Here is a 491,995-nt window from a genome sequence, read left to right on the forward strand (position 1 = left end):
GGGCTTCTCAAACTTTAAGGTGTATCTTTTTCTTCCCCAGTCCTGTGATCCTTCCTCACTTCTCTCCCTCTCTTCCTGGCAGCTCCAGAAGGTGTTGCTAGAGGCCCAGATGCTCTGACACTTCTTGAATACCCTGAGACCCGGAATCAGTTCATTGATGAGCTCATGGAGGTACTGTCACCTGGGGGATGTGGGGAGGCCTTGCTTCAGCACAGGTGGCATCATTCCTGACCCCTGGCCTGACCTGACCCTATTCACGTGAGGGATGCTGAGTGCCTTCCATGTCCTGGAATAGGAGCCTAATGTATTAGGATGCCCCCATTCATTTCAGCTCCATGTTTCTCATACACCTCCAGAGTGTCTGGCACTGTCTTAAACATCCAGAGCTTGAGCAATGAACAAGACAAAGTCCTTGTTCTCATGGAACTTATGTTCTAGCAGGAAAGCAGATAAGAAACAGATAAGTATGCAGTTTATGTTAGATACTACTAAGTAACACAAAGAAAGCAGGGGAGGGAGACAAACGTATTGTTGGGCAGGACTGTGGTTTATATCTGGGGATCAAGGAAGTGTCATTGAGAAGGTGACTACAAGTCATGACTGTAGGCAATTTTGACATGCAGGTATCTGACAGAAGGGCTTTCTAGGCAGAGAGAACCACTATAAAGGCCCAGAAGTGGAAGCGTGCTTTGTACATTTGAGCAGCAACAGGGAGGCCATGTGGCTGAGCAGAGGGCCCTGGGTTTGGGGAATGAAAGAACAGCTCAGAGATGTAGAGTCAGAACTGTGGTTTGACTTCATGAGCTGGGAAGCTGTCGGAGGTTTTGAGCAGGTTGGGAACCACATAATATCTTGTGCTGGGTGGTGGCTCACAACCATAATCCCAATAGCTTGGGAGACTGAGACAGGAGGATCTCAAATTCAAGGCCAGCCTGGGCAACTTAGCAAGATCCTGTCTCAAAATAAAAGAAAATAAGAAAGGACTGGGGATGTAGAGCTCAGTGGCAGAGTGCTCCTGGGTGCAATCCTTAGTACCACAAAAACAACTCCATCTCATTTAAGTTGAAATACAGGGCTGGGGATGTGGCTCAAGTGGTAGCGCGCTCGTCTGGCATGCGTGCGGCCCGGGTTCAATCCTCAGCACCACATACCAACAAAGATGTTGTGTCCACCGAGAACTAAAAAATAAATATTAAAAAAAAATTAAAAAAAAAAAAGTTGAAATACAATTCCTGTGGCTGAGGTTTTGGCAGCCCCAATAAGAAGCTGGTGTTCTCGGCTGCCCTTTTGTTATAGGATTGGAAAGATGGGGTCTATCCTTCTGAGTGGACTGCAGGTTGGGGGAGACCCTCCTGAAAGATCTCAACCCTCACTGGGTTCTGTCTTTCTCCCCAGAGAGGCTTTTCTTAGCCTCAAGGGATAAGCAGGACAAACGGTATTGAGATTTTATAGCAGAATAAGACTGAATAGATATGGCCCTCATATTCTTTCTGGCCTTGTGTTAATCCAGGGTTTCTCAAACATGGATTCCTATTCCCTGAATCTCATTCCCCTCATGAAGAGAAAATAAATACCTTCACTAGGATGGAGAAAACCTTTGAATCTCTTCATTCTCATTATCTGAGCCACAGGCTAGGGAGAAAAGATGGAAGTCTAGAGCTGGACTGGCCTGAGGTCAGAATGGGGGACCGCAGAATGATGGTGGAGGTTGCTGCACACTCTTACATTGCAGTTGTTGAGTTTCTAGCCATGAACATGTTCAGTGATAACTGCCTCACCCAAAGTCCAGCCCTCACTGCTCCTTCTCCCAGGATGAGCAGCCTGAGGACTTAGCTTCTGAGTTCTTTTCTTAGTTTGAATCAACTCTTCTGTCCTCAGCTCGAGATCTTCTTGTCCCAGAGAGCAGTGGAGATGAGTGAGGAGGCTGACATCCTGTCTGTGAGCCAGTTTCAGTTGGCTCCCGCCATTCTACAGGGCCAGACCAAAGAAAAGATGGTCACCATGGTGTCCACACTGCAGGATCTGATTGGTCGGCTCACCAGTCTTCAAATGCAACATCTGTTTATGATTCTGGCCTCACCAAGGTCTGGCTAACCTGATGCTAGGCTCCATTATCTTGAGCTCTTCCCCTTATATTCCTCCTCTTCTTCCATGACCCCTTAAATCTAATCCCTGCATCCCATGACATCACCTCCTGAGGATAGAGGGGTTTGCGGGGGGGCAAGATAGGAGTGGTTTGTGTATACAGGCAGGAAGGATCTACTTCCCAAGTAGGAAGGGGGACCTAGAATGGGTATTCCTTACAAAACAAGGACTTAAGTATATGAGGGTGAGAGGCAATTAGGGAATTGGTTTGTGAGCCTCACCTGTCCAGCAGTTGGATGGAGATGCTCAAGGTGCACAGCTCTACCAATCCTTACTGAGTGCTCTGCACAGGTATGTGGACCGAGTAACAGAATTCCTCCAGCAAAAACTAAAACAGTCTCAGCTGCTGGCTTTGAAGAAAGAGCTGATGGTGCAGAAGCAGCAGGAGGCACTTCAGGAGCAGGCAGCGCTGGAGCCCAAGCTGGACCTGCTGTTGGAAAAGACCAAGGAGCTGCAGAAGCTGGTAAGATAGGACAGGCAGACCCCTCACATGGGAACCCCCCACCCTGTTTCTACAGAAGGAGGCATTGCACCTGCCTCTGCTTCCTGCCCACTTGGTACTGCTATCTTTTAGATTGAAGCTGACATCTCCAAGAGGTACAGCGGGCGCCCTGTGAACCTGATGGGAACCTCTGTCTGACGTTCTCCCTCTGTGTTCCTCCTGTCCATCTCCCCAGCCTCAGATGGAGGTGGGACTGCCAGGGCTGATGTTGTGAAGCCCTTCCCCTCAAGAAGCCAGGCAGGCTGGAGGACAGAGAGCCAGAGGAAGGAACCATCCCCTGGATGGGGACCTGGCACTCTGCAAGAAACTGTTTGGCTTGGCCCTGTGGCCTATCAGCCTGAACCACAGCTGCTGATTGTAGTTAGTTGAATTGGACTTAATAAAAGAGCAAAAGACTCTTGGTTTACTGCTGACGGTTACTTATATCACTTCATGTGTTCGTGATCCAGGTGGCCTCCCTGGGCCATCAGCTATCATATCGAGCCCCAGGCTAAGGGTTTTTCTCTTTTGCTTCTGGTAATAAAGGGGACCCCATTAATACTACAGATGGTTCAGCAAGGGGTTCTGAGAAGGCTTGGGCAGCTGGATTTCTGTCTCCATAACAGTGGGCCTGGGCTGTCCCACTCCGGCCAGCAGCCCGAAGGGAGCACTCAAGTGGCAGCCCTGTTGGAGCCAGAAAAGCTGTATTTTCCTCTTAATCACAGCTTACCTCCAGGCAGAGGGGAAATGTGGTTGGGGAGGAAGGTTCTGGTAAACAAGGTGGAGACAGGAGTTGTCACCTTCACTAGCTGCCTGTTCACTTCCTGCCCATAACTGCCAGCTCTGGGATTGGATAGAGCCCACCCCAGGATAGCACCCTTCTCCCAAGCCACCTACCCATCCCCATTTCCCAGGAAGGGTAGGGGCTGGGGGTGGCCAGCAATTCGATTTTAATTTCATAGCAGAGCAGTTGATTCATGACTCTTTGTCGCTGGCGTTGACTCCCGTAATGACTTTCCATCAAAATGAAAAGTGGAGTGACACCACTCATTATTCCTGCTGCTTGTTATCTCAGTTCTGGGGAGGGCCGCCCCCTCCCTGCTGCCTTTCAGCCGTCCGGGACAGTGAGTGATGGCCCCTATTAATCACCGACCCCGCGGACTCTGGCGGACACACGCTATCCAAAGGAGAGAGAGATAAGGCCGCATGAACTGCTCGAAGCCGCTCCTATCGATTAATGTCAGCCCACTGCTTTCCCCCAATCTTTGCCTGGTCACCTCCTTTTGGGGGAATTGGGGGTTGAAATAAGAAATCAGGAATTGAGAAAGGGAAGATACTAGTGTTGGAAAACTGTCCAGAATAGAAGGACATAAAGGAGCATGAGTGGTCTGTGTTTTGCTTGTGGCCATTCTGGAGACTCAGCCTGGGGCACAGTCTGCTGCCCATGATGGTCCCTTTCCCTCTGAGAGCATGCCTGCCACCTCCAGGCCTACCTGGTCAGCTGCCCACTCTCAGCCTCTCACAGCCATCAGCTCACTGAGGCATGCTACCCTTGCCAGCTCTAATGTCCCTGCCCAGTCACCAACTGTCACACAAACTCCGTTGCTTACAGGGCCAGCCGGAGCTGTAGGGAGAAACCCTAAGGATCATGTGACCCTGGAAGGCCAGGTTCAGACCTCAAAGCTCTTGCTTCTTCCCCACAGATGAGCACAGGGCCTGCCTTCCCTGCCCCACATCCGGCTAGCAGGGAATTGTACTGAGGTTCGGCCACATCTGCAGGAGGGGAAATGGGATTAGACAGAAGGGTTTCTCAGATTTTGGGCACTTTGGTAAGCAGTGTAGTTAGTGGACTGTTTTCAGAAGGGTTAGGCCCATTTTTTTTTTTTTTTTTTTTTTTTATCTATTGAAATGAAGCCTCCCCCACTCCTAGGCTGAGGTAAGTTGTTTCCTTAAATCCTTTAACCTGATAATGCTGGGTTTATTCTCCAGAACCTTTAGTCCTCTTTGCCTTCTAGATCCCCACAACCCCCTGGCCAGGCCAAAAACACAGAAGTGGCCCACCTGGCTGGCTCACCCCATGTAAAGGCAGTTAACATGACTTTGGGAATAAATCCAAATCCCCTCAGCTTTACTCTGGTGCATTTAGGTTCCTACTCATTTTTTTCTCAGAATTGCCACAGGATCACCATAAGGGTTAATAAGCTGAGCTTTGACAGTTCTTGGAAGAGTGCCTGCTCGGGGGTACCCTCACAACGTGAACACTTTGTTTTGGATGATGGGACAAGCTGAGCATGGTAGCATACACCTGTAATCCCAGTGGCTTGGGAGGCTGAGGCAGGAGGATTGCAAGTTCAAAGCCAGCTTCAGCAACTGAAACTTGGCTGGTGGGACAGTGACAAGGCCTATCCTTCCTGGCATGATTTGCCCCCTTAGAAGGAAGAAGAGAAGCACTCTTGGATGAGCTTGAAGACCAGCTTCCTGGCAGTCAAGTTTCCAGTTGTAAGAAGAAGTTTGGAGAAAGAGGTAGTTCACAAGCTAAGATTATACCTTCCAGATTCTTAGTTTGAGGTGAATTCATTGCCAAGAGAACCCTATAGTTTCATGTTGACTCTTTCCCTACCTCTTTTTAGGGAGGATTTAGGGCAACGCCTCTCATGGCTTAGCTAGGATTCATCTCCCTACTCAGGCAAGAAGCAGAGCCAGCTTTTCCAAAATCCTCTCACCCTGCTAAATCCAGCCCACTAACTGCCTCTGCCCAAAGGAAATCTTTCTTCCTATATAGTGTACCCTGTCCTCTCAGAGTGTGGTTCTCTGTACAGACAACGAAAAGGATCTCTTTGCACTGCACCCTGCAGTGGATGACCATGAAAATGGATTGGTGTAGTGCTAAAGATTGTGCTGGGTTCTGGCCCGCTGAAGACTTGCCGAGAACACACAGACCCTGACACATCTAGAACTTGCGGCTGTGGCCAGTGCAGGGCCAGGGAATGATCTGCTCATTCAGACCAAACATCACCCATCCAAAGAATCCCCTGCTGACCTGGAACCAAGGACAAAAGAAAAGCACGCCCAGGCCTTCAGGAGCAGGAACTAGCCGCCTGGGCTGTGGTCCTGCTCCCTCATGTGCATCCCCCATTGCAGCGACTCCCCCCATGTTGCTTATGTTTCTCCCCTAGAAACTCAGATCCTACGGCTCTTCTCTGCCATTTTCTACACTCCTATCTGTTCTTCTACTAATGTGTATTTCATCTTTTAATTGCCACTTGCATATTCTTCTCCTCTCTCCTCTGCCTTACTTGCATGTACAAAAGCTAATAAAATAGGGAGCTGGGTTGTAGCTCAGTGGCAGAGCACTTGCCAAGTACCTGTGAGGTACTGGGTTCAATCCTCAGCACTGCATGAAAATAAATAAAGTGAAGGTATTGTGTCCATCTACAACTAACAAAACATTTTTTTAAGTAATAGGAAGACAGGCAGTGCAAAATAGTGATTATTAGCATATTCTAAGATCTGAGCTGCCTGGGTCAAATTCTGGCTCTTCTTTCTCCCTATGTGATCTGGCATTAGTCACTGGACCTCTCTGTGCCTCATTTCCTTCACCTATAAAGTAAGGACAAAGATACTACAGACTTCAGAGTGGGCAGCTATGGCGAGTGTGTGCAGGGGCTTCCTGGAAGGGCTGGGGTATGGTTTAGTGGTAGAGCGCTTGGCTGGCAATTGTGAGGCCCTGGGTTCCATCCCCAATACTGAAGGGGTGGGGGACACAGGGGTAGTGCTGGCATAGTAAGACACAAATAGTTATTGTGAGAGGGTGGCAGGTTGGAAAGATCCTGGACTTAGGCTGTCCCCCTTATCCCAACATCTCCCAAATAAAGCCATTATGATCCCCATGTACACTGTAGTTCTGGCATTTCCTATCTCCACCGGTTCCGTTAATAGCTTTCCGGTTTCTTTTGGCTCCCCTCCAACCTACCCTTCCCATTTGCTATAGGCCCTTTTGCCCTACTCATTTCCCTGCTTAGAAACTAATGCCCTCTTTGCTCCCCTAATTCCTTGTGTAGCAGGTCAACACTTGATAGCTGGATTTCTCTCTCTTCTCTATAGCCTCCTTCCCACCTAAGAGACCAGTCGCTCATGTAGCCCAAGGCCCCAACCCTTTTCCTGGCTCCCTGCAAGCCTTTCCCACTCAGCTCAGATGAGACCCAAATAGTTAGTGGACATTTCCAGAATTAATCCCTCTATCGTCATCAGCATTCCCAGACCCCCCAAGGGTGGGATACATGTCCTTAGGAGAGCTTTGTTGGTTGCATGATAAGAGCTATTGTATCCCCTTTGCAATCTCAAAGTTGACTTCTCTGAATTTCAGTTGTCTTAATGATCTCTCTTCAAGTGACTGTGACCTCTGAAATATTATATCAGGTGATTCACAGATTAGCAAAAAGGAAGAGTCCCACAAAGTGCTAGAAGTTTGGGGAGAACATTGGGGTTAAGTAGGCTTTTAAAATGGACTGATGGACTAAAATCCCTCCACCCTTCACCGACATCCAGGGAGAGCACCTTGCCTGAGGATCTTCTGGGCCCATCTCTCCTCTTTCCCTGTTTGTGGAGAACATTTCTAGGAAGGAAGGCAGAGGCCTAGGGTCACATCCTCTTGGCAAAGCAATGACGACGTCATTGCCTCACAGACACAGGGTTGCTACCAAAGCACTGGTGTACCAAAAGCTGCTCACGCTCACCTGCTGGGCTTTGAACAAGTTGCTGTGGCCCAGAAGTCTGGCCTGAGAGCTGCCTCCAGGCTGCCATCCTGCACGGCCCAGCAGGAGGTGTCAAGGCTGCAGGGCTGTGGCACCCCGGGGCACCAGCTGACCTGGATCCCCCTGTGTCCTCCAGATGCCCTTCCTCTCCAATGACTGGGACAATCGGGGCCTCTGAGTAAATTGGCCCTGAGTAAACTCTCCTTAGCCAGCCTGCTACCCTCTCTCATTCCCCAGGCTTCAAAGAAAACCAGTTTGAATATTTAAACTTCTCCTGTGTGTCTAATAAAAAGTTCTGCACTATTTAACGCCCCAGCTATCCATTACTGTCGGGAGCTGCCCTCTCCCTCCCAGTGTCCCCCTCCCTCCCTGTCGCCCAAACCGTGGCGCAAGGCAAAGCCATTTGTCAAACCGCTCCTGCCGCCGGCTGCGCTTGGCTGTGTCTGAAAGGACAAGCCGCCCCACAGGGGAAGGTGGGAATGAATAAAGGGGCTATGCAAATTGCTGCTTAATCTGCAGAGAAACACCCACGCTTTGGGGAGACGCTCATTACTTCTTTTAACTGTGATTAACGGGCAAATTAAACCCAAGCCCTTAACTCTCTCCTGGCATAGGACTTGAACGCAGAGCCCTGGGCTGGGGGGAGATGGAGGGGCGCCTCATCTGTAGTGGAATCTAAGCCCCTGGGACCATGGCCCTGGAAGCATCAGGGCTGTCTTGTCGGCAAGGTAGGGCAGGAGGAATAGGAGCCACAGGAGGGAGAGCTGACCCATCACAACCCACCTTAATCCACAGGGAGGAGGAACTTAACTAGTTCTTTCTCTGGGGTTTCTTTCAGCCACTCAAGAATCAAGGTGGGTAGTCCTCCCTCCCTGGGTTTATTGCTCTCCTTCCTCCTCCAAAAAAAGAAAAAGAAAGAAAGAAAAGCCAGGAACATGCCTGTAATCCCAGCTGTTCAGGAGGCTGAGGCAGGAAGATGGCAAATTCCATCCAGCCTGGGTAACTAAGCAAGACCTCTCTCAAAATGCAAAATAAAAAATGTTGGGGATGTAACTCAGTGGTAGAGCACGTACCTAGCACATATGAGATCCTGGGTTCAATCTCTAGTACCATAAAAGAAAAAAAAAGAGAGAGAGAGAGAAACAGAGAGACACAGAGAGAGAATCCTTTATACCTCACCTTCCTGAACATTCCCTACATGGGGCCAAAGTGGCTTTAGCCACACAGAATTGATGGTCAGACCAGCCCTAAACTTGTGACTGGAAAAGTGTGTAGAAGGTGCCTCCAGATGTTGACTCCAATAGTGACCATAAGGCCTACCAACTAGGGTGGTGAGGAAGAGGACAATAAGCAGGAGGGGACGAGCTGGCTATTTTTATGGAAGCAGAGGCAGGGGGTACATAGGCTGTGGACACACGTGGCCGAACTGAGAAGATGAAAAGGGATCAAAAGCCCAAAGTACCTCTCTTTGCTTACTCCATTGGTGGGGTTTGGGTTTGGTGATAAGTTATAGATAACATAAAATTTATCCCTTTAACCCTTTGGGACTTACAGTTAGTTCAGTGGCATTCACAGGCTTGTGCAACTGAACACCAAGTTTTCCTGTGTGACCTATAACCACCCTCCCACAAACAGCGGCAACTGAGGCAGTCCTCTGCAGATAGACGTGTCCTGTTTGAAATGGAGGAAATCAGAGCCTGTCGACTGGAGCCCAGGAGGTTGACAGGGAGGCTTGATGCTCAGAAGGCAGGTTTGGGTGGAAATCCTGTAGGGACTCCCTGTTAAACACAGGTTTCCCCTAAGCCTGAGTGATTAGGAGGTGAAACATGACATGCAATGGTGACAGACTGTCTGTCAACCTGATGGGGCCGAGGAGAGACACAGGCCCGTATTTTATTTTGTCGTGGAGTCGATCAGTAGGTCTGTCATAGAAACCAGGCCTGACAGCTCCCTCAGCCACTCTGCTCTCTTTTCTTAACTCCCGAAGCCCAGCTCCACCATCTATTAAAACATCCTGGGCTGTCAGGGATATTAAAAGGCTCTGTCACTCCTTCTTAAAACAGTCATAAATACAATCTGGACGCTAGCATTTGGGCAGGAGCCCCGGTGTTGAATGGGAAGAGGCAATAGCAGATCTGCCTGCCTCTCTTGACAGCTCGGGCTTTGGCACTGTTCAAATAGGGAGCCCTGGTCTTGCCTCCTTTTCTTCTCCAGCTTCAAGAAGCAGGGCCCTCTCCGACATCTGCTCATGCCTGTGTTTTTAAGCAACTGTCCTGAGCATACTGAGTAGCCTTTGTTAGTGCAGCCACAACAAGAAGCTCATCTTGGTGCCTCTATCACCTATACCATATCTACCCTGAATGTCTGCACAAGGAATCTGCTTCCCAGGCCTCTCCAGGTGGTAAGAGTTGGGGAGATGGTGATGAGGGCCCAAATTTTTTTCCTCCACAATGGAATTTGCCTCTTTTCTCTTTTCTACACTCCCTGCTTCATGTGGCCTCACCCATCTTGCTACAAAGAGTCTTATAGGGGGGCCAGAGACTGACCTGAGGCTGCTCAGGTGGGCTCCCAAGAGTGAAGGTTGGACTCATAAATCTTACCAGTGGGAGACCCCAATCAACCCAAATCTTTATATGCCTTCAGGCTACAGCATCACAAATCTGTCAGTGGGACCCTGGTAGCTCCCAGGAAGAGGTTTCTTCCTTGTAAAACCTCTGGTAAGAAAGGCCCCCGGTTTCTTGCCAGGGTCTGGCTCCGCTTCCCAAAAGCATCCTAGTTAGGATGGAGGGTGCTTCTCCAGCTTGCAGCAGGGACAGTGAGACATGAAACGACAGATCAGCCACAATTCCCTGGCAAATTCTAATTCTGGGTTCCCTCGCTGTTCCTTAGGCAGGGTGCTTACCTAATATCTAGTTTGCTGAAACAAACACCAAATGCCCTGCCCATGACCTTCTGAGCTGACATCAGGGTAGCACTCAGGATCCTGGCATCATGAGATATCCTATCCAGCGTTTGTGCCCAGAATCACTTCCCATTTGAGAACTTTCACTTTACCTTTGACTCTATTTGAACTATGGACTATATTTGTTTTCCAACAAACTTATCTTTTCAGTTGGTTTTTCAAATTTTTCACGTCAAGAAGTGTCAGACTGGGGCTGGGGTTTTAGCTCAGGGGGTAGAGCACTTGCCTAGTCTGTGTGAGGCACTGGGTTCCATCCTCAGCACCACATAAAAATAAATAAATAAAATAAAGATATTGTGTACATCTACAACTAAAAAAAATGAAGTGTCAGACTTTTATCTTTCTATCTATAATATTAAATGAATAACTTATTCCCCTGTGTGCAATCCCAGTGGGTAGGACGAGGGCCTATGTGTGGATGTACAGAGGAAATCTGTCAGAGGGAAGCAGATTTCCACCTAACTTAGGATGCCCTTTCTGACAACCAAAGGGACCCCCACAAGGGCACAGGTAAGAAGTCACATCACTGAAGATGTGTTAGGCTGACGCTGTATCAATATGTGATGGGGACACAGAAGAGGATGGAGGGCTGGGTCAGATAGATGTCTCTGAGAGTCAATGATTTGGTACGTTCAGAAGCGGGACAAGGCCTAGCAGCTGTTCACCAGCTGCCTTCCATGTGGCCATCTTGCAATTTAATCCCAGATGGTGGGACCCCTCACCCTCAAAGGTCACCGGGCCAGCTGCAGGGTAGTGGGCAAACCCTTCTTCCCGCCAGTAGCCCCTAGGCAGTGTCTGACCTGGCAGGCAGGATGTGGAGGGGAAATGAGAGGAGAAACAGCTGGGAAATCCCACCCGTCACCGGGTGGAGAAAGGCAGGCCTGTCTCCCTCTTCCTCTCTCCCCTCTTCTCTCTCCCTTCCTCTTTCCTCCTCTTGGCTTGTGCTGCCCCCTCCCCTGCTTCACCTGCCTTTCCTTCTCCCCCTTCTGCTCTCTGCAGCCCGCCCAGAGCCCTCTCCTCATCTCCATGGCAATAAAAGGGGGAGTGGGGGTGGGCTGTGCCCTGTATTTTTAGCTGCTCCATAATAGCCCCTTTCTCTGGGGATACAGGGGCTGCTGTGGAACTAATCTTTCCCTGCCCATCAGCTCACAAAGGGCCAAGGAAGCCCCTCCCTCCGCCTGGGCCGCCCTCTGTGACCCCGGCCCTGCTTCCGGGTGTGCTTCCAGCCCTCCAGGGCCTGCAGCTGGGCCTCTCTCACGGGATCCTGAACACAGGCAGGGTCACCCCGGCTGACCTCCCCCGAGGACAGAGGTCAAGCCCCCTCTGGGGTCTCTGATGTGATTGGAAGGGAGCTGGGGTGGGAGGGCTGTGGGGGAGGGGTCCTTCTCTTTTAATGTACAATTAAATGACTCCCTGTGTGTCCCTGTCTCTGCCTCTCTCAAGCTGGGTCACCTGGCCTAGGAACCCGCCCCATGGCATCCCAGCTCAATTCTGGTACTTTGGGGCTTGGTCAAGCCTGAGTCTGAAGTATCAGAATCATAAAATCCTGGCAGGACAAGTGGGGGACATGGTAGAGGGGCAGCGGGGCCTGCAGAGTGGAGTCCCTCTGCCTTTAAAGTTGGGACTTGCTTGCTCCAACCTGGCAGCCATGGAGCAGGAAGGAATCTCTGGCTCCAGGTATCATCACTCAGCTCAAGCCAGGGCACCCTCTTGTCAGTCAGTTAAAGAGAGAGACGGGCCCATCCCCAGAGAAGTATCTTGCAGGCCATGGGAGAGTGGCACCTCTGGCTGGGAAGCCAGACAGCTGAGCCCAGAACCAGCTACACCACCTCTAGTCACAGTGCTGCTCTCCTCAGGTGTAGACCAGGAGTAGCAAAAACAGTACCGACCCCCCTATGGTTACTGTGAGAAAGAATCTGTGCGTTAGCCCAGGAAGAGTGCTCACAGGAGAACTGGCCACTGTCCATGCCACGTAAGTGTTAGCTATTATTAATATTGATTTGTTATCATTGGGTCTCAGCGGACCTGATTTTCCAGAATAGCACTCATTTCAAATATTCATAGCTATTGTCCCTAAACGTTCCCTCTCTATTCCATGTCACATGTGTGTTCTGATTTCTGATGAGAAATAATTTATGATCATTCTTACTTACTTGGCTGATGAAAAAATGCACATTTTGTCCCATGTAAACAGAGGTTTCAAAAAAGGAACACAGCCAAACCAAAAGGGAGCCATCGGCCCTTATAAAATAAAGCCAAGCTGAAGACAGGAGTTGAGAAAGGTGGAAGGAGGTTTAGTGGGAGCTGCTGACAGTTAACCTGCCCAACTTATCACCATCATCATTTCAAGAGAGAATTTAATGTTCTCCCTCTGTGGCCCCATTTGCTCCTGAAGAGAAAAAAAGCTATCTCAACCCATACATGCTTTATGAGAACATCACTTGCTTATTTTTAATATGACTGTCCTGGCACCTCCACTACAGCTGACCACCAGTGAATTGTGGGCCTTGAATTCTGATCACTGTCCCCATTTCTGCAAATGTTTCCACACCATCCTACAGGAGGTAAGAATCAGCCTTTGGCCTACAGTGAAGAGACACGGGCTGCAGCAGGAACCTGCTTCCCCATCTGGGCATGCAGAATTTGCGGGGCAAGGCTGAGGCAGAGAGCAGCAGAGGAAAAAGGGATCCATGTGGTGTGGCCACAGGAAGCACCTTGGACTGTGCATCTAGAAACTTCCCTTGGGCAGTCTCCAGCTCCAGGATCTAGCCTGGACTTTTGTCTTCACCTATAGAATAGGAAAAAGGCATTTATGTATGTATGTATGTATGTATGCATGTATGTACCGGGGATTGAATCCAGGGATGCTTTACCACTGAGCCACATCCCTCGTCCATTTTGTTTTTTATTTTAAGACAGGGTCTCACTAAATTGCTTTGGTCCTTGCTAATTTCTGAGGCTAACCTCGAACTTGCGCTCGCCTCCCAAGTAACTAGAATTACAGGTATGTGCCATCATGCCTGGCTAATATAAGATTTTTTAAAACTTCTTTTTCTCTTGACTATTTTTAATCACTTATTATGTGTCAGGCTCTGCATTACCCCTAAGCTACATCCCCAGCAGTTTTTTGTTTTTTATTTTGAGATGATGTTGATAAGTGGCCAAGGCTGGCCTGCAACTTGTGATCCTCTTGCCTCAGCCTTCCAAGTAGCTAGGATTACAGGGTGTACCACCAACCCTAACCTCATTTAACAAATTCTTGTGCTATTGTATATGATGCTAATTTAATCCCTTTTTTAGGAAATTTAGGCCCCAAGAAATTAAGAAACTTGCCCAAGATCACACAGCTGATAAGAAGGGAAACTGGTTTACAACATGGAACTGGTTTACAACATGGATGTGACTGACTCTGGGGTCCAGTTCCCTAACTATTAGGCTACACTGCCTTCCAGGGAAATAACCACTGTCCTACTACCTGGCAGGATGGAGTTGGATGAGCCTGCAGGAGTGAGAGGGCTCTGTCAGCTGTATAGCAGCATAACATCAGGTGGTGTAAAAAGCTCTCCCAAGAGGTGAGATGGCACAGGCACCTGGGGTCTGATGTCTGCCATCAGTCAACACCACTGATCTGAGTAAGCTAGCAAAGGACAGCAATGCCCAGAAAAGGACTGAATTTGAATTTAGCAATGAATAGACCATACCATTGCAATACTCACTAAATTGAAGACTTAGTGAGTATTTAGCTCTACTGGGGATTGAATTCAGAGCTTTGTTCTAAATACCAGGTAGGTGCTCTACCACTGAGCTACGTCCCCAGCCCTCTTTATTTTATTTTGCTGAAGGGTCTCACTAAGTTGCCCAGGATGACCATGGATTTATGATTCTCCTGCCTCAGCTTCCCAAGCCACTGGGATTACAGGTGTGTCCCACCATGCCCAGCTGGCAACACTCACTTTGTTTGGAAGGATGTTTTATTTATTTGGCAACTGGGACTAGACGATCCTGGGTTAGCTGTGTCTCATGTTCGGTGTCTTCGCACCGCCAATAAGGGTGTTGTGCTTTCTGATCTCCCTGGATCACCCTCCAAGGCTCTAAGACAAATGGGGTTATGGTACAGTTGAGGGGGGCCGCTGCTTCTCAAGCTCCCCAGATCCCTGGCACCACACAGAGCTGATGGCATTGGGAAGGTGAGACCAGAGAGAAGCCCCCTGAGGCTCTGAAGGTCAGGAATTGGAGGGGCTGACATGAGGGCACAGAGGTGGCCGGGGATGGTTGCGTGGAAGGCAGGAACAGATGCCCCTGCATGTGTCTCCCAGCCCAGTCCAGGCTGAGGGTGACCAGCAGGCTGCTTGGTATTCTGCTCAGGAGCTGCTGCCTGTCCTGCCTCCTGGCTTCTCTGCCAGCAGGGCCTCCTCCCCCAGCCCAGCCTGGGCCATGCATTATCCTCGCAAGATTGAGGACCTAATGGAGGTGATCAGCACCCTGGGGGGGAGCTACTCCACCCAAGCTCAAGAAGGAGGGCAGAGTCGTGCTAGTTGGTTCCTCTGCCCACCCTGAAATCAGGATGTGCTTGAGGGGGTCTCTGGAACTAAGGAGGGGCTCCTGGCACCCCCTCTGGGAGGACTCTATACAACTTCAGTTCAGGAGGCCTCATTGCAACCTTCTTTCTCCTCCTCTCCACGGGATACCCCCGACGTTCAGGGTCCTTCTAGGGAGACCCCAGCCATGGCCGGTTCCCTTGGAGGAGCTTTCTGCTTGCTTGGGAAGGGGTGTTCCTGCCCCTCCCCGCCCCCTCGCCTGCCTGCCAGCTGGCCAGCACTGGAGCCGGCCCTCTGCTGCCCATTGTTCCTGAGCCCTCCTCCCATGGCTGGTGGGGGAGTCTCACCCCCCCAGGTCAGGAGCACAGGGCAGCCCCTCCCCTCCCCTCCCTGGGCTTCAAAGGCCCAGAGGGAATAACCCTTGCCATGGTGGGCCTCCCCTCTGAGAACTGTGAGGGGGCAGCCACCCCCAAAGCAGCATTCAGTGGCTCCCTGGGAGTGAGTGGAGCAGGCCAGGAGGTGATCCTGGGAATGCAGGAGGTCAAAGAAGGGGAGCCCCGAAGCAGAAAGCCTGGGAAAGACTTGGAGCCAGGAGAGAGGCAGTAAAGGTGATAGTGACAATGGAAAAATAATATTGCAACTCCCAACAGCAGCTCCGACTTAATACAGCACTCACTGCATCCCATCCCACCCAGTGAGCCATATCATTTCGTTTGCCCTGGAACTGGGAACTACCAGATCAACATTGCACAGATGGAGAAAATCTGGCTCAGAGGGATTAAATAACTTACCTGGTGTCACACAGGATCTAAACTAGATTTGGACCCACACTGTTGGCTCTGGAAACTTTTCCTGACCACAGTATGGGGCAGTAGGCACCTGGGAGGGAAAACAGAGGGGGTCAAGAGCACCCAGCTCCAAAACACTCAGCTGACTTCATCGGTATCTTCAAAATGTCTCCTGCCAAAGAACATTCAGGGGTTCAAGAGGCAGTTTTCTAACTGAGCCCACAAATCTAGGAATTCTCCTCTTCTTTTTAGCCCCTCTTCTTTTCTAAGCTCCTTCACACCTCTTCTTCTCAGGCTAACACACTCCCCTCCCACCATCTGTTGCCAAGATGGCTGACACTGCCCACCTTGCTTCCCTGGGGATGGAGGGTCCAGGACTCAGCCCTCCCCCAGGTGCTGTAATTTGAGGGGCTGCCCAACTGGAATGGTCCCAGGCCCTCCCCAGATTGCCCTCCCACCACTGTGAGTTGGCTGGCCTCTGGCCTCTGGCCTCTTCTGCCATTAACCCTGTCACCTGCCGGACATCAGCCCCCGGGTCCAGGCTGTCATCCGTGGCCAAAGATGGATGGGGGGCGACTGGGAGGCATAAGCAGCGACCCTTTAATGAGATCTGGCGGGGGAGGGCTGGGCTCTATCAGGCTGTGGCAGGGCCAGGTTGGTGATAACAGGCCCTTGTTGAGCGTGACCCCGTTTCCTTGGGTGGAGGGGAAGACGGTGGAGTGAGACGCTAGAGAACAGGCTTGAGAGGCACGGGATTCTTTTGCCACCCACCCCCACCCTCCCTTCCCTCTATCAGCAAACCAAACTCCAGGGGAGATGGGCAGAGGCTGGGGAAGAAAGATGATCCCTCCCCACCTCTCATTCCTTCTCCTTGGCACTGTGACCCCAGCTGCTAGGGAAGAATTGCAGGCACAAAGAATCACTAGGAAACAGAGACCAGCTGCCTGGCTGGGGCAGCCACAAGTCAGTCCTATGAGATGTCCTGTCTCCTGACCACACAGAGAGACATTGGTGGGAGGGAGCCCCTGTGGGGTACTGTCTGTAGAGAGGGGGGGTGGAAGGTTGGGGGCTGTCTTTAGAGGTACAAGGAAGAGGTCCTTGTTGAAGCAGATGAAAGAATGGGAGAAAGGGGGAGAAAAGTTATTGGATGTCTCCCCACCCTTTTTTCCAAGACGATTCCTGAATTTTATTTATTTATTCATTCATTCATTCATGCATTCATTTATATTTTTGGCACTGGGGGTTGAACCCATGGTTTGCTCTACCACTGAGCTTCCTCTCCAGCCCCTTTTGTTTGATTTTAAGACAGGGTCTTGTTAAGTTGCCCAGGCTGGCCTTGAGCTTGTGATGCCCCTTCCTCAGCCTCCCCAGTAGCTGGGAATACAGGCACAAGCCATTGCGCCCAACTTGGGCAATTTTAAAATAAGGAGATGTCAGAAAGCATGGGTTTTAGACTTTCTTTGTGCAGATGAGGAAACAGATGCCCAGGAGAGGGAAAGAGACCCACCCAGGTAAGTAGCAGGACCAGCACCAGAATCCAAGGCTCTAGAAGACCCAGGCCTGCCCTTTATTGCTATGCTGCCATCTTTCCTTACCCAGGAAGAAAACGTTATCAGGAAGAAAACGTTTATAGCTGCTAGGATAACCACTCACGAATTGTCTAAAAGGGTTTGCTGTTTCCCGACCTCTCCCTTCCCCACCTCAACACACATAGTGCGTTACACAAGGACCTCAGTCAGTGTGAGAGACACACTTGGGGGGAGAGAGGTGAGGCTGCTTGTTTCAGCCCAGCTTGGAATGGGGAATAATTCATTCCCTGAGTACATGAATGAGGCTGTTTGAAAATAGGGCTTTTTAAGTATATATTTTAGTTGTGGATGAACCTTTACTTTTATTTAATTTTTTTTTATGGAGTGCTGAGAATCAAATGCAGGGCCTCACATAAGCTAGGCAAGCGCTCTACCCACTGAGCCACAACCCCAGCCCAGGCTTTTTAAGTTTGAGGAGCTTCCCTCACCCCCTATGAAGAGTAAGAAAACACATCCACTGGGTATCCAGCAGAGATTGGCTAGGATAGGAGACCCTTAAGCCACTTTCTTCATTTTTTTTTTTTTTTTGTGTGTGTGTGTGCGTGGTTTTTTGGTACTGGGGATTGAGCCCAGGGGCACTTTACCTTTGAACCACATCCCCAGCACTTTTTATTTTCATACAGGGCCTTACCAAGTTGCTAAGGCTGGCTTTGAACTCGCAATCCTCCTGCCTCAGCCTCCAGAGCCACTGCGATTACAGGTGTGCACCAGCATACCTGATTAGCCTGCTTACTTTGGCATTAATCACTGCCTGGCCATTCCTAGAGCTTTGCTTTGGTGTCACCTGCAATGATGTCTCTCTTCCCTCCATATGACAGTGGAGTATGTGTGGCATTGGGAAATTGGGGAGTCAGGAGCCTTGGGATTTGGTCCGACTGATTTATTATCATTATTTAAAAAAAAAATATTTAGAGGCAGGGTCTTGCTAAGTTGCCTAACAGTTCACCAAGTTACTGAGGCTGGTTTTGAACTTTTGATCCTCCTGTCTCAACCTCCTGCTGGGATTAGAGGTGTGCACCACCACACCAGGTTTGAACTGAGTTTTTTGTTTTGTTTTGTTTTGTGGTGCTAGTCAAACCCAGAGCCTCGCACATGCTAGGCAAGCATTCTACCACTTAGCTATATCCTCAGCCCTGGTCCTGGTGAGATACACAGTCCTTGATAACCTTTCCCATCTTCCTGGACCTCAGCTGCTTCTCCTTTAAAAGGTAGTTTTAGGCCATAGTCTTCTCTTAAAAGGACCAGAACCAAGCTGGACACGATGGTGCATGCCTTTAATCCCAGAGACTTGGGAGGCGAGGCAGGAGGTTTACAAGTTCAAAGGCAGCCTCAGCAACTTAGCAAGGCCCTAAGCAACTCAGTGAGACCCTGTCTCTAAATAAAATATAAAAAAGGCTTGGGGCACTGGGGTTGTGGCTCAGTGGTAGAGCACTTGCCTAGCATGAGTGAAGCCCTGGGTTTGACCCTCAGCACCACATAAAGATAAATGAAGATATTGTGTCCATCTACAAATTTTTTAAAAATTAAGAAAAAGAAAGAAGAAAAAAAAAAAAAAGGACTGGGGATGGCCCAGTGGTTAAGAACCCCTGAGTTCAATCCTTGGTACCAAAAAAAAAAAAAAAGATCAGAAGTAGTGCTGCACTATGACTGATTTATATGGGCTCCCAGAGAGCTTCAAAGATTAATTATGTGAACTTTCCAATTAAAAAAATTTTTTTGTAGTTGTAGATGGACACCATGCCTTATTATTTTTATTTATTTATTTATTTTGTTTATTTTTATGTGGTGCTAAGGATCAAACCCAGTGCTTCACATGTGCTGGGCAAGCGCTTTGCCACTGAGCCACAACCCCAGCCCCTGAATTTTCCAATTTTGCATTGGCACTTCTGGCTGAAATGGGCCAATGCTACAAACTGAGTCTTCTCACTGTTTGACTTTTGTCAGCACACCACGACCAGAAATCTTAATATGTAAAAACAGAGAGAGGCAGGACTGCTTGGGCTGAAGTCAGGGTGACCTTGCTTCTACACCAAGCTTTGCCCAAATCCAGGACTTGAAAACAGTTAATAGCTGAAGCTTCAAATCCATTCTAGCTCTGAATTCTGTGTGTCTAAGTAACAGGCCACAGAGACAGTGCAGGAGGGTGAAGGAAGAACAACAAAGAGGCTTAGTTTCCACAACTGTATTTGGCTAACCAAGGCCTGGCCTTGCAGGCAAGTTGGCAATGAGCCCGGAAGCAGTTCAGGCAGAGGGGCCACAGGGGCTGTCCTGCCCCAGATCTCTCAGTGGGAGACAGAAGGATGGTTTCAGGGGAGGGAATGTCACCCATCTACTCTTCCCAGCCTCACTTCCCCAGCAACTGTTTCCTTGCCTCCTTGGTGATGGGACACTTCAGGTACAGGGAGAGCCAGAGCCATAGAGGACACCCTGAATGGGCTTCATCGGTGTTATGTGACAGGGACAAGGCTAACCACAAGTGGAGGCTGAGATCCCAATGCAGGGCTCAACCTGCAGCTCCCATAATTCCCGACCTTGACAACTTTTGTTTTCCCATACCAGTTTGTGGGATGGGGCTGCTAAACCAAGGTTAAAATCTATTTTAAATTTATTCTCTTTGATGAGGAAGGAAGAGACTACAACCTCATTCATCATGTAAAGGGGCCCACCCAACAAGCATGTTTCGCCCCTACATTTTGCCAAGGTTCTGTGAAGAATTCCGTATTTCCAAGCTTGCCTGCTTTCCGGCCTATTAGAATTAGCCTGGCTGATTTTTTTTAGCTGGGGGTAAATACCAGCAAATAAAACTAGCAGTCTTCATTCTGCCTTAGCAAATACAGAAAAATTAAATAAGTTCTTCCCTACGGCTAACCTCAATCTCTGCGGCATACAGTCCTCCCTATGTATGATAACTGCTGATGACTACAAAATTTACTTTTACTTTCTTTCTTTAAATGCTGGGTATCAAACCCAGGGCCACATGGTACATGCTAGGCAAGCGCTCTACCAGTGAGCTACCATCCCAGCCCCTAGAATTTATCTTCTCTACTCTGAATGTTCTGGGTTTTATTTCTTCATTCAACAAAAATTGATGCAGCATCTATTACTAATTGCGGAATCCTTTTCTAGGCTTGGAGAGACAGCAGTATGCAAATGGACATGAGCCTTGGCCTTTTGAGCTTAGAGAACTGTCGGGAAATCAGACAGTTCAACTAGCCACAGGGAGATGGGGGATCTGGGGTGAGGGTAGCATCCTGAAGAAGTGGAGCCTTGACCATGGCCTTGGGATAAGTAGCAGGGAGTCCAGGATAGGACCTGAAGGGTGGGAAACATAGCTGCTGGCAAAGATACCAGCCTGCGTGGGGGCTAAAGGTGAAGGAGCCTGGCAAGTTCAACAAACCCAGTGAAACTCCCCATAGCTGGGCACTGTGCCCCAGGAACCTTTCTGGCATTTTTAGTGTCTTTTCCAGAAACCCTTAAAACTCCCCTCCTGGCTCCACAGAGCCCAGAGCAAGACAAAGAACTTCTGTCTGATCAGCTGAGCTGGCGTGAGAACGGCCTTATTTATGCATCTAACACGGAGCTAGGTTGTGCGGGACCAGCTCCGCCGCTGACTCACAGTCGGCTGTGTACTTTCCACTGATGCCACAATGTCTATCCGGGATTTTATTTCTGTCTAATTTCCCTTTCGGCTTCTTCTTAAAAGCCTTGTCTCTCTGCTCTCTTTTTCTTATCTCTTTCTTTGAAGGGGAATATGTCGAGAATATGTGGGTTTCAGGGAAACCTGCACCCCAAGGGTGATTCTCCAGCAAAAGGCAGGTCCAGCTGAGATTTGCAGGAGAAAGCTAATTAGTTGAGGCGAGTGATCTATCTGCCCATCAAGGAAACCGGCCCCATCCCTGTCTTATTTGTGCTATGGAGGGGTGGGGGCGGGGGGAAGGGTGGAAGCAGAGTCAGCCCCACAGTGACAGGGCCAGGCACAATGGAATCTCTGCGCAGAGTCTCCTGGAGGGGAGGGCGAGGGAGGGGGTGGATGCCGGGTGGCTTGGGAGCCATGCCAACAGATGAGTCTGCCTGGGTCCCTGACTAAACCAACCAACCCTTCGCAAGCCCAGCAGCCAGTGCCCCAATATTTCCCCCTGGGATCCCAGTGAAACAATAGGGGCCCTGTAGGAATTCACTGGTCAGTGATAGTTGGGTGGGTGGGATTGGGGAGGCTGGGCAGGGCAGGCATGTGGCGGGTGTGCCTGGGGTACCCCATGGGAGCTGAGCCAGCCCCGGCAAGGAAGATGGGTTGTTTTGGCATTCATCCTCCTGCAGTTACCAGGCCTCCACGCCTGCCAGGCTGCTGGTGCGGGAGCCCAGCCCCCCTCCCCAAAGGGCCCCTGAGAGGGGCTGGGAGTGGGGGAAGGCCACCCGTGGCCTTGTGAGGCTGAAGCACAAGCTCCTTCCTCAGCTGCCAGGGAAGAATTTAATTACCAATTAAAGCCCCCTCCATCTGTTTCGGGCCTGCCAGAGAGCTCTCTCTACCCTTTAATTACATCTCTGACAACAATTTAACTCAATTAGCTGGTAAACACAGCAGAATGCAGGCAACCCAGGGCACCCTCTTGTCCCTGCCATCTGTCTGTCCGTCTTTTGCCTTCCCGCTGCCTCTCAGTCTGTCTGTCCTGCCCCTGCCTCCCCATCTTGACGGCTCCCCCCAAGACCAAGTTTTCTCTTCTCCTCCAGCACCTCTTGTCTGCCCCGCACCAGCTGGACTTTCCCCCTGGCCTTTGTCGCTCTGTCTTCCTCTCCCATCTGCTGCCTGTCCATCCCTTTGCCGGGCTGTCTTGGTTTGTTCATACCAACTTCTCTTTCCCCGGCCAGGCCAGGACTGTCTCCAGGTATCCCTTCTTTCCTTTTCTCTTTTCCTCTCCTTTACCAGTCTTCTTTCTTCCTCTCTGCCTCCCATCCTGCATTTAACCAAACCACCCCCTTTTGATGGTTTTCCCAAGTCTCTTTCTGGGTTCTCTCCCTACCCCTTGATGGCTCCCTTCACTTTTCCACTCCACACAGACAAACGTGAGTCCTACCTTCTGAGCTCTCTTTGTCAATCACTGGCTAATAGCTTTGTGTATACTGCTGCCTTGAATTTTTACAGAAATACCTTGACAGAGGCGTCATGATTCCCATTTTACAAGTGTAATAACTGATGCTCAAGATATTTTGCAATGCCCCAAGGTCCCGGAGTTTGCATCTGATGGAAGTATGATTCCCACCTAGTTCTGTTGACTCCAGTACTGAACAGAGATGTCATACTTGTGAAGGGGAGCAACTCTGTAGTTGCAGGAAGGCCCCAACATTTGAGGGGAAGGTTCTGTCCTGCTAAATGGAAGGCGAAACGACAGGTCCTATGAACTGCGGAGGGAGGTGGGTAGAGAGGGGCATAAAGGAGGGATGATTTCTGAGAATTTAACCCTACTATTTCTCCTGGAGGGAACCTTCCAGATTCTAGTTCCCTACCGGTTGATGAAGTTTCTCACTCCCTTGAGAAAGGAAAAAAATTCTAGAACTCAAAGGAGTAGGAGAGAGAGAGAGAGAAAGAGAGAGAGAGAGAGGAACAAGTAGGCTATAATTATCCTAGCAACCCTCCCTGGAATGAAGAGGGGGAGGGCTGGAGAGAAGGGCAGCCTGATCTGTCTTGTGGACAGGCAGGGACATGATGGAGACCCCAGGTCAGCCAGGTAGTCACATGGCTGCAGCTCAGGCAGACCCCAGTCAGATAAAAACTCATCTGCTTTCTCCAATGTCCTTCCTCTGCTCTCTAATCATTCTTCCTGTGGTTAAAACAGGAAAGAATTGGGGGAAGACTGCAGGAGAGAAGGGAGCCTGTTTCTTTTGTTTCCTACTTTCCTTGGCTTTGGAAATTGGTAGTTCATCAGTAGGTGCCGGCTTCACTTGGGATTTGTCTTCACTATCCTGCTAACCCACATCACTCTCTTTCTGCCATCCTAAGTGTCCTGGGACCCCTGCTAAACTCCACAAAGGCAGGAATTGTGCTCTGCAAGCAAATGCCAAATGTGGTTACAGTCAGCCTTGAGAGGGAGACTGGTGGGTTGCCTAGAATTTTCCACATTACAAATGTCCAGGAAAGTCACATCCTGCAATCAGAGCTTGAAAGTTTGGGGAAGAGGCAACCAAAGGGCAGATGAGAGTCTGAAAAAGAAACTGGGCAGGACAGGAGGAACTCCAAAATGAGGAGGCTCCCTGATCGGCTTCCCCAGCTCCATACAATCAGTGGGTTTGTGGGCAGTTTTTATAAACCTTACATAATATAGCCTCAGGATAACGAGGCTGGTGGGTGTTTTTTGTTTTTTCTAAACAGACACATGATTACCTAGAATTTCAGAGTTCAAAAGATCAGAGGTCTATCTAACCTAGGATCTTTCTTGCTGTAAGAATTCTTATTATAGTAGCCCTGATAATATCCTTTGAATACTTTGATTGACATGGTACTTACTACCTGAATAGAGAATCCCTTTCCATCTTCAGACTGATTTAATGTTTAGAAATTCATTCTTATATTGAACCAGAGATTATCTCCCTGCAATTCTTATTTTTTCCTATTTTCACCTTGTGAATTGATGGAAAATATATAAACCTCCCGCCCCAGCTCAGACAGACACCAATCAAATGTCTAGAAGATAGCCAGCAGGAACCCCTGCAAGTTTAAACATCTCTAATTTTCCTCAGCTATTCAAACCCTTCCTATTCTCTTCCTCCATACCTTTTTATCAGTAGCAATGCCTTTCTTTGTAAGTACTGTCCCAGGCCTAAACTGCATGCTCTATATTCAGTCCACAGGGCACAAGATAAACACTATCACTTTCTTTGTTCTGGAGGCTGTATTTTTATTAATGCTGCTCAGTATTTGCAATTGTGTATGGCAGCCACAGAGCATAGCAGCTTCTGCATCATATTGGCATATGGAGGTAGAAGTCAAACAACTAAACTTAGTATTTTGGTAGAAGTCAGCCATGAGTTGTGTCTTCCTTATCTATATTAATTCTTGTGCTTAAAAGTGTATATCTTAACCTTTTTGTTTTGGGTGCTGGGGATTGAATCCAGGGGTACTTTATGACTTAGCTACATTCCCCGTCCTTTTTATTTTGAGACAAGATCTTACTTGGTTGCTCAGGCTGGCCTTGAAATGAAATTCTCCTGCTTCAGCATATGCCACCAGGTCCAGCTACGTCTTAACATTTAGTTCGTTTAAGTTTCATATCATTCAATTAAATTTAACTAATGCTGATGGAGCAGCAACCTGTTCCACTGTGTTTGATTTGGGCCAGTGTTCCCATCCTGCTGAGATCTTCCTGAAACTGTCGCCCAAAATGTTAACTCTCTCTTCCAGCTCTTTGTCATCCACAGGTGGGATGAGCTTCTTCTCTTCCATGTCTTCAATCCTGATGAATGTTGAAGAGAATAGATGCTCCGAAGAACTTTGTTTAGAAGAATCAACATCTAAATGTCTCTCTTTCAAATGGAAGTTATATTTGTTTTTTTAGTTGTGGCTAAAAAGTTTGTTAGCTTGGTAATAACTTTTTATTTTGATATTTTCAGACTTATACAAAAAAACAAAAAACTTATACAATAACCAGCCAGAATCTACTTTTAAAGATTGTACTAAGTCAGGCCCAGTGGCACATGCCTATAATCCTAGTGACTCCAGAGGCTGAGGCAAAAGCATCACAAGTTTAAGGCCAGTTTCAGCAATTTAGCAAGACCCTGCCTCAAAGTAAAAAAAATAAAAATGGGTTGGGATGTAACTCAATGATAGAGGACCCCTGGGTTTAATCCCCAGAGACTGTGTGTGTGTGTGTGTGTGTGTGTGTGTGTGTGTGTGTGTGTGTGAGAGAGAGAGAGAGAGAGAGAGAGAGAGAGAGAGAGAGAGAGAGAGAGACTAAGAACTCCCATATACTGCCCATATACTGTTTATCCAAGTTCATCTATCTTCAGTTCCATTTACTTTTTCCCCTCTCTGTCTACATTTCATATCACTCACTTTTTTTTTAGTTGTAGGCAAACACAATATCTTTATTTCATTTTTATGCTGAGGTTCGAACCCAGTGCCTCATATGTGCTAGGCGAGCACTCTACCACTGAGCCCCAGCCCCAGCCCCTTTCCTGAACTTTTTGAGAGTAAGTTGGAGACATCCTGTCCCCCTAAATACTTTAGTACACATTTTTTTCCAAAAAAGGCATCTCTTACATAATAACTAAAAATCAAGAAATTTGACATTGCTACAAAACTGTTACCTAATATCCAGTCCATGTTCAAATTCCATCCATTTTCCAAGTAGTGCCTTTTATGGCTATTCCCACCCTTGGACTCCCTCTGTCTTACCCAGCCAGAATCCATACTAGGATCATGGAATTCAATCAGCATGGCTCTTTAGAGAAGACTACGATATATATATATATATATATATTTTTTCAATACTGAGCCACATCTCCAGTCCTTTTTATTTTCATTTTGAGACAGGGTCTTGCTAGGTTCATGAGGCTGGCCTCAAACTTTCAATTTTCCTGCCTCAGCCTCCTCAGTTGCTGGGATTTCAGGTGTGAGCCATCATGCCTGATTCTTTTTTCTTTCTCTCTCTGTTAGCAAGGTCTTGCCACATTGCCCCAGCTCTAACTCCTGGGCTCAAACGGTCCTCCTGCCTCGGCCTCCTGAGAAGCTGAGATTATGATTACACAGCCCTGCACTGCACTCAGCTGAAGGCTATCATTCTATTTCAACACTAATTGCTAAAAGCAGTTTAAAAACTTTTTTGAAAAATGTCAATAGTTAAATCATCCCACCTTCCTAAGGATAAAGTTCTGGGACCTCTGAAGAATGCAGACTTCAGTGCATTCCCATAGAATCTTCCCAAATGTTTTAAGCAATGAAACCATTTGGAACAAATGCAGCCTCCTGGTGAGATGCTTTGAAGGGAATATCCTCAAAGAGAAGAATGACTCCTGGGGCATTTGCCTATAAATTTGCCTCATTACTTGATAGTTGAACTGCACATCATCTTAGAGTTTCAGGTCCCAAAGGATGGGGCCTAAGTGATGGGCACATTCTTTTTGGCTCATTTATTAAAGTGTTGGATGAGTGAAGCTGAGCCCCAAGTCCCCCAAAAGGGCTATTTATACTCACCATGTGATGAACCCTTAACCTCTAAGATCAGTTATGGAGGAGGTAGGAGGACAAACGAAGATGTACAGGGTTCTCAATTCCCAACAACTCTAAATACAGACGGGCTGATAGAGAATGAATACCATTGACTTTCTACTACACCCACTCCATAACGGACTTCCAGAAATATGAAACCACAACAAACTGTTGGCATAGGTTTTATCATGATCCACTAAACTAAGGCAACTTGGGCTCCAACCACAGCTCAGAGTCATGTTGGCCAAACAATGTTGCCATGTGTTTCCTCTCCAACATCCAGGTTCAAGTCTTAGAGCTTAGTGCTTCTCCTCCTACCATCCATTCTGTCACCAAACTTTTGTGTGTTTCTCACATTATCCTTTGAGGAATATCCTCTCCATTCTGGTCTAGTTCTTTGCTGATTCCCTCAGTAGATCAACCTTCTTTAAAAAAAAAAAAAAAAAGACATGACAGTATATACCACAGTTCCATCCAATCCCAGCTTTTTGGGAGGTTTAAGGTAGGAGAATTGCAAGTTCAAGATCAGCCTCTGTAATTTAATGAGATGCTGTCTCAAGATAAATAATAAAATCGGTCTGGGGATATAGCTCAGCATCCCTGGGTCAATTACTAATACTGAAAACAAAACAAAACAAAAAAACACAAGAGTTCAAGCCAGGTGTGGTGGACACACACTTGTAATCCCAGTGGCTTGGGGAACTGAGGCAGGAGGATCATAAGTTCAAAGCCAGCCTCAGTCATTTAGTGAAGCCCTAAGCAACTTAACAAGAACCTGTCACAAAATAAAAAACAGGGCTGGATTGTGGCTCAGTGGTAGAATACTTGCCTGATGCATGTGAGGCACTGGATTTGAACCTTAGCACCACATAAAAATAAATAAATAAAATAAAGGTATTGTGTCCATCTACAACTAAAATTTTTTTAAAAAAATAAAAACTGGCTGGAGATGTGACTTAGTGGTTCAGCACTCCTGGGAACAGTCCCCAGTAACCTCCAAAAAAGAGCCCAGTATGGTAGCCTGGACAACAAAGTAGAAAAAAATATATATACATGCATACATATATGTATATACATAAAATTACCTTAAATATAAGTATATATATTTATATATGCTTATTTATATATACACATATATAAACACATAAGTGTATATACTTTCTTTAAGTATGGTTTTATATATATATACTTATATGTAATATAAAAGTATCTATCTATATTATTTATATAATGTACTCTTCTATGAGGAGCCATTGTCTTGGTCATCCACTCATGTCACAGGATGCCCTTCTTCACCCTGTTCCATCTCTCACTTTCTTAAAGACCTGGCTCTGTGGCTCCTTTTAGAGGGGGTCCCAACTCCAAGTCCTGTAATCCTTCCCTTGAGCTGAGTATTGAGCAAGTGGCATCTATACCACCTAATTGGCACTTGGCACATGACTCCTTAGACACTTTGTAATTCTTAGTGTATCTCCTTTTTCTCATCAGACACAGTATAAACCCTTCAAGAGCAGAGGTTATGTTTATGTCTTTTTCCATCTTATATTTAAGGTAATGCCATGTATATAGTTGGAGCACGATTCATGTTCAGTGTGTTGATCATAGAACTTGTTCAAAAACAGTCTACAACTAAATATTAATAATAACAGCCAGCCAACATGTATTGAGCTGATAATAACCATTGAACACACTGCAATATACTTAATCTAGACTATTTCATTTATCACTTCCACTGTCCAGTGATCTAGTGGTAATTTTAGTCTCCATTTTACTGGTGAGGAAACAGAGCTTAGAGAGGCTAAATAATTTACCTATGATCATCCAGCCAAGTGAGAGGAGAGGCCAGGGTTCAACACAGATGATCTGACTGCAAAGTCACTGCTCTTATACACACTGATTTGGCCACATTTGGGCCAGGGTAATCCCTTCACCCCAAGACTTTAAATAATAATAATAATAATGTGGGGCTGGGGATGTGGCTCAAGCGGTAGCGCTTGCCTGGCATGCGTGCGGCCCGGGTTCGATCCTCAGCACCACATACCAACAAAGATGTTGTGTCCGCCGAGAACTAAAAAATAAATATTAAAAAATTCTCTCTCTCTCTCCCCTCTCTCACTCTCTCTTTAAAAAAAATAATAATAATGTGATGCTGATGATAATAAATTAACATCTTCCACAGGTGTGGGCCAATGATCTCCTTACACTGGTTTTTTAGTGTTTAATAACTCTTGCAAAACTCTTCTTATATATGAGTTCAATCTTTTCGAGAACAAGCAGATAAAATGAACTGCAGAGTCACGTTAGCATTCTACTTGAGCTTTAAAGGCTAATTCCTTCTTTTTATTTATTTTTTTTGGACAAAGGATAGCAAAGCAGAAGACTCTAACCTCAGAGCAGCCAGACCCAGACAGAAATCTGTAATTTTCAGCTTCATCCCATATGCCTCGTGGGGCTGGGGCTGAGAAGAATTTGGTGGGGACAGCTGAAAAGAGCAGGGTTGTGTTTTCTCACAACCTGGGTCAAGTTGAGTGGCCAGTGGAGAACCTCAGTCTCCCCATGACTCCAGAAAGGTGGCAGAAAATGGGAATCATTGTATGTGTTCAGACTGTTCATAGAGGGACAACTCAGCAAGGCAGTTCCTATCGCAGCCAGCTGATGTCACCAAGGTGGGGGAGGAGGGGAGATGAAGGAAAGAAACAATAGAAGAAGAGACAAAGAAAAAGGAGGAAAGGTGGAGCAAAAAGTGAAGATGGGAAATGTGGCGGAGGAGCTAAGTGGGGGAGAAAACAGAAAGAAGGTAGAGGAAAGAGAGAGGAAGGGAGGTGGTCTTTTGGTCTCCTCCCTTCTTCCATTCCTAACCCAAGGTGAAAGGTTCTCGCCCCTGCCTGTAATCCAAAGGTACATACATGTACCCACACCCTCGACCTCCGGCGCAACTGGGGAGGGGAGCAAACGGAGGTGAGGGGAGAGCTGGAAACAGTGCCGTTTTCCTCTGGTTTCCCCAGGATTTGCCCATTTCCTGGGGGCCATTCCTCCCCTCGAAGCCCTCCGGGAGTTCCCTCCCCACAGACCCCAGCCGGGCCCTGGCAGCCCCCTCTCCTCTATTCCCGCATCGCTCCGAAGGGGCTCGCGTCTCCCTGATGCGCTCCGGTGTCTGTCTGAGCCATCCATCAAGGGTGGCAGGCTGAGGGAAACATGAAAAAGAGCCTATTTGGCTATTAACATCCCCTCCCGCTTTGTTGTCTCTCTCCTCCCCACTCCCCTACCAGCCCCCCACCCGGCCCCTCCCTTCCCCCCTTTTGCAGGAGACAAAACCAGACTGACAAGCTGAAGACTCAAACATTAATCAAACTGCGCTCCGGAACAACCTTTCCCTCGCATTAATAAATACATTTGCGGCCCCTCATTGGACAGTTGGCCTAATTTGTTTCTTTTTCGCGAGGTGGGGGGAGCCACCGCGCCCGCGCCCCCCAGCTCCCAGCAGCCCCGCGCAAAGCAGATGTTCCGCCGCGGACGCGGAGCTGTGCCGAGACGCGCGCCCCGGAGGCCGCGGTTGCCATGGCGACGGCCGGGCCGCCTGCTGTCGCCGAGCACGCTGTCTCGCCCGCTCAGTGATTACCTCCATCTCCGCAGCATTCGCCATACGGCCAGGATTCTAATCAGATCCCCTCCCCCTCCGCCCAGCCTGCGCTACCCCTTCAGCCCCCACATCCTTGGGACTCATTAAGAATTGCCCATGCATCCTTGGAGGTGCCAAGGCGAGCAGAGTGCGAGAGATGCCCTGCACTCACTCCCCTGTTTAGGAATGATGGGTCCCGGTGTGGAAGAGGTTCCGTGCCCCCACAGTCTGTCTTTAGTGGCACTGGATCCTTAGGGCCCAGTTTCCAGCATTGTTCCTTGAGGACTCCTCCTCCTCCCCCTTTTCTTGTTTACATTGAGGCAGGTCACCTGAGCCCCTGAGAGCTGGGAGCTGTAAGGCAGGCAACCAGAGTTCCCCTTCCCTTGGAGCAGGACTTTGCCATTTCTTATTCTGAAAGTGCTGGGAACGAGGTGGGCAGGGTTTCTGGAGCCATCAGAACATCAGCCCCAACTCTGCCCTGTGGTTTCTCAGACTAAGGGAAAGAATGGAGAAGGAAGCACAATTTGGGCACTTAACACATTCAGGCCTGGCCTGAGTCATGCCAGTGGTTACTGGGATCTCCTTCCAGGGGCTCCACACACACACTATGTCCATGCTTCCAGGCTGAGCATAGTTTGTTTCTAGGTGGCCCCAGACGCACCCCGTTGCAGCCATGCAACTGATGCCCTGCTAACCCACTCTGGCTTGATAGTGGGCAGGGAGTAGTGATAACTCCAGGACTTGGGGTGCAAGTCCCAGAAGCATCACAGGGGAGGACAGTATTTTCCCTGAGACTCTGAGGCTTCCTTACAACATTCCAAGCATAAGCCCCATTTCCAGACATCCCTGGGCTCCAGAAGAAACAGTAATAATAAAGGTTGCAAGCAAGACAGCAAAGAGAGGGTTGGGGGGTGAGGCCAGCCTGGGAGCAATGCAGAACACGCAGGGAGATGAGATTCTGGGTGCAGATTCCACATCCCAGCCTAACTCATAAACCAGGAAGCCCAAGGTGATTGAAGTAAAAATAATTTTGCTTAGAGGGAGGTACTCCTTGAAGTGATGAAAAGTAGAAGCACATATGTTCCAGAAGAGTTATTGATGCAGGGAAATCTTGCTTAACTACTCCCACAATATCCCAAATGCCTCCCGACTGTTTGCCTTCAGTTCTGAGGAGCATCAGCGAATGAGAAGAAATACTGCCCTGAGTTCTCTCTCCCAAGTCTATGAGGAATCCTCATGTCAGAGTTACAAGGGCTGCCAGGAATGGTGGCGCATGCCTGTAATCTCAGCGGCTCCAGAGGCTGAGGCAGGAGGATTGTGAGTTCAAAGCCAGTTTCAGCAATTTAGTAAGGCCCTAAGCAACTCAGCTTCTAAATAAAATTTAAAAGGGGTGGGGGGGGCTGGGGATGCCGCTCAGTGGTTAAGCACCCCTGGATTCAATCCCCAGTACCAAAAAAAAAAGTTACAAGGGCCTTTTGAGACCTAGACCATTCCTTCATTTTATGGATAAAAAAAAAAAAAAAAAATGCCACCCAGTGAGGGATCTTAGCTGGCCCCAAACCACATGGTTAGCAAACAAGTAGGACTCCTCTGGCTTTCTGCAGTACTGGGCCCTGGGGCTGCTCCCTTTCCTCTCTTAGAGGCAACCAGCTGGGAAACTCTGGTTTCCAAGAGGCACAAACAGAATTCCAAAAATCTCAGGCCTTTCCAAGCCCCTAGTCACTCTGTCCCCTGAAGGCCTGTCACCTGAAGGCAGTGCCACTGGAGTGACAGCTCCCTTTGGCCCCCGGCTGGCCCAGGGCCTCTCCCAGGGGTGGTGGGTGGGGAGGGAGCTTTTGTGGGGCTTCCTTCAGTCGATTGTCTGCAGCTCTGTCTTTGTCTGTTTGTCACTCAGAAGGGAACCGCTGGGGGGGAGAGGTCAGGCTGGTCAGTGGAAAGGGAGAAAGAAGCTGTCCCTGTTGAGAAGGGACTGGGAAGAAGACTCCTTCCAACTCCTCATCCCTGCCGCCCCCCCCCCAGCTCCTCAGCTGGTTCCCCTAAGGGAATTCCAGGCTCTGCTCATTTCAGAATCAAAGTGGCAACTGCCCACAAAGGCTCCTGGCTTCTTGCCAGGCAAAATGTTGGGTCTTCATTGGAGAGCTATTCCCTTCCCCTGCCTTATCTGCAAGAAGAGGCTGGGAAACCTGCTGGGGTTCGAGTGTGGATTGTGCTCCCCACTTCCTGACTCTTCTCCTGCACCTTCCTGTCTCCCCAGCCCCGCCTGCGTCATCAGATTCCCCAGGCTCCCCAGCTGCTCCCCACTGTGATTCTACCCAGTACCATCCCTGGAGAGCCGCCCGTTTCCAGGTGTCCCCAGCTTCTGCTGTACACTGATGTATCTCCCCAGATCATGCTGTTTCCAGTCTCCCCTTGTTCTCCCTGCACACGAATCTACCTCCCCAGATTCAACTGTTTTCAGGCTTCTCACTCTCTCTGCCCCCCTGTACACGAACTGTCTCCCCAGATCCTGCTGTTTCCAGGTTCCCCCATATTTCCCCAGTACACAAATTGGCCTCCCTGGGTTCGGCAGTTTCCAGACCCCCCCCCTTGCTCTCTCACTAGGCAGTTCCATCTCCCCAGATTCAGCTGTTTTCAGGCTCCCCTCATTTGCCCTGTACACGGGTACCTCTCCCAGGTTCTGCTGTTTCCAGGCTCCCCTATTTCCCTTGTACACGCATCAGTCTCCAGCTTATGTTGATCCCAGCTGCCTGAGGGATTCAATAGGTTTATGGAGAGTGGAAGAAAGAAGAGAGTCAGAAAGAGAAGGAGGAGAAAGATCCTCATTTAGAGACTTCTTGTTTCTCGTGGGACCCCGAGTACTAAGCAGTTTGTACAAGGGCAGCCTCTGGGCCTCTGCTTCTACAAATAGGTCCCTTAAGTCTCTGCCCTGGGACATCCCAATTCCCTCTACCCTGCTGCTGCCTGAGATCTGAGCTTCCAGAAGAGCAACCTCTGGAGGCCTTGTCCTGGGGCTGGTGCTTATATCTTGCGGGTGTAGCCTGCAAGAGCTGAGCTGCAGGCTCCCTGTCTCTGCTCTCACTAATCCCTCCTCACCTTCTCAGCTCCTCTTTCTCTTTCCCACCTGCTGCACCTGAGCTTCCCTCCATTCATTTACATAAAAGGAAGACCCCAAATGCACCCCCAGAAAAATGGGGAGCAGAGTCAGAGATTTGTATTTTTTGCTGTTGTTTTGTTTTTGCTTTCAGGATAGTGCAGCATCATTCTCAGGCCCTGAAACTGTCATCCTGGACTGTGGCCCTGGCAGGCTCTCCAGCCCGTGTTAACAGTTGTTCCATTTTTGCTGCATCAAAGCAGATGCCCTGCATACTGATCCTTCTAGAGGTGAGATGGGATGTTTTGCGAGGCTTTCTAAGATTTCTACTTTCTCTGATTCACTTTAGCACATGCCCCAAAGTTTCTGCTGGAATCTGGGAAAGTTGCATCTGATCCCCGGACTCCTCTCCACTCACCCACCCATTCATCTGCCTAATTCCCGCCGTTTTGGTAGTCTAATGCTCCATCTGTCTGGCACTAGCAAACATTCTGGGTTCACCAGGAAACAAATAGGAAAACCACTGAGACCAGACAGTGTCCCAACAGAAGACAGAGCAGCCTCAGTTTCCCCATCAGTCAAGCAGGGATGACAACATCCCCCTACCTCACTGAGGTAGAACATGCAAATAAAATTACATATGTGGAGGAAACAGAATACTTTTACAGACTTTGACAAGTGTGAGTTGACATAAATCCTGTTAAAAGAAACTTGTGTGAGAATCTGTTTGTTTTTTGTTTTTTATTATTTTGTATACAAATTCTCCTTCCATTGTTTGAAAAGAAAGGCAGATTAGGCTTGGTGGCACACACCTATAATCCCAGGGATTCAGGAGGCTGAGGCAGGAGGATCACAAGTTCAAGACCAGTCTCAGTAACTTGGAAGCCCTGCTCAAAATTAAAAAAAAAAAAAAAAGAAAGAAAGAAAAGGCTGGAGACCTGGCTCAGTGGTTAAGCACCCCTGTGTTCAAACCCTGGTACAAAAGAGAGAGAGAGAGAGAGAGAGAGAAAGAAAGAAAGAAATTTTTAAAAGGCAGCTGAAGGCATTTGTTTATTAATTTCATAATTAAAAAATTCTATTAAGGGTTAAGGTATAGCTCAGTGGTAGAGCACTTGCCTAGCATGTCAGAAGCCCTGAGTCCAATCCCCAGCACTGCAAATAAAATTAAATAAAATACTATCGAAATTGATGTGCCTAGAAACTGTACAAAATATCAATACAGAATAGCCAATAGCCATTGAGGTATAGATGTGAGAAATTTAATGTATGTAAATTACCTCAATAAAGCTGAAGGTATGCAAAGAAAAATGTGATTTTTTTTTTTTTGGTGTGTGTGTGTGGTATTAGGTATTAGGTATTGAAACCAGTGCCCTCATACATGTTAGGCAAATGCTCTGCCACTGACCTACATCCCCAAACCTTTTTTTTTTTTTTTTAATGTATATGGCCACAATACCTTTATTTTTATTTAGTTTCTTTTTCTTTTCTTTTTTTTTTTTTAATGTGGTTCTGGGGATCGAACCCAGTGCCTTATGCACACCAGGCAAGCACTCTACCACTGAGCCACAACCCCAGCTCCTACTTTTTGAGACAGGGTCTTAGTAAATTGCCTAGGCTGGCCTGGAACCTTCCATCCTCTTGCCTTAGCTTCCCGAGGAGCTGGGATTACAGGCAAGTGCCACCACATCCAGCTGAATTGGGGTTTTGAGTTGAGTCACACTATTTTTTTTTTTTTGATTGCCCAGGAAATCACTCCTTGTCAAGGGAATTCCATTTATAAATGTTAGATTCTGATGCTCTGCAGAAAACCTGAGAGAGGTGAGAAGGGTACCAATTCTCCCATTGCTGTCCCAGTTCTGTCACTGGTTAGCTGTGTGACATGGGGTGACTCACCCCTTGAGCTTCACTGGTCTCATCTAAGGGTCTCTTGCTTGCTCTCCTAGAACCACCCAGCTTCTACCCCCCACCCACCCCCCTGCCCAGAATATAAGCTTCATTCAGTGCCTTCCCCAACCTCCCACTGCGGTGGGGAATGGGCTCAAGCCTCCAGAGCTGAAGGGAAAGTCTGGTTTTCTTAATAGACTTTCTTCATCCTGGACCACATTTTCTCTGGACAATTGCTGTCCCAGATTCCTGGTTTATTGCCTTCTCCTCCTGGCCAGGGTGGTCATATCTATGATGTGGGACACCCCCAAAACTCTTCCCTGTTGTCTAGGGGGCCTCTAAGAATGGGTTCCAGTGCTTGGCACTATGGGATACTCCTGCCCTATAGGTAGTAGAGGTGCCCTTTAGATCTGGTTAGGCCTTTCTCCAACTCCAATTTGATCCTGGCCGAAAAGGATACAAGCGGCGCTTGTCTTACAGCGCCATCTTCTGGACAAACCTGTGAGGGCACATTCTTCTTGCGGCCAGCCCAAGAAAATTAGATTTCTTTCTTAGAAGTTTTTTTGTTTGTTTTTGTTTTTTGTTTGTTTTGGTTCCAGGGATTGAACTCATGGGCACTCAACCACTGAGCCACATCCCCAGCCCCCTGTTTTGTATTTTATTTAGAGACAGGGTCTCACTGAGTTGCTTAGTGCCATGTTGTTACTGAGTCTGACTCTGACCTTGCCATCCTCCTGCCTCAGCCTCCTGAGGTGCTGGGATTACAGGAGTGTGCACACGCACAGCAGAAGTTTTGATCTAATCTGCTTCCTCATAATAAAGTTCTGAATTCTGAACTTCCCCAGCCATCTCTCAGGAGGGGATGTTCCAGGAACGTTCCAATCTGAATATGGGGCTGATCCCCTGGACTGGTGGGGATGGGTGGTCCTTAACTCTCTGAGTCACAAAAGCAACTAAGAAGAATCTTACTCCTTCCATCTAGAAACCTGAGTCTTCACATGTTTACTGCATGTGACCCCCACATACCCACCTCAGGTATCACTCACTAAGAAGACTTTTGTCTGGAAGCTGGGACATAGCCTTTGTGACTTTCAAATTTTTCTGCTATCTTCAAAAGTGTTTTGTTTTTTAACCTGAGGGCTCATTTGCAGCCATGAGAAGAAGATACACATTATCAACGTCTTCACAATCAGGTGTTGCTCAGTGACAGAATGCTTGCCTAGCATGCACCAGGCTGTGGGTTCAATCCCCAGCACCAAAGCCAAAATAAAACCCAGATGTTGCTGGGTGTATTGGTGCACACCTGTAATCCCAGCAATTCAGCCGAGGCAGGAGGATTGCAAATTCAAGGTCAGCCTCAACAACTTGGTGAGGCATTCAGCAAGTTAGCAAGACCCTATCTCAAAATAAAAACTAAAAAGGCTGGGGATGTGGCTCAGTGTTTAAGCAACCCTGGGTTAAATATAAGTTGTTTTTTTTTTCTTAAAGACCAAGGGTGTAGCTCAGAGATAGAGGTTTGTCTAGCATGTTTTAGGTCTTGGGTTCAATCCTTAGCACTGGAAAAAAATCAGGGGAAATCTTGGGGAGCTGAGAGAGTAGCTCAGTGGTAGAGCATTTGTCCAGCAAGCTTAAAAGCCTGAGTTTGATCCTAGGCATAGGAAAAGAAAGAGAGTCAGGGGAGAAATAATGGGTCTGGTCAAACAGAATAAGATCTCTCTTCCTATTTCTTTCATTTAGTGTGTGTGTGTGTGTGTGTGTGTGTGTGTGTGTGTGTGTGTGTGTGTGTGTTCAGAGAGGGGGGTATTTGAGAATAAGAGGATACCCAATATACAAGATATGAGGTATATTCTTTTTTTATATTTTTTGCTGTGGTGGGGGTCAAATCCAAGACCTTGAGATGCCAGGCAAGTGCTCTACTGGTAAACTACATCCTGAGCCCCCAAAGTGGATTTATTATTATTATTTTCAGTACTAAACCCAGAGGTCCTCTACCACTGAGCTACATCCCTGCATCCCCAATCCTTTTCACCTTTTATTTTAAAACAGGGTCTTGCTAAATTGCTGAGGCTGACCTCCAACCTGTGAACCTCCTGCTATGGCCTCCTGAGTCACTGGGATTACAGGTGTGCACAACTATGCCTGGCTGGATGATGATGATGATGATGATTTTGGTGTTTGGGACTAAACCCAGGGATGCCTTAACATTGAACTATATTCTCAGCCACTTTTATTTTTTATTTTGACAAGGTAATCTCTAAATTGCTGAGGCTAACCTTGATTTGTGATCCTCCTGCCTTAGCCTTCACAATAGCTGATATTACAAGGGTGTACCACCATGCCTGGTGTCTGATTGTTCTTTTTTTGAAGGGTGGGGTGGGGATGGTGTACTGGGATTGAACCCAGAGGTGCTTTAAAACTGAGCTATATCACCAATCCTTTTTATTTTTAATTTTGAGACAGGGTCTCACTAAGTTGCTCAGGCCCTCACTAAGGTACTGAGGCTAGTCTCAAACTTGCAATCCTTCTGCCTCTGCCTGCCTCCTGAGCATGTGCCCAACTTGGCTATTCTTTTTAAATATGCTTTCCAGAACCTAAAATGTCCAAATCATTGACCCTGACAAAGTGATCCCTTTGGAAGTTCTTTTATAGTGATTACCTATAATTATCTGAATTAATTCAATGACACCAACTCTTCAAACTCTGAGAGTAGACTTGAGTTTCCCAAGTTGCTTGGTGGCAAAAGTCATCAATCAGGCTGGAGGATGTTGTTTTTGATAAAAAATGAGAAGTAGGCTGGGCACAGTGGCGCACGCCTATAACCCCAGTGACTCAGGAGGCTGATACAGGAGGATCTCGAGTTCAAAGCCAGCCTCAGCAATGGAGAGGAGCTAAGCAACTCAGTGAGACCCTGTCTCTAAATAAAATACAAAATAGGGCTGGGGTGTGGCTCAGTGGTCTAGTGCCCCTAAATTTAATCCACAGTACCCCCCCAAAAAAAGAATGAGAAATAGCAATAAAAAGATTTTCTTCTGTGGGTCATAAACTGACCCCAAATTCCTGTTCAATCCATGTTCCATTTCGCTAGCAGAGTTCCTTCTTCAAAACAGATTTTATATTACTTAACAGTTTGAAAATATTTGGTGGCTTCCTATTACCTTCAGAATACAAGCCAAGATCCTTAATCTGGGATTGGAGCGAAGAGCTATGGGCAACATGGTAGGACCCACGTAGGTTTCAATCTCACCTTTGTGCTCCGAGACAGATTATCCAAACTCAGACCTATGTTCCTTCATTGGTAAAAAGAAGACTAACAATGTCTACTTAATTTGGTTGTTTTGAGGACAGTAGCATTGTTAGGCTGTGAACAGTAGTCAACTCAGTAAGTAGCATTGTTCTGTGTTCATTGCCCACTGTGATCCATTTATAGCCTGTCTAGGGAGAATCCTCTTATTAAGTCCGACCTGGTGGACACACATTCTCCAAACAGACATACATCATTGAAGTACATTCTCCAACCTGCAATGCCCTAAACAAAATTGGGATCTCACACTTCTTTGTTTTGCATATGCTGTGCTCCTTTTCTAGTGGCTCCATCGCTTTCTGTCAGTACTCTGTAATACTCCATCTCCTCTGTGAATGTTTATATTTTTCCTTATATACATACACAACTCTTTTTCCAGAATTTGCACTCTCTTTGGGCTGGGGATGTGGCTCAAGCGGTAGCGCGCTGGCCTGGCATGCATGCGGCCCAGGGTTCATCCTCAGCACCACATACAAACAAAGATGTTGTGTCTGCCGAAAACTAATAAATAAATAAATAAATAAATAAATAAATAAATAATAAAAATTCTCTCTTAAAAAAAAAAAGAAAAAAGAAATTGTACTCCCAATTAATCTCAGAAGCTCCCAACAACCCTCAGTAAGGTTCCTGGCTCAGATCAGCCAGTTAGTGAATGTCTGTTAAAAGGTTTCATTCCAAGAGAGAAGTTGATTTTATTATTATCATCAATATTGCTTTTCTTACCAAAGAGTCCCTTCAGAGGGATGGCATTTCTCCATGTGTACAGACACATTCTACATGTGTTTCATAATGACTCTCATTTCTTTGGATCCTCACATTAGTTGAGGAAGAGATTCAGAAACAGACTCAGCAGGGTGGTGCACACCTGTAATCCCAAAAGGAGGAATCCAGGTCCTTGGGGACCTTATAGTGGCACACACTCTGTCATTTTTTATTAAAAAGAAAAATATTTTCCTACAGGAAACAGCACACATCCTGCATAAGCATTAAAGATATAGAACGCTTTTTTTTTTTTTTAAGCAGGAATTGAATCCAGGGGCACTTAACCACCAAAGCACATTCACAGTCCCCTTTTATATTTTATTAGAGACAGGGTCTTCGCTGAGTTGCTTAGGGCCTAGCTAAATTGCTGAGACTGGGTTTGAACTCTCCATCCTTCTGCCTCAGCCTCCTGAGCCGCTGGGATTACAGGCATGTGCCACTGAGCCTGGCAGAACACTTTTATTTTTAAAGATTTCTACATTGAGGGACTGGAAGTGTAGGTCTGTGGTACAGCACCTGCCCAGCATGTGTGAGGCCCTAGATTTGATCCCTAGCACTGTGAGTGGGGGACACATCTGTCTTGAAACCTCTCTCAAATGCCATCCCTCCTTTCAATTTCCCAACCCCATCCCACTGTGATACCTAATCAGTCTCTCACTTTCCCCCCCAGTACCTGCAACAATATTTGTTGTTGATTCGTGAGACCCAGATTGGAAGGAAAAGGAAGAGTTGTGCCCAATCTGCTTTGGGTAAACTATCCCCCCCCCCATTGTCTACATCAGGTTCCAGAGTTAAAGGGTATCTACTAGGAATTTAGAGATGAGTACTTTTGTTTTTCGTTCTTCTTTTCCCATACATAGTAGTATTTCAAAGAGGGTTCCAGACTTTAAGAAAGTCGGAGCCTCAGGTGTGCTCCTCTGAACCTCCACGCTACAGGCCTCACCTCCACCAATCCCAGCTGCGCTTTCCTGCAAAGACCCCATCACACCCTTGGTCCAGTAGTCAGGGAGCCATCCATCAAAGTCTGGACGCGAGCCAATCAGACAAGCCCTGCCTTCCTGCCAGCCAATTGGCGGAAGGCAGTGGGCCCCACAAATCGCTTTGGAGTGTGTGTGTGTGTGTGTGTGTGTGTGTGTGTGTGTGTGTGTGTGTGTGTGTGTTGGCAGGCGGTCAGCCGTCTCCGGGTAGTATAAAAAGAGTTCGAGGGGCAGGCTGCCTCTGGTGTGTCCACAGCTGGGTCTGAGTGTGGCTAGCAACACGTCCAGCGCCAGATCTCTGGGCCAGTGTTTCTGGGAGCCTAACCCCCTGGGGTCTCAGTTCCTACTGTGACCAGATGCCAGTTCAGCTGGAGAAAGGGGAGGCTCCCATCCCCGCAAACACTCGGGACCCATTGGGAGTCCACGAGGGCACAGAGGGAAAAAAAGAATGGGGCCAGGGGAAGGGGTGGAGACGGTAAGGCGGGCCCGGGAGGCTGCCCCCGCCCGGAACCGCCGACCGCCCTTTCCGAAACCGGGTCTGCGGCGCTCGCCTCCGCGCCCGCCGGCTCCGGCCTGTAGCAGCACTAATGAGGCTTTCTGTGGGAAGCTGGTGCCAGCGGGCAGAGCTCTGGGCGACTGGCCAGGCGCGCCGTCCTGGCGGCTCCGCCCGGTTGCGGGAGCTAAGAAGGGGCCAGGGACGCAACCGCCCACGACCCCCACCAGCCCCAACTGGGTCTCGGTCTCCGCCCTCAGAAGGCCAGGACTGCAAACTTGGGATCCTCCCACCCTCCTGTTCTTCCAGTTCCTCCGACCGATCTATGCAATCCTCTCTGCGCTGACCCCTCCCCTCTATCGCCTTGCACCACCACGCCCTTTAGCCTAGCAAGCGAGGCCAACTTTTTGTTCGCCTTTCCAACCTACCATGCCCCCTCGGCCCCCGCCTCTTAACCCAGAGCAGTCCCTGGATGGGCGAGGGGTTCCGACAGCCCGAAGGCAAGGCGCGCGGGAAAACCACCTGTCCCTAACAGTGCCCCACCGGCCTGGTTCTGCAGAATCTGCCACAAACCCTTGAGCTTTTCAGAACCTCAATGGCCCCCTGAGTAAAACGGTGAAGACACTGTGTTGTTCACAGGATTCGGCTAGACAGTTTGCGTGAAGTGCCAGTCTTTTGACTGTCCTTTTCCATTCCCGTTTCTGTACAATTGAAATTGCAGGGCCCGGGACGGGTTGCCAGGAAGCGACTTGCCCTTCCCGTCCTTGTGGTCGCTTAGGGGCGGTGGATGGAGCCAAACACTGGGTGTGGCCTCATATTTGCCAAAGTATTTCTGGAGAATTTCTTCTTTCCTGTCGCCGCTCTGGTCCCTGAGCTCCAGTTTAATTGCATACTCCTCCAGTCCCCGCCTTTAGAGTTGACTTTTTACATTATTTACTGGAAAGGGTTGTGTGCACAGAGTTTTACAATGCATATGTTTGCACTGCTGTATCTTTGCCATTTTACTCAAATTACAGAAATCGTCGAATTCAATATAAATAGTGTAGGACGTGACAACCACAGGGACCGCTTCTATCCACACCCGAGTCTAGTCTCTTTCTTTAGCAGCTGGCGGAAATTCTTGTACCCACGCTGGTGCAGAACTCAGAGGGTGGGTCACGCGTGCTGGTTGCTAGGGCAACGCCCTGTTGCTTGTGTTTGAGACCAACCCAGAGCAAGGGTCTGTCAAGACCTAGGGGAGGAGTTAGGGCAAAAGACCAGCAGGAGCAGGTTTCGCGTTTTTCCCTCTAGGTGCCGCTGTAGGATTGCGGATGCTGTCCTGGGGCGGGGCTTCCCACCAAACCAGGCTCCTCCAAGGGCGGGGCGTGGGACGAAACCGCTGCAGCCTGCAAGGGCTGGAGGGGAAACTAGCTGCCTTGGGATACAGCCGGAGGCGGCCTCGGTATGACAATACAGGAACGCAGGAAGTGCACGCATCGGAGAAAAACCAGGAGAAACCACAGGTTCTGGGACCAGGACAGAGAAGGAAAGTTGCCCAGAAAGGTTGTCCATCACCATCCTTCCAGTTTGGCCCTGGAAGTCCCTTTTCGTCCTCTCCCCTCTGGATCCCCAATTCTTCACAGGCTTAGAGAGCACCAGGTGCTCTGGACACGGAAAACACACACACACACACACACACACACACACACCGGGTTCTTGCCGATGCGTCCTCGCCCCCGGCATTCGGTCGGAGCCAGCAAGCTTGCCGGGCTCTAGTGCCCAGGCTGTTTGCCACAGTAGGAATTCCGCGGTCCCCGGCATGCCAAGAAAAACAGCCATGCTGTTTCTCAGTTTGTCAGAGGAAGCCCTATTCCCTTTTTGGAAGCCAGGAATGGAAAAAAATGACTTGGAATCTCCAGCGGAGCTGCGCGGTGTGTACCGCACACAAAAAGCGGGGGGACCATCTTTTGCTCTTTCTCAGAGTATGCGTCATTCCTGCCGCTGTCACTCTCACCGTGTTACACAGTCAGACCCAGCCCCGCCCGCTGCGTATGATACCCCGGGGTGTCAGTGATGCATCCCCTTACTATACTAAATAGTCCCTTTCCCGTGACCCGTTCTCTTCCCAAACAGGCAAGTACAGGGATACATCCGCCCCGGGTCTGGATATCTTGAAGATGTGCCTCATGTACCTAAGAGGAGCCGCAGAAAGCCCAGAAGCCCTTGTCTGAACACACACACCCCTCCCAGGCCAAGAAAGGAGGAGACCCTTGGCAGGGGACAAAGCAGATTTATTAGGGCCCTGACTCCAAAAGTCTAGGAGAAGTTCTGAGCAAAGCAGCTCAGCTGGTTCCCATGGCCCAGGGCAGGCCAGGGCGCTGAGAAGGGGTAACCGAGCAGGGGCCAACCCTTTGCTTCTCAGAATCCCTCGCCCAATTCCTCAAGGGTCAGTTCTGAGGGAGGCCTGGGAAAGCAGAAGGGTTTCCTCTGCCCCTTGGGCTTTTGCTAGGAATGGGGAAATAGTTCTCTTGGGGAAGGAAGCCTTGAATCCAGAGCCTTCATTTCAGTAACGACCATTTAATTTGTTCCTTGGCAGACTGCAGAACCTGGGATGGGGTGTAGGAGGTTGAGAGAAAGAAGTGGGGAGAATGTCAAATACCTTTAAACTGGCAGTGAAAAGTTCTACAGGGTCCCCAGCAGCCCCTGCAACCTTGGTCACTGGATGGCAGCAGCTCTTCTCTGTCTGGGGCCAGACATCAAGGCCGAAAGGATAGGGCAGGTCCAACTGGCAGCAGCCAGCTCCCACCTCAGGCCCAACCCTGCCCAGCTCTCTGGTTCCTGCATCTGTAACCCTGGATGTGGCAGTGGCCCCTACCTCCCCCATGCCATGCCATGCGAATTCCTGTCCCCAGATACTGGGCTTAGTCACCTGACACCTCAGCAACCCACTAGCTCTGGTCTCCACTAGCAGTGTGTTCTCAACTCCACCCAGTCCACGGCTGATGTGGCACAGCTGGAGAAGGGTGGGCCAGACCCTGCCTTGGCCACCTTCTGAGGAAGCAGTCTGGGTCCAGTATGTACACAAATCTGTAGCACCGTGAATACCCAATGCCAATACAGCAGGGTCCCCAGGTGTCCTTCAGATTGTCTCTCCAGCCATTAAGCCTCTTTTCCTTAAAAGAAGGTAGATTCTATTCTGTGTATCTCTCTTCCTCCTACAACTCTCTGGGGCATGTTGGGGTTCCTCTTATTCTCCTAGGGGAATCTAAATTTCTCTTCATTTGTATTCCCTATTTCACTACCTGCACTTTCCTTTTCACTCAAGAATTTCATTAAAAGTGCTTTGTCTTTGGGCTGGGGTTGTGGCTCAATGATAGAGCACTTGCCTAGCATGTGTGAGGCACTGGGTTTGATTCTTTTTTTAAAAAATATTTTTATTTTTTAGTTATCGGCAGACTCAACATCTTTGTTTGTATGTGATGCTGAGGATCGAACCCGGGCCGCGTGCATGCCAGGCGAGCGCGCTACCACTTGAGCTACATCCCCAGCCCCTGGGTTTGATTCTTAGCACCACATATAAATAAAGGAATAAAATAAAGGCCCATCAACATCTAAAAAAAGTGCTTTGTCTTCATTCTTTGGCCCTCTGGAAAAGTGGTAATGGTTATTTGCTGAGCATGTATGGCTCACTAGAAGCTATGGGAGCTTTCCTTGTAGTAGCCTGTTTGATTAACTCTCTGAATAACTCTCTGAAGAGGTCCTTTTATTATGTGTTATCCAGAGAGGTTGAGTAACTTGCCCTAGGTCACCCAACATTAGGTGTTAAGGTAGGACAACCTGAGATGCCTCATAGGAGTGCTTATTTTCTCATCTGCTCTGCTTATTGCCTCCAACCTCTTCTGCCCAGAAAATTGCCATGCAACTGCATTAATTCCAGCAGGCCATGAGGATACATGGGGAACCAGAGGGCAGAGGAAGTGCTGAGAATAGTGCAGAAAAATGGGCACCACACCTGGGGCTCCCCATTGGTGGGCACAGGCCTTTCTCAGTAGGGCCACCAGAGTAGGAGTGGTTAGTGCCAGGGCATGAAGCTCCACAGAAGCAGGATTAGTCTGAGCAGAGGGACCTGTGAGCAGACAGAACAGAGGTCAAGGAAGTCAGCCGATAGGATCATGTAGGTGTATGGTGGGAGTGGGCTTTTCCCTAGCCAGGTCCTTCAGAGGCAAGGTGACAAGTGATGAGCAGGGAGAGTTAGATCTTATGAGTTTAAGAGTCCTTTAACAGCTAGGTATGGTGGTGCATGCCTATAATCCCAGCAATTTGGGAAGCCAAGACAAGAGGATCATAGGTTCGAGGCCAGCCTCAGCCACTTAGCGAGGCCCTAGGCAGCTTAGCACTTATTCTCAAAATAAAAAAAAAGCTGGGGATTTGACTCAGTGATTAAGCATCCTTGGGTTTAATCCCTGCTACCAAAAAAAAAAAAAAAAAGAGTCCTTCAACAAAGCTGGGTGCAGTAGCACATGACTATAGCCCATGTGCTCCAGGAGACTGAGGAAGAAGAATTGCTTGAACCCAAGAGTTTAACACCAGCCTGTGACAACATAGGGAGAGCCCATCTCAAAAAAAAAAAAAAAAAAAAAAGGAACTGGACAGATATAGTGGTCCACTCCTGTAATCCCAGCTACTCAGAAGGCTGAAGCAAGAGGAGCCTTAATAATATAGCAAAATCCTGTCCAAAAAATAAAAATAAAATTTTAAAAAGAACTGGGAGGGGTGGGAAGGGTGGCGATGTAACTGAGTGTTAGAGCACTTACCTAGCATGTGCAAGACCCTGGGTTCAGTTCTCAACATGACAAATAAAAAACAAAACCCAAACAAATAAATGGCCCTTAACAATCCCAGTGAAGAGCCTAAATGGTGAGGGTGGGGTTTGGAGGCAAACTCCTAGTTGGTATCTTTCCAAGTTGGGGGAGCACTGGGGTTTGAGCTCGCACATTGCTTTGAGGGACAAGTGACCCAGCCATCACCAAGGCAGGCAGTTCATTTCAAGTTTGATCCAATTGAACCAGGCCAGCAGACAAGTGAGCAGATGACAAAGTGTCCCTTCATCCCTTATATGCAACTCTCCTATCCCAGAGACCTGGCAGCCTCTACTGACTCTAAGAGATGGCCCATCATGGCTTAATCCCTTCCTTTCTGAACTCCTGGTCTCTTGGCCTTGATAGCATCCCCTGGGTTCCTCAGTTCTCCTTCTCTCTTTTATTTTTTATTTTTTTTGTTTTGTTTTTTTTTGTTTTTGTTTTTTAATATTTATTTTCTTTTTTTTTTGTTCTCGGCGGACACAACATCTTTGTTGGTATGTGGTGCTGAGGATCGAACCCGGGCCGCACGCATGCCAGGCGAGTGTGCTACCGCTTGAGCCACATCCCCAGCCCCTCTCCTTCTCTCTTTTAGCACATTTCTATTAAAGGCAGATGCAGGGGCCTACCTGGGTCACACTCTGTTCAGTTAGGCTGCTGTCATCTGCCTGCAGGGAAGCAGAATCAAAGGGAGGGGTTAGGCCATGGTGAGGTTGTTGGGACAGAGAGGTGAAGGAGAGGGACTTGGGGGTTGAGAGAGCAGTGGTGAGTGTGGTCCAGAACTGCACCAGTATCTCTAGTTAGCAGAAGTCCTGCAGCCTGTCATTTGGAAGTCAAGACCCCTGGGATCTTTCTATGGTACATGGAGGGTGAGGGAGTGAAAGGAAATGAAGATGGAAGGCAAGGTTTCTTCAAGATACAAAAAAGTCAGAATAGGCAAGGAGATTCTGTCCACTTCCCCAAGTCAATCTCAAGGCCAAGGTAGCCACCAGGTATCCTTTTGAGGATTCACATATTTCCCTGCCTATACTTCCCAGGAGAGAGGGTGGGGAGGTGATTGTGATCCTGTTTAGGAGAGGACAAGAAGATCTGAATTAGCAACAAGCTGCCACCCACCCACCCTGACCCTAGCAAATGCAATGGCTCAGGGGATGGCCTCTGCCAGAGGAACTCTGGCTTCCACTACCTGGGGCCTGGCAGACCCATGCCCAGGGAAGATGGGAAGTGGGCGGACAGGAAGGGCGACCTGGAAGAGATGGTAGTGAGGAGGGGTGAGGGAAGACTTACCCTAAAATTCACTTTCTGGATCACTTGCTGAGGGTCACTTTCCAGAATCACACTGCAAGATGAGAGAAAAACCGGGGGTGCGGGGGATTAGAGATGTGATTCTTTCCTCTGCCTCCTCACAAGCAGCTTCCCTCTCTTCCACCTGTAGAATCTCCCCTCCAGGGCTCCTTCCCATGGATGACCCTCAAGTCACACCTCTCCCTCGACACAGAAGACCCTCAGCTCTGCCTCCTCTACTGTGGTTCATACCCTTGGTCATCACTGGGCAATAACTGCGAAGTGGGACATACCAATTTAGAATGATCAGGTGTTATCAGGCATGGTGGCGCACACTTGTCATCCCAGCTGCTTGGGAGGATGAGGCAGGAGGAAATTGCAAGTTCTAAGCCAGTCTCAGCAACTTAGCCAGGCCCTAAGCAACTTAGCAATACTTTGTCTCTAAATAAAAAACAAAAAGGGCTGGAGATGTGGTGGCTCATTGGTAAAGTGCTCCTGGGTTCAATCCCCAGTACAAAAAAAAAAAAAAAAAAAAGGCAAGGACTCACAAACTCAGAGCTCTTCAAAGTTTACTTCACTCCCTGGGTCTAGGGATGAATTCCCTGTAGAAAGACTGAGCTACAGTGAAAAAAAAGGGAGGCCCTTGGGGGAGATTCCTCTCTTATCTCACTATCATTTCATGCCATGGGTCATGCTGGACAAGAGAGAAATGGAATCTAAAAATCAGAATCTACCCTTTCTTCTGATAGACCTAAATATTAAGGCTTTTCTCAGCCAAGGGACGGACACTCATGAGGCACTGGAGGTGCTAAGGAACTGTTTGTGGTAGTGTGCAGGGTGCATGGGGTAGGAGGGCTCGCCACTGAGGTGGTACAGAGATGCAGCCACTGAGTGTTCCTTCTTACCTGGTAAAGCTCCTCCAGGGCAGAAGTTTGGTTTTCTTTTTTACCAAACTAATGGAAATAAACATTTCCCAGAAGCTTCTTCCCAGGATCTCTAGCCAGAGGTGTTGGAATCCATAAAGGCAGAGCATTCGCTCAGGGGCCACCTCCCTGGTAGGTGCTTCCTGGTTTTCCCTGACAGGAAGGTGAGCTCGGCAGTGGCAGATCCTGGGGAACTTAAGGAGCTTATACTCAGGCCACAATCTATACACTTTCAGCTCCACAAAACCTAGTCTACCTCCAGTCACATTTAGGTCCCAGCAATCAGCACAAGGTGGAGGGTATAGCAGGCAGGCAATAGTCACCGGGGAGGGAGGCATTTCCAGGAACTATAGCCCCGACCCCCAGGAAGGGTGGGACTGTGCCTTGGGAAGAGCATAATCTCTGGGACTGTTTATTTTAAGAATTTTCTGTTATCCTTTGCCCTAGAGTCGGAACTTTTTTTTCTCCCTGATTATGGTCCCCTCTTCCCATTAGGGGAAAGCCACTAACTAACTTTTCTCATAAGGGTTCCTGGGCTCATTGGCACAGCAACAGGAGACAGCACTCACCAAATGAGCTCCATGTGCATCATCTTCTTTGGTCCCTATAAACCTATGACCTTAGTTTCCTCACCATCCCATTTTAAAGAGAGAGAAAGTAAGGCTCAGTAAGAATGAGTAACTGGCCCAGGTCATGCATCTAGCTGTGTTGGAATGGAGTTCTGAAAGGGGAATGGATGGGGTCTAGTAGACCATCTGAAATCCTTCCAGAGAAACAAATGTCTATGCTTCTTCTGGACCCTGGAGATCAAAATGGATTTCCCTAAACCCTGCCTATTAACCATCTGCCATAGGTTGATATCAGGATACTCTCTCTCTCTCTTTTTTTTTTTTTTAGTTACACCCCCAGCCCTTTTTATTTATTTTGAGATAGGGCCTTCCTAAGTTGCCTAGGACCTCACTAATTTGCTGAGGCTGGTCTTGAACCTGTGACCCTCCTGCCTCAGCCTCCCAAATTCCTGGGATTTCTGGCAAGCATCACCTTCTTTTTTTTTTTTTTTTTTTTTGTGTGTGTGTGTGTATGTGTGTTCAGTGCTGGGGATGGAATCCAGAGCCATGCACATGCTAGGCGGCAAGTACTCTACCATTGAGCTACAGCCTCAGCTAGGTAACTTTCTTATTTGGCTTGACTTTGGCTAACACTGACATCAACCTCCATCCTTAGGAGTGAGGTGGGATTAAGGGGAAAGGTTGGGTGCGTGGGATCACTGGGCATATGTTGGGGGAAGCGAGTGAGAGTTGGCCAGAGAGCCTGACAATGTACTGGGAGCAATCTTGACTGATGGCCCACAAAGACCCTCTTGCTGTGAGTATCCCCAGCCCTTCCCTCTTTTCTCCAGCCCTTCCTCACCCGCCATCCACAATCTCATCCAGCACCAAGAAGGCTCCATCCATGTTCTCCAGCAACCAGCGCTTCTCCACATTCTTCCTGAGGGTAGACACAAGCTCCTGAGCTTCCCCAAGGCCAGCAGGAACCAGGAACTGAGTCTCTATCTAGGCGAGGCAGATCCTCTCTCTCTAAAGACTGCCTCGATGACCACCCCTCTCCCCAATAAGGACAAGAAGGAGAATGTTAAGGGCTCTGAGGGCAGAGCCTGTGCAAAAGATTCTTTTTTTAAAAAAATATACTTTTTAGTTGTAGATGGACACAATACCTTTATTTATTTAATTTATGTGGTGCTGAGGATTGAACCTAGGGCCTCACACATGCCAGTCAAGTGCTCTCTCTATTACTTGGCCACAACCCCAGCCCCTGTGTGAAGGACTCTTGAGCACAGGGTAGGTCTGCTTCCCGAAGCCCCACCTTGCCCAGCCTCCCTCGCTTTGGGCACTGAAATCCACATGCCCACCATGGGAGCCCCAGTGCACTTCATAGCTAGTTTAGGTGCTCCCACACTGCTGTGGTTAATTTGTGTCACCTGTGCATGTTTATTTTTCAATTATCTAGTTTGGTTTACCCAGGTCACAGAGATCAGATAACAGAATAGAGGTGCTGGGAAAACCACCTGGAGCTTCAAGACCCTGAGTTTGGATCTCTGTTATGATATTATCACTCATGACCTCAGGCACTCACTTAGCATGTGGAGACTCAATTGTGGACTATACCCTGCATGTGGCTCTGCTCTGGGTGGCACCACAGTGGTCAGGTAAAAGTCAGGGGCCTTGGTGAAAGATGCCCTGGTTCTAGTCCTGGGCTTGCAGGGATTTCAGGAGGAAAGCAGAGAGGAAGGACCCTGCCTCTGGGACAACCAAGGCCTAGGGGCTGGGGTCCTGGAGGGCAGAGAATTTCACTCACCTTAATATGTGGCTCAGAGACTCAAACAGGCAGGTGAGAACAGACATGAGCATCAGCTGAGGGAAGGCAGATGTGGGAGGAGGGAAAGAAGACAGCTGAGCCCAGAGTCTCAAAGGAGACCTCCGAGCCCACCAGTGGGCAGCCCTCCCTTGTCTGCCAGGACTCGGCTAGAGGCTGACTGTAGTTTGACCTAACAGGCAACTTCCCTGGGTCTGAACTGGAGTAAACTGAATGTCTGCTTCTCTAGTTAAGAAAGAATCAATGGCTCCCTGCAGAGGGTTTGATGACTTCATTTCTGGTTCCAAAGGAACTCAAGGGGCATTATAGATACATATCATCTCAGAAAGAACCAATTTGGCTGCACCTCCCTACCTCAAGACCTAGAGGAGGGATACCAAGGGTGAGCCTCCAGAACCCACCTCCACCCAAGACTCCAAGCCAGACCTTGTCACCCCAACTTCCTGAACTCACCTCGTTCTCATGGGATGAGCCCACCACATACAGGAAGAGGTCAATGCTGCTCTTGTAGACGATGGTCATGCCCCCGAAAAATGCGATCTCACCTAGAGGTGGAAGGGCTTTTAGCTCTGGTCACCTTGGCCTGGTAACAACGTGGCCCCTCCTCCCAGTTCCTACTCTGAGTCTCTTCCTCTATTTTCCTCTTCCCCTCCCAAAGAGCCCATGAAAGACCAGAATCAGTGACACTACCCTTAGGCTGCTCTGTGTCCTTGGTCCCACCAATGCTATATTTCTAGGGACAGCCTCATGCTAAGGAGTCAGCAAACTCTGTTCAAGGTTGACTTCCCATCCACCCTCTACCATGTGCCATTCCCTGAGAACAGGTCCATGTTCAGGGTGCCACAACACAGTTGGCCTCCTCAGTGGAGAGATCTGGCTGTGCTGGGAGGTGGGTGTGGAGAGTGAGGGTTCCTGGATGAAGGGAGTGAAGAACAGCGGACAAGGGGACGATGGACAGCTTTAGGAGAGAAGGTAATGGCCTGTGAGTACGGAAGGCTGGGACAGGGACAGATGTGTGTGGAGACGCAGAAGGCGATGAACAGCAGTGTTCTTGAGTTCTGGAGAAGGAAGAGGTGGACACTTACTCTCAGTCCTACTGGTCTTGTTGAAGACATTTTTCTCAAAAACCATCTGCTCCTTCATGGATGGGAATGTGTCATCATAATACTGTGAGAACGAGAATAAGGGGCAAAAAAGCATTCCACAAAGCCTCGTTCCTTCCTGGGTGGGGAGCAGGAGATGTGGACAGACCCTGTGGGACCCTGCTGCCATGCCATGTTTCCCTTTCATGATCCTCCATGCCTGAATGCACCCTAGTTCCCATAAGCAAATTCTAAATAAAGAAAGATAAAATAGCAGGGCACAGTGGTGCACACCTGTCATCCCAGCAGCTTGGGAGGCTGAGGCAGGAGGATCATGAGTTCAAAGCCAGCTTCAGAAACAGCAAGGCACTAAGCAACTCAGTGAGACCCTGTCTCTAAATAAAATACAAAATAGGGCTGGGGATGCAGCTCAGTGGTCGAGTGCCCCTGAGTTCAATTCCTGGTAACCCCTCCCTCCTCCAAAAAAAAAAAAGAAAAAATAGAGACTATTGAGGGTTTTTTTGGACTCCCCTTCCTGGTTTCTTTCTTTCTTTGCTGTGCTGGGGATTAAAGCCAGGGCTTTATACATGCTAGGCAAGTGCTTTACCTACTACATCCCCAGCCTAAATATTGTCACTAAAGTCACACTGTTTTGACACTAACCTGAGCCTACAGAAGTAGGCAAAGTCTGGAATCTTCCCTAAACAATAACCAGCATAGATACAGCTAAGTTATAGATAAGGAAACTGGGGCATGAGAAAGTCAGAAACCAGGCGCAGTGGTGCAAGCCCGTCATCTCAGCTACTGGGGAGGCTGAGGCAGGAGAATTGCAAGTTTGAGGTCAGCCTGGGCAACTTAGGGAGATCCTGTCTCAAAATAAAAAAGTACTGGAGGGCTGTGGTTGTAGCTCAGTGGTAGAGCACTTGCCTGGCATAGGTAAGGCACTGGGTTCTATTCTCAGTTCCATATATAAATATAATATATATAAATAAATCATAAGGCCCATCAACAACTAAAAAATATATTTTAAAAATGTACTAAAATGTAGTTCAGTGGTAAAATCACCCTGGGTTCAATTCCCAATACCACCATAAAAAGGGGGGGAGCTTTCCAATATCTCAAAGTGGTAAGGGTTATAGCTGATATTCAATACCAATGATCATCTGGCTTCAGACAAGGTTGTGTCAAAGATTCAATACCTAGTGAGAAGTTCCTAGCACATATTCCATAACTAAATCAATGTGTTTTTTTTATTTTGTATTGTTTAAGTTTGGTAAGCCTCTCCCCCTGACTCAATTTCTTAGTCTGTAACATGGATGGGTCTACTGGGCAGGCAGCCCTGGAGGCTTTAGCATTTCTGATCCACTTTGGCCATCTGCCAGGGCAAGGTGTGGTTAGCTCAGCTTTCAATTTTCTGGATGTAAATTTTGCCACTTTGTACTCTGCAGGCAAGTTAGCAGTCTCCCTGCTGGCTCCTGCTGTCATGAACAAATTCATTTGAATGCTATGAAAACAAAAAAAAATTCAGCCTCAAACAAATGAAAAATTTGTAATGCATTTCATAGCTAATTTAGATGCTATAGTTCTATTCCAGCTAATTGTGTCAATGGTAGAAATTTCTTTTTGGATTATCCTAGTTTGGTTTACCCAGGCCATGTTCATAGGATGAATACCAAATAACTGAATAGGTGTCCAGAGAAAAGCCACCCTGAGCTTTAAATCAACATTGAGTCTGAGGTGGGCACAGTGGTGAATGTCTGTAATCCCAGTGTCTCAGGAGGCTAAGGCAGGAAGATCAAGAGTTCAAAGCCAGCCTCAGCAATGGCAAGGTGCTAAGCAACTCAGTGAGACCCTGTCTCTAAATAAAATACAGAATAAGGCTAGGGATGAGGCTCAGTGGTCGAGTGCCCCTGAGTTCAATCCCTAGTATAAATAAATAAATAAATAAAATAAAAATCAAGTTTGAACTTGGGAGGATGAGGAAGGAGGATCATAAGTTCAAAGCCTCCCTCAACTCAGCAACTTGGCTAGGCTAGGCCTAGGCAACTTAGTGAGATCCTGTCTCAAAATAAAAAATAAAAAAGACTGGGGAAAAATAAAAACTCAATGATAAAGTGCTCTTAGGTAGGTTCAATTCCCAATACTGGAAAAAAAAAAAAACAACAACAACCCTGAGTTTGGATCTCTGTTACAATATTAATAATAAGACCTCAGGCAACTCATTTAGCATCTGTACATCTCATTTTCCGCATCTGTGAAATTAAAAGAGTTGGATTATATGATTTCTAAAATCCCACCTGGTTCTAAATCCTTATACTAATTCCTTCATACTTGCAGAACAAAAGTGGAAGTCCCTTATTTAGGGACCAGGACTCCTTGGCCCCAGGCTGAATACTCCACTGACCTCTTGGGAGGAAACTTCCCATGCCCAGGGTCCAGCTGGTCAGTGGAAGGATGATAAGACAAGGCAGGCAGCATAAGTAGAAACAGAGATGCCCCCTATAGTCAAGGCCAGCAGCTTGACAAGGCAGGAGGGTGGACAGAATGACTTCTGGAAGGGTCTAAACGGAGCTGCTGTGCACCACAGGGACCACAGTAGAGTCTCTCCAGATATAGGGAGTCAGCTGGGTGTTGGGTGGAGACCTCTGTTCTTGGGGCTGTATTACTGTGTGTTCAGAGTCCCAAAGGGTGAGGGTTACCTTGGCCAGCAGCCGTCGCCCATCATTATCTAGGATGAAAACAGCCTTGATGGTGTAGAGGGAAGGTTCCTGTAACTGACACCAGGGAGGAAAGCTCCATTTGTCCCCTGTCTCAAGGTGGACACCCGGGTATGGGCTATAGGATTTGCGGGCCCTAGGAATACATCCTCAGGCTCCAGCGACCCCAGCCTCCAGTCCATAGCTGGTTCCAGCCCAACCCTGTGCCACATGGGCCCACTCCACTCCCAGACAGATGGGCCCACTCCACTCCCAGACAGATGTTCCACTGCAGGCCCTGGGTGGGCGCTGTGCCTGCTGGGTGCAGAAAGTCCTACCTGGCCCAAGTTCTGTCATGCACTGACTGCTCCAGAGCCCGAGTCGGAGTGTATCACAGAACCTAGGCCAGGGGGACAGCGGCGCCGAGCCTCCTCCGTCCAGCTGGCCCCAAGCTCCAGAAGCACAGCCATCACCCACGGGCGACGGAAACTCAGTCCCGGCCCACTCGTCCCCCACTCCTCACCCCTCCCAGCGGAATCCCTACACCGTCCCCGGCCCCAGTCAATCCCCATCACTGCTCCGAGTTCCCCTACAACTTCCACTCCGCGCCGGCCGACTCGGGACAGGCCTCCGGGCCAGAACGAAAATTTCCTCCCCTCCCTGGGCCCGGGTCCCTTCCCCAGGGCTGGTCATTGGTGGCACAAAGTTCCCGCCGCCAGTCGTGAGTTGGCAGTCTCCCTCCTCGCTCCCCCGCCGCCCGCGCCCCGCGCCCGCCTGCTCCGTACCCGCAGCCCCGAGGGCTCCCCGGCTCCGGCGGGCGACGTCGGGCCCCCGGCCTGGGCAGCCGCGGCCCCCTCCCCCGGGTGCGGACGTGGCCAGGCCTCGGGCCGCTGCATTCCTCTCGCCGCCTCGCACTGACAGCGCCGCCCGCCGCCCCGCCCCGCGCCCGCCCGCGGGCCGCCCCCCGGGGCGCCGCCGGCGCCTCCCCTCCGCCAGCTCGGGTGCGTGGCGCTGCCTTCCTCGCTGCCCCTTCCTCCTCTTGCCCTCCCTGCCCTCCCTCGAGCCCTCGCAGCCTTGCGCCCACAACCCAGTCTCTACTGAGCTGCGGTCCACCAACTTTTCTCTCTCCCGCTCTCCTGTTTTCTGCTCCTTGAAGCCCCCAGACAGAGCTCGGCGCCCTCAGGTGGGCCCGGGACCGGTCTCTCTTCCTGCTTCCTGCCTCCTGCACGGGTACCGCAGGCTGTCCTGGGGCCAGCAGTAAGCAGGTGGATCCCACTTTGGTCTCTAGACCCCTGGTTGGTATCATCGGGACAACGATGCAGGTCTCCCTTTGGATCTCAGGACAGGTTCTAGCAGTGAGAGCTGATGGCAACAGCTCAGTAGAGACTCATCTACTGAAAAGAGGCTTTCCCTTTCTCCTCACACTATCTGGGGAGCCATGGTCCCAGGCACCTTCCCAGAAATCTCTCAAGACACAAATGTAGCACAGATGAGACCCTAGCAGGACAGATGCAGAAATGCTCCTTCTGCTGTGGCACCAGGCTTTGCAATATGTTTGGTTTTCTGGGGTCTAAGTCTACCAGAGGACAAATGCTTATTTCATGATACTCTGGCCAGTGGGCGGTTCACACCCAGTGAAGCAAAATGAATTGTACTTAGGCACTCAACTGGAGCAACACCAGGAGTGCCTTTTACACCAAACGCTTTCAAAACTTATCTAACACAAGCAATGTTGAGGAAAGAGGGACCCAGGCTGTGTGACTTTTTCAAGACCAATAAGTAGTTGAGTGGGGAGGGAACCCACATTTAGACTAAAAGTTTCTTCCTGTTCTTTCCTTCAAGGACTCTTATATTAGGTATCACATTCACTCATCCCAAAGAGCTGCTCAATCGGGTTTTCCCTCCCCTAAATGCATGGAGCCTTCTCTTCTTTAAATTTGGGCTTAAGGGCTGGGATGTGGCTCAAGCGGTAGTGCGCTCGCCTGGCATGCGTGCGGCCCGGGTTCGATCCTCAGCACCGCATACAAAGATGTTATGTCCCCCAATAACCAATAACTAAAAAATAAATATTAAAATTTCTCTCTCTCTCTCTCTCCCCCACCCTCTTTAAAAATAAAATAAATAAATAATAAATAAATTTGGGCTTAAATATCATGGAGCAGGATGAGGTGGCATATGCTCCCAGCTACTGGGGTGGGGGGCTCTGAGGTAGGAGGATGACAAGATCCTGCCTTGAGACCCTGTCTCAAAATAAAAATAAATGAGGGCTGAGGATATAGATAAGTGGTAGAGTATCTGCCTAGCATGAGTGAGGCCCTGGGTTTAATTTCCAGTGTCACCAAAAAAAAAAAAGAGACACAAAAAAGGACCCCTTTGACAGTGACTGTATCTAACTTGATAGTCCATCCAGTCTCGTTCTCTCAGTACCCTACATTTTTCTTTCATGTACTTCTCTCAATCTCAATATAATCTTTTTCTTTTTTTGGTACCAAGAATTAAATTCAGAGGCATTCAACCACCGAGTCACATCCCCAGCCCTATTTTGTATTCTATATTTAGAGACAGTTCTCACTGAGTTGCTTAGTACCTCACTAAATTGCTGAGGCTGGCTTTGAACTCGTGATCCTCCTGCCTCGGCCTCCCAATCCACTGAGATTACAGGTGTGTGCCACTGTGCATGGTTCCATATAAGTTTTACTAATTTCTTTATAAGTACATACGTCCTTCTCCCCTCCAGACTTTGAGGCCTGGGAGCACAAAGATAATGTGCCTGTCTTTTTCTCTACGGAATCCCTGGTGCCTCTCACAGGCTTGGCATTAACAGGTCCTTTTTTTTTTTTTTTTTTTTTGTACTGGGGATTGAAGTTAGGATGTTCTACTACTGAGTTACATTCCCAACCCTTTTTATTTTTTTTTATTTTTTATTTATTTTTTTTTAAAGAGAGTGAGGGGAGAGAGAGAGAGAGAGAGAGAGAGAGAGAGAGAGAGAGAGAGAGAGAATTTTTAATATTTATTTTTTAGTTCTCGGTGGACACAACATCTTTGTTGGTATGTGGTGCTGAGGATCGAACCCGGGCCGCACGCATGCCAGGCGAGCGCGCTACCGCTTGAGCCACATCCCCAGCCCAACCCTTTTTATTTTTAAATTTAGAGACAGAGTCTTGCTAAGTTACCAAGGCTGACCTTGAACTTATGATCCTCCTGACTCAGCTTCCAGAGTTTCTGGGATTACCAGTGTGCAAGAACTGTGGATGTAGCTCAGTGGTACAATGCTTGTAGACTTAGACCCCAGAAAATCAAGGTTGTATAAGGCTGTAGGTTTGATTCCCCAGAACTGCAATCAATCAATAGATATTTTTCAAAGGAAAATAGAGCAAGAATGGGAATCAGGAACGTGAGTGGATGAGAAGAGAGGCAGAATGCCATTTTTATTATGCATCTGAGAGAGCCTTCAAGAAAGATACTTGATACCACCAGGCATGGTGGCACACACCTGTATTCCTGGGGACTTGGGAGGCTGAGGCAGAAGGATTGTAAGTTTGAGGCCAGCCTCAGCAACTGTGATACCCTAAGCAACTTAGTGAGACCCTGATCCCTCACCCCTGCAAAAGAAAGAAAGATACTTGAATAAAAGATGGAAGCAGGCAAGGGAGTGAGCCATGCTGACATCTGAGGAGACAGCTACTGAACCTCTTTCTATGAGGATATAGAAGTTGCATCTGAACCTTTCTTGCAGGCTATCAGAGTTGAGTTGTAATAGTGAAGACAGTGGGTGGGGGCAGTATCTTTCTTTCCTTTCTCTCTCTCTCTCTTTCTCTGTCTCTCTTTCTTGGTTTTTTTTTTTTGGGGGGGGGCAGTACTGGAGATTGAACCCAGTGGCTCACACATGTTAGGCAAACACTCTACTAATCTATGTCCCCAGCATATCTGGGCATTTTGTTTGGCCTCTAGATCATCGGAAGTATGTCAGTGGTCAAGCTGGCTGGGTATGTTATAGAAAATATTGATTTGATTATTTGGATGCTTTAATACCTCTGTGAGCTAGTCCTTATTTAGCTCATATACAAAGACAGCACCAAAAAGCCCCCTGGGGCATTTATCAGCCTCTGTTGGGCTCATGGTGCCCACCAGGGGAAAACGTCAGCCTCTGGAAGAAGGGAGAGAGGAAGACATGGAAAGATAGGGGCCTGAGGAGGTGGGGGTAGAACCATGGGGATGGCAAGGGAGAAATTAATTGCAGGGATAGATGAAAAGGCACTGGAGGGGGCCTATGGCTTGGGCTAAGAGAAGGAAGCTTAGGAACCGTGAAACCCTCATCACCTCGACCTGTTCCACCACTGTTGTTGCTATTCTTATAATCACCAAGATCTCTTTACATCTTAAGTACAGAGATCAATAAATAAATTCAGAGTCTTCACATTGAACCTTTCAAGGAGATGTTTCCCAATGATGGCCCTTCCCAGACTCCCTCAGTGGAGTCCTAGGGAACTCCCCTGTTACTTCCCCAGCCTAAGCTACACCTCCGATGGGGTTCTATGTACAGAGGCAGACAAAGAGTGTACTTGAGACAGTGTCACCCTCAGTGTTGCCCCGCGAGGACTCCAGTTCATGGCCTGCAGCACTGAAAAGGTGTGCAGATTCAACAAGAGAGAGTCAACTCAACAGTCTGTCTGGGGCAGGGAAGCCATGGCTGTGGAAGCATGCAGCCTTCATGTTTCCTTGCTTTCTACTCCCAGGTAGTGTGGTTGCCTGGGAATGAGGGCAGGGGCAGTGCATATTTCTAACTGCTAGAGATTCTACAGTCACTGCACTCAGGATTGGTCCCTGTCCTTTGGAGCCCTAGAAAACAGGTGATTCAAATGGGGTTCTCCTGTGGATCATGGTATATTTTGGAGGGGAGACCATTCCATTTCCTTTGATTCATTCTTCTAGTGCTGCATGTCTGTGCTGTATGACCTGGGATTTTTAGCATCTATTCCTGTGTGACAAGAAGAAACAGCTCCCTTGGGTACCAGCCCCTAGATCCTTCCTGCTATAATGTCAAGTTGGGGAGGTATGGGAATAAGAGGTGTGGATGTATGTTGTGCTTGAAAGAAAACTAAAGCTTCAATGCTCCATCTGCAGAATGGACTTTCAGTAGACCATTCTAAAGTCAGCTCTCATTTCTTCAACATCTTTGGCTTTCTCTGGCACAAAGTTTCAGGGTGGATAGAGAGACAATTGACCAACAAAGGGCCTCACACTCAACTCTACCCCCATGTGCAAGTGTCTTTACACACATGATCTGATTTTTCTTTTTCTTTCTTTCTTTTCTTTTCCTTCCTTCCTTCCTTCCTTCCTTCCTTCCCCCCCCCCTCTCTCTCTCTCTCTTTCTTGGGATTGAACCCAAGGGTGCTTAACTACTGAGCCATATCGCCAAGTCTTTTTTTTTTAATATTTTTTATATTGTTGATGGACTTTCATTTTCACTTATTTGTATGTGGTGCTGAGAATTGAACCCAGTGCCTCAGGCATGCTAGGCAAGCACGCTACCACTGAGCCACAACCCCAGCCCCCCCAAATCTTTTTATTTTTTATTTTGAGACAAGATCTCACTAAGTTGCTTAGGGCCTGGCTAAGTTGCTGAGGCTGGCCTTGAACTTGTGATCCTCCTGCCTTAGCCTCCCAAGCTGCTGGGATAACAGGTGTTTGCTACCGAGCCTGGCACATGATCTGTTTTTTAAGACTTGTGAATATCTATATTGTCTTCATTTAGCTTAGGCTAGTCTAGCTAGTAACAGCCAGATATGTGAAGCCATCTATGAGTACAATCACCCACCTTCCCACTTCACAAGGGCACCTGCCTAATCATAACATATTGCACTGAGAGCTATGCAAAGAAAATTTGTTTGGGGCAACTCAGACATATTAGGAGAGTTGAACTAAGTTTCAAAAATTTACACCAAGATATGAATGAACAATAAGGCATTTTCATTGTATTGGTCAAGGAAGAGAATGTTTTAGGACTAAGAAAGAGAACATCCTAAAACCAGATGATGATTCTAGTCTGCTTTAGCACTGCAATTCTTTTTTTTTTTTTTAAAGAAAGAAGAGAGGGAGAGAGAGAGAATTTTTTTTTAATATTTATTTTTCAGTTCTCAGCAGACACAACATCTTTGTTTGTATGTGGTGCTGAGGATCGAACCTGGGCTGCACGCATGCCAGGCGAGTGCGCTACCGCTTGAGCCACATCCCCAGCCCCACTGCAATTCTTTTTTCACCCAATTTGGATTTTTGCTCCAAGCTAGTGATTCTCTGCTCCAACTGCACATAAGAATCACCTAAGGAACTTCTGCAAAATATTGATGCCCAATTCTGCTCTGAGAGGCTCTGATTTAATTAGTTTAGGATGGGACCTAAGCGTTGATATTTTTTGCAATTTCCCCAGGTTATTCTCACGTGCAGCCAGGGTTGAGAAGCAGAACTTCTAAGATAGTGTGGTGGTGTGTATAGGTAAGAGGTGGGCTGGCAAAAGAGCTTTACCTCTGTTGATAGTTTAATGGTAACAAATTTGCTAATAATGTTTACCATGTAAGAAAGGGAGCCAGATGTCTTGGATTAGCCGAGAAACATTCTTGATTTCATTGCAAGACACTCTAATAGTATTGACAGGATGTAATCCTAGAATCTCTCAGAAGGGATGTAAGAAGTAACCCTCAGACAGCCAGCTAATTCATTCTCCTGGATTAGATGGGGTTGGAAAATGAGAAATGCTTATATAGATTAGCAACATTTAATTATTTATTTATTTATTTTGTACCAGGGATTGAACTCAGGGGTCCTCAACCACTGAGCCACACTCCCAGCCCTGTTTTATATTTTATTTAGAGACAAGGTCTCACTGAGTTGCTTGGCACCTTGCCGTTGCTGGGACTGGCTTTGAACTCTCGATTCTCCTGTCTCAGCCTCACAAGTCTCTGGGGTTACAGGCATGTGTCACCACGCCCAGTCTAAAAACATTTTTAAAGAAGGAAAAATAATGGGCAATCAGAATGGCTGAGAGACTGGGTTTCCCTTAGAGGAAAACGCAATTCCCACTGTTCCTGGAGAAATTCACGCTCCAGCCAGTCTACTCTCCCACAGAGCCTTTTTTTTTTTTCCCCCCTTAGGGTTTCCTGGCAGGGGTCACCCTCCAGGGATGACTGGAGGATGGATGTGCCTGCTGGTAGCAGTAGTAGCAGCAGCAGCAGCAGTGGCAGCTTTTCCTACAGAAAAGCCTGGATCAATACATACTCTCTGGAGGAGAAGTGGGAATTTCATTGTATGCTTTATAGTTCGCTGGCTCTTTTATTACCCTAAATCCCTGTGCATTAAAGCCAACCCCCCTTCCTGGCTTCCCACTGCCTTTTCCTGTTCTGTGCAGCCTGGATTCGCAAGGGCAAGTCTGGTTTTACTGATGGCTGTCAACCTCTCCCTTAGGGAGCAAGCGCATGCGCTCCCTTTTTCCAGCGGTCTTCTCAGTCTGATTTAATGGATATACTGGGACTGATGACACATCAGCATGGGATCTTTCTTTTGCTTCTTGGGTAATTGTCCTATTAACAGTTGTCCCAGGCAAAGGGAAGGGGGGAGGGTGGTTTGCTGGGTAAAAAAGGACACACCCTGGATTTTACAAGGTTAATCAGCAGGTTCTGGGAAGGAGGTTTGCACCTGCTCAGACTTGATCTGGAACTCTAGACAAAGTGCAAGGCAGTCTTTCTGTCTGTACTCCCTACCATGGAGTATCAAATATCCCTGGCGCACATCTCGCACCAGGCTTAACAGACTGCTGTTACAACTGAGATTTTCTATACCTACAGTCTCCTCAGCCCTTGGATTCTTGGCAGTTTCCCTTTACTTTCCATCTTTCTGAAACTGCTGAGCAGGAAACTTTCTCTTATTACTCCCCATTCTTCATCTTCCTGTTCCTCCTCCTCTTCCTTCTCTCTCTCTTCCTCCTTCTTCTTCATTATTTTTATGTCTTTATTTACTTATTGTGGTGCTGGGAATTGAATCCAGAGAATACACTCTACCACTAAATTCTGCATTCCCAGCCTGCCCCCCCCCAATTCTTTAACCCAATAATACTGTTCCTGATCCATCTCTTTGTAAATTACTTTACACTCAAATAATTATTATGCACATTTATATAGGGTACTTTAAGTTAGGAAGCAAAAAAATGAACCACATAATGTGGGCAAAAACAAAATGTCTCTCCATTGCTCTCTTAGCCCTTTTCTAACATGGGCTTCTCTTCTCAGTGCCTGCCATCCCTTCCACACCCAAGACCCAGAGGGGTCTTGTAACTGCTATTGAAATATACATACGAGGGACTGGAGCGGTGGCTCAGTGGCAGAGTGCCTGCCTATCATGTGCCAGGCACTTGGTTCGATTCTCAGCCCCATATATAAATAAATAAAATAAAAGTCCATTGACAACTAAAAATTACTTTAAAAAAAGATACATATGAGTTATTAAAAAGAGACCATATAGAACCAAGTGTGATGGCCCACTTCTGTAATCCCAGCTACTTAAGTAGCTGAGGCAGGAGGATTCCCTGAGCCCAAGAGCTCCATCCTGGTAACACAGTAAAACCAGTGTCTTTTTTGTGTGTATGGTACTGGGGATAGAACTCAGGGGTGCTCTAATACTTGGCTACTCCCCCAGTCCTATTATTATTATTATTATTATATTTTATTATTTTGAGACAGGAACTTGCTATGCTGCCCAGGCTGGTCTCTAACTTGCATTAAAGCCAACCTCCTTCCTGGCTTCCCACTGCCTTTTCCTGCCTCAACCTCTTGCATCTGTTTTGTTTATAATAATAAAATAGGCCTTTTAATTCAGTACTCAGAGACTGAATCCAGGGCCTCACATGTTAGTACTCTACTACTGAGCTACATCCCCAGTCTATTTTCATTTTGTGACAGGGCCTCACTAAATTGCCTAGGCTGGTCTCGAACTTGTGGTCCTCAGCTTCCCTACTAGCTGGGATTACAGGGTACCCTGATTTAGATAGCCTTTCTTTCTTTTTTTCATTTTTTTTAAGTTGTCGATAGATCCTTATTTATTTATACGCGGTGGTGAGAATTGAACCCAGTGCCTCACATATGCCAGGCAAGTGCATTACCGCTGAGCCCCAGCCCCAGCCCCAGCCCCTAGATAGACTTTCTTAAAAAAAAAAAAAAAAATTATCCCATTATCTCTCCAGTGTGGCTTCCCTTCACTATTTTGTCTTGGTGAATACTTATCTTACCAAATTTCATGTTATTTTTTTTTTAATGTGTGTGATTTTATTTATTTTCTTAGGCACCTGATATCCAGTTAGGCAGCTCAAAAGACATTTGGAGGCTTTGGGTTCTGTCCCTAGTACTTGGAAAACACAAATGGAGGGCTAGGATTGTAGCTCAGTGGTAGAGCTCTTGCCTAGCACATGTGAGTTTGACCCTCAGCACCACATAAAAATCAATCAATCAAATAAAGGTATCCATCTACAACTTAAAAATTTTTTAAATACACAAATGGATTTGTCTAAAATAGTTTTGCTGGCATTAAGATTTCCTTACTTGCTAGGTGTGGTGGCGCACACCTGTAATCCCAGCAGCTTGGGAGGCTGAGACAGGAGGATCATGGGTTCAAAGCCAGCCTCAGCAATGGTGAGGCTCTAAGCAACTCAGTGAGACCTGTCTCTAAATAAAATACAAAATAGGGCTGGGGATGTGGCTCAGTGGTTAAGTGCCCCTGAATTCAATACCTAGTACCCAAAATAAATAAATAAATAAAAAATTCCTTACTCCCCAAATTGTCCATTTTTTGTTTAACTGTGTCAAGATTTTAAATTGTCTTATATTGTTTGTGTCAAAAACAATCACTTGGGCTGGGGTTGTGGCTCAGTGGCAGAGTGCTTGCCTCGCACATGTGAGACACTGGGTTCAATCCTCAGCACCACATTAAATAAAATAAAGGTATTGTGTCCATCTACAACTAAAAAAATTTTTTTTAAAAAATCAATCACTTGGGGCTGGGGCTACAGCTCAGCGGTAGAGCACTTGCCTCACACAAGAGAGGCACCAGGTACCACATAAAAATAAATAAAAATATATGGGGCTGGGGATGTGGCTCAAGCGGTAGCTCGCTCGTCTGGCATGCGTGCAGCCCGGGTTCGATCCTCAGCACCACATACAAACAAAGATGTTGTGTCTGCCAAAAACTAAAAAAATAAATAAATATTTAAAAAAAACTATATATATATATGTCCATCTACAACTAAAAAATAAATTAAAAAAAAATCATTTGCTGGCACATGCCTGTAATCCTAGCAACTGAGGAGGCTGAGGAAGAATTGCAAGTTTGAGGTTAGCCTGTCTCAAAATTTAAAAATAAAAGAAAGAAAGAAAGAAAGAAAAGTTGGGCACCATGGTGCATGTTCATGATCCTAGTGACGCCAGAGGCTGAAGGAAGAGGATCAGAAGTTTGAGGCTAGTCTCAGAAACTTAATGAGACCTGTCTCAAAAAAAAAGAAAAGGACTGGGGGGTTGGGGATGTGGCTCAAGTGGTAGAGCGTTCTCCTGGCATGCGTGCGGCACAGGTTCGATCCTCAGCACCACATACAAACAAAGATGTTGTATCCGCAGCAAATTAAAAATAAAATATTTTCTCTCCTCTCTCTCTCTCTCTCTCTCTCTCTCTCTCTCTCTTTAAAAAAAAAAAAAGAAAAGAAAAGGACTGGGGATGTACCTCCATGATACAGTGCCCCAGGTTTCAATCCCCAGTACCAAAAAATAAAAATATATATGCATGCATGTATATATCTATATCTATTTATATACCTATATATAGATAGATAGATATAGATATGTAAAATAAAAAATAAATAAAAAGGGCTGGAGATGAATGTAGCTCAGTGGTAGACCATCCAGGTTTCTAGTACCACACACACACAAAAAAAAAAAAAAAGAAAAAAAAAGAAAAGAAAACTACTAGTCAATATACTCTCCTTTAAAACTATTGCTTTTGTTCCTTCTTTATTAAACCAAAACTCTTAAGACCAATGGATCTCTGAAATAAAAGTGTTTATTAAGCTGTTACAAATGGTGGTCAGATAAAGGACCATCCTAAGACAAGTTTTTGAAAACTACCTGTAGCAAGGCTAAGTAGCAGTTGGAAAAATGTGTGCCCAAGCAGAGCTATGAGATGATGATGATGATGATTAGTGCTGGGGATTTAATCTAAGGGTTCAGTAGAGCTAGATTCCCCAGCCTTATTTGTTTATTTAGAGACAAGATCTTGCTAAATTGCTCAGGTTGGCCTGGAACTAGTGATCCTCCTGCCTCAGCCTCCCAGGTAACTAGGGTTACAGAAGTGATTTGCCACTGCTCAGCTTAAAAACACTTTTAAATTTTAAAGAAGGTAAGCGTTTGTAACCTGTACACTGGCTATAGATAAGAGGGTAGGATAAGGAGAAGCAGGGAAAATTTTAGGGTAGGAGGGCAGTCCATAAGGAGAAGTAATTGTTGCTTCTGAATTCAGTGGGGTTAACAGTCCTGAACATTTTATAAATAAGCAAGGAGTGAGAGGAGGGAAATGGTCCTAGTGATTGTCTCAGATGGGATTCAAGTCAAGGTTTCTACATAAATAACATTTTTGGTTGTTTCACCAGCACCTGTTAATTTATTAACCTTCCTTATCTCTTTCTTCATTCACCTTTCAGCCTTTATAATTAAATTTAGAACATACCAGAATTTTTATGATTTCTTTTCATCTTCTCAAAATAGTCTTATTTAATCCTGTAACTTTAGTTGGGTCTTGATATCTTCTAGTTCTATGGTTTTAAACATTTCTTTCCCAACAGTCTTGACTATTATTATTATATTTTTGGTACTGGGGATTGAACACGGGGGAGCTTAACGAGTAAGCCACATCCTAGCCCTTTATTATTATTGCTCCTCATTTTGAGACAGGGTCTCATCAAGTTGCTGAGGCTCTCCTTGAACTTGAGATCATCTTGCCTCAGCTTCCTGAGCTGGGATTACAGGCATATGCCACTACCTGGCTTGATTATATTTTGTAGTTAATGATCACACTTAAATTTCTCCTCCTTTTCTTCCTTCAGTATTGGGGATGGATCCCAGGGCCTCACATCTGCTAGCCAAACACTCTATGTTTCTAGCCCCCAACCTTTTTATTTATTAATTTATTTTTTTTAATTTTTATTTGGGCTGGTCTTCAATTCCTGAGCTCAAGCAAACCTCATCCTTTGGTCAGTCTCCTGCTGGCTTCTCTTCCTTTCTTAACTAGTAGCAGTGTTTAACTTCATGGTCTCACTAATTTAGCTGACAGCCATTTATTTTCTTGGTGACATGCCATGATGTGGTTCATTTCTGCTTGGAACTTTTCCTTTTTGTGTGTGTGCACTGATTGGGGTTTTGCTGGGGATTGACTTTAGAGCCTTGAGTGAGGAGTTCTTCTGTTGTGCTGCATTCCCAGCTTTTGTTTTTATTTTTAGCAGGAACTTCTAATCACAAGTCTGCTTGCTTGACTCCCCCTTCAATTATTATTATTTTGTTTACAAAGTAGTGGGGATCAAAAGCCCCTCTGGGACTGGGGCTGGGGCTGGGGCTGAGCCCTAGCGCACTTGCCTGGCATATGTGAGGCACTGGGTTCCATTCTCAGCACTGCATATAAATAAACAAAATAAAGGTCTATCAACAATGAAAAAAAAAAAAAAAGATACAGGGCCTCATGCATACTAGTCAAGCACACCACCACTGAGTTACACCCTCAGCCCCACCTTCAATTATTTAGTATTTAGGGTCTACTAAGTTCCATGCACTGTTCTGCTTTGTATTACTGGGGACTGAGCCCATGGAAGCTCTACCACTAAGCTACATCCCAGCCCTATTTATTTTGAGACAGGGTCTCTGTAAGTTGCCTAGGAATGTCTTGATTTTGTGATCCTCCTGCATCAGCCTCTAGAGCCTTATAGGCATGTGACAACATGTCATGCACAATTTTTTGTGTGTGTTGTGTTAGGGGTAGAAACCAGGGCCTTGCATCTGCTAGGCAAGTACACTACCACTGAGTTACACTCCAACCCCAATACTGTTTTGAAGACACAATAATTAATACACAAAATTCTAATCCTCATGGAGCTTATATCTACTATTTGTTAACGTTACCGCGGTTGACTGGTCCTTGCTTCCCCAATGTTGAAGAATAACACCAGAGAAGCACGCCGAGGCAAGGTCAGAGTGGAAAATTAGAAATTTATTAAAGGACAGCAGAAAAGACTTCTCCCGGAGGAAGAAGGGGACCCAATCAGTTGAAGGGCGAATGTGTTCCCCTTTTTATAGTTTTTGGTGATGGAATGTAGGTGGTAAGGGTCAGGACACAGGTGGGCCAAAGAAGTAATCTGGGCATTTCCCAGTCAAGTTTGCTGTTCATTAACATTTCTTTGGGATGGGCTATCTCCAAATCTGTTGGGGGCTGTTTCCTGGGCTTCATTAACATTCCAAGAGTTGCTCAGCTTTTCCGGAAATTCATTCTCAACATGGCCTCCATTTTACATTTCACCCGATATTAGACCCGATTTACCTAACTACACTGACTACCTAATTTTAAATCTGGCTTCATTAAGACACTAAAATCAGTACTGTTTCAGTTCCTAAAATACATAAAATTAGCTTAGTAGTTTTATTAAGGATTCAATGAATGCATGTTGAATATTTATATATGGTGAAAGTTCTTTGTAATCTGTGAATCACCCCAAATTAAGTCTCCTCTCTAAGCACTATGGATTTGATTACCTGAGTTATCAGTTGGCCTTGTTCGTAATGTATAAGGAAAATAAAGTCACGTACTAGCTTGATTATGGATACTCCCAAGGAGACAAGAACTTGAATTGACACCTCTTTGTCCCACAGTTGGTAGGAATACAGCATATATTCCAGCTCAGTGATTTCCTAAATGTGGTCTGTGGACAGCTGCATTAGGATTATTCAAAATGGAAGGTTACCAGGCCTCCATCCTAAGATTGGGGGGTTACAAATGGGAATCTCAGGAGGACTCAGAATTTGCATGTCTAACAAGCTCCTGAAGTAATGCTGGGGGTACTCAGCATTACTTAAATCACCAACAAATGGAGTAACAGGGCTAGATGGGAATAACTCTGGAAGATAAGCCTCTTCTTTAAGAGGCAAGTCTGGCCAGGCGTGGTGGCGCATGCCTGAAATTGGAGAGGTTGTGGTGAGGTAGGAGGTTCAGAAGTTCGTGGCCAGCCTCAGCAATTTAGCGAGTCCAAAAGAAACTTAGTGAGAACCTGTCGAGAGAGAGAGAGAGAGAGAGAGAGAGAGAGAGAGAGAGAGAGAGAGAGAGAGAGATAGGTCGGGATATGGTTCAGCGGTTACACGCTCTGGGTTCAAACCCTGGTTCCCCCCCCCCAAAAAAAAAAAGCCAAGTCTAAGTTCTGTGGGGGGAAGTTAGGGCTCTTTGTGTGTTCCATTGATGGCAAAATAATTGCTATTAGTCCTAATCTCTCACATCGCTAACATTCAGATTGTTGTGACAAACTGCCTGCAGGACTGTTCCCATGAACTGACCCTTGCCTGGGCCACGAGGCCCTACCGTCCTTGCCTTCAAGTGCAGCGCGGGGCGGGGGGAAGGAAGCCAGGACAAGAGTTTCCGTTGCCAGCAACCAAGATGGCGGCAAGAGCGTCGCCACCACAAAAACCACATGCCCTGAGCCCCGCCTCAATTCCCCCACCCCGTTCTCAACCGACTTTTGCAAGTCATTATGGGAACCATCAGAGGTGCAATTCCGCGCTCCTGGGCGATACCCCTCCTATCCTCTGTCCTGAGCCCTTTTCCCTAGCTACAAAATGTGCTAAAAAGCATCAACCTGTAATACACCCCCCCTCAAACGCACGATGCCAGACCCTGGGGCCTTCTCCCCACTCATTGGTGGGCTCACGCCATGGGGCGGGCATGGACACCCATTGGACTGTGGGTCATGTCAGTTTTGGGGATTCGGGCCAGGGGAGACGGAGGTATGTTCAACTATTGGGCTTTCTTTGCTGTCAATCAGAGCAACATCCGGCAAAGGCCGTAGTTTCGGCTCACTGATTGGAGGAAGAGTTTTGGTGCCGCGACGGGCGGGTTTCCGAGTGCAGTGGAAGGAGGGGGCGGGGAGGGAAGCGGAGGCAGGGAGCGCTAGGCCGGCCGGCGGTGGCGGCGGCGGCGACGGCGGCGACGGCGGCGACGAGGCCGGGACTTGGGCTGAAAGCCTGCTGTGGCAGTAGCGGTGGACGCCAAGCTCAGCAGCGGGTACCGGCACTTTTCTTTTCCTGAGGGGCGGGGCGCGCGCTGCGGGGTTGTGAGGCTTATAGGGTGAGGGGCGGCGGGATGTGGTTGAGGGGCTGGAGACCGGAGCCCGGCGACCCAGCGGGTTTCAATCGGGGTCGGACCCTGGGCCTGGTAGGGAAGAGCCGCGGGGCCGAGGAGAAAGCTAGCTCCTGGGTGGGATGGACTGGGGAGGGCTGAGGGCAAGAGAAGGCGTGGTGTGAGGCCGGCTTGCGAGTGGGGTGGGGCCACGGGACCGGAGGGCGGGGTGAGGTTTGCCTTTAAGGGTGAGTCAAGGCCAGAAAGGTAGCACTTGTTCGCTTGCTGCCCCAGAAGGCTAGAAGCCGCGGCGCCGAGAGTAGGCATGGCGACTTGGTCCCAGCCGGACTCGGGTATTCGGGGCAGGGTGGGATCGGACTCAAGCCACGGCCTTTTGGCCTTAACTTGGTCTTTAAGGAGAGAACTTTGTCTGGTTTCTCGAACTTAATTAGTTCTTTAGGTTTTGTAACAAGTTGCATGGGAACGGGAGGGGAGCGTAAGCAGGAATTCAGGGTTGCATTTGTGTTTACTCGGACCAAATGAGGGTGTGCGATTGCGTGGGCGTATGTGTATGTGTAGATCTTGTTTCCAGTTTAGAATGAGGTTGGTGGAGGAGAGGAGAGGGATATGTCTTGGTTTATGTGATTAATGGAAGCTCAAAAGTAGAAGCCAGAAACTGAAAGGCACATTTGCCCTCTCACAGTTGGCAGTGTGGGTTGAGAACTTGGCCTTATCCTTCTGCTTTGGCTCAGAAGGTCATATGAATGAAGATAAGACCTGCCTTTTCAAATTGTAGATGGAACAATCCTATGAATGCCCCCATCGTCCCCCTCCCCACACACACATTTTGTCTCTCTCTCTCTCTCTTTTATTTTATTTTTATTATTTATTTTTAGTTGTATTTGGACACAATGCTTTGTTTATTCAGTTTTATGTGGTGCTGGGAACCCAGGGCCTCACACATTGTAGGCAAGTGCTCTACCACTGAGCTACAACTCCAGCCCTCACCCTCTCCTCCCTCTCTCCTTCTCTTTTTCTTCTCTTTCTCTCTCTCAATGTGAAGATGCTAGGAAATAGAAATCATATTTCAAAGTTGGGAAAACAAAAGGCATTACTCTATTGTGTGGAATGGTGAACTGAACATTGTCCTCGTGTTTTTACACACTCTCACCCATTAATAATCTCTCCCTCCCCTTCAGAACTGGAAGGGAGGATCCTAAGCAGTTTTCTCCTGAGAAATGGGAAACCAACTTTCCTTTAAGATAGGAAATGGTCTTCTCATGCTAAAAATAGAAGCAGGGTAATGTTGTGCCTGTATGAGGGGGGGAAGGGTTGGTAAATCAGACAAAGTTTAAGGTAGTTTGGATGCTCTGGGCATTGTCTGCTTATCCAAAGCAAGCTACTTTTAAATTACAGATTTAATGTGCAGTAAGAGATCTTTTCTCATCAGGACTTTCCTCTTAAAATTATTCTGTCTATAACAGGTTGCTTTGTTTTTTTTCCTGAGAGTTTAAGTGGTTGGGTGTTTTGTGTTTTTTGTTTAACCCTGTAAAATTGGCCTTTTAATGTTTCCTGTCTTCTGTCATGAACATCATGTGAGAAGTATGGAATCTTATCTTGTTGCTCTTGTGATTCCTATTTCAGGTTTCTCTGGAAACCCCCCTGGTAAGTGTGGAGGAGGCGGGACACTCTGACCCAAGACAAAAGGCCTCTAGCTCCAGCCAAAGAAAATAAACCTTAGGAGGGAGAAGGAAAAAAAAAAAAAATCCATCAGCTGTTCCTGAGAACAGCCTGCAGTGGAATCTACAGAGAGGACAACTAATGTGAGTGAGGAAGTGACTGTATGTGGACTGTGGAGACAGTAAGTCACGTGGGCCCTCAGGGCCTGGACTGGGTTAGGAACAGTTGTACTTTCAGAGGTGAGGTGTCAAGAAGGGAAAAGTGAATGTGGTCTGGAGTGTGGCCTTGGCTCCACAGGGTGTGCTTTCCTCTGGGGCCATCAGGGAGCTCAACCCCTGTGTTCTGCCAGGGTGGGGTACAGGGTTTTGCACTGAGGAGGGTAACCTGCTGGCTGGAGCGGCAGAGCAGTGGCCTTGATTTGTCTTTTGGAAGATTTAAAAACCAAAAAGCATAAACATTCTGGTCCTTCAGCAATGCTTTCTCTGAAGAAATACTTAACGGAAGGACTTCTCCAGTTCACCATTCTTCTGAGTCTGATTGGGGTGCGGGTGGACGTGGATACTTACCTGACCTCACAGCTCCCCCCGCTCCGGGAGATCATCCTGGGGCCCAGTTCTGCCTATACTCAGACCCAGTTCCACAACCTGAGGAATACCTTGGATGGCTATGGTATCCACCCCAAGAGCATAGACCTGGACAATTACTTCACTGCCCGGCGGCTCCTCAGTCAGGTGAGGGCCCTGGACAGGTTCCAGGTGCCAACCACTGAGGTAAATGCCTGGCTGGTTCACCGGGACCCGGAGGGGTCTGTCTCTGGCACCCAGCCCAGCTCAGGCCTCGCCCTCGAGAGTTCCAGTGGCCTCCAAGATGTGACAGGCCCAGACAACGGGGTGCGAGAAAGCGAAACGGAGCAGGGATTCAGTGAAGATTTGGAGGATTTGGGGGCTGTAGCCCCTCCAGTCAGTGGAGACTTAACCAAAGAGGTTAGTGGCCCTGTGGTGGGTGGGTGGGACCTGGGGGTTTGGGAGGAGTGGGTTGGTCCTGAAGGACTGTGGTCACAGCATTAAGACCTATAAAGAACCAGACAGGTTCTAGGGGGTCTCAGGCACTGTACTTGGCTAGAAATGGGATGAATTGTCTGACTTTAGGATTAGGGGCTGGGAGCATTTCCCTGTGTGGAACCATTGACCCACCTCTAAATGTACTGTCAGGTCAGTGGGAGGTTCCTAGAACATGCCAGTGTGTTTACTGCTTGGATTTCAACATGACTACTGAAAGTATGAGGTGGGGGAGGGTCATGTTGTGATGGGCTGTGATGAAGTGTGTATCTGTTGCTAAGACACATATTGTGGCCTCTTGCCTTGTACCTCCCCCAACATCAAAATACATGTACCCTAAAGTTTTCCTTTGTGGTCAGGCCTCTTGTTGTACAGTCCTGATAACTCAGCTCTCCTGGGCCTGAGCCAAAGGGTAGACTTAGTAGTTATTCTTGGCCAGGAAAGGCCAAGGCTCCAATTCTTTGCTAAAAACCCATTGCAGGGAGTAGAGCAGAAAAGGCTGGAACCTAGAAGAGAAACTGTTCTGCCCAAGTCAACTGTCTCCAGCTGTTAGAGGCAATCCTCAGCTCCTGTCACATGTCTAACACACTGTTCTGAACAGAAAGGGATGCATTTCTGGGCCTTTAATGATGCAGGTGGCTACTGTTGCCACTGCCTCACCTAAATGATAAAAATGAATTGACTTGCCCCTCGACCTTAAGGAGCTTGAGAAAAGGCCCACTGCATTTTCCATTAGGCTCTTTTTTTTTTTTTTTTTCTGGGGTGGGACATGGAAGGATGTGAAAAGGTGTACAGGTGCTGCAGAGCTGGACTCCCTCTGTTTACCAGGTCAGGCCATGTTTTGCCTCCCTCGCGTTGGAGCCTGTTCCTGACCTCAGTTCTCTGTTAGTGACTGGCAAAAAATGTGACTTGTTTTAGGCCTATGATCTTCATCTGGGGGTGATTTTTGCCTCTCTTCCTGCCCTTAGGGGACAGGTGACAATATCTGGAGACAGTTTCAGTCCTTACAGCTTGGGATGGGTGCTACTGGCCTCTAGTGGGTAGAGGTCAAGGATGTTGCCGAACATCCTGAACAGTACAGACCAGCCCCTAAACCACAGTTTTATCTACCTCCCAACTATTATTGGTGCTGACTGGGAAGCTTTGCCTTCTGCTCATCTGGCATCTGTTGGATCTGCTGTGAGACAGGCAAGGATTATCCATCTGATCATAGGAGCTAGGAGCATTTCTTGTCTTTCTGGACCTCTTGATTTTAGATCCTTGCAGTGACGGTTGGAACCTTACCTCTTTTCTGCTTCCCCTTTCACTGTCCTTCAAGTGGACTCTGGTCTTGGCCCAGTGTTCTGAGGAAGCATATTCCCAGCTTCTGATCTGTGGAATGGGCTGTTTTTGGGAATCATACAGAAGTAGTTCCATTCTGGTTGTGGGGAGCTCTTCTGGAATGAGATGTGGGATATCTGGGATGTCATTGGGCTGTTCAGTACTAGAGGGAATGGGATGGAACTTTGATTCCCCCCTTTCTTGTTTTCTTGGCCCTCAGTAAAGGTCATACTTTCCCTGACCCTAGGCCTTCACCCTTCCCTTCGAGAGGAGGAGTGGGTCAGCCTTAGGAGCCCAATCTGGGAGGGGGGGGAGGGAGGATTATGATGTGTCTAGAACAATATTTCCTCAGCAACTCAGGGATAAAAATACCCAGGTCCTGAGCATGTGACAGGCACTGCTGGAGCCGGTATTATCCCTGGGGTGGTAGTGCTCCCCTGCTGCCAGGCCTATTCGATGGACAGCTATAGCCTAGGCCCTTGTCAGGGATAGGATTCCCCTTAAGGTTGGCACTCTGCCCAGAGCAGGGGGTGGCCTGTTTACCGCTCTTTCCAGGCTAGGAGCAGGCTGTGACCAGGGAGAACACAGTGTCTCTCTGATATGACCTTAGCCTCCAGGGGAGCAGCAGCAGTGAGGAGGAAGCTAAATTTCTCCCTTAGAAACCAATCCATGGAGTCTAAAGTGTGATCCTGATTTAGCCAGGGGCCTTTCCCCCTCCTTGTTTGGAGAAACAAGGTCAGGGTACAGGCAGAAAATGCAGTTTTAAAAAGTTAGGATGAAAGGGGGGGTGGGAGGCATATTTGTGACTGGGGCATTGCCCAGCACCTGTCTCCCTAAGTGATGTGTTTTCAGGATTGTGTCTCCCCTCCTCCTGCTTAGGGCTAGGCCCATCCAGCACTGTGACATCGATGCACGTGTGTGAAAATGGCTTTCCTTTTCCTCCATTCTGGCCTGTTTTAGGGTGACAAAGCTGCTGGCCTTTTTTTTTTTTTTTTTTTAATTGGCTTGGGTGCCCTGGGTTCCTGCCCAGCTTAGTTTATGATCCCTGGCCTTAAGGGCCGGCCCCAGCCTTCCTAAGAAAGGGAAAAACTCTTGACTTCTCAGCAAAGAATTTAGATTCCCCAGCGAAGCTGCAAGGAGGAGTGTCTGCCCAGTCCACAGTGGGCTGGAGGAGCAAAATGCGACAGGAGGGAGGAGAGTGGCACCCCTTCCCTCAGGGCGCTCCCACTGCGCCACCCCAGCTGACTGACTGGGTTGGGTGGGGCTGCCCGCCCCTGGGTGCATCTCCTCAAGGAGACGGAGGCGGCCCAGGGATGGGCTGGTTCCTTGCGGCAGCTTCTCCAGCTGCCCTGGTGCAGAGATTGGCTCCCGTCTGCAGCTAGGTAACAGGCGGTGGGAGGGGATTGGCTCCTTCTGCATCTCCAGCGGAGACTTGGGGGAGGAGATTGGCTCCTGGCGCAGCCTAGGTAACGACAGTGGGAGGGGATTGGCTCTTTCCGCAGCCCAGCTGCTGACCTGGGGGAGGGGATTGGTTCTCTGCAGCCTCAGCAGTGACCTGCGGGGTGGGAGGGGGAGGGGATTGGTTCCTTGCTGCAGCCTAGGTAACAAGTTTGGGGGGCGTGGGAGGGGGAGAGAGGGAGGAGCGGGAGGTTAGGCCCAGGAGGGAGCTCGCTTTCCTCTGCAGCGTGAGCACGGAGCATGGGGTGGGAGTCCCGACTCACTGCAGCCTCTGCGGTGAGCTCAGGGTGGGGGCTGCCGGGCGCCTGAGTGGAACTGGGGTTGTGAGGTGGGAGGGGGCTGCTCCAGGATGGAGGAAGGGGGCTGGGCTGGGCCGCCCAGGCAGCAGCACGGGCGGGGCACCCTCCTCAGGCCCCTCGGAGCTAGCAAGGGGCCACCCTTCCAGCCTGGTGTGCTCCCTGCAAGCCAAGAGCTCCTTGCAGCCCCCTGTCCGGCTTCCCGGCACCGGCTGCCCTGGGGCTCCTCTCGCAGACCATGACCCGCCTGGACCGCAGCTCTCACGGTGGTGGGGGCCATGCCAAAGGCAGCCAGCCCCTTAACTCTTTGCTGGCTGGTCACCGGGTGGCCCAGCCCCCCTCTGCTCCTGGGTCCAGGGCTTCTGTTCAGGTTGGTGTATGGTGGGAGACTGAAGGGGAGAGGTCCACGTGGGAGGTCTTAGGATCGGGAGGATTGTGGTGGGAAAGGGTACTGTGCCCTGCTTAGGGCTAGGGAGGTGTCTAAGGATATTGTTCTCTGGAAAGTGTGCTTTTTAATCCTGAATGGAAGGCAGCACTTGAGGGTTTCTTCCCTTGTGAGGAAGACTTTTGCCAGAGGGAGCAGCATGTATAGGAAGTGCAAATAGCTCTACTTATCAGGGTTCTGTGTTGGTAGCAGTGCGGGTGGCAGTTGATGCAGGAACTCTTCAGGAGCCACAGGACAGAGGGGAAGGGAGGCATTTTGATGCCCAAGGTGGTGATGGGAACTGAGCAGTGATGGGAATTATGTCCTTGAATGGGTTGACTGATGGGGAGCCAGTGAGACCTAGGGTGTGGTATGAAAGGGAATCAGTGAGAGCACTGGTGTGAGGGGACACCGCGCTGGCCTAGGCCGGGGTGGAGTGCCCAATAGGAATCATCTGACTGCTTGGGGCTCCCCTGGGATGGAGGCAGCTTGCTTGGATCAGCTGAGATGGGGATTCTGGCAGGGATGGATCCTGAGGTGAGCCTGGGCTTTTAAGAGTTGTGGGTGTTCAAGCTTTACTCCTGCTGTCAGCCAGGGAAGGGGGAAAGACTGGAGGAAGGGCTGGAGACAGCTTGTCGTTGTCATTGGTTGCATCAGGTGGTTGGAAATGCAGGGATTTTCCTCTCTAAGCCACCCCACCCCTTTATGCAAATGCAGTGGCACCACAGGCTGATGCAAGCCTGGCCCCTGCTAAGCAATTCTGCACAAGTATGCCCTTGCTTGCCATGGCCAGCCTTCTACAAGCCATGTTTTCAGGGTTCCCATTCTCAAAAGGAGAGGTGTTTCCTGATTCCTCCTCCTTTTTAAAGTAGGGGTGAGGTAGCCTTGCCCTTCAGCCTGGGTGTGTCTCTGATTCATATCTTTAAGCCTGCAGACCTGTGCGGTGATGGTCATACTAGCACTAGCGGCTTTTGCTTTGACTCTCTTTTGGGGTGGGTGCCCTAGTGCCTGGAGTAGATGAATGAAGTCTTGTTGATGCAGAGGAACCAGGGGGTAAAAACAGGCATAGGGCTAGGAGGGCCCTCACCCAGGACTAACTAGAGTGATGCTAGGAGGGACCTCTGAGGGACAGGACAGGGAGGGGCCCCTGGAATGTGAGAGCTAAAGTCATGGTGGTCTGTCTTTCAGGACATAGATCTGATTGACATCCTTTGGCGGCAGGATATTGATCTGGGGGCTGGGCGTGAGGTTTTTGACTACAGTCATCGCCAGAAGGAGCAGGATGTGGATAAGGAGCTGCGAGATGGAGGCGAGCAGGCGGACACCTGGGCAGGCGAGGGTGCGGAAGCTCTGGCCCGAGACCTGCTAGTGGACGGAGAGACGGGGGAGAGCTTCCCTGCACAGGTACCACTGCCTCGGCTCACTGGCCTCACTTCTCCCTACATCCCCAAGATTCACCAGGCTGAAGTTCTTCCAGAAACTTCCCCTTAAAGAAGGCAGGTTGTGCCTTGGGGTGGACATGAATGTCTATTTTGGGTTGTGGTCTATAAGTCACAGTGGCTGGGCTGCAGAAGGGGGCGGGGATGGCAGCAGAGCCAGAGTACCAGGCTGTGGCAGCAGTGCAAAGGAGCCAGAGCATCATGAACCTTTCTACTTATACCAGGACTTTTCCACCCTACTGTTGTCCCTAGGAGTTTGGGACTTGGGGCGTTCCATTAACTGGAAATAGGAAGGAGACTACAGGCCTGCAGCTGTGCTGGGGAAGAGTGTCAGGCCCAGGCAGCCAGGGCCCATGTCAGCCAGACTTACAGTTGCTGTTGCCACAGGTGCCTGGTGGGGAGGACCAGACGGCCCTGTCCCTGGAAGAGTGCCTTAGGCTGCTGGAGGCCACCTGCCCCTTTGGGGAGAATGCTGAGGTGAGCAGGACCAGGGAAAGCCCACCGAGTAAGCAGGGCAGGCTGCATATGGCATGTTGCTCCATGGCTGGCTGCAGTGCCAGCTCTCGGTTCTAGCCTTGTCCTGGCTGCTGTGGGTGAATTCAAAGGAAGGAAGAAAACAGGAAGCCAGGTTGTAGTGGCTGGGAAGAAAGCAGAAGGTGGTCTTTCCTTCTCCAGTTGAAGCCTCTGTGTTCTGCCCTAGTTCCCAGCAAACGTCGCCAGCATAACAGAAGCAGTGCCTAGTGAGAGCGAGCCCCCCGCTCTTCAAAACAGCCTCTTGTCTCCTCTCCTGACGGGGACAGAGTCACCATTTGATTTGGAACAGCAGTGGCAAGATCTCATGTCCATCATGGAAATGCAGGTAGGGCTGTCCGAACAGCACAGACCTACAGGGTTTTGTGTAGGGTGTCCTAGTACGCAGTCACCTGCATCTCTCGGGAGAGAGGAACAATTTTTCTGGCTGATACTTAAGAGAGTGGGGACACTGAGGGGAAACCTGTCTAGGTGTGTCCTTGGGACTGTGAGGGATAAAGTCAAGGTGGGTTTTAGGTTAAAACCCAGGACTGGGCCTTCCAAAGCAGATCCTGCCTCCTAGGTGTACCTTCTTTCTTTTTCTTCAGGCAGATAGTCCCTCGACTCTGTGCTTCTGTTCAGCATTAAGGATGACTGATGTTTGAAATGGAGCCTATTATAAGCATTTATGAATATGTCAAAATTAGCCCCAACTATCACATATAACAATAATGCATTGATAAGAAAAATTTTAAAAAATAGCTGACATTCACATAGTGCTTTACATCCATCATCATCTCACTTGCTCTTAAAATCATCCAGTCAGCCTTTTTTTATTTTAAATGTGAGGAAATTAAAGCTCAGAGAGGTTAGGTAATAAGCCCGTGGTCATACAGCACCATGGTGCGGCTAGGCTTTCTGATTCCTGTCTGGGTGTTCTTTTCAATGTGCTAGTGTTATTCTTTGTCTCCAAGGTGGGGGGGGGGGTCTGGTTACACATGACCAGGAACAGGTCAGTCCTGCACTGGGGTGGAGTCCACACAGAGGAACCCACTCCTGCCACGCCTGGTGGTCCAAGTATGACCAGGAGCATCACTGGACTTTGCTTTCCAGCCTCTTGTCCTTGCGCCTAGGTAGCTCTGCTTTTGGTGGGTCCTGCAGGGTGTGGACCTCAGGGAGGAGTCTGCTCCTAGTGAACAGTATGTTCTTCTCCTTCCCAGGCCATGGAAGTGAACACATCAGCAAGTGAAATCCTGTACAATGCCCCTCCTGGGGACCCACTGAGCACCAACTACAGCCTTGCCCCCAACACTCCCATCAATCAGAATGTCAGCCTGCATCAGGCGTCCCTGGGGGGCTGCAGCCAGGACTTCTCCCTCTTCAGCCCTGAGGTGGAGAACCTGCCTGTAGCCAACAGCTCCACACTGCTCCCGCTGGTCCCCAGCAACTCCACCAGCCTCAACTCCACTTTCAGCTCCACCAACCTGGCAGGGCTCTTCTTTCCACCCCAGCTCAATGGCACAGCCAATGATACAGCCGGCCCAGAACTGCCTGACCCACTGGGGGGTCTGTTAGACGAAGCCATGCTGGATGAGATCAGCCTGATGGACTTAGCCATTGAGGAGGGCTTCAATCCTGTGCAGGCCTCCCAGCTCGAAGAGGAGTTTGATTCTGACTCAGGCCTTTCCTTGGATTCCAGCCACAGCCCTTCCTCCCTGAGCAGCTCTGAAGGCAGCTCTTCCTCCTCCTCCTCCTCTTCCTCTTCTTCTGCCTCTTCCTCTGCCTCTTCCTCCTTTTCTGAGGAAGGTGCTGTTGGCTACAGCTCTGACTCTGAGACCTTGGATCTGGAAGAGGCTGAGGGCGCAGTGGGCTACCAGCCTGAGTATTCCAAGTTCTGCCGCATGAGCTACCAGGATCCGTCCCAGCTCTCCTGCCTGCCCTACTTGGAGCATGTGGGCCATAACCACACTTACAACATGGCTCCCAGTGCCCTTGACTCTGCTGACCTGCCACCACCCAGCACCCTAAAGAAAGGCAGCAAGGAGAAGCAGGCCGATTTCCTGGACAAACAGATGAGCCGGGACGAGCACAGAGCCCGTGCCATGAAGATTCCTTTTACCAACGACAAGATCATCAACCTTCCTGTGGAGGAGTTCAATGAGCTACTGTCCAAGTACCAGCTGAGTGAGGCCCAGCTGAGCCTCATCCGGGACATCCGTCGTCGGGGCAAGAACAAGATGGCAGCGCAGAACTGCCGCAAGCGCAAACTGGATACCATCCTGAACCTGGAACGGGACGTGGAGGACCTGCAGCGTGATAAGGCCCGACTGCTGCGGGAGAAGGTGGAGTTCCTCCGGTCGCTGCGGCAGATGAAGCAGAAGGTTCAGAGCTTATACCAGGAAGTGTTTGGGCGGCTGCGGGATGAGAACGGGCGGCCCTACTCGCCCAGTCAGTATGCGCTGCAGTATGCCGGGGATGGCAGTGTTCTCCTCATTCCCCGCACAATGGCTGACCAGCAGGCCCGGCGGCAGGAGAGGAAGCCAAAGGACCGGAGAAAGTGAGCCTGGGGAGGCAGGGGGTGATGCTCACCAAGACTGAAATTTGAGAAGGGCTGGGCCTGGACCTGGACCTAGACCTACTGCGGGACTTCAATGCCTTCTTATCCAATATATCTTCTCAGATGGGATGACTGCGGGTCAGTGTACAGGAAGAGGCGGGCGCAGGCGCTGTCTGGCTCTGCTTCCCCTCAGTGGGGTGGGTGGAAGTGGCCAAACCACCTGGGTGGTCGAGGTCCACCCTTACCCCTTTGTGGTGAGGAATGTGTGGTGCCAGCATTGCTGGAGGTAGAGAAGCAGCTAGTGTGAAGGCTAACAAAGGGAAGGGACTAGTGACAGGAGAGTAAAGGAGTAGAAAGTTTTATTCCTAGAATGGAAGGAAGGAAACCCAAAAAAATCAAAGCGGTCAGAAAAATCACAGGGAAAGTTAAGGTGGGCTTTGGCCAGGATTCCAGGCAACAGGTTTGAGCAACTCTGGTGGGCCTAGGTTACTGGTGTGATAAACCCTATTTCACCCCAGAGGGGTACACAGACACAGGGTGGGATCGGGGAGGGGCTCTGTTAAACTCTTTCTGTTCCTTGCTCTTTGGTATCCCTGAAGGGGGTTCTTGGATTTCATCTGTAATGTTTTGGTCAAATGGGAGCCTTGGGGAACCAACACTGGCTTGTTGGTTTAGGGCCAGAGGGCAGAGGGAACAGAAGAGGGTCATGTGTTGCAGTAGCCCCAACACCAAGCATGTCACTCACTGCCCTGCCACTGCCATCTCCCTCTGTGCTCCAGTTGCCCTGAGCTGAGGCTCCTAGTGTCTCCATCAGAGCCTGCATGGAAACGCTGTACTCTACCCACTGCTGCCCTGCTGCCGCCTTTGTGTTCCTGCCCCTCACTGGCTCCCTGCAGCTCTTTGAGAGTGGGGCACTGTGCTGGCTGGCAGTGCTTGGGACTGGGCCTACAGCTTCCTCTCTTGGGAGCTGCTCTGGAGGCAGGGGGATGATGTGGAGGGAGAAGCCAGCACTTCAGGCAGTGTTCAGCACAACTGGGGAGTGATTCTTCCCTCAGGCCTTGGCCTATCAACAACTGGTCTTGTTACTGGGGAAAAATAAAACCCCTACAAAACCCAGCAACAAGAAACTAGTCCTCTTAGAATTTCTTGCGCTTTGTTTTTTAGGGCTTGTGCCCTGTTCCACTTATAGGGTCTAGGATGCTTGTGTTGAGTAAGGAGATGACCCACTATTCAAAGCTGCTAAATGTTCTCTTTGCCATAAAAACTCCGTGTAACTGTGTGAACACTTGGGATTTTTTTTCTCCTCTGTCCCGAGGTCTTGTCTGCTTTCTTTTTTGGGTTTCTTTCTAGGAGAATGAGAAGTGCATGTAATGGGGGGCTGAGAGCACCTTCCCCCAGGCTCTCGGCCACAGGCAGCTTCTCCATAGCTCCAGCTTAGCCTGGGCTCCTGGAACACTGCCTGGGGGAGGCAGCAAGGGAAGCACCAAGTGGCCAGATGGTTCCAGGACCACAATGTCTATTTGTAACTGTTTGCCACTGCTGCCCCCACCCCTGCTTGGCTCTGGAGTTCTGTCTGCCCCAGATTAGCAGGAGTGAGTTCTGGGGGAAAGCACTGATTCCTCTCCCTGTGGGGAGGGGGGGAGTTTCTAACTGAGCAGTAGGGATAGAAGGCGAGAGCCTGGGAGTGCTTTTTATAAATTATTTTCCTTGTAGATTTTATTTTTAATTTATCTCTGTGACCTGCCAGGGAGAGGAGAGAAAAAGAGATGCTGTGAGCACATGACAAAATAAAATAAAATAAAATGGATGATTCATTCTCAAGTGCAGTTTCTCCCCACTTGGAATTCAAACAGAGTAAAGGAAATGGGCCTCATGGGGGGAGGATTGGTCATTATGTGGCTAAGGCAGAACTCCAGTGGGAAGTGGGTGGAGAGCTGTGGAGGCTTGACAATCAGATATTTTAAAAGGAAAAAAGGAAGTGTCACCTGGCCTAGTTCCTTACCTGTCCACAAGTTAGTGACTGCTCTCCCTACCCACCCCCCTGTACTGGGGATTGAACCCAGGAGTGCTTTACCACTGAATTACATCACAAGCCCATCTTTTGAGACATGGTCTTGCTAAGTTGCACAGGCTGATCTTGAACTTCTGATCCTCTTCCCTCAAGTCTATATAGTTGCTGGGATTATAGGCATGTGTCAGGCTATAATAAGGTGACTAGAATCTGTTATCCCTCCAAACACCTACTCTAGTCAGGCATGGTGGCACACACCTATAATGCAGCAATTCAGGCTGAGGCAGGAGGATCTCAGGTGTGAGGACAGCCTGAACAACTTTGTAAGACCCTATCTCAGGGAAAAAAAAAAAAAAGGTAAAGCCTATGATCTTGAACTCCCTTGTATGATGTATAACCTGGCTCAGATCACTCCTTTAATAATGTACTAGAACAGAATTCTAAAACTTAAAAGGGGCAAGGGAACTAAAAATATTTGAAATAAAACCTCAATTCATGGTGATAGTTCAAAAAAATACAAATCATAACCTAGAAGGGTAAACAGAATGCAGTTGTTGCGAGGCAGGGAGATAAGCTGTTCTTGTGCTGACTTCAGTCAGCAAAATGATTTTTCCATGTCTTACTCTACAAGAAATGGATGTGGACCCACTGTTTCAAACTACTCCTTCCTAGATCTCACCATTGAAGCTGGGGCAACTTAGTATCTATGAAAACAATTACAGAACTGAGGGGCAAAGTAGTGACTTAGAGTTATGCCTCCATGGCAGACTCACCCATTCTTCCTGGGAAAAACTGAACAGTAATAGTCAGACACCTTGGTTACATTGAAGCCCTGCTTTCCTCAGGCTGATCTTGTCCATGATTTTATTACCCTCAGCTAAACCAGACCTTGCTTGCTGTGTTCAGGCTTGTGGTAAACTGCTGAAATAAGTGCTGTACCCCCCCAAAAAAAAAAAAAAAAAAAGTACCTACCACCTTCAAGACTCCTATCTTATCCTATGGGCTTTGACCAAGGACAACCTTAGACTGAATAAGAATGTAGGCACTACCTAGTGAACAGATGAAGAGCAAGAATAGAATTCTTGCTACCTATACACAAATACAAGTACTGTCTGCCTTTCCAGAACCCATTTTCCCAGTCAGGTAGAAACAATGTGGCAGAACCAATGTACATGATTAAATCATCAGGAGTGGCTGAGCCTTGTTTTCCTATCACTAATCCATCTGGTAATGAATTGAAAACTATGACTTGTCATTTGCCAGTGTACCAAAAATCACTACCTTTTCTTATTCAGAAGTCAGTCATCCTTGTCGCTGATTCCAACTTTGTAGTGGAGGACGAACATTGTAAAGAGGATTATTTTTAAAGTCAGCTAGATAGAAGCCCTCGTTTTCCTTGCTGAGTACACAAAAATACCAACACAGGTCTTAAAGCTGCTTCTTTTTCAACCTAACTTAAATTGCAAAATTGAGACAGGCTGCACATCACTCTTTACTCAATCCCTCTTTATTATTTCAACTAAGAAAGGAGTTAAACATTCTGACTTTTGTTTTAAACACAAGTTTGAACAGTTGATTAAATCTCCCAATCCTCCTTAGGGGCTGAAGCAGTAACTGAAAAAAAAAAAGGGGGGCTAATGTCCCAGAGCCAGGCCTCCTGAGTTGCTCAGCTTGACCTTAGGCTATGTAAACAGCAAACAGGGCAGGTTTGGTCAAAGTCAACTAAGATTTTAAAATGTATCTGGGGGCGGAGCATGGTGGTACACACCTGTAATCCCAGAGATTTAGGAGGCTGAGGCTGCAGGATTGTACGTTTGAGGCCAGCCTCAGCAACTTGGACCTTGTCTCAAAAATTAAGGAGGACTGGGAATGCAGCTCAATGGTCAAGTGCCTCTAGGATCAATCTCCAGGGCAAAAAAAGAAAAAAAAAAATACTGCCTTAATTACCACTCTGCTTGCCCCCACAGTGTAGAGCCTATAGTGCTTTTCATCCCAGCAAGATAGTTATCAGATTTTACTTGCTTTTAACAGTTACCAGTTTATTCAGTGGGAAGCTTACAAGACCAAGACCAATTAAGTTATCCATGAAAGAGATGATAAGTAAACAGGAACTTTTGGAGAAAACTTCCATGTTGCACAGAGCCAATTCAAGGTAATCCAGAGAGACTGGTAGCTGTCAATCTTGACATAATTGCCAAATCTCTTTAATCCCACACCAAAACACTAGAATGCCTCTGTTTGATTATTGCTTCCTATGCCAAAAGCCAAGACTCTTGTACCAGATTGAATACTGGCTCAATAGTGATACTTGTACAGCCATGCATCACATAGATGACAGCCTGCATATCTAACAGTCTATACCACATAGACTACATCTAGGTGGGGTAAGTATGCTCTATGATGTCCACACAACTATGAAATCACCTAATGATATATTTTTCAGCACACAGCCCATTATTAAGTGAGGAAAACCCTGAGCCTACCCTTTGTTTAGTCCCATCAGTTTAAGTTTCAAGTGTGAGTATCCTCATGAGAAGATCCTATTTGCATATCAGATTAATCCTACTCCCTAGTTCAGGATCTGGAACTACCACAGAAAGAGCGATGTGGGGGCTGGGGATGTGGCTCAAACGGTAGCGCGCTCGCCTGGCATGCGTGCGGCCCGGGTTCGATCCTCAGCACCACATACCAACAAAGATGTTGTGTCCGCCGAGAACTAAAAAATAAATATTAAAAATTCTCTCTCTCTCTCTCTCCTCTCTCACTCACTCTTTAAAAAAAAAAAAAAAAAGCGATGTGGATTTCAGAGTTCCAGTTTTGAAATATTATGGAGTAGCAAATTCATCTTATTTCCCATTTTACTATAAGAGAAATAACTGCTTTATAATACAGATTCCCAATGCCATAGACCATAAAGACGTACAGAGCACAAAATTAAGAATCAAAGGAAGCTGAATATGGCCACTACAAAATTAAGTTCTGGAATATAAGATATTTTCTAAAAATAAAAATTCAGCTACTTCTAAAATTGGTGATCAAAACTTTCAAACTGGGTGTGGTAATGCATGCCTGTAACTCCAGCAATTTGAGAGGCTGAGGTAAGTTCAAGACCTGTCTGGGTTAGTTAGACCCTGCCTCAAAGGGTTAGGGATGTGGGTCAATGGTAGTACACCTGAGTTCAGGCCCCTATGTCACAAAAGCAAACAAACAAAACCTTTCAATTAATTAAAATGAAGAAACTAAAACCATCATTTCTCAGTCCTGTCAGTTTTAAAAGGGTGTTTCTGTGGTTGTATTGTCCACTTAAAATACTGGGCTGGGGATGTGGCTCAAGTGGTAGCGCGCTCGCCTGGCATGCTTGCGGCCCGGGTTCGATCCTCAGCACCACATACAAACAAAGATGTTGTGTGCGCCGAGAACTAAAAAAATATTAAAATTCTCTCTCTCTCTCCCTCTCTCTTTCAAAAAATAAAAAATAAAATACTAAATAGAAGCTCAATTGAAGATACTACAGGAGCAAGATTTTTACTAGTAAGCTTTTCTAGTAGCAACTAAGGTAATAATATACCTCCTCAACTCCTGGACAAGAGTGGTCTATGATGGTGCAATATCGTGAAAGCCAGCCAATGCACATTTCTACACTGCCCCAAGAAATGTTTTCTGGAGAACATTTTCTAGAGCAGACAAGATCTCTTGTAGCTGAGCAAGGTGATGCACCACCTGTGATCCCAGCTACTCAGTAGGCTGAGGCAGGAGTATTGTAAATTCAAGCCCAGCCTTAGCAATTTATAAAGACCCTGTTTCAAAATAAAATTCTTTTAAATTGTCTTTTTATATTTATTTCTAACGTTTCTGCATTTTGGCCACAACTATCACTTAATAAGAATTATTCATCTTTACCTCAGCATTCCCTGCATGCACATCAATTTTAATGTTTTTCCTGAAGAATGATATGGTTTTAAAAACAGGTCAGAAATGCCAGAAATGATGGTAAAGTTGAGTCCAAATGGCTAAAATTGAATAGCAATCCATTGGATATGTATCAAGGCTGCAGTCTCTCTTCAGTACATCTGATGGTACAGTACAGATCCAGAGGCTGGAGGATCATAAGTTTGAAGGACAACTCAGTGCAACCTTGTCTCAAAAAAGTGATGGGATATAGCTCGGTGGCAGAATACCCCTGGGTTCAGTTGCCTAGCCCAGCAAAACACACTCGTACATCCATACCCAGAATGCCTCTACCCATCTTACCAAAACTCTCAGCAGCCACTGATTGCTGTGCTGTCACCTACAAGGACACACTCGGGCATCTGAACAGAAAGGCTCTCCAGTTTCAAAAACTTAACTTACATCTCCCCCAAAACTTCCCTTAGGAGGCCGTTTGAAAAAAAAAAGTACCTACACATCAGTTTATTTGAAACCAATGCTTAGTACCCGTGAGCAAAGCTCAACTGTTACATTGATCTGATCTCAATGAAAACCCTACTCTACCCAACCCAGTGCTGGGGATCCAACCCAGGACCTCACACATGCTAGGTATGGTATTCTACCACTGAGAAATTTCCTTTTTTAAAAATGACAAGAGTCCAGTCCCTTTTTGGCTGTAAAATTATAGGCAGAAAATGACAGTAAGAAACAAATGATAATTCAATTCAATGCTCAAACACAGTGCTGCTTCCTGAAAATTTTGGAGGTGATTTTTAGAAAACGTCACATAATCTATTACATACCAGAGCCAGACCTAAACCTACCTCATAAAATCCATGTTTCCAAATATATCATAGTTTTTAAATGTTATCTGGTCAGAATGCTTAATAAATAAACTTTCAATAATGATAAAAAATGACAATTTTTACAATCTCTGCAGCTCAATAAGTAGTTACAAAATTAAAGCCCAGACATCAGATTTTCAGTATAGTGTTCAAGAAATAAAACCATCCAAGTGTGGAGGCCATCTCCAACAGGCTGATAAAAAGGCAAGAAAGGTTTGTGGTAAGACTTAATCAAGACAGAAATCAGGGATTATAAATCTATAGTTTTATTAAGACAAAAACTGACAGTGTGTATGAAGTTTACATTTAAAGAAAAATCTCACATAAACCTAATACATGCCTAAAAAGATTTTACAATGTAGCTCTAGATGCAGGTCTAGATGATATCAAGAACTTTGATTTCATGATTCAAGACAGCATTTTGGGTATCAGTTAATTCGTAATATTTCTTTTCTTCAAAAAAAAAAAAAAATTAAAAAAATGTGTTTAAAGTGAACCACTGCCCCAATATGAAAGCTAATCTCCTGAGACCAGGGCTTTTGAAACCACTCAACCTTTGAATTGACTAATGAAACTTGTGCTGTCAGTGACTGAACTCTGCCATTTATGGTTTCAGAGTTCAAAGTTTAAAAAGCAGAGGCTCCAACTAGTTACCAACCCGAGTGTGGGCCCTCCTCTTTCCCTACTCTTCCATTTCCTGTACCCCTTTGGCCCCTCCCCTAGTACTTTAGCCAGTGGCTTAGATGGACAAGCTAATTTTATTTATAAGTTCACAATTGGAAAAGAAAGAGTCTTTTTGTCTGATTGCAAGAATTAGCACCTCTAAAACAGAATAATCTGCCTGTGTATACTCTCTAATAAAAGACCTTCCCACCTCAGTCAGTTTCTATCTCCAGAATGGCAGCTTTGGTAACTTAGGAACTGGCATAGTCCTTTGTGGGGACAACATTAACTCAGGCAGGGAACACCTTGGCTTATAGGTTTCAGGCTTTCACAGCTTTTAAACAGTCTCTCACAGTCCTCATTTATGGTGCCAATGACTTTTTTTTTTTTTTTTTTAAATAAGGTAAAATATTCTGGACATAGAACCAAATCATTAGTTACTTGTTCTTTCCATTGTTTCACCCAGTCAGGCCCCAAATTTTAAAGAAAATGATCCTATGCATCTCCCTTCTTCCCTGCCCAATCCCTCCCACCCCAAATAATACACCAGTAACTACACACATGCTACGCTGTAAAAATGCAGAATTAACACTATTGGGAAGAAAGGCTGTGGGTTGTGGAGATGCTCTTTGAAGATCAACAGTATTTTTTGCCTTCCCACACACCCAATTCTGCAAATTTTGTCCTTCATAGAAGGCCCTTTGCTTTTCTCAATAAAGTGCAGAATGGGTTGCCTTGAAACACTTACCCTTTCCCCTCCACTGGGATGGGTGTGCAAACTATACAGCTTAGAACGGCTTTAAAGCACTTGGGCTGCTGCAGGGCACAGAAACTAGACTGTTTCTTCAAAGGACATCTTCTCAAGCCACCTTTATGGTGTCAAGACAAGTAAAACTCCTTCCCTCCCCACTTAAACCCACAGTCACAGGCGACAGGGGCTGGTACTCAGAAGAGTTAATTCTTGTCATCTTTTTTATCATCATCCTCCGAGGGGTAGGAATGCCACGTCAGCCTTTCCTCATAGAAGGATATGACAACCTGTGGGCACTTGACATTGGCTTCCTTGGCAGGGACCAGGTCAGCCTCATCAGAGTTTTTCCTGCAGAACAAAGCACAGAGAGACTTTGAGACCAACTGCTGGTAGCCACTTAACTTGGAGATAGGGCTTTAAAAACATAAATTCCAGAAACAGGTTAAAGAAGGGTGAAAATGTGGTTCAAGCAGCATTTATTAGCAGCTGTCAGTCAAATGACATCAGAAATCCTCCCTTATTGAAAACCCTCCCTGGGGATTTGTCAAAAGCAAGGTCAACTGACTGAATCCATCACACTGAACCTCTATGAAAGGCCAAAAAAGGTATGACTCTAGAATTCTAAAGAAAGATGCTACTACATGTTCCAAAAGTCACATCTCATCAAATATGAGGCCACAGAGAGATCTTGGCTTTGAAACAGGATTTAATACCAATCTGGCATTTTCTTGCTTACTCATAATTATACTGTTTGACGTTACCAAATGCCATCCATATACAACCTGCATGTGTTTTTTTTTTTTAGTTGTAAATACCTTTATATTTATTTATTTATTTAGGTGCTGGGGATGGAACCCAGTGTGTTGCACGTGCCAGGCAAGCGCTCTACCACTGAGCCACAACCCCAGCCCTGCAGGTGTCTTTAAACAGTGCTTCAACATGGGAGTTTAAAGGGGGGGCTGTTGTGTAATTTTCTAATTTTTCCAAATTTTAGAGTGTTTTAAAATTTGAAAATCACACAGATTATATGGGAATTAGAAGTAAACTCTCATATTTAAGTCACTAGAAATATCCCAGGTAAGGAAGTAGCACAGTGCATGCAGCATATATATGATGGCATCTCTGACAAAGTACTACCCCAAACCTCCAGAAACCTGACAGGAAACTGAAGCCCACAGCCCCATGGAATCAGAGAAGAATAAGCTGATAAGGTAGGTTTTTTGAGCAACAGAACCAAAAGAATGGGAGGGAAATGGACTGTAACAGTATGGGTAATATGAAGCAAGCTGCCCTCTGCTGACAATGCCTTCTAAGGTAAAGTAAGTCACTTCACAGGCATATACATATTTGCAATTTTCATAGCTGGGCATGGTGGTGTATACCTGTAACCTCAACAACTAGGGACCTTGAGGCAGGAGGATCACAAGTTTGAGGCCAGCCTGGGCAAATTAGCAAGACTGTTTCTCAAAAATAAAAAGGTGCTAGGGATGTACCTCAGTGGTAGAATTCCCTTGGATTAATAAATCCCCAGCAGCATCCCTGCCATTTTCTGTTTTCAGAAATGAACAACTATTTCCACTGTCCAGGAAAATCATATATATATTTTTTTAGTACTAGGGATTGATCTTAGGGGCACTCAACCACTGAGCCACATTGCATGTGCCAACTGTTACTGGCATGAAAATCACTTTTTATGTCCCCCTCCCTTTGGGAACCAAGGGTTAAACCCAGAGGTGATTCATCAGAGTTACAACCATTTTTATTTTGTTTTCCGCAGTTTTGCTAAATTGCTTAGGGCCTTGTTAAATTTCTGAGGCTAGTCTTGAATCTGTGATCCTCCAGCCTCAGACTCCCCAATTGCTGGAATTACCACTGTTCCCAGATTGGAAAATAACTTTGTAAATACCAACTCCCCCTTTTGTGGTGTTGGGGATAGAACCCAGGGGATAGAACCCAGGGCCTTTCCCATGCTAGACAAGCAATTTCTCACTAAGTTACACCTCCAGTCCTAGAAAGATCACTTTTTAAATTAAATTTGGTTTTATAATCAGCATCCAATTTTAACTGGTGGACACAGTAGTATATAAACCAAAGAAAAAAATTCAATCTTAAGCAATATAGTGATACTACCAAACTCATGTAGAGAAAGTATATTCTAGCTGGACTTAACTCCTAATATCAAGTCTTTTTCCCCATAAACAACACCTGAGAATTGAACTTTTCCATTCTGGGTATGGTGGTGCACACCTGTAATCCCAGGAGCTTGGGGGTCTGAGGCCTGACTTGGAAGAATAGACAGTTCAAAGCCAGCCTCAGCGATTCAGCAGGCCCTAAGCAACTTAGCAAACCCTATCTCAAAAGAAAAAAAAATAAAGAGGGCCGGGAATATAGCTCAGTGGTAGAGCACCCCTGGGTTCAATCCCTCATACCAACAGGCTAGCAATAAAATCAGATAAAAACAGGGTCAGATTAATAAGCAACTAGGGGATGCACAAAAAGAAAATAGAGGATTAGTTAGTTGTGACATAGGCCTTTCTTTGGTGGTGTTAAAGGTAGGCCTCTCCAATCATCTTCTAAGGGAGAAGAACTGGTATAGATTGAATTTCAGAGGTGATAGGCACAAGGACAAAACCCTGAGAATGCTGATTTTATTGACAAGGGTTTAGAATTATTCCCCAACAATTTTCTTCCCCTTTGGTGGTAAAGAATGAACCCAGAGTCTTACCAAGTCATACTTTCAGCCCTAACTTTTGTTTATTTATACACATACACACCCGTTGAAACTTCCACTGTAAATCTACATTGCTGAAATTACAGGCATGTGCCACTGCGCCCAGACTATTTTTGTATTTTAATGACAATGAATGAGATCCACTCTGGAGAAAAAAGTAGACATAAGCATTTTCAACCAGCAAGAAAAAGAAAGGTTTCCCTTTGGGCAGAAAGTAGGAAAACTGTAGAGAATTTTGGGATTAATTATAATTCTTGGGCTGGGGATGTGGCTCAAGCGGTAGTGCGCTCGCCTGGCATGCGTGCGGCCCAGGTTCGATCCTCAGCACCACATACAAAGATGTTGTGTCCGCCGATAACTAAAAAATAAATATTAAAAATTCTCTCTCTCCCCCTCTCTCTCTAAAAAAAATTATAATTCTTAAGATTCTGAGTAACTTCATTAGTTGTTTCATGGAATACAGTCATATACTGCATGATGATGTTTCAATCGATGACAGACCACATATATAAAGTTGCCTCGTAAAATCATAGTGGTACATGGAAAACTTCTTATCATCTAGCGACATAGTAGTGCATAACCCACTAGCCATGTATTTGTGGTGATACTGGTGTAAACAAACCCACGGTGCTGCCAGTCATGTAATATTTGATAATAAATGACTGTGTTACATGTACTCCTACTTATAAAAAAAAGTTCCCTGTAGAACAGTATGCCATGTCACATAGCTTTGTCTCTGGACTGCCTCAACAGGACACATCATGTAACTAACCTGTTCCATCTAGGTTTGTGTAAGTATGCTCTATGATAGTTGCACAATAATTAAATTATCTAATGATTGAGTTACTTAGAATGTGTCCCTGTCATTGACACATATCTGTATTACTACAACTAGTATTTACATTTACAATTAAAAATAGCAGGTTACAGTACACCCTGTAATAGTAAAGGGGACTTGCTGACCCCTGCTGGCTAATTCTGGAATTTCAGAATTTACAGAGGAAGAAGCTACTCACATTGTCTGCCAACCTTAAAAAGTTTAAGACACTGTGGTCCTATGGCCAGCCTGATCCTCATTAAGGAAGTGGCAGAGGGGGAGGATGGTCCTATCACATTTCATAATTCTTTCCTTTTAATTTTCAGAACTGATGTAATTCCTACCCAAAAGCTCTCTAGATTTTTTCCTATCTCCAAAAAACAAAACCAAAAACAAACCAAAAAACCAAAAACAAACCAAAAAACGAAACAACAACAAAACAACAACAAAAAACCAAAAACTAAAAGCCAAAAAACCAGAAACCCCGCAAAGATCTGAGAATCCTAAGGGCCCCTACCTGTAACTCATGAGTGTCCAGGGTTGGCAGTCAGGCCGAGGGTCACTATCGAAGGACTATGCCATCTTAAAGATTTCACAACTGGGCGACTGGAATTTCGAAGGTCCAACTCTTTTCCTCTGGCATGGAACAGATGGGGAAAAGGAAAAAAACAACCACATAGAGCCACTGGCAGACTCACCATTTCATCAGGAACATGAGCTCTCCACTGGAGTCTGTAGCTCCAATAATCCGCTCCGGCTCCAAACCCCGGGCAAAGCCCCGTGGCTTTTCAGACTGTAAAAACCAGATGGGTAGAACAATTTTATCTATATGGAACTGTTATCCCGAATACAGTCACTCCAGTATCTGCAAGTAATGTAATCACAGACTAACCCTGCACCCTTTCTTCTTTGTAGTACTGGGGGTTAAACCCAGGGGAATTCTACAACTGAGCTACACCCTCAGAGTCTTTTTTATTTTGAGACAGGGTTTTGCTAAACTGCCCAGGCTAGCCTTGAACTTGCCATTCATCTGCCCTGGGCTCCTGAATCTCTAGGATTACCGGGGTGCACTTGCATGCTCAGCTTATAAACTCCTCTGTCAATATTTCACTAATACTTTGATTCCAAGCAACAAGAATCCTTTTTATTAAGGTCTGAAGTGCTTGCGGTCCGACTTCCATATGTGTAAAGGGATACACTTAGTTGTAAAATAAATATTTACATCCTCAGAGGCATTTCCTTTAAGGTGTTGAATAAGTCAAAATAACTACTTCAATCTTTAATTCAAATACTGATAAGCTATTCACAGGAATGAATTCACTTGCCTTTCTATTTGCCCCCAATAAATGCTACGAATATTATTCCTGAATCATGGAGAAAAAGTTAAGAATAGATCATGGGGCTTCACAAGAGTAAACCCAAACACTTTGCAAGCATTAACGTGTCTAAGATTTCAGAAGAAGAAAAAAAAAAAAAAAGATTTCAGAAGGACTGAGAAGAGATGTCTGCTAAAATTCAAGAGGGACAAGAAAAGTTAAAATTATCTATCTAGACTTTGGCTTGATAGAAGTATAAATTCTGGGATAGTGAAAATTTTTACTTCTAGCCTTACCTCTTCTTTTTTCTTCTTTGGTTTACTCTCTTCTCCCTTATCTTCAGAATCCGAATCAGCTTTACGCTTGCCGCCCTCTGATTTATCTGTCTCATGTGCCGTTTTCTGTGACTGTAGAAACTCGGCAATGAGGTCGGGACAATCCAGGTTCTCTTCTGGCTCCCATGTATTGTCCTCACTGAAACCAGAAGGCAAAGAGAGTCTTATTTTCTACTCAGAGTAACCAAAATCATATAAGGACAAGCACAAGAGGATGACAGCAGGTGTCCTTGGAAAAGAATTTTCCTGGAGTGTGGGAGACTTTTCAGTATACTGAAAGCTTAGAAACTTGACCTCTTCAAAGATTATTTTTATTTACAAATGTGGACTGGCCTATAGCCACACACAGAACTGCTTCTCAGAAATCAATTTTACGCTGGGTGCAGTGGCGCACACTGTAATCCCAGCAACTTATGAGGTTGAGGCAGGAGGATCCCAAGTTTGAGGCCAGTCTCAGCAACTTATTAGCAAGGCCCTATGTGACTTACTGAGACCCTGTCTCAAAGTGGGGAAAAAAAAAAAAAAAAAAGGAGGAAAAAAAGAAACCTCAGTCTTGGATCACCTTGTGCAGCCCATAGGTTTATTGGGTTTATTCCTCATCAGACTATAAGCCACTGAGTCAAAGCTTATCCATCACAGAATTAGTGGCAACAAATCACAAAACTCCTGATAAATAGCTGGTGACAAATTTACCTGTGTTAATGAAACTTACTCGGAGAAACCTTTCCACTTTAGGAGGTACTCCACTTTGCCCTTTACAACCCGACGATCGAGAACTTTTTCCACCACATATTCCTCTTCTTCTTCTTCTAGTACCTCCTCTACTTTCTTCTTGTTTTGTTTTTTCCCCATAGCGCCCGCCAGCTTTCTGGTGTAAAGGGTGACGCTGCTAAAATGATAAAGGAAATAAAACTTGACTGAAGTTTTCTGATGTTTAGCTAGAATGTTAGCCCCATCTAATCTCATAGCAAAACTTCTTTACTCTTGCACATCCATTTAAAACTTTTATACCCATTCTTTCTAATTTAGAACTCCTGATACCGCTTTACCATAAAGCATGGTGTCTAAAACACTGTATTAAATTGAAAGTAAAGCAATCCTAAAAATAATATACATAACCAGGTGTGGTGGTGCATGCCTGTAATCCCAGCAACCAGGAAGGCTAAGGCAGGAGGATCCCAAGCTCAAGGTCAGTCATGAAAACTTAATGAGAACTCTCTCAAAATGAAAAATACAAAGGGCTTAGAATGTAGCTCTGTGATAAAGGAACCCTGAGTTCAGTCCCCAGAACCAGAGTGTGGTGAGGAATTCATCCAGAGAATAGGAAAAGGTATGGGTGAGAGAATTATATATGTATAAGTTTGATGTATGTGTATTTTCCCCCCTGGTACTGGGGATTGAACCCAGGGTGCCCTACCACTAATCTACATCCTCAGCCCCTTTTAGTTTTTGTTTTGAGGCAGTGTCTCATTAAGTTGCTGAGGCTGGCTTCAAATTCATAGTCTACCTGCCTCAGCCTTCTGAGTTGCTGGCATTACAGGATGTTCCATCATACCTGACTGGCTGAATTCCTGTCATTATGATGCCAAATCTGAATTTTTTACTGTGGGAAACAGCTTGTCCTATTGAATATCTATTTTATTTTTTCTTTTTGTACATATAAATCAAACCCATTCTGTACTGTTAAAATACTCCTTTGAAAAGTGCCCTTATTCTTCATATTGTCTTTCAATTTATCTCATCATATATTTCTAAAACTGAGGAACACAAAAATACCAGAATGACCATGAAATTCTTTAAGCTGGAGCAATGCAACAAATACACATGAGTGGCAAAGAAAGGTAACTATCACAAACATAATCTGAATTTATTCTTTTTTGAATACAAGTTGGGTAACATCTAAGATTTTTTTTTTTAGTGTTATAATTCTAGTTTCCTATAAATCTATTTTCTGGTGGGCTTAAAGCCTTTAACTACCAATTTGTGTCAGCAGATGGCGCTGTAAGATATCAATAAGACAAAAGTGGTCAAAAGTGGTCAAAATCTAGAACTGTATGGAAGTTGCCCAGAATCAAATATAAAAATTAAGAAGATGGTGGATAATCCAAGACAAGAAGAGGGATTATTACTCTGAATGAAGATAATACCAAAGATAATACCAAACTCCCCAATTAGAAAGGTGGGAGGAGGGAGGGAAAGAAATGAACTCCTAAAAACTTTTTAAAAAACTGACATACACATACACACACCATCTACACACAATAATAACACTTTTCATAAATATCAGGATCTTTTTTTTTTTAAAGAGTGAGTGAGAGAGGAGAGAGAGAATTTTTTTAATATTTATTTTTTAGTTCTCGGTGGACACAACATCTTTGTTGGTATGTGGTGCTAAGGATCGAACCCGGGCCGCACGTATGCCAGGCGAGCGCGCTACCACTTGAGCCATATCCCCAGCCCCAATATCAGGATCTTTATTATGAATCAGTTATACCATTTACTGATGTTCAAGTTTACATTCTTGTGAGTTATTCCCATGTCAGCATCCTTGAACAATGCTTGACTTAAACAACAAACATTTGTTTGGCTACTAGAAAACTCCAGGCATTGTGCTGAATACTAGAGATTCAAGAGAGTAAGAAATGGTTCCTGCCTACCTAAAACTTAATATCTGGTAAGAAAAAAAATCAAATACTTTTTCAGAATAAACATATTCTGAATTCTTGTAGAGCGGCACAAAATAATGTTTCTGGAGCCAGGGGAAATGGCCCATGCCTATAATTCCAGTGACTTGAAAGGCTAAAGCAGGAAGATCCCAAGTCTAAGGCCAGTCTTGGCAATGTAGAAAGACTCTGTCTCAAAATAAAAGGGCTGGGGAGCTAGCTCAGCAGCACAACACCAATAGACTGAATCCCCAGTGGGTAGGTGGTGGTGGTGGTCAATATTCTCTGAATGCTAGTTTGGTCTAAAGTAATATCTCAAGACCCTGTCCACACTGTTCAAATTATCTGCCTGAACACATCTCTGCTAAGATCAGATGAGATCTTAAGATCAGAGGGATCTTTTCCCTTTCTTTCCATTTACATACTAATGCAGACTCTGCCTCCTCTATCTTTTAGAGAAAGTTAGATGACTTCCTTTATTTGTTACTGAAGAGACTAATCAATAAATTGAATGTATCTTTGACTAATTCTTGGCTAACATCATTGAGCTTCTGATTTAAAGATTATGCTTCTTGGAGGAAGTTATTTACATAGCAGTGTTTTCTCCCCCAAAACAAGCACCACTCCTTGTTTGCTTCTGTTCAGTCAGGTGAAGGGGAGTCTTTGGTTATAGTGCGAAGAAAAGTAAACTGACAATCATCTTTAGATAACAAGACCTACTAAAATTCTCTATATTAGTTGCACTTGGAAACAGAAAGACAATTTTTTTTTTATTAGCTGGAGGGAAGCATGGGTTATGGAACATTCATAACCTCTTCCAAGGAGTTCAAGACCAGGCTGGGCAACATATTTGTTGTCTCAAAAAGACAACAACAACACTCTTGACTTTATTTCTTTCTTAAGCTGTGGACACTCTGCCACACCCTACCATGGAGCTACATCCCCAGATCTTTTTATTTTTATTTTGAGAAAGAGTCTCACTAAGTGGCTTATGGCCTCACTAAGTTTCTGGGGCTGACCCCAAACTTGTGATCCTCGTGCTTCAGCCTCCTCAGTCACTGATATTACAGGTATGCACCATGGTGCCCAGCTCTCTTGAATTTCACCTTTACTCACTTATTTGCTCATTGTCCTAAGAGGAACTCAAGAAGAGAAAAATGAAGAAAACAGACTCCCAATTCCTTCCAAGATTTCTTAACCAGCTCACTCCAGCACCTACCTCCAAAGTATATTGAGAACTCAATGAGAAAAGAACATTTTTGTCCTGTGCATATGCTGAAATTTATAAGAATGTTTCTCCAAACAACAGAGTGGTTCTATAATACACTCAAGAAGGACCAAGGTATGGCCAGCCAGTATAACTAAATCAGTAATTACAAAACTGAAAACTAAGATGCCAATCGGAGAAATCACTGTTTGTTTGTTTTTGGCTCCAGGGATTGAACTCAGAGGCACTTGACCACTGAGCCACATCCCCATCCCTGTTTTGTATTTTATTTAGAGAAGGGTCTGATTTGCTTAGTGCCTCCCCATTGCTGAGGCTAGCTTTGAGCCTGCAATTCTCCTGACCCAGCCTCCCTAGCTACTGGGATTACAGGCATGAGCAACTGCTCCCAGCTAGAAATCACATTTTATAAACCTGGAGTACAAGAATTTCTTATATTCTTCCTTTTATCTGACCCAGGAAGGAAAATAAAGTAACAAAGCTGATGTAGTAAATGGTATAAGGAATTTATCATTTACCTTCTGGTGAAGATAGATAAAAGAGGTGAGAAAAAGGAAGTAAATACTGGATACAGTGGAAACTAGATTTTTTTGTAGAGGAATTGAACCTTGGTACTCACTGTGCTCTACCACTGAGCCATATATCCCCAGCCTTTTTATAGGAGACAGGGTATCACTAAGTGGCCGAGGCTGGCCTCCATCTTGCAATCCTCCTGCCTTAGCCTCCCAAGTCACTGAGGTTAAGCCCTTTACCCCATTTTCCTCTTAACAAATTTCCTTAGGTTAAATGTCACTCCTTAGAAGGCATTCCCTGAAGCCCCAGAATAAGTAATTCTTCATATGAACATGCTTCTATATTATTCATTCATTTAATAATTATCCACTGGGCACCTATCATATGTAAAGTGCTGGAAAAATGGGGTGAATAAGAGAGAGAAAAAAATCCCTTGTGTCACAGACCTTATATTCTAATGCGTGAACAAGTGAACTCTACTGGGTATGTGTATAAACATATGAGTGCAGAGCACGGCATACATAACCAATAAAACATTAATGACAAATGATATATAGAAAATATCTTGGGCTGGGGTTGTGGCTCAGCGGTAGAGCGCTGGTCTCTAACATCAAGGTCCTGGGTTCGATCCTTAGCACCACATAGAAATGAATAAGTAAAATAAAGGTACTGTGTCCAACAAACACTAAAAAATAAGTTTAAAAAAAGAGGGCTGGGGATGTGGCTCAAGCAGTAACGTGCTCGCCTGGCATGTGCGGGGCACTGGGTTTGATCCTCAGTACCACATTAAAAAAAAAAATAAAGATGCTGTGTCCACTGAAAACTGAAAAATAAATACTAAAAAAAAATTCTCTCTCTCTCTTTAAAAGAGAAAGGAAAGAAAGAAAAGAAAGAAAGAAAGAAAATCTCTTTGGATCAACATTTAAAGAGACTGAAGCTGGGCATGGTGGCCCACATCTGTAGTCCCAGCAACTCTGGAGGCTGAAGCAGGAAGATGACAAGTTTGAGACCAGCATCAGCAACTCAGCAAGATCCTGTCTCAAAATAAAAAATAAAAAAGGACTGGGGATATAGCTACGGTAAAGTACTGGGTTCAATTCCTATTATTAAAAACCTGATATACATTTACTAAAAGCCTGATGGAATACAGGGTAATCAACTTACCCCCGCTTAAGTTCTATCACTTTGCAGGAATTCCCTCAAACCCAGGGAAATGGGGCCATTTGATCATTTTGGTAGAATATATAGACACACAAGGAAATACAGGCTTTTGAGAAGCCCTTAAGGGAAAGTAATAATAACATAATAACAACTAATAAGTATTCTCCCAATACTCTATTAAGCCCATTTCACAAATGAGTAATACTGTAAGTAAGGCTTACTGGAAAAAAAAAATTCCCAAGATTCTCTAACATTGTAAGACACAGAGCCAGCCAGGATTGCAAGAAAACACAAACAAGCCAAAAAAGGTAAAAATGCATGTTAAAGTGAGAGTTAGAAATGACAAGAATAGCCAGGTGCTGTGACATATACTTATGATCCCAGTTGCTTGGGAGGCTGAGGCAGGAAGATTGCAAGTTCAAAGTAACTTAGAGAGACCCTGTCTCAAAATACAAAATAAAAAGGACTGGGGATGTGGCTCAGTGGTTAAGTGCCTTTGAGTTCAATCTCCAGTACCAAAAAAAAAAAAAGAGAAAGAAACGACAAGAAAAAGTACCATGTATTAATTAGCCAAAGAAATATAATCAATAATATGTAGACACAAAAGCAAGCATCACAAGAGGTTGGAGGAAGAACTGAGTAAGGTAACTAAGGAAGGTTTAAAAAGCAGGAACTGAAGCTTGGCTCTACCAGCATTTGAAAAGGTAAACTGAAGGAGGGAAATTTGGCCTAACAATCTGCTGTAAACAAAAGCAATGGGATGTTATAAACCAGTTTGAGTTAAAGTAGGCTTCATGGGAAGGGGGTAGGCTAAAATCTTTCTGTGAGATGTCCCCTTAAAACAAAGGTCCAACTCCTCAGGTAACATCCAATACCCTTTGAGTCCAGCTGATTAACTACACTTTCTTCACAAGATTTAACTCCTGTCAAAACAGAAGACTACTTATCATAACCTGAACACATACTGCATGTTTTGTCCTTGCATAGCTTTGTACTGCCTATTAAGAAGTGGTGCACTCCGGGCTGGGGATGTGGCTCAAGCGGTAGCGCACTCGCCTGGCAGGCTCAGGGTGCTGGGTTCGATCCTCAGCACCACATAAAAATTAAATTAAAAAAAAAAAAAGTGGTGTGCCCTTACCCAGGTGCAATGATACATGCCTGTAATTCCAGATCCTCAGGAGATGGAGGCAGAAGGATTACAGAAGGCCAGTCTGGGAAACATAGTGAGACCCTGTTAACAACCCCAACCCCACCCCAGAACAACAATAAAAAGCCCACCAAAACCCAAAACTAAAACCAAAGCAGGGTAGTGAAAGCTAGGAATGCAGTTAAGTAGGCAGCGTGCATGGGTTCTATTCCCATTAACTCACATTCTAATATACACAATCACACACACATATACAAAGTATACCTCTGTTCAGGACCAACAGTCAAAATTCTACCCTTTCTTCAAGACCCAGCTTAAATGTTACGTCTTCCCCTTGGTTTAGTCTACAGTACTTCAAAAGCAAAACCACAAAAACAAACGCGCACACACACACTGTATCCCATAAATATATACAATTATTTGTCACTTAAAAGTAAAATTACCAAATAGTACAAGATCCCAGACTAGTTCTTGAACAGACAAAAGGACATAAAAGATGGAACTTTCAGTCAGGCTCTGGCCAATGGTCTTGATAACAAGCTCCATGATGACCTGAAGTGACTGAAGATTAGGACTGTAAGGGACTACACCACTTCTGGGGCTTTTGTATCCAAGGTCAACACACCAAGACCACTGGGTACCATGGCCATACTGCGGGTATGTCTAAGAAGAAATGAATCTGTAGGCCTTTTGTTTTAATAAATAGTTCACAATCCCTCACAAAAAGGGGGGGGAATTAGGGCAGTGGTGTAGATCAGTGGTAAAACACTTGCCTAGCCTGCACCACAAAAATACAACAACAACAACAAACAGTGACACAGGAGGCTAAGGTAGGATTGCTAGTTCAAGGCCAGCCTGGGCATAAATCCTGTCTCAAAATAAAAATATAGGGCTGGGGATGTGGCTCAAGTGGTAGTACGCTCGCCTGACATGCATTCGGCCCGGGTTCAATCCTCAGCACCACATACAAACAAAGATGTTGTGTCCCCTGAAAACTAAAAAAATAAATATTAAAAATTATCTCTCTGGGGCTGGGGATGTGGCTCAAGCGGTAGCACGCTCGCCTGGCACGCGTGCGGCCCGGGTTCGATCCTCAGCACCACATACCAACAAAGATGTTGTGTCTGCCAAGAACTAAAAAATAAATATTAAAAATTCTCTCTCTCTCTCTCTCCTCTCTAACTCTCCTCTCTCACTCTCTCTTTAAAAAAAAAAAAAAAAAAAAAAAAAAAAAAAAAAAAAAAAAAATTATCTCTCTTAAAAAAAATATAAAAAGAGCTGAGGACATAACTCTGCAGTAAAGGTTCAATGTTGGCACCGCTAAATAAATAAATAAAATAAAAATAAATATATGACTACGTTGAACTAAAAGTAGAGAGCAAAGCATTCACAGGTAACAAAATCCAACTCCCAACCAAAACCTCTCAAATAGTTCTATTAGGCCCTCCCGGTGTTATTAGAGAGAAAGGCACTACTTCACAGATGTATTAGGTTGCCCTCTTCTGGTGGTAAAATCAAACACTAAAAACCAGAAAGATTTAAAGTGTTAGGCAATTCAAACAACGACAGGATCTGAATTCTGTCCATATATGACCAATTTCTCCACTTAACCTTGGAAAGACAATTCAATTTTTCAATAGACGCTGCTCTTGGGAAATCCTTATTATTCACTTTATGTAAAGAATGATAAATATTTTTCAAAGAAACTGGGGGTGTAGCTCAGTGGTAGAGGACACAGGCTCTGAATTCAATTCCAAACACCACCATCAAGGGAGAAGATGGGGGGGAAAAAAAAAACAACAAGACTTTCCAAAATTGAGAAACCATCTGGGCTGTAGGTAGAGTTAAATGCTAGAGAGCATGGCTAGCATGCATGATAACCAGGAAGGACTACAAAGATTTTAAGATAACTTTTTGTTTTTTGGAGTGATGTGGAATGAAACTCAGAGCCTTGTAAACACTAGGCAAGGGATTGACCACTGAGTTAACATCTCCAGCTCAAGACACTTTTAAGGGGCTGGGAATGTGGCTCAGGCGGTAGCGCGCTCCTCTGGCATGCGTGCGGCCCAGGTTAGATCCTCAGCACCACATACCAACAAAGATGTTGTGTCCACCGAGAACTAAAAAATATTAAAATTCTCTCTCTCTCTCTCTCCCCTCTCACTCTCTCTTTAAAAAAAAAAAAAAGACACTTTTAAAACAAAATATTCAAGCTATACAGCTTACTATTAGAAGCCCAGAACTTGGGATCTAAATTAAAATGGTCAATTGCAGTTTGCATATCTTCTTTGTATTTAATACCAGGGCAAAAACATTAAAAGCCAGACTGCTAGGGATGAGCACATGCCTGTAATCCCAGTGACTTGAGAGGTTGAGGCAGGAGGATCACAAGTTTGAGGCCAGCCTCAGTAATTTAGCAAGACCTAAGCAACTTAGTGAGACCCTGTTACAAAATAAAAAAAATTGGGGATGTAGCTCAGGATAAAAAGCTCTTGGGTTCAAACCCCAGTATGGGGGGGAGGGGGCGCGGGGTTGTTTGCTAGAAACACTAGACTAAAAAATAAATATTAAAAAAAAATTCTCTCTCTCCTCTCTCACTCTCTTTAAAAAAAAAAAAAAAAAGGGCTGGGGATGTGGCTCAAGCGGTAGCGCGCTCGCCTAGCATGCGTGCGGCCCGGGTTCCATCCTCAGCAGCACCACATACCAACAAAGATGTTGTGTCCGCCGAGAACTAAGAAAAAATAAATAAATGTTAAAATTCTCTCTCTCTCTCTGTCCCCCCCCACTCTCTCTTAAAAAAAAAAAAATTTAGGCTACTAGAGCTAGGAAGAAAAATGTCACCCCAGGGAAAACCTGAAATGACTTAAGATCTTCTGCTGCCCTGAAGCTTTGTTAAGGTGAAACTTGTAAATACAGGTGTTTTTCAATTAAATCACTTTCCATATAAATGTCTAGAAGGCACCTAGGGAGGAACAAAGCAACTAATTTCTCCACTGTATTCACATATCTATTTCAAAACCCTTTACCTTTTAGAATTATTCCAAACTGCTGATATGATTCTTTACCATACTCGAGGATATTTTTTAAGTACCAGGGATTGAACCCAGGGATGCTTAACCACTGAGTCACATCTCTAGACCATGTTTTTTTTGAGACAGGGTCTCACTAAGTTACTAAGGCTGGCTTTGAACTTGTGATCCTTCTGCCTTAGTTTCCCACTTGCTGGGTTTATGCATGTGCCCAACGCACTTGAGGATGTCTTTCGCACTTGAGGATGTCTTTCGGCTGGGTAGAGAGAGGTGTAGAGGTTCATTTTTTAGGGTAAATTCCACCGAGTTAAACCAATACATGTTTAAATACAACACCGAACACTGATCTGTAAAAAATCTTCATGTGAAGCTCTGGAAAACAGGTAAAATAATGCTCCTCCCTCCATATTCAAAAAGTTTCTAACAATCAGGCTGACTTAAAAAAAAAGAAAGAAAGAAAACAAACAGTGGATGTGGTGATGTGCCTGTAATCCCAGTGGCTCAGAAGGCTGAGGCAGGAGGATGGCAAGTTCAAAGGCAGCCTTAGTAATTTAGTGAGGCCCTAAGCAACTCAGGGAGACCCTGTCTCAAAATAAAATACAGACAGGGCATGGGATATAGCTCAGTTGGCAGAGTGTTTGCCTTGAATGCACAAGCACCACACACACACACACACACAAAAAAAAAAAACAAAACAAAACAAAACAAAACAGGGATAGGGATATAACTCAGTGGTTAAGTGCCCCTGTGTAAAACTGACAAACTTACATTCCCCTTTTTGCCTACCAAATTCACAATCTCCCTGTTTTCCTTAACTATTAATTCATCTATGCATTTTATAATTTCACTACTTTTTGTGAGACCAGTATCAATTCCAGCTAAAAATGTATGGAACTAATTGTGAATTAACTCAAGAGCTGCACCTTGGACTTTTTTTTAAGAGAGAGAGAGACAGAGGGAGAATTTTTAATATTTATTTTTTAGTTTTCAGCGGACACAAAATCTTTCTTTGTATGTGGTGCTGAGGATGCAACCCGGGCAGCACGCACGCCAGGCGAGCGCGCTAACACTTGAGCCACATCCCCAGCCCAGGACTTTTTATTTTTAAAACCCCAAAGGAGTCATGGAGTAAAGGTTGTTTAAAAAGAAAAAAGAAATCTGGGAGCTGGGGCGGTGGCACACAGCTTTAGTTCCAGGAGTCGGGAGGCCGAGGCAGGAGGATCTCAAGTTTAAAGCCAGCCTCAGCGGTGGCAAGGGGCTAAGCAATTCTAAATAAAATACAAAATAGGGCTGGGGATGTGGCTCAGTGCCCCTGAGTTCAATCCCCGGTACCAAAACAAAGAAAAAACTGGGAAAGTAAAGAAAGTGGGTTCCATCGTTTCTCCACAGACTATTCTTACGGCCTCCCCACTGTAAGAACCCATAAGAAAAAAAAAAAAAAAAAAGCAAGGGCGGATCATTTTCTCCCTTTTTCTCCCACACCTTACTGGCTTACTTACCTAAGGGCTTCCCTCCCACTAAAGAAAGGACAAATAAATATCTGACCCTCGCCCTCAGCAATTTATTCAACAGATTCCCCTCCCCCATTAGTACATCTTGGGCTGCCCAGCCCCCTCGCCCAATTTACTCGAAGTTACTTCTTAGTAGCCCAGCAAACAAAATTCCTCGGGCAGTCTCCACCCGATCCGATACCCTCAGGTTACATTTCTAAACGTCGGTCAGGAAGCCCCAGCCACGCACTCCAAAGCATCAAGCCTGTCTCCTTCCCAGTTTCCCGAAGTGTTTCCACTCTAGCCCAACCCCGGGGTCGCCCACCCAATTCAAGAAGCATTGTCTCGACCTACCCGGACCCCAAAGAGCGACCGCCCCCCACAAGCCCCAATGCTCGGCCCACCCGGGACCGCTTCAATCTCTTGCTCAGGATTCACCACCCCACCGTCTCCATCCATCACGCAGTTGGCACCAGACCCCTCAGCGCCAGACGGAGAGCCCCGCGCGCGGGAAGGACCACAGGGCACTGGGTTCCGGCGCGCTCCGAGCTCCTACACTTCGCAGCTCGAACGCGGCCCCACAGACAGGGCTCCGCCACTGCCGCGCCCCCTCCCCCCTCCTCCGGAGGGCCCTTTACCTCAGAGCAGCGCCCAAGAGTGCAGGAGGAATCGGTGTCGCGCTACTGGCGCGTCGCGTCGGGCCAGCCGGGGGAGTGGCGCCCAGGAAAGCAACAAGCGGGGTGGCCACAGTCGAGCCCCTAGCTGTAGCAGTGTACAGCAGGCCCCAGCCAACAGCCCTCCCCTCAGCCGAACAAAAGAGCCTCGCACTCTTCGCTGCCCGCCGCCCGCAACGCGCAGGCGCAACGACCCGCCGCAAGGCACCATGGGATTTAGAGTCTGTCCTAGACTACAAGGACCGTGGTGCCGTGCGCGCCGCGTGCGAAGATGGTAGGGAGTTTGAGTTTTTAAACTGCAAACGCGAGTGATTCGTTTAGAACGTTGCTGCCCAGAAAACTAGAACATGTGATGTTACAAGCGAGTACCTGATGCTTGGTCCGAAAAGCAATCCCCTTCTGAACAGTTCTGTAGTTCACATCTTCGACATTTTTACATTTTGGGATTTTAAAAGGTTCCGCACCAGAGTTTTATCAACTCACCGCCTCTCTGAAACTCCAGTAATCTCTGTAATCCTCAATCTCTGCCTCATTAAAACATCCAAAACTCCTACTCCTCAACATCGAGAATACTTACACTCCTAGGTATCCCAAGACAAACAATGGGGGGGGGGGGAGCCTGTGGTGGCGCACCCCTGTAATCCCAGCGACTAAGAAGTTTGAGGCTAGAGGATCTCAAAATTCCAGGCCAGCCTCAGCAATTTAGCCAGGCCTAAGCAATTTAGATCCTGTCTTAAAATAAAAAATAAAAAGGACTGGGATGTAGCTCAGTAGTTAAGCGCCCTGGGTTCAATCTCTGATACAAAAACAAACAACAAAAAGCAATATCCATGTTGAATATTGTTTGAGATTAAATGGGTTTAGTTCTTTTCCCATCAGAATAGTGATATCTTAAATTATTCTGACTCGCAGAGTTTATTTTCTTTTTAAGGGTAACTGCAACTCAGTCATAATAATCTTGTTCAATAATATGTAAAGTAACATTGCTCATGCCCACAGGAAATGCATTTGTTACATCAATTTCTAAAGTCATAAGTAAGGTAGGGAAGGGGAAAAGGATGATGTTGCAAAAAGAACAGGACTTAAGAATTAGGCTGAACTAGATTCAACTATCTCTACTATTTGCCTTGGACAAGTTGCTTAAATTTTCTGAAGCTCAGTCTCCATAAAAATCTGAAAAACATGATTTTAATTTATTTATTTACTGGCTCCAGGGATTGAACCATGGAGCGCTTAATCACTGAGCCACATCCCCAATTCTTTTTGAGACAGAGTCTTGCTAAATTGCTGAAGCTGACTTTGAACCTGCCATACTCCATACCTCAGCCTCCCAAGCGTCTGGGTTTACAGAAATGTGCCACCCGCACTCAGCAGCTCCTTTTAGTTTGAGATGGAGTCTAAATTGCTTAAAGTCTCTCCAATTTGCTGAGACTGGCCTGGAATTTGCAGTACATCTGTCTCAGCTTCCCCAATCGCTGGGATTACAGGTACAGCTACCAAGCACAAAACCAGTTCCTTTCTTTTCCTCTCCCCTCCCTCCCTTCCTCCCTTCGTTCCTTCCTTTTTTGGTGATACTGGGTATTAAACCCAGGGGTGCTTTACTACTAAACTACATCCCCAGTCCTTTTTTTTTTTTTTCCTTAATTATTTTGAGACAGGGTGGTCTCAATTGCTGAAGCTGGCTTCAAACTTGTGATACTCCTGCCTCAGTCTCCCAAGTTGCTGAAATCACAGTCATGTGCCCTCATGACTGGCTCTTTAAACATTTCTGTGGAATTAACAGCAATGTTGGATAAAGAGAATGGCATATCAATTGACCCTCAGGAAAGGGAATGGCACATCAGTTGACATTCAGGAAATGGTAATTATTTTAAGTACCGAAGACTGCTACTTCTGAGATATTGCTTTAAGCACAGGAAAAGTACTGAACTTAAAACACTTTCCCAGCAATGTTTGAAATTCTTTGTTTCATTTTGACTACTACTTTAAATTCTATTGTTAAAGAATTATTCCTTTGATGTTAACAAGTACCATCTTTTCAAAGACAAATACAGTCAAGAGGTGTTTCTTCCCTCTCCTTCTTCTGGTCTTTTCTGATTCTCAAGGTGATGTCCTAGTAATATCTGGACTCTAATTAAAATGTGCATTTATCAAATAATGCACCCATATCCCTGACTGATTTTGTTTTCTTGTGTGAAGAGATCAGTGCTGGAAAGGTACAATTTGAATACCCCTTAACAGAATTTTTTAACAAAGCACGTGCCTGTAATACCAGTAACTAAGGAGGCTGAGACAGAAGGAACACAAGCTGAGGATGTAGTTCACTGGTAGAGTGCCTTGGGATCAGTCGTCAGTAATACACACACAGACACACACACACACACACAAACACACACACACACACACACACACACCAAAAATACTTGGGATGAGAAGTATTTTGAAGTTTGAAATATTTGTATATACATAATATCTTGAGGATGGGACCCAAATAATAATAATTATTATTATTGTTATTATTATTTTAGTACTGGGATTGAACCACTGAGTCGTATCCCCAGCCCTATTTTGTATTTTTCTTTTTTTTTTAATTTAGAGATAGGGACTTACTGAGTTGGGTCTCAGTGAGTTGCTTAGTACTTCAAGTTTGCTGAGTTGGCTTTGAACTCACAATCCTCAGACTCAGCCTCCCCAGCTGCTGGGATTAAAGGCAAGCACCACCGCACTGGGCAATACCATGAAATTATGTTAATATATATCTTGGACACATAGCCTGAAGGTATTTTATACAATATTTTTAATGTGTCTGCATTTTGCCTGCAACCTTGCAATCTGTCTCATGAGTTCCGGTATGGAATTTTTTTTTTTTAAGAGAGAGTGAGAGACAGTGAAAGAGAGGGAGAGAGAGAGAGAATTTTTAATATTTATTTTTTAGTATTTGGCGGACACAACATCTTTGTTTGTATGTGGCGCTGAGGATTGAACCCGGGCTGCACGCATGCCAGGTGAGCGTGCTACCGCTTGAGCCACATCCCCAGCCGCCACCCCCACCCGTGTCCATCTTTATCTTTACTAATATTTAAGAGTTTATGTAAAGGGATCCTGAGACCAAAAAGTTTGAGAAACAATGCTTTATTTGTCATGAACTCCACTACACAGTGAAGAAACCTTTGTGCTTTGCACTGGCTCTTCCAAGATTTAGAAGTACCAGGCGACTTTCAAAAGCAAATTTTTGCTCTTAGCCAAGGGCCCTAGTTCTTCTCTTGACCTGGTTACACCCACTTTGTTTTAGTTTTTTATTTTTATTTTTTTGTGGTGCTGGGGATTGAACCCAGGGCCTTGTGCATGCGAGGCAAGCACTCTACCAACTGGGATATACCCCCAGCCCTACACCCACTTTACATAACTGTCTTCCTCCTTTGATGGTTATTCTGGGAATCAGTCGCCATCTTGTCTCTTTATACAAAATGGAGTCAGGTTTGCTATCATCACATTCCCCACTGCTTTTTTTTTTTTTTTTAATATTTTTTAGTTATACACGGACACAATATCTTTATTTTGTTTATTAATTTTTATGTGGTGCTGAGGATCGAACCCAGTGCCTCACTGTGTGAGGCAAGAGCTCTGCCACTGAGCCGCAACTCTAGCCCCTCCCTACTACTTTTGATCCTTGGGGTGACAAATCCTTGTAACAGGTCCTCAAGTTCACCAGTAGGGAGTTGTTGGTAAAGGCTATGTAATACTAATAGCTTAGCTGGTCTGATTTGTATGGGAGTGGGGGTGGGGTGGGTGGGTAACATAGTTAAAAACACAGGGGGGGGCTGGGGATGTGGCTCAAGTGGTAGCTAGCATGCATGCCGCCCGGGTTTGATCCTCAGCACCATATACAAAGATGTTGTGTCCGCCGAAAACTAAAAAATAAATATTAAGAAATTAAAAATTGGGGCTGGGGATGTGGCTCAAGCGGTAGCGCGCTTGCCTAGCATGCGTGCGGCCCGGGTTCGATCCTCAGCAGCACCACATACCAACAAAGATGTTGTGTCCGCCGAGAACTAAGAAAAAAAATAAATAAATGTTAAAATTCTCTCTCTCTCTCTCTCTGTCCCCCCCTCTCTCTCACTCTCTCTTTAAAAAAAAAAAATTAAAAATTAAAAAAAAAACACAGGGGGCTATGGTTATCAAGACAATTATGACAATTAAGGGGGACAGGAATGGACGGAGCTTCTGCCAGATTCCACAGGAAAAAGGCCACCTGGACCCTTGAGACCCAAGTTGTTCTTTGTGTCTAGGATGTTTTCCAGAAGGGCCTTTATCTCATCTCTAACAACAACTGATTGATTTACATAAAAACAGCACTCCTCTTGGAGAAATATACATAATCCACCCTGTTCTGCCTTGAGTAACTCTAGTCCTCCTGCTAAAGAATCTAACTGGGTTTGGAGAGTGAGAATGGATTCAGTCACTTGTTCCATGTCACTTACAAGCTGTCGAGAAAGACTTTTAAATGACACTAGAGAGGTGGTGACTCCTGTAGTGCTCATAGCTAGACCAGCTGATATGCCTAGAGTGGCTATTATCCCCTAGGGGGATAATCTGGACAGCCCTTTTTGTTCTGGCCCTTGTCTTTCCAATTAGGGGTATCTCTATTTCTTCATCTCCAGGGATGAGATCTATGGCTGGGAATAAGAGAACTGGGATACGTGTCCCTTTCCACTTGGGGGTAAACAATTATATATAGTAGTGCCGCAAAGGATGGAGACATTTTGGGTTTTTAAGTAGCATATGTTGTTAGTAGGCTGGATCCATCCATAGTAAGGACTGGTTGTAGCCCAACCCAGGGATTTTTCCTACCTTTGTAGTGCCATTTGATATCAGACAAATTGATGTTGGCTGAAACAGTTCTACTCCTGAAATTTTCGGCCCAGTGTTCTTCACTTAGCTAGAGCAGTTTAGAGGATTATCTGTGAAATTTACAGTGACTGCTAGGGTAGTAGAAAATCCAGGTTTTAGGCACATCCAACAATCTAATGCTAAGGGGCTGCTGGTGAGATTTAATACAAGGTGAGCTGAGGTGACTACCCCTTCAGGAAGGGGTTCTCAAGAATATTGACAAGTTTGGCTTTCGGGATTTTGACATGTAGCTACTGAGTGATCCGGGTAGCTAGTAGAGTGTTTTTGGCTTGGTCCTGGACTCCTCCCCCGACAGATATCAACCCAGTAGAATAATAATTCCAACAGAACTGAATGGGTTGTTAACTTGAATCTTTCCAATAATTTCCCCAAGGGCAGGTCACCCTGGTGGTGGGTTGTTTAGTCTTTCCGGCCCAGGAAAAACTTCCCCAATAAGAACACTTAGAGGCTGACTGATAGCATGAGGAATGGACAGTTCCATAACTAACAAAACTTTTAGGTGTTTTAGTTTTCCCGATAGTCCCGCAGTCATTAGGACAAGCAGGTGTAGCAGCTATTGTAAGGGGAAATAAGGCAGCTAGGGAAAATATTATGAATCCTGAATAAGTCTTAGCTTTAAAGGGTTGTTGGTCTGATGAATGGTCCATTTGTCTGCACTTTCCTCGTGGGATCGGGAGCAGGTGCTGGCTTGAGATGTGTCCAGTGGATCCAGGCTGTTTTCCCAGCTACTTTTACTGCTGTGGGAGTTGTCAGGATCATGGTCCATGGTCCTGTCCACCTTAGCTCCAGAGAGGTGGTAGGCAGCCTTTTAATGTATATACACCAGATCTTCCGGGTTGGAAGGGGTGTAGGTCCTTTGTGCTGTTGGAAACACGGACTTTAGTAAGGGGAGCAAGGGGAGCAAGGGCACCGGGGCAGGACCAGTGTAAGTAAGGGGTTCTGGTTCGGGTGTGAGAAGGGTACAATGGCCCCCTGGTCATTTTGGGGAGTCTGGTCTGGGTAGGGCGGAGGAGGGGAGGTTGGATGAGGTTCTTCTTCATCTGCTGCTGGGAGGACAGGAGGGGAGACTGATTTACCCTGCGCAAGTTTAGGCTTAGTGACTAATATAATTCTGCACCTTCTGGGGTGGGCTCTGTCATCAGGAAAACACCTTTTTAGCCATCGGGGTTTCTCAGAATATCAATCCAGACTTGAATGTATGGAATTTGGTCTGGGTGGCCGGGTTTTCGAAATATGACCCCTGGAACCCCCATGGCTAAGGTTAGGTTTATGGAACTTTCCAAAGGCCCATCCCACATCAAAGAAGGGCCAGTCAATCTCACAGAACTTTCTCAAGTTGAAACCATCTACTGAGGTTCCATAGTCAGTTGTCCTCCTTTGGAAATCCTGAAAATTATTTAAGAAACAGGTTAAACGGGTACATGTGTTGTTTCCTGTAGAGTTTCCTTGTCCTATGATGTCCGGTACAGGAAAAAGGCCTGAGAGAGAACCCCGGTTGGTTAGGAGACCAAAAAGAGCCCAGATGCACACACAACAGATGACCAGATAGACACAGAACAGATTAGGCCATACTGGGAGGCCCTCAGTGGGACAGGAGCGACGTCTGTCCTGTCCTGGGACTTGTCCCCAACCGACTTAACTCACCGGACAGAGAAACAGACGGTCAAAGTTCGGGGGTCCGGGGGTGGTTAGGGACTTTTTCAAAACGGAGCGAGACTAAGGCACATCTCTTAGGCAATCTGGGCTGCGAACCGTGGGAGTAATGGGATCTTGCTGGGCCTCCAGAATATTATATCCCGCCAGCCGAGTAAATCCCCTTAATAATAAAATAGTCTACACACGGTCAGCAGCATTCCAATGGGAAGCCTTTATTACCGGCCGGGGCTCGCTCCACAGCAAAGGAGAGCGGCCCCCAATCAACGTCAGGGCTAGGGTTAAAAAGGGAAAAACCGCAAAGCTCGGTGTAGGTGGCATCTCTCTCGTCTTAGCAGCTTACTGCCAAGCAAGCAAGCGACTTACAAAAGCAAATTTTTGCGGTCAGCCAGGGGTCCTAGTTCCTCCCTTGACCTGGTTACACCCACTTTACATAATAACTATCTTCCTTCTTTGGTGGTTATTCCGGGAATCAGTCGCCATCTTGGGGTCAGGTTTGCTATCACAGTTTTCTGCGAGTCACTGAGAGGTGCTGGGCCCTTTCAACTTCAGTTTTCGGGTTAATCTGTGGCTTTCGGAATCTGAGTGGGAATTCCCTTGATAGCTCCACTGGGGAACTGCAAGTTATAGGGTCCAAGCTGGGCTCTCTCGGAATTTAGTGAGGCTACAGAAATATGGGTGTTTTCTCCCCTGAACCTCCCATACCACAAACTGCCCTTTACACAACTGGAACCACAGTGACACTGGCGAGAATGTCTCAGCTCCCGGGGACCCGAGATGCTTCTTGAACGTTGATTGGCTGTACTTGACGGCGGTGGGCGGGACGAGGCTCCGGATTGGTTGTCAGAACCCATTCGTTACCACTCACCCTGTGCGCGCGCCCGCCCTGCAACTGAGTTGAGAGGCCGCCAACTCCAGTCCCGGGACTAGGCTGGGCGTAACCGCGTCCTGGGAGCAGGTAGCCACTGAGAGTCCGGGCCTGCAGGGGCGGGGCGTCCTGGGTACCCGTGATTGGCGCGTCGAGAGTCGTCTCCCGTCGTGCACCGCGGCACCGGCTACTCACCCGGAAGGAGAAGCGGTGACTCGGGCTATATGGTGGGGTGCTGGCGGTGTCGCTTTGGGGAGCTGGTGCTGCTCTCAGGTGAGGGGGCGTGGGCAGGGTCCCGGGGAGTTGGTGCAGCTTTCAGGTGCGGGGGAGTGGGCTGGAGTGTCGATAGTGGCACTTGGGTGTCAGCCTTGCTTGACAACTTCGCCACTCGAAATGAAGGCGAGGACTTGTTGGAGATCCAAGAAAGAAAACCTGGCTTTTCAGTTTACTTTGCAAGTATAGGGTATCTTCCTTCCCACTCCCCAAGCTTAATCCGGAAAGGAAAAGGACCGTGTAACTCTTTTGCTCCTAGTTTGTTAAGAATGGTAGAGGAGTTGCTATAGTAAAAGAGTTTGGGGACATTTACCGAGGCGGCTAGGACTGGGGTGGGGCAATGTGATAGCAGGTAGTTTACTCCAACACAAAGAACTTGACCTAGATTGGTCACTTACAAGTGGAAGGAGGAACCGGTGACAGGTGAACAAAAAGATGCTCGGTTGAAGTCACACAGAGTTTGGTCAGACAGGAACTTGCTCTAACACCTGTTGGTATTTAGGAAGAACTTTTTGAGTTTCCATTTGCCATGTGGCACCAAGGGTTCAAGAATAACTAAGAAAGGATGAGAATCTCTTGGCTCACTCTACTTTTATAGCCTGATTTGGTTTTAACTTTTCTTTTGAAGTAGTTTAAATGGGAGAATGGTGAGGCAGAGGCCTCAAATTGCTACCTTGAATTGTTAAATTTGGAATGCTTTAAAAGGAATCTAGTTTGTGAACAATTAGGTTCTCACCAAGAGTAAAGGACACTTTGAAAGTAATTGAAAAAGCCCGTGAAATTAGCATTAAGTTCTGTAACTGGGAGGGTTACTGAGTCTATCCTTTGAATCATGCACAGCTCAATCTCCTATTTATAGAGCTAAGTGTGAGAGAACTTTCTGCTTCTCCTTGAAGGGCAGAACTGAGCTTCATTTCTTTTGAGGAGTGGCATCCATAAGAAGGAGCTGATGGATAAAGTAGTTGCTAGGAATTGTCACTTGGGGTCTATGTTTTTGTATTTGTTCATATTTTTAAGGACAATTACAACCAAAACTTTGTCAGTGCCCTTTAAACCTAGATTTAAGTATACAGCATCTCAGGGGTCCTGGGATTTTTTTTTTTTTAAGGCAGTATATAACTACTTGTTTTTAAGTGATGTTGGTCCCAAAGGAAAAGAACTTCCACATGGAAGTGTTGCAGGTCCCTACCAAAATACTCCTTAAGTCCAAAGGTGTGATGACCTTTCAGTTACTAAATTATGCTTTTGAATTTGGTGTACCTTTCAAGGTACAGGAGATATGTGAGCTCCATTGAGTGTGTGGATGACTATGGCTTCCTTGTCATTATTTTTCCTATCTTTACTTTCATGAAAAGACACTTTAGAATATTTGATTCCTTGTTCCTGTGCTGGCAATTTACCAAATGCTTGAAAAGAGAAGAGCAAATGAATTTTTTGAAAACGAGGTTAATTGTTCACAGAAAGTATGTCTGCTCTTCTGGTCACAGCCATTTGATTCCTTACATGTGGAAAGTTATACATGGGTTGTTAGAGAATTGGGATTTCTTTTTTGTTTGTTTGTTTCATAATAATAATTTAATAATAAAAAGGAAATCATATAATTGTCACAGAGATACACAAAAGGCATTTGAAGGATTTGGAATTTTTTACCTTTCAGTTCAAGACCCCTTGGAGGTAGTGGCTGCATTAGATGAAAAATCAGATTGTCAGCAAGAATACTGTTTAATATGGTATTAAAATTGCAAAACCTTGGGTTTACTCCACAGTGTAGCTCAATTTTGTCATCTACCGTGTAGCTTTGTCTCTGCATGCAATGCCTGTCTGTAGAGAGACCTTCTGGTATATTGGAAGGAATTGCAAAAGCTGTTTGCTCTGCTAATTTCTTGCTGTAAATGAGTTCTCCTTCTTTTGAAACGTTAGCCTTGTGTTAGCAAAACATAAAATAGAAGGGAACTCATTACACACTCTTCTAATGGTAAGGCAGAACTAATAAGAGAATGTGTTTAAAATTAATTGTGGGACTGTAAAAATGAGTGGGTGTGTGAATGGGCATAGGGGGGAGGAAAGGGAGAGCTTCGAGATAGTCTTGTTTTCCCAGGAGTCAGCCCGGATCATTTGTTGGCAGTACATATTGGCTGAAGTCAGTTTTCATTTCAAGGTAAATTGGAAAGGGAAATTAAACCTTATTGTTCCGCTCTTAAGAGAGAGGAAGGGGGTGGAGGCAGCAGCCAGGGAGGATGCTGTTGGAGTGGTTCTAGGAGTAACAAGATTAGTGCTGTATTTTAACAGAAGGTGACATCATGGGCCCCTTTGGACTTGAGTAACCCTGTGCTGCAGCCTTCATGGTCCCCTTGTCGGAGTGGGCGATGTCGCTATACATGTAAACTACCACACTGGGGGAAATCATGGGCTTAGGCTTTAATGAATCTTTACAAAGGAGCAGAATGCATCCTGACTCAACCTGCGCAGCTGTGGGGTGCTTGGGCAGAGGTACAAACCGGATGGCATGTCGAGAGAGAGGAAATGATTAGAACTATTGGCTCCAGTTCCAGAGAACAGATTCCATAAAGGATGGTTGCAACTGGGCAGCCCACTCAGGTGCTCCCTGGAGCATTCCAGCTCCATGATTCACCTGTTGGGAGGTGACTGTGGTTAGCAAGACAAAGAGAGAGATTCAGGAGCATTGGTATTTGTGGGAATGTGGTTGTCTCTAAGTAGCCAGGAGGGGGCACTGTTAGGCTCATTTTCAAAGCTGAACTCCCAGTGCCCACTAGACCTGCTGCACCCACAGTCCTCAAAGCAAGAGTTTCTGTTTTCAACTGAACCTGCCTTTCTGGTTGTCTGAGACAAACTCAGCAGATCCCAGTGTACTTTATGTAGAGATGGCTTTATAGAGGAGGGTCCCTGTAGGGATCTAAGAAGGGAAGCAAATCCCTCAGGGGGACTCTCTTAAAAGTTTTTGCATTTTGCCCTGGCAAAGAGCAATAAGAATAGAGGCATATTAACTAACCATGATTATTCCTATATCCTCTGTCTCTCTTAGATGTTTTCTTCCAATGGGTGTTTGGTGTAGGATGTCAGAGAACCAAGAGCAGGAGGTAAGAATGGTCTCCAGGAATGGGTGGGTAGCAGGTAGAGGGGGTGTGAGGGGGAGTGAAGACACAGAGGTGCAAATCATTACTCAGTGGTGTTCCTTCCACTATAATACCTTGGTGGTTCTTATGAGCTCAAAATAAAGCTAGGAGAAGGAAATCAATAGCAGCAGCACTGCTGAAAAGTGAGGCTCCATTTTGACAAACTTTTCCACTAGTTGAAAAGTATTGGAATGTAAGTTTCTTGAGGACAGATTTTTGTTTCTTGTTCACACTCTGTTCCCAATATCTAGAATTGTGTTGGACACATAGTGGGTACTTAGTAAATATTTGTGGAATTGAGTGAATGAAGAAATGATTGAAAATTGGTGTTGAAAGGGAAAATCTGGCAACCTGTGTTCCTAAAGCTATCTTGCTGTGTGGCTAAGCTGAAGCTGAGGGAGCATTTTTTTATCTACAGGAAGTGATCACTGTGCGTGTTCAGGACCCCCGCGTGCAGAATGAGGGCTCCTGGAATTCTTATGTGGATTATAAGATATTCCTCCACGTGAGTGCGTCAAACTTCTGTATTGCGGTCAACATTTTCTAGGGCTGAGGGCTTGTGCTGAGGTGGAACCAGTTTGTGGGTGTTTCCAGTGACCCAAGACAGAAAACTTGGAAGAAAAGAATAGAGGGAGGAGCTTGAGGTATTGCTTTCAGGCTGCCTGCTGGGGACCCCAATCATGACTGTGACTGGATAGCTTGGTTCCTCAGCGAAAGTGCTGATGGGGAGCTCATGTGAACTTAGTCTTTTTCCACTTAATTCCTTTCACATACTTCCTCCTGCAGACCAACAGCAAGGCTTTTACTGCAAAAACTTCCTGTGTGCGACGCCGCTACCGAGAGTTTGTGTGGTTGAGAAAACAGCTCCAGAGGAATGCTGGTTTGGTGTGAGTTTGCTCTTGCTTCCTTCTTGGGTCTGAGTCAGGCTTTTTAGGTGCTTACTTGGGAATTTGGAGTTGACAGTGAAGAGAACTTGAAACACGCTGGGAATTAAAGAGACTATGAAATGTCTCTTTTTTTGATACTGGGGATTGAACTCAGGGGCACTCAACCACTGAGCTATATCCCCAGCCCTATTTTGTATTTCATTTAGAGACAGGGTCTCATTGAGTTGCTTAGCACTCTGCCATTGCTGAGATGGCTTTGACCTCGCAATCCTCCTGTCTCAGCCTCCTGAGCTGCTGGGATTACAGGCGTGTGCTACTGTACCTAGCTCTTTTAATGATTTTTTTTAGTTGTCAGTGGACCCTTATTTATTTATATGTGGTGCTGAGACTTGAACCCAGGGCCTCACATGTGCTAGGCAAGTGTTCTACTACTGAGCCACAACCCCAGCGCCCAGCCTTTTTTATTTTGAGACAAGGCCTGGATAAATTGCTGAGGCTGGCCTTGAACTTGTGATCCTCCTTCCTCAGCCTCCAGAGTTTCTGAGATAACAGGCATATGCCACTATGCCTGGGGATTGAACCCAGATTGAACCCAGGCACGCTTAACCACTGAGCCATATCCCCAACCTTTTTTATTTTTTTATTTTGACATAGGGTCTCATGGCTTAGGGCCTTGCTAAATTGCTGAGGCTGGCTTTAAACTTTCAATCCTTCTGTCTCAACCTCCTGAGCTGGTGGGTTACAGGCATGTGCCACTGCACTCAGCTTATATCATTTTAATGTAGTTCTTAGTCTAAGGTTTAACAGATGTACTGCTAGAATTTTATATGTGCTTATCACTAGTTATCAGGAAATTTTAAACACCTGGGCTTATTTGACAAGTAATGTTCTTATTCATTTGAAAAAAAAATGTCATTTTTTTTCCTTTTTAGTATAGCACTCCTTTTCCAGAGATACACCAGAACTTTAGGAAAGACAGTTATTATTCACTTCTCACTCACTCCCTTAGTTATATTCTAAAAGTGGAGAGAATGAGAATAGTGATTTCCATTCACCACAGAATGGACACCGAAATGCTAGGTGGTAATGGATGGATGGCCTATTGAATGACCTACTCCAGGAGGCCTGTTTTTTTGTTTTATTTTGAGGTATTAGGAATTGAACCCAGAGATCCATGCATGCTAGACAAGTGCTCTGCTACTCAACTATATCCCCAACCCTTTTATTTTGAGGTAGATTCTTACTAAAGTGCCCATAGTGGTCTCAAATTTGTGACTCCTGCTTCAGACTCCCAAGTAGCTGACCTTATAGTATGTGCCACCACAACTGAGCCTGACTGGCCTGTTGCTTTTTTAAAAGTATGTGTTATATAGCCAGGTGTGGTGGTGCTACTTGGGAGGCTGAGGCAGGATGATCACAAGTTCACTGCCAGCCTGAGCAACTAGTGAGACACTGTTTCAAAATAAAAACTATAAAGGGCTGGGGATTCAGCTAAGTGGTAGAGTGTACCTGGGTTCAATCCCTCATACTCTAAAAAAAAGTATATCTGGGCGTGGTGGTGCATGCCTATAATCCCTGCGGTTCGGGAGGCTGAGACAGGAGGATTGCAAGTTCAAAGCCAGCCTAGCAACTTATGAAATAAGTTGAAATAACTTGGTCCAAAAAAAAAAAATACTATTGTATTTCCTAAGAGAGGCTAGAAGCTAGGAAAGTTTAAAGAGTTGGTGGATGACTTACTTCAACTCAGCCACTTTTAGAAAATTTTAGGCATGTGACTTTGTACAACTGGAGGAGACGGTCTTTGTGTGGGTGGGTGGGTGGGGTTCCTGGAGATGGAACCCGGGAGTACTGTAATGTAACACCAAGTTACATCACCATTCCTTTTTTTTTTTTTTAAATATTTATTTTTTACTTGTCGTTGGACACAATACCCTTATTTGTTTTTATGTGGTGCTGAGGATCGAACCCAGGGCCCCGCACTTGCTAGACGAGTGCGCTACCACTGAGCCACAACGTCAGCCCACCAGTCCTTTTTTTTTTAATTGGTACTTGGGTTGAACCTACAGGTACTTAACCACTGAGCCATTTTTATTTTTTTAATTTTGAGATAGGGTTTCCCTAAGTTACTTAGGGCCTTGCTAAGTTGCTGAGGTTGGCTTTGAACTTCTGATCCTCCTGTCTCCTGCCTTAGCCTTCTGAGTTGTTGGGATTATGGATGTGTGCTATCATGTTTAGTTATCCCTAGTCCATTTTATTTATTTATTTTTTATTTTGAGACAGGGTCTTATTAAGTTGCTGAGGCTGGCCTCAAATTAATAATCCTCCTGCCTCAGCCTCACAAGTTGCTGAAATTAGAGGTGTGTACTATTTTGTACCTGTGTGGTTTTTTTCAAGTATTAAATGAAATGTTTGTTAACGATGAGCATAGTGCCTGACATATGGCACTTATAAGATAATTGTATTGGTTTGGCATCTTTTCAGGAATACTTTTTTTTGGGGGGGGGTACCAGGCATTGAACCCTGGGGATGCTTAACTACTTAGCCACATCCCTAACTCTTTTTATCATTTGTGACACGGTCTCGCTAAATTGCTAAGGCTGTCTTTGAACTTGCAAGACAGGGTCTTGCTAAGTTTCTAAGGCTGGTTTTGAACTTGTGCTCCTTCTGCCTCAGCCTCCTGAGCCACTGAGATTACAGGCATGTACCACTGCTCCCGGCTTCAGGGAGTCCTTGATAAGAAACTGGAGTGACTCTCTTGGATATTACCTTTATCTTGGATGTTACAATCTATGATTCCACAGGCCTGTACCTGAACTTCCTGGCAAGTCAGCCTTTTTTGGCAGCTCGGATGAGTTCATTGAGAAGCGAAGACAAGGTCTGCAGCACTTCTTGGAAAAGTGAGTGGATATGCAGAGCTACCCCTGGCTGCCAGGGTAGTGGTGGGATGGGGGTGGGGGCAGCAAAAGGCGCCAGAGGGGATGTAAACCCTGCCCTGTTTATGGAGGCACATTTGTGCTGGGCACTTTTTCTTGTGCCCTCATATCCATAGTGCTCACTGGCTAGAAGATCATCAGAGAAAGAGATGGTGAGCAGTTCCTCAGGGTGATGCTCTGTGTTGTGCTCCCTGTGTCACTTCAGGGTCCTGCAGAGTGTAGTCCTCCTATCAGACAGTCAGTTGCACCTCTTCCTGCAAAGCCAGCTCTCAGTACCTGAGATAGAAGCCTGTGTTCAGGGCCGAAGCCCTATGACTGTTTCTGATGCCATTCTTCACTATGCTATGTCAAACTGTGGCTGGGCCCAGGAAGAGAGGTCGAGCGCCTCTCACTTGGCTAAAGGAGACCAGCCTAACAGGTAATTGGAGTGTTTCTTTGAGATATCTGGGGTTGGGATTACTGCCTTGGCCAGTAGGGTGTCTGTTAGGGAAAGAAATGTTACAGTGGCCTTTCAAAAGACCTTATTTTCTTTTTTCTTTCTTTCTTTCTTTTTTTTTTTTTTTAAAGAGAGAGTGAGAGAGAGAGAGAATTTTTAATATTTATTTTTTAGTTCTCGGCGGACACAACATCTTTGTTGGTATGTGGTGCTGAGGATCAAACCTGGGTCGCACGCATGCCAGACGAGTGCGAGCGCGCTACCGCTTGAGCCACATCCCCAGCCCCTCAAAAGACCTTATTTTCTGAGTGCATGATTCTCTCATCCTGAATGGGTAGCAGGGTCTCTTATTGAAACCCAGGGAGAAAAAGGGGGAAGGCTTTCTTATTTATAATATTTTTTACCTGCCTCCTCTTTCAATAAGAACTTTATTGATACAAAATTCACCTTTTGTTTTGTTTTGTTTTGTTCTTTTGTTTTGGTGGTTTTAGGCATTGAACCAGGACCTTGTACATGCTATCATGCTCTAGCACTGAGCCATATCCCCAGCCCTTTTTATTTTTATTTTGAGACAGTCTCATCAAGTTGCCCAGGCTGGCCTTGAACTTGTTATTCTCTTGCCTTGCCTCTTGAATAGCTGGGATTATAGATGTATGCCACCACACCTGACTAAAATTTACCTTTTTAGTAGTTTTTAGTAAATTCACAGAGTCACTATGGTTGATTTGAGAATATTTTCATGTTCTGAAAAAAGAAACCCTGCACCCATGAGAGTGACTCTGACTCTCCATTCCTCCACTGGCAACCATGAGTGTACTTACTGTGAATTTTCCTACTAGGACAGTTCACTCATGAGGAGTCATATTATACATGGTTTTGCATAACTGTTTTTTTTTTCACTTAGTGTAATATTTTCCCAAGTTCATCCATATTGTAGCATGGTAGCAATACTTTATTCTCCTTTATGACTGAAAAATATTTCATTGCATGAATATACCACCTTTGGTTTATTTATTCCCTAGGCCCACCCATTCTTTTTTTTTTTTTTTCTTGGTCACAGGGGTACTTAACCACTGAGCACATCCCAAGTCGTTTTTATTTTTTATCTTGAGACAGGGTCTTACTAAGTTGCTGAGGCTGATTTTGAATTTGTGCTCCTCCTGCCTTAGCCTCCCAAGCTACTGGATTACAGGTGTGTAACCACCACACCTGGGTGCATTCATTTTTGCTTCTCTGTTCATAAGTTTCTATTCCTTTTTCCCTCTTTTCCAGTTGCTGCTTTCTTCCAAGATCAGGGAAGAGGAACTCTCCCTCACCACCTCCCAGTGAAGAGAAGGACCCTTTAGAAGTGTGGGTTCCTGTGGTTGACTCTGAGGCTCCTTCCTTGGAAAGTCCCACCCTGCCACCTCAATCTTCATTGTCATGCTGTGATTTTTCAAGATCTGATGAGGAAACCTCTGCTCTCCAGCCTGTGAGGAAGGCTATGGGAAGGGACCATGTTGTGCCTTTGGACCTGGATCAGTTAGACTCAGTTTGGGAAAAGTGAGCTCTGTTCTGTTCTGCTCTGCTCTGCTCTACTTCGAGGCAGATGAAGGAGATGCAGGCCATGAGTTTTGTTCAGGTGGGACTGGGCACAGGGCAGGTGTGGGGGAAGACAGGCTGCTTAGCATCTGACAGTTGCCTCTGCTCTGGTTGGCTGCACAGAGATTGGTTGTGACTGTCCTTCATGCCTCTTCCATAGGAACAGACACCACACACTTGTTTGTAAGTTAGGCCAGAGGTTGTTGGTTTTGAATGGAACCCTGTTTTTACTGTTGCAGGAGTTGAGTTTCTTCAGGTGTTTGTTTATAGGCTCAGGAGCACTGCCTCTAGTGTCTGGTTTTTGGGACCTATGTATGGTAGATTCTAAGCTGCCGGATTGAATATTGTCCCAACAGGGATGCTTATATAGTTATATTTCCATCTTGGCTGGCATCAGTTTTTGCTGCAGCCCCTGGAGCACTTTGTTTTAGAGAGTCTGGCCTCTCTCATTTACCTCTTAGAATGACTTCCACCCTAATACCACTGAATGGAACTGGTGCTGTGACTCTTGTTGCTGGCATTTCCAGTGGATCCCAAGACCTCAGTTGGGCTAAGTGGAGCCTAAGAGCCGCGCGTGGTTCATGAGAGAGAAGGGGTTGGCCAGAGGAAAAGGCAGCATATCAGGGGCTTTGTTTTGGAAAAGGTTGTCCTGGGCTGTCACTGCCTTCTGCTTATAAAGCAGAACTTTGGTTATCTTTTCTGCAAGATCAGAGTGGGTTCTTTTCTTTTTTGAATTCTTCTCCTTTAGTAATAGTTCCCTACCCCCCAGGGCTTCAGCCGCCACTGAGTCCCTCTGCTGTGTTGCAGGGAGGCTGTATATTAGTATCTTCAGTCCAGTGGGGCATCCGGGCTTTGTTTCTGCCTGGAAAAGAGGGCTCTGGGGATGGAGATGAGAAACAACACGCCTTCCTTCAGACAATGAGGCATTCCGCCCTCCTGCTGCCATAATTCCTCTCCACTGAGAGCCAGAGCTGGTAGGAGCAGTGCTGCCGGCTTCCTGCATTGCTCTGTTCTCCGGTTCCTGTGTGTGGCTTTTACCTCTCTAGCCCACTCCTCCCCCCTCTAGCGAACCTGCCTGTCGGTAGTTTCTTTTACTACCAGCCTCTGTTGTGGGACTGTCGTGGCATTTAGTTCAGAGATGAGGGGCTTTGGCCTGAAATAAAATGCAAGTATTTAAGACTGTTGTTGCAATTTGTGTCTAACAAGCTGTAGCAGAGAAGGAGGGAGTGAGGGCTGGCAATAGTTACTTTCATAAATCATGAATTTATCAGCGTGGAAATAATGGTTCAGGACTATGCACTGTAGCTCTTCTGCATTGTGTGTGAGCTCAAGTTCACCACTGGAGGAAGGATTGTCTTCCAAATACTCAGGATCCAGCTCTTCTCACAGTTCTGGGCATGAACCTTGTTAGGTATAATTTACCTGATGCTGCTTCCATCCTCGAAGCCTGTCTGAGGTGCCAGGTGCTAAAAGAGAAATAAAGTTTGTCAACAGGCAGATGCAAAGCCCTGGCTGGTATTCATCCTTCTTTCCTGCCCGCCTCCCCTGGGTCTCTTCTTTATATGATGCAGCAGAGCAAGGCGAGAATAGAGAACCTACAGAGGCAAATCCAAAATGTCAAAAGAAGTTCATTTAAAAGGGGAAAAAAACTCCATACACAACCCTCACAAAAACCCGACAGATGCTAAGCTAATGGCATCCGCTCTGCCGATTGGTGGGGATGGCTCATGAATATTAATGAGTCCAATGCTCCAAATGGTGCAGCTGTGAACCCAGCTGTGCCTGAAGCTCTCTGATCTCGAAACTTCCAGACAGGAGCCGGAGGTGGTCTGTGTCAATTCCCTACTCAGCCAAAAAACAGCAAGCTGGGTTGGCCTTCTTCTGTTCGCCCTTCTCTTCCTGGAGTTGGTACTCAGCAGCTAGTTGTGCCAGCAGGCTGGGCTGCTAGGACAGCAGGCACTGTTCAAAGATGTGGATGTGATTTTTCTGACTCCCAGCTTTTTTAACGGTCCATTAGCAGCAGAGCATACAACACCTCAGTTAATCTGCGGCCAGCGCTGGCCCCTCTTGGTCTTGTGATGAGTTGAGTATGGGCTGTGGAAGGAGATGAACTAAGGAGAGAGCTTTCCTAATAACATGGGCCTGTGTACCAGAAAAACAGCAAAGCTTGACTTTCCTCTTCATCCAGACAAGCGCCATATGCCCCCCTTGTGTATTTTTCGCCCTGTGTGTGCTCAGGTCTGTGCAGCACAGCTGGATGACTTCTATGAAATGGGAGTTTCTAGCTGGGGTGAGGGGATGGCCCATTGAGTGGTTTTGTAGAATGAAATTATTTTTTGTTTAGATTTGCGGTGTAAGGCAGGGTGAAAGCCTGCTTTAGTCATATTTTCTCTGCTAGCTACTTCCCTAGTCCAAGTCTAGTCATCTATTACCTAGGAAAAGTGATCTAAGCTCAGAGGTAGGGATTATTTGGTGGAAGTTTGTATGTTGGGGTCGGGGGAAGGGGTTAGGTTTTCTTAAAAAGAGTAAGTTTTATATGAATCACTTTATTTGACCTTCTCAATGCCCAATGAGGAAGGTAGGGACTTTTTACACTTAATTTCTGACTGAGCAAGCTGAGCTGAATATGACTATTAAGTATGTTTGGCTGGGGCTGGGGATGTGGCTCAAGCGGTAGCGCGCTCGCCTGGCATGCGTGCGGCCCGGGTTTGATCCTCAGCACCACATACCAACAAAGATGTTGTGTCCGCCGAGAACTAAAAAAATAAATATTAAAAATTCTCTCTCTCTCTCTCTATCCTCCCTCTATCTTTAAAAAAAAAATTTCTCTCTCTCTCTCTCTCTCTCTCTCTCTCTCTTTAAAAAAAAAAAAGTATATTTGGCTGGACATTGTGGTTCCTGCTTTGGGAGGTTGAGGCAGGAAGATAGCATGGGTAAGGCCAGCCTTGGCAATTTAGCAAGACCCCGTGTGGAAATTAAAAAAAAAAATAAAAAATTTAAAAGGGCTGAGGTCGTGGCTCAGTGATAGAGAACTTACCTAGCATATGTGAGGCCCTGAGTTCAATCCCTAGTAACACTGAGAGACACACACGCACGCACGCACGCACGCACGCCTAGGCCCTAATCCAGACCAGTTCAATCAGTACTTCTCAGTCTCCCAAATAGCTGGGATTACAGGTGTGTGCAAATTTGCCAGGCCAAAGACTTGTTTTTTTTTTTTTGTTTTTTTTTTTTAATTTGCAGTGCTGGGGATCAAGCCCAGCACTCTACTATTGAACTACGTACATTCACAGCCCCTCAAATCTCTTTAAAAACATGTTAGATCCACTACTATACTCAAGGGGGGAAAATCTCCCTATAGAGCTTTTCTGAGTACTCAGAAATGAGGTCATTCATAGTCCTTAGCTTCTGATTGCTGAGGCCTTAAATCCATACTACCAAGTCCTAGGTACCTCCCATCCTATCTGATTTACTTCACAGGCTTTTAACATTTAGATTGGGCATAGTTAGCACCATGTTTGTGAGTTTGTTTATACCCCTCAGCTCTTGCTGAATATTAACGCTCTGGGGTGGAGGGTGGATAGTGAGCTTGAAGGATATGAGGAGTCCTTGCTAGAAAGGGGACTAGGCCAGCCTCTGGCCTGCCTCAGCCTGCAGGAGTGTTACATTTGTGGCCTCTGGATTTATGTACTAGCAGCTAGCTGAGACATGGCTAGACCCAACCAGATGAGCACCATAGTGTAAGACTGCACTTCCTTCTTTAAGCACTGGGCAGTGATCCTGAGTGAGGGGTGGTGTGTGCAAATTTGCCAGCCAAAGACTTGTTTTTGCCAGGCCAAAGACTCCTCTGTCAGCAGGAGTTCTGGAGAAGCCGCACAGCCAGGCTCAAGGTAACCTTTGGACTGTGGATAAGGGTCCCCTTCCTCATCTCCTTACCTAATACTGTGCCTTCTTTCTAGAGGGTTTCCTCAACCCACTTTGGAAGCCCCCCACCCACCTTATTTCTCATCAACTTTTGCTATAGCTCTTCTCTCTACGGAACTGTTTCAGAAAATGCTGCAAAGACCCAGTATGCTTTTGGTTTACCAGCAGGGCAGTAGGGGCCAGGCCTAACATCTTGAGAGAGGGACAGTTGTGGTTCAGTGATGACTGCATTTGGAGCTAAAAAGCTGGAGACCTCTGATTTCAAGGAACAGTAATATAACTTGTGCTCAAAGTGATAGCAAGAGCCACATTCTGTAGGACTCACTGCTCCTAAGTCAATCAAGGAGCAAAGCAAACATTTTACTTTTGGTTCAGGGGAGATCTGGTCTACTTCCGTCTATAAGCAAAGAAGAAACACAAAGGGCACTTGACTTAAAGGGGCACGGATAATAAGTAGAGGACGGTAAGGCAAGGGTGACACGGTAGTTAAGAGGCCACTGGAGAGTCCTTAAGGTTTTCCCCTTGGAATGGCAGGAACACAAGCTGCTTCTGTAATCTTTGGATTGCGGGAAGCCACCAGTCAAAGTTTCTGTGTGGTAGTCAAGTCCCTTCTTGTCCTTCACCCAAGCTATTTCTTTTCTTTTCTTTTTTTTTTTTTAAAGAGAGAGAGAGAGAGAGAAAATTTTGATATTTATTTTATAGTTATCGGCGGACACAACATCTTTGTTTTGTATGTGGTGCTGAGGATCGAACCCGGGCCACACGCATGCCAGGCGAGCGCACTACCGCTTGAGCCACATCCCCAGCCCCGCTATTTCTTTTCATACCATCAATTTTGAAGGGGCCTTTTATTTCATAAGTGCGTTAGCACTGTGTGTTCCTTCCCAGAGTGGCTCTGTTGGTGTGGGAAGCCTGGCCCACCAGCAGCCTGACCCGGTCCCTCCGGCAGAAGGCCCAGAATACTGAGAGCCTGAGGCAGTCTGTTGGAGGCTATGCAACCTGCCTGCTGTAAGCTACGAGACTTAGATATATTCTACCAATTAGGACACATCTGTTCGAAATGCTGAAAGGCGGGCACTGTCTCTTTAAGAGCCATCCCACTCCTCTCCTTGAGTGATGAGGGCTGGGAGCACAGGGGAGTCGGATGCTGATTAAACAGTCCTACTGCCGAGCTCCGTTAGAAAATTACTGTAATTATGATCTAGTCCCAGCAGAGGGATGAGTTCCAATCCTGCTAATAACCCTTCCAGGTGCCTCAGATTCTGGGCCCAGGGGAGGCAGCATCGACAGGGCTGTGGCTGGCACCAGGGCCAGCGCTGGCCGTCCTGTCTGGCCTGCACAGGCAGACACAATAAAGGCACCAGACCCTTCATCCTGTCTGGGCCTCTTGAGAGGGCAGTGGGTTTGCGTTGTTTTGTTGTTTTTATTTAGTTTCTGGTTCTTGACAGAGCTCCTGGGAGTCATCTTGTATGAGACAACTTTCTCCTAAACTAACACAGAGGACCGAGAAAATCACAGCCGCGAGATAGCAATCTGTTTTGAATCTCTCCACTTCTGCCTGGGGACTGCAGTCAACACACCCCAAGTGTGGTGCACAGTGCCAGCCTGACCCAGTGTGATGTCAGGGAGCCTGGGCGCTGCACATACCCTACCAGCTGCCGTGGAAGGACTGCCTCTGCGTTATTTCTGGGACCCTGTGTTTCGTGTTCTGAAGTCATACACAGAATTTTACTCATTCCCAGTCAAGAGTTTCGGTGCTACCCTTTTCCAAGTTCTACCATGGGAAAGGGAAACAAGGGATGGTAACTACAGAGCTCTACACATGACAGACTCACTACCTCTCCAAACTGGTGAGGGTGGTCATATTCAAGTGTCATTTTCCCAGTGCAAATCTGTAGCAGCGTGGGCTCACAGATCTCAAAAGAGCAAAGGTCCTGGCTTCCTGGTTTTTAAGTCCTGAAGCATTCCTGGAATTTATGTGTCTTATCTTCCCACCCCTGCTATAAACCAAGGTCATTGTCATTATCTAGTGGTCAAAGTACAAGCTTCTAGAAGCCAGGGCATTTTGTCTATGCTTGGCTTCCAGCAGGCCCCAAATGCCCTGAGAAGTGATTCTCACCTGAGGGGATTTTTCCCCAAGGGGATGTTTGCCACTGCCTGGAAACATTTTTGTCATAACTGGGGTTGGGAGTGGAGTAGGTGGGGGAGAAGTACTGTTGGCATTCAGTGGGAAGAAGTTGAGAGATGCTTCTAGACCTCCTACGATGCCCTCAACAATATATATATATTTTTGGTACCAGGCATTGAACCCAGGAGCACTTAACCACTGAGCTACATCCCAGCCCTTTTTATTTTTTATTTTGAGACAGGATCTCACTAAGTTGCTGAGGATGGCTTTAAGCCTGCCACCACACCCGCTACAAAATAGAAATTTCTGGCTCAGGGCTGGGGTCATGGTTCAGTTGTAGAGCGCTGGCCTCACATGTGTGAGGCACTAAGATTGAGTCTCAGCACCACATATAAATAAATAAAATAAAGGTCCTTCAACAACTAAAAAGAAAAAGAAAGAATTTTCTGGCTCAGAATATCAATAAAAGTGAGGTTGAGAAACCCTGTACTAACAGCATGAAGGTGTTAGCTCCACATTCTGGCCCACTGAACTTGGAGATGTTGAAGAGATGATTTCAAATCTCCAGATGCCAGATGCTTTCCCAGAGGTGGAACATTGATGACTGGTCCTGCAGAGTGCGGGCTCCCAGGAGTGGTGGCATGCTAGTGCCACCTTGGTGATAGCACAGTAAGGCCAGTGTGTCCCAATGCAGATAAAAGGGAAATGTTTGTGCTGGACACAGTGGCCCACACCTGTGATCCCAGCAGCTTGGGAGGCTGAGGCAGGAGGATGGCAGGTTCAAAGCCAGCCTTAGCAACTTAGCAAGGCCGGTCTCAAAAAGGGGCTGTGACTGTAGCTCAGTAGCAGAGCACTTGCCTAGCATGTGTGAGGTGCTGGGTTTGTTCCTCTGCACCTCATAAAAATAAACAAAATAAAGGCATTCTGTTCCATCTACAAGTACTAAATAAATAAATAAATGGGGCTGGGGATGTGGCTCAAGCGGTAGAGGCCCGGGTTCGATACTCAGCACCACATACGAACAAAAGATGTTGTGTCTGCCGGGGGAAAAAAAAATTAAAAAAATAAAATAAATTCTCTCTCTCTCTTAAAATATAAATAAATAAGGAGATGGGGATGCGGCTCAGTGGTTAAATGCCTCTGGATTCAATCCCTGGTTAAAAAAAAGGGGGGGGTAGGGGGTGGGGGGGATGTTTTCTGTTCCATGATGGGATAAAAGGTGGCCAGATGTTCACCATCAGGTTGAGAGCAGCTACAGTGGAACCAGATGCCCTCTTTGAGGACCAGCACTAGAAACATCTTGGAACTCACTCCCATCACAGGAGGCAAAGAAGTGGCACACTATTGCCTAGTGCCACAGAAATGTTTCCTTCGGTGGCATTCTGCCATGTGGAGATGTGGAGGACTGTGATGGGACCCCATGAGGGAACTGAACACACACAGTTGCTGACAGCGGGCCAGCCCCCAAACGGCCTGATGCCAGATACACCAGGCCTCTCAAAACAGCCTGGGCATTGGGAAAATAAGGCCTCGTTGGCATGTTTGCCTAGAAACCAGAGGGAGGACTGCAGGGGGGAGGACTTCATTAGAAGGGACGTTGCCAGGCTTGGTAGCAGAAGAGCCAGGTCATCTCTCTATCCTTTCCTTCCCAGGTGACTGGGCAACACATTTTGCCTTATTTGTAGCATGACCACACATCCCAGTTTGCACCTGTGGAATAGACATCATTAACAATGCCCACCCCACTCTCAAAAGTGTCCCAGTTCAGAAAATATGTGATCCCCATTGTGCCTCAGTTTCCTCTAAAGGTTATGTGTGTGTGTGTGTGTGTGTGTATGTGTGTGTGTGTGTGTGTATGTGTATGTATTTTTTTTGGCATTTATAAAAGGTTTTTGTACAAAAAGGGCTACATGCAAAGAATGATTGTTGATCAGTTCATACTATGGAGAAAAACAGCATGTTTTTGAATTTCTTTCTCTCTCTCTCTCTCTCTTTCTTTCTTCCAGGAAATTTAACCCAGGGGCATTTAATCACTGAGCTATATATACCCCCAACTCTTTTTTATTTTGAGATGGGGGTCTCACTAAGTTGCTGAAGCTGACCTTGAACTTGCGATCCTTCTGTTTCCACCTTCTGAGCCACTAGGGTTATAGGTGTGAGCCACCACACCTAGCTTAAACAGTTAATTTTTCTGACTTTTTTTTCTTTAGGGGGGTCAGTGCCGGAGGACTTTGTTCTTGCCAGGCAAGAATTCTACCACTGCTACATCCCCAACCTGAATGGTTAAGTTTTTGATAGGGAAATTAAGAGAATTCAGATTCCTTGAAAAAAGAAATTTTTTTTTGGGGGGGGGGTTGTGAGTTTCAAACTCCCTGTCTAATCTCTGTCAATTCCAATGGGAAATGAAATAGCTGGGCAGGAGGGGAGAGGGAGGAGTAAAGGATATGGTAATCCACAAAGTGGAAAATGAGTTTGAGTCACTGGGCTGTGCAGCAGGGATAATCCTCTGTGTGGAGGGCTGCTTTTTCTAGTCAGCCCTGCAAAATTTCCTGGCACTCTGGGAATTAACAAATCAGCGCCACTCAAGATTTATCCTTCCAGAGCTGCTCCTGGTGTGAGACCTTTAGGGAGGGCTTTTTCCCTCCCTCCTCCCTCTCTCCCAGGCTCCCTTCCTCCTTTCCTTCCTTCCTCTTTTGTTTTTATTTTTAACCAAAGATGAAAACACTGCTGTCTCTGTCATCTGAGTTTTGTTCTTAAGATGCAAAAAAGAACTTTTGTTTTTCTTTATTTTCTTATTGTCAACACCATCTTTCTCAGACTTTTCTTTTTCCATATTTATTTATTTATTTGTGGGGGGCACTGGGGATTGAATTTAGGGCCACTTGACCACTAGCCACATCCCCAGCCCTATTTTGTATTTTATTTTTAGAGACCGGATTTCACTGAGTTACTTAACACCTTGTTTTTGCTGAGGCTGGCTTTGACTCTTGATCTTCCTGCCTCAGCCTCTGGAGCCAGGATTACAGGTGTGCGCCACTGTGCCCAACTTTTCAAAAAAATTTCTTTTAGCTGTAGATGGACACAATAACTTTGTTTTATTTTATTTATTTATTTTTCTATGGTGCTAAGGATCCAACCCAGGGCCACACATGCTAGGCAAGTGCTCTACCACTGAGCTACAGCCCCAGTCCTCTCAGAATGTTTTTTTAAGGCAGGGGGTCTTCCCCATGTCCCCCTATACAGATGTTATCTTGTGTTCCACATTGACACCACTACTTTATTGTGATGCTGATACCACCAGTGCCGATTACCTTGGTGAGTCCTGCTTCCCCAAATGCTGAAATATAGCATCAGAGAAGCAGACAAGTAGAGAGCAGAAAGTAAGAAGCTTCATTTCAAGGATAGTAGAACAGATCTCTCCTGGGTGGAGAGGATATTCCATCCCTTTTGTACATCTAAAGTTTTCTTTATCCTTTTATATTCCTCTCCTTTATCTTGTTCATTTCCCCTCATCCAGTGTATGTAACCAGGGGATCTGGTGGGAAGGCCAAAAGGTGGGAAACAGGTGGGCTGGAGGGGCCAGGGAGGAGTCATGAAATGTGGGTTTTGCATATGTCTCACTGGAGTGGCCTCACTGCAGAGAGTCAACAAGCAAAGCATCTGACAGAATTTCAAGGATCTTTTAATTTCTTCCATAGAATGTGTTCCCTTTTAGATCCTCAGTTTTGCCTTTTTCAAAAACTAACTGGTTATCAATAAGGTGGTGCCACTTAAGATCGAGGCTGTCCCTTACACTCAATGTAAAGGGAATGTCTGTCTCAAACAGGAGAGGGGGCATCTAGTCGGCCCCACTGTTGGTGCTGCTCGTTAATAATAGAATCACCCTGGGTTTTAGGGAATGACACTTACTGGGAATTCTCTTCCCCATTTTTATTCACTAGGGAAAGATAGTTGGTTTTGAATTAAATACAGATTTCTAAGAGATTTATCAGGCCATTGTATGGGGAAAATGTAATATTAAGGTAATTGCAAAACAACGTCTATGCCATTTTCCTCTATGGATGACAGAAAGCATACTAGAAAAAAATGTGTTTTTAATGAAATGTAGCTGAAACTTTCTAGTATTTCAGAGCATTTGGTATTCCCAGATATCAGCTTAGACAATGCAGACCGAACTGTAGTAGTCCTAGGCTAGATTCTCCAGTGAGTGTAAATTCCGTGTAAGTGATTATTTATCTGTAAAAAGGCAGGTATGCATTTGCTTCTTAAATTTAGGATCTTTTAAAAAATATATTTTTATTAATTACTGATGGACCTTTATTTATTTATATGTGGTGCTGAGAATCGAACCCAGTGCCTCTCACATGCTCTGCCACTGAGCCACAACCCCAGCCCTTAAATTTAGGATCTTGACTTTCAGTTTTTTTTCCTTCTTTACATCAAATCAAGGAAGGAAAAAAGCCTTTTTACCTCTACCCCTCTCCTGTTCCACTCACCGGAATAACCAGTGGCGATTAAGAAGCCATCCCACACATAATGTGGTTAGTTAAGTGGTCTAATGTCCCAGTTATCCAGTTAGTGGCAGGCAGTGAGGTGGGGATTTGGTTAGTGGAGTCAAAGAGAGAAGGAGTAATCTGATTAGTCAGTTGCCATCTGAGGCTGTTGAATTGAGTGGAGAGCAGTTTTGCTGCCTGAGGTTTAATTTCCAACAGACTGTAGGAATCTGCTGCTTCTAAAAGGTCTACTTTAGAATGCTCAACTAAATACTAGTACTGCTAATAATTCAATAATAAAAAAGAAGAAAAAGGGAGTTTTCCCGAATAGATTATACCCTTCCGTTTTTAGACAGTCTCATCGACCCACCCAACTCACTCTCCTTTTTCTTGGCAAACAATAACATCAGAGACAGAAGAGCTATAGATCAGATTTCAAATCATTCCATTTGTTACATCCTTTAGGGCCAATCTAATTCCTTTTCTTTTTTTTTTTTGGATTGGGGAGTTGAACCCAGGGATCCAGGGGTGCTTTACCACTGAGCCACATCCCCAGCCCATTTTTTATTTTTTGAGACAAGGTCTTACAAAGTTGCTTAGGGCCTCACTAAGTTGCTGACAAACTTGCGATCCTCCATCCTCAGCCTCCTGAGTCTCTGGGTTCCAGACGTGTTATGTCACTGCGACCGACCGACCGACCGGCTCCCATTGTGATTTCTTTTTGTGCTTATTTTTATAGCTAGAGGGGCCAGAGGTCTGGGTATGTTCCCTACCCCAGGATTGGAGAAGTGGCCAAGTTCAGCAAATGATTGTTTCCTCTGGTCTACACAGGTAGAAAAGGGACAGTGCACTAAGGGATTTTTTTTTTTTTTAATGCTGGAAACCAGTGGTCATGATGTTGAGTGTGGAACTGTGCAGGGAGTGAAGAAGTCACCTTGACCTTGTTCCTATTTCAGTTCCCTTCTCAATATGCCCCAGGTACCTGCTCTTCCTCTTCTGGCATCCCTTTTTCTTGTGTGTCTCAAGTCAGAGTATTGGCACCATGATGCTGGCTCTTGCAGACATTCCAGACTTGGGTCCCTGAGGGTTCTCTAGGGAAGGATGAAGAAGGAGAGAAGGGTTTGTGTTTGTCCCTGCTCTTAACCACTTCAGAACAATGCCCATTGTCCTTACCTGTGGGCTGGGATTGGTGCAGATGTTCCCAAAGCAGTAGGCAATTGGTTCTCTTTTGTTCACCTGCTCATATGCTGCCACCTAGTGGTCCCTCCTCCTTTAACACCCTGCATAAAGAGGGGATCTTATGTTCACTTTAATAGCCCCCTCCCCACCAACCCCACCCTCAAGGACATGAATTGTCCCCTTTTCTTACCTTTTTCCTTTTGTGGTACTGGGATTGAACCTAGGGCCTTGTGCATGCTAGGCAAGTGCTCTACCACTGAGCCACATCCCTAGTCCTCCCTTTTCTTACTTTTTAAAAATCTATCATACACAAAATTATTTTCATTTCTTATTCCTGGGTCAGAAAAATCTGGAAATGAATAGTTGGCATACAATATATTTATTTTTTTTCCTGAGAAATTTGGATCCATTGTCTGCTGCCTGGTTTTTCTCCCACAGTGATGTGCAATTGGAGTCTTGCTCCAGAGCTACAATATGGTCCTTACAGAGGTGAAGAAGGCTTCTGCCAATCCAGAGTTGTTCTGAACAGGCAGTTTCAATGATAAAATTCCTATAGTTTCTCAGGTGTCTGTCTTTCAAAATTTCTCATGTAGAAATGTAGTATCTTACTGAGTAGATATTCATGTCAGGCTTTGTTCCAAGCACATTACACATGTTAAATTCTTTCATCTTACTAATTACTGAATGCCCCAATGAGACAGAGCACACCCTTTCTAAGGAGAGGAAATGGGGGCATTAAAGGTCAGGCAACTTACTTGAGAAAGTGTAATAAACAGGGAAGTGGGATTTATTCCCAGCCTGTTTACTCTGGGGTTTATGTTCTTAGCCACTGTTTTTCTGCCTCTTTGGTGTGCAGATAACCTGAGGGCTAGGTACAGGCAACATAAAAGGGAAACAGAGGCCTGTATTCACCCTCCTCAAAGCACCTCCTCAGCCCTTATCTGAGAGTTGCTTGATGCTTGCTAACTAACCCAAGGCCTGAAGAAGAGTTCTTTAATGTTCTGACTCCCAGGCCTCACTTCCAGGTTCTGTTTCAGAGATTCAGAACATAAAAAATAAACCAAAATAAAGCAAACAACAACAACAACAACAGCAACAAAACCACCACCACCACAAAAACCCAAGGAGCCAACCAAAGCAAGTCTGAGACATGACCAGAAACCCAGCAGCCCTGGGTTCCTGAGATGATTCTGCCCTGAAACACAGTTGCAATTACAAGTCTTTTTTTCTGTCTGGGCCTTTGTTTTCTCTCTGGCTGTCCTTTCCCACTTTGTTGGGAGATGACAAGAATGGCCAGAGGTGGCATTTTGATACTATTTCAGAAAGGAACTCAACACCATCACCCTTGGCAAAGAACCAAATCTGAAGTTTATTTGTGGTTTTCAGGCCAGCCAAAACAACTAGCAACTTCCTCCTCCCAAGGGGTTTATCTCTATGGTCCTCTTTGTGTCAGTCCTGTGGCAAAGGTAGAAGTAGGTGTGTGGGCGTGTTTAGAGATGGGACGAGCCATGAGCAGGTGGGCTTAGTAACAGTGTTGATAAACGTGCCTCTTCCCAGTTGTCTTACTGGTGGCTCACAGTCACTTCGAGGTGATGGAGAGACTTGGGTTTCTTCAGTGGAGAGAGGAATCCAGTGAGAATAGGGAGTGGGAGCACTGGATGGATCTGTTTCTTCATAAAGGCAGGACAGAGAGAAGAATATTTCCTAAAGGGGAGAAATACACAAATTTGCTTTTATGCTTCAAAATATAAAAGTATGAATGGGAGTGAAAAGTCTTCCTTCCTTCTCTGTCTCACAGATATGCAGTTTCTTTATCCTTGGAGGCAACTCATGTTATTAGTTTCTTTCTCCTTCCAGAAATATTTCATACATATATGAGCAAATAGGCATATATAATTTCTACTCCCTTTTTATATAATGGGGCAAATTTGGCCTGTCCTGCATTGCAGCATTTTTTACTTTACCAACATGTATTCCAGAACAGTTCCCTTTTCTTTTTCACTGTTGCATAGTATTCAATTCTCTGACTAGTTCTCTATTGAGCATTTAGGTCACGTCCAATCAATTGCTGTTACAAACAAGTAAGCTCCTGTGTGTCATCTGGCATGCATGCAAGGACAGCTGAAGGATAAATTCCTAGAGGTGGAATTGCTGGGGCGAAGAGAATGCAAAGATAAACAACTTTAAATGACAAAGTGAAATAGGGTGAATTTGCTTAGATTCGACAGGAAAATTCCAACCATTCTGCATTCTCAGCCAGGAAATAGGGTCCTCATCAGGAAAGTCGTGAAGTCAAACCTTGAGCGGTCACACAAGGGCATCGGAGAGTGAGATCTATCCTCATGTATTTTCCTAAATGAATTCACTCAACTGCTGCTGCACACTAGAGCTGGCCCTGGTCTGGAAGACTCCAAGGACAGTTTGTATCACTCACTCTGAAGTCATCCTTCACCCCTAGCAATGAAGTCGGCTCCCAAATGAAGCCGGAAGATGGAGCTAGTGACATTAAACTGGTCTTGGATGCCCTCTATCACTCAATTCTTAACAAAACCCACTGTGCACCAAAGTGGCTCCCAAATGTGCCCCCACCCAAATCAAGCTTAACTTCCACTGTCTTAAAGCCCTATAGGGGGCTGGGGGTGTGGCTCAGTGGCAGAGTGCTTACCTAGCTGTGTGAGGTCCTGGATTTGGTCCCCAGTACAGCAAAACCAAACCAAAACAAGCTGGGTTTCTTGCTCATAAAACACAAATCTTATTCTTTGTTATATAAACGTTAACTTGACTATTTTTCATACCAAATTTCTAATCTTGGTTACTCCTATCACAGTGTGTACACATTTGTGGAAAATGGTGCCCGGGATTTGAGAGCTGGGGATAAAGAAACCTAGATCTATCCTGGTGGCAAGTACTGATTGTCTCCCAATATCTAGTTTCCTCTTTCTGTTTAGTGATGAACTCTCTATTTTGTTTTCTTTCTTTCCATTTTATTTTTTTTTTGGGGTGGGGAGGGCACCTTGTGGAGGGTACCCAGGAGTGCTTTAACACTGAGCTACATTCTCCAACCATTTTCAGTTTTTATTTTGAGGCAGGAGGATCTTTCCAAGTTGCTTAAGGCCTTGCTGAGTTGCTGAGGCTGGCTTTGAACTTGTAATCCTCCTGCCTCAGCCTCCTGAGTTGCTGGGATTACAGCATGCATCACCATACCAAGTTCAACCCTCTATTTTTAAGCTGGACCCAGGGCTACTTAGAGTAAATTTTTCTTTGTATTGTGATCTATCTATGTATCTGTCCACCTATCTACACAATTTCTGGTTAATGGAATGTAAGCAGAAATAGCATGTGTAACATCTCTGTAGTGTTCTCAAAGGAAGAGGATATGCTTTTATTTCACTTTTATCTTTCCTACTGAGTAGAAGGCAGACATGATTGCCGGAGCAGAAGCATCTTTCTTGTCTGTGAAGTAACCTTGGTAATATGACCACAAACAGTGGAGCAAAAAGAGAAGTTACCTAGACCTGGATGCTTTGGATCACTTACCTCCAGGTTTTTATAGAAGAGCAAAATTAATTCCTCTTAATGAAGTCACTGTTATTTTAAAATTTTCACTTGTAGTGGAATCTAAATCCAAAGTGACATACTCCCCAAACTTTGGAAAAAACAATTCCAGACTCATTGTCTTTCACTTGTGACTCAGTAGCATTACTTTGGCAATGAAGAAAAGCACAACACTGACAACTCTTATCTTTACAGAGAAACAAAGTCATGACCCACAAACTCTTTTCAACTCAGGGGCAGGCAGTTCACTGGCAATGATTCTGATACCTGGGATTCATCTTTCTTCCATTTCAAAGGCAGAGGTGAGATACTCCTTTGGGACAATTCCAATGAGGCTGTTCAGTTCTCCTACCCACCAGCCGTACATGTTATACTCCTGAAAAATGAAAAGAGGATGGTTAAAAGTGAAATTTGGTCATGCCTCTATAAAACTTCTTACAGTGACAGCGTGGGAGACTCCGTTGATGGTTTCTCCGTTGGCATCATCTGTGGGAACAGTTAACATCTTTGAAGGGCAGCCATTTTGTCTGCATTGTAAACTTTGCATCTTTGATGTTATTGCCGAACCTAAAGAGTCCTCCCTTCCCTTTCCCCTAGCAAGCTGAATGGTATGGCTTCTTCAGAGAAAACTGGGCACACACTAAATGCCAGTACACTAAAGATGTTCAGGGAGTCAGGTCACAGTTCAAATCAATACTATTTATCAAGTACTTTCTATGTGCAAAGTGCTATTTGAGTTCCCCTGAGATACTGAATGATGAATCAGAACATTGCTTGCCCCTCAGTGCTCGCAGCATAGAGTAATGGGCTTTGGAGTCAGACAGACTAAGAGCTAATCTCCGCTTGGTCATTTAGTAGCCATGTGACCTTAGATCCTCCTGGCTTTAACTTCCTCATCTGTAAGAGAAGGAATAGTATCTCCATCTCTATATGTGATACCAAAAGTGTCTGATATCATAGTAGGTGTTCTAAACATTAGATCCCTTCATTGAAGAGGTAGGAGGTTGACAGTGACATCAGTAATGATGTGTAGGACATGTAAGTGTCACAGGAAGGGGCAAATAAAAAACGGGCTGAGAACAGGTGTTTCAACTTAGCTGGGTTTGGGGAACCATGCCTTGTCTGGTTTTGTATATCTAGCTGCTGAGTTTCAGGGGGAAAAAAGAAGATGAAAGAAAAGAAAGAAAACCAGGTTGTGACATTAAAAACTCAGGGCCCCTAGCATTAACTGGTGATCTTTTCTGTCTCCAAGTAGTTATCTTTCCTTCTCCAACTATGTTAATTCCCCTCCCTCTCAGCAGATAACCTCTTTTCCACCTTCAAAGACAAAGGAGTCTTGGGGCTGGGGCTGGGGCTGGGGCTCAGCAGTAGAGCCCTTGCCTAGCATGTGCAAGGTGCTGGGTTCAATCCTCAGCACCACATAAAAATAAATAAAATAAAAGCATGTGTCCAACAACAACTAAAAATATATATATATATATAAAAAAAAAGAGAATGTAGTCTTAATTTTTTTTTTTTTTTTTTTTTGTACCGGGGATTGAACCCAAGGGTGCTTAACCACTGAGCCATATCCATAGCCCTTTTTATATTTTATTTAGAGACAGGGTCTTGCTAAGTTGCTTAGGGTCTCTCTAAATTGCTGAGGCTGGCCTTGAACTTACAATTCTCCTGCCTCAGCTTCCCTGGCTGCTGGGATTACAGGCATGCACCACTGCACCTGGCTAAAAGTTTCAAATTAGTCAGCCTCCAGCCATGAAAGCAGCAATGTAACCATATTGACAACCATTCTTTCCCATTTAATGAGGGACGACGCATCCCCTGGTTTAAGATCATACTTCACCATGTGCACTTGTAACTGTTTCCTCCTCTTTCTTTCCTTCTCTCCTCCCTCCCTCCCTTTTTTCTTAGATCTATGGAGTCTGACCTCTGCCTCTAATGTAAATGACTCTTTCCACCAGCAGTGAACTGTGTTCAAGATGTGTTTTCATCTTTGAAAACAACTATTAAAGTCTCCCCTGTGTGTCTTCTAGTCTATGCTGACTTCCACTTCACAGACCTCCTGGAAGAGTTTACTCCACTCACCGCTCAACTTCTTCCTTCCCAGTCATCCAAGTCACTCTAGTTGGACTTCTGCTTCTGTCACTCCATTTATGCCTTCCCTGTGTCCCCACTGCCTCCTCCTGGTGCAGATTCTCTGGGTACTTCTCAGTCCCTAACACTTGTTCTCAGACATGCTGGCACCCACTGTTGACCCTCCTTGAGACAACTTCTCTTGGTTTCTGCGATCATTCTCCCAGTTTCCCTCCCTCTTCTCTGGCTGCTTCTGCTCATTCTCATTCATCTTACTCTCTCTCCTTTTAATGTGGTTGTTTCCCAGGGTTTTCTCCTGGCCCTCTTCTCTTCTGACTTGATCTCCTTGAGCGATCTCAAATACCCCTGGAGTTTAACCTCTGTGACTGTGTTGATGGCTAAAGACTGGTTAAAAACTCCAGCCCGTAACCAAATTTTGGACTCCAGTATCCAAGTGCATGTCCTCCAAACTGCTCAAACTTAACCCATCAGCCTGCCTCTATCCCCATTTGCATTCCCCAAATCTCTCCGCCTCCAATGCTCTCTCCTTCAGTAAGTGGTGCCTCCATGAACTCAGTTACCCAGGCCAGAAACCTCAGAATCCTCCCTGACTTCATCTTCCTCTTCCAATCAATCCTTAAGTCCTTTTAATTCTCTCTCCAAATTATTACTGGAATTCTCTCCATTCCCATTGCCAATACCCCAGATATCACTGTCATCTATCATGAGGATCACAGAAACAACCTCCAAATTGCTCTCTGTCTCTCTCTGTGTTCTTTTTTTTTTTTTTAAGAGAGAGAGAGAGAGAGAGAGAGAGAGAGAGAGAGAGAGAGAGAGAGAATTTTAATATTTATTTTTTTAGTTTTTGGTGGACACAACATCTTTGTTTGTATGTGGTGCTGAGGATCGAACCCGGGCCACACGCATGCCAGGCGAGCGAGCTACCGCTTGAGCCACATCCCCAGCCCTCTCTCTTGTGTTCTTATTTTCTTCTACTCTGTTCTTTGTTCTGGAGTCAGAATGCTTCTGAGATGCACACTGATATTGTCATTGCTCTGGAACCTTTCAGTGGGTCTCCACTGCCCCTTGTCAACTTCTCTATTTATATATTTGGTGTATTATATTTGTGCTCCAAGTTACTCTCACCTTGGAGGCTATCCTCTGCATTTTTAGCCTCTACTTCCCTCCTCCATTTTGAAAGGCTCACTCCTAAGCAGGCTTCAGATTTCAATTGCTGAGTCACTCACTAGAAGTGAGTCACTCACTAGAAGCCTCTCTTGGGCACGCTCTGGCTGTCCCCACCTCCCCACATGGTCCATAGTACTTCCCCGACATGAGTTCACGACGCTGCCTTGTTTCTTCTGGCCTTTGTCTCAGTGTCAGTCAACAGATGGGAAACTGAGGGCTAGACCTTGTTTTTGTTTGCTGTGTATTGTCAGCACTCAGCCCAGTACCCAGCACAGAGCGGGGTCAAATAAATACCGTTTTTCCCCCCCAAATAAACACTTTTTAAATGAGGTTATGACAAAGTAAAGGGAGCAATGGGAATTTACACTCTTGATTGACAGGTTTAGTTACAACCAACTCCAAGATATTCCCCTGGCGATGGAACTGGTTGTGGCAGAAAGAGATCAACTGCTTTTGGAGACAGTCTACCCCAATGGCTCCCTAAATACCAAGAAGAGTCTCAAAGGCCACAGGAAGTGATTCTACTGCGTTGATCCTTATAGGATCAGGGAATTGCCTTTTTAAAACCAGTCTTAAAAGACTGAATGTCCACCACCTCTTCCTATACCTACTCCTTCTCATGTCCTCCCTCTTCCAGGCCAAATTCCCCATAGAGTGCACTGTCTTTGGGCAATTACCTAGAATTCCTCAGCCTATGCCTGTCATGAGCTTTTGATCTCATGTTGGTACAAATTCTGTTACTGTCCATTTTCTAACACTGAAGTTAGGGCAGTTTCTGCCTAAAGTTTTCTTATAGAGTTGCCCTGTGTTGACCACATTACTGGAATGTCTGTGTCTACAGGGCCTTGCTGTGAAAGGAAAATACAGGCTCTGTCTTCCTTTCTCACTGTAACTTCCTTTCTCTTAGAAAGTAGTTTTAGTTCTTCTGCTATCATAGGCAGGTGGGGACAATGCTATCTGACAGTCCCCCCCCCCCCAGGTACTGGTGATTAAATACAGGAGTGTTTTACCACTGAGTCACATCCCCACCTCTTTTGATTTTATTTTTTAAAAATTTGAGACAGGGTCTCGCTAAGTTGCTAAGTTGCTGAAGCTGTCTTCAAACTTGTGATCCTCTTGCCTCAGCCTCCCAAGCTATTGGGATTACAAGTATGTATCACTGTACCTGGTTCTGTCAGTCTTTTGATCAAAGTCAACTTGCATAACCATGTTTGAAGTGTGGCCTTCTACCTGCAAGGTGCTGTCATCTCTATCATCTGCAGAGGCTCAAATAAGGCACCCGGGGGAGGGAGACTATTCAAGACCCCTGACTTTGACTCACACTTCACAGTTCCCCTTTAACTGTAATGTTCCGGGCAGGGACCAAGCCTGAGGAAGGTTTTCTCTGCCAACTTGAAGAGGGTGCAAAGAAGAAGCAGATGAGGCTCAGCAGGGCACCTGCCAAGGCCAGGCTCCCAGTCAGTTTGCTCTTGCTCGAGGGGAACACTGACCTGCTGACTGCAGATGTAGTAGCCTCGCCACAGTGGTGAGAATTGAAATGAGTGAAATCAACTCTTTGCCCTTCAAAACAAAAGAGCAGGCAGAATAGTAAGGAGGATGGCACAGTCTCAGAGACCATATCTATCCTGCTGTGGAGGCCTGGGAGCTTAATCAAAGCACCTACAGGTCCTGGGATCTGACTGTCTTTTCCAGATTTCTTCCCTTGGCTGGATACTCGAAAAGGGCTGCAGGGCTGAAATGTTTAAAGCATGAATGGAAAATTTTTAGCCTTCTCTCCCACTACCACCCCCCATGCATTGCTCCAACCCAGTCTGAACACCACGAGGTATTTTAAAATAATTTCTACTTTGATGAATTGCTGGGGAGTCCACAATTGCTCATAATCAAAGGGAGAAAAATGCAAATGAGATCCGGCCGAGAACTATCACCACCAAACGTTTATTTCACTGCACAGTGCCAAAAAGAATTAAAACAACATTAAACTCACAGCAATCATGTTTAAGCCCTCGTTTCCAAGTGCCAAATTGCACCACTCTGGATCATACAGATGTTCGTTAATTATGCTAATTTTTATTAAACTATTAAAATGGAGAGAGTACTGGCTCAGCCAGGCAGACCCCAGCTCTGAATGAACTCTGCTCCTGTCTAGAGGTGCTAATTTACTGCATTTTTATTAAGTTGCTGATTCTTGGATTTGAGTTTTAGGACAGCAGGGAGAACTGAATTTCTGGGATCAATGTTTTCCATAAAGTCTGACTTCTCTTCGCCCACATGTTTGGAAAGCCTGGAAAAATACTGAGAGGCTCCCAGGAGACCTCTAATCCTCCATGCAGGAGGGTTCTGCCTTTAAGTGGGGACACATGCCTACAGGTGACAACACTGTAGGGACATCAAAATCATACATGCTCCCCACTCTGTAACTTGATGTGTACAATGTGTGGTAGAGCTTAGATTCTGATGATACAGGATTGTTACGTGAAGATGCTTTAGAGAAGAATATAAAAAGTTATTAAAAAAATCCTTCACATCAGTGTTTGCTTCTGCCACTAAGTCTTTAGAAGCCTTTCACCAGAAAGAAGTACAGTGTGTATGGTTTGTTTTCATCATAAATATATCTAGGCTTGATTAAAAATCTACTTCTCTCAATACAACCTTGCCCTACCTCCTTGAACCCCCCAAACAAAGAAGTCTCACAAATGAAAGTTGGCTATTTGAACTCCATTATCTGGATGGAGGAGCTACTGGCCTGGATGAGTGAAGCGTTGAGTGAACCTGAAATAGACGCAGTGCTCACCATCAGCAACAATCAAAAGTGTTTATGGGGGACTGCACACTGCCATAAAAGGATTTATGCTGCTAATCTCCATCAACAAGGAAAAAAAAAAACCCTACCAAACCTGCCATAAAAAGAACAGCAAATTCTATAAACAAAAAGCAGTATGGCCACCAACAACGGGCATGTTGCACAGCTTGACTCTGCCTCCAGTGGTTTCCTATTGCTGTTTACGGTTTCAAGACTATCATGGACCTCCTCGGTGCTCCTCCTGTCACAGGGCCCTGAGTCCCTGTGTGGTGCTGCAAATACCCTGTCAGTAGGTGTCAGGGGATATGGGGAGGGGGGACCAGCAGGCGCCTATCATAAGCCTTAAAAGAGATTAAATACCCCTACTCCATGATTGCTACATTTTAATTTCTCTCCTCCCTGCTGGTTCCTATTTGTATAAGCTCTTCCATGACTCCCCTGGAGTAGCACAGACATGACCTGGAATGACCATCCTGTCTTGGGATGAGAATTCAATTTCTAGGCTCAGTGAATCCTAGGCTGTTCCAACAAAAGGAACTCACCATTCTCTAGGGCAGAACTCTTAAACTGGAGTCTGTGACCCTGTGGAGCTTGTCTGTGGATGGGGTGTGAAGGAATCTTCAAGCTTCCTGAAACTGGTGTAAAATTTTGTGTACATGTGTACGTGGGTCTCCTCCATCAGATTCTCAGAGGATATGTGCACCCTTCATAGTTTTCCAAGCAGTACTCTAGGGGAAAATTCCATGGTCTTGATGTCCTTGATTTGTATTTGGCCCAGTGTGGCCACAACCCTTACCCCTTAATTAAAAAAAAAAAAAAAAAGAGATAAGAATATTTGTCCCTTCCATGCTGAGTTTCCCAGGCCTGAGCCCTCCAATAGCAGAGTCTGTTCCCCCTTCAAAGGCTAACTGAGCTTGCTTGTCCTTTCTAAGGCACTGTCTTGCTAACTGACTTAAAAGTTGTGGTATCTTCTCACAACTTCCATTCAAAGCCACATGATGGCTTTTGGAGCAAGTTGCATAACATGCTCAGTTCCCCTGAGAAGGTTTCTAATAGAAACATTCTTTTTTTCACATTGAACTGGGCTCTGAGCCTCTGTGGAACAAGATTCCCAGAAAATGTCTCATATTTTGGTTCTCTTAACCATCAAAGTTTACTGTATGAGTGTTATAAACAAGAGAATTCTTCTTCGAGAGAACAATCAATCAGTCCCTAACATGAAGGATCAATAAAGTCTTGATATATGTATGGGAAAAGCCAATCAATCATGGAAACATTGGTTTATGATTGCTTATTTCTCTTATTAGTGCTTGCGGATCACATATTATCATTAGTAAGGATGGGAAATTTGAATTCCTGAGCAGGGTAGACTTTGATTTGCCAGGGTCAGCCCCAAAACATTATGCATTTACTCTGGATTGGCCCACAGATTCTTTGCTCCTAAAAATCCAGCTTTGGAAATTTAATGCTTTCTTTGGATATCATAAATTATTAAGCAAATTGAGGATTCCAACTCAGCACAATTCCAAGTGCTAGGAAAATAAGGCTGGAAACAGGAATTGTTCACCAAAGACAAACAAGTGCTCATTTTTCATTACAAATAATTTTGTGTGGAGATTTTCTTAAAGGAGAAAGGGAATGGTCAGCTCGGTGGCCAGTGGATTAGTGGCCTTGGAAAGGATTGGAGCTCAGTGTTTGGCTAAGACCTTGGGTAGCTTGGCGGCCTCTCCAGTCTCTTTTAGGCAGTAAGTTCTTGGCAATCATTTTCTCTTATTCAGAGTTTTGGTCTATAAATCATAATAAAAATGAATCATTAAATTTGCCTCAATTGAGCTGGTTTTATTTATTGTCACATCTCAGGGAATTTGCTAACCTGAGGATTGATGGGCCTGGATACAGGCAAAGATATGTGGATAGAAGAAAGAAGACACCAGAAATGCCAGGTGGTCAGTAAAAGCAGTTGGGGGGGCTCCTGGGGACAACTCTATGAAGCACACCCCCTAACAGCCAAGTATCCTGAGAAGAGGAATGTGTCATCTGGATGGAGGGTTCAAGAGCACTGGAGTTTGAGGGGATGTTCAGCCTCAAGTGTGCGGCTCATGGTCTCAATCCTGTGCAGGACAAGCATATATTTAGGGTGGGAGTGCATAATGATCAAGACCAGAGAGGTGTGCTGGTTGTTGGTGATGGAAGTGTGTGCAAAAAACAGGGTGGGCATGCGAGTGAATGTGACAGAAAAATCATAAGCTGCAAAGGTGAGAAGGAATGTGAAACAGGGTGGTAAGGAGAGAGGCGAGAAAGCACAGAACTTGAACTTTACCTAAAAAAGAGAGAAAGGATAAAGGGAAGGTAAACACTGTGCAGATGGGAGAAAACAAGGTGCCAAGTGCAGAATTCAGGAACAATGGAGACGGCACCATTTCAGAGATGATAGAATTGTGATACCATGTGAGACGGGCGTATTAATATGTATTCCATAAACTGCGCAGCTCGCAGCTCTGCACCGCTCTGTTTTGCTCTGACCGCAGTACCAGCCTCAGGCACCACAACACAATTTGGAAACAATGTGACGGAAATGTTTAATCTGCTCGGCCCATCTGTGCTGCGTATTTCTCCAGATCTCCCTGAGAGAGGCGCCTTGAATCTCCACATTGCCTTTAATATTCTCCTAAATCACCTCCCCACTGCACTTCAAGGGCCATTGCTACAATATCACAGGTTCATCTAAAGTGCAATGGGGAGGGGGGGTGTTGGGTGAGGCACAGGCAGGGAGATTTTTTATTTTAAAATAATTTCCAGAGATTGTCTTTTCTGCTTCCTTAAAAAAAAAAAAAAGAAGAAGAAGAAGAAGAAGAAAAGTTATTCTACTGTTGCTGTAAGGTTATTAAGGTTGTTTGGTGCAAAACAGGGTAGGATAGAGTGGAATCATTCTCAAAAGAATTATTTTTATTAATCTAAATTCTGCTCTTTCTCTATTTCCTCTTCTTGCACCTTGCTAGAGTGAGGTGCTCATTTGGGACTGGGACTCTCCCCTTTATGCTCAGGGCATCGGGTGTCAGCTTGGTAGTTCCCAGGGCCAACCTTGACCCTGCACTGCTCTAAACAAAGCCATCCTGTTCTAGACAAAGTATACATTTAGTTCCTGGCCATCATGTCCTCATCAGGAGAAGACACTGAATATATTTTTAAATTTTAGCTTAACACCTTATATTTTCTCTCTTTCAGCACAGATGTTGGGTGTCAGGTTTCCACTGCCTTCCCCTGCTCAGTTCTGCTAGATTCAGCTATTTGGGGCCAGAATGTAGGAAGCTGGAGTGGGTTTCGGAGAAAGAGGGGATGACAAGTCACCATGTTTCAGAACCTAGACAAATGGAAGAGAGTTGCACATCACCAAGAAAATTAGGATTCCTTTTGCTTTGTGAATTAAAGAAATGAATAATTTAATCCTCAAGATTGTTCCAGCGAGGGAAAGGCAACGTCCCAGTTGCGGAGCCCTACAGCCTGTCGGTGTGTTACATCATCTGCACACATAGGCGTTTCCATGACAACAGCTTATAGCTTCATTTCCTGGATCCCTCTAGGGGGTGTCACAGCCAGATCCACCTGCTTTTCACCCTACCCTCGGTGGGGTCATGGTAAGGTCGCCAGAATAAATGAACGCGGGTACTAATGATCTGTTTACTGCTGTTTATGCTCTGTGTGTGTCAGGGGCATGCACATTTAGAGAGCTCATTATGGTTGCAATTAGAATGCACCATCGCTAGATATTTAACTCCTTTTTCTTTTAAATTAGCATTTTAATAACATTCTTTGAGCAGAGAAACAAAATGACCATTTTTCACGGACAAACTTCTAGCTGTAGGTGCAACTTTAATGGCAAAGTTGTGAAGGGGAAAGAAGGGAGAAAAAAGGGCCATTTTTACTACTTTCACCCTCCTCCTTACCAAAAGGATATTTTTATTTGCTTTCTAACACACTCAATTTCCTAAATTTGTTTTGAATCCAATTATTTTGGGTGGTTTAAAGCGCTGCACTCTTGTTGGACGGAAATTAGCAGCGATTGAAATTAACTTTTTATGTGACCTGTGAAAGGGGCTAAAATAATTACAAGTGTGTAGAAGAAATCCTGTCTCCAAAAGACCCTTGCTGTAGGACTGGGCTGTGATCTGATGATAGCATGATCAGAATATCTCTATATTGTAACTACAAGTTTTTTTTTTTCCTTAAAAAGGTGATTGCAATTATTGTTTCTGTTTTATAATTCTTAGGATTATTTTATAGAAGGTAAATGATGACAAAAATTTAGCACTATAGGCAGAATAAGTAAGAGACAGAAAGAATAAAAACAATAATAGCATCATTTACCATTTAAAAATGGTCAGACCTGAGAGCATCCAAAAGCAGGAGAGTTGAAACAGGAAAGATGCGCTGTAGAGACCCACTTGGGCAGAATGTTCCTAAGGCACTGCTTTTCGGGAACCAGTCAACACCTTTTCTGGGTGTTTACAGATGCTCTGTTTGTGTAAAGTACAGTGAAAAATAACAATTTGAATGTTTCGATTATCTTTCCCAGTCCGTTCCATTTTCATTATTTATTTCCTATAAATCGGGACCTTGCTGAACATAATTCTGCAGACAAGGAGGTGGATGGGACAGCCAATGTGAACGAGGAGATGGATGGTGGGTGCGTGTAAGATAGATGCTATGCGTTTATGGAAAGGAGCCGTACAGTATGTCTACGTGTGAACATCCGCAAAGTAGAGCCAGGGAGCGTGTAAACTATAACGGGTATTTATAGATGGGGGAGGATAAAAAAAAAGGGTGCAAGGAAGACTGTGTGGGAACAGGCACAGAGAGCCTGAAAAGACGTGATTTTTCCTACCCTCCTGGAATCCACGTCCAAGTTCCGCCTAAGATGTCCCATGCTCGCTGTGGCTCCTGTGAAACTCAGAAGCCTTACCATGACAACAGACGGGGATTTCACAGCCAGAAGACTTGGGAGGTCAATAGTTGAAAAGCAAGAGTTATAAAGAGAGATCTTTATCCACAGCAAAACAATTCCACTAACACCCCCACCCCACAATGATAGAAGGAAGAAAAAAAATTTAAAGACACAGCAGGAGAAAAAAAAAAAAACCTTTCTAAAAATGCAAGTTTAAAATGTTTATGCTTTGCATCAGCCTTGTTGCACCTTAGAATCTGCCATTTCATAAATAAAATACGGATGGCATAGACTATAATTTGGTGATAGCTACCCCAGGACATATCTAGATGCACTTCTGTTATTTTAATTAAATACTGCATTATGGTTTGTGACAACTACATAGCTACAGCGTAAATGAATTCAGATTAAAGTGTTACTTAGGCATCCAGTAATTTTTGTTTCATTCCTCAGTTTTACAAAGCAAATAGCTATAAAATCAAGATGTTTGTTCATTTACAGATGGAGTAGGATTGTTGTCGCTGTTTTTTTCCCCCCCTCTCCTTAATCCTCACGCACGAAAAGAAGACAGCGCTCAGAAGCTTGCTCCCAATACTCTTAGCTTATGAGCCACATCACAAAGAAAAACACATCCTCTTGACTATAATGTGAGATGCTGAATATTAATTGCTGGTATTATGCTTATCTTTCTAGCCGGGTTCTGTCTTTTACCAATTATTCTGATGGGCTGCAATCTTGCTTTGCCAGGGGATTTTTCTCCTTTGTTTAACAGTTAGAAACCTATTTGATTTTATTTTATTAAAAAAGAATCATAAAGTTCATAATGCTCCGTGGAAGTTTTTAGTATTTGGAACTCTTCCCAAATACAGAATAGGAGTAGGAACACAGAAACTGCCAGATCTCTTTGCTAAAAAGATGATGCACATTTCTGCATTTAAAAGAAAAATATTTTTTCATTTTAGCCATATTAATGTTTGCTTAATGAAACTGGAGATACAATTTGATATAATCAATTGGTTAGTTTAAATGTCACTTCACTAACAAATCATGAGAAAAGTTCAGAATATTCTTATCTATGAGGTACAGATTTTCACTCAATAGGATAGAGTAAAAGGATTTTTGCTCAAATCTGAGGATTTAATTGCATCTTAAATGTGTCATATGTCAAGATGAAAATTTTTAAATAGCAAGTTTTCTGAAACCTTTGTCTATTATTTCTGGTCTGAGAAGCAATATGATCTTTTTATTAGCCTTAAATACCATACGTCTGTGAATGTCTGCGAATTCTAGCTTTCTCTATTCTAATTGATTACCCCGAATCCCCCATAACAAATCCTATAACCTGCAAAGAAATTACTGTTTTGTATTTTTGCAATGAGGTTATAATTTGCTTCAATATTTTGTGAGTTTGGTTAGAGAACTGAATCCATCCAATACCAAGAAACCCTGGCAGAAGAGATTTGAGGAGGCTGAACTCCTTTCAAGAAAATAATTACCCAGAAATAAAGCTTTTGCGACTCCATTTAAATAGGGCATCTCACCGAAATGTCATCCAGCCTCTTTGGCAGATTAGTGAGGAGTTTATTACTAAATCTCTGTCTAATAAACGTGCAGTTGACTCTGGAGGAGCTGCTTGTTATAATACTGGCGGCGGGAAATGGAGGGAATGTCACAGTTAAAGACACAAATTTTCCCTGTAATATATTCGAATGGAAACCTCTGAATCCAATACTACATGGGCATATCTAATAAATTCACAATATTTCAGTCTCAACAGCCTTCACCGGTTAGTTTTAAAGATTTATGTGGTAAAAAATTACTCAGTGATGAATATGGTTTATTCTGTGCAGTATTGGAGGTATAAGGAATTAAACTACCGTCTTTAACAGTGAATTTATTATTACCTCTGTCAAAAGACGAAGCCTTTAACAGCATTTGTTATAAATTCACTGCAAAATAAATGGCTGGAATTTTTTACACAGGAGTTTGTAAAGCATCGGGCGATTCTGAGCATTAACCTAACACTGCCATGGCTTATGTGGTTCTAGGTAAACATTTCTGTCTGGGCCTTGTAGTTAATTATCTGGTGTGGGACTTTCCACCTGACTGGTGTGTGTGTGTGTGTGTGTGTGTGTGTGTGTGTGTGTGTGTGTGTGTTTTGAAAGTGAAGGGTCCTGCCCGGGATAACAGTTTAGCAATGAGATTAAGGAGGAAAATTCTAATCGTATTCTCTTTTTTAAAAACGAGTTAGGATTTGCAGGACAGGGTTGATGTGCAATAAGGCCCCTTGTTAGCAGGTTTACATGCATGCATATGCACACACGCATAAACACCCTCTCCCTTTTGTCCTCTCTTGGAATGGGTGTCCCCTCATTTATAAAAATTACCTGGAAGGAATGAGGCTGCCAGGGTTTGTTCTAGACGATTGGTTCCTGTCTGGGGGAAAGGAATGGCCTCTACTGAATTTGACCGGTGTATGACCGTTGCCTTCCAGCTGACCCCAAATCCCATTCCCATCCTCCTAACTCTATAGCCTCCCATAGGGGTTATTAATGAGAGAAAACACCATCATCATCATCATTTTCTTCATCACAACACAGTGTTGACCTGCTTGTTAACATGAAATGGGGTGGTGGGGACAGCTTCTGCTTCTCTCCTGTACCATCATAAATAAGAAAAGATATTTTCTGATGGTACCCCCTGCCTGCCCCCTTCGGTTAGGTCAGAGGTGAATAATAGCTCTTTGACAGGCATTGATCAGTTTGATCACACTGTTTGGGCAGTCTGTGCCCCAGGCCTATATCCTCCCTACTTACTACCCCCAAATTACCTCCCAAATAACCCCACCCATCCCCCACTCAGCTAAGCAGAGGGTATGATGCCTGAGGAAGTCCTAAATGGACACTAGATGTCACCAAACACCTCCTTTCCCTCAGAGTCCTGAAATTTAAAAAAAAAAAAAAAAAAAAAAAGAAATCTTTCATTTAAAGCAATTGAAGGAATTAACTTAGCTGTTTTTATGAGGGTTGTTGTCACATTCAACTAAGCACACTTAAAGGAGAAAGTATTGCTGCATTTAGATAATTTTTATAACAAAATCTCTTTTGGAGAGGATGGGGTCCAGGCAGAGGAAAGGTCTACATTCTTAAGTGGTCCTTTGAGGGAGTACATGGAAAAAATTGGGTTTTAAAAATGTTAACATGGTCCAGGTGAGCTGTGACAGCCCTGCTGCGTTCAGATGACTAGATGCTGGGTTTGGAGCCATGATCCAGCCTGAGTTTAAGGAGCTCCATCCCAGATCACAAAGTGTGTCCATCCTTGTCCATATAAGGCCCATGGCCATCTGACCCCTTCATGTGGGCCCTGTTAAACTTGACCTTGTCTATAAAATTCCCTGTTTCTATCAGCAGAGAAAGCTTGGCGTGTTTGGACCACGTGAATACCTTTCTTCCCCAGCTAAGCCAGAGTGTAAGTATCAATTTTACGTAGTGCCCAACTTGTTGCTCCAAGGCTGATTTCCACGGAAATAAGACCCTGGATAAGGCCTTAGAGGAGCTTTCAAGACCAACTCATGAAGCACACCAGCCAACCAAGAGGTATCCCCTCCTGGCTCAGTTTATTTTAAACTCACGTAGGGACCTCTTTTCCTTTCTAGTAATTGAGAGTTTCTCTCTTTAATTTGCCTTATCTATTGGACAGCTCATGTTACCAACACAAATTACTTTTAGAACATGAACCTTATTTTTCAAATGGGCATTCACATACGAGTGATCTCAAATAATGGAAGAAGCACTTTTATTATTTAGAAGGAATGGTTCCCCAGTAAAAGACCTTGGAACTAAGTCAGGGTCACTACCCTGAAAGCTGGGTCTCTGACTGGTCTTATCCAAATAGAGGCTTCTTACCTTTCTTTCTCCTCCTTATATAACAAGTGACCATAGTGGTGCTGATCCAGGTCCACAGAAGGGCCTTATGATCCTCAGATGAAAGGAACTAAGCCAGGGCACGGTGTTATCACACGGAGGGTGATTCAGCACCTGCCCTGTCATGCCTGGTGCCCAGGCTGAATGGATTTTTGGAGTACACCTGTTGTTGAACCCCTGCCAAGTACTGATGGCCACTAACCCCCAAATCACTTTTCCCCGCTGTTGATGTTTGGAATGTCAGACAGGACCGAGCAGCAGCCGGCGTGTATTTCAAACACAGCAGATGGATTTTTATATTAGCTCCTATTTCATGTTCAGGCAGAGCGACCGCCTCACTAAAACCGCAGCCTCGGTGCTGCCGAGTTTGCTTCTGTGAGATTAATTCTGTGAAATTAATTGGGACAAGATTGAAAAGGAAATTAAAATGCAGCTGAGTGAACAGGCCTTTCAAACACCTTTTTCCTGCTCTATTCGAACTTGAATTCTGCGGTGGTCGCTGGCATCGTGGGAAGTAATTTACGAGAGGCAGGCTCTCAGGAGCCATCGGTTACGTATGAAGAGACCGGCACCAGCGCCACAATCTGGAGCCACTGAAGAGCGCTAAACACCCCGCTGTGGCCTGAGCTGTGTCCTGGCTCCAGGGAGGAAGGGAAGTTCAGTCCCTTCCCAGAGAAGGCTGTTCAGAAAGAAATATCTGGGCCCAAAAGGAATGCAGGAACATTCACTGGAGGCTCAGATCTGCTTCATTATTAAAATTTCCCATTAATATATTTTAAGACCTCAATTGGAAATCAGTGAATTAAGTGGGCATGAAGCTGAGTGGGGCCTGAGGATTGCTTGGCCAGGTTGTGGGGAGGTCAGCAGGAGTTTTCCTGCTGGCTGCTTGTTAGTTCCTATTCTGGAGCTTAGGTACACAGCTTTGGCATCTCTTGGAAGAGAACTTTGGAGACTATCAGATGTCAGTGATGAAATCTGTTGGACCAGTAAAAGCACAGTGACTTTCCACACAGTCTTCTTCAATGGGTACTTTTCTACATGAAGTGAGAGCCTACTGTGTCTCAGAACATCTCTATGAAGAGTTCTTGACATGTGGACCATATTATTTTCTCTATGAATTCACCAATAATTTAGTAAACTCCTAGTATGTGCCCAACATGGGTCTAAAAGGTTTATTATTAGTAGAAGTTAGCAGAATATAATGCTAGTTTCCATTTCCTGGGTGCTGGGCTCTTCTTTACCCATATCTCTAGTGGAAGCCTCACTATGACCCTGTGAATAAAAATTATCCCACTTTTTACAGATGAGGAAATTGAGGATTAGCAAGGTTAAGTGACTTTCTCCAGGGTCACATAAATAAGGCATCTGTTGTTACTTGTTTCTCTGAGAACAGGACAGGCAATGGGCATTTGGTTAACTATGGGGTGCATCTTTCTTCAGTCAATCATCTCTGGAGAAGTTTTTTTCTCTCTCATTTTCTCTCTCTCTCTCTCTCTCTCTCTCTCTCTCTCTCTCTTTTCTTTCCTTCTTTCCTCCTTCCTTCCTTTCTTTCATACCAGGGATTGAACCCTGGGGTGCTTCACCACTGATCCATAACCCCAGGCCTCTTTTTAGTTTCTATTTTGAGGCAGGCTCTTGTTAAGTTGCTTAGGGCTTCACTTCATTGCTGAGGCTGGATTTGAACTTGCAATGCTCCTGCCTCAGTCTCCCTAGTCACTAGGATTACAGGCATGTTGTGCCACTGTGCCTGACTTCTTTTTCTTTTTTGGGATAAATTCTTCTCTTTCTGGGATCACTCCTACCCAAGGGCAAGACTCAAAAATTCACCTGAGGTTGGGCCTAGGATTCTAGGATTCAAGGCTGGATCTTACTTGGGTGTCTATTGAGAAACAGCAAACAGGGGTGGGGATATAGCTTAACAGTAGAGGACTTATCTAACATGCATGAGGGCTCCCCCCCCCCCCAGAAAAAAGGAAAAAACAAAGAAACAGCAGGAAGCAAGTAGGAGTCCTGGACTAAAATCTGCCATCCTCACTTCCTCACTTCCTTGTCCACTTCCCTACCCAGGAAACTTTCTTCTTCGGGTCCAATCCTCTCTTCACAATATTCCTTTTATCAGACAAAGAGAGAGAGGAAATCAGATGCATCTATGAGATCTGAAGACAAAAGAGCTAGTAGCTGTAACTTTCGTTGTGGTTTAATCTGAGTGAGTAATTGAAGCTAAGGCACATTTTTGTGTGGGGCTCCTGTAAGGAGTCAGGGCTCCTGTAAGGGTCAGGCCCACTGTGTCCGAAGGGGAAATGTCTGAGGTACAGAAAACCTTCCATGTTGTCCAACACGATTTTCTCATTTTACAAATGAAGAAATGAATCCAGGTAAGCTGAGCCACATGGTTGCATCTTGTGCTTTCTTGGGGAAAAGGCTTCCCCAGGTTTCTAGACAGTGGGGCTTTGATGCTCAACAAAGGAGCTACTGGCTAAAGTGGGATGAATTTATGATCCATAGGAGAGACAATCCTAGAGTATTAACAACTGAACTTCTGAATAGAAAAATGGCTAGGGATGGTAGCAGAATGTTCTGTCTGAATTGGTTCATTTGTGCTTCTTAGAAGCAAAGAAATGGACTGAGTCGTCTTTTAAGTTTCCTTCTTGCCCAAGAACTCTGAGTTAGGTAGTAGAATCAAGGCAAATCCTATTTGAGATGCTCCCCAAACCAACATTAACTGGAAGAAACCTCTATGAGGGAAATTTTGTTGTGTTCCTACCTTCTGGTTTCCTCTTCAGATAAGCAGAGATTAGCAACATGGGGAAGGGAGGATGGTACACCCTTGGGGTGGTGGTGGTGAGAAATATTAGGATGATTAGGGATCCAAATGGACTCAGAACCTTCCAGAAGAGAGGAGAAAGAAGCTGATAGAACCAGAGCAGTAAGGTATTTTCACTGAATTAAACTCTGACTTATTAGCTTTTAGTAATGGAGGAGGGGAAGAGAAGTTGGTTTAAAAAAAAGATGTGGAGTTTGTTTCCCCCATGTTTCTCGGGAATTTCTTAAAAATACCATAGCCATGGTAACCTCGGACAGCTCTATATTGCAGGACAGGTCACTGCACAGCCCCTTCTAACTGGAGGAAAGGGACCCCCAGTGAGAAGCCATTAACAAAGGCAAAAGACATGCAAAACAAACAAAATAATCATGACTGAGAGAGAGGGCCAGCAGACAGTCTGGCTCTGTTCTCCCCCCCTCCTGCTGCAGGCACCTCCAGACAATGTAAACAGTTAATTTGTTCACCTGCAGGCTCTGGGCAAACAGAGGCCTGGTCACACCTGAGTGGATAACTCGATTACCCCTGTAATGCCAGCGTGGTAATGTACACAAATTCTATTACACGGTAAACCTTGCTTTCGGGCATTTGAAATACCAATCAGGCCAATGTCCACTCCCTTCTTTGCTTCCAATTTATTCTTGGTGTATTGGAGCTGCACCGAAATGGCACTAGGGTGGTGTTGAGTTAGGGATCCAGGAGAAATCACTAGAAGATTATGTTCTCACTCATCAGGGCCTGTAGGCCTCCTACTCTCCTGCAAAGGGTTAGCTCGAATTTAGTTCTTGTTTAAGGGGCCTGATTCACTGGAACCACTGAAAGATACCTCAGGTACAGATCTGGTCTGTTTCTCAAGGAGCCCTTGGCCTAGGTAGTAACATTCACAGAATAAAGATAAATGGTAAATGATGAGTTAACAACACAATGGGCTTTCAATTTTCCTTTACGAAATCCACATACTCAGCAATTAAAGAGCAAATTGTACCTATTTCAAAAGTATGTTTGTAGACATTGATTGGCTGCATAGAAAGAGAGACCTTTTTAATACTATCTTTAGGGACAGAACTTATTATCTTAGCCTGCTTATAGACCATGGGGTGGTCTTTTACAAGGATGGATCCTCAAACTGTAACCTATGAATTTGGAATCTTTACATTAGTAAAGGATTGGCAATAATCCATCTTTTTTTTTTTTTTAACCCTATTCCTTTCTGATCAACAATACCATTTGTGAGATGGTCAGCTGGGTCTATGGGTTAACTCTTGATTGAGGAAGAGAAGGGAGTTAGCTGGCCTTTGCAGGATTGGATTCACTATCTTGGCCTTATCAGCACTTGGTCAAACCAATTGAGCTAACTAGTTCTGACTCCTCCCCCCATAGGTAATTATATTACAGTCTCATTTATCTACAAATGAAATAAGAAGGCAGCTTACTTAGCCGGAATGTTTTCAATAGTATTATATAGTAATAAATTATGTACACAGCAATGACCTTTAAGTATCCCAGTCCTTGAAAAAGATCAGATTTCAATTGGCATAACTTTAAGGTTATGTTTACTTTATTGTATTTTGAAATTTGAAAATTGATCTCTAAATCTGAATTTTCAATTAAAATGTCCCCTGGCAATTATAAATAAATGGAAATTTATTCTGTGTGTGAGGGAGCCATGGAACTTATCCTGAAAAGTGTTATAACAGAATAATTCTGGTTGTGGTGACTACACCTTCAAGAGTGAAAAAATCAACTTTGGATCCAAGTTCCATACTCTATGTCCTTACCTTGCTCAGAATGCGAATGAGGTCACCCCGTTGGAAGGACAGTTCGTCTGGCTGTTCACCATAACAATCCCATAGTCCTTGGTAATAACTGGCATAGTCCACTGATCAAAGAGAAGAGAAATCAAAGTGAAAAGGACTCTGTCTTTTTCATGGAGCCACATTTTTGTTGCAAATGGAAACCAGGGTTCTGCTAGGCCCCTAGGAAACCTAATATTCAGGGGGGTCCAGATGAAATACAGCCAAGCACTCAGCATGAGCAAAGGATTATGGGAGAAGGAGATCATTAACTAACATTAAATATTTACAGATCACCCCTAGTAGGATGCTATTCAACAATATGATAATATATTTATTTATTAATAAAAGAAAGTCAGGTAGGTAATTTTTCAGTTGGTTTGTAAATAAGCAGCATGAAGAAGTTTCCCTCCAGACTTTCTTGATCCGGGACATCTAAACAACCTAGCTCACCTCTTCATTATTATGCATTTGAAGGTACAAGTCTCTGACTCCTGCTATTCACAAGAGGCTGAATCAGCCAGCTGCTTCTGTATCACAGCTCACATTTTGGCCTCCTCTGTAACACGGGAGCTTCATCCTGGGCACTTTCCACTCAGGTACTATATGAGGTAATCACCAATAAATACTAAAACAAATAGCCCAGTCCTTAAGTGGAACCATGGGGGTGTCTCATCTATTACAACTAAATTCTGGGTGGGCTGGCCCTTTTCCAGCATCTCATTTGTAGACCCTGAACATGTCTGCCAAGATTTATCTGCAAGCCCCCAGGGGAACAGAAACCAAAGTGATCTGCATTAAAAATGAAAGCAACTGAAGATGACAAACCAAGCTTTAGAAGCACTGGAGAGATTTACTGGGCTTCTCAGCAAGACTCATTGGCAATGATGCCACAGGACAGCCATCGATTCTTAACAATGAAGAATTTGTATTGATCCTCTTCTACCCGGAAAGGTTAAACACTAGAGTACAAAGTGGGAGAGGATCTGGGGATTTGAATGGCAGGAGAGCTAATGCCCACTAGACCAAGGATGCTCCCTGTTCCTGAGGACTCTCTGTATGAGATCTGTGAGCCAAGCACCTCCCAAAGGTGAAATCTGATTGATGGGATTCAGGAGTCCTGTGTTCTAGTTAAATTATATGTGTTTTTTTTTTTTTTTTTGGATTCTATTCTACCAATTTCCACCTTTCCTTTCATTTGTTTGGACCCTTCTATGAGCAGTAATGGTATTGGTTGATGAGAATGGGAATAGATGAGGGCAAGTAGGTGAATGGGGGCACAGGAGCCCAGCTATATTTGCTTTTTTCTGCTTGTTCCTAACTTATGAGCAATTCAAACATTGCATAGGGAATCAAAATCCCTACATGTCTCTGGGTAAGAACTTTAGTAGGAATCTTAAAGTGCACAAAAACAGAGGAGGGATAGAGCTATTAGTTAAGACTCAGATATTTCAAACAGAAGTAAAAATGTCAATCATAGAGGAACTTAGGCATTTTTGTTTTGTTTTGTTTTACACAGAAAATTGTTTGTATATGCAGTAGACAATAGAGGGCAGCAAAGAAAATAACTACAGTGAAAACATTCTGCCATGGAGTTAAGAATATATTTTAAAGAAAAATAAGTTGGGAGAAAAAAGCTAACTATTGAAAAGACAAAGCATATATTTTTAGGGATATCAGTGCATGAAATAGTAGAGAAATATCACTAGCTGAAAAGTGTTTTCTAGAGGATATATTATGCCTTTGCAGTTGTTACAGAGCTGATAAATCATCCCAAGATTTTGACTAAATTTAGGAATGAGAATTATATTAACATCAATATTCTTCATGGATTTATATATGGTAGAGAAAATCCTTCTTTTTGTTTTGTTTTGTTTTTGTTTTTGGTACCAGGGATTTAACCCAGGGGCACTTCACTATTGAGCTACATCCCAAGACCTTTTTTATATTTCATTTAGAGTCAGGATCTTTCTAAGTTGCTTAGGGCTTCACTAATTTACTGAGGCTGGCTTTGAACTTGTGATCCTCCTGCCTCAGCCTCCTAAACCTGGTGAGAAAAATCATCTTTATAAAAATAGATTTTCAAAACCTAACTTGATATTTCTGAATGGTATGAAGACTGACAAAGTTAATAAGGGTTTTTCTGGCCTACCAGAGGGTCCCTTTGAGGTACTGTTCCCCATAATGTGCCTGGATGTGGGACAGCTTCTAAAATGATGGATACCATCGTTTTGTTTTTGTTTTTGGTATTGGGAATTGAACTCAGGGGCACTCAACCACTGAGCCACATCCCCAGCTCTATTCAGAGACAGGGTCTCACTGTGTTGCTCAGTGCCTCACTTTTGCTGAGGCTGGTTTTGAACTTTCGATCCTCCTGCCTCAGCCTCCCAAGTCCTGGAATTACAAGTGTGCACCACCGCACCTGCCACCTTTGGTTTTTATATATAAAAGTGACTTGACATTGGGCATATAGGGACCTGAGAAAAATACCCGAAAAAAGACTTATGCTGAAAGCATAAATCACAGGGAAAGCAGGAAGCTAGGAGGAAAACAGAAGCCTTCCAGGAAAAACTAAAGATAAAAAAGGACTTTGGAGTTCCAGAATCCAGAGATAGTATAGACTAGTCCAAGAATAATCAGAACTAGACCCATTTTATGATAGCTCTGAAAAACAGGCAGAATGAAGGGCTAAAGGGAGAAAATATTGAACTTACTGGCTAGTAGTATTCTGGATTTAGAAGTAAGGAATGATTCTTTATCTGGGCAAGACTGGACTCTGTATTGCAGACTCCCTATTTAACATGATTTTTTTTTTTTGGTACTAGGGATTGAACCCAGGGGACTTAACCATTGAGCCACATCCTTAGCCCTATTTATTTATTATTATTTTTTTTTGAAAAATATTTATTTTTAGTTGTAGGTGGACACAATAACCTTTATTTTATTTATATTCGGTGTTGAGGCTCGAACCCAGTGCCTCATGTGTGCTAGGCAAGCAGTTCAGCCACTGAGCCACAACCCCAGCCCTATTTATTTATTATTTTGAGACAGGGTCTCACTAAGTGGCTCAGGATCTCACTAAGTTGCTGAGGCTGGTTCTGAACTCATGATCCTTCCGCCTCAAAGTCCTGTGTTTCTGGGATTACAGGCCACCCCTCCCGGCAACACATATAGGGATTTACATTTATGTGTATATGTGTGCAACTTCACAATTCATTCCTCAGCATCCAACAATCATGCGCACGACACCTGCAAAATGCCAGGGACTGTGCTGGACACAAGGAATTCCAAACTGACCACACATGGTTCTTGCTTCCAAGGCTGCCATCTAGTAGGGGAGGCACCATGGGACAAATAGTGTAAATATTTATTTATTTATGATTGCAATGTATCTGTGAAAAAGTTGAGAATACTATGTATAATAGGGAATTTGCCATAGTCTGAGGGGGTCAAGGAAGGCTTCTCTGAGGCTTCAGCTGCATTTGAAAATCCAACCTAGGGGGTGTTACTTTCTGACCTTGAAAGGGGAAGAGGTGAGGTTGAGGGGGGATTCATTCCTGAAGCCTGCCCTCATAAAGGGCTTGAAGGTCCAAAAGCCTGCCGGGTTAGTTCAGGTTTGCCCTAACCTTGTCCAGATTATCCTACAAACAGGTGAATGCACTCGGACACTTTGACTTCTTTAGAGCAGTGAAAGGAATTGAGAGCTCAGGAGCTTGGCTCCCCTCTGTGGGTTGTGTTTAGGTTTCTTTAGGTTTATACTACTCTGGCAGCAGCCTGAGATCAGAAATGGTGCAGTATTCTGACCATTTAATTAATTCAAAACATCCTCATTCTCATTTTGAGGACATTATTCCATCTAATTATTTTTTTTTTCCAGTCTGTCCATTTGGAATGAAAAACAAAAGAATAAAGCTTAATGCCAGCATTTCTCAATGTCTCTCCAAAAAACGTAACTCTGCACTAAATAAAGCCTGGTAATTCAAAAGCAAAGCACTAATATATTCAGCATAAAACAGACAGAGGACCTAGAGCAATAATGACACCACTAATAACTAAAACAGTTATAACAATTAACAACAATTACAATGATAGAGAAGCTAATGGGTATGATCACTGCATTTAAATTGCCAGCAAAGCTGAGAAGGACTTTCTCTAGAGGAAAAAAAAAGTGTGCGTGTCTGTTGGGGGGAGCATCTTCTTTTCTTTATCTCATGTAAGGGAAGCTGAGTTCCAAGCAGACAAATTGTCATTGGAAGATCAGAAGAAGACCAGGTTAAAAAAGAAATAGTATTGTAGCTGGGCTTGGTGGTGCACACCTGTAATCCCAGTAGCTTGGGAGACTGAGGCAGAAGGAATGCAAGTTCAAGGTCAGTCTCAGCAATTTAGCAAGATCCTAAGCAATTTAGTGAGGCCTTGACTCATAATTTAAACAAACAAACAAACAAACAAATAAATAAAAAGGGCTGGGGATATGACCCTGAGTTCAATCCCTAGTACTCCCCCCACCCAAAAAAAAAAAAAAGAAAAAAAAGAAAAAGAATTGTTTTCCTCTTTTTCAGGTATTTGTTGCATGGCATTTGTCACTACAGGCCAAGTTCTTTGTAACCAGTAATAGTCATTTCTTCAGTTACTGAGTCCAAATGGTGCTATTGTTAACAGAGTCCATGAAAATTAAACGTCAGTATGTGCAAAGTTCTAGGGTCAAAGGGCCTGGACACCTCTCTGCCTTTCCCCTTCTTTAGGGATAGCAGAACCGGGCAGTGTTCCTTCAAGGGTTCAGCTTTTGTTTAGGAAACGTTTTGGGTAGCTCCAGAATTCAAGCTGTGACTGGGCAAAAGAGACTGAAGTCAGGTCAGCACGTTGTGTACATTTTCTTAAGGGGTAAAAGACTGTGTCAATGAGACCTGGCACTGGGTACACCATTTAAATTATGGAAAAGAGAGGGAAAACTGAGAGGAAGATGAAAGCTAATCCTATCAGAGCATGGCACAATGAGGCTTGGACAAAAAAGGCCAAAGCAGAGATTCACTGAAGGTATTGGAAATGTTCTCCAGCCCAGGCCAGAAAGACCATTTTGTTCAGTTCATTCCCATAGACTCTGATATTTTATTAACTATTTTAGAAGGAAGGTATGAAATCTCCATTGACTGTGGCACCAGAGCAGGAAGTTTCTCTTTGGAAGTGAGGAACGCTCACAGATCCTTGATTTTTCACCTCATATGCTCCTTTTACAGGGTCAAAATTTTAGCTGGTTGAAGCTCAATTCATGGTTGGTGTTAAAAAATGGATTTCAGGCTAAGTGCAGTGGCGCACATTTGTCATCCAAGTGGCTCAGGAGGCTGAGGCAGGAGGATCGCGGGTTCAAAGTCAGCCTCGGCAACTTAGTGAGGCCTTAAGCAAATCAGTGAGACCTTGTCTCTAAATAAAATACAAAAAAGGGCTGGAGATGTGGCTCAGTGATTAAGTGCCCCTGAGTTCAACTCAATTACCAAAAAAAAAAAAAAAAAAAAAAAAAAAAAGAAAAAATCAACAACAACAAAATGATCTTAAAGGTAAGACCTGCAAGGGCCTGCACCTTTGTTTCTTTGGGGAGCAATTCTACACAGGTGAATGTATAAATGAGTCCTCAGAGGGCCTCCCAGATAAAATTCTTATAGGCAACCATTTTCTGCCTTCCTGAAATTACTGAATGCTTAAAAGACCATAATAGTGGTCTTCAGATTGTCCATAATTTCAGAGGAAAAATGATACCTTGGTCAGGGATTTGAGGTATCTAAGGATGATTTCCATAGCTGCTTTTTAGTTGACATGGTACAAACAGCATGGAGTGAGTTTTATTTCTGGTTACCTTGATATAACCTCTTCATGATAAGGAAGGGAGATAAGCTCTCATCACCCAGATCCTTCGTGTTACACTGTTTGGCTGATGGGCTGGAATTTACTGAAAATCTGAGGTGTTGAAGAGTCACTCATTAAAATAACCCTGTTACTAACAGTCATGCTGTAAACCGAGCTCTTTATAGATTGAACAATCAATACTACAAGGCTGTGATAGATTTTCTAGGTAACAGAATAAAATAAAAGAAATTGCATCTTACAGGGTCATTAACACTCAATAAGGATAAACTGAATTCCTTCCCTCCTCCCACTCTGATAAGATCTAGGCCTTGAAATGTTAGCAGTTCCATCAGCAAAAAGCATAGCATCCTAGGAACAGGATCCGTGGGATGGCAGAGAAAAGTACTTGGATTTTAAAGATAATCCTGCTAGTCATAGTTTCTTTTAGGTGAAAAGGAAGAAGGGGCAGGGCAATTTGCTTAAAATGTTTTTATCCCTCTCCAAAAGGTAAATAACACCTGAGAAAAACTAAATGAAGAAAACTTACGTAGCATGTGTACAACCTAAGAATTCAGACTGGCCCAGAGCTCTCTCTGCCTTTTAAATGCCTTGGTTGAGGCTGCCTGCCTTTCCCCTAGACCTCTCTGTCTTATTGTTATAAAACTCAGGGATGACATCTGGATGTTACATATTTGTTGCTCTGTTTCTATAGCTCCTTTGGAGAAAAGGCACTCTATAAATTCAATAAATAAATAAGTAAACACAAATAATAAAAATTCCTGCCTCAGATTCTGCAGAGAGAGCGAAAAGTCCTCCTGTTTTTTAATCACTAAGTCACTAATCATTATAACTGGTGGGAAGCGTAAACCATAGAAACATATTTAGAGCTTGCTATACTTTAACAACACCTATTGGAGGCAGAAAGCATGAGGAACAAAAGGGTCTTCTTCTTCTTCTTTTTTTTTTTTTTAATCTACTTGAATTATACCTGTTGGAACAATTAAGAAATAAATCTTCCTTTCACCTTCCAGATAGAGCCTTAGAAAGAGCCAAGTGTAAGAAGGAAATGAGGGCTGGAATTGTGGCTCAGTGGCAGAGCACTTGCCTCACATGTATGAGGCACTGGGTTCGATCCTCAGCACCATATAAAAATAAAATAAATAAAATAAAGGTATTTTGTCTGTCTCCAACTAAAAAAAAAATATTTATTTATTTTAAAGAGAGAGTGAGAGAGTGAGAGAGGAGAGAGAGAGAGAGAGAGAGAGAGAGAGAGAGAGAGAATTTTTTTTAATGTTTATTTTTTAGTTCTCGGCGGACACAACATCTTTGTTGGTATGTGGTGCTGAGGATTGAACCCGGGCCGCACACATGCCAGGCGAGCGCGCTACCGCTTGAGCCACATCCCCAGCCCCCCAAAAAAAAATTTAAAAAAAGAAGAAGAAGGAAATGAGATGGTAGAGGAGTCTGAAATTGAATTTTAGATTTTCCCCGAAGACTGTTGGTTCCTGATGGAGTTTAATATAATGCTGATCACAGGAAGCTTACAGTTATTCTGCCCAAGTGGTCCATACTGAGTGTTTCTTTTCCACTTTTGGTGATGGAAGTTGGTTGAGAAAAGACTTATATGGGACATGGGTTGGTCAGAACAGATTTTTTGTTGGAATTCTGTACAGCAGGTAGAAAACAGTGAGCGGATTTAATTTCATGTGTCAATTATGACAAGCTACATCTCCTGCCCTTTTTTTAAATTTTGAGACAGGGTCTTGCTAACTTGCCAAGTCTGGGCTTGAACTTGAGATCCTCCTGTCTCAGCCTCCAGAGTAGCTGCGATTGCAGGTAGGTGCCAGCTTCACACACATCCTTTTAAAGATTCACTTCCTATAGAAAATTAAAAAGGGGGCTTTCCTGATGGATAAGAAAGGGAAGAAGAGGCAGAAGGGAAGGAGAAAAGAGGAGAGTTGGAAAAAGGTAAGATCAGAGAAATGGAGAGGGAGCAGGGAGGGGAAAAAGAAAGAACTCTGAAGCTTAAAATTTTCCTAGACTCTAAGAAAAAAAATCAGCTACTATATAAATCAGTCCCGATTCGGGCTCTGCTGATGGAACGAATGTCCTTGAGGTGGCCCTGGCAACATGTAGCATTCCTTTACTGACAATGAAGGAATAGGTCCTTGGTCCACTTAGAGAGGCTTCCAGGGGCACCTGACCTTAGGAGGGATGGGCTCACTAACAGCCTGAAGCATGGTTAACAGTCTGGGATGAATAAGATGTAATTTTGTATTCAACAAACCTGTTACATATTCATTTCCAAAAGTGCCTGGAATCAAACCAGGCCATCAGAAGTCAGCCTCACCAGGCAATTCTATCCTTCACTCCATGTTCACTTTTCAGATCTGACACATTTCCATTCCCCTCTGAACTTGCAATCTCTGGGCCTCTCAGAGAAGAGACATTTCCATTCTTTCCATTCTCAATCCCGTGATCTCTTAGAGATGAGGCAATTCTATTTTCACTGTACTGATTTAAGAAATACTGATAGGAAAAAATAAATATCTGGTTTGGCTTCCCACCCTGTCTCGGATAAATCTTAGTGGTTCTGGGAACATTAATTAAAGTGAATGAGTGGCTGTTTTTCAAGTTAAGGTATATCCCTGTCTGATCATTTTATTTGGGGCTTCTGGGGTCATATACTCTATTCAGTATCCTATTAATTAGTGAGTCCAGGCTGGAACATCCCTCCCCACGCTGTGCATCTATGAGCCCTTATACCTCCTTTTTGCCGAGTGCCACGTTCATCCTCTTCCAGATCGTGCTCTTCATCTGAGGGGACAAACGATCAGCATTAGTGGTCAGTAGGGCACAGTCTCATACTGAGGGGGTTGCATTTCTCTGAGTCCATCATGCTTTCTTGTTTAAGGAAAGTTTAATTACTATGTTCTCTTTTTCTTTTGAAAAAGCTCTCTCACCTTCAAACAGGCTCTGTCCTCTTTCCCTATCCTTCCATCTCTTCACAAACATTTTAAAGTGCTTACTATGTGCAAGGTGCTGGATTAGGAACTGGGGGCAAGCAACAGATGAGACTGTTGGGGTCCCTGCCCTTGTGCTGTCTATAATCCTGGGGGTTATTGACTGCTACTACTAGAATCTAATCCTTTCCCCTCAAACTCCATTTCTCCTTTCTTTCTGGAATTCTCTTCCATATTTATTATCTCCATGCAAGCATCTGGCTTGGTTTTAGGCCCTCCAGAGTTAGGAAGTGGGGTGTGTGTATGTCTCTCTGTGTGTGCATCTCTGTGTGTGTTTGTGTGAGAGAGAGAGAGAGAGAAAGAGAGAGAGTTTGGAAGTGGGTGTTTAAACCCTTTGTGATTAATTAGTTCTTAATGTATCTATGTTTGTTCAGCTGTAGTGGAGGCTGGTCATGTACATCATTTTATGTTTCTAGTACTTGGGGCTTGTAGTTATTTTTTACAGTTTTTATTCAGCCTGTCTTATTCATTAGAGTATAAGCTCCTGAGGGCAGTTGGAATGGTCTTTTAATTAGTTTCTGTAGATTCCCAATGGATTCTAAGTCAATGATAATGTCTAACTCCAGTCAAGTGTTTATATGGCCAAAGTCACAACATGATTGGCCTGAGTTTCTAACCCTCATTAACCTGTTTCGTCTCAGGCTTCATACTACTCGATAAAACAGGAACTGGGCCTTTATAAAGAAAATATACATGCCAGAATTACATTTAGTTATTTTATAGGTGGTGCAAAATAAACAAAAATGCACTTGCTGTTCTTTTATCCCCCAATTCCCCACTCCCGGTCCTTGTGGGTGCGCATGCATGTACATATTGATAGCAAGGGCATGGTAAGCTGAATATTCAGTTTCTCCTGGCTGCCTCCCCCTTCCTTTCTCTTTCTAGGTCTTCTGGCACTTGCTTCTCTTGCTTCTCCACAGTTATGCCACTAAATGGAAACTTTGAGGGGACGACCTGAGGACATTCCCTTTTATTTATGAGGTTTAGAGTTCTGGTATGTCAGACTGGTTGGGGAGAGATTGTAAGTTCAAAGGTGAGAAGAAACGGCCTAAAAATATGTTAGAATATTAAAAAATAACTGACTTAATGTGAAAAATGATATTGTGACTCACAAAAATAAAGAGATTGATACTCTGGGGAAGTAAGTCACCTGGTACCAAGATTTACACACACATATACACACACACACACACACACTCTTGCCCTGGCCCTGAAGGATGCTTTGGGGAAAGGAGCACTTTGATTAAAAAATTCTTTTGGGTCTAGCACCATGGATTTCCTCCTTTCCACCTGTAGTACTCCCCAGCCCTGCCTGGAGGAACAAAGATGTGAGATAATGGAAGAGCAAAATCAAATACAGGAAACAGATCACGCTGAAATAAATCACATTAAACATCATTCTTTGCACATTGTCTTCTCATTACTTTGTCCACTTCCTTCCTTCCTCTGGTATGATGCTTTCCCTTTTTGACACGGGGCTAATTTTACCGGATTAAGGACATTAGAGCAAGAGTTAGTACCTCCTATTTTAGAGACACCCAATAATTTGGACAGAGAGCAGCTCTTTTGCTGATATCAAACAACTCAATCACAAAGACCAATAATTTGCTGTGCTTAGGCACTTTTGCAGAGAGGGTTTATTCTACCTCTGCTGTCTGCACGCAGCTGTCTCTTCCTCCCAATTCTAATCAATGTAAATTGGGTCAGATCTCCGCTGTGAATTACAAATTGGATCCGAAGTTGGAGGGTCACCATGCCTGCTACTCCACCTCCTTCCCACCACCATTAGATGGGAAGCTACACCAAAGATCTTTTCTAAATAAATCAGACTTTATTGTAAAACTTGGCCACTGACGAGACATAACCTCATTAGCATTGATTTTAAAATAAATTATTGAAAGTGGCTTGCCTGCTCTTTGCATTTGTAAAAAAGGAGAATGTAAATGTATTTGCAATGATAAAAATGAAACGTAAAACTCGATTCCTTTATTCTTTCAGGCAACAGCACTTAATCTAGTCATGATACAAAAAAAATGGGAAAAAATAGAATCTGTTCTGTGAAGTTCAATTCCAGACCAGATACTCTGGTTTCCCCTGCACCTTTGGAGTCACCTAGAAAGAAAGCTGGCCAGGAGCTTATATATCATTCACCACCATTACTAGGCTCCACAGTGATGGATGTGCAGGGGGAAGCTCCAGTCCCCACATCTGTTCTATGTAGCATTGTCCTTCCTGGGTGGCTGAAAGTGGGCCCAAGTCAAGAAACCTTGCAGTTGATGGAACAGCAGCTGTACCTCTGGGGTCTTTGGAAGACTGAGGATGGGGCTCTGTGGTGTAGTGAAGGAAAGCACCTTCCACAGCTGGTTGTGGAAAGCACACCCCTCAACACCTTCTTGGCTTCAGAGGGCACCGTACAGAGAGGTGTGCCATTTATCCAGGACCCTTCTGTGAACACAAACTGATATCTCGTAAGCTCCAAAGTCGAGACAACGGATTATATGGCAATAAGAAAAAACGAAACGAAACAAAACAAAACAAAACAAAAAAACCCAAGTCTTTCTGCTTGAAAATGGGGGTGAATTAGGTGGCTAAATTTCTCACTTTTGTTCATCTGTCATGTGAGGCTTTATTTTAAAAGACTATTTTGAAAAATATTTTTTAGGCTAAAGAGCTCATTGAACTTCTTGATAAGAATATTATTAGGCATTTTAGCATTACATCTACTGAAATATATCTTCATTTAAGAGAGAATTAAAATTTATGTGCTAGCTCAACTTTAAACAGTAATAGATTATAATGGTCCTTGCTTCTAACAGGGCATATGGGACCCCAACCTTACATAGGTTTTAAACAAATTAACCTCTGAAGATTACTGCCCACTTATTACATTAAATGCTCTACTTGATTCCCAAATATCTCATCTCAATTGGGAAAACAGTTGAAGAAGATTCTGTTAACTGTGCGAACATGTAAGAGAACCATGGGGCATCGCAAATGAGCATCAGTATCCGGAGAGTCGATTTCAATCAACATTCTTGGCACTATGTCAGGGACACTAATGAGAGGCTGAGAAGAACAGGACACGGAATCCACCTAGGAGGGACAGAGAGGAGCCAGCTTCTCACGACACCTGGCTCCTTTCTGAAGTGCTCCTCTGATACCCCTCTGACATCGGCTAACACAATATCAGAAAGAATAACATTTAAAAAAGGACTAGCTCAGAAAGAGGGGAAATCATCTCTCCCCAACCAAGCAAAGTGACAAAAGCTCAAAAAATGGCAGTTGTACCAATGTGCAACCAGATGTCAAGGTGCTCTGGTGACAGATGCAACAGAAATACAGAGAGACTGCAAGTGCAAAGGGGAAAAGCAGAAAAGTGGTTACAAATCACTTCATGATGTGCACAAGACATTGTTACTCATGGGCGCTGTTGCATCTCTTCAGATAATGTAGGAAAAACAAGAAAACTGGGGGAGGTGTTGTATGCCTCTAATTCCAGCAACTCAGGAGGCAAGGCAGGAAGGTTGTGAGGTGCGAGACTTGCTTGAGCTACTTTTCTTTTTTAATATTTATTTTTTTGTTCTAGGTGGACACAATATCTTTATTTATTTTTATGTGGTGCTGAGGATCGAACCCAGCGCCTTGCTCATGCCAGGCCAGCACGCTACCACTTGAGCCAAATCCCCAGCCCCCAGCTTGAGCTCCTTATTGAGACCCTGTCTCAAAATAAAAAAAATAAAAAAGATTGAGGATGTAGCTCAGTAGTAGAGTGCTCCTGGGTTTAATCCCCAGTTCTTCAAAACAAAACAAAACACAAAACAACTCTTTGCCACTACCGCCTCCCCACTGCAAAAAAAAAAAAAAAAAATCAAGAGGCTAATAACACATGTGATTCTCTGTGGTGTATTAGGTTATCTGAACTGTTATCTCAAAATACTTGCATCCTATCTCTGTGGAATGGTTGTGTGTGTGTGTGTGTGTGTGTGTGTGTGTGTGTGTGCGCGCATGCGTGCACACACATGTGGTTTGGGTGCTGGGGATTGAACTCAGGGCCTTATGCCTGCTTGGCTCTACCATTGAGCCACATCCCCAGCCCAGTGTGGTCCTGATGTATAAGATATTAAACTCAATCTATGCTCACGGCAACACTTGGAATGGACTGAATTTAATTTCACAAATAATAACTGAGCACCTATTAACTGGGGATAAAGACATGAATACAAATCACTGTAATAAGAACTAAAAGCTTAATGTCAGTTGAGTATCTGGGAGGGTATCACCGAGCAGGATCCATTTGAGCAGAACGTGTAGGGGTTTTATAGGTTGAAATGGGCCCGGGCAGTCTAGGTAAAAGGAACAGCATGGTTCCAGCTGACCCTGGCCTATCAGCCCTTGTGGTTGGGGCTTGGTGTGCAGGGCATTGAGATAAACAGCCAGAAGTCTTGAAGGAGGCTGGTGACAATGTCCACTCTTCATGAACTTTTGTCTTTATTTTTTCTTGGGCTCTCTGACTATCACCATTCCTCCTTCCTATGGGTCTGGACAACTGTACAAGGGGAAAAATAATTCCACAGAATGTTTGTTTCCATTTGACTCTAATTAAAAAAAAAACAGTTATATGCTTTATTATAAAGCACTCTGGTTTCTGGGTCTATAATAACCCCCTGGGGCGCTTTGGGCAGCTTCAGAATGTACATAGAAATTCTCAGGGAGGGCTCTTCGTTTTCCTTTCTGTTTGTTCTTATCTCTCTAGAGAACACAGGTTGATTCAGTTGCTTTTGTAGCTGTGACAAGGCCCCAGTTACAGCTCTTCCTTCAGGTACCTTCTTGGCTTCCAGTCTTGAGACCCCAGAAAAGAAACCTGATAAAAGCTGTCCTTTGATGGAATCTGGAATCAGGGAAATGGGCCTGTATTGGCCTGCAAAATAACTTCAGGGGATATAAGAAAGGGTTCAGAAAGTTTCCCATTTTCTATGTATGGCTTTAGCATTTCTTTGAGGTAGCTCCCTGAAGTTTAATCTACTACAAATGAGATCCTAAAAATGAAAGGCCCCCATGTGCTCAACATGGATGTTCAGCAATCCCAGTGGATACCAAGCTTGAAACAGTATTTTCCAGGATTAACATTTTTGTGGTCTGGCTGAAAACCTTGAGTGCTCTGGTTTTCCCTCTTGGGGAAAAGAATTCTAGCCATGTAGCAAATGCGAATTATTTCATGATTAATGTGATATAGTGCATTTAATTTGATGACCCATACATTATTTTGACCAGGAAAAAAAATTTTATTTTTTATTGACTTGATATATATTCTGTACTCTTTTCTCTCTACTAGGAAGACCATATCAATGACACTCTGGAAGGATCTCACTTACATGGCTTTCCCCATAGACACAGTGAAGGCTCAAGGAGCTGGGGATGTGGTTCAGTGGGAAAGCACTTGCCTGGCATATATGAGGCCCTGAGTTCATTCCCTAGCACCACAAAGGAAAAAAAAAAAAAAAAAAAAAAAAGGACAGGGAGGGCTTATGTAGGTCCCATTCCAAAGAAGAGAATTAGCAGAATCACCAATGCTAAATATCCTTCACAAAGCACATTTACCTGTTATAATGAACTGAATGAGAGGCCCAAGTCATTTGACTATTGATGGGTATGCAATGTTAGCACAATCCGACGTTACCGTCCGCTGTCCCTCCACCCAGCACCTGGCCTCGCAGTAAAAATGGGCCTGAGCAGAAGGTGCGCTCCACATTCCATCTGCTCGGGATTTTCAATTTCACCTGCTTCATACACATAGCTGCAAATGCCCAACTGGACTGTCTCAGGTCTGCTTGGTGAGGGCGGGGACCTAGCCATCCCCCAGCTTTTCAAGCCATAAAGCCTCTTTAAATACCACCAGATCACTTTTCGGCCTTTTGGCCAAGATCAAGTGTAGTATCTGTTCTTATCAGTTTTAAATGCCACCAGGTTAATAGTAGCCAGCATTTACTGAGGACTCCCACATGCCAGGACTCTATGCTGAGGGCTTTATATATGTCAGTTCTAGACTTTTTCACCATATCCCTCTAGGATAGCAGCTATTGTTTTCCCCATTTTACAAAGGTGACAATTAGTGAGGGCAGGTAACTTGCCTGAGGGCTCACGAGAACAGGCAGCAGCACAGATCTATCATGACATACAGCCAGCTTTGCACCTGTAGTGCAGGCTGTCTCTCATATGCCTCTGCTCTGTAGGTGGTCTTATGAGATGGTGGCAGAGGGGAGACACTGCTAGGCCCCTCACCTTCCCTCTCAATTCCTCCAGGACTAGTGATGTGGCACATGCAAAACTCAAATCCATTTCCGAAGCAACAAGAGTGGAGTGGAAAGGAAGCTGGGTGATGGGATTGTGTGGCTGCAATATACATATGATAATTAAATGTCCACTATCCCATCTTCAATGCTGTCTTTCAGGACTCTGATGGATAGAGGCTTTTTGGAAAGAAACCGTTGGCTGTACACATTGTCCTTTGGAAACATATGCAAGTTAATTGCTGTTTTGCTAACCTACAGAAAGAGACCCAGGCTAAAGCTTTGTGGCTTTCCTCACTCCTAATGGACAGTAGTTGTGGACTCAGGGTTAGTGGTTAAGAGACGTAGACTAGTCTCCATGCCCTTGGGTCCACTCCAATACTCAATTGGTGAGAATTTTGGAGTAATGCCCCATAACTTGGCAGTACCACAGTGACTGAGGGTAAGAGTTTAGGAGGCAGGAGAATCGTGGCTGCTAAGAAGACAGTTATAGATTCATTGCCCCCACCTGGGGTAAGTGGGGGATGAGCCCAAATTCATCTTATTTTCTGAGGCCTCTTTCCCTTTGCTCTCTTAGTTCTGCATCTCTGAGCCTCTCCCCTAGCTCCTTTGAGAACTATCCATGGTGCATAAAAGGCCCTTCCATTGTACCCCAGAAGGCTGAGTGGTTCAGGGAGGTTTTCCCAGAGCACTCTTCCACAGCTGTAACCCGAAGTGGAGTGTCACCTGGCCTTTTCCTGAGCCTGGGCAGGAGTGAGCAGAATGTGAGCTCACTAGGAAGATCCTGGCCAAGTTGGGGAGTGCATCTCCTTTTAGGGAGTGTTGTGAATTAGATCCATTTCTGCACCCTGCTGTTGCAATGGAGCAGGCTGTGAAAGGGAAGATTCTCAGAGGAGCTGTGTTTTAATGTAGCAATTTGATTCAATTTTCCACTCTATAAAATTACCCATCACTGCTCGTTGCTTTCTAACAGACACCTTCACTCTTAATTTAACAATCCTATCGAATTCTGCCAGGGAAATTGGAAAAATTTATCACCTGTGAAATTTTATTTTCCTTTGGTTGTATCTGTTTTTGTAAAACTTCATTAACGACGATGACTTGCTGAGGAAATTATCATTTTTTTTTTTAACTTCAGACACAAGAAATGGCTCGACCTCAACCAAGATATCATTTGCATAATAAAACACAACAAAAAAAGGCTGGGGAAGTGGGGACTGGCAGAGGTTGGAAGTAGTAGGAGAAGAAGCAGGCTCTCCTTGGTGGGGACGTGTAGCCACAGCCCTGCTCCTTGATGCAGGGGACAATGACATGGCTTCTCTCCTAGGGAAGAGATGAAGGCAGAATGCAGAGTTAAGGGGGTTGTACCCTCTTCTGAGGAAGGCTTGAAATGTGTTGCCTACTGATGATGCTTTTAACAACTAGCCCTGTCTTCAGGGGCCTGAGTGTTAGATTCACCTTAGTTCCTAGGTTCATTTGAGATGGAGGTTTAAATTGCTATAAATTTAGGCTTAACTTGAATTTCTTAGCAGAGCACTGAACTCCTGGCAAATTTCCACAGGCATGCTCTTTCTGAATGGACTTGAAGATTCAGCGTTCCTGTGGTCTAAGTACCTCACAATTAAAAGGCTCAGGCTTTGGTTTTTCCACAGTCTGACCCCCACTGTGCTCTGCACTGTTCGCCAGCTGCCGATCCCGACCAGAAGTGGCTCTGTGGAAGCAATGATGACTCTACATTTTCTGAGGTGCCACTTATCCTGCCTTTGGACAGAAAGTCATCGACAGCTTAGAGTTGCTGCACGGTGGGCAGAGGAAATACATGTCAGGCTTATGCTTGAGAGTTGTGATTTGTTTCTAGGTAATAATGAGTTGTGCTGGTGGGGTTTTACTGGATCACACAAAAGGGTGGTTAGCATTTATATATTTCAGATTTCAAAATCCTTCATACTTTGGAGGCAACTTTCTGTCACCCTCACAGTTCCACAGAAAAGATGTTGAAACTAGAGGATTTTTGATGACTGACCCCCAAACTCATGGTAAGCAATGAACACCAATATGGGTATTCTTGAACCCTTGAACTTTGTTGACATAAATGATAGAGGACTTCATGTGGCACAGATGAGACAATCCTTGATCAAACTCATCTTGCTCCCAGAGTAAGGCAGAGGCTCTATAAGAGCTTGAGAATCATGTTTCCCTACATTCTCTCCTTCAGAGGATGAAGTTTAGATCTGGCTTCCTTAGGAGTTTCCAAAGTTATGTTCTTCCACCAGGTCGAATTTCTGAAACGAGGGGGATATAATTAGGAGATGAAATTTCTCACCTGGTAAGACTTCATAAATATCCTCTTCTTTCTCCTCTGTAGGATCTTTTATCCCCACACTCCCAGGCAAGAGAATGGGTCTGCACTGGGAACCAGAATTTGGAGAGTCAAAACCATCAATATCATCATACATCTCCTCCTCCTCTTCTCCTTCCTCTTCCTCCTCTTCACATGGGATGGTTAAAGAGCTCAGATCTGCCAGGGCAAAGATGGGAATGAATCAAGGTAGGGAGCAAAAGAAAGGAGTGAGAAGGCAGGGAAGGAAAGAGGAAGGAGGAGGGGGGAAGAGAATAAAACATGTCAGAAGAAAATGAAACACTAGGTTAAGTGCTGTTATTTCTAATGTGGGCCTTGGTGGCAGGAAATCTACAGAAAAGGCCAGACCAGCACTGCATCAGGTTTAAACCATCAACATAAATCCTTCCTTGCAATAAAACTTGATCAGGATGAAGCAGCCCTGAATAGTATGGGTGTGTGAATGGGAACATGAGGTGAAGGGAAGGAAATAGGACAGAAGAGGAAATGCCAGCATGCCACGCACTGGACGGGAGAGTGATGGCCTGCAGTTCTCCAGGGCACACAGAGCCAGGGCCTCCATGGTGGCTTCTTCTGTAGGGTGCCCGAGCTGTCAGAAGCCCATCTCCCCAATGATCTCATCGCAGAATTTCACACAAGTTTGTTTGCAGAGAGTGAGAGAGAGAAAAAAAAAATGGGAAAAAGTGGAAGAGGAAACCAAATGGGGTATGGTGAAAAATAACAGTAATCCGAGACCAAATGGAATGGCTGCACAGTGCAGTTACCACGTCCTCTGGCAACTGTACAGGCTGGCTGACCTTAAGTGGGTCACTGCGCAGAGGATGTTGGACCATTACAGCGCTGGGGAGCACCAGGGCAGGGGAGGGAGATTGGTTTTTATTTTGATGGGGCACTGGGAAGGCTCATTCTCTGAGTAGCACAGAGTGCTCTCTGAAACCCTGCTGAGGGGCCCCGACAGAATGGGCGAGTACAGTCAGCAGACCCTGGGGAAGGGAAGGATGGAGAAACATCCGATGTTCATTTCAAAACACAATAAAACTGTTTGGCTTGATTAGGCTTTTAATAAAGGTTTTGCAACAATTTTCATCTGAATTCTGGTGCCACTTCATATGAGAAAAAGGATCAAAGACACATTTGTGGCTTAAACCATATGTTATTATTTTGTTTGTTTTAAAATAAAATGGAATGAATAATTTCTTCAATGTGGGATTCTGAAAGTACCACAGGGTACAGCTCAATAAAGCTGCTTTGAGTTTTATTGAGGTTTACACACTTAGGGGTATATTACACGCATAAATCCAAGGCACCTAGATGAGAGTGTACCCTGTAGTCTTGCCATCAATGTTCATGTTTGCCTAGTTCCAGTCTATTATACGTGACGCTGCTGGTGGATGCAATACTTTGTTTTTGTGATAGCAAAGGCATAACTGAGTAAAACAGGCAATTCTTGTAATTAAAGCTCGGGTGCTTGCTCCTTCTTATCCACAATAAAATCTTGCACTAGAATAAAATCTGTGAAGAGAAAGTTTGGAGTTTTCAGGTTGACGTGCTTCTCCCTGTGTCTTGGGCCAAGTATGAAGTTGGTGTTCCTGTCTTTCTGTAAGATAGGGTCCTGCCATGAGGGTACCTGAGGGTTACCTGATGCCAAGTGATTCACTCAAGGTGAACTGCTTCTATCTGCCACATTGCCACTCCCAGGAAAGGCTTCTTGGGCCACTGTTACTGCTGTGCCTGCAGGCTGGCCAGCAGAGGGTACTCTAAGAGCAGTCATTTAATATCTTCAGGCAGGACTTGTCCCATCTCAAAGCAAGGAACATTTTATTGTGGCTTGGGAAATAGCAAGTTGTTTGTAATGTCCAAAGTCTCTGGTGACCATCTATATTAATTTAGATTTCTACTTCCTAGGAAGACTGAAAAAGAAGAAGATTTTGGACCTTGTTTGCAATTAAAATGGCTCTAAGTTGGATATTATGAATTTTCTTTCCAGAATGAAAGGGGTTTTAGGAGGCAGTGAATTGGGCTGAGCTGGTTTTCAGGATCCCATTTTCAGTGATTATGAGTAGTAAAGTCTTGCCTGTATGTCAGGTGATGAGCTATGATATTAGAGGTCATCTCCAGGTTGATGATTTCCTTACTTTCTGAACCATACACAGTAGTTTTTGTTAAAATGTGGGCATATGGTGGGGAGGGTAGAGACGAGAAAGCAGGAAAAAATACACATGGAAACTAGCTGATACTTATGCAGATCCAAATATTATGTATTTCAAAACAGTAACACTTACCCTTTAATAAGAAACTTATTTGATCCACCCAGTCTCTGGCTTCAGCTGGACTAGTAGCTGTAAACTACAGAAAAAAATTTGCAAATTAATTTATCACCTTCACTAAAATTTCCATGCATCTTGATAAGGAAGCCCAGGGGAAGTTATCTGTGAGTTTTCATCAACTTTAAAGCTCAGGATTCTCTGCTTTAGCTTAATATTTAGAAAGATGACCAAATATTAAATTCAAACCATTTTTTCCATCAGCAATTTTGCATACCCAGATATTAGAGCTCTTTAAGTCCAGATAATTATGTCTATGTCTATTATCTATTCCTTCATGTGGCATTTATTTGAGAAAAATTTACCAGGGGCAGGGGAAAGCAAAGCAATATGTACATGAGATGAAAACATCACAAAGCAGATACATTTGATAATAATGGAACTTTTTCCCCCCCTTTTCAGTGCTGGGGACAGAACCCAGTCCTTGAGCAAGCTAGGCAAGTGCTCTACCACTGAGCTACACCTGCAGCCCACAACTGATTGTTGTGAGTAGACAGGGAGCATTTATTGTTGCCAGGAGCAGATTAGGGAAGCTTGCTGAAGCAAAACTCTTTTGACTGGATTTTTAAAAAAATATTTATTTATATATATTTTTATGACACTGGAGATTTAACCCAGGGGCACTCTATCACTGAGCTACATCCACAGGTCTTTTTAATTTTTTTATTTTGAAACAGGGTCTCACTAAGTTCGCTAAGTTGCTGAGGCTGGCCTCAAACTTGTGATCTTCTCCCTCAGTCTCTGGAATTTCTGAGATTACAGGTGTGCACCACCACCAGGCTGGTTGGATTTTTAAAAAGCATTGGTGGAAACTGGTGGAGGGAGCCGTTCATTTCAGGTAAGGATAACTATGGGCAAGATTACAAGAATGAGAACATCATGTGTGGGGAAGACAGGAAGATGACCAGCTTGCCTGGCGAATAATAACAGATGGAAGTTGAGGGTCAGAGAAGAGTTGGTAGAAGGGCTCTGAGTGACAGAAATTCAGAAATGTAGGCAACAGGAAGCTACTACCAATTCTAGCAGAGGGAGAGGGTGACTCTTTCAATAGTTTGGGTAGGAGGGATTAGAATAGACAACTCTGGAGACAGAAGATCAACTAGAAGGCTGTTGAATTTGTCCTCTAGGTGAAACAAGAGGGACTTAACTATCAGGATGGCTGTGAGAATAAGAAAGGTAAAGATTTAAAGGCCACTGTAGAGGAAGAATCCACAGACCACAGTAATGATCTGGATTCAATGGACCAAAGAAAAGAAGTAAACAAACTACATTTTGATTAATAAAACAGGTCGGTCAAGCATCAACCCTTCATGATTAAAAACAAAAAAAAAAGAATCATCTTGAAATAACTGTTTCTGAAAAACATTTTAATTGGGGCTGGGGATGTGGCTCAAGCGGTAGCGCGCTCGCCTGGCATGCGTGCGGCCCGGGTTCGATCCTCAGCACCACATACCAACAAAGATGCTGTGTCCGCCGAGAACTAAAAAATAAATATTAAAAATTCTCTCTCTCTCTCTCCCTCCTCTCCCACTCTCTCTTAAAAAAAAAATTTTAATTATCTGGTCATTAGGATAACATAAAGATACATGTTGTATAAGAAACCTAGGTTCCTGTATGATGCTTATGTTAATAGACCCTATCATTCTTAGTTCCTTAAAAGCACATTTACTTTTTGTTTTTTCAAAAATTTTTTTTAGTTGTCAATGGGCCTTTATTTTATATTTATTTATTTGTGGTGCTGTGAATTGAACCCAGTGTCTCACACATGCTAGGCAAGTGCTCTACCACTGAGCCACAACCTTGGCTCCAAAGCACACTTCAATAAAAAACTTTCTAGGAATATTGGCTTAGAATTTTCATATCAACTTTTATCAGATGTAGTATCATCAGAATTTAATAATAAAAACAACTCAGAAACATATGCAATGCATACGTCTGTGTTATATAATGTTTATAAAGAACTCCATAGAAAAGCTTTAGTTTAAGTTTTTAAAAAATTCTAGAAATTACATAATGCAGACCTAGGTCACATAATAAAATAAGGGTTAATATACTGTAGAAATATAAAAACGTTAAAAGCTGAGAAAAATCTGAGGAGTCAAAGGGTTACTTAAATTGGTAATTTACTTTTAGCATGCTTTTTCTTTTTCGTAAGTTAGCTAGAGCTTTGCTAACATTGCTTTAACAGAACTGTGGTAAAATAAAATTATCAAGTAGGAAACAATATACACACATATAAAAAATATTTTTAGTGAAAAAAATCCATATATCTCTACAGTCTTACATTTTTATTATTTCAATTTATTTTATAATGGGTAACAAATGCACAAGGTAAAGATTCAAAATATATACAAATGAACACAGCAAGGAATGAGTTCTTGCTCTGACAAGGTCCTCTAGCCTCTCAGTTATCATTATTACTACTAAGTGACCACTGTCACCAGCGTCTTAAAACTCCTTTCAGAGATATGCAATGCATCCAAATATAGGAAGGCCGTTTTGGATAGCAAGATGAATATGATACAACAAATAACTTCTTAGGATAGAGTTAGATTTTCCTTTTTCCTACTTTTATGGAAGAAAGTAGGGATAATCAGTTGAAAAATAAGCATGGGGATTACAGCCGTGAAACTAGAGACGATGAGTAAGGGTTTTGATGGTGCGCTGCTGCGGTGAACAGGAATCTCACCTGTAGGGTGACACAGGGAAGGGGAGGGATGAAGAGAGAGAAGCCAAGTGAAGTCATTGTCTAGGATGAGTGTGGCAACAGAAGGGAAGGGAGGCTGTGACATAGCAAAGGTGAGGACAGGGCAAGAAAGAGGGTCTTAGCTGCTGAAAAGAGAGAATAGAACCCAGCATAGCAAACAGGGAAGGAAACCGCAGCTCTAAGGAGGAGCACCGGCTCCTCGGATCATCCTACCTCATAGCTGCGCCTATCCTGGGAGGTCAGTTCAAAGCAGGCTTCTTTCTTGGAGTCTCTTCGTAGGTGGGGGGCCATCCGGACACTGTAGCCCTTAATGAGGAAGGTCCCTTTGGGCTGCTTGCCTGCAAGACAGGAAAGCTCCCTGTATCCCTAGAGAGATGCAACCGCCAGGGGAAGGCATCTTCTCTGGTATGTGAAATAAAAGCACAGAAACAGCTGTTACATCCCCGAGGAACCACAACAGTCAAGGAAAGGTTATTAGGGAAGCTTAGGAAGAGGCTACTGCGACAGCCAGGCAGATATCACTGCCAAGCTAGGGAAATGCAACACGAAAGGTTATTTTACCAAAAGAGTCCAACAGAGACAGTGAATTTATTAGAATGTTAAGAGATCTATAATAACAGAAAGAAGGAATTATTACAGTAGGGAGAGTGTGGTTGTAAATGTGAGGCTCTTGAAGGCTATTACAGAGCTGAAACATTATTATCAGGGCCAGCAGAGCTCACATTGAGGGGAGGGACAGCAGCACAGGGGCATTATAAGGTCCTGGAATCTCCTCCCATGCTTTATGTGGCATTTGGGCTAAACTATTCTTCCCCCTCCCTGCTTCTCAGGTGGGAATTTATGCTAGAGGGAGAATAATTAAAACTCAGTATTTCATTCTCCTTTCAAGAGGTCAAATTGGGAAAGAAGCAGAGGACTATACTATTGAGTGTCACTAGATGATAAGGAAAGAGATAAAAGGAAAAGGATCCTAAGGGACAGAAAGGAGACACTACTCTACTTATCACTTTTTCTTCTTTTTTACTTTTTGAAAATAAAATATTAGAAACAGGCAAAGAAGAGGTGGCTCAGAAAGATTTTATGTCAGGCAGGACACATGAAGGACAGCATCCTTAGTGTGAGGGATGCTTGTGTCCCCTGTCAGGTGAAATAAATTGAGTTTGGTTTTTTTTTTTTAAATGATGACGTAAAGAAGAAAGTGGGATGACAAAATTAAAAAAGAAAAGAAGAAAAAAAGACTGTCCTCACCTGGTTGAGCTAAAAGAAACATACGAACACTATACTTACTAAGAAATTGTCCTGGGCGCAATAAGAAGTAACTGTCGAGAAGGGAACCGCGCAACAGTGCTTTTTGACACCAGAATCTTTTTTGTTAAAGTATCTCTCCTTGTTCTAACTGGCCACTAAAATGTTTTGTTGTTTCTTTGGTCACCAGAGTTTATTTCACTCTGACGGCCAAATGGTCAATAAAAGTCTCCGAGCCTCTTGCTCTTATTCTCCCCCGACCCCCCAGCCCCCGCCTCTTTCCCAGTGAGTGTAAAGGATTCTGAATGAACAGAGAGGATACCTGGCTTTCTATCCAGATATGCCAACCATCTATTTAAATGCAGGAGAAATGATGGCCATTTTTTGCAATGGCTCAAACGTCCTAATAGGTTGAAGAAAAGAACACCTGTCTAGCTCGTGTGCCTAGAGTTCAGAGGGGAAACTGTGGTTGCTGGATTTGAGAGTGGGCTGGGTGGGGATGGGTAGAAGGACAAGGGGGATTTGTTCCTCAGTTTTCAAGGTGTGCTGCTATCAATTCCAAGCAGGGCTTCACACTTTACCCTTGGATGGGAGGGTTCTGAGGAATCCAGGATGGTGACTGGAAGACAAAGGTCAGGGACACCTGCTGCAGGCAGGGAGGCTGAGAAAGGCAACTGCCATGAAGTCAAGGGCAGATCTTAAGGATTCCAGGTCACAGCTCTTTCTGCTACTTTAGTACCTATCAAAGGTGGCAGAAAGTCCAAAGGCAATTGGGCAGGTATTTGATTGTTCTCTAGACCGAATATCCAGGAGAGGAATAGGGTTTAAAAAGGAGAAACAGGCAAAATGGAAAATAATTGGAAGGAAAAAGAAAGTTCTAACTTTATCACTGGCCCCTGTATGAAGGTGGTAGAGCACAGAAAGCCCGGGCAAGAGTGGATGCTTGATTTACTCTCTCTTTTTCTCTTGCTTTCTAAATTACTTCTGGGACTGCCCACCTCTACCAAGCAGTATCCCTTACTTGAAAGTTTGCATTAGTGTACAAAAATAATTTTTAGCTTGTATTTATTTGTAGCTGCCTCAACTTGTGCTTATATCCTTTCCTCTCTCTCGTGAACTAAGCAACTATGTTAAACATGGATGAGAGGTCTTCTAGGGATAGCTCATGAGTGTTGTGCTTGATTGAGTCAGCGGTGGCTCATTAAAAAACTGCCTCTGGCCTGAGTCAACACTTTGCTGCTGCTGCCATCTGGCTGAAGGGTGTCTCTTGGGCACAGCAACCATTTGGGTCTCAACACTCTATGGCTCTAGGGATGTCCACTGGATTACTTCCCAATAGTCAGGCTCAAAGTTTGGCTTTAAGAGAGTGTGAACCCTAGGATTCTTTTTCTGGGCCACTGGTAAGCTGTTTAAATATTTCTCTGAATTATTATTATTGTTATTGTTATTGTTATTATTATTATACTGGAGATCAAGTCCAAGGTCCTGTGCATGCTAGGCAAGCACTTTATCACCAAGCCACACCCCCCACTCCACCTATTCCCCCAATATTTTATATTTTAGCTATCTCATTAATGCCTACAAAGAATTTGAGGTTTCTTTTTTTTTAAGTATACCAACACATTCAATTTGGAAAATATTGTGTTATTGGTCTTAATAAAAGATAATAACCATTTGATATATCAACCATACTATCCTAATGTTTTTGGAACTCTAAATTGACATCTGTTTTTGGTGACTGGAAAGGTATTATTTGCCCAAGCCTCTTTCTTTCTTAAGCGTGTCCCTTTCTGGGTATTAGTTAAGGACTGCTATCTGGAGACCTAAGTGCTTGAGAATTTACGAAGTGCTTGCATCCAGGAGTGAGATGCTGCTGTGCCAATGAAGAACACTTACTTTTCTCATTAGCATAGTAGTAGAAGAAGCCTCTGCTGACAACACACCATCGCTTCTGCCACTCAGAGCCGAAGAAACTATGATCTACACAGAACAGCAGTAGGAGACATAAATTCAGGTAACTACAGTCACTGAAGAGTCCGTAAAATCCAACTATACACAGTCCAGCGTGTTATTGTTTTATTTCCCAGGTTAATGGACTGTAAAACTCTCCCTCTCACTCCCACAGGTTATCCCATATTGACTCAGAGTCCAGAGGACAAGCTCTGTTTAAGGTCCAAGTTCTAAACAGGGTTACCTGCTCTGTGCCCTCCCAGCTGTCTTTTTATCTAGCTTCCTTTATATCTTTCAGGTTCTAATCTCATCCTGTCCTTTTCAAATTCTCCACAACATCTTTACGTGTTGCCTTTGACAAACCAGAATGATACTCCAGGCCATGGCCATGAGAAAGGTTTCTTTTTTTTTGTGGGGGCGGGGGTGTGCTAAACCAATTTGTCAGTTGAGTGGCAATCTTGGGACTTCAGTCCTAGTAGTTCCTATTCTATATTCTAATGGAATGAATTTAAATAAAGATCAAGAGTTGGGCTTGTTGGAAATTTGAGTGTGCTGCTTTATGCATGATATAAAAGCTACTCTCTTAGTAAAACAGTTTCTCTACTATAGGAGCACACTGAGAGATGAGAACAAAAATATCATTCATTCATTCAACAAGCTTTATTAAGCACCTGTTTGTAGCAGGCACTGCAAGTACAGGTATGAGCGGAATCTAATCAATCCCCACCCTGAGGGAGCTCCCAGTCAGCTAAGGATTCTGGCCATCTCTCTGCAGTCTACACACAGTAACACCAGACTTCTTGTCTTTCCTCGCATTAAGTTTATCATTTAATGAGTGACAGAGTCCCCTAGACGTCTGTCAAGCACAGTGTTGGGCACAGAGAGGGTACCTGATCAGTTAACCTTTTTTTTTTTTCTTCTCATTTCCCTTCCGGGAATGTTCTGCTGTCTCTGGGTTGGATCAATACCTTTGCTTTTCTTCTCTAAGTATCCTTGCTTGATGATGTTATCAAGTTCTTGAGCTCCTCTTATGACGTCTTCCATTCCTAAAAGGAACAACAGCAGAATGCTTTGTTGAAACCTGACAAAATTTCACTTAGTCTACTTTAGATAATTCACATTAATGATGGAGTATAAAGGGCAATTGCCTAAACACAGCACAAAATAAAACATTTTCTCTATGATTGGGGAAAAAGTTAATTTTCTCTCTTCCTAATTATATCTAATGCTAATATCACTTAAAATGATCTAAGCATACATTAATTTGTGACAAGAGGAGGTAGCATAACTATGTACTGATTGGCAGGAAAAGGACTCCAGGGAATTAAGAATTTGCTGTGGATATAAGATACAAATTGGATAATCCACACTGAGATAATCAAAAGTCAAATGGATAGTTATGAGCTCAGAGAAGACTTAATAACTGATAGATTCCACTATAAATGTGGTCACCTCAGAGGGGAAAATGAATATATTCATCTTTTTTCTTCTTTCTTCCTTTTTAAATAAAAAAAAAACCCAGAAAGCCACTCTGTGAACATAAATTTTATTAAGTTCACACAGAGAAGAGCTATGCAAGGTGAACTTGGCAATAACTGCCAAATCTTGGTTTCTTTAAAGAATGGGAAGGAGTCTAAGGGTCCTTAAAGCCTTAACAAAAGAGAAGACCCTGGGCTGGGGATGTGGCTCAGTGGTAGAGCACTTGCCTGGCATGTGTGAGGCACTGGGTTCGATTCTCAGCACCACATATAAATAAATAAAATAAGGGTCCATTGACAACTAAAAAAATTTTTAAAAAATGAAATAAAAAGAAGACCCTGGAACTGACATCAGCCTTGAGTTGTATGCTGCTGACATTCTTGGCTTTCAACAGCCTCCTTAGGTACAAATTTATTGAAAAATCAAGATGCTAATCCTCTTCCTCCACAGGGTTCATCCTTATCCTATGGGGCAAAAGACTGAGGGAGGAGTTTATTCCTCAAAAATAAAATAAAACAAGACCCCCCAAATTCTTTAAAGAATATAACCAACCTTCTGTCCCTTTTTTCCTCCCTCTTTTCCTTCCTTTTCTATTTTGTGGTTCAGGATCAAAGCACAGGCTCTACCACTGAGCACACCCCCAGCCCAATTCCACATAAGAAAAACGAAAGGGAGTGGACTAGCAGAATCTAAATATTTACTTGTGTTTTAGTTTTCTAATTCAAATCTCTTCTTTAAAAAAAGTTATAAAGCAAACCAAATACAAAAGAAAGTAAGTCACAATCACCATATGGATCAATCAGGCCATCTATATGCTATCTTGAGACTTTGGGGTGAAATGCTTTTTTCAATAAAACAATTGGCTTTTAAACATCTCCTACAGTGATCAACATTCACTCAGTGGTGGCTATGGGGTGGCACTTGGTTCAGTACTTTACCCACTTTTTGTTTAAAGACTATTTTAAGACTATTTATTTATTTTTGGTACTGGGGCTTGAACCCCAGGGCAGTTAACCACAGCCACAGCCCTAATTCTTTTATTTTTGTTTTGAGACAGAGTCCGGCTAAATTGCTTAGAGTCTGAGGCTGGCCTAAAACTTGCAATCCTCCTGCCTCAGCCTCCTGATTTGCTGGGATTACAGGCACGTGCCCCACTGCACCTGGCCATTTTAAGACAATTTAAAATGCAGTTAGGATTACCTTTTTCTTCTAGGTTGTTTCAAGAACAGTTTTAAAGATATAGATCAGAGGAGCCTTTTTCTTTACCAGTATTCTTATGTGTCTCTTTATTCAATGGGTCCTTATTGTTAACTTCCTTGATTATAGACTATTTTCACTTTTATGTTATATAGTTTGCAAAGGCTGTGGCTGCCGTAAATCCTTCTAGACGGGTCTCAGGGTGTGTGGATGAGATGAACCATAGCAAAGGAAAGTTCATTTTTCTAAGATTCTTTCATTTCTCCTACACCACTGAAAATTCTAATGTCCCTCTGAAAACATGCTCCAAGAATAGCAGATTCTACTGGGGGTGGGACAACAGGTGAGGTGAGGACAGGATGGCCGAGTAGGCCCTTGAAGGAAAGCTAATTTCTGAAGTACTGTTGAAAAATTGCTCCTGGAGACCTAAAATTTAAATGAAAGACACAGGGGATAGGATAAACAGGATCCCCTGAGCTTGGAGTTTCCATCTCTTCTCCCACAAGTTTTTTCTTCCTTTTTTTTTTTTCTTTTTAAAGGTCTTGTTAAACTTAGAGACACAGCTTCTTGTTGAAGATGCCAAGAATCTGAATCATAAAAGACATGTTAAATGTTCTATTAGAATTCAAACCTCCTTTTTTAATGCAAATCTAAATGCCATTTTATGGAACATCTATAATTATGAAAATGGGAAGACATTGCCTCGTGTGCGGGGAGAGTCTGTGAGTATGAATATTACATTAATGTGCCACACCAGCTCACTGATCCTGCTGGCAGGAGCATAAAAAATGCTTGAGTGAAACTTTTATTTAGATGTTAAGACTCCAGGCCCCAGCGGGGTGACAGAGACAGCCCCTGTGAGTTGCCATCAGAGAGAGAGCTTGAATTGAATTACCCAGGGGGGAGGAAGTAGTGATGAGCACTGCTTCGCTTATTTAATTTCATTTACTTTCAGTACATTATCAGCATGAGGCTTTTCTCTCCCCACCAACTGAAACCCAAGAATGTCACCACCAAGAAAACAAAGGCATAATACAGCAGAGATGCTTGAACTCCAAGTCACTAATTCTAGGACAGGAGGGATAGCACCATCCCCACCTTCTCTCCCCTATAGTCAATCTCAGTTTGCTAAAATTGGGCACTGAATGAATTGCTGAATTTTCTCAGTTGGTGGTTTACGAACAAGATTTTGAAGAGTAATAGAGTTGGAAATATTTTTAAAAAATATGATGTGTTTTTGTTCGTAGTAAGATGTGTTATTATTGTTCTCATCCTCATTAGAGGGAATTTGTATCAATGAACTCTGTTGCTTGGTTTCCCTGATGGGCTGTGGGAAAAAATGGGATTATAGGCAATGTTTAGAATGGCTATGAAATAAAAAATAGGCAATCGGATGAAATCAGTCTCTATTCTATTGACTGTGTAGGCATCGTGGTGAGTACAATGACAGAGTTGTTTTCCATGTCAAGTTGACTCAGCTCAATCTCATTAGCTTTCTGATCTATCAGACAAATCCACACATGATGATGGGTAGCCATTGTGACCCTGAAGTCATCTCCTATTTCATTGTTAGTTCAGAGTCCTACTGATCAAGAACTGGTGGATGCACAAGTCCGGCCAGGCCATGGGGAGATGAGGCAAGAGGAGTCTTATGTGCCTGGATCCACACCTACTGGCAAACAAACAGATCTGCCCAGAGCTACTTAATGTATAGTAGAGGGTATGTAAATGCTTTGCAGGATGATATAAAAAATAAGAACTCACAAACAATTTTAGAAGTTGCTATTTTAAGGCAAAAAATTATAAATAAGTATATAATTAAAAAAGAGCTTTTTGTTTATTTCCTGCAAAACGATATTATCACCATAATAAAAAACTAGAGATGATTTCAATTTACTGGGAATAAATGACCCTCTTGGATAAAACTAAGGGTGTATCACATTATATCAGCACAAACCAGAATTGTGTTAGTGTCATAATCTTTCTCTACCACTGTGCTTAACTAAATCTCTCAGAATAACCCATATAAAGAAAAGATTCACTTAGCTGAAGGATATGGGCCATAAAGATAAGATCAACAGAGAAGTGTGTTATCCAGAAGTGATGGCCACCCAACTTCCATGGCAGATGAAGATAAAAGAAATTCTCAGACATCCTTCTCTCTTCATTCAGATTCCTTTAAACCCTTGAGTCCCACCCACACCCAACTCTGCAATAAAGAAAGACAGGATAGGATTCCATCTCTCAGCACTAAACATGACTCTTCAGTCAGCTATGCACGGCAACAACAATAGGGACCCTTTGGAGTGTGATACATTTCCATAAAGCAGTCAATAAAAAAAGACATGGGAGCTTATGTGAGTCACGGCCTATTTAACCAGCTGCGTTCTAGCCCACTGAGAAAAGAGAATTGGAGAAATCAGTTGGCAACGCCACAGCAAAAGGCTAATAGCACGGGAGGCCACACAATTTCCACTGCAAAAAGGCTGCAGCTCCTGCAGAACAAACCAGGTATCCACTACCTTCCTTATAGGCAGCTGCTAAATCAACCTGAAGAGAAAAATCAACGATTTTTAAAAACATCTTTTGTTCAAATCTTCCCCTGTTAAAATTGTGGACTTTTCCTATCACCTCCTTCCTTCCAATTCAAATTCTTTTCAACTGTTTAAAAAAAGGAACAAACCAAACCAAGCCTGGAGACCAATAGCTATCAGAGCTAAATTTCAGGCAGGTTGAAGTTAGTAGGTTCCTTCATTAAAGTACCCATGTATAGAACCTGGGGATTTGGGTAGATGAGGTTGGAGAAAATATCATATTAGAAGGCTAAGAATAGTCAAGTTCCATTCTGCGATTCGAGTCACAGCAACTATGTGCCCTTCTGCAGACTTGTGTGAAGACAGACACCTGCAAGATCTCAAATGTGTACGGGTGAAGAGGGTATTGCAGGTAGGGTGGGGTCAAGATAAGTTTCTCTTGTCTGATGGCTGTCTATCCCAAATTACTTCATTAAACTTTCTCTCCTTTGCTTTGGGTCTCCGTGACTTTCTTTAATACATTCATTACTGTTTTTCCTTAGCTTCTTATTTTTTCCTTGGTTACTTTTTTGCCTTTTTCTCAATTTTCAGGAAGCAGTCAATAAATGATAGCCTGTTTGTGGTGTCTGGCAAGAATTGTGCATCCCTGTTACTAACAGGGGAGTTGGTTCAATGACTTCCTCTGTTAGTCCACTGGTGCAGTCTTGTATAATTCCTTAACTTCAATGGTTCTGCTTGATATTCACTTGGGTTGACACTTATTCAGCGTATTTTTCTGTCATTGTGCTTCATGTATGAAGGAATTTAGATAAATGCATATAAGGTGAAAAATTCTAAATCATTACTAATAGACTTAGGATTTAAAAGACTCAAAGATTCAGAAGCCACTCAGATGACTTTAAACTCACTGAATAGAACTTTTCATGGAGAAAAAAGTCTAACAGTAGATGAAAGGAAAGGAGTGAACATCACATACTTAATCAAGTCCTTGAGCAAGCTGTGATGTAAGGAGCTAGGAAACAAGACAAGTGTAATTGGAACTAGACTGAAGGATGTCACAAAATGGTAGAAACAACACAATCTTAATTATCAAACCAACTCTGAAGACCACATTTAGGAGATCATGACGGATCAAGTTGCTCCTTAAATTTTTTTCAAGGTCTTTAAAAACATCAGTTAATCCAGGTAACAGACCAAATAGTATATTTTAAAAAATTGTGGAAGAAATCTTGTTATACTGAGGATAAAGAAAAATCATCATAGTTTTTAGCCGGGGTGGGGGTGGGGGACAGGTTAATTGAGGAAAAGAGTAATTGAAAACTAACATAATTTTAAAAAATTTTGGGCTGGGGATGTGGCTCAAGCGGTAGCGCGCTCGCCTGGCATGCGTGCGGCCCAGGTTTGATCCTCAGCACCACATACCAACAAAGATGTTGTGTCTGCCAAGAACTAAAAAATAAATATTAAAAATTCTCTCTCTCTCTCTATCCTCTCTCACTCTCTCTTTAAAAAAAAATTTGTAGTTGTAGATGGACAGAGTGCCTTTATTTGTTTATTTTATGTGGTGCTGAGGATTGAACCCAGTATCCCACATATGCTAGGCAAGTGCTCTGCCACTAAGCCACAGCCACAGCCCTAAAAACTAACATATTTTATTTTATTTTATTTATTACTTATTAAAATATTTATTTTTTTAGAAGTAGTTGGACACAATACCTTTATTTTTTAAAATTTATTTTTATGTGGTGCTGAGGCTCGAACCCAGGGCCTTGAATGTGCTAGATGAGCACTCTACCGCTGAGCCACAACCCCAGCCCCAAACTAACATATTTTAATTAAAAGATTAAAAAAAAACCCTTAATAGGTTTTAACTAGAATTTTACTAAGCATTCTAACATCTTGTTGGTGTTCCACAATAGCCCTATGAAGCATATATCATCATTAACTTCATCTAATGGACAAGCAATAATGAAATTCCATGACTAGCTCAGCAGGAAAAGTTCACACTCTTTCCCACACCCTGAGCTAAGCTAGGTTGCCAGCTTGGGCAACTTAGAGACCACCCAGAAATAGACGAGAAAAGAGAGTTTCCCCACCTCCCTCCCTCCCAAAAGAAACCCCATGTTTGGAAGAAGAAACAGACACAATGCATTGTTATTCTAATACTCAATGTCCAAAAAATACTTTAAGGTCCTCTATTTCTTATTTACTTTATTAATAAATCTACTTACTGACTCATCCATGGGATTGCTTTCTAGGATAGGTCTATGTGAAATCCAAGAGGTCAAGATATACAGAGTAAAATAAAAGAAAGTCTCAGCATGCAATAAGAGGGTGCACAGTTAGGAAAATCTAAGAGGAGCAACCTGGAGCTCTCAAAAATTGCTGGACTCCTAGGTCTTATATAAGATCTCTTCTTATGAAGAGTGATATCTAGGAAACAGAAACCCTGTTCCAGTATAGACTCATGCAGGAATCTTAGACATGATTTGTTTACTCCTGAAGAAAGAGATCTTGGTTTAAAAAGAAAGATCATTAAACCAAATATGCAAATTGTTGTTTTTCAAAGAATGGTCTATCAATAATAACAAGACACAAAGCAATATACAGAAACGGTGCCTATTCATGATGAAGAACCTCATTCTTAAAAAGGGGCAGCATAGAAGAGACTTGTGCTCCTGGGGGATTCCTCTCACATCTTCCTTTTCAGTAGAGTTTTACTGCCGAGAAGTAGAAACATTAGAACAAGGACTTTCTAACTCCTGCTAGGATAACTTCAACACACTAATGCCAGCATCTAAATAGATGGTAATGATCAACAGCATCTGGCAGGTGTGTGTAGTTCATCTTGAGGAATGACTAACTCAACAAGATAATCAATTGCTTCTTAATCATGGTATCATGACACATTCTGATTAGTTGAAGGGCAGAGATTTTGAATAATTTACTTCTAGAGTAAGATTGGATTTAAAGTTTTTCTATAATAATGCCATTCATTTGCATTAGGATATGCTTTCTTAAGGGGAAAAGTCCATTAAAAATAACTTATAACTTACTTTACTTATGCTGCAGTCTATAGTGACTAAACAAATCTGATGTGCTATCTTAATTGTGGCAATCACAAATTTCTACAGCGCTGTTTTTCCTTGAAAACACTGTGTTTCTTCAAAATTGTGGATGTTTCATGGAAGTGAATGTGGCATATAAATATCAGTTGGACATAAACTATGGTAGGAAAAAAGCTGAGAATTCCTATTGTCTGAATATGCTGTTAAACACAGGAATCCTTTGGTGTCTTCTGTCCTGTGATCCAATACCCTTAGCTTTATTTTTATCCTAGGAATCCATCCTTAACATGGAACCACAATGACCTCAGACTCTTTATTTGCTAAACCACAGTAAGTGGCAACGCATTGGGAGCCCAGGCAGCAATCCTTCAAATGGCCTGTGATTCTAGAAAGGAGGAGGAAAGGACTCAAAACCACCAAATTATCTTAGTACAAACTTACAGGATCAACGTGTTTCCCCCACCCACCGCACTCTGCAGCAGATCATCATTATGCATGTGCCACTAGAAAATATATTTTTAAAAACAAATGATGAGCCTATGGTAGTGCACACCTGTAATCACTGTGACTCAGGAGGCAGATGCAGGAGAATCACAAGTTTGAGGCCAGCCTGGGCAACTTAGACTTGTTGAAAAAAAAAAAGAAGAATGATGAAATATTGTTTTCAAATCCATTCATTATGCCACTGAACTGTGAGAACATGGAGAGCATGGGAGTGTAGCTCTATGATACAGCATTTGCCTAGAATGTGCAATGCCCTGGGTTCAATCCCCAGCACTACCAAGAAAGCACAAACAATCAAAATAAACAAAAACCACATAAAAAAGGAAAGAAAAACAGCTTTGCCTGGGTTTGGCATCACTGTGTGTGTGTGTGTGTGTGTGTGTGTGTGTGTGTGTGTGGGGCGGTGGTGGTACTCAGGATTCAATCCCCAGCAGTGCTCTACCTCTGAGTTACATCCCCAGTCCTTTTAATTTTTTTTTTTTTTTAATTTTGAGACAGGATCTCATTAGGTTGCTTAGGGCCTCACTGAATTGCTGAGACTGGTCTTGAGCTTTCGATCCTCCTGTTGCAGCCTCCTGAATCACTGGGATTCCGGGCGTGAGCCACTGCACGGGGCTTGGCATCACTTTTTTAAACATGTTGAATTTACTTATTTATTCTAATTAGGTATACATGACAGCAGAATGAATTTTGATTCATTGTACACAAATGTAGCACAACTTTTTCATTTCTCTGATTGTACGTGATGTAGCGTCCCACCATACATGCAGTCAAATGAGTGCCAAGGATAATTAATGATGTCCATCTCATTCCACCATCTTTCCTGCCCTCATGCTCCCTCCCCGCCTCTCCCTCCTTGGCATCACTTTTTAATTGGCTCTTCTTCTACTTGTCCAATAAAATGGAGCCAGAAGCCATCTTTCTCAAACATAAATCTGGTCATGTCACATTTCTGCTTAAAGTCTTTGCTGATTCTCCACTACCAATAGGATGAAACTTTCCAGCATACAAACACTTTAAAATACTCAATCCACTCTACTTTCCAGTTTCATTTCCCAACCTCCTCACCTCCCAGTCCACCAGCAACAGCAAGTAACAGTCTTTGCTTTCTGGAGCGTGCCATGCACTTGACATCACTGGGGCTTTGCTCATGCTTGTTCCTGTTTGAAATTTTTTTCTCTACTCCCATTTTCTGAGTAGGGAGACTCAGTCCAATGTCTCATCCTCTCTCAATCTTCCTCTGGTTTCTCCATATAGAATTATATGCTCCTTCTTCTGTATTCTAATAACATTTTCTACAGAACATTTTTATAGGTCAGTGAAGGCTCTCAGGGACCTAATCCTTCTCCCCAAACACTCTCCATTCTTGCTTCCTTGCTGGGGTTTAGTATGACCTTAGTGACCATGGAAGGCTGTCAGATGTCTCAAACAATGAAACAGAAAAGGGGCTGTTCCTGGGAAAGGGGATGTAGCTGTGGGCTGGGGTACAACAGGACAGAAGGGAGGAGGGTGAACATGTTGAATCTTCTGTTGAATCTTGAATTCACAGGAAAAGAGATGACACTATGAAAGAAATTAAGTGGTGTCTGGATAGGAATGGGGGGTAGGGAACACACACAAAAATCTATGCCTATGGGAATGTGCCAGGATTTGTATGACAACTGTTTAAGTAAAAAGAGTAAAAATTAGATGGAGCAGGGGACTGGCCCATGTGAATAGCACAGACATCACAAGACAGGGCTGTTATTTAATTAGATGTTGAACCAGCATGGGATTAAGAGGGATCCTTTCTAAAATACACACAGGAAACCGTAAGGAGTTTGGTGCTTATTATTTAATTTCTTGGAGCCTAAAGAAAAACAGCCAGTGGGAAATCTGGTCCCTTTCATAGAGGGCAGTACAATTCATTATTCGCATACCTGTTTCTCTCTATCCCCAGGGGCCTGGTACACACAGTAGGTGCCTGACAAATATTTGTTAAAAGGAACTGAAACCACTTCCAGCCTAATGGGACTTGTGGTCTAAGGCGGCAATATGGGGTGAATATTTGCTAGATAAATCATTTTCACCCGAGTCACAGGTAGTAATTTTTGTTCTGTTGTATATTTACTACTTTAATTTAGGGCTGGTAATGTGAAATAAAAAAAAGTTTTAAAAAAAAGGTGGGGGGAAGGATTTAGCCAAGAGAAGAAGAAGAAGAAGGAAGAGGGAGTATTGATGTTGGGAGGAAGAGAAGCACTGAGAATCACAGGAAGGGGGCAAGGGGTATTTGGGGGAAAAAACAAAAACAAAAACCCACAAACCTTAACTAGAGAGAACTCTGTCTCTGAATCCTATTTCACAGCCTGATTGGGACACCAGTTCTCATTACCTTGGATATTATCTATCTTCAGGAAAGTGTTTCAGGATGGTGTAGAGGGCAGAGAGGACTGAGTCAAATTTGAACAAACAAATAACCAACTACTCTTCAGGAAAAGGCTATTGATAGCAATTTCTGAGTCATCAGCTTTAAGTGGTGGAGAACTTGGCCTCTTGTAGTGTTGCCCTGTCTTATTCTTTGATTTCCCTTCCTGAGAACTGGCACTTTCTTGTTGAACCTCCAGAGGCACATGAGTTTGCATGCTGTATATGAATACCCTGTGTGTCTGCGCATGTATGCCACAGACGGCAAGCCCGTGGGGATCCATCTCACGATGATCTCCTCTGTCTTCCTTACTCTCTAAAGCAGAAGATTTCAAGAGGGAATGTAGTGATCATAATTTTGCCTTCTCCACCCTTCTCCATAGCTCTCCACTAAGACATTTAGATATCATCAGAGCACTGCATGGAGAAAACTTTTAAAGCAAACAAAGCAGAAAATAAAAAAGAAGACTCAGGAACTAATTATTGTGATTCTCTGGGGGTATTTCAGGGTGGGTGATCTAATGAGAACTCTCACACCCCATCAGGAAGACTTGATGGGAAAGCAATGATCTTAGCAGTGTGGCTTTGACCTGGTATGTGTCATCTACTGGACAAAGGGCCACTCTCCTGCCAAACCTCACTCCCAGACAGCTCTCTGGGTGTTTCTGTATGGCAGTATGGGCTCCAAGACAGAAAAAAAAAAAATGGTGTCAGCTATGATAAGGTGCCTTTGGGGTAAAAAACCACCATCCCCTTTGTGAAGTTACAAATGTGAGATTTAAAAAAAATCTTTCTGGATTATTCTGTTTGATCTAACAAAACTCAAGCAAGTTTGAATTAAGTTGAACTTTGCAAGGAAAAAAAATAGAAGGGGAAAATGAGGGTGATGTTTCTAGACTCAAAAGTTTCCACCCAAATCACCACGTCTGTAATTGCAAAATAAAAACACTAAATCTCAATATCTATTTGCACAGCTCATTAAGTAAGGGCTCACACTCAGCAAATAGGGGAGGGGGTAGAAAAGAAGAAGAAGGAGAAAAAACTTCAATGCTAAATATGTTTCAAAAGTTACTAAAGGAGACCCATCCTTCCCCAGGATCTAAACTAGGTCCTGCCACAGTCTGCTACGCTGTGGTTGGACGCATCTGTCTGTCTGTCTGCCTTTATTTCTTATTTAGAAGCAGCACATCCAGATGAGGCAAAGCATCTTTTGTCAGACCATGCGGGGAGAAAGAGAACATTTCTTTTCCCACTGAACATTATGAACGTTACGGCAGGCACTCGACCTGTTCTGCTACTGGGACAACATGATTTACAATGTGAAAAGGGAAAACCTAAATCACCAAGTAATGAAAACATTAAAGTTAATGCATCACAAGTGAGGAATTTATTACCATTAACTCCAATAAACAGTTATAAAACACTCGTCCTTTCCTGTCCATGCACAGGGACACAGACCCTGGACTTCATTAAGCTCAACTTTCTTTTCTTCTTCACTAGACCAGTCATGTGTGTTTGAACCAACCACCATTTATTGTTAAGTGGACTGGTTCATTTTCCAGAACTGTAGAAAGCTGAAGGCACATCCATTTTGCTTCACGGCACTTGGTATAGACGAATGAAATAGCAAAGTTTAGAAGACATGCAGCTCGGAATTGCTATATAAGTTTATTTAAAGTCCCTAAAATGTATGTCTGACAAAAGCAGAGTAGCTCTTCCGAGCAGCCCTTCTCGGAAGAGGGCATATAAGTAATAACGCCTGGTGGAGAGGGTGGCATATTAGATGCCAACGCACGTCAGGTGCATTTAGTTGGATAATTTTTCCCTTGTTATTGTTTGGAATAGCACCTTAGAAGCCTGAGATGGAAACCATTTCCTTCTAACATTTTTCTCTGTCACAGGGGCATACCAGTTTATGACCTTAAGGTTGTTCATGAGCAAAAGAGGCTGCACACACATATTGGATGGCTAAGGTAGATTGGTTCTGGATTCATTTGTTTTTTGAGGAAAAAAAAAAAAAGAACTAAGGTGTCTTTTGGAAAGCCAACTGTAATTGTGGAATTGCTTGGATGTTATAAAGCAGAGAGGCGAGCCAACATGAAATTCAGGCTTTCCTGACCAGAGTTACAACAGTCACATGTTACAGTGATACTTTATGTTGGGGGAGCACTTCAGTGCCTCTAACATGCCCTCATGTATGGCACCTCCTGGTTTCTGACATGGTTAGAAAGGCCTCACCACTTCAGCCTGCAGCAGCTGGAGCCAAGGCTCACACAATAATATGGAGGAAGAACTAAGGTGTAAACTCATGTTTTTTAATTTTTTTTCCTGAAACTCCAAATCCAGTATTGTTTTTTGCTATACCACACTACATCAACATATCACTTAAAAAGACTGCTGCAGTCAAAGCTATAAAATCAAGATGAGGAATGTTTTCATTCTTTTTTTTTTTAAAGTGAGAGAGAGAGAGAGAGAGAGAAAGAGAGAATTTTTAATATTTATTTTTTAGTTCTCGGCAGACACAACATCTTTGTTGGTATGTGCTGCTGAGGATCGAACCTGGGCCGCACGCATGCCAGGCGAGCGCGCTACCGCTTGAGCCACATCCCCAGCCCTCATTCTTTATTTCTCAATCCAAATTTCATGGTTTTTAGGAACTCTACTCTGCTAAGAATGGTTACAGGAAAAAATGAGAGTCATTATGCCTGGAAGGCATTCAGGATGTTCAGCTCTGAAATGGGACCTGACTTTTGACAAGACCAGAGAAGAGGTTATCCTCCTGCATGAGACTTGAAGGGATATTTAGCTCTAGCCACTGAGTGGAGTTGCTGGGCCGATCACGGGCCAAACTGTAAAGCACATGAAAGGAGGGGCTGGAGAGGCTCTGATGCAGGATCATATCTCATAAAACCAAAGCCAAGGTTTCCATAAGACCAACTGCTAAAATGTAGCATGATGCAATAAGGTAATAATACTTATCAAGGAAATTCTCCCAAGTGTTATGTCATCATTTATTTTAGTATCCCCATAAGTATGCTACCTAGGGGGGAGAACTCTAGATGGAACAGTTAAAGGACTCTCAGCAGTGACAGAGCAAATAAGCCAGCCAATCATTTCACTGATGGGGAACCTAACACCCAGCCAGGTAGGTCCAGTTAGCCAGCTGGACTCATCTGAGGTAAGATGACCAATTTGTTGTAGAGTGGAGAAGAGAATCAGGTTTTCTGACTCCAGCATGTCAGTCTTTTACTCCCATCATATGGCAATGATCCTTCTCCAATCCTGGGATGGAGGATTCATTTCTATAGGCGAATTAAACCAGGAAGGTATGAAATCTTGGGACACAAAGTTCAGTGGAGAGTAAGAAGCCATACCGAGAAGAGGTGAACTAACTTAAAGTCCATGTACTGAATACGGGGACTTCTGCTCTTCTTTTGCTGCAAGGCTCCAAGAACCCTGCTAGTCATATATGATGACGCCATTAGGGGTTAGATACATGGATCCTTCTGTGGAAATAATGAATGGCTTGAGAGAAAAGATCTACAGATATGATGTTTAGGAGACCCCAAGCAAAATGATTGGGTGCCCCCATCACTCTAAACTTTAGACTGTAAGTAAAGCCTATCTGTTGATAAATCCAATCTTGATGCAGAAGCAATCTGCTTTTGAGTGGCTTACTTCCCCCACCCATCCCAGTTCTGGGGATTCTGCCATTGAGCCACATCCTCAGACTTTTCTATTTTATATATTTTTAAATTTTGAAACAGGGCTTCAGTAAGTTGACAAGGCCAGTCTAGAACTTGCAGTCCTTCTGCCTCAGCTTCCCTAGTCACTGGGATTACAGGCTTGCACCAATGCACCCAGTGAGTGCTTTGATTTTTAAATATAAGCAGGCATCTAAGGATCACCAGACAGTTGCAGAAAGTCCAACATAAAAGATAAAGACCAAAGTATACAGCAGAACCAAAAGAACTTGGGGAAATAGAGTCAATTTAGGGAGCAGAAAAGAGAATTTATATATATAAAGAACAAACAAACAAAAGATCATTAACATTCCTAGAGGGATGAAGAGACATTGTAGCCATGAAAAAGAAGGCTTAGCCAGGGACAATCAGAGAACAAAAACAGATAACTTGAAATTAAATATATGGCAGCCAAAATTTAAAACTAAATCAACAGGTGAACTGGAAGATAAAATTGAGTCTACCTTTAGTAGGGCAAAAAAGAGCAAGAAAAGGAACTCCCCCAAAGACAAAAAATATTAGATCATAGAAAACAGAACCAAGGAAATGATCAAACAAACAATAAAAAATTTCAAATGAAGGCTATGTCTTCTAATTGAAAGGGTCCTCCAGAAACCCAGCAGGTGGAGAAAGGGACTCACACCTTAGATGTCACTGTGAAATTTTAGAACACAATGGATAAGGAGAAGATCATAAAAGTTTCTGAATCATGGGGAAAAATAGGCTATATCCAAAGAATCAAGAACCAGAATGGCATTGAACTTCTCTATAGCAGTGCTAGAAACCAATGAAGCCAAACTTTTCAAAGTCTAGGGCAAAATGATTTCCACCAGCATTCTTACACACAAACGACCAGTCAAGGGTAATGGTAGAATAAAGAGGTTGTCAAGAAATTGAACTCCCAGGCAGCCTTTCTCAGGATGCCACCCAAATTTCTGCTCCATTAAAATGAGGGAGTCCACTAAGAAGGAAGGTGATACTGGATCCCAAAGGTGGGGTTCTGACAAAAGAAAGTGATAAAGAGAGATGCTTCAAGAACATAATGGAACTGATGAATCATCTGATATGTTTAGCCATGAGGAAAACAGTCATCAGAGGAATCTTACAATTCTGCCACAAAGTTTGGGAGGATTTAGGAATGGTGATTAAGAAAACTAATGACATGAAAAAGCCAGGGCATTTGCCAACTTCAGGAAAAGCAAGAAATGAAGTGTAATTATACAACTTCATGAGAGTTGACAGTAAATAATATTTACATAGTTAAAATAATGTTTCTCTTGGGGCTGGGCTTGTGGCTCAAGGGTAGAGCGCTTGCCTTGCACATGTGAGACACTGGGTTTGATCCTCAGTACCACATAAAAAAATAAATAAACAAAATAAAGTTATGTGTTCATCTACAACTAAAAATATTTAAAAAAATAATGTATGTGTTGAATACTGATCAACTAAAAATCATTATATAATTCCATGGGGAAGATGAAGTGAAGAGAAGTGAGGGTACGGTTGGGACTGAGGTGATAATTCCTTCTCTGAATAATGTGAAATAAATAATGTCTGAAATTGATACATTAAAAACAGCTGTTGGGGCTGGAATTGTGGCTCAGCGGTAGAGCGCTCTCTTAGGATGGGCGGGACCCGGGTTCGATTCTCAGCACCATATAAAAAAATAAAGGCATTGTGTTGTGTCCATCTACAAAAAAGATTAATTTTCTCTCTCTCTCTCTCTAAAATAAAACAGCTGAATAGTCATATTATTTAGAAATATGAAAGGTACCTACCAGAATAGATAAAATAATTGAAGCAAGAATGGAAAGAGATCACCTTTGAAGATCAGAACTCCAAGTTTGGGGGGCTGGGGATGTGGCTCAAGCGGTAGCGCGCTCGCCTGGCATGCGTGCGGCCCGGGTTCGATCCTCAGCACCACATACCAACAAAGATGTTGTGTCTGCCGAGAACTAAACAATAAAACATTAAAAATTCTCTCTCTCTCTCCTCTCTCACTCCCTCTTTAAAAAAAAAAAAAAAAAAAAAAAAAAGAACTCCAAGTTTGGGAAGAAGTGGCTCCTTGTGTTACTATTTGATTTTTTTATACCTTTATTTATTTATTTATTTTTATGTGGTGCTGAACTCAGGGCCTTGCACGTGCTAGGTAATCGATCTACTGCTGAGCTACAACCCCAGCCCTGATTCTTTTTAATATTGTTTTTAGACATTGATCGGCCTTTATTTTGTTCATTTATTTATGTGCAATTCTGAGAATCCAACCCAGAGCCTCACACTTGCTAGGCAAGCGCTGTACCACTGAGCCACAACCCCAGCTCCACTATTTGATTTTTTTTTAAAACTGTGCATCTACATTGTTTTAATAAAAGTAAAAATAATTAGAATATGGAAAAGTAGATTTACAACTATTTTGTAGCAAAGCTACATGTCTCCATATTTACATGATGATGTTCATTCTAAATGGCAGATTATAGAAAACTCCTAAGCTTAGTCTGTAACCAAGAAATCTAGAAAAGAAAGAAGAAATCAATGTAGAATAAAGATAAACAATTTTGTTTAATACACACAAAGTTCTATTTGAATTAGATATCATTTTAGGAATACTATAATAATCTGTAGTCTTTATGCAATTTTAAGACTCATTTTACAGTTCTAAGATCATACTTTGTACCATAGGTCTAAATTGCGTAAGCTTTTTATACATTGCAAGGGACCCACAAAAATAGGTCTCTTTCCACTGGAGATCTACTTTACTTCACAAGTAATAAAAGGTGTGGAATCCCATTACAAAATTTGAGGTCGGATGCTTAGGGCATACAGAATATTATGGTGTCACTGGGCATGGCCAGAATTGGATAAAGTATCTGTGGATCAAGTAAAATCAAAGAAAATTTATTGGGAACATCCCACGTGGAGGTGTTGTGCCAGAGCACAGAGATTCTAGATGTCCTAGAAAAAGACAACTTGGGACCAGTGCAGAAAGAACACAGAAATGACCTTAATTTATAGAGATGGAAAGGCACAGGGCTGTCAAACAGTACACCTGTTGTCCTGCATTTATGTTAAAGGTTTCACCTTTTTTAAAAATAATCAGAAACACATAATCATTATTCTTGACATAAATTACACTTTAGATTGGGGGTGGAAATCATGTTTTAAGAATAGGAAGGGAAGGAAAAATAAAACCAACTGCATGCAATTTTTCAAGTGGAAACAAGAGCAATATGAAGATATATGGGTGTCAGACCCACTGGTAGAGGAAGGAGGCTGTGCTCTCTTACTTCTTACAGTGTCACTCCTGTGACCTCTACCATTTGAAATGCTTTGATTCCACCTTGCCCAAGGGACCTGTGAGCACCAGGGAAAGGGATGAAGAATGCCTATGCCTGACCTCACCTTTACATTGTCTAACGACTGAAGGTATAAATCAGCTTTCCCCTTGAAGACCCAAGTGTCAGGAGCTCATGTGAAATGCTGGAAATATTAAATGATGTCCCTGAGGGTTTTATTGTTACTCAGTTTTCTCCTGTAACTGGGAGAGCTGTTCACATGAAGGATACTTTCCCCCAGGATCTCAATTTGTATATAAAATGAAGTATGAAACTCCAACAACTTCTTGCCACTTTGGAAAGAAAATAAACAATTAGTGGAGACTGTGCTTTGTGCCCACTGTCCTGTTTATATTTCATTTATCTCTCTGCCTGGAGAATGGTTCACACCAACAAAGATTTGAGGATGCTGTCATTACAAATCCTTATTTCCAGGGCGATAAATCTGTGATGGTTAAAATGGAATGAAACAAAAAAAATCAAGCAAAAAAAATTCCTTAGATAATTCAATGTGTTTTTGCAATGTGTATAAGCAAAAGCTGCTCCTTTTATCCTTTTGAGCAGAGGAAGTGTGCTAATAATTACAGTTGAGGGGCAAGTGCCTAGATGCAGGGTTCCCCGTCTAGCTCATCACTGTGATCTTCGGCTCACCTTGTCATCTCCCTTCCAGATTCTTTCAGCAGAATTGTAAAAATCTTAAATATCCTAATACTCGTTGATTTGATAATCCTCACCACTACCCCTATACTAAGAATAGTTTTCTATAATAAGAAAAAGGATCATTTTCCTCTTGATGAATAAATTAAAGTGCCTTGCGCAAGTCTCCCTGTTAGTAAGTGGACGAGTCAGGAATTCTCATGCCAATTCTTAGCATTAATATCTCCACATTCCTCAATCTTTCTCCCTCCTCTTTCCATCAGATTTGAAGTACTGCTACACAAAGAATATAGTGTCTATTATAGAAAATTACCACACATTGATATAGACCTTTAAGAGTTTTAGAGCAATTTCAAACCTCTTATTTAATTTGATTTTTATAATAGCTCTATGAGGCAGGTATTTACAGAATCTGGAAGGAGAGACTAGAAGTAAAAAGAAGCAGCTTACACAGTTAAAAAGAAAAGGCAGTGAAATATTAAGGATTACCTAAGATATTGTGGAATCTTAATTACCCCAGATTTGTAAAAGATGGCCAGATGTATGAAAATATTGATTAGCTTGCACTGTCCTGTGCTGTAACAGGGGACTGATTACTAAATGACCCTCTGCTCTGTGTTCTAAGATCACATGCCAGGTATGAAAAGACAGAATGGTGTGATGTTCTCTCTTGACGTGTGCCATCTTGCCATTCAACTGTGCCTGAAATAGCGATGAAGGGCACCACTTCACTCAGGCAAGAAAATGTGTGGGCGTTCAGGGCGATTGCAAACAGCAGAAGAAGGAAAGTGAAGAAATAAGATTCTTTTTTCTTTTCTTTCTAGAAGTAAAACCCTTCTGAAACAGGCCCAGTAGTTTTGCGGCTGTTGTTTTTGCTTAAATGGTCTGCATCTAAGGTAAATGGAAAAGGGTCTCTCATCCCAAATACCTTCTCAACTGACTTCCTTAATTTCTGAAATTCTACCACTAGGAGCCCATTGCCTTAGATGAAAGCATGATTCCCTCTTGACCACGAATGCTCTGGGGAAGGCAGAACACTAGCAGGACATTTGCATCCACAGTGTGGCAACAAACGGGCACATCACTGATCTCTGGGAGAGGGAGGTACAGACTCTGGCTGTCTAGGGACAAGCACAGCCACTTGTGACTGTGCAGTAGACCACCAAGCAGAGGTAACTGGTGGAAGCATGTCGCAGTGACTGTCATCCATGAGGTGTGAATGGTGTTAGTACCAAACTGAGCCATTATCAGCCATTAACACCTTAGAGCAGCAGTTCTTGTTCTTTTTAAAATAAGAATGGTAATCAGAGTGGTAGTGGTGCTGAGGATCAAACTCAGGCCTGTACCTGGCAGACAAGCACTCTACCACAGAGACACTCCAGCTTGGAGCAGTGGTTCTTCACTGCCCATCAGAATTGCCTGTCAACCTTTTAAAAATGTGGACACCTGAATCAGAATCATCTAGGGATGGGGTTGAGGCATGCTTATTCTTTCAAAGCTCTGGAGATGGTTCTGACGCTCATCTAGGGCTAAGAGCCAGTGCCCCAGAGTGAATTTGCATATTTGGTCCTTGTCAACCTGATGGCTTGCTGGTGGGCCTTGGTGAGGTGGGACCAGGAGAGCCCCAAGTGAGGGAACTTTACACATCACAACTTTGACAAACTACTCAGAACTACTATTTCCAAGACTTGAAGAAACACAATTCATCTATGAAAGTGAGGACTTCTGCATAACACCATTTTAGACATTCCAGGGAAATCATTATCTATGTTCACATATCTCGGGCTTATCCATACGGCTAAAGAAACAACCTGCTGCTGTTTCATTACTGTAGCACCCTCCCCATCCCAGTCTGGACGACTTTCTGTCTGTCTTACTCAGCAGCTTCACCTTGGTTATCCCCAAGGTATGTCTGTTAGTATTAGACCCGTGTAATAGAAAACTCCAAATAACAGAAGCCTTAACAAAACAGATGATAATTTCCCTCTCAAGTACAAAGAGACTAGAGAAGGCAGCTGGGGAGGGAGGGCATTTAGGGCTCATTCTGTCTCATTTCATCTCCACCATCTTTTTTTTTTTTTTCCTGTACCAGGGATTGAACTCAAGGGCACTTGACCACTGAGCCCCATTTTGTATTTTATTTAGAGACAGGGTCTCACTGGGTTGCTTAGAGCCTTGCTTTTGCTGAGGCTGGCTTTGAACTCACAATCCTCCTGCCTCGGACTCCTGAGCTGCTAGGATTATAGGTATGCGTCTCTGCATCCGGCTTCATCTCCACCATCTTTGTAAAGCACATGATTTCTTCTTCATGTTGAGGCTGGCTCCAGCTCCAGCCAGCAGGAAGAAGGAAAGGGGTAATATGGAAAGATCAGACACCCTCTATCTGCTTAAGGATACTTGTGTGTGACCCTAGAAGTTGACACATTGCTTCTATAATCCACTGGCTAGAACTTAAGTCACATGGTTGAATCTAGTTGCCAGGAAGGTAGGGAGTAGGGCCACCACGAGTTCACCTAAAAGTGAGAAAGAAGGGGAGGATGGATATAGGGGAGCCAGTTAGCAGTTTCACCCACACCAAGACACGGCTAAATGTGTATAGGCAGTCACCTTATGAACTTAGAATATTCCACTGGAAAGGAAGCAAATGAGTGTGCGAAGAGAAGCCTGGTTAATTCCAGGTGCTGGGTAATTCATGGTGATTAGAGGAAAGTGTTTCCCACTAATGAAGAGTGAGAATAGGTTGAAAGTAGTTATCTGTGGCCCGAGAGTCATAACAAAGGCCTCAAATAAATGAAGTGTTGGTTTTGCTTTTGAAAGGTTATGTTTCCTCCTGGAATTATGTGATTCAAAAGTCCATCTCTTGGCTAAGGAAGGGCTAGAATGCAAGCCTTCTTGCCTGAGTCCCTGGAGTCAACTTCTGTACTACTGTCAGAAGCAGAACACTGTATGAGACCATGGGATTGTACCTGGCTGCTAGTGCCCACAGTGTCAACTAGCAGCAATGCTGTCACCAACTTTACATACAAATTCTGCTTTGACTGGCATACTCATCAACGGGAAGTTGTACTTTCCCCTAACTCTAAGACTCCAAGTGATATTCCAGATAATGCCAGTACTAGTGACAGATCTGAGGGTACAACCTGAACAATGCTGTTCTATAAACATGGGATCTTAAATACAAGAAATCTATTCAGCTCTGTGGATCGCTTCATGGACTAGGATGGTTTTTAAAGTAAAGCACTGTTTCATTTCCCCTCCGATCTCCCTAAATCATGCAATAAACTTGCTTCCTCTCTTTGTGTCTCTCATTTGTCCAGTTGATTACTAATGAGTCCAAGGTCACAGGTTTCATCTTTAGAAAGGCTGGTTAGTATGCAGGGTACAGTTCTATTCTGTGTCCAGCTGACTATTTCTCTACCTCTGACTAGCTATTCCAAAATGTTTGTCAAGAACGGAGGCTGAGTAGGAAGGAGTGGGTATCTCAGGAGAATTAAGGTGTACTGTTAGAAAAACCTTGCAAATGTCCTTATAGAGAGTTGTTGGGCAGAAGTATCTCTGTATAAAGAACTCTAAGCAGTTTGGATATGAGAAGATCTCTCCAACCATAAGCCATCCTACTTCCAGGAGATTATGATCTAGCATCTCGGAGATCAAACTGCCACACCAGGAATGGAAAAGAAAGTCGGAGTGGCAAGAACAATGGTCATACTCACAGGATGAAGTTCAAAGCTTCATGCTTGATCTGAGTCACCACTTTCTGTCTCCTCCTTCCAAGCCCACCTCAGTGTTTTCCACCCCCAGGTGACCTGTCATGATGTTGTTGTGGGGAAATCATTTCCAAACCAGAAATGAAATCTGCCACCGTGTTTACTTGTTTTAGACTAGAAATGTCATTTCTCACCATGGAGGAAGACTTTTTTTTCCCCCCTCTTATCAAAAATCTGTCAATCTGTCCACACAACCTGGAGAACATATGTGTTTTTGATCCCTCTGAACAAACGTGGCCCAGCACCTGCACAGCACTCAAGGGTGGCCAGCCCTCATCCTCGCTCAGAGCCGGCTGCTGCTCTTGGAGAGAGAAAGTAAAAATGATTGATTCAACATCTTAATTAAGATAAACAAACAAAGAGGAACATCAAATAATGGTCCTGACAGTTTGAAACAAGCTGAAAGTACAGCTTAGCATTTCATAAAAGAAAAAAAAAAGTGTTTGATGTGAGGATGGCAGTTTAATAATTTGTAAATATCACTGGCTTGGTATTATAGCTAATCCAAATATTTTCATTTCTCATCATAAGTCACCCTCTGCTGATGGCTTGTCCTCTTCAACTTACAGCTTTTGCCCTGAAGCTTTGACAGAGGTGGAGAGGGGAGGAAGAAAAGGCTCACAGGTTCTCTTTGTGGAATGTGAATTGCACTGGTAACTTCCTGTATACGTTCTGATTCCAAATATTCACCAGAAAATACTACTGACCAGCTCAAAGGATTTATTGCCCGTTACTTCACCCCCTAAAAACGATCAAACTTTAATTATTATAGCTTTCCATTAGCTTGTTTTCTTAATTAAGAGAATCTGAGCTTTTTCTTGGTTCCTAAATTGTCGAGAAATGAGGAAATGGAACACTTACACCATGATGTCTCTACAATAATGTTTTTATATCTTGATAGTCAGTTATAGATCTGTATCTAGAATGTGCTTTATTGCCTTCATGCCCCACAAAGAAGAACAGTGGGAGCAAGGGTATCCTTGTTAATGCCTGTGTCTAAACTACCCTCCCGTGGATGTAGAGGATAAGCAGAAAGTTGTGATGGCAATTATAAAGTTAAATGTGGGAACCTCTATATTGGCCAGGACATGGTGTTTTAGCTTTTATGACATATATTCAGGGAAATAATAGGAAATTTTACTAATTTATTTGGGATTCTTCAGGGTGCAAGCTGGAAAGTTGCATTGTGAAACCAGAGCTGAAGGAACACTGTTGGGCAGACAGAGGCTTTGGGCTTTTTTAAAAGGTATGTGAAAGGGGAAGGAGGAGGATTCAGGCTATCAGATCATCCTGCAGTTGGATATGCCTCTGGATTCAGAACATGTCCATTCGCTTCTGGCCATTCCATTCTTAATATGAGACATGTTTTTATTGCTCTTGGATGATACCAAGCCCAGGCCAGAGATCATGCTGGACGGGCATGACAGGCAGGGGCCGAGAGAAGCTGCAGTTCTGAGAATTCTCCACAGGGAAGCAGTATGAGATCAGGGTTTAGATAGAGGCAGCCCCAGCTCCACCAGCTTTCCCTGGTCAGATGTGAGACAGTTCTTCCCTTCCACAGCATAGAAAGAGACCTGCAAGGCAAGATCACCTCTCCTAGGTAGTCCTATACTTCTAGGTCTGTCCCTCCTCACTTGAGCCTGTGGCTTTGTCTATTCCATCTCTGACCTGTGCATTTCTGAATGATGCCATGGGACTCAGGACCCACTGTGTGACATCACCTCACCTTGAACTGGGGGGCCTTGTACACTACCACAGCAGAAACCTGAAGAGGGGAACTTAGCAACCTGTCAGCTGTTGTGCTATTCTTGGCAGTATGAGTTCTGGCAATCTCTCAGTGGCTGGGTGACCTGTGATATTTCCATCTTAGGTACTCTGAAGGAAACGGTGCCAGCGACAACTTGATTTTGTTTGAGTTATAGAAAGCAATACAACTGATGGCCAAAACTTCACATAGGGGCCTAGACATAATCTTGACAACAACCCATTGATATAGTGTGTGATAACAGTAAAGCCACACCACTAATCATCCTTACTTATAAAACAGAAATAACACATGACACTTTCTGATAATTCTTAAGAACTGTGGATTCTATGTGGATTTTGTACAAAGGACCCAATACTGCAAATGTTCTTTTTAAAAAAGACAAAAGTAAATATATTTATCATGTAAAATTTCATGTTTTAGAATATATGAATTAAAAAATTGTTTTTTTTTTCTGCGCTGGTCACTAAACTCAGGCCTCATGCATACTAGCTAAATGAATATTTTTAGTATAGAAATATTTTACCTTTCTTCTGTTGGACATTCTCTAAAATACGTTCTATATAGTTGACAGGCAAATATTACATGTATTGGATTAAAAACTTTCTAAGACATTCAAGTTGTAAAATTGTAATACATTAAACAGAAAATCTATTTTTAGCATGTCAAGTTTTGAAAGTGGAAAGAGTAGGAATAAGAAAGAACTGAGGTCTGTGTTTCCTAAAATATATCTCAGGTAACTTCATCCCATATTTTATTCTTTTTTTTTTAAATAAATATTTCAGAACTGAAATATTTTGCTTTCTTCATATTGTTCTCATTTATTTTTCCTTACTAGCCTCTACAAAGTACTTCCAGATCCTCTGCATCAGTTTCATTTCATTCTAGGAGTTCATTTCCATTTCATTCATTCTAAGAATACTCAGTGGAAAAGTAAACAAAAAGAAGCCAGGTATGGGAGTATATGCCTGTAATCCCAGCTACTCAGGAGGCTGAGGCAGGAGGATTGCAAGTTTGAGGCCAGCCTCAGCAACTTAGTGAGGTCCTAAGCAACTTAGCAAGACCCTGATTCAAACTAAAAAATAAAAAAGGCTTCAGGGTGTAGCTCAGGTTCAAGGTCCTGGGTCTATCCCCAGAGCTGAAGCAAAAAAAAAAAAAGGACAGAGTGAGATCTGCCCTATCAAGGGTCTCTCGGGCGACTGCCTCCGACAGGATGACGCAGAGATGTGTGGAAAAGGAGTTTCCCCATTGATTTCTAGTAGGGCTGCTCTCAGATGGGATCAGCGGCAATGGTGTTAGGTGAAATCAGTCAACACCAGCTTCATCCGTCTGGGGCAAAAACTGGGCTAGAGAACTGGGGCACACAGAACCAAAATGGAGAACACAAATAAAATATTAATCATTTTCCCTATATTCCACCTCCAAAAGATAAGTAAACCTATGAGCAGTAGGAAGAATGCTACCCTCGTAATACCAGGCTATTTTAATCTTTCATAAAATACAACAGTGGGCAGTCTGTGATATGACTCTAGGAGTCCTCTTCTGACCTAATTCAACTAGGAATTTCCAGTAGTTTTAAGTGATGCTATGTCCAAGTGAGCTTTAATGTCAACATTAGATGATGTTGGTAGAATCTGTCTCACTCATGATTTTGTGTCTGTTTAGAAAAGGTTAGGTAAAGGTAAGAAGGAGACAGAATCCATCGAAACATCTCTTATTAAAGGGAAACTTGTTAAAGAAAAGATTTTAACAGCTCAAAGTACCTTCGAGGCCAATAAGGGCACCAAAACGGATTATTAGACCGTGATCTGAGGTTAGAAAAAGGACGCCGGCGCTGACTGATTGGAAAGCTATTGGAAATAAATAAAAAGGGTACATTATGTGAAACAGAGGGTCACAGCGATGGAGCATCTTGAAAAGCCATAGGTGTGCTGGTTACATTTATCACAACATTCATGAATGCTTTGTGTAGGGCCTGGGTTTGTAGGTCTTTTGTATGAGATATTTTTAGATAAACTGATTTCACAGGAGGAGGAAGGTGATAAGTGTCACATGGTGTTAATACTCCAGCTTGACACCTTTGGGATCAAATTTGGTGCAGGGCACAAGTGAAATGAGTTTGGTGGCCTCAAGCTAGGCTAACACCGATATGTATCCTTAAACAAAATTACAAATCATCGGCTGGCAGCTGGGATCAGAGACCTGGAGCTGAGACAGCAGGAGTGTCACAGGCCAGAAGCAAGGCTAGCTGGCAGAGCTTTGTTGGGGAACCAGCCATTATCTCTGGGTCTCCTGCCTGGCTTCAGTTTGTGCCACCAACAGCCCTTCTCATCCATAAACACTAATATTCACACTGGTTTTACAACTGCTCTTTGCCTGCCAAATCCAACATCAATATTCCCAACAGCATTTTATGAAACCTTTAGTTATCAAAGTCCACATCATTCAGTCAATTCTAATGATAGTAATTTCATAGACACTATGGAAAAGGAGTCCTATTTTTAGACTGTAAATGGGTTTAGCAAAATAATGGAATTTGTTCCAGTGAATTTTAAATCTAAACACTGCTTGCTTTCTCTCCAATTCAGTGAAGGGTTTCTGTGCTTGTTGGATGAAAACATGGAGAATTAGAAAACAATGACTGTGTGAATGACATTTACAGAGATCTCACACTGGAAAGGGCACATTTTATTGTGACTCTGTGTCAAAGTGTAGTTTCATCAGAGGACAGGAGGCAAAAGAAGCAGGCAATCAATACTTGGGCCTCTGATATCTGAACTGAGAAAGAAAATCATTATCCTGTTACTTTTATCGTGGCACAATGCTTGAAATACTGCACCTTTTTTCCATAATAATCCAATATTGGGGGGGGGGGCTGCAAGTTAAAAAAACCCCTTATAGGGAGTGAAATCAGAACATAAAGCCGAAAGGAATGCACACACAACATTTTATAGTGAGAACAGGAAGAAAGGCAGATTGGGAAAGGGAAAAGTTAATCTTTTGAAAAATATATAATAATCCAATTTCTTATTGGTATTTCTCTAATAGCACATGTTTAATTTCTGGGTTTCTAAAATCACCAGTCAAGAATTCCTTGTTTTCACTTTTTAAGCAGAACACAGATTTCTAAGAGAAAAGGGTTTCCTCAATTAGAAATGACGTTACTTGGGCAGCATATGCACCCCTGTCTTTATTGAAAAAAAAAAAAGTTCCATTGTTAAGGCACTAAACCAGATATTTAATTTTAAAAGTCAGTTGTACTATTCACTTTTCACTGGCAAACAAACAAACAAACCCTGGTCATTGAACTTAGATTTCTTGCTGATTAGAGGAGAAGAATTATCTTTCATAAATCCCTTCGAAACTTTCATTCCCAGCTTCAAGTACAGTACCAGTTCAGTCTGCTTCTAATTGAAGTGTTGTTGGTTAGGATTTTCAAAACACTTCAAGGCCATTAACCCTCCCCCTCTAGATTTCCGCTTCCAGTTGAAAACTATCTGAATATATGTTATGGAGAATGGGATCCTGCCAGTCACATGTGCTTTGCAAAAACAAGTAAGACTATCTTCAACCTGACTTTCATACTTTCAGGGGTTGGTACCATGATCCAGTTATTTAAATTCTCCTCCCCCACCTTTAGAGTTATTATTGATGAGATTAGCATTATATAGTCATAAAGTCATGACCTGCTTTTCTAGGCTGTCTGCTCCAGCCCCACGGAGAGCTAAGAGGGTCCTTAATGAACAAGGAAAGGTTATCTGGCTGCACGCGGTGTCTCAAGTCTGCTCTGGCTAGAATCTACAGCAGCCACAGATAACAGTTCAAAGTCATGCAAATGAGGGCTGTGGCTACCACTCTGCTCCTCACAGAGCGGATGTTCCTGTGATCTACTGGCACAATAGCAGTAGGAAAAAAAAAAAAAAAAAAAAAAGATGTTCTGAGAGACCTAATCCATCTGGGCAGCTGGTTTATTTCAATTGAAGAAACCACTAAGGCAAACCTGGAGAATTGCTAACATTAAGGAAAACTGACAATATCAAGTATTGGTGAGGATGGGGAGCAAATAGGGTTTTTATACACATTGTTGTTGGGGAGTGTAAATTGGTAGAAACCTCATGGAAAACTGCTTGGTAGAATCTACCAAAGCTGCCCATGCACAAACCCTCTGATCTAAGGATCCCTTTTCTGGGTAAATAATCAACAGTAAGGCCAGCATACTGTAAACCAAAAGACAGGGTAGGAGTGTTCACAGCAACATTGTATCTCCAAAGTAGAAACAACCCAAATGTTTGCCTAGGTTGGAGTGAAATAAAATGAAAAAATGTAATACTAGGTAGTCATGAGAACAAAGGAAATGCTTCTACATGCAGAAACATGGATAAGTCTTATAAATATATAATGCTGAATGAAAGAATCCAGACCAATGTGGTTCTTCTTAGATGAAGTTCACATATAAGCAAAATTAATCTGGTTTTAGAAATAGAAGTCAGAACAGTAGTTACTTGTGGAGACAGAATAATTGGGAAGAAGCACCCAGAGAAGCTTCTGGGGTGCTAGAAATATACTACATCTTGGTTTGGGAAGAGATTAAGTATGTTCACTTTGTTAAAAAAATCATTGAGCTCTGTTATAATATGTGCGTTTTTCCTGTATATGTGACATCCTGCAATAAAAAAGAATTATAGAAATATAATTTGTTACTAATTAGTGCCTTTGTCAACTTCTGAAATACTAGGAAATAAAGGAAGAACAACTAAGGCAGTTTCTCCTTGAGTGAATTTTATTACAAAATCATATTTAAAAAATCCCAACCAGGGTGGTGGTGTATGTCTATAATCCCAGCAACTCAGGAGCCTGAGGCAGGAGGATTGCAAGCTTGAGGCCAGCCTCAGCAACTTGGTGAGGCCCTGAGCAACTTAGCAATACCCTGTCTCAAAAAAATAAAAAAAGGGCTGGGGATGTGGCTCAGTGATAAAACAGTCCTGGGTTCAATCCCCAGTACAATAAAATAAAATAAAATAAAATAAAATAAAATAAAATAAAATAAAATTCCAGAGAAACGACACAGGTGTGATTCAAAGGATTTGTTTCTTAGCCTGGAGCTCAAAATGGCAATTTGGTTTAAACCTTCAAGTATGGTACAGTACATTATATCAAAGATCTTATAGACTGCTAACCAGCTATTATGTGGGTACAAGAGGAAACTAACTTAAATTAAAACAGGAACTATTTTAGCTTAATAGTAGGAGGAATTCTGGAGCAGAAAGTTAGATAACTATGGAATTGGAATAATATCTTTAAAGGAAAAAACAAAAACAAAAAAAACAACCAGCTGGCGGGTGGACAGATCCACAAGATACCTTGAGTTCTCTTTCAGAGCTATTCTTCAGGTCAATAGTGGGATGAGGAATAGTTTTTAAATCTGTCCTTTGCAGAGAACACTGGAAATTTAGGTCTCTTGCCCTAAGCTCAGTGATCTACATTGAAACATCCCTAACTCAATTTCTCTTTCTGGAAGTTTCTGTTGCTTTCCTGCTCCTCCTGGTGATAAAGGAAAGAGAAAGTCCAATTGGCTAATGCTCCAAATTGTACTGATTCTATGATCACATCTAGTATGTAAATATAAAGAATTTTAAAAAATTGGCACTGGGGATTGAACCCAGGGTTTCTCTGCCACTGAGCTACACCTCCAGTCCTTTTTATTTTTTTATTTTAAGAAAGGGTCTCACTGAATTGCTTAGGTTGTCCTGGAACCTGGGGTTCTTCTGTCTCAGCCTCCTGAGCAGCTGGGATTACAGCCGTGTGCCACCATGCTCAGCTAAGGATTTTTATTATAATAACTCGAATTGCAACATGGATGATGCCAGAAATGTCTATTTATATGGTAACTTGGAACACTTAACACTGACTCAGAAATTAAGTTGCTGCCATCACCCACAGGCTTTTAGAAGTAAAGGGAATAACAAAAGAGCCCTTGGGGAGCTAAACTGAACTAAAAGGAGCTGGGACTGCAGGAAACCCTTTGCAAATAGGAGAAATAGAATTTCTTAAAAATACAAATGATAGACAAGAGATGATAGAAAACTATAGAAGTTTTCTTCCTATCAATCACTCTTTTTTTTTTAAAGCAGCAGATTTTTTTTTTAATATTTATTTTTCAGTGGACACAACATCTTTGTATGTGGTGCTGAGAATCAAACCCAGGCCGCACACATGCCAGGCGAGTGCGCTACCGCTTGAGCCACATCCCCAGCCCCTAATCACTCTTCTTCTGTACTCTTAAACTCTTTCTGTCTCTAAGAAAAAATCATATTTAAGAGATGTAATTGAATTGCTTTGGGTTTTGTTTTCTGCTTTTGTAGCTGAGATATGTACTTAGCTGAAATAGGAGACACCTATAGAAGAATACTTAAAATTATTTTTTTTAGTTATAGATGGACACAATGCCTTTATTTGTTTTTATTATTATTATTATTTTTTTAATATAGTGCCGGGAATGGAACCCAGGCTAGGCAAGTGCTCTACCACTGAGCCATATCCCCACCCCCTAGAAGAATACTTTTAATGCTTCCTAAAATACCCGCTTGAAAGGTGCAATGATTTGAAGTTAAGCCCTTCTGTGTTAAAGTGCTACTAGATTTTTAGCCCAGTTCCCATGTGGTTTTCGAGATATTGGCATTCTAAAAAGTGCTGATTCTTGCTTGGTAAATGGAAACTGAGTTATAGCATCTAAGGTCTGAGGACTCAGAAGTAGATTTATGCTACATAAAGACCGATGTAAGAAAAAAAAATAGTTACATGGAAATTTAAAGCTCTTCCAATTGCAGGTTTCTAACTTCTCTGGAGTGGCTTTCTGAAATAACCGAGGCCTCAGTGCTTAGTTACAGGTAACACAGCAGTTTTCTGAATTGTGTGACCAATTCCTTGGATTCTATCCTAGTTACTGCTAAATTCTTATAGTACATGCTACAATTATATGCTGCAATTATACATATGGTATTGTCTTCTTTTTTTTTTTTTTTTGTACTGGGAATTGAACCCAGGGCTACTTAATCACTGAGCCAATTCTCCAGCCCTTTTTTATTTTTATTTTTTAATTTTAAGACAGGGTCTCTCTAAGTTGAATAGGGCCTTGCTAAATTGCTGAGGCTGGTTTTGAACTTTCGATCTTCCTGCCTCAGCCTCCTGAGCCACTGGGATTATAGGCGTGCGCCACCATGCCCCACTGGCATTGTCTTTTTTGACTCTATGAGCTGCTGAAAACTGGAGCATGGAACCAATGTCCTGTGTGCCTATATATCTTGACAGACCAGGTCCCAGAACCACTAAATCAGTCTCAGTCCAGAAATTCCTGTGAATTTCCACGAAATATAGAAGAAGTATGACATATATTAAAAAAATAATTAATTGTTGAAATTAAGGCAGTTTAACCAGTTTCGGTGAGCTCTTTGTGACTCACAGTCAACAGTCTGCATTTGGACATTCTCATTTACTTGGAACTTCACTGCCGGCTCTGTGAGTGCTACAACTGTGCTAGGTACAAAGAGCAAAAGCAGATGGCCTCTAGCTGAATACCTGAAACTGTAAATCAATTATATAAAAAGAATATGATAAGGAGCCAGAATAAACACCTGGAGTTCACAGAAGGTGGTGATCACAGAGAAAAGTACCAGAAGGTGGTCCAGTCACAGAGAAAAGTACCATGACTAGACCCTGAGAGATGGCAGAGAGGGAACAGGGACTGGGGGAATGAGCTTTTCAGAGAGGCAACAGTATAAGCAAGACTTCAATGTCCACTCTGAATATGTGTGTTTCTGGACAATGGTTACTTACAGAAGCCCAGAGCATTTGCTGGATGGGCAGGTGTGGTTCTGTTCTAGGAAATAAGCTTGACATTCCCAAAGAACTCAGAGGCCAAACTAAGACGGTCCAATGACCTAGTTTTCCTCTGTGTTATCCAGAGTCATTGGAAGTTTTCAGTCAGAAAAAAATGGGATAAAACCAGCGCTTTTCTAGTGATGGAGATGATATAAATATAGTTGTTCTGTAACTATTCTCCTACTGACTAAGCTATTCCCTTTTCCAAATAAAACAATAATTCTTAACAAGTAAACTAGTTCTTGCCTTAGATTCTTTCTGAATGAGGCAACATATCTGGACTTAATTAATGAATAAAATGTTATTACATTTTAAAAATTTTCTCATAAACCTTGGTTTATTTTATTATTGTTTTTTGCATCCTTAATTTAATTTATTTATTTTGTGCTATGTTGAGCACGAAACTCAGGGCCTCACACATGCCAGGCAAGTGCTCTGCCACTGAGCTACAACCCCAGCTCCAAACCTTGGGTTATTTTTTACCACTTTTCTGTAGGTAATAAAATGGACAGACAATGAAAAAATATATATAACATACATACATTTTAATTTAATCTTTAAATTTTTTTTGTACTGGGGATTGAATTCAGGGACCCTTGACCATTGAGCCATATCCCCAGCCCTATTTTGTATTGTATTTAGAGACAGGGTCTCACTGAGTGGCTTAGTGCCTCGCTTTTGCTGAGGCTGGCTTTGATCCTCTTGACTCAGCCTCCCAAGCTGCTAGGATTATAGGTGTGTGCCACCACACCTGGCTTGATTTAAAAATTTTAAAGAGAAAGAGTCTTACTCTGTTGCCTAGGCTAGTGTCAAATTCCTGAGTTCAAGTGATACTCTTGATCCAGCTTTCCAAGTGGCTGGGACTGCAGACATGTGCAGCTGTGCCCAATTTGAACAAATACATTAATGGGAATTTTTGCAGATCACTCATCATCATTAGTTCAGAGGCCCTTTTTTTGTGAGGGGGGCTGAGGGGATCATCTCCTAGCTGAAAGTGTATATTATATACATGTGATATGATCATATTTTATTTTAGTAGAGTTATTTATATAATGGAATTAAACATATATTTAATGAGTTTTGCCAAGTGTACTAGAATACATTTGAGAACGATTGCTTTTATATAACTCTATTTGAATCCACTCAATCTCAACAGATTTGGAAAGAATTATAACTGTAGGGAAGAGGAATTTATAGTTTAGCAGGGAAGAACAGTTCACTATGGCCTCTGGCTAATTCATGGTCAAGTGGAATAATGCTCATGTCCCTAATATATACATGTAAACTCTTCATAATAAAAATAAAACAGTGTATTTTAATATGCTTCTCCCTCAGTAATACTGAGTTAGAGATACATGAGACTGAATGAGTTAATGACCCCACACATTATACTTGCAGAGGCTCTCTGTATTCCTGGCTCTTGGCACACACAGTAGGTGCTTAATAAACATTTTATAAATTGATGAATTGAAGACTGAATATACCAGGGAGCTAGAGATTTTAGGTCCTGTTATTGATTTGGCTGCACATTTATTTATCAAGTAGATTTGGGTATATGGCCCCTCTGTGCTCATTTTTTCCCCCTGTGAAATCAAGATGATAAAGCCTCTTTTACAGAAATATGGTGATGCTTGAGATACTGTATGTGAAATGATTTGTACTCCTTGGAAGAGAGGAAACTTATAAATAGAAGGCATTGTTCAGGTTACCCACAGCATTCAAATTTAATTTGTACCACATGGAATATGTGGAAGGCCCATGACCTCAGTAATGAAAGCTTCGAGCCCTGGATACCCACGGAAAAAAGCTTTTTTTTCTCTCCTTGCTTTTCTGGCTGCAAGAGAATGACTGCTGTTTCCCTTGCCTGCCTGTTCTCACTATGACGCACTTATTTCCTCAGCCTCATCCCAGTCGCTCATTATGGACAACTGAAATGAGCAGGTTCTTTAAATTGCAGAGGATAGAAGGTGCATACATCTGAAAGAGCAGTAATAAGGGCCCTGGACTTAAGGATGAAGAGTTCAGAGAGAGATGGGTAAAGAGGACGTGCGAGAAAAGACAGATCAATCCCAACGATTCATCATTCCAGGAGCTGTCCAAATAATCAAAGGTATCAGCCAGGGTGATGTATAGCTGATGTCACTTGGCGAGACCCTTAACAAGGCAGCTAGTACAACAGCTGCTGCTGGTCAGTGAGTATCACAGCACATGCCAGGCCAGGGTAGGGGGACACAGACCATCCATCACTGACCCAACCTAATGACTAGGCTTATTAGTAAACATTCTCTGTGGCTGACAGCCTGTAATGGTACAGGATGTTCCCCTACTGTCCCCCAAATAAACTGACCCACCTGACAGATGTGTGAAATCTGTGTTTTCTCTTCAGATTCTCTGAGTGAGTATAATTTATTCTATTTTATTGATAGAGGCAAGAATGGGTCTCTAGGAAGAGTAAGAGAGAGGGGTTATGTATGAAGCCCCATTTAGCAAATGCATTTGTAATCTACTTTTCCCCCAAGATGGTTTTTCTCTTCTTAACCGTAAATCAAAAAAGGGATGACGTACATTGACATACATGCATTATTCTATAGGCACTACTGTAGGTGAGTTTCATCTATATCTCTCCCTACTATGGATCAGAAATTCCCAAAGTGGAAATAAAACCCACTCTCTGTACTAAAGATATCTAAGTCTACTTTAACTACATTATGTTCTTGGAGGGGATATCTTAATGGACTAAGCAGGAGGTTTGAAATATCTAGACTTCCTGGAACCACAGGTTCAATTCCCAGCTGAATTGTCTCAGTCCTCCAGTCTTCACTGGCAGATAAATTAAGATACGAAGAAGCTTACTGTGCACAGACCTCTGAGATGTAACTCATAATCTCACCTATGTTTCTGAAGTGGACATTAAACTCGATTTTGGCATTTTTGGCCTCCTTGAAAAATTCTGCATAATTTTCGTGGTAAACCTCATGTTTATAATTCAAAAGGGAATGAATAGCAGTTAGTGGGAGAGTGTACCCTCCACCAACTTTGTGACATTCTTAAACACCTGGGGTTTGACATGGGCAGGTTGTTGCAATTCCAGTTACTCCCTCTGGTTCCCTTTGGTCTGACTGGACTTGAGCTACCTGAGGTACCTAATCAGAGGCTGCCAGGCGGTTTCCCCAGTGCTAGCACAATATCTTTTTCAAGGATTCAATGATGCCTATCTTCACTGTGTGTTGGGTACAATCTGAGAATCTAACACAACGCTGCAGAAGTCTCTGAATGATATGCTCCAAAAGCAGCAACCACCCTATAGAAGCATCTATGATTAGCTCTGGCCAGATGTCAGGAAACTCACGCTACCTTGCCTTGCCCTGCCCTTTAATGCATCTTCCTCTTATTTTGACTTTGGCTTGCCTCTCTAGTTTTGGCTATTGACCTTGTTTTGGATTCCAGCACAGATTAAACCTTGAAGCCCTGCCTAACTTGGATTCTGGATTTTCCCCTACTCTGACTTCCAGGATTGGCCTGATCCTTCAACTCTTTCCTCAGTTTCTCTGGTGGAGAGAGAATGTGGTGTAATGGAAGGAACTCTGGTTTGGGAGAAGTTAAGACAGTTACTACCAACACCGTTTCCTCAACTGCCCTTATTAAGTCTTGCCTGTACACGGGTCCCCACACTGCCACAGTGGTTGTATAACAGTGAGCAAGTCCTTTAATTTATCTGCATGTGTTTTGTTGAATGAGTGGGCTGGGGCCCTTGAGTAGATAGCTCCTTTCTGGGCTTTAGAGTCCCGGATCCTCTTTGATTTCTACCTGGGGTCCCAGTTACCAGGGTTCAATAGAGAAAGGGAATGGAAGATGTTTTAAAATCCAACTTTTATGCCTCATCATAGCCACTAATCAATGTCAAGTGAACATTAACACTGTGTTGAGACAGTTAGAATTTTACGGAATGCAGAGTATTAGCACTTTGGAAATTTATATTGAGAGGAAATTCAAGAACATAGCCTCAAAGAGCAGCTCATTTTAATTTTAATTGGGGCATCTGGAAGAAATGTTTACTAGTCAGTAGAGAGTGCTGGTGATTCTGCAGCTTGATGGCCTGCTCTAAACCCAGTTTCCACCACTTACGAGCTGTGAGGCTTGAGCCATGACTCAATTTCTCTGTGTCTCAGTTTTCTCATCTGCAAGATGGGGGTATGATAACATCTATCTTATATGGTGTTATGAAGATAAAATGAGTGATTGCTTGAATAGTGCTTAGAATTGTGCCTGGCACACAGTAAGCACTACATAAATGCTGGTTAAACTAAGACAAAATACGGGAGCTATAAATTCCCTCATGCATTTGAAAATGTTTCCATACTACATATCTTGATCACTAATGAGTAGTAGAGATATTATAACCCATATTTAATGCCTAGATTATATTATAGGTTTATGCACAGAGAAACACTGTGCTATTCATTGATGTGATTCAATACTGTTAAGATTGCAGGAAATATCATCAGCTATGTATGTATATGGTGAGGGATGTGAGAGAGCTTTCTAACCCACCACAGAAGTCGAACCATCTTTATATTACTTAATTTTTTTTTTACTGTGTCTTTTGCTTAGCTCAAGGAAATGATGTAGCACATCTGTGTTGTAATAAACCTCCCATTGAGAGCACTGACACTTGAATAGCCCTAAATATTTCCTGACATCTGGCCAAAGCTAATCATACATGCTTCTATAGGGTGGTTTCTGTTTTTGGAGCATATCATTCAGATACTACTGCAAGGTTGTGTTAGATTCTCAGATTGTACCCAACACACAGTGAAGGTAGGCATAATTGAAGCCTTGAACAAGGTATTGTGCTAGCACTGGGGAAATGTCCTGGCAGGCTCAGATTAGGCTCCACTTAGGTGCTAGTGACCCTTCCAGGTGCTTCACATACATCAACTCATTCAGGTCTCAAAAAACTCTGTGAGTCCAGGTGCGGTAGCACACATCTGTAATCCTAGCAGCTGGGGAGGTTGAGGCAGGAGGACCGCAACTTCAAAGCCGGCTTTAGCAACTTAGCAAGGTCCTAAGCAACTTAGTGAGACCTTGCCTGTAAATAAAATATGAACAAGAGCTGGGGATATGTGGCTCAGTGGTTAAGCACCCCTGGGTTAAATTCCTGGTAACAACCACCGAAACCAAAACCAAACAAACAAAACCCCCCTGTGAGATAGGTACACTCTCATTTTACAGATGAAGAAACTGAGGCATAGAGAGATTAAGCATCTTGCCCGGTGAGTGACAGAACTCAGTCATGCCTTTCAGCTGATGGGCTTGGGTTTAAGGCCAGGCCCCAGGGATTTTAGAAGACTGGTAGGAGCACTAGGTACCATAGATTTGGCTGAAGGAGAGACTAGAGTGGCGGAACTCCTAATAAACTGCTGTGATCAGTTGGCCCAGGGCCCTCTACAGCAGGCAGGGTAAATGTGGGGGCAGGTAAGGAGGATCCTGCTGCTTAGCTTAAAGGGGAGGCTGGCATGCTTCACTGGACACTGCCTTTACTCCCAGCCTCTGTGTCCTGGAGCTGCGTTCCCATCTAGGTATCCCCGTGGGCAAGGGCTGGATCCTTTTTTTCCCTGCCCAACACCTAGCCACAGTGTCTGGTACCTTGCTGGCACCCAGAAAACAAGCAGTTTAATCCTCTTTTCAGCTTAGGGTTCTGAAGTTTTCATATGAAAAATGTATTTTTGTTTTTATTACATAAACTTGGAAATGAAGCGAGAGAATGATGATCATCAGCTGTCTAGAAGGATCAATTAAGTTTTGTCATCATACAAACGTTTACAGTTTTTTAACTCAGGTTCAATTCATCACAATTTCCCCCCTTCATCTTGAGTTTATGTATTTGCCTGGTGTTGAACACCAACATTACCCTCCCCAATTAAAAACGCCAGGAAGATGTTTTAACCTAAAGACTTTTCTTCAGATTAATGAAATCCAATAGCAACTCTTTCACCTCCGGGCTATTCCCAACTAAGCGCTAATGACCAAAGATCATTTCTCATCTTGTGCTTGGATAGGGAGTGCTGAGAAATGAGTCTTGGGCTTGGTCCAGTTTTTAGTGGAAAGTACACACGTCACAAAACTCAGTTTTAAAATTTGCCTTTTTGCTGACCGTCTCTGTGGGAAGGGCGGAACATCCAGGCTCAGACCCTGAATGGAAAAATCCTTCTCACTTTTCAACAATACCTCTTTGGGTCAGAAGGCAGGTCAGGCATATGTGCCCAGCCATGGCCACTACTGTCTGCTCTAGGACTAAAAAAGGATGTGGATTTCCTGGAATATCTACCCTGCATTTTTTACAGGAACAAGATTCATTAACTTAAAAATAATAAACCAGGCAATTTTCTTGTTGCAACCTGTTTCTTAGAACTTGCTGTTTGCAGAGGGGCCTTCCAGGATGTCTGCTCATGTCTAAGTCAAGTTAGGGCATCAAGAAATTTGTGTTAAATTTGTGTCTTCTCCTGCAGATTCTTCTAGAACTGTGGATGAGAAAAGGGAAGATCATGCCCACTAAAAATAATGTGCTGATTGACTACTCAAAACAAACAAAAGCATATACACAAATAAGATAATCATCTCTTAAAATTTGTTTTATGAATGAGGAAAGCACATGTGACTATAGTAAGATTCAAAGACTTTATTAGATAAATATATCAAAATGGAATAGAGCAGACATAATAAAATATTAACCTGACTGGTCCTCACATAAAAATATACTTATATAAAAAAAGACACTGCGTAGTCTTTTATGATAATGAAGTATCTTACATATGTCATCTCATGTAATCCTTATGATGTAGGAGGTAGATGTGATATAGATGATGAGAAAAGAATGCTCTGGGCATTAAAGTAACTTGCACAGGTTAAGGGATAGATGTAGGCAGGGTTTAGGTCTCTTTGTCTTACTCTCTTTAAACTATAGTGTTCTCAAGTTTATGTGCACAGTGATTTTCAGACTTGGCTGCGTTCATATCGCCTGGGTGCCTTAAAGACACCTCCATTCTATTGGATCTCAAAATGAATTTCTGTTTGAAGTCATTGAAAATTTACACTTTTTACAAACTCCCTTAAGTAATTCTGTCATAATGAGAGACATTTTTGTACTAGGTGTTCTCTCAGTCCAGCAACTACACTGTTATTTCATAAACAATGAATAATGCAGTGGGGCTTACTGCAATAGCTGTTGCATAAACATACACTGCAGAAAATTAAAAATAAACACGACGAAGAAAGAAGGCTGAGCGAAGAATAAGAAAAACGGGTGCAGAAAGTAAAAGCAAATTAAACACTGGCATAGTTTGAGGAAGGCTACCACAAAAATATTTTACACAGGTGAAAAGGTTTCAGAAACCGAGTTAATCAAAGAACAGGTTAAGAGAGCCAGGCTGAGTGTAGTGGCACTTGCATGTGATCCCAGTGGCTGGGGAGGTTGAGGCAGGAGGATCCCAAGTTCAAAGCCAGACTTACCAATTTGGTGAGGCCCTAAGCAACTTAGCAAGACCCTGTCTCAAAATACAAAAAGAAAAAAGAAAAAGAAATCCAGGAATTTTAGCCTGATGTGAAAAACTGTCCCTAGATACTTGAAGGGCTGTCCCATAGAAGCATGGAGTAATGGGTCCAGAAGCTAATGAAAAGGAGGTTTAAGTTCAGCACCAGAAGATCCTTCAGTGCCTGGAGAGACCCCTGCTCTAGTTCTAGGGAGCAATAGTGGTCATATGGTAAGAAGCCCTGCCCCTCTGTAGGATTAGGTTCATTTCCGGCAGGGACTCTATGACCTCATCAGGGACTACAGAGATTTCTACACTGACTGGAAAGCTGGCTTTATTCCTTGTAATTTCTTATTCTTCTATATTCTCCTATTCATTCCTTTCAAAACATCTATGTTAAAGAAATAACAGCATGTGCTACTGATACAGATTTTATAGTCAGAGAAACTAAGCCATAAAGCTGAGTTGCCGAAAGTGATTGCTAGCAAAGCTGAAACACATCCCTCTTTCTTGGCCTTCTTTCCTCTTGTCTCTTTTTGCACCACCTGTGAACCACTTAGGTGCCCCTTGGGAAGCCCTAAAGCACTTTGGAATAAAGCTTGAAAATGGCTTCTCTTGGCCCGTCCCCTTGGAACTTAAAAATGCATATTCCTGGGCATTGTTTCAAAATAACTGAGGCACAATCTGTGGAGATGGGACCCAGGCATCTGTGCACACAGCCAGGTTGGGGCACCACCTTTTAGACTCCCTTTCATCTGACACAAGGGACAGGAAATCTGATAGTCTTATGTTCTAAATACTATTCTTTGTAATTGCTGATTGATTTTTGTGAGTCCAAAAACATAAGCAGGTGGGTACCTTCCTGTGTAGAGGGTTTCAATGTTCTTGCTTTACAATGACATAGGCACAAATATTTATCTAAAGATCAAAAAGTTTTTATATTTACAGAAGTGGCAGATGGTTGTGAGAGTGCTATGAATGTATTTGAGTGTCATTGGTAAGGGTTCCATTGTGTATCTTACAGGTCTGGGTAAATGTCAACTTTTATCCATATCATGGCAGCATAAAAATGTATAAATATAGGAATGGTATGGAGTTAGAAAAAAATTCCCTGTCCTTCCCATAGGCTCTGAGTAAGTATCCCATTGGATTAACTGGAGTCCACTTGATTGTTACAGTTTCAATAGCTTGTTCAGACATCGATCGCTGTCATGTCACCAGGAGAAAAGGATTAATAATAGGGTGCTCAGGTTGGCTCAATACTGCTGATAGTGCCTGACAAAAGACCGTTAGTAGGACTCCCATGGGGACGCTGCCTGTGTAGGAAGCTATAAGCAACAGCATTCAGGATTTCACAGAATAATGATTAACTCCAGAACTTCAGTCTACAAAACCCAACCAACAGTTTCTGATATTTCCAAATAAATTCACTTCCAGATCTTCCTTTTCTTATGTTCACAGATGATCCAAAGTCAGGATACCTAGTGGACACCCATAACTGTGATTATGTAAGTCATCGTGTCTGTGGTTTCCGTGAGATGCATTTTTTTTTCCTAATTCTGGTCCTTTGAAATACTAAGAGACCAACAAGTTTGGTTTGGTAAGAGCTTATTGAGTAAATTTATACAAGAAATGCTCCACCTCCACAGGGAACTCTGCAGCAGTCATGGTTAACGGGTGCCTGGGTCTGGGGAGGTCACTGGTTCTGGGCAGCCTGTTTAAAAGAAATTCCATTTCAGGTATGGAAAAATTAAGTGGAACTACTTTGCAATAGGTTTGATGTTCAATTGGGATTAAGATGAAGGAGGATTTTAGGAGGAAATGGTGATGATTCTGCACATCAGAAGAAAAGCAGAAGAGGGCGATGCTGGATGGGCATCTTTGTTGGACTGTCTTCCCTGTTTGGCCAAGGTTTGGACACATGGACTAGAAAGAAGTGGACCAATTCACACTTCTTGGGAAAATAAGAACATTTTTTAATCTAAACAGATCAAATACAATATTTCAAAATTTTATTCTACAACTGTATAAAAATATGGGCGAAATAGTGGCAAAAATGTGAGCCCAACAGCTTGTCTCTCAGGCTCATTTGCCCTTATATGACAAGAATTCCAAGTTGTTGGGTTGTTTTTTCAGAAAAGATGTTAAGGGTATTTATCTCCTCAGTTAGCAATTTGGTTATGATATGACTTCGTACTCAAGTACACCAAGATAATTTTCCAAGTTTTCATAACAGCTTTATTTATTTATGCTTTAATGCCTTTCCTCTTAAGAGCTCAAGGTGCTGGTTATTTAACAGTCTATATTCAGATATGAGGTTTAAAAAAGGCATTGGGTGCCATGCTGTTGTCTCCAATGATAGCTCCACTAAAAATAACACAATTAACTTGATGTCAGCACTCAGCTTGTTCTTATATATAGGTTTCTTTAAAATATCCAGACTACTTTAATTAGAGCCACAGACTATTTTAATTATTCCTAAAAGACTGAGTATACTCCACTGACTACAATAAATATATGAGATAGAAGACAGTTTCTAGGAACTTATATATGCTAATGACTATGTCACATGCATGCCAAGACAGGCAGTTGCTTAGGGTGAAGTTGGTACAGGGCTAGACATGGATACCTGGGAAGACAATGGAGGCCAAAGGTCGCCTGGCATGAAGGAAATGGCATACAGAGCCCCAAACATCAATTATAAGATTCAAAGAATATCTCGTTCAGCTCAACTCAATTTTAATCTGATCCAATCCCATCCTGTAAACCTTTTATTCAGTGTCTATTATGTGTCATGTAATGTTCTGAGAGCCCAGAGAATACCAAGTTAAGAAAAAAATAACTTCTGTTTGCAAGGAGCTGTATTTTCTGGTAAGGAAGATAGTTCAAATGGAATCTGATGAGTGAAGAAGCAAATTTATAAAAGTATATATTAATAAACGTCAGATGAAGAAGACAAGTGGTGGCATGAGATGGCAAAACAAGTACCAGTTTCGAAGTCCCATGGACTCTGGTTAAATCCTAGATCTGTGCTTGCCATGAAACTTTCGGAAAAAACATTTGGACTGTTTTTTAGCTTTGATTTAATGTTTTGAGGATAGGGGTAATACCTACTTTGAAATGCTTTATGAGAGTTAAGCAAGGTAAGATTTATAAAAGTTATCAGATAGTTCCTAGCAGCAGCACAAGAAATAATAGTTTTATTCCTTGTGTATATGTGTGATGGCTTCACAGAGGAGACAAAAGGCAGAGTTGTGTATTGGAGGATGAATAGGAGTTCTCTAAGAATAAGGGAGCAATATATGAGAAAAAGATGTTTAGAAGTGAGGGGAATATTATTGATATATAAAAATAATGAACAGCAAAGGGAGATGTGGATACGGAGGTGGCACTGATCTATAAAGAAAGTGAGAAATGAACAAAATGAATGTACTTAGGGAACATCACATAATGTGTAACCATGGAGCATTGAGCATCATGATAGTTGAAAGTCCATAAGTAACAAACTTCACTAACTTGATACAACTATGAAGTTTGAACAGTCTCAAGCGTTAACCTTCATTCTTCTAGCGGGTCCATCAGTGCTCCATTTAAGTAGCAATCCACAGAATAAGATCACCTCTCATCAAAGTCTGGAATGCAGAATGTTGTCCTTCCATCCTGTGCTAAGGTGACTGTGATAACTGGACAACAGCAGATAATCCAAGATGCTACTGCACAATGTGTTTAATGTGAGGCAAACATTATCAGAGAAAAATGCTTTGATTCCTCATGAAACAGCTTTCAGGAGTGCAGCAAAACTGAGGACGTCAAGGGATGCTGGTGTTCACCTCCCAAGTCCAATTCCTGATGCTGAGGACATATTCTTTGCAAGTGTAAGATGGTATTTTACTCCTTGAATACCACCACCCAGAGGCAAGTCTTGCGTGCAGTTGGACCAGCAGTCAAAGCTCTTGTTCCTGCTTTTCTTATTATAAACCTATAATTAAATACACCCCAAAATACTAGAGCTGCCTTTTGTATAACAATCTGGCATGCAGCTTAAGGGAGCACAGTTGCCTTTGTTGAGAAATGGCTTAGGAGGATCCATCGATTTAAGATAGAAACCATCTCAAGTTTGGATGAAGCTTCAGACACAGTTTAAAGGATAAAGGTCCTGGTAGACCAACCAGAAAAGATGTTGGGACTATTTTAAAAAATTTTTTTTTTTTAAAGAGAGAGTGAGAGAGAGAGAGAGAGAGAGAGAGAGAGAGAGAGAGAGAGAGAGAGAGAGAGAGAGAAGATTTTTTAATATTTATTTTTTAGTTCTCGGCGGACACAACATCTTTGTTGGTATGTGGTGCTGAGGATCGAACCCGGGCCGCACGCATTCCAGGCGAGCGCGCTACCGCTCGAGCCACATCTCCAGCCCCTATTTAAAAAATTTTTATAGTTGCAGATGGACAGCATGCCTTTATTTTTGTTTGTTTATTTTTATATGGTGCTAATGATTGAACCCAGTGCCTCATACATGATAGGCAAGCGATCTGTCACAACCCTAACCCCTGGGGCTATTTTTTAATAGTTACATAGGCATGGGATGGTGGTATCCCTTCAGAGTCATGGAACAGCCATACACTCATTCATAAAGCTAATAAATTTAAGTAAATATTTTTGGAGTTGCATATGCTTTCTGATATTTCTTCATATTTCACTAAACAAATACTGAGCACAAAGTTTTGGGTACCAGAGATACAAAGATGAATAAGATAACTGCCCTCAAGAAATTCAGTCTAGAGGGGAAAGAGATAGAATGTAGACAAATAATTATAATATAAAATGTCATTCAAATTAGGCATTGATCAAATTCTTTAGGAGCACAGAGGAAAGTAATTGTTTCCAGATCTTGAGTACCATTACTGTTATTGGAATACACACTATGCAGAGGCTTATGCACCACAGTAGGTTCTCAATAAGTACTTATTGCATTAATGGATAAAAAGGGATCAACCTCCCAATATCCATTTTTTCTATAATATTAAGTTACTTAATCACTTAATGAAATTAAATGAAATTTAAAAGTACCTGGTGTGAGTTTGGCAAGCTACAAAGTGCTATGAGACCATGGAAGATCATTTGCCAGCGGAGGAGGAGGGATAAATAGGAAGGTAAACTGAAACATGAAGTTTGCACTTCATTTTGAGGGAAGAGTAGGAATTCACCAGAATTCTGGTCAAAGAGAAGAGCATCTGCTAAGGCACACAAGAGTATGTTTGTACTTGGTAGGTCATTTAGTGCACTTACATGGGAACAATTCAGATGAGGTTAAGGGTCATAATAACAATACCTAATATTGGGAAGCACTCACCATGTGCCAGGCACTGGGCCAGCACATTATGTGCATTATATCACATAATATTCAACATTAAAAGGTACGTGCTGTGGTTGGGGTTGTGGCTCAGTGGTAGAGTGCTCACCTAGTGTGGGTGAGGCACTGGATTCAATCCTCAGCACCACATAAAAATAAATAAACAAAAATAAAGGCATTGGTCCACCTATAACTAATATATATATATATATATATATATATATTTAAAAAGGTATGTGCTAATCCTCACCTCTATTTTATAGGCAAGGGAACTTGAAGTCAGTGAGGACAAGCAACTCACCCATGATCATACAACTACTAAGTCATGAGGGTAGGCTTGAAATCCAGTTCTTTGACTCCAGATATTTAACCAGCATTAGTTCAACACAGTAAGAAAACATTTCTAGGTCTACATTAAAATGAGGAAAATAAGGACTGTATACAGATTTTCCCCATAACATTTTATAGTTATTCAATATAAAAGACTTTATTCTGAATTTATGTTCTTCCCACTTTCTTTTTTTAAATATATATCTTTATTTTATTTATTTATTTTTATGTGGTGCTGAGGATTGAACCCAGGGCCTCACACTTGCTAGGTAAGGGCTCTACTGCTGAACCACAATCCCAGCTCCATCTTCCTACTTTCTGACATTAAAATATCACTTGGTGTGGAATTATATTGATAGAAGGTGATAGTGATTTTAAAAATGTTCTTATCAAAATCGAAAACTGGCAAAATCTTGATGCGTCTCCAGGCCTGGGGATCACTGTTCATATGCTGTGATGGCTCAAAAGCTGCGGAAGCATAGGGAAGCTCTGCTGCCATACTAAGGGCTATGTAAGCTATGCTATTGCATAAATTTATGTTGTTCGTAATGGAAGGTAATTTAAGTATTTTTAGTAATTTAAGTATTTTTAGCAGTAAAATTACAAAAATTGCATTTTAGGGGGATTCATTTAGTAGCACTGAGGATGGGTTGAAGGAGATCAGCTGAAAGATGATCATAAGGGTTCAGAGGAGAGGATGAGAGAATTGAGCTAAGATGTGAGACTGGGGACATTGAAGAGGTAAATTCAGTGGGTTTGGTGACCAACAAGACATTGAGTATATAGGAGGGAGCAACTCCAGGACCATTCCCAAGTTTCCAACCCACAACACTTTGAAGGAATATATGAAGAAGCCAGGAGTGGTGAAGGGAGATGTAGATGATGTCTGATTCAGACAGGATTTGAAGGACAAGCTGAAGAACGTGATTTAAAAATATTGATTTTATCTCACCACACTTCTGGGGGGAGAAAAGAGATTATCAATGTCATCATGGAATCGAACATGGGTTTAAATACCCAGGGCCTAAAAAATAAAATTTGCTACATGAAGCAAAAATTTAAATAAGCACACAAATTTGATCTTAGACCTGGGTGTGGTGGTTCACCATATGACTACGGTGTTGTGTTCACTGCCACACTTTACTGTTAAGATGAATCAGAGGACCAGGAACTGGCAAAATGTTTGGAAGACTATTAGTTTATTTTGGATCCATCAGAAAGACTAAAATAAAGCTTAAAAAGTGCTTCAAGAACCTCAAATGAAAGATGCCCAGGAGAAATTATTAATGTTGACTATGAAGATGTAGAGAGAGATATCTTTAGTTATCCAGAAAAGCTTGTAGATAAAGACAATGACTTAGTGACTCAGAATCAGACACATCTGGCCTTCCTTCTGAATTTCTATGCTGGTGAATAGTGACAAATCAAATGCACTCTTTAAAAATATGAACACTTGGGGTGACAGCCGCTACCTGAAGACAGAAATGAATTTAACACAATATCCATCTCTGGACAATGAAATTCACATTCCCTCCCCCCAGCACCCCAATTAAGGGGAAAAAATCTCGACCTGACAATCTGCCCTTCAGTATCTCAGACCCAGGCCGAGGGCAGATCTAGTGACCTCCTCCTGAATAAAAAGGGGAAGGGGATTGGGCAGTAAATTCTGTCCTGGCGAACATCAGCCCGGCAGTAAATCGGAATCCTCTCCGTGCCCTCTTTATTATCACATTCACAGCATGAAGTTATGAGCTTCCTCACAGCTCCTGCTATAAAAATGTGATGGATGGTAGGGAAACCTCAGGGAGTTAATCTATTCTTCCATTAAATTTTACTTTAATTGGTCTGTGAGTCAATCAGAAACTCACTAGACAGTGAATTAAGAAAGAAAAGAATGAAATAGAAAAAGGGCTTTCTTTTGCAGTTACTATATTATAATGCAGGATTATTCTTCCATTGAAAGAAAAGGGAGACCATTGGTCCATACAAATAATCCCTGGCTCTGTAAAGAAAATGAGAGAAAAACAGGCAACCATGAATCCTACTCACTGGTGACATTAATACATGTGACATTTACACACACTCACACATACCCCACCAAGGAAAAGCAGGCTTCTTAGACTCCCTCCATCCCCACCAACAGTAATTAGAATGAGGGTGGGCAGAGGAAGAGAGAATTTGAATCACTGCCTCTAGGAAAATTAATACAAAGAAAAATAACCTATTGAGAACCTCTATCATCAGTACTGTTACTCCATAGGTGCAGAGGAAGGTAGATGTTCAAGACCAAGGATGGATCAGCTGAAATGTGCCTGGGTTCAGTTAGTAAAATGTCTGTGCAGTATTTAAGGCCATAATGGGCTCTGATAAAGATTCTCAAAATCTAATAATGGCCTCTCTGGACTTCTTGTCTAATTAGTGGAATAAGGAGCGAGCCAGCTTGGAACTGAGCATAGCTTGAGATGAGGGAGAGGGGGGAAAAAAGGCCAAAGCTGGAAGGAAAATAAACCAGAGAGAAGCAGAAGGAAAACAAGAGCAGCCAGGGCTTTCAAAACTGCGCTCCTGATCTGACAACTGAAGTTTATGCCTTGAAATATATGATAATAAGGTTTTATGGGAGTGAGCCCCAGGGACCCGAGTGTCTCTCTGTAAACAACGGACTTCAGGGAAAAGCCAAGGTTTGAGTAATGTACTCAGTCTCCACTCTGGATTAAAAAAAAAAGAAAGAAAGAAAGAAAAAAAGGCAAAAAGCAGTGAAGACAGGAAACAACTGCCTTTATTCTAACAGTAGAACCCTGAGTTGCGGGAAATGCCCTCTGAGAGCAAAGACAATTGACAACCAGTGTTGAAATACAGTCATCCCACGTAAAGACAAGGAATTTCAGCCTCAGCAGCTGTGCAAACCCGAGGTTGTCTGAGAGGAACCTGGTAAAGTGCTGCCTGTCCACTCTTAACACATGGGCAATATATGTCCAGAAACCACATGGTTTATTGTGCAGTGTAGTTCCAGTGGAATTACTGGAGGGACACCAGAATGACCTAATCCTTGAAGCGTGTACTATTTATCCCCAGTGCTGTAAAGGGTTAAACCGGAAAGTGCTGCTTGTTCCCATGGGTCCACATTTCAGGCCAGGTTACCTAGAGGGATATTACCAGCTAAACTCCATACATAGGATGATGATTTGCTTTGGAGACCAGGGTCAGGTAGAGCTCAAAGGTAGCCTTAAGCAACTACTAAATGATCAAAGTCCCTAGTGTATTCTGAGACTAAATCAGGTTGCCTTGAAAATTCTTCATCCTCAAAGACAACAGCTCTATCCTCTTTTTATAAATGTAAGGCCATGAGACAGTAAAGTGCTATTTCTATTGGCATTAGTTCCACCTTATATATTAAAAAGGTATTTGTTGTGCCCCAATCACTCCAGGTCCAGGATCATAAGGGACCTTGTTTCTTGGTGGGAGGCTGGAGTGTGAAAAGGTTACTTAGTCATCACTAGCCTCTAGCGATGCTGGAACACCACACATGAGGCTCCTCAAACAGGAAGTCAAAGCCAGGCCTGACCCCTGGATGAACTCGGTGCATTTTCGGGCAAGGGGCCTGATGAATCTCCAGGGACAGTGCTCTTCTGTGCCTGTGTCCGTATGTATGTGTTTACTCCTCCGGGTGCATGTGTGGAGGTGGGTAATACTGAAAGGGAAGGAGAGTGTGAAGGTTCTGGATAATTATGAAAATTAGATCTTTTACAGCAGGCTTCAAGCTCAATTTGGGCTGACAGCTCATGAACAGATCATCTGAAGTCTTAATAGGCCAACGCTGGTTCAATAGTTGTATGGTTAAATCATGCACATTTGTGCCACAGCTGACACAGGCAGCAGACCCAGATGCCTCAGATGGATCAGGCAGATGAGTCTATATTTAACACTCTTCCTCTCTGGGGAAGCCCCACAAAGCACATGAATCTAAAACCATGCTTAAAACTTTTGCCAGCCAAAGAAACATTCCAGCATTCTTTTCATGATAAAACATCCAGTGGCAGAAATAATACATGGTTAATAAGGCAGTTTTAAATATATTCAATACTGATGTCTTTCCAAAATATTTTTGAATCCAGCAGTAAAAGATATTATCTTTCAAACTGTTCCTATTCAAAACCCACTGGCTGGCTGGAAAAAAAAACAACTGGGATTTTTTTTTTTTCTTTCCATTTTAAGTTACCTGTCTCCAAAGCACAAGTCTCCTGACTTCCACATTTTGGTGATACTTTTGTAAAATGATGTCAAGATATCAAGGCTCCAGTCACATCCTGAATTCAGAAAGAAGGTCCTTCCTGGATATTCCTGATAATGAGCTTAGTACCAAAGGGGTTAGAGGGTTTGAAGAGAGCAGCATTCCCTATTTGAAGGAGAACTGAGTCCAACAACCTAAGAAGCATTTTCTTATTATTTTTCTCTGGCTTTGCAGTAACTGCTTCTCCTTGAAGCTTCATATGGGGAAAGGAATGAAGCAGTAGAGTTAACCTGCCTAGCATGTGGCTTCCAGCAGAGAGAGACTCATCCACCTCACCCCTCGGGCTTCTTTAACTGAATTAGCCGTATTAAGTGCCTTGGTAGCCCAGGGAATGAATATCGTCGATCAGTGCCTGGGAAGGCATGTTTGCAGGGTATAATTCTGCCGGAGGAGAATGGACTCCCCAGCACATGGGCCTAAACTGCAGAGTAACAGAGCCCTAAATCTCCAGTTGCAGATTTACAGCCTCCATTCTCCTTCTTTACTGCAAATACAATCCGGCAGTAATGGTCTAACACAGCAACACCATCACCAACTGGCTGATGGCTCGCATAAAAGCAATGTCAACCAAAAACTATGAGTTTATAAAAGGGAACAAACCCTCAACAGTGACAAGAACATGAAACCCATTAACAATTTAAACACTCTCCATTTTTTATTTCCCACCTTGAAGCTATTATTGCTGATAGAAAGCTTCTCACTGGAGTTAACCACTGCCAGGCAGGGTTAGGAAGCTAGCTTAACTCTTAAGACAAGAGGTTAGGTGGAGTGAACCATTGGATGGTGTGGTTTGGACCTTTGTTAGTAGGAATGTCACCTGATAACCTGTAGCTCAAAAGAAGGTCTCAGAAAATTGCAGGTATGACAGACAGTTCCCTAGTAGGCCTACAAATTATTCTCAGGAAGCACACAGAATAAATGTGACTGGGAAGGGTCTTGCTGACTTATTGAACATGTCACGATTTGGGCCTGTGTGGTGGAAGGAAAGGAAGAATATGTTTTAGAGGAACTTCTGAAAAAAAATTCATGATCAGTTCTGGGCATTTTGATAATCATTTTGATGTTTGTTTATATGAGTTTTTTTTTTTTTCTCCCTGTAATAGCACTAATCCCTCGATGGTACATTGCCAGCCGCATATTTCTACTTTGTGAACTCATTCTACCTGAGCTATCATGTAAAATGGAACTCATCACCCATAACCTTCCAGGCCTTATGTAATCAGATACAAAGATTGTAACTACTTTGCCCAACTTAACCATAGGACTCTCCCATTTAAAAAAGAATACTCTTGTGGAATTCTCTGGAGAAAAATACTGGAGCGGGTCATCTTTTCCCTCACTCTCTTCTTTGCCCACTTTTCCCCAGTAAAAATGAAAATAGGATCTTAATGAGATATATAAGCCCATTATTGGGTGATTTAACCCTTCTGTTCTGTGTATCGACAAACTCATGGCAATAGAGAAGTTGTTCTCTTTGTAATTTTGAGCTTTCTTGTAAATGTAATTTGGTAAGCAGTTCATTTTTTAGAGATAGGTTCTCACTAAAAAGGAAAGAAATTCTGTTTTTGCAAAGGGAGAGAAAAAGACCATATTCAACATGGTCACGTATATCTGCACCAATTCTGCTACTGAAGTTAAAGTCCCTGATTTACATATATTGTGCTGATTATTTGAGCAATTTGATATAAAATTTAATTTGTACTAATGGGCCTGGGGGAAGCACAAATAAAACCGAGAAATAAATACTTGCTTTGCAGTAAAATGAATACCATTAGTGTATATAAAACACAGGTTTCAGTGATGCATGAGCTATTGTATTGTAAGAATATGCCTATATTTTTGGCACTTTAAAAAAATGCATTACTCCAACAGAGGACTCTCAACCTATCTGGAGATGCTCTTAACCTGGGCTGATATTAAGAAAGGGATTATCTCACCCTACTTTTGTTACAGGCACATAGCTTTTGAACAGAGCAGACATTGCACCTGTTGGTTTTGAGTGTCTCTTCCTCTAAAAAAGAAAAAAAAAGTTGAGGAGAAGGAAAATAAAAGAAGTGAAATAAAAGACAAGAAACAAGGAACTAACAAAATAAAGGCCGTTTTTCTCTGCTGTGGGCAAGGAAATCAAGCTACCATCACTCCAGTTATAATAATGTTAGACAATGGTTAGCCTAGTGTCTGATAATGACCAGAGCACACACAGTTCTGCTTTCAGTGCGGATGACATTTAAAGAAGGAGCAGGAAGCACAGCCGCTTTCCTGGACCTATACAATCAACTCCAATGAAGCCTTTGCTCCGGCTTGAGTCATAACCATAAATACTGCCCCATCCCCACATTCCAGTAACAAAGTCCTTCCTTCCTCCCTCGCCCCCTAAACAAAGGGGACAACCGTGTGTTCGGTGGGAACATCTTGAAATAAGATATCGCTCCCCAAATGGAAGGAAGTCACAGGGGAGATTGACGCCGTAAAGGCAGTTCTATCCTATTGAAACGCCAGCAGATGGGGTCATAAACATTTCCTTCTCCCCTTGCTAACAGCCACCGAGTCAGCTTCATCTTTATCTTTATCTTTATCTTCCTGTCAGGTCATAAATACCTCTCACTCAAGCCTCACTCACAGCTGGGCCATGCCAGGCAAGTTTATTTCCTGTTAAGGGTTCATTTCAGCAAACAGGAGTAAGTGGAGGGGGAAGAAAATGGAAAACTCTGCTGAGGACACACACACACACACACTTGGATGCCATCAAGGAAGCTTGGGGACCTCGGAGAAGGGGGTTGGCCAGACCGAGAAGTGACCAACCTGCTTATCAAAAAGTAAGAAAATCCACTTAGAAGACACTTTCACAGGGAAAATGGGTCAAGGAATTACATAAAAAGTCTAATTACGAACAAACTGAGCAACAGAGCTGGATAGTGACACGGGCTTTGGCCTTTTCTTCTAGAACCTCCAACATGAGGCAAGAGTTCTTCCCAGGGCTTGGATCCTGGACCATAATCATACATTATGGAAACAGAAGAATTTGGGGGGTGGTAACTTGATACTGAGTCCTTGCTTGGGCCAGAGGATGGAGAAAGAATGCACCCCTTCACTTTCAAAATTTGGGCACAGGAGGAAGGCGTGACCTTCTGACTCAGCTTCCTTCCTGGAGAGCAGTTTTCCACTTGCAAAACCATCTGCCTGAGGGATTGTTGGCAATTCCAAAATTGTGGGTTCTAAAGGTCGGAATCAAGAAATTAGTGGGTGTCTTCCTCCTGAACTTGGCTAGAGGAACTGCCTGTCGCAAGTTTCTGGGATATTTGCGTTTTTCAAAAAATGGCTGTAGTTTTTATGAAATATAACCTGCAGTCTGATTTTTAAAAAGCTGCATTTTAATGAACACATCCTGAAAAACACAGTTAAGTCTTCTTAAGTAATGAGAGAGACAGGTTGCTGTTGATTGGAAGTCAAAGGTTACTGTTGGTCAAAAAAGGGTTGGGTAAAAAGTGCCTTATTGTGCTTTGAGAATGGCTGATCTGTACTGGTTTATTTTAGTCTTTTTATATCTTTACATGTGCTTTTAGACACTGTGTGACTTTAAAGAGGAAAACGAAGAGAGCACTAATATGTTTACTATGGTAATTGTAACAAATGGGTTTGAGTCCCAGACCTGATACTTGATAGCAGTGTAATTTTGGGAAAGTTACTTAACCTCTCTGAGCCTCAATTGCCTTAACCATAAAATGGCTACAATAATATAGTCCCTTTCTCATTGGGTTGTTATCAATTGACATGTAAATCACTTAGAACAGAGATTGGCACATTGTAAGGGCTGTGCACATTTTAACTTACGTACAGAATGGAAGGCTTGGGTAATTTAGTCATCTGGATGGTATCTAAAGCGAAGGATATTGATTATATTCTTAAGCTTCAATTAAGCTGAATATTAGACTTCAGACTGGCATTCAAAGGCTTCCATAAATTAGGTTGATTGACCTTTACAGTTCCCTCTCTCATCACCCTCCTGCAAGTCAGTCACCACTGTTGCACTGAACTGCTCAGTGTTTCTTGAGCACACCCGCATTTCCCCACACCCACACCTCTGTAGCTGTAGCCCCTTTGCTCTGGATCTTGCTGTTCCCATTTCCACCCCCCATTGCCCCCCCCCACCCCCCGTTGAAATCCTAGCCCATCAGAGAATCTCTCATTCAAGCAACAAGGCTTTATTTTATGTTATCCTTCAAGGAAGTCCTGATTCAAAGAGTTTCTTCATGCACCATGGAGTTCTGGAGATGGAAGTACTTGAAAGACCAAATGGTCTAATTTCTCCTTCTCCCAAGGCCTATAGAGGTGAAGTGACTTGTCCAAAGCCACCAAGCTACTGCCACACCAAGCTACTGCCACACCAAGCTACCAGACTATAATTCAGGTCTCTCAGTCCTCCTTGTCCTCTTCATCACTTGACCTTGGGCCTCCCTGGAGCCACTACAGTCCCTACAGCACTTACCACACAGCCTCCTGAAGTGCAGTTATCCAAGTACCTTCCTAGCTCCTCTGCCATGTCTCTTCTATGTCTTTTGCTCCTTTGCCCACCTAACCCCAGAGTGCATAGAACACAGCCTTTTATAGCCAGGCAGCACTTAGTAAATATTTTTTGAATAAATGTGTGAATGAATGTTAAAAAGAGGAAATTAAACCACTTTTCCCATGCCACTGACTTATATTTCAGCCTCAGAATTCTTCTAACTCAACTATCTGAATTGAACTATCAAGGCCAATGTATAGTAAACAAACACTCCATGTCGGCAGAAAAATTAGAGCAAATGATACATTTTGCATATGCACTAAATCTCTTTCTTTCTTTCTTGGTAACAAGGATTGAACTCAGGGGCACTCAACCCCTGAGCCACATCCCCAGCCCTATTTTATATTTTATTTAGAGACAGAGTCTCACTGAGTTGCTTAGCTCCTCACCATTGCTGAGACTGGCTTTGAACTTGCAATTCCCCTGTCTCAGTTTCCCAAGCCTCTGGGATTACATGCATGCGCCACCGCGCCCAGCCTAATTTTCTTTCTTTGCAAAAAGTTTCTGAGTGCTCACAGTGCGCATTTTACTATTAGGTATGCACAGGAGATCCTGGACCTATATTTTGCCAAAGAAGTGGGAGAGTAAACCTTGTCTTAAGATTAGTCACATTATTTTGGGAAGAACTATACACAACACAACTAGAGATCTTTTAACTATGTACCACGGAAGTACATAGATGACTATGATGGCAAATGGTATACCAAAGAGATTCAGGGAGATGGAGGGAGTAGCAAAAATCAGGGAAAGTTGCCAATACTACATAGAATGTCTTATGATGTCTCTTTTATGGGCCTCTACTTTGCAAACTGAAGCCCAATACTTCTGATGTGTTTCTCTTTATCATTCATTTTCTGTGCTCAATGATTTAAGGGTAACCTTTTCCTACCTCATGAAAGTTTTAGTTGCTGATCAAGTTTTGACCAAATACTATTATATGTGTTCTTTTCCAGTTGGAGGCAGCAATCGTAACAATATATGAAACATTTTAAATTTTTCATAAAGTGCTTTTATATATTTTTTTCCATCTTTTCCTGGTAAGAAACCCAGGAGGAAAGTGTCAAGTACAAACTGTATACAATAGTTGCACACATGATACATAACAGTTATACTTCAAGTTTGCAACGTTGTTGTACTTTATTCCTGGAATCTCTCTTCATGAATTTTCCTGATGGGGGGAATCAAAAGAAAGCTACAACTCTATTACAATACCCTGCTTGTTTCTTTATCAAACCAAGCACAATCTGTAATTGCTTTATTTATTGGTTTAATTCTTTATACCAGTCTCCACAAAAGAATAAAGCCCCATGAGGACAAGAACCTCTCATCTACCTTGTTCTTTCATGGTAGGTATTCAATGAGAAATTGTTGAGGGAATGAATGAATGAGCCACAATACTATTTATATTAAGGTAAAAGGTTATAACAATAAAAAAGGCCACTGAATAGACCTCACGACGTGGGACTGATTGGTTGTATTTTTACCCATTTATTCTTCCAAGGATGGCCTACATAGGAACAAGTAGTCCTCTTAATTTTTACGTTTTTAAATTTTTACTGAATGTTTTCTCTGTATAGGTAACTGCATTAAGTTGGGGATGAGCAGTTTGAACCATAATCCTTATTCCCAAGAAACCTACACGATACAGCAATTCAATAGTAATATCAGACAGCAAATTAGAAGTCCCCCCAAAAGTGAAGTAGACAACTTGTGCTTTCCATCAGAGAACAGAGACCCTGCCTTAGATTGGAGTAATCAAGAAAGGCTGCCTGGGGATGGTGGCGTCTTGAGGTGAAGATAAACTGAATTTCTACCAATGAAAAGGGTTCAATAGGGGGCCTTTTGCAAAATCATGTAACTGAAATATGCCTCAATATTCCCCAAGTTTAGATAAGAAAATCTAATTAAAGAATATAAATGCTTTGAGATCTTCCAACAGATAGTAGCTTGCCCATGCAAAATAGTCTAATTAGACTACCGGGCTGAACCCCAGAGCAGGTTTTTAATGGCTTTATGTATGTTTAATCACACTTAGTTGGTCTAGCTCTCTCAGCTTCAGTCCCATTAGAATCTAAAAGGTCAAGTTTCAAAAGCCTAAAAAAGTGATTTAGAATAGAAATGCCAACTTAACCTTAACCACAGCTAAACTCATGCTATCATAGTATTGAAAATCGTACCTCACATAAAATATGTGGATGAAACAAGAATATTAAAACTTGATCCGTCTTTCCTGAGGTTATGTAAAAGAATAGAAATTTTCGTAAAATTCAAAATCACAATTTGAATTTGACTAAAAATTATGGCTTGCTGATAGCTGTTGACACATATGGCTTATCTGGGAGGGCACAGAGGCCTCATAAGTGAGGGAGGAAGGAGTCTAGGAAGACCTAACGACACCGAAAGGGAGCGATCTATTGACAATGACACAGATTTGTTACAGCTCTGAAGGACAGGAGAGCACTTTAGGGGCGTTCTCTAAAACCCCCTGGTTGGAGCTCTTGCCTTTTACCTGAAGCATCCTGTCCAGGGTCTCTCACTTCCACTAAAGCTGCCACGTAAATATCTCTTGCCTTTCCTTGATTTCTTTCCCTGATATTTATATCTGGCTTCATTTACTATGGTTTTATATTTTATATTAAAATGATTCCAAACTGTTATCATCTATCATGCTTTGAGGGATGATTTTTTTTTTTCCCAGTGCTGGGTACTGAACCCTTTGCACATGTCAGGCAACTGGTCTACCACAGAGTCAACCACCCCCCCTTGCTAATAGAAAGGTCAGACATGAGCTTAAATAGGCAATTCTCTTCTTTTTTTAGAAAAAGTGGAGGGTTTTTTTTTGTATTGTTTATTTAAAATCATCATTCTTTATTTTGTAATTATCTCTGTTATATAAGTCCATCTATCAGGAATTATAGTTCCACACCTGCACACATACAGGGGATTAAAAAGTGGATTAAGAAGTGTCATCGTAAAGCCAGCAAGGTCCTGGGGGAGAGGGCCTGGGAGACAAGTAACAGTATAAACGGAAGGTGCCAAATGGTAATAAAATCAAAATGGGAAATCATGAAAATAAAATAACTGTGCATTAAAAATATATTTGGGCTAGTTCCTCTGTGCTCATGTTTTGTAATATTAACTGTTTCAGCCTGCTTAAAATGAGAGCTTTGAGTTCTCAAAATCCTTTAATTCGGTTAAACATCCGCTACCCTGAAAGGACTCCACAGCACCCCATAAAACATTATTTATCTGTGTGCGTTAACTGCACGATACTGTAATTTCCAGAATAAATGCTGGGTGTAAATTGTTGTTTATGTTGGATCCTGACTGTCTTTACGAGAAACAAAGTGAAAACGGAATCTTCACAGCTTTATTTCTTCCGTTAAAGTCTATTCTGCAGCAGGAAACATGCCTGGTGGAGTTTCTTAATGAACACTTATAAAGACTGTTGGTTAAAACCAAGGATAGAGAATCACCTCCAAATGCATACCCTCTTTGAGTCAACATTCTTTTCATTTAAATCAAGCCAAATTAAAGTGAAAGTAGCACCATTCACATTGCTATAGTTAAGGGTCTGTCAGTATTTTTATATAGAGCCTTGTGGTAAGTTTACAACTTGAAGGGGACAAGAAAAAATGTAAACAAACAACCAACCCCCTTTAATACAGAAGAGCTTGACTGGAAATGAATTGTTGTTTTTATTTATCTTTAATGGACTTTAAAAGTCTATCTTGGGGCAAAATATATAAACATCCTAGTGATTTAACACCCTTGGTTGGTTGGATTTTCTTGATTTTTCCAAAATGAGAGCTTTCAAAAATGTTTCAGCTATAAAATTGATTACAACATGAAAGTTGGATTTTCTGAAGAGCATTAAATATTAGCAATTTCATCATTTCACCTCTTCGCCTCCTGCCACACACCCAAAACACACAACAAAAATAATTTCCTCTTCTCACAAATGGAAATTCAAGGTGTGGAGAAGTTACAAGGGTTTCAAAGTCAGATGTGGGCAGGACTATGTCCCATTTTAAAATTCTCTTCTTGATCCTTTCTCTGAACACTCAGTAATTTCTAACTATGAAACACCATTGCTAAATTCTAAAGAGTGGACAATGTTTTGATGTGTGCATAAAGCATTCATTGAACATTTCTTCTGGAAAAAAAATAACTGCATAGGTTTCAAGTCTTAAGAATTTACTGTGCCTCTGCTGTGGCTGTTCCTACCTGATAAAACTGTGATGACTCTTCCTGAGCGATTATGACTTATCAGGTCAGTGACCAACAAACGATAAAATAGATTCTAACAGCCCCCAAAGGGTTGGTACAGACTCTTGAGTAAATAATATATGTAAGAGAGAAGGGGAGGGAGGGAGAGAGAGAGAGAGAGAGAGAGAGAGAGAGAGAGAGAGAGAGAGAGAGAGGGGCTCACATGAGTGATAAGTGACCTGGTTTATCTGGTTGCTTAGGTCAGGGTGACAGGGTCTTTGATTTTAATCCCAGTTTTCTCAGCATCGGTTCTTGAGACCAAAAGTCCCATAAGGAAATGATACAATTTTTTTTTTTTTTGGCAAGAGAGAGGTTCCATAACACCTCTAGAAGATTTTCTGGTATATATTGTTTTGCTTTGGATTTGAACTAGTTGTTGCTTTGCCTGTATTTGCAGATGTATCCAACAAGGCAGCCCATGACTTCTGGGAAAATCTACCAATCCCTATCATCGCCTGTAAGGGAAGGACCACCAGGATAATACATTACTACTTGAGACATTCATGAATAGAACTGCCATTCAAATAAGTTATATTGGACATAAAAGAATTCAAGGAAACATTAATTCAAAGGAGTTATGGTATCATGATACAAATGACCAAAGCTCTTAAGAGTGCATGCGTGTGCACACGTTTGTATGTACGTGTGTGTGTGTGTGTGTGTGTGTGTGTGTGTGTGTGTGTACAGTTCTAGATGCTCATAACCACAGCCAATATGAGGGAGGAACTTTGATGGACATATTTTACTTAAGTCAGGTTTTCCTAACTACATCAACTTCCCTAGAGGTCTCTGCTGCTTTATTGCTCAAGTAGATGCTGTAGAACTTCTCTCAGGTTTAACGGTGCAGTAAGGGTTGTATTTGCTTTCAGATCTTGAAAACTGGGTATGAACTGTTGCTTAGGTTTTAAGACCACGGAGGAGTGGCATGATCCTGGTCTTAGTGGGAACTCGGGTTCTCTGGTCACTGCTCCTGTAGAAATCTGCAACATGAAGTAAAGCATGCCAGGTTTCAGGTTGTGAGCTGCTCTAACTTTTACTAAAGTGCACATTGGATCTTTCTCTTTCTGGAGATTTGTAAGATCAGAGTAGAAAGAAAGGGGCCTGAGGCTGATTCAGATGGATAAAATGGTTCCTGCGAATCTTCTTGACCCCTGGAGTCCAAAGGGACACTTATGAGGGTAACCCTTAAAACTTTGAGTGGACTGAATTTTTTGGGCCAGAGCTTGGATCTTCAAAAATATGGCAAGGCCAGTCATGAAATAGCCAAGAGAGGGAGGGGGAGTAAGGAAAGATAAATGCAGAATTGAGATGGTTTTCCAGAGATGAGTGCGGGATGTTTGCCAAACAACCCACGCTACTCCTTGACTCAAGACGGTGCTAGCAATTTTATGAGCAATGGCTTCATTTCCCTCTAAAATTACACAAGTGGCATTTCTTGGTGTGATTTTATAGAGATATTATGGTTGCTGTTTTCTCCAAGGGGACTCAAATTAGGTATGGGTTAGGATGGCTGTAAGAGACTTCTCCTAGGCCTAGGTGTTGGACTCATCTCTCCCCACCTAACCTGGACCCTGCTGTGTTCTGTAATGAGTCCTCTTCTACATGCCTATGGAAGGGACCAGAGCCAGTGCCACCTCACATCTTTCCTATCTCCCTCTGAGAGATCAAGAGATGTGGTGGCTACCACCAAGGGAAGGCAAAGGAGCAGAGTTCAGATAAACTTTTGATAAAGTGTCATAGCAAGCCCCTCATCAGAAGGTAGGAAAGGTCACACAGTAAAAAAAAATAATAATAAGAAAATATAACTGCTTTCTTATGAGGAAAATATTATGAGTTCTTCCCCTTTTTCAGCTTTTATGGAAGGAGATTCTGCCAGTTCCTTCAGAAAAAAATAAGAAAAAGTAGTTTTAAAATGAGATTATGCACCTTCAGGGTGCCATTAGGAAGTTTTACTGTACTGAGATGACATGAAAGCTCTGGAATTAATATCCCTGAGATGCTTCAAACCTGCAATAGCAATTATTGTACTACGTGTCCCTGGATAAATAATAGGGCCATTCAACTAATTAGCTTCAATGATTTCAGCTCCCTGTAAATTCTCTCTCACTCGGCTATAAAAATAACACTAGGAAAACTTTTGGTAAGAGAAACTTCTTTCAGGAGATGTTTTCTTTTCTTTTTTTCCCCTTTCAGTTCATAATGCACAGTGATTAAAGTAACTTCCATTCCTAATCGCAAAGGTAGAATGAAATATGCCACTTTGGCACATTATTAATTGCCATTTACTGCTACGAAACATATTGACTTAAGTCTCTAATTCTCGTCTTCCACATAAGATATAAATATTTTGTACAGTATTATAAAATTATATCTGCATGGGTGGTAGAATATAAACCCTGACTGCATATATACATGTATGTATGATTAAAGATAAATACAAGACTTATTATACACTTCAATACATTATAGCCATGTTATTTTACAGAATTTTGAAAACACATTAACTTCCTGATGGTGCACATGGAACATTAATTCATTCTTTCCTATTGACGGAGGGCCAAATAGAAGCAAGATATAATGTTTCTTCTGTACATTTTCTTGGAAGAAAAGGTTTACTCAAACACCGTATTGTTTTCCCTTAAAATAACAAGGATTCTTCTACACTACCATCACCTAGAAATACCTTTCAACTCTGTAAATTCAAAGTAATAAGAATGTGAATTTCAATAATGCAAGCAAAGACAATTCTAACATCATGAGCAATGACCTGAGAACCAATGCTATGATCCAAAGAGACCTGAACTTTCTTAAAGCTTGGGGCTTTGTTTTTCCTTTGGGTAAGCTACTGTGGTTTCTTCTTTTCCTTTCATTGAAATTTCTCTACACATTGAAATGAATCAGAAGCTCCTCCCATGCATGGGCTAATACTCCTCCTTCAAATGTTCCACGTCATCACGGGGGCTGAGGGAGGGAGATGGTGATATGCCTCATCCTTGGTGAAGAAATGAAGAGGAAAAGAGTCTGAAACCTCTTTCTGGGCTTATCTTGTATTTTAATTAACAGAATATAATTAAAATTAAAGCCAGACAGAATGACTGGATCTTAAATCAGAATTATGTCTAACAATGGAGGCTGTGGTTATCTGTTTGACCTGCACTACTTTCTGGGTCTCCCATTTTGCTCTGCTCCTTATAGGCAAGTTTTTTTTTTTCTAATTTCTTAGCCACATAAAAAAGGATTTTTCCCCTTTATGCACCAATACTTATTAAATATATGCATAAGGACAAGTGTGTGGCACATTAGGATGAAGAATACAGAATAATAGAACAAAGTATATAATAGATAAAAAATTATGACCTTCCCCCCAAAGCATGATACAATTATTAAATTCAAAATGATTCTCCTAAAATGGATAATCATGTAATCTGGCAAAGAGACTCTCTAATAAAAATTTTAAATGTTAAAATTTTCCCTAACTTAGGCAAAATATGGCTAAAGATCATAGTTTTGTTACACAACTAAGTATTCCATGTGGTTTAAACATTCTGTTCTTCTTCCCACCTCAAAATCTACACCCTAATCTCACCTAGGAGATTTGTAGTATCAACCCCCATCATTTTTCCTTCGAAGAGATCTGCAGCCTCAGCTTATGAGAAATGCAGTCTGTTCACCCTGGGAGAATATAAGTCATAACGTTTGTTTTGGAAATCTATTTTACCCAATATTTCTCAATGAAATAAATTGTATAAATGAAATAAAACTGACATTGCAATATTTACTAAATCGCTACCGTCTGCGTACTGCTTAACACTTTGACTATCATTGGTTTCTCTCCTTGTTCAGTGCACTGGGCAAAAAAGCAAGAAAAAAAAAGGCTTCCAGAAAAATGCATTTTTAAATCAATATAAATAAGGTTATAAAATAGCCAAACTTAGCATCGTTTCCTCTTTATTTGCTACTCCTAAGCATTTGTCACTTTCTCACTGGTGCCTCTTCTTAAAAATGCATATTTTTCAGCTTACTTGTGTGTGTGTGTGTGTGTGTGTGTGTGTGTGTGTGTTAGGAGTTCACACATGGCAAGAATGTCCAGAGAATAGAGAAAGAAAAATTCAAGTAAATCAATCTCATTTAAATATCTTAATGGTCTGGTGTTAAACACATAAAATATGCTGCATGATTAAAAGACCTATGAAAATAATTGACATTCATAGGTAGAAATGACTATCAAAGAAACCGGACTATTTAAAGATGAAAACACTTTTGTAGAAAAAGATAAATTTTGAATCTCAAGTGTAGACACAAAAGGAAACAAAAAATATTTTCAGGGTTCTGTAACCATGTCTGTTCTTTTCAATCTGTGGCATCACATGGTTATACTTTTGCATTGATAATGAAGGACACTAGGCCTCCACCAGCATCCCTGGTCCTACATCTCAGGATAGCTGTCAAGCAGTGCTCTCAAAGCTTCATGCAGAGAAATGCCCCTGTACTCTGTGGAGATCCTTTGATTCACTGAGGGGCAAGAAGAACCTGTTCATTGGCGCTCAGAAAGTCTAGTAAAGGATTATGCCTATAATATGAAGGAAGAAGGGTAAAAGTGGGACAGGAGGCTCTGAGGGCTCCTTTGTCAATTGGAGGTAGGAGAGGAAGGAGCCAAGCTATAAATAAAAAATATTTCTAGAAATGGTATGTGGAAGATGCATTATTAATGATTGTGAAATATATCTCAATATGGAGGGGAAAGTGGCCACATCTCAAGATGGAATAGAGCCAATATCACAAGTCACTTGGTCCAAACACTGCTGATGCTCTTATGATTTTGGAAGAATGCAAAATACCTCCTGAAGTCAAAGAGGGTTTTAAATGTTCCTAAGTCTTCTTGGTTAAACACAGGTATAATACTGAAGAATTGATATGTAATAAAGAGATGAAAAAATACAGCATGTTATTTGGACACTCTCTAATTTTTAAACCTAACAACTCAATGGGAACCTAGTGTAAAAAACTATTTAAATTAAAACTATTTCATTCTACCTTAAATATTTATATTAAAACATTTAAAAACAAGTCTAATTATCTACTGTTTGAAAAGTAATGTAGCTTGCTTCAGAATGAGTCAGTTTAAGGATTCCTGATTCAGTATTCCCTGTTTTAACCACTAGATGTTATCAAATTCTGGAGCTCAGATATATTTGTCTCTTCATATTTACCTGTATCCCCAAATATGTATCCAAACAGTACTTAGCCATTTTTATCACAAACAATGAACTTTACATGTCGAGTTTTGTATGACGTTATAATTATAGTATTATTGCCGATATGGTTAAAGATGACCCAAACCACTGACAGAGGGTCACAGATTCAAGATTTATAACTTAAAAATGTAGTCTCACTGTGAAGGGTGTGTTTGTGGCACATCAATGGACACTCAAAAATTTTGCTGGGAAGTCATGAAAAGGGAAGAGGAGTATAGGTTAATAAAATACCCTCCCTCCTTCCTTTTCTTTCTTCTGATTTTTTTTTTTTTTTTTGTATCTCGATAGGAGATTTAGTTCTGCTGCCTGGATTTGAGGGTCCCTTACACTGCTCATCTCAACAATCAATTTTTATTGCTGTAGAAGATAATAATGGTAATAACACTATGGAAAAAACTACCATGACCTATAACCATAACTTATTATAGTCCTTTAAAAAATAACTGTAGAATGTGGAGCTTCCTCATTTCTTGAAGCAGAACAGAACTGACAATTGGAGACTCTGAGGCTGTCCCTACATCTCCTGAATGCATGCAAGAGGCTGACCTGCTCACAAAGAGCTGCTTTGGGTATGGATCTTGAGGATGAGAAAAGTGACCCCACATGAGTAATCTGCTGAGGACAGTCACCTTCTGGCCCACTTGCCTTCTTGCACTGAGAGAAAACACATTGTAAAAGCACAATGTGCTAGGTAACAGCTTTCCCCAGCATATCATGCTCCACCAAAGAAAGTCAGAATTCTTGGTCAGTTAAAGTGAGTCTCTTATGTAGTAAATCATCAGTGTTCCCAACAGGATAGTGCTCTGGTGGTGCTTTTGATAATGAAATTTCAAAGATCTTTGTTCACCTGAATAACAAGTATAAACTGTCTCCCACAAAGCCCAGTATGTTTTTCTATCGCTTTTGACAGAGAGGATGCAAAATATAAAGCTCTATTTCATCCTGGTGCACACTTCCATGTGCCTATCAAGAACTCACCTGGCTTCTATATCATGTGGAAGGGTTGCCCTTATAAGACAAATTATATTCCAGACACTTTCCTATGAAGTGGATTCACTGAGCACACAGTTTATCATTGGATCTGGAAGCCTTCCTTAAAGCATGACTGTGCAACAAAGGAGTTTTAATGCCACTCCACTCTGTAATGCACTGCATACTAACAAGATTTATATACATTACTGGTGCTGTTAAGGAAACTCAAATGACTTGCAGTTTCTCTAGATGAGATTTTAAAAAATCTTAAAAAGGGTGTTCAGCATACAAATGAAATCAGATTACATTAGAAGTTGTTTAAAAGTACAAACATAATATTGCTTGTATACCAGCCATGGAACACACAGCAAAGATTTGTTTTTCTTCTCTTAGACAACCATTCCACAAGCACTAAACATAAACAACCATAAAGTTACAGCTGCTTTTAAAATGTCACTTAGGGACAAACTGTATAGATGGGAAATTAGATAGTACTGAATGGTTTTGGAAAAGGACCAGTCCTGTACTCTGATCTTTCCTAGTTTTGCATTCATGAGAAAGAATACAGTGGTTCTCATTACTAATCATATGTGTTCATATGGAGACATATACACCTACAATGTGATCCAAATGATTTGGAATAATTAGCTAAGACTTTCCAAAATGTTGAAAAATTGAGTCTAGTGACATTGTAGGAAAATTGAGAAAAATGAAGTAGGTAATATTTGGAGAATAATTAAAAATTTAGGTAGAGGTTTGGAAGTCCATAATTTTTTTTTTAAATTGGGGACTCTAGAGAGTACTGCAAAAATGACTCAAGCTAGAATTTCTAGTTAAATACGCTAAGAAAGGACAATATACTTTTAGTAGGTTGAATAAAATGTAGAACAACCTATATTAAAAAGCACATAACAATGTCAAACCTTTAAGCTTCCAACCAGAGGATTTGCAATAAAATGAAATCATTAGGCAAAGAGTGGCCACTGTGATGATGGGAAGAAAAAATAACTCAAAATTCTCATATCTATTATTATATTAGAATAGTTCACTTTCTTCTCTACATAATAACATTGGGCATTAAAGAGCCATTTACACCCACCTTATTATTATTTATGAAATTACAAGTATACACAGTGTCTGATAACTCATCTCTCTGTGTTAAATAGGAACATACATTGTTTTTTAAAATGTCTGCCTTTTACAATGTGCTAGGTAACAGCTTTCCCCAGCATAATCATGAATGCATTATATAATGTGCTTTATAAGAAGTTATTAAGGATTATGACTATAGCAACGTAATCCTAATATAAATATGAATAAAGCATTTAGGAATGGTATTTTCACTTAGACTATTACCTATATAATTTGTAGCAATACAATTATCATAGGAGACATACCACATTTACCGAAAAAGCTGTTTCCGTGAATGTTAGTAAAAATCCTATAACATAGGTGTTTTTTCTAGCAATTTTGCAAAATCCATGCCTTTAAAAAGATGAGAAGAATCCACAATGCCACCTACAGTATTCTCGACAGTAGTTTTGCCTTGGTAGGGAAAACATATCAGCTTTATTTGAAATACCAGGTGCATGTAAATTTCCAAACTGCAAGTAGGTGGCAGTGGAGACATTTCTGGATGATTTTTCTCAGTTGAAAATGTAAAAGGAAAAAAAAAAAAAAAAAAAACCTCCTTAAAAACAAGTTACAGACATACTAAAATAAATAATGTCCTGAAATGTAACCTTCCATAGCGGATCACCATTAAGAGCTAATAAAATACTTGTCTTTAGGGACCAAAATCCCACCAATCCCTTAATGAAGACAGTCAGCATGGAGAGTGAGCTGCATGGATGCCAAAATTAGAAAAAAATGGAAAGAGACAAGGGTTGGACAATTGTTTCTCACAAAACTAAAAGTAAGGTTTAAGAATCTGATGTGGGGCTGGGGTTGGAGCTCAGTGGTAGAGCTCTTGCCTAGCACATGTGAGAGGCACTGGGTTCTACCCTCAGCACCACATAAAAATAAATAAACAAAATGAAGGTATTGTGTCCATCTACAGCTTAAAATAAAAAAAGAATTTATTGTGAATAAGAAACTCCAAAGCTGACAGCATGAAATGCTTAAATTTAAAACTAGTAAGTTAGCATTTCAAGGAGCTATTAGGAAATCTTCTGTTTGAATGTAAATTCAAGAGGTGCAAATGAATTCATTAGGATCTGGATTTTAATGAAGAATATCAATCGAGTCCATAAAAAATAAACTGGGTACAAGAGGCTATTGGACAACAGAGATATATTTAAAATGGGCTCAATTCTAAATAAACACGAAGAACATTAGAATAAAAGCACCTGAGTTGTCTTTCAAGGTTAATGAATTGGCAGTTAGATTCATTCCATCCTCAAGTTTACCTGTAAAGACAAGCAGGGTCATTAAGTAGTTTTATCAGTTCAATCTAATTGATTTGACTTGTGGACATCATATGAGGAGTTGGAAAATGCCCAAGAATAAATAATACATTCTGGAGGGGTGTGTGTGTGTGTGTGTGTGTGTGTGTGTGTGTGTGTGTGTGTGTGTGTGTAGGGGGTGTGTGTCTGTGTGTATCAATATAGATGGGAAAAAACATGTACACAGATGGTAAGAGGAAAAAAAGAAACAGTAATGCCATTATTTATACAAAAATCACCATGTAAGAAGAAAGCAAAAAGGTAAGCCTCCTGATCAAAGCTTTTTCACACCATGGATGTCTCAAATCAGCCTTTCCTCTTGACTTGATTGGTTAACCATGCAGTTAGCAACAAAGGCAACCAGGTAGTCAGAGGATGTAAGAAACCTAGTGAAAACAAATGCCACACTCTCAGTATTACTGCTCTGCCTGCTAGGAACATTCTTCTTCTATTCATCTTTTTTTTTTTTTATTCAATTCAAACTTCAGATACTCCAGAATGTGGAATTAATCTCCCCCTCTCCTACAGTATTTAAAAAAACTATTATAGTAATTGTCATATTTTAGTATTAGAATTATTGTCTGGACCACCCCAAGTCTGCAAGTCCCAGGAGGTCAGGTGTCATCCCTTGACAATTTTTGGTGCCGTGCTCTCCAAGGAGAGAATGTGATGTTTATCTGAATTAGCTGAAAGGATATTTAAAAGCTATTTCTCAAAATATGACGTTTCAATGCTGCAGACAATAAGAACTCTGTATTTTGCTGACCAAGAGAAGAGTGGCACACAGGCATGCCTTACAGAGCCTTAAGAAGAAATGTAGTTTCAAGCTTTACTCTGCCCTTACATACTCAGGAGTCCTTGAGAGCTACAGGGTAGGTTTGGTTGCCAGGAATGCAGGTCTGAAAAATCACGAGTGAACTGGCCTCCTACCAACAGTAGGGGGCGTTTTACAGTTGAGGATCCTGGTAGAGGATGTGTTTACAGACTTACGATGGGCGGAGCCTGCAGGAAACTAGTCATTGTCCTGGTGACCCTTTAAATGTAAGCACTAGGGAGCGAAAGCCAGACCTGGTAGCGGTGATCAGAGAAGCATGAGGGGAAAAAAACTCCCCAAACAAGGCCCGTCCTGAACCCAAACTTCTGAAATGAAAGGATGAATTTCTTACTCTGAATTAATAGAGTGTGTTTCTTAGGTTTCCCTCACTAAAAGAGATTTGGTGTGGTTCTTCTCCACCTGTTTGGTTCTTCCTTTCCACATAGGGCATAAAACTCAGCGCCAGACGATGTTAATACAACCAGGTTTCGGTGAGAGATCTGTTCTTGCTGCCAAAGACCTGCAACTTCTAATTGCCTGAAATACTGAACACTTTGAAACATGAATGCTGTAAACATCTAAAAATATTAGAAGTGTCGCTGCCTAGGGGAGGTATCAAGCCTCTCACAGTGGAGGGTCCCAGAGAACCATTCACCTGTGGGCTGGCTCCAATATGGAGAGCATCCTTGAGAAGGAATTGTCCAAGCCTAGTCCCAAACCAGTGTATTTTGAGTGTTACTAGATAACAAGCCTGGCGTGGTGGCACATGCCTGTAATCCCAGCAACTTGGGAGGCTGAGGCAGGAGGATTGAGAGTTCAAAGCCAGCCTCAGCAAAAGTGAGGTGCTAAGCAATTCAGTGAGACCCTGTCTCTAAATAAAATACAAAATAGGGCTGGGGATGTGGCTCAGTGATCAAGTGCTCCTGAGTTCAATCAAAAAAAAAAAAAAAAAAAAAAAGAGTGTTACTAGATAACAAAGAGAACATAAAAGTGACTTAGCTAGAGGTATATATTAAAATTGGATCAGGAAGCATTTTTAAAAACTCAAAGAGCACAGCTTCAGAATAAAACTAGCATTTTTTTGTTATTGTTGGAAAACTGTAGTTTTGGATTAATCAATAAAATTCTGCCACTGTATCAGGCAATAGTGACACTATATTTCTGTTTATTTTATTATAGAGTATTATAGTATATTTCTGCTTGATGAGTAAAAACTTGAACAATTAAAAGAAACAATGTGTATTGTAATCTCATTGCATGATGATTTGATTTTCCTTTTCTATTGAACACTTAAAATTTCTTACCCTGTTAAAAAGCCCATAAAACAGATTTTGTGAACATATGTTTTATGAGTCACTGTCAAAATAAGAGTGGTAAATCCCTCAATCACAGACAATCTTTAGAAGTCATCACTTAATTATTCAGCCTGTGGATCTTTCCTGTGCTTTTCTGCCCTTCCTCTGTTTTCCATATTTAGATATTTCATTGCACACATACTTCTTTTAGAAAGTGGGGAGACAAAAGAATGAGAAGAAATGAACTCAAACTTGAGGATTTGGATAATTAAGAGTTGGTACTGCTTAAGAACAGCTTTCTTTTCGAAACAATATTCCTGTGCAACTTTTTCTAGTGCCTTTAAAAAAGTTTTGGTAAATTAATTATGGCTAGGATGTTTCAACCTAATGAAGTGAATAGATTTTTATTTCTGAAGATCTACCTACTTAAAAACATTTAAATTTTATTTAATACTGATTTTTAGATTGATTCCTCAGCAAATCGAGAGGTTGTCATTAACTACCAGCAGGTGGTGGTATTCACAAATAGGGTACAAGAAATACTGAAAGGGCTGTGAATATAACCAATATGTGGCTCAGATTTATGGATTATGGATTTTAAAACATTTTTAATGGAGTTGTCAGTACTCTGAAACCACTTCCATTTACATCTGTTCCATATGAATGTGGAAACTTGGAAGTCACCTTAAAATATGGGCCTGAAGGAAGTTTTGCAATTAAGAATATTAGGTCTCTTTGTAAAAGCAGAGGAAATACTTTTTATTTTTAAATATTTAAATGTTTATATAACAACGAGTTCCAGGCAAGCACAAATATTCAGACTCTTCCAATATTTTGGGAGCACATAGGTTTGAAAGCTGGTCTATTGTCTATTCTGGGCAGACATGAATCCAGGAGCACTGTCTGTATACTTCAGCTGAGCTAACCTGAGCAAACATTGAATGGTAGGCACTGTGCACACACAGTTGCTAAGGAGAAAATATGTCCATTCTTGCCTCCGAAAATAAAACTCCTAGGTTTCGGAGGATACAGAAGCAACAAGAGGCGGTGAACTCCAGCCATCCAGTCAACAGCTTCAGGGGCTTTAGGAACAGGCTGAAATTATTTGGTTTTGACCGCCAGATGACCTCCATTGCTGCCCAGTCTGATGGACAGTCGGACCATTAGTTCTTTTAACACACATTCTTTTCCTGAAACACAGACACCACTCTGCGTTCGTACAGAGCAAGAGAAGAGAGCAAAAGGAGTGTCTGAAAGGGAGAGACAGAGACATACATCTGCAAAGAACCTTCTAAACCAGCTGCAAACCTTCTACTGGTCTAGGGCCTGGGGCTAGAGAAATTCATTCCAAGCAAAGAGGCAAAAAAAATTCAATTTAAAATTGAGTTCTAGGCTACAATTAGGCAAGATTACACTTACTATATACCCAAAACAAAAACATGGGCATGATTAAAGTTGATTTTTTTTTATTTTTTAAAGCATGTGATCTGTAGTTTAAAAATCAGCAATACCATCTTTTAAAAATTAACAGATCAGGGGCAGGGGTTGTGGCTCAGTGGCACAGTGCTTGCCTAGCATATGTGAGGCACTGGGTTCGATTCTCAGCACCACATATAAATAAAGATCCATTGACAACTAAACAGTATTTTAAATAAAATAAGCAGATCAGAAATTTTTAAAAAGTCTTATTATATCTCACCTAAAGCTAGTTCAGGCTTAATGCAAAATTGTTTCCCACTCTATGCTACCTGTTCTTTATAATCCATTTAATGAGTATAATCCCAAGTCACGTTACTATGGTGAATGAAATTCAAAATACATTTTATTTGCTATTTTTTTTGTATGCATGTGTTTTGGTGTGTGACTAAAAAAATAACTTTTGGTCTTATTATTCTTGCAAAAACAAATCAGGAGCTAAGCTTGCTTTCAGCCTATTCATCCACAGCAAAAATGGAAAGCACAAAGGTAGTACTCTAAAGAGACCCAGAGACCCATTGAAGACACCGAACTTGGCTAGGAAAGGCAAAAAGAAAAGAGTAAGAAAGGAAATTTAGGTGGAGGATAATTTTTTTTCTATAGATGAATCATTCTATCTTCAAGTAAAGAAAGAATTAATCTTAAATTTAATCCAATCTACAACACACACACACACACACACACACACACACACACACACCCTCCATCTCCATTTTCTTGTGGTTGTGGCTGACAGAATTGTGTGTGTCCCCAGCCTCTTCTGATTTGCCTCTTGGGATAAGTGATGAGCTATGCTGTGGTAAATGAGGAAACATCTGTTTGACTTTCCGAAACTGGCATGGGGAGCCGAAGTCTGAATCACAAATGCCACTTTCACAAACAGGTCTCCCATAGGAATCTTGCTAAAAACATGACTCTACTGGGGGGAACCGCAGCTCCGGTGACTGATGGGAAAAGCTGCTCTCCTCTGCAACTATTCGAAACGATACATACTTTTTTTTTTTTTTTTGGATTTGTCTGTGGTGGGATTTAATGGATCCCAGTCTATTAAAGAGAAAAAGTACCTGGATCGAGTTTTAATTTGAAAAGTTCATACTGAAGCCCTAAAGACTCTAAAATGAAGTTTACCTCTAACAAATGGGGAGACTTTTATTGTAAGAAAAGCTATGAAACAGTGGTATGTGGTAACTGTGTATTCAGAAAAGGCACACAAAACCTCAAAATGTTTTTAACAGTACACTGTTTTCACATTTTATTTTATTCTAGCGTTGTTGCCACCAACAGTGTGAATCACTCAGGGACACTACATTGGCTAGAGGTATGTCCAACAGACCCAGGGCTATAATATTTTTTAACTTGTTTTCTCAGACTAGGGAGAAAACTACTTGGGGAGTTGCATCTGCCCAAAGGCAAACTTTGGAGGCAGGTGGGACGTGAAGCTGGCCCTGCTCCCAAATGCCTCTTCTATTAGAATCTTCCCATCTGCACATCTTTTTAAATTGTCCAATTTTTTAAGTTAAACTTATTTCTTTTTCAACCTCTTTTCTTTAGAGTTTTTTCCTTTATGAGAAATGAGTGCTTGCTGTTTGATTCCTCTCTTGGGATATTTACTCATCTCCCTCCTAAACAGGGCTCCCATTTCCTGGTCAGCACTTAGTTTGGCTTACATCATTGTATGATTATGAATCTGTGAGTGAGCTGGAAATATTTGAGGGAAAATCTGAGAGAGACAGAGACAGAGATAGAGACGAGCACAGAGAGACAAAGACCTAGTTTATTTGATTCAAGTATTTATATAAAAAATATTTTATAAGCTATAATCAGATGAGTCTTAATGTAAATGATAAGCTGATACAAATATCATGCTGTATATTTCTACTTAGCTTCTAAAGCAGAGAACATTTGTGTCAGGAAAGAGTTCTTTTATTATTTAAAGTAGTTTTCACCTGTCAGGACAGGTGGATGGTTGTTATCTGTAAGATATTAATTATGTACTATGTATGTATCAATAAATACAGTATTGAAACTGTTAGTGCAAGAAATTTGTTATGGGGTTGTGACTCAGTGGTAGAGTGCTCACCTAGCACGTGCAAGGCCCTGGTTCAATCCCCAGCAGCACATAAAAATAAATAAATAAGGGCTGAGGTTGTGGCTCAGTGGTAGAGCGCTTGCCTAGCATGTGTGAGGCACTAGGTTCGATTCACAGCACCACATATGAATAAATAAAAAATAAAGGTCCATTGACAACTAAAAAAAAAAATTTAAAAATAAATAAATAAAATAAAGGTATTGTGTCCAACCACAACTAAAAAATAAATTTAAAAAAAAGGAAATCTTGTCTTTGACTGGAAATCAACCTGATTATTTAAATTGCTTTTCTTTTCTTATCTCTCTTCTCTTTCTCTTTTTTAAAATTCAAAAATATTATTTCTACCTTATTACTAGAGAGAATCCTAGCTGAAGGAAGTGGAAATGTTCAAATACACATGAAATTGTCTTTCCGTGAATAGACTAACACTAAACACATGGTGCTTTCACGGCTCTGAGGAGAGCCCTTATAGCAGATGACAGAATTAGCACATAGAATATCATTTTGCTATGAAAAAAAGAATGTGATGCAGAGCCAAGGATTATTTTTCTCAAATTTGTTTTTCACATCTTCCCTCATACCCAGGGCTCTGAATGCTCCTATGACATTTAGGATCTTCAGATAAATTTCCAACTTCTGAATATGAACACTGGCAAGCCTTTCCTAGGATAAAATCAAACTGAGACATAAAAATAGTACATACATAAGTTATCAGGCCTTAGAAAGAAAAAATAAAGCTACATACTTTACATATGATTTAACCTAAACAATATCTCAATTTTACTTCGTTTTCACAGTCAAAAAATAATGTTGGGCAGAGGAACAGTAGTTGGAGAATTCTTCCAAAATCAATTTTAATTAAGCACACACACACACTTTAGTGTTGAACATGTCTGTTTAATCAATGATTTTGGCTCTAAGGTGACACGATCAGCATTTATACTTAGAATTACCACTTGGTACTAATAGATACCCTCTACGTAAGTCTTTAAGGTCAACACCCAAATTATTACCCTATACTAATCATTAATAACTTAGAAAATGATAATTTTCTAAACTCTATTTTTCTAAAGGAAGGGTATGGATACCTTCTTAGCTTCACTTGCTTCTTTAAAATGATTTGTGATTAATTTAAATAATTTAATACTCGATTGCTTACAAAATTTAACTACATTCTTTCACCATTTGGTTGAAATGTATCAAGCCAGAGAGTTTAGAAACTCCCTTAGAAGGGAAAATTATGGAATTAAAAAAGCAGAGGACTGACAAAATAGATATCCACAGATAAGTGAAGGGAAGGAAGAGATGGAAAGGCATGCGATTTCTTACACAGAAGCTGTTAATATATAACTTCACATCACTGCAGCATACATGTGTTATTATACCCATTTTACAGATGAGAAAGCCTAAAATCAGAAAATTTAAGTGACTCCCTTGAGATCATATAGTTAATGTAATGATTCATTTTAAGTTTGGAGTGCTTTACGAAATAAATTTTATAAAAACCCTCAAAAGACAGACATTAATCTTCACATTTTCAAAAAAGAAAACCTGAAAGAAGTCTCCAATCTAATACAGTAAGTCGATTATAAAAAAGGAGAAGAAGTGACTGGGGTTGTGGCTCAGTGGTAGAGCGCTTGCCTGGGTTTGATCCTCAGCACCACATAAAAATAAATAAACAAAATAAAGATATTGTGTCCATGTATAACTAAAAAGATATTTGAAAATAAAAGAAAACAGTGAAACTTGTATTACATAGTATGCCTAATACTTGAAAGCCTTAAACAAGGGGCTGGAGTTGTGGCTCAGTGGTAGAGCACTTGCCTGGCACGTGTGAGGCCCTGGGTTTGATCCTCAGCACTGCATATGAATAAATAAATGAAATAAAAGATCCATTTACAACTAAAAATATTTTTTAAAAAAACCTTAAATGACAGTTTTCCAATATTTGAATGCAGACTACCCTTGACTTACAACCCCCTGAGTTACCACATGGATTTCTATCATTGCTGCTACTGTCAACAAAGAGTCCTTGTGGAAAATACTCCGAGGATGGGAAATAATTTGTTGAAACCAAGTGGAGAGATTCAAGTTAATTTTTAAGTTTTATGCTACACAAACTAAGACCACAATAAGGTTTTTAAGGTACTTGATAAAATACTTCTATGATTTATAGGAAAAACAAAAAAGGAAAAATGGGATTTTAGAATTTTTGAAAAAGACATGAAACATCTGACATTAACAGTATTAAAACATAGAGCTACATGAAGTTCCAGCACTGGAGCCAAATACTTAGGTCAAGGTGACAGAATAAAGAACCCATTCTAGATGTATCAAATGAATATATAATAAATAAGGAACCACACACAGAAAGGGTGGTTGAATAAATGATTTTGAGAAAAGCAATAATTTGCAATAAAATCAACTTAGATTTTCATCTTAACGCTGGGTGTAAAAATAAATTCCACTTGAATTGAAAATAAACATATATTAAATTATAAAAACACTAGAAGAGAACTGGATGTCTAACAAACCTCTAGAGGAAAAAAAAGAGAACATTCTAAGTTAGCTGCAATAAATAAATCAGTAATAAGACTTTAAAACAAACAAACAAAAAAACCAACTTTTGTGTGTAACAAATATCAATCGATACCAAGACTAGAGAATGTGGCATAAATGGTAAGACTTTCAGGAGACTGATATTGAGGGACATGTATTCCCAAGCAATGTTAACATGTCACAGGGTCACATTCTTGTCCAAAATTACCTTACCCCACATTTGTCCAAATTATTTCACTTCATCATTTTTTTTTTTTACCTTGAGAATCATCATTCAGAGATCCATTCGTGTTTGGAGAACACAAATATGTTTTGAAGGTTAGCAGAGATACCAATCACTCACAAATTGGCATAAATTAATTTAATCAGCTTGGCTTCCTTCAACTTCTGGCAGAGATAAGCTACATTAAGATAACATTTTTTTTTTTAATCTGGTGCGAGGGTAAGGAAATAATTATGGGAGTTTGGAGCACCTTTTATTATTATCAAAAAAAGGGAAAACAACTTTATCATACTTTCTGAGTCTTAAAATAATAGAAGCCTATAGTAAAATTCAAACTATGGGAAACATAATAAAAACCACTGGGGAAAAAACTCAACATTTGTAACTTTTTTTTCAGGTATCACATATGCTTAGGTGCATGTGCTTACACATATGCACCTAATTTTTAGCAAAATCAAATCAGTCTTTAATTTTTTTTTTTTTAGTGCTAGGAATCGAACCCAGAGGTACTTAATCACTGAGGCACATCCCCACCCTTTTTAAATATTTTATTTAGAGGCAGGGTCTCCATGAGTTGCTGAGGGACCTTGTTAAGTCACTAAGGCTGGCTTTGAACTCGTGATCAGCCTGCCTAAGCCTCCCAAGCTGCTGGGATTACAGGCATGTGCCACTGAGCCCGGTCAAATCAATCTTTAATGTCATTTCATAACATGCTTTTTCACCTTCCAAAATGGCAAGGCTGTTTTTGAAAAAAAAAAAAAAAGTAAATCGTCATCAATGTGTTTATGACATTCTATCTGTGATTTGAATATGTCATAATTTATTTAACAAATCTCCCATTGATGGACACTTAGCTTGTTTCCAATTGTTCACTGTAATAATTAATGCTGGAATCCAATTTTTGTACAAATCAACTTGGAAGTTCTTTTAAAGGCAATGCAGGTTTGAAGAGAGTGCATGGACCTAAGCAGAAGAGCAGGAAAAGAGTTACCAAAATGAGAGAGTGTAGTGCCGAAGGAAATTTTTGCTATTTTTTTAAAAAATACATTCCCTAAGGCTGGTTTTGTACCTAGAAATAGGAAGAAACTTCTATTACACATCTCTATTCTTTTAAAACCCAGAAAATAGGTTAGTGACCTATAATTATCCACATCAGCAATTACACCTTTTTCGGCTAGCCTGAGAACCTAAACATTATATTTCTATTGAAAACATTATGTGGGCTGAGGATGTAGCTCAATAGTAGAGCACTTTCCTAGCATGTGTGAGTCACTGGGCTCGATTCTCAGCACTGCATATAAATAAATAAAAATAAAGATCCATCAAATATCAAATTTTGCAAATTGGAAACTATTTATATATTTAAAAAATTAAAAATAGTAATATTCACTCAAAAATCTGACAGTGCTGTCAATATTCCTATTGCTTAGTCTTATTCTCTAGTTAAATTATTTTATTTTATTTGAGATGGGTTCTTGCTAGGTTGCCTAGCCTGGTCTCGAACTCTAGGTCTCAAGTGATCCTCCTGCCTCAGCTTCTAAAGTAGCTGGGACTACAGGTGCATACCACCATGCCTGGCTATTTTAATAACTTTTAAGAGTTTGTAGAAACTGTATTGAAATAATTTTAGAGTTTTACAAACCACACATACTTTCTCTAATATTCTGATTTGACCTGGGTGAGGGCATTTATATTCTGAAAAATCTCATTCTGATACATGCCTCCCAATTCACCTCTCCTCCAGTTCTTGGGTGAGAACTAATTTGTCAATTTACATTTTGTCTTCCTAAGTGAATTGACATCTCCTTAAAAAGCAGAAAGAAAGAAATATATGCTTCCTTTGACTCTCAAAATTTATTATAGTGTTTGAGCATGGCAGATATATAACAAAAGTTTATTAGATAAATGAATAATAATAACTATGTTTTTTAGGTAGTTATTATAGAAAATTTAATGATTATGAGAGCTGCAATGATTTTTGAGTTAAAAAAATAAATACCGTCCCTTTTTAATCTTGGGAACCAAGACTTAAGAATGGTTGCTATTGTCATTATACATTTTTCTTTTTAGTCCCAGATTCTAGGGACAAGGTAATATCTGTTAGGCAAAGAGGATTTGTTCCATTTTGTTCATGTTAGTCTCTTAATGGGAGTGGGCAAGTCTTTGGGACATTGGGAATGAACTTAGCCATGTTACAACATGTTCAGAGCCAGGTGCAGTGGGGCATACCTGGAATCCCAACTACTGGGGAGGCTGAGGAAGCAGGATCATGAGTTCAAACCCAGCCTCAACAACTTAGTGAGCCCTTTATTGAAAATAAAATAAAAAGGGCTGGGGGTGTAGCTCAGTGGTAGAGCACTCGCCTAGCATGCGTGTGGCCCTGGTTTTAATCCCCAATATCACAAAACAAAACAAACAAAACATGTTCAGCTATAGGAGAAGCAAGGATAAAGTACAGCAATTTTTTTTTAGTGTTGGTTGCTGCCTATTATTAACGAACATCTCAGTTTGACAGTATCAACCACATTCCTTCAATCCAACCAACCTTGGAATGGAGCTTCTCTATCAAAGTTTTCTTTTTATCTCCTTTAGAATCATTTCCCTTTCCTGCCTAATCAGTATGGACTCCAGGGTCAACCACCCTCAATTTCTTTCCCTCTTGAGTTCTATCACACTCCTGCTGCCATTGCCAACAGCTTAGGTCAACATTTGCTTTTCTACTCCTCCTGGGCCACCAAGCACACCAGAAGGAAACAATATTTAAGTGACTGACATCTTTATTTATGATTTTCAACCTCAGTTGGGTTCTTAGTATTCTTTAGGGATCCTTTAATTTATTTTTATTATTCCATTTCTTGTTTCCCACAGGAGCTATGTCAACTTTTATCACTCTTTAGCTCCCCTTTTCTATTACCTCTTATTAGAGATTCTCGAATTTTAGTCTGCATAACTGTCACCTGGCTTGTTAATAATGCACATTGAGGGGCTCTGTGCACTAGTCTTCTGATTTTCTAAGTCTAGGGAAAGCCTGAGGCATTTCTGTGTTGAATGAGAACTCAGGTGATTTTAATCTTCATCTTTTCTTCCTCCTTCAATTCTGTTTCCAAAGAGGAAGAGGCTCTTCTCCCTTCTCAGGCCAACCATTTGACCCTGTTGTGATTCCCATCACTTCCTTCTTTCTCCTAGATCACGATCCATCATCTCACTCTCCTGTCTTAACATTTCCAATCTCTCTTCCTCCACCAAACTCTTCTGCTAGAGAAGGTTCAGTTTCCCACTAGTGAAAAAGCTTTCTTTGAACCCCCAGATCTCCCTGCAGTCATCTCATGGTCTCTCACTTCCCTAGACTTTTAAAGCAATCTGCATTACTGCTTCTGCTTGTCACCTCCCATTATCTCCTTAACCAGAGGATTTCAGTTCCCATCTGCAAAGCCTAATTTGTTCTTCTGATGCACCAAATTGTCCCAGTGACCTCATCTCAGTCCTTATTCTCTCTGCTCTCCCTGCAGTATTTGATATTGCTCTTTCCTTAAAATTATTTCCTTCCTGGGTTTTCCTTCGAACCCTCTGATATCCTTTTAGCTCCTCCACATGCTTCTTCATATACTGGCACCTTCCAGAGGATTCTCTCTGGTCCTCTAGTTTTCTTTCTCTGTAGTGTCTCCCTGAGTGATCTTTCTCTCAGGTTTTCTCAACTTTAATATAAGGGAACTTAAATCTATCCATCTCTGTAAAACCTTTCATCTGAAGTTCTGAACTTGTAGTTCCAGGTTCCCAAGTTCTAACTCCTTGAACTTGAATGGCAAGTTGGTTTTGGACATTGTTGCGTGAGGGTTCTTAGTTGCAAGGTGGAAACTGGCTCATGGTTATTCAAAATGCCAAAGGTCAAGGAGAACCACAGGAAAAAAAATCCCACAGTGCACAAACTGTTGCTGATGCTTCCATGAATATGATTGCCAAGTGTCCTCACATCTGTCCACCACTTGATTAGGATTCAGTCTTGAAAGGAGAGTGTCTATTTAGCTAAGCCCAAATCATGTGTTTGGACACCAGAGTTGGTTGAAAAAGGAGTTGGGAGTAGAAAGGGACTTCTATCTTTATTAATGTCACTGCAATATCAGAACCAAAGAGAGTTCATAGGAAGGGATGGGGTTGACTCAGGTGGCCATATAGTGAAATATGCCCACTACAAAATACAGATGTGTTTGGCCCCTTGTGGCTTACAAAATAGAGTCTAAAGAATCAATAGGAGTGGATCAAGAGAGGAGGAATATCTTTGCTCTTCACCAATAACTTACCTCCCCAGCCACTTTCCCTATATGTTCTCTAACATGTTTAGTGTTTTCATAAACTTGCCTTTGTTTCCTGCTCTTTTCTCTTTCTAGGGCATCCGTAATTTCCTTCATCATTTGGTTAAATCTTATTCATCTTTCAATGATCAGTTAAACATCACCTCCTCTGTGAAGTCTTTCCTGATGTCTTGGGCAGAATTAATCATTTATTTTGTCCCCCTTCTACTTAGCACTTTGCTGAAAGCACTAATGTATCTCGATGATTATGATTAAGATGTACACATCTGTTTTCCATTGGATTATTAGGTCCTTGAAGCCAAGGACTGGGTCTTATTCATCTTTATATATCCAGAATCTACATCAGTAAGTACATTTTAAGAAAGGATTAGGAAACAGAAGAGGCAATACTGCTCCAATAATGAGGTCTCTTAACCAAGGGTTTACATTATTCAGCTTAATTTCTTTTGTTCATTCATTGTACTTTCCTAATCATTTCAAATAAAACAGTCTATAGAATTCTAGGTCAACTTCATCCTGTGTCAGGTAACTTCTTTTCTTATTTTTTTAGCTGAAGGAAGGGGAGAGTAATGTTCCCATTGTTCTTTACAACTGAGGTGTCATCAGTACTTTCAAAGGTCTTACCTGCAATTCCATTTTGCTTAATTGATAAATGTTTCTTTCAGAAGCACCAATAGAGCTAGTTGCCTGCCTTTCTCTGTGTCTTAGATACTGGGATTTAAAAAAAAGTACATTGAGATCTTACATACAGGCTTTAGATAGGATATTATCTCTAACAACGGAACTTGTATCTGTGGTTATGAATCAGTTTCCTTATGGTAAAAATACTTCCATGAAACATATGCAAAAGAATATGGTCAATAAGCATCATAGGCATAAAGGGAAAATCAAGTTTCTGTTTTGAGAATCATTTTTTTTATACGATGGAAATCTCTCAATTATGTATTTTTCAAAAATTAACAGCGTTTTTGATTTTCCAGAAGTTTGAAGAATAAGATGTAATCAGAAGATTAGATTTTTAAAGGAAATTTTTATTTAGTTATATTAATTAAGGGGACATTCAGTAAAAGCTGAATATGAAAATTATATTTCTAGAAGACTAACTATTTCATCCTAATCTCTACTTTAGGTAGTCCGTAAAAACCTCAAAGTGATAGACAAGCTGTCATTCATGGATTCTCTAATTTTTCTGTACTGAAGTTTAATATTAAAGAAGTCTGATTACACAATAAGTATATGCAGTTTTCTTGCATAGAAACCACTTTAGAAGATTCAAATTCTGAAGATACTGATTTGATTTCTCTTTTGGTTCTTCACAAGTTACTGTAACTTACCTCCCCCGCCACTTGCCCTACGTATTCTCTAGCATGCCACGTGTTTTCATAAACTTGCCTTTGTTCCTGCTCTTTTCTCTTTCTAGGGCATCCCGAATTTCCTTCATCATTTGGTTAAATCTTACTCTTTTTTTTTTTTTTTTTCTTTTTTTTTTTTTTTTTTTTTTTTTTTTTAGAGAGTGAGAGAGGGGAGAGAGAGAGAGAGAATTTTTAATATCTATTTTTTAGTTCTCGGCGGACACAACATCTTTGTTGGTATGTGGTGCTGAGGATCGAACCCGGGCCGCACGCATGCCAGGCGAGCGCGCTACCGCTTGAGCCACATCCCCAGCCCCTAAATCTTACTCTTTTGGTTTAGTTTGACCATATTCTGCAAATTAACAGCCCTTTCTGAAATATATGTTTCAAAACAATGGAAATTTGGGGATACTGGATTGGCCACTCAAAACAAGCAGAGGTGGGTGCGGTGGCACATGCCTGCAATTCTAACAGCCAGGGAGACTGAGGTAGGAGGATCGCTAGTTCATGGCCAGCCTCAGCAACTTAGTGAGGCATTAAGCAATTTAGCAAGATCCTGTCTCAAAATAAAAAATAAAAAGAACTGGGGATGTGGCTCAGTGGTTAAGCACTCTTGGGTTCAATTCGTAGTACCCAAACAAAACAAAACAAAACAACAACAACTAAAAAAGTGGGAAGATTTTTTTAAACAAAGATGATAGAAAAGTTCTCAATAAAAAAGGGCTGTTACATTAGCTTTATTTAAGAGAAATTATCAATAGTTAGTAGTTATTATATAAGTAACCTCAATGAAGTGGAAAACTATTAAGCATACTATACATACTCCAAAGACAAATTATGTTTGCCTTTCTACGATATGCAAAACACATTTTCTAGCATAAAAAATCTAATTTAAAAGTAGATATGAACATGCATGTGAATGTGCATGTGCGCGTGTGCACACACTCGCAACCTTCCTATTAATCCTTCTAGACCTGATATAGTCACTGTCATAGCAAAACCTTCTCTGATGTGCCAAACACAAAACTAATCCCTCACTATTCTCTGCTCCCATGTTACATTTTCCCCATAATCATTTTCTTATTTCTCTCTCTCACATTAGGCATTAAGGTCATCGTGGCAGGAAACAGACCCTCTTCACTTTTATATTCTCAGCACCTACCCTATGCTTGATACACACAGTTCTCAGAGCTCATTAGATGAAAGAGTGACTAAATGAGAACTACATAAATGTATATAGTTGCGTATAATCCTAGGACAACAATAGCTCAAGGGGAATGACATTAGGGTGGGAAAGAGAAAAGGATGAAACCATGCAAAGACTTTTGGATGTGTTAACAATCTTGATGCTAAGGACAACAGAACTCTTTTTAAAGAATGACAATATGGTGACCGTATTAAAAGAGGTCAAGAGTGAATTTGGAGAGTCCAGTGGATGATAAGTAGTCTAGACAAGAAATGTAATGGCTTGGACTTGAATGGAGATGGCGGGGAAGAACAGTTAATGGATGTATCAGAGAAACATTGAGGGAGCAGAATGGACGGGTTTTAATGAGTGACTGGATATTTGGTTTGGGGTGAGTGACAGAGGAGTTAAAAGTTAATAGCACCCATTTACCACGAGGGAGTAGACAGAAAGGGTACAGATTTTAGGGGACAGAAAACAAAAGTTTTATACATGTTGAATCCCACACTGGAGAGACATCCATACACCACAAAGAAGGAGCTATTCCTCCCCTTCGTCCAGGACTGAGAGGGTTCAGAGCACTGGCCCACTACCTCCCAGTCCATGCTGTTAACCCCCCACCCCGGCCATACAGTGATATAATCCTTTGTTTAAAGAAAGCACCAATACATAGATACTGATCCATGAGAGTTACACTCCTGATTTTCTTACACTCCTGAAGACGAAGTGAATCTTAAGTCTAAAGCAACTATCCTGGAGGGTGAGGCCATTGAACAGCTTCCAAAGCAAAGCAGAGGTATTCTTAAAGCCCTCCTTCTGGTACACATCTCTGCCTAAACAGATGGCAGCTAAGCCACAGGACACTGGAGAAAGACATGGAGCAGGGGAGAAAAAAAATGGAGGATCCTCAGGGCACTGGTAGAAGTGCAAAGGTCTTGTTCAGGTGAACGAAAATGTGTAATAAAATTCACCGGTTCAGCTGAACAGGTAATTACAAAGTTAATAAAACAAGGATTCCTGACACAATAGATTCTAACACTGCCATGGGTGTCATAGGCACTAAGTGACTTTTTAGTTTGCTGATCATTGATCCACTGGACACTAACAGCTCCAATTGGATCAATGCAGGATAACATATGAGGAGGACTTTGCATGTTGAAAATCTACTGGAAATTTTACATGAAAGAGTTCATTATCTGGGTAATGTGACCTGTGTCCAAATGATACATGTGGGCCATTTGTCAGATTTTTTTAATGGCAAAAAAATGAATTTTTTTTCCCTAAGAGCTTAATTACATGAGAAATTCCACTGCCGAGAAATTGAAGTCACTTGGGTGTCATGAATGGGTAAACATGTTAATTTGAGGGCTGTGATACCTAAAGAGGTATATTTTATCTCCTTCTTTCACCTCCCTTTTCCTCAGCAGGTCACCTCATTCCTCCTCCTGTCCTGAGGCCAGCCTGCACACTGTTCTTCCGGCTTCTTCTCCCTGTAGCCTGAGCCAGCTCCACTGTCCCTGAATCCTCTGCTATGCTCAAGGTTCCTTCTCAGAGTTTGTCTCTTAAGGTCAGTATTTAACCCAGCATGCCCTTTCCTGTCTTTATCCTCCTGGGGCTCTGCTGTCATACAGTTTATCAGAGGAGAACAGACAGATAAGAGAATGTCCATGTGACAAAGAACTCACATATCATTTGGTTCAAGGAAGACATATGATCTAGAGGAATAACAATTAGCTTATTCATAGAAACCAGACAAATCAAAAAGTGTTCTGGAAAATGTATTTTGCATGTTTTGATTTTGAGTATTTTGTTAAGAATGATTTATATAAAATACAGTTTTTTCATGTACAGTTTAATTTTGACAAATATGTACTTACATATTATACACGATACATAGAGTAACTGTATAGCCACCAATGAATCAATATATAATATCTCTCTATCATCCCAGAAATTTCCTTTGTACCCCTTCATAGTTAATCCACTCGCTCCACAACTGGGCCTGGCAATCATTGATCTATTTTTCTGTCTCTTAGCTTTGACTTTTTTAAGGGTGTTATATAATTGAGGTCATATGGTATCAAATCATTGATGTCTGTCTTTCTTCAATTAGCATAAAATCTTTTACAATTCCTCCATCTTGTTGCCTGTATCAGTAGTTTATTCATTTTTATTGCTGAATAGTATTCCATTATACAGCTGTTTCGCAGTTTGCTTATTCACTCACCTGTTGGTAGATACTTGGGCTGTTTTCAGTTTGGGGCTATTGTGAATAAAGCTGCTATAAACACTCAAGGCAGAACCTGTGTTCAGACCTATACAGTTTGGAACCAAACTCAAGTTTCAAAGCCTCCAGTCCACTGGTACCCAATCAGGAACCATGGTACCTTTTCCCAGGTTCTTCTACCAGCTCTTAGTGCCTGTGCAATTCTCCATGAAGGGATTGCCTGGCTGTACATTAAGAACATACATGCATTCAGGCTGCGGGGTGCATGCCTTTAATTTGTACTTAAAGAAAGACCTTTGTATTCCTAAATCAATGAAGGAATTTACTTGTAAGAAAGTCCTCAGATTTAGGTATTGTTAAAGAGAGGGCTTAGAAAATAAGAATATTGTGGCCACCATCTAGTGGTCCATGGCTTAAGTCCTTTTTTTGGAGGGCGGGTACCAGGGATTGGACTCAGGGGCCCTCGACCACTGAGCCACATCCCCAGCCCTATTTTATTTTTTTATTTAGAGATAGGAGTTCACTGAGTTGCTTAGCACCTCGATTTTGCTGAGGTTGGCTTTGAACTCCCTATCCTCCTGCTTTAGCCTCCTGAGCCGCTGAGATTACAGGTATGCACCACCGTGCCCAGCCTCCATGGCTTAAGTTCTAACATGGTGCCTACAACTTCTCTTACCCATAAGTGTTGATTTAATTTATTATCTTCAGAACAGCATAAATTTATTATAAAACAATGGGAAAATATCTGCCAGTAGGTGGGACTTCACATTGATATTGTCTAGAAAAAACACAACAAAATAAACCAGACATAAAGATAAATGGTTATTACTTTATGGATAGGTAAGATAACTTTCAAAGAATTATAGTTTACCCTACACATTTATTTTTAGCACTGTAGCAATAAATAAAGCCTAAAGAACAATATCTAAATAAAACTAGGGATATATATTCTAGCATTTAAAATATCATAGAAGCATGTACTTGATTCTTCATGCTCCAACAATACAAATGTCAAAGGAAATGGGAAACTGAAAATAATACAAGCTTGTCTCAGCAACAACATCACTTGGAAAATGCATTGAAGAGTGTTTCTTTTACTCCTAAACCAGATCTTAGGGGTCTTTTAAGGGCAGGCAGGGTTGGTTGGTATGGCGATCTGTGAGTATTTGTACCTTCAGCAGATAAATGAACAATGGCAAGAAACAGAATCACAGCCCAGCCTATTTCAGAGCTCTCAACTTTTCCAAGGAAATCAAAGCAATCACATATTTTAAGCAACTCAAGAAGATCTCCTTTTTAAAAAAGCATTAACCATTAACACCAAAAAAAAAAAAAATCAATAAATGGGCTAAGGGGCTGAACAGACATTTTTCAGAAGAAGATATACATTTGATCAACAAATATATAAAGAAATGTTCGATATCTCTAGTAATTAGAGCAATGTAAATCAAAACTACTCTAAGATTTCATCTCATGCCAGTAAGAATGGTAGTTATCAAGAATACAGACAACAATAAATGTTGGCAAAGATGTGGAGGAAAAGCCACACTTATAAATTGCTGGTGGGACTGCAAATTGGTGCAACCAATCTGGAAAGCAGTATGGAGATTTCATAGAAAACTTGAAATGGAACCATCATTTGATCCAGCTATCCCACTCCTTGGTCTAGACCCAAAGGACTTAAAGTCAGCATACTATAGTAACACAGCCACATCAGTATTTATAGCAGCTCCATTCACAAGAGCTAAACTGTAGAACCAAGCTGAATGTCCTTCAACAGCTGAATGGATAAACAAACTGTGGCATATATACAGAATGGAATATTACTCATCATTAAAAGAAAATAAAATTATGGCATTTGCAGGTAAATGGATGGAGTTGGAGAATATCATGCTAAGCGAAATAAGCCAATCCCAAAAAACCAAAGGCTGAATGTTCTAATAAGTGGATGCTGATCCATAATGGGGATGAGGGAGGCATGGAAAAAATGGAGGAACTTTGATTGGGCAAAGGGGAGGGAGGGTAGAGAGGGTGCATGGGGACAGGAAAGATGGTGGAATGAAATGGACATCATTACCCTAGGAACATGTATGACTGCACATATGGTGTAATGCTACAGTGTGTACAACCAGAGAAATTCAAAGTTATACTGCAATTGTGTACAGTGAATCAAAATGCATTCTGCTGTCATATATACCTAATTAAAATAAATAAATGAATTAAAAAAGCACTAGCCACAGTGAAAATTAAGAGTTTAGAGTCTTTAGATAAAATACATAACTGACAAAGAGAATGCAGAGAAGAGTTGTGATTATGGTGAATTGTGTTAGAGAACTGGAGAAAGTTTCCTGAGGGAAGAAGTGAGATCTCCTCTGAATTTAATTGTGTCTAAAATTTAGATGCCTATGACTAATACAGCATAACACAGTGGAGAAATGCTTGGATGCACCCTAGAATTAGACTGTTTGGTTTCAAATCATGTTCAACTCTCAGTCTATGACCTGGGTCAGTTATTTAACCCTTTCAGACTCTGCTTGGCTCCTGGTGCTTATGAAAATCTCTGCCATCCATGGATGCATCAGGCTTGACCCAATAAGAACACACAATAATATCAAGTATTTGTTGACTTGGCTCTATGGCTGTTTTCCATTCTAACTAATCTGGGGACAGGGAGAGAGTGGAGTCTCTTGGTTCTGGAACATCCTAGTGGTGACAGGTGGATCCCCCATTTTACTCAGCTTGTTTTCTGCTGCTGTGACCAAAAGATCTGATGAGAACAATTTTAAGGAGGAAGAGTTTATTTGGGGGCTTACAGTTCCAGTTCATGGACAGCTGGCTCCATACCTTGGGGCTCAAGGTGAGGCTGAACATAATGGCAGAAGAGTATGGTGGAGGAAAATAGCTCCAAACATCACAAGGAAGTAGTGAAGGAGACTCCACTCACCAGATATAAAATATATACTACAAAGGCAAAACCCCCAATGACCCACCTCTTCCAGCCATACCCTACCTGCCCTTAGTTTCTACTCAGTTAATCCCTATCAGGGGACTAATTCACTAATTGGGTTAAGGCTCTCATAACCCAATCATTTCATCTCTAAGACTATCTCACACTCGAGCTTTTGGGGAACACCTTACATCCAAACCATAGCACCCCCCACCTCAGAAGCAACTTAGGGCTGGATACAAGTTGCTGTTCCCTGTTTCCCTCAGTGTGGGGAAAGAACTTAAGAAAAAGGAGGATAATGTGCTCGCACAGTCTGCCTAACTGGCCCTTCTGTCTGGGGACCTGTGTGTAGCCACTTCCTCAGGACATTGGGGTGACCTCAGCTAGCCTCTTCCCCTGAGATTAGACTTAACTTCCCTCCTGTCCTACATGGACCTCCCTGATGAATGCCCCGGACTCTCACCTGCAGTTCTTTGAACACCATGTTTACTTGGTCTATTCTGATGCCATTCCCTGCCTCGTCCTCTGAGACCAAATGACTTCAATATGACTTGGAAATGGTTAACCCAGCCTAAACGCATCTAGCAAGAAAACCAGCTGCTCCTTCCCTTTCAAATTCCTAAATCTTCCTTTACCTCTCCCCTGCTTCTGGCTCCTCCTTGCTAATTCCCATATGGTCCCTTCTCCTCATGAGATGAACCAACCCAACACCACTTATGGCAAACATCTGTAGTTGTTCTGACTTTGGTATCCCATATGATGTTTCCACAAAGTAGGTCACAAACAGAACTAATAAAGATAAAAAATAAGTTGTGAGGGGGCCAGTTTCTTTTAAGCCATTTTATATCAAACAGAAACTTCACAGTGAGTTTGAAACATTAAAAGATCTCTCATGGGTTATTATCAGAACACAGAGGAAAATGTGTTTGCACGTCTTAGCATAGATTGTTTAAACAATGGCCTTTCTTTCACTATGGAGGGTTCTGCCAATTTCGAAGGTAGTGATCTGAGAAGGAGGCTTGGATGTTCAGATCAACTCTGTCATCAGTTCAGAGGGAGCTCTAAAAAGCACAACTGGCACAATATGGGAAAAAATACACCTATATTCACTGCCCCTTTTCTCTAAGTAACCCAGGAATCCAGAGAATCCATGACAATTTCCCTCTCACCTTACACTAGAGGACATGATGTCTGATACCTACTATTTTAGCAGCCCCAGGAAGATGAAAATCTTAAAGAAAACTGGACTTTGGGCAAGTCTCAGAGGACCTGGCTTTCATGGGCTGCCAAAAGATCTGGTGCAGACACATGTGATAGGCCTGAAAACATTTGGACTTTGTTCACAACGTGACAAAATTCTCCCACAGTAGTGGTTAACTTCCAATCCAGTTGCCAGATTGGTAGCTTTCAGCATCAGATGCCACTCTGTATACAGTGAAATTCTTAGAGATTTATGGAAGTCATATTGGAAGATATCAAGGTATGGATTAGCCTACAAAGCAATTATATGGAGTATTCTCCCACAGTAAGCCAGAGGCCTCTTCTGACACACACAGAGCCATTTTTTATGCTTTTGGTATATTCACTCTCTAAGCTTTCCAAACCTTCATAGCCATCTATCTCTACATGTTCTTTGGGGTGTTTGCTCAATGGTTAGGATTTCATTAGGGAGAAAGAAAAAAGTATTTATCAAGATATCTGAGCCATTTCTGACAGAGCACTGAATAAGATGGGAGAGGCAATTCTAGGAAAAGAGTAAAAATTTATTTCCACTTCCTCTCCTTTATGTGGCATCTACTCTTCTCTCTGGTCACACTGGATCTAGAGAGCAAAAGGGAGTCTGTAGGTCACTATTTCCCACAAGCCCCTTTTGATCCTTTGGTTCTAAACGACTGTTGCACTTTTGTCATTCATCTTTTCCTCCACCAGAAATCCTAAGATTCATTACGTGCAATTTTGTAGTGAGAACAGGAGACGGGCATTCTGAGCATTGGTGCTTCATCTGTTCATTTTCTCAGACATCTCCTTTTGGAATCCGGTGTCATTAACATTCCTGTTTCACCACAGCTGAGCAGTATGGTCTTGGGAAAGTCACCTAACCTCTGAGTTGTAGTTTCCTCATCTGTGAGAGTTCAAGTGAGATATTATATGGAAAGCAGTGAGCATAGTATCTAGTACACAAAGGACTCTTAATAAGCAGTTGCAATTTTAGGTTTTGATAGTTAATAGTGACTCAGCTTAGGCCAAAGTCCTAAAATAGAGGAGGCTACTTCAAATGTTTGGTGAAAGGAGGAAATAAATAAACCAATAATTAACTAAGAAGAAAGACAAATGAGGTGTCATTTACTTTTACAGGGAAGATTTTCTGCACGACATCACAGTTAAGGTGTTTTTGAGCGTGGGATTTTTTGTCAGAATATAGTAGAGAAGCTGTTCTAATTATATAGGGAGGCATGTAAGAAATGTGATGCTTGCAGTACACACAAGAGTTATTTTCATAACCTTCAATGAAAGGCATTATGCAAGTATAAATTATACATTTTCACTTTTGTAATTATACCTAAACCACATACTCCCAGAAGATTTCATTATGTAATTCCTCAGACTTAACTTCAAATCTCCTTTATAAAGCAATATGCCATTAAAAAAAACCTTCTGTAAAAGAAAACATTACTAATCACATATTTACCATATAAAGAAAAAATGCCCCCTAAATATTCATATTTATATTGCTACATTAGCTACTCTGAAATTATTATTGGATAAAACTAACCATCCATTCAAGGCAGGTAAAATATTTATAAACGTAATTCAAATTACCTATATTCAGAGACTTCATAAAATCTCTTCAAATAAATTTTCTTCTAAAAATTCAGAAATGTGCTAATAGCCATTAAATTGTTGTGCATGTTGTGGGTCATTTGCCTTGAATTCTGGCTCAGATGGAGCTTACATACTATCTCTAGTTCATATCCCTGATTGTCCCCATGTCTTGCTAAATTTTTACAAGAAATTTCTCTACAGTGTTGCCATTGCCATAGCATAAATATAGCTCTTCAAATGGCACATGTAGGAGGATTTCTAACTATTTGAACTAGAAAGGCAGAGATGGAGTCTATGAATTCAGACCCAGAGGCTAACCACTGACCAGGAGTTATATTCAATGGGCACAGAACACCTGTAAACTTGTTGTAGCACATATGCACTTGGCTTCTTCCTCAAAGGCAAGCAAGAGTTCTTTTGGGCTTTAAATCCACTTAGTAGTTGCTTCCTTGCTTTCTCATGCTTCCTTTTTATCTCTGCCTCCTAGGTAATTTTAATTACTTCATCAAAGTCATTTGACAATTCATCCTAGTGCCACGATTAGAACATAAGGGTGACTCTTACCAACTGGTTGCCTGTTTTTAACTACCTATGGTCAGTATCCCCCACAACCTGCATAAAAAACAGAAAATCTATCAGTAAACAACTTACACTTTAAGAGAATGGCAGGGGGCCCGGACAGTTCAGTATTAGAGCACTTACATAGTATGCATGAGGCCCTGGGTTCAATTCACAGCAGCACAATGGTGTGTGTGTGTGTGTGTGTGTGTGTGTGTGTGTGTGTGTGTGTGAGAGAGAGAGAGAGAGAGAGAGAGAGAGAGAGAGAGAGAGAGAGAATGGCAGGGTAATTACATTTGTTGAGTGGAACCAAAAGTAAGACTATTATATATCATTCCAAGAGATTTAACAAAAACACTGTATACAAAATATTAAACTTGAAAGTATGAAAAAAGTGATGTATGATTGCTAATAACATAGCATAATGGTTTAATTTAAAGCAAAGACAGTTTCTACTTCTAGTCACAGAAATTTTTGGTAAGAAAGAAAAAAAGACAGTAGTTTCTAAGAAAACAAAATACTAATATAAAATATACTTTTAAGAAACAGTGCTTGTTTTTATGATCTTTCTGACTATGAACTTCTAAAACAGGGTTAAATTGGTTTGTCTGTTAAATGCTCCTCAAGATTATAGGAATCATTAACTTATCAATCAAACACCAGCCAGCTACACCCAAGGTCTCAGACAGGAGCCTAGATTGCTTGCCCTGTCTCTCTATCTACACTCACACAAACTCAAGTGGAAAAGAAAGTCTCTTTTTAAGTGTATAGGTTGAATTGTCCACAATAAATATTTGACACAGTTAACTAAACTGTTTTTATGTACTCTTACACCTTAAATGGTATCATGAGGAAAGCATGTAATAGGACAGTTTACAGTAGATTAAACACAAACTTAAAGCTAAGCCATAAACTCATATTTTTAAATGAGTTGAAAGTCAAAACATGGATTGACTCAAGAGGAACTTGGCCTATCTTTAATTACTGTGGATTTAGCAATAGTGGTATTTAGTTGGACAAATATTCAATTCTCTTACAGTTTGTTAGTCTAATTTCTGTGAATTCCTGGGAGAGTTTAAGCAAGTGGTAACATTTAATGGAGACATGTTCTGATAATTATCTCTGAGTGATGTGTCTGACATCGTTATGAAAGTCAACAATGATTTCCTCTTATTTTTAAATAGCAACGACTCTATATTATATTTTAATGGGTTGATCAAGGATCAAGTAGTAACTCATCAAAAACAATGAAGATTCTATCAAAATAGTGACTGGCTCCCAGAATGAAAATAAATTTGAACATTTTCATACTTGAAGTAGACAGCTAGTTGTCGTAGCCAACTTGTTATCATAACAGTATCTACCTAAAGGCAATCGACAAGAATGCTGGGGAAAAACACAAAACAATGATTTTAAGAAAATACAAAAATGATATACACATATAAAATAAAAGTATATAAACTTGTGCAGTGTATAGCAATATAGCTACTTGTAATATAACGTGAATAGTGTGGCTTCAGGCAATTGAATAGAGAAGTGAAGCTGAACGCTGCTATACCAACCAAATGGCAAATGTGACACCTGATAATGTAAAACAGAGGCATCCCCAGGGCACCATGTAAAATTATTATAAAGCGGTGAAATAACAATATAAAGTTAATTTTATTAAAATTAACAATACTTCCCATCAGCACGAGAGAATCTATATTCAAAATTAAAACAGTAGGAATGTTTATCCATTCAAGCATTCTGATAGGCTAAATATTGTTGACTGCTGAAAGAAACAAAGTTTCCAGGCTTATCTTTTTCCTGTACATTCATAAATACTTATCCTTATGAGTAACACCATACTGAAATTAAAAACATATTTCCTTATGAAATTTGATATACCTGGTATATTGCTTGTAGAAATATCCCTACTACAACTTTAAAAAAGATATTTTATGTCCTGGAAATAGAAGGAATAAATTAGTCAAATATGCACTGTATTTTCAAATACAATGAGTAGAAATAAGTAAAATTAGTAATTTCATGGAATTATTTAAAGCACGATGCTTATAGAACTGATCTGCATCTGTTTGCCAGCTGTGAGCTTTTGTGTTAAGTAAAAAACATCAATTTGTAGGCTCTGTTAGCTTTTAAAGTATAATATTGAGAGTTTTTTTTAATCTTGATTACACAAAAAATACAACTTCACTATAGAAAAAAAGTTATAATATGGGAACGTATAAAGGAAAGAATAAATGTTATCCCTTGTGTTATAGTATAATGGAGTCAATCTTAACACTTTGTAACATATCTTTTTAGTATTTTTTTATCCATACAGCAAGAAGCATACATGTTTTTTTGTTAATATTTAACTAGGTAGACCTGAATAGAAACTATGTATTACAAATTGAATTTTACTTTTTTACCTAAACGAAATGAGTATTTCACGGCATGTATTATTTCACTTAAAAAGTAACTGTAGTAATATTGTAAACTATATCTGGTGAAGAATTGAACATTAGTTTAGAATTCAGGAGTTAGTCAGTAGTGCCTCCTGGAATAGGGTGGTGGGTATATTTTCAGTATTAGAGTGAATTTTGCCATTAGGGGACAGAATAATTTGACTTATGAGATTGCAAAATTTTGAGGTGCCTCCTCTATTTTGGACACTAGGGAAACCTATTTTATATATTTGGAAATATAAATGCACTAAATCTACTCTGATAAAGATTCCTCAATGAGAGCAGTTTTATGTCCTTAATAATCAGAAAACCAGAAAACATGGTTTATAAAGTAGAGCAAAGAGCAATTTAAAAATTATTCATAACTAAAGAGGATAAGATTTTTAATGTTATTATCAAAAGAAAGAAACCAAACCATAAAAATTAGGTAACTTAATTAAATTTAATTCAAGTCAAAAAAATCCAAACTTATATTGAACCCTTATTTTAATGATTTAATCCTGATCACTGAGCTGAGGATATAGTAGCAGGTGTGTTATCTGACACTCCCCAGAAATTTCACAAGATCAATGAATTTGGAGGATAAATAAGTATTCTCCCTGTCTCTCTTATTTTTCTTAGATAAACTTTTACATTTTAAGGGGAAAGGCAAATATCAATCCTTTAGCATATTATCTCTTCCCTTTTCATTCCACCTATATTTTATATCACATATATCATATATCATATCATTTATCATCCCCCTGAGGAATGTAGGTCTTACCTGACTAAAGTTGTTTTTCATTGATGTATCCTCAGTGCCTGGAACAGTGCTAGCATATAGTAAGTTTTCAATAAACATTTGTTGAATAAATGAAAGAGTTTTCTTTCATTGGGTAATTAAGGTTAGCCAAAGTTAATTTTAAATATCCAAAACAAAGAAAGACATTTTATAATAAATTAAAGATATTTCTGCTTAGAACTTGAATTTCTCTAGCTTTGGAACACCAGATGTTTTATACCTCTTAGCTTCTTTCATAGGGTTATTTGTGGGCTCATTGCTTTAAAAGTTTCTAAAAATACTTTTTTTTTTTTTAAATTTTGCAACTGGAGTTGAGGAAAAAAAAAATGACTCCATTCTCTCTTGTAAAATATACAGTAGAAAAGCACACGAATCCAGGTAGTTGCCTCATCTATTCTGTCTCATCTACTTTGCTAAGGACATCCTATATTCCTTATTCCTATTAAACAATAGGAACATTCTGAGAAAATTTGCGTTTTGGCAATCAAACCATTTTGCAAAGAGTGACGCAGATTCTGATGATAAGATGAGTGAGCGGGATGCAGGAACATCTTAAAGATCACCTGCCGCACTTGTGTTTGAGGTGCTCAATGGCTGTTTACACCAAGTGCCATCTGGCTCTATAGATATAATAACAATTATTCCATCGAGGTGTGTAGTTCCCTAAATCATATTAATATACAATGATTCCACTAGTCTTATAGGAGTTGATGTCTTTGTGTGCTCCCATTTAACCTGGGTAATGCGCTAAAACAAGTCTGCCTCATCATTAAGAATTGATTTTTTATTTATGTGAATGTCACTGGCAATCCCATGATATCCCTTTGTAATTCAGCTGAACAGGACTGCATACTAGCGTTAATCTATTTTTATGGCATATCTTTAAAAAATTTGCAACATCTTGCTACATTTGGATATTTATATAGAGATTTGTGTTCCCGCAGAAAGCTGCTGTTAGCTTTGGAGATCCATTTCGCACGGCAATAGGGCAAGTATCTAATATACTTCATTAGCTATCTTACATCAGATAAGGGTTTATTTCTTTAAATTATTTAACCTTGGTAGAACTGGCTAAAATCACATAAATTACAAAAACACTAATGAAAATCATTAGTTAGCTTATTAAAAAAACTACACCAGGATAAAATTAAAACATTTTAAAATCAGCCCTCTGGAAGCATTTTATGAAAATAATTTGGTGAGTTTACCATGATCACCCATTTCTTAATGTTGTTATTGGTCACTCATTTAATTATTGACATTAACAACAGTTCTGATGGCCTAACATTTGTTAAAAAAAAAAAAGCCACATTGCTTTTTTTTTTCTGACTAATTTAAAATGTGATTTTAAAAGTCATAATTACAATTACTTATACATTTGCCCTAATAACTTTGGCTGATTTTTTTAAATTGAGCTTAAAAACAATAAGCAATATTTAAGAGAAAAAAATAAATGTTTAAAAATTCTGTGAAAAAATGTTATATTACAAAAATTGCATGTTATGTCTAGTTTTCCTGAGAATACTTACAGGATCACTAAATAATTACCTGACAGGGAAAGTTCTATCAGAACTTCTATGAGGTTGGTGTTTAGATGATGAACCTCTTTGGAAACCAATAGCAAGCATCTTCCAAAAGTTACAGAATTTTTGGTATCGGGATATTATAGAATGTTATGCTTCCAGGTCCCTGTTCATTTTATGCTACTGTTTGCAACGCAAAATTGCCCTTATGTTGTCAAGAGTTTACCCTCTGTGGTTAGTCACATAGCAATTCATAGGGAAGTTAAGCAAAGTTTTAGGACATTCAAAGAAATGAGGCAACAATTCTTCAAATTTAAAGGATTTTATAGATGAGTGTCACTGCAAACTATAAACTACTTTAAGATTATTGGTCCAGAAAGGTCTCAAATGCATTGCATGGATTATCTAGATAATTAAAGAAAAAAAAAGAGCACTGAGCAAGTTTGTTATTCTGATTTGAAGATATATGCCCTAAAACTTAATTAAAGGCTCAAACTTAAGAAAGAGACATTTGTAAAAATTCACATGTGAGTTAGAAGTCTGAAATCAGTGTAGTTTTCAGTGTAATACCCTAAGACCTGTATTCTTTAATTGGTCAGTTTTCATTTCTAAGAGCTGTGTAAATTATCTTCTTTATATATTGTATATGTTATAAATAACAGAGAAGGAACTATGTGCTTTTGTATCCAATAAATAAATAAATGCATTTAATGTTCAGATATTTTTACTAGAGATAGGTCTACAAAGAAGCTAGGGACAGTTCTGTGTTCTTTCAGAACTTGGTGTGATGAGCAGTTATCAGTGTTTTAGTACAATTTCACTTCTAAGCAAACGCTACACGTGTCATTGTTTTACTACAATTTCACTTCTAAGCATGTTTAAAAAACTACTCCACACAGGTGATAAAAGGTGAATTAATCACCTAAATGCCTATAAATTGAGAGTTAAGATCAGAGCTATTCCCTCGGCTTTCCCTGTTGTCTCACGCGGGGTTAGTTGGACACGGATCATATCCTGGTGCATACAAGGTAGGCACTCTGGCTCAGAGTTAATGCTGGATTTGGTTTATGTGGCTTATAAGTTGGATTTTAAAATAGTAATAACTGTCTCTGATACTAGTTTCAGGATTCTAAGGCTTTCTTTTTGTTAAAAACAATCCTTTATTTTAGGAATGAGCCTAGTGAAGAGGGAACATGGAGTCAGTTTGAAATCTACTTCAGGCTCACCTCAATCGGGTGAACAGTGAATGCTCTGACAATGACATTCACAATAGCATCGCTGCTGGGTATTGCTATAATTTGCTCTCTATGATTGTCTCTTTAAACAAAAAGCTCTGCACTCAGCATGCAAAGAAGTTAGAAGTGGAGGAAGGAGGGGGAAGCACACATATAAGAGGAGAGAGGGGGAAAAACTGCAGATCAATCATTTATAATTAACAAAAATCCGATTGGTGCTTTAAATAGAGATCAATGTGTTCCAGGCTGCCTGGATTGTGGGGATGTATTCACCTTCTCGTAACTCTCCAAGCAAGCTGTCACACCTACAGAATCACCATTTGTTTTCTTAACAAAGCTTCAGGGGGCGCCAGGCTCTCATTGAAATTTCATTAATCTAATGGAGTAAAGTCCTATAGAAAAAAATCAAATTCTCGTTGGACGAGATGCTACCTGGGAAAGATAACCTCTGTTTGAACTCTCAGACTCGGATCGCTCTGCTATTAGTCTGAGGAAACAGACAGCAACAACGCTGATTACAGCCACCGGCCTCAACAATTTTTTTTTCTAACTAGCAATTTCGAGTGCAAGTGCCACAGTGTCAGCTAAAGAAACACAACTGCGGGTTTTCTGCAGAGCGAAATGGTTCTGAAATGTCACTGAATAGCTCACAAAGGACGCCAATCTACGACAACAGAGACATAAGCATATAGGAGAAAGGGCCCACACATCCGCCTTTCAAAGGTATGTTGTTTACATGCATGCAATTTGTGAAACCCACAGCTATTGAATTCAGGGTTTTCACAGAAGTCTCAACCAAAATTTGTTTAGAAAGCAATAGCTAGATTCTTCCAAAAGAATTTTAGGTGTGGGGAGATGATGACATGTTATTCACACAAATAGACACCCTACAGAGCATATAACCTACATAGCACAGTCTCCAAGTTTCCAAGACATTCATAATAATGTTTACTGGGAGATCAGTTTTTAGCATCACCTTCCTGTGATCTGATTCACAAGTTTTCAGAAGTGGCCCAAATGTATACATGTCAATATGCAGTGGCTACAATATCTTTGAGAGGAAAATATGAAAAGGTGATTCTTTAAAATTCTTTCTAGGAAAGTCCCCATAGCTCATTTGACACTCAGAAGGCAAGGGTATATAATGGTACATGTACATGACAAAAAGAATCAGGCTGATAAAGGCTATGCCTGTATCAAACTAAAATAGCTTTCTATGCTTCTTACTTTTTTTCCAACTTAAACATCTATTTTTTTAAAAAAATGACGACCATAGACCAGTGGTTTTATGCATCCTGTATAAGAGCCCCAAGAGAGAACGAAACAACCTGTAGAAAACCCCCTCTGAAGCTCCTCTATGATTACTATAATTTTCAAGAAGTTACCCGGCAAAGGGAAGTTGACTTCAGTCAGGCAAGATCACAGTCAAGTTTAGCATGCTTTCTGATTCTATAAAGCCTAAATTTGGAGGTAACTGTGAAATCTTATTTGTGTTAAAGGAGAAAACTAACCTTACTTTAAAGCAAAATAAGAGAAACTAGCCCTTTGAATGAAAAGCATCTAAGAATTATAGAAAATGATAAGGAGAAAAAAAGTAATACTTGGAAAAAACGAAAGAAAGATAATGACATCCTAGGTAAGTGACTGAAATAATTGGGAAAATTCTGAGTACATCTTTGAAGTAAATAGTTTTCTTTTCCGATAAACTTGCTGTTTCCACCTAAGTCTTATAAAGCTGGCTGCAGATCAGGAAATGTCTTCCATTTTAAAAGCATCTCACAAGAGTGAGTCATTTCCTATTATTTTTTTCCATATTTGTCTGTTTATGGGTAAATATTTCTCTGTTTGGATGTATTTAATATTTTTCTTCTGGTCAAATTTATCTATAAAGACTTAGCTCATTTTCATACATAATTTCTTTAGTTTCCTGTCTGAGACCCACCTGTAGAATTATACTTCCTGCTATCCATCTATATCCTGTTTAAAGATGCCCCTGAAAGTATGTCATTTTTAAAATTCTAAGCAATAAAAAATGCATAAATAACACATTTATGTGTCTATTTATATACCGTTTATGTAAGCCTAAATAATATATGTAAATCTATATAAATAAAAAGTTAGATCATTCAATGAGTTAAGATTATTAAAACCGATCTTGGGAACAAAGTAACACACCTTTCCTAGGCATTCATCCCTACTACAGAGACGGAGAAAGAAAGATTGTGAGAGGGAGACACACACATTCAGATGAGCCTTCGGGGAATTGTATGAACTTTTGAACCAGAGACGGAGAGCCAGGGCCCAGCCTGTTCCCACTTTAATAAACATTTTTTTCTTCAATTAATTAAGGTTTGGAAAGAAAAAAAAAACCACAGAAGAGAAGTAATTTAGCATGCAACGCATACTTTACAGATGGATCCTACCTTCAGATGCTTATTAAATCTATGCATGATTGCGCTGGAGAAAATTAATTGCATTGTTTCTCACTATTCAAAAAGGGATTGCAAACAGCTCAAAATAAAAAGGAAAACGAAGCAAGGTTGTTGTTGTTTAAAAAACAGCTACAGTATCAAAGGAATACTTTCAAAGTCCTAAAATAATACCCATATCCGACATGAGAATACAAGAATCCTTTAAATTTTTTTTTTGATATTTCAAAATATCGTATACACTGCCAGAATATATGTGTGTGCTTTAAGTTTACAAATATTCTGGTCTAACTAGAATTTCTTACTCAGTGGCATTTGAACTATTCAATTAAGTGGTGAGTTTTGTTCAAATCCTGCTGTCAGGGAAGATTTACGTGAGCAGCTTGGAGTATACACTGGTGCCCACTGTATCATGGTTAGATGGTATTCTCTCCATTCCAGTCTTGGGAAAAGGTGATAATTTCCTATTTTTTTTGGAGAAATATAAAATATTCAAAATACAGATACTCATTTGCATTTTACCAGCTTTAATTGGGGGGGGGGGCGGTGGAAGAAAGCATAGCGGCTCAAGACCTCAAGCCATTTTTCCTTTCTGAAGGCCTGATGGTGGAAATTGAACTGTAACCTCTCCTAGACTGTCCTGAAAATGACCTTCACCAGACTTAAAAGAACAACTCTTTATCTAAGGAGTTAGAAGAGCCATTAATTCTCCCAACTCACACATTTCTAGATTATAAAATAATCTTTATGTTATTTCATTATAGGTTCTCCTTTGGACCTACCTTATTGTTGATTAAAAATATCACTTAAGAGTGTTAGTGGGCTGAGGGTATGGCTCAGTGCTATAGTGCTTGCCTAGCATATGTGAGTTCCTGAGTTCAATACACAAGACCACAAAAAAAAAAAAAAATCTAAACTTCCTTGATTCTATGACCCAAATAGATGGTGGGTTTATGTTACCTTTTCTCCCACTCCAAGTCTATAAATCAGCTTCTCTAATCCTTTGTTAAAATGTAAAATTATTTTAAAGTATTTATCATGACACAAATTTTGCTAAGAGTAACAAACTAAGTATATGTAAGTAAATAAATCTGTCATATATACAACAGATTTCATAAGATATGGGGAAAATATAGATATATTAACATTAGGATTTATTTGTGTAGTGCCTTTCACTAGCAGATCTCAAAGAATAATATTAATGAATTTATAAATAGTTACAGACATCATTATTTCTACTTAGGAATGGGGCAAAATTAGATCCTGTGGTAAGTAAGACAGGTAGTACAAAACATGTGACACCAATATTTGACTTTTATTCCCTTGCTTTATCTTTTAAAATCAGACCTACCATCCTATTAGGACATTAACCAATGCAAAATAGGGTCTCATCAATGATCAAAAACCCATGTGGTTTGGTCTGGCATCCCTCAAAAGAGAAAAAAAAAATCCATGTGGCCATGAGAAACTCAAGTCAAAACCAAGCCAATGCTTTGTACTGCTAGAGTTTCTGCAATTGTGACATAAAAATGTACAGTCCCTGTCTTATTGGATATTAAAGAGAACAAACAGGACTATTTGGGATTGGACCTATAGAACTTTACCATTACAAAGGACAGTTTATCTCAGGTATTAGAAGAGAGCTAGCTTCAGAAATTTGGCAATCCTACTTCACACAAACCATACTGACAGGTATGAAATGCCTAAGTAATATAGGTGTGAAAAGGCCCAAGGAGGCAGATTTCTTAGTTTAAAGTTTGTACCTATTTCCCTATTAGAGAAAGATTTCTTCTCTTTGCTGCACTCAAATCTGTAGTAGGCATCCCCACAGGGTTGATGGCAGCCTCTATTTGTACATTTGACCTCTTTTTTCCAGATTTTTTTTTTTGTGTGTGTGTGTGTGTGTGTGTGGGTGATGTTAGGGGGTCAAACCCAAGGCTTTGTGCATGCCAGGCAAACATTTTACCACTGAGCTGTACTTCCAGTCCTTTTTCATTCCAGATTCTTTCAAGATGTCCCAGTGTTTACTTTTTCTTTTTCTTCTTCTTCTTCTTTTTTTTTTTAATCAGGGATTGAACCCAGGGGCTCTTAATCACTAAGCCACATACTTAGCCCTTTTTATATATATTTTTTTTGAGAGAGGGTCTCACTCAGTTGCTTAGGGCCTTGCTAAATTGCTGAGGCTGGGCTTGAACTTGTGCTCCCCCTGCCTCAGCCTCCCAAACCCCTGGGATTACAGGTGTGCATCACCACGCCCTGACCCAATATTTACTTTTTAAGTTTCCCTTGAAGTTGACACCATCCTTCCTACTTCAATTATGTATTGGAAATGACAGTCCTGTATGCCATCCCTAGCTATTGGTCATCAAAATTCTAGGACTTCTTCTATAAAGAACCTGTCACATTACGGTACTTTTTCATCTTTCTGCCTAAGTCAGAATGAGCACCAACAAGCAACCAGTCAGAAGCTACAGGCAAAGCAGTTTTGGTAGCATGGATAACTCAGTCTTGGCTTGGATCAATTCTATTGAATACGTGGTAAGGGTTACCAAAATCAAGGTTTCCAAAAGAATTCTAGGAAAGTAGCTGATTCAATTCATTTTCAGGAATCCAAGAGTTTAGAATAAATTTCAGATTTTGAAATTACTTACTAAAAAATAAGAATTGTTGAAAAATAAAATTTTAAGGCCCTTAATTGTTTTAGTCTTGATTTTATGTTTCTGATACATCTTACAAGGAGGACATTATTCTCTCTAAGCAATAAGTTGGGGAATTAACTAGGGAATTAGCTTTAAGACACTATACTTTGATTTAGCAAATCCCTGCATTCATTTATTTTATAGGATCCTGTTTTCATGAAAGAGTTAAACTCCTTCTATAAGGTAAAGAGCTTAATCACTCTGGGATGAGATATTTTTTCTATTTTCCAATGCAATTACTCTTTGTCTTAAATCTAATTGAATTCACTTTCCATGATAGTGGGGGAAGGGCTCTGGGCAGGAGGGATGCAGCATATGTTAGAAGACAAATAGTGTAAATTGTAGATCTTTCAATATAGTGAGTTTTTGCAAAGACAGAAAACTGTGATCTGACAGAAATATTTAATAGTCAGTAATGTGGAAGGGGAGGATTTTGGCCACCAGGAACTGGATTTTGTGGATGGAGAACATCAGGGACCTTACATAAGGAACATTATATATGTATAATTTATAAAGCACCTTAGGATTCTCTGGATGAAAAGTACCATATAAATATAAGTGTTTTCATTTCATGGAGGGGATCACAGATTGTTGACATTTCAGCATGAGCCATATTTCAGTAGTCAAAGGGACATAAACTCTTAGGTTTCTCTTCCCTGAGTTGTAACATACACAGTGGAGCATGCTCTTGCTAACCGCCTCTTTTCCCTACACCTCCCCCCCTTTTTTTTTTCAAAATTTTTTAGTTGTAGATGGACACAATATCTTTATTTATTTATTCTTATGTAGTCCTGAGGATCAACCCCAGTGCCCTGAATGTACGAGGCAAGTGCTCTACCACTGAGCTACAGCCCCAGCCCCCCCTCTTCTTTCCCTTTTCTAAAGTTCCTATCTCTTAAATTTGTCTTTGTAGTTTCAGTGTAAAGTCCAGCTTCTGCCATTGAATTCACAAGCCACACTATCAAAGGAAGTAAACATTTCTCTTGAATCTCTCTGGTGCAGGGTTTTCTACCCTGGGTTTCTAGTGTCTAAGGAAGGGGGACAGAGGGAATTGTCACTAGGGCACGTTAAGACACACTGTGGAACAAGAGGCTGCTATTAGCTCAAGGTTCTTTGAAGATTCTTTAGGATATGACAGATAAATATTTATAACTTGAAAGTCTGAACATACAACCACACTTTTGGTTAGTTTGATGACTTTATTAAATGTCTAACATGTGCTGAAACCTGTAAGGGACATAAAAATAACTAAGACATAATCTGGCCCTCTGGGAGCCACCAGTCCATTGGGAAAGGCAGTATTCATAAGTAATATAATGCTGTGACACAGGGATTGCTTGGTTAATATGCAAGATGAAGTGGGAGTGAGTCCAACCAGGGGCAACTAGATGGAGTTGAGGGCAGTCAGGGCTGAGAAGATGCAGTTTGAGCAGGGCCTTGAAGGATGAGTGGGCAGCTGGAGAGGATAGGAAAAGTACTCCAAGTGAAAGGCACAGGGCTGAGTCTGAAGAGTGACGAATAACCCCATAAAACTGGGGTTTAGGGCAGGTCCTTCAAATGTAGGAGGTAACATGAAAAGTAGATTCAGACATACAACTACAGTGACACAGCCACTTCAATGTTTATAGCAGGTCAGTTCACAATAGCTAAGCTCTAGAACCATCGCAGGTGTTCTTCAACAGATGAATGGATAAAGGAAATGTGTTATGTATACCCAGTGGAATATTATTCATCCATAAAGAAGGATGAAATTATGGTGTTTTCTCATAAGTGGATAAAACTGGAGACTATCATGCTAAATGAAATACACCAGCCCCCAAAACCCAAAGGCTGAATATACTGATATGTGGATGCTAACTCATAACAAGGCGGGGGTGGGGAGGGGAAAATAGAAGTCCATTAGTTTAGACAAAGAGAAGGGAGGGGGAGGGGAATAGGAGAGACAGAATTAATCAGACATAACTTTCCTAGCCCTGTATTTGAATACTTGACCAGGGTAATACTGCATTATGTACAATCACAAGAACAGGATCCTAATTAGAACATAGAACAAGTTATACTCCATGTGTGTATAATACACCCATATACATACTACTGTCATGTATAACTAAAAAGAACAAATTAAAAAACCCTAAAAATTGGGGCTAGGGTTGTGGCTCAGTAGTAGAGTGCTCACCTAGCACGTGCGAGGTGCTGGTTTCGATCCTCAGCACCATATAAAAATAAATAAAATAAAGGTATTGCATCCAACTACAAGTAAAAACAAAGTAAAAAAATGTATACAACTTGTATTTTGGATGATCATGGTTTCAAATCCTGTTCAAAATAAGCTGAGATCATGAAGCTGCAGTACTGTGAGACAATGATTCCTAACTACAAGGGTTCCTGGACTAGTATCTCCCCTGTAGGCGCCAGAGGTTCTGGCTTCATCAGTTCTTCATCAGTTCTCACTCTGCCATCCTCAGACGAGTGTCTTGGTCTTTTGCAATGCAGAATGGGGAGAACAAGATGGGAGTTTGAAAGGATAAAGACGGCTTAGGTAAAAAGTAGAGAACAGAGAGCAGAGAAGCACTGTCCACCCTGAGACTTCAAAGACTGAGAGGGAGCGGACAGAATGGTGTGTGTGTGTTGGCAGAGCTCTGGGGCATGAGGGCAAGAGGCTCCAGGGAGTTGTGGGGATTTTGAAAACAGGAGGGAAAAGTTGCCTTATGGATTGTGCTTTAGGGATTTTCTTTTTAGGACAGATATATACTCCTGTGAATGTGATACCTCTTCAAGGCTGGGTCCTGAGGTCAACAGGGAAAGGAAGCCAAGATCCAGGACCACTCAGCATGCAATTGTGTGTGCTTCTGCATGGATTCATGGCTACGTCTCACATTATACCAAGAGTGATGAGGGTTGAATCTAAAAATGAAATGGCTCAGAATCTTTTTTCGCATTTTGTTCCTCCATGAATTCTCCATTTAATGTTCAATGTTTGTTGAACAGACTGAGATGGTTCTCAATGGTGCCGAGCAGTAATTCCTTTCTTAACCCTGTCACATTTGCTTAGCGGCTGCACTAAACTCCCACCCTCCATTCTCCCTAATCCCTGGACTGGTCCCTAGTCTGTGCTCTTTACTCTCAGCAAATGACTTTGCCTTTCCCTCTCTGCAACTAAAAGTATCTCAGTATCTTTCCTCCCTTCCACCCTTTAATTCCTTTCCCTAAGGAGTGAGTGCCTTGCCTGTTAGCCAGAACCGATCCCTGAATAGTACTAACTGACCCATTTCCACCCTTTCCAGGACCTGATGCTATGTATTATCTTCTCTTTTTAGACTGGTTCTTTCTCAACTGCTAAGAAAATCAGCTCATATCTACCATTTCCTAAGATAACAACAACAACAAAACCAACCGAAAAAGTTCCTCTTCCCTCCTGCTACTCACCCCTCCCCTTCTTTTCACCAATCAACTTTTTTTTTTTTTCCCTTCACATACACAAAGCCTGTAGTTCCTCACAAATCATTAACTTCTGGATCCCTAAGATCAGGATTCTATTTTTACTAACCTTCTTCTCAAAATGTTAGCAAAAAAAATTTTCCCCCTTGATTCCCACCAGCCCTTCCCACCAGCCCCGTGTCCAATAACTTGCAAACGTGGTGGAAGGCCTGCCATCTCCCCTACACTAGCATTATGCCAGCCCATTAAGGACCTGGCAGTGGTCTCAGATGCTACAAGTGGCATTGGGTCATGTCGATTACTCTGAGGGGTTTATAGATTTAGGAAACATCTTGTCCTCAGTTGCAAACCACAAAATTATTTTAAAAGTCCCATTTAACAGGCAAAGACTATTTTAATTTTGTGCAAAAATTATAGGAAACCAATAACAAATAGCCAATTTGAAATGAATAATAATTAATGGTAGTTTTCAAAAACTCCAAAATGAAGAATCCAGAATTATCAAGTGAGCCTCTCACTGATTCAAACATAAACTGTAATATCTTGCATTTTTTAATAAACTATATTACTTGAGCACTTTCCCAGAAAGTTCTATAGGTGACCAAGATATGATATATACTAAACTATATCCAGGAATTGAGTCATTACTAATAAACTGATATGACAACTTTAATAAATAGGCTTCTTTTCTGCAGAGGATAGAAGAACACATATTCTTACTTCAAATCCAAATGCTTAAGGATAATCAATGGGACATAGGGACACTTTTTTACTACTATGTTGCCCTTGGGTATCTTATATTGCTATGGAATCTCACTAACAGGAAGTGGAGGTCCCTTGTCCCATCTCTCACAAACTCCTCCATTTCTCCGAGAACCCTTAGGAGCAGTGAGGGGCAGCTCCAGGGTTGCTCAAGTTTTTTCACACGTGCATACACTGAAGTTACCCTGCCAGTTCTCTACCCTTATGCACTGCCCTTTTTATTGCAAGCAACATGAAATGCCTAAGGAAACCAGGAACAGTGGCTTATACAGTTGTTTCCTTGCATCATTCCTTTATAATGGGCCTAACTACCCCAAATGCAAAGAATCCATAAGTTTCTTTGTTCTCAGGCTCAGTTAAAATCCATCCTTTCTGTCACTATTTGGTTCAAAAGCTCAGGTCAACAAACATTCTGAGAACAGACATCGTGTGAACAGATTTTGCATTAGACCTTTGAGGTGCCAGAGTCCAATAGGGAATACAGATTTTGTAAACACAGAATTCCAATATCAGGTTGACAGTGATTTAAGAATTCAGATCACAGGGATTTTTCTTTTTTTTTTTTTTTTAAAGAGTGAATAACATTTTGGGAAATTATATATTTTAAACTTTATAATAAAATTGCCCCAATTTAAAATTCATTCTAAGTTTTCCAAGATCACTTTGGTGCTAAAATAAACAAAACAAATACAAAGTTAAAGGAAAAAACCAAAAACATATTGACTAGCTCAGTCACTGAGTTGAGGTTGTTCCCAAAGGTGGCAAACTTTTTAATGCTGTAGCAATAGGGGCAAGTGGGTATTAGAGTCTCACTTCATCAGCAACTTTAAGTTTGTTTCTTGGTTGGACTAAGAAGCCAGCAGTGGTGGGCAGCCTGGTGGCCCTCTCCTGTGATGCTGTTGTAGGGAAGGGGGGCCTCTCCATGATGGCATTGCTTCTCCTTTCTAAAGTATTCTCTTCCTGGATGTTCTTGATTAATCACAGCTTACCTCGACCCCTTCCAGTCACAAGTAGTAGTTTACCTAACACCTGTGTAATTTGTTAAGCAATGACCTGGAGTCTTGGAAATATAAAGAGATGAAAGTTTTATTCTCAAAGAGCACTTTTACTCAACTGGTCTCACTACAGCTGCATGGCCAAAGTTGTCGAGTGAATATTCGAGACCCTACTGAACACACGTAAAGGAGACAGACTTTAGGTGGCTGCATTCTTTCATGCTCCTCTAATAGAAGCATCCTATATAGAGAAACTCTATCTATGCTAATATTAGTTTTCTGGGGGGAAAATGCCTGTAAAAGCCACAGGCTTGGGGTGAAAAACTTTCAAAATTTATCTGAATTTATCATATCATGTGGCCATACAGAAGGTTGTTAGATAATAAGGGGATATTTTCTTGCTATGAAACAACTTGTCAATGTTTGGGAAGCCATAAGGCATACAGCTCAGTAGACTGTTCAGGAGTTTGAATGTTAAGGTTGTAACTGGGGGAATATGTCTGAATATTGTGATATATGGGAGATTTTATATTGTGTTTTTATCACTTCCCCTTGACAGACATGAAGGAAACAGAAGTGAACCCCAGAATGGCTGTAAGTTTTAAAGCTAGAAGAAAAAATAAAAGTGTCACATTCACAATCACTTGGATTTTAAGGGAAGAGATAATTTGCTACATCTACATAACTTAAAGTATCATACAATGAAAGCAGTTAGGAGTTCAACATATGGACCCTGAAAAACACATATTTTAGGCAACAATTTATAGACAATTTTTGCATACAAATTTTTGGAAAATCAAACTTTAAAATACAGATAAAGAAAAGAGGTCTCTAACCTGTCCAGTTCTTGGTTCTGTTTTATACGAGGAATAAAGACATCTTGGAAAGGGTTTCTTGGAAAGTTAAAACTATCTAGGTGAGAATAAAACTATCCAGGTGGGTAAAGAATAAAGGCCTGGGAGGATTGGAAGTTTTTATCTTTTGCAGCGGAAGGTGATATAGGAGGTACAGGAGGGATCGTAGAACTGGGTAGAAGACACAGACAAACTCATCTCTATTTCTAGGAAGGGAAACAAATGGGCTTCTGCTGTGTCGTGAGGGATTCAGGTTTGATATTAGGACTGCAGTCCTGACAGGAACAGTCATTAATGCAAAATGGCTTGTTAAAGAAGGTAATGAAATCTCTTTCTCCAAACATCAATTAAACAAAGGCAATTCTTCATCCTTCTGAGCTAATTTGAATATCTCAGAAGACAAGGGGTGGGCAGTCTTGTTTCCCAAGGCAGCTTTTTTTACTTAAATAATATTGAACCCAAATTGGGTACCTAGTTTTGGAGCTAAAAGATCACTGAATTGAAAAAAACAAATAACAGTCATTTTAGAGAACATTTGGTTCAACTCCTTATTCTGTACACTGAGAAGCCGTGTAGTGTAGTATAAAGGTTGGCAAATTATGACCCATAGACTACATCTACTCCACATCTTAAGTTGTAGATCTCGTAACTTAACAATATATTTAATTATTTCATTACTGATATTAGGGATTAAACCCAGGGCACTTAACCACTGAGCCATATCCCCAGTCCTTTTTCTATTTTATTTAGAGACAGGGTCTCCCTAAGTTTCTTAAGGCTTTGCTAAGATGCTGAGGCTGGCTTTGAACTCGAAATCCTCCTGCCTCAGCCTCCTAAACATACGGGATTACAGGTGTGTGCTACTAGGCCCAGCCATTTTTTAATATTTTTAAATGGCTGGGAGAAATAAACATAATATCTCATGGCATGTGGAAATTATATAGAAATCAACTTTCAGTGTTTATTAAAAGTTTAAACTGGGGGCTGGGGTTGTGGCTCAGCGGTAGAGCACTCACCTAGCATGTGTGAGCCGCTGGGTTTGATCCTCAGCACCCCATAAAAATAAATAAATAAAATAAAAGCATTATGTCCAACTACAATTAAAAAATTAAAAAAATAAAAAAGTTTAAATTGAACACAGCCATGATTTTTCATCTGCTTATTGTCTAAGTCTTTTTTCACACTGTGATTAGTGGCCTAATCACACAGTTGCCACTGTAGGGAACTATATGAACCACAAAGCCCAAAACTATCTGGTCCTTTATTAAAAAGTTTTCCAGGTGTGGTGGCACATGCCTATAATCCCAATGGCTTGGGAGGCTGAGGCAGGAGGATCGGAAGTTCAAAGCCAGCCTCAGCAATGGCGAGGCACTAAGCAACTCAGTGAGACCCTGTCTCTAAATAAAATACAAAATAGGGCTGGAGATGTGGCTCAGTGGTGTACACCTGAGTGCAATGTCCGGTACCCACCCCACCACCACCAAAATAAGTTTGCTGTCCCTTGGTATAATGAGTGGATGAAGCACATAAAGTCTAAAGCTGGACTTGATCCTAGAAAACAGTACCTCACTTTCCTGCTCTGTAAACTCAGGACAGTAGTGGTGCTTACCTGATAGATAAGAATTAAATGAAAGTGTTTTAAACTGGTATAAAGTAAGAATCCAGGAAATGTCAAATATTTTTTTATTATTACACAAAGAAGTTCTGGCCTGAAGAGATAAAATGACTTTACAAGGTCATAGGATATGCTAGAGGTAGACTAGGGGAGAATTTTTGGATTCTCCTTGCCCACACAATGTTATCATTTTTTATTTTTGATATTGCCTGACAAAGATAAACACTCTCATGGTATTTTTATTGCTGTTTTTAAACTACCTCACAGCCACTACATGAGACCTGTTTCACCAAGCTGTTCTCCCATCAATCCTGTTACCTATAGTTAGTTGCCCGCAGCCAATTTGGGAAACATCAGAGATTTTCAAGTGTCTACCTCAAACTTCCAGAAATTAAATTTTTAAAATTTTAAAAATTTGTTCTAATTAGTTACACATGACAGTAGAATGCATTTTGACACACTGTAAACAAATGGAGCACAACTTCTCATTCCTCTGGCTATACATGGTATAAAGTCACACCAGTAGTGTAATTATACATGTATATAGGGTAATAATGCCTGTCTCGTTCTACCATCCTCCACATCCCTACGGCCCCACCCCTCCCCTCACTCCCCTCTGTACAATCCCAAGTTCCTTCATCCTTCCCTACCCACACACTACTATGGATCAGCATCTGCTTATCGAGAAAATATTTAGGCTTTGGTTTTTGGGGATTGGATTTTTTTCACTTAACATGATGTTCTGTAGTTCCATCCATTTACCTGAAAATGCCATAACTTCATTCTTCTTTAAGGCTGAGTAATATTCCATTGTGCATATGTATTACATTTTTTTTAATCTATTCATCTGTTGAAGGGCTTCTAGGTTGGTTCCACAGTTTAGCTATTTGCAAATTGAGCTGCTATAAACATTGATGTGGCTGCATCACTGTACTATGCTGATTTTAAGTCCTTTGGGTATAAACCAAGGAGTGAGATATCTGGGTCAAATAGTAGTTAGAAATTAAAATTATTATTTATTCTTTCTAAAAAAAAAGGGTAATAATAGTGTCTAAAGCTCAAACCCACAAGCCTTTTTGTTTGTTTAGTGTACTGCAAGAACTTCAGAAACAAAAAACAGGCATGCATATAGACTTCAGGATCTAAAAACATAGCAGATCAGTCCATGAGTATTCAAAGATACTTGTTATTCCCAGTCTCACATGGTCTATTGTCTAGTCATTTTCTTTCCTATCAGCCTCTGCACATGACCAATGCCATTCCAGTTTTTGCTCATTTTATGAAACCTCTTCAACTTAAAAAGTCTGCTTGCCAGTCCTGGACAACTACCTTTTCCAAGGCTTTGTCCATAAGAAGTCTTTCTTCATTCAATCCACTCTCAACTGACCGGTTGAAACTCTATTATGCCACATTTCCTTATCAGTTGTTATACAACTTTAAACAATTATACATTTGTCACTGCTGTCTAATTGTTCTCTAGTTTTTCTCTTTCCAAGTAATAGTCCTGCCTTGCTATAAAGCTGTAATTCCTTAAGACCAGCTACATACCTTTTGCTTTGTGGTTTCACTCCCAGAACTTAGTTGAAAGTTTACATAACAGGCCTTTAACAAACGCTTCTTGAATTAATTCACGAATAGCCACAAACACATCCTATCAGCAGGACTTTAACTTTAGAAGTGAACAAATGACACCTTTGGACTACCGCCAACATTATGAAAATGATAACTGATTAGTACATGGGTTTAAAGATCAATTATCTAAATTAAAAAAATTAGAATAATAAAAGTACCATAATTAAAAAGGAGATTACAACCTATAATAGAGAAATGAACTCTAGGTCCCCAATGCTTATCCTTTAGGATACATTAGATCTTTGATGCTAGAAAGCATTAGCTCTGATATGGATATTGTGGGCAGTGGTAAAATCTTACTAAGTATTTTTTAAAAATCTATCTATAAAGCATTATGTCAAAATCCTCCACAAGTAGGATTTTCATCTGCATGTACAACATACCTATAGTAATGTTACTTAATATATGAGTATGGGAAGTATATTTTATTATAATGGTAGACAAGCAAACTAAATGTGTCCCAGGAAGGGGTCTTTTCCATTAACTTTTATAAAGGCTTTCATTTCAAACTTTCATTAACATCTGACAAGCCAGCTGAAAAAGCTTTGCTTAGAGCTTGGGTTAGGGGCAAAATGCATTTTGGCAAAAACTATTCCAAGATTACACTGACTGACTGTGCCAGAATATACTAATTTGTTTTGTTTTGTTTTGTTTTGTTTGGAGTGTGGAGAAAAGAGAGAGAAAGGGAGAGAGGAGTCATGGACCCTACTTTCTGGTTGCCATGGATGCAAGGTCAGCCTTCCACACTTGGATCTACCAGCAGAGTTCAGACAGGTCAACGTGTGACCGGCCCAGGCCCTGGGGTTAAAAGTTCAAGCAGCGATGGAAAAACCAATATGTCCACGCAGAGTATGCTGTACAATTTATTTCAATTTACATCAAGCCATGCATATAAAATTTAGATAAATTCCATTCAAATCTGATGTTGCCTGACACACAATGTATGCAAACAGATGTCTGTGGGGCTTTTTCTATGCTTTAGAAAACAACATTAAATTTAAAAATATGTCTCTGGGATTTCTTTATTGAATTACAAAATGAACATAATTTTAACTTAAATGTTTTCATTCTTTCTTCCAATTTTTTTATGTGGGGGTCTTAATAATTTCTCAGTTCTCAATCTACTCTATGTCATATTAAAGAGGATAATGTATATTTACAACTACAGCTTCAGTGTTATTGTAGTTATAGATTCTATTTATACCCCTTACCACTTTCCACAAATATTTAGTGATTGATATTTCTGATTTATCTCTGCCCTCTACGCTCATCTCTTTTCTTCCCACTGAGAACAAGCAAGGACCCTGGAGGCTGCTGGGCCATCTTCTAGCCACAAGGTGGCTCCCCCCACCCCTTCTTCTAGAGCCAATGGGGTACACACCTTTGCTGAGTGCTCCCGGCAACCTAGGATTCAGAGGTTAATTATGACCTATGGATGCCATTATTTTCATTGTGAATTGAATGGATCACAACCCAGTCCCTGGTACACTAGGATATGATACAAAATTGCTATTTAAAAAGAGGAGAAAGAATAGACCTTAATGTTCTGCCTAATTTCTCTTCATCCACCCTTCCAAAGGTATAATTGAGCTAAGTTAGAGCAAAATAAGGAAAATAATGAAACGCTCCTGAGGAAACAAATTTTGTTGCTAATGGTTAGAGTCATAGACTGGATATGTCAAATTTAAGAAAAGCATACAACTTTTTCTCTCACCCGGACTGGACCTTGCACTCTGGTTCTGACACCTCCCCTATGAGGGAGTTTTCATGACTTCCCAGCACTTTCTTAGAAATTTCACACCATGTCGTGGGTGAAAAACAGCGATCTCTAAATTGGCAAAGCTTTAAAAGGAACAGAAATGGTACTCGTTTCCTTCTTAGAGCTAATCCAATAGGTTGCATATTTCACAAATGTGATTTTTACTGAATATATCATAGTTTTCTACTGATAAACTAGGCATAAAGGGGGGAAAATCATTGGTCCCATTACATGGAAGATCTTTCCAAAAGTCTGAGTCCTAATTTCTCACATTTTCCATTTTCTTTTTCAGGGAGAAGCTATTTGGGCAAGTTTCATTTTCCTCATCTGTAAAATGGAGATAAAAATAAGACATGTTCCTCAGGGGATCTTTGTCAGGATTAAATGAGTTAATATATGTAATGCACTTACAGGAGTTCTTGGCATATAATAAGAGCCGTATGAATGTTTGCTATTACGATTATTACTTATTTGAGCGAGTACCTCCTTGTTTGTAAGTACTTTGTGGCACAACCGCTTGAGCAAAATGAACTTTCACAGGTTTCATGAAGACATGAAGAGTATCATTTTCTAAAAAATGGAGAGCTCTCATCAGGGGTAACTGATGGTGTTTGGTCTGTTTCTTCCTCAAGAACTTAAAAAAATAGAAGCATTTTCTTCCCAATTCATGACATTGCTTTCAGTAGAACATTTAAAAAAGAAACTGCTGACTTCCAAATTGCAAGCTTGTTTTATGTAACACTTTGGACAGTGTATCATCTTACTAAGGCAAACAGCTGTAAGGAGTGGTCCCAATCACTTGGCTACAATATTCATATTACAAATATTGTCATTTTCCTTTTTCACTATATTTAAAAAAAAACTTCAGGATCTTACTCATGCCAGAATATAACTTTGTTAGAGCCTCTTGTTAAACGTAGAACATATGAGTTTCCTGCTGCTAACGTAAATAAACATTTTGAATTCCCTGGTAAGCACTGCCTTGACAATTCTCAAGTAAATTTTCTAAGGGTATAAATGATATTCTTAACTTAAGGTGGCCTCTAATAACTCAACCACCAGCTAAAGTTTATATGGACTCAAAATCCTGCATTCACATAAATCCTTGTTTGTATAAGGAAGGATCTATGTACATCGATTGAAATACATACATATGTGTCAGGATGTATATATACATATATGTCCACGTATATAGTCTCTTAAAACTGCCCATCTACTTGTAAATACATATTCAGAGACCAGGCAAGGCAATCAAATCAATTTTCAATAGCCAAGGAGAGACGTATGACATTTTTTAATACCTGCTATAGTGTCATGCAACTCTTTATTCTTTATTATCTCTGTCAGCTACTTCTAGGTGCCTAGTAGACAAATGCTAGTCCTAGTCCTGACCATTTATTTCCATTTGGAATTATTTCAAGCCTAACTCTCTAGAACTGCTTGGAAATACTGTCCTGATATGTTGGCCTTGCACCTTTAAGTGAGACTGAAATCAGGGGAGGTGGAGAGGAATCCTTAGGCAGAGACAATTTGGCACCATTTTTTGAGGGAAGCCTGACTTGTTTTGCCTGCACTTGCACAAATACAAGTTCAAAAGACCCTCTTTCCATTCTGAGCAATATGTGTGTGTTGCCAGAAGCAGTGTCTTTTGTTGCCAGAAGCAGTTTTTGCTGCATGCATCAACTTTCACTATATTTTTAGCAACTCTTTCTTTTATGCCAGTTCCAGACATCAGTTAACAGAACCCCCTTAAAGAACAGATGTACTGAAGAAATGCATCAATTCGTTATTTGTTATAGTTTGGGGGTGTCTGTCCTATGGGTTTTCTAGCCAAAGGCTTATATGTTTCCCAAGAGAAATTTAACTTTCATGAGAGAAGAAAATTGAGGCAAATCACTGCTGTTAGACCCCGAAGTCAGAGACACTGGTTTGTTGTCCTTCTGTACATGTGAAGAAAAAGCCCACAGTTACAGAAACACCCATGGTTCCAATCCATCTCTCATTCTTTCTCAATGTGAAAAATTACAAATGAAACCAAATTTTTCTCTGTCAATAGAATGCGTATGATTACAGCTGTTCATATTTTCGCTCTAATGAAGGGCTGCACATTTAATTGTAAGATTTATTAGAGACTGTACATTGCTGTGTACATGCACAACAGTTAATCGGCATCTAAAATGCTGGTTGTTTATTCTGACATTAGTGATCATATTTCTTAATTTGAAACAAAAAGCATTTGGGGAAAAATATATTTTGTTTCCTCCAAATAAGAAATTAATAAATTCAATGTAAGAAATAAAAAGGGCTGGAGAGAAATATTGATTTATGTATGTAAGGCAAGGGGGGAGGGGAAGAAAGATGCTTTATTTATTTATTTATTTATTTATTTAGAGTCCATAATCCCCCATTCTGCTGGAAACAAGAGAGTTGATTGCCAGCTTTGTTTGATTTCGCAGAGATCTCATACGAGGCTGGGTTCATAAACAGGTGAAATGATGGAGTTTATTGCAACGCACATCAACACTGAAACTAAATAACTGTGTTGCCATCTCAGTCCCGCTGAAAGACGGATGGTAAACTTGACCTGCCGCTGGTACTATCCGATTGCCATTTTTTATTCCCCCTTCGCTGCCCCCCCAGGCTGAGCCACGTTGAGTAAATGCATGTGCACGGTCAGGTCAGACCCCGGGATCGGGTGAAACTCCGTTCACATTTGCATACAGGCGGAGTCTCACAATGAAAGCCCATCTGTTCCCGTCTCAGAGTACAAATCGAGTGTCACCGAACTCACTGCGAACGACAGCAGCATGGCCATTAGATGGAGGAACACTCAGCTCAGGTTACGGATATGGAACTGCTGATTTGGGTTTAAATACCTGATAACTGAAGACTTTTCATTATATGTGAACAAAGAATGAACTTTGAACTGCTCAGGGGATACCCTCTCCCCACCCTGGGCACCCCCAGTTCTATCCATTACTAATACTTAACTGCGATATTTTCCACTGTCTCTATTTTTGTATAAAAATTAGCCAGGCTGAATGTCACAATGTCCTAAATAATTGCTTTTCCCCCCCCCCCCAAGGGGGAAGGGTAAGAGGTGGAGCAGCAAGGGATGTTGTAAATAGAAAATGAACTCTGAACTCCATATGCCCTCAAAGGTCATTAATATCGTGGCAATGTTGTTCCTTGAACTTCTAAATTTTACCAGAGTGGAAATTTTAGTTGCTAGAGTTTAACCAAAGAGTGAACTGCCCCAGCCCTTTATTCCTCCCACCCAAATCCATTCAGTTAAGTGAGGCACCTGCCTCCTAGAATCTTCTGCATTCACAGGCCTGTTTATTCCAAAATAGTTTATCAATCACAATCTGTGTCAGAGAGTGTTTTTTCTTTTTTTTTTTTGTTGTTAAAATTCAGCAAGTATCTTAGAGTTTACAGACAGAAATTACATACATTCTGACACAAAAAGATAAAGTTGTTCAAAAAGAAACCCCAGGATAATAAGCCCATCCAAGCACCAGACATGATAAATACCATAAAATTCATGAGCAAAAATATGGGGTTGGCTTTCACCAAATGCCTTCTTGTGCTGTTTTATGGCAAGTCTATTTCTATGAAAATATTCCAAAGGCAACTGGGGTTTGGTTGCTTATGTTTATATTTGAAATATTTCTATATTATGTTACATGAATCACATTTAACATTAAAGCACTGTTTTAGCCATTAGCCCTGTTTGGTTTGGCCCTAATGCATGTGTGGTTGTGTGCCCACACCCACAAGCCCTGCTCTGAAGTAGTGGAAACAGACTGCCCAGCTGATATCTTTTACTAGATATGCCTCTTACTGGCTTCCAATCAGTAATACCATCACTGTATGAATTGCAAATGTAATACCTGATTGGGTGAAAAAAATTTTAAATATTTGCAAGAACTTTGATTTTAAGCAATTAGGTAATTTCTTTCTAATATGTATTTCCTCTTTCCTAAATACTTACTAGAATAATTTTATAGATGAATTGGGATGAAACATGGAATCCAGAATATTTAAAGGCCATAGGGCCTTAAAGGCTATGCCTCCTCTGTCAGGGTTTCTTTGCCACTATGTGAAACTATGTTCTTATTGTTTGTCCTTTAAAAATTATACCAGGGTAAAGAAAAGATTTGAGGGCTTTTTCTTTTTTCATCCATTGCAAGAGCTTACGGTCAACCTTAATGGAAGTTCTACAAGCATTAAAAGGAAGAATAGACCCTTTGTTTCAGAAGAATGACCAAGACAAGGGTGAATTTTGGTTCCACTTTGTCAAGTTTAAGGGGAAATAGAATTCAGGAAAGAAAGAGAGAAAATCCCCAAACAACTTTCTTAGCTATCTCCCCATTGCCTCCAACTTTAAATTTGTAATATTTTATTGTAATCCTGTAAACAAGTCAGGAATTTGCAGTAGGGAAAACGTGGCCATGTGATACCTTGGAGATGGGCTGTTTATTTGCATTCCATGCAGCAGAGTGTCTTGTGCATGATTAGTAACAAAGCAGAAGAAGCCAACAATCAGGAAATATAATCCTAGAGGTTTTCTCTTCCACATCAGGAGAAGACACCCCAGTAAGGCTGTGTAACTACTTTAATTCTGTATCCCTGAAAGGATACAAGTGAGAGATTCTTGTTGCTCCCCCCAAAAGATAAAATAACTAGTTTATAGAAACGCTGGTTGTTTTGTCTCTTGTTATATGCTATTAGTAGGGGTGTGTGAACAGGAACCGAACCTTGAACTTAATTTCCCCTTTGAACTCATGACCTTTGACAAGATTCCCCATGCGTTCCCCTTCAGACAAATTTCATCACAATTACAGTCCCTTCCACTTGAGTTAAAGATATATAATCATTGATTTGACCTAATTACCTGATACATCCCTTTCTTTGCAAGGTGAAAGCCAAATGTGTGAACAGAAGGTGACCCGTGAAGTTCTGATATCCAATTTTTATTCTAATTATCATAAAACACTTTCAGTCTTACTCTATTTTTCTCAAGTTTTCTTTTGGCCCCTTCCCTGAACCCACTATTCCTTCAAATTCAACAATGCCCCCTAGGTCTCAAGCTGCTTGGCAACAGACCTTCAAATGCATAATGCTCTACATGTTCAAAGTGTCATTTTTAAACAAAAAACTAAAGACTAACTCTGCATTAGAAAGTCGCCACTAAGCCCTGTCTTTCATGAAAAAGTCTTCTGAGGAGATAAAAGAGTGGAAACCAGAAAGTTCCCACAAGGTTCTGAAATTATCTGACTTCTTAGCATCAATCTACTATGATTCAGACTCTTTCCCAATAATTTACAAACTTTAGGTTATAAAGCAGACACAGGCAATATCAATAGAGATCATATAATCAATTCTCACTACAGGGGATTGTCTTTTTTATATGCAGTGTGTGTGGAGAGACGGGTGGAGGGGGGTGTTGCTAAGTTTAGTACAACAAATCTCAAGCAAAGAATTTAGTAAAAAGCTTAAATGATGGCATACTTTTAAAAAAAATAAAATAAGGGATTTTAAGGCAAAACTGGGGTTGATTAAAAAACTATATAAATTGATTTTAAATATAAATTTATGAATTTTTCTCTCCATCCCAAGATAATTTTTTAAAGGAGTAAACTGAAACCACAGAGGGTTTTCATTAGGTTGTCTTAGATTATTGAAAAATAAAGATGACTCACAAAAAGTTGAACAGCCAAGTGACAAAGAAGAGATTGTTTTTACTTCTTTATATCAAAGTTTGTATATATCTACAGGGGCATCAAGTTCTCTCAGAAACAAAATGACAGTTGATTTTCCTTTATATCATACTGTTGCTTCCAAATATTGACAGTCATTATGGATAAAAGGAGGATGGGGAAAGACTTGGGAAGAACACACCTGTGAAGTCAAATCACTTGCTAGAGCTATTTTTGTCTTCTTTTAGCAAAAATAAAACAACATAGGAAAAAAAAAAAAAAAGGAATGCTTCATCTGACCATCACGGTGGACCAGAATCCTGAATTTTATTTTTGGTAATTAGTTTTAATTATACTTTGAAACTAAAGTCCTAAGCAAACAGGAAAGAAAAAAAAATGTGCATGGCCAAATCTCTTAAGTAGGAAATTATCACAGTGTGCACTGAAGCAAATCTTTAAAAGATTAACGTTTTATGATGTTAGCTGTAACTAGGGTTGGCCAGACATCACAAAATAGGCTGGAAGGTTCCCACGATGAAGAATCATTAAGTAGTTTCTAAGGAGGGCAGGTCAAACCTGCTCTGCTTTTTCACTTAGAAAAGTACAAAAATTAGAACTCTGAGGAATAGTTGAAAAAATGCCTGATCCCTATTCCCATTTTACCCAGGGGCCAGGGCTGTAATCAAGGAAGTACAAGGAGCTTCCTTGATGAAGGCCACCCATAGCCAGATGGCTGAGATCCCTGCTAAAACCCCATCACCGGTTATAAAAACATTGCCTCTCATTCTTGTTTGGCTACCATCGGACTTTTATCAACATATATTAATATTGGTAAAATAGGTACCACTTCCATAAATGGAGAGAAATGGGGTAATACTCCCCATTCTGTGAGAGAAATACTGGATTTGGAATAGTTTGTTCTGAGCCTCAAAGTAAGTTTAATGACAAATAGGTAGACTAGCAAAATAAAACTAGAAGAAACTTCTTTCACTTGCAGGTCAGAATTCTAAACTTGAGGAGTAAATTGAAAAAAAATCGTACTCATAACTTTCAGATTGACAAAACAAGGATAGAAATGCTGGAACAGAGTATTCAGAAGAAAAAAAAAGGGGGAACAAATGCTATATCCCTGGGGTGGGGGGTGCAGTAAAATGATTCTCTACAGTCAAGATTCTTAATGGAGTATTTGTGAACACCCTGAAATTATATGCAAATGTGCATGTGGGCTTCCCTGTGCATGCTCATTTTTATGGCAAGAAGAACCACTGCTACATAGTGATAAGAAAAGGAATAAAAGCACAAAAAATAATTATTGCAATTTCCAAAGAAAAGATGTTAGAAGCCAACTAATAGTCACCATCATCTCGTAGAGAACAGTGGTTTAAAAACTTTTAAAATATGAGTTCCCCAATTGTAATTTTTTTAGACAATCCTGCATGTGCATGTATGTGTATATATACCTAAATTTATATTTTATACATATTTTTTTCCTATGGATCATCTAGGATACCTCACCTCTATTCTGTGCCCTTTTCCATTTCTAATCCTCCTCGAAGTCAATTCTTTTAGAAATGTAATCATATCATGCCAGTCTCTTGCCTAAAACTCATTAGTTTCTTTTATGATATTCAAAATAAAGCCCAAATACCTTAAGGCCCTCCATGATTTAGTACTTTTTGTCTGTCTTTGGAAACTCATTTCCTAACAATCTCTCTTACTTATTCAGTTCTAGCCATCCAGGTCCCCACCTCCAGACCCACTTTTTTTTTTTTTTTTACCAGGGATTGAACTCAGGGGCTTTTAATCACTAAGCAACATCCCCAGTCCTTTTAATATTTTATTTTATTTTGAGAGAGGGTCTCCCTGAGTTGCTTAGGGCCTCGCTAAGTTGCTGAGGTTGTCTTTTGAACTTTCAATCCTCCTGCCTCAGCCTCCTGAACCACTGGGATTACAGGTGTGCACCACTGCGCCCAGCAGGTTTCTTGATTATTCCATGAATGCCCCAACATGGGCTCTATCTCAGAGCCTTTGCAATTTCTCTTCCCTCTGCCTGAAATCCTCTTCCCTGAGATCTATGCATGGCTTGATCTCAGCTCATTCAGAGCTTTGGTCTCCACTCAGTACCGTGTCTTGAAGAGTCCCACTGTCATTCTTTTTAGTCATTCTCCATCTCCTTGCCCTCCAATTTATTTTATTTTATTTCATTTCAGAGTATTTACCTTATGTTATGCTAATATATCTCCCCCCAATAAAATATAAGCTCTCTGTTGGCTAGGGATTTTGTCAGTTTTCATCTCTGTGTTCTGGCACATAGTAGGTTCTCAAATAAATGAATAAATAGAGAACGGTCAAAGCAACTGAAATATATTCCGCTTGCTGTTCGTTTGAAAATGAACCTCAAAAGAACGTTCACCTAATAGGAGCCACCACTCTAAGATGGACAGTAGATTAAAAACAGCTAAAAATCAGGTCTTTTCTTAACTCTTTTAACAGTTGAAACCACATCATCCTTATGGTACCTACCAATGTTTCCTTTGTACCAAGCTTATTTGCATATAGGTCTTATCTCTCTACTAGTCTTGGTGGGAAAATAAATTCCAATCTGATCCTTCATCTTCTTCATCCCATCCAGTAGAAGATGCCCAGTCCCCTGGATTATAGGTACAGTTGAATAGTCACCTCCTAACCATGAAAAACTGAGGCCAGGTTACTCATGCAAGAGTGAGGAGTTCCAGCCTCTTGGAGCCACAATGAAGGATGATCCTCGATTCGATATTCAGATGGATGTTTGAGAGCATTCATCTGTTAAAAAGGCTGAATGAAGAAAAAAGACTCCCACTGGAAACAAATCTATGAAAAATCACCAATTCCTTCTATGATCATGGAGGCAAAGTCTATCTCAATGTTGATATGGTAAAAGAATAAAGAACACAAATAAGACTAAATTATCAATGACTTCCTTTCTTTTTTTAGAGGCCAATTCCCAGATAGAAGTTGAAATATGGCATTGAAATAACAATTTTTTGTGTGGGGGGAGGTACCAGAGATTGAACTCAGGGGCACTTGACCATTGAGCCATATCCCCAGCCCTATTTTGTATTTTATTTAGAGACAGGGTCTCATTGAGTTGCTTAACGTCTGGCTTTTGCTGAGGCTGGTTTAGAACTTGCTATCCTCCTGCCTCAGCCTCTAGAGCAGCTGGGATTACAAGCATGTGCCACAGCACCTGGCTTAAAATAATAATTTTTAATACATATTCCATATTGAGTTAAATTAAGAAGTCAAGTTATGCAATCAGAATAATTTTAAGGATGAGGAAATGAAACTGCTCACAGGTTTGGATGAGCAAAGAATAATTGTATATTTCAGACTAGTTGGTTGGTCCTTGTAAACTGTCTACAAAAAAATTGTTTTGAAAGAAACTCAAACACACTTAGACATGAGTAATTTTCATGTACCAAAAATAAAATAAAACTTGGAAACAAATGATAACAGGCAACTCTTTTAGCATTTCTGCATCTTAGTATCCTTATCTGTAAACCAGAAACAAATAACTTCTTCAGATCTCTTCAAGGTCTGAATACTTCAAACAAGAATCTAGTTGATTTTTTTTCATGATTCTTAAGTGTCTTATGCTTATTTATTTTTATTTTTTAGTTGCAGTTGGACACAATGCCTTTATTTTACTTATTTATTATTACATGGTGCTGAGGATCGAACCCAAGGCCTCGCACATGCTAGGTGAGCGCTCTACCTCTGAGCCACAACCTCAGCTCCATTATGCTTATTAATAACTGAGATCAGAACAAATATTAAACCCTCGTGACACATTAACCCAGAAAGTGTTCTAGAAGTCAGAGAGAGAGAGAGAGAGAGAGAGAGAGAGAGAGAGAGAGAGAGGTAGGTAATCAAAAGGTGGAGTAGAGGCAGAAACTGAAATACTTCAAGAATAAAATAAAATGGGAGGCAATCAACAGGTCTGGGAGAAAAATAATCTAAAATACAAGTATCAATAAAGTGTAAAGGTTTAGAAAGCATTATACTGTAAAAGAGATCTTGTCAACAGAGAAGGGCAAATGAGCTTGCAATACGACACACAGGCAGAAGTCATGATTTTAAGATTTCATGTACAGCACTGTAATTTGAAAGGGCCTGGGAAAGGAGTGTAGTTTCTATACTCTTTATGGAGGAATTGCCATATTGAAACAGATCACTGGTCCGTCCCTTCTGCCATGCTGCTCTGACAGCAAACAGATGTTTCAGAGGAAAGCTCTACTCTCACCAACCCAAATTCAATAATATACCTAATGGTGCAATATTATATCAAGAATATCATTTCTTTTTAACCTCAGATGGCAATTATCTTCTACCCAAAGCAGAAGGCTGGCTCACTTTGATTTCATGCCGTGTGGCCGATTTAAGAGGTCCCACTTAAAATTACATTAAGCTGCTACTTCATTCATGGGGCTTTTCTGATACACTTAACTACTTACACAATTTTTGGTCATCACTATCAATATTAGGCCATCTTGGATTTGGAATAATGTAGGTAAAATATAAATGGTTATATTTGTACTAGCAAACTGTCTTTATAAAAATCTTTACTTTCTTAAAAGAAAAAGCTAAGATTTTCTACTACTGTTTTTTTTTTTAATTTTTTTAATATTTATTTTTTAGTCTTTAGCAGACACAACATCCTTGTTTGTATATGGTGCTGAGGATCGAACCCAGGCCGCACGCATGCCAGGCGAGCACGCTACCGCTTGAGCCACATCCGCAGCCCCTCTACTATTGGTTTTATTGTGTTTAAAGTCTTAAGAATTCTCAGTAATATAAATGTTCATCTTGAAGTGGAAACAAAAAGGAGAAATAAACCCTTAAAATTTGAATGAGACTGCAAGTACACATAGTGGTAAGAATAACCTTCTGATAGAAATTCTCTAGAATAAACAAGGTCTTGAGCTTTGCTGTTGATGATTCTCCGATAGAGTGAACCAGATAAAAAGAACAGATTGGAATGGCAAGAGGAGCCAATCTCAAGTACAAAATTCAGCTGTGTCTCAGCACTTTCCAGTCCCTACAGTTTAAATGTCCATTGCAGAAGCACTTCAGCTACATATCCTAAGGTCTTCTCACCTCCAAAGGAATCCCTTTTGAGAAAGATCTTCGCCTGCCATACCCTTTCTGTGGGCCCAGAGCAGACAATCTAAGAATGACATTTAATCTAGTATGAAAGAATAGGAGAGCCTTTTCCCTACTGCAAAAATGATGACAAACTTGAAGAAGTCAATCATTTTCTCCATCTGTATATTCTGGACATAAAAAACAGTCATAGATTGTGGTGGTCAATGATGCTCCTCCCTAGCTTGATTGAAATAGTAAATATTAAAATTAGTAATATTAATTTTGAGAAGACTTCTCTTTTTTAATAAAAAATTGAAGCTGTGATAAGAAAGCTTATGATCAACTTTTCATATAGTCCTTATATGAAAACCATCTATCTACCAAATGAACAAATAACCCCATGGTTCTTATGTTAGTTTTATATTACTAGGTACCTGAGATAATCAGCTTATAAAGAGAAAAACTTAATTTTGGCTTACAGTTTTAGAGGTTTCAGTTCTCAGTCCATGATCGTTGGCTCCATTGCTTTGGGCCTGTGGTGAGGCAGTGCACCATGGCAGGAGCAGGTAGCAGAGTAAAACCTCTCAGCTCACGGCCAGGAATTGAAAGAGAGGAAGAGACAAGGGTTCTCACAATCCTCTTCAAGGGTATGACTCCCATGACCCCACTCCTTCCCACTAAGCCTCACCTCTTAAATGTCCACAACCTCCCAGTAGCACCAATGATGCTACTGGGAAGACCAAGCCTTTACCACCTGGACATTCATGGGGCATTAGCAGTGCTTTTAGAAATCAACAATTGGAAAAAAAAAAAAAGGAACAAAATTACTGGGGTATTTCATGAGGTAGGAGTTATAAAAGCCTATGGGATAATCCAGGAACAAAAATAAAGCCCAAAGAAAAAAATACATGAGTTGTCTATCAGGACTATTTTTTTTTAGTATTTATTTTTCAGTTTTTGGCAAACACAACATCTTTATTTTATTATTTTTTATGTGGTGCTGAGGATCGAACCCATCGCCCCGCGCATGCCAGGCAAGCGCATTACTGCTTGAGCCACATTCTCAGCCCTATCAGGACTATTATACCAAGAAATGGTGTCTCATGAACCACAAATAACCAAGTAATAATTCAAGAATATCATCAGGTAAAATTGAGCATCATGGATGAATAAATGATCTTATTGGTTCTTTGAAGACTTTATAAGGCCTCTAAGTCAAGTCTAGAAGCTATAATAAATTCACAATATTATCTTAAGATTAAACTGACACTTTAAAACAAGGATGTCTTTCAAAAAATAAAATTTTTTCTTTACTATTCTGGAAATAAGGTGGTTATTAAAAAACCCCAACTGTAGTATTATAGAAAATCATAGTGCCCAGAATTTAAAATGTTAAATAAAAATAAATGATTTGGGCTGAATTTTATAACTCCTAAAAGTAGTAATGGTTACTGTAGAATAGAAAATGAATTAAGTTTCTCTTTAAAATCTTACTAAGGCAAAGGATATACACAGATAAAAAATAATGTAAACTTCAATCAAAAGAAAAATACTGACAGGTGCTTAGGTACATGCCACTTGGGAGGCTGAGGCAGGCAGCTCAAAAGCAACTTACGCCCTAATAAACTTAGCAAGACCCTGTCTCAAAATTTAACAAAAAAGATTGGGGGCTAGCTGGGGGATGTGATTCAGTGGTTAAGTGCCTTTGGGTTCAATCCATAGTACCAAAAATAAATAAATAATAAAAGAAAAAATTTTTCTTTTCTTTTTTTTTTTTTTTTTAGTAATAATAGTAACTAAAGGAACAACAATAAACACAATTTGTAAATACTTCAAAACTCTCCTTAACTGTTCATTCTAGCCAGGGAGGAATAGAAGGCAGTGATTATAGAACTTGTTACAGATCTAATTTTTTTTTTTTTTTGTGTGTGTGTGTGTGTAAATCTCTGTATCCAGACATAGGCCACCCAAGCCAATGTCAGACATCCACACAAGGAGAATGTAGGCAGGTAAAGTCTTGGAATTTCCTCATTTTTTCCTTTTGAGTATGTAATACTAACAGGTAACACAACAGAATGGAGAGAAAAAGAGCAAGGAACTTAGATAATCAATAATCCAACTGAAGTGTAGAAGGAGCTACTGATTTATACATTTTTCCATTAATCAAAAAGCAGAGAATGGTCCCTCAGGAAATCATTTGGACTGATTCATTCTCTCCCTATATATAAAATATGTAACTTTTTCAAAAAACGAAGATGGTTAGGCCCCCTATTTTTAAGGAATAGTATTCCATAATGATATTTGGTATCTAGCTCTTCTGGATACCATCTGGTTCAACATTTTTAAAGGCAAATGCTCTCTCCGGTCCATCCCTCTCACTAACGACATGGAAAGGTCCCTGTCATTTCTCACCAATATCATGGCAAGAACCTCCCAGCCTCATCTATAATCCCTTCTTACTCCCCAAACATGGACCTATCCATGTCAATGCATAATTTTTTTCACAGCTGTCCACAATCTACAAAATAAAGGTTTTATATATATATATATATACACACACACACACACACACACACATACATACACACACAGTTTTTTTACCCAGCTCTATCTCCTGCTTCTACTTGTGCCACATATGCTTCAGCCATACTCAACTAATTCTAGCCAAGAAAACCCTGTAAATATCTCCTTTAATATTTTCTCATGCTAGCATTACCTTTCCTTCATTTTTAACTGCTGACTATGACTATATTTCAAGGCCTACTACCTTCTTGATATTTCTACAGAATTTCCCACTCAAGATAGATCTTACATGCTTTTGTTCTCGTACCACATTATGAAATTATCACTTTTGCATATAAATGTATATTGTCAGCCATGGCAAGACAAGGATGGTTTTGCTCAAGTTGCAGGATATAAAATTAACATGCAAAAATCAATAACTTTACTACATACTAATAATGAATTTGCTGAAGATGAACTCAGGAAAACAATCTAATTCACAATTGCCTCAGCCTCAAAAAAAAAAAAAAGTACTTGGTAATAAATCTAGTCAACAATGTGAAAGGTGAAAGAATTGATGTGATAATCAGAGAACACTGAAGAAATAAATTGAAGAAAAGGAGAGGATGGAAAGATCTTCCATGTTCATGGATAGGCAGAATTAGTATTGTTAAAATGGTCATACTGTCCAAAGCAATATACAGATTCAATGAAATCTCTATCAAAATACTAATGACATTCTCCACAGAACTGTATTTCATGGCCATCCTTGTGCAAGTTTGTTTAAGAAGGCACATATTTTCAGCTGGATGTAAGATTAGGATTCTATAAATAAGAAACAGGGTGGAATAAATGCTGGTAGACAATTTGAAGAGCCTGTCACAACTTAGAGGAGGAATGATAGTCAAATTGCCAAGTTTTCAGGCAACAGTAAAACAAAGCTAGATGAAAAGTAGTCAAATGGATGTGGGCAAATTGCAGAAAAGCTTCAGAAATAATCAGCATTGATTATTGCATTTCCATTTATTCTATATTTTAGTAATCTGCTCCACAAAATAAATCACATATCAAATGAATGGGTCTAAATAAATATGTGTGCACATAAATGCATAATACAATTCAGCAAATATTCAAGTTCCTTTCTCTGCAAGCTCTGCGTTAAGAAGCAGAGAGAAGAGCAAATGCCATGGCAGGTGAATGCCAGTGTAGTGTTTCTGTTTTTAGAACTGGAAAAATACACAAGAAATTTTATTCACAGAATCCAAACTATACTTAATCGATTATGGATACTCACTCAACAAGGAAGATAAAAGAAAAATTTCTCACTAAGATTGTTAGAAAGTGATCCTTAAAGATAGTAGTTAAATGGACTACTCTGAACAAATCAGGAACAAACTCAAGGCAGTATGATAAGGAAAGCACTGTGACCTTCACCTTTAAATCCATTTACTTTAAAATTTATTTAATAAGCATTTACTACTATTAATATGCACTTGGAGTAATAATAGATTCCTTTAATGAGCATACCTATGTGAAAAGTATCATGCCAGATGCTGAGGGCTGATGGAGAAAAATACAAAGTTAAATAAGACATCATTACCTTCAAAAGAGGTCATAATGGCAGGGGGTGTAGACCAGTTGTAAAGTACTTGCACTTACCCAGAATGCACAAAGCCCTAGGTTTGATCCCCATCAATCAATAAATAAACACTAAGACCATAATGAAGAGCGAGATGCATACAAAAGAATGGGCCAAAAAAAAAAAAAAAAGAGGAATGAGAGATATGATGTTGATTGAGGGCAGATTTCAAATGGGTTCATGGTCCTGGGGTGTCTGCTATTCCAACACTGCTTCTAGGGCAGGATGGGGGAGACGCCCCTGGTCTGGCTGGCTTATTTCAAGGGTGCTGCACCTGTTGTTTGTTCCTTATATGTTCTCATGTCATTGTAGGCTCTCACATTTCCTCAGATATTAGTCAACACTTATTTAATGTCACAACTCCAAGTACACTAATTTTAAAACAATAAAAAATAGGCGCACACCCACAATCCAGCAACTTGAGAGGCTGAGACAGGAAGACAAGAAGTTGGGGGTCAGTCACAGCAATATAGCAAAGCCCTAAGCAATTTAAAAGACCCCATATCAAAATTTTAAAATTAAATAAATAAAAAGGGCTGGGGATGTAGCTCCGGCATAGAATGTCCTTGGGTTCAATTTCCAGTATCTCCCCCACAAAAGTTAAAAACAACCAAATACAACCAATGACCTTTCTTTTTAAAAGGTAACATACTCAAAATAGCGAGCTTAGGAAATATAGAAAGCAAAAGGGGGAGAAACTTTACCACCCTAATGTTATAATTCACAAAACCCACCTATTAACATTTTGGCATATTCTCTTTTCTTAGTGTTTTGTATCCTGACTTTTCCCTTTAATATATCATGAAGATTTCCCTGTGACAATAATGACTCCTCTACTGACAACATGATTTTTAATGGTTGCACTGCATTCCATCATATGGATGTCGCATAATTTATTAAACCAATCCCATGTAATTAGACAGTTATGTTGTTTCCAATTACTTGATGTTCTGAAGCTTTTTCAGCTTATGTCCTTAGAATAAATTCCTAGAAGTAAAACTTCCATGTCTAAGTCTTGTGCATATTTTTCAAGATTTTGAAAAATATCTTTAATTGGTTTTTAATTATAAAAATAATACATGTTCACTACAGATAAAACAGAAATAAAATCATGCCAAAAATATTTTGGAGAAGAGCATTAGTCTTTTTTTCTATGCACATATATTTCAAAAAGTGATGTTTATTGTGTATGCTGTCATAATATTACATTTTTTTTGCATTGAGGATTTAACCCAAAAGGGTTTAACCATTGAGCCACATCCCTACCCCTTTTTATTTTTAATTTTGAGACAGGGTCTCACTAGGTTGTTTAGGCTAAATAGCTGAGGCTGGCTTTGAACTCATAATCCTCGGGCCTCAGCCTCCCAAGCCTCTGGGATTACAGATGTGTGCCATTGCACCTGGCTATAATATTATATTTTCACTCAATAAGAACATCTTTACATATCACTAAATAAATTTTCTTCTATAAATTCCACTTCTAGTTGTTGCATATATAGGAGTAGCTTAGGTATTTGTTTCTAAATTTTGTAAACAAGTCTGCAATGATCATCCTTAAATATCATATGTATATATTTTTTTTTCTTAGAGTACAGTCCTAAAAGTTGACTTGCTAAGTCTAAAGAGCATTAACATTGAAGGTTTTTATGATAATTCCAGTCTTGCTCTAGAAAGACTACCAAGCTATACACCCACATGAGTTGTGTGGCCTTTCTATGCTTTTGCCCAACACTGAGCATTTTCACTTATTGCCACTCAACTCTCATCAGCCTGATGTATTCCTATTGCTTTTTTAAGACATATTTCAAATATCACTTCCTGAGAGTATCCTTCCCCGATCTCCCATATCCTTCCAGGTATAGCTATTGCTCCTGCACTGTGCTCTCATAGCACCATTTATGTTCCTGATTTTTTTTCCTGCTTACAACTCAGAGGTCAAGTGCCTCATTCACATATTGTCTTTCCAACTACACAGTGTGCTTTATGGAGGTGAGGGTCCTGTCTTGTTCCCTTCTGAAGACCCAGTGTCTGGATGTATCTGACACACAGTAGATATCGACAAATGTTTGCTGGATGAAAGTTCAGATTGTGTCAGAACTGCCCATGTTTCCCCACAGAAAATGCTTTAAGTTTGATTTTGGATTTCAATTCCTGGTAAATAGGCACCTAACTCATTGGTATGAAATAGAAACAGGAAGTGTATGGGATTGTTTAAGTATATAGATGGTCCCTGACTTATGATGGTTTGTTTAACTTGTGACTTTCCCATTTTACAATGGTGTGAAAGTGCTGCATGCAGAAATCATACTTTGAATTTTTACCCTTTCCTGGGCTGGTGTTATGCACTAGGATGCTCTTTTGTGATGCTAGATACAACGTGCGCTTCAACCCCCAGTCTGCCAAGCAATCGTGAGGGTGAAAACCCATAGTCTACAACACATGGTGTTGCCATCCTGTGAAATTTGCTATGTTGAGCATACTGATTGGAATTCTGAATTATGATATTTTTAACTGAAAAGGGGTGTATTGTGACATAAACCTGTTTGAATTCAAGGAGCATCTGTAATCAAGAAGGAAATATTCATTAGTCATCTTTATGGAAGGTAAAACAAGTTATATATTTCCTGCTTCTATTTTATAATCCTTGACAAAACAAACTTTTTCTTGTATTTATAAGTTAAAAAATACTATAAGTTGCTTTTGTTTTAAAAGGGAGATTTTTCATTAATTCACAAAACTCACTTCACACTGTCAAAAATATATATCCACACAGCATTTTTTTTTCCTGTAAATCACATAAAGCTACTAGTTACAAAAAGTAGAATGTGGGGACACTTAAAGATATTTATGTGAGGGCTGGGGTTGTGGCTCAGTAGTAGAGTGCTTGCCTAGCATGTGTGAGGCACTGGTTTGATTCTCAGCAATGCATATAAACAAATAAAATAAAAGTCTATCAACAACTAAAATTTTTTTTTAAAAAGTATTTATGTCATATTAACATTATAACACTTTGTAATCCTTCCGAGGGTACAAAACATCAACGAATTCGACTGCTATTATAAACAACCCAGTGATGAACATCCTTTTACATACATCTTGCTCTTTGCTAGAACTGTCCTGATAATGGAGGGAAACACATTTGTTTGTTTTAGTATAGGCCAAACTAATTAAAATGCCTGTCAAAATCTTCCTGTCCCTTATTATTCTTGAACCTTGAAGAGTTCATTTGTTTCAAAGCTAGGGAAATAGAGATGATAAAAACAAAGGGAAATATCTAGCCTGTGGGAAACTCTATAGGTCAAATGGCTCAGGCTCAGGCTCTTCCATCTTCTGGAGCTTTAGAATTGATGGGAAATAGCATCTGCAAGGTTGTCTCTCATTGGAATATTTTTTCCCCTGCAAACTCCGAATCCCTGTTAAGTGAAGAACTGATTTTGTTTTAAATGGTTTATCTAGAATAAATTTAAAAGCTTGGACTTTACACCTCACAGTACAAGTGCACTCCTTCTATGTTTAAATCCTAATTACTTTTTAAATGTCTATTTTCATTCTTATGTTGATTATAGATCAGAATTCAGAGGACATTGGTAACGTTTCTAGTAATTTCCCCCTACTGCTTTTTCTTTTTTTTCTCCTTTTTTTTCCTTTCATCTCCTCTCTTCTCCTCTCCCTCTTCTTTCCTTTCCTTCCTTCTTTTGTACCAGGGATTGAACCCAGGGTCGCTAACCACTTAATATCCTCAGACCTTTTTTATATTTTATTTAGAGATAGGGTCTTGCTGAGTTGCTTAGGGGCTTACTAAGTTGCTGAGGCTGGCTTTGAACTTGCAATCCTCCTGCTTCAGCCTCCTGAGCTACTGGGATTACTTACAGGTGTGCACCACTACACCTGGCTCCCTACTGTGTTTTCTAGGTTATTCTCTTTTGATGACAATAGAGTTTTAAACTTGAGGATTATCAAGCTTCACAAAATGTATGAACTTATTATAAATGTTTCCAAATCCAAAATTCTTTATTTTCTTTTTTTTAAGAGAGAGAGAGAGAGAGAGAGAGAGAGAGAGAGAGAGAGAGAGAGAGAGAGGGGAGGGAGGGAGGGGAGAGAGAGAATTTTTTAAATATTTATTTATTTATTTTTTTAGTTTTTGGCGGACACAACATCTTTGTTTGTATGCGGTGTTGAGGATCGAACCCGGGCTGCACGCATGCCAGGCAAGCGCGCTACTGCTTGAGCCACATCCCCAGCCCTTTATTTTCAAAGATGCATTTTAAGTGACGACTACAAGGTGTATAATAAGAAAATGGGCAAAGGGTTTATGGTCATTCAGAAGGGACCATTAGGGTCAACATATTGAAGAACAACTACTGTTTTTTTTTAATGTTTACTATATATTTTCCAAAGTGATTACTATATATTTTCCAAATGATTACTATATATTTTCCAAAGTGATTAAGCTGATGGAACACTCTTTTTTTTTTTTGTCAATTTCAGCATAGAAGGTCATAAAGATCAAGAGTCTTAGTAAGAGAACAGAAAACAAATGACAATTTTTAGATTGGGATTCTGGTATATCTGCACCTTAATTTCTCTCTCAATATTCAGCTTGCCCATGTATGAAATTTTATGTTTTAAAGGTCTCTTTTAATCTACACGTTACCCTTTATCCCCTTTTCTTCCTTATAATTTATCTGTTGACCATCTGGGATGTCTGCTTGGTAGCATTTTCCACTGTCTGCATTTCACAACCTGAATATTCACAGAGCAGATGAGCTTGTCTTCTTTACTGTTTGTCCTACAACTTTGTAGTTGAAACCAGAAGCTCACAAGTCATGTTCAACCCTTTTTGTGCTTCAGTTTCTTAATCTGAAAATGGGTAGCCACGAATGAAAGTATTATAGCTCACTGTGATGTCTACACTTAATCACCACAGTCGAAGAAGAAGGTGAAGAAACAGCTATGGTCAGAATGTGATCAAGAACCCAGACCCTGCAACCGGCTTTTGTGTGGGTTCTGGCTCTGTTGCATGTGGGGTGCATAATCCCAGATGGATCTCAAGCTTCGTGCCCCCATCTATGAAGCAAAAATGCCATTTATGAGATTGTGGTGAGGGTTAAACCGGGTGATGCATTCCAACAAGATTTTTAAACTGTGAAGTGCTATAAAGTGTACAAATTAGTGACAGCATTACTCATTAGCAGGGGCTTAAATACTTCTATAATGAAAAAATATTTTAATGTGTTGGAGAATCTATCTCTTGAGAAAGATTAGATGTGGCACTGACTAGAAGCAAGGAGATTATCTGTATGACTTAATGAATACTTGTGAAGGAATAAATGACACCCTCGTCCCTGGAAGCTTACAGCCTCATGGGTTGAGTTTTGTGAGCTCTGTAGGTACAAGGATGAGAGAGGGCTTCTACTCTACACAAACACTGCAGTACCATTTAAACAACTTACCCCAAAGACACTCATCAAAATGTCAAGTAATGATTTACAGCAGGTGGATTTTTAAAATGCTGATTTTTATTTACCTTTCAACCTGTGCAAATCCATTAACTATGGATTCTAAGGCTCTTCTTCAAAGTACTTTGCCAGGTCACTTCTCTTCTCCCACTCCACATCCTGTTTTCTATGGGCGTCTCACATAAATTTACTTGAGGGCTCTCCTGCCTACTCACCTACCCTGCACCTCTGACCTTCTCCTCAGCCTCACCCTATGCCCGAGTCTTCCTTTCCTCTCTCCCTTGCCCACCAAACTTTTATCCTGTCTTTCAAAGAGTTTCTGAAATATTATTTCAGATATTCTTGACTATCTAGTTAAGAAGTAGTCTCCCTTCCTTCCTCCCTCCCTCTGTCCCTCTCTCTCTTCCTTCCTTCCTTTTTTTTTTTTTTTTTGGTACTGTACTTGGCATTGAATTCGGGGCACTTGACCACTGAGCCACATCCCCAGCCCTATTTTGTATTGTATTTAGAGACAGGGTCTCACTGAGTTGCTTAGTGTCTTGCCATTGCTGAGGCTGGCTTTGAACTTCCGATCCTCCTGCCTCAGCCTCAAGAGCCACTTGGGTTTATAGGTGTGTGCCACTGTGCCCAGCAAGAAGTAGTCATTTTTCTAAAGCTGTGTCCTCCATGTGGTAGCCACTAGCTACTTGTGCATATTTCAATTAGCTAAAAAAACTAAATGTTAGAATTTTAATTTCTCGGTCTCACTGCAAAATTTCAAGTGCTTGGTACCTACAAATGGCTATTCCATTGACAGTGCAAATAGTATAAAAGATTTCCATCATCACAGCAAGTTCTCTTGGGCAGTGACATTCTAGAACCTCCTTTCCTCCCTGTCTTCTCTACAGTCTCAGATGACAGTGAGCTGTAGTAGAAGAGAAAAGAGCTGTGAAATTAGGTGTCCTTCAGATTTGGAACGTTGGACTTAAATAGTGATGATAAGAAACGGTCTCTACCCAGTACAATGCCTTCCAAGGAGCAGGTGCTCAATTAATGGTAGCCCTATTAACATACTACCAATTTTTCAAGTAACTCCAGAGTCTCCACGGTTTCCTTTTAGCAGTGGGCACAAGTATCTGGAGGGAGCAAATGGAACTCCTTTTTCTATGAGGCAGTGTAGCATATTAAAAAGATATGGGCTTTGCAGCTATGGAGACACGTTCAAACCCTGCCTCTGCCAACTTATTATGTGAGGACCTTCAGCAAGTTAATCTTTCTGATGCTCAGTTTCTCCATCTGTAATATGGGAAGAAAAATACCTGCAGTGCACAGTAGTAGAGATGACTAGAAGTAATGTATTTAAAATACTATGTTTGGCACATGGTAGGCATTCCATAAATCTATGATACAAAGCAAGTACTATTAATTCAACTTATAGAATGCCATGAATTCAGCAGTTATATGCTAAGAAAGTGATTGCTTTTGTTTGTAATGAAGGTCAGGCTAATAAATCTTTAGTAGAATGGTGTTTATGCATTTGTTTAAATGCTTCTTTCTAAATAGGGCTTTCCCTGGCATTCCTAGGATGCAGCTAAACTAAAGTTTTTCTGTGTGGTATTATCAATTCCACTTATAATAGTTCTCTTAAATTTATATGATGTGGAGGAGAAAAAAATTGAGTGTTCACAATTCATCAGACAGGCTTTAATTTACCATTACTCAGTAGTTTTTACTACTATGGAGGCATTTATAGAGTAGTATGTTGGACTGGAACTGCAACGATTCGTATAAAGAACTGTCACCATCACTGTCACCCACAAAGGCTGCAGTTTAAAATTTTGCCTGGACAGCAAGTCTGAAATTTCTACCATCAGAACATAATTCAAAAATCACAACTCAGAGGGGGGAAAAAAAAGCCCAAACCTACCAGAGAATGAAAGTATGCATGAGACACTGAAGGGCTGGGGGACAAGAGGGGACACATTTTGCAAACTCAGACCCTTTAACATTTATGCTACCAGGGAAAAGGCAAAGAAGAGAACTGAGTCCCCTTTGCTTTTAGTGCTTGGCGCATGCCAAGTGATAACACATTCCAAGGGGTTGTACTATTTGCTTGAATTATCTTATTCCTTCAATTGCTAGAACACTGTGGGTGTTTCTAAACTATCTCTGGGGGAAAGGGTGGATAGTGGTGAATCACCATCTTAGTAGACTGTCATTCCTCAGGAAACAACAACTACAACAATACAATCAACAATAAGCAAAAGAAAAAACAGAGAACGACCAAATAAAGAGAGCTTTGAGTTCAATAACCAGGATGATCCCATGGCAAGGATTCTGTTATCATTGAACACAATTCCTTTATCTCTCAGAGACAATCAACCTTCAGCCAGAGGAGTGTAACCTTAAAACCTCATAACTCAACTTAACATAGTGTTAAAGTTTAGGGGGATATTTGTCAGTGCTGAGGCTGATATAATCAGTCTGAGGGACCCTAGAACAAAGAGCAGTGGGTGAAGAACATGTCACCTCTGTGAACATTCGTTTCCTTGATGAACAAGGGGCTATTAGCTGCAGAGAAGGCATTATCTAGGTGAAGAATGATGCCGATTGTTTTAGCTGCTTCTTCTGAAATTGTGGAGAACACAGGAGTCCCAGTGAGCTAAGAAGTAGTTTTTGTTACTGTTGTATTGAGATTTCTTGAAAATTAAGTTTAATTTGGTAGAGTGTATAGACACATAGCACATAGCTATTCTTCAACAGCAACCAGAAATCAATTTGAGACATAGATTTAACCTCTGCTCTTACCTCATTCAATAAAAAAGTTGAAAATACTAGTATAGGACTTGAGAAAATCTAGTTGGAGTAAGGTCTAGATTTTATATAAAATTCAAGAAGAATAGACAGATATGGCCTTTTCCTAATAAACTTCTTGAATCATTTGTGGAACAGATAATAGATTCACTGAGTATGTGGCTGTTTGAAGGAACCCGTGTCATCTTTACAATTTCTCAATAAATTATAAACCTTTTTTGGCAGTGTGGTGCTGGGATTGAACTCAGGGACTTGCACGTGGTAGGCATGTGCTCTGCCACTGAGTTGAATTATAAACTTTAATTGTAAACCTTTATGTAAAATGATATTTCTAAACTCATCTTCCAAATAAAATTTTGTTTACTATTTAACCTTGTCTTGTCACATTTATGTTCAAAATTAATCACGGTTGTTATTGACTCTTAGTAGAAACGTAACGAATAATGCATTTTAAAAACTACCTCATTATTTTACTTTGTTTCTTTAAAGGTATATTTTTTTAAAAAAATATCTTATTTAAAAACATTCTTTTTTATTTTACCATTAATTACAGTTTATTATATTAGTACAGCTTTAAAACATTTACAAAAGTGTAACAACATTAACTCTTCTCTGAATACACGCTTTCTGGTTTCAGATGTAAGATTTTATTTTAATTTTTGCTGAACAGGCTTACTTTAATCATTTCTTTTATGCTCTCTAGACATGCTCCATTATGAACAGGTAATTTAAGTGAGCATCTTAGAAATCCAGAAACTTTCATATAATAAACTTATTAAAATATATTTCAGAACCTGAGATTCAGACAATAACATAAAATACCTGCTTTTATCATTTAAAAAATGACCAGCATATTTCATTTTAAAAGGATAGTAAAAGTTTCTTAATCAAAAATTTCTCAGGTATTTTTTACCACATGAATTTATTGCAAACCTGCTGCATCTGCCAGACCAGTAAACCTGCCAGCCCACCTCAGTCAATATCTCACATCAAGATGCCACGTTTTAAAAATCTTCCTGATCAAGTAAATATTATAGGATATATTCTTTTCTAACTCTACAGATATAGCTTTTGTGGAGACATTTATGAGAGCTGAAAAGATTGAGGAAAAAATAAAAGCCATGCTGCTTTTTAGTTTTTTTTAAAAAAATTCTTTATTGGAATTTCAATAATTCATTTAGCAGAGTGTGCAAAAAATTTCATAGAAATCTTTTTTTAATTTTACACTTTTGCCATATATTGAAAATCATACTCAGCATGCTCTTATATCATTTAGACTGAAAACATAATATGTTAGAATTATTATGAATGATAACTTGGGTAAGAGTTTAAAGAGCATTATAACTAAATCAGACAGAAGTCAATTTTTGCCTATCCTGTGTAAGAAAAGTAAACTTGAAGTTGTGAAACTTTTTACCTAGGTTGTAACTTCTGTAGCGCTAGATCAGGATCTCTACAATATCTATACAGCGATTTATACTATCACAATCATAATTTCCATGTACAGTATGTCACACTGTAACAATCATAAGTGAGCTACAAAATGTATTATAATTACTTACCCAACTGCCAGAAGCTACTAAGTCACCACTTGTACAACTCCAGCTATTTTTCTTAACTTCTTAAAAACATAAAAAGTAACCACAAAAAGTGAAAATTTAAGAAGAAATGTAATAAGCCACAAAAATTCTGAAGGCCAGCTTTAGATAAAAATATAAACACATAAAAGTTTATAATTATGTGCCTTTACAAGTTAGCCCCTGCATATTTTTGCTAGACCTGTTTAGTGGAGAAACCTCACCTGCCTAACTGAACTGGAATTAATAACCACTCTTCTAGTGTTTGTTCTAAATTTCTTTGCATCTGATAGACAAAAATTATTATTCTTGCATATATATTTCTCTCTCAATCAGACTAAATTGGAATTTCTTCTATAGCCAGAAGTGTTTTCATAAGTGACTTTCTGTATTTCCTTTTAACATCAAATAAAATATCTCTAAACAAATTAATATATTTAGAGTTAAGAAATTATGTTACAATTTGAAATGTTATCCATGGAATAAATACAAAGAAAGTTTTCCCTGTTTGGTTCCTTTTGTGTTTCATCCTAAACAAATAGGGAATTTTAATGAATCCAAATTTAAGAGAAAACACTTAAAATACAATATTATCTAATCTAAATAAATTTGTTCCTTTTGAAGAAGCAAATCTGCAAGATTCTACATGAAGAACTCCTTGAATGGTCTTGGTATTCCTTAGGAAAATTCAGAAAGATGCTTGGCTTTATAAATGAAAGCATTCATACATACAAAACAAGAAAATAGAGAAGGTAGATGTAAACTACCTTAGTTTCAGCTTCAATGATAAAATAAAGAAAATAATTATTATTTATAATAAGATACTTAACAAGTAATCAGATGTAGTTCCTAGAATAATCTCTTCAGTCCTTACACTTTGAGGACCATCATTACATCCCAGCAGACCCTTATTCTTCCTTATAGCTACAAAAGTCAAACTTTTGCAAACAATTTCTTTATTAAACTTTTATTAGTTGTAATTATTCAAGAAACTGGTCATTATAATTTTTCCTAATTTTAATGCTAAAAGAAAGCACACAAAATCGTAAGCTGATTAGTAAATTTTATTTTTAAAATAATTATTCTAAAATGAATCTTTTCCCAGTAGCCAAGTATAGACAGATTTGTAAGGAATAAAGCTATGGATCTGAGAGCTTTGTGAAAATAATTATAAGTAATTTAAAATCAATAATCAAAGAATGTATTTTTTGGTGACCCAAACCAATTGAAACACACAGTAGTAATTAGCACAGGTATAATTAAAGGCCATTTTCTGCTTCTTTACTCAGATAAGAATGTTCTGGAGTTTTATGGGAATCCACAATTTCATCTATCTCATAAATGAGTACTGCCTTTATGTGTGTGTGAGTGTGTGTGTGAGTGTGTGTGTGTGTATATATATAAACAAACTGGCTCAGGAAGTATCTGAGAAATCTGGCATAGAAATCAGAATAAAATAGTCTAACCTAATACATTAATCTCAAAAGTGTTACATCAAATTATTGTTTTTTAAAAAAGTATAAACTAGATTATTTCTATAAAGATTATTCCTATAAAGATAAAGGAATATATATTTTGTTATTAAGAGGTTTCATTTGTAGGTTTGTTAACTTGATCATCACATGCTCCTAAGAATGTCAATACTAAAAATAATGTAGCTGAAATTGAAATTTTATTCACATAACTTCAGGAAGAAGCACATCATTCAATAAGAATAAATTAATTTCCACATTTAAAAATTAGTTATCAAAAAGAAGAAAAGAAAAAGAAAAATTAGTCAAAATTATCAGTTTCCTACTTAATAATTATTGTACATTCTCACTCATTTCACTTCTGATTGAACTCTTTTTTATTTTGTAATGCTATATCTATGTCATTATTCTCTAGCAATACTTCAATTAGCATAATAAATATTCTCTTTTAGAAAAAAGCAATATTTAATTTTATGGTCTCAGATTTATTCTAAAGTTTCCCAAATTGCTAAAACAGGACCCCACATTTTCTTTAGAAAGTGATTTGAGCTTAAAGGCAATCTATCTTAATCATTATGCAAGTTTCAGCATCTCCTAAAAAAAAAAAAATAGGGATTATTGTCTAGTGTAACCTCTTTAGTTTTTTGATTCTTGTCTAGAGATTAACTTTTAGTGGTCTTCTGAAAGCAAATATAATTGCTACCTGTAGAAATTCATTCCACAGACAATATATGTGAGCTCATTTGTACATTTGTACATCAGTTCAGGCCCCCTTTTCAGCTATTTGCCATTTACTAGAACTTTGCAAATGTCTAAAACTTGTCTACTATAGAAGGAATACTACAATAATAAATTATAAAAGTGGTAAAATTAATATATTATAGGAGATATAGTAGATCTGATTAAATCTTAGTAATGCTATTCACATCCTTGTATAATTGACAAAGAAAAAAGTATCTGTAAGTTTGGTTTAGAATTATACCTGGGCCCCTTTATTTATCTATTTGGGAAAAAAAGAATCCTCAAGATTATGGTTCTGTTTTATTTTTCCTCACTAATTTGTGTAGTAAGAACATACTAAAATGATGGTTATAATAAAGTAGTATCTTCGATGTTTTTAAGGCATTACTAAAAGAACAAGAATTTCTTAAATCTGAGAATATATGTACATATGAACATGTACATGTAAATATATATGTACAGGTTTTAATCACTGAATCAATTCCCTATGCACATGTTGAGAATTTATACATATATAAATATATATGTGTGTATATTACAGTCTCTTCACTAAAATAAGAAAACAAATTCAGAAGAGCCCAAAAGTAGTATTGCGTTTTACCACAAGAGGGGGCTAGAGAATTCTGATCTCTTCCAAGGTCTATAAAACCCTTTTAACTGCTACTTTATAGACATTCAATTACAACAGGCCATAATACATTAAGGCATTAAAATACACATATATCCCAACATATGCCAAAGCAAGTGCTGCACTAGCGTGTTTGCCAGATGATCACCAGCGCCAACGTCAAGTAAACGGCATCTTCTGATGAAATGTATAAGATCTTACACTTCAGCACTCCTCTCCCCAAAAGACAGCTCACTTGGTTAGGTGATCCCCTTGGAATGGAAAATATCAAGGAATGTGATAAAATACCTAAGAACTGGAGAGTATGACAGGGGCAGGGTAAAGCAAGGATTAAGAGAACTGAAATTTATGTAGTTTGGAAAAGTGAAGACTCTGGGGATAAATGCTCACAGTCTTTAATACCTTCTAAAGGTAACAATATAAATGAATTAGGGGAATTATTCAGTCTCAGAAGATGGTATAGAAAAGAGCAATGGCCTGAAACTAAGGAAGGAAAAGTTTAGGTTGGACATGAAGAATAAATTAGTAATAATAGTTGGGCGGGAAAGATGTCCTGCAAAGGAAGAATCCAAAGTATAATCACTATACTCGATAATTAATTAAATGAGATATTAGTAAGAATGATGTGAATTCATTAGAAGAGCTAGATTAGATAACTCAAGTAATTTTTTTCCTAAGCTCTGACAATCTCTAGGTCTCACTATGTTCTTGGGCATTCACAAATGTCTTTTGATGATGATAATGATCATTTATAGAGAGGAGAGTTCATGATCCCAGTTAACCCTATGTTTTATTAATAAAATGAAATCTAAGGTATTATTATGAAGTAACATAATTATAAAATTATGCCTACTTTTCACAGCATTCCATGAGAATATATACTATACCATATAAGCTATATTTTAAAAGTTTATAAAAATGTATCTGCAAATTGAATAAAATGCTTCTATAAGTGAAAACTGTCCATGAAGGAACAATTTCTCTATAAATCCCAATCTTTTACAAGTCAGAGAACCCATTCTGCATAATATTTCTTTCCTGATAGACTAGTGTTTCTGGGTTTAAGCTACTTAGTGTCCAACATAAAAAGGCTGTTCTCAAAGTCAGAAAGGCAGTCTAGAGCAGAGTGTAATACAATCCATGAATTCAACGATCTTTCCCCAGTAGACAATAATATTCTAGTTTACTAGACACTTCAGCTTTATTTTAAATAGCATTTTTACTTGAAAAATCAGAATTCTGTGTTAGGTAAAAAAAAAATTTATGGCTAGTAGAAAAACAAAGTCTACCAAAGCATGAAGAATTGAATATGTGCATTAAGCATATATATGTATATAATTGGCCCAAAAGAGTTATTTTATGCTTAAACAAAATCTTTCAAATTTAAGTGAATATTAGACTTTGAGGTAAAAATGGTCAATGACTTTGGAACTTCTGGAAGGGCAGTCTAATAGTTAAAAATCACACAGAGAATACAGAACACTAGAACTTTAGACACAACTGCCCTAGGTAAAATACCCAGCCTTAGGGAGATTGAATATTCAAAGCAAATGCCATATTTATTATAATAAATTTATAGAATCTAAGAACAGGTTAATTAAGCATGCTGTATAAGACTTTCCCACCAACAGCATGCAAAGACATATTATTCCTCCCCCTTCTGACTGACATATATCAATCGGTATATATATTACATTAATAACTGAAACACTGCATATCATTTTGCCACCAATGAAATGATCACACTGACATTTTCAGTAATCATATACTAGAACTCATTACCATTAAACTGTTGACTAGTTTAGAATTTGGAGAGAAACGAAGAATAAGAATACCTAGGCCATTATGTAAAAGCTTAATCTCATCTGCCAACTCACTCGTTTAAAATCAACTATTTGTACTTAAAAGCTGCCACTGTTATTCACCACTAATTATAGTGGAAGCTCAATAAATGTTTGACCTTTTAAAAAATGGACCTTTACTCATACTCCCAGTCTGGAAAAAACTTCCAAAAACACTTTGGCCAGGAGCCAGGTCAAATATGACTTTAACTTTCTTCAAAAACTACTGCAAGTCCAACCAATTGGTCTTTTCTGCAAACTATCCCCAAACATCAGCTTTTGATTATGCACCATATTCTTTTTTATGGGAGTGTCTAAATCTTCTCTCTTCGACTAAATTATTTGCTAAGGAAAGGAGTCACATCTTCCCTTTTGTAGCCTCCACACAGCAGCTAAACTTGTGATTGAATAAGGTCATTCATTATAGATAGTCAATAACTAACTCTTCATCAGCAGTGTATTAAAATCTATAACATGGACAAAAAGTCCAAAAAGATAATTAATTTGTTCTATGTTAAATCAATTCAGGGACTTATTATATATTATTCATAATTATAATTGTTAGGCTTTTTATATTCTTTTTAAATATGCTGTTCCCAAGTCATCCTGGGAAAAGGATGAGAACATGGATCGGCAAGACAGACACATGTGTCTGAAGAACTTGGCCAAAACTTGCAAGAAATAGCATAAGAGTCAGAATCAGGTCTCTTGCAAAGCTATTTGGGTGTCACGCTAGAAAGCATGCTGAGATGATGCAGGTGAGGAAACAGATGTGGCATGAGAAGGGAGAGGCCATTCCCACAGAGGTGGTATTGGGTGCAGTACTGGATCTGTCACTCGCTAGCTATAGAACTAAAATACTTCCCATATTTAAAATTAGGTTTCCTTTTGGTAAAAAACAGACAAGATTAAATGATTGACAAGTATCTTCCAGCTCTAAAATTTATGATTCTTGTGCAGAAATTTGGGTTAAACACACAAGAAGTTCGTTTTAGTGAAAGAGGCACTGTGGAAGATGACCAGCAAATCAACACATGTGAGAGCACTTTACTGGGCACTGGACAGAAGGTTAGAATTTAAACATGTACCCACAGCTGAAAATGCTGGGCTAAAGAATGAAAAATGGATCATTCATAGACAGATAATTGTTATTGTTTTTTAATTCTTCACAAAACATGTATAATCCTTGGCAATCATTTGTTTAAGTTATATAAATTACTGTCAACTTTGAAACCCAGTTTGTCATCTTCATCTGTGATTTATACCAGACTATATAAACGACATGATGTCTTAGATCTAATAAGACATTTATCTTCATGAAGGAGGCCACTGCAAGCCTGAGTGACAGTTTACTTGCCCTTATCACAGTTAACTCAACACTGAGTCCTTAATTTCTCCCAGTGATCTGAAATCTGATGGACTCACCTGAGAAGCCAACAAAACTTGTTCAGAAATCCACTGTGCTCATTCAAAGGGGTCTTTTATTGTAGAATTTGCTCTTGGGCCCCCAAAACACAGACATGGAAATAAGTTTTATGCTCCTCCACAACGTAAGCCTCTAAACACACATATATAACTTCCATTAGTGTTGACAGGAGTCATGTGCCTTATTAAAGAGAATATATATCTTTTGGCTAAAAACAAAGATGAAAGCGATTGTCTGAAGAATAAAAGTAAAATGAGATAAATGCTTGTTTGAATGTATAAATGTGTACATGTATATTTACAGAGTTATATACAGAGAAAGACTATCTTAAGTCATTTTCATTTTCTTCATATTATAGAAAAAAGGAGCTTAAAAACTCTGAATATGTTCATATACTTTATATAAATTTTTTAATTCCACATAAAGAAAGTATTATTGATCCTATCCATGAGAAAGAAGAAAATGGCTTGTTGTTTTTAGGACATTCATTCTATTTATCTATTAAAGTTCTATTGGTACTTGGGTACTAGGTATTATTGGTACTAAGTACTATTGACTGAACTTGCAATATCTTTCTAACAGGCCAAGTAAAATAGCTCTAAAACATACACTTTTTCTTCCAAAGTTGTCAGCAGGATTTTTCCTAAGATTTATCCTGATCAATGAGGTCATTTACCTCTAATCCCTGCATCATTAATTCACATACCTCAGTAAACATTGTAAAGTGCAGTTTATTAACTCCTTGAAACAATGTACACTAAAATTTATACACTAAAATCAGGCCTTATTTGCTGACAATTTGGGGATTTCAAACTGCCTTATAAATAAACATTTTTTTATATTCACTGAGTATAAATTCTATCAGGGGTGCTATCACAGATTTAGATCACAAAATCAGCTTATTAAAATGAAGTTCTAAGAACAGAATTTCAATTCATTAAAAGGAAACCTTTTTGAATAATAGAGTTTTTTTGTAAATACCTAATAATATGACCTTGAAAAAGCACAGAAATGAATAAATCTGTAACTGTAATTGTAGATTTTAGCATAATCTTCTTAGCACATAAAAGAAAATCTGAAAGAGCCAAAGAATACTATTTATAAATGTAAAAATATTAAAGAATCTGTTGGGTAACTACTTCAGGAGAACACATAGCACTTGAACATAAAATGATCACTAGGCCACAAAGAAAATCTGAACAAAGTCCAGAGAATCAAAACAACATAGGCTGCAATCTTAGATTATAATGTAGTAAAATTAGAAGCCAGTAATAAAAAAGCAGGTTTAAGAATTCCTAGAAACTACAACAAAACAAATCAAAATAAAAACCAGAACAAAAACACCCAAAATACTTCTAAATAACACATAGTTTAAAAAGGATTTCACAAAGGAAATTACAAAACACTTAGAATAAAATTGTGAATTATAATAACAGCAGGACATATAAAATTTCATGGGATGCTGGTAAAGTGGTAATTAGAGGATAATTTTTAGCTCTGGATACATGTATTTTAAAAATCAACTATATATTCAGAGGAGAAAAGCAATGAGAGTTGGAGAGCTCAGAAGAGTGGGAGCTGCAGAACACAAACATCAGCTAAGTAGTCTTCCAAGGGCAGCACTTTGGAATCTGTTGGGACCCCAGTCCCTCATGTGAATTAGATGTGTTGTTTGTGGCCAAGTCACTTAATTTCTCTAAGTCTTATTTATTTAACTGTAAAATGGGGGTAACAATTATCTTCCTCTCTGAGTAGGTTTGAGAATTAGTTGAGATAGTGCACAAAAAGCACCTTTATCATCCCTTCCAACTCCCAGATTCCATGATTCTGACATTGGGGGCACAATGAAATACACACTGATTTCCTGCCACAAAAATCTAACCAATAAATTAAATCTTCATTTTCATTTCACCATACTAAGAAAGCTTTGTTTAAAATGCATTTGGAGCTAATATTTTCTTCGCATTATTAAAAAATAAAAACTTACAATGATCAACAAAAGCAGACATATTGTTATTCATAATCTTTTCATTTTTCTTTTTTGCTGTGCTAGGGATCAAATCCAGAGAACCAGGCATGTTAGGCAAATGGTCTACCATGGAGGTACATCCCCAGCCCTGAATTCATAATTTGACTTGTATTTTAAAACTAAGATGAAAGAGGAAAAAGACTGACAACAGTAACACTGTAAAAAAAAAAAACAATTATTTCCAGAATATTCTATATACTATATTCTATACACTATATATATTCTATATTCTATATACTGTACCTTTCTATATTATCTATAATATTATATATATTATACGTTTATACAGTGCACCTTTCAGATAAGACAGGAAGTTGATAATGACCACTATTGGTACTTTAACAAATTTGCAATTTCTGACAGATTTATCAACAAGTTCTCTTATCCAAACATAGTTATAGATAGATCTTTACTTTTCTAATTTTTTTCATTTTTCTAGAGAATAAGAATCTTTTTTCATATTACACAAATATAGCACAATTTTTCATGTCTCTGGTTGAACAAAAAGTAGAGTCATACCATTTTTGTTTTCATACATGTACTTAGGGTAATGATGTCTGTCTTATTTCACCATCTTTCCTACCCCCATGCTCCCTCCCTTCCCCTCCTTACCTTTGCCCTATCTGAAGTTCATCTATTCCTCCCATGCTCCCCCCATCCCCATTATGAATCAGCATCCTTATATCAGAGAAGACAATAAAAATCTTTTAACCTTCAACATCCTAATGCAAAAATAAGCTCTAAATACATTTTTAGAATACAATATACATAATAAATAATACATGATTACAGATGAGAGGTTTCTTCTAATATAAATTTTAGAAGAATTTTTCTTCTAAAAATTTTTATTTTTTCTCTTTCTTCCAGAAGGAGTCACTATACTCTGTTTATAGAACAATCACTTTCCCCAACCCATCTTTATTAAAGAAGAATTTATACATAGGGATTCTTCATTATGCTAATAAAATAACTCTACTGACACATTAAAATCCATTGTAAATTTTGGACACTGAAAACAATCAGATCTGATCTTCTGTATCCTCTGGCTTTCGTACAGTTATTGTATTCAGTACTGCCTACTAAAAGTTTTTTCTTCAGTATGGCAGAAACTTTGCTTTTAATCTGAGAATCCAAATGTTGCTATTTGTTAGCAAGTTTCCACTCCTGACCATGGTGCTATGCCCTCTTGTGTGTCTCTTGGACTGTGGGCATTTGCAAAGGAAAAGGAGATGGAATTGAGATTAGGTAGCAACATGCCCTCATTTTTATGCATGGCTTAGCCTGTAACTTTGATTTTCATTTTTTGCTGTGCACCTGGCCAGGATTCTGTATTCTTCTAGATCTCTTTGTAGTTTTCACAAAGGCGTGACTCAAAACACGACATGCTCTGTGGTTATTGCTTCTCATTATTTAAGTTATGGGCAGATGGGTCAGACTGTGTGTCCTTCTATAATTGTGATTTTAGGAAACTGTTCTGACTGGAGGTGGAAGACAAAAAAACTGAAAACATTTTAACATTTTCTAATAAAGGTAAAATTCCAGAAACCTGAAATAACTGTCACTACAGAGCAAATTAAGGGAAAATATAATTTCTTCTTGAAGAACTGCCTTAGCTATCTTCCCAGCAAATGGAGAGAATGACTTTATATTTGTTCAATTGCCTACTCTCTACAATGAGACTGTGAGGTCCATAAGGACAGGAACCATGCCCACTTTCTTCAGTGCATAATTCACTTATAACTTATACAGTTCCTTGGCATTACCTTGAATCTCTAAAAGAAAAGTATTGCTAAAATAATGAATACATAGCATATCAAGTGCTACAATTTTCTGTAATGATAAATCCAAATAAATAGGATATAAAGTTTACTCAAAGTTTTAACATCTTTATAGCCCTCTCTTTAATTTCACAGGAAATGTACATATCTTCAATTTTCAGGGAGAGAAAAACAAACATTGCTCATGCCTGTTATACATCAGGCACTCAGGCACCGTATTAGATTCAAGGCTGTGAAGAAACTCAAACATCATCCCACGATCAAATTTTTAACATGTAAATAGATTTATTCCTGTCTCTACTGATTTCTCTATAACTTTGGGATTTTTTTTTTAACTTTCATGCACAGAACTAAAGATCAAAATTGATTCAGTAAGAATTTAATTTTACTTATACAATTAGCCCTCTCTTATGAGAAACCTTTATGGAACAAAGTTTTTTACTTTGGAATTTTCCAGATACTAGGTTTACCTCTTTCAATACCATTTTGTTTTGTAGTTTTTTTTTTCCTTTTCCTGGCAATGGAACCCAGGGCCTCACGCATGCTAGGCAAGTGCTCTACCATCAACACAAACTTTTTAAAAAATTTCAATCCTTTTTAATAAAAATATTTTAAACATAGTATCTGTATCTTAGGCCAAATATCTAGAACATAAATATATCTTTTTGGATAATATTGATAAGGACAACAGAGTTGTTAAGAATGGAGCTTCCAGAACTAAACCACCTAAGTATAAATCCTGGCACTACTACTTACCAGTTGTGTGATCTTAGTTAACTTTCCTAAGTCTCAATTTCCTTATCTGGAAAATGAGGATAATCCTAATATCTAGCTCTTGGGGCTGTTCTAAGAATGAACATTTGTATGAAATGAACAGGTGCAAGACACATAGTCAGTACTCAGTAAATGCTAGCTTTAAAAGTTTTAATTTATTCAGGTCCTGAGCTCTTAGCAGGGAGTTCTGGCCACTGCTCTCTATAATATAAAGTAGCCCCAGACTGTTATATTTTTTAAAATGCTTATATAAGTTTTACTTAAAGATTTTTTTCTATGTAACTTTTAAATTATTTTCCTGATTTTTACCTTATGTCCTTTGTTAATTGGTGCCTTTATATTACTCCCTCTTCTAATTTGAAGCTTTATTCTATTGTGTGCTGAGAAACCAAACCACTGTGGTGGTTAGAAATTTGTAAGAGGATTCCCCCAGTGAAGGCCTCAGGGACTCTCTCATGAATAAAATGCATAAATGTTAAATGAAACTCAGCGGCATTTATTTCCACTTAGAGGTCTTTCTGGCTTACTTATTGTGTTCTCACCTGTGTTTGGGAAAGTTAGAAATACCAAATAAGTGACCTATGGATTAATGAAGCACTATTGTTCTAATTCTGCCAAGCATTAGATTAATCAAAACCAAAGAAGGGTTGGTTTCTTCATGTTTTGCACTGTTAATTTTCTACAATCATTAATCAGATACCTAGATAATTATTAAGCTTTCAATTCAAACAATGTTTTTTAGCGTAATTCCTGGACCAATATCGATCTACTATTAAGAAAGTATGGCTCTTCAAAAGGGCTAAATGCAATAGCAATTAATGGATAAAGTAAAAAGAGAGAGTAAATGGGAATTATAAACTCATGAAATTTAAAAGAAAAAGAAATGGATAGATTACAGATTAATAAAGAGAATAATAATAAGGAATAGTTTGCCAACTTTATTTCTCATCTCTAAAAGAATCAGTTTCTAACTTAATATTCAGTTTAGTAGAAACTTTACCTTTTCCCCCACTGGAAAAGTACAAGTGGAATTCAAATAAGAAAACCACGCACAGCCATGATGATCAAACCTTCTGCTCAAGTGGCCAGATGCCAGAAGAGGCATAGCAATCTCCCACCCTTGGGAAATTTGAGCCTGAGCCAGAAACTGGCAACCACCAGGCCAAAATCTGTATATTTGTATATCTTTTTAAAAATGCATGTCTATTTTGCATTTCACTTTTATATACTGTTGTATTTTTAAATTTTAAAAAATGTTTATAACAGTTGAATACCTCCCATTCCCAAAAATTCAAGTAAAATTGATGCTTCAGGAAGATTTGCATTATAGCTCTTGTGGCTTTCCCTTCCCCTTGATACTACGATGGTCAGGGGCATGGGAACACCAGTGAGATGATACCTTACACTATAATGGACTCAAGATTCTCAAATGATACACAATAAATTAATAATCAAATTATCATTAAATGAAAGCTCCATTCTCATGCACCTCAATGAAGCTAAGAAATCCAAAAGAATAGTAAGCTGGGCCCTGCAATCTTAAAATGCCCTCATAGCTTTTGAGCTACCATTATTATAAAAAGATCAATAATGATGTCTTCCTGCTCCAATATGGAATTAGTGTTTCCCTAAATACATTAACTTCAGGAGTATTGAATTACCCAGGAGGATCAGCACCACAATGAAACAAATAGTTGTTCTTTGCAAATCTGTGATTACCAATACAGAGAGCCCACTGAAGGATGCTGGATAGAAAATGACATAAAGCAAAGACCGCAGGACAAAAGGTAACCAAGTCTGGTCACCCCAAATTCAGAAAGATGAAACTCACCCTCATCTTGATAATCTGAAGAAAAGGGTGCATCTGATGTGAGAGACAGGCCATGAGTCCCACTCTGATTATCATCAGAGCTGTCCTGTCCAAGGTCTCCTGAGGGACAAAAAAGAAAACAAGGTCATCCTTTGGACATATTTATAAAGGTGTTTGTAGATCTCTCTTCTGGTACTTATAAAAATGATGCATCTTTTACTTGATGAACATGGCCACTCTCCCCTAACATATGAGAAATAGATAAATAATTTCAAGAACCAACTTACCTGGATGGGAAATTTTCCATTCAAGTAATTCCCTCAATAGAACCAAGGAACTATTAGCTTAGAGTGGGAAGACTTCTTGCCACCAGAGAGAATTTCTCCATCACACTTAAAATGAAAACAGAGCTGTATAAATTAGTATATTTATATACTCTGCCTCTGTTAATCAGAACCTTTATCTGATGGCCTTTTTCTCTATTTCCAAATGAAATAGAAGTAATGACACAAAGGGTTAACCTCCTATATAATGTAGCAAGGTCAATATTCTTTTCTTCTCTGAAAAATAAGAGACCTAAGTAAGCTCAGAGAGAGCCTAGACTTTGCTGGATTCTATTCCTATTTAAATCACTACTTGTTTTGCAACCTTAATAAAGTTCTCTCTATGTAATTCTAGTTTACAGCCTATGCAGCCAACCTCTTAGGAATTCTAAAAGCCCTAAGAAGGTAATATTTGTTCTGCAAAATGACTTTGATAAAAGGTAATGTATATACAATACTGAATTATACAATTAAAACAATGCTAATCCCTTTTGGGTGTTTTCAACCTACATTGAATTGTATTTTGTAGAAGTGGCCAATGCCATTATGATACTTTAAAAGGTTCAGACGGAAGATGTTAGCTCATTCAGAAACCGGAAGAAAAGGAAAGCGTTGCAAATGGCTTTCCTTAAAATCCCCCAAACAGAGGTACAGTCTGCTGATAAAAGGACACCGACAGCTGCTTAGTTCATTTCACAAGCATGAAAAAAGGATTTTAAACCGAATTTAATATTATCTCAAATACTAATTTCCAAAGGAAATCACCAATGCTAATCTCAGTAAACACTGTAGAGTTCTGGCCCTGGATTCCAACTAGGGAGCAGTGAAACCAAACAACCTACATAGAATCTGTATTGCCTCGCTTTAAAGGTTTATTTCCTACAATTAAACTAGAAGGATAGGGAGGACATAAAATGATAAAAAAAAAACAAAAAGAAAAAAAAGAAAGCTGAAGCTTCCTCCTTCCTTAAATTAGATGATTATACCTACACTTTTCCTCGAATGCTCAGTGGTAGGTAGATGTCCATAACTGAGTTGAACACCTGCAGATAGAGGACTTTAAAAATAAACTGTAGAGTCTATTGTAAAAAAAAAAAATTAATCCCACACTACAGTCATTAGCTGAAGTCAGAAGAGATGCTCACTTTTATTTGTTCACTGACCAGAACATAAAACATACAGTTAGGCTTAAAGCATCACTGTAAGCTTGCTATAATAACTGAGAAAAATCCCAAATGCCAGACAGAGGGTAAAATGCTCAAATTTTATATCACTGCAAATCCACTGAAATCTAATTATCAGTATGACTCTCTGACTGGAAACCTGAAGGTGAGATGCAAAGCTAGAAAGAATTTTTGTTTTGAACCTAATCAAAATCCTTAAAAAAAAAAGTAGTTTAGATTGCAAAGAAAAATTTGACATTTGTAATATATATGAAACATTATTTATTAACTATCATTCTTGACTAAGTTTTTTTTTTCCAGGAACCTGACAAATCTACCAACAAAGAAAAAGAACCTATGCTTACACATTCTGGCATTTATTCTAAGTTTTTTTTAAAAAAAATGAAGACCAGGAAGGGCTTTTGTTGTTCCATTGTGTTATGTTTTCTAATGAAGTTTTTATTTTGGAATAAATTTTGATTTATGTAAGTGTTGCAAAGATAGTACAAAGAGTTCCCATATACTCTTCAATTTGTTCCCCCTAAACTCATCTCCTTCTACAACTAAAGTATATCTATCAAAACCAAGAAGTTAACGTTGCTACATTGCTGTTAACTAAATTACAGGCTTTGTATTCATTTTGTAAGTTCTTCATTCATGTCCTTTTTCTATATCAGATCAAATTCAGGATATCACACTGCATTTATAGCTCACTTTAAAAAAAAAAAAAAGAAAAGTCTCACCCAAAACCTGCCTGGATTTGGCACTTGATTTATTAACTTCAGATGGAAAAGTCACTGCCACGTGATTCCTATGGTTTTTGAGTACAGTTATCCAAGACGGACCTGTGTGCCAAATGCCAGACTGTGCCCCTATAAAGTATGCGACGAGGAAGGAATACAACACCAGGTAGCGAAACAGAGCCTAGGTCAGTACTACAGATGGTTGTGGTGGGAGAAACATTTTAAAATATGCCTTACACCCAAGCACAATTAGTTCCTGATGATGAAGATGTTGTTATAAGTGCTTTTAGTGTCATATCAAGTGGCCCAACTCCCTTGGGCTCACACAGCAACTAGTCTATAACACAGTATAAATAGACACTCCCATGTAATTAAAATGATTACAACTACTCAAGATGCATGGGTGAAAAGTTTTATAGAAGAACTGGCAATTACTGTGGTCATTTTGGATTTGCTTAAGTTTAGAGCATCATTTTTCCTTAAAATATAACTGTGCATGTTCTCTGAATTCATCTGTACCTCTGACAATCACAGTTCCAAGTGGCCACGACTGTAGTCCAGTGGGATCAGACATAAATGATCACAAACTATAGTGACAGACATTTCCACTCAGCAGCTCTACAATTAGGGCTTTGAACTCCATCTGCTTAGAGTGCCTCTCTCACAAGCAAGACCCTCTGCCACTGGAGACACACTTCCACGGCAACTCGCTCAGAATCAATATATTTCTATACAGGTATATATTCTAACACACCGTATCTCCATTAATCACATCCACTACCTTCAGCCTTTCTCTTTGTATTTCTAAACAAGATCCGAGGAAACTATATCAAGGGTTCACCTGCTATTAGCTGGTAATTTGTTCCTCTATCCAAAGTGTCATAAGAATTGGGCGCTAGATACACTCCTTAGTAGATTCAATGGCAGGTTCTCCACTGAGTAGTGCTGAGGGGCCCATAAGGGGGATGATTTCTCTATTGTTCTTTTCTGGGAGTCAAACTTAATTTCATTCATGCTCCGTAGAGTGATAAGTTGGGAATTTCTGAGGGTTGGAGCAGAAAGATAAAACAGCTTTGTGTCAGGTATAAGGTAATTATTTGCCAGGGTTTCTGTGCTATTTGTTTTTATTCCCTGTGTTTTCATTAACAGTTAATGAGTTTTCCCCCTTAATTCTGAAACAATAGCGTGGCCACTAGAAGTTGGCTTTTTCTGCCATGGATTCAACCAGCTGTTGCTGCTCCATAAACTTTATGGAGAAGTGAATTAAACTGCTAAAAACTTTCATTTACTAATTCAATTCCAAATAAAACAAGGGAAAATGAACCATAATGTGAGTATTCTGACTCAAAGTAAACCCATCTACTCCTGAACTTGCAGGTACTACTTAGGGACAGAAACAGGGCATAATGACAAGTGTACCAAAGAAATGGAAAAAAAAAAAAAAGAAAGAAGTTTAAGCATTTAAAAACTACAACAGAATATAAGAACAAAAATAACATTTAAGACATACAAATATGTTTGCTTATTCAATATGTAAAGCAATTTTCTAATGTTGGTATAAGCCATCACTTTTATTTCCCTTCTAATTAATTGTTAGCTATGTTATAAAGACTCTATTCATACCTGCAACTATTTATATAGTATGGTTAGAAACTTTCCAGGGTTTGCTATTACTTCACCACATCTCATTAGATAATATAAGGAAAATGAAATTAATATAATTAGTTAATTTGTAATCTTTCAATTAATATAACATTGTCTGAACATTTTTCTATTTTTATTTTATTTTTTATTATTGTTACTGCAGTTGGAAGGGAACATGAGACTTTCTACTCTGATATTTAAGAATCCATGAGACACAGAGCTTCCTCTTTAAACTAATAAATCCTCACTAAATTCCTATAAATAAAACTCCCTGATCCAAATCCAGTTAGTTTTCATGCTTGATAGCATTAATATTGCCAGATTTTCATGGACCAATTTAATAGTAATGCAGTTCTCAAAGCTGAACTGTAGTAAGATTAGCAAAATGACAGCGTATTATTCTTTATTATAACCATTTGTCTAAGTTTTTGAATCTAATCCCAACTAAAGAAACATGTAGGTACACACGTGGCCATATATGTGAAATGTTACTTACATGTAAATACATCATAGAGCACATTTGCAACACCAAAGCTAAAGCTCTGTCAATACTTCCTTTATAAATTACACACCATTTTTGCACATACTCATGCACTAGAAAATGTATGGTGTTTCTCACAGAACATCTCAGAGGCTTCAATGATTTCTAAATATCCACTTGGATGTGCGTGGTTAGTTCTTGTGATTAATCCATGTATAGTGAAGGTCTCAAATTTTTCTCTGTTCTGTGCAGTCTTTCTGCCCATATTCCCCTCCTTCTAAAGCTATCCATAACTCAATGTTTAAATATTCTCTTTTTTTCCCTCAAGGCCCTAGCAGTAAGTATAATAGTGCTGAATGTCATTAACCCTACAGAACAAATGATAGGCCAGGTAAAGAAAGTTTTCATTTATCATTTTTTAAAAAGTTGCTCCAACTAGATCTTGAATGTACGAGACGTAAATTGTGCCTAAGATTAACTATGCTAGCTTATGACACTGTTTACTGATTATACAATTATACTAAGGAAAACAGACTTCTTAAGAACCTTCAGAGATAACATTTTCAGAGAATTGTACAGTATAAACGATCAGAAACTGAACCAAACTGACAGACACTCAAAGTACAATCACTACAACAGAACCTGTGATTCTAACAACCAAAAGCTATGTAGCAATAGCTTAATAATATTCTCATATGGACTACATCTGTCAGTGTTGGATTGGAGAGGAAATCACCTGTGGGAGTCCATTGAAAAGCACCCCCCTTCCAAGAAAATGGTCTTTCATGATGCAGTTTTTCATTTTGACCAGTAGGGTGAGCTGCAGTGTGTAGCATCATCCTAGCTCTGGGAAATAAAGAGAGAAAGAGAGAGAGAGAAGAAAAAGTAACCACTGTGGGCATTCTTTTGCTCCTTCCCCTCTGCCTTCAGAAAATGCAGAGATTTTTAACCCTTCTTAGGTTTCACATAGAGGCTCAACTCCTGGATATTAACACGCTGGAGGGCTGGCAGCAACAAATATAAACCAGATAATTGTATATGTGACAATGCACACTTCATAAAGCAAATTACAGCCTGTCAGCAATCATTCTGGCTTTACACTAACACATTCCATCTACCACCATTATTGTTCAAGTGGTACTAAAATAGAACCTGCTGAGTTGGAATATTTTCAATAGTAATAAGATTTCTGACAGAATTCAAAACATGTAAACCTAGGCATTTAGTAGTATATGGATAACTATGTTATAAAATGAATGAATTAATCATTGGGCAACCAGGCAACCATAAGCTGGAATTATTGTTTGTAGTTCTGTTTTCTTTGGATCACTGTATTTTCATGCCTTAATTCTTATTACAAAGTTATTCAACTGAATTGAATTTTTCAACATACTTGCAGGAGAAAGTCAGCTATAATAATAAAAACATGATAACTAGCTGAACTCTTAGAGGGTACAGGCTCTGGGCCAGGGCTCTTCATGTATTATCTAATTCAATCCTGGAAACAATCCTGGGTTATATTATTACTCCAAAGATGCAGATGAAGATATTGAGACACAAAGAATAAGTAGTTTACTCCAAGTCCCTGAAGTGACTCATAAGTGTTACATCCAGGCTTTGACCACACCTTGTCTGATTACTAAATTCTTGTCCTAACACATTGACCTGCTTGGGAGCCAAATCTGCAGGCTTTATAAATCATGATCATTATTCAAAGAGAAAACATAGTGAATGACAGCCAACATCTTGAATTTATGGAATTAACTAGTATTATTTTACTTCAACAAAGTAAATCTACAATCAAAATATAAATTCTTCTTAGTAGTAATAATAGCAGAGTCACATTAGGTATAGAGACTGGAACTGACAAAGCTGAATGTGGCCAAGGAGGAAGTGGTCAAACCCACAGTTTAAATTTATTATAGTAGTATTGGTGTAGCGATTTTTAAAATATCACTTTTGGCATGAATTTCCTGCTTGCAAACTTTAATACAGCTACTTGGGGCTTAGTCACATCAATATATTGAATTTTTCTATTCTTTTTTTTGTTTGATTCTGTGGGATTCTGGGTATTTTGACCTGGCTTAATAGAAAATGAACCAATGTGTTCCATACCTAAATATGGGCCTAGCTTAGTTAAAGAATATTTCCTTTTGGGCAACATCATGCTTTAAGTCTCAGAGTAGAAAAATCCTTTGAAAAATATAATACCACATGAATGCAGCAATTTTATTATTATTCGTTCACTTTGCTGTCTTTTCCCAACTTCCCCTTTCCTTTCTCCCTAACAACAAATTGCAGGGAACCTTAGCACCCTTTTATAATCCTGTTGCATTCTGGGGTCTACAATGCTTCAATTGGGGAGCCAACATAACTTAGGAAACTTCTTGAGAGAACTGTACAGCTAGATGGATTTAAAAAAAATTCACTTAAAAAAACATGAGAATCTATGTTCTACAGGCTATTGGTAGATAAAAGAAAAATTTTACATAAGCCCAAGAAAATAAGGCAAAACATAATAAATAATGGATTGTAGGTCATATTAGCAGACCTGAAAATGTGAACCAACTTTCAACACACTGTAGAAAGGATGAGGCTATTTTGTGAGTAACATAGACCTCTAATACCATGAAGGCTATAATGGCAAAGGGTGACAAGATTCTTCCTCCCCATGCCACATCTCATCCCAAGTAGGGATTCCTGTTCCTGAACATCACTTGTATGTAATGCCATTAATGAAAGCCAAAACCTCTCACTGTCAACATTGTCAGTTCCATGTTTGATACCCTGAAACAGAAGTTCACATGGAGAAGTATCTCCTTATTTTTAAATTTTATTTTTCCTATTTTATTGAGGCGGTATTAATACAAGTAAAATGCACAGATCTTAAAGGTGAGAGGCATTCCTTTTAAGTTTAGGAAAATAACTCTTAGAGATGAATTGTGATCAATAACTTTAAGGCTGGCAAGTATGTGTGTTAATTTACATCCTCTGACAAGGGCAGGTAGGGTCACAAGATTGGTTCCTCCACTATTTGCCTCATTAAAGTCAGCAGAAACTGGAAGCTTTATTCTGTATGTAACATAAATCCCCTTTCCCATGACTAAGAAGTCCTTCTCCCGTGTTAGTGGTAATTCAGCCATCCTGGCAAACACGTTTCTGAGAGAAGTATGTGTTGGTAAGAAGCTAAATGAAAAGTTAATGCTTCCTAATAGAACTGGACCCACTATCACATTATTTAACTTTCAAATATCATGCAAATCCTTTGGGCTTCAAGTCCAGAGGCTTAGCCTATTTCCTCATTAAATAAAATTTTAAAAAATAAAATATTTTTTAAAGCAGAAGAACCAGAAAAGTTTGCATTCAAATTGACTGTACTTTTATCTCATAATTTGTGATCAGAACATTAAAAAAATTGTTAGAGGCAGAATTCCTGATGAATATCGATTCTTTAGTTAAAATTCTGTGTTCACAAACTACATCCCTAATTTTCTATGTTGGCCTAGGATTACTTCTACCTAGGAGACATAGTTTATAAGGTTTCTTTTTTTCTCAGCAAGTCTCCCTGGTTAAGTAAATAAACTTAACACAAGAACCAGAAGTTCTATGAACTTTTATGGATGAAAAAAAATTGGACTGAGATGGACTCAGAGAAGGTACTCATCCATTAATATGGATATCATACAATACTACAGTATTTCATAATTTATTTTAAAACTCATTTTAAGTGATGTCAACTCAGCATGCCTATACATACTGCTGGTTCTCAAATATTAAACTGTTATTCTATCCCATCACCAGAGCCTTGCTCATCAATTCATATCTTAAGATAAATAAGGAAAAAACTTAAATGGATAAAAAAAACTACCAAATCATAATTCTGCTGAAAAAGAGCTCACTACCATGTTAAGTTTTTGATTTTTTATAAGCATCTTCATTAAATAAAGCATGCCCACAGCAAAGATTTCAAACATTACAAGAAGGCACATAATGAAAGTCCATCTTCTCTCTCTGGTCTTGGTCCTTTCTCTCCAGAGATGTCTACTGTGAGGGTTCTTGGATAGCTTATGAACTTCCAATCCAAATATAACAAGTGCCTCTGCATGTAGCACATCTTTTTTTCTTTTTAACAAATGATAGTATTTGTTCTGTTCTGTTCCTTGCATTTCTTCCAAACCATTTATCTTGGTGATTGCTCCAGATCAGCACATAACACACTGATTTATTATTTTAACTTTTTAAAAAATTAAAACAATGCAATCACATGGTGAAAATTAAAATAGTACCAAATGATGTATATAGTGAAGAGCCCCTCTACCACTGACACCTGTGTCCCCTCAACAGAGGTGACCACTGTTAATAGGTTTGTACATATCCTTCCCAAATTATTGTATACATAAAATCATGTATGTATGTATATGTATGTGTGCATACTCATGTGTGTATAAGAGACACAAAAACAAACTATACATTGCTTGCCCAAATTGCCTTTTCACCTAATAGTCCCTGGAGAATATTATATGTCATATATATTTTTTTCTTTAAATTATATTAAATGAATGAGGCATAATTTATTTAACAAGTTTCCTGTTACTGGATAATTAGACTGTTTGGAGTCTTTGCTATTACAAACAATGCTACAATGAAAATTCTTATACAAATATATTATGCAAGGAATACAGATACTGATTCTAGAGAATTCTATTACCTAAATGAAAGTCAAGTTTCTTTTTTTCCTTATGTCTCAATATTATCTACTCCAGAGTAGATAATTTACACTTTATAAATGATATAAAAATCTTACAGGATCTGGGGATGTGGCTCATTAGTAGAGTGCTTGCCTAGCATGCATGAGGCCCTGGGTTCATTCCCCAGCACCACAAAATGGTTTTCTGAATAAATGTATTGCAGAAGTACCTTTTTAAAAATCTTAGAAAATTTCAGCTTCAGGAAGGAAAAAAGTGAGTCCTATTGTTAAAAATTGTTTACTGCTTTTGACAGTAGTTGCAAAATAATTAGTACATTAATTTAAAAACCCATTCACTCTTAAAAACCTGACCAATAGATGTATAGGAAGTAAAATATTTGAAAAGGTATCAAAGTCAGTAATTAACTTCAAAAACAGTTTGTGTGTGTATCCACTTTCTACAGATTAATTTGTATAAAATGTAGCAAATAAGGAAAGGGGAAATGCCTAAAGGAAGTCAAGCCACAAAAGCAGCTGTCAGATTGTTGATGTTAAAAGGTTGGGTCAAAGCCAAAGGCAGGAGTATTTGTCCTGTGTACATTTTCCCCTTATAAATTCCCCACAAGACATGGAAAAGATGCTGGAATATTTCTTTTTAAAAAGTAGTATAGGTTAGGATATTCTAGGTTCATAACCAACACTTGTGTTTATAAAATATTAGCATTCCAGGAATAGTGATAGAAAGATATTTAACAATAAATTACAAATATTGTAAATTCAGAATTTTTCTTCCATTTGCAAACACGTCATAAATTTGGGCTGTGTTTCTTTGTATAAATCCTACTTACAACTGTGCTAAAACCTTTTGGCATGAATGCAAAGAGTATTTTCATAAATAAAACCTAGTAAAATCACTGTACACTCCATTAATTCAAAAACACTTCTCTTCAACTTCAAAGGAAATCCCCCTCTTTTTTTTCAGTGTAAAGATGGTGTTTCTTTGCTGCTTTAATGTTTTGCTTCTTGTAGTTGTCATAACTACATGCCCCAAGTATGTGATCGTAAGGGTTGAGAAGTTAAGTGACATTCATGCTTCCATTCAACATGTCTCAGACATTATAGAGCAACAAGCTCATAAATCTAACCTCTGAAGTGCCTACAAATAAAAATCCTGTGCATGCACCCTATAAAAGTAAACCCTACAGATGCATACATGTGAGTTACATGGCCCTACACCATGGGTAGAATGGATAATTTTATGGAAAGATTTGTGAAACATACATTATCACAACTCCATATGTGTGTTTGCCTGCCTATCCCTACTTTGAGACATAAAAATAATACTTGTTACCTAATGAATATTAGGTAGTGTCACTTGCTACCAAGTGGCAAGCACTCCTCATGAGTTACCAGCTTTTTATAACTCATTACAACTCATAACTGTGCAGGAGATATTAGGAGGATTTTTGTACATAAGAAAACTGACACTTTTAGAAGTTCTATCACTTAGCAAAGTTCACAAAGTTTGTAAGAAGGGGAACTGGAATCCCATTCAAGTCTTATTTCAAAGCTCGTGCTCTTTTTATCATAAACACAGACATGAAATAGCAATTTAAAGGAAGAGTTCACTATGTATTTTTGCATCCAGATACATAAAGTATCTTATGCTTTAGTGGACTACGTTTCATGATGGGAATAAAAGAATAATCTCACATTTGTAATCTCACATAGATTCAACCTGAATTTATTTCTCCTTTATTTTGCATTATGAGAATTTTAAACATGTACAATAGTAGACAATACAGTGTAATAAACCCCATGTATACGTCATTTTGCTTCAATAAGTGTCAATTTATGACCAATCTTGTTTCATCAGTACCCAATCCTGCTTCTTTCTCCTCTCCCATATCATTTACCAGATTTTATCTTAAATATCACAGCAAACCTCCCTCTAAACACTCTTTTTAAAAAAAAAAAACCCTAGCCATAATTCCATTGTCACACCTAAAACAATTAAAAGCAGTTTCATTCATATATATATATATATATATATATATATATATATATATATATATATTAGTTGTAGATGAACACACAGTATCTTTATTTATTTTTATGTGGTGTTGAGGATCAAACCCAGTGCCTCACACATGCAAGGCAAGCATTTTACCACTGAACTACAGCCCCAGCCCTAACAGCAGTTTCTTAATAGCATAAAATAACCAGTCTTTAAATTCCTAATTCTCTCATAGATGTCATTTCTAATAGTTTGTTTGACTTAGATGCACATAAAAGCCATGTACTTTTTGATAAGCTTCTTAAATATCCTCTAATCTATAGTCAATGTGGCTTTTAAATAACATTTTCTTTATTCACTTTGCACTATTTGTTTTTGTCAAGCTATATTTTTAGGCATTAATTTAATTTGACATGGATATAAGTTTGCCTTTACAAAATTAGATTTTTAAGCTACACAAAGAAAATTTTTTGGTCTTAAAATATACTGGATAATTTTTTTAAACCTTTTACATCATCCATGTGGATACTCAAAGAATCCTTAAATCAGCAAGAAACTGGATTGGCACATGTTTACCACTATCACAAATGTGACATGAATCACCTTTGGACAAAGATCAAACCTTTTTATATATGTTCATAATATTCCTACAGTCTCTCCTAAATTTTTATTCAAATATCATATCATTTATTTTAGATTCTGGATCAATGCTGGGAAATTCTACCTAATATTCATGAATATATTTTTATAACAATAAATTTTGAATTATAAACATCATACCTTATAAGTGAAATTTTGACTTATTAAACAAAAATACCAATAATTAACTCATTTTATTAAAAAGGAGAAATTGAAGCAAAATGAAAGAAACCATTTTGCTCCATAATTTTAAAGTGCTCTGTCATCAAATTTAAAGGGCAAAACTGATACTGTTATTTAGACAGAGACCAATATCATCTTTCAAATATCTGATTACTGTAATGATAATAACTCCATGGCAAAGATTCCATTGGCTTTTCTTTGTAACTTTAAGTGAAAAACTGAGTAAAAAAAAAAGTGTTTTGTTTTTTGGGGGTTTTTAAAAAAATTTATTTGTGGTTTTTTGTTTTGTTTTGTTTTTGTTTTGTACCAGGGATTGAATCTGGGGGCACTTAACCAATGAGCCACATCCACAGCCCTTTTATATTTTATTTTAAGACAGCCTCTCTAAGTTGCTGAGGCTGACCTTGAACTTGTGATCCTCCTGCCTCAGCCTCCCAAGCCTCTGGGATTACAGACATGTGCCATTGCACCTAGCAGAAAAAAAGTTTTTAAAGTAAACACAACTTGAATTATCAAAGCAATCCCACATCTTAATGTAGAATAAAAAATGTTTTCATGTTCTCCAATTATATTTAAGCTTATTAAAAGAACTCTTCCATTTATGTTTTCTCTACATCAATGTAATATATTCTTGGGATTATGTTTTATTTTTCCTATGTTTTCTCATCTTTAACTGAACAGCATTTAGGAAGTTGACAGTGAGCTAATAAAACAACTTAGGTGGAAATGTGAGGGAAAGGTATATCATTATCATATCATGATTATAGATCCAAATTACATTTCTCAGTGATTACTATGTCCAAGAACTGTGCTAGATGCTGACACACTAATCCCCAACACTCTTGCAGTGAGAGAGTGAAACAGCAGTGAAGGGTATGGGCTTTGAGATGGGTGTGGGTTTCTTATTAGAAGGTAAAAATGTTCTGAAATTAGGTAGTGAAAGTGGTTGCCCAACTCAGTGACTATGCCAAAACCCACTTGTACACTTTGAAGATATGAACTTGTATACTTGGCATGCCTTGTACACTCTATAGGTATGAACTTTATGATATATGAATTATATCCTTCTGAAAAATGTGTGTAGGTCCTTACTAAAAGCACCTACAAATAATGGATCTTATGTTTAAAAACTGTTTTCCTTCCTTACATCAGAACTTATTTAGTCCAAACACCTGAAGAACCTAAGTGTTTATTTAGGCAAATTCACAAAGTTAATAAAATAAAATTCATCTCATTGTCTTTCTGTACAGAGGGTCCTGTCACAGTAAAAAATGCTAGCAAAGTTTGAGCCATCACTTCTGTCTTTTCTCACTCCAATTCCAACATTACCTAATTTTCCAGGGCTTTCTAAGTTCTTCTTCCAGTGGTTCTCTCTCTTTTTTTTTAAACATATTCCTATTCTTTTCATAATCCTAAAATGTCCTATTGTATCTTATATACTTAAATAGACAAGTTTTTTCTCCCACTCAGCCTACCAGTTTCTGAAACACATTATCAGCTAAGAGGTGATCAAAACAGGGAAATTCAAGTCAAAGCTATACTGATTTCATCTCACTCCAGTTAAATTCAGGAAATACAAGTAATAAAAAATGCTGATGAGGATGTGGGGGAAAAGGTACACTCACTCACACATTGTTGATATAACTGCAAAATAATACAACCACTTTGGAAAGCAATAATGGAGATTCCTCAAAAGACTGGAAAGGACCCCACCATATCCCACTCCTTGGTATTTGTCCAAAAGAACTAAAATCGGCATATTATAGTGATACATGCATACCAATGTATATAGCAGCACAATTCATAATAGCCAAGTTACTGATACAGCCTATCTCTCAATGGATAACTGGATAAAGAAAATGTGGTATATATACACAATGGAGTTTTACTTAGAATGAAATCATGGTTTTTGCCGGTAAATGGATGGAACTAAAGAACATCATGCTAAGTGAAATAAGCCAGACATAGAAAGTCAATGGTTGAATGTTTTCTCCCCTATGTGGAACTAGAGAGTAGTAAGGAGTTTAAAAAGGTGGGAGAGGAGGCACAGATATTTTGAAAACAGAAGAGAGAAGAACAGTGGAGTAAAGGAAAGGAACAAGGGAGAGGGAGGAAGGAGGGGAAAGGAGAGGAACAGCAGAATGACAGTAACTGAACCATGTCAGATGCACGTGTGAACATGTTGCAATGAATTCCACTTTTTGGTGTAAGTATGATATGCCAACTAAAAAAAAATAAATATTTTTAAATGGCGAGATACTCCTTTCTTTTAGCACCGCCCCCTGCCCGCCCACCCACCAAAAAAAAAAAAAGTCCATTGAAGGAGGAAAGCTAGGGTCAAGAATATGGGATTTTCTTTCTTTCTTCCTTCCTTCCTTCCTTCCTTCCTTCCTTCCTTCCTTCCTTCCTTCCTTCCTTCCTTTCTTTACCATACGAATTGTTTTTATTTTTTTTAGTCATACATGACAGCAGAATGTATTTTGACATATAATACATATATGAAATGTACATACATCAATCATATTGTCTATTCTATTATGCTGCCCTTCCTATCCTCCCTACTCCTCCTCTCCTCTCCCATCCTTTCTCTCTATCCAATCTAATGTGACACACTTTTTTTTTCTTTTTCTCATCACAACATCATATATGTAAGAATATGGGATTTTCTACTTGATCTTTCTTTATATTGACTTCTGGATGAACAAAGATTTTGTTCCATATATTCAATCAGTGTCAAGGAACAAATAGCTTTCTGTCCTAAATAAACTATTTTCGAGTGTCCCCTTGGCTGCTCTACCATACCCTCTTTTTAAGAGAGAAAGAGTGTGTAGAAGTGACCCTGTGTTGGAAGATGACTGCAGTGCCACCATGACAAGAACCTGGTAAGGTGGTGCCCTTTGTCTTTTTAGTCCCATAGACTCTCTTATGTCGAGCTCCAAAATTATTTTCTCTTCTCAACACATTACTATACCACATCTCTGACACTGATTCTTTATTTCTCCTTTGGTAATTAATTTTATCCTCACAGTTCCATTCATTTCTGCCAGTTCACAATCATGTTCTGCCCCCTGTGGATTTTGGTTAACATCTGTTAAACCCTGAACTATAGGACTATTCTCTAAATAGTGCATTTCACATTTTGCCATGCAAACTGCTGCATTATTACATATAATTCTCTATTGCTGGATCTATGTTCTCAGCTATAAATGCTTTACTGAGGTATATAATAACACCACATCGCATTATTACAAAGAGTATGAAGAAGGCTTTAAACATACATGATTTTTATTTCTTAAAATTGGTTTTTAAAGAAACCCTTATGTAGACTTGAACAAAATATGAGCTAGAAAATAAAAAGTTTAATAAAACTAGTATCCTCACTTACCATTTTAATTTCTTCAATGTATTACTACTCACCAAGATTGGATTCATTTGAAAACATTAAGAAAATAAAAAGTACAAAACAGTTTACAATTGGTTTTAAAAAGTTTTAGAGCAAAACAGTTCGTGAAAAAAATTTTCATGTTTGGTCTAAAACTCTTGTGATTCTCTGAGGGGGGTAAAACCCTCTATTTATAATAATTTTAGATAATTAATATTCATGATGATGTTTCTGACATTTTCAACCAGATTACTACAAAGAAGGAATGGTTACAGTACTTTAGAAATGTCTTCAAACTGTTTGGGTTAAAAATATATATATTCTAATTGTAAACCTCTTAAAAATGTGTTTGAATCCTGACCTTTTTTTTTTTTTTTTCAAATTTTGCACACAGCTGTCTGTTGTACTTTTTAGAATCATGCCAGATGCTGGGTTCATCAAGCAAAAGCAGGAAAACAATGGTTTGAAAGCAATTAGAAGCACCAAGGCTGCAGTGAGACTCATATTAAAATGTGATAACACTGTTCTAGTGGGAATTTCAACACTGCTCCATTCCTGACATTTCTCTGCTGCCAGACAGACTATGTGGAAGGGCACTGTGATCAAGGATGAAACATGGTGGAATTTATTTCTGGAGCAAATGAAGGATTAGCCGAGTTGGAACCCACCCAAGGTTTTTATTATGGACTCGGCTACCATTTTACTTGAATGCTACTGGATCCTGTTGGTATCTAACAAAGCTTAAGGGAAAAAAGCATATTATAGCTTCAGTTCTATAAAATAATTTAGCAACCATCCACTCAGAAGGCGGAAGCCCAGAGCCTCTTGTTGCTAAAAAGCAGGGCAGGGGGGCCCAGCAGGATGAAGGTTAATTAAACACTCCACTAACTTTCCTCAGAAATGGCTAGTACCACTCCATGAAGAAGCATAGACAGAAGAGATAGAAATAAACAATACCACCTACACATTTTTAGTATAAAATCATTCATGGTCACAGAGTACTCACCTTGGGGCTGAAAATCCCAACAGTACCTGAAATATAAAAGGAAAAAATGGAGATAAGTTAAATTTATATTTCTCAATTTTGGTCAACATACAGTAGCAATAATTTGTAATCCAAAAACCTTGCTAGATAGTTGGTTACTATTTGCAGGAAAATGGGTGAAAATAGATAGGCATTCATGTTAAACAAAATAAGCCAGAGTAAGAAAGATAAGTATTGGATATTTTCTTTCATATGTGGAAGCTAGTAGAGAAAAATGGGGGGAAGGGATGTATATATAAAATAAAAGGATGTCACAAAAGTGAAAGAAAGACCAACAGGGTACAAGAAAAAGATCAGGGGAGAGAGGAGGGGAGAGTAAGAGGAGGAACTGGGGAGTGAAATTGATGAAATGGTGTTAGACGCATGTATCAGTTTGCCATAAGCCACAATGAAACTCACCATTCTGTATAATTAACATGCACCAATGAAAATAAAGAATTGATGGCTAGCCAAGGCCTAGTTTTGTCGGAGAAAAACAGAAGAGTCGTCCCTGAGATTTGAAAGATTCTAAGGGCTTAAACACTGCATTAATGCCGTGCAACTCCTCAACTGTTAGGATTTTAGAGCTAGAAAGATTCTAGGAGGGAAGCTAACAGTGGCTCACAGTTTCTCATAGGATACCATGAGCCTTGAGCAGGAAGGTTCTTTGCTGAGATATCCTGAACAATAGCATCACTGGTCCTGGACAGCAAATAACAGGTGCCACTTCTAGTTGTTACGACAACCAAACCCACCCCAACCACCACCACATCCTTAAATGCCTCTTACATCTAAATTCTTCACTTTACAGATGGAACATGAACAGTTGACCCAGAGTTATCTAATATTTTAGTGTATGAGCCAAGAATGGTGCCCTTGGAGTCCATTCTCTCTCCTCTGTTATGTTTTGTGAAACAACTGGCAATATTGAAAGTCCTTGAAGTCTCCCACTAACAAAACAGGAGCAGTAGAAAGGATCATTTGTAAGTCCCGTTTTTTGGAACCTGACTTGCATTTTTTTTTCCTCACCAAAACAATGCTGTGTGTGATGGTAACCCCCAAAAGTCCATTGTACTTTGGATCCCATTTTCTCCCACCTTTACAAGAACCTTACATTATTCTGTATTGGTTTTTCTTTTGTGCATATTCAACCTCTTCCTCTCAACTTTGGTCCTTTCCATCAGCAATTTATGCCCGTATCCAAATAAACAAGCCCTCCCTCATCCTCTTCTCATTCCTCCAACTGCCACCCCATTTTCCTTCATGACACAGTGAACATTCAAAAGCATCCTCTCTACTGGCTTGTCTTTATTCCTTCACCTCCCACTCACTCCTGAACTTAACTCTAACGAGGCTCACAGTCATTGCAACTTAATTCTTGCTATGTACATAAAACCTCTGTGCTACTAAATAGAATGGATATTTTTCTATCTTCATCTTGGCCTCTCAGAATGCATATATGAGCTTTTTTGTTTCCCTGAGGATAAATTCCACAGTTTTAAGAATTTTATCAAATTTTTAAAAGGGTCCATAACCCACAGGAGGTTCAGAAAAAGGCCATACTCAGGTCATAATGGTGTGTCTTCCGGTACCTACATGGCTGAAATTAGATTTGGCCACATTAGACCACATTAGAGAGGAGCATCAGTCCAGTGAGTATTTAGGTTATTTCTTTACTGTGTAAAATAAAACTTTAGAAAATAGAGAGGAAAGAGGTCACTGCAGAGGCTGTGGCTAGAATCCAGAGGTTAATTTGGTGGAAATTAATAGAGATGCGGTAGAGACAGTGGAAAAGAAACCTGATGGTTTTCTTTCCTTGATCCTCTCCTTTCCCAGAACATTTCTGGGCTGACAATCAGGTGAAGGGAAATGTAAGATGACCTGGATTAGAGGGCAGAGAAAGGCCAGCACAGTTTTGTAGTGGAACTAGGGGATGGAAGGAGTGGAGATAGAGCTAGGAAATGGAAAGCTTCCACAGCTAGAAAGAAGGGGTTTACCTATTAATGTTAGAGCATATGTAAATTAGAACTGGCCAAAATGTAAGTAAGTTATGTATAATAGTAAGAGGGGTCTATCTCTACCTCGCAGACAGTGCAGATTCCCACTATACAAAACTCCTTTCTGTCAGACACAACCACTGCAGCAAGTCATCAGACAGTAAACAATTTTCCATCTTCTACTATTTTCCTTCTTCCCTTGAGGCATTGTCCTCGCCCTCATTTCTTATCATTAGCCAACTTCTAATTCAATGTAAATAAAATCGAGGGTTTGAGCACACACACACACACACACTCCTCTTTCCAAAACATTAATGATGGCAACAGCAGGAACTTTTCTAACCAGTATTATTCTCACTTATGAACCTGGGGGATGGGGGAACTTACCTTGAAGTGGCAGCTAACATGCCAACTGTAGGCAAATTGTCAAATAATCAAAATATGTTATTGATGATTTCAGCCTTTTTTTTTGTGCTTCTCTTGCCTACCAAAATCACCACTTCAACTAAAACAGATTTTCGGTTCCCTTCTGTACAATGCCTTCATTTCTTGGTTCCTTTTGTTAGCCCAGAAGAAAGATGACACTATAGATTCCCATATACCAAGAGTACTGCTTCTGCCAATAAGCTTTATCTTAAGGAGGTTGGTTACAAAGAAAGAACTCAATTTAACAGTATTAAAAAAAAAAAGGTAGCAGGTCTATATAATTGATATTAAATAGCAGAATCTGCTTTATTTCTGATAATGTTGTAATTAAATATTTCTTCCAAACTTTCAGCTGAAAGATGAAAAAGTTCTGAATATCTAACATATGACATGCTATCACTAATAATACTGTATTGTGTACTTGAAATTTGCAAAGAGTTGATCTTAAGCATTCTCACACCAAAAAAAAAGTAACTTTGTGAGGTGATGGATATATTCATTAATTTTTGGTCATCATTTCTCAATGCATATGTATATCAAAACATCACACTGTACATTTAAATGTATATAAATGTTGGGAGTCGCCCCAGCTCCAAAGACTAACTTCCCCATCCCCCAAGAAGAGCAGTCCAATGGTGAGCCCTGCTGGCTCACATGATCCTTACCCACCAATCAGACTAGCCCTGCTGGCTCACCTGATCCTTACCCTCCAATCAAAAAGCACCCCATGCCAACTGTCAAACCACCCCTGGCTCTATAAATATGCAGAGCCATTCCTCAATAATCTGGCATTTGCTCCAATGACAAACTTTGTTCGTTCTTTCACTTTTACTGATAATAAAAAATAAAATAATAAAAGTAACATGCTGAACTTGATGTGACTTGAGGTGGAGAAGCATAAAGTAGAATGTTAGCTACTTTGGGTTATTTATTTGTTTTTGGTACTGGGGAACAACCTAGAAGCACTTGACCACTCACCACAACCCCAGTTCTTTTAATTATTATTTTTTTAAATTTTAAGACATCATCTCACTAAGTTGCTTGAGATCTTGCTAAGTTGCTGAGACTGGCCTCAAACTTACAATCCTTCTGCCTCAGCTTCCTCATTGGATTCCAGGTGTGCACCACCACACCCAGAAATACCTTCTTTTTCAGACGATATAAATCTATTTTCTTATCCTACTTCTTCTCCTTCTTTTATTACTGTAAATATTAATTAATGCTATGTCCCTAAAGGAAGTTTGCATGCAAAAATAATAGCAACAATAGCAAAACCACACTTCTATCCTCATAGAGGACACTTCTGAAACGAAAGTACTGAAGGTGAGCAATTTAATCCCTCAATAAAGGGAACCACAGATTATTCTCTGCTAGACACCTTCAAGAACTTGATCTCATCTTGTTAAACATATCCCGTGGCTGGTCTTCATCACATTCTCTGTAAAGATGATGCCACACCAGAGAGTTCTATGTGCTTCAGGAAGTATTTAGTTAAATTCTGCCAACATCTTCCAATTCTTACCTTTCACTCTGAAAATAATTCTCCTCTAGTCAGAGAGTCCAACAAGTCTGAAGTAAAAAATTCAAACCAAAATGCAAAGACCACAAAAGAAAAAGCATATAAATGCACACATACAGAGTTGTGTTTATTCTAAATGCCTCTGAGAATTTCATATCAGGCCTGTGCAGATAGATAACAAACACTTCTTTAATCTTCTCTTTGAAGCTTCAGCTTCAATAGGAAAGGGAAGTTATCACTCCTCTGCAATATCCGTACTCAACATCATCAGGTCCATGCAAATGGTATTTGGAACTGAAAAGAGATGAGCACAGAATGAGTGGAGAGAAAATGCTGCACCATATTGATGATGATTACTTTGCATTCAGTCCAAATAAACCCATCTTCGCTGGTGCCTCCAAAAATGAAAATGGAAGAATAAAAATGCATTATGTTTAGTCTACCTATAGAATAGTCTTGAAGTTTTAGAATTAAATTACATGCAAGACAAAGTTTGCTACTTGTGTTTTTAAATTAAAGATGTTACTAATTGAACTTCAGTTTCAGGAAAGTCCACAATATGGAGAGAATCTTGATGTGTAGCAGCAATTTTAGTGGAAGGAACAATCACAATAATGCTAAGATCTGTTGAATATGTTCCAAGTCCCATATGCTAACCTACTTACTCCAAAATTTAACTCTATTATTAAGCCCATTTTCTAAATAAGGAAACTGAGGTATCAAGGATTAAATGACTTGTCCATGGTTACATAGCTACTAAGGCAGATAAGTTTCCAACAGGCACTTTAATGAGAAATGAAGGACAGTCTTGAAAATATAATCTCACATCAAAATTTCTCTTTCTCTAAAAATATTTTACTCTTTCTAAAGTAATTGAGTTATTCAGATAATAAATATATATTGACTGGCTTCTATGGTATGCTCTTTGTTCAATGCCAAGGATGAAATGGTGACTAAAATAAACATGGTCCATCCACAGATATATTTCATTATCATATATTTTATACTACAAACATTCTCTTCTAGATTGATACCCAAAATTCATAGTAGATTTATGCTGAAAATGGTGCGACTGACTCTACATCATTAGACTTTGGAAGGGGGTTAACCAGAATCTTGACTATGGAGCTAATGAATAAACATGGTGATTGAGATTAAAGTACTCAGACATTTAGTCCCTCAGCCAGCTAATTAGATAGATCCTGAAGAAATAAGTAAGACAAACAACTATCTTAATATTGTTGGAACTACATAGGAAGGACAAATAATTCCATTTTCCTAATTGTAAAATAATTAACATACTCAGCACTGAATCTGTGCTATGTATATGTTTCACATATATTATTTAGTATGTATAACAACCCTAAGAGGTCAGTACTATTATTATCCCCATTTTATAGATTCAGGAAGGTCAAACAACTTGACCAAGCTCACATATTTAATATGTGGCAGAACCAAGATTTGTACACAGTTCTGCTTAGTTCCAGAGCTAAGCTTTGAATTTCACATTAACTCTTTCCCAATTGACTGAACTATAGAAAACAAATCTAGATATTAAGGGAAGGTGCAATTGCTTTGCTAGCTTGTAAATACTAGGAAGTGGTTAGATCAGAGCTCTTCAACTTGGAGTCCAGAGCTGGGCCTTCAGGGGATTCATAAACTCCCTGAAATTGATGAAAAGTAATAATTGTTTTCTGTTCTCTTGGAGAAAAGTCCATACATTTCATTAGTGTCAATAACTTCCCCTTTTTCCTGCACCACCAAAAATGATAAGACCCACTGGGTTAGGTGAATAGGACTATAATGATATTGTAAAACTAGCAATCCAGAAAGGCCAACATCTGTGATGTTATAAATCTAGAACATTCAAATGAACTTTTTTGACAACTGAAGTATTGAAAATGTTTTTTTCTCCATGACTCACAGAAATTTAAAACATCATACACTCTCTGCCTTGGCAAACAAAATCAATCTCTTCTTGATGACTTAAGGAAGTCCAAATTTGAACTTCACTTTTATATAAAAATGGCAGTACCTTCCAAATGCCTAGGTTGTCTGCAATACTCAATGCTCATAGCTTCTTCTATCTCCCTCTAGTCCATCTCTGTTCTCTGGTAATGGCTTTCTCCAAACAGATTATGAAGACTAACACTGAGGTGTTGTTCTGGCATTTGAACTGTAACCTTAAGATTCAAATGCATGCCTGTTTGAGCAGGGCTTCAATGTTAAGTTGACAACTAGGAAAACCCCTTTTACAGTTGACCTTGAGCAGTGAGCCACATAGTACAGGTTGATTTATGCCCAAGGAAATGGCCTTGCTAAGTGATGCTAAGTCTGCATACCATAGATATTTCTTATTACCTATTTTCTCACTTGTAAAGATTCACACTGATTTCAAATTCTCTTTCTACCACCAGTGTCCTACCTACTACCTTGCATTAGGAAATGGGCAAGTGGGAAAGGTAAAATGGTCAGCGACACCCACGAACAGAAATGGGAAAAGAGCACCATCTGGTGGAAGTCTCTGGTGGAGGCATCAGAGGTCTGGGACCCAGGGGTCCGGGTACCAGCTTCAGAAACAGCAAAAGGAAGGCCCTTGGTGGGAAACTGGTGCCCTCTCTAGCCCCAATTCCTTCAATTCCACCAAAAGTACATGAGTTAGAGCCCTACCTACAAGGAGCTTACAATCTAGTCCAAAATATGAGATATTTATGTACAGAGAAATGACCATCTAAGACAGCAAAAATAACAAATGGGATAATAACAATAGATAATATGCATGCAGCTCAAGTAATACGAGGACCTGTCATAAGAAGATCCTGAGTTCTTCTTTGGGATGTAATATTTCTGGGGTCTTGAGTCTGTAAGCATAAATTTTAGCAATCTGCCCAGGGAGATAACAAAATGTTTTCCTACTTACAAAATATAATGGTAAAATTAAATATTTATTAAATAATAAACAAGCAACATTATCTGAGACTGACAGTGTCACTCACGAACCCTCTCTCAAGTTTTTAAAAGTCCACTTTCAGATAATGAAGAAAATAAAGTTTTAAAAGAAATTAAATAAAATACTCTTCACCACTGAGTCTTCTAAAATACTTTAGCTATAGGGAGCCCTTGCCATGGTTGACAGAACATCCTCCCTGCCTATGAACAGCAAGACACCCAGGAGTTATTCTTTGTCAGCCAATGATTCATCTTTCTCACTGCAACACTGGAAACTTACATTCTAATATGCCCTCCCCTACTTTCTCGCATAAGGACAGTTTCTTCACAAGTAAATCTCACTAGTATGTACATACAGTCCTCAAATGCCCCGCATATATAACTCAGTGAACTAATAAAAGAAAAATGGTGGTCAGGTGTCTTGTGGCCTACATGTCAGGTCAGGGTTTAGATTTTTTTTTTTTCCTGAAGATAAAAGGCATTCCCTGAGAGTTCTGTTTGTTGGCTTATCTTTAAGGACAGAAAAATTATGTCCACTGTGATCAATTTTATTATTTTTATTTTTTGTTTTTTGGTACCAAGGATTGAATTCATGGGCATTCAACCACTGAGCCACATACATCCTCAATTCCTCTTGGTGTTTTATTCAGAGACAGGGTTTCACTGAATTTCTTAGGGTCTTGTTAAATTGCTGAGGTTGGCTTTGAATTCATGATCTTCTTGCCTCAGCCTTCCAGGCCACTGAGATTATAAGCCACACCACCACACCTGGCCTTTGTGATCAAATTTGGCACCAATGTGCAGTGTGTCTGGGAGGGAGAGAAGCTGGGAGACTATTTAAGAAGTTACTTAAGAGCAAATGATGCATGTTTATAATCCCAGCAGCTCCAGAGGCTGAGGTTCAAAGCCAGTCTCAGCAACTTGGTGAGACTCCATCTCAAAATAAAAAAAATTAAAAGGACTGGGGATGTGGCTCAGTGTTTAAGCACCCCTGGGTTCAATCTCCAGGATGTATGTGTGGTGAGGGAGTGTGGAACAAGAGAAGGGATTTGATCATGGACTTGGAGACAGATTGAGGACAGACTGTCAAAGAGGAAAGTCAGACAGCTTTTAGTCCCAAGTTTGTATAATGGAGAAAAAAAAGTGCCACTTGTGTACAGAGAACTCCAGCAGGTTACCATACTTTAAAACCGCTGTCTCTGACCTCTGTCCTGCCAGTTTTGTCACTGTTGGTGGTCGGGGCCTAATTTTGTTTAATTTTATTTTTTATTTTTTTGCTGGCTTCAGGTTAATAGCTACTCCTTAACCACCGAGACTCCTTGTTGTCTGATTGGTGAATAACTAATGGCCCTGACTTTGTGACTGTGGCCCATATACTCATTGAAGTTTACAGCTGAGAGGACATTTGAGATCATTTAATCTAGTCTTCACTTTACAGATGAGAAAAAGGAAGAAAGAGAGGTTAGGTGCGTGCACCTAGAAGTTTAGAAGTCCACATTGTGGAGCCACCAGTTAATCTCATGCAGAATCGGGAACAGGCTTGAAACTGTGTTATTATTTTGAAAATGAAACTGTTTCTATGAAAACACTTAAAATCTCCTTGGACAAACTTTTCTCAACTATCATGCCTTTGATATTTTCTTTGTTCTGAACATAGTCATATTATTCACTTGAGAGTAAATGTTACAGTTTAAAAAAAATTTTAAGCTGGACTAAGTCTCAGGATTCATCTAAGCAAAGTGAATTTCTCAACATCGACAAGGGAACACACTATCAGTTTTTCAAATTATGAATACTGCGTCCATTCTCTCAATTACATTGATTTTAGTAAATCTATCTCCACTATTTTTCAGATACTCTGTGAGGGATTAAGAGCACAGAAAACTCTAACTAGTTTCCTAGTTAGGCTGAAAACATTCAATTGTATAGAAATGGTGTGGGCTCAGAACACACATGTGGTAAACACTGGCACCAGAAGAACCGAGGTCTGAATGATGCCAGAACCTGTCTTATTGCTTGCAGATAAGGCTTGCTGAGGGAGCATTCAGGACCAGACGGAAGAAGAAGTCTGGCAGGGCAGGGAAGGGGAGGATCACAGAGAGGCCAGACCCAGGATGCAGAGGGAATCCAGGCATGAGGCCAGGCCCATCAGTAGAGCAGATGGCAGAGGCCCAGTTTAGCACCCCAATGCAGATATGTTTGAGGAGGGGGCAGGACAGGATACTGAGTGGGTTCCAACCTAAAAGGCTCTGATTTTTTCTTTGATGTTGTGTAAAGAGTTACAGGCCATATGATGAGGTAAAAACTGATAAGGACTTGTGCAGGGGACAGCAAGGAAAACTGAAAAGGCTGTGGATTTGCAGCATTATTATTAATTGCCAGGCATCATTAAGGGCTCAGTTGATATTAGAGACTAAGATTTTTTTAAAAAAAAATATTTATTTATTCTAATTAGGTATACATGACAGCAGAATGTATTTTGATTCTGTGAATTTGTCTGGTTGCACACAATCTAGCATCACACCATATGTGCAGTCATACATGTACCTAGGGTAATGATATACATCTCATTCTGCCGCAGTCTGGCTGGGCAAAATGACGGAGAGGTGACAAGAAACTTGAAGGCTGAAGTGGGAACTACTTTATTGCGAGGGAACTCAGGGGGAACTGAGTGAGAACTCAAAGTAGCTGGCACCCAAGGTAGCAGGAGCCACTTTATTGCAGGACAGCAGAGGTATATATACCCAACTGATTACACACAGCTTGACTCAATTAACATCATCTAGATACAGCAGTCAGCCAATAAGGAATCCTTACCATCTTAATGGCTCGCTGGCGTTGCTTCACAAACCACTCCTCCTGGCAAACTGCCAGGCGCCATCTTGACTTGATTTGCATCCTCAACCATTTTTCCTGCTCCCAAGCCTCCTCCCCGACTCCCCTTTGCTCAAAATTCCTTCATCTTTCCCATCCCCTGCCCCGTTATGGATCAGCATCCATTTAACAGAGAGAACATTTGGCCTTTGGTTTTTTGGGACTGGCTTACTTCACTTAGCATGATATTCTCCAACTTCATCCATTTACCTGCAAATGCCATAATTTTATTCTTTTTAAATGCTGAGTAATATTCCATTGTGTATATATACATCATAGTTTCTTTATCTATTCATCTATTGAAGGGCATCTAGGTTGGGCCTACAGTTTAGCTATTGTAAATTGAGCTGCTATAAATTGATGTAGCTGTGTCACTATAGTATGCTAATTTAAGTCCTTTGGGTATAGACCTAGGAGTGGGATAGCTGGGTCAAATGGTGGTTCCATTCCAAGTTTTCTAAGGAATCTCCACACTGCTTTCCAGAGTGGTTGCATCACTTTGCAGTCCCACCAGCAATGTGTAATTGTGCATTTTCACCCACATCCTTACCAACACTTATTGTTGTTTGGATTCTTGATGACTACCTTCTGACTGACATAAGATGAAATCTTACAGTAGTTTTGATATGCATTTCTCTAGTTACTAGAAATGTTGAACAAAATTTTTTCATGTATTTGTTGATTGATTGTGTATCTTCTTCTGAGAAGTGTCTGTTCAGCTCCTTAGCCCATTTATTGATTGGGTTGTTTATTTTTCTGGTGTTAAGTTTTTTGAGTTCTTTATATATCCTGGAAATCAGTGCTCTATCTGATGTGCATGTTGCAAAAATTTGCTCCCAAAATGTAGGCTCTCTCTTCACCTTTTTGATTGTTTCTTTTGCTGAGAAGAAGCTTTTTAATTTGTATCCATCCCATTTATTGATTCTTGATTTTATTTCCTGCGCTTTAGGAGTCTTGTTAAGGACGTCAAGGCCTAACCCGACATGATGAAGATTTGGACCTACTTTTTCCTCTATTAGGCACAGGGTCTCTGGGCTAATTCCTAGGTCCTTGATCCACTTTGAGATTTGTGCATGGTGAAAGATAGAGTGTTTAGTTTCATTTTGCTACATATGAATTTCCAGTTTTCCCAGCACCATTTGTTGAAGAGGCTATCTTTTCTTCAATGTATGTTTTTGGCACCTTTGTCTAGGATTTATGTGGGTTTGTCTCTGTGTCTTCTCTTCTGTACCATTGGTCTACATGTCCATTTTGGTGCCAATACCATGCCATTTTTGTTACTATAGCTTTGTAGTATAGCTTAAGGTCTGGTATGGTGATGCTTCCTGCTTCTCTCTTCCTGCTAAGGATTGTTTTGGCTTTTTTGGGTCTCTTATTTTTCTAAATGAATTTCATGATTGCCTTTTCTAATTCTATAAGGAATGACATTGGGATTTTAATTGGAATCACATTGAATCTGTATAGAGCTTTGGGCGGTATGGCCACTTTGACAATATTAATTTTGCTTGTCCAAGAGCATGGGAGATCTTTCCATCTTCTAAAGTCTTCTTCAATTTCTTTCTTTAGTATTCTTTAGTTTTCATTGCAAAGGTCTTCCACCTCTTTTGTTAAATTTATGCCCAAGATTTTTTGTTTGTTTGTTTGTTTGTTTTTTGAGGCTATTGTGAATGGGGTAGTTTTCCTAATTTCTCTTTCAGAGGATTCATCACTGATATATAGAAATGCATTTGATTTATGGGTGTTGATTTTATATCCTGCTACTTTGCTGAATTCATTTATTAATTGTAGAAATTTTCTGGTGGAATTTTTTGGATCCTCTAAGTATACAATCATGTCATTGAAAAATGATGATAGTTTGAGTTCTTCTTTTCCTATTTGTAACCCTTCAATCTCTTTCATCTATATAATTGCTCTGGCTAGAGTTCCAAGGACTATGTTGAATAAAAGTGTTGAAAGAAGGCATCCCTGTCTTGTTTCAGTTTTTAGAGGGAATGCTTCCAATTTTTCTCCACTTAGAATAATGTTGGCCTTGGGCTTAGCATAGATAGCTTTTACAATGTTGAGGTATGTTCCTACTATCCCTAGTTTTTCTATTATTTTGAACAGGAAAGGGTGTTGTATTTTGTCAAATGCTTTCTCTGCATCAATTGATGTAATCATATGATTCTATTGTTGTGATGATGAATTATATTTATTGATTTCTGTATGTTGAATCAATCTTGCATCCCTACTTGATCATGGTGCACTATTTTTTAAATATGTTTTTGTATTCAATTTGACAGAATCTTAGCACCTATATTCATCAGGGATATTGGTCTGAAATTTTCTTTCCTTGATGTGTCTCTGCCCGGTTTTGGTATCAGGATGATACCAGCCTCATAGAATGAGTTTGAAAGGGTTCCCTCCTTTTCTATTTTATGGAATAATTTGAGGAATATTGGCATTAATTCATCTTTGTAGGTCTAGTAGAACTTGGCTGTGAATCTGTCTGGTCCTGGGTTTTTCTTGGTCGATAGGCTTTTTAAAATTTTTTTTAGTTGTAAGTGGACACAATGCTTTTATTTTTATGTGGTGTTGAGGATTGAACTCAGCACCTCACACAAGCTAGATGAGCACTCTACCACTGAGCCACAACCACAACCCTAGTTGGTAGGCTTTTGATGGCATCTTTTATTTCCTTGCTTGAGATTCCTCTATTTAAATTGTGTATGTTCTCTTGACTCAGCTTGGGTTGATCATATGCCTCTAGAAATTTGTCGGTGTGGTAACTAAGATTTACTGTAGTGGAAATTTAGTTGTATAATTTTCCTCCAGCACTGATTAGCTGTCCAGGTATAAGAACAGAGAAGTTGGACAGTTGAATTCATACAAGGTTGGGACATTCCCAGGTTTGTGAGATAAAAGGAAAAGAGAGTAAGAGAAGATTGGAGGGACAGGTCATAGAAATCAGGCTGACCAGGAAAGAAACCAATGGCTACTTACTAAATACTTTTAAGAATAAATTAAAGGGCTGGGGTTGTGGCTCAGTGGTATCGCACTTGCCTAGCATGTGTGAGGCACTGGGTTCAATTCTCAGTACCGCATACAAATAAATAAAAATAAAGGTCCATCAACAAATAAAAAATATATATATATAAAATGAATTAAAATGTTCAGAAGCTGCGGATATCATTATTTCTCAGCAAATAATGATATTCTTCTCTCTCAAAAAGAAAACTTCTGAGTAGAACTGCCCTTGGTTCCTCAAGACCCAAACCTCTCCTACTCCTGTGTTTTCTCTTTCAATGTATGACATCCACCCAAGTGAAGCTTAGGAATCATCCCTTTACCTCTTTCTCTGTTACTATCTATACCCATCAGTCGCCAAGACCTATTTCCTTAATATCCTTTTAATCTATCTCCTCCCTATCTATGCAGACACTGAAATTCCTTCAAGCCTTCATGGAGATCAGGGTGACCATGTCCTAACTGGCCCACTTGCCATCATCCTGCCCCCTCTGACCAGTCACTTCAATGTGGATGGAAAAGATAATGCAGTGACCATGAAGAACAAAGGCTTTGTAGACAGGCCTTGGATGTAATCCAAGCTCCAACTTCTAGTATAAGACTTTTGCTGCAGACATGTTTTCCTCATCTTTCAATCAGAAATAGTAAGATAGTAAGCACACCTGCTTTGTATGGTTCTTGGGAGAATGAACAAAGAAGTGAATAGTAAGCCTGGTACCTGGTAAGCCCCTAATAAATGTCAGTTTTTTATGTCCTTAGCACCAATATTATTTTGATGACCTAAAGGGCAAACCCTGTCTTAATCATCTGCTTAAAATCCTTCAGTGACTCACCCCAGCTCCCACTCACATGTTGCTGCTCCCTCTGCGGGCACACCTTTCCTTTCATGCCTCCTTCTTCACCTAAACTCTTGACGGTACCTTGAGGCACAGCCCAGTCTCCTGGTTTAGCTGCTTCCACAGCACACCTGTGAACACCTATATTAGTGCATTAAAATCTCACCTTTCTATGTCACTGAGCCATCAAGGAGAAGTAGCATAAAGCTTGTGCTCAATAAATTCTTGTTAGATCAGAAACAGCACAGGGTATCATTGCTCAGAATGAGTAGAGAGCAGTGTTTCTCAGGGAAGGGAGAAGACAATACTGGGGAGGCAGGCAGAGGGCAAGGTACTGAAGCAGTAGTGTGGAGTGTGGATTTATTCCAATATTATGGGTGTGGGGTGCCTTTATTCTCTAAGTAACACAAAGGCAAGGGGGAAAAAGAGGAAGGGGAGAAAAGAGAAGAAATATTAAAAATAAGAGTGCTTTGTTAAATTAAAACCTTCATCCAAAGAGTTTCTCTCTCTCTCTCTCTCTCTCTCTCTCTCTCTCTCTCTGTGTGTGTGTGTGTGTGTGTGTGTGTGTGTGAAAGCTTCAAAGACTAACCACGAGATGACCAGCAAAAATATACTTCAAAAGACACGACCGAATACACATCACAGTGGCAAGAATCCAATACATAAATACAATCAATTTGTTTCCTCATTAAAAGCTTTCATGAAGAAAATGATTTAATACAAATGCTAAAACTACTGACACAGATTAATTGAAAAATAACAACAGAATCCTAATTAAAGACAGTATTATTTCACTCATTCACATTGCACCAAAATCTGAATAAATAAATAAAAATAGAATCTAGAATACAGGCCTCTATTAAAACCACCCAGAATTATAATGAATTGCTGAAATTTTTATAAAACCCCTATTCTTATGTATATACTTTCTTCCAATTAAGAATTGAAATGTACACAGAAGTTCAGAAATCACTTGAAAATTATTTCACAATTTTTTTCTAAGCTCATATGAACCTACTTATTTTAAACTATTGCTTTTGCCTTAATCTCATTTTGATCCTTATTGGGCAGGATTCTTAAGTATCATTCTTTTCCATTGAGTCCTCTGTACAGAACTTATAGCAGTTATAGTTAAACCTTTGCATAAAGTATCAATTATCTAAATCATAAAGAATGGAATGAACTTTGATCTTAAGGCTAATGACAATGTGGCCCATTCTGAGGCTCTGTCAATACAGGTCAGAGGTCCCATCAGTTCAACCACAATCAACTGGCCAACCCCAGGACTTCCAGTTCTGCCCCACTCTGAGGGATTCTTCACTATCAGAAATGTCTTGAGATTTTGCCAGGCCACAGTGAAGCACGGCAATCAGTATATGAGAATATCCCCATCTGCTCATCCTGGAAGCAAATTGAGATACTGTCAGCTACTGGCAGGTCCTAAGCCAGGCCTGCTCATAAAATTTTTCCTATCAATTATCCCCAATCATGTTGGGAAACCCTCCTTACCATCGTAATCGCCATCCTCTGTTCACACTTTCCAATAAAATCCTTCTTATTTTCTTCCCTTTCACTGTTAAAATTCAGTTGAAAAACATAATAGCCTCTTACCCTCCTATCCCCCCCCTCCAAAAAAACCTGGAGTCTCCTGATAAAGATGCTTACATATTTGCCTGTCTTTAGAATTCCTTGGAACCCTGTGGAAACATGAATTTTTGAGGACTACCCCAGACCTAGTGAATCAGCATCTCTAGGGGCTTAGAATCTGTATTTCTAAATAAGATCTCCTGATAATTCATGTAATGGGGCCAGTTTGGGGAGGGGGAACCTCTACAAAGGAAAGAGATAATTTATCAATGGTTGTCTGCTAAGGACGTTTTTAAAAGGCAGTCCCCAGTTCAAGAATAGACTGTATTCCAAAAGTTCATTTCCAAGTATTTGGGCCGTGGCATTCATTTTCCTAATGAAACAAAGGAATGGATGGTGGCAAGTTTTACAGTTTATCAGATTAAAAAAAATCTAGTAAATATTATTAACAGATATGAATGGTAGAATATAGTTTTTAATGTAAAAGTTAATCATATTTCAAAAGTTGAAGCACAAAGCCAGCTGTTTAGAATGGTTTTTCCTATGGACGTAAGGTTCTGGAAAGTGGCTAGACCACCAAATTGTATATATTATGTATGTGCAGTGCTTCACATGCCAGTCATTCCACAATAAAACTGAAAAATAGGCCAGGCGTGATGGCACACACCTGTAATCCCAGTGGCTCCGGAGGCTGAGGCAGGAGGATCTTGAGTTCAAAGCCAGCCTCAGCAATTTAGCAAGTCCCTAAGCAATTTAGTGAGACCCTGTCTCCAAATAAAATATAAAAAGGGCTGGGGATGTGGCTCAGTGGTTAAGCACCCCTAGGTTCAATTCCCAGTATCCTTCCTAGAGAGTGGCAGAGGAGATTTGTCTTATTTCTCTGGGCAAAAGGGACATAGACAATCTTTGATGTTTTCCTCTTCCTTTACAACAATCTCTCACCTCCCAGTAGATTCAATTTTAGTACGAAAGATCCAAATGTTGTGCACAGCTTCCTACTAAAGCACCCTTTCTCAGTTTAACTATCCCTGTCTCATGTTTTACTTACCCTCCTCTTCAAACCCAGTCAGAACTCTCCTTTCCAGGGTTTAGTTTCATCCTATCTCTTCAGCCATCTCTCCCATTACTCTCTTTTGCTTGAAAACAGAATCACCCTTTGCTTCTTCCTCTGCATCTTTTGCACATGGTATTTTTGTGTTTGATTTATCTCACCAAAAATCCATTTCTTTCAACTTTGGCCAACCCATCATGCCAACTCATCCATGAAGACTTCCCACAGCCCACCAACCAGAAGTGCATTCCTTCTCTGGGCTTTCCCGGATTTATCTCTATGCACCTCTTCTAAAGATTTTGCTACATGTATCTTTTACTTTAGGTATTTTGTGCATGCTTTTTATCTTTCCCACCCAGTTGTCAGTTTCTTGAGAATATTTGTTGAATATCCATTATGTGATACATATTGTATTAGGCATTTTCATGTGCAAAATGACAACCCTACAAAGTAGTGTACTGTATAATCCTTTGGTTTATCATCCCTAAAAATAAGTTGCAGAAGGACTGGGATTTGTGTCACTACAAAAAATGCTTTACACATAGTATATGCTCAATAAACATTTGTTTACCCCACAAATGAATGAACAAATTGACATTCTTCACTAATTATGAAGAAATTGAGCCTCAATACGGGTGTTTACCCCAAAATCACACTGTCTGGATTCAAATCCCAATTCCAGAACCTAATTTCTACATAGGCTTGAGTAAACTGCTTGCCTCTCTGAACCTGTTTTCTTGTCTGCTAAAAGGAGATTACAACAGTGTTTACTTTGCACACATCTTGAGAGGGTTAAATGAGAGAATTTGTATAAAATCCTTGACATAGGACCTGGCACATGATAGGTATATGATTAATTTAAGTTGTGACTGTTAGCTTTTTTTTTTGTACGGGAGATTGAACTCAGGGGTATTTGACCACTGAGCCACATCCCCAGCTCTACTTTGTATTTTTTTACTTAGAGACAGGATCTCACTGAGTTGCTAAGCACCTCGATGAGGCTGGCTTTGAACTTGAGATCCTTCTGACTCAGCCTCCGGAACCTCTGAAATTACAGATGTGCACCACTGCACCCAGCTCATAACTGTTAATCTTAAATTGCAGAATTAACAGTCTCTGAAGTGTGAGGGAAAGGATAATTTTTTACTCTCATAACCCTCAGAGTACTTAGCACTGAGCATTTGCCTATCACAGCCATTTAACAAACTTACTGGCCATTGAATTTCCTTAGTACAGTCACCTAAACCAAGAGTTAGAAGAAAATCATTGAATAGGACCAATGCACATAAATGGATCACTGAAAGTTTCTTCACCTTCCAAGTAAATTTGTATTTTTAAAAAATTATATTTTAAAACCCACATGAATCTCTAAATTGTGGAACTCCAGGTATGTAACAAATCAAAACAAAACATCTCAGACTCTATAGGAAAGGGATCTGTGAGCAGGGGGCTCCATGCAGACTCTGGCCACTCATTAGCTCAAGAACTCCTTGGAAAACAAGGATATGTCTTCGTGATACAGTCTTGATCACCTGGCATCATGTCCAACATAAACAACTTGCTGATATATATATTTGTTAAGTAAATTAACTGCTTTAGTCTGTAATCCTCACCCTGCTTTCAGTTGATTCCATTTCTCTTTATGACCCACATAAAAATCAATCATGGTGACTGATGTTTTGAGAAAGAGGAAGTGAATGGTTTACTCAAGCACCGTGACTTTGGAAAAGGAATCCAACAAAAACGAATGCTTTACTAAGTAGTCGAACAGAGTGTAGATAATCCTTTTGTAATGAAAGATTCATCCTGTGTCAGTCAGTGCAGCTCAAAGGGATAACATCTAAGAGATGGAAGTTGTTCTCAGTCAGTGATACCTCATCTAATGAAGACCTTGAGAATGAACTTCCTTGATTTAAAAAGAAAAATCCAAAACATATTTTAGAAAAATCATCATAAAGCACTCAAAGGACTGTTGCATTTCATATGGCTCAAAAATCATTTCTCTTTTGCATGTGTCTGTTTAAGCACAGCATAAAACACCCCCAAATACAGATGTTTGTTTTCACAGAAGTCACCCCAGACCAAGCTGCACAATTAAAGCCTAATCTCCTATTTCCACGTCTCTTTCCCCCTCAGTACCAACTCCTTTCCCACCTTGAAACCAAATATTCTGGCTCTTAAATCCCTGCCCCTTTCTAAAACAGGCAAGACTTTGGAATTGGTAACTTGTGATTAGATATATATTCACTATAGAGAGAAAATACAAATAAACAAAAAGAAGAAATTAAAACTCACTCAAATTCCACTTGCCAGAGATCATTATCACTAATGTTTTGGTGTATATTTTTTTCAGGTATTTTTCTCTGTGAGATTTTATATACTTTTCAACCTTCTTATAGTACGTCTTATCATTTTATGTCAGTAAATCTCTTATAGCATGAATGATTAAATGACCATTGGATATAAATTCTCTCTTTCAACAAAATGGAGGAGCAGAAGAAACTGGAACAGGGATAGGCGGGAGGCAAAGACTAGAAAAGAGCATTCTGCAAAACTCAGGTCACACTTTATGAAAGCCGATGATTAGCCAGTGACAGAGGGGACACAAGAAGACAGATTTAGCATCATACTATAGTGAGGCAGACACTTCCATGTTTACAGCAGCATAATTCACAATAGCCAAGTTCTGGATCCAGCCCAGGTGCCTGTCAACAGATGAATGAATAAAGAAAATGTGGTATATAAACACACTAGAGTTTTACTCAGCCATAAAGAAGAATGAAATTATGCTTTTTTTTGCTGGTAAATGGATGGAACTAAAGAACATCATGCTAAGTGAAATAGGCAGGCTCAGAAAGTCAAGGGTGAATTTTTCTCTCACATGTGGAAGCTAGGGCAAAGTAGGGAAAAAAGAGTATGGGGGGAGGAGTTCCACAAAATTAGAGGGGAGATCAGTGGAAGGGAATTGAAGGATATGGAGGAGGGAATGAGAAAAGGAAGAAAATTGGGAATGAAATGACAAAATTATGCTTTGTATATACAGAAATATACCATAGTGAATCCCACCTTTATGTACACATGAAAAGCACCAACTTAAAAAACAACAAGAAAAAATAAATAGAAGAAAGACCAGTAGAGAAGAGAAGGAGAAGCAAAAGAAAAAGCACTGGGGACTGAAATGGAGCAAATTATATCCCATGCATGTATGATTATGTCAAAATGAGCCCCACTATTATGTAACATTATAACACACTAATAAAAAAACATTAAAAGAAAAAGAAGATGGATTTAGGATAAAGAATCAGGAGGCCTTATTGATGACTGGGGAAAAGAAGAGAGAAGTCAAGAATGACTCCCAGATGCTACCTTGGCAACCTGGGCCTAGAGAAAGCAGAGGAAGACTAGAATGTAAGAGCAGAAGAAGCAGAATATCAGATAACAAGGTCAGACCTAGACCCCCCGAGCATTCAAGATTCTTCTGACTACAAGTAACAGAAAACCTGACTGACAGGGTTTGGATGAGTAGAGGTTTATTTTTCCCACAAAACAAAAGGTCCGGAGACAGGTGATTCCAGAGTTGGTGCAGGCCAGAACGGCGGCATGAAGTCTCTTCCCATCTTTCAGCTCTAACACTTCGGTGCAGATGAATGTCTTCAGGTAATTAGTACATTTCAAAGTAGTGCTATGTCCCAAACATCTGTGTCAGGTGAACGACTTTCAGAAATCTTACATTTCTATAGCCTGAACTGTATTTTATATAAATCTTAGACCAACCACTAGCAAAGCAGAATGGCTTGCAGATGATGATTCATCCCTGGGTTAGTAGCATTCTGCTGTCAAGGAAGAATGGAAGACGGCTGTTGAGGAGGCTCCCAGCAGGGTCTCTTCCTGTGTTGGGCAGTCAGAAGTATCACATGGGACACTGGGGAGGAGCTATCCAATGTGCTTTCTAGTGCCTTGGACGCAGAACTGCAGCTGTAGAACTGGGAGTCATCCATGCACAGGGGAAACTGTAGCTATAGACATGCAGGTAACTGCCTAGAAGAATGTAGCAATGAAAGACACAAGATGAGGAACAGCAGGAGGAGGGCAGGGTAACAAAATGAGCTCAAGTAAGAGCAGAGAGAGAGAGAGAGAGAGAGAGAGAGAGAGAGAGAGAGAGAGAGAGACTATACACAAGGAAGAAATGAAACCAGGAGAGACTATCATCATGGGAGTCCATAACAAGCGAGATTTTTAAATTTCTAAGAAAAATGAAGTGATAAATTATGTCAAGTGCTACAGAAAGACCAAATCAGACAAACATGAAGTATCAACTCTATGTGGCAATCCAAAAGGGACTGGTACTTTGGTAAGAGTAACATGATGCAGCAGAAGCTAGATTAAAGGGGACTAAAGAATGAACAAGGACTGACCAGAGAACAGGAAACCAGAAATGGCGAGTCTGAGTTTCTATTTCATGATGTTTCTCTTGTACAGGAAGGGATACAAGTCAGCAGTCAGAGAGGGAACTGCTCTGTAGCACATCTATTTTTTTCTAATCTTAGGAAAGATTTGAGCATTTTTATGTGATGATTAGAGAGATGTAATGGAGAAAGAAATGCTAAACTGAAGAAAGAGGAAGTCTGGGGAACAGCAGCAGAAGTGGAGCAAAAATAACAACTGTGAATTGACAACTTTAGTCCTTAAGCAATGTGAGGAGAGACTGAATTCAAAAGATGATGAGGGACAGAGTATTTGAAAGTTATGGAGACAAACTTCAAACGGGTAAAGACTTTGCACAGAATCAAAGAGCAAAAACTCTAGAAGTGGCAGCGAGGAGCTTGAAGATTGCCAACAGCACTTCCGGAAAATGAGCAAATTCTCTTTAAGATGGTTGCAAGCTAAACAATGTCTGGTAGGAAAGTCATGTTTTAGCTAGGCACAGATGGAGGAAGAGCCTGAGGATCCACTTGGGGTTCAATTTATAACAGGACATTGACTCGAAGGAAAATAGGCAAAGGGTAGAAGAGAGTCATCAGGAAAACAGAGAGAGAGAGAAAGGGAGGGGGGAAAGAAAGAAAGAGAGATTGTAAAGACAAGGCTGTACAATGCTGAATAGGGAGGAGGATGGCCAAAGATGAAGGTCTGGTGATGTGTAAAAAAGATGGCTGGAATGATTGACATCTATGCTCCCAGGGAACTCAGACACATGGTGAGCAGCAGTCTTGTAATCTTTTATCACAATTCCAATTAGAATGTCAGAGAAATGTTACTTTCTTTCTTTTTCTCATTTGTTCATTTTAGATATACATGACAGTTGAGTATATTTTGAGGTTATTATAGGAGATATTTGAAGAGATGGATACCATCTTTTCAACATGGCTCTGTATTCTCTCAATTCAGTAAAAAGAAAGCATCCTTAACTCTGGGAAATATTATGTAGGAATATAAATTTTCAAATAACGAGGGTCTCTTGTTATTGTAAGGTCTAGTAAGGGACCTAAAAGCATATTTATAGCACATTTTTACCATTCATTCTCCACACATCATTGAACTCCTGCCACATGCCAGCACCATGCTAGAATTTTATAAGAAAAAATTAAATATAAGACCATACATTGCCTTTAAGAAGCTTATCTCCAGAAATATGTATTCTGAGTTCTGATAAACAAATTTAAAATGAACTTTGTGCATGTATGTATGTGTTGGGGTGCGCACTGGGGTTATGGCTCAGTGGCAAAGCACTTGCCTAGCACATGTGAGGTACCAGGTTCAATCCTCAGCACCACATAGCAAATAAAATAAAGGCATTCTGTCCATTTACAGCTACAAAAAAATTTTTTTTAATGAACCTTGTGTGTTTGCATCAGCTTGCAATGTTATCTGCTGTGTTAGAGCAATGCTTCTCAGATGTTAATGTACATGCAAATAACCTTGGTTTTATTAAAATGCAGATTCTGATTCTGTAGGTCTGCTTCAATGGTTACCTGGGAGTCTGCATTACCAACAATATCCAGGTGATGCTGTTTATCGTGGCTGGTCTATGTTGAGAGATTCCTTGCTCTGTCTTTTCTATTTATACTGCACAGTAAAGACCTGGGAATCTTTCATTCCTTTCTTGCTAACCCTTCTATCTATTGATCCTCTTTTAATTAAAAAAAAAAAAAAAGCAAAACAAGGAGTAGGGAGACAGTGAAGGGAAGTTAGAAAAACTCTTAAGAGGCTTATTCTTCTAAGCAACTATTAGCTACACACACTGCCTTCATGAACATGTCAAACATGGATCTCATATGATTTAATACTTTTGGGGAACCTCTAGTATTTCAAACAGGGCACCTAAGTATTCAGTAAAAGAATAAGAGACTGGGAACAGCAATTAATTCTAGTTATGCCATATGGCAGTATGGAACACTGGCTGGGGCCTGAAAACTCAATTTCACAAGAGTCTTACTTATTCTGAATTTTAATCATTTTAGAATCAGCAAACATATGCCTACCAACCTGCTTCATTTACACAAAATTCTGAAGCATAATCACACTGCACACTCAAAAATGATTGGTTTTTCCCAAATGGACTTAAAATTTCTCTCCTACAGGATTCCTGAAATAAAGTAGCTGCTGACAGCTCCAGTTTAATCTCCTTGTTAAATAAAATCTTCAAACAGTTCTTTTAATGAAGAACATCATTTGCTTCCTCACCATTTGCATTGTCAGCTCACAGTACTGAAGGGGCATAGTTTTCTCTGGTCCTGGATTCCTCAGGCCCGTGGGCTGGTTCGGGTGCTGACACCCCTGCCCCTGTGAATTCCCTCTCCTCCACCATGCCTGTCAATGTGGAGCCACCCATGCTACCACATACTCTCCATTCCGGCTTCAGAAAGGAGACATTATCATTTTTCAACATGTACTCCATCCCCTGTCCTCTTAGGAGCTAAGATACTTTCATCTCCTGTACATCTAATAATTTCAAGATAAGGACAGAAAAATCAGTTCTTGTTCTGTGAACTTTTGTGTCCAGTGCTTGAGAGACTGTCCTAATATCCCCCGAACATGTTTTAGTGATAACATTTACTGCAGTCGGGCCAAAATGATTTTCTGCCACTTTCAATTCTAGTTCAATAAAAGAATAAGAGCTTTGTTTCTAACCTCTGTCATTTTTAATACCATAAAATGATTTTAAAAATGTAAAATTGAGTTCCATTTCCTACTGGACTACCAATCTCCTATTAGCTTTCCTTTTATCAAATTTATGAGAAAAGTCAGAAATTGCCTTTCTTTAAAAAAAAATCAAAATTTCAGGATCTCCTGGGCAGAATGTTTGAATTGAATTTCAGTCTTCAATAATTGCTGGTCTAGAAGTTTTAAAGAAGTATAAAAGTTTGCTACTTCCCATTAGTTATGTCAGAAGTAACAAACTGGAAGATTATCTTTTAGTTTAGTATCATCCCTGAATAATAAAGTTATTTCTAGATAACTATCATTCTAAAAACCACATGTGTGTGTGTGTGTGTGTGTGTGTGTTTATTACATTTCCAAATTGAGGAAGTATATGGTTTTCTGAAACCACAGTGAATGAAGTCCATAGTTTCTAAATTGCTAAATAAAACCAATCATATATTTCTAGCAAAACTTTATGAAAAATTTCAACTATGTATAAAATTGGAAGAACCTCCATATCTATATACAATGTAGATTCTATGATTCATATATTATTACATTTGCTTTGTCATGCATCTATCCATCCATCTATCCATTCACTCATACATCATATTTTTTGATGCCTTCCAAAACAAACTATAAGCATTAGTGCACTTCATCCCCAAACACTCTGGCATTCATATTCATATAATTAACTAGACTTCAATAATTATTTACAGTTTTTTTTCAGTTTTGGGGGTAACACAGGGATACTTGCCTCTGAGATACATTCCCAATCCTCCAGTCCTTTCTATTTTTTATTTTGAGGTAGGATCTTGCTAAGTTGCCAAGGCTGACCTTGAACTTGTGATTCTCCTGCCTCAGCCTCCCAAGTCATTGGGATTACAGTCATGCATCACTGTGCCTGGTTACAGTTCTGTTAAGCCATTAATCTTTTGAAATATGCCACTTCATTATTTTTAATGGCCTGGCTAAGTAAACTAAGTAACCAATTAGGAATTCTAAATTCTAATCTTTTATTAATTCTGTTACTTTCAGTAATATTTTAAAAATCAGTTCTCTCTCTCTCTCTCTCTCTCTCTCTCTCTCTCTCTCTCTCTCACACACACACACACACACACACACACACACACAAGGATACAAAATAAATGTACAAAAATCAACAGCTTTCCTATATACCAATAATAAATTTTCTGAAAAAGAAATCAGGAAAACAGTCCCACCCAAAATAGCCTTAAAAAAAAAAAAACTAGGACTATATCTAACCAAGGAGGTAAAAAAACCCTCTACAAAGAAAATTATAGGACATAGAAGAAAGAAATTGAAGAAGACAGAAGAAAACGGAAAGACCACCCATGTTCATGGATAGGCAGAACTGACATTGTTTAAATGGCCATATTACCAAAAATGATCTACAGATTCAATATAATCCCCATCAAAATACCAATGACATTCTTCACAGAACTAGAAAAAAATAGTCTCAAAATTCATTTGGAATAATAAAAGACCTACTACAGAGCTATAGTCACAAAAACTATTCTTTTGTGCATGGTACTGATAAAAAAAAAAAAAAAAAAAAAAACCCAGTCACAGAAACCAATGAAAAAGAATAGAAGACAAGTCCACACAGATAACTGTCATTTGATCCTTGACAAAGGTGCCAAAAACATATGTTGGGGGGAAAAAACAGCTTTTTAAACAAATGGTGCTGGGGAAAAAATGGTTATTTATATGTAGAAGAAGGAGGAGACTAGATCTCTATTTCTTACTTTGCACAAAAGTCAATTCAAAGTGGATTAAAGTCCTAGGAATTAGACCAAAAATGTTGTAACTTCTAGAAGAAAATGTAATGTCAACACTCCAACAAATAGGTGCAGGCAATGACTTCCTCAGTAGGACTCCTGAAGCTCAAGAAATATACCAAGAACTAATAATTGGGATGGCATCAAATTAAGGAGTTTCTGCATGTGAAGGAAACAATTATGAGTGTGAAGAGAGAACCTATAGAATGGGAGAAAATCTTTGCTAGCCAGTCTTCTGACAGAATACATAAAAAACTCAAAAACCTTACTGCCAAAAAATAAATAACCCCATCAATAAATGAATAAATGAACTGAAAAGATACTTCTCAAAAGAAGAAATATAAATGGCCAAAAAATATATAAAAAAGATTCAACGATTCTAGCAATTAGGGAAATGCAATCAAAACTACACTGAGATTTCACCTTATTCCAGTTAAAGTGGGAGCCATCAAGAATACAACTAATGATAAATGCTACACAGTATGGGAGGAAAGTAACACTTTTACACTGTCATGGGGGCCGTAATTTAGTATAACCACTACAGAAAACAGTATAGATTTTCCTCAAAAGACTATGAATGGAAACACATACAACCCAGTTACATAACTCCTTGGTATTTATCCTAAAGAATTAAAGTCATCAACATATAGTAATCCATGCATACCTATGTTTGTAACAGCACAATTCACAATAGCCAAATTATGAAACCAGCCTAGGGTCCATTAATGGGTGAATGGACAATGAAAATGTGGCATATATACACCAAAAGAGTTTTATTAAGTCATAAGAAGAATAAAATTGTGTAATTTTCAGGAAAATGGACAGAACTTGAGAGTATGATGTTAAGTGAACTAAGCCAAGTCCAGAAAGTTAAAGGCTGTAATGTTTTCTCTCATACCTGAAAACTAAAGCAGAAAAAGGAACAAAAAAAATGTATGGAGAGGAATCTCATGAAAACAAAAGGAAGATCAGTGGAGTAGAGGAAAGGGATCTGGGGATGGAGGAGGAGAGAGGAAAGGGGAAATACTGGGGAACAATACTGATCAAATTATACTGTTATGTGCATGTATAAATACCACTATTACATATAAGTATAATGCACCAATAAAAAATGGAAAAAAATAACATTAATTGTTTTGGGGGGAAAAAAGCACTTGGTAGACATAGTAGAAGGTTTCAATTTGGAAACCATAAAATGGACCTTGTGGTTATGGAAGAATTCACAAATGAGAATCATCCATTAATAAAGTTTAGAGAAATAGCTAATTGGAGATTATAAAGTTTTCTGTAAATTAAAATGAGAACCTCCACAAAGCTCACAAACTCAAGAGGGTACTAGAGGTTGAGCATTTATAATACATCTAAAATTAGCCACATGTATCTACAACAAAACCATTCAGAGCTGGACTATTTAAGACTGAGTCACTTCCATTCTGCAGCAACAAAGCACTAGCATCATACTGGAGTTTTTTGTTGTTACTGTTGTTTTTGTTTTTACTTTGAAACAATAGGGTATTACTGGTTTGTAAATTCCCCATTAATTGTCTAAGTACAGTAAGAACTGCCACAGGGATAGCAGCTCTTTCCTTTATGTGATATTTGTTCCCCTACATTGATTTTTTTTCTTCAGAAGTTTGGCCCTGGAAGGGGCATCCTTTGAGGACTGAAGAATCAAAGCTACTGCAAAGCACTGCTGAGAGTCTTGAAAGAAATATGAAAGAAATGGCATCAGACCTGGGGCCATAGGCTTAGATCTTTCCAAACAGGTCAGCAGTTGGTCTGCAAAATATTCCCATTGCCAAGGCAGCAGTGACATCTTATGTAAATCAAAAACTAAAACCATAAGATAGTTCATTTCCGTTTTAAATGCAGGGGGATAAATATGGATATCTAGCATTGGAGAAGTTCCTGAGGGATTGATTTTTGCCCCTACCTCCACCCCAGTCTTTTCTGAGCCCTTCGCTGAGCGTGATAAGCAGTACCACATTTCATTATCAACCCTGCTAGCACTGCACTTCAGGGAGACTCAATGAGGCTACACAGTAGGAGAGCAGATCTGGCATCCAAAGAAGAAATGATTCACATGGTGTGACGATAAAAACCCACATTAGACTCAACTCATTTTCGACAAAATCACAAAATAAAATAAAAATCTAAGGAAATGAAATTTCCTGCATCATTTTCCAAATTAAAAAAAAAATCATAGTGACACCATAAAAGAAATCAGTTGGAGGTTTTAAAGTTTGGGTGGTAAAAACTGTATATGTATATATATGTATGTGTGTGTGTGTGTGTGTGTGTGTGTATACAAAAAATTTATTTTTCCTGTAATAATGTTTGCATTTTTGTAACTTTTTTAAAAAAAATCCTAACAACATTTTGGAGAAGCAATCTAAAAAGAAAACATAAGATCATCATTTAGGGAATCTTCAGGACATTCAGTCAGGGTCACAGAAATAACATCAGAACAAAAAGCCTGGCTCCTGACAGCTGACCCCTTGATCTTGCACTTCCCTCCCCTCTGTTCCAGTTTCACTGTAATACAGAGAGTAGACTTGGGATGAGTCTCTGCCAGAACAAGGGGAAACATGCAAGTCAGAGAAAACCACAATGAGGAAGGCCCACGCCACAGGCTCCTGGAAATCCACAAACAGATAAATACAGACACAGAGACATTTTTTCCCAGTCTTCTATAAGCAGGAAAAACAAAACAAAAAAAAAACAAAAACACAATACAACTCTGGAACAAAAGACTAGCTCCAGATCAAATAAGGCTTAAATCAAGGGCAAAGCAAATGGCAGTAAATGAAGTCAGGAATTTCATACAAATGATCTTTTCAAGCAATGTATGGATTAAGAGTTTCTATCTACAAACACAAAATCTTCATGTATTGAAAATTAACACTGAGGATTTCTTTGAGACCAAAGCAAATCCATATTGAGTAGATAATAGGAGTGTGCCCACATGGTGAAAAAAATACTATAAGGAATAAAGCACATTTCAGTGACCTAACTATATGGCTAAAGGGTAGTGCTCAGCTTATTAAAGATATTCTAGTGGGTTAGCTCACAAAATGAGGTTGAGCATTTATAATGCATCTAATAGTAGCCACATGTATCTACAAGAAAACCATTCAAAGCTGGTCTATTTAAGACTGAGTCACTTCAATTTTGCAGCAACAAAGGATGCAAGACAGTTACCTGCATGCCTCTTGTATCACATTTCAAAATTCCTTTTTACTCTTGATGGAACATGTTATTCTATTTAAGGAGCTCAGTACTGGGAAGAATTATATATAACCTTATTTTACAAGTGATCTCAAAAACTCCCTTAAAATGTATTTTTCTGAACTTCAATCTAAAATATCAAAGATATAAAATTAAAATATCATAAATATGGTTTTATTATTAGGCATTTATTCTGAGCCACCAAGGACTATGCTTTTTAATACATAGAAAAAATTATTATCTGAGAATTTTTTTCTTGCTTTTTCAATAAAAAGTTTTGAGAGGAATAAATTCTCTCATCCAAACTTTTTTAAAAATCCACCTGTTACTTAGCATGAAAAATATGAAATATTATTACATGTCAGAATTACTTACACAAAATATTTATTTTATAGGATGCCAGAGGGAGAAGTTTCCACCTACTAATACCACCACATAGCCCAATGTAAAAAAAAAAAAAATGAAACAATTTAATCTTGGTACCAAACCCAAAATACCCCCACAAGTGAAAAAAAAATCATCATCATCATAAAATGAAAGGGAGAATTGCACATTTCGAGGCTGCTTTGAAAGTACAGAAACTTAGAAAAACACATAATCAGATAATCTTTCTTCTTGGATCCTAAAGTGAAGCCAAAAAACCAGCAACAGGTAATATTGTATAAGTCTCACCTGTAGAATATTTTAGACTATAAGAGCAATGAAATGTAACCCTCATTCACAATTGTGAAATCTCTACATACACTCACTGAATAACAGAAAACTAGTACAGAGATTTGGCATTTAACTCACAGACTCATACATTTGAAGCAAGCACTCTACCACTGAGTTATGTCCCCAGTCCTTCTTTAATTTTTTTTTAAGGGTAAGAGGGAGGAATAAAGCGAAAAAAGAAAAAAAAATGAATATTAACCTTCAAGAAGTACTACAATTATTGCTATGACTTTTAAGTCTTCCAGAGCTATTTAAACTTAGATGAATCATCATGCAAGTATCTCCTACTCTTTTTTTTTTCTGCATTGGCACTGAAACTCCAGGATAAATAACAAAATTAAAGAACAGAAAGAGATGTTATGAGCGAATCTTTAAACTTATGAGTAACACAAATGTACCAATAGCACATTAGCACATAAAATATTCGTTCTCTTAATGAGCATGCTTCATTTGAATATGTTTTGTTCTGGGAGTTTTTAAGCTCAATAACCAGCAGTTATGAAAAGTAAAATTCTATGTAATTAACAATATGAGATTTACAGTATGCTACTTTAAAACTCTTCCTCCCAAGTTTTACCAGACTAAATGTGAAGATATCAGAGTTTATATATCCATTATTAAGGTTAAATCTAATTTTAAAAACTAACTCCATGTTAAGCAGAAAAGAAAACCAAAATCCCCAAAGTCAGCATTCTTTTCATGAGATTTGAACTAGCATATCATGTTTCATGCAGAGCAACAGCCAAGTCACCTACGACGAAACACGTTCAAGATATTCTTTCTGCTTGTACTTTAAATATCCTGGGGTTTGTGCCATAATCCCTGCTACACAAAGTTATTTCTTTATTTTCTTTTTTTTCCATTTCAGTATCCTATAAATCTACTTGTCTCTTTTTGGAACTCCTTAGCATTATTAAGTTTCACAGAAGGAAACAATACACAAGTTTGTTTCCATTGGCTTAGGCCTTGACTTCCAACAGGGAATATAAATGACTCCTTGTGCCAAAAAGGGCCATCAAGAGAGAATTTATCCCTACCTCCATAATAAAAATATTCTATATTCTTCATCCCTTCCCCCATTCTCAATGCATTATTGCTGTCAGGCAGCCTCCACAGGATCAAACATTTAAGAAACACTCTACTGTTTCTCCAAGCAAGTGAGAACGTCGTCAGTTTTCTGGGTATAGCTTATGCCTGCTCTGTGCCAGGTGTCTCACATCTGGAGCTGATCCTGCAGTGACCACCATCATAAAGCAGGAGGAGTCTTTGTCTGCTTTCATCCCAAGCATTTTCTAAAGAGCTCAATGAAAACCTGGACTCAGAATGTGAAAGTTGTTAGTTTTTTTTTTTTGTTTGTTTGTTTTTGTTTTTTAATAGTTTTTAGTTGTAAATGGATCTTTTATTTTATTTACTTATTTATATGTGCTGCTGAGGATTAAACCCAGGGGCTCACACATGCCAGGAAAATGCTCTACCACCGAGCCACAACTCCATCCCTGTTAGTTTTTTTGTTTTGTTTTGTTTAGGGAGAAGGTTTAAGTGAGAAAACAATTTGAAGACTAGCAACGAAAATCACAGCTCAGGACATCAAATACCACAACGGGGTTTCACTTTCTTGGAATCACAGAAATTGCCATCCATTTTTGTTTTTTCTTATATTGAAAACATTATCCTTCCTTGAAAATACTTTCAAATTAGGGGTGGGGGAGGGAGGATGTAGCTCTAGACACAGATTCCATATTATTTTATTTTTTGTCATTAAGCCTAGGAAGAAAGAATGGGTAAGCTACTTGTACTGAAAAAACAAATGAGAATTTGGAGAACACCTGTGACTCTTGACACAATCATTATTTCCTCCTGTCAGTCACCCTAGACAACAGAAAGGTGGCAAATGGCATATTATAATAGCAGCGATGACATCAGACACTTCAATTTACAGCAGGTCCACAACCATGGCAAACACCACTGAATTCTGAGCCAGCCGTAAAAAATAGGGCCAAGCCCCCAAATTTACTAAGAATCAGAGGCAGTGCTATTTTTACTTCTCTTCACCATTTTCCACTCCCCAGCAATACAGTGTTGAAGAAAGAATTAAAGGACTAAAGTAAGAAAACAAAGTTGTAAATATATGCAGTATTTATATTTATCTAGTAACTTTCCAAGATTATTGTGCTAGCAATTTTCTACCAACCTTCCAAATAAACACTGGAGGAACAAATTATAGTGTTAAATAGCTTCTTACCCTCAAAATTTACCAACCCCCTAACATACTGTTGTTTTAATATGATTAAAAATGAAAATTTTCAAATGACTTTGAAATTTTTTTCCATGTTACTCACCATTTATCATAGATAATTAGTTCTCAAATTTGATGGCTTCCAAATTTCTCTCACACCCAGCTTTTGGGGATATATATATAATTGCCACATAAAATAATATGACCAATATTTTGCAAGATTTCAATATTTTTCAAAACAACTGAAATTAATACATGAAAGTGCATCATGTTAACTAGCCATAAATAAAGAAGAGGATTTGGTTAAGCAAGGGTTACACTAATGATGATAATAACAAAGGGGTAGAGGTAAGGCTATTTCAAATAGCTTGCCAAAGGAAAGCCGCCTCTTTCCATTTTCTTGCACAGTTTAATTTCTGGCTCCTCATTTCCTCAGTGATCTGATAATTATGAAATTCTAAATAAAGTGTCATCTTTCTTGCAACAAATCAATGAACAGAAAGCTCTCATCAACAATGCAGATGTTTCCTAAAGCTCATGCTGATTATTTCCTGAGTGTCTACCCCACAAACCACACCGGATACTGTTTAAGCATAAGGAAGCTTCTCTACTCCATGAGAAATAAGGTTTCTATGTGTCTGTGCATATGCACATGTGCGTATGCATTTCAAAAGAGGATAAGAAGTAATATACAGAGCTGGGATCATAGCTCCGTGGTAGAGCACTTGCCTAGCGTGCATAAGGCCCTGTGTTCAACCACCAGTGCTGCACACACACATCAAGGAGTAATATGCAACCAACAGTAATGAATGATAAAAAATTTGCCTTTTATTACACAGTTAAGGTTTAAATTTAGACTTTTCCCAATATGGGAAAGAAGAATTCCTCCTCATTGTTCATTTGTCCTTATTGCTGCAGCAAAATTGTTTTTACATCCCTTATCCTTAAATATATTTAGGTGGATATGGGGGGGGGTTCTAGTAATATAAATCCCCCTCCATATAATACAATTTAAAATAATTCTTTTACTCCTCATACTGTACTTACAGTAATCCTATATAGTACAAACACAAATTTGTGAAAATAAAAAATTCTCTGGGTTACTAACTAAGCCTCCATGTGGGTTACTAACTAAGCCTAAACTGTCTACTAGTGAAGTAACATTGTACAAAAGTTTGTTTTCAATGTCCTTTCAGTCTACCAAGAAATTATAGACATTTCCCACTTTTGCAAAAAACTCCCATCTTCTGCATTCTGTTTGTTTCAATTATTCAGGGCAACCCAGGCTGATAATTACACAGTCCCCAGTTGCTGAGTAAAAGTGATGCTTAATTAGCCAGCAGGAAAGATCGATTAAGATCCAGCAGGGCATCTCGTGAGGTTCTCTCACATTCCTGGAGGGAATAGACTCTGGCTGTGCCCTTCCAAAGGATAAAATTCCCTGCTTCTAAGGAGTTGCAATGAGGTTTTAAAAGTAGAAACTAAGAACGGGTGGCCACACAAATTAAATCCCAGCCATAACCCTGCAGATGCTCTCAAAGAGTTCCCAGTTTGAACATTCTGAATCATACCACCTCGGGTTGGAAAAAGCCAAAGTAACACTCATCCCCAACTCTTGTTCAGTGGCCACAGTTCAAGCAAAAGGTGGTTGGAAAATATTTTGTAAAAGAAAATTTTTATTTCCCTTCTAGCAAGTGCATACACCTTCAGGTGCTCACATTCTAAGGTGCACAAATTAGATCAAGATCTCTTATTTTAAAAACTTAATATGATATTTCAACCCAGTCTGGAACGGAAACATTCCAACATGGTCAAAGAATCAACTGAACAAATCTGCCTTAAGTTTTCATTAGAGAAGAAGATGTCAAAGTAAAATCGGTAACAAAAATACACTGAAAATTACCCCACGTTGCCTAACACCTTCCCTTTAGTAATTTGGACCAGCATAAATGCTTAGCTTTCCTTGTCTTTCTTTCCTGTTAAGCATAGAGTGTTCAATAAAAGCCAACATAAAATTCCAAAGCTAAAAGCAGAGTAATCATCTTAAATACGTAATTATTAAAATATTTTTATTTGGTAAAGTACCATATGCTTGTCTGTCTCAAATTCAATTTAAGTAAATATTAAGCTTCTGCCAGATAAAGGACTATCACCAGTGTATTTCACTTTGTTAATTTACACACTATTAGAGTTTATTAGTAATAAATTGTTTCAAAGCTTTCAAGGAACCATAATGGAACTGATTTTTACAAACCTAGCTTTGATTTGCTGAAAGCCCCGTAGAATATGGTCTCTGCACTCCCTTGCACCAGCACTGAGGTTCTCATTTCTCAAGCCTTCTGCCAGGAAATCTTCAGCATCTAAAAGAAAAGGAAAGGCAGTCAACAGAAAAAAAGAGGCAATAAGGGGGAAATCAAAAGAAATGAATTTTTTCACTTTAAAAATTTCATAGTTGCAGAACAATGTGAATGTACTTAATACCACAGAACTACACACTTAGCAATAGTTGTGTATGGTGAGTTTTATATTATGTATATTTTGCCATAATAAAGACTAACTAAAATTTTATGTTTGCCTATAAGCGACATGTTCTAGGAATCCAAGACCTTACTATGAATTTAGAAAGGTGATTCAAATACTAACCACAAAAATAGCTACTTTTTCTAAACTATTTTAAAGATACATTTATGTGTTAATTGTCACTGATGGCAGAGGATGGGCTGTCAATTTTATAAAAATATAAATATTACAAATAAGTCACAGAAGGTCACAGAGCAATAGAAGCCAGAAAAGAAATATCACAATTAGAGCTAAAATTAAAAAAAAAATAGAGCTGAACTGCAAAATCAAGAACAAAAGGGCAGGCATTCAAAGAAGAAATATTAATTAACAGATGCATCATCAATGAAAATGACAGTGCAACTGAGGGAAGGAACCCACATGGAAAAGAAAAATGTGTTCAAGAGAAAGAAACTGCAATTAATGTGAACATACATTATAAAATAGGGACATGATGAAAATACAAACTGTGAAACAAATCATGGTATGTTGAAGGAAGAAAGTGGGGGATATACACATTTTCAAAGGCAACATACATTGATAATAATTGCAATTGCCAGAAATAGCAGCTAAACACTTCATCCTGCACACAATGTTCATCATTTCTAAAAAGAATATAAATAATATAGTTAAATTGGGGCCTCCAAAATTTGTGCCTATGATACGAAACTGTACCATATAGACTGTCAAAATAGCGTCATGAACTTATAAGGTTGAGTTACATAAGAACACCCAAAATTTGTTTTACATTTATACCATTCAATAATACCAAACCAAAAAAAAAAAAATCCCAAATAAGCATCGCTAGGACTTTTGATGAGGTACAAAGTCCTGAAATTGAAATTTTTACACAGAACCAACCAACATCAACATCTAAGCCCTGTATTGCATCCATTGCAGAGGTCACTTAGTGCATTCCTCCAGGGTCCTCTGATTGCTAAAGAACAAGGAATGGGAAGTCGAATTAAAAGGTAAAAACAAATTACAGTCAAGATTCATCTAATGAAATATATCCTATTAACAGGACAAAACCCACATGATCATCTCAATAGACACAGAAAAAAACATTTGACAAAATTCAACAGCCTTCATGATAAAAACACTTGAAAAACCAGGAAGAGAAGGTAGCTTCCTTAGCCTGATATAGGATATGTACAAAAACCCCACAACTAGGGGATAGGGTACAGTTCCGTGGTAGAGTGTAGGATTAGCATGCAAAGCCCTGTGTTCAATCCCCAGCACCAAAACCAAAAACAAACAAAAGCCTGCAGCTAACATTGTACTTAATGGTGAAACACTGACTGCTCTCCTCCTGTTCCTAAGATCAGGAACAAGACAAGGATTCTTCTCTCACCACTTATACTCAACATTGTACCAGTGATGTTAATCAGGGCAATTAGACAAGAAAATGAAATTTAAGATTTCCAGATTGGAAAAAAAGATGTAAAACTATCTCTATTTGCAGGTGGCATGTTCTGGTATATAGAAAACCCTAAGGAATTCACTGAAAATCTGCGAGAACTAATGAAAAAGTTCAGTAAGTTTGTAAGGCCAAGATCAACGTATAAAAATCAACTGTATTTGTACACAGTAGCAATAGACAAACCAAAAAAAAAATTAAGAGAATTCCATTTAAGATTTTATTAAAAATAATCAAATACTTAAGAATAAATTTTTCAAAAGAAACGTAAAACTTACACTCTGACAACTACACAACATTGTTAAAAAATTAAAGAAGACAGGATGGAAAGACAGCCGATGTTAATGAATTGGAAGATTAAATATGATTAAGATGGCAATTATCCTCAAATTGCTCTAAAGATTCAATGCAGTCCCTATCAAAATCCCATTTGGCTTTTCTGAAGAAATTTGCAAGCTGATCCTAAAATTACTCTGGAAATTCAAGGGACTCAAAGTAGCCAAAACAATTTTTTGGTACCAGGGATTAAACACAGAGGTGCTTAACCTCGGAGCCACATCCCCAGGCCTTTCTTCTTCTTTTTTTTTTTCTTTTTATCAGTTATTTTATTTTTATTTATTAATTTTTTGTATTTGTAAATGGACAGAATGTCTTTATTTTGTTAATTTTTAAGAAAAAAATATTTATTTTTTAGTTGTAGTTGGACACAATACCTTTATATTGTTTACTTATTTTTATGTGGTGCTGAGAATTGAACCCAGGGCTTTGCACGTGCTAGGCAAGTGCTCTACCACTGAGCCACAACCCCAGCCCTTATTTGTTAATTTTTATGTGGTGCTGAGGATCAAACCCAGAACCTCACACATGCTAGGTAAGCACTTTGCCACTGAGCCACAACCCCAGCCCTTATCAGTTCTTTTTTGTTATGCATAACATTAGGATTCATTTTGACAAAATTATAAAAGTATGGAATATAATTTGTTATAATTCAGTCCCCAGTACTTCTCATTTCCTCCCCCAGCATTCCCTTCCTTCTAATTTACTGATCTTTCTGCTATTTACTTACATATTTTTTAAAAAAATTAATGTCTTGTGGATATACATGATGCTGAGATTCACTGTGGTTTACTCATATATGTACATAGGAAAATAGGTCAGAGACATTCCACTGTTCTTTCCTTATCCCATTCCTCTTCCCTCCCCATTCATCCACTCCACTGATCTATTTTTTTTACACCCCCTCCCAGTTTTGGATTAGCTTCTGCATTATCAGAAAAAAACATTTAACATTTGACTTTTGGGGTCTGTCCAGATCTTTTTATTATAATATTATTTTTTATTTTGAGACAGGATCACTCTAAGTTGCTTAGAGCCTCACTAAGTTGCTGAGGCTGGCTTCAAACTTGCAAGCCTCCTGCCCAAGCCTCCCAGGTACTGGGATTATAAGCATGCGCCACCTGCCCAGCTAGCCAAAACAATTTTGAGACAGAAAAACAGATTTAGAGAACTCACACTTTTTGATTTTAAAATTTGCCATAAAACTATATTACTCAATGCAATATGTTACTAACATAAGTATAGATGTACAGATAAAAGAAAAAATGGAAAATCCAGAAATAAACCATTAAACTAGTCTCAATTATAGGCCAGAATGCTAAGACAATTCAATGGAGAAAGAATAGTTTTTTCAATAAATTGTTCTGGGACAACTGAATATCCACATGCAAAAAGAATGAAGTTGGACCTCTAACTCTTACATTATACAAAAATTAACTAAGCTAGTCACAGTGGTGCGTGCCTATAGTCCCAGATTCAGGAGTCTGAGGTAAGAGGATCATTTGAGCCCAGGAGTTCAAGATCAGCCTAAGCAACAGAGCCAACCTCCACCCAAAAAAAAAAAAAATTAACTCAACCTGAGTCAAAGATTCAAATGTAAGAGCTCAAACTACAAAACTATCAGGGAAAAAAAAGATATAAATCTTGGGCGAGGCAATGGTTTCTTAGATATACCTAAAGAACATATAATAAAAAAGTTGGGTAGGTTGGCACATGCCTGTAATCACACAGTTTAGGAGGCTGAGATGGGATGATCCCAAGTTCAAAGCCAGCCTCAGCAAAAGCCAGTTGCTAAGCAACTCTGTGAGACCCTGTCTTTAAATAAAAAATACAAAATAGGGCTGGGGGTGTAGCTCAGTAGTTGAGTGTCCCTTTCAATCCCCAGTACCTCTCCCTCCCAAAAAGAACATACAACAAAAGAAAAAAGTGGACATCATCAAAATTAAAATAAATTAAAACCTATTGTGCTTCAAAGGAGGCTATTAAGAAAGTGAAACGACTACCTAGAGAATAGAAGATTTTGCAAATAATACAGCTAAGAGATTTCTAAGTAGATATATAAAGAACTCTTACTGTTCAATAACAATTAGGCAATAACTCAATTTAAAAATAATTAAAGGAACTGACCAGGTATTTCTCCAAAGAAGATATACAAATAAGCCAACAATCACATGAAAATATGCTCAAGAAGAAAATGCAAATCAAAACACAATAATATACAATTTCACACCCACTAGGATGACTGCAGTCCAAAAGACAGACAATAATAAGCATTGTTGAGGTTATAGAGGAATTAGAACTCTCTCATACATTGCTGGTGGGAATGTTTAGCCATCTAAAAAGGCTAAACAGAAAGTAATCATATGAATCAGCAAATCTACTACTAGATACATACCCAAAAGAAATGATAACAGGTGTTCAAACAAAAACTTGTACACAAATATGCATTAGCAGCAACATTCATAATAGTAAATTTTAAAAAGTGGAAACAAATGTCAATCAATTGGATAAATGTGGTACATCCATATGATAGAATGTTCAGAACTTAAAATCAACATACTACAGTGATGCAGCCACAACAACTCACAATAGCTAAACTATAAAACCAACCTAAGTGTCCTTCAAAGATAAATGGATAAAGAATATTACTCAGTCTTAAAGAAGGATGAAATTATGGCATTTGCCAGTGAATAGAGATAGAGAATATCATGTGAAATAAGCTAATCCCAAAAAACCAAAGGCTGAATGTTCTTTCTGATACATGGAGGCTAATTCACAATAAGCGGGGTGGCTAGGGAAGAATAAAGTTACTTTGGATTAGATGGAGGGGAGTGAAGGGAGGAGAGAGGAATGGGGTAGGAAGAATAGTAGAATGAATCAGACATTATTACCCTATGTGCATATGTGAGTGCGTGTCAGTCGTGATTCTACATCATGTATAACCAGAAGAATGAGAAATTATACTCCATTTATGTATGATGTATCAAAGCACATTCAATTGTCATGTATAACTAATTAGAACAAATAAAAAATTTACAAAAAGAAATGAAGGGCTGAGGTTGTAGCTCAGTGGTAAAGCACTTGCCTGGCACATGTGAGGCAGCGGGTTTGATCCTCAGCACCACATAAAAATAAATAAAAATATAAGTATCATGTTCATCTACAACTAAAAATATTTTTAAAAAAGAAATGAAATACTGATACATATTTCAACATGGATGAGTCTGTGAAATCATTAGGCTTAGTGAAAGAAGCTAGTCATCAAAGACCACATATTGTATGATTCCATTTACTTGAAATATACAGAATAGGCAGATATACAGAAACAGAAGACTAGTAGGAACTGGGATGTTTTCAGTGATATAGCACATGCTTAGCTTGTATGAGACAAGCTAAAAAAAATAAAAAGAAAGAAAAAAATAGCAAAGTAGTTTAGTATATTAGATTACTAGATGGTTGCGTAAGACTATGAGAATTGGGAAGAGGTATTGGGGGTATAAAAGTTAAGAGGTTTAGGGGTTTTTTTGAGCGGGTATAAATTTTATAAAATTTATTGTTGGTAATGGTTACACAACTCTGTGAAAAAACTAAAAGCCATCGAATTGTACACTTTACACAAATGAGTTGTATGATGTGTGAAATACGTCTCAATGAAGCTGTTAAAAATATAAATACAGGGCTGGGGTTGTGGCTCAGTGGTAGAGCACTTGCCTAGCACATGTGAGTCACTGGGTTTGATCTCTAGCACCACATTAAAAAAAAACTAAATAAACAAAAATATAAATACGTACATACATATAATACTGCATCTATCCTTCTGAACTTTCAAAATTTAAGGAAAATGAAAACATCTCTCAAACAGCCAGACAAAAAAGAATAAGTCACTCACAAAAAAACAACAAAATTGAAAGTTCCTCAACACAAACTAAGCATCATTAGATGAAATTTTTACAAAGTTTTAAAGGAAAACAGGATGTTGGTTATATAGGAGACCAGAAAAATATTTTTCAATAGTGGAGGCTCTGAATGTCTACCACCTACATTATTTCCTGGACACTCTGACCCACGGACAGAAAAAGGTGGTGATGAATGCCAGGTGTGGTGGCACACACCTGTAATCCCAGCAATTCTGCCCTAGGAGGCCTATGCAGGAGGATTACAAATTCAAGGCCAACCTCAGCAACTCAGGGGAACCCTATCTCATAATAAAAAATAAAAAGGGGGCTGGGGATGTGGCTCAAGCGGTAGCGCGCTCTCCTGGTATACGTGCCGCCCAGGTTCGATCCTCAGCACCACATACAAACAAAGATGTTGTGTCCGCCGAAAACTAAAAAGAAATAAATATTAAAATTCTCTCTCTCTCTCTCTCTCAAAAAAAAAATTAAAAAAAGGGCTAGGATGTAACTCAGTGGTAGAGCATCCCTGGGTTCAATCCCTAGTATCAAGAAAAAAGAAAAGGTGATGATTAAAACCTGAAATACAAGTTCCTGGTTAAGAAAAGAATAGAGAGAAAGAAAAAAAATGCTAAATTACTCACTTACATAAAGCCAATGGGTTCTATTCCACCCTTGACAGTGATAATTAAAGAAAATAAACTTAACTATGATTTTTCAAAACATGAACTTAATAAAAGAAGAACTGAAGATTTTAAAAAACATTCAATAGAATAAAATATAGGAAAAAGGTAAACAAAATAGCATTAAAATAGAACTAGTAAAATAAACTGAGGGGTATAGCTCAGTCTAACACGTACAAGGCCCTAGGTTTGATCTCCAGCACCACACACACACACACATATCAATGGTGATGATTTTGTAAAAAGTTCAACTTCAATACCCAAGTGTCTTCTATATTTCTATAACAAAGATTTTCATACTATTTAAAAAAATAAAGTGAGTTTAATTACTATTTAAAAGATACTTACAAAATGAAACTGAAATTAAAAGAAGAGAGGTTTGTAAAAATATCTCAGGCAAATTCTTTTAAAAGCAAGAATGGAAATAATTCATATCAAAGTAGAATTCAAGGAGCAATTTAAACTAGGGCAAAGAGTCATTTTTTAATACCAAGTATAATGTACAACAAAAATAATCTTCTAACCCTATGTGCTAAGTAGCATAGTACCAAAATAGGTCAGTGAAAATTGTGAAATAAATATATATATATATATATATATTATATATAAATATATATATATATGCAAATTACTGGAAAAACTATTCAAATGCCACCATTAATCCTGGAAAAATCAAGTAGACAAAAATAGATAATATAATGCTAGGGTCTATCCGGTAGGAACAATGCAAGCTATACATGTAAATTTTCATTAAAAATTAAAAATTTTTAAATATCTAAAAAGAGATAAAATCAATTTTAATGGTATTTATTTCTTTATTTAATCCCATAGGTCCCAAATATGGTCATTTTAATATGCAATCAGTTTATAAGTTATTGGGATAGTTTGATTTTTTTGTATTAAATTTTCAAGTCATTGTACATTTTACTCTTACAACACATCTCAGTTCAGACTAATCGCATTTCAAGCTCATAGTCCCACGTAGAGAGCAGCTACTACATTCGACAGTGCAGATATACAGTATTCAAATAAATATAAAGAAGACAGTAGTGGTAAACCAGACTTTGTAACCTAAAATCAAAATACAGACTTTACAAACTGCCATGGAAAATTTATAAAGGTTGATGAAACACAGGATCACAAAGAGACCTCAATAATTTCTTTTAAGAAGTTCCTTACTCAAAAATTAGTAAAATTTTATTTTATGACCATAATGAAATAAACCCAGAACTTACTTGTTAAGGAATAGACAAATCCCTCTATATTTTAGACAAAGACAACATCAACTCGTACATATATATTTAGGTCAAAGAAAAACTAAAAAATTATAATTACCATGAAAGGAAAAAATAGCCTGTATAAAAATTATAAGATATAACCAGCATTGTACAGTGATCAATTCATAGGCTTAAATACTTTCCGTGTTAAATAAGAAAGAATGAAAATAACTGCATTTAGCACCAAACTCAAGAAATCAGAAAAGAGCAATAAAATAAGCCTATAGAAAATAGGAGGAAGGAAACAATAAAGATAAAAGCAGAAATTAATGACTCAGAACAGCAGTTTTCTAACGGTGCTCTCTGGAGTCATAAGCCTCTGATAAGGAAGCTGAGGGTGGGCAAGGGAGGAGGGCTGGAAACTCCCCCGCTGCCCTTCACTCAGCTTTGCTTTAATCACAAGGGCTCCGCTTTTATCTATTTTCAATATGGGCATTTTATATGATTTTATTTTTTTAAAGGGGTTTCATTTAAAAGCCACTAACCTTAAAAATAGAGGGAAAAATGTCTAAAAGCTAACCAAGAATTAAGAGCAGGGATTTTTCAGTGGTTGTGGGGAAATCCAACAAATTAATAGACCATTAGCAGATGTAATCAAGAAAAAAAAAGGAGAGGAAAGCACAAATATTCAAAAAGTAGGTAAAATAAAGGGGAACAGCAACAAATAGAATTTTTAATAAGACAATGAAATATTTTATGAAGATGATCTCAAGTTTTTCTAAAATTTTTTCTTTTCTGTTCTTTTATGTACAATTTAAGTTTTTCGAGGGTGGGTATTATTTTACCTTTTTAAAAGGCTATTTTCAAATGGAAGTACAATGTGAACAAAATAAAATGTCATTCAAATAAATCTGAAAATCTCAATGAAGCAGTTACTGAAAAATACATAAATTTCTAGGTGCAGGTTAACACCCTGGGTTCAATCCCAGTACCAACAAAAAAATATGTATACATCACAGTGAAATTCAAATAGAAAAATGTAAAGAAAACTAACACAGGCATATTACAGTCAAAATACTGAAAGTCAAAGATAAAGAGAAAAAAAAATCAAAGCAGTCAGAGGAAAAAACCCATTACATACAGGAGAACAATGACAAGAATGAGAGTTGAATTTTCATCAAAAATATTGAAGGCAGTTGGGCACCATGGCGCACACCTGTAGTCCCAGCAGCTCAGAGTCTGAGGCAGGAAGACCTGAAGTTCAAAGCTAGCCTCAGCAAAAGCAGGTGCTAAGCAACTCAGTGAGACCCTGTCTCTAAATAAAATACAAAATAGGGCTGGGGATATGGCTCAGTGGTCGAGTGCCCCTGAGTTCAATTCCCAGTACCACCCCCCAAAAAATCAAAGGCCAAAAGACATTGGAATGACATTGAAAATATTGAAAGGAAAGAGAAAAAAACAAAACCCACACTTGTCAACTCCAAAGTCTATATCCAATGACAACAGTCATCAAAATATGGACATAATAAAGACATTTTTCAGATTTAAAAAAAATGTTTTTGTTTTGTTGTTGTTGGGTGGGTTTTGTTTGTTTTGGTGGGTTTTTTTGTTGTTGTTTTGGGGGTGGGGGCCTGGAAACCTTCACAAAAAGAAGCCACCTAGCTGAAGGAACTGACAGTGGAAGGAAGTGTCTACAGGAGGACAAGCATGCCAAGTACATGGGTCAATCTGTAAACATTAAAGTTCTTAAATTCTTCAAAAAACAATAGACAGGTGGCTGAGATGTGGCTCAGTGGTAAAGCACTTGCCTCCCACGTGTAAGGCACTGGGTTTGATCCTCAACACCACATAAAAGTAAATAAAAAAAATAAAGAGGTATGATTTTTAAAAAACAATATTAAAATGGATTACAAAAGTCATAAAGATATGACAACAGGAGAACAAATAGTAAAATAGTAGACCCTAAATCTATCCATAACAATAGAGATGTAAATAAACTACATAGTCCAATTAATAGCAGAGAATGTCTGAATAAAAACTCAAGACTCAATCACATTGCTGTCTATAAGAGACATACTTTAAATATAAAGGCAAAGGCTAAAAGTAAAAGAATGGAAGACAATACAGTATGCAACAGTAAGAAAAAGGAACATTGAATGGCTATATTAATGTCAAACAAAGTATACTTCAAGAAAGGGTACGCGCAATGTCATACATGCCTATAATCCCAGCAGTTTGGGAGGCTGAGGCAAGAGATTGCAAGTTCAAACCCAACCTCAGCAGATTAGAGAGGCCCTAACCAACTCAGTGTGACCCTATCTCTTTTTTTTTTTTAATTTTTTTTAATATTTATTTCTTAGTTCTCGGTGGACACAACATCTTTGTTGGTATGTGGTGCTGGGGATCGAACCCTGGCCTCACGCATGCCAGACGAGCGCGCTACCGCCTGAGCCACATTCTCAGCCCCGACCCTATTAGTCTGGGGATGTGGTTCAGTGGTTAAGCATGCCTGAGTTCAATCCCAATACCAAAATAGAAGAAGAAAGGAAGTATTGCTGAGCACAGTGGTACATACCCAATCCGAGCAACAGGAGGATTTGAAATTCAAGGCCAGCCTCAGCAATTTAGCAAGATCCTTTCTCAAAATTAATTTTTAAAAACGGACTGAAAATACAACTCAGTGGTAAAGAGTCTCTCTGGGTTCCATCCTTGGTACCAAAAAAAAAAAAAAAAGTGGGAGGAGGAGTATTACCAGAGACGTAAAGAGGTTCTGAGCTTCAAAATACTTGAAGCAAACTCCAGAAAGAGACAAAGACATATACACAACCATAGTTAGGAACTTTCCTATCATAATCTCTGAGAATAAAATTCAATGATTTTATTCTCATTGAATAAGAAAAAGAAGGACAAATTAAATTTCAAGTAAGGACCCCAAAATGCTATTAACTTTTTTTTTTTTTTAAATCTAATCAACTTGCATAGGACATACCCAACCGCATGTAGAATATTGAACCAGAGATACCATATTCTAAGCCATATCAAAAGTCTGGGGGTTTTGTTTGGTTGGTTGGTTGGTTGGTTTTGTTTTGTTTTGTTTTGTTTTGTTTTGCAAGGCCGGGAATTGAACCCATTCAATTTCTTTGCTCATGCTAGCAAAATGCTCTACCACTAAGCTTAATATCCCCAGCCATATTAAGTCTTAATAAATGTAAAAAAAAAAATCATAGAATACACTATATTTTTTGAATCAAATAACAGTAAGATATATAAAAGGCCTTAACAATTTGAAAGAATGTACATCAAGGAAGAAATATTTTTCTCTGAACCTAAAGAATATTTCAAAATGAGTTTTTATAGAATACATCAAAATTCATAGGTTGCAACCAAATCTATGCTTGAGGGAAATGTAAAGCTTAAAATATTTAGATAAGAAACGTCTAAAGCCTGACAGTCTAAGTTTGCAGTTTCAGAAACTAGAAAAAGAAGAACAAATTGAGTTTCAAGTAAGAAAAATAAAGTAATAAGAGCAAAAATCAAATAAAGGAAACATCATATTTGGTTTTTGTTTTGTTTTGGTACTGAGGGTTGAACTCAGGTGCACTTAACCACTGAACCACATCCTCTGTCCTTTTTATGTTTTATTTTGAGACAGGGTCTCACTAAGTTGCTTACGGTCTCGTTATTTTGCTAAGGCTGTCCTCAATCTTGTGATTCTCCTGTCTCAGCTTCCCAAATTGCTGGGATTACAGGCATGAGCAAATGTGGCCAGTGGTTATTTTTAAAGAAGAATAAATTTGATAAACTCCTAACAAGAATTACCAAAGAAAAAAACCCACAAATTTCCAATATCAGGAATAAAGAAGAGATATTATGAAAAAAGTCTCACAGAATTAAAAAGAATAAATATTATTGACATCTCTTTGCTAATAAACTTAACAGATGAAACAAAAACTTTCTTTTCCCCCAGTTTATACAACTAGCAAGTGTTCCAGCCAAGATATGAACTCCAAGTCTGAACTTCTAATGTCTTTCTGTACTGCTTTTCTCCACATATTGATATGGCGATATAATTATTGATAACTAAATTATGGTACATTCATATTTGAATACTATGCAACCGTTAGAGTATTTAAAGAGATTGAGAGGGGAAAAGGAAGAGAATACATTTCTTAGACTCTAGAAAACAAACACAAACAAGTTTTTGCTTCCCTCTAATTAAAAAAAAATGATAGCTACTCATTGTAGAAAATTTGGAAAACAAAGAAATTAATATAAGAAAGAAAATTAAAATAATTTGCAATCCCACCCCTCCTTCAATTTTTATTCTATGCTAACAGGACCTTTTAATTTTTCATTTATGAAACTAGGATATCTATTCTCAAGTTTTCCCTTCTAATACTGGTTACTGTTTTTTTACAGATTCACATAATAAAACCCTACATAGACACTTAAAATAATATCCATGAAGAAACCTTAAAGAGTTAAAAAAAAATCACACAGCATATTTTTATTGAAGAAAAAGGAGGAAGAGGAAGAAGAAAGTTGGAGTTCTGACATTACTTGACTTTAAGACTTAACTCTCAGGCTACAGAGATCAAGATAGAGTGGAACTGTTTTAAGAACAGACACATACATCAATGACACAGAGCAGAGAGCCCAGAAATAGACCCACACAAACACAGCCAAGTGATCTTTGACAATGGAGCAAAGGCAATTCAGTGGAGAGAGGCTACTCTTGTTCAACAGTTTGTTCTGAAACAACTGGATGTTCATACATAAATAATAGTAATACCATCAACAACAATATAATAATAATAATAATAATAGTTAAGAACCTAGACCCAGCTCTTATACTTTTTACAAAAATTAATTCCAAGTGTACAAGACCTAAGTGTAAAACAGAAAACTACAAAACCTTAGAAAAAAAATACAGGAGGAAAACCAAATGACCTTGAGTTTGGTAATGAGTTTTTAGAAGCCACACCAAAAAAGCATGATGATGATGATGATGATGATGATGATGATGATGATGATAAGGTAGTTTCATTAAATTGGAAAATTTCTGCTCTATGAAAAAATTTGTGAAGAGACTGGGATAAAATATGCAAAACACATACCTAATACAAGTTTTTAATCCAAAACATAGAAAGAAGGCTTAAAATCAATAAGAAAATAAACAACCTAATTAAAAAGTGGGCAACAGACACCTCACAAAAGAAGATATACAAATGAAATTTGTATATTTGTATTGCAGATGAAAGGGTGTTCATTATGCCATTAGGGAACTGCAAATTAAAACAATAATGAGATATTACAACATATCCATTATAATAGTTAATTCCAAAAACACTGACAATACCAAGGGATGATGAAAATACAGAGCCATAAGACCTCTCATTCATTGTTGATGAAACTACAAAGTGGGACAGACACTTCAGAAGACAATTTGGCAGTTTCTTACAAATCTAAATGTAATTTTACCATAAGATCCGGCAGTTATGCTCCTAAGTATTTTTCACAATTGAGCGGAAAAATTTGTGTCCATACAAGAACCTGTACATGAATGTTTACAGCAGCTTTATTCATCATTGCCAAAAGCTGAAGCAACCAAGATGTCCCTTAAGAAGTGACTGGATACTCAAATTATGACACATTCAAAATGGAATATGATTCAGTATTCTAAAGAAGTGATCTATTCACACACACACACACATACAAACACACACAAGACATGGAGGGAATGTAAATGCATGTGGCTAAGTCAAAAAGTCAGTCTTAAAAGGCTACACACTGTGTGATTCCTATGACATGACATCCTGGACAAGGCAGCACTACAGAGAGACAGTTAAAAGATCAGTGGCTGGCAAGAGTTCACAAGAATGAAGGAAGGATGAACAGATGAAGCACAGGGATTTTTAGGGCAGTGAAACTATAGTTTATGATATTGTACTGGAGGACACATGATATTATGCAGTTGTCAAAACCTATAGAACTTTGCAATATAAAAATTGAGTCCTTAACGTCTGCAAATTTGAAAAATCCAGGTTGGTAGATGAAGACTGTAGCAACATAACCTAAATGTATTACAATGTATGAAATAACCTCACTGAAGGGGTTGGGGAAAGATGCTACACAGCTCTGCAAATGAATAGAGTTCATGAAACTAAAGGCACAAAAAACTGCACATAAATACTGAACTCTAGTCAATTATGTTGTCTGCCATGGGTGTGGGATTAACAATTCCTACAAATATTACATGTTTATTCTGATAGAAGGATTGAGTAAATGGATGATGAATGGCAGGTGCCAGATTTCTCACCACTAGAGTGGAAAGGAAGGGATCAAGCAGAAAGAAGAGCAAGGAGAAGAATCTAGAACTTGTGGTAATGAATTTGAGTTGAAGACATTGGCAAGGATTCATGTATAACTTTGTAGAGATACAGACAGTTAAATATAGAAAGGTTTATAGATATGTTAATACAGATTGGGTTACTATGCACAAATATATTTCTTTGTGAGAGGGCCTAAAAGAAGTGACTTCCCATGAAGCACACCTAGCCCCTACATCTTGAATTCTTTATTTGTGTGTGTGTGTGTGTGTGTGTGTGTGTGTTGAGGATTGAATCCAGTGTTTCATGCATGCTAAGCATGTGTTATTCTACAGAGTGATACTCTTCAACCCCATCTTGATTTCATCTTCAATGCAAGAAACAAATGCTCCCTGGGATATTGCTGACCTAGGGACAGGTGTGGGAAATATACAAGAGTATCTTATAATCCAAAAAGTAAAGAAATGCTGAATACACACATGTACACACACTTATGGGACATGCCAAATGGGGCACACTTTCCAACTGAAAGAGCTCCCAATAGTCAAAGCTGAAACAATTTGAGCAAGAAAATAAATATTGGATGATAACCTGAAGCATAAAATAAGTATCCATGAGTTCATACTGATATAAACACATAATGGGATAAATTAATAAACAGAAGACAGGAGGCACATCTCCAGTGCAAAAGAATTCCAAATCATTTATGTAAATAAATGAGTGGGGGAAGCATTACTTCCACTCCTTAAGTGTAGGCTGCACACAGTGACTTCCTTCCAAGGAGTGTGGTATGGCTCAGGAGAGTAAAGAGTAACTTCACAGTGGAGAATCCTGACAGACACTACCTCAGCCAGGTGTTCAAGGTCAACATCAAGTCATAAATCATGTTGATAGTGTGCATCCTTGAATGATGTGATAAAAATGGCACATTTTCTCTGTGATCTTCTTCCCCACAACTCTGGTCAAATCATGAGAAAAACACTAGACAAACTCTAATAGAGAAGCATTCTACAATACGCCTGATCAGTACTCCTCAAAAATGTCAAGGTCATCAAAAACAAGAAAAGTCTGGGAAGTGGTCATAGCCAAAAGGAGCCCAAAGAGACTAAATAAATGAAGTATCCTGGCTAGAATCCAGGAGCAGAAAAAGGACAATAGCCAAAAGCGGGAAAACTGAATCAACCCTGGATTTTAGTGTCAGTATTGGTTCATTAATTATAACAAAAGTGCCCTACTAAGGTAAAATGTTAATAATAAGGGAAACTGAAGAGGAGGAATAGGGAGATTCTATATTATCTGCTAAATTTTTTCTGTAAATCTGGAATTACTGAAATTGTTCTTTCCTTTTTTTGACATTGTTGTTTTTTTGTTTTGTATTGTTTTGGTGCTGGGGATTGAGCACAGAGACAATTTACCACTGAGCTATATCCCCAGTCCTTCTTTTAATTTTGAGACAAGTTCTCTGTAAGTTGCTGAGGCTGTCCTCAAACTTGAGATCCCCTTCCTCAGCCTCCCAAGTATGTGTATGTGTGTATGTATAGTATGTAAATGTGTGTGCATGTGTAGAATAAATATTTATATACATATACCACTGGCACACTATTCCTATAGATGATACACATACACACACACATACACATAATTATTTTGAACTTAACAATCTCTACTAAATTCTTCCCTCAAACCAGTTTTACTGAGATATAATTAACAAACATCCTAAGTTCTCATAAGTAGAATGTCTGTAAATTTGTTTAAAAAGAATTAATAGGACATAACTACTCTCCAATGATGTCACTAAGGACAAATTGAAATTTTAATTATGACTTTACCTTTTAGGTTTCACTTCAAATTAATTTTTTTTAAAAAAAACCCTTCCTTTCAAAATGCTTCATGAGTTCATGTGTTTAAAAAATTTTAGTACTTGTTCTTTCACTGCAAGTGGCATACTCAGGAAAATAAAAGGACAAAAAGATAATTTCTTTCATGTGTCTTATCAGATTTTTAAAAATCTGCTCTAAAAATATGTCCATGAACTTACTAGATAAAGAAGCATATAATCAAGAAAACATAAACAAGTCAAAGGAAGGGCCATATGAGGGACTGTATCTCTAGTATTATACACACTCTTATGAAGCCAGCATACCTGGATACCAAAACTTGATAAAGACATTAAGGAAAAGAAAATTACAGCTCAATATATTTTCTCTCCAATTTAGAAGATGATGCGTCTCACAGTGATTTTAACCCAAAAGTGCCTGAGGAAGCCTGCTTGGAATACACTGCTCACCAATGAACAGGGAAGAGATTTTAAAAGGTCCCTCGGTATACCTCCTCCATGGTCAACATTCTATCTGATGGGTTTTTCCATTAAGTGATCAACATTTTACCAACAAGAACTCCTCTAACATAAATATCACATCCTGACACATCAGGATGCCTTGGGCTCCCTGCAATTGCAACACCCAGCATGAAAAGCACCACTTAACTGCAAAAACCATCCAAGGCCCTTCTGACATCAAAGCACTCGCACCCTGGAGGACTGGTGCTTATGTTGTCTGCTCACAGTTACCTTCAACTAGGGAGGGAGCAAGATCATGTGGTACAAATGACCTTGTCCCAAAGAAAAAAGACAACATCAAAAACATGCTATAATTGGGTGGGTGCAGTGGCAATGCCTATAATCCCAGCAGCTCTAGAGGCTGAGACCCAAGGATCAGAAGTTCAAAGCCAGCCTCAGCAACGGTGAGGCACTAAGCGACTCAGTGAGACCCTGTCTCTAAATAAAATACAAAAGAGGGCCGGGGATGTGGCTCAGTGGTTAAGTGCCCCTGAGTTCAATCCCTGGTACCCCCAAAACAAACAAACAAACAAACAAAACACCATGCCATAAACAATGCCACATTATCTAAGTGCATTTATTCTTCAACAAATATTTATTGAGTACTTTTTATATGCTAAGTACCGAAAGAGTGACCAAGATAGATCTAATTTCTATCCTAAAAGTTTACAATCTAGCAAAAAATGTAGCTTAAATAGAAAATTAGATTAAATTGTGATATGAAATATTAAAAATGGGAAATGATTAGTGTATAGGCTTGTGATAGAAGCACCTAGTCTAGCAGAGAAGGTAGGTCAGGGGAGACCTATCAGAGAATTGATCTTTCATCTGAAACCTCCAAATTAGCAGGCCAAGTATGTGCATTGTTGGAGTCAGATTGGGGTGGAGAGCTGGTAGGATGAAAAAAAAAATGGCCAGGCACAAAGAACATCATGTGCAAAGGTCTAGAGATAAGCAATCACAGTTGAGTTACAGAGAATGAAAAAACTTTCACTTGGAAAGCAGAACACAAAGGTCAAGAACAAGGTGAAAGGTTAATCTAGAAAGCAAGCTTGTGGCAATATATAGTATTTTGTACTAAAGGTAATATATGATCATTTTGAATCTCATATTCAAAAGAAACACAGCTCTGACAAGGATGTGTCTTCCCATTATAATTCACAGCTGCCCTAAAGCAAAAACTCCTTCAGCTTCCAGGCAGCTTAGAGACCTCTGTGCAAACAAGTCAGAGTTGGACAGGAAGACGGAAGGACAAGAGAACAGAGAGCATGTGCAACTCTGGAGGTATGATACGATCAAAATATTCCTGCAAAGAACTGCCATCTAAAAGGATTTGAAGGCCAGCTAAAAAGTCTTCTGACCTGGCAGGATGCACCAAAATCTCTAGGTTTCATGGACACCTTGTCCATTCACATTTTTGTCTATCTGCAGAAAAATGACCTTTTTTTTTAAACTACTCAAAGATCAATTTGGCCTCTTTTTGTTTTCTAAGTAATGCTCCTAATTCACTGAAAGAAAATATATATATATATATATATATATATATATATATATCAATGTTCCCTAACAGTTACAAATGTTATTTGTTGATATATAACAAGTTTGCTTCAATCAACCTTTTATTTGGAGGCAAGATGAATGGCCAAATGCTGTTGAAAACAATTCCACCAACCAAACACCAATCAAAGTTCCTACAGGGGATATTTTTGTGAAAGTATTCGAACTACTAAAGCAGAACTCACATTTCTGAGAAGAATAGCACAAATTTCTGCCTTTATTTGGCAATACACCCAAGAAAATATGTGAGAGTTTTGTCTATGGGTGCAAACAGGTTAAAATGACCCACTGAATGGATTTTACAGAGTTTAATGCTGGGCAGTATCTCAGGTCCTGTCTTTCATAAAAAGAAGTCTCCAAGTACTTGTGAATATTACTTAAGTGTGAATGATTCTTCTGGCTGGGCAAGACCACAGAAATGTGCGTTCTCTCTCATTGCTGCTGATTTGATTTTCATTCCACTTCCACAACCCTCTGCTGACTGATGCCATCATTCCTCACCCAATCCCCTAGACCTTCCTTCTTATCACAGCACCTCCTTGCCCATTGGTAGCCACACTCTCAAGAGGAAGATGGAATTGGAGGTGACAGGGCAGAAGAGGAAAGGAGGAGACAGACAAGAGGAGTGGCAATTCTGTCCTCCCTTCCTTTGGGCTCCCTCCATCGGTTCTCATCTCCCCCCAGGACCATCCTCCCATCTGTTGCCTTAAATGATCTCTTTCCTAATCCTCAGAACCTCAACCTGGTTTTCTGTAGCTCCTCACCCCTTCCCAGCACTGCTCATTGGGATCATTCCCCAGTCACAAGTCCTACCCTGAGAACCTGGAGTTAGAAGGAGAGAGATAAAGGGTGTGCCTCCGACTAGGAAGAAGGAAGCACATGGGAGAAGAAGGAGACACCTAGGCTGAGGCAGAGTTTTGGAGGCCCAAGTTGGCAGATCAGGCCCCATCAAAATGTTACAAGTGTAGTCATCCTCTCCTCCAGCTATAACACTCAAAGAGGAATTTTTTAAAAGAAGAGGGCTGGGGGTGTAGCTCGGTGGTAGAGTGTTTGCCTGACCTGTGCAAAGCCCTGGGTTTGATCCCCAGCACCACAAAAAAGAAAACGGAAAAGAATAGGACTAGTCTTGGAATCTGCCTAAAAAACACAGCCTGAAAGATATTGTTTCTAAAAAAGTCATACATGATTGCATACATTATTAGTACCAGCTCCTCTGGAAACTGAGGCAGAAGGATCACTTGAGCCCAGGAGTACAAGGTCAACCTGGGCAACACAATGAAACTCCATATCAATAATAATAATAATAATAATAATAATGATAACAAAATATTAAAACATTGTTTCCATTAGAAAATACTTAAATGAACACTGGAAAAAGAATCTATTTATTTATTTAAAAATAATATTAGGAACCAGGTACAGTGGCACAGGCCTGTAATCCTAATGGCTTGGGAGACTGAGGCAGGAGAATCACAAGTTCAAAGGCAGCCTCAGCAACTTAGTGAGGCCCTAAGCAACTCAGTAAGACCCTATTTCTAAGTAAGATATAAACAAGGACTGAGGAGGGCCAGGGTTGTGGCTCAGCAGTAGAGCGCTCACCTAGCATACGTGAGACCCTGGGTTCGATCCTCAGCACCACATATAAATGAATAAAATAAAGGTATTGTGTCCACCTTTAACTAAAAAATAAATACTAAAAATAAAAAAGGGCTGAGGATGTGACTCAGTGGTTAAGCACCCCGGGTTCAATACCCAGTACCATTGAATAATAATAATAAGAGTAGAATGCTATTTCAGCCTCATCTTCTCTTAAAATTTCATCAATAGCTAAAATTTTCTTCTAATTAAAAGGAAAATGTTTAATTTATGTTGTAGATGTTTCACTTGAAGTAGTTAAAGCCTTAGATACAGACAATAACCCTCCAGGATGGAAATGGGACACTAAAGGAAGAGGAGGCCTAAGAAAGATTTGTTCGGAGAAGACCAAGGGGAGGATGGGCTCTCACAGCCAACCAGGGTCCTCTGTGCTGAGGATGCTGGTGACAGGATCTGTTTGCATCATCCTCAGGACTTTCACTAGTGAACTGCTGACAGCAAGATCCTTTCTAGTAACTGGCATGCCTTCCCATCTTACCATGCTGAGCAACCACACCTGCAAACCAAAACAATCTTCACCTTGAAAATAGTAGAAATTTTCATTCCAAGGTGACTGGTGTTCTATATGTTTAATTGTCACAACTACCCCTTTAAGTTACATATTGCTCTTTTTTTCAGAGAAAAAAATAATAATTCAACTTTTATCAATCTCACTGGTAGCTTCTGGTGGAAACAAAAACTATTTAGTTTCTGTTTTCTTGTCAGTGGTTCCCTGAAGTTATCAGACCATTAAGATTTCTGCAGCCACTCTTACCTATCCCACTAAAATCCAACCTCTAAAACCTTAGTGTTTAATTTTTCTGCCTCCTTAAGGGAAGCATTCATAGAAACCTTGTCTTGTCCATTAAATAAAATGTACTATAGTAGGGGATAACGATTTTCACTTTAGTTAGAATTTGTTTTAAAAGTTTACATTAAATTTTTGATTTGAAAACTGATTGTCATTCTCTAGGCATATATTTGGGCCTTTTGTTGAGATAAAACAAAGTTGTCAAGGCTAAAATCATACACACCAGCTTTGTTTTGACTTTCAGGAAGTTGTCAGCATACAATGGAGTGTCAGCATGTTCTGGCTGTGGTTGGCTTCTACCTGCTGACTGTTTGTGCCCCGTGACCCAAGAACCATGTGGTGTTTATATTTTTAATTCTCCTTCCAACTCCTGTAGAGGAAATAATGAAAATACCTATGTACTCACAACACAGAGAAAACAAAACACAGAAACAAAACAGAGAGAGTTCTGAGATGAAGTTTTAACTAGCAGCCAGCTTAGAAATCCAGCATTAGAACTTCAGCAACCTTCATTTGAAAGTCTAGAAATCTAGAAATATTTGCATGTGTACACAAAGATACACTGATGGAGATGTTCTCTACAGCACTGTGGAAATGAGAAAATTTGGAAACAATATAAACATCTATTAATAGAAGAATAGCTAAGCACGTTGAGAAATACTGCGCTGTGCTTGAATATGTACACACACACACACACACACACACACACACACACAGAGGAGATTGGAAGTAGATAGATTGGTTCACATGGAGAAGTCTCTAAAACAGCTATGTTAAAAAATGCTCTATATATTGCTGTTATATAAATATGGCACAATAAAAGTATACCTGAGTTATTTTTGTAAAAAGACTATAATACCAAATGTTGGTAAAGATATGGAGCAACTGGAACACTCAGATACCACTTAGTGGGGGTGTAAAATAGGTACACTTTGGAAAATTATTTAGGGCTTACCACACACTTGCCCTATAACCCAATAATTCCACTCCTAGATATTTATCCAAGAGAAATTAGTGTTTATGTTCACAACATGAGGTATATAAGAATGCTCATAGCAGCTATATTCATAACAACCAAAATCTGAAAACAACTCAATGACCATCATCAGAACAGGTAAATAAACTGTGGAATATTCACACAGTGGGATACTACTTTGCAAAAAAGTATAAACCCATACACACATGAATAAATCTCAGAAACATTCTGTTGAAGAGAGACCAAGAGTCCATATCGATTGTACGAAGTTCCATAACTGCAAAACTAATCTACTATGACAGCAGTCAGAATAACGATGAGCTCCAGGGAGAAGTTCTGACAGTAAAGAAAACTTTCTAGAACAATGGAAACATTTATATCTCTATCTGGGTGGTGGTCACACAGACACACAGGTACATTAAAGCCCCCCAGTTGTCACATTTAAGATGAGTGCATTTTATGTATATAAATCATAAATTGATAAAGTACTGAGAAGGAAAGAAGAAAAATGAAAGGGGGAGGAAGGAAAGAAGGAAGGAAGGCAATGAATAAAGGGGCTCACACAAAAAATTATCAGGAAGGAAAAATTATTTTAAAGAGGGTATGATTTTAAAGAGGTTTATTAAAATGCAGTTAGGAGGCAGGGGATGTAGTTAGGTGGTAGAGTGCTTGCCTGGCATATGCAAGGCATTACATTCAATCCTCAGCATCAAAATTAATTTTAAAAAATTTTAATGTAAAGCAATAAAATAAAATGTAGTTAAATATTTTCTATAATTATTTAAGTACCCCAGCATACTTATCATATTTGATTGATAATATACAGTCCCTTAATTCCAGCCCTACTATAGTGTTGTTTTAAGTAAGTATAAATATGTGCTACTGGATACATGTTAGTAAAGCTCCTATTGTGTGAAGAAAAACTTTATTTTCCCATAACACATTAACATCATAATGTCAACAATGTAAGGAGGAGACCCCAGATGAGAATTTTGGTAATGCATAAATTACACAAAGCCATTTGTCTCCAATGAGACTTACTCTCTGGATGTTAAGACCACTCTCTTCCTGTCCTCTCTCTCACATAAAAACTGGATAATAAAATTAAATGGTGGAACTCAAAGACTCCAAACCTGAGAAGCCATCTGTTATAATCACCTAACCTATAATGTACCACTGACAAGCCAGAAAAGCAAGCAATGAACTTGGAAACACAGGGGAAATAAATATGAATAAATGTAGCAGAAATTATAGGATTTCTGTAGGGTGTAATGGTTTATAACGTGAAAAAATTAGATCTACAATAGCTATGTCAATATGTTAAGATTCTCGGGTGATGGTAAAACTTGAAATTTATCTTATTTTTCCTATATTTAAAATGATTAAAAATTGTTTAGGTATTACATTTATGAAATCAAGTAAAAATGTTATCTTAATAGCTTGCTTTGGAATTTCTCTTGGGGAAAGAATTGTCATTGTTTGGGAAAATAACTTGTTTTGCTGTGTGTGGGTATTGGTGAAAATCTAAATGACTAAACAGTTAACTAAACTGCTTTTTCTTGTGTCAAGGAGTGTTATTCTCTACAGAGGATAAAGGGGAAAGTGGCAAGGAGAAAGCATAAGCCTAGGAACTAGAGCCGGTGGAGCCTGAGGATACACTCCGATAATGGGGGTAGTTGAGGGTGCTTAAGAACAGAAATGCCTAATGCTCAAGTTGAAATCTTTTGCACAACTGCAATATAAAATCCCTCCTCCCTCTCTCCGTGCCTCCTAAGTCTCCATGATGTCTTCTATACTCTGAGACTTCATGTTGAGTAGTTTTTTGTAAAAACTGAGGAAGATGATATAGGTAGGCCAGGGTTTCTCAATCTCAGTGCTGATTGACAATTTGGACTGAGTAATTTTTTTGCTGGGGAGTAGGGCCTGTCCTCTGTATTGTGGGAGATTTAGCAGCATCCTTAGCCTCTACCCACTAGATGCCAGTAGAACCCTCCCCAGTGTTAACAACCAAATCATCTCCAGATGTTGCCAAAATTTGCTGGAGGAGTAAAATCACCCCATTTGGCAGCCACTGGTTTAGTCCTACCCAACCCAAGACAGAGAGCATACATAGAAGCCAGGAGCTGGAAGGAAAGGTGACCTTGAGAAGCGTGCTCCTTGAGAATTACCTGGATCTTGAGAAAAACTATGGGCTTCCACAGGAAGATCTCATCTAGAGATCAAAAGGCCTGGACAGCCCACCTAACATCTCAGTTGTACCCAGGATAAACTTCAAATATTTCCACCATTTTTCTTTTAAATTTTAGAAAACAAAAGAGAAGGGCGAAGAATTAACTTTTACTTTTTTCCAATTTATAATTAATGCAAAAATAATATTCTTACACACATACAGAAAACCAAGTGTTCTATAAGAAGAAAAGAAGCACATCTCTCTCCTGACATATGCTCAGTCCTATAAGAACAGACTAAGAAGAATTTCAAGTGCCACCTCAAAGAAGAATTCTATTACAAAACAATTTCAATTGAAATATTAGAATAGAAAAAGTATATGTTTGGTACTCTTTAAGAGCAAAGGCAATTCAGTTAATTGCAGGCAAGGTAACAACAAAAGCAATAAAGCTATCTTTGTCTATCATTTCTTTCCTTTAGAGTCTATCACTAGACTCTAAAGGAAAGAAATGGAGGAGACCTTAAAAGAGTCTTTACAACTCTCCCCTAATATGCAAATGCAAGGATGGACCAACAATGTAAGAAAATGCCATGTCAAGGTTACCAGTGGCAGGCATCAAGAGGACTTCCAGATTTAAAGACATTTTAAATTTTTATTTATCATACACTTATATGGTATTTAATATGTGCCAAATATTGTTCTAAGTCCTTTTCAAATATTCATTGCTTCATTTTTCATATGAATTTTATGAGACGGGTACTAATATTAGTCCCCTTTTAATAGATGAAGAAACTGAAGCCCAAGATCAAACAGGCAGTAAGAAAATGGCAGTCAGGATTTGAATGAAGGCAAATTGCACACAGAGAAAATACATAGGACCATTAGAAAACAAGAAAATTCAAAAAGAAGACCTGGAGATGTAGCTCTGTGGTAGAGCACTGGTCTAGCATGTGCAAGGCCCTGGGTTCACTACACACACACACTCACACACACACACACACACACACACACACACACACACACACACACACAGCCACTTGAAGAACTAGAGAAAATGTCTCTGCCTGTAGCCGATTTACTATTAAATAACAAAATGTGAAGAAAATTTCTCAACAACATTCAAAAAGTTATTATATGTATGAACCAAAGTTTATAGGTATAATGAAAAGGACACAAAAAATGATGAGGAAAAAATACATGTAAACTTTTAAAAAAAGAAATAGTGAATGTAAAACCACAATGAGCAGATCAGGGGTCTGACATAGGTATGATATAAACCCCAGACGAAGGGGAAGCATAATAATAGAAGAAAACCTCCCCAAGTCAAAGGAAGACCTGAGTCCACAGATTAAGAGGGTTCAGTTATTATTTTTCAGATAATTATTACCAGAACTTCATATGCTGTCCAATACAGCAATCACTGTGTTGTAGTTGAAAATGTAGCTAGTGAGTGAGCAGCTGAAAATATAACTAGTGCAACTGTTATATACAGGCAAAATTATTTGAATCTAAGATTTTGGAATAATTTAGGGACTTTTTTTGGGTCAGGGGGGCACCAGGGATTGAACTCAGGGGTGCTCCACACTGAGCCACATCCCCAGCCCTGTTCTGTATTTTATTTAGAGACAGGGTCTCACTGGGTTGCTTAGCAGCTCACCATTTCTGAGGCTGGCTTTGAACTCGAGATCCTCCCTAGGTGGGCGCCACTGTGCCTGACTAATCTAGGAACTTTTTTTTTTTGAGAGAGAGAGAGAATTTTTTAATACTTATTTTTTAGTTTTTGGTGAACACAACATCTTTATTTTATCTTTATGTGGTGCTGAGGATCGAACCCAGCATCCTGCACATGCCAGACAAGCGCGCTACCGCTTGAGCCACATCCCCAGCCCAAATCTAGGGGCATTTTTGAGAACAAAGAAAAATATCCCATAAATGACTGGAAAAGGGATGAGAAAAATGGATTGTCAAAGAAATATATCAGGCTGTCATGAGACTTCTCCACAAAACTGAAGATGAGAAGTTAGTGGGACAACTTCTAGAGGTCAAGTTGGAGAAAAAAAGAGAAGGAAGAGAAAGTGTGACCCTAGAATTTCATGTTCACAGATAAGTTTATGTGAAACAAGCGAGATACATTCTCAGACACACAGAGGCTTAGAAAGTATATTAGCAAAGTACTCTTTCTGAAGCTGGTCATGGTAGGGCACACATGTAATCCCAGTGACTCCTGGAGTCAGAGGCAGGAAAATCACAAATGTGGAGGCCAGCCTCAGCAACTTAGTGGGAACCTCAGCAATTTAGCAGGACCCTGTCTGAAAATAAAAAAAAATAAAAAGGACTGGGGATGGGACTTGGTGGTTAAGCATCCCTTAAAAAAAAATTATCCCTTCCTGAGAAATTTACTCAGCATTATTTTGCAGATAATTATTACCAGAACTTCATATGCTGTCCAATACAGTAATCACTGTGTTGTAGCTGAAAATGTAGCTAGTGAGCAGCTTAAAATGTAATAGTACAACTGAGGAATTAAATTTTTGTGTTTTATTTCACTTTGGTTTATTTAAATCTAAATAGCCATATGAACTAGTGGCTCTTATATTATACAGCACAGTCTAAACATTTGAAACAAAATAAAGAGTTCAAGAATGAAAAGGCCGCAGTACAAAAAGTAAGCAATTAACAAGTTAGAAAGGAAAATATTATTATAACTATGGTTTTAAACTATGTGAATGTGCAAACATCAAAAATATTCTTGCAAAATAATATGCATAATAAAACACTAATAATTCTCTGGGTCTAAAATCTCATATCAGAAAGTTTACATTTTACATTCAGAGAAAGAAAAAGATGGTGCTTCATTATTAATTGTTCAATTATTTTTTAAGCCATTAAGGGTAAAACTACCATTGGAATAAAAATAGAATTTGACTTCTAAATCACTCAAAGGTGGGGAGGGGGTGCATTTAATGATTGTTTAGTCCATTCAGGATGCTATAACACTACAAACTGGGTAGTTTATAAGCAAATTTATTTTTCATAATTTTAGAGAGTGGGAAGTCCAAAGCTCAAGGTGCTTGCAGATTTGACGTCTGATAAAGGCCTACTTATAGATTCACAGGTGGCACTTCTGGCTGAGTTCTCTGATGGTGGAAGGCACGGGGCAGTTCTTGGGGGCTCTTTTATAAAGCCACTCATCCTATTCATGAGAGTTCATTACCTCTCAAAGGCCCCACCTTCTAATACCAGCAAATCGGTGATCAACATTCAGACCATCCATAGCAATGACCTAAGAAAATGCTCAAGAGATAATAGTGAAAAATTGTGAGTGGAAAAATCAGTATATAAAGCTATACACACTGTATGTCCCAATTTTTGCCAGGTATGGTTGTGAAATCCCAGCAACACATGGGAAGCTGAGGCAGGAGGACAGAAAACTCAAGGCCAGCTGGAGTAATTTAGCAGACCTCATCTCCAAATAAAAATTAAGGGATGGGGACCTCTGGGTTCAATCCTGGCACCACATAAAAATAAACAAAATAAAGGTATTGTGTCCATCTACAACTAAATAAACAAATAAGGGATGGGAATGTAGCTTAGTGGTAGAGCACCCTGGGTTCAATCCCCAGCTCAATGCAAAACAACAACAACAACATCTAAGTCCCAAGTTTTAAAGTATGTACATAATAAAAATTGAAAGAAATGCATGGAAATTTAGAAATTGCTAACTATGGGTGACTGTATGTACTATTGTGTTTTCTAGATTTTCTATAATGAACATTACCTCTTTTATAAAGAAAAATTAACATTAAAAAAGAAGAAAACTATAGGCATATCTCAACTTTCAGAATTCAACCAACCAATAATCTCAAATATCTGGAAGATAACTCAGTATTAAAAATTAAGCAAAAAAGATGAAATGTCCAAAATGCATGTCACAAAGCCCCGCCCTGAAGGTTTGAGTACTTTGTCCATCAAGAATGCCATTTATACCTTCTTTTACACATAACTTACTTCCAACAAACTTGGTTATCTGAGGTTGCAGAAACACTGGGGTTGCAGATAAGATAACAGGGGAAAGTGATAGGTCTCCACCTAACAGCAGGGAATAAAGGACAAAAAACAAAAACATAAAACATGTTGGGATACATCTCTGTGGTAGAGCACATGTATAGTATCCAGGAGGCCCTGTCTTCAATCCCCAGCACTAAGAAAATAAATAAATAAAGCAGATATAGTCACAAAGCTGTCCACAGTCAACTGGACAGCATTCCTGAACAACTCCACACTTCTCTCTAAAATTTGAGAAAACAAACTACTCTGAATTAAAAAGTGTTCAGACAAAGTCCATTTTAACAATAGACTGGTTGGGGGGCTGGGGATGTGGCTTAAGCGGTAGCCCGCTCATCTGGCATGCACATGGCGCTGGGTTTGCTCCTCAGCACCACATACAAATAAAGATGTTGTGTCCGCCGAAAACTAAAAAAAAATAAATAAATATTAAAAAAAATAGACTGGTTGGTTGAAGAAGTAAGAAAAGTTCCTAATGTATTTTAGAGAATTAGTCACAAATATTTCCAAGAAAAAGTTAAGGTGCTTAAAGAGAATCTTAGCTACCCAGAGTGACTCACTCCTGCAGGTTCCTCGTAGTTGGAGTTTTATTATATTAAAAAGGATTTTATGGTTGACTGTGTCGACCAGTGCAAATCTGGAGAACAATCTGGAAGGAAATGATTAATGACTGCTTCTTTCCAAGGAAGTTTAAAAATAAGTAACCATAGGCATATCAGAATCAGTGTTAGCGCAGCACTTGCTACTATATGCAGCCAAGTTATTGATATTATTTTGGCTCAAATCCATATTTCAAGTAGGATGTAGGTATTAGGTAGGCAGTTGAGATCCATCAGTTATCAAGGTAAAGTCAGCAGGAATATCTATTCCACTTCCTTCATACTTTCCTTCTTTGCTTCTGACTTCAAAACATAGGACTAGAAAGACCAGGAAGAAGAAACTGTTTATGTTTATATCCATGGAACAAAGATTAGCAAGTTGGCAGTGTTCCACTGTTTTTGTTTGCAGGGTGGCTATCACAAAACAAAAACAAAAAGATAACTTCCACATCTGTAGCCTGATTATTTGAAAACAGACCTCAATATTTCCTCCTCTTTCAATAAAGCAGAAGATGTCTTTTATTTTGCTTATCTATAAGGTGCTTGTTTGCTGATATAGGACTAGTTCCTATTTCTATATGAGAGCTTGACAAAGTCTATCTGAAGATGCTGTTTCCTGAGTTGCTCTAGAAGTGCTCACTGCTTTGAAATTTGCCAAAAATCCAAGAGAGAATTCCCAGGGTTAAACAGAAAGACAGAATTGCAAAGTGGCTAATCATTTTTAGCATTCTCACATCTCTGAATTCCTAGGTGTTTTTTTTTTTTTGGTTTTTTTTTTTTGAAAGAGAGAGAGAGAAAATTTTTTAAATATTTATTTTCCATTTCTCGGCGGACACAACATTGTTGTTTGTATGTGGTGCTGAGGATCGAACCCGGGCCGCATGCATGCCAGGCGCGTGTGCTACCGCTTGAGCCACATCCCCAGCCCCCTAGGTGTTTTTTGTTTGTTCCTTTTTTTAAAATTACCTTACTGGCTAAATACCTTACTGGTTGCTTTTGCCATGGATTACAAAATTAATACATGGTCATTGTCACAATTCAAACAACATGAATATGTATGAAATAAAAATTAATAAAAACCCACCCCCAAAACTCTCACTCTCCTCCTAAAGAAAACAATGTTAACAGCTTGAGATATGTGTGTGTGTGTATACATATACATGCATATATACATATATATATAGACGTATACATATGTATACATGTGTGTGTATGTATATATCTATCTATATATATATACATAGATAGATAAATAGATACTTCTTCCTAGGCATATACAAGCATACCATATGGGACTTAGGGGTTTTTTCCTAATATTTTTAAACATTTATTTATTTATTTATTTATTTATTTATTTATTTATTATGTGGTGCTGAAGATCGAACCCAGTGCCTCACATGTGCTAGGCAAGTGCTCTACTACTGAGCTACAACCCCAGCCCCTTTTTTTCTAATTTAAATATAGAAACTTTGTTTGTTTGGTACTGGGATGGAACCCAGGAGCACTGTACAAATGAGCTACATCCCCAGTCCTTTTTACTTTTTATTTTGAGATAAGGTCTTACTAAATTACTGAGAGTCTCAATAAGTTACTAAGGCTGGCCTTGAATTTGCAATCCTTCTGCCTCAAACCCTAGAGCTGCTGGGATTTTAGGCCTGCACTATCACACCCAACTTCTTTGGTTTTTGCCTTTTGTTTTCAAACAAAAAATGGAATACTATATATACTACATGCGTCTTACTTTTTAGTTTTTAAAACATGCCATGGACATTATCTATAAACAAATAGGTAAATCAATCCATTGCATTATTTTTAATGGCTGTAAAGTATTCCAAAAGATGAATGGCTCATAATTCATTCAACCATCATCCTGCCTTTCCCAACTCATGGACACTTGGGATAGACCCTTGAGCATATACTTTGTATCATCTAATTTCAGTAAGAGAATTCCTAGAAGTGTGGTTTCTAGGTCAAATGAGACATTGTCACATGTTAAAAAAATTTTAAATAAAATTAATGTTAGACCTTCAGAATTTCTGTTCCCTTCTTAATTATACAAAATTTCGGTGTAAACCTTTTACAGGGCTTTACATATTTTATTTTTAAAAGCACACACATTATGTCAAAAAACGTCCCTGTCATTAATGCTTGTGTAGTTATAAATAAATAAATGCTTAAGTTATGGCTATGATGGCCAGTGTTAAATCATTGTGCAAATGCTTATGCCTTGGTTTATGAAAGTAGTAATTCATTGCGGAAACTCCACCCCCACAGCCATGTGCCCGCAGCAGAGCTGCAGCTCTCACATCCTGTGACTCCAGGCCACTAAGTGACTATATAACAATCAAGACCTACATATTTTCTAATCATCAATAGTTAACCTTAAAATGTGTATGGTGGGGGAAACAAGTAAATAACAATAGATATCAAATTAATGACCATTTGGGGTTTCTAATATCCACAAATTATTTGTAACATAATGAATAATTCTGCTGGCCTGCACCACAGACTGTGTCCCACAAAAAAAACACACACACACACACAAAAAAAAAAAAAAAAAAAAACCCTGTAACCAATATATTGCTATTATTACACAAACCTTTCAAAAACATGTTCTTCTAACATTTCAACAGAATCATTGACTGAATCTCATTGTATATTTTGCTCTTCTTCAGATTCAAGTCTATAATTGAGAGCTTAAAAAAAACAGTCTTAAAGAAATACATGAACCAATGAAGTTCCTTAAAATTTAATCTCAGACTCCTCCATATAATCTAAAGACCTGAGCACCAACAGAGATTGTTAAGACACAGCAAGTTTGATACAGAAGTATGTGACATGCAATTAATCTCCATTCATACCCTGCTCTACTTGTCAGCAAACAAAGGTTCTGCTTTAGAAGGAGATCTGAAGACTTCAATTAAAAACAGTCAGCTAACAAGAAAATAATCTAAACTAAAGGAAGGTGGCAGGTGCAGAAATGAGTTGTTTACCAAAGTGTCAGTTTTGAACAATAAGGAACTTCACATCAAAAATGTTGAAGGAGTGGCTATCATTGCAAGCCTCTGAAAACATAAAGAAATTTTCTACCAAAGCTGCAAGTATTTTTCATGCCTTTATTTTATTTATTTTTAATGTGGTGCTGAGGATCGAACTCAGGGCCTTGCACATGCCAGGTGAGCACTCTACCGCTGAGCCACAACCCCAGCCCCTGAAGTATTATTTAACAAGCTTGTAAAATAGGTTTCTTCTCACTGAATGACAGATACCAATAAAAAGGATCACTTTATATCTTTAAAATGCAAGGGCAGAATTGAACTTCTTGCCACCGTTCCTTCTCTCTTGAAAACCAAAAACAATTACAGCCTTCCTTTACAAGTCTAATACTGAACTAACAGCAGAGGGAACAGCTGGATTTCTTTTTCTCAGATACCCAGATGATGTTATTTTACCCTACAAATAGTTTTCTACTCCTGAAGTTTAGAATTTACCCCAGTTACAAGCAAAATGGATGTTAAAAACCTCCCGTCAAAAGAAATACCTAGTTGACAGCTCTTACAGAGAAGCAATCCAGAATAGAAACAGTGCTTCAAACAGAAACCAAAAGGACTTGCCAAATATTTGATTAGGAGGCATTTATACTAAGATAACAAGATAATGGAGATATAAAACCAATTAAATTGAGAGAAACTGAAAAAAAAAAAAAAAAGTACAGTTTGCCAAAAGTATGACTTGCCCAAAGCAGGCCATCTGTTAAATATGTGTCAAGTGTATCACTGAGATGCCAAAAGGCTTAATTCTGAACAGTTTCCTCCTGGGACCCTTATGCAATTGCAGATTCCAGGCCTCTGTCCTCCCTAAAAGGTCAGTTACAGGATAGCAAGAAAAAAATTACTTTCATTGTGTGAACCAAACAGATGATACTGCCCATCAGGGTGCATCTCTTTGGAGTATTAGAAGTATGTGCTTAGAGTATGCCTTTAACTCTTTAAAGGACTGCTTAGACATTAGGGCTGAAGGTAACCCCATCACAGACACTTCTAGAAAAGAAAGGAATGTAACATTGAGTATGAGTCTGCCTTGGGTAGGACAATGACACCCCTATAAGCGGCAGGCTGGCAAAGGGAAGCCCTAGGTTTTGCACTGACAAACACCCACGTAACACCAGGCTTGGTCCACAGGACGCATGAGCCCTTCACAGCCCCCTTGAAAGCCTCAGGGACCTCCCTGCAAGAAGGTGCAGTTCTGTGACAAGCAATGAGGTAAGGGCTGGGAAGGAAGGAGGAGGGCCAAACCCTACAAATGTTGGGGGAGTCCTGAGGAGAACGGGATAAGGTGAAAACCAGGCAAGGTGACAGGGGAGACCAGGAACCTGGCCTTCAGGAGCTTAGAGGCCTGGGAGGCCGAGTGGAGGGGTGGAGACCTCCTGAGGAAAAAGAAAGTGTGGAACTCAAGGGAGCGACAGGGCTCCCCAGAAGTGGGCCAATGGAAAACAGACTTTGGGGGGGTTAAGAAGGTTCTAGAAGGTGATGGAGTTGATAAGAAAGCCTGGCACTGGGCGGCACTGGTGTCTCCTTCCCTGTCTTCAGCCCATCACTGGAAGGACCTCCAGAGGGGTCAATTAGGGGACCTGGGGCTGGGCCAGGGCGTTACCTTCCAGGAGCCAACGGATCTCCTCAGGGAGGGCGGCGGCCTGCATTTGGCGGGGCGGGAAGGAGGCCGCTGCGGGAGGCGGGAGAGGGGCTTGGGGCCTGCTCGGACAGCGCGGGCTGGAGGGCGGCGGGCTGCGCTCTGAGGCACCTGTACTTCTGCGGCGGCTGCAGCTGCCGCGGGGCCCAGCCGCAGGGCGGGGCCGGGCGCGCTCAGGAAGTGGCGCGCGCAGCGGGCCGGGGGCGCGGGGGACAGGGCGCGGGTGCACGTGGCGCTCACACCGGGAACCCTAGATGGGAAGACCCGGGCGCCCGGAGCTCCGCACCACTTAGGGCCAAAGGTGTGCCGCTCCCGGTCCCCGCCAAAACAGAAGACTTTGACTCCAAGGAGCCGTGACTCTTGGAAACGCCAACCTAAGTACTGAGCAGTTGGTCTCCAGGTGGCAGGTTTAAAAGGCCACCGTGGTGCCTGAAATGGGGAAGGAGAATCCAAGAATGAGATTCATCCCCACCAAGCATAGCGCCCCTCCGTTGCCGATCCGGTTCTCGTGGTCATGCCCAGAAAAGAGCGCAGGACGTTCTCTGTCTCAAGGAAACCACGATGTTTAAAGGGAATGATCCGAAGTCCCCAAAAATAATACAGGACCCCAGCAGTTGGGAGAACAGGAGCGGCAAGGCAGCAATGGACACAGCCCGAGTGTCCTTTTCTCCCTGAAGCTGAAAGGCATTGAGGAAAGGAAGGGGCAACCTGAGGAGCCACTGAGGGAGAGGAAACAGAGCCCTTTCCCTCTGAGAGCTGAACAAGGGAGAAAGTGAAGGACAAGATCACAGAGAGGTGCCCTTTCCCTCTCAAAATGCAGTCAAAGTCCATGTCCCTGTTGTGGTAGATACTGAAGATACTATCACTGTGGGAACTTGGGTACAGGTACACAGGATTCCTCAGGGTTACTTCTTACCATTGTCTGTGAAGCTACAATTATCTCAAAATAGTTATTTAAAAAGAAAGTACCATAGACCGAAAGAGTGACATGAGTGATTAAAGAAAACAAATAACTACATGGAAAAGATGGAGGTGGCAGTCTCTCCGTGTGTGTGCTTTCAGTTTGGGTAGCATTTGAGATGGGCTCTGAACACCAACCAAGACTTTGAAGAGTTGGGAGGACTTTCCAGGTGGAAGGACCAAAGTAAACGAAGATGGAAAAGTACTCTCCTGTAGAGGAACAGTGAGTAGACCTTCTTTACTGAATGGTGTAGAGAAATTACAGTTGTCAAGATTAACTTAATCTATTATAAAGAGACTTGGGCCCCATGCAGTGGCACCCACCTGTAATCCCAACTACTTGGAAGGCTGAGGCAGGAGGGAAACTGAGGCAGGATCATCACAGATTTCAGGCAAGAGCCTGTCTCAGAATTTTAAAAGAAATTAAAAAGGAGGACTGGGGATGCAGTTCAGCTGTAGAGCACCCCTGTGTTCAATCCCAGGACCAAAATAAATAAATGAAGGAACTTGGATGTCTGAATGGGGGTTTTAAAACTGAATGGATATGGGGAGTCATTGACGATTTTTAAGCTAGAGAGACCTAACATGGGATCTCTTCACCTCTACCACCCCCCCACCCCCACCATCAAGGTGTTTCTCTTCTCCAACCTGACCTACAGAATATGTAGGAAGAATTGGAAGCAGTAAAAGGGGACACAAGAGAAATGTGTGAAGTAATTTTTAATTTTTACAACAGCCTCTGTGGAAATAATGACAGGCTGAACCTGGAAGATGGGGAGAGAGCGGAAAGAAGAAACTGTCCAGAGGATGCATGGTAGAAGCACCTGCCTCTTGGAATAGATTCCCTCTCCAGAGATACAGCCCCAAAGTCGAGGGTTTCACCTTTTAATGGGAGCAGTGACTTTGATCACATCCTGCCATCTGAAAAAGAATGATGCCTTGGTTTTGGGATTTTCATGACCCTCCTACAAGTTGCAACAAATTGAGCTGAAGGGTCAGAGCAGCCATAAGTTTCCGGGAATCTGGCTCCTTCTGGCTCATCCTCCTTGTCCTGAGAAAGCAAAGCTTTGGGTAGGTTATCTCCTCCAGGCTCCAAGCAAGTACCAGGTGCCCCATGGAGCATTTTATCAACCTCACAACTCCCTTATAAAATCGTAGCTGCCCTGGTATCATTTTGGAGTACTTATGATATATGTTTAAAAGTAAAGGAGTGTAGATCAAAACTCTCTGTACTATTGTTGCAATTTTTGTGGATCTAAAACTGTTAAAAAGAAAAAGCAGCAAGGGAAACAAAGTCTCCCCTATATATCATCCAAACTGCTTTGCTTTCCCTTTCAGCAATGAGGGAAAAAAAAAAATGACAACCTCCTCCTTTTCTTCAAGGACATTGTGTCATATACTCATTTAGGCTTGAAGCTAATGAGTTATTTGATAAAGGACAAAACTCCAGACCTCACAGAGATTACTCATACCTTGGGACATGGCAGAAACTCATGGGGTAGGTATTCCACAGCCATGCTTCCCCACAGGAATCTCTGGGTTTTAGAGGGATTAGGGTAGAGGGAGGTGCAAGTTGGGTAGTGTGTGCTAGTGACTGGCAGATTCCAATAACGTATTGTCATGTTGCATCAAGGTTCCTTACTGCAGACAGAAACCTGCCTCCACACATGAGTGCAGCCCCTCCTTAATCATCTGAGGACCCTGGTTCAGCAGTCAGCCTCACTCCTAATGACATTCTGTTAAATGGACAAATTCCTTTGAAGCCTTGTCCTTCTTTGAAATCCAATTTCGCAGGAAGCCAAATCTGATTGGGGGTAGCCATGGAAACCACACTGAGGAGTCTTAGAGGAGGTGGAGAGAGGCAAGACAAAACGTGATAGTCAAGAGTCCTTTACTGCTCTGTCGGAAATATCAAAGAGATCTGGAGAGGTTGGCAGCAGACGAGTCCCTGCCTGGGTCCTGTTCTGTGTGGCTGGATACCATGTGGCTGTCATGGAAGAAAGCAGCCAGCTGTCAGCACACAGGCAGGGGGATGGAGCAGAATACACAAATCCCAGGTCTGTCTGCCTCCTTCCTCTCCCCCTCCCCCAACCCCAATTCCAGCAAGATCTTAGCATCCCTTCTTAGCTGCCCACCCCTTAAAGGCAAACAACAGAAGAATGACAAGGTTAAAATACAAGGCCCTCACAGATAAGAGGTCCTTGGGAGCAGAGGCCATGAAATTAATCTGAAATTCCTTGTAATTAGATAAGATAAGGGTATCTAAAGAGAGCCAGGAATGGAGTCCAACAGCACAACATGCAGAAAATGTACCACCTTGTCCACTGGGACACCTCACACACTGTCAGCAAACAGGAGATGCAGAAAATAAGGCCCATGTAGGTCTCTGGGCTGCTTGGAGATGCTTTCTACATGTTCTGATGCCAGGTGGGCACTCACTAAATATGCATCCAAGGGGTGTCCAGAGGGCTCAATCAAGAAGAAACAGAAGCATCTGGCACCCAGAATGGCATGGGGTGGGAACAACTGCAAGCAAAGCAGGAGCCGGCTGGCACTGTTCCATCCTGGGTGCAGTGGGTCTGGAGAGGAGGCTGAGGAGGGCAGGCTCTGAGACTTTATCCTGAGCAGGTTATTGATCCCTGGATGCTGGGTCACGACATGTGGCAGAGCTCATGTCTGCCCTATGGATGTGTGGCTGCTGCATCTCAGCCTCTCGGTCCCAACCCCATCAACCGGGTTTATTGACTCTTTTATTGACAATGCTGGAGCCTAATGAGGACAAGAACTGCACACTTCATTAAGGGATGTGGAAGGAGAGATGATGCATCCAGTCAATGCCAAGAAATGGGCTCACTGTGTCCTTTGTGAGGCCCTAGAAACTAGGCTTCATCCCACCACAGAGGCAGAGAAAATGGACATAAGATGCTAACTTAGGTGCATCACTTTGGTGGCCTTAAAATGCAGGATTTCCATGGCCTGCCAGAAGACTTGCTCTCACTAATTAGCCAACCCTTTGACTTAGCAGGGTCCTATTCTGTGTGCACTCCCATAAATGTACCTTTAATGATCTCCCCTTCTGGTTCACACTCCTAGATTCTTTGCCATAATAAACACAACAAGATAAGCAGGTTCTCACATCATATAAGACAACATAAGCAGTTTCTCCATGAAGTATAGGCTGGAAACACATGAGGAATAATTAAAACTCAAAAGAATCTTCAAAGAGGTCAAATTCAAGATGAGGAACAGACTCTTGTGCTCTGCCCGGGGTCCTCAGCCAGGAGCTTTGTTGGCATTAGAATCCTGGTGCTGGTTTAAAACTCTTGTAGAGTTGAACAATACCCAAAATAGTTAGTTATAGTTAGGGATCACTGAACCGTTCTGTAAAGTAGTCACTGTTCCCTCTAAATAGTAACCTTCCTTTCTTTGTTCTTTATCTTATCTTTCTATCATTCTCTTTATTATTTTTCCCCATCTCCCCCAGCCCCCCTCCTTTTGGTATCATCTTTACCTATCCCTGAGACCACATTAGACATCCCCCCCTTGGGCACTGCTGAGCCCAGCAGAGGCCCTGAAGACCAAAGAGGTTGCTGACTCTGACATTTTCTGTCTTTGATTGGTTCTCTTGGGAATCTGAAGGGGGTGGGGGACTCAGAATGTGTCAGCTGTAGCCAGATGAGGCTGTGCACTCTCTGAGTGAGATGTGGAAGCAGTCTATGTGCTTAATCTGCACAAGAGGCAGATGGGGCCAAGGCCAATTTTGTAGGCTGGATATTTGCTAGCATGGTAACTTTGAAAAACTAGATGAAGCTGTATCTATTGAGGGGGGGTTAAGGAGACAGAAAGTAATAATAGAGGAACAGCAATTTTCTGAAGTTGAATTGAGTTTCTTTGGTTTTCTTTCATCCGTTATTTTAAAAGATTTTTTTTTAAGTTAAAGCTTCCCTAAACTGCCTTCCTTTTTTTCCCGCCACACTTCTTTCTCCATCACTTTATCACAGGTCTTTGAATTCAAGATTGGAATGGCAGAATTCAAGATGAGAGAAGGGGCAGTTATTTAGGATCTGGTAGAAAGCTCTGACCTGCACTGGGAACTTAGACATGTACTCACACTAAGAGAAACTGATATTATCTGACCAGAATCATGATATTCACAAATACAAACAGAAGCCCCACGTGGAGTCAGAGATGAAATAAGAAAAGACTGATTATTTCCATGCCAGAAAGTGGGTAAAAATACCATTGACCCAGTGAACATCTGCAGAACAACCTTGAAGTCTTCAAAAGTATTCTTTCCTTGACTTCAGAATTGTGTCAGTGTCCCTTTTATTTTGTTTTGTTTTCTTTCTAAATGTCTATTCTTACAAGTCCTGGGCTTTCCTGGAATTATTTTCTGCCAGTGTAAACTGCCCTCTCTTTCTTATACAAGACAGCACTCCTAGTGTGTGTTGTCTTGCTTTTCAGATTTCACCCTTACTTCTTCTACATAAAGAGTTGTCCCTCCTTCTCTCATGCTTCCACCAGCACTCATGATCCCACCCTCTTCCACTACCTTCCAGATCTTCAATCTCATGTTCTCTCTCATCTTCATTCCTCTGCTAATATTCCTAGTCTCTTTTATCCTAAAAGAACAAAATGAAAACTTCTCATCTATCCCATGACCTTCTCCAACTCTCATCTTCTCTTTCCAGGCCCCATCAACTTCCTCCACCAAAGCTCGAGTCCCTCCTTCTCAGTCCAATACCCTGCCTACCAGCCATCATGCCACTAAAGTCACTCTCCCAAGAGCATCTGCAACCTTCTCATCTCTCTTCTCAGTCTTCATCAAGCCCCATTCTGCAGCATTAGATGCTACTGGCCCCTGCTCCTGCTATAAGCATCCAGCCTCCTGAGCCCCACCCTATCCTGGTCTTCTTCACAATCTTCTTATTTCCTTGCCTCTTTCTTTGATTCTTTTCCTTTCAACTTTTAGTCATGGATATTTGACAGAGTTTTATATTTTTCTTCCTCCTCTCCGTCTCCTTTCATTTCTGTCTTTGTCTCTGTGTTCCTCCTCCAGCACTATAACTGCCTTTTCTAATTTGTTCCTCTGCTCCACAATCCTACCTGGACATCTGAGCTACTTTGTTGCTATCTCTACTTTTAATTCTTGAAATGGCAACAAAGATCCAGATTTTCTCCCTGCTCTATCTATTCTAGAACATGTGTAGTATTCTCCAGCCACCTGGAGAAAACACTGATCCAGAAGACATATAATATTAACTCCTTGTTTCACTCATTGTGGCAGAAACCAAGTTTCCACTGTTAATATAGAACCTGAAAAGAACCCATCAGAAAACAGATTATGCCCAGGAGCCAGTAGCCTCCTTAGTCTGGAGGGCTGCCTGCAGTGTTAAGCACTACAAAAAGGTAGAAGGGGGTAGGGGAAGAGTGACAAGGAAGGATGGTAGCTCAAGGATAAGGCTCATGAGAAAGGAAAAGAATAAAGAAAGTGAGAAGTCAGAAATGGACAAAAGAAAGAAAACATAAAGCAGGCACAGTGGTGCACACATGTAATCCCAGTGGTTTAAGAGGTTGAGGCAGGAGGATCATGAGTTCAAACCCAGCCTCAGCAACTTAGTGAGGTTCTAAGCAACTTAGGGAGAGCCTGTCTCTGAATAAAATATAAAAGAACTAGGGATGTGGCTCAGTGGTTAAGCACCCTTGAGTTCAATCCCCAGTACCCCCCCAAAAAAAGAAAGAAAGAAAGAAAGAGCTCCTCATATTTTAGAGAATTAGAAATGAAATCAAATAGACCCACTTTATTTCCTAAGTTGTAATTTCAGGATATACCATGTTGCGTCCCCAAGGACATTGAGAAGCTTCAGGGAGTGACTGTAAATTCCTAAAGAAAAGTGCCTTGTGAGGATTAAAGCCATTCTGATCTGCTGCTGTACTTTTTAGCATACACACAATCAACACAATGACATGTCTTATTGAGTAATATGTGATATTCCGCATCATGAGACTATTGATGCAGAATTTCCTTTTTCAGAGCTCAATATTCCAATCAAAGCCTGTTGCATCACATCATTGAGGCCATCCACTTAATGACAAGTTGTAAGATGCATATTGCAGAATGTTCGTGTTCATTTTATGCTCACAGTGCTTAAAATCTCCTCTAAACAGCTTCTGCTTCCGGCCTATTAAGGTGCCTGTGTTATCTACACTCCATTCAATGGTGTGGAAATAATTGTCTTGAGACTAAAGAAAAAAAAATTGATGGTCACAAGCCGAGTCAGCACTTGTGTTCTTTTCTTACTCTCTTGAATCAGGTGTTATTTACCTCTTCCAACACCTGGGACTCCTGATAAGTCACTCCCCTGGTAGCTTTTTCCAGGACAGTGCTATGGGGTCTTTGGAAGAAGTAGGAATCCTTCATAAACCATATTGTTATCAGCACAATTCACACTGCTACCAGATGTGCAAAAATGAAACCACCAAGGGCATTCAGGCAAAGGGGGCTTCCCTGGCTCCATTTGGCCCCTCTGACGAGTGCTTATAAATTGGAGAAGGTAACAGAGAGAAAAAGAGCTCCACTTAGCACAGGGACCCTGTGACTGAGAGAAGATGCCTATATTCCAACAAAGTTGGGGTCCTTTTCAGGTTCCCCTCACCTGCTACCCAATATCTCAGTCACTGGACCTCCTCCCTACAAACCTGGTTCTACTAAAAAGGCCCATTTGTCAGACACAAGTGGCCCCTTTTCTTCATCTCTTCCTTCTTCCTCTTATCTCTGGGATGAAGCACCAGGGCACAGGCTGGTGGAGGAAAGCAATTGCCCCATTTTGCCTTTAAATATCAACCACACACACAGACAACACCCTGGCAGCCTGAGAGGTTTCCATGGTGACAGAATACAGGCCATGACCTCTGTAAATGTAATCAGAGCACTGGGATTGGTGTGTGAGACAGGTTTAATTTCTCCTCTGGTGGAAGCTCTGTGGTCCAGGCCATATATAGGCTTCATACGTTGACAGACAACCTGTTATCTTCGCCAGGGCAGCTCTGCATATGGCAATTTCCTCTGCCCCAGAGATGCTTCCTCCATCGTCTGAGCAGGCTACAGGGTGTAAAAGGTCGCTAGGGACTGAAACAGTACTCACATCAATGCCTGGCATCCCAGAGGTGATGCCAGCATCCTCCAGAGGTGAGACTGTCTCTTAAGTGAGAGGCAATCCGTCATGGCAGGAGAGACACACCAAAGACTTAAAATATTGGCCAAGGTTTTCATCTCTGCTACTAATGGTGTGACCTTGGGCAGGTCAATGAACTTTCAACTTTCAAGTGCCAGGGAAGGGAAAGCTGCAGCCTTCCAAAGACCCAGGAGAAGATGAGACCCAAGTATGCTTAATGGGGGGGATTCTGCTGCCTCTGGTGGAGTCCTTTGTCAGCTTCATGCAGTACTACTGCCAACAGAGTGTGGGCATGGCCATTGGAGGACCTCAGCAGGGTTTCCTTACTTCTATCCTGATTTTGAAATAAAACCCAGATACAATTTACTCTACACTGGCCCAAAGTAGGAGACCACAGTTCTGCCCTAAACTGATGGGAAACAGAGGCTCAGACACCAATGCTGCAGCATCAGAGGAGAACCCCATGGCCTATTTCCTTAAACTCCACTCAGCCTTAGTGAAGAGCTCCTCTGGCTACTTAGGTGCTGGCATCTTCCAGTTCCATTTCTGCTTCACATAAGGGGCTGGCAAACTTCAGTTACCAGATATCCTGTTTCTTTGAGTCTTTCACTTTTCTTGTAAAGCACTCTGACAAAAAGAAAGTCTGGACTAAGAAGAGATTCACAGGGCTGGATGACAAATTTTTCTTTCCAGAGGGAGCTGGCCCATAATAGAAATCCCGTGACCTGCCTGGCATGGTGGTGCATACTTGTAATCCTAGTGACACTGGAGGCTGAGGCAGGAGGATCACAAGTTCAAGGCCAGTCTCAGCAACTTAGCAAGGCCCTAAACAACTCAGAGAGTTGCTGGGGATGTGGCTTAGTGATTAAGCACCTCTGGGTTCAACCCACAGTACCAAAAACAGAAAGAAAAAAAAGAAATCCCATCATCTATAGGGAAAATCCCGAGGCCCAACCTAGAGAAGTGATGTGCCTGGGTTGTACAGCAAATTAGCAACAGAACCAGAAGGGTGTCAAAGCCCCACTCAACTCAGCTGAGTACTAATTTGCCTCCTGAGTTCTTTGAACTTCAAAATGAAATAGGAGAGAAGAGGGCAGGAGGGGGGAAGAATTCAAAAGTGGTTGTTGAACATTAGAATCAGGAAACGGTGTTTTGATTGAATCTACAGATAACAGCTTTACCACTTTCTGTTGCAGCTGATGTCAAAGGAGAGAAGATTTGGAAGAGAAAATAGTTAACTCCCAGGACTTTAAGCTCCCCAACGATTGTCCCAACACAATTCACACTCTTTTGGGCCACTGAGGAGAGGGCAAACCTGATTGTTCAAAGGTTTTATTGGCTGATGTCCAACACAGAATCATGAAATAAAAGAATAATGGAATTTATAGGAACCCCAAAGGATCATCTGGTCTAGCATCACATTTTCCACTTGCTGTGGAACGAAAGCATGTAGGACAGGTGATTTGATTCTTTCCTTTTTATTGAAGGACTCAGTTCCTTGACTATAAATGAAGAATAGGATTCCCTCCAGCTCTAACATGCTAGAATTCCATGATCCGTAAAAGTGGGGACACTTCAGCCGTTCCCAGTATCCCTTTACAGTATTTAGCTATACAAGGGGTAATGAATGATCATTTAGCATCATGAGTGTGTCAAACAGTAAGGGTATGCCCAACTCTCAGGGATTAGCATGGGCTCCAGGCCAAAAACAGTGGAGTTCTCGCTGATGTTTTAAGAAGGAGGCATCCAGTTATGTTTCACTCGTATTGGTCCAGGATGTTAATACTTTAGCCAAAAGGATAGCTTCAGGCAGGCCAATCCTATTGTTTGCAGTCCAGATTATAGGTTTGGTCCTCAGTGCACCCATTAGCTTTATTCCAGAAAAGAGAAAAAAAAAAAAGGAAACAGAACAAAACAAAGCATTTGTGTTCCTTGGAACTTTTGTTAACCTAACTCTCAAAAGGCCTTGAGTACTCCTGTAGTCACAAAAGGAAGCAAGAACACTAGTGCAGATTCCTTCCTTTTTTACCACAAGAGCCCTAACTAATTTTCTTCCTTCCTTCCTTCCTTCTTTCCTTGCTTCAACTCTTATTGAGCCATTACTATGCACAGAGCACAAGGACTCAAACACACAGAGACAATATGATGCCCTCAAGAAATGCCCAACTTGACAATTGTTGGATATTCCCATTCCTTCGACTGGACCCAACCACAAAACCTAAAAAATGCTGTTAATAGTATCTTTGTGTCAGATGGGAAGACAACACTCTTTAGAGATAAAAATCTTTACCTGTTTTATGCCTCAGTATTAACTGAGTGCCCAGAGATGTTTAGTGCCAAAACAGTGGTTCCCAAAGTGATTCGATTAGTGATTCTTGTGGACTGAGACTCAGGCCACCATCCATCCATTATATAGCCATTGCCCTCTATGAGAAGTGACAGAAGGTTATCTGCACCCAAATATCTCCCCACTTCTAATCCACTACAGTGCTTGAAATTCTTACCACAAGGGCTCTAACTTCAAGTATCTCCAAAAGTCTGAGTACAAGGGAGAAAAACTCCACTTATTCCATTCAGTCAGTATTAACTGAGTATATGGAAAGTGCCAGAAACTGTGTCAGGTAGTAGGAATTCATAATAAATAAGATATTAATTACCTGGAGTTCTAACATTGCTGTCTTCGTGCTCCTTATCCTACTAGTACTCATCAGTTTATCAGATTAGTAACTGTCCTGAGGAGCATATATAGGACACAGGAAGGTACATCTTGATAGGACATGGAAGCAAGCAATGTTTGGGACACTGAGCATTACCCAGGAGGATTCAGGGCTGCATGAATATTAAAATTAACTTGAAGGAGGCTGGGGCTGTAACTCAGTGGCAGAGCACTTGCCTACCACATGTGAGGCACTGGGTTCGATCCTTAGCACCACATAAAGATAAACAAATAAAATAAAGATATGCTGTCCATCTACAACCACACACAAAAAAAATTTAAATTAATTCGAAGGACTGGATATCAACAAAGGATGGAGAACAAAAGGGGTTTGCAAGACCAGCAAAGTTTATTTCCCTAGGAGTTCTGATCATTGTCTCTAGAATCTTACCATCTTTAGCTGACCTTATTAAATTCCTGGCTCGGATCTGAGCTTCCTCAGTGGCTTTTCTTTATACTAATAAAAGTTTTAGCGTGGTCTACATTGTCTCCCAGGTACTATTAGGCAAGATCACTTTAACAATTTGCCCCTAAGTCTACTGGATCAATAGCTTTCATCTGTCAAATGCAATTATTTTAGTCTTTCTCCTTTTGTATCTTCCTGAGATTTCCAGGGTTATTTCAGATTTGCATCACTTCTTCTACCTCTGTCAACCCATTTGGCTCTTCTTTATTCTCTTGGCTCATTTTAAAAGTGCCTGCTCTTACTATGCTGTGGATGAGATGGGATTGCTTTGTCTTTACATGACAAAGAGAGCCCAGTACCCCAGGGGCTGGTCAGGAAGGCTTAAGAAGAGCTACATACTGCCCTCCACTCAAACTCCAGCTTTGCTTATGTAATTTTCTTTTTCTCGATGGTCTCATTGCCTTTCCAGCAACCTAGCTTCTTTTGGGCTCTTGCAGTAATTAAGTCTTGCTCATAAGAGACGGAAACTCAAATCCAATAGCCTTGGGCAAAAAGGGAAACTGTCACCAAGATTTTAAGGACGGGTTTAATGATTGAACATGAAAGGCAGAAATATAACCAGGACTTAAATGTAACTGATCCGAATTCAATAGTCTCCTAGGCCATAGGGCAGGCCCTCATTGGCCCAATGTGGATCAGTTATGGCCATAAGAATATTGCAGCTCCTATGGAAGCCAAATGAGTGAAATGGGGGAAGAGAAGAAATGCCTATATAATACACGTTGCTATTTCTAGAAAAAGTGGGTAGGTTTGCTAAACAGAAAATACAGTCTACTCATCACATCCCCCATTCTTCTGATCTGCTTGAATATGCCAGAATTATTATAGACAAGTTTCAAATTCTCTCACTCAGGACACAGGGGCCCTTGGAAATCAGAGATGTGGTTAGATAAGAGGTTTCGATCCTTATTCCACTCAGGGGAGCCTTAGCTCCAGCTGACTGGAACTCTGCTGTACTCCGTGTGACGTTGTTGGTTGTGAAGTAGGCAAGATGAATCCAGATTCCACAGAAATAACAACTCATCTCAATTTGACCAAGCCTTTCCCTCTTTCCCTCTTCCTGGGGCCAGTAATGGTACCATGGATAATCCAACTGCCCAATCTGGGCAGCTGGGGGTCATACTTCATTCCTCTTTCTCCCCCTCCCTGCTAATTTTCTTCCAAACTGCCTGCACTTTCCAGCACTGCTCCCACAATCCTGGTCTAAGCCACCATCACCTCTCACCTCAGAACTATCTAGTCTAATGCCCCACCAAACCATCTTCTATCCTAGAGCCAGGGATCTCTCTCTCTCTCTCTCTCTCTCTCTCTCTCTCTCTCTCTCTCTCTCTCTCTCTCTCTCTCTCTCTCTCTCTTTAATCTGCTCTTGTTTGTCCCCCTTTTAAAACTTTAGTCACATTCTAATATTGTGCTTTTTAACTCCTTAGTACGGCTAACAAGCCTCGGTACCACTACCACCATATCTGACCTCCTGCTTCTCTCCTATGTCCCCCTCTTCACGTGATCCCTTTATTCTCCAGTGTCTTCAGGAACAAACTTCTTTCATTTTCTCAGATGAGCTGCATTCTACCACTTTCATTTTCTCCCATGTGCTGATTCCTCTGTCTACAACACTCCTCCCCCTACCCTTCACTCAGCTAACCCCCTATGCATGCTTCAAGTCACAACTTACACATCATTTCCTCTGGTAACCAACCTTGGGTCCCCCAGGCTGGCTTACGTTTCCCTCTCATATATTCCTGTTGCATTTAGTGTCTCCCATTCCAAACTCACAGCCCATCCATAATTACTGTGTACCTATCTCCTATCTTCCCTTCCCAATTGTAAGCTCCCTGGGTGTCCAGATATTTCCTATTTTATTTGCCATTATATCTCCTAGCACCTATGCCTGATGCATAGCCGGCCCTCAATAAATGCTAATCGAGTAAGTGCTGCAAGGTAAGCCCATTGTGGTTTTTTTAAAATACTTTCTATTTTGAAATAATTTCAAACTTACAGAAACATTAATGTAGTACCTAGAGCTCCTGGACACCACTCCCATTCAACTGTTAACTTTTGCCACATTTATTCTTTTCTGTTTATATAAAGTTACACACTTTTTTCCTGCACCCATATGAGAGTAAATGACAGACATCTTGTTCCTTTTCCCCTAAAACTTCAGTGTATATCCTAGGAACCAGTACAGTCCCTTCAAAATCACACACAATACAGTGCTCAACGTGAGGAAAGTTAACAATGACAAGTGAGTTCTCATTCAAATGTGGGTTGTTCTTTTTTAGAGAAGTAGAAAGTGGGGAAAGGTGTTAGTTGGGGATTAAGTACATGTATTCATAAGGTCACCTCCATTTCTCCTTCCTCTCTCTCTGCCATTGTTCAGGGTTTCTTCAAAAACGGAAGCTGTATAGGAAAGACAGTAGAATAAATCTAACAATTTTCCTGTGTACGCATATCAAATTACCTATCATGAGCCCCACCATCCTCGATGGGGGGGTTCCTAATTAGAATAAGATATATCCTAGGCTTGCATAATTTTTATCAAAATGGATTCTACTAACATGTATAACTAAGAAGAACCAATAAAATAAAATTTAAAATAACAACACTGAAGCTATGGGGTAGGGCTGTGGCTCAGGGGTGCACCTCTTGCTGAGCATGCCCAAGGCCCTGGGTTCCATCCCCAGCACCGCAGCTTGCACAGTAACTTCTCTGTACCCACCATCCTTACTGGCCCTGCCTGTAGCCCTCTGCTGGGGACTAGTCCATCCGGAGCAGAATGTCTTTGTTTCAGAAGGTTCCAGGGAAGGGAAGAAGCTTAATCTACCGGAAGTAAAAGTTGGAGGGAAAGGTGAGGGACAGGAAGTGGGAAGGTGTCTCCTGAGAGCCACAGTCATGCATGAGCAGTTCAGAGCTGTGGGGCAGTAGGATTTGCACACCTCGGGTCCTGGGACCATCCTGCTCAGCTGAGTGGAATACCAAACAAGGGTGTCTCGGAGCTGTGCTTCACCTCCGCCAGGCAATCGACAGGAGAAGCAGCGAGCGAGACCGACAGACTGTCACTGGCAAAATGAACTGTCACCTCCCATTTTTCAGAGGCACGGCGGGATGAATTGCAGCCTTGAACCGTGCGGCCCGCTGCTGATTGAGTTCCGCTGTCTTAGAACCCCGTCGAACAAGGCGAGTTCATTTCAGACTGACGTCCCACCGCTTATCAATTTAGGAGCCAGTAAAATTAACCGCTTCGGAGCTGATTTTCGCCCTCCCCCTGCTTGGATTCTGCATCCGGAAAGGTCATGAAAATAAATCTCTCTGGGTCCAGCTAGCATAACACACAGCTTAGAGATGAGGTCTCAGAAGAGAAGAGAAGCCAAACATAACCCAGGCCCAAGGCTTTCTAAGGCCCCTTTACAAAATCACCGGCCCGTAGCAGTGGTGTAACCAGCCAGGCTTTTCCAACTCTTTGCTAGCCTCTGCTCCCGAGAGACTATGGTTGGGAAGGGTGGCATGATCGAGAAGGGCCCCCCATGTCTTTCTACAGAGAACTCTGGTTATTAATTAGCTTTGTATCCTCGGGGCCTTCCTGACACATAGTAGGTGCCCAGTAAATGTCGACTAAACAGAGATTACATTTCATTATTTGCTTTAGCATCAGTGGTGAGTTTGAAAAGTTTAAACAAGTTAGCATGGACAGGGCCTTGGTGAGGGAAGAGAGGAAGGATGTTTATCCAGGGATATCTTTACTGTCAGCAGCCATTCTGGGGCTGATTGGTGCTAGAAACACTCTTTGGAACAAAGCTAGACACACACCAGAACAGAGACCTCTGTCTCCAGAAGAAAAAGTGCTTTGTGCTACACCACTCCTCTGCTCATAATGGCCTGTTCAGTGGGTCTAATGAGCAAACCTTAGAGCTTCTCCTTTCCTCTGCATCTTGGCCATGGATGGTTTTCTCAATACCCTTTTGTACCCAGGGCAGACTGTGCTGGTATTCATTTCTGGAGATAAAACTGAACCGTTCTCAGGCTTGGACTTCCATATACTCTCTACCTCTATCTGGAAGCATCCCTATCTCACAAAAGTTGTCTCAGCTCAGAGGGACAGGGGACATCTGGTTCTCTTGGGAAACAATATAGAAAAGAAGTGTGTCATCCCCTCTAAGTTTAGCACTCTGTCCTAAACCTTTGACTTGTGAAAAGTGATTTCAGAGAGGGAAGCTGGTGCTCTTTCCAACAAGGAGAAGGTAAAGGCCAGATGGTGTCTGTGCTCCAGCTAATATCTACCAATTGCACAAAGCAACTGTCTCTGCTGCCTGAAGAGAAGGCATTCACATTCTTATTCTTATCCTAAGAAATTTTAACCCTATATCGAAATGAGAAAACCTAAAAAGTTAAGTGGATAGATAGCATGCAGATAGATAGATAGCATGATTTTAACCCTAACCCAAAAAGGGGCTGTAGCTCAGTGGCAGAGCACTTGCCTAGCATGGGTGAAGCACTGGGTTTGAGCCTCAGCACCACATAAAAAAATAAATAAAATGAAGTCATGCTGTACATCTACAACTATAAATAAAATTAAATGTATATCCCACATATACGAAAGGAAGTATGTATAAGGAATTTTATTGCAGCTTTTTGAAAACCTGATGATAACTTCAATGTTGTCAATAAGGGGTTAAAAATTAAATAAATTTATGATTCATATATACTATGAAATACTTGCAGTAGTCAGAATAAGATAAAATAAATTAAAAACTCTTATGGTTAATTCACCTTCTATGAATTAACACATGTGGATATCACATCATTAAAGACTTGAGTGTTTATTAGATAAATTAAGGCAAGAGTGATCATGGAAAAATACATCCAGCTGAACCTCAGGGAAATATCCAAAGCTTTAAACAAAATGAGATCATCCTCCAAATATTAGTTGCATTTCCATTTAGTGTGTCATGAACAGCTTTTCATGTCAGTACTTTTTAATTTGCATAATTAAAGAAATGTACATGTACACACAATAAAACAGAGACCTTGGATCATAAAGACCCTTCTCTGGGTTAACTATTCAGAAAGTGTGTTCTCAGGAACACAAATCTATCATATGCTAGCCGTGTGAGAACAGTCTCCTGATGTAAGTTGAAACAGTCCCTAAACCAGGAATCAGGTGTCCAGCACTCCTTCCCAGCTCTACCATTAACTCACTACATGACATCAACCAAATGACTTATCTGGGCCCCAGTTTCCACATCCAGAAAATGAGAGTGTTAAAGTACATGTTCTCTAAGGCCCCTTCAAGCTGAAAATTCTATGGTTCTATGAAATCACTTTTCAAAGATTCAATAAAGGATGTTTATATATAATTATAGTCTCTGGTCGTCTCTGGCACTAACAGGAAGATTTTAACAAGGCCTTAAATACTCACATGCAGAGAAAGTACACCAAGAATTTTTTTTTAAACAAAAACGTTCCTGCCCTCCAGAAACCTATCATTTAAAGAAAATAAGACAGCTGAATCAATAGAAATACAGGAGTGCCAGTTTTACAAAAGGAATGTACAAAATCAGATTGTTGAGGAGAATCAGTGGAACTCAAAACTTATGTTTCTAGATGCCTAGGATTCCTCACAGGGGGTCAGAAGCTACTTCAGGGACAGGACAAGAGGACCAAAGGGCAAGGGCACCACCCCTTCATCCCTGGTTTAATCATAGTAGGTCTGTTTTTATCTGCATCATGCACCTTAAAATCTAAGACTTTTAAAGAAGTAGAACTGCTACAATAAAAATTTGAAAACCACTGTCCTAGATGATTCCTTTTTCTTTCTTTCTCTCTCTCTTTTTTAAACATACTAAAGATTGAACCCAAAGGACTTAACCACTGAGCCACATCCCCAGTCCTTTGTATTCATTATTTTGAGACAGGTTCTCTCTAAATCGCTTAGGGTCTTACTAAGTTGCTGAGGCTGACCTAGAACTTGAAATTCTCCTTCTTCAGCCTTCCGAGTCATTGGGAATACAAATGTGCACCACTGCACCTGGCCTGGCCTAGATTATTCCTAAGGCTAGTTCCATTTTTAAGGTTTCATAACTCTACGAATACAGATGTATGTATTCTGCATTTAGTTTGCATGTACATAGGAAATTAATTCCATAAAGGTTAATTCTCCTTTAAAACAAATAATTATTTGTTCATTGAACAAATATAGAACCCTAGATGCATCTCTTTAACACAGTCAACTTTTCCCATCCTGAATTTTGTGAACGTGAGGCATGGTTGTAATTACAAACAAATTGGATGGGAATGTGAGGCAGGCAAAGGGTTATTAAAAAGATTTGCAGGGTCCCTGGAACACCCTAGAGTAGCTGTTGGTTTTCATCAGTGAGGTAAAAGATACTGAACTAGAGTTAGAATTACTCTGCCCTTGAATTGGGCAATTTCTGTTTCACAGAACTCCTCTCAGAAAATACATGGTCATTGCCACAATTACTAAGCCCTTCCCAGGCATTATTTCATTTCGCCCTCCCAACTTCATGAGTCAGGTATTATTTTCTCCTCATTTTACAAATAAGAAAACTAGAAACAGAGATGATATGTATTTTACCCAATATGACAGCCAGGGTTTAAACTCAGGGAGTGTGACAGCAGAGCCCAGGCTCTCAGCCACCACAGGCGATTTTCCATGTTGCTACTGTGACCATATTGCTGGGTGGGTACCTCACCCTCCAAGGATTCCAATGCAACTTCACCTCTGGTTTATCTATAAACTTATTTTGCTTCATTATCTGATTACAGTAAAATGTTTTTCACCTTCTTATCAAGAAATAGGGCTTTTTTTCCAACCCCCACCCACCAAGGTTGGCCCTATGTAAAAACCACCATGTAGCTGCAGTTTGTTTCAATCCACACTCTGACATACTCATCTACTAGCAGCATCTCTTTTTTTTAACAGATACAACATTTTTTATACCTTTATTTTATCTATTCATTCTTATGTGTGGTGCTGAGGATCGAACCCAGTGCCTCACACATGCTAGGCAAGTGCTCTACCACTGAGCCACAACCCCAGCCCCTTAGCAGCATCTTTTAAAGAAAATGATACTGCCTCCTTGGATTTGTTCTCCAAGAATAAATTGACTGCTTCTTCTTTGGTTCATGCACTGGAGGTGTGTGTATGAGTGTGTGTGTGTGTAAGTGTGGTGTGTGTGTGTGTGTAGCACTTTCTTGTCCATTTTACATGTGGGTCCCTACTCACCCATCCCCCACCAACTAGATTGTATCTGCCTTAGGAACCAGGACTAATTTTTATTCATTTCTGAATCCACAACACCTAATATAGTGCCCAGCATTTAAAGGAGGTTTAATAAATGTTTGAGTGAATGAATGAAGTACTCTTATGCTGCCCCCAAGCTTACAAGTGGGCTTTGCGGTGGCACCTCATCTAGTCTTGCCTTCCTTGGGAACCCTTTCTCCCAGTCAAGCTTCCAGGTGAGCGTTGAGAGGCAGGAGAGTTTTAAGGACTTGACTTCTAAGTTCATGTCTAAACTCACGCACTTGCATAGGAGAATCATAGAACTCAGTTTATCTCTTGGGGAAATAGGAGGGCACACAGTACACTTAGAGTCTGTATGGTCTCTACCATGATCGAATGAGTTGACCAAAGAATGAACTTTGATCTACCATAGGAGTCTGGGTTTCCCTGATGGCCTTTAAGGCAGGTTAGGTCACCTGCATGTCCAACTCTCCTAAGGAGAAAGGAGCCAGTGCTCTTTGATTGGCATGGGACTAGGCTATTGAAAGTAGCAGAAGTCATCCAATAAATTTCATTTCTTTTTCAGTATAGGTGAGACTCAGAGAGATAGGTAACCAGTTCCAGACCATGAAGTCAGAGCCAGAGATGGAACTAAGTATTTTATTTCATCAAGCTGGTATACAGGAAACTTGCCTTTTAACTTATCTAAAGCATCATATACACACTATTGTGAAACCTACTATGTGCCACATGGCTTAGCAATTTAAAGGATCTATCCAGAGGAATTGTGGTTAAGCCTTCTGTACAGCAGACATCACCCAAATCTCAAAAAACAGCATTTAATTTGTGAATCCCTATTCATATCCAGAATCACAAGGCAGTCTATAAAAATGTAGCATTTAATTGTCCAAACCCTGCTGTGTAGAAAAGCATACCAGAAACAGTGGAAAGGATAATGAGTGCTAAGTAATTTTATCCAGTACATTAGATATTATATTTATATTTATAACCCTTTTTTAAAAGAGATAGAGAGAGAGAGAATTTTTAATAATTATTTTTTTAGTTTTCGACGGACACAGCATCTTGTTTGTATGTGGTGCTGAGGATGGAACCAGGCCCGCACACATGCCAGGCGAGCACGTTACTGCTTGAGCCACATCCCCAGTCCCTTTATATTTATAACCCTTTTAAGCCTTGTCAAGTTGACAGAATTGGTGTATGTTTTAGTTAATACTTATTTGATTATTGGTAAGGATGGACTTTCACAAAAATGCCTCAAAAGGCCTTTCACATTACTTCACTTATAAATTACTCGTTCTACTTCTTACCTTCTTTTTTGGGGAGCAGAGGCAATTGCCCTTTTTAAAGATTTTTCTTATAGATTTGTAAGAACTCTTTATGTTTTAGGAGAATTCACCCATTGACCAAAGGCCATTTTTTTTAAATATCAAATATCAAATTTTTCCAGGCACCAGTCCCAGTGTGATAACCCAGCTGATGGTTCCTTTGTTTAGCATCCCCCTTAATACTTACCCATAGACATCAGCTTTATAACTACACTCATGCCCTCCCACTCTCTCTCTCCCCTACCCCCTCTCTCTCCTCCAGCAGCAGAACTCAGTTTATCTCTTGGGGAAATAGATTCACTAGACAGTTCTGCAGATGTCAAGGACAGAAAAACACCAGTGGTCTAAGGATTTGAAGAGAAAGTCAAATACCATAAAGTGGGTGGTCTCTCTTGTTCAAGGGTATGATGAAGGTCTACACCCTAAGATTAGTTAGCAAGATGGGATGGAAGAATCAGACTCCAGGTGACAGTAGTCTACTGTTGGAAGTACATTTCTAGTCACAGCAAAGTTAACAAAACACATCTGAATGGGCTCAATCTTCTTTTATACTTCCTGCCTAGGTAGGAGGATGTGGTCCCAGGAGCTAGAACCACAGATTAGAAGAAAACGGCTTTAGCTGGTAACAGAAATAGTATATAAAAGAGCAGATGCATTTAAATTCTTAGCTATTGTTTTGAATGTTTAATTGTGTTCCACGTCTTATTTGTTGTATGAACCTCTTACCAAATATACTTCTGGAAGAACTGCCACTTGTGACAAAAGCTGAAAATACAAGATTCTTGCATTACCAGCTTCCTTTGCAACTAAAGATAGCCACATGACCCGGTTCTGGGCAATGAGAGGTTAAGAAGACTGCTGGGGACATTTTTTCTTCTAGTTAGCATGATACATATGCATGAGACTCCCATCCTTTTTTTTTTTTCATGTCTATGTACATAGTTGTGTCCAGACAAGATTTCTTCAACTACAGCAATCATGTCCTAAAAGGCCAAAGACCAAAAACCAACACTGAGGGTATTAAAAAAAAAAATACAAAAAGACAAAGAGAGCCTGATGAGTCATAGTATTGTTCAGCTTATGAACCTAAATAGGACCTCTATACTCTTTATTTCATACAATATATAACTATTGAGGCTCTAAGAAGTCTGTTACTGACCTCTGCTCTTTAATTTATTCACTCTAAAAAATTATGCTGAATCTGGGATTATAAGTACATAAAATATATTAGTGTGTGGATAAGGATTGTACAGTATAATGATTGAGACCAGGATGTTCTATAGAAAATTGGTAGGAAAGGGGGGGAGCAGGGTGCACTCCTATATATTCTGATTTAATTGGCAAAGGGTAGGACCCAGACATTAGTTTTTAAGGGAGGAAAAAAAAAACTTCCTTGGTGAATCTAATGTGTAGACTAGGCCTGAAAACCTCTGATCTAGTCTAATTTTTCATTTTATATACAAGAAACTGAGGATCAATCAGTGTGCCTGCTAGAAACCATGTCACGCCCAGGTAAGAATTGTGCAAAAAATGTCCTTAGGGTCACTTCTTCTCTTTAGCTTTATCCCTCTGAGTTCCTTCTGCTGGATATCCAGTGACTTCATTCTCATTCCTGTTTGCATTGAACCCCCAAACATTGCCTCCCTCCAGGGCAGGACCCTGTGTCCTTTTGTAGGCCCCTATTCCAGTCAAAACTCTTATTCCCATAGGGGCCTGCTGGGCAACTAGCAGGCTAATCTTAAATACATTCTAGCCAAGGTGTTAATGACAGATAATGGCTTAATGCATTATTCCAACCAGATAACATTTCCATTTTAATGGAGCCAAAGAAATAGCCTGAAAATTGCTGGAATAGCAAAATACCTGGCACCTTTACTCCTTCCCTATTCCTGTAAGACATCTCCAAATGGTTACTGAGGTCTTTCTTGCTAAGTCAGGAAACAGGCCAAGAGGCCCATAAGGACTTGGGCAACCCCAACCAAACAATGATGGGAGTTAGCAGCCAAGAAGAAATATATTTGCCAACCCTATCTTGGAACAAATATTTGCCCAGGAGGCAGGAGACCTGAGTCCTCCTTCGGGGCTTTGATATTACTTAGATATACAACCTTATTCAAACTGTTAAATATTTGCAGGTCTCAGTTTTCTTATCCATAAAATGTGAGGACTGGCCTTAGAATTGGACATCTGCAAAGAATAGTTCCTGATCTACCAGGGACTAAAGCCTGACTTAGCTCTACAAGCTGATTGAGGCTACCACAGCATACTTTTCCCATTTTTTGCCTTTTTTTTTTTTTTTTTCCAACCAGGGAAGGAAATTCACTCCCAGCAAGGACACCTAGCTCTACCCAGGAACTTTCCCCTTCTTGAAAGGCCCTAGGGAAATAATGTAAATCAACTTTTGGGGTAACTGCAAAGAAGTCAAATCTTGTGATGCTTAGAGCCCAATCCCATGGTTGGAGGATCCCAAGAGAGACTTACAGGGAATATTCAGTCATCCACCAGAGTCAGAGAGAGGCTCTGTGTAGAGAAATTTCAGAAATGGGTGTGACTGGTCGAGAAGGCACATCAAATAGGGAAAAATCAGGTGTGCAGATAACATTTTGTAAATGCCTTTCTAATTCTCAATGCTCCAGGAAGGAATCTCAGAGATTAAATTAAGCTGTTAACCCTCTAGGCGCTCCTGTCGTTTATTGTTAAGGAATTAATAGGAATGCGGGAATGCAGATGGCCTGGCTGTCAGCTCAGAGAGGCGATTTTTCTGATCTCCACGGACGTTTCCAACATCTTTCATTAAGCGCTCATGTACCAATTTGTCATTTTAACCGAGCAGGAAAGAAACTCCCACTGAACTCTTACTTCAGGTGCTGGATTTGAAGCTCGCTCCGGGAAAGGCCTCCTGGGTCACACATACAGGGGAGGCTCCAGCCGGGAATGGATGCAATACCATTCCAGAAAGGAACTCAGATCCCCAAACCTGGTTGTCCTGAACAGGAGTTTCAGGGGATCGTACGAGGCTCGCTCTAATCCTGAATAGAGCCGAGATGTAAAAGAAACTTCTGCTTCCTAAAGCGCTCCAGGACGCAGGTAGCCCGCTCAACGAGGGGAGGCGCCATCTACAGGAGAAAGAGAGACCTGCAATCGGGGTTAGAGAATCCAACCTCTGGTCTGCGCCAGGGACAGAACGCATCTTCTTCCTCCTCCCTCTCCTATGCTTTTTTAATTCGTCCTCCCCTTCCTCTTCCATTTTCCGAATGCTTTTCTCGTGCCAGACACTGCCCTAACCGCTCGACGTGTATTAACTCCTTTAAACCCCACAATATCTGCATCTGGTAGATTTTATTGTCATCTTCATTTAATGGGATTGAGTTACAATTCCAAGAGAGCAACTTCCCCAAAGTCACATAGGAAGTGGAAGGAGGAGATTCCAGCCCTGAAGTCTGGCTCAGCGCGGGGATGCTCAACCTTACACCGAGGGGCACATGTGGGATAGATGGGGTCAAGCTAACTCTACTCGTGGTTCCTAGCACAGCTGAGGACCAAGTACTTAAGTTTATGGGCCCCTAATTTTGCAGCTTTGTGTTCTCATGTTTTTGAGACTCCATTACTCACCTGGAGAGAAAATCATTGCTAAGGTAAGCATAACCTTACATAGTTATAAAAGGGCTCCCAAAGATTTCAAAGCTCTCATCTTCTTTAGTTTGTAGGTGAGAATCAGAGAGATAAGGAACTCAATCATGATCACATGATCAGTGACAGAGCAAGACCTAGAGCCCAGGTCTCCTGACTTCCAGCCTAGTGCTTTTCCCTCCATACCACACTCCCTCTTTAATAATCCATAGCCAGGGTTGGGTCTACATATAAGAAGAAAAACAATCTCAGAGTGTGGCTTCAGAGGCTCCGGGTTCACCCTCTGATAAATATGCTTTAAAAACAAAACAAACAAACAACAACAACAATGGTGGCTATTGCCTGAATTTCCACCATTAGTGACTCTTTCACTAAGACATCAGTCCTATCCACAGAGGACCAGCAGGCCTGCTTAACTGTTGGCCATCATTTCGTGTGTGTGTGTGTGTGTGTGTGTGTGTGTGTGTGTGTGTGTGTGATTGAGTCTAAAGCAGTGTTACTCAAAGTGTAGTCTGCAGAAAACAGCAGCATTATCATCGGCATCCTGGTTGGAAATACAAATCATGGGTTCCACCCCAGACCTGCTGAGGCAGAATCACAGTCTTCTCAAACTTCAGTGTATGTGCATAAATTATCACATGAACTTATGAAAACATAGTCACCTGGAACAAAAGTTCCTCATCCCATCACCAGAGATCCTGTTTCAGCACATCTGGGGGAGGGGCCCCAAAATGTGCATTTCCCAAAGACCAGATATATCACCTGAGACCAGGTGCTGCTGGTCTGGGGAAGACACTCAGATTGGCACCTAAGGAGTCCTTGAGAGCAGATATTGGGGGAGGGGTATGCATGAAGAAGGATGACCCTGCAGTAAAAAACAGGGAAAGGTTATCTTATCATCAAGGGTGAAAAGGTACAGAATGACAAACCTCAGAACCAAAACTGCTGCAGGTTTGACTTCATAATTATGCCTATGCCTTTCCCTTTGAATATACTCAAATGCTAAGGCCATGAAATAATTCAGTACAATCTATAAATGTTTGTTAACGGAATTTATCTAGCCAATGGTAAAAATCTGTTTTGACCTCACCTTTCACTCTACCCTGCCTGTCTCAGTTACAAATGAAAATCTTCCCAGTCCCCTCTGACCATCAGTTAGCTTTCCAATTTCATTCCAGAGTTAACTGCACTGCCGCGGCAGACAAAGCTGGCCCGATGGCAGGAATACTGTTCCCAGATGGTATCAGAGCCTCTTCTGTATTTATGTTTGCTGTGTGACTGTCACTTGTATACAATCACACAGAGACTCTGATATTAAGCCTTGGCCTGGAAATCACCCCCATGGCACAGCTCTGGTGGAAAAGGAAAAAGGGGCTTCAGTGGTGACCAGATATCAAACACAAATTACATTGCTCTTGTACCAAAATAGGCATCTTTAAGATCTCATGTCTTCTGGCCGCCTTTGCTATACTTCAGGTAATATGATACCCAGAGGAGCCCAGACAGATAACCATCTCTCCTATTATAAAGACCACTTGTGGAGGAAACTCCATAACCTCCCTCCTGTGGAGTATATTATTGTTCAGCAAACATTCCCTCTCCTCCATGCCCCTCCACGGAGGGAGTAAACTTCCCAGCTCTGTTGATGATAGGCCTGGCCATGTGACTTGCTTTGGCCAACGAAATGTAAGCAGAGGTTTTAACTCACTTGACTTGGTTCGGCCTCTTACACATCCCCTCTCTGCCATGAGAAACGCCTGCCCCTATCACTTCAGCCTGGGTTCTAGAATGAGAAGTTATATGGAACCGACCTGAAGAAGACCTTGGCTGGTACAAAGTCACTTCAGTCAGTCCACAAACCTGTGAGCAAGAAACCAGTGCTGTCAACCTCTGAGGGTTTATACTGCATTAGTTATGCAGCATTATTTTAATAAAATTGACTAATACCCTTCCCTAGGTATCTGTTCCATTGGTCTTTTGCCAGGAAGTTCTTCACTGTGTCTAACCTAAATCCCTCATACGTTATAGTTCAAATGAAGGGTCACTAGATGACATTCTTGATTCTAAGTGTCCAAAAAATGTAGCGTGATTTAATATCTATTCGGGCCAATAAATTAGAGATGCCCTTGGAATTACTTGTAGTTACAAAGTATCATTTCCTTTTGAAGTTATTCCAAAGTGGGTCCCTGAATACTCATCTTTAGGAAACAGAAGTAGCAATAGGAGAGATGAATCTGGAAACCTGCCTCAAACAGTGGAATTTTCTCATTGTCTCCTCCTAGCTTTCTTTCCTAGCACTTATTGAAGTTGGCAATTATTTTCTATATTTGCCAGTCCTTTTGTTGTTGTTGAGGTTGATGATGATGATGTCTGTTTTTCCCACTAGAAAAGGGACAATTTTATCATCTTCATCTTTCTCTTCCAACTCTTAATATGACAGATCCTGGCATATAGTGGCTAAAAAAATGATTGAGGCATGTCACTAAATTAGGAAAAAAGAAATGACGAAAAAGAGATGGAATTTACAATCCAAAAATCTTAGGTAGTTCAATGGTGTCTTTGTCCATTCCAGCTATTGTAACAAAATACCATCAACCGGGTGGCTTATAAACAAAAGAAATTTATTTTTCACAGTTCTAGAAGCTGGGAGGTTCAAGATCAAGATGCCTGCAGACATGGTGTCTAATAATAGCCTGCTTCTTCACAAATGGCACCTTATATGTTATAAGGGATGAGCTAGCTCTCTAGGATCTTTAGTTGGGGGTGCACTAACCCCATCCATGAGAGCTGTGCTCTCATGACCAAAGTACACCCCAAAGGTCCTACTGCCTAATATGATCACTGTGGGGGCTAGGATTTAAATATATGAATTTGAGTAGGACATATATATTTGTGGCCCATTACAAATGGCACCTATTTGGGAAAAAAAAAACTTTGAAGAATAATTATGTCAGCATAATAATGATAATAATGTACTGTTGAAGACGTTAGAGTTAGGGAAGAGCATGATCAAGACAGCATCTTGGGTTGGATGGTGAATATGAGTGCCATGTCATGGTTAATTCAGCAGAGAGAGACCAACTAGAAAGCAATTTCAAAGTGAGAGGGTGACCGTGGGAGTTCAAATGAGAGACTAGGGAGTGGGGGATGCAACTCAGTGGCAGAGTGCTTGGCTAGTATGCATCAGGCCCTGCACATGATAGAGATCAGAGAGAAATCACATCTGGATGTAGAGATGGTAGCTATTGGAAGAGAGAAGCCAAAAACCGGCCAGCCGTGCAGACTGCTTCGTTAGAAGGTGCAGGCAGGGGAAACCCGGCAGGCAGAACGGTCAGAGCGAACAAGATCTGCACAGGGTCTCAGATGCCAAGAAAAGGGAGAATGTTGATGTCCAGCCCTGTCTCTTATGGGACCAGCACCAGCTGTCAGACTTCTTAGGGAGGCCTTCTTCAGGAGTAGAGGGTAACTTCCTTGAACCAGACTCCACCTGGGTGGCTTGGGGAGCCTTTGAAGAAAAAACCAGGGAAGAGAAAAATGAGAAATGCAATCAATAACAACAAACCCTGTTTTGTCCCCCCACACACACACACTTCATACGCAGGAAGTCATCCAGGGCTGTAGCTGGTGCTATGAAGGGTGTATTCTGGATGTTCAAAAGGTCATCTGGCATGGAGACAGGCTAAATTATGGCTGGAGTATATGAATCTGAGGAGGCTCTCCATTAACATTTATTAGGAATTGTCATCACTTCAACCCGAATGGGCCCCAGATGTGGAAACCCTGGCTGCCCCAGACTTCTCTTCCGGGCTGCAATCTCTTCTCTGATTTATTGTTATTAAACATGACCAGATTTTGTAGAGGGGAAAATTGAAGAAAGCAACACACACATGGGGAACTGTTGGGTGGAGGCTGCCAAGAGAAACAAACCATTTTATGATTTCCAGCGGCAGTGGGAACGCGAGGAGATGCAAACCATTGTTACAAGACTCCACAGCGCCTATTTCCTAAATCAAAAAGATGTACCCCGGGGCGCCTGGGCAAATGTCTTAACCCTGAGGATAAGAGAGGGGAAGTTGAAGGCAATGGGCAGTGCTAAGTGTAAAAGTCAGTGCTTAGAATTCTGGAAGCCATAGTGGGTCAATGGACCCTCTTCCTCAAAATATATTACCTTCCAGGGGGATGACCACCTGGGAATCACCTTGCCCCTGAATATCCAGCCATTTTTCTTATCAGTTGTAATTGCTCTACCGTTGTGTAACTATGGGGAGGGATACCCAGAAGTCAAAGTTAGAGCCCCACCTTCTGGTAGCATATAATCTATTTAATTTATTCAGTCATTCAATGTAATTTTATTAAGCAGGTACTATGTATGGGTCATTGGTCTAGGGGTCGGGGAGAAATGTTAGCAAACAGGAGAAACAAAGTTTATGGTTGGGAGGGGCGCTTACATATTTGTCAAGGGACAAAATTTTAAAACAGTGAGAACTTTAGCTACTAGACAAAGAAGTACGTGGAAATGAAGGCTTCTTCATTTTTTAAGGAGTCGGGAAACCTGAACTCCAGTCCTGGCTCCGTTATCTAAAAGTCTTATGACCTTAGGTAAATTATTTAACTTCGTTGAACAAACATTTCTTGTTTGTAAAATGGTGATAAAACTGCCTCACTTTATCTCACAGGTTTGTTGTAAAAATTAAATATGGTAATGCACTTGAAAAGTCCCTTGTAAACTGTAAATTTCTCCATGGCCTCAGTGTTCTTATGATAGGTGCCAAATAAATGGTTCAGTGAATGCTATGGGATGTACATTCACCATCCTGGAATCTGGAGACTCATTTTCTTCTACTTTCTCTCAAGACAAGGAACAAGTGGGAGCATCCTCTGGCCCCTGGACACATGCCCTCTGGGCAGAAATTTTTTACTAAGAAGGTTCTGTTGCTATCCGTATTGACAAGCCATCCCCAGGAAATTCCCTCTTCACGCTGCCTCTTTTTCCTGGATCTGTGCATAGGAATGATGCCATATGGGGATTGTAGTGAATGAATATCACTAACACTGGAAGTCTCAGAAGTGCCAGGCTTAATTACTATTGTTGAATTGCCCTTCTTTTTAGAAGAGTATCTAAATTCCTGGAAAGAAGGAATTATGTGTAAGCCATGTTGATCTTCCAGCTGGGCATGCCTTGCCTACCCTAATGCACATAATCATATAACGATACCCACTAGCATACACAGCCACCTCATCTCTGGAATGAAGGGGGAGAGCCCTAGGGCCAATCTTTCTTATAGGATGCAACATGACCAGGCATCCAGATGTTATAACCATGCCGCTTCCTCCTGCTTTGAAACAGAGCTGACCATATGATCTCCTTCCTAAACCTCATGAGTGAGTTCATGCATCTTTGCCCTGTAAGAAATGAAAGCGAAGCCTGCTTTCTGGCTCTCATCACTAGCTGAGTGAGGATTTCTATTAATCAGAAACGGGAGCATCTCTGGTTTCTACATGTCCAGGAATGGGAATACTGCCCATGACTTTTCCCCTGGCCGTTATTGTTTGTGATAGAAACCCAACTCATCTAACGTTCAGGGGTTGTGAACAGTTCCCAGAGCTGTGCCTTCCAAAGGGCTTGTATGAGGTGCTGAGGATGAAGCAGGGCCCTCAATTAAGGACAGAGTCCATCAGTAATGAGGCCCTTGTGGCACTAAAAGGGGCACAAGTGGAATGGGCCATGGTGCTGTTATTTCATCCCAGGAAATATTCTAATGCAGAATGGGGGCAACATCTTCTCCCATGGCTTGACTGACAATATTTTCTTCTTTTTCTCCAGAAGCCTAGGGTGGAGAAAAAGAGAGAAAGAAATAGACAGGGGAGGTTGTGGGAAATTAGAAATATTCCCTAAGGATTTCCTCTCATCAAAAGCTCTGCCTTAGGGCTGGGGATGTGGCTCAAGCGGTAGCGCGCTCGCCTGGCATGCATGCGGCCCGGGTTCGATCCTCAGCACCACATACCAACAAAGATGTTGTGTCTGCCTATAAATAAATAAATAAATAAATATTCTCTTTCTCTCTTAAAAAAAAAAATATTTAAAAGCTCTGCCTTGGGCTGGGGTTGTGGCTCAGTGGTAGAGCACTTGCCTGGCATGTGTGAGGCACTGGGTTCAGTTCTCAGCACTGCATACAAATAAATAAAACATAGGTCCATCAGCAACTAAAAAAAAAAATTAAAAAGAAAAAGAGCTCTGCCTTAAAGTGTTGCACTACCGCTGAGCCACTGCCCCAACTCCAGAATTTACCTTTTAATCCTTAGGTGATTCATGTGTCTGTTAAAGTTTCAGATGCTGCAATGGGAAGGACTTCCTACAATGAGCTTCCAAGGAACTGAGCTGGATAATCTCTCTGCCTTTCCAAATCCACTTTCCAGCCTTTCCCCAACCTACTCTGCTCTTAGTGTGAAGAAGTAAATTGTTAAACTAACTATCTCAGTCTCAACAGTCTCCCTGGTTGGAATTATCTGACTTCTAGTTAGACTCAACCAATGGTCAGTGCACAAGAAATAGTGATTTTAGCTGAGTGCAGCGGCAATGCCTGTAATTCCAGTGTCTTGGGAGGCTGAGGCAGGAGGATCTCGAGTTCAAAGCCAGCCTCAGCAATGGTAAGGCACTAAGCAACTCAGAAAGACCCTGTCTCTAAATAAAATACAAAAGAGGACTGGGGATGTGGCTCAGTGGTTGAGTGCCTGTGGGTTCAATCTCTGGTTTTAAAAAAAAAAAGAAAGAAAAGAAAAGAAAAGAAATAGTGATTTTACCATCACTGTGATTTACCTGAATTATTTTGGGGGGAGGATTTATATCATGTAGCAAGTCAGTGAAAGAGAATGAGGGTAGAGAAGATGTGAGCTCAGGGTCTTTATTCTCCCAGCTCTGTGCCACCTGGGCCGCAGATTGAGAGTGGCTGTGTTTCTCAACTAGGCCATAGCTTCTAGTTCTTCTACAGCTCTCAAAGTTCTAGGAGTGGCTCCTACCCCCAACCTTCAGGCCTAGAATGGTAATGGTTCCCCACTCTGGCTAACTTCATCATCCTCATGCATGTCAGGCTTGCCCATGGGTTTGTAAATATGACTTTATTAAACTCTTTGCAGACATATTCTGTTCAAATGTGCCAAAAGGACACTGACTTAATTCCACATCCTGAAGAACAGACTCAGAATGACTCTGCTCATGGTTACAAAATTAGCCTAATTGAGCATTTCCAATTCAGGAATCTCAGAGGCAGAAAAAATTACTTTCAGTCCAGCACACTGTATATTGCGCAGTTCTTGTTTCTGGAATAGAAAAAACACATCACAAGAGCACTTAGCACTTTCTCCAGTATACCTCAGCATCTAGACTGCAGTCTGCCGTGTGCGCAAGCGTGGGTCACCAGGGTAGACTAGAACTGCCCCATTCTGAATTGTGAGCACCTATTGTTGAATTCTCAAAAACTGCCAGGTGTGGTAGCTCATGCCCCGTAATCCCAGTAAGTCGGGAAACTGAGATTACAAATTCAAGGCCAGCCTGGGTGAAAAAATAGGGCTAGGAATCTAGCTAAGTGGTAGAGCATCCCTGGTTTCAATTCCTGCTACACTCAAAAAGATAAATTCTCAAGAATTTTTTTTTAAAAAATGAAACGTATGTGAATTTATAAAATTTAAAAATATATAATACTATACAATACACACAATAAATGTCATATACATACACACAATAAATGTCATCACTTTCTAGTTATTTCATTAAGTTTTGCTACCGTCTAAACTTTGGGGACTATTTGTGTCTTATTTCTATATGGTAGAGATACTATTTAACAGTATGTATATCTCTTCCCAATTCTTCCTTCAGTGAGGCCATGAAAATAGCTTGACATCAAGCACAGTAGGAGCATTGATAGTGAAGAAGTTGGAAAGTGCTACAAATCAAGACAGGACTATTTTTCTGGAGAGCTGTTACATATTTGCCAGCACATCACTTGGGTTAGTTCCTATCTTTGGCAGGGGCTGGAGTGACAGATGGGAGGAGTCAAATCCTTTGAGATGATCATAGTATTTAGACTTGAAAAGTTTTTAGGGAGACCCATATGCTTGGTTTCTGTTGAGAGAATGCAAAGTGGAATAGACATGGCACTTGGCTAGATGTATAAACTAAACAGGGGAAGTGGGGAGTTCTCTCTGACAGTTTAGGTCAGAGTGGATTAAGCAGGGCTTTTAGCATGTGGGATGTGGTATTAATAATAGCTTACTTTCAAAATGGGATTGTTTGTTTAAAAGTTCTCAGAGTACTTTACATCTGTTACCTCTTTCGTCCATCAAGTATCTGAAAGACCAAGGAGACTAGCTATAGAGACACTACTCAAAGCTAGAAAAACTAGGGGCCCAGAGTTAAGTTACCTTTTTACCTTCAAAACTGAAGCCCTGGGCTGGGGATAGAACTCAATGGTAGAGCACTTGTCTGGCATGCACAAGGCCCTGGGTTCAATGCCCAGTGCTGCAAACAATGACCAACAAACCAACAAAACAAACAAAAAACCACACACACACACAAAAAAAAAAAAAAAATGAAGCCCACGCAAGATACTCCAGTATTCAGTTAAGCCCTGATTGATATCCCTTCTCCACAAGCTACTGCCTTTGTGATGAGTACACTATCTAAGTTTTCTGAGCTCCCACTTCTTCATCTACATATAAGAGGAATAAATGAAAGAATATTTGCCAACGTCCAGATTATGTGGCTGGTATTCTAACACAAACAAACTTAATTGGCACAGTGGGCTTCATTGTTCTTAAAACGCCCACTGGCCAGTCTAACAATATGGAGTTTCATTGTCCCCTCACTATTTCTCTGATCTCTCCTTTTTTTTTTTTTAATAATCTTTTTTTTAAGAGAGAGAGAATTTTTTTAATATTTATTTTTTAGTTTTCAGTGGACACAACATCTTTGTTTGTATGTGGTGCCTTCATTCTGCCTTTATTTCCCTATACCACATTATCCCTCTGGGCCTTGTTTGTGTTGCTGTTTTGGGGGAGGTTGTTTTTGTTTTTGTTTTTTGGTACCAGGAATTGAACTCAGGGGCACATGACCACTGAGCCACATCCCCAGCTCTATTTTGTATTTTATTTAGAGACAGAATCTCACTGAATTGCTTAGTGCCTCCCTTTTGCTGAGGCTGGCTTTGAACTTGTGATCCTCCTGCCTCTGCCTCCCGAGCCACTGGGATGACAGGCGTGCACCACCACACCAGGCTTGTTTTTGTTTTTTAATGTGAATCCAGGTACCTAACTTCTCTGAATTCTGCCTCAGACTTCCATCAATTTCTGGATTATGTTCCTAATCTGGCAGAGAAAGAAAGTGCTACAAATCAAGACAGGACTATTTTTCTGGAGAGCCGTTACACATTTTCCAGCACATCACTGGGGTGAGTCCCTATCTTTGAAAGGTGCTGAAGAGATGGATGGGAGGAATAGAATCCTTGGAGATGATCACAGTATTATCCATCTTCTCCCCAGTTCAGAAGTCAGAGGTCAAAGGTTCTCTTTACTCCAGCCCCTCCTCCACCTTTGGGATGATGCCACATTTCACCTGGGGCTTAGCAGCCACACCTCTCCACTTCTGTAAGGAGGGAAGAGATCAGCTATGAAGAATGGCTTCTCCCCACCCACAATTCATACCTACCCTGGGGCGGACTATTCATTAAGGGGCAGGCAGGGAGGAGGTGAACCCAGACAGCACAGAGATCCATCAGGGTGCCAAGCTGACAGGTGCACACACCTGCTTCTAACCAGAGGAGCTAGAGGCCAGTGGGCACTTGCCTCCTAGGAGAAGATTTTGTCTGGAAAGGAAAAGGAGGGTGGAAAAAAAAAAAAAAGCCCACTAAGATCGGATCACTCAATTATACGGCTTTAAATCACTGAGAAGAACCTTGGCTCAAACATCCAAGTGGTGAAGGATGGATCTTTACTTTGACTCCTACTAATTTTCATTGATTTATGTGGCTTGAAAGCATTTATTTTCTGCTCAGAGGCAGTCCAGCTCCTGCTAAGGAGGTGCAGGACTCCCCTAAATGCTCCCACTGGGGAGAGGCCAGAGGTAGAGGTGGGTTTCGGGGCATGGGCTAAGTTTCCTGCTTGGTTTCAGTTGGGAGCTGCCGGCCCTGCTACAGCAGCCTCCTCCTCGTGTCCCCAGAGCCCACCTGCTTCTGGTCACAGCTCCTTGAGTTTAACACTCCTGGCAGCTTAGCACTCTGATTTTTATGTGCGAGGCCGTAATACTTGGTGAGCTGTGAGATGAGGTGGGAGCATTTGCAACTGGCACTTACCTTCCAGCCCTGCCCTGAGATTCGGGCCAGTGGTGTGACAAAGTGAGGCCACCCCTCCTCCCCGCCATGGCTCCCCACCTGTGGCTATTTGGCACCGTGCCCTTCCTTCACTCTGCTCTCTCCCCTGATCTCGTGGCTGCTGGACTCCCATAACTCCTGGCTTTTGAAAGGAGGTATTCAGTCCCCACATTCCAAACCATCTGCTCAGTTAAACATTTTAAACAGCAATTCTGAGTCTTCCCAGAACCACATTCCAAAAGGGGAGAGGGTGAGTGTGAGGAGGGGGGCTTTTTCTAAATGCTGTGAAACTCTTGACTAATGATGACAAACTGATGAGAAAGCCAACCGGTCACCAAGTGAGGGTTTTTCTTGGGTATCAGAAGCATAAGAAAGGAGTGTCCTTAACTTAAAAACCCCTCATCCCTGAGTTCCAGGTTGGCTCTCCTGCTTGCTACCAGCTAGTGACCCAAGTTCCTTCTGTCTTGTTTTACCTCCATTCCCTGGCATTTGGCCTTTGTCTGCAAGGTCTAAGCAGATTGTGGGAGCACCGGTGTTCTGATTCTCAAGAAAAATACAAAGTGTGGGCAAGGTAAGCCCATTTCTTAAGGTCCTAACCCATAAGTGGCTCACATCATTTCTTCTTGCATAAATTCTATTACCAAGAACTTAGTTGCATGCCACTCCTAACAGCAAAGGAAGCCAGGAAATATCTATATCTATCTATTCATCTTTCTATCTATATGATATATATAGATATAATCACATATATAATGATATATAATATATATCATTATAATATATATATATATATAATGGATATATATTAATGGATATTGGACAATGTCATTATATCAACATACATGTGACCTAAACACAACCAAGGGAGGATTTTTTTTAATTTATTATAAGTAGGTAGGCTAGAATTTTTGTCAAAGCAGGAAACAGAAAAATACAATTCATAGAAGACATAAGGACATGGGATCTCTTCAAGTAATGGAGCATGTCCTAGGAGCTAGAAAAGAACCTGTTTTGTTTGTTTTTCCAGACAAACGACTTCAGAGGACAGTCAGCAGCAACCATGAGTGCCTGATCCTAGAACATTGCTTATAAAATGCTTTATATTTAAACCATGCTTATGTTTTACAAGAGTCATTTATGCTTATGATCTGATCAGTGCTGAACACATTCTTCATTAGGAAAAGTGAGGCTCAGGGAGTAAAAGAATCCTGTACAAAGTCAGAAAATTCATAAATTGAGAAGGTGGAATCTGAACACAGTCTTTTAAGTTCATGCTCAGTTTTATTTACCAAATGAAATACTGTCTATTCATTTCATATCCTGGAAGAGTGGCTAACTAGAGCTGCTATAGGAAAGCATGGATTCACTTTTTTTTTTTTTTTTTTTGGTACTGGGGATTTAATCCAGGGACACTTAACCACTGAGCCAAATCCTCTGCCTTTTTTTTTTTTTTTTTAAACAGAGTCTCACTAAGTTGTACAGGTCCTTTCTAATTTGCTGAGACTTGCCTCAAACTTGTGATTCTCCTGCCTCAGCCTCCCAAATTGCTGGGATTATAGGCATGCATCACTGCACCCAACTGTGGATTTACTTTTTTATTTTATCCTTTAGTCTCATGTGATTTAGATGCCATTATTAAGAAATCAAGAATCATGTGCAGGGCTAGGATGTAGCTCTGTGATAAAGCACCTGCCTAGCATGCACAAAGCCTGGGTTCAATCCCCACCAGCACCGAAGAAGAAGAAGAAGGAAGAAGAAGAAGAAGAAGAAGAAGAAGAAGAAGAAGAAGAAGAAGAAGAAGAAGAAGAAGAAGAAGAAGAAGTCGTCATTTGCAAGCTACTTGAGAGGCTGAGGTAGGAGGATTGCAAGGTGAAGACCAGCTTGAGCAACTTGGGGAGACCCTGTCTCAAAATGAAATAATACAGACTGAGGATATAGCTCAGTGGCAGAGCACTTGCCTAGCATGCATGAGGCCTGGGATTCCATCCCCAGCACAGAAGGAAAGAAAGAAAAAGTCATGTGAACAATAATAATAACGGTTATTATTTATTGACCATCAATTATGTGCCCTGCACTGAGCTGTGCACTTTACATGCAGCTTATATTATCTATTCTTTATGATTGATCAGTTAGGTAAGCATTATGATACCTCTCTTGCAAAAGAGGAAGCTAAAGGGGCTCAGTAACTTTCCCCAAATACCTGGCTAATCAGTGGTTGAGCCAGGATATGAACCCAAGTGGATCTTTCGTCTCTGCACTGCTTTGGAAGGGTATCTGCTACTCAGGTCTCAGGAAAGGACACCTAGGTAAGGCTTGGTAATTCCAATCCTGAGGCGAGAACAAATTACTTAAGCTGATTACAAACTCTTGACTCTCATTAGAAGTCCTAGAAACTAACTTACATCAGGTCTTCCCCCTCCATGACACATCCCCCAAATCTTTTTCCATTTAGCTCATAGACATTTATGATATCAGAACTGGAAGGAAATTCAAAGTGCCTGTTGTCCATCTGTCCCTTTTATAAATGATGAAACTGAGATCTAGAGGGAAAAAATAACTTGCCAGTGGTATCAGGGCTAATTCCTGGTAAAACCAATATATTCGGTTGGTTTTCCAGGTTCCAGGCCCTAGACTAAGAGCAGTCTCATCTGCCACCTGTCAGAGCCTTCTTCAAGTGAGTAAACAGAGGGACAGAAGTCACCTGGCTCTGTGCTGCCATGGCTAGAGCCGTCCCTTCTCTCTACTCTATTCCCACCTAGCTGGGAGAGCTTGCCGTTTTTCCAAGGCAGGGCCGGCCTGTCCTGAGCTACAAGATGTATTAATCAATTTGATGAGGATGTTAAAGCTTTCTCTTTGCAACTAATTATGGCCTGATTTATAGGCCTGGCCTTGGTTTGATAGAGCTCTCCTCATGACAGGGATGAATGTGGTACTGGCATGGACCCCTTCATCTCTTCCATTTCTCTCTCTCTTCCTCCCTCCCCCTCCCTCCCACGTCTCCTGCCTCCTGCCTCTGCTCTGGGTTCCCACAGGAACACCCTAATGACATGTTGACAAGCTGGTGAAGCATGGCTCCCTCTCTGTTGTATCTGCCTCTGGCACCTCCATTCCTCCTGTATCCTGTGACGTGGGCAGATGGGTGCCACACTAGATGAAGCTCTGTGCACGCCTTCCTTCTGGAAACAAAGAATAGTAAAAATATTTAGGGTTGACCCTGCATCTTCCATTCCCAAACACTTCAAAAGCATGTTGAAATGAACTTATTCCTGATTGAACTGGGGCTAGAAGGCGAGTTTCAGTTAAGGTTTATTCTAGAAATTTCACAGATGGGAAAATTAAGGCAGGGAGATGAAAATGTCTGCAATTCTACATATGGTAAGACAATAAAGGTGAAACTAAATTGATGTTCTGACTTCCAGCTTCCAGATCTTTCCATGGTTAGGGTCTTGGCTCAGTTTTCTATACTGTCCCTAAGAACCTTTTCTTCCAGGTGAGCTTTCCCGTACCTGCACACCTCAACAGGAGAGCCCTCACATATGAATTGCTTTCTTAACCTTAGGCATGAGGGACTCTGTGGCCATGATATGCATATAGGGATGTGAAATAAGCTATAAATCATCAGTTGGCACAGAGCATGTATTTGCATGCACACACACACCTCCAGGCCAGGTTTCCAGAGGTCATTATGTTATATAGAGAATAGAGATAAGGAAGCCCAAATGATCACCTTCCTTACCCCCAAAGGCCATTATAGAGTCACTCTCCACAGACTTCAGCCTGTGCTACTACTACTACTAGAGTACTAACAAAAATAGCAGCAGTGTGACAGCCCCACCATTGTCCCAAAGTAGATCTGAAATTTATTGTGTTATATTTTTGCAATAGATTCATCTCTGCAAGGTGCTCACATAAACTTAAGCAAGTACAAACACTAAACCTTGCCTGAACCTGGGACCTGACCCTCCTTCTAGCCCTAATCTGAATATTTCCCAATCCCAGCTCTAATCCTAAAGTTGAACCCAATTCAAAAATCTAAACATGGGCTGGGGTTGTGGCTCCGTGGTAGAGCACTCGCCTGGCCCATGTGAGGCACTGAGTTTGATTCTCAGCACCACATACAAATAAATTAATTAAATAAAGATTCATTGACAATCATATATATTTTTTTAAAAAAATCTAAACATAATCTAATCCCAAACTCTTTCCTAACTTGAATGTAATCCTAACATTAATCTTAATCCTTATGGTATTTATTTATTTATTTGTTTATTTATTTATTTTGTAGTTTCAGAGATGGAACCCAGGGTGCTTTAGCACTGAGCTAAAGCACCAGCCTACCCTCCCCTCACACATACACTTTTTTTGAGACACGTTCTCACTAAATTGTCCAGGCTACCCTCAAACTTGAGCTTCTCTTGCCTCAGCCTTCTGAGCCTAATCCTTACTTTAACTCAGGGGTTCTCAAACAAGGATGGTCCTCTACCTCAAGAAAAAGTTGGCAAAGAATGTAGATATTTCTAGTTCCTACATGCAAAAAAAAAGACCAAATGTTATTAAAACTTAATGGATTATAGGCTAAAGATCTGCTAAACATCCTAAAATATGTAGAATACCCCGTCTCACAACAGAATTATCCAGGCTAAAATGTCAATAATATCAAGATTAAAAAATATAGTCTGAGCCTTAACCTGACCAATTGAACTAACATTAACCCTAATTTAAAAATTCAATTGAGCCTAGTTTCTCAGCCATAACTCTAACCCTAACTGAAACTTGGATCCCAATTTAAAATTCTGTCCTCCCTCTACATGTCTAACTGGAACCCCAACCCTAACCCTAGTCCTAACCTAGACCCTAATTACAGATTAAACCTAATCTGAACCCAGCTCTGCCAAGGTTCAGGCGGCTGAGGGATGTTGAGAAGAGTGAGCTATTGCTACTTCCCCCTTCCTGTCCACCCCCCTTCACAGTAGAAATGAGATTTTTCAGACCTTTCTGAGCCGTGTGGGTCCTCAGATTCTCACCACAACCATTATGATACTGCTTATCAGCTCCCTTTCCCCAAAAGATATTAAAGAATATGAAAGAAAAAAAAATGAGGCTTGGTTTAGCAATTAACTGCTTACTGAAATATCTCAGAGGGCACGTGATTTAAACTGTATGTGTGTTGCAATATTATTATTTTTCAATATTTTTTAAGTTAAAAAAAAGTTTAAATCTGCTCTCTCACTCGATCTTAAAGGCTGGTGAGTCAAGCAATATTATCTTATAGTAAAGGTTTTGTCTACTATTATATTGTCTAATATTATATATTATATTGTCTAATATTATATGATAGTAAAGGTTTTGCCCCAGATATACACAGCAAGGCAGCAGGAGAGCCTAGCCAAATGGCTACATTCAAGTCTATCTTCTAATCTTTGGCCCTGCCTGTGTTCTCCATTCCAGCTGCCTCCAATATACCCTGTTGAGTGCTAATCTCCAAGAGTTCTCAACCTTTTCTTCTAATTCAAAATGGCATCATGACTCAGGGTTTGAGAGGGGGATGCAAAGCTAATAACAAGTGTAGAATGAGGAGGATTAATCCATATGCCCAAGTGCTCAGTGGCAAATGGCGTTTAGACCTCTAGTCCTTGCATGGAGGTAGGAGTGGGAGATGGAGGGAGATAACCAAGTGGTCAAGACTGGTGGAAACTCTGGAGGATGGAACTTGGTGTCAAGTTGAAGAGCTGACAGTAGACAAAGCCTCAGAAAGAATTATGAACTCCTGATTTCCCTACATATTTCCTTACAGAAGTTCAGAACCTTCTTCTCTGGGCAAAAGTATCTTCTTTCCCTGGACATTCTTTATTTATGTGGAACTTGGAGCCTTTCAGAGATCCAAGACACTGCAAGAATTTTTAAAAAATTCTAGTTTAAAAAAAAAAGGGGGGGACGGGGGCAGGGGAGCCAGGAATGGTGGTACACATCTATAACCCCAGCAACTTGGGAGACTGAGGCAGGAGGATCACAAGTTCAAAGCCAGCCTCAGCAACTCAGCAACTTAGTGAGGCCCCAGTAACCTAGTGAGGTCCTGCCTCAATAAAAATAAATAAATAAATAAAGGGAGCTGGGGTTGCAGCTCAGTGATTAAGCCCCCTGGTACTATCCCCAGTACCAAAAAAAGGGTAAGGAATGCTGGAGGTGGAACTCAGTACTAAAGCACTCAGCATATGCCCCAGGCCAAGGGTTTAATCCCCTTCAAGTGCTCACACACACAAAGAAAAGGAAAGAAAGGAAGCTGTGGACAGAGAGAGAAAAGATGAGGGGAACCCAGTATAAAAAGTGTGAAGTGGGGCTAATTGGAATCTTGGAGCCCTAAGATGTTGGGCAAACTGGGCATTTTAGTGATCAAATGTAAAGTGCTGGGTGAGGGTCAAAGGACCCGTATGTGAATCTTGTCTTTGATGTAGACTTCAAGTCACTTCCCATGATTTCTCCATCTGGAAAATGAGAGGGTTGGGCCAGAATTTAAAGTCCTCCTCATCTTTGACATTCTAGAATGCTTGACATCCACAATCAAAACCACCTTGTGCACATCTTTTTCTAATTCTTCCTCCCTCTGTGCATCTGAACCAGCCTGGGCCTCTCCACTTGGAGTAGCTATTTTCTGTGCCATTGGTCTTGTTTTCTGGTAGAGACAAGTCCCTGCTCTCTTCCATTAGACACACGAACTTCTGGTACAGTGCTTTGCTGGCTAACAAGCTTCCCCGAGGTCCATAGCAGGAATGTCTGTACTGCAGTGTTCTGGAAGCTGCCTCTGCCCTGTCTTGTCTCTCTCCTGTCCCAGCCTCAGGGTTATCTAGCCCTGTACATAGGATACCAGGAGCCATCCACAGTGACACATTACTCTCCCTGGATTGGAGACCCCTCCATCCTGAGGAGTTGATGTTTCTTCATGAGAAGCCCAGCAGCACCTAGTAGATTAAAAGCTATTCTCACCATGGAGTGAATTCCTCCACACACCCAAAGCAGCAGCTTCTCCAAATCTCCAAAACTCAAAATATATCATGAATAAATATGAGGGAAGAAATGGGGTTTCCCATGAACAAAAGCAGACTCAAGGAAGTTATCTGAAAGAGGTTGGGATCTTTCATCTCATGAAATATGTCATTTATGTGTCACTCCAGACTCTCCTTGCCAACTCCCCTCCTGTTCTGCTGGTCCAGGGCCATATCCTGCTTCTCCCTCACATGGAAACAGGCGGCACCTAGGGATCATCAGCTCAGACTTTCCTTCTGAGGGAAAAACCACAAACAGCTGCCCATGAGCCCTCCTACCAGACTCCAGACTCCAGCCCATACCAGCAGTCTTGATGACCTCACCCTATCTGAGCTGGAACTCACTTTTCCACAGACAGCAGGGCTGCTAGCATCCCTGCAGAGTCCCTGGAAAAAGAGGAGGCTGCATTGTGGGTTCATGCCTGGGCCACACATGGAGAGGTGTACGAATGTCCACCCACAAGCTGAGCTGGGGCAGGGCCCTCTTCCTAAGTGACAGCTTGGAGACAGTCTCTCCCCACATCTCCCCGCTACCACGTCAACAAGCCCCTTCCTTGCTCACTGAATCAAAAGACATTTCCAAGTTAGAATCTCATTCCCTTCCGTCTGAGTCCAAGTGGAAATGCAAACATCTTGGAAAAATATGTGTCTTTGGTGAACGAATTTATCAGAACTGTCCAGGGCAGTTTTGCTGACAGAAAAGGTGTGAGAGAGCCAGAGGATCCTGAGAAGGCAGTGGAGTTAGGGCGTCAAAAGGTTCAAAACTTCTATAGTGTCGTAGCTGGAGGGAAAGCCTTAGAGACCACGTAGAACAGACCTCTCATGTAGCAGATGAAGAAACCAAAGTGCACAGAAGAACACTATCTCTCACGGTGTCCCATGGCAACTTTGTAGTAGAAATTAGAACTCAGGTGTCCTGACTCTTACCCCTGGGTCAGCTGCAGAAAAGGAAAGCCCAAGACCTGAGAGAGAAACTTTGCCTGCTTCACAAGTTTGCCAAGGGCTGGCCTTCCTGCATTTGGAATATTTGGTTCCACCCAAAGTGAATCAGTTTTTGGCTGTGAGCAGCTGCAAGGCAGCATGAATGGACCACAGCAGGAGTGGGTAAAAAGAAAAAGAGGCAGAGATCTTCCTGAACAAAGGCTTAGGGAGGAGAAGTCGGAATCCAACTGTATTGACTTAACTGTTGGCTTTCACCTCTCTTTCCAGCCATAGGTACCCAAAATAAAATAGTAATGTTGTTGTCCTTAAATGCAAAGGATAACACACTTCTAAATTATCTCTTGCTTGTATTTCTCTAATGTTTCACTCTCCTCCCCTTAGCTTACAGTTATTACTGTAATGGAAAAATCAAATGGCACCTTAGAACTAGACCAGGGTCACATATCTTAAACTTTTTTTTTAACTTAATTGTGGTAAAATAAACAACATAAAATTTACCATCTTAACCACTTTTAAATGTACAGTTCAGTTGTGTTAAGTACATTCACATTATGGTGCAACCAATATTCAAGACTCTTTATCTTGAAAAATGGAAACTCACCAGGTGTGATGGTGCACATCTGTCATACCATTGTCTCAAGAGGTGGAGGCAGGACTGCAAGTTTGAGGCCAGCCTGGGCAATTTAGCGGGACCCTGTCTCCAAATAAAACATAATGCCAGGAGTGGGGGGCACATATCTATAATCCCAGCCACTTGGAAGGCTTAGGCAGGAGGATAGTGAGTCCCAGGTCAGCCTGGGCAAATGAGCAAGACGCAATGTTAAGAGTTAAAGGGCTGGAAGTGTATCCCAGTGAGTGGTACAGTGTTCTTGTGCAAGGCCCTGGGCTCAATCCCCAATACAAGAGAAAGAAAGAGAAAAGATGGAAGGAAAAAGAAAAACTAAAACTCTATACAAATTCCTTATTCCCCTGCCCCCTGGAAACCATTTTACCTTGACTACTCATATGAGTGTAACTACCTGTATTTGTCTTTTTGTGACCAGCTTGTTTCACTTAACATAAGACCCTTAAGATTCACCTACACTATTGTATGTGTATTAATTCCCTTCCTTTATGAGGCTGAATAATATTACATCATATGTACATACCATATTTTGCTTATCTGTTCATCTACTGATAGAAACTTGGGTTGCTTCCTCTCTGGCTATTGTGAATAATGCTGCTTTGAATAGGAGTGTACAAATATCTTTTCTGAGACCCTACTTTCAACTCCTTAGGGTACAAAAGTGGAATTGATGGATCATATGTCAATTCTACTTTTAATTTTAATTTTTGAAGAAACCACCATACTGTTAAACTTTTTTTTGGTGGTGGGGGGGGCAGTTCTGGTGATTGAACCCAAGGAATTGCACATGCTAGGCAAGTGCTATCCTACTGAGCCAAATCCCTAGCCCTCCTGCTAAATTTTCGGAGTCTTTGGTTTCCTCATCTATCAAATAATCTTGCAATTATTGTGAGTATTGCAGAAATCATGTACATAAAGCTCTTGGTTTGGACTGGGGATGAAGCTCAGTGGTAGAGCACTTGCTTAACATTTCTGAGTTCAAACCCGGCACCAGGAAGAAAAGAAAGAAAGAAAAAACAAAACAAACAAATAAAAAAAAACTCTTGCTTTGTTTCCTAGTACATAGTAGAAATTTAAGAGTACATGATGAGCTACAACCCTAGCCCTCCTATGTCCTCTGTGTTCCAGTTCTTTTATTTTTTTCCTTCTCCTTTTTGTGGTGCTGGGGATTGAACCCAGGGCCTTGTGTTTCCAAGGCAAGCACTCTACCAACTTAGCTATATCCCCAGCCCCTCCTATGGACTCTTGAAGAGAGGGATTGTTTCATTTCTGTATCCCAAGAAATTAGCAGACCCCTAGTAAGTGCACAATATATGACTGCTAACGAATGATAAATCCTTACAACTTTGGAGTACCTACAACAATTCCTGAATATTGTAGGTACTTGATTAATGTTAGTTAAATGAGAGATCCAAAGAGAGATGATTCCCATATGAAAGTAACCAGAGCACATCCAGGCTTTGCTGGGCTTGCTAAGTTTTCTCTCTTTCTTCCAAGTTCACACTCAATGTAAGCTCCAACGAAAATTGCAAAGCAAGGCTGTCCATGCTAAATCCTGTTGTTCACGCAACTCAGAGAATTTCAATTACCTGACCCGAATCCAATGGCAGATACCCTGTCTCACCTGCCAGCAGCATCTCCATTCTGTGACTGCCTTCTTGACCCTGGGCGACTTACCTGCTCTTATAGTAGATTCCAAGACATCTCTTTCCTCCCATGAATTTGCCTTCTACTTTTCTAAGCACTATCCATAGTATCCCCAAGGTAGTAATTACTCAACTCTCTAAAATCTTTTTATCTTGCCTTTCTTTGTCTAGAGTGTCCTTCACATTCACAAGTATATTGGGCAAAACTTGGTAACTGAAAATGAACTGAGGTGAAGGGAAACTCCCTTCACATGAATATGTGACTCTTTAGGGCATCCTTTGCACCTTATGTGGGACTCGGGATACAACAGGAACTAAATAAATACATGTTGAATGGATATATATATGTATTTTAATATATATTTATATATATATATGTGTGTGTGTGTTTAATGTGATACATTAAAATATTATGTGATTCTCTTTATACTGCAAACTCTTCAGTATAGCATTAAAAACTATCTTTCAGATAAGATGCCTCCGGATCCACAGCCATCTTTTCCTAATATATAGAAGCTTTCTGAGCCACTTCCATGTTCTGTGAGTCCTCAAAACTTCACCAAAGACCTTGTTTAATGATGACTTGGATCATGGTTTCTCAACTGCAGCATTATTGACATCCTGGGCCAGATAATTCTTTGATGTGGGGGCTGTCTGGCGCATTGTAAGATGTTTAGTCATTCCTGGCCTCAAACCACCAGATGCTAGTAGCATTCCCATCCATCCCAGTTGTGACAACCAAAAATGTCTCCAGGCAAAACCAAATATCCCCTGTGTTTGGGAACAGATGGGAGAGCACGAAATCAATGCCAGTTGAGAATCACTGGCTTACGACGAAGCCAAAGAAGAAGCAATTTTTGTACTTTTTATTGCCCGTGAGAATGAAAAATATTTTTCTAGTAGAGAAGTTGAATATTTATTAGATTAAGTATTGATGAGTAATGTACTTCCAACCCCTAGTGGTTTCTCAGAATGGAAATTCCATGTGACAGAATTCCTGCTTGGGAAAAAAATTTCCATGTCAAATCTTTGGGGTACAGAACATAATGATGAAGAAGGAAGTAGTAGAGTGTGAGGCCATGGCCCATTAGAAGTTACTGGACATGGCAATTATTCTCCACTCCTTAGACAGGACCCGCCAGTATTGTGAATCTCTAGTAAAATACATGAAGGTCCATTCTGGGGAATCCTACCTGCCTGCAGAAGTGGGAACCCAAAGAGTCTGAGTGGCTTTCCTGATGTTGCACAGCACGTCAAAGACAAAACCAGGACTTGAACTCCCTTGGAGCAGAACATCTGAAAGACAAGGGAACATGGGCATCCAGCCTGTACAGAGCCTTTTTCTTTTTTTGTCTTCCCTAGTCCAGTGACCTCTCTGTAGGATCAGATTAGAGACAGAGAGAGAGGCCAGAAGTAACTTTGGGTGACCTTTACTTGGGGTGAGGTGGGGGAGATAGAACTGTTCACAGCTGCAGGGTGTTTCCCAAGATGCTCTGCAGTTGTTGGCTTCCGAGCCCACTATCTGGCTTTCTTGTTGCTGCATGGAGATAAGCTATCAACTTCTGCACAGGATCAACTGAGGAAGTCAGGAGGGAGGGAGGCCCTATGGCTGGCAGGAAAAGACTGGCAGAAAAAAAAAAAAAAAGCAAAGCAAAGCATCCTGGGGATAAAACTGCTGACTGGACGACAGGACAACTAAGAAGTCAAAGAGAAGAAGGGGCAGAATTAAGTCAAGGAGAAAACAGGAGAGGGAAGAACAGGAAAGGCAAAGGAAATCACCAACCCAGCAAAAGATAACAAAATACAACTTCTTTTTCCATTAAAAATTTATTTCCTCATTGATGTATAGGAATGACAGTCCCCCCACCACCAATTTTTTTTTTCTTTTTTGATACTGGGAACTGAACCCAAGGCCTCATGCATGCTAAGCACATGCTCTACCACTGAACCATACCCACAGTCCCAGGTATACTACTTTAAAATGTACTTTTTTGGGAGGGGAGGGGTCCATGGATTGAGCTCAGGAGTGCTTAACTGCTGAGCCATATCCTGAGCTCTTTTTATTTTTTTATTTTGAGACAAGGTCTCCCTTAAGTTGCAAAAGGCCTCACTAAATTTCTGAAGCTGGCTTTGAACTTGTGATCTTCCTGCCTCAGTCTCCTGAGCCACTGGGATACAGGCATGTACACCATGCTGGTAAAAATGTACTTTTCCTCTGTCTTGGCCTCCAAAGAGTTAAAGCAAACCAAATATTCTTAAAATGTATTTGTGATCCAATAACCAAAGAATCAACTCTTCAAGAGTGATTTACTGTGTGACTTCCGGAAAATCACTCAACTGTACTGAGGCTTGATGTCTCCCTTTTATTTCAAAGGGGGAAAAAAAATGTAAAGATTACCCCAGCCAGCTCTAAAGAGCAGCCTCATTGTCTAACTCACTACAAGTGCTAAAGAGCTGTTCTTTCATCTGGAACTACCTGGGGAGAGATTTTCTTACCATGAGCTTTTACATCCTCATTCATTTGAATTGGTGCTTTGGGAACTAGGCAGGGAACATGTATTTTTATCTTACTTTAATGGATAAGCCATAGTGTAACTAGTAAAAAAAAAAATGGATCTTTCCTTTGTTATGCTCCTCTGTGAAGATGGGAAACACTTTGCCTTTCTCCTTTAAGTGGGACTCAGAAAGCAGGCTGAACAGAGTAGATTTTGGGTAGGAGGATCCTGCTTTTTGGAGAGGAGAGGAACTTACAGACTGACAGAAAGGCTGCTGGGGTATTATTAAAAAGCTTGAGTCAAGAGCCTGAACCCAGCTGCCCAAGCCCCTCATGGTTATGTGGATCTGTGGCAATTTGCTGCTCTGGTTTTCATGCTGGAAGCAGGAGGGACTACATTTCCTAACTTTCTGATAAACCAATTCAGGGTTGATGAGGAAGCAAAATTAGAATTGAGACTGGGACCCAAGCTGCAGCTCAGTGGTAGAGCACTTGCCTACTCTGTTTAAGGTCCTGGGTTCCATCACTAGCACCACAAAAAATAAATTCCCAGGCTGTGTACTCTCAGTGAACAAGGAGATGTACTTCCTCTCTGTTCTGTCTTCTCTGCTCATCCCATTTCTCTTTCCTCAAGGTCTCCTCTGCATTCCCATTCAATTTGTAGGTGGCAACAATTATTTATACCCTTTCCCACAGCCCACATCCTCCAGGGGGCAGCTCGGATTACACCTGCCCTTGAGGACTCCTTCCTTGACTTTGTTATTAGATCCCCAAATTTGTCTACAAGAACAAGACCCTGCACACATAGAAAGACAGCAGTAAATTAGGAGTGAGTTATCTGTCTAGTGTAATATATACGACAGTGTGTAAGTTAACACCACGTGGGTAAAATCAAGAGCTGCCCCACTGATGCACTGCCTTGGGCTCTGAAAGTCTCAGTTTTAGGGAACCGGTTTTTGCAGAATTGAAGAGACTATGATTCCATTTGTCCTGGTACTAATTCTCCTGGTTGTTAGAATAACTAGTTTCTTTTTCTGTGCCAAACACAGCTTTGGCCCTAAGTTCCATCTCTCCAGAACAAAGATGAAGTTGGAGAGGGTGCTCCAATGGGTTAGCACTTTATCCAGGACCACTCTGGGGCATCACAGTCCTGCTTTCTTTTCAAGCATCTGCTCTCTCCTTTGAAAACCAGGACAGAAGAGTCTCTAAAGGTAGGAGGCCTCCCATATTCCAAAGAGGAAGGAAGTTTCCAAGTTCAAGCACAAGAGCAAAATTAGAGTAAGGAAGGATTATAATGCAGGAGTGGCCTTTCTCTCCCCCTGAGAGAAATCACCAGGGAACAAAAGGAATGTCCTTCTTTCTCTACGTCATATGATAACCAAGATTTTCCGTTGCCTTTCCTGATCTTGACAACCCTAGGGAGAGAGTTCTCTTTTTCTTGCATGAGACTGGACCAGGCTGGACTAGAAAGCTCCCAGGACAGGAAAAGAGTGAAACACCCAGTTCCTGCAGCATCTGGATGGGCGCAGCAGGTGCAGTTTCTCAGCAGGTTGGAGATGCTGCTTTTGCTCTGGACTGAGATTATTTTTGGGGGTGTGCCTGTGTGAGATCCTGAGAGGAGTCGGGGAGAGAGGAGAGAGGGCCCTGCAGAGAAGCAGGACAAGCCAGCCCTTGGGCGCTCCGCCGCAGCCGCTAGGGTGCAGCTGTGGGCTGACTCGGCGCCCGCTCCAGGGGCGGAGCCGCGCAGAAGATGGACTGGCGGCGACGGCAAGGAGGTTCGGTGTTGTGTTTCCACTGTAACTATAATTAGGCGGATTCCGTGTTTATTTAGGCTGAGAGCTGTAAGATAAATGACAGCTTCGAAGATGCTTTTCAGCACTTCATAAATCACCCACCGGCCCGGGCAGTTTGCTTCTGCCACGTCTCGGGTCTCCCTCCGCACCCTCCCTCGCCCCCCACTCACGTCGGAAGAGGGCACACCACGCAACGACCCGGGATCTTGCGCCACAAAGGGCAGGGGGCAAAGGGGAAATGGCGTCTGTCCTTCCCGAAGCTCGAGGCAGCCCACGAAGTGTGCGGGGCTGCTGCCGGGAAAGCTGTCAGGGGATGCATCCTCCCCAGGTAGTCCTGCGGTCCCGTGGGGCTCGGTTGATGGGCAGGCTTGCCCTCCTCTGGGAGAATATAGTCTCTAATCGGCTCTAACTCAAGCTCTGTTCCTTGTGCCTCGCTGACACAGCTGGAGATTTACAGGAGACGTTTGAGAAATATTTATAGTACAGAGGACCTTTCTTCCCCCTCCGTTGACTGTCTGCTGCTCTCCTGGGGCTCCGGGTGGAAGGGCCCATATCCTCTCCCGTGCGGGAGGGGCAGCGTGGACAAGAGGCCATCTCCCAAAACGAGTTTGGAAGTCCCTGGCCATTAGGAAGGGCAAAGACCTGGAAGACAAACCACCCTCCCTAGGCAGACCTGGGCCAGATCAGTCCCCTTAGCAAGAAGAGGGAGCAGGGTGTGGGAGTGGAGCATTGATTGAGTCCGTCCTACTTAGGCTAGACTCAGGCTAGCAGACTGAATGCAGAGGTGATAGCCCAACAGGGAAGTGAACTTGGCTCTGGACCATTCACCTTCCCATGCAGATGTTTCCAATCAGAAGTGGCACTGCAGGTTCTCAAATCAGACATCAGGGTCAACATCATGAGCATGGTTTCTAAGCATCTGGTTGTGAACAGGGAGACTTCAATTTTAATCCCAGCTCTTTCTTTAGCTGGGAATATGTCCTTGCTCAAGTTTCTGGGCTTCAGTTTCTCTTTATAAAAAGAAGGGGCACACTTTCTTCTAAAATAGTTATGCTTATGATGTTTCATGTTCTGTTCTAGAATGCATACAAACTTTTGGAAGAGTGGCTATGTTTATGGCATTGATTGTGGTGATAGTTTCACAGGTGTATGTGTACCCCCAAACTCATCAAGTTCTATGCATTAAATACTTATAGTTTTTTATATATCAAACATACCTCAATAAAGTTTTCAATGCACAAAAATATGAACACTGAGAGTACATTAATAAATTTACAAATCTATTTAGAAAATATATCGTTGCAAGAGCTTCTAAGCAGTCTTCTATCACTGATAAATGAACTATGTGGAACTCAGAATGATGACATGTTATCAACTGTCCTCACTCCTAACAGATATCTTTGTGACACTGTTAACAGCACAGCAACCCCACTGTAAGACTATAGCAAAGTTAAGGTTAAAGAGGTCAGATCTTTAAACCCAGGATCATTTTTATCACTTACCCAAGGTCTAGGCTAATCAGAATAACTTAGATCTGCTGTTTTCTTTTCTGGGGCCTGGATGTCTCTGATTACTTCATCCCCTCCTCCCACCCCTCACGTTCATGACATTCAATCATCATATGCTGAGTATTTCCCATGTGCCAGACACCCTGGCTAGATGCTTAGGATAAGAACAAATACCAGTTATGACTCCTTCCCTCAAAATGTTTATTGCCTTTTAAATGGAGATACATGAACATATATCAAATAAATGCAATGAAATGACAGAGTCTGTGTAGGGAACAATAGGGCAGTAGGGGGAAGTGGTCAGTTCTCATGCCAAATGCTCCACACACTACTGTTGTCCACATGTGTAAGATGAATGAATGAACAGCAAATGCCTCTAATAGAGTCTATATAAAATATATTTATAATGAGTGGGAGAGGAAGTTGGAGGGGAAAGAAACTTGCCTACTGCCCAACTATGCTATGAGACAAACCATCTAAATTAAAGGAAATAGAAATGGGGCTACCCAGATCCATAAATGACCCCCTTGAACCTGGAGATAGATATACTCTGAAGCTGGTACTACCTTTCCTTCTGAACTAGTTTTTAGAAAATCTCAATGCTAAAGAGCTCCTTGTCAAAATAAGTTGAGTAAGGGAAAAGGGAGGGCTTTCTTTCACCCAGACCAAAAGAACTAAATCTCTTCCTCTGGGATTGATATGTGGAAGGAAAATAGTCACTGTGATGGCTTCTAAAGAAGTTGGACAAGGATGAACCAAGCCTCTCCACTCTTCATATGATCAAAGGCCACATTGCATCTTGTCACATGTGGGGCTCTTTTGCTCTGTAGCTTAGGATCTGACGCATGCAAAGAAGACACAGTGATAGGATTCTCTTTGATGGCTCACAGATTTCACCAGATACAAAGAGGACTGGATGAGAATTGGATGGGTCAAGCTGCACAACCAACCCTACCAAGGTAGAAATCTCCCAAATCTGTGGCTGCTTAGAGAGGGTAAGGATTGACAGCTTCCTTGTAAGATAGTGTATTCCTTCCATTTGTATTTTGGTGTGAAATGCTAAAATGCAAGGAGGCATGGAATAGCTGTCAAATTTACTAATGAGCTCCATCTTCATGGCCCAGATCTTCAGAAAACTTCTTGCACTGTAATAATTCAGCTCCCTTCAGAGCTTTGCTTCATTTCTGCTTTCTTGGGGAAGCAAGCAAAGAAACCTAAGCATTTCTTGTTGAGCTGTGTGTCCCTTTAGATCCACTGAAACCCCCTGCCTAGTTAACTTCGAGTTTTCCCCATTGTGAACAATCTCAGAGAAAACCCAATTTGGGGCCAACATTTGTAAGCAGACCCCAGTTACTGTCACCCAGTAATCTCCTTCTGCTGACCCCTGGCTTCCAATTTGGCTCAGTCAACACTCTTGACTTTTCCCACACTCTGTACTTATAGTCAAAGAAAATGCAGCAGAGCCTGTTTTCCAGTGCAAGCATCCAAATCCCATACTCACCAAGCTCAGGCTTCTGTGGCTTCAGGCTTGAGCCCTACTCAGAAAACAGGCACAGACAGTGGAATTTGTTTTGAAAAATCTGCCCTTCATGTTACAAGATGGTGTTGTTGTTCTTATCTGGAGTACCTGTCATTTGAAGGTTTCTCTAGGATTAGAGAGAAGACTCATAAAGACCCACTACACTTCTTTACCAGTGTGCTTTGGCAATTCACAGCTGAAAACTTGTGTTAATGCTAGGTAATTCTATTTGGCTCAACAAATATTTGTTGAGTGCCTATTAAATGCCAGGCACTGTGATAGTGTGACAATTACTGCTAACAACCTGTGCTGTGAACTCCTTGGCAAGGGCTAGAGATACCGTTAGGTGGCCAGGGTGGGGGAGACTAAAGGGAGAACTGAGCTCCTCATTACAACTGTCTTTTCAAAGAGCATCTTATGTGGCATCCTGTGAGAAAGATGGTCAGAAGCACCAAGGGATCCTGTCTCAGGGTAACTCATTTGTGTCATGTTAATTGCTTGCCTCTTCTTCTAAATCATGGCAGAGTAAACAGAGTTTGGGATCTGGAGTCAAAAGGCCTGGGTTCAAATGCCAACTCCTCCACTTAGTTATGTAAACATGGGCAAGTTACCTGAACTCTCAGTCTCAGCTGCCACTGAAACAGAAATACTACTTGTTCTGCCTATCTCATAGGTAGAAGAGAGATAGGCAGGTAATATAAAATAATATGAACCAATGTAATATGAACCGGTGCTTATCAAGTACGAAAGTGCATGTGAATCATCTAGGCATGTTAAACATGTTAGACTGCATCTGCATATCTGTATTGGCCTGATATTCCATACCTCTAACAAGCTCTCAGGTGCAGCTGCTGGAGATGGTCCATGGATCACACTTTGAGTAGAAAGCTACAAACTGTTTATTAGTCAAATAGAAAGCATGATGATACCGATGAGAAATGTCAGCTAAGTAAACATCTAAAACTCATTCGGAATTCAACAGGGCCCTACTCAGTGATTAGAGCCATGTTAAGCAGCCTTATGTGGTCGGTCAATAGATGAAATTTATGACGCAGTCTTTGTTTACTTAGGTGAAACCATCAGAGAATACCACTTCATCCAAACACAGAAGCTAGGTTGAAAACTGAAATAAAAATTTGGAATTCTTCTATCTTCTTCAGTTAAAAATATTTATCCCAGGGCTGGGGTTGTAGCTCAGTGGTAAAGCACTTGCCTAGCATGTGTGAGGCACTGGGTTTGATCCTCAGCATTGCACATAAATAAATGAATAAAATAAAGGTCCAACAAAATATAAAAATATATATTAAAAAATATTGGTCACGGATATAAAACTTTGAGATAAAAATCATAAGGTACCTGATTCTATAAGATCATATCCTGAACATTACAACTACCTCCTGCCGCATTCCATGGAATCTTGAGACTGTCAAAACAGACATACTGGAAGGTGGAGAATTCCTATCCTCCACTGGCTTGAGCATGATACTAGTGTTTGAAGATGCCTTTAAGGTCATTTCAACCTACTTCTAGGCACTAACATTATTCCAGATGAGAAACATCATTCTTTCCAATGCCTTCAGTTTATGTCCTCACTTCCCTAATAAAAGAGACTCCTTGTTCACACTCTTAGGAATATTAATTAAAACTTATGTAACTCTTGAGCTTATGGAACTATCCTAGAAACCTGTGCAACCTGAAAGAAATGAGCTTGAATCTGCTTGTCCTGGTTAGAATGAGACGATCCATTTCCTAGGACCTGCTTGACCAAGTTGGCAAGGGCCAAAAGGAAGCATAAAATTAAGGCAGCTATTGAGATACATGAGAGGGGAAAATATTATCATGAGTTATTCCTGGGTGGGAATCAGGGCTCCCAGATTTTACTCTTGTCTTTTTCATTGTCCTGTTGATCTGGAATGGGGTTCTCTGCATCCCTTAACAGAATTTACCTCCCTATAATATACACACCTCCTTATAATATACACAGCAGCTGTGGAGAAAATGAATGTATGATTCATCCCTTGCACACACACGAAAAAAATTAATGTGTGATTCAAAGGCAACATGAAATGAAGAAGAGTAATAAAAAGCATTAAAGTAAAATACATTGTATTTTAAGTTAGCATCGCCCAGTTGTTTTTATTTGTATTTTTTGATTAATTGCTTGTTTCCTGCTTCTTCTCTCAACTTGCTGGGTTGGATTCAGCTGGAGTTAAGAGGCATCAAACAAGGTTCTAACCAGAACTTTCCTGCAGAGCATGGGGCCCCAGTTCTGTCTGCTCCAAGGCCCCATGATGCAGAACCAAGTCTCTCCTCCAGAAGGGAGTTCTGGGAGGAGTAAGTGGCGACAGTTTATCTGAAGCTGGCGCTGGGTTCATTAAGAGGCCTGGTGCAGTTTATCTGCTTCTTGTCCACAGTCAGCTGCTCCAAAAGCTGAGTCAGGGCCTGTCACCATCCCAGTCCCTGCGGCGTCAGGTTAGAAGGGTGTGAAACTGAGTGTCCCCTCCCGCCCCCCCCACCTCAATCTCCCCTTGTCTCCAACTGTCCTCAAGGGGTCAGATAGGAGCAGCAATTGCAGAAAAAAAAAAAAAAAAAAGCTTGAAGCCCTTCTGTCAATGTTTTCTTCCCCTGAGACAGTGAGGTCCTGCAAGTTGATTTGACTGCTCCAATAAAGGAGCCCAGAGTTCAGTGGAGAAGAGACATGGACTTACCTTTGTCAAAGCCATCTTGCCTTCAATGTAGGTGACATTCATTGTAAGTGTCCCATTTGTCCTTGTCCAGTCACTTTCTTGTTATGGAGAATAGAATAACTTTGGTATTCCAGAAATGAAGTCCTAGGGATGCTGAGTCTCCTTACTAATATCCCACAGCAACTCAGTTAAAGAATCAAGAATGAAATACAGACTTCCTGAGTCCTGGACTAGTCCTTCCTGAGCCCTGAAGTAAGGGCTTCTTCAGTTCTTCTTCACTTAGCTGCCATTATTGTGCCTAGCTTTAAAATATGAAGATGTTGGCCCAGAACAGTAGTGCACATCTATAACCCCAACAATTTAGGAGGTTGAAACAAGTTCAAAGCCAGTCTCAGCAACACAGCAAGGGTCTAAGTAACTTAGTGAGAACCTGTCTCAAACTAAGAAATAAAAAGGGCTGGGGATGTGGAATGTGGCTCAGTGGTTAAGCACCCCTAAAGTCAATCCCCAGTACCAATAAATAAATAAATAAAGATGTTGGGCTGGGGGTATAGCTCAAGGGTAGAACATTTCCCTAGCATGTGAGCCCACAGCCTTGGGTTTAATCTCTAGCAGTGAAAAAAAAATTGAAGATGTCCCATAGCCCTTGACAGGATTGACTGATGTACCACTCTTCACCATCCTCTGCTCTTGTCTGGTTTCCCAGGATGATCTGCACATCATGTGTATCTGTGTGGGTTTAAAGGCCCAGCCTATGAACAGGGGAAGATCCTTTCTCTGGACAACTCTAATATTCCTTCAGGGCTAGAAACCAGCAACTTGTCCTAGTCTTAAGGATTGTCCTAGGAGGGAGTAAACACCTTCCTCCTCTAACGTCAGGGCATTATTCAACCATTTCGAGTGTTGGGGAGTGTACAGGGGATGGAGACCAAGACGTTGCACCTTGTATATGCTAGGTAAGTACTCTACCACAGAGATGTACCCCAGCCCCAACAATGTGGAGTAATCTCTCCAAACTGAGATGATCAACTACTCTGTCCAAACAGTACTACAGCCATGTCTTCTATTAGAATTTGTTTCCAATGCAATTCCCCCCCCCCCCGAAGGAGGTAGAAAATACATGTATCTAAGTAAAAGGGAAACAGAAATCTCCCTCTTAAAAGCAGCCAGGGCCCTGTAGTCTCCTAATTCAGCTTCTCCAGGGGGCCAATGCCCACTTACCCTTTGCTATCTGCTTCCCCTAATCACCATCTAGAGTTGCTGCTTCACCTCAGGTTCAAGTACCAGAGTTATCACCAGGTAAAACCAAGCAACAATGAGAAATCTCACACTGATCTCCAAGACCCTGCAATCCTCTTTCCCAATAACAGAGAAATCAGTCACAATGTTGGCCTAGAATGGAGGTCAGTATTGTGTTAGCAGGAATTGCCAATTTGGCCAAGAGGTAGCAAGGTTAGAAAGTGGCAAAGACAAGAATCTAGGAAGGGTAGGCAGTGAAAGAGGTCACTATACCACTTTGGTGTTTCTTGGCTGGATGTGGTAAAAATGCTTATTGTTGTTAACTCATTGGTAAGGAAATTACAGAAGAAGCCAAGAAAGCCCCCTTCAGAAGGTACTGGTCTCTTGCTTCAAACCCACGATTATTTGCCCCTTAAGGGTAGAAGAGGAGAAAGTGGATATATCCAGATCCTAGACCTCTGCAAGCTGCAGGGTCTGATGTTGTGGGTCTGCACACATCAAGGGAGGGCCTGGAGCTGATTTGACACTGGACTGCTAAGCAACACATCAGCATCCACATAATGTACTCTCAAACCCTGCTGCACATGTATGTCTCTGCCAGTGTGGTTGTTAAGAACGTAGGGCCCTCCAGCCAAGCTGTCCTATGTTTAAATCTCAGCTCTTCTTGTTATTAGCTGTTTACTTATCTCTCTAATCCTCTATTTCCTTATAGTTAAATGGATGTAACAAGAGTATTTACCTCTTGGGATTAAATGAGATCAAGTGCTTAGTACAGGGCTTGGGTACATAGTAAGCACCCTATAAATGTTAGTTATTATCACTTCTCTTTATCTTTAGGGGCTTCTAGAGAGTGTGTTTTCTCACTCTCCACTGCTAACAGTATCCTTTCAGAAGTCTATGTCCCAGGGGCCTTTCTCTTCCTTTTCTGTGTATCTTTTCTCATAAAACAAGTTTTGTCCTTGATGCCCTCTGCCTAGAAGAAGATGCCCTTTCTCTCTTACCTTCCTGGAGGCAGAAAAGACAGATGGGTTATTTGACCACCTATTTCAAAATCTGTAAATAAAAAGCAAAAAAAGCCTTGCCCACCAAATAGCTGGATTGCAAGGCCCACTTGACCTATCTGTATCAACCCTCAGCAATCCCTACCCCAGCCAGCCTGCTGCCTCTAGCAACTGGGGCAAGGGCTCCAAGAGAGGGATGTAGAGTCTGTAAGTGGCTCTCCCCAGCTCCTCAGAAATCTGCTTATCAAGGAATGAAACACTGGCCCAAGCTTGCCATGACAGCAGGAGCTGCCTGAGAAGAGAGGCTGAGATAAATGAAGTATCCCTCATCCCCATCAGCATGGGCCAGACAGAAACCAGGTGCAAGGCAGTGAGCCTTCATCTTCTGTAAACAATCTTCCATTGCCCACTGTAGCAGCTTGAGGCTGAGATGGGGATTACAGGAACAGCTTCTGCAGGCCTGGGGCCTCTCAGCTGGACAGAGAGTTAAAGGGCGCGTAAGATATCTTGCTGCTGGGAAAGATGCGTGAGGAAACACAGCCATTCGTCAACAGGGGGTTCGCTTGACCTGGCAGGAGAGAATCTGATATCTAAACAGTTCCCTACATCCCTGAAGCGCTCTGAAAGTTCTCCAGCTAAATATTTGATTCCACATCAGATAACAGTTTGCGAAGGCTGCCTCTGCAGAAGAGAGAGACCTAGCCAACACTAGCCTTGGCTAAAATCAAACAGGACTTGAGATGGGGGAATCCCAGCCCAATTAGGGGCAAACATCATGCCCACCAAATGTTGGTCCTCTGTGAATCCATGAAGAGAAATAGAATCTAAATCTCTTTCAGAGGCGATTCTCCCACTCACTTCACCTGCCTCCCTGCTTCTTTAATAGAAGTTTTTGTTTGCAGGAACTCAAAAAGTAACCATGACTGTTGTGCTCAGATAGTAGAAGGATGCCAGTCTCATCAACAATGAAATTACAAAACAAAGTTAAGTGCTTGAATCCCCTCGGGGAGGTGGGGACAGATAGGCCTGGCAGTGAAAGAGCTATTCTGTTTACAAATCCTGTTTTCTTCCCCCCCCCCACCCCAGTAGTAGAGATAAGTGTGTCTCTAGTTCCATGTTTGGAGTTTCTTGTAAAATAGGAGAATGAAAGCACATTTCAAATAGTGTTACCTCCACATGAAGGACATTTCCCCTCTGGTTGTAAGACAGGAATGCAGTCAAAATAAAAATAGAACTCTTGGGCCAAAAGGACCTGAGTTCAAGACTCAACTCTGAGTAAACTAAGGGTGTGATCTTAGGCAAGTTATGTGACCTCTCTTAAGTTTCCATTTTTCCTTGTCTGCAGAACAGGGATAGTAGTACCCAGTCCAGAGCAGTTGTGAGGATTAAATGGTAAGATATGTAAAGAAAGCTCTTAATAGAGGGCCCAATAAAATAAACACTCAAACAAATGTCAACCATTGTCAGTAATGAATCCTCAACCATTAAAGTGAAACTTGGAGACAAGATTTATTTAAGAAAGTTTCAAAGGGATAGGATTTCAGCACAGGACATAGGTTTTTTTTTTTTTTAAACAACAACAACAATTTTTATCGTTAAAAATTTCAAATGCATACCTACATAAAAGAAAATAATGAGGGTTGGGGATTGTGGGTTAGTGGTAGAGTGCTCGCCTAGCATGCATGAGGCACTGGTTTGATCCCCAGCACCACATAAAAATAAAATAGAGATATTGTGTCCACCTAAAACTAAGAAAAGAAACATGCCTTATATATAATCAGAGATATGATAAATTATTGTATAATGGTGTATTAAGAATTGTAATGCAAAAAATAACATAAGATAAATGTGGAAAAAACTAAATAAATAAATAAGAAAATAATGAACTCCCATATATACTAATACCCCAAAACTTCAACAATAATCACTCAGGGCAAATTTTATATCATTCATATCTCACACATAGTGTAATCTATTTTAACCTAATTATTGTGGCCACAAGTATCAGTACTTTCTTATAGGAGAGGAAATATGGGATTGAGAGTCTGAAAATGTATTCTGAACTTAGATAGCTATATAATTAGAATTTGTCATTTAATTCTTTTTTTTTTTTTTTTTTGAGGTGCTAGGGATTAAGCCCAGGGCCTTAAACATGTTAGGCAAGTGCTCTACCATTGAACTACTTCCCCCAAACCACTTAATTCTTTTGATTCTCAGTCTGTTCAACTGCAAATGAAGTTGATAATAATAATACTTGTCATACATACCTCACATGCTCCAGAAGTGAGATGTTTGTGACAGGGCTTTGAAGTATTATGTAAACATCACTTGTTAGACCCCATTTCCAGCTATGTGTGTATGGTACCAAGTATGTACTCATAAGCATTTATTGAGGTTAGTAAATACAGAAAAAAAAAAGCAAAAAAAAAGAAAAGAAAAAGAAAAATCTTTTCAATCTTATACTGCACCTCTGAACCCAGCTTACCACTTTGCAAATGTGGTCACTAAAGTAACTAGGCCAGAGACAATGAGTTACTCAGTGAGTGAGCAAGTCCCAGTCCCAGCATGCATATCCTGTTGGACCAAGAGAACCTCACACACAACCTTGTCCAACAGAAAACATAAAATCATGTCAAAAGTCTCCAGACCTATAGGGACTGGGGGTGTGGCTCAGTGGTAGAGCACTTGCTTAACATGTACAAGGACCTGGGTTTGATCCCCAACACCACAAAAAAAATAAAGAAATAACAAAAGAAAATTTAAAAGTATCTAGGCTATCCTTTGTTAAAGTTCAAAATGAAAATTATAGACCCAGTGGGAGAGTCCTCAAAATTGCATTTTAAGGAAAAAAAAAAAAAAAAGCTACTGTGAACACATTCCAAATCACCCTTTCAAAAAGTAAGGTAAGTCTTAGATACAGAATCTGAAGCTGCCAGAGGAGAGGATAAGGCAATGCCTGCCCCAAGGGTTAGCCTTAATGCTATTTTGGCTGCAGCAGAAAAGATGCTATTTCTTTCTCTTTTTTTCCATCCTTGCCCCAACCTCTGCCCATGAAAACAATGGTGGCCCATGAAAACAATATGTTCCTTCTCAGTAGGGCAAAACCTCCTATTTACGGCTGTCCTTTTCCCATTTCTTAACCCCACACTGTGGTCTCCACTATAGATAGATTTCTCCAGCCAGTGATTTTCTCAAATCTGAGCCCTGACTGTTTTGCATCCCTGGAGAACATCAGAGTGAGAGCAGAAATGAGAGGATCAAGGCAGAGTTAGCTGCACTAGGGCCCAGGTCAGGTGATCTGATTTTTTAATGAACATGGAGGCCAGGGACTTGAAAAGAAGGTCAAGGTTCACAGAAGGGCTAGTATAATATGCATCAGGACTATTAAATCCTGAAAGTGCAGACATCAGTGTTCCTTAATACCCATTCTTTCAGGGAAAAGATCAATGTTGCACTAAGCAGTCAGGCTCCCAATCTTTTAGAAGCCTTTGACTTCATGCTGTCATAGGGGTAGGAAGGACATTTGACACATAGGTCATAACCCGAGAATTTGGTTCCCACACTGACTTTCCTTATCCCTAGAAAGAATGTAAGGCCAAATTTTCAAAGTGGTTTCAAGAGACGGATGTTGTCTGCAGGTAGAAAGTGTTGCTCAGTGATTCCCTCTGACCTGTCTCTAATACACCTGTGCCCCTAATTTCCTTTTGGTCATACCTTTGAGGTTTGGAAATCTGATTTCCTTACTTAGCCTTATAGTCTTAAGAATCACTGGAAGGAACACGTTTCCTAGTAGAAACCAGTCTTTATTTCCTATAGTTCAAGGTTGTCTTCTTTATTTGCTTCTAAGAGCAAATAGAAATTGTGACTGTCTTTAGTGGTAGTTTTGTAGTTAAGCCAAGTGTGCAGATGTTCACATGATGAGGTGTAGGGAAGCCTCAAAAGGAATCTTAGGAACATTGAGAAATCTCAGGGTGATCTTGTCCAAGTTTTCACATGTATTGGTCAGCTTCCCACTAGTATAACAAGGATCTGAGATAAATAACTTATAAAGAAAAAAGGTTTATTGTGGCTCACAGCTCTGGAGGTTTCAGTCCAAGATTAGGTTGCCTGCTGCTTTGCGCCTCTGGCAAGGACAGTACATCATGATGGGAGTACATGGCAGAACAAACAGCTTACCTCATGAACCAGGAAGTGAAGAGAAAAAAAGAAGAAGTAGTAGTCCCACAATCCCCTACAATAACCTAAGGACTTCCCACCAGGTTGACTTCATGAACCCACTTAGAGAAAATAAAACCAAGCCACCATATGTTCTGAAAAAAAAATTAGATGTTTCAGTATAAGCTAACTCTTGGTATGATTGCAAAAAAAAAAAAAATCTTTTTTAAAAAGTCAACAACAGGGCTGGGGTTGTAGAATAATGGTAGAGCGCTTGCCCAGCATGTGTGAGGCACTGGGTTTGATCCTCAGCACCACATAAAAATAAATAAAATAAAGGTCCATTAACAACTAAAAAAATTTTTTATTAAATAAAAAAATCAACGGCAATAACAAAAGTATCTGTGTGCTGTGCTAATAGAAATACAGTATTTAGGATAAGACTCAGGACAATTACTTACCCTCTGTACATCTCAGTTCTACCAGATGTAAAATGGAAGTTATAACAAAAATACTTTGCCTCTCAGGATATGGAAAAATAAAATGAGAGAATATACATGAAGGCTTGAAACAAAAGCCAGTGCTCAACAAGTAGCTGGTAGGACTAGAAAAATGAGGAAAATATTACAGTCCCAATCAAATCTGCTGCTGACACCATGCAGCACATTCCATATTCTGTTCCAGGTGTTCTTCAGAGGATGTTGCCTGGGTTCCTGGGTGACATTCACAGCCATGTCACATAATGAGCAATTGAAGGATAAGGAGGTTATTTCACCTGGAGTGGAAAGACTGGGGTGGGGAGGGCACCGTGACTGACTACTGATAGCTGGAGGAGTAGCACAAGAAGCAAAGGGCAAATGTTCCAGCAAATAAATCTCATTTTGAGTAAAGAAAAGCAGTCAGAGTAGTTTGAAGAGAAAATTGACTGTCTCAGGAAGCCATGAGCTCCCTGTCTCTGGTGATGGGTGGGGTTGCAGTCAGAAACTGGGAAATCACTGGGTGAAAATACAGTTTCAGTCATGATAAGACTAGGCCAGATGTTCTTCTATTTGTGTGTGTGTGTGTGTGTGTGTGTGTGTGTGTGTTGCTGGGGATTGAACCTAGGGTCTTGTGCATGCAAAGCAAGCACTCTACTGAGTACATCCCCAGCTCCAGATGATCTTTATGGTCCCTTCCAACACAGAGAATAAGATGCTCTTAAAATATGGCAACTGGGGGGCTGGCAATTCAGTTGTTAGAGTGCTTGCCTTGCATTCATTCACAAGGCGTTGGGTTCAATTCCCCGTACAACATTAAAAAAAAAAAATGGCACCTGGATGTGAAAGTAATGCTATGTATTGGAGTTAATGAAGTAAATGTCCCCTTATCATAATTATCATCATTATTTAAATCGTGAAAATCTTCATCTTAGATGAAGAAAACCCAAACACTGAATAGATTTGCTTTACCTATCACCTATTAATATCATACCACCTATGCCACAGTGTTGGATCTGTCTCATCATTTATCTTCTCAATACTTCATAAATATTTACAGGATATATAGTTTCCTAGGTAATAAAGACACAAAAATGAATAGACAGAGAAATAAGTGATAACAGCAGTGTAATAAGTACCCAGAAGTGCGACGAAAAAGACATTGTAGAGCAAAGAAGAACGGTGTGTCACTCTGTCTAGGGTGGTGGGGAAGGCTCCTTGAGGAGCCTTGAATTTGAATATTTCACAATTTTTTGGTACTGGAGATCCAGGGCTAAGCAACTGCTTTACTACTGAGTTACATCCCCAGGATCTGGCAGTGGCATTTGAACTGCATCTTGGAAGATATGGATTTTCCATATATAGAATGAGTAGAAAACCATTCAGACAGAAGAGATTATTAAAAGTCAATCCAGACACAGTGGCACATGCCTATAATATCAACAAATTGGGAGGTTGAGGAAGGAGGATTGCAAGTTCCAAGCCAGACTGGGCAACTTAGAAAGACACTGTCTCAAATTCCAAAGTAAAAAGGCGGGCACAGTGGTGCACACCTGTAATCCCAGCAATTGGGAGGCTGAGACAGGAGGATTGCAAGCTTTAGGCCAACCTCAGCAATTTAGCAAGGCCCTAAGCAACTTAGTGAGACTGTCTCAAAATAAAAAACAAAAAGGGCTGGGGATGTCGCTCAGTGATGAAGCACCCCTCAGTTCCATCCCCAATGCCACAAAAATAAGTAAATGAAGTTACAGTGTCATGATTTAAAGGAACAAATAACCAGGTAAGACAGGCTTTCAAAGAAGCAGGAAAATCCAGGAGCATTAGAAACCTGTTACAATTCTATAGAAGGGGAAACTCTTGGGCAATCAACCTATTTCTTCTCTTCTTCCCACTTTGAGAGCCTTTCTCCTAAAACCCAAATTTCTTCTCATTCTTTAAGCTGGTGACCCCATTTACACTCTAAATATTTACAGTTTTTCCCCCCAGGCATTCTTGATTTTGAAAGATTTGCAGATATAGTAACCTGGAATTGGTCTCTTCCTGGTTGTAGATTTAAGATGTTTTAACCTCTTAAAATTCATCCTATCTGCCCACTCTGTTCTTTGATAAGCTTGTCTTAGATCTCCCATCATGACACTCCTGGAAAACTTGTCATGAGTGGAGAGTTCTTGGGTTTCTCTGAAATCAGCTCCAGTGGGTTGAAATGCCTTTGGTCTCCATTTCTTTAGCTGGCCATCAAAGCTGGTGACGGGAGAGAGAAAGTGAGATTAGAGAAAGAGACTTATGAAATCTGAACTTGACCTTATAAAAAGTAACTCTAAATCCCACCTCTCCCCCTTATATTTTCACCATTTAATGATTTTTACTGATTCCCAGAAAAAAAATTTGATATTTCCTCTGGTCAAGGGGCTGAGTGACCACTGCAAAGTGAAATATTGCGTACTTGAAGTCTTTTAACTTGTGAAAATCACCAAGACTCATTATTTCAGTGTGGTTGCCTCCAGGCCAGCTCCAACAGGTAGGAAAAAAAAAAAAAGACTGGTAAGATACCTGGCTCCTGCCTTTTTATAAACCATTTAATCTCTTTGGCACCCATTCCAAAAGCTGGTAAAAGCTCAGGTGAAGGAATACTGAAGCTGGATGAACACGGGGATCTCTACCTATGTTGAAACTGTTATCTGTTCTTTCTCAAATATGTCTCTCCCATTCAAGTATTTGCTCTGTGATAGCCTTTTACCTTGGCAGCTGCTGAGTCTCTGTGCTTTGTATTTCGAAGCTGATAAGGAAAGTCAAAATCCTCCCACTTTGCTTATTTGGAACACGGGGTAAAGAAAGGCCACAGGCAATGTGGACTGCAGTGGCCTCTCAACCAGCGACTGGCTATCCTTGTTCTTCTTGTGCATGCCTTGCTAATCCAGAGAGCAGAAAGTAATAGGAAGAAGAAAATAAATGGGCTTTCTCTGAGGGACTCATATAAGCACTCTCTCTAGTGATCTCCTTATCTGCAGAGTTGGCAAATTCTTTACAACATCTGATCAAGGAAGGGTTTTTTTTGATGTTGCGGCATGTTCTCGATTTACTGCCCTGCTGCTGGGATCTGACTAGATGCCCTTATCAGGAGCCCTTTCAGAGCTTTCCAGGCGGGTTGCAAAGTCTGCGTATTTTTAAATAAACAGCAAGCTGATCCCAGAACGTGGTTTCTTTGGGGCTAAAGCAACATTTGCATAAAGCAGGAGAGCAGATGCCAGACCCAAATAATCTATTGCCCCTAATCTGGCTTTGCATCCCTCCCCTCTCTTTTTGCTGTCACCCCCTGAGACTGCCCACCATATGAACTCTGCTGTAAGGAGTATTCTACCTGGCCCCAGAACCTGCAGTAAGTTATGGGATCAGAAGCTTCTGTGGCCCCCAGGCTTCTGGCTTCCATCTTCTTTGATCCTAGTTCTGCAGATCAGTGATGGGAGACCCACAGGTAGAAGAGGTTGAACATTTGGACAATTTATTTATTTATTTATTTATTAGTACTGGGGATTGAACTCAGGGGTGCTTAACCACTGAACCACATCCCCGTCCCCTTTTTATTTCTTTGTTTGTTTGTTTGTTTTTGAAACAGGGTCTTACTTCATTGTTTAGGGCCTTGCTAAATTGCTGAGGCTGGCTTTGAATTTGAAATACACCTGCCTCAGCCTCATAAACCACTGGGTTTATGAGTGGTGCACCACCTCACCTGGCTGATATTTGCACTTTTGATCTGCTTATTTCCCAGTCTTCAAAGTTCTGATCTATATGTCTACAATGACATCTCAGCATCATGACTTTTTGTATCCCTCTCTATATCATGATTTCTATTACTTGGGAAGTCATAGCATCCCCATGTCTATCAGAAGAATTTGGAAAGAGGTGTTCTTAAAGAGAATGCTTCCGAAATTCATTCATTCATTCATTCATTCATTCATGATACAGAGTCTGAATACTGAGACTCACCACATGCTAAGTAAAGGCTCCATCATTGCTCTGCACCTACAGTTCCTCAAATTCACTTTAATAACCCTCTTTCAATTTTCTTTAGCTTTTTATAATCATACAAACAAGAGCACTTCAACTTCAAGATCAGCCATGTTCAAAGTGGCTACATCTTTACAAACTTAGAGAAGACCACTCCATATGTATGTAAAACCTTTCATCGTGGCCAAACTCTAGCCCATTAGAGATTTTCACAAAATCCATGAATCATCTAATATGTGACTTAGACTATAGAAGTTTTCAATCTCTAAGGGTTACACATAGATAGTTCCTTTTGAACCTGGTGACCTTGGCTACTTGTGTAGTGTGCTTGATTCCTCTTTTCTGAAAGAAAAAAAGGAGGAGGCAGTGACCAAAAAACCCAGAATAACACCTGATTGTCTGATAACTCGGGATGGAATTGAGCGTAGGATGAGGGGGGAAGAGAAGCTATCATCTCAAATATATATTCCACATATATGGATTTATATAAAAACTTGAGTACCAGAGGCAGAAAAAGAAAATGATATGTTGCTTTTCAGATATGTGATCTTGGGGACATTACTTATTTTCTCTGAGCCTCAGGCTCCTCATGTATATAGTGAGAATAATGATCACACCAACCTCCCAGAGATGTGGTGAGAAATAAGGGCTAATAGCAAAGTGCTATATAAATGTCAATAACAGCAACAATGATAACACAAATAATAACAGCTGCCACCAAGGAAGGAGGTCAGGGTAAAGCATCATGGAAAGAAGTTGAATTACCTGGCCAGCAGTCATAAAGAGTGAAACGGAAGCAGCCAGCCTAGCTAGGTCACCTGCACTTCCTTCCCTTGAGATAATGGGGCCTCTCCTTCTCACCTATCACATTGTTTCTCTACACCAATGCTCATTTCCTTCCTCACAAATTACACAGATCCACTCAGCAAATGTTTGCTCCCTACAAATGGCTGCTGATGTGGCAGCTCCCTTCCTGATCTTGGGGATTTGTATGGATTAAGGTATCAGTGACTGATGCAGCCCTAGAGGTCAAGTAGAAGGAAACAATTTGCTAGAGAAAGAAAAAGTCCTCCCATTTTTCACTACCAACCTGCTCCTTAGTCCTTCCCTGCCTAGGCTATCCTGCCTGTGTCAATAGAAATACAGTGCCTAGATCAAGGGATATAGAATTCACCCTCTGCTTTCAACCAATCTGATTATACTTTGTATCTTCTATTAGGTCCTAGACATCTTGTTTTATGAAAGATATTAACTACACAAGGAAAGGCACAATAGGGAAAGATCTAGAAACCAGGTCTAACGAAGACCAAATGAAAGAATGGGGATGTTTTTAACTCTACAGAAGGAAAGACCTAGGAACACAAAGGACAGACATCTTCAAATACTTGGAGGGGAGGGGTAGTATGTGGAAAAGGGATTAAGAGTTAGTTGTACATGTCTGTAATCCCAGTGACTCTGGAGGCTGAGGTGGGAGGATCACAAATTTGAGGCCAGCCTCAGCAATTTAGCAAGGCTCTAAACAACTTAATGATATGCTGACTCAAAAATAAAAAATAAAAAGGGCTGGAGATGTGACTCAGTAGTAGAGCACCTCTGGGTTCCTTTCCCAGTGCCAAAAAAAAAAAGTTATTGTGTTTCCTTCAGTAGTCCACAAAGAAGGATCAATGAGTGTAAGTCCCAAGAAGGCAAATTCCTATTCAATATGAAAACTGTTTTCTATCATTTAGTACAGTCCAACATCAAGGGAGTCTTCCTTACCCATAGTGATCTTCTCATTGATAAAGGTGTCTGAGCCCAGGATGTTGTAGCAAAGATTGAGTGAAGGTATAAAGGATAAGATCTTCATGTTTTTTTCCCCCTTCTCCAAGCACTTAGTTGTAGGGTTTTTGTTTGTTTAATTTCAGGAATCCTTTCCATCTCTTTGTTTAAATAATTATTTGATTTATTTTTATGCAGTGCTAAGGATCAAACCCAGAGCCTCATACATGTTAAGTAAGTGCTCTGCCACTGAGCTACAGCCTCAGCCCCTATTTGTTTTTGCCTTGAATTTGCACAGCTGTCCCTCACTCCACATCTCAGGTAAACACTAGTGAGACTGAAAAAAGCAGGAAATTTCCAGTAGTTGTCACTTGAGCACTGATGTCTTGGTAAAATCATTTACCCCAAATAAAAGGCTTTGGGGCTATGTTCTGAGGGGTGCAGAGAAAAGGGGAAGGAAGGAAGCCCAGGACAGTGGCACACACCTGTAATCCCAGCAGCTCAGGACTCTGAGGCAGGAGAATTACAAGTTCAAAGCCATCCTCAGCAATCAAACAAGCCCCTAAGCAACTTAGGGAGACCTGATCTCAAAACAAGACATATAAAGGACTGGGGATGTGGCTCGGAGGTTAGGCATCCCTGAATTTTATCCCTGGTGCCAAAAGAAAGAGAGAGAGAGAAAGGAAGGAAGGGAGGAAAAGAAAAGAAGGGGGAAGAGATGGGAGTTCAGCAGTATGGCTTCCTCAGTTCTCTTTCACTCTCTGAACTAAGAGGGAGCTACATGATCACAATAACCAAAGGTAATGTTGATCTGAAAGATGGATAAGTATCTGCACTTAAGGCAGGAATTTCTTTCCATATAAGCCAAAGACCATTAGAAAAACACCTTTTGCTATTGCTGGAAGCAGATTGTCAAGTAACTTACCCTTCTTCTATCTCCATTCCCTTGAACAACAAAATTCTCCTATAAAACTTACAGGTTTAGAGCTGGGGCTGTAGCTCTGTGGTAAAGTGCTTGCCTCGTACGTGTGAGGCACTGGGTTCAATCCTCAGCACCACATAAAGTAAATAAAGATACTGTGTGTTCATCTACAACTAAATAAATATTTTAAAAAACCTTACAGGTGCATGTGTGTATGTGTGGGGGCAGGAAGCAGAAGGAGGGGTGTCCTTTCTTTCCAGGCATACCTAATGTAGAAAGACTATTCCTACCCACCAGGGACCTCTGGACTTTTCTGTCTTCTCACTCCACTACTAATGGGGGGGGCAGGGAGAACACCAGGCACCAGTGTCAGGCTAGAGGGGATTCCAGGGGTGCTGAGTTAGACCCTGGGTAAATGCAGGAAGACCATCTGAGTCCTGAAACCTGCTTGAGTTGTAAGGAGAGGCTGGAAAATACTTCCTCCGGGTTTCCATGTGACTTGAGAAAAGAATCTGAGTTATTTCTCAGTGATCAGGCAAATATTTACACTTGTCACAGAAAATAATATTGAGAATTAAACTAAAGGTTCAGGGAAGGAAGAGAGAGAGAGAGAGAGAGAGAGAGAGAGAGAGAGAGAGAGAACGAACCTTTTCTAAGGAAGGAACTTGGTATTGGGAGCAGCTTCACATCTGTCCAATATGGAGGAAATGCTAAGCAAGAGGTTTATTAGACTTATTTTATGAAATTCAAACTTATGACCCTGTTTTTGTCCATAAAGCTGGAGGGCTAGAGGAAGAGAAAGGGTAAAGTAAGATTTGCTTTTAATATTTTTTAGTCTCGGGGGCTGGGGATGTGGCTCAAGCGGTAGCGCGCTCGCCTGGCATGCGTGCGGCCCGGGTTCGAACCTCAGCACCACATACCAACAAAGATGTTGTGTCCGCCGAGAACTAAAAAATAAATATTAAAAAAAATATATTTTTTAGTCTCCCCATATCCCATTGATTCAAAGAGAAAGAAGGAGCCAAAGTTAGGACTGGCAGTAGGCACTGCAAACAAGGTACTATTTTTCTTTTGCTTTTGTGTTTGTATCTTTGTTCTTTATGGTTAAATTCTAGAGATAAATACAAGCTCTTTTTCTTTTTTCCTACTCAAGGCAGGAGGACTCAGTTAAACCTTCCTAAATTATGCATCCAAAACACTCAAAGGAAAATCAGGGGGAAAATATCAGGTACATGTATCTTTAGTATTTTGTGAAGAAAATGTAAAAAGACCAAACATATTTGTCATTGTTTTAAGTTTGCTTTTGCTTAATTTTTTTCAGTACTAGGGGTGAAACCCAGGCACACTCTACCACTGAGCCATGACTCCAGCCTCTTTTATTTTAATTTTGAGACAGGGTCTCACTAAGTTGCTTAGAGTCTTGCTAAGTTGTTGAGGCCAGCCCTGAACTTGTGATCCTCCTGCCTCATCCTCCAGAGTCACCATAATTATAGGTGGCACAACTGTACCCAGATGCTTTATGTCAATTTTTGCTTTGCCCCTAAGTCTTCAGCTACATATCATGGACCATGGAGAGCTATCTTGCCTCTTCTTTTCATTTCCATTCTGGGAATCTTATAGAGGTAGATTAGGCTGAGGGGTTTCAGCAAAAGGCCCTTGTCTTTTTTCACTTCTTGTATCGAGAATTCTGTTTTCCACTCATACTTCTCTAAAGTTTCCTTTTGCAGCACATACAGTCAAAATACAAACTCCCCCCCTAAAAAAAAGGAACAAAAAGAGACCCTGTGTACACAAACAATATCGGTCCCTTAGCCTGTTTTCTCTGTGTGGAGGCCATGTCTGCAAAGCTGAGCACAGGTCAGTTCATTTCCACTTGAAAACAGAAGGGAATGATGCTTATTTACAGTACAGATAGGTTTGTGCAAGTGTAAGGGAGGCCAAGGTCTGTGGGGATGTGTCAAGATGTGGATTTCAATGGGCTTTCTTTCTTTCTTTCTTTCTTTCCTTTCCTTTCCCTTTCTTTCTTTCTTTCTTTCTTTCTTTCTTTCTTTCTTTCTTTCTTTCTTTCTTTCTTTCTTTCTTTCTTTCTTTCTTTCTTTCTTTCTTTCTTTCTTTCTTTCCACACATACCCTGGGTGGGCCCTGGTTCAGTATAGAATCCAGGAGCTCTATACTGAACCATACTCCCAGTCCTTTTTTAATTTTTATTTTGAGACAGGGTCTTGCTATGTTGCCCACACTGGCCTTAAACTACCAAGCCTTCAGCCTCAGCCTCCAGAGCTGCTGGGATTACAGGTGTGGCCCAGAACACTCAGCTTCAATAGGTTTACAGTGAGTTTTGAAATGTTTGCTCTGTAGGTGGGAGACTGCAGGCATCAACCCTTTCAAAGTTGTTTTAGCAATTCTCCATTTCCAACGTACCCAAATTATTGAATTTGAATGTTCTGAATTAAGACCCAAATGCTGGAATCCTGCCTTTCCCCATCCCACTTCACCCATCCTCCAGGGAAGAGGATACCTTTGGCCTTCCTCAGGTTCTTTCTAGTCAACTTTAGCAACTTGAGTAGAATCTCTCCTGACACATGTGGGGACTGAAAATTGAGTTCTGGAAAAACAACAACAACAAAAAAAAAACAAAAAAAAAAACGAGTGTAAACAAGAGTAAGTGCGGGCAACACATAGAAAGATGTTCAGGGCCAGAGAAGAATCGAGATAGTTCTTCCCATCAGTGTATATCCAGGAACATACATTCTTACAGGCTCTTCTCCTTGTTGTCTGAATTTGCCTCTTTAGACCCCTCATCTCAAAAAGGAATAACTTCTGCTGGATGCAGTGGGGCATGCTTGTAATCCCAGCAGTTTAGGGGGCTGAGGCAGGAGGATCACAGGTTCAAAGCCAGCCTCAGCAACAGTGAGGTGCTAAGCTCATTCAGTGAGACCCTGTCTCTAAATAAAATCAAAACTGGGCTAGGAATGTGGGTCAGTGGTCAGTGCCCCTGAGTTCAATCCCTGGTACCCAAACAAACACACAAAAAGGAACAGTTTCTGACAGAGCCTTGACTGAAATGGAGAAAAATCAGTGAACTCTGTCAAAAATCATTAATTAGATCCATGCCCTGGCCCCTCCAATCTTGCTTTTCTTCAAGTCATTGCTGAGGAATTTCTTCCCCAGGCTCATTGCCCCTAGGGAACCCTTACTGTAAAAATCTAGCCCTGGAGTGGTACAGGGAGTGGACAGGTGAACTTTCCTTTTCATTTTCCTTGACAACTTTGCCCTTCTCTGCTTGACTCAAGTCAGCTTTCAAGTCCTACCTCTGTGGTATCACGATACCCCGTGTGTAGATCCGTGGGAGGAAGAAGCAGGAGAAAGTCATCAATTCCCAACAATTTCCAATGACGGTAAATGGCCACACATGCCAAATTGGGTGATCTTCCCATGGGCGCTGCAAAACTTCCAAGGGATGGTCATCCTTGCTCTCAAGGTATGTTAGGCATAGAAAATAATGCTTCCCCTTGGTGTCTCCCTTTTGATCCTGAACCAACTGCAGGCATGGCCCTATGCGATTTCACCTTATCGGCCCTCTGAGGGGGAAGAAAACTTCAAATGTCTTTTGGAAAGAGAAAATGAAACCTGGGTAGTTTGGTATGTGAGGCTACATGACACTGGAGGATGGAGAACAGAGGAAGGCTTGCCTGGGACTGATGCTTCTCTCCTGGGCTCCCTGCAGGAAAGCTCTATTCATCTTCTATCTACAAAAACATCCAGCGGGGCCTTGGAATCTTTTACATTTATAAAGTTTAGCCTTTCCTTGTGTTTACACTTGCTAAAGTAAAGGAAGTCTTAATCAAGCAAACAAATGAACAGACAAGGGTGTTGTTCCTCTGTGGGAGAACCCTTGGATCAAACTTGCCCTAAAACTATATAGTAAGCACTGTCATTTGCTTGAGACAGGCACCTTTAATGGAAGATAGGGATAAAGAAAATGCCTCCTAAATCCCTTTCCATCTCTAACTCCACTTTTATTATCTTCAGATTATTCATCACTTATGATAATATTATTGGTCAAATATCTGAAGCAAACATAATTTCAGAACACCATTCTTGGATATCTGTCTCGTAGGTGGAAGGATTTTTGCTCCACTATTCATTTATTCAACAAATATTTCCTGAGCATTTGCTTTGTGCCAGGTATTGTTCTGGGTACTAGAAATGGAACAATGAAAAAAAAATCAGATAAAAATCCCTGCCTTCATGGATCTTACATTCTAGAATGTTAGGAAGTGAAAGATTAGTTTACACATATGACTTCTGGGTATACAAAAGTCACTTCTTTAGTATCAGCCCTTTTACTATCTATCTTAAGGAACAAATTAACATTTACAAATTTACCAAGCTTCTCTACTAGAAAGCATGGTTTATAATAGCAATAACTATAGAACATGCAGCTACGTGACCCCTTTGCAGTCCTGGATCATCTCCCCAACCCAGAAGTTCCATTTTTAGTTCATCTCCATGCTCTCCTTTCCCCAAAAGACAATCATTCACTGAGTAGTCTGTCCTCTAGGAGGCCCAGAGCCGCTAGTCCAGCAAGAGTGGAGAGACCAGGGCATGACCTCAGGACTGGGGCCCTTCCCCTGCCCTTCTGGCCTCAGCAATCCCTTGGACAGGCAGCTCCAACAGAGCCAGGCCAGAGAGTGGGGGGCTGCAAACCATTCCAGGGCTGAACTCTCCATGAACCGGGAAGGAAAGGGGGCGGGGGCGACAGAGCAGAGCCAGCAAAGGCAGGCTGGGGAGGCCAGGCTTCTGGGCAAACCTTCTGGCTGAGTAAATACTGAGTTGCCCCATCTCCAAGGTGGGGGTTGAAATGGAACTGTCAGGCCAGAATAAACTGGAGGGAGGAGTTGGCCTCTAAGGAGCATGCTTTCTGGATCTCCCTCCCTCCTCATTTCCCCTTCAGGCCCAAAGGGCTCCAGGGCTCTGAATAATCTGGACTCAGGCCAGTGATCTTAAGAGCTTGAAGGAAATGTAGAGAGTGATTTTAATTAGTTCTCACTAGGCCAGTAGAGTATATTCAACAGGGTGTTTCCCTGCCCCCCCCAATATCCTACCAAGTTTCCATTCTTTCTTATCCACTGAAAGTTGAGCTTCAGTGGGATAATTCAGTTTCTATTAAATACAGGGGAAACAGGCTCAGAGAGGTCAGGTGATTCACCATATAAGCGCTCAAAGAAGGTCCTTGGTAGAGTAAACTCAAGCATCCTGACTTCCTGTGAAATTCTTTTCAAAAGTAATCTGATCTATTTCTTTTCCAAAGAAGAGAAAGACAGTGGATGAGGTTCTGATGGTCAGTCTTTGAGCTAAAGTTTGCAGTTATTTGAGCCTCCCTCTTATTCAGTGATTGACCATTAAATATTTTGTATCTTTAATTCCTGTCCCACCCAGGTCATGCTCTGATTATATAAAGCATTTTGAGAGCCAGGGAAATATCAAAACCTGAAGCATCTGGGATACTGTGGTTGAGTCATACTATGGAAGTCATGCAAAGAAGTCCTTGGAGCCAGAATTGAGTTAATAAGGAAAAAAAATCTGGTACAACTGCAGGAGGTACCAATCTCTTGGACTACAATGAGAATGTGCTCCCAGAGTTATGCGATGAGGCTGTCCTGTCAAAAACAAACTTCATTTTGATACCACATGTACTCTGAGGGTCTTCCCAGAATACTTTGATTCATAATTTTTATTCCCTGGCAGCAAGACCAATGTTCTTGATGCCAGGTGGGTCTGCTGGTGCAATATAGGGGAATGGATGCTGAAGGATGTCTGCTTCTGTCACATCAAGATAAAAAAAAAATAAGATAAGAAGGTAATCAAAAAATGTCTTTCAAAATAAAAAATTAAAAGGGCTGGGGTTGTAGCTCAGTGGCTAAGCACCCCTGCACTCGATCTTCAGTAACAAACACACAAATGCAACCAAAAAATGTCTTGTGTGAATATATAAAGCAGGAATTTTTTAATTGAATCTTTAGCCATGTGCCAGGTAGCATTCTAAGTACTTTTAATATTTATCATTCAGTATTCAACATCTTCCATTTTATACTTGGAGAAATGAAACCACAGCAGTGGAATTCTTTTCTCAAGATTAGCATGAGATCACCTAGGTAATACAAGGGGACCTTGCTGAAAGTTAAATCATAGTTCAGACCTTTTTCCTTCACAAGGTTACATCAGGAACTTGAAATATTTGCCTTCAAGACTTCTTGTCCATCTTCCTTTAGCACAAAAGGAGGAGAAGACTTTGAGTCCCACACAGCTCTCCTCTTCCACAGGTGAGCAAGGTGAGACCAGAAAAAGGGAGGGGTCTCTGCCAGATGACCTAAAGTGTTCTCAGCAGTCAAAGGTAATCTCTACCTATCTCTAGCCCCATACACCAACAGGGATCAAGCAAGATAGGAGTGTAAGATATGATCAGATTGGGGACTTTTGAAAGGAAAGGAAACATATGTATGTAAATAATGATAATAAATGGCTGGGCATGGTGATGCACACCTGTAATCCCAGTGACTGCAGAGGCTGAGGCAGGAGTATTACAAGTTCAAGATGGGCCTCAGCAATTTAGTGAAGCCCTAAGCAACTTAGTTGGGACCCTGTCTCAAAATAAAAAATAAAAAGGGGGGGCTAGGGATGTGGCTCAAGTGGTAGCGTGCTCGCCTGGCATGCGTGCGGCCTGGGTTCGATCCTCAGCACCACATACCAACAAAGATGTTGTGTCCGCTGAAAACTAAAAAATAAACATTAAAAAAAATAAAAATAAAAATAAAAAGGTCTGGGATGTAGCTCGGTGGTAGAGTGCCCCTGGTTCAATCCCCAGTACCAATAATAACAATAGTAACAACAATGTTAATAATTGGGATAAGGACATAAATCAAGGACAGAATGCTTGCCAAGCACATGTGAGGCCCTAGGATGGATCCCTAACACCAATAATAACAATAATAATTGTTGCTATTGCAGCTCACATTTACTTATTAAGGTACATTCCAAATATTTTACACATATGAACTTATTTAATCCCAGCATTAGCCCTGTGAAATGGATACCAACATTATCCTCATTTTATAGATAATTAAACTGGGCACAGGGAATTAAGTAACTTGCCTATGACCATGAGGCTAATAAGAGTCAGAGCTTAGATTTGAACTACAGGTATTCTAAACATTTTCCCCAATTCCTTGGTCCTCCTCTCTGGTTAGTCTTAATACCTTTCATCTCAGTCATCAGAAGTCTCGGAGCCTCTGCATCTGCACTCTTTCTTCTACCCCCATCCCACTAACTCCTGACCAGCAGCCCATAGCACAGACACAAGGAATGTGTCTAGGAACTTCTGGGTTTGAGAAATCTCTTTCTCTCTGGTTAAGGAGATCAAAGGACCTCACATTGAGAGAACAAACGCTGAGGGAAAAGGCAAATGAAAGAGAAGTTCACACTTGGGGCTGAGAAACAGATGGTGTGGTGAGTTGGGCGAAGTAGAGCCTGATTATCCCCCAAACCTGGCATCCAGGGGTTAAGGGCAGCGTTCCTTAGGAAACCTGACAAACGTTCAACCAGCCCTAAGAATTCTCCTTCTCTTGAAGAACTAAGACAGAAAAAGAAAAATCCTCTAAAGATTTTTATTTTCAAACTGGAGATTTTTTTTTTCAGATCTGGTAATGGAAGTATAGGAGTGGAGACTTTGAATTTTTACAAATATAAAGTATATATCTGAAAAAGCATGGAAGAGTGTATGAGCGAAGCATTCTGGCATCTGTTCTGGAAAGTTCAATGAAGATCTTCTATTTGGGTCAATAGGAGCAAATGGTGTTTTTGTTTGTCTGTTTATCATCCTCTCCTTTGTCATTTATGGTAGAAAAATGTGGAGTGAGCTTTTCTTGCTCCAAATAAAAGTCTTCCTGTAGATCTGTTGGGGGGGGGGGAGTGTACCAGATTGGAAGTGTGATTCAAGCAGGAGAGTGCAAAATCAGGAAGACACCTGAATCTCTACATGTGAAGAGATGGAAGGCTGATTCATTGTGGGTTGTGTCCAGCTTGTCTCTGGGATAATGAAGAATTGATTTGCCCCTCAATCTTCCCTGGAGGAATCTGATGTTTCCTTCTGCTATGACCAAAATTCAAATGCACCAGCCTTCTCCTTTTTCTACTGACCCCTCCATTTGTCCCTTCACTCAGGACCTGTCATCCCCAGTTTGTGACCCGAGATCACCATTCTTATGATCCAGTTG

The 491,995-nt window shown here is 40.9% G+C and overlaps 6 protein-coding genes, 3 long non-coding RNA genes and 1 pseudogene across 31 annotated transcripts in view; 6 read left to right on the forward strand and 4 right to left on the reverse strand.

The window, feature by feature from the left end:
• Window positions 1-3,043, forward strand: part of Cdk5rap3 (CDK5 regulatory subunit associated protein 3) — a 10,296-nt gene extending 7,253 nt beyond the window's left edge. For all 4 annotated transcript variants that reach the window (XM_005321733.3, XM_078042151.1, XM_040268871.2 and 1 more), the window contains 4 exons: window positions 83-171; window positions 1,879-2,084; window positions 2,437-2,608; window positions 2,720-3,043. In XM_005321733.3, coding sequence (XP_005321790.1) covers window positions 83-171; window positions 1,879-2,084; window positions 2,437-2,608; window positions 2,720-2,785 — 533 coding nt within the window. In that variant the 3' untranslated portion in view covers window positions 2,786-3,043. The remainder of the gene's footprint in view (window positions 1-82; window positions 172-1,878; window positions 2,085-2,436; window positions 2,609-2,719) is intronic.
• Window positions 3,044-42,832: 39,789 nt separating this feature from the next.
• Window positions 42,833-54,724, reverse strand: Copz2 (coat protein complex I subunit zeta 2). 5 transcript variants are annotated; one of them, XR_013436075.1, is made up of 10 exons: window positions 54,565-54,724; window positions 53,783-53,857; window positions 51,087-51,168; window positions 50,455-50,546; window positions 49,984-50,039; window positions 49,039-49,116; window positions 46,709-46,760; window positions 46,051-46,089; window positions 44,575-44,688; window positions 42,833-43,168 (listed from the first exon to the last, which is right to left on the reverse strand). XR_013436075.1 is itself a non-coding variant. In XM_078042159.1 (9 exons), the coding sequence occupies exons 1-9, from the start codon at window positions 54,673-54,675 to the stop codon at window positions 43,121-43,123; spliced, it is 633 nt and encodes a 210-aa protein (XP_077898285.1). In that variant the 5' UTR covers window positions 54,676-54,723; the 3' UTR covers window positions 42,833-43,120. The 5 variants fall into 5 exon arrangements, 2 of the variants coding, with proteins under 2 accessions (XP_077898285.1, XP_077898286.1); XR_013436077.1 differs by lacking the exon at window positions 49,039-49,116; XR_013436076.1 differs by lacking the exon at window positions 53,783-53,857 and having other exon boundaries at window positions 54,565-54,713.
• A 14,235-nt stretch (window positions 54,725-68,959) lies between these two features.
• Window positions 68,960-81,735, forward strand: Nfe2l1 (NFE2 like bZIP transcription factor 1). Of its 12 annotated transcripts, none has more exons than XM_021724159.3 (6): window positions 68,960-69,118; window positions 70,817-71,835; window positions 76,597-76,812; window positions 77,235-77,324; window positions 77,548-77,706; window positions 78,578-81,735. In XM_021724159.3, exons 2-6 carry the CDS (start codon window positions 71,326-71,328, stop codon window positions 79,916-79,918), a joined length of 2,316 nt encoding a protein of 771 aa, XP_021579834.1. In that variant the 5' UTR covers window positions 68,960-69,118; window positions 70,817-71,325; the 3' UTR covers window positions 79,919-81,735. The 12 variants fall into 12 exon arrangements, with proteins under 12 accessions (XP_021579834.1, XP_021579835.1, XP_040124807.1 ...); XM_021724160.3 differs by having other exon boundaries at window positions 76,630-76,812; XM_078042161.1 differs by lacking the exon at window positions 68,960-69,118 and adding an exon at window positions 69,401-69,525.
• A 5,212-nt stretch (window positions 81,736-86,947) lies between these two features.
• On the reverse strand, window positions 86,948-105,409 carry Cbx1 (chromobox 1). Of its 2 annotated transcripts, none has more exons than XM_013357123.3 (5): window positions 105,177-105,409; window positions 94,023-94,199; window positions 93,272-93,449; window positions 92,358-92,452; window positions 86,948-88,459 (listed from the first exon to the last, which is right to left on the reverse strand). In XM_013357123.3, exons 2-5 carry the CDS (start codon window positions 94,160-94,162, stop codon window positions 88,315-88,317), a joined length of 558 nt encoding a protein of 185 aa, XP_013212577.1. In that variant the 5' UTR covers window positions 94,163-94,199; window positions 105,177-105,409; the 3' UTR covers window positions 86,948-88,314. The 2 variants fall into 2 exon arrangements, with proteins under 2 accessions (XP_013212577.1, XP_040124815.1); XM_040268881.2 differs by lacking the exon at window positions 105,177-105,409 and adding an exon at window positions 104,985-105,007.
• A 7,359-nt stretch (window positions 105,410-112,768) lies between these two features.
• Window positions 112,769-123,393, forward strand: Snx11 (sorting nexin 11). Of its 2 annotated transcripts, XM_005321724.5 has the most exons (8): window positions 112,769-112,917; window positions 115,016-115,075; window positions 115,961-116,015; window positions 116,470-116,556; window positions 116,838-116,938; window positions 119,740-119,835; window positions 120,077-120,289; window positions 121,580-123,393. In XM_005321724.5, exons 3-8 carry the CDS (start codon window positions 115,974-115,976, stop codon window positions 121,851-121,853), a joined length of 813 nt encoding a protein of 270 aa, XP_005321781.1. In that variant the 5' UTR covers window positions 112,769-112,917; window positions 115,016-115,075; window positions 115,961-115,973; the 3' UTR covers window positions 121,854-123,393. The 2 variants fall into 2 exon arrangements, with proteins under 2 accessions (XP_005321781.1, XP_013212584.1); XM_013357130.4 differs by lacking the exon at window positions 115,016-115,075 and having other exon boundaries at window positions 112,793-112,917.
• Window positions 123,394-134,957: 11,564 nt separating this feature from the next.
• On the reverse strand, window positions 134,958-416,263 carry Skap1 (src kinase associated phosphoprotein 1). Its single transcript, XM_013356957.4, has 13 exons — window positions 415,984-416,263; window positions 382,997-383,102; window positions 349,360-349,385; window positions 333,113-333,211; window positions 183,409-183,486; window positions 182,387-182,470; window positions 179,459-179,583; window positions 176,497-176,560; window positions 174,179-174,373; window positions 165,312-165,362; window positions 156,693-156,793; window positions 137,435-137,543; window positions 134,958-135,316 (listed from the first exon to the last, which is right to left on the reverse strand). Exons 1-12 carry the CDS (start codon window positions 416,027-416,029, stop codon window positions 137,442-137,444), a joined length of 1,077 nt encoding a protein of 358 aa, XP_013212411.2. The 5' UTR covers window positions 416,030-416,263; the 3' UTR covers window positions 134,958-135,316; window positions 137,435-137,441.
• Window positions 171,465-171,626, forward strand: LOC120884691 (U2 spliceosomal RNA; annotated as a pseudogene).
• Window positions 266,495-296,202, forward strand: LOC106144763 (uncharacterized). The gene is made up of 3 exons (XR_013436079.1): window positions 266,495-266,636; window positions 294,701-294,886; window positions 296,089-296,202. It is a non-coding gene; the product is annotated as an uncharacterized LOC106144763 (long non-coding RNA).
• On the forward strand, window positions 415,094-418,202 carry LOC144376054 (uncharacterized). 3 transcript variants are annotated; one of them, XR_013436082.1, is made up of 3 exons: window positions 415,094-415,194; window positions 417,082-417,202; window positions 417,716-418,202. It is a non-coding gene; the product is annotated as an uncharacterized LOC144376054 (long non-coding RNA). The 3 variants fall into 3 exon arrangements; XR_013436081.1 differs by lacking the exon at window positions 415,094-415,194 and adding an exon at window positions 415,214-415,592; XR_013436080.1 differs by lacking the exon at window positions 415,094-415,194 and having other exon boundaries at window positions 416,123-417,202.
• A 7,270-nt stretch (window positions 418,203-425,472) lies between these two features.
• LOC144376055 (uncharacterized) lies at window positions 425,473-430,542 on the reverse strand. Its single transcript, XR_013436083.1, has 3 exons — window positions 430,270-430,542; window positions 429,677-429,733; window positions 425,473-426,024 (listed from the first exon to the last, which is right to left on the reverse strand). It is a non-coding gene; the product is annotated as an uncharacterized LOC144376055 (long non-coding RNA).
• Between the last annotated feature and the right edge of the window lie 61,453 nt (window positions 430,543-491,995).

The sequence above is a fragment of the Ictidomys tridecemlineatus genome, chromosome 3 (genome assembly GCF_052094955.1).
Source record: "Ictidomys tridecemlineatus isolate mIctTri1 chromosome 3, mIctTri1.hap1, whole genome shotgun sequence".
Lineage (NCBI taxonomy): Eukaryota > Metazoa > Chordata > Mammalia > Rodentia > Sciuridae > Ictidomys > Ictidomys tridecemlineatus.

Coding starts and splice junctions, on each gene's coding strand:
- Copz2 (XM_078042159.1), bottom strand. CDS start 54,675: ATGCAGCGGCCCGAGGCCTGGCCACGTCCGCACCCGGGGGAGGGGGCC. Junction 46,761..49,038: donor GATGAGATTGTGGATGGCGG/GTGAGGAAGGGC, acceptor CTCATCTTGCAG/TGTGATTCTGGAAAGTGACC. Junction 43,169..46,050: donor CTGAACAGAGTGTGACCCAG/GTAGGCCCCTGC, acceptor ACCCCATCCCAG/GTTCTGCAGTCTGCCAAGGA.
- Nfe2l1 (XM_021724159.3), top strand. CDS start 71,326: ATGCTTTCTCTGAAGAAATACTTAACGGAAGGACTTCTCCAGTTCACC. Junction 76,813..77,234: donor GGGAGAGCTTCCCTGCACAG/GTACCACTGCCT, acceptor CTGTTGCCACAG/GTGCCTGGTGGGGAGGACCA. Junction 77,325..77,547: donor CCTTTGGGGAGAATGCTGAG/GTGAGCAGGACC, acceptor GTTCTGCCCTAG/TTCCCAGCAAACGTCGCCAG.
- Cbx1 (XM_013357123.3), bottom strand. CDS start 94,162: ATGGGGAAAAAACAAAACAAGAAGAAAGTAGAGGAGGTACTAGAAGAA. Junction 92,453..93,271: donor CAAAGAAGAAAAAAGAAGAG/GTAAGGCTAGAA, acceptor TGGTTTTTACAG/TCTGAAAAGCCACGGGGCTT. Junction 88,460..92,357: donor CTCATGTTCCTGATGAAATG/GTGAGTCTGCCA, acceptor TTTGTTCTGCAG/GAAAAACTCTGATGAGGCTG.
- Snx11 (XM_005321724.5), top strand. CDS start 115,974: ATGGGTGTTTGGTGTAGGATGTCAGAGAACCAAGAGCAGGAG. Junction 116,557..116,837: donor ATTATAAGATATTCCTCCAC/GTGAGTGCGTCA, acceptor TTCCTCCTGCAG/ACCAACAGCAAGGCTTTTAC. Junction 120,290..121,579: donor AAAGGAGACCAGCCTAACAG/GTAATTGGAGTG, acceptor CCTCTTTTCCAG/TTGCTGCTTTCTTCCAAGAT.
- Skap1 (XM_013356957.4), bottom strand. CDS start 416,029: ATGCAGGCCGCCGCCCTCCCTGAGGAGATCCGTTGGCTCCTGGAAG. Junction 183,487..333,112: donor TTCAGATTATCAAGATGAGG/GTGAGTTTCATC, acceptor TGTTCCTTTTAG/GAATGGAAGACGTCATAAGA. Junction 137,544..156,692: donor TCATTCGCATTCTGAGCAAG/GTAAGGACATAG, acceptor TTCATTTTTCAG/GAGTATAACATGTACGGCTG.